The sequence below is a fragment of the Elephas maximus genome, chromosome 3 (genome assembly GCF_024166365.1).
Source record: "Elephas maximus indicus isolate mEleMax1 chromosome 3, mEleMax1 primary haplotype, whole genome shotgun sequence".
Taxonomy (NCBI): Eukaryota; Metazoa; Chordata; class Mammalia; order Proboscidea; family Elephantidae; genus Elephas; species Elephas maximus.
The window spans coordinates 94,574,777-95,072,348 of NC_064821.1; the positions used below are offsets into that span (position 1 = coordinate 94,574,777).

Here is a 497,572-nt window from a genome sequence, read left to right on the forward strand (position 1 = left end):
TGTCCCCGTGACAGTTTAGACTACCACGGAGTAGGCCTCAGTACATGTTTTTGCCCAAAATTGGCCTTCCTTTCTCAATTTCTGTGGTTTCCCACAAGAACGTGCCACAACTCTATCAGGCAACACACCCGTTAAACCATATCACGGCAATCTCCATTTGACACACTTAGGAGGGCCAACTGAACAAGACCCAGGACAGAGTTAGCACCGCCTACATTTTTAGACTTTTGCCACCACAAGCAAACCGTCCCAGAAACGCCTCCAGAGACTCCTGACTCTTCTTGGATCCCTTCTGACAAGGTCCAGCCATGAAAAACAGGCCATATAGGTCTGGTGAGCAAGCACTTATTCAAGAGAGTCTCCCTTGGGCTCTTTTTGCTATTATTCTTTCTACCTCAAGGGAAAGGGGAGAGATCATTTTTAATTACTCCACTTTGGCATTTATCAGCTAGAACCACAACTGATGCCTCTACTGGAATTTTTTATTTCACGTTTGAACATTTGAACATTGACGGCAATGGTTTTGTTTTTTTTTCTAAGTTGTAGGTACATACATTTAGTTAAGAAATCTGAAAGTAAGGAAGCGATTTACTGTGGGGGGTGCAATTTCACTTGCTAGTCAAGGAGACTCCTTCAAACCATGTACGATTCAAGATACTACTTTGGGTGAATAGCGTGGAGTCCCAGTGTACAGAGTTTCCTGGAAAGGCAGTGTAGACTGGTAAAGAGGCTACTGGAGTCAGTTTGTGTGTGACCACAGGCAAACCATTTAAGCTTTCTGAGCCTAAATTTCTCATATATGGAAATTAGCAAATCAATATGGAAAATATTGAGGAAATGCAAGGAAGGTTTATTATTATGTGATTTATATTATGTCAAAACTAACATCTTGTATTTATGCAGTTTTGCTCCTTAGAGTTCATAAACATTTTTACACACAGCATCTAACACAACTCCTGGCATCTACTAGGGACATGATGAAAGTTTGTTGAACTCAACATGTAATTTGGTGTGTAATTATTATTTGGGGCCTCTTTCTATTCCCATTTCACAGATGAGAAAACCAAGGAACAAATATTTTACAATCCACTTGTTTAAGTAAGGGGCACTGAAAGCAGATTTGGCCTTGGTTTAAGGAAAAAGAAAAGAAAAAGCAGGGCCCTTCTCCCCACAACAAGGGAGGACTAGGTAAAAATCATTATGTGGACCCAAGACCCCCTTCCAGACAGCCAATAATGTGTACTGGCTTCCTCCTCCCCTCCTTGATCCTGGTTTAAATTAATAACTTAATGTATAGTAGGGGGTGGGAGCAGGTCTGCAGGAATGGGAGTGAACATCCATACTCCCAAAAAAACCTAGAACTTCTGGGACCAGACTGGGAAAAAAAAAAAAAAAATGACACATCAATGATAGTTTGCAAATGTATGTCCCAGATCTCATCAAAGCACTGGGTCATATCCCAAATCTATTTTAGGAGAGTAAAATGTAGCTAATGGAAGATACGTTATGATCTAATTCATTGTAATAAGAATGAGCTGTGTGGAGCGGACAGAAAGGACTTACCTGTTTTTTCTAGGGCAACTTACTGTCTCTGGGTCTCTAATCCCATATTCCTCATGTGTGTATTAGAGAAACTAATACCTACCAGGTGGGGATGTATAAGGGTTTGAAACAATGCATAAGTGGCCTATCAAAGAGCCTGGCATGGAATAGATGTTCGAAAAGTGGTAGCTGTAATGATACAACAAACAGATGCGCACAGGAAGTGCTCACTTATCTATGCCAAGAAATTTGGAAGACAGCTACCTGCAAACCGACTGGAAGAGATCCATATTTATGCCTATTTCCAAGGAAGGTAATCCAACCAAATGCAGAAATTATTGAACAACACCATTAATATCACATGCAAGCAAAATTTTGCTGAAGATCATTCAAAAGTGGCTGCAGCAGCATATCAACAGGGAACTGCCAGAAATTCAAGCTGGATTTAGAAGAGGACATGAAACCAGGGATAACATTGCTGATGTCAGATAGATCCTGGTTAAAAGCAGAGAATACCAGAAAGATGTTACTTTTCACTATGCTAAGGCATTCAACTGTGTGGATCATAACAAATTATGGATAACATTGCAAAGAATAGGAATTGGGAACACTTAATTGCATGCATGAGGAACCTGTACATGGATCAAGAGGCAGTCGCTGGAACAGAACAAAGGGATACTGAGTAGTTTAAAGTCAGGAAAGGTGTGCGTCAGGGTTGTATTCTTTCACCATACCTATTCAATTTGTATGCTGAGCAAATAATTCAAGAAGCTGGACTATATGAAGAAGAACGGGGCATCAAAATTGGAGGAAGACTCATTAATAACCTGTGTTATGCAGATGATACAACTTTGCTTGCTGAAAGTGAAGAGGACTTGAAGCACTTGCTGATAAAGATCAAAGACCACAGCCTTCAGTATGGATTGCACCTCAACATAAAACAAAAATCCTCACAACTGGACCAATAAGCAACATCATGATAAATGGAGAAAAGATTGAGGTTGTCAAGAATTTCATTTTACTTGGATCCACAATCAACACCCATGGAAGCAGCAGTCAAGAAATCAAAAGACACATTGTATTGGGCAAATCTGCTGCGAAAGACCTCTTTAAAGTGTTGAAAACCAAAGATGTCACCTTGCAGACGAAGGTGCGCCTGACCCAAGGCATGGTATTTCCAGCCGCCTCATGTGCATGTGAAAGCTGGACGATGAAGAATTGATGCCTTTGAACTTGGTGTTGGCGAAGAATATTTAGTGCACCATGGACTGCGGAAAGAAGGAACAAATCTGTCTTGGAAGACGTTTAGCCAGAATGCTCCTTAGAAGCAAGGCTGGTGAGACTACATCTCATATATTTTGAACATGTTATCAGGAGGGATCAGTTCCTAGAGAAGAACATAATGCTTGGTAAAGTAGAGGACCAGCAAAAACAGGAAGACCCTGGATGAGGCGGATTGACATAGTGGCTGCAACAATGGGCTCAAGCACAGCAACAATTTTGAGGATGGCGCAGGACTGGGCGGTGTTTTGTTTTGTTGTGCATGGGGTCACTATGAGTAGAAACCGACTTGACGGCACCTAACAACAACATAATGATACCATTCTTCACAATAATCATTTAATGCTATACCCCTAGGCAACCCTCCAATTACAAAGTCGGTTTTGCAGATACATTGAATACCAGAAAAGGTTTCCTTGAATGGCTGACACAGATATTCCTGTTACTGGAAAGATAGATAGTCCTTAAGTAAACAAAGTCGATTTCTATTTGATACATCCATGTCTGGTGAGTTAAAATCTGGATAGTAATAACTAACAATCACTGTTTTCGTGTACATTTTTTCATTTAATCCTCACAATAATGCTATAGGGTTTATTGTTAGTCTTATCTTACAGGAGATGAATTTGTCCAAATTCATAGTGACAAGGCTGGAAATTGTACACAGGTCTTCTAACTCAAAATATGCTTTTTACTAGGATATGCAGCTGGTGTCCAGCAGATATTGATCACCCCAAGAAGACTTGATAAAATGGTGCTCTTGCGCAGGGAGAGCTGAAGATAATGCTCTGGATTTATGATAATCCTGAACCTGAGACTAACCTGAAGATGAGACCTTAGATCATGAACAGCTTGTCATCAGCCCATCTTTTCATCTTTCTAATCTACTCTAACTCCCACTCCCCTGTAACCCATCCTTAAGGAAAACCACAACTACTTTTTATTTATTTTCCAGCTTTTGGAGTGACTGTCATATCATCTCTTCATGAACACTTCACATCTGTGATGTTAGCGTTTAGAAAGTTGCAAAATGCAGTATGATTGATTGAAACTATGAAAAAACTCTGAGAAGCTCCCTGAATATACAAAGAATCAGTTTATTTGCATAAGACTTTGAGAAGGGGCCTCCATATAAATGGTGTTAAGCTACTAAAAAAAAAAAAAATTATAGTACAATTGTAATGGTAATCTGCAGCTCATGCTTCCAAGCTGCTGGTTTCATAAATATAGCCATTATTATTCGTGCTTTCCCAGGGCAGAGAGAATATGTGAAGCTGCACAATAATAACAATTGTGCTGCACAAATAACTGTCCCTGTGTCAGGGACTGAGCGATGAAAAGAACAAGCAGTAAGAGATTTTTAAATGCCATGCAAAACCAGATTGTGATAGGACAGTTCAAAATTGTCATCTTTGCTAATTTTTCAGGGCAGTGGGGTATCCTGCAAAAAACCTGAATTTAGAACTGGAAAGGCTCAGCTTGCTTCCCGTCTTGGCTCTGCAATTTCCTAGTTTTGTGACCTTGAACAAGTCAGTAAACTACACCTAGCCATAATTGCCTCTCCTATAAATTGTAGGTAATAATAACACCTACCTGATAGTGCTATTATGATTAAATTGAGGTTACATATGAAAACACTTAGTTTGGTACCTGGCACATAGCAAGCACTAGATAATGTTAGCCCCTTCCTTTTCATCCCATGGGAGAACATTTAGGGTTTAATTAGCCATACAAAATAGAAATCATTTTTAAAGGTTTTCCAAAGCCTATGTTTTTTATCTTAATGTATATCTAAATAAAACTTATTTATCCATTAATGACATTTATTGAGTACTATAAAGTAAGAGAGATTATTACACTTATTTTCCAAAGGTACCATTAGCTTCCAGAGAGAAAGCAAATGCAGTTTTATACTTGCCTTGTTTTCTTCCTTTTTCTATTTCCCTCTTTTTTCCTTAAGAAGGATCCTAGAAGCTATAAGTAACCAAAATGAATGCCATGAGAAAGAAAATATTTGCATTCATGGCTGTAGGTTCTTTCATCTGCAGATATCAAAGCATTTTGTCCATCAGTAATTACTAGCCCTGCTTAACATGTGGGAATCCTGAGACACCATTAAATTAAGAAGCTTGCCCCAAATCACAAGGCAAATCAGTGGATAGCCTACAGAAAGAACAAAGCAGTCCTGTTTGCCAGGCTTGGGCTCTAAACTAGGGCACATGAGAGTCAGCAAAAGGCTTCAAGTAGTGAGAAAAGTTTGGTGAATTCCGATTCTGTACCTTGTTTGAATCAGTACAGTGACAAAGGCATGAACTTCAGAGTCTGATTTGGCTCCATCTCAGCTGGCTGCATAACCTCAGTCAAATCAGAAACTAAATCTTGGCTTGCTTCTTCTTACATAAGGATATTAATTTTTATTTCTCAGGGTTTTGAGGAAAGTTAACTGATGCAAGTTTTGTAAAAGAGTCTAGCACATTCTTCAGCACTTAGCAGGTGCTGATATTATTGGTTCATGGAGTTGGAGAAAACTAAGACATGCCCAAACATACATATAATGATCAATAGCTCTTCCAGTCAAAAAATTTCTAAGCCATAGTCACAGATGTGTCTCAGTTTAAAACCATGACTGTGTATTGAACAATGCATGTTATAACACAAATAGAGGATGCTTTGTTCAGGCCTTCATTGCTTTTTATCCTTGATTCTGTGCTTTCTCTTGCAGCCCAGGTCCAATCTATCAGTAAGTCTTGTTGGCTCAACATTATTCGCAACGGAAAGAGACTGAAAGCATTCCCCTTGAAAATGGGAAATAGACAAAGATGCCCTTTATTGCCACTTATATTCAATATTGTATTGGAAGTCCTAGCTAGAGCAAAAAGGCAAGATAGGGAAATAAAAGGCATCCAAACTGGTAAGGAAGATGTAAAACCACCCCAATTTGCAGAGGATATGATCCTATACATAGAAAGTACCAGAGAGTACACAAGAAAGCTACTGGAACTAAAAGAAGAATTTAGGGAAGTGGCAGGATATGAAATTAACATACAAAAAATCAGTCAAATTCCTCTATACCAATCAGGAGAACTCTGAAAAGGAAATCAAGAAAACAATACCATTTACAATAGCCCCTAAAAGATAAAATACTTGGCAATAAACTGAACTAGGGGTGTAAAAGACTTATACAAAGAAAACTACAAAACACTACTGCAAGAAACCAAAAGAGCCCTGTATAAATGGAAAAATACACCTTGCTCATGGATAGGAAGACTTCACATCGCAAAAATGACAGTACTACTCAAAGCAATCTACACATATAATGCAATCCTAATCCAAATTCCAACAACATTCTTTAGCAGGATGGAAAAACTAATCACCAACTTTATATGGAAAGAGGCCTTGGATAAGTAAAACATTACTGAAGAAGAACAAAGTAAGAGGCCTCACACTCCCTGATCTCGGAACGTACTGTGCACCCACAGTAGTCAAAACAGCCGTGTACTTGCCCAGTTACCACCAATGACCTGACAGTGAACACAACAGAGAATCCCTGATGGTGCAGGAGAAAAGTGGGGTCCAGACCTCAAATCCTAGTAAAAGGACCAGGCTTAATGGTCTGACTGAGACTGAAGGGACCCCAGAGGTCATGGTTCCCAGACTCTCTGTTAGCCCAAAACTAAAACCATCCCAAAAGCCAACTCTTCAAGCAAAGATTAGACTGGACTATAATACATAAAAATGATACTGGTGAGGAGTGTGCTTCTTATCTCAAGTAGACACATGAGACTATGTGGGCAGCTCCTGTCTGGATGTGAGATGAGAAGGCAGAGGGGGACAGGAGCAGGTTGAGTGGACACAGGACATACAGGGTGGAGAGAAGGAGTGTGTTGTCGCATTGTAGGGAGAGCAACTAGGGTCATATAACAATGTGTATAAGTTTTTATATGAGAGACTGACTTGAATTGTAAACTTTCATTATAGTACAATTAAAAAAATTGAATTTCAAATAAACAAAATAGCCTGGTACTGCTACAGCAATTGACACATAGGCCAATGGAACAGAATTGAGAACTCAGAAATAAATCCATCCACCTATGGACAGTTAATCTTCAACAAAGGGTGAAAATCCATTAAATGAGGAAGAGATAGTCTCTTTAACAAATGCTGCTGGAAAACTGGACACCTTTTGCATAAAAATGAAACAGGATCCATACCTCACACTATATACAAAAACTAACTCAAGATGGATGAAAGACCTAAATGTAAAACCTAAAACCAAAAAGATCATAGAAGAAAAAATAGGGGCAAACCTAGGAGCCCAAATTTGTGGGATAAAAAGACTACCAAACACAACTACAAAAGCAAAACAGCAAAGACAAACTAGATAGACCTACTGAAAATCAAATACTTAAGCTCATCGAAAGATTTTCCAAAAGAATGAGAACCCACAGACTGGGAAAAAATTTTTTGCTATGACATATCTGATAAGGGTCTAATCTCTAAAATTTATAGAAAACTCCAACAACTCAACAAAAAAAAGACAACTTAACTAAAGTATGGGTAAAAGACACGAACAGACGCTTTACCAAAGAAGACATCCAGGCAGCTAACAAATACATGAAGAGAAGCTTGTGATTATTTGCTATTAGAGAGATACAAATCAAAACTACAGTGAGACACCATCTCACACGGATCAAAAAAACAAAAAACAACAAATGCTGGAGAGGCTTTAGGGAGATTGGAACTCTCATACATTGCTGGTGGGAATGTAAAATGGCCCAACCACTATGAACAACAATATGGCACTTCCTGTCAAAGCTAGAAATGGATATATCATAGGATCCAGCAACCCTGCCCCTAGGTATATATCTTAGAGAAGTAAGAGCCATCACACAAATAGACACATGCACATCCATGTTCATTGCAACATTATTTGCAAGAGTAGAAAGATGGAAACAGCCTAAGTGCCCATCAGCGGATGAATGAATAAACGAACTGTGGTACGTACACACAATGGAGTACTATGCAACATTAAAGAACAATGATGAATCCACGAAGCATCTCACAACATAGGTGAACCTGGAGGACAGCATGCTGAGTGAAATAAGTCAATCACAAAAGGACAAATATTGCCATGAGACCACTATTATAAAAAAGTCAAGAAAAGGTTTTCACACAGATAGAGACATTCTTTTGATGGTTACCAGAGATGGGGGGTGGGGGGAACCACTAATTAGACAGTAGACAAGTGCTAACTTGGGTGAAAGGAGATAAAATATACAATACAGAGGAAGTCAGCACAACATAATCAAGGTAAAGGAAGACACTGAAAGGTACGCAAGAATAAAAGGCCAAAACCAAAAAACCAAACCCAGTGCCATCTAGTCGATTCCGGCTTGTAGTGACCCCATAGGACAGAGTAGAGCTGCCCCATAGTTTCCAAGGAGCACCTGGCGGATTTGAACTGCCAACCCCTTGGTGAGCAGCTGTAGCACTTAACCACTACACCACCAGGGTTTCTGAATAAAAGGCAGCAATGGTAAAAACTAATACATATACAATCCTGCAATAACTGTAATAACAAACAATAATGTATGAGTGCATGCATAAGTAGTTATGTAAGCTGTCCAGGAGTGTGAGGGTATATGGAAGCACACCCATGTAGATATATGTGTGTACATGCTGCAAATATACTTGTGTATGCAATAGTGCACACAGGGGACACAGTCATGAAAACTTCTTAGCCATAAGCATACACCTCTTGAGACTGAGATACTGGACTTGAGGGCTTGGGACCACAGTCTTGGAGGACATCTAGGTCAACTGGCATATCATAACCCATATAGACAATGTTCTACATTCTACCTTGACGAGTAGCAACTGGGGTCTTAAAAGCTTGCAAGCAGCCATCTAAGATACAACAATTGGTCTTTTCCAGTCCAGAGCAAAGAAGAGTGAAGAAAACCAAAGACTCAAGGAAACAATTAGTCCAAAGGACTGATGGACCACATGAACTACCACCTCCACTAGCCTGAGACCAGAAGAGCTAGATAGTGCCCTGCTATCAATATCAACTGCTCTGACCAGGACTACACTAGTAGGTCATGGACGGAGTGGGAGAGAAATGTAGAATAAAATTCAAATTCATAAATAAGACCAGACTTACTAGCCTGATAGAGACTGGTGGAATCCCCAACACTATGGCCCTTTGACACCCTTTAAACTTGGAACTAAAATCACACCCAGAGATCACATTATAGCCATACAATAGACAGGCCTATAAAATGAACAATAGCACCAGTGACGAGTACACACTCCAGAACAATCAACTATACAGGACCTAAAGGGAATCATTTTTCCCAAAGGCAAAGTTCAGAAGGAAGGTAGGGACAGGGAAGCTGGGTGAATGGACACAGGGAACCCAGGAGGAAGGGGGGAAGAGCGCTGACACATTCAGGTGTTTGCAACCAATGTCACAAAACAAGCTGGGTATAAATTGTTGATTGGGAAACTAATTTACTCTGTAAACTTTCACCTAAACCACAATAACAAACAAACAAAGTCTTGTTTGCTCAACCTCCAATATATATCCCAAATTCCTATTGTATTTTCAAAATATATTCCAGGTCTGACCATTTCTCACCATCTCCATTGCCACCATCGTCTCTTTCCTGGACAACTGCTAAAGTTCCTTAACTAATCTCCCTACCTCCATGCTGGCTCCTACAGTTCATTCTCCATATTTGGATAATGCTTAACATTGCAGAATTGGATTGAAGGAAACCGATCGTTTTTAATTCAGTGGTAGAATTCTCACCTTCCATGCAGGAGACCCAGGTTTGATTCCTGCCCGATGCGCCTCATGCACAGTCACCACCTGTACTTCAGGGGAGTCACTCAGGTTGCTATGATGCTAAACAGATTTCAGTGGAGCTTCTAGAGTAAGATGGACTAAGAAGAAAGGCCCGGTGATCTACTTCTGAAAATCAGCCAGTGAAAGCCCTGTGGATCACAACAGATCAATTCACATTCAATCATAGGGATTGTGCAGAGCTGGGTAGCATTTAGTTCCATTATGCATGAGGTCACCATGAGTCAGGAGCCAACTTGACAGCAGCTAACAGCAACAATAAATTTGAAATTCTGTGTAAAACAAATTATCCCTATAATTAAATGTTCACCCACAGACTACTGTGGGAAAAAAAATTTTTTTTTTTTTACTAGAGAAGATTCTGATTGGGACCTCAAATGTGCATTGATTATCTCAGGTCCATAAAGGAGCAATGAACTACATTCTGTGAACTCCTGACCCACTGAGTTTTTTTTTTTTTTTTTAGATAATTGATTAGAACTCCCAAAGACAGGTTTATTGAAGAATGACTCCTATAAAAAGCAGATCAATGGACTTTCCCCCTTTCATTCATTCTTCCAAAAAGTACGTTTTTAGGCTTCAATCTCCAGTAATTTGAGATTGAATCAAGATCCTCTACTTATAAGCTATATGATCTTGGGCAAGTTGTTGGAAGTCTTTGAGCCTTGGCAAAGCAGAAGAGTTACAAAAGTGAAAAAGATATAGTCCCCACCCTTAAGGAGCACCCACTCTACAGAGGAAGACAAACAAGTAAAATGGCAATTAAAAATGCAACATAATAAAATTAAAAGAATGATTCCAATGATGTAGGAAAACACCAGAGGAATACAACATTTGTGCATGGGACAAGGAGAGCCTTCTTAGAAAAAGCTGTGAATAAACTGATATGATGATGGCTTGGGGCCGGGTATTAGCATTGGGTGGTCAGATTCTGTATCTATTTTGAATGTAGGACCCACAGAATGTGCTGAAGGGATTAACTATGGGGCATGAGAGGAAGAAAGGAATTAAGGATTATGCCAGGTTTTTGCCTGAGCAACTGAGATAATGAGATAGAAGACAATTTGGGGAGAAAATCAGAAATGTGGTCTTGAACCAAGTTTGTGATACCTTTTAGACGCCTAAACTGAAATGTCAAGGATGCAGCAGAATAAGAGTCTGGAGTTCAGGGGAGAGGTCTGAGTTGGATATTTAAATCTGGGCATCAGCATCAGCATATTGGGGCATTTAAAACCAAGAGATTGGGTGTGATTATCTCTGCCTTGAGTATGGATAGATTCAAGAAGTCCAGCAACTGAGCCCTGGGGCATTTCAATGTTAAAGTTCAGGGAAATGAAGAGGAACTAGCAAAAGAGGCTGAGAAGGAACAACAGTGAGGTTAAAGGAAAACCAGGAGAGTGATTTTCTGTGCTGCAGCCAGATGAAGAAAGTGTTTTAGAAGGAAGAATAGAGCAGCTGCGTCAAATCTGATCAAAGGGCTAGCTAGTTAGATGAGGATTTAGAATTGATCTCCAGATTTAGCAACATACGGATCTTTGGTGACCTTGGTAAGAGCCGTCAGTGAAGGGAGGATGCAAAGCCTGATTGAAGAGGGCTCAAAAGAGAATAAAAGAAGAGAACTGGTAGTCAAGGAATATACATAGTTCTTTAAAGGTGTTTAGCTAAAATGGAAAGCAAAGAAATGGTGTGGCAGGTAGAGGGGGATGTGAAGTCAAGGGAGTTTTCTTTTTTTAAGATGAAAGCTATTATAGTATTTTTTTTTTTTTAATTCATGGATGATCTGTAGAAAGAGAAACACTGATAAAGTAGTAGAGAGAGGGAATTTCTGGAGCACAGATGAAAGAACTGGCTTTCAGAGTACAGGAAAGAAGGCAGAGTATATGGGCATGGATGCAGGTGGTTGGATTATCTGTTGAGTCAGGAGGAAGGAGAAGGTGTTGAAAGTTTGAAAAACCAAAAAACCAAACCCATTGCTGGTGAGTTGATTCCGACTCATAGTGACCCTTTAGGACAGAGTAGAACTGCTCCATTAGGTTTCCAAGGAGTGCCTAATGGATTTGAACTGCCAAACTTTTGGTTAGTAGTTGTAGCTCTTAACCACTACGCCACCAGGGCGTCCTGAGAAAAGTTATGAAATAATCATTAAGGAAAAGGGGATGGGCTTGAAAATGTAGTGTGAGTCCCAGGCAGCACTAAAGGCCCACTTGATGTTGTTGTTGTTAGTTGCTGTCAAGTCTGCTCCAACTCATGGAGACCTTGAAGCATTGCCCAGTCCTGAGCCATCTCCATGATCTTTGATATGTCTGAGTCCATTGTTGAGGCTACTGTGTCAATCCATCTCAGTTAGAGTTTTCTTCATTTTCACTGACTCTCTGCTTTAGCAAGCATGATGTCTTTTTAAGTGATTGGTCTTTCCTGATGACACGTCCAAAGTAAGCTAGATGAAGTCTCTCCATCCTTGCTCCTAAGAAGCATTCCAGTTGTATTTCTTCTAAGACTGATTTGTTTGTTCTTTTGGCAGCCCATGAAATATTTAATATTCTTTGCCAATACCATAACTCAAGTGCATAAATTCTTTTTCTTTTTTTCATTTTCCAGCTTTCCAGTGCATATGAAACGATTAAAAAGATCATGGCTTAGGTCACTCACACTTTAGTCATCAAAGCGATATCTTTGCTTTTTAGAACTTTATCACCTGAAGTTAGTTGTTAATGAATTTTGAGAGTCCAGTCAACATCGTGGTAGGCTTTTCTTTATCTACTTTCCCAAAGGTGGAGAGTAGATGGATAATTGATTGTCCAGAGTACAGGATTTGCAAGGGAAAGTAACAAGGCAAGAGAGAAAAGGACATATCAAGGGAATGACTATAATATTGGACCTTGGAATTTGAATGGGTAAGAAGGAAAGTGAGGACATGAAATGAATAAAAAGGTATTAGGATTGCTGGATTGTTGGGCCTGGAAGTTATCAGAGAACTTGGACTCAGGGTGTTGAAAAGAGTGAGATGTAAAGACAAGGGTAGTAGAAAAATATAAAAAGATTATTGGTAGATTACTAATAAATGGAAAGAATCACTGATTTAATAGTAATATTAAGACCTGGTCCATGCATGCAAAGTGCTCACTATATAGTGAAGAACACAAAGCATAATGAAATGAATGCTGAAGAGAGATACATGCAATGGTTGTTGGAGCCAAAAAGAATCTGCAAGTAAATGTGAGGTTAGATCAGTGAAGGTGGCATTTGAGGCTCAAGATAGAGCAAGTGCAAAGCACAGCCTGAACAAATATCTACAGCTATACCATTGTTCATAAAACAGAGGTTGGAACACTGGAAGGAAGCTATAGCAGAAGATGAGACTAGAGAAGTGGGCTGGAGCCAGATCTGGATGTCTTCGAATGCCAGCCTAATGTCTGAACATTATTTCATAAGTAATAGTAAAGTTAGGGGTCCTTCTAAATAATTGAACACAATTAGTTTTTAATTATTAGGGTGTTATAAAGTCATACTTGGCTTCTGTGTTTCACTTAGTCCAAAGTTACTTTATTTTCCGTATGTGCTGAAGTCATATTTAGGATTTTTACGCTTTGTGCTGATTTTTCCAGGCATTTTCCAATTGCCCTTTATCGCACTGATACTGTCATTTCTTTCCAAACAGTGTATTGCCACATGCCCATTCACCTTCTTTCTAATGGCCTTCAACTATCACCCTCCAATGCTGGTAGTAAAAGGCTAACACGTGACCCGTTAAGGGTCTGAAGCTCCTGTCTGGAAGTGGGAAGTGGGTCAGATGTGATCAGAACTACACTGCCCAGAACATTAGGACTAGTTGAAGTGGATAACAGTTGAAGTGAATAGTCATATCGTTCAGGGGTAGAAAAAGACACAAGGAGTACAAGTATCATGATTTTTTCGAGAACTCAGTATCTATACCAATTATAGGGCCAATCTCTTTGTAGGTTATATTTATAATGCTGTTTGCAAATATCAGAACCTCTGTCTTTAGAGACTAGCAGGACGAGTATTAAAAACATTACCTTTTCTACCACATCATTGTGGCTTCGGCCTAGCCCCTTTCCTCCTCTGGAACCAGGGTCCTGCCTATAAAGAAAGGAGGCTGGATTCATTCTTTCCTAGGGTCCTTTCTAGTTCTGGCATGCTCTTTTATATACATATATATATATACACACTCACACACACCACATATATGTGTAGTTATCAGTTATTCTTTATCAAATTCATAATGTGTGCCAGGTGTTTTTCTGTGGCATGTGACACTCTCATTCCTTCACTCCTTTCTCCAGATCCCTGCTCTAAATTATGTTTGGCTTATCTTGTTTAAAACATTTGAAAACATGGTGTTAGCAGGAACTTTATTTAACCTAACATATTTGAGAGAAAATCATGTAAAGGGCTTTGTTTTGTTCCAGCAGCTGAAACAATGAGATCACGAGAATGACGTGCAGCATCATTTTGTACTGCCCTCAAGTGGTAGCCCAGATAGATGTCTTTTCCCAGTTGTATTTAAGGAACAAAATGCATTTTCAGAGGACCTCATGATCTCAAAGAGATAGGAGACTCAAACAGGCCCTGAGGCTGAAAAGGCGCCTAGAAGGTATGTGATCTAACTTCCTCTTTTTAAAAGAAAGTAGTTGAGGCCTGGAATAAATCTTGTCCCTAACCACTCTACCAGGTTAGGGCCTCCTCCTTTGCTGTTGTAGGTTACAGTCAAGTCGATTCTGACTCGTGGTGACCCCATGTGTGCAGACTAGAGCTACTATGTAGGATTTTCAAGGCTGTGACCTTTTGGAAGCAGACTGCCAGGCCTGTCTTCCAAGGATCATCTGATTAAGATTGCCAACCTTTCAGCTAGTAGTTGAACACTTAACCATTTATGCCATCCTGGTACTTCTTCCTCTGCCATGTTGTTGTTGTGTACTATCAGGTTGAATCCCACTCATAGCGTCCCTATATGTCAGAGTAGAACTGCCCCATAGGGTTTTCTAGGTTTTAATCTTTAAGGGAGCAGATCACCAGGTCTTTTCTCCTGTAGAGCAGCTGGTGGATTAGAGTCACTGACCTTTCAGTCAGAAGCTGAGCTCTTTAACCACTGCAACATCATGGCTCCTTTTCCTCTGCCGTATGCTTCCAGACTCACTGCACATCCACTGTGAACATCAGCTATTTATTGAGCTCTAGCCATGTTCCAGCTGCTTTCAAGTCAATTTTCATTCATGGTGACTTCATGTGAGACAGAGTAGAACTATGCTCCCCAGGGTTTTCTGCTAATGTTGCCATCTTGGGCAGGGGAGTGCTCCATAGGGTTTTCAATGGCTGATTTTTCAGACAGAAGTAGATAGCTGGGAGTTTCTGGGTGATGAAGATGGTTAAGCATTCTACTACTAACCAAAAAGATTGGCAGTTAAAGCCCACCCAGAGATGGCTTGGAAGAAAGGCCTGGTAATCTGCTTCTGAAAGGCCACAGCCTTAAAAATTCTATGGAGTATAGTTCTACTCTCACCAGGTCGCTATGAGTTGGAAATGACTCGATGGCAACTGGCTTGGCTTAACCATGTTCCAATCGTGCTCTAGATCACACAATCTCTCTTGCATTCTCCAGGCTTCGATCCTTTGGTTTTCCCCTCTGTCTCCTGCCTCATCAATAACCCCTTCACCAATACCACCAGGGTTCTCATCAACTTACAATCCTGTCCTATGTCCTCTTTAAGAACTATTTTTGACACCGAATCTCTCTCTAGCCTCATTTCTTTGCTCCCCTCACAGTCAAATTTATCGAAAGAGTTATCTACATTACTGTTTCTACTTCCTCACCTCCAATTTGTTTTTAACCCTTTATTTTGAAATAATTTCAAACTTTCAAAAGAGTTGCAAGAATATTACAAAGAACTCCCACATACCCTTCACTCAGACACACCAAAAGTAATATTTTGCCACATTTGTTTTGTCTGTGTGTTGTAGGTACATACATGGATGTGTGTGTGTGTGTTTTAAACACTTGCATTGCAGATATCATGCCCCTTTACCTCTAAATACTCCAGTGTGTATTTTCTAAGAAAAAAGACATTCTCTTATATATCCACATACCCACCTAGTGTGATGATTGAAATCAGGAAATTTAGCAGTGATATAATTCTAGTATCTTATAGACAGTTCATATACAAAGGTCATCAGTTGGCCCGATGATGTCCTCTGTAGCAGACCCCGCCCCCATCCAGGGTCTGATCCGGGATCACGCATTGCAGTTAACTGTCATGAATTTGAATCAACTTTAATCTGAAACAGTTCCCCAGTCCTTCATTGTTATTCATGATGTTCACATTTTTGAAGAGTATAGCCCAGGTGTTTTGTAGAATTTCCCCTGATATGAGTTTGTCTGAGTTTTCTCATTATTAGATTTACATTTTTTTGAAGGGGATTAGGAATATTACATATGTGATGTTGAGTCCTTCTCAGTGCATCACATGAAGAGATACATGATGTCCCTTGGTCCCATTAGTGACGGTGTTCACTTTGATCAGTTGATTAAGGTGGTGCCTGCCAGGTTTCTTCACTGTAAAGTTAGGGTGTTTTCCTATGTAAGTAATAAGTAATCTGTGGGGAGTTACTCTGAGACTATGTAAATATCTCGTTCCCCTTCATACGTTTGCCCAGTGGTTTCAGCATACGTTAATGATTCTTGACTGAATCAATTACTACTGTGATGGCTGCAAAATGGTGATTTTCTACCTCTGTTATTCCTTATACATTTTTTAGTTGGCATTCTACTGTAAGCAAGAGCTTTTGCTTCTCTTTTTTTTCCCTCTCTCACCACTTCTATTTATTTTACTCTCAACTGATTTTTTTTTCTTCTTGTGCTTTGGTTGAAAGTTAACAGAGCAAAGTAGTTTCTCATTCAACAATTCACACACAAATTGTTTTGTGACACTGGTTGCAATTCCCACGATGTGTCAACACTCTTCCCCACCCTGGGTTCTCCGTTTCCGTCCATCCGTTTTTTCTGTTCATTCTTGTCTTCTCGTCTTTACTTTTGGGCTGATGTTTCCTATCTGGTCTCTTATACATGGTTGAACTAAGAAGCACATTCCTCACGTGTGTTATTCTTTGTTTTATAAGACTTGTCTAATCTTTGGCTGAAGGGTGAATTTGAGTAGTTACAATTCTGAGTTAAAAGGGCATCTGGGAACCATAGTCTCAGGGGATCCTCCAGTGTCTTTAAGACCAGTAAGTCTGGTCTTTTTTTGTGTGTGTGTGAATTTGAATCTTGTTTTACATTTTTCTCCTGCTTTGTCCAGGACCCTCTATCGTGATCCCTGTCAGAGCTGTTGGTGGTGGTAGCCAGGCATCATCTAGTTCTTCTAGGCTCAGGCTGGTGGAGGCTCTGGTTCATGTGGTCTATTAGTCCTTTGGACTAACATTTTCCTCGTGTCTTTGGTTTTCTTCATTCTGCTTTGCTTCTGTTGGGCTGGGACCAATAGATGTATTTTAGATGGCTCTTCGCAAACTTTTAAGTTCCCAGATGCTACTCACCATAGTGGGATGCAGAACTTTTTCTTTATGAACTATGTTGTGCCAACTGAACCTAGATGTTCCCTGAGACCATGGTCTTCAGCCCTCAGCCCCAGCAACTTGGCCCTTCAAGGTGTTTAGATGTGTCTAGAAAGCTTCTATGACTTTGCCTTGGTCAAGTTGTGCTGACTTCACCTATATTGTGTGTTGTCTTTCCCTCCACCAAAGTTAACACATGTCTGCTATCTAGTTTAGTGATTTTCTCTCTCTACCTCTCCCTTTCCTCGTAACCATCAAAGATTGTATTTTTCTGTGTGTAAGCCTTTTCTTGAGTTTTTGTAACAGTGGTCTCATACAATATTTGTCCTTTTGTGATTGACTTATTTCACTCAGTATAATGTCCTCCAAATTCATCCATGTTGTGAGATGTTTCGTGGATTCATCATTTTTCTTTATCATTGCATAGTATTCCATTTTGCCTGTGTACCATAATTTGTTTATCCATTCATCTATTGATGGGCACTTAGGTTGTTTCCATATTTTGCTATTGTGAATAATACTTCAGTGAACATGGGTGTTCATATGTCTATTCATGTGATGGCTTTTATTTCTCTAGGATATATTCCTAGGAGTGGGATTGGTGGATCACGTAGTATTTCTATTTCTAGCTTTTTAAGGAGGCACCATGTCGTTTCCCATAGTGATTTTACCATTTTACATTCTCGCCAGCAGTGCAGAAGAGTTCCAATCTTCCTGCAGCCTCTCCAGCATTTGTTATTTCCTGTTTTTATGATTAATGCCTGTAATGTCAGGAGGAGAGATTGTAGTTTTGATTTGCATTTCTTGAATGGTTAAGGATCGTGAGCATTTCCTCATGTGTCTGTTAGCCCCCTGAATGTCTTCTTTGATGAAGTGTCTGTTCATATCCTTTGCCCATTTTTAAACTGGATTATTTGTCTTTTTGTTGTTGAAGTACTGAAGTGTTTTATAGAGTTTAGAGATTAGGCCGTTGTCGGATATGTCATAGCCAATTTTTTTTCCCAGGCTGTAGGTTCTCTTTTTATTCTTTTGGTTAAGCCTTTTGGTGAGCGTGTTTAATTTTTAGGAGATCTCTGTTATATCTAGCTTATCTTCTGGTGTTTGTGCATTGTCAGTTATGGTTTGTATTCTATTTATATCTTATGTCCCTTTGACGTATCCTTGTTTTTTTTCCAGCATTTCCTTGCTTTCTGGTATAATAAACTCTTTTAGGCTCAGCTTGCACTTTCCCTGTTGTCATGGATTGAATTATGTCCTCCCAAAAATGTGTGTATCAGTTTGGCTGGGCCATGATTCCTGGTATTGTGTGATTGTCCACCATTGTGTCATCCAATGTGATTTTCCTATATGTTGTAAATCCTGCCTGTACAATGTTAAGGAGAGGGAACGGGCGGCAGTTGTGTTAGCGAGGGTTGCAAGATTGGTTTATGTCTTGAGGCAATCTCTTTTGAGATATAAAAGAGAGAAGTGAGCAGAGAAACAGGGGTTCCTCACACCACCAAGGAAGAAGCACTGGGAGCAGAGTGTGTCCTTTGGACCCGGGGTTCCTATGTGGAGAAGCTCCTAGTTCAGGGGAAGATTCATTACAAGAACCTTACTCTAGAGCCAACAGAGAGAGAAAGGCTTCCCTTGGAGCTGATGCCCTGAATTTGGACTTCAAGCCTACTAGACTGTAAGGAAATAAATTTCTCTTTGTTAAAGCCGTCAACTTGTGGTATTTCTGTTATAGCAGCACTAGACGACTAAGACACCTGCCCAGCCCTGGAATTAGTCATTTCCCCAAAGGGCGGTGTTTCTATCTAGTGGGAAGGGCATTTAGAAACCAGCATCTGGCACCAGGTATGCTCAATGCTGTACCAGGATGTAACTGTTTCTAGGTTCTGAGGGGGGAAAAAATGGCAATTTCACATAGTCAACTGTTTTTAATCATGAGTTCATAACTGGTACCTCCAATTCCAATTCAACACCACAGGGTTCTTTCTTCCATTCCTCATTTGCATCTCTATTCTCCCAAAGCGAGAACTCTGGCTCCCAACAACATCAATGTATTTATTCATTTACTCAGTGTTATGGTACACACGGAAATCCTGGTGGCGTAGTGGTTAAGTGCTACGGCTGCTAACCAAAGGGTTGGTGGTTCAAATCTGCCAAGCGCTCCTTGGAAACTCTGTGGGGCAGTTCTACTCTGTCCTATAGGGTCGCCATGAGTTGGAATCGACTCGACCGCATTGGGTTTGGTTTGGTATGATACACACAAAATAGTTTCGGAATTGTTACATCCATTCCACCACCAAAAACAACCCACTAAATAGGGTTCAAGATTTGTTTGCAGTCTTTTGTTCTGTTTTGTTTTCAGGCTAAATATATGTAGGTAGTCAAAGTACTGTGTTAAAAAATAGTTTCTTGGATTAAATTTTTTTCCCTTCAGAGTGGTTATATTGCTTATTGAAATATAGTTAGATTGATTTGTTTTTGCTTGCATTCAGTATCCCTTTCCATTCTTGTTGATTTAATTTTCCTTTTGAATATATAAAAGTTAACATTACCCTAAAAGTCAAAACCATTCAAGAGGTATGCAGAATGATTCCCAAATTTATGTGTCATCTTTATGTGGGAGTCATACCAATTTTATCTGTATTGTTCCAATTTTAGTATATGCCCTGTCAGAGCTAACACACCTCCGTTTCATTCTTCAACCCCTTTGATTCTTGCTTAGGTCTCCCACCTCACTAAAACTGCTCTTGTCAAAGCCAGGGATCAACGTTTTTCTGTCCTTGTCTTTTTTGAACATTTCACAACTTTAGACTCGGCTGTCCTCTCCAACTTTTTTTAAACACTCTCCTCTTTTTGGTTTTGTGATACCACATTCTTCTGGTTTTACTTTCCCTTTACAGCCTCTCATCATTCTCCTTGTCTATTCAACCATCCTAAAGTTTGGTGCTCCTTGGGGCTCTTCTTGGCTCCTTTCAATTCTGTCTGTATACTCTCTTCCTAGATGATATCAACTATTTCTATGTCTTCATTTTTTATTATGCTAATGACTTCTAAATTCATATCTTTGTTCCAGCCCTCTCTTTTGGTCTCCAAACTTATGCAGACAGTCCCCAGGTTATGAATGCCTGGCTTACAGACAAGTGATAAATTCATTTTGGGGGATTTTTATGTTTCAGGTCACTCTAGGCAGCAGTCTGACAGAGAGATAGAATTTATATATGTATATGTTGGGTAACAACCCAGCGGCACCTGAGCCCAAAGTCAGCCGCATCTCCCAGAGACTGAAGAAAGACTCCAGAACCAGAGATCATGACATATGGTTTATTGAGAAAGCTTACTTACAGGACCATGGCCCAGGGTGGGGGCTGGACCAGTTTAGTGCTCCACAACCACCTAGCAAGGGACATAAGCTTATATACCATTCCAGCTGGGACCAAGGCTCATTGTTTTTCTTCCATGTCCTTGGGCAGTCAGTGTTCCCAGGGACTTCACGTCTAGGCCCAGATGTTTTCCTTCCTGTTGCTAAGGCATTCCTTGTTCTTGGCTGCTGGCCCAGTCATGCCACTTCCAGCATTGTACCTTAGCCTGAGTCCATCCTGAATTTATCCCCAGCATGCTTCGGGGAAGAGCAAAGCTGATTCCATTAGGAGGGGATGCATACAGCTGAATAGCACTACCCTACAGTATATCACAAATTGTATGCACAAGAGTAATAACAACAGTACAGGAAATCCCCAGGTTGAGAACATCCCACTTGCAGACAACTCATACTTGCCCTTTAATGTTTTGTAAATTTGCCCTCACTTTCAAACGATTGGAAACCCTGGTGGCGTAGTGGTTGAGTGCTATGGCCGCTAACCAAAGGGTTGGTAGTTCAAAACCACCAGGCGCTCCTTGGAAGCTCTATGGGGCAGTTCTACTCTGTCCTGTAGGGTCGCTATGAGTCGGAATTGACTCGACAGCAATGGGTTTGGTGGTTTTGGTTTTCAAACGGTTGAACCAACCCCTACTCCCAATAAATTCTTCATCACAATCGCCTTCACTTACTGCATGTGTGGCTTTTAAATCATTGAAAAGGCTTTGAGCCTTTTCTAGCACTAAAGTAAGGTTAAATAAGAACCATATGCACCTGTTCCGACTTGCCTACAAATTCGACTTAAAGACTTAAAAACACAGTTAGGAACGTATCTCCTTTGTAACCCGGGACTGCCTGTAACGAACCGCCCAACTGACATCCATTTGAATATTTCATGGGTATCTCAAGTTTAACGCGTCTAAAATGGAACTCCTAATTTACCTGCCAAACCTGCTTCCCCCAGGCTCTTCCTTCTCAGGAAATGACACTCCCATTCACCTGGTTGCTTAAGCCAGAAACCTACAACTTCTTCCTGATTCTTCCATTTTCTTCACCTACGATGCCCAATCTACTTCTAAGATATAAACATTTTACTTCCAAAAATATGTCGAATTTGTCCAATTCTTTGTCTCCACCACGGCCACCACTTCACTCATGTCTCATCACCTCTCATCCAGACTACTAATCAGCCTCATAACTGCCTCCCCTCATTCATTTTTTACCTTCTCCCCCTCACCCCCCAGGTTCATTCTCCATACAGTAGCCACAGTGACCTTTTAAAAACAAAATAATAATAAGGACTTATATTTACTGGGTGTTTATTATGTGACAGGAACTTGTCTAAGCACTTTACATATATTTAAATCTTCACAACTTCACAAGGTAAAACCTAATTCTATCTCAGTTTTATAGATAAACTGGGGCACAGAAAGATTAAGCAATCTGCCTAAGGTCACACAGTTGGTAAATGGTAGAACTTAGGTTTGGACACACTGACTCCTCCACCTTCAAGCTTACCTACAACACTATACCGGATTGTGTCACTTGCTGATAGCTGCTGTCGAGTTGGCCCCCATGCACAACAAAACGAAACACTGCCCAGCCCTGCACTGTCTCCATGGCCGGATGGGACTGTTGTGAGCTATAGGGCTTTCACTGACTGATTTTCAGAAGTAGATCACCAGGCCTTTCTTCTAGTTAGTCTTAGTCTGGAAGCTCTGCTACAACCTGTTCAGCATCATAGCAATGCACAAGCTTCCACTGACAGGTAGTAGCTGCGTAAGAGGTGCATTGGCCACAAACCAAACCTGGGTCTTCTGCCTGGAGGGCATGAATTCTACCGCTAAACTACCACCTAGCCTCAAATACTCTGATGGCCTCTCTCTACCTTGGGACTAAAATTCCAACTCCTTATCAAGGACTGCAGGGTCCTGTGTGTTGTGCCTCCTGCCTATCCCCCCAAATTTCATCTCATGCTGCTTCCCTTTCCTTTGCTTTGTTCCAGTCATGTTGCTTTTTTTCCAAGTTTCTTCATGGAGGCAGGCGGTTACACATCTCTCTGACACAAGCATTCTTCTCCCTGATCTTTGCATGACTGGCTTCTTATTCTTCAGGTCTCATTTTAATCATTAGTTGTTCAGTGGGACCTTCCCTCACTCTTCTATTTAAGTAGGTCCAGTATTATTATGTTTTATCTTAGCCCTGTATTTCACTTCACCTTGGCCCTTAAAACAATTTGTAACTATTCATTTGTTTGTCTTGTCTCTCTTCTCCCACTTAAATTAAGTGCTAAGGAGGCAGAGGCTTTGTCTTAGACATATTTGTATATTCAGAGCCTAGCACAGTGCCCTGTATGTAGAAGGAACTCCAGAAATATTGTTGAATAAACATATATATCTTTTCTACCTCGTAGCTTCTACTTACTCATAATTTCTGCTTCCTTAGACCTTTGGTTTGTCACAGTCCAGATTCTATCTCCTCCCACACATAGTCCCACTCAGCCTCATGGCTTCACTCTTTACATCTTATAGTCATAGTTCTTGCTGCTAATTGTCTTAATTGCCTCATGTTTCTCAATTCAAATTCCTGAAAGAGAATTAATCATCTATCCAAATCCTGGGACAGGGCCAGGTCACATGTGTAGATCATTGACAAGCCCACAGATTGTTTGCCTGTGGGTCAGATTCTTACTTCTGGTCCAAACACCTGTGTTGGGGCAGGGTGTGAGTGGGGATGGTCTGCACAGTGCTGCCTTTCAGGGGGGCTGCAGATTTAGTAGGCATGGTGATTGATAATTGAGCACAGGTTGCTGCTACAGCTACAGTACTGTGGAATAGTTAATTAGGCCTGGTTCCCTCACTGGGAAGGAGGAGGCCTCACGTTATCATTGTTTACTTCCGTTCTGAGGAGACTAGTAAACACAAATCGAAACCCCTCACATTTACACAACGTTTCTAAAACTGTAAAAAGAGCACTTGCATCCATCTGTATTTATAACTCCAGCAAGCCTGTGAGGTAAGGAATATCATCTTTATTTTACAAATAAGGAAACTGAGGATCAAAGATGTAAAGTGCCTTGCCCAAGGTCTCCCACACACTAAATAAAAGTCAGCATTCGATTCCAGGTCAACAGAGTCCCACGCCTAGGCTCTTTTCATTGTATCTTGCTGCCTCATTTCCTTCCTGGGACTGTCATCTTGAATCACAGCCCAAGGGTTTTGTAAGGTCAACTATTTGACTGTCCAGTGAAAAGTTCTAAAGGAGCTTGATGATGATCGATGTTTCCTACAAGGTAGCACCATAGGTGGGGTCTGTGGGCTGTGGGCTCCCAGTATACTTATCAACTACCTAAGTATTTATTAAACACCTACCATGTGCCAGGACTCTGCTTTAAATACAAAAAAACACTGCCATTCAGTCAATTCTGACTCATAGCTCCATAGAGTTTCCAAGGAGCACCTGGTGGATTTGAACTGCTGACCTTTTGGTTAGCAGCCGTAGCACTTAACCACTATACCACCAGGGTTTCCCTGCCTTAAATATACTCTTTCAGTTCAACTTCACAACATTTGTGTGAGGTAAGTACTGCTATAATCCCTACTTTACAGATAAAGACACTGAGATTTAAGAGATTTTGGTAAATGGCAGTGCTAGGATCCTAATTTAGGTCTGTCTGACTCCAAACCCCAGTCCTCTTCGCTTTACATTAGACTGTCTCCCCTCTCTTTATCAACTTTGTCACCTTGGTCACGTTAATTTATGTGACCTTCCATTTCCTGTTGGTAAAATGGGGATATCAGTACCTAATGCCTGGAGTTATTATAGGTTTATGAGCAATCATGTGGTAGAAGAGCCTATTCCAGAAAACATAGCAGGCACCCACTATCTATCAGTTTAGTCTGAATCTAAATCCTTCATATGTGAGAACAAGCTGAGTTACCAACAGAATCTCTCTTGTGAGGCTCTATCCCGCTGACAAGTATTTGTGGTCCAAATTCTGAAGACTTAGGGCCTTGAGGGGGACAACAGTCATCCTTCAAGGAAACAAGGCAATTCTATATGCTTCAGAGATGAAAAAGAACTGCACTCACCTAGCCACAAAGTGGTGTTGTTAGATGCCCATCAAGTTGATTCTGACTATAGCAACCCTATAGGACAGAGTAGAACCATTATAGGGTTTCCAAATAATGGCTGGTGGATTTGAACTGCTGACTTTTTGGTTAGCAGACAAGCTCTTAATCACTGCACCACCAGGACTCCACAACCCTAAGAGGTAAGTCTTATTTTGACCTTCACATTACAAGGACACTGAGACTCAAAGAATTTAAGTGATCTAGCTAAAGTCACACATCTAATTTGAAGTAGAGAAGTGACTGGAGCCCAGTTTAGCACCATTGCACCAGGATTTCAGGTATATGCAGTCTGGCAGCTCTACTAGTGAGTTACTCTGCCCTACCGCTTTAGGACTCTTTGGAGGGAAACCACCTCCCAGGTCAAACATGATCTTGATATTTTGTCCATTCATTATTATAAAGACAGGAAAATCAATTTTACAGGGACCAGCACAGTTTAGGGTGGGTACTTCCCCTGCAGCAGTTCAGATAAAAACCAGCATCTAAACAAATGACTGTAAAAGCCTGTGATGAATGCAAGAGCAAGAATAGTAACTAAACTTTGCATAGCACTTTTTGATTCACAAGGGACTTTCATATCTGTTGCCTAATTTGCTCTTCACATCAGGGCTTTAAGATAGGTGTTGTTACTTCCATTTCACAGATGAAGAAACTCAGGCCCAAATAAGTTTATTTCCTATGAAAGAAGAAATGGCCATACACTATATTGTTTTAAGGTCTTCCAGCCTCCATTCTCCTTTCTCTTATCCTGTGTTTCCTTTGGAGATCAAATACCAGTTGGATTTTAAAAATTACATCCAACAACAAATGAACTGCAAGGGACATATTTAAAGCATAAAGAGACAAAAAGATTAAAAATAAAAAGATATACCAGGCAAATATGAATTGGATTGTGATCTTAATATCTGTCAAAGAGGAATTTTAGTCTCAAAAGATAACAAGGGATAAAAATTTATATATTCATAAAAGAAACAAAAGCCAAACAGAGATGCAATAGGTAAGATACATAGGTGAACAGAGTCATACAGTCTTAAAACACACAGAATTTCAGGGAGAAATAGGTAGATGCGTAATTGTAGCTGAAGATTTGAATACCTCCCTCTCAAAAACTAACATATCAAAAAAAAATTTTTTTTTTCAAGCAGACAGAAAATAAGCAGAGCTATTGAAGACTTGAATGGTATAATTACCGTTTTTCAAAAATTCTACACCTCATACAAGAGTGGACTCTAGAAGGATTAAAAATATAATAAATATGAAAGAAAAACCACAAAGCCAATGTAAAAAATATGATAGAAAATAACAGTAGTTTGTGACTGAGTATAAGGGAAAGATAAGACTTCAAAAGCACAAATTATAAGATAAAATGATGAGTATAATTACATCAGAATTAAGGATTTCTATTCAACAAAGGATACTGTCAATGGGTGATGAGAGAATGGGAAAAGATATTTGAAATACCTAATGCACAAAACTCTTGCACGTAAATAAGAGGGAAGCAATCCCCAGAAGAAAATAAGCAAAAGACATGAACAGAGAGGAAACCCAAAAATCAAGACTATGAAGACAGGCTCAAAAACATCAGAGAAATGTTAATTAAAACAGCAATATGCTATCTCTTTACATCTACCCAACTATAAAAATTTGAGTGCTTGAGATGTTAAGAGCTGATGGGGCTGTGGGGCTGCTGGAATCCTCATGCCTTGGTCGTACAGACTATATAGCCAGTGTAGGGAGCAATCTGACATAAATTATGCAAACTAGGAACTCACACACTTTATGACCCCACAGTTCCACTCCTGGGATATAGCCCAAAGAAATTCTTATGCAGGTGCATAAGGAATTGTGCATAAATATATTCATTGCAGTGTTATTTATGGTGTCAGGGACTTGGAGGCAACCTGGCTGTCTATCCCCAGGAGAATAGATAGCTAAATGTGATAGATGTTACGTTGTGAAGTCTTATGCAGTGATTAGAAGCAATTGATTATATATATACACAGCAATATGAATGCATTTTAAAGTAATGATCAGTGAAAAATACATTCACACAAAAGTTCACAATTTTTGAGCACATTCAAACCAAAAAGATGTACATTAAATAGAACTTGGTTGCCTATATGGGGATGCGAAAGGGAATAAAAGGGAAAAAATAGACAAAATTTTAAAGTGACACTGTCACTGGCTGAAGATGATAAAATGCCATGTACTGAGGATGTGATTAACTAAACCCTCTGCACCCAAGCTTAAACCAGCCAATCAACAAACACGCACAAAACTGGAAGGAAATGCAATAAACATTGCACGATTATCTCTGGTTATTGGGATTATGAGTACTTTCTATTCTCTTCTTGAGTACTTAATCTATTCTATGGATTGCGAATTTTTTCACTGAACACAAGACTTTTGAAAATTAAAAATATAATCAGATTTTTAAAAAAATTCACCTGGAGGTGTATGGTTCAGGGGAAGAATGGTGGTATTCAAAGGATAAGTCCTAGAAAGAAACAAAAAAACGTAAAAATCCATGTGCAGAATGGGTGGAATTCTGCTTGCATTCTCCTTTTTAAAATTACCTTAATTTCTGGAATAGTGTTTACACGAGGAATTAAAATAAAAGGCAAAAGAAAATAAAAGTAAAAACATCAGCCTTAATAAAAAATAATGCAAATTACTGCTTAATTCTCCCCCAAAATTTTGCATGAAAATCAGTACTTTATCTGGTGATATTGAAAATATGTAACAATTGGTAAAGCACAGGCCTGACCAATCAGAGTAAACACTGGTCGTAAACAATGCTCACATCAGACTGAAATCACTCAAATATAGATCATCCCACATACCAGCCCTCCAGGCCCAAAGAGCAAAATGTTCAGACTCAGCATCTTGAAGCTTTTTTCACAGGGGGAAGACTCTTAAACGCTATAGAAACAGGTATAAAGACAAGTTTCCTGTACCAGAACATTCCAATGATTATAAGGCCCAGAAACTATACCAGACACCAGACTATGGGAGGGAAGGAAGAAAGGGCCCTGACTGCTCCTCGTTGATGTCACTGCCCCACTTCCTGTCATCCAGCTGCCCCATTGTTCTTTGACTCTGAAATCTGGTCCACATATTCCCTTCTCCATTGGACAGACTCTTTGGTATCCTTCCAGATCTCACTGGAAAGTCACTTTCTTTATGAAAACTTCCCTGTATTCAATAATAATAGATATTCACTCACTCATTCAACATTTTTTTTCACTCATTCAACAAGTTTTTGTGGTGGAAGGATAAGCTTTGGAACCAGACAAACTTGAGTTCAGATACCGGACCTGCCTCTTACTAGCTCTTTGATCCTGAGCAAGGGATTTGTCTGCTCTGAGCAGCTTCTTCATCTGTAAAATGAAGATAATAATGGTATCCTCTACAATGTCGATTATAAGGATTAAATGAGCGCAGCATTGTTGTTGTGTGCCCTTGGGTTGATTCCAACTCATAGTGACCCCATATGACAGAGTAGAATTTTCCTGTAGGGTTTCTTAGGCTGTAATTTTTACAGCAGGAGCCCTGGTAGTGCAATGGTTAAGCACTCAGCTTAGGAGCCTTGGTGACTGGTTAAGCCCTGGACTGCTAAACAAAAGGTCAGCAATTCAAACCCAGCAGCCGCTCCATGGGAGAAACATGTGGCAGTCTCCTTCCTAAAGATTTGCAGCCTTGGAAGCCCTATATAGGGTCTCTATGAGTCAGAATCGACTCAGTGGGAAGGGGTTTGGTTAAGGTTTAACCTTTACAGGGAGCAGATTGCCAGGTTTTCTCTCCTATGGAGCTGCTTGGTGGGTTGAACCGCCTACCTTTTGGTTAGCAGCTGAGTGCTTTACCCATTGTATCACCAGGGCTACTGAGTGAATCCTAGGAACTCCACAAAAATTATGGGAAAGTGCTTTGTAACCTGTAAAGGGTTATGTGAATGTGTATCACAATGATGTTGTGACCAGGCAGTACAGAAAGGTAAATATAAGACCAGCTAACTTGCAATAGAAAAAAAAAAAAGCAATAGAGCAGCAGCTATTTAAGAATTAGGGCACAAAACAGCAAAGAAGCCAAAGGACTTTCACAAAGTTCCATTCTTTATATTAAGACAAAGTCTGGTTTTGTGTTTAAGTTCTTGACACACCTGCAAGACAAAAGCATTGTCCACAAGTACATCCATCAGCACTGTTCAGTAAATACTAAGTAATATGGGCATTTAAACAAACTAAAATCCCTGGGTGTCCAAAGACAAATTGAAAGTAAGGATTAAGTTTATACAGATGCTTATTTTTACCAGCGATTTCCTAAACATTATGATAATGATAGTAGTAATAGCTACCATTGGTTGACTGTATGTTATTTATCAGGCACTTTACTGGAAACCCTGGTGGAGTAGTGGTTAAGAGCTATGGCTGCTAACCAAAAGGTGAGAATCAACTTGACAGCAATGGGTTTGGGATTTTTTTTTTTTTTTTTAACCAAGGAGGAGCCCTGGTGGCGCCGTGGTTAAGAGCTCAGTTGCTAACCAAAAGTTCAGCAGTTGGAATCCACTAGCTCCTTGGAAACTCTATGGGGCAGTTCCACTCTGTCCTATACGGTTGCTATGAGCTGGAATCTACGACAACAGGTTTGGGTTTTTTTTTTTTGGTTTTTCACTTAGGAGAACACCCAAAAGGTGATATGGCTTTCCCAAGGTTGCACAGAGCAAAAGAGGTGGGGTGGAAACAGAAATTCAAAGCTCATTAAAAAAACAAAAAAACAGGGCCTTGAGACCGTTCCTTCTGATTTGCACCCCTGCTGAGAACTTGCTTTTCTAACAAGTTCCCAGGGAGGTTAATGCTGCAATTCTGAAAACCACTAGCAGAGCAGTGGTTCTCAGAATTTATTATACATAAGAATCACCTGGAGATCTTGTTAAAATGTGGATTCCGGTACAGTATATCTGGGGTGGAAATGTTCAAAGTCCTGAAAAACACAGGTAATTTTGCTCCCCCAGATTTTGCCAACCCCATGAACATTTTTCTTTTTAAGCAACATTATTTACTTCTAAGTGTCACCCTTTTCCCCCCCAGTTAGAGTTCATCCTTCTGGTCAACACGAACTTCATTTTTATCCAAGAATGCTCTTTCAACATCATCTTCCTTCATTTGCCTGTCATTTCCCAGCTCCTCAACAGTATCCTCTTCACTTCCCTCTTCTTCAATTCCCCAGATGTCATCCTCCCCTTGCTCTTCCATTTCCTTTTTTTTCTTAGCTTCTTCTTCCTGTTTTCTTTTTTCCATTTCTTCATGCAGTTCTCTCCATTGCTTCTGTATGTCCTGTTTAGAATATGAAATTGTAAAATAATTTACAGATGGTGCAAACAAAGTCAACCCACTTTAAAAATACCTGGCATCTTCCCACGCTCTTAAAGATTTCTGGGATGGTATTTATTTATATACATATTTTTAAATGTGGGTGGGGTGGAGAGAAGTGTGTGTGTAATTTATTCATAAATAAAATTGGTTCAGATTCAACAAACCTTTACCGAATATCTACTGCATTGCTAAGCATGGTGCTAGACATTCTACACACATTATTTTTATTCCTTGAGACAGTGTAATGAGGCAAGCATTACTAGTTCCACTTTGGAGATGAAAGGTCTGAAGCTGATGAAGCGATTTGCCCAAGCGTTATAGCTAGTGAGTGGTGGAGCTAGGATTAGAAACCAGGTTTTCTGGCTGAGTCTTGCCCTCCTTCTACAATATCACAGTAACACAATCTTTATGGAGCTCTTTTATTTGCTTTTAAACTATGACCAGCACAAATTTGCATTAAGTCAGAAACAGGACTCCTTCTCTGTGTTCTCTAATGTGTTCATCCAGGTCTAGAATTTGATCCTCAGAGCCGTATTCATAGACTTTTCTATTCAAAAGGGCCTGAAGGAAAGGGGACTTAATACAAGCTCCTTTAGGCTTCCGTCTCCATCTACAGCGTCTGGGCTAAGTGGTCTTTTACCCAGCCTTAACGGACAAAGCTAGATTAAAGACCTGCATGTCCAGTAGGTTGGGCCCCTTCTAGAATCCTGCTGGGAGCAAATGCTTGGCATTTTGTTGTGTTTCCACAAAATTGGAGGAAAAAAAAAAAAAAAAAAACCTCTGTTTCAACCAGAACTTCATCTTCTTGTGCTTAGAAAGCACTGGCTACAATTCATGTCTCTACTTCTTCACTTCCCTCTCATTCCTCTACTCACTGCAATCTACTTCTGCCATCTATCCTTCAACAAAACTGCTTTTGCTAAAGGTAAACAAAGACTACCACCTCCACAAGTCCACCAGGACTTATAGTCCTTTGAGCCTTTTCATTATTCCACAACCAACTGGTGTCCTCACTTTTCTCTTTGTCCTGCTAGATTCCATTTTATATTATTATAATCACTTCTTTGCAAATACTCTCAAATCTCTTGCCCTTCGCTTCCTTAGTTGGACAAACCTGGTTAAGTTCAACTCTCCATGCCTGCACACAAGCAATAAATAAATAAATAAATAAATAAAAGAGGAAAGGATACAACCAGACTAACTGATCTCATTTTAAACTCGTAATGACTGAACACAAGTGAGCCATTGGTGCTAGCTGGTAAGTTTACGATATTTCTGTGCTTGATTCACTCTTCTTCTTGGATAACTATTTCTCACCTCTTCTCTCTCCTCAAACCACCAACTCGTCTTTCCCAATCTTACTCTAAGTTGTTGGCCTTATTTCCTATCTCACCATTAGAAGAAAATTCTCACATACTCTAGCAGCCATGGAGGTTCCTCACTCAGATCTCCTTTGAAGAACTTATCTGTCAGTTGTAAGGAATGCAGTGAGCTAACAGTCTGTAATTGCAGCACTGGGGGTCCACTGCAGCATTTGTACCCAGGCCATGATGTTCCCAAGAAGTCCGCAGCCAACGAATAAGCATGGGGGTGGGAGGAGTGCGAGGGCCCGGCCACTTCCCAAACAGGACTCCTCTGTAGGTAATCTTTCCACTGTAACTCCAATGGGCTGGCAAGACTTTCTCAGAGCTGCACTGCAGTCTGCAGCTCTTCCTACCCGATTGTGTTTCCTTCCCCCCTCCTTTCACAGGTGTCAGACTTTTCTGCCTATTCCTGCTCCTTCTACCCTTTATATATCCCAAGCATTACCCACAATAAACCTACATTTCTAACTCTGTCTTGCAATCTGCTTCCTAGAGGATCCAACTGACACATTCCCCCATCACCACATCTGCATTTTTATATAAATTTTTCCATGACATTGGTTACAATTTTCACGATGTGTCAGCATTAGGATTATTTCCTTTCTGTTTGTTCTGTTTTCATTGACCTAGCTTCCCTGGCCCTCTTTGCTGTTTCATATTTGCTTTTGGGTAAATGTTGACCATTCGGTCTCATATAGTTGATTGTTTAAGGGAGCACATTACTCATGGGTGATATTGCTTGTTTTTATATAATAAGCCAGTCTATTATTTGGCTGAAAAGTGACCTCAGGTGTGGCTTCAGTTCCAAGTTCCAAGTTCAGAGGCAATAGCCTCAGCAGATTCTTTAGTCTATATTGGTCCAGTGAGTCTGGTCTTTAGGAATTTGAATTTTATTCTATGTTTTTCTCTCATTTTATCTGGAACCTTCTCTTGTGTCCCTTGTCAGAAAAACCATCTAGTTCTTCTAGCCACAGGCTAGAAGAGGCCGTAGTTCATGTGGGCTATTAGTCCTGTGGACTAGTTTCTTCCTTGAGTCTTTGGTTTCCTTCATTTGCTTTTGCTCCAGATGAGTAGAGACCAATAGTTGTATCTTAGATGGCTGCTTGCAAGCTTCTAACACCCCTGATGCTACTCACCAAACTAGGACGTAGACTGTTAACTTTATGAACTACGTTATGCCAATTGACTGAGTTGTTCCATGAGACTATGGTCCCAAGACTTTTAACCCGATGAATCAATCCTGTGATGTGTTTGGATATGTCTAAGAAGTCCCTGTAACTGTGCATCCTATGTAACATATGAATATATATGCAGCACACTCAAACATGTATATACATATGCCTACTGATACACTGATACATGCACACATGTACTCACTCATGCCTTCCTATACACATATATGCATACACGTATACCTATGTAACCACAGTCATATTTTTTGGTTGTTATTACTATTGTTGCAAAATTGTATATGTTATGGCATTTACCAAAATTGTACCTTATTCTTGTGTACTTCTTGGTTTCTTCATTTGCCTTGGTCAAATTGTGCAGACTTCACCCATATCAAGTATTGCCTTTCCCATCACCAAAAATAATAAGTATCTACTATCCAGAAAGTGATTCCCCTTTTTTCCCCCTCCCATCCCTGGTAACCATCAAAAAACATTGTGTTCTGTATGTATACTTACTCCTGACTTTTATAAAAGTGAGACCATTCAATATTTGTCCTTTTGTGATTGACTTATTTCATTCAGCAAGATGTCCTCCAGATTCATCCATGTTATGTTTTGTGGGCTTCTCATTTTTCTTTATAATTGTGTAGTATTCCGTTGTATTTATATGTACCACAATTTGTTTATACATTCATCCATTAAAGGACACTTAGGTTGTCTCCATCTTTTTGCTATTGTGAATAATGCTACAATGAATGTAGATGTGCATATGTCTATTTGTGTCACTGTTCTTATATCTCTTACATCCTTCTAGGAATGGGATTCCTGGATCATAAGGTATTTCTATTTCTAGCTTTTTGAGAAAGCGCCATACCATTTTCCATAGTGTTTGTATCATTTTACAATTCCACCAGCAGTGTATAAGACTCCCAATCTCTAAAAAACCTCACCATCATTTGTTGTTTTCTGTTTTTTTTGATCAATGCCATTTTTGCAGGGGTGAGATGGTATCTCATTGTGGTTTTTATTTGCATCTCTCTAATGGCTAACGGTCAGAAACATCTTTTCATATGTTTGTTAGCAGTCTGAATGCTCTCTTTGGTGAAGTGTCTATTCACGTCCCTTACACATTTTTTGATTGCATTGTCTTTTGCTGTTGTTGTTGTTGAGCTGATGAAGTCTTCTGTGTATTTTAGAGATTAGATCCTTATCAGATGGGATGTTGCCAAATATTTCTTTCCCAGTCTGTAGGTTTTCTTTTTATTCTTTTGGTAAAGTCTTTTGATGAGAGTAAGTATTTAATTTTGGGGAGGTCCCAGTTATCTAATTTATCTTCTGTTGTTCGTGCATTTTTAGTTGTGTAAATGTCATCCATTCTTACCTACCAAGGATATTGCTCCAGAAATTCTCTTCTTTCTCTTCTGCATTGATATTTCTCTCTTTACTGGATCATTCCTATTAACATACATGTAGGTAGTAATATCTTCTATATGAAAAAAAAATTATTGACCGATATTCTCCTTTACATACCACCACATTTTCTTCACCCTCTTATACCAAAAATCCTGGAAAGATGAGTCTATACTTGCTGTCTCCAGTTCTTCTCTTTCTGTTCTTTATTGAACCCATCTTTGCCTGTATCTTTCCACTGACACTGCTCTCGCCAGGGTCACCAATGAACTCCATGTTACTAAATTCAGTGGTCTGTTTTCAGTCCTCATTTTTCTTGACCATTTTATATGACTGAACACTCCTTTTCCCTTGGAATATTTTCTTCACTTGGACTAAAAACCCCAATGCCAGGATAATATTCTGTCTTGGTTCTCCTCCTACCTTGCTGCCTACCCTTTCTCAGTCTTCTTTTCTGGTTCTGGTTTATCTCCCTGATCTCTAAATATTGGGGGTGCCCCAAAGCTCATTTTTAAATCTTCTTTCTATACGTACTCACTCCTTAGGAGATTTCATCCCCTAAGCTTCATGAGGCTTTAAGTATTATCTGTAGGGTGGTGACTCCCAAATTTGTCTCTTATCCAGACTCATATCCAATTGCCTCCTAGTAATCATATCATACTTAACATTTTAAAATTGTGTTTCTGTTTTCTGCCACCCACCCCTCAAAATCTGCTCCTTTCCTGGTATTCCCCGTTTCAGTAACTCCATCATTCTAGTCATTTAAGTCAAAAACCTTGGTGTTATCATTGTTTAGTCTCACTCATATTTCTTGCCTCATCCATTACCAACTTCTGTGCATTCTACCTTCAAAATATATCTAGAATTTCAGCACTTTTTTTTTTACTTCCACCACTACCTCCTGCTTCTGTCATTGCTTCACTACTGTCTTTTTTTTTTTTCTGTAGCCTTTCTGCAAAACGGCAGCCAGAGAAATATTCTTAAACTGTGAGCTAGCTCATGTTAGTCCTCTGTTCAAATCCTCCAGTGCCTCCCCATTTTATTCAGGGATATGGCACTGACTACTCACATTCTCTCTCACTCTCACTCAGCTCTAGCTATACTGGCCTTCTTACTCTCTCTTGAACAAGCAAGTTATACTTCTACTTCAGGGCCTTTGCACTTGCTGTCCTCATTACGTGGAAAGGTTTTCTTCCAAAGTGTCTGCCTGGCTTGCTCCTTTACTTCCTCCAAGTCTCTTAAATGGTACTTACTCAGTGAAGCCTCCCTAAAAAAAGAAGCCTCCCTGGCTACCCCTAAATAAAATAGCAAACCCCCATGATCACAGACCTCTCTGTTACTTTTTCGTTCTCTATAGCATATCTCAGCATCTCACATATCTCAACATCTCACACAAATATAGTTACTTCTTTATATGTTTCTTGTGAGTCTCCCCTAACTGAATGCAAGCTCCATGAAGGCAGAAATTCTGTTTTATTTACTGCTATATCCCCAGTAACAATAACAGTGCTTTGAACACTTGTCAAGTGAGTAAATAGTTTAATGATAATAACTACCACGTACTGAGTATTTACTATCTGCCTTATATGATAGTTGCTAGCATTGTTCTAAATTTATAGATGAGGAAACTGAACCTCAGAGAGGTTAAGTAGCTTGCCCAAGACCATATAGCTGGTAAGTTATGGAACCTGAATTTGAAACTAAGCCACATAGCACCAAAACTCACGCCTTTAACATGATATATAATATCACCTTAAAGTAGCCCTGGTGGCGCAAAAGTTTAAGCACTTAGCTGCTACCAAAAGGTTGGCAGTTCAAACCTACCCAGCAGCTCTATAGGAGAAAGACCTGGTGGTCTGCTTCTGTAAAGATTATAACCTGGAATACCACGCATCAATAAAGAATAATGATGAATCCGTGAAACATTTCATAACATGGAGGAATCTGGAAGGCATTATGCTGTGTGAAATTAGTCAGTTGCAAAAGGACAAATATTGTATAAGACCACTATTATAATAACTGGAGAAATAGTTTAAACAGAGAAGAAAAAACTCTGATGGTTATGAGAGAGGGAGGGAGGAAGGGAGGGAGAGGGGTTGGCACTAATTAGATAGTAGATAAGAATTATTTTAGGTGAAGGGAAAGACAATACACAATACAGGCAAGGTCAGCACAACTGGACTAAACTAAAAGTAAAGAAGTTTCCTGAATAAACTGAATGCTTCAAAGGCCAGTGTAGCAGGGGCAGGGGTTTGGGGACCATGGTTTCAGGCGACATCTAAGTCAATTGGCATAATAAAATCTATGAAGAAAACATTCTGCATTCCACTTTGGAGAGTGGCTTCTGGGGTCTTAAACGCTAGCAAGTGGCCATCTAAGATGCATCAATGGGTCTCAACCTACCTGGCACAAAGGAGAATGAAGAACACCAAAGACACAAGGTAATTATGAGCCCCAAGAGACAGAAAGGACCACATAAACCAGAGACTGCATCGGCCTGAGACCAGAAGAGCTAGATGGTGCCTGGCTGCAACCCATGACTACCCTGACAGGGAACACAACAGAGAACCCCTTAGGGAGCAGGAGAGCAGTGGGATGCAGACCCCAAATTCTCATAAAGAGACCAGGCTTAATGGTCTGACCGAGACTAGAAAGACCCTGAGGTCATGGTCCCCAAACCTTCTATTAGCCCAAGACAGGAGCCATTCCCAAAGCCAACTCTTCAGACAGGAATTGCACTGGACCGTGGGATAGAAAATGATTCTGGTAAAGAATGAGCTTCTTGGATCAAGTAGACACATGAGACTATGTTGGCATCTCCTGTCTGGAGGGGAAATGAGAGAGTAGAGGGGGTCAGAAGCTGGCTGAATGGACATGAAAATAGAGAGTGGAGGGAAGGAGTGTGGTGTCTCGTTTGGCGGAGAGCAATTAGGAGTATATAGCAAGGCGTATATAAGTTTTTGTATGCGAGACTGTTCACTTAAAGCACACACACAAAAAAAATAAAAACCACTTTTGCCCAATTACACTAAAATATCTTATTAAAGTACTGTGAAGAAATGACAATAAAAAAAATTTATAGTGAAAAAAAAAAAAGCTTATAGCCAAGAAAATCCTATGGGGCAGTTCTACTCTGTTACATGGCATTGTTATGGGTTAAAATCGACTAAATGGCACTTAACAACAACAATATTGCCTCAGTGAAGCAATATTAGATGATAGCCCCAAAATAAAAACAAACAAACAAACAAAAAAAAAACAGAAAGTAAGTGTAAAAGTCTAATAAATTTTTATTTTTTCCATGATGACTACTTCAATGCTTCTTCGGAAATACAAAGTTATCAAAGCTCTCTCAGAAAATATTTTTTTTATTTTGCTGCAATAAAATAAAACTTAGAAAAAAAATTTGGGGGGGGCGGCTGTGCTTTCTTTGTTAGTGCACTAAGCAGAGTTTACTCGGGCTAGCCTATTGGGTAATCAAACACCTGGCCACAAGTCTGCTTGAATGGACCTTCCTGCAGAACCAGGAAGTCTGGACTGGAGGGTGTCACCATCATGAGGGCATCATCCTAAATAACACCCCACTCACAAAATAGCTCTGGGAGAGCAGGGGAGCTGGTAAACAACACTAGCAACTTCCTTTGAATATCTCCAAGCCATCGATATCAGAAATGGGCTCAGAGGCTCCCTCTGGATCACTACACTGAGCAAACAGTGTGATACAACAAAAATAGCATGAGTTCTGGGTTCAGATTCTAACATAACAAGTTAAAGGCTATGTGTGATCTTGGGCAATTTATATATACCCTCTGAGATTGAGAAATTTCTGAATCTCAGTTCCTACATTTGATAAACAAGAGCAATAATATCTATCTTCCTGGGATTTAAGGGCTAACTTTTGGAAAGTGCTTATAGTCAAATACAGAGTTGTAGATGCCCAAAGAATTTGAGTCCTTTCCCCTACCTTGTAGGGTCATGTGACCAGCAAAAGAGACAATGATTGTAAAGCTGATTTCTAAGATGCAAAGAACAGTGAACAACTCACTGAGGAGTCACATCTGCAAGTCAGGGTAGGGGAGCACCTTACTTTTCTTATTCCCCAGGTCTCGTTTCCAACCTCTTCAGCAAACTGTTCATCGTTTGTAAGAAGGAAATTGTCAAAGATGCTGCCTGACTTTACCTGTTAGAACGAAAACAATGAGATTTTTAGAACTAATACATTCTATTAATATTTGGTATAATATGTACCTAAATGTTAAAAGGCTTACGAATCACTTGAGGACCCTTGTTAAATGCAGATTCCCAGACCACAGGCACAGAGATTTTAATCAATAGATGGAGGTGAGGCCAAGAAATACGAGGGATATTAATAATACCAGTTACCAGTTGCCTTCAAGTTGATTCTGACTCATGGTAACTCTATGTATGTCAGAGTAGAACTTGCTCCAGTGTGTTCAATGGCTAATTTTTGGAAGTGGATCACCAGGCCCTTTTTCCAAGGTATCTCTGGGTAAACTCAAACTGCCAGCCTTTCACTTAGCAGCAGGGCTTCAAACTGGTTCTTTCCTTTTCAATCATGGCCAAGGAAACGACACCGGAACAGACCTCAAGTTTTAGAATTTGAGTGATCCAGAATGGTAAATGGAATGGGACAAATTATAGGTCAAAGTCCTGCTAGAAACTGAATCTTCCTCTTAGAAAACATGGGCAGTATATGTCTTGAATAGCAACCGAGTCTCCTGCCTGTGGGCTTTTGGTCAGAGTGGAAAACACTGGTGCCCCACTCAAAGATGGTGGCCAACAGCACTGCTTTGAATGTGTGTTGTTGACCATAGTCCTGGCAAAAATCCAGTCTCACACATCAGGCTCCTGAAAGGGTTCACTATGCTTCTTCCGAGTCTCCCATTCCAGGGCTTCAACTCATATTTTTTCCTGTTCTGAATCATCTAAATTGTAAAAATTCAGGTCTGCTCTGGTTTTGCTTCGTCAGCCATTACTGAACTGGTTCGAACCAGTTTGAAGCCCTGTTTAGCAGTAAAGTGTGTTAACTATTTGCACCACCCAAGGACTACATTAACAGTACTAAACCCATTGCCATCAAGTGGATTCTGACTCAGAGCAACCTGATAGGACAGAAAATAACTGCCCCATGGGGTTTCCAAGGATGAATTCCTTTTTTTAAATTGTACTTTAGATGAAGGTTTACAGAACAAACTAACTTCTCATTAAACAATTAGTACACATATTGCTTTATTACGTGGGCTAACAACCCCTCAATATGTTAACACACTCCCTTCTCGACCTTGGGTTCCCTATTACCAGCTTTCCTGTCCCCTCCAGTCTTCTAGTCCTTGACCCTGGGCTGGTGTGCCCCTTTAGTCTCTCTTTTTTTTTTTTTTTTTAATGGGCCTGTCTAATCTTTGGATGAGGGCTGAACCTCACAAGTAACTTCATTATTGATCTAAAGGGTGTCTGGGGGCCATACTCTAGGGGTTTCTCCAGTCTCTCTGTCAGGCCAGTAAGTCTGGTCATTTTTTTTTTTTTTTAATAATTTTTATTGTGCTTTAAGTGAAAGTTTACAAATCAAGTCAGTCTGTCACATATAAACTTATATATACCTTACTACATACTCCCATTTACTCTCCCCCTAATGAGTCAGCCCGCTTCCTCCTTCCAGTCTCTCCTTCGTGACCGTTTTGTCAGTTTCTAACCCTCTCTACCCTCCCATCTCCCCTCCAGACAGGAGATGCCAACACAGTCTCAAGTGTCCACCTGATACAAGTAGCTCGCTCTTCATCGGCATCTCTCTCCAACCCATTGTCCAGTCCCTTCCATGTCTGATGAGTAGTCTTCAGGAATGGTTCCTGTCCTGGGCCAACAGAAGGTTTGGGGACCATGACCACCGGGATTCTTCTAGTCTCAGTCAGACCTTTAAGTCTGGTCTTTTTATGAGAATTTGGGGTCTGCATCCCACTGATCTCCTGCTCCCTCAGGGGTTCTCTGTTGTGCTCCCTGTCAGGGCAGTCATCGGTTGTGGCCGGGCACCATCTAGTTCTTCTGGTCTCAGGATGATGTAAGTCTCTGGTTCATGTGGCCCTTTCTGTCTCTTGGGCTCATAGTTATCGTGTGACCTTGGTGTTCTTCATTCTGCTTTGATCCAGGTGGGTTGAGACCAGTTGCTTAAATGCTAACAAGCGGCTGTCTAAGACAAGACCAATTGCTTAAATGCTAACAAGCAGCCATCTAAGATGCATTAATTGGTCTCAATCCACCTGGATGAAAGGAGAATGAAGAACACCAAGGTCACACAATAACTATGAGCCTGAGACAGAAAGGGCCACATGAACTAGAGACTTACATCATCCTGAGACCAGAAGAATTAGAAGGCTTTGCAGATTCATCATTGTTCTTTATCGTTGCATAGTACTCCATTGTGTGTATGTACTATAGTTTGTTTATCCATTCGTCTGTTGATGACCATCTAGGTTGTTTCTATATTTTTGCTGTTGTGAACAATGCTGCAATGAACATGGGTATGCATATGTCTATTCGTGTGATGACTCTTATTTCTCTAGGATATATTCCTAGGAGTAGGATTGCTGGATCATATGGTATTTCTATTTCTAGCTTTCTAAGGAAGCGCCATATCATTTTCCAAAATGATTGTATCCCTTTTCATTCCCACCAGTGGTGCATAAGCTTTCCAATCTCCCTGCAGCCTCTCCAGCATTTGTTATTTTCTGTTTTTTGATTCGTGCCAGTAATGCTGGGGTGAGATGGTATCTCATTGTGGTTTTGATTTGCATTTCTCTAATGGCTAGTGATTGCCAAGTATTTCCTCATGTGTCTGTTAGCCACTTGAATATCTTCTTTAGTGAAGTGTCTGTTCATTTCCTTTGCCCATTTTTAATTTTTTGTTGTAGAGTTATTGGATTTTCCTGTAGATTTTAGAGATTATACCTTTGTCAGGTTTGTAACAGCCAAAAATGTTTTCCCATTGTGTAGGTTCTCTTTTTACTCTTTTGGTGAAATCTTTTGATAAGCGTAAGTGTTCAATTTTTAGAAGATGTCAGTTATTTAGCTTATCTTCTGGAGTTTATGTGTCGTTAGTTATGGTGTGTATCCTCTAAATGCCATGTATTAGGTAGGGCCTCTAGTGTAGATCCTATTTTTTCTTCTATGATCTTTATAGTTTTTTTGCTTTATATTTAGGTCTTTCATCCATTTGAATTAGTTTTTGTGTATGGTGTGAGGTATGGGTCCTGTTTCATTTTTTTGCAGATGGACATCCAGTTTTGCCATGCCATTTGTTAAAGAGACTGTCTTTTCCCCCTTTGATGGTCTTTGAGCCCTTGTCAAAGATCAGGTGATCGTAGGTGGATGGATTTACATCTGGGTTCTCAATTCTGTTCCATTGGACAATATATCTGTCATCGTACCAGTACCAAGCTGTTCTGACTACCATAACTGTATAGTACATTATGATGTCAGGTTGTGCCAGTCCTCCTACTTTATTCTTCTTCGATAGTGCTTTACTTATCTAGGGCTTCTTTCCTTTCCATATAAAGTTAATGATTAATTTTTCCATCTTTTAAAAGAAATTTGTTGGTGTTTGGATAGGGATTGCATTGTATCTGTAAATTGTTTTGGGTAGAATTGTCGTTTTCACAATGTTGAATATACCTATCCATGCGCAAGGTGTGTTTTTCCATTTATGTAGATCTCTTTTGGTTTCTCGCAGTAGTGTTTTGTAGTTTTCTTTGTATAGGTCTTTTACGCCCCTAGTTAGATTTATTCCTAAGTATTTTATTTTTTTTAAGGGCTATTATAAATGGTGTTGTTTTCCTGATTTCCTTTTCATTGGTCTCTTTATTGGTGTATAGGACCAACTGATTTTTGTATGTTTGTCTTGTATCCTGCTACTCTGCTGAATCTTTCTGTTAGTTCCAGTAGTTTTCTCACGGAGTCTTTTGGGTTTTCTATGTATAGTATCATATCATCCACAGATAGGGACAGTTTTACTTCTTCATTACCAATTGGATGCCCTTTATTTCTTTTTCTTGCCTTATTGCTCTAGCTAGGACTTCCAGCACAATGTTAAATAGGAGTGGTGATAAAGGGCATCCCAAGGATGAAATCTTTACAGAAGCAGACTGCTACATCTTCTTCCCATTGAGCGGCTGTTCAGTTTGAACTGCCAACATTTTGGTTAGCAGCTGAGCACTTAACCACTGTGCGGCTAGAACTCCTTATTAATAATACAGAAGGTCTAAAATACTACACCATCCTAGGTGATCTGCTCCAGAAAGAAGCTAATTTACTCTTTCCAAGGTTCTGTGTTTCTCAAACCTCTGAACGCTCTTTTAAAGGGTTGTGAAGATATGTTGATCACTCTGCTAGGCTTCAAATTGATGCCCAGCAGCTCTTGCCCCAGCTTAGATTGACAGCAGCTACCTCTGATGGTGCTTATAGATTGCCTTTTTAAGGTTCTCACCTTAATATAATCAGAAAAACTAAGCATGTAGGGAAAAAAAGTTCTATGAGAAATACAAACAGAATTTAGATTCTCCATAATTTATGTCCCAAACCCTATTCTCTAAAAAAAAAAAAAAAAAATTTTTAGAGAATAGGGTTTGGGACTCTCTATTTCCTTAAAAATAACTTCTTCAGGGTTACAATTAAAGGAAAAGATAATTAAATTAGCAGTATTTGATATTTGCAGTGTTTGCTGATCTAATGATAAGGGAACAGAATGTAGGAACTGAGATTCAGAAATTTCTGAGTCTCAGAGGGTATATATCAATTGTCTAAGGTCAAACACAGCTTTTAAGTTGTTATGTAGTAAAATAAAAGCGCACAGGTCTTGGAGTCAGACAGACCAGTTCTCCTAGCTGTGTGACCTTAGGCAAGTTACTCAACCTCTCTGAGCCTATTCCCTCATAAATGAGACAGAGAAAATAATAACTCCTTTGCAGTGTTGTCATGAGAATTAGAGATAATATATGTAAAGCACAGTCAGTGATTGGCAGTTAATAGTCACTTAATAAATGGTAATAGTTATTATAACATTTTAGTATCTGAGTATGTTTCAAAAGGAGAATCATTCTTTAATTTTTAACTTTAACAGTCTGATAAATAAATAAGCAAGTGAATTGCATGGGGGCAGTTTTGTGACCAAGAGAAAGTTTGCAGCATGAGTTATTGTGTGTCCTTCACCTAGACTTTGAAAAGCCCTTACCTTACTCTTTTACTGACAAAAAAAGTTTTATTTGTTTTTTTTAATAAGAAAGTCTTTTATTTGGGTCATGTCACCCCACCAACCCCACCTCCAACAGAAAAACAAATGACAAAATAGCCACTTTGAATAGAGATTATTTTTCTCTGAGCCATTCTTTTTTTTTTAATCAGTTTTAATACATTTCTTGTGCAACTCTAAAATACTTTCTTACCTTTGGGATTTTTTGCTCTTTTGAGTTGTCAGCAGTCTTGATTAAAGAACTTCCCATTTGTTGCCTCTTCCATTTTCTCTACTCCCACAAGAAATGTTTGTAATCCTCTCCCCTTCGCTTCATTGTCCCTTTGGTCCCATCCCCCTTAGACTCAACTCATGGCTCTGCCTCCTACCAAGAATCAGGACACGTGGATGCCAGTGCTGCTTCCTAAAACTTACTCTTGGAGTGAACTTGGTCTACTTACTCACATCCTCTCTGTGCCTCCTTATTTTCATCTGCAAAATGGAAGAAACTATACCTTACCTGCTTGCTTCATGAACTTGTCAGGAGAAAAGAACACATGAGAAAAAGCTTTGTTAGACTATAGAGCCCTAAAGCCCTAAGAAATTTTTACAAAGTTACTTCATTGAAAGTTACTTGCTTTCCTACGCTAGTGCACATAATGAAGAGTCTAGGTCTCAGCACTTATTAGCTATGGGACGTTGACAAGTCAAGTCACCTCTCTGAGCCCTCAGCTTCCTCATCCATAAAATGGAGCTGATAAATATCCTGTTCTCCTGGCCTCACAGGGCTGTGGTACAGACCATAGGATATATGGGATGTCAACGTGCTTTGCATTACAGTGAGGCTATATTTGTTGCATTTTGTGTCACTATTGGTGGTACAGTGGTTAGGTCCTCAGCTGCTAACCAAAAGAACCACCCAGCAGCACCGCAGGAGAAAGACCTGGTGATCTCCTCCTATAAAGATTACAGCTTAGAAGACCCTATGGGTCCAAAAATAAAAACCCTATGTGGCAGTTCTACTTTGTCTCACGGGGTCACTATGAGTCGAAATCAACTCAACAGCACCCAACAACAGCAACATTCCTTCAAAGAGCAAAGAGAGTCCCAAGGTAAGAGAATGAATTTGCTGTGTTCTCTGCCACCTCCTCCCAGCCTTTGTTCTGATCAAAGAATGTAGTCACTTCCGCTTAAGGAAAAAAAGGCAAAGTGATCATGTATAGAGGTTTCGGAAGAGAGAACATAAAGGGTCAGGACTACGTAAGGAAGTTAACCAGTTTACTAGGCTGGGACCAAGCAGGTACAGGGAGGAAACTGAACTCACAGAGCACCTGAAGGCTAACAACCCAGGTGGGGGCGGGGCAGGTGGGGGAATTGCTGCCCATCTCCAGTCTGAGGGAGGGCTTAAGAGTCACTTAGCTTTACCGATCAAGTGCAGGGACCCTGGGTAGAGAGGGTGGAATACTGTTGGGAGTGCTGGACCAAATCAGAAGTTAGAAGGAAAAGATGTCTGTAGGGGTGATGTCAGCATGGTACAGAACTGTGTCCAGATTAAGATAAGGGGATAATGCTGGAGGTTTAGAAATGTAGACTCTCAGGCCTCATCCAGACCTGCTGGATTAGAACCTGCATTTTTAACAAGACCCCCAGGTGATTCACATGCACATTAAAGGTTGAAACGAAGTCCTCTGGTATGGTTTAAATTCTTCAAATAGAAAGGCTTGCCTGCTTGGAAAAGTTGATAGAACCCAGAGCAACTAGTGCAGAGTATTTTGTTAATTTTGTAGATGAACAAAGATACAGTTTAAAATGTTTACCTTCATGTTTTGTTTTGTTTTAATTGTGGTGAAAATATACATAACAAAACACACGCTATCTCAACAATGTCTGCACATACAATTCAGTAACATTGATTACGTTAAGTTGTGCAACCATTCTCACTATCCTTTTCCAAATGATTCCACCACTGTTAACATAAACTCAATGCTCCCTAAGCAAATACCTTAAAGTTTGGAGCGGAAAAAATCAAAACAAAATAAAACTAAAAACCAGTGATTTTAAGGCAATAATCAGATTAGGCATATTAATATGATCGTATTTTTTATACAATGTAAAAAGTTCTTGGTATGTATTAAAAAGACATAATAACAGGAACTTGTGCAAACTTGCACATTCTTCAGATTCGTCTTCCCTTCCTTCCTTCATCCTTCCTTTTCTCCTGAACCCTACCAAGCATCTGGTAATTGACATACATCAGCTTCTTGCACTCCTGTGTGAGTCTCCTTGTGCCAGGAAATCAAGAAAGTGGAAAAAATGACTTCAAAAGAGTGCTTGTCCCAGAGACCTCTGGTGGCCCTGAACTGCAGCACTGGTCAGACAGAGATTTCCTTATATGGTCATAGGATCTCCCAGACACCCAAGGACCAGTGGCTGTAGTTTCAAAGGCTCTATGTACCATTAAGGCATGGGTTTTAGAGGCTGACGGACCTGTATTTGGATTCTATCTCTACCATGTACTACCTATGTGCTGTTGGGCAGGTCACTTGACATTTCTGAGTCTTAATTCTCTCAAAGGTAAAACCAGTACCAAACAAGTTGTTATCAAGTTGATTCCAACTCACAGTGACCCCATGTGTATCATAGCTCTGCTCTGCTCCACAGGGTTTTCAACAGCTGATTTTCTGGAACTAGATCACCAGGCCTTTCTTCCAAGGTGCCTCTGGGTGGACTCAAGTCTCTAACCATTCTGTTAGCAGTGGGTTAGCAGCTGAGTGTGTTAACCATTTATACCACCCAGATATTCCCTCAAATGTAAAACATGGGTAATAGTAAGGGATAATAATACCCATCTTACAGAATTGTGAGAATTAAGGTAGGTAACATAGATAAAGCACTGAGCCTAGGCCAGTGTCCAACAAAAGTGAGTTTCCTTCCTCTTCAGGGGAATTCTTCTTCCAGGACTATAAAGACTACAGTTTTTAAGAGGCCTCCTGGTAGGGATCATGGACCAAGGCCTTCATTCTGTGGCCTGTGCTTGAGTCTTCCCCATCTTCAGTAACAGATCCCAGTGAAGAAAAAGATAAGGAGAGGATATCTCTCCAAGGCCCTGAGTATCTGAGCCTTTTCACTTCCTATCACAAAAAAAAAACAGTCATGAAAAATTATAGGCAGAGAGAGAGGGCCTATGCCAGGATTTGTCTTGATGGCTGGAACAATTACCCCAACATTTGTCCAGGGATTTTAATGTTTCAAAAGTTTACCACATCTCTGATTCCACTTTATCCCCAGCAGAGGCAGTGTAAAGTATTAAAACCCTGAATCTAGAGCCAGGAAGACATACATTCACATCCCACCTTTTCTGCTTACTAGATATATGTTTTCAGGCAAACTATTTAGCTTTTCTGAGCCTTGTTTTTTGCATTTAGAAATGGGAGATTTCATTGTGAGGATTAAATAGTGTATGCAAAGTCTCTAATACAATGCTTGGTAGCTGGTAGGGATTCAGCAAATTATAGCTATTATAATTATTAGGATGAATATAATCAGCCCCATTTTAAAGATGAGCAGTTTGAGGCTTAGAAAGATCAAGACTTATTCAAGTCTTGTGATTTCCAACCAGGGTTTTTTTTCACTTTGTGAAAACTTTAGAGAGAATGTTCATCAGTGGCTCTGAGCTCAGAGAGCTTTACCTGCCAAAGGTCCAGGCCAAGAACACTGATGTTATAATAGTGGCAAATGGTAGGATCAGGCTTATATTTAGGGTTGTCTATTTCTGGATGAATCCACTCCCCTTGGTAATTAGGATTGTCAATGATCCGAGGCTTCCATTGTCCCTAAGCAAAGAACCAAAGAATGAACGTGCATTAGTATTTTTCTATTTTTCTGATTTCATGCAGTCAGAAAGGCCAATCAACTTATAAAGATAATTGTGTACTAGGCACAGGGTATTCAGAGCAAGATCCTTGGAGCTTCTTTACCCTTCTTTGGGCTAATGTACAAGAATGTACTTTCGGCTAAGTTCTCTTTTTTTACCCCGGGGTAGCTGAACCAAGTGGCAAAGACCTATTCTGACACTGGCCCCATTTCTCGGCAGAATCTCATTCATGACTTTAAGAAAATGTAGCTTCCAAGGGGATGTTATCTGAGGCCCCTGGAACTTGCAGTTGTTCTCTTCCTGGTGTGCAGCACAGGAAACCATGGCCAAATAAAACCATGCTGGCTTCAGCCAGTTTTCTCTCTGGACCATTCAACAGCTCATTCCTTTATTTCCCTCTTGTGTCTAACACTAGGCCAGGAGGTATTCCTTAAAAAGAAGTTCTCCCTACCTCCCAACACTTTTGGCTCACTCACGTCCTACTCCTTCCCCTCTGGGCCACTTCTGAGACTTCTTGTTCCCGACCCCTGACCCATTTCCTGTTTTGATCATGTTCCTTTCACTGGCTGCTCTCCACTACTCAGGACAAGCCTTTCACTCAGGGCTGCCTGAACCTCTGCATTCCAGCACTGGCCTTTACCAGTTCACCCTTTCCCAGGAAGGCATAGCCCTGAGAGCAAGGCCCAGAGGAGCTGTGGTTTTCTGAGGGGCAGTGGAGAGCACTCCACTGCCCCTCAGAGTTTCTGTTTCGTAAATTAGAAATTATAACCCTTCTCTCTTATTTCCCCTACCTACTGGAAAGGGAGATTCCTCACCTTATACTTTGGATTTAGTATCAGGGGTCCTTCCCACTCCCCATCCATTGCCTCATTCCAGTCTTCTGGCTTCTTGGCCCCTGGGTCTGGGATGTACTCAAAGTCCTCCCAATCCTAAAAATGAAATGTTCCTTGGTGAGGACAGATGCATGGGGCTTGGGTGAAACTGGGGTCCAGAGTGCAGTCAGGCTGGACCTGGCTCCCTACCCCTGCCATCTTCCTGTCCCCACTGCATGAAGGCCCAACCCAGGACTCTGCACACAAAACCAATGTAGGAGAGAAAAAGCCTTTAAGGAATTCTGATCCCTCACTCTGAGCTTAACTCTGACCTTGAGTACTGCAAGGTCAAATAAAATAAGGATTCCCCTTATCTCCGACCCTGCCTCTTCCTCAATTATGTTCACCTTTTTTATTGTCATAATCCCTGGTGGCATAGCTAACCAAAATGGTCAGCAGTTCGAATTCACCAGGCCCTACTTGGAAACGCTATGGGGCAGTTCTAACCGTCCTATAGGGTCATTTTGAGTAGGGTTGCTATGAGTAGGAATCGACTCAACAGCAACAGGTTTGGTTTTGGGTTTTTATTGTTATAATGGAGCAGAGTTTGAATCTACCAGCTGCCCCTATGGACATGGAAACCCTATGGACCAGTTCTCCTCTGTCCTATAGGGTCGCTGTGAGTTGGAATTGATTCGACGGCAACAGATTTGTGTTTTTTTTTTGTTTTATTGTTGTAATAGCCTGGGTTTTTTTCCTGAAGGCTTTGTACCCCAAGGTGCTCCCAGGTCTGTGTCAGTGCTCCCTTGTACCCCAACCAAACCAAAACCAAACCCAATTCCACCTCATAGTTACCCGTTGTTGGACAGAGTAGAACTGCCCCATAGGGTTTCCAAAGGCTATAAATCTTTAAGGAAGCAGACTGCCACATCTTTCTCCCACAGAGTGGATGGTGGGTTTGAACTTTTGGTTAGCAGCTGAGCTCTTAAACACTGTGCTGCCAGGATTCCTGTACCTCAGGTCCTGCCTGTCTCCCAACAGACAGCTCCAAGTCACAAACAGCCTACCCTAGCTTTCCTACTTCTTCTACTGTGGAGCTTCTAAGGCTTTTTTGTGTCTACTTGGCAGTTTGCCTCGGTGCTAACTATTTTCCCAGACTGACTGAAATCTTCCATGCCCAGTCCACCAGACTCACAGTCATTCAGCTTCATTGCGACTGGTGGGCAGTTTCCTGGTTTGTGGCCTGGGTCAGCTGCTTTGAGATTTCTGAGATAGACAGCATCCTATCCCTGGGGCTATAGTTTCTGTCTTCCCATTCAGAAGGGGGCATAGAAGTCTGCAGTCTCTCCTCTCTCTCCTAAGCCCTGAGCCAACCAGGACTACATCAGGTTCATGGTCCTTACCAGGAGGAAGGGTTGATGATTAGTCTTGCTGCCCTGAGCCTGTGCCTGATGGGCCTGGCAGGAACCTAGCACCTTACTTTTCCACAGAGCTGAAGACCCAGACATTCCACCTGATCGTCTACCTTAATTCCTTGACTACACCTTACTCCCCCTAGGATTGAAGCCCTTTGCCGAATTTCCCTACACATGGCTGGGCCACTGCCTGCCTCTCTGCAGGCCTCTCATTAGGGACTGTACTCCAACTGCTGTGTCCCTTCCTGCCCCCTGCCTACCCCAAACATTTCCACAACATGGAGCTACTCCTGCTCTAACCTGTGGAGTAGCAACATGGCACCTGAGATGAGACCCTCCATGACCTGGTTCAGCAGACCTCTCCAACCTCATCTTCTACCACCCCCCACCTTGAACTTTATGCTCCCAAAATATCAAGCTGGTGCTTTCAGCTCTTTAAATAACCATATTATTTTTCATTTAACCATTGTACATTTGCTCCTGCTGTTCTCTGAGTCTAGAATGCCTTCCCTCCAACCCAGTTTCCCACTTCTCTTGTTCTAATAAATTCATTGCTTGAAATTCAGTATATTATTAATACATAAATGTTGCATACTGAAAACTTACCATGTACCAGGCACTGTATTACATATTTTATGTTAAGTTATTTAATCTTTATGACAACCTTCACACATAGATATTATAAATAATCCCTGTTTTACAGATGGGGAAACTAACTTTCATAGCGGTTCTGTTCCTTGTCCAGGGTCTAACTGCTAATAGGCTGGGGTCTCACAGTTAATAAGTGGTGGAGCTCAGATTCAAATCCCTATCTGTGTGATCCCAGAGCCTATGTTCTTAATCCTTAGGTCAACCCAATCACTCAGGTATTGCCTCCTCCTTCCCAGAGCACTGCCCACACCCCACCCAGGTTGCCTTAGGAGCCTCTCTTGGACTCCCACAGGCTTTGGCTTCCCTGGCTGTCAGCATTTGTTACATGTGTGATCACTGTCTGTTTATTTGTCTGCCTACATTAGGCTCTGAGCTTCTGGAAAGCAGAGATTGTTCTACTCATAGCTATATCCAGTACAGTTTCCTCAGTGAATGATAATGAGTTAATGAATAGACTCCTCATCTACCCCATATCAATAAACTTGGAGTCAAAGAAATCCAGGTTAGACTCCTGGTTCCAAAGTATGTATGCCTGGGCAAGTCACTTAATTTTCTAAGCATCAGTTTCCTTAACCATAAAGGAGAGATCATAACACACTGTTCACAGGAACTGCCAGGAGTATCAAAGTTAAGTTCCTGATATATATACGTCCTCAACAAATGTGAATTGCTGCCCTTTTCCCTCCACACCTTTTTGAATATCAATATTTAGCTGGGCATCTCTTTGAGGGATTGGTGCCCCAACCTCTGCTTTACCCGAGATCCCCACCTGCTTCCCAGCCAAACACCCTCTGACCTCAGGTTTCTTATCTTCAGGATCCTCTATTTGCAGACTAGATGCTCATCCCATTTCCTTGGTTTCCGGGCATAGGGGTCTTTTATCTTCCTGGGTGGCAAGAAGTCCCAGTCATCCTCCAGACCCCCGGCTGCCACTTGCTTGTTATCGATTTTGACCTCATAAGTAGCATTGGGACGAATGATCAGAGTGTATAGGTGAGTGTCTTTATTGATCTATGAAGGGGATGGGGGGGTATCTCAGTCCTGAGTTGCACACCTTTAGACCTTGAGCATTAAATTCATCGTCTAAAGCAAACTCTCAGTTCCCTGAGTGCCACCCCCGCACATTCACAAACATACTCACTACATCCCTTGTCCTGCTTCTCTTGTTAATCCTGCAGGCACTCTAGAGTTCATTCTCCTACTATATACTCAGAGGAACCTTCCCTGATTCCCTACACTGGGTCGGGGCCTCCTCTGGTCTCCTCTAGCTCTCGTCCCCGCTCCAAAACAGCTCTGATCATTCTGTAGGTAACCGTCAGTTTGCCTGTCTGTCCCACTAGACTGTGGTCTCCTCAAAGGCAGGAGTCATGTTTGATTCATCTGTTGTGTCTGAAGCTCCCAGCATGAGGCGTGTCCCAGAGTAGGGCCTCAGGGAGTCCCTGCACATACCTATGTACAGTCTTGCTAGGGAAGGCCTTGGGTCTACATACAGCTCTCCAATGACCCAGCCCTTAAGTCTTCTCTAGACTTACTTCCTGCCTCTCCCTTGCATTCCAGCTGCTCCAAACCTCTTGTAGTGCCACTCTTTTCCATGTCTCCTTGAGTTTTCTCATGCTATTACCTCTTCCAGTAATTCATTCCTCCCTAAAATTGTCACAACCCTTCATAAGACCCATTTATACATGTCTTTCAAAAGTCTATGCAGGGTAAACCTCTAGGAAGCATTTCTTAACCCTCTAGATTGAGTAGGGCACCTTCTCTCTGCTCTCATAGACTCTGATCATACTAGGTGACCACTACTTTACCTGACTGCCACCTTTACTGGACTGTGAGTTCTATGAGGGTAGAGGCCATGCCTGATGCATTCTGTCCCCAGCCCAAGGCACGACACAGAGTTGGCACTTAGTGAGTGCCTATTGAGTTGCTGATAAAATCTACCTATTATCCTGTAGCCAACCTAGACCTCTCTGGTTTGATGTGATTAAAATAAACCCACCCCCACTTCTATGCCCAGCACTCCTCTCTTCCAATCTAGCAGTGAGCAACGGGCCATGCCAACCAAGCATTGTTCCAAGAGATGACTTCATATGACTCCCTAGGCTTTGGGGTCAGGCACTCCTACGTGAACTCCTGCAACTTACAGCATTTCTCTAGATCTGTTTTCTAATCTGTAAGATAAAGATGACAGTATTTACAGGTTTTTTTTCTCATGGTATTTCCCTTTGTAATGAAGGATGACCTGTACCTTATTATTTCCAAAGCCACAGATGTCAGGGCCTGGAAATTAAGCCCCAGTGCATTATTTCACTTCACTTTTAGGCAGTTTGCCTGGTCCAAGGCCAAGACCCAAGATAGACACAGGCTGTGTATCAATCAGAGTCCCAGCAGGAAATAGATGGCACAATCAAATTTCAGATTATTTGAGGGTGACTTAAGAAAGGGACAGTTTACAAAGGACATTGAGAAACATAAGGAACAGAGCTTATGGGGCTATTACCATCCTAGGGCTGAAGGGGTGAGGAGAAGCCGTGGTTACCAGAGGCAGGAAGAAAAAGAGCCCTGTAGAAAAGGTAGCCAGGAGAGAATCTGCGACTTTCAGTTGAGAGAACTCAACTGGGAGAATAAATACCCCAACCTCACTCTCTTCTCTTCATCTAATTTCCTGCCAAGTTTCCCCGTTGACCAAACCCAACAAGAAGCTCCTCCTGTGTCAGGCCCCATGCTGGGTGTTCCACTTCTCTTTTTGTCATATATCCTGGGTTGTTCTAAGCCATAAGTAGCTCTTCTGGGTCTTGGAAAATGGCCCAGCTACAGTAGAATAAGGGGCAGAATGGGGGTAACACGAGGTTGTAGCATTTTTCTGTCTCTTGCCAGGCTTGGAAATTCCCTAGTTTTTCTTGTGCCAATTCCAGGAATTGACCTGCTTCTCTTGGGCATGTCAACTTTCTCATCTCTAGAATGGGTTTAATATGACCTTTCAAAGTTCAAAGAGCATAACAGATAGGCTATGGTCATTATTATATATATTTTTTTCCTTCTCTCCTATACCTCTATCTCATCTTCTGGCTAGAGTTCTTCTTGATCCCTGAGGAACTGAGCTCAGTCACCAGCTTTTCCTCTATCCTTCAGCTCCTAGAGTAGCTTATCGCCTTTGGGGGATATTCTAAATCTAATAGATTTTAGAGCCACAAATGATGGAAAACTCATGAGAGACATAGAAACTGCATCCTACAAGTCATTCCCTCTGTTTTATTGTAGCTCCTTCCATGTGGGATGCCTTTTTAACAAAAAATTTATTAAAATAAAACATATATGTGACAAAATCACTTCTTCCTTCCATTCCTCCTAAAATTTCAATGACATCAATGTTTAGGAAGTAAAATTCTTACTCCCTAGCCTGAACTTCAAAGGTTTCCAGGAATAGGACTTAACCTAGTTTTTTAACCTCACTCCTCATTTTATTGCTCTATGACATCCTACATATGTACAAACACACACACATGCACACAGACACACATATACACACATGACATGGTCTCACCATTTCTCTCCTTACATCTGAATTTCATTCTTTTGAGCTTTTGCACACAAAGTTTTTAGTTTGTTCTCTGCCCTAGTTACACTTTCTGTACCTCCTTTTTTGTCTACTAAAATCTTGCTCATTCTTCAAAGAACGATTAATACCTCCCCCAATAAGCCCTCAATTGGACAGAGTCATGCCATCTTCTGTGATCTCATAGTACGTCACCAATACCTTTTTAAAATTGTCTTTCACACTACTTTTTAAAAAGGGCAATCATGTGCCTAGGTTCCCACTTAACTAGAAAGAGCACAGGGTTTAAAACCAGACAGACTGGGCTCAAATCCTGGCTTCTCACGTACTTGCCTTGTGCAAATTTTTGCCTCCATTTTCTCACCTATAAAATAGAGATAATAACACCCACCTTGTTTAGTTGTTTGAATATCAAATAAATAATATTCACACAAAAATTCTAAAAAAACACATCTTTTATGATTTCCAATTTCACTATCACTGCTAGCCCACACACACACACAAACTCCTTTTGAGAAGGGTGAATTCTGAAGAAAATAGAGATGAAGAGAGAACAAATTTTAGACACCCAGAGTGTTGTCCTACATAAGAAAGAAATTGAAAGAGAAGATTCCAGTTGCGGGAATAGGGGATAAAGGCAGAGAAAGGGGAGAAAGGCTGAAGAGGAAGATTGTGGTAAGAGCTTGTAGCAATCTGAACTCCCTAGGGGAAAGAAAAAAATGTTTACAAAGAACTTCTATGTTTAGAGAGAAGTTTTGCTGTGTGATGTGTAACCCTTTCCTCTGAATTTGTAAAAGAAACGTTCAGTAAAATCTACATTCTTCATCAGTGCTTTGGCAGTTAGATTTGTTGTTGTTGCTTGTTGGGTTGTTTTTGCTGTTGTTGTTTTTGTTTGTTTAAATAATTTAATTTTTTTATTGTTGTTGAGAATACACATGGCAAAAAATATACCAACGCAAGTTTCTACATACACAGTTCACGTATACAATTCACTGGCATTGATTTCATTCTTTGAGTTGGGCAACAATTGTACTGAGTTTTTCCTCCCACATTAACATTAACTCACCTCCTCCTAAGGTTCCTATCTAATCTTTGGAGGTACCATTGTCAGTTGGATCCCACTTGTTTGTTTTTTAATATAACATTGAAAGTGGATTCAAGGTTGGCACTAAGAAAAAGCTAGACTGCTCTGAGGAGTCCCGGTTATATATATAGGTTACAAGTGCAGAACACTGGACACACTACAGGCACTTGATAGAGGTGATTTCCCTGACCTCCTATGCCTTTCTTCTGCTGAGGATAGGAACCTCGTTTTGAGCACGCTGCCTTATTGTAAATAGATGCCTTTGAGAGTGCCTGCACAGCTTATTACCCGCTCCTCTTTTCTGAGAACAGTCCCCTGTACTGTAGCCGTGTTGACACTATGTCACCTCACCTCCTTGGTCTATTTATATTAGGCTTCAGGTTTCTCTCATGTCTTTGAAGAGTCTTACTCTGTGTGTGTGTGTGTGTGTGTGTGTGTGTGTGTGAGAGAGAGAGATGGGGGAAGCGGGGGGTAGCTATCTCATCAGGAAATTTCTGTTCCAAATCAATCTGAGCCTTTTCTTCAACAACAGTGACTCTCATTATGACCTCCTGAGACGCACAGCGACTTCTATCAAAAATCTTACCAAACATGATGTAATACTTGGATTCTGAGTGCATATCCTCTTGGTTCAGGGTGTCAGGGAAGTTTCACATATCCACCACCACAATCGATGCCTTGCTTGTGTTTTACTGAAAACTGAACCACCTAGGTTTCATTTTCATTGCTTAACGACTTAACTCTGGTTGAGAGGGCGTAAAACTTGGCATCTTCACTGGTCTGGAGACCTAGGAGCAGAAAGCATACAGTCTTCAGGCTGAAATACCCAAAGAGCTGCCAGACAGACCGAGCATTTGGCCTAACCAATCTCTAGTACTTTCTTGCTCACCTAACATGTGCCAGGTAGCATGCTGAATGCTTTACACACTTCTCTCATTCAAGCCTTAGAAGAAACCTGTAAAACGGATATTATCCCCACTTTACAAATTAGGAATCTGAGTCATGGAGAGGTGAAGTGACCTGCTTAGGGTCACACAGCTAGTAAGAAACCAAACTGGTATTTTAAGCTTCATTTGTCTGATTCTTTCTTTCCCCTCTACCCCATTGCTTCTGATTTTCAAGAGATTCTTTTTTTTTTTTTTAATTTTTTAGTTTTTATTTTGCTTTAAATGAAAGTTTACAAGCCGAGTCAGTCTCTCATACAAAAACTTATATACACCTTGCTATATACTCCTAGTTGCTCTCCCTGTAATGAGACAGCACAATCCTTCCCTCCACTCTATTTTTGTGTCCATTTGGCCAGATTCTGACCCCCTCTTCCCACTCATCTCCCCCCCCTTCCCACTTATCTCCCTTCCAGACGGGAGGTGCCCACATAATCTCATGTGTCTACTTGATCCAAAAAGCTCACTTGTCACCAATATCATTTTCTATCCCATAGTCCAGTCCAATCCCTGTCTGAAGAGTTGGCTTTGGGAATGGTTCCTGTCATGGGCTAACAGAAGATCTGGGAACCATGACCTCTGGGGTCTTTCTAGTCTCAGTCAGACCATTTAGCCTGGTCTTTTTGGGAGAATTTGAGGTCTGCATCCCACTGCTCTCCTGCTCCCTCAGAGGTTCTCTGTTGCGTTCCCTGTCAGGGCAGTCATTGGTTGTAGCTGGGCATCACCTAGTTCTTCTGGTCTCAGGATGATGTAGTCTCTGGTTTACGTGGCCTTTTCTGTCTCTTGGGTTCATAATTATCTTGTGTCTTTGGTGTTCTTCATTCTCCTTTGCTCCAGGTGGATTGAGACCAATTGATGCATCTTAGATGGCCGCTTGCTAGTATTTAAGACCCCAGATGCCACTCTCCAAAGTGGGATGCAGAATGTTTCAAGAGATTCTTTAATACTGTTCCGTGGCTTTACAAAAACAAAGTCTCCTTTCTTCTGAGGCCCTCTTGTTGTTGTTGTTGTTAGGTGCTGTCAAGCCTGTTTCAACTCATAGCAACCCTATGTACAACAGAACAAAACACTGCCTGGTTCTGTGCAATCTTCATAATCATTGTTATGCTTGAGCCCATTGTTGCAGCCACTGCATCAATCCATCCTGTTGAGGTTCTTCCTCTTTTTCACTCACCCCCTACTTTACCAAGCATGATGTCCTTCTCCAGTGATTGATCCATCCTGATAACATGTCCAAAGTATGTGAGACATAGTCTCGCCATACTTCCCTTTAAGGAGCATTCCAAGACAGATTTGTTCATTCTTTTGGCAGTTAATGGTATAGTCAATATTCTTTGCCAACACAATTCAATGGTGTCAATTCTTCTTCGGTCTTTCTTATTCATCGTCCAGCTTTCCCATGCATATGAGGTGACTGAAAACACCATGGCTTGGGTCAGGCACATCTTAGTCCTCAAGGTGACATCTTTGCTTTTCAACACTTTAAAGAGGTCTTTTGCAGCAGATTTGCCCAATGCAATGCGTCGTTTGATTTCTTGACTGCTGCTTCCATGGGTGTTGATTGTAGATCCAAGTAAAATGAAATCCTTGGAAACCTCAATCTTTTCTCTGTTTATCATGATGTTGCTTATTGGCCCAGTTGTGAGGATTTTTATTTCTTTATGTTGAGGTATAATCCACACTGAAGGCTGCGGTCTTTGATCTTTATCACTAAGTGCTTCAAGTCCTCCTCGCTTTCAGCAAGTAAGGTTGTGCCATCTGCATAAACACATGTTAATGAGTCTTCCTCCAATCCTGATGCCCCATTCTTCTTCATATAGTCCAGCTTCTTGGATTATTTGCTCAGCATACAGATTGAATAAGTATGGTGAAAGGATACAACCCTGACACACACCTTTCCTGACTGTAAACCACGCAGTAATCCTTTGTTCTGTTCCAATGACTGCCTACCTGTACAGGTTCCTCATGAGCACAATTAAGTGTTCTGGAATTCCCATTCTTTGAAATGTTATCCATAATTTGTCATGATCCACACGGTTGAATGCTGTTGCATAGTCAATAAAACACAGCTAGACATCTTTCTGGTATTCTCTGCTTTCAGCCAGAATCTACCTAACACCAGTAATGATATCCCTGGTTTCACATCCTCTTCGGAAGCCAGCTTGAATTTCTGGCACTTCCCTGTTGATACACTGCTGCAGCTGCTTTTGAATGATCTTCAGCAAAATTTTACTTTTGTGTGATATTAATGATATTGTCTTAGTCGTCTAATACTGCTATAACAGAAATACCACAAGTGGATGGCTTTAACAAAGAGTAGTTTATTCTGTCACAGTCAAGTGGCTACAAGTCCAAATTCAGGGCGTCAGTTCCAGGGGAAGGCTTTCTCTCTCTGTCCGATCTGGAGAAAGGTCCTTGTGATGCATCAGTCTTCCCTTGGTCTGGGAGCATCTCAGCAGGAACCTCAGGTCCAAAGGACACGCTGTGCTCCAGGCACTGCTTTCTTGGTGGTATGAGGTCCCCATGTCTCTCTGCTCGCTTCTCTCTTTTATATCTCAAACGAGATTGGCTTAAGACACTACCTAATCTTGAAGACCTCATCAGTATAATTGCTTCTAATCCATTTTATTGCATCATAGTGGTAGGATTTACAACACATAGAAAAATCAGAAGATAGAATGGTAGACAATAATACAATTATACAAGGGAATCATGACCTAGCCAAGTTGACAGATATTTTTGGGGGACACAATTCAATCCATGACAGATATTGTTCAATAATTTCCACATTCAGTTGGATGTCCTTTCCTGGGAATAGGCATAAGTATGGATCTCTTCCAGTTGATTGGCCAGGTAGCTGTCTTCCAAATTTCTTGGCATTGACGAGTGAGCACTTCCAGCACTGGATAATTATCAGTGCATCCTGATTGCATGTTTGATCAATTTCAGACTGCAGAAGCTGGTAAAAAATCTTCAGTTTCTTCATCTTTGGCCTCAGTGGTTGGTACATAAATTTGAATAATAGTCGTATTGACTGGTCTTCCTTTAAGGCATATGGATATTACCCTATTGCTGACAGTGTTATATTTCAGGATAGATCTTGAAATGCTCTTTTTAACAATGAATGCAATGCCATTCCTCTTCAAGTTGTCATTCTTGGCATAGTAGACCATATGATTGTCTAATTCAAAATGACCAATACCAGTCCATTTCAGCTCACTAATGCCTAGGATATCAGTCTTTATGCATTCCATTTCATTTTTTACAATTTCCAATTTGCCTAGATTCATACTTTGTACACTCCACATTCCAATTATTAATGGTTGTTTGCAGCTGTCTCTCGTCATTTTGAGTCGTGCCACATCAGTAAATAAAGGTCTCGAAAGCTTGACTGTATCCATATCATTAAGGTTGACTCTACTTTGAGACTGCAGCTCTTCCCCAGTTGTCTTTTGAGTGTCTTCCAACCTGAGGGGCTCATCTTCTGGCACTATATCAGACAATGTTCTGCTGCTCTTCATAAAGTTTTCACTGGCTAATTCTTTTCAGAAATAGACTGCCAGGTCCTTCTTCCTAGTCTGTCTTAGTCTGGAAGCTCAGCTGAAACCTGTCCACCATGAGCGACCCTGCTGGTATTTGAATACCAGTGGCATATCTTCCAGCATCACAGCAACAGGCAAGTCCCACAGTATAACAAACTGAGAGACACATAGAGGCTGAGGCCCTCTGGGTGACCAGAATTGGGCTCTGCCATGCACAAGTGTTGTGGTAGCAAGAGGCCTGCTCTGCCTCTTACAAATAATCATCATTGCTAACATGTACTGAACACTTACCCTTTACTAGGCAATGTGCTTCACTTACATCTATTCTCTTAACCTTCATAATAACCCCATGAGGTGGGTTCTCTAATATCTCCACAATACCATGAAGTCCCTGAGGCTGTTTCACTTGTCCAGGGTGAAATAACAAGTAAAAAAACCAAATCTGTTGCCATGGAGTCAATTCCAACCTTTTGGTTCGCAGCTGTAGCTCTTAACCAGTGTACCACCAGGGTTTCTGAATAACCAGTAAGTCTGTCTAATTCCAGAGCTCTTCCCACACTCAACCATTAAACTTTCTCTCCTTCCCCATACAGTAGCAGGGCTATAAGGAAGCTCAAAGCCTTTTTAATAACCATGTTGCTTTAAAGATGAAAAACTAAGTCCCGGAGAAGGAAAATTACTTATCCAAGATCATATGGCCACAAATCACCAAACTAAGATATGAGCCTGGTCTCCTGATGTCCAGGCCTGGTCATTCCATTATTTCATGCTGCTACTCAGATTGCTGGTTATGACTCTGACTCATAACTCCCTGAGCCTCAGTTTCTTCATCAGCAAAATGTGGACAATTATCGCTACCTCATAGGGTTCCCATGAAGGTCAAATGGGTAAGAGATATGAGAAGCACTTTGTAAACTATAAACACAAAACATGAGAAGGGTTATCATTATTCATACTTTAGTCAGATCCATGCACAGGATCCCTCCTCTCAGTCCCTGAGCCGGGTGAGCATCCTTCCCTCACAATCCCACAGTTCTCTGTACTTCCCTGGGTCACGCTACATTGCAACAAGGATTATTTCAGACTCTTTGAATAATTTTTAATTTCCTGAAGAGCAGGGACATCTTACATTCCTAGCATCTACAGCAGGGCCTGACATAGAGGAGAGGATCAATAAAAATGTCTTAAGTTATAAGAAGGCTCAAAGGTCATGGATCCTGATTCAGACAATGTCCCTTGCATCTATTGCACACCAGGCTCTGTGCTAAGCATTTTCATGAGATTCATAACAGCAGCCAGGAAGAAGATATTGCACTGGGAGCTGTCTACATTTTAAAGAATATGCTTACTTCCTCCAAGATCTCAGGTGGGGCTTGAGTAGCCAGGGGAGGCTTCATGGAGGAGAGAGCAGGCACAACGGAAACAGCTCTGAGCCCATAGGCAAAAGACCTAATTTTGAGTCTTGGCTCTGCCAAAAACTTGCTATGTAGCCCAATATAATCCCCCCAACCTCATTTTTGTTCAAGGGCCCTTCTAGACAACAGGGTTCTTCTAGAACGCCAAGGGTCTTTCTAGACAACAGGAACCTGAGTGGAATGACTTGGGAGCGACAACAACCAAGGAATCAAACAGGTCATGGTACCTGTACAAACTGCCCTCGGAGCCACCAAAGCACAAGTGGCCCATCAAACAGGTCATGGTACCTGTACAGACTGCCCTCGGAGCCACCAAAGCACAAGTGGCCCATGAGTGACTCAGTCTCCAACTCTCTCCTATCAGATCTCAAATGCCCAAACCAGTTCTCATTCTCTCCTCTAATAAGCATGAAAATGAGATTCATAACAGTAGCCAGGAGGGACATGATGGGAAATCACTCCAGGGGATGATCAGATCAATGGATTCTGTTTATAGGACAAAACTTCCTCAGACAAAAACTCATGCCTATAGACCTTGTCTTCAGAGATTGCCCTTCTTCCACATTATTTGACTCTTAGGACAGCACTAATGAGCACTGCAGGTGATGATTATTATTTCCGTTAATATCAAGGCTCAAGGAAGCAAAAAGATTTGTCCAAATCATGTAGCCCATAAATCATAGAGCTGGGAGTTACCCTCAGTTTGCCTGCTCCACTCTTCACCATACCAAGACGCTTTAGGAAAGAGCAATATTGGGAGGTTGTACAGTACTTTCCCCTGTTTCAAGTGCAGAGTATTATTTGAAAAATCCTAAGATTACAACCTAGGAAACCCTATGGGGCAGTTCTACTCTGTCATATAGGGTCGCATGAGTCAGAATCAACTCAACAGCACACAGCAACAACAGGGCTGGGGAAAGTGGTATTGTCAGTGATGATGAACACAGTCCCTGGAGTCAGATCCAGAGTCAAATTTCAGTCCCACCTCTTGCCAGCTGTATATGTAGCATTGGATAAATAGTCTAATCTCTCTGAGGCCACTCTGCAAAACTGGGAAAATAATAGTAACCTCCTCATAGTGTTGTTGGGAGCATCAATCGGAATAACGTACTTAGGAAGGGTTTAGTTTTAAATGCCTGTTGTCCAACCAATAAAAAAATAGTCATTACTGTTTTGCTGAGATTTCATCCTTCTCCATCTACTACTTCTGTGTTTTAGGAAAAAGAACTGAATTGGTGATCATGGATAAATACGATTGTATAGAAGTCAGAATTTTTCCAGTCAGTTACTATGTTCCTGAATTCCAGTATTTACCTTTATCTTTTTCTTTGTCTCCATAAAATTTTCCTGCAGTGAGCTGAAATTTACCGTAATCTGGACTATGTTTAGATTCCACCCATCTGCTTTTCCATCCATCTATGAGGCAGAGGAGAAAAAAGGCAACACATAGAAATGATCTGTGTTTTCTTAAAGACAATAAAATGCAGCTAAGGCTGACCAAGCTTTAGGAAAAAGATAAGGGAATACCTGGAGGTGACTCCAATATTCTTGAAATTCCCCTCACTGTCTGCTACCTGAATCCCACCATTCATCATGTTGATGCTCCATCCCACCCTTTACCATGTGTGCTAAGTCCTAAAAACCACCATGGGAATGTATAGTTGAAAGGCATGAGACATTTATTCTCATAAAAGTAGATGGAAAAATCTTGTTAGAGAGACTAAATCCTTATATGTATTTTTATATTTATTAAAATACAATTAAAAAATTAGCTCACCAAATAGACCAGCAATACCATTTTATACTTCTTGAATTCGCAATGATATTCTTCATTCAATTTCCAGATACCCTTTTTTATTGCTTAAACTTTTTAGACTCTCCCTTGCAGTTTCAAGGAGATGCTGATAAATTTGTTTTGCTTTGGCAAAGATGGCATTTAGACGAATGGGCATTTTTTGGGGGACCTGGTGCCCCATCCAAACATTCAGTGCCTTTCTGATTTCACACCTTAGAGTTGCCGACTCCTACCTCCTGGGCTCACCATGGTCCCAAAGTCACAGGGCAATTTGGCATCTTGAGACAGAAGAAGCCTTGGGGGTAGCCTTTATTTCATCTCCTTCTTGCAGCTGAATGACTATTTCTCAAATCTTCTCCCCAATATTTAGAGTTACTACCTTAGCTCTGCCCATAAATACCCCACATCAAAACATGTCTAAGAAAACCACTCTGAACTGGCTTTGTCAGCTCCTCTTACTCAGGTTTGACCAGTCAACTAGTTTCCCTCATGAGACCCATGGAGCTTGGACTTGCTTTCCGTGGGCTTTCTCTGCCTCTCCCAAGGTCTCAGTATTAGGCCAGGGCATCTTGGTGTCCGCCTTACCCGCCCACCACTCCCCCTAAAGGAAGGACCCCAGCAGGTTCTTTCTGCCTGAAGATCCTGCTTCCCTGACCATAGCTGACCAAATGAAAGATAAGGATTGATGCCCAAGTCAAAAGATTTGTTATTAAATGTTAGTTCCTGCATTTGGCTCCCTAAAAACCTCACCTCATTTATTCCCAGGGACAATGCTATGAAACAGGTATTGCATTCGTTCTCTTTTGCATCTAATAAGTGAATCCAAACCTGTCTGATTTCAAACACTGTCTCTCCTCTGGAAGAAGAGAAAGATCAAGAAAAAGTGCTATGGAGAAACAAAAAGTGTAACAATAACATCTACTGTTTACCAACCATATGTTAGGCATTGTGCTGAGTACTTTGCATGCATTTTCTTATTGCATGCTTATATTAGCTTTGTAATGAATGTCCTATTTTTTCTCCATTCCAAAGCTGAGGGAAGCAAAACTGAGAAACTTGCCCAAGAGCCAAGTTTATAAGTAAGTGGGTAAGCCAATCTCAGACCCAGGCCTATGCAATACCAGTCTGTATTTTTGACCCCTATGTTCTACTTTGTCCTATAAGGTCGCTATGAATCGGATTCAACTCAACAGCAATTTTTTTTTTTTGGTTATACTATATGGCAGAATTAATATGGCCCTTCTAGCCATAGTCTTTGTGACTCCCAAATAATAACTGGGTGGGACTATGCAAATAAGGTGCATGGAAACTGTGATGGTCAAGGTTATGTGTCAACTTGGCTGGGCTATATTTTCAGTGGTTTGGTAGTTATTTAATGATGTAATTTGGCAGTTATGTAATGATGTAGTCATCTTCCATCTTGTCGCCTAATGTAATTATCCTCTATTTTGTCATGTGTTGTAAATCCTAGCCTCTATGCCTGTGGTTATGGTCCCATTTGGGAATGATTTGTCTGTTAGGTTAATGAGGCAGGATTAGGGTGGGATGTATCTTGAGTCACCACCTTACTAGAAGATGTGACTCAGATCACCACCCTTATTCAAGTCATGCCTTTACTTGAGTCACACCTTTTATCTTACAAGAGATAAAAGGAGAGATATGAGCGGGGGAGGGGGGCCACTACCACCAAGAAAGAAGAATTAGAAGTGGAATGGTCCTTTGGACCCGGGATCACTGTGCTGAGACCTCCCAGACCCAGGAGACAGAAAGAGAGAATTGTAATACTAGAGAAGTCAAGAAGCACCAGCAGAGAAGTGGCAGCAGCAGAGGCAGCAGAACCAGGAGGCTGGCAGGAGATGGTGCTGGGGTCTTCCAGGCCCATCGAACAAGAAGGCTGATCGCTTTCAGGCAGGCGGTTTGCTGATGGAGTGGGGCGCCTTTGGGCACTTGGTGGAGCTAGGCTAGCAGACTCACTTTGCTAGAGAGCTGAGTGCCTTTGGGCTGAGGCTTGTTGGAGGAGTGTAGTGCCTCTGGGCACTTATCAGTAGAGCTAAAGAGCTTTGTAACACTTGCAGGGCAGAGGCTGGGCCAGCCCAATAGGACCAAGGAACCTAGAGGCCAAGGGCCAGGGAGAGGCCGGCCTGTGGGTACGGCCAAGAAGCTGTCCTGACCTAAGAACTGTATCCTGAGTCCTTCCTGATCCTGAATTATAATCTGTTACTTCCCTAATAAACTCCATAATCATGAATATTATCTGTGAGTTCTGTGTGGCCATTACAACAAATTATCGAACATAGCAGAGCAGTACAGAATGCCATGGGAGGGATGACTGGTGAATTGGTAAAAAGGTTGGAGAGGGGAGGTACATCTGACCCTCACCTCAGTTAATCAGCTTTGGGCTGTTGATGTTGATGGTGAATCTCTCTCCCTTTCGTGAAGTTAGAGGAAGTCAGAAGCGCCTGCCATGCCATTCTTATAGATGCTACCACCTTTTCACCTTTTCTAAGTCTTTTCTTCAAATAGGCCAAATATCTATAGGTCCCCAGAGATACACCCAACAAAAAGTAACTAGTGGCTTGGACTTGGCATATCTAGCTGATAGATGCACACAATCACATCCAAGCCTGTAGAGATACAGAATCAAGGGAGCCATACAACCATGATTCCTCTGTCAAATGAATTTATCTCCATATCTGCACCTCCCAGCATGTCTGGCTTGGGATAGAACTCAAACCAAAAGACCAGGTTAAGTACTCATCTCTGCCACTAGGCTTCAGCAGTATTTTTAACCTCTATGAGACTCAGTTTCTTCATTTACAGAAAAGGGTTACCTAACTCACAGAGTTTCTGAGAGAATTAAATGAAATAGCATATAACATAGTGTTTGCCACATTACAGGTGCTCAGTAAATATTGCTTGCAGCTAAATCTGTATATACGTGTATAGGTATACAAAGACACATATTACAAAGGGTAAACGCTTTGAAGACAGGAGCTGTGCCTTTCCCAGCACCTGTTCCTGAGCCTGGGACAGAAAAGGTCCTTTAGAAAATGCTTGCCTAAGTAGATAAAAATACATATCTGCTGCTCTTACTCAGCATCGTCTGATTGTATCCTGTAAAAGAGAATTTGCTAGATCAACTAAAGCTTATCTCCTTCGGTGGAAACATTTTGTCAGCCATTTCCAATGGAAAAATTTTCTAGATATTGCAAAAGATGTGGACCTCTTGTAAACAAAATTTAAACTTTCTTGAAGACTCAAGATCTGCATCAGGCTATAACGCACATAGAAGTATGTGTCTGGCTCTGAAGATTTTCTGTCTCCACCATTGTTTTTCTGCTGTGAGTACTCACTTCTCTCCGGGGTCAATGTGTTTCACTCTAGAAATTCACCCAGCTCACGTGAAACCAATGGACCTACATCCTGGCTTACCTACCCACCAGCTCACCTGCCTGCTTACTTTCTTTCCACCTGCCAAACCAGAATGGCCACATCTGACAAGACGAGAAGAGGGAGAGGCTTCAGCTGTCTTCAATAGATTTCATCCATCCATCCATTTATTCTTTATTTTTTTGAGGTCTTATTATATACTATGAGTCAGAATCGATTTGACATCAATGGGTTTTTTTTTTTTTTCTTTAAATTATATGCTGGTGATCTTATACACAGAAAACCCTAAAGAATCCTCCAGAAAACTACTGAAACTAATAGAAGAGTTCAGCAGAGTCTCAGGTTATAAGGTAAACATACAAAAATCACTTGGATTCCTCTACATCAACAAAAAGAACATCGAAGAGGAAATCACCAAATCAATACCATTCACAGTAGCCCCCAAGAAAATAAAATACTTAGGAAGAAATCTTACCAAAGATGTAAAAGACCTATACAAAGAAAACTACAAAGTACTACTACAAGAAACTAAAAAGGACCTACATAAGTGGAAAAACATACCTTGCTCATGGATAGGAAGACTTAACATAGTAAAAATGTCTATTCTACCAAAAGCCATCTATACACAGAATGCACTTCCGATCCAAATTCCAATGACATTTTTTAATGTGATGGAGAAACAAATCACCAACTTCATATGGAAGGGAAAGAAGCCTCAGATAAGTAAAGCATTACTGAAAAAGAAGAAGAAGATGGGAGGCCTCACTCTACCTGATTTTAGAACCTGTTATACAGCCACAGTAGTCAAAACAGCCTGGTACTGGTACAACAACAGGCACATAGACCAATGGAACAGAATTGAGAACCCAGATATAAATCCATTCACATATGAGCAGCTGATATTTGACAAAGGCCCAGTGTTAGTTAATTGGGGAAAAGATAGTCTTTTTAACAAATGGTGCTGCCATAGCTGGATATCCATTTGCAAAAAAATGAAACAGGACCCATACCTCACACCATGCATAAAAACTAACTCCAAGTGGATCAAAGACCTAAACATAAAGACTAAAACGATAAAGATCATGGAAGAAAAAATAGGGACAACCTTAGGAGCCCTAATACAAGGCATAAACAGAATACAAAATATTACCAAAAATGACGAAGAGAAACCAGATAACTGGGAGCTCCTAAAAATCAAACACCTATGCTCATCTAAAGACTTCACCAAAAGAGTAAAAAGACCACCTACAGATTGGGAAAAAATTTTCAGCTATGACATCTCCGACCAGTGCCTGATCTCTAAAATCTATATGATTCTGTTAAAACTCAACCACAAAAAGACAAACAACCCAATCAAGAAGTGGGTAAAGGATATGAACATGAACACGCACTTCACTAAAGAAGATATCCAGGCAGCTAACAGATATGTGAGAAAATGCTCTCCATCATTAGCCATTAGAGAAATGCAAATTAAAACTACGATGAGATTCCAACTCACTCCAACAAGGCTGGCATTAATCCAAAAAACACAAAATAATAAATGTTGGAGAGGCTGCGGAGAGATTGGAACTCTTATACACTGCTGGTGGGAATGTAAAATGGTACAACCACTTTGGAAATCTATCTGGCGTTTTCTTAAAAAGTTAGGAATAGAACTACCATACAACCCAGAAATCCCACTCCTTGGAATATACCCTAGAGAAATAAGAGCCTTCACACGAACAGATATATGCATACTAGCAAAAAGCTGGAAGCAACCAAGGTGTCCATCAACGGATGAATGGGTAAATAAATTGTGGTATATTCACACAATGGAATACTACGCATCGATAAAGAACAGTGACAAATCTGTGAAACATTTCATAACATGGAGGAACCTGGAAGGCATTATGCTGAGCGAAATTAGTCAGATGCAAAAGGACAAATATTGTGTAAGACCACTATTATAAGATCTTGAGAAATAGTATAAACTGAGAACACATACTTTTGTGGTTACGAGGGGGGGGAGGGAGGGAATGTGGGAGAGGGTTTTTTACTGATTATTTAGTAGATAAGAACTACTTTAGGTGAAGGGAAGGACAATACTCAATACATGGACGGTCAGCTCAACCGGACTGGACCAAAAGCCGTTTCCGGGATAAACTGAATGCTTCAAATGTCAGCGGAGCAAGGGCGGGGGTTTGGGGACCATGGCTTAAGGGGACTTCTAAGTCAATTGGCAAAATAATACTATTATGAAAACATTCTGCATCCCACTTTGAAATGTGGCATCTGGGGTCTTAAATGCTAACAAGCGGCCATCTAAGATGCATCAATTGGTCTCAACCCACCTGGATCAAAGGAGAATGAAGAACACCAAGGTCACACGATAACTACGAGCCCAAGAGACAGAAAGGGCCACATGAACCAGAGACTTACATCATCCTGCGACCAGAAGAACTAGATGGTGCCTGGCCACAGCCGATAACTGCCCCGACAGGGAGCACAACAGAGAACCCCTGAGGGAGCAGGAGAACAGTGGGATGCAGACCCCAAATTCTCATAAAAAGACCATACTTAATGGTCTGACTGAGACTAGAGGAATCCCGGCGGTCATGGGCTCCAAACCTTCTGTTGGCCCAGGACAGGAACCATTCCCAAAGACAACTCATCAGACATGGAAGGGACTGGACAATGGGTTGGAGAGAGATGCTGATGAAGAGTGAGCTACTTGTATCAGGTGGACACTTGAGACTGTGTTGGCATCTCCTGTCTGGAGGGGAGATAGGAGGGTAGAGAGGGTTAGAAACTGGGAAAATTGTCACGAGAGACTGGAAGGGCTGAGTCATTGGGGGAGAGTAAGTGGGAGTATGGAGTAAGGTGTATATAAGCCTCTATGTGACAGACTGATTTGATTTGTAAACGTTCACTTAAAGCTCAATAAAAATTATCAAAAAAAAAAATGGAAACCATGTTCACGTGGTCAGAATAACACTTGTGTCAAAGAAGTCTTTGAGGTTCAATCCAGTGAGCCAGGCAAACGATTTTTGTGAAACCCCAAAATATTTTCAAGAAGGGAAAGGGCTCCCTAGAATTCTGAATATGGTGGCATTAGTGGAATTTTAATGTGGGAAAGTATCTAGCAATAAGGCAAGCTTGTTAGAAGGAGAAAATATCAAATGTTTCAACTTCTAAATGTGTTCTCTTCGATGACTATGTAATTGGGAACTGTTTTTTATTTTCTATTAATACTTGAATTCTATTGTTTCCTATCATGCCTATGCTAAGCTCACTTTGTATTAAGTTCTATGTTATTGTGTCTTGCCACGTTAAAGTAATTATCTGTCTCTACAAAAGAGATTTATTACCTTCATGAATCTGACCATACACACATCTTAAATAAATTAATGAACTGACAAAAAAAAAAAATTATATGCTGGGAGGTGAACAAAATAAAGTCTTTTTCTTCATGGAGCTTACATTTTAATTGGAGGGAAAGATGACAAACTTTATACAAAATAGTGTATAAATATAAAATATAATATCAGGTAATAATTCTATTTGGAGGGCTTGATGACTTAGTGGTAGAATTTTCTCCTTCTGTGCAGGAGACCTGGGTTTGATTCCCAGCCAATTCACCTCGTACACTGCACAGTCAGTGGAGGTTTGCAAATTGCTATGATGCTAAACAGGTTTCAGTGGAGCTTTCAGATGAAAATGGACTAGAAAGAAAGGACTTGCAATCTACTTGCCGAAAATCAGCCAGTGAAACCCAATGGATCACAATGGTCTGATCTGCAGCTGATCATGCGGATGATGCAGGACCAGGCAGTGTTTCATTCCATCGTGCATGGGGTTGCCATGAGTTAGGGGCTGACTTGACAGCAGCTAACATTAACAAAAATTCTATGAAGAAAATTAAGAGTGGCAGGGTATTATTTTAGATGGGATGTTTTAGAAGCCTCTGTGCCGAGATGACATTTGAACTGAAATTTTACTGAAGAGAAGGAGTGAGCCACATTCCAGGTTAGCTACATGGGTAGAATGCTACCAAAGAGGGAGGACAGGGAGCAGTGCTCACTGAGACCTTACTCTGTTCCAGGAGCTGTGAGATATCATTTCCGTATCTCACCTTATTAATTCTCACAGCGCTCTGCAAGGCAGTTAGGATAATCACCCCTATTTTATAGAGACCCAGAGAGGTTAGTAAATTATCCAGTCATCTACTAAGCAAGTGGCAAAACCAGGACTTGAAGTCTCATCTCCCTGACGCCAAAGCCCTAGCTCTTGCTGCCACATCCCTGTAGCCCCCAAGAGGTTTCCTTGCCATCGGTTTGTACTTGAGAACTGGAAAGGCCAGCTGGATCTGGCCTCTTTGGTTTAGGCATCTGTCCAGGGAGATTCTTTCCCAGGCTCAGCATGTCCGAGTATCCACGATTCACAGACGGTCCCAATTGCTTATCAGTCAGGGGCCAGAGAAGCAGGCTGTTCCTCAGCCCTGCGGGGCTCTCCTCAGTGGGTCTGAGCCAGCTGGGCACAGAGGCCTTTTTTCTCAGAACGTCTCTTCAGCCAAGTTTTCATGGTCAAGTCTGAGAGCTGGCAGAATTAACATTCACACACACACACCTTGTGACTTCTGCATCATTCAGGCCCTCATCTGAATTCCAGTTTCTTTCTGCCTGAGTTTGTACTTTTACAGTGGTTAATGCCATCGCCATTCACCCTCCCTTCATACTTATTTGTATCATTAATACGATGATTCTCCATCTAATCAATTCCTGCATGTCTTAATGTGCCAGGCCCTATGCAAGGCACTGGATTCCAAAAGCCCATGTCGTTCCTGAGGCCACTGGTATCATTACCTGCTGGCCACCTGACACCTAGCAAATTGCAGCAGTGGCCAAAGCATCCCTTATAGAAGCAGGGGTCCTGGGTTCAGCTCCTATCTCTGCTACTGACTTACTGTGTGACTTTGGGAAAGCCACCTCTCCTTTGGGTTTCAGTTTCCCCTTCTGTACAGTTAGAGGCTTGGCACACTCTGGTGCTGCTCTGTGGCCTGAAATAGTCTGGAAGAATAGCCTGACTCAAGCTCTGCCATGGATCCATGAAATGGCCTTGGCATGTTATATCCCCTCTCTGAACCTCAGTTTTGTCATCTGTAAATGGGAAAAAGGAGGGCATTTGGAGTTAGATGAGCTCTCAGGGCCCTTTCAGTTCTGATATTTGAAGAATGTAAGATTTACCTTCCTTGAAGATGCTGAGCTCACTTAAAATGTGGGCAAGAAGGCCTTCAACTCACTGGACTCAGAGAGCGGTGGGGCAGGGAGCAGGAATAATGTAAGAAAAATAGCTCTGATATCATGTAGTCCTGGGTTCAAACCCCGGCTTTACCTCTTAAAAGCTATGTGACCTTAGACAAATAATTCAGCTTTTGGGGCTTTAGTTTTACTGTCTATAGGCTGGGAAAAATAATAATTACTTTTCAGGATTGAGGTGAGGATTGGATTGTGCAAAGCATCATGCCTTGTGAATAATACTATGCTTAATAAAGGTTATGTAAGGCATGAGGTAGGGAGCCTTGATGGCACAGTGGTGAAAATGCTTGGCTGCTAACCGAAAGGTTAGTGGTTTGAACCTACCAGCTGCTGTACGGGAGAAAGATTTGACAGTCTGCTTCTATAAAGATTACAGCCTTGAAAACCCTATAAGGTAGTTCTAATCTGTTCTGTAAGGTCACTATGAGTTGGAATTGATTCAACAGCAGTGGGTTTTTTGTTTTTTTTTTTTTTTTTTTGGTCAAGGCATCAGGTACAAGAATTTAGCTGTAAAAACCAGAGATTAAGAGCAGGAAATACAGTCCCAAGAAAAAATAGGAACAAGAACAATTCTTTTAATTTTTAATAGTTTTTTAAATTAAAAGAATAACACTAGTTCTTTGTTGAAAATAAAGAAAAATTAAAATCATCTGAAATTCCATGATTTTCCATTTTCTTCTATCCCTTTTTCTACGCACAACCGTCTTTTACATAGCAACAAGATATACCTTATATATGATTTTGTAGCTTTAACATTTTATGTGAGATCATAAACATTTCCACGTGACATTAAACACTTCTAAAACATCTTACATGTGTATTATAATTTACTTAATTGGGTCCCTACTGTTGGACACTTAAATCTGTCTCTAAATATGTAAAACTATAGATAACGTTCACTTTATGTTTATATGTGCATAGAGCTTTGTTCACATCTCTGATCATTTCCTTAGGGAAAAATAATTTCTAGAAATAGAGCTACCCAGGAAAAGGGTGTGCATATTTTTAAGGCCATTGGTCAGTATTGCTTACTTTGGCTCAGAAAGGCTGTACTCACCTTCACCAGCAGGACCAGGGCACCAGGTCAGGACGGGAGCAGCAGTGGCAAAAAATGCCTCATCCCAACCCACTGGGCTGGGCCCCTTGGGGTATCTGGTTCCAGAGTTGAGGTGGGAGGTTCTTGCAGACTGCAGGTGAGGGCCTACCTATGGAATCTTCCACGTCCTCAGTCAGGCTTCACCCTCCTTCCCTGATCATCCACCACTCCCAGGCACTCTTGTCACTTACTGAAGACTCTGGAATCTGACTCATAGTCTTCCTTTCCATTCAGACCCACCATCATCAGGTGATTTTCCCGTCTATAGGACAACCCATCCAATGCTCTGATCTCCCAGTCCCCTCTTCTCCCCTTTCCTCTGAGCTTCCCCTCCAGCCTAGTTTAGCCACCTGCTGCAATACCCACACCCTAGGACTTAACATCACTAGAAATCATTCCACCTCTGAAATTTCGAACACCCTCCTCCGTGACCATGGCCTCCTATCCTCCAGTTCTCACACTTTGTTACTTGAAGAACACCTGTTCTATGACCCACTCCATTTCTTTTCAGTCAACCAGCTTCTTCCAGCCTAGCTCTCACATTCCTTCCTCCCTCTCTTCCTTCTTCCTCCTTTTCACAAACTTAACTGAGCACTTTCTATGTGCTGGGCACTGTACCATGTGCAGAGTTTGTCAAGTTGGAAGAGGTGTGGATCCTTCACTTTGCTCAATCCTCTCAACTCCCTTGGCCATTTGCCTTTCTACAAAGCCCCACCTGTTTCAGCCTAACAGGCTAACCTTCACTTTGCATCCCAAATTAACTACTTAAACTCTACTCTGCTTTCCTCAGGCAGAGTTCTCCAAAACGTAGCCTACACCTGTTGTATTCACTTCCTAAGCTCTCATCCACACTTCAACTCACTGTAGTTGGGCTTCTAGCTCCACTACTCCACTGAGTCATCAAAGTCTTCCAAACTATAAAACGGAATGAACACTTTCCAGACTTTATCTTACTTGACCTCCCATATGCTTTGACACTAGCTGTGTAACCTTGGGAAACCAATCAACCTCTCTGAACCTGTTTCCTTATCACCGAAAAGATAAAGAGCATCTTCCTGATAAAACTGTTGAGAGATTTGATAAAACAATGTATATATATAAAGAAAAAAAAAATTCCCTGGTATACAATAGGCATTCAGTAAAGATTAACTCATGATTCTGTTCTGAGTTTGGTTTCTGACAATCAGAAAGGGTTTGCCTTGGCTAGTATGAGGATTATGATCTCTGGAAAGGGTCATTTCCCAGGGCAATTCATTCACTCATTCAACAAAAAATTATTGAGCATCTACTGTGTGCCTGTTCTAGGCACTGTTACTAGGTGCTGTGGATATAGTAAAGAAGAAGTTTCTCTAAGAAGGAGATGTTTAAGAATGATGAGAAGGAGCAAACCATGTAAAGACCTATGACAAGAAGGACCAGATTTCCCAATAAGCGAGGTATGCACTGACCCATTTGTGCCTTCCTACCAATCTGCAGCATAATTTCACTTTTCCACCACCACAGCCAAGATATGGTGAAACCCATGTAAAATTGCTCACTACAGATTAGCAAGTAAATACAATTAAGCCCCTGTGTACCTTGCTCAGTGCAAGCCAGTGCATACCCTGCTTACTGATTAATCTGTCCCTGCTTGAGAAGGATATTCCAGGCAGAAGTCACAGCAAGTGCAAAGGCCCTGAGATGAGGTTGAGCAAGAAAAACAATGCAACTGGAATGCTATGAACAAGTAGGAGAAAAGATTGGAGAGGTAGGCGAGGGTCAGCTCACCGAGATTCTTGTAGTCATGTTAAGAAGATTAGATTTTATTTAAAGAGGAAAGCAGCGGAGATTTTTAAATTTCAGAATAATATAATCTGATTTACATTTAAAATGGCTCATTTTAAAAACTTATGTGAGAATCGACTAGGGGGAAGCAAAAACAGACGTGAGGCTGTTCACAAGTTTACTACAACAGTCCAGGCAAGAGATGATAGTGAGGGACGAGAGTGGGATTAATATAAATATGGGAGATAAATGATCAAGTTAGGAATATATTTTGAAGGCAGTGTCAATTGCACTTGCTGATGAATTAGTTGTGGGGGAAGAAGAAAATAAAGGAATAAAAAAATGACTCAGATTTTTTTCCTGAGCAACCACGTGAACAGTTGGGCCACTTAAACTGAGAAGATTAGGGGAAGAGCAGGTTTTAAAAGGAAAATTGGTTTATACATCTGCCTCTTAAGAGTTTGGGTAGAACAAATCAGTGCCTAAATCTTTCCAGCTCTGAGTACCCTAACAGTACTGGATTTCTGGATTTGCTAAGTTGAGGATAAACCTCAGAATCCTGGTGACCCATAACCAGCCTCCTTAACCAGTGTGCAGAATCAGCCCCTTAGCACTTGTCCCTGATCTCTCTTTTCAGCACAATTGTTACATTTTGTGTTCATCTCTTTAAGGTAGACACTTGACCTCAACAATTAAATGTCTCTAAATCCTACTTCAAGGAGCCCTGGTGGCACAGTGATTGAGCGCTTGGCTGCAAGCCTAAAGGTCAGTGGTTCGAACCCACCAGTGGCTCCTTGGGAGAAAAGACCTGGCTATCTGTTCCCATAAAGATTACAGCCTAGAAAACCCAATGGTGCAGTTCTACTCTGTCCTTTAGGGTTGATATGAGTTGGAATCAACTTAACGGCACAAAACAACAACAAATTCCATTTCAGGAAAATTTCTCGGAATAATTCTCTTCATGGGGCGCGAATTTTTGAGGGTGTGTATGTCAAAGTTCAGATCATTCAATCATCCAGTAATCCTTCCCTGGATACCTCTTTGGGATAGGCACTGACTTTGATGCAGATAGGCTTGCTGGGTTTTGCTCCTGATTTTAGCCTCATGGACTGTCTTGGGTGTTGACTCTTGAGGCCCCTCTTGCCCTAATTCCATGGAGCATTTCAGAGATGTTTATTGATAATATCCTTGGGCATTTCACTCCTGCCACATTGGGCAAGTGGTGTTCAGTCCTTGGGGAGGTGACTATAGGTCCGTGCATGTTTTTTCTGCCTTCTGAAGGAAGAGTTGAGATGTGAGTAAAAGCCAGCCCAGGGAGGGGGGTGGGCCCGGGAGCTAGCAGTCAGAAGCTTAGCTTCAGCAGGGCTCACTGCAAAGGATGGCTGAGGTCAATCAGAAAATGGGGGACAACCAAGCTCTCCTTGGAAGAGGCTTGTGCCTTGTAAAAGGTTTCTCCACAGCCAGCCGGTGAAGCTGAAGGCCTTCCTGCATCCTACTGTTTAGCCAACTCCTAAACATCTCTCCTGTCAGGCCCTTCCTCTCTACTCCCACTACTGCTCTGGGGCAGACCTCACCACTTTCCACAAAGAAGATTACAAATACCCTCTCACCCTTCCTCCATGATCTTTCTGTCTCTAGTTGCAACTTCAGTCAGCCTCACAATTCATCCTCCATGTTTTTGCTGAAGTGGTCTTTCTAATACCTACATCAGATCTTGTTTCTCTCCTGCTTAACACCTTCACTAACTCCCCACCAATTTCAGGAGATAAGATTGGAGAGGTAGGCAGGGGCCAGGCTTCTTAGCTCCCTTAATCAGGTCTTTGCCTGCCTCTCCACCCTCCCCTTCACCCTGTCCTGAAAATAAAACTGCGTCTGTTTCATAACTTGGAAGCTTTGTACATGCCGTTCTTCTGACAGGATGCCCTTCTCCCATCCCTGTACATCTGATAAACTCTTACTCATCCTTCAAAATACTGCCTGGGTTTCATTTTCTCCCTTAAGTCTTCCTGTCCACCCCTCCCTTCCAGGGATTATTCACTTCTTTCTCTGCACCATGCCTGCACCTTGCTATCCTCCACACAGTGTTACTTGTATGACAGATTGGGAAACTAAGTCTCAGAACGTGGAAGGGGCTTAATGAGGCTTTCAGGGTGGAACATGGGCTCAGATCCAAACAAGTGCCCTATCACTGCACCCCAATACCCCTACACACACACACAGAATATTTTGCAGGCTAAATCAGCAAAATTGAAAGTCTGTCTTTACATAAGTAAGCTCTGCTGTAATTCCCTTGATGTTCCTGAGACATTCCAGGGAGGAGGCTGGGCAAGGGGACCTCCCAGGTCCTCTGAGCTCTGGTATTTGATGAGACACAGACATTTTTACTATTATGATTGTTGTTCTTGCATGTTGTCGAGTTAATTCCGACTCATAGCAACTCTTCAGGGTTCAGTTGTTTGAGTTTTCAGGATGAAGGGAAGGGAACATTTTACTGTACACCTAGTATATACTAAGGACAATGCTTTAAACACTTTATCTCATTTAATTCTCGGAACATATTATTACCAGTGTTTTATAGAGACACAGGATAAAGCGACTCATCCTTGATCATACAGCTAGGAAGTAGCGAGCAGGAATTTGAACTACATTCCTTCTGGCTGTAAACGGGGTCCCAACTGAGAAAGGCAGGCTGAACGCAGGGACAGGGAATTGAGGAAGAGCAGGTCTGCTCTGTCACCCCACCCAGTCCCGGCTGCTTACCCCCGTCTTCGAATTCTTCGCGTAAGTAGACCCGGCCCTGCACCCGCGCCCCCAGGGTGCAGGCCGCCAGCAGCAGCGGCAGCAACCGCAGCCTCTTCATTCCGCAGAGCCCGGCGTCCCCGCGCCCAGCCTCTGGGCGCTAGTAACCTGGCCAGGTGCTCTGCGCTGCTACCACTGCCTCTACCCAAACCCTGGGGCAGGAGTTGGGAACACCTGCACTCCGCCCCTGGCCACTTCCCATTTGCAGCCTCAGGGGTAACTGAAGGCCGCAGCCAATGGTCGGGTACCACGCGCAGAGAGCGCTGGAGGATGCGAGGCTATGAGGGGACTGACTGATTAGGTGTTGAGGGAGCTTCAAGGCACGGTCCCTAAGGGGTGGTATAGCGTCAGGACCAGCTGAGGCCAGCCTCTGGGGTCCAGTGAGCTTGGGATCTGCTGCCTGCTCAACGTTGGTGTAACTGGTTTCAAAATGCTCTCGCATGCTTCGGTTAATCATTCCTCAATCCCTCTACCCCTTCACCCTTCCTTCCTGCCTGCCTGCCAGCCATCCATTCATCTATCCAGCCTACAAGAAACAGTAACACTGTAATGTCTATTTTTAAAAATGATTTATTTTATTTTTTGTTGTTGTTGAGAATATACACAGCAAAAACACCAATTCAGGTTTCTACTATGTGCAATTCAGCGACATGGATTACAATATTCAAGTTGTAAAACCGTTCTCGCATTCCTTTTCTGGGTTGTTCCTCCCCTGTTAACATAAATTCATTACCTCCTAAAGGTTCCTGTCTAACCTTTTGAGTTGCTCTTGTCACTGATCCCATATAGATGGATCTTAAAAGAACATCATGTTCAAGGCAGACATTCTTTGCTGGTTAAGCTAAACTATTATTTTGTTTGTTTTTATTGTTTGGTTTTAAGAAGACTTCAGGGTGTATTTTTGGTTTAAGGCTTAAAGATCATCTTGGGGCAACAGTTTCAGGGGTTCATGCAGTCCCCATGCCTCCAAAAAGTACGGATTCCATAAGAATTTGAAATTGTATTCTGCATTTTTCCCCCTTTGATCAGGATTCTTCTATAGAATCTTTGATCAAAATGGTCAATAACGGTAGCTGGGCACCATCCAGTCCTTCTGGTCTCATGGCAAAGTAGTTGCTCATGGAGGCAATTAGCTACACATTCCATATTCTCCTCCTATTCCTGACTCTCCTTCTTCTGTTGCTCCCGGCAAATAGAGACCAATTATGCCTTGGATGGCTGCTTGAAAGCTTTTAAGACTCCAGGCACCATGCAGCGAACCAGGAGGTAGAACAGAAGCACTATACATGTTATTAGGCTGATTAACTGGGATGTCCCATGAAACTATGACCCTAAACTTCCAAACCAAGGAACCAAACCCCATACGGTGTTTGGTTGTACATAAGCAGCCTCAGTAGCTACTCTTTTTTTTTTGGGTCATTACTTTTTACAGGTGTATGATTTACTGACAGCAATTCCATTAACTGGCTGTGCAACTGCACTCTTAATCAATGAAGTTTTTCCATCACTATAAACCCAAACTCAGTACTCCATAAGTAATAACCTCCCTTTTCCCCCCTCCCTCCTGCTCTTGGTAACCACTAATAAACTTTGGTCTCTATACATTTGCTGTTCTTGTCTTTTTATATATGTCAAGTCATATAGTATTTGTCCTTTTATGATTGACTTATTTCATTCAGCATAATGTCTTCAAGCTCCATCCATATTGTAACATGTATGTAATGTCATTTATTTTAACAGAGAGAAATCCAGGACCTGAGGGGACACAGAAGAGGCCCCTAATCTGGGATGAGATCTCATGGAACACTTCCTGGAGGAGGTGACACAGAGGTTAGCCAGGCTGGAAGAAATTGGGGGGAGGGGAGAGTGAGGGGTAAGCAGAGGGAATATTATGTGCAAAGGCCCACAGGAGGGAAAGACTTGTAAATTAATATCATCTCTACAACAACCCAATATTGTACAATTGCTATTATTTCCCCTCTTGTTAGGCTAAAAGACAAAAAAAAAAAAAAAAAAAACCACCAACATGTGTTGATCATCTATTATGTGGGAAGCAATGTGCCAGGCACTTTACATACATTATGTAATATAATTCTTGCATTCATTTTGTGAGGTGGGTGTTATTATGCTCACTTTACAGACGAGCAAACTGCAGCTCTGAGAGACAGAGTCACTAGCCAAAGTCACAAAGAGATGGTATAGGGGCTAGAACTCAGGTCTTCTCATTTTAGTGCTTTCACCACACCTTCATTCCATTTAATTAATCTTTTCAATATCTTTTTTTTTTTCGTAAAGCAAAAAGAAAGTTTTATTCGGCATACATTCAAAGAGGCAAAATCTGTCTAAGTGCAAGGAAATATTACAGAATAAGCAAAAGTGGGAAAACGGACAAGCATGCTGCTAGAGCCATGCCTGCTTGAGTCTAAGGAACTTTACAGAGTCATCAGTATATATTAACATTACAAATGGACAAAACCATTGAAAACTTCACCGTTTCACAGATTGGCTAAAAACTGTGAGCCTACATTTTGAATTGTCTTTCTTAACAATCATTGGTACAGGCTTCAGAAAGGAGAGTTTTCATTGGTCCAACAAACCTCCTATTCACTAAATGCTAATAGGAAAGATAAGAGTGAAAAGTATGTGGGTCTTTCGTGCTGTTTTATGATTCGTTTATGTAAAAGTTTCCCTAAAAGATGTCTTCCAAGATTATCCTAGGTATTGTCTTTATACCTTGGGGCCCAGTTGATGTGTCCTTGTGAGTCCAGCTCCAGCTGGGCCACATTCTAGGACAGGGAATAACGGCTCCAATATTATCTCCTAAATCATTCCTTCCTTTTGATCAGAGATTGGAGATAGCACATGGATGATCAATACTTGGACTTAGCTGAGCTCTTCTAGATGGCAGCCATGGCAGGCTCCTTAAACTCACAGTGCTGGTTTTCCACTGTATACCATCTGGTTCATCACCAGGATCTTATGTAAGAAGGAAGTTCTCATCAATCTCATTGCTGAAGAAGGGCAGACACAATGTACATCAACATTTTAGCCTGAGGCTTTCTTTTGCCTTTTAAGTGTGTAAGGCAATAGAAGATAAATTTTATTATTCCTAATACTATCAGGATGCAGGCTAAAAATATTACTATGTCTTGCAATAGTGATCTAACCCAAATACTTATACTTGATGGTAACTAACCAGATAAATCTGGTGTTTGTAAGGGTGTAACCAAGTAGCTTGCTGACTAATTCTATATATATCTTTTTTCTACTTCTCCTGTGTTATTTATCCAAATGCAACAAGAGGTATTTGCTACAGGACTGACTACAGTTTCTTGGGCTAATAAAAATCTAAGGCTATTCTGTTACCTCATGTCACCTTGGCTTAATGAGGTCAGAGCTTGCTGTTGTGCTTCTATCCCAGTAGCAAACTCCTCTGCTATTTATCCCATAAATTTCTTAAAGATTTCTCCAATTCAGCTATACCGTAAGTAGGAATTGAAGCTACGAATCCCACCCTGAATATTGAACCAATGGATTGTCTTCTGACTCTCATTTTATAACGTGTAACAATTTAACATTGCCTTTCCAATATTTACTAGAATTACTATGAATATCTAAAGGTAATCTAAAGTTCCCAAAGTGTATTGCCCACACATTTGCCAAGAATCTAAACAAGAGATTGACCACATAAATCACTGTTAGTTAGGAAGGATCATCTAAATTAATATAGTTGGATCTACCACACAAAAACATATCCATAAGGCATGCACAAAATTTGTCTAGAGAAAACAGAAAGTATAGAAAATTTTACATGTAACAACCAAATTTTCATTACAGAATATGTGATTAGCAAAATAATACAGGATGGACCTCTCCTGTTGGAGGTCTTCAGTTAATCTCTTCAAAACATACTAAGTGTTCTTCCCAAAGACAAGCTGCCCCTCCTTGGTTTACTTATTAAGAGTCAAGGGCCACTTTCTCAGGAGCAGAAGTGGAGCCTAAGACAAAATAGAGTCTGAAATATGAGGTTGATCTCCTCTGAGAACATGGTTTCTTTAAGATACATAATTTTCTGCATAGCAGGGGGGTGACAGTTTGATTATAAATATTAGACAGGCATTTCATAGGACATTGTCTTGAAGACTAACTAAACTAATTACTAATTTATCCTAAACATAACTCTCAGTCTGATCTTTGGAGTCAGTTTCCCAAAACAGACTGAATTCTTGAAAAGAAGCACAATGCCCAGAACAAAGTGGTCTTACTAGTTTATTTGGACTATTGTTTAGCTGAAAAGTGGCTCCAGGAATCTTTTTTTTTTTTTTCTCCCTCAAAGTTCGAGGTTAAAAAGGATACCGAAAGGCAGTGGGCTATGTGGGTTATCCTCAACTCCATGAAAGCCAGAAATCTGGGTTACCAGAGAATTACAACTGTTTCATCATTCCCTCCTTTGGATCATAATCCTGCTATAGAATCTTTGATCAAAAACGTTCAATAAATGGTAGTTGAGCACCACCTGGTTTTTAAGATCCCAGGCACTATCCAGTGAACCAGGAAGTGGAATAGAAACACCAACCATAATATTATGCCAATTGTCTGAAATAACCAATGAAATCATGACCCTAAAGTCTTTGAACCAAAGAAACAAACCTCATGAGGTGTTTGTTTACACATAAGCAGCACCGATAATGACTTTTCATGTGCCTCCACAGCAGCTACATTCTGCAAAACCTCAGACTGTGCATTGATATAAACACAGCAGCATCTCTCTCTTAAGGCGCAAACTGTTTCTTGAGAGACTAACAGGAAATCTAATACTATTATATTTCGTAAAAGCATAGCTCAAACTTCAGACACTTATCTGGTTATCATATTTGCCAACAGGAACTTATAATTTGAGAGTTATAATATCTAAATCCATTAGTTGGATAATTTAGGAGAAAGGAAAATGATTTCTTATATCCCGAAAGTAGGACCTTAAAACATCAGCAATATTCCCACAGAAAACCCATAGCATCCTTTAGTTTGCTCAGTCTTATGTAGTTAATTTATGTTCCACGTGATTCTGGATCGCCCGCAGTCTGTAAACCCATCAGCTTCTACAAAGGGTTCTGGAAATCTAGATTCAGTCTAGTCCTTTTCACAAGTCCAATATGGTCCACCTTTTTGTTGAGATATTTTGGTCAAATGTTTTCAGTAAATCAAAGTTAAAACTTATCCACAGATGACAAAACTTAATATTGCCATGATTAATTTATAAAAATAGTATTCTTAATAGTGAAAGACCTAATAGAAATTAATTACAAGCACAACATAAAGGTCAAATAAAATAAGTTAAAAAAAAAAACTTTAGATAAGAAATACTTCTAAATATAATGATTAACTTTATTTTCAAGAAGCTTCAGATATAATACATAATAATCTTGAGACATAATACCATATAGTCAGGATATACCAAGAATATAGAGATTATCGAGTCTCTAAATACTTGAATACCAACAACCTAGTGCCATCGAGTCGGTTCCGACTCATAGCGACCCTACAGGACAGAATAGAACTGCCCCATAGAGTTTCCAAGAAGCGCCTGGTGGATTAGTAATCAAAAAAACTTCATAGGTAAATGATGTGAATCCCTCAATTAAACCATTGGCTTTGATGATGCTAGATTCAAAAATTAAAGTTGTGACCAAGTTAGCTATTAAAAACTAATAAAATTATGACATAATATTGTGTCTGTTGTCTAATATTAGGCAAAAACATAAGAGGAAGTACTAACAGATAAATTTTAACCCAAAGAGAATCAGGCACATCTCTTAATTTTGACAACACATTCCATGTAATTTATTAAATAAAACTTTTTTGCTCTTTTCCTTTATAAAAATTTTTGTGGCTTTCCACGAAGTTTCAAAATTGTCAGGAGTTTTTTATAGGTCACCGAGAAACAATACTTAAATTGTTTAAACAAAGGTCTTAGAGGTAAAAACCTTAGCTTTTTTTTTTCTTTCTTTCTCAAGCTGTGTGGCTTGGTTTTCAACTCAGGAATCTTATCCTAATGAGAGACCGAACCTTTGTCTTCGAAAGCAGATTACAAAGAATAAATTAACCCTTCAACTCAGAAATCAAAGAAAATTTTGTTATTTTAACAGTGAGAAACCCAACTCTTTGTTTTATATGCTATTTAACATTAAAGCTCCTAAAATTTTCATAAATTAAACCATTAAACTTCAGCCAGACAGATAAAACTTGACCATATCAAATAAATTCTTTTTAATAAACCTCTTAAACATTGTCTTTCTTGAATACTTTTTATAGTGCATCCATTTAAAATAGCAAAAATGAACACACTCATTAATAGACTTGAATATACATACACACACACACATATATATTTATAAAACCCACTGCTGTGGAGTCGATTTCCGACTCATGCGACCCTATAGGACAGAGTACACCTGCCCCATAGAGTTTCCAAGGAGCGCCTGGCAAATTCAAACTGCTGACCTCTTGGTTAGCAGCCATAGCACTTAACCACTATGCCACCAGGGTTTCCATATATACATACATATATACACACATATATTCTTTCTCTTGTGGCATAAAAAGCAAAAGTATATAAACTTAAGTTATGATGAATATTGACTCAATTTAACATCAGTAAGTTGCCTAAAAGGTCTTGGAAATTATTTTAAGCCTGTATATTATAAAACATAACTGTAATTGAAATAAAGTTTGTTTAAACATTCCAGGTTTTCATTCAACTTTTACTGTTTCCCATATTTTTCCCAGTCTAATCTCTTTAAAGATTTTATTAACTGGTTTTGGAAATCACATTGTCTCTGTTCAACTGACCAAATTCATTGATATGGATATAATCTTAAGCCTCTGGCTAGGCTTGGAGACATTTTTCCAGGCCATTTCAGGTGTGTCTCATTGTAATTCCTATCTTTTTTTGGCTTCTTAGAGTTCCCCTATAACAGAGAAAACTTATTTAGTTCTATGATTGGGATCAACCCAATTTCTGATAACTATAGTAAGACAGTAATTTTTCTTATTTTCTTTTGTCTAGAAAGGTCTCCACCTAGTTGGAAGGGGTCTTTCAAAAGCTTCCCTGGAACTATATGACCTTGGAGACTGGGGACTGAGGAGGCCTGATCCTGCCCCTCCCTCCCTATTTTTTGACTCCTGGTAGAAGACAAGATTAGGTCACTCCAATTCATTACATATGTTTAGTTCACCTAGGAATTTTGAAGGACAGAAGATAACTAATTTCTTTCCCTTTCACTGTTCTCTTGGTAAGCAGTTTTGCTTTCTCTAGATCACAACTTTTTATCTACCTAGTAAATATGAAAGCTCTTCAGTAATTTTTTTCCTTAGGCTTGTCCCATACCTCCTTTTTCATACTCTGAAACTGCTGCTAGTTTTACTTTAAGACAAAATTATCCTTTTTTCTTAAATAAAACACATTTCATATAATATCTAGCTTAATTACTTAGAAAGGCTTCGTCTTTGAGATTGACATAGTATAGAACATAAAGATCTTAGTGTAGTTTTCAAATAGGCCAATTTATATTAAATTTTCTCTAAGTAAAAAAAATCTGAATCATAAGACAGACAGAAGACACAGTTTTTCTGGACAAGGAAAGAACTGAGGTTCTGAAACAGCCTTAAATAATACCACACAAAACACGGATATGAAGATCCTAGTTTCTTAAAATGTATACAGCAATATTTGGTAAGATCAACTCAATTCAATGGAAAGAACAGGTTCTAGATAAAACTTCTTAAATTTCCAGAGTTTCAGATGGAGAAATATTAGACCTTTTGACAAAAGTTGAGCATCAAGCAAAATTTCCCCAAAAAGGAATGAAAAGGAAATACAAATGGAAGCTCATTTTCCCAAAGCAGTCACTGAAATTCTAAATTACTTCTAGTACACTTGGTTTATAGTGTTTTTAAATATGAACCCCAAACCAGTGTCTCAGTAAAAAAAAAGTCTCAGTAGCAGGGGGGAAATCCAGGCTCATTATCAAAGATGTGTAGCTCTGAGGTTCAAGCTTTTTGATTTTCTTGTTTTTGAACTTAATTCATTCCACCGGCTAGAGACTTAGTCTCTTATTTTAGACCTTGATTATACCAGTTCCTCCAGTTGGAAATTACTTTAAAGTAGCTACTGATGATTTTAATTTTAACATTATGATTCTTTATTGAGAAACTATCATAAAACAGGTAAGGAGCTACCGCTTCTCCCTTAAATTTCATAAAACAGGCTAGGAGCTATCACCTCTCCCTGCAAATCTGGCAAAACAGGTCAGAAGCTGCCACCTCTTCTTGCAAATTTGGCAAAATAGAGCAATATTTTCCAGATTTTTCTCTGAGCCACAAAAAGAACCCTAACAAGGAATGCCACTGAGTTTGGACAGTGTTTTTCTTAGACCAACGTGTACCTGAGTTGTTTGCAGGTGGCAGGCAGCCTACCTAGTGCTCTAGTCTGTCATGGGAGTCTTTAATGTCCATAACGAGCACCGGCAGCTCTAATAGCTTTAACTGGTCGACTCGTGCCGGAATTGTGCAGCTTACAGTGACTCAGAACTCTTTGAAAATAGGATTACCTCTTTAACGTTTCAAATGTCTGAATTCAGACCCTAAACTGCAATTCACCAAAAGAAGAAAAAAAAAAAAACATTTTTTTAATAGAGTTACTAAATATTCCTCTTAACCAAACGATCAAGCAAAAATCTAAGAAAAATTCTCCTTAATCAAACAACTGGATTTTCAAACAAATATGGGGAACAAAACTTAAGAAAACATGAGAAAAAGAACAAAAAAGAATAAGCAGAGGCTCGTTTTCTGGCAGCACTTACCCCGTCGGTGTCGAAGGGACATGGAGTGTGAACGTTTGGGTCCAGAAGATAGGACCTCTCTTTTCCAGCTTCTGCTCCGCAGCTCAGATCTTCTCCAGGTCTACCGGATTCATAGCTTCAGAAATCCTTGACCACTACGTCATTAATTGTTGTAGGGTAAAAACATCACAAAGTTTAGTAAAAGCAAAAAGAAGTTTTATTCAGCATATATTCAAAAAGGCAAAAGTAAGAAATGAACAAGCATGCTGCCAGGGCTATGTCTGTTCAAGCCCAAGGAAATATTACACAATAAGTAAAAGTGGGAAAATAGACAATCATGCTGCTAGAGCCATGTCTGCCCAAGTCTCTCAATATCTATTTATTGAGCTCCTACTATATGCCAGGCACTGAGCTAGGTGCTGAAGATACGGTGGAGAACAAGGCTGACAAGTCTCCTATGCTTACAGGGCTCACTTTCTAGTGGGGGAGAGAGAAAATCATTAAGAAATCAAATAAATATCAGATGATGATATGCGCTCTGAAAAATTAAAACAGAATAATAGCTTAGAAAGTTAGAGAGAGACAACGGAAACCTGACCTTAGACAAAGAGAAAACCAAACCATACTAAACCTGCCATCGAGTTAATTCCGACTCATAGCAGCCCTATAGGACAGAGTAGAACTTCCCCATAGGGTTTCCAAAGAGCAGGTGGTGGATTTGAACTGCTGACCTCTTGGTCAGCAGCCAAGCTCTTAATCACTGTGCCACCAGGGCTTCAGACATGGAGAAGAGGGGGTCAAATAAGTCTTTTTTGAGGTGATATTTTGGTTGGGATCTGAAGGAAAAGTCAGGTATTGATCTGGGGACAAGTGTTGCAGGCAGAAGTAATATCGCAAAGACTCTGAGAAGGCAAATAAGTTTGTCTCATCTGAGCAATGTAACGATGGTCAATGTAACTTGAGCACAGTGAGCAAGAAAGATAATGGTGGAGAAGGGGTCAAGGATGGATCTCAAAAAAGAAGCACCAGGAGCAGAGTGTGTCCTTTGGACCCAGAGTCCCTGCACTGAGCAGCTCCTAGACTAGGGGAAGATTGATGACAAGCACTTTCTCCCTGAACCAACAGACAGAGAAAGCCTTCTTCTGGAGCTGGCACCTTGAATTTGGACTTGTGGCCTCCTAGATTATGAGAGAAGAAATTTTTGTTTGTTAAAGCCACTCACTTGTGGTATTCCTGTTATAGCAACATTAGGTAAGTAAGACAATGGGCAACACAATTAACTAGTAGTAAAGCCTGGATACGCAGTCAGGTCTGCCTGACTGCAGAGCCCAAGTGCCTAATCACTCTTCTAGGTTTGCTGACAGTCTGATAGGGCTGAAGCAGAAGGTTTCTGGGGAGATGGAGGGTCCAGAGAAGAAGGCAAGTGGAGACAGAGTAAAAAGGTGGGACAGGGCCAAATTGATCTGGACATTGAATGCCAATCAGAGGAGTTTAAACTTGGTTTCTCTAGGCCACAGTTTTCCAACCCCATCACTACTGACATTTTGGGCCAGATAATTCTTTCTTGTGGGAAACTGTCCTCTAAATTATAGAATGCTTAGCAGCATCTCTGGCTTATACTTATTAAATGTCAATAATATTCCCCCACCCCCCACTGAGACAACTAAATATGTCTATAGATATTGCCAGTGTCTCCTGGGGGCAAAATCAGCCCTGGTTGGGAAGCACTGCTCTAGGCAATGGCAGGGCTCAGGTTTTGAACGGGCTTTTGTTTGTTTTGTTTTATTTTATTGTGTTCTAAGTGAAAGCTTACAGTACAAATTAGTTTTTCATTAAAAAAATTTATATGCAAATTGTTTTGTGACGTAAGCTGCAATTCTTGCAATGTGTCAGCACTTTCCCCCTTTCTCTTTCCACTCTGGGTTCTTAGTGTCCATTCATCCAGTTTTCCTGTCCCTGCCTTCTTGTCTTTGCTTTTAGGCAGGTGTTGCCCATTTGGTCTCGTATACTTGAACTAAGAAGCATGTTTCTCATATGTGTTATTGTTCGTTTTATACTCCTGTCTAGTCTTTGGCTAAAAGGTGGACTTCTGGAGTGGCTTCAGTTCTGAGTTAAAAGAATGTCCAGGGGCTATAGTCTCAAGGGTTCCTCCAGTCACCGTAAGTCTGGTCTTTTTTCTTGAATTTGAATTTTGTTCTACATTTTTCTTCCATTCTGCCCAGGATCCTCTATTGTGTTCCTTGTAAGAGCAATGGATGGTGGTAGCCGGGTACCATCTCGTTCTTCTGCACTTAGGCTGATGGAGGCTGTGGTTCATGTGGTCCGTTAGTCCTTTGGACTAATGTTTTCCTGTGTCTTTGGTTTTCTGCATTCTCCTTTGCTCCTATTGGGATGGGACCAATAGATATATCTTAGATGGCCACTTGCAAGCTTTTAAGACAACAGATGCTACTCATGCATCTGTCAGTTTGTTGTACTGTGGTGGCTTATGTGTTGCTGTGATGCTGAAAGCTATGCCACCGGTATTCAAATACCAGCAGGGTCACCCATGGTGGACAGGTTTCAGCTGAGCTTCCAGGCTAAGGCAGACTAGGAAGAAGGACCTGGCGATCTACTTTTGAAAAGAATTAGCCAGTGAAAACCTTATGAATAGCAGCAGAACACTGTCTAATGTAGTGCAGGAAGATGAGCCCCTCAGGTTGGAAGACACTCAAAAGATGACTGGACTTTATCAAATGCCTTTTCTGGACCGATTGGAGATGATCATGTGATTCTTTTGTTTTATTTACATGGTAGATTATACTGATTGATTTTCTAATGTTGAACTATCCTTGCATACTTGGTATGAATCCCACTTGGTCATGGTGTATTATTTTTTTGATATGATGCTGAATTCTATTGGCTAGTAGTTTGTTGAGAATTTTTGCATCTATATTCATGAGAGATATTGGTCTGTATTTTTTTGTGTGTGTGCATGTCTTTGCCTGGCTTTGGTATCAAGGTTATACTGGCTTCATAGAATGGATTCAGGAGTATTCCTTCTTTTCTATGCTCTGAAACACTTTGAGTAGTACTGGTATGAGCTCTTCTCTGAATGTTTGGTAGAATTCTCCAGTGAAGCAGTCTGGGCCAGAGTTTGAACAGGTTTTGACATGCTGAGAACCAGGAATGCTCTTTTAACACTAACAAACGCTACCATTGTTATTCTCATAATGTATTAGCTTTTGTGAGGAATTGTAATATCTTTCAGTTCTGCTAAGTTTGGAATTTCCCGCACTACACTGGTAACATTCCCACAGAGTTTTTCATTTTTTGTGAAACAAATAGATTAAGCTGGCCATGTGTTCCTCAAGTGCAATAACTGTGGCTTCTTTGTTTTCATATTCTCAGTTCCCAGCACAGTGAATGTTAAATAAATGGAAGAATTTAAAAATTTTATCATGTATATTTATTACATTACTTATTTTTAGGATATCATGCTGAGGTCAGTGATTTGTCCGAGGTCAGATATGTAAGATAAGCATCTTTGCAGGCAAAAAAAGATGTCAGTTTTAATTTTCTGATCCAAAAATTCTTTGAATTCATAGAATGTGCAGACTTCATTTAGAGGCCTATTTTCCAGAAGGGAAAAGGTCCATGTGACACTTGCAGTATCCACCAGGTTTTCTTTAATCTGTAAGAATACACTGTTAACTGTTCATTGTATAAGGCACTCGGGGGTGACTCAATGCAATTTAATTCAGTACTTACTGAGCTACTCTGTGAATCAGGCACTAGGAGAGAAATAAAGTCATGTTTTCTATCCTCTAGGTGAATCTAATCAAAAAGGACATCAGGCTTACCAGGGTCTGACCTGGTTCTGCAGCTTATCAATGGTGTGATCTTGGGGCAATCAGGGCCACATGTTGACTTTTGTGGGCACTATGCACTTTTGCCTTCGTGGGCCCTGCTCTCTATAAAAAGTATTATGACTGCATTTGTGTAAGGACAAATATAATCCAGACTGGATTCATTTTTATTATATATTCATTATTATTATTATAAAGGCAGTCCCCGGGTTTCAAACATTCGACTTATGGACAACTTGTACTTGCCCTTTAATGTTAAGTGAATTTTCTCTCAGCTTGAAATGACTGAACCAACTCTGACTCACAACAAATTCTTCATCACAATCACCTTCACTTGCTGCAAGTGCAGCTTTTAAAACACTGAAAAGGCCTCAAGCCTTTTCTCGCACTAAACCAAAACTTGTCACTTCAATTCTGACTCATAGCGACCCTATCAGACAGAGTAGAACTGCCCCAGAGGGTTTCCAAGGACTGGCTGGTGGATTTGAACTGCCAAACTTTTGGTTCGCAGCCAAGCTCTTAGCCACTGCACCATCAGGGCTGCATTCTTGCGCCAAAGTAAGGCTAAATAAGAACCATATGCACCTGTTTCAACTTACCTACAAATTCGACTTAAAGACACACTTAGGGACAGATCTCGTTTGTAACCTGAGGACTGCCTGTATTCATTTTCTTCCGATTTTAGAAGAAATTAAAACATTTTCTTGGGCCTCTATAAGTATTGCGGACCCTAGGCACCGTGCCTACTGTGCCTCACGACTCTGAGGCCAATTACCAACCTAATCCTCATTTCTTTTCTTTTAAAATTCCAGTTCCGAAGAATTGCTATAAGGGTTATACGAGGCATTTAGAAGTTGTATGAGAGTGGAAACCAAGTCTGTTTTGTTTTCCACTATGTACTCGGAGCATCTGGCACAGAGTAAACACTCAAAAAGATGAATGTGAAATGGCTCATACAATGCCAGGATACAGTAGATGCTTGATAAATAGTATATTTATTTCACCAGACTTCCTAGAGAACAATTCAAGACTTACAGAATAAATATCTGAAAGCTGAAGTGCATAGTACAGACCCTGAATGTAACAGAAATTCAGATCAGGAAGGATCATGTGAGCAGTATCAATAAAATTCACGTTTTTACATTTTTTATTTGTTCAGTGCATCCATCTCTTGGGTCCATTAATTGCAGTTGTAACACAATCCATCATTAGCTATATAGATAGGACAGGGGAGTGTACACAACTATCAGTTTTACACTTCAGTACGGTATATTTACATATAAAGGAGTTGTACCTGTATTGCTGTGTGTCCAAATCCTTTGCAGGTTTAATTACAAGACTACAAAGTGAATACATAAATTATGCACTAAGCTCCATGTTTTGGAAATACCGTGTAGGCTTGGGAATTAGATGGCAGGTTAGATACTTGTAATCGATATGCTCCCATTTAAGGGCTGAAACCCTGCAGATCTGTGAGAACATCTTTCTGCCTAAAGACAGCGTGTCTGCAGTTCTGCAGGGCTAGCTGGGCATCTAAACTCCAAATGTTACATACCGGAAGGAAAAAAAACTTTGCAAACAGTTTCCCAATCTGGCCCAGGTCTCCTTCTCCAGCCTCATTTCTCAGCAGCCTATCTCTCACCTTGGGTCCTCTTCATCCCCTCCCTCCAGCCACATCCAGAAGAAATGCCACTTCCCAGATACACAATGGACAGTCTCAAACCACTGTTGTGCCATTGCCCGTACTGTTCTCTCTGTCTGGAATATTCTTCTTCACATTGTCCTGGAAAGCCCCAGAAAGAGTGCCTATTCCTAGTAGCTACTCCTCCACAAGCGTTAGTCTCTCCTCCCTGAGAAAGAAAGCAAAGGTTTCATGTCGGTAACTCAGCTCAAAAAATGTTATTTCCTTTGGAAGCATTTTCTACTTTCCCTAGAACAAAGGGAAGAAAAGGAATACACATGTATGGGGCACTTATTATATAGAAGCACTATACCAGATCCTTTGGCTTTATTATTTTACTTAATCCTCAGGGCAATTTTTTGTGTGGAAATTCTTATTCTTAGTTCTTACGTGAAGAATCTGAGGTCTAAGAGGTTAAGTATCTTGGCCAAGGTCCATGTTTGTATCCCTCAAACAGGTTAGTTGTTCCATCCTTGGGACTATCAAAGCCCATTCATCATACCCCTACCTATCCCAATACATACCGCACTGTATGGTAATTTATTTATATACCTTTTCAATCTGTTCCCTTCACTAAAGTCTTGAACCAGAGACCAAATCTTAATGTCTTTTTGTATCCTTAATGCCTAACGCAATGATTGGCATAGAGTGGGCACTCAAAATATGTTGATGAAACGAGGTGTATAACAAAGCACTTTGCAAATAATCTTTTTAGCTTTTTTTCATTTTTTAAATTTTTATTGTGCTTTAAGTGAAAGTTTACAAATCAACTCATACTCTCATACAAAAATTTATCAACACCTTGCTATATATTCCTAATTGCTCTCCCCCTAATGAGACAGCACACTCCTTCCCTCCACTCTCTCTTTCTATGTTCATTTGGCCAGCTTCTGACCCCCTCTACCCTCTCATCTCCCCTTCAGACAGGAGATGCCAACATAGTCTCATGTGTCTTCTTGATCCAAGAAGCTCACTCTTCACCAGCATCTTTTTCTGTCCCATAGTCCAGTCCAATTCCTGTCTGAAGAGTTGGTTTTGAGAATGGTTCCTGTCCTGGGCTAATAGAAGGCCTGGGGACCATGACCTCTGGGGTCCTTCTAGTCTCAATCAGACCATAAAGTCTGGTCTTTTTACGAGAATTTGAGGTCTGCATCCCACTGCTCTCCTGCTCCCTCAGGGGTTCTCTGTTGTGTTCCCTGTTGGGGCAGTCATCAGTTGTAGCCGGGCACCATCTAGTTCTTCTAGTCTCCAGCTGATGGAGTCTCTGCTTTATGTGGCCCATTCTGCCTCTTGGGCTCATTATTACCTTGTGTCTTTGGTGTTCTTCATTCTTCTTTGGTCCAGGTGGGTTGAGACCCACTGATGCATCTTAGATGGCCGCTTGCTAGGGTTTAAGGCCCCAGAAGCCACTCTCCAAAGTGGGATGCAGAATGTTTTCTTAATAGATTTTATTATGCCAATTGACTTAGATGTCCCCTGAAACCATGGTCCCCAAATCCCTGCCTCTGTTACGCTGGCCTTCAAAGCATTCAGTTTATTCAGGAAAATGCTTCTGGTTTAGTCCAGTTGTGCTGACCTCTCCTGTGTTTTGTGCTGTCTTTCCCTTCACCTAAAATAGTTCTTATCTACTATCTAATTAGTGAAAACACTCTCCCTCCCTCCCTCCCTCCCTCCCCCCTCTCATAACCATCAAACAATATTCTCTTCTCTTTTTAAACTATTTCTCGAGTTCTTATAATAGTGGTCTTATACTATATTTGTCCTTTTGCAACTAATTTTACTCAGCATAATGCCTTCCAGATTCCTCCATGTTATGAAATGTTTCATGGATTCATCGTTGTTCTTTATCGATGCGTAATATTCCATTGTGTGAATATACCATAGTTTATCCATTCATCCATTGATGGGCACCTTGGTTGTTTCCATCTTTTTACTATTATAAACAGTGCTGCAACGAACATGGGTGTGCATATATCTGTTTGTGTAAAGGCTCTTACTTCTCTAGGATATATTCCAAGGAGTGGGATTGCTGGATCGTACCGTAGTTCTATTTCAGGTTTTTTAAGGAAGTACCAAACAGATGGTTGTACCATTTTACGTTCCCACTAGCAGTGTATATGTGTTCCAGTCTCTCCACAACCTCTCCAACATTTATTATTTTGGGTTTTTTACATTAATGCCAGCCTTGTTGGAGTGGGAAACCCTGGTGGCATAGTGGTTAAGTGCTACGGCTGCTAACCAAAGGGTCAGCAATTCGAATCCACCAGGTGCTCCTCGGAAACTCTATGGGGCAATTCTACTCTGTCCTATAGGGTCACTACGAGTCGGAATCGGCTCAAAGGCACTGGGTTTGGTTTTTGGTTTGGTTATTGGAATAAGATGGAATCTCATTGTAGTTTTGATTTGCATTTCTCCAATGGCTAATCATGAGCATTTCTTCATGTATCTGTCAGCTACCTGAATGTCTTCCTTAGTGAAGTATCTGTTCATAAAATCCTTTGCCCATTTTTTAATTGGGTTATTTGTCTTTTTGTGGTTGAGGTTTTGCAGTATCATGTAGATTTTACAGATCAGACACTGATCGGAAATGTCATAGCCAAAACCTTTTCCCAGTCTGTAGGTGGTCTGTTTACTCGTTTGCTGAAGGCTTTGGATGAACATGGGTGTTTGATTTTTAGGAGCTCCCAGTTATCTGGTTTCTCTTCTGCATTGTTAGTGTTTTGAATACTGTTTATGCCCTGTATTAGGGCTTCTAGCTTTGTCCCTATTTTTTCTTCCATGATCTTTATTGTTTTATATTTTATACTTAGGTCTTTGATCCATTTTGAGTTCGTTTTTGTGCATGGTGTAAGGTATGGGTCTTGTTTTATTTTTTTGCAGATGGATATCCTGTTACGCCAGCACCATTTATTAAAATGACTATTTTTTCCCCATTTAACTGACTTTGGGCCTTTGTCAAATATCAGCTGCTCATATGTGGATGGATTTATGTCTGGATTCTCAATTCTGTTCCATTGATCTATGTGCCTGTTGTTGTATCAATACCAGGCCGTTTTGACTACTGTGGTGGTATAATAGGTTCTAAAATCAGGTAGAGTGAGGCCTCCCACTTTGTTCTTTTTCAGTAATGCTTTACTTATCCGGGGCCTCTTTCCCTTCCATATGAAGTTGGTGATTTGTTTCTCCAAGTCATTAAAAAATGTCGTTGGAATTTGGATCGAAATTGCTTTGTATCTATAGATGGGTTTTGGTAGAATAGACATTTTTGCAATGTTGAGTCTTCCTATCCACGGGCAAGGTATGTTTTTCCACTTATGTAGGTCTCTTTTGGTTTCTCGCAGTAGTGTCTTGTAGTTTTCTATGTATAGGTCTTTTACAACTCTGGTAAGATTTATTCCTAAGTATTTTATCTTCTTGGGGACTACTGTAAATGGCATTGATTTGGTGATTTCCTCTTCGATGTTCTTTTTGTTGGTGTAGAGGAATCCAACTGATTTTTGTATGTTTATCTTGTATCCCGATACTCTGCTGAACTCTTCTATTAGTTTCAGTAGTTTTCTTGAGGATTCCATAGGGTTTTCTGTGTATAAGATCATGTCATCTGCAAATGCAGATAATTTTACTTCTTCCTTGCCAATCTGGATGCCCTTTATTTCTTTATGTAGCCTAATTCTTTGGCTAGGACCTCCAGCACAATGTTGAATAAGAGTGGTGATAAAGGGCATACTTGCTTGGTCCCCGATCTCAAGGAGAATGCTTTGTGGCTCTCTCCATTTAAAATGATGTTGGCTGTTTAAACACCCTTTATTATGCTGAGGAATTTTCCTTCTTTTCCTATTTTGCTGAGAGTTTTTATCATGAATGGGTGTTGAACTTTGTCAAATGCCTTTCTGCATCACTTGATAAAATCATGTGATTCTTCTCTCCTGTTTTATTTATATGATGGGTTACATTAATTGTTTCTCTAATGTTGAACCATCCCTGCATAGCTGGTATGAATCCCACTTGGTCATGGTGAATTATTTTTTTGATATGTTGTTGAATTCTATTGCCTAGAATTTTGTTGAGGATTTTTGCATCTAAGTTCTTGAGGGATATAGGTCTGTAATTTTCCTTTTTTGTGGTGTCTTTACCTGGTTTTGGTATCAGGGATATGGTGGCTTCATAGAATGAGTTTGGTAGTATTCCGTCCTTTTCTATGCTCTGAAATACCTTTAGTAGTGGTGGTGTTGACTCTTCTCTGAATGTTTGGTGGAACTCTGCAGTGAAGCCATCTGGGCCCGGGCTTTTCTGGGGGGGGAGTTTTGTTTTGTTTTTTAATTTTTACTGTGCTTTAAGTGAAAATTTACATATCAAGTCACTCACACAAAAACTTATATACACCTTGCTACATACTCCCAATTGCTCTCCCCCTAATGAGACAGCCGGCTCTCTCCCTCCACTCTCTCTTTTTGTGTCCATTTCTCCAGCTTCTAACCCCCTCTACCCTCTCATCTCCCCTCCAGACGGGAGATGCCAACAGAGTCTCAAGGGTACACATGATCCAAGAATCTCACTCCTCAGCAGCATCCCTCTCCATCCCCTTGTCCAGTCCAATCTATGTCGGAAGAGTTGGCTTTGGGAATGTTTCCTGTCCTGGGGCAACAGAAGGCCTGGGGACCATGAGCACCAGGGTCCTTCTAGTCTCAGTCAGACCATTAAGTCTGGTCTGTGTACAAGAATTTGGGGTCTGCAACCCACTACTCTCCTGCTCCCTCAGGGGTTCTCTGTTGTGTTCCCTGTCAGGGCACTCATCGGTTATAGCCAGGCACCATCTGGTTCCCCTGGTATCAGGCTGAGGTAGTCTCTGGTTCATCTGGCCCTTTCTGTCTCTTGGGCTCGTAATCACCTTGTGACCTTGGTCTTCTTCATTCTCCTTTGATCCAGGTGGGTCGAGGCCAATTGATGCATCTTAGATGGCCTGTTGGGAGTTTTTTGATTACCTTTTCAATCTCTTGTTATGGGTCTACTTAGTTGTTCTACCTCTGTTTATGTTAGTTTAGGTAGGTAGTGTGTTTCTAGGAATTCATCCATTCCTTCTGGGTTTTCAAATTTGTTAGAGTACAATTTTTTGTAGCAATCTGGTATGATTCTTTTAATCTCAGTTGGGTCTGTTGTGATATCGCCCATCTCATTTCTTATTCAGGTTATTTGCTTCCTCTCCTGTTTTTCTTTTGTCAGTTTGGCCAATGGTTTATCAATTTTTTCAGAGAACCAGCTTTTGGTCTTCTTAACTCTTTCAATTGTTTTTCTGTTTTCTATTTCATTTAGTTCTGCTCGAATTTTTATTATTTCCTTTCTTCTAGTGCCTGAGGGTTTCTTTTGTTGGTCTCTTTCTATTTGTTCAAGTTGTAGGGATAATTCTTTGATTTTGGCCCTTTCTTCTTCTTGTATGTGTGCATTTATTGATATAAACTGACCTCTGAGCACTGCTTTCGTTGTGTCCCAAAGGTTCTGATAGGAAGTGTTTTCATTCTCACTGGATTCTATGAATTTCTTTATTCAATCCTTAATGTGTTCTATAACCCAGTCTTTTCTGAGCAGGGCATTGTTCAATTTCTAAGTGTTTGATTTCTTTTCCCTGCTTTTTCTGTGACTGATTTCTACTTTTATGGCCTTATGGTCAGAGAAGATGCTTTTTAATATTTCGATGTTTTGGATTCTGCTAAGGTTGCTTTATGAGCTAATACGTGGTCTATTTTAGAGAATGTTCCATGTGCACTAGAAAAGAAAGTATACTTGACTGCTGTTGGATGGAGTGTTCTGTATATGTCTATAGGGTCAAGTTGGTTGATTGTGGCATTGAGATCTTCCATGTCTTTATTGAGCTTTTTTTCTGGATGTCCTTTCCTTCACTGAAAGAGGTGTGTTGAGCTCTCCCACTATAATCGTGGAGCTGTCTATCTCACTTTTCAATGCTGTTAGAGTTTGACTTATATATCTTGCAGCCCTGTCACTGGGTACATAAATATTTAATAAGGTTATATCCTCCTGGTATATTGTCCCTTTAATCATTATATAATGTCCTTTCTTATCCTTTGTGGTGGATTTAACTTTAAAGTCTGTTTTGTCAGAAATTAATATTGCCACTTCTGATCTTTTTCGATTGGTGTTTGCCTGATATTTCTTTTCCCATCCTTTATGTTTTAGTTTGTTTGTGTCTCTTAGGTGTGTCTCTTGTGGGCAGCATATAGACCGATCATGTTTTTTAAATCATGTTTTTTAAACAGATTCTGCCAATCTATGTCTTTTCATTGGTGCATTTAGTCCAGTTACATTCAGTGTAATTCTGGATAGGTATGAGTTTAGTGCTGTCATTTTGATGTCCTTTTTTGTGTGTTGTTGACAGTTTCTTTTTCCCACCTAATATTTTGTGCTGAGTAGTTTATCTTTATATATTGTCTTTTCCTCTTATTCATTCTTGTTGATTTTGTTTCAACTGAGTCTCTATTTTTTTTCTTGTATTTTATTTTGATGAGTAGGACAGTTAGTCTCCTTTGTGGTTACCTGAATATTTACCCCTATTTTTCCAAGTTTAAACCTAACTTCTATTTTTTTATATCGCCTTGTCTTCTCCGTATGAAAAATCTATGACTACATTTCTTAGTCCCACTGTATTATTTTAATGTTGTCTTCTTTTACATAATGACATCACTGTTTCCCTGTTTTGAGCGTTTTTCAATCTTGATTTATTTTTGTGATTTCCCTGTCTGGGTTGACATCTGATTGCTCTGTCCAGTGTTCTAGTCTTGGGTTGATATCTGATTTTATTGATTTTCTAACCAAAGAACCCCCTTTAGTATTTCTTGTAGTTTTGGTTTGGTTTTTACAAATTCCCTAAACTTCTGTTTATCTGGAAATGTCCTACTTTCACCTTCATATCTGAGAGACAGTTTTGCTGGATATATGATTCTTGGCTGGCAATTTTTTTCCTTCAATGCTTTATGTAAGTCATCCCATTGCCTTCTTGCCTGCATGATTTCTGCCAAATAGTCCAAGTCTATTCTTATTGACTTTCCTTTGTAGGTGACTTTTCGTTTATCCCTAGCTGCTCTTAAAATTCTCTCTTTATCTTTGGTTTTGGCAAGTTTCATTATACTATGTCTTGGTGACTTTCTTTTAAAATCTACCTTCTGTGGAGTTTGATGAGCATCTTGGATAAGTATCTTCTCATCTTTCACAATATCAGGGAAGTTTTCTGCCAACAAATCTTCAACAATTCTCTCTATATTTTCTGTTATCCCTCCCTGCTCTGGTACTCCAATCACTTGTAGGTTATTTCTCTTGACAGAATCCCACATGATTCTTAAAGTTTTTTCATTTTTTAAAGTTCTTTTATCTGATCTTTCTTCAAATGTATTGGTGCCAAATGCTTTATCTTCAAGGTCACTAATTCTGCCTTCTACTTGCTTGATTCTGCTCCTCTGACTTTCTTTTGAGTTGTCTATTTCTGTAATTTTATTGTTAATCTTCTGAATTTCTGATTGCTGTCTCTCTATGGATGCTTGCAGCTTATTAAATATTTCCTTATGTTCTTGAATAGCTTTTTAATTTCTTCAACTGCCTTATCTGGGTAGTCCTCGGCTTGTTCTGAGTATTGCCTGATCTCCTTCCTAATGTCTTGAAGAATTCTGTATATTAATCTTTTGTATTCTGCATCCAGTAATTCCAGGAAGGAATCTTCATCCAGAAGATCCTTTGAGTCTATGTTTTAAGAGCTTGTTGAAGCGATCATGGTCTGTTTCTTTATGTGGTTTGATATTGACTGTTGTCTCCATCTATAAGTTATTGTATTAGTTTATGTTTGCTTACTGTATCCTAGTTTCTTGATTTGTTTTGTTTTGATTTGCCCAAATGGGTTGCTTGAGTGAGCTAGCTTGATTATTTTCACCTTTGGAACTCTGACGTCCTGTCACCAGGCTAGAGCTGTTATCAGGTATATGAGCTTATGAGTCCATTCAATTTTCTTGTGTGGATTCAGCTCAGGTGTCCAGGTAGCTGGTCATCAAGTGTGTGGTACAGTCTCTGTATACAGTCTTAGAGGGGCAGGTGTGTTTTGTGTAGGTACCGATATCTGGTTGCAGCAGGGGTTCATGCTCTGAACAAGGCAGGGGGCTCAGATCTGTCCTCTGAGTGTCTCTGAGGAAAGCACGTGCTTGTTCTCTACAGTGTACTGATGGATGGGTTCTGCAGATGGACCGTGGGCACCCAATGCTTTTGGTTGTAAGGGCTGGGAGATACCAGTTATCCTTGGACCCCTGTCGCGGGTGGCCGGGTGACCTGAATGCAGCCACCAGTCCTTAGGCCGCTGATGTGGGTAGGCGAGGACCCTGTTTAACAGGCAAAGTGATGTCCCCACGCACCTCTCCACGCACAGCTTAAACAGTTGCAATCTGCCAGCAAGGACCTATTCTCCTGAAATAGCCCCACACAGGTCCATGCAGGGGGGAAAGGTATTCAAAGTCCATGGACCGTTTATGCCTGGACAGGAGCTGCTTCTGACCTGAGCTCCCCTGGTTAGTGGAGCCTGCAAATTATCTTTTCCCCCTGATGTGAATTTATTCCTTCTTCAAGGCTGGGAGCTTGGCTCAGGGAGCTCAAATGGGCCTATCTCAGGTCCAGGGAAATCAACAGCCACTGAAGCCAGCTTGGGGCTGGGGGTGTGGTAAAATATACACAAGTACTTAGCTTTTGCAGAGAGCACCATTCTTCTCTGGTTCCAGGGCCGTGAATAGGCTATGCAGATGGCTGCTTCTCCCTGAGAAAACTGCTGCCAAGCACTACTACCAGCCCGCCACAGCCACTCCCAGGATCGGTGCCATAGGGATCCCAGCAATTCAGGTCCAGCAACTCCTCTCAGCTTCTGAATCACCTCTCTCTCCCCCTGCCGCTCAGTCCATTTTCTAACTTTGCCTTTGATGTTCAGGGCTCCTAGCTTGTCATAAATGCAATCATTTCACTTGATTTTTCGGGTCTTTGTTATAAGAGGGATCACTGGAGGCATCTGGCTATTCCGCCATCTTGGCCCCACTTTGCAAATCATTTTCAAATATATGATTTTGCCTAATTATAAGTGAGCATAAGGTACAATCCTTGGTCTTGGAAGCTAGCAATGTAAATGAGAAAACAAGCTATATGCAGGTGAAAATAAATGTACAAAACAGTATTAGGAATAACAACATGGTATGGAGGTAAAATAAATTACCCAAGGCTAAAGAGAATGAGAACTGAGAAAATACTCTTGGATTTGGAGAGAAAATTATCTTAGAAATCCATTTAACGAACATGGTGGGACATTTTAAATACATTATTTTATTTCACTTTCACAAAAACCTAGCTATGTGAGTGATATTTCCTAGAAAGGAAACAAAGTCTTAGAAAGTTAAGTTATTTGCCCAAGGTCACACAGTTGGCTTTTAGCAGAACCTATTCTATGTTCCAGTCTCTAAGAGCCCTTTTCTTTTCTAGGATGTTAACTGGATTATTCTGTACCAACATTTTTGGGGATGCTAATAATTTATGTTACTCTTTACAGACAACAAATGCATTTTAGCAGGGGTCTTCTGGCTAAGCACTTTAGTGTAGTAGGAAGAGTATATGCGTTGGCTTGGTTGGACTGCAAGTAACTTATTTAGGAGGTGATGCCTGAAAGCCTGTATGGAAGTAGGGTGGTGCGATGGGGAAGCAAAGGAGGCCAGTATATTACCAAGACAGTTACCACGGTGGGTAATTAGAGCTCAGTTATGCTGGGGAACTCTGGAAAACAGTGTTGAATATCTTCAGAGTACCCCAATGGAGGAGCGAGGAGGCTGGGGTATTATCCACCAGCTCCTCATTCATCACTGGTTCAGGGCTGCTTCTGATGATATTACGTCTCTGAAACTCCCATTTTGCTCTGCATACAGGCCAAGCACGTTCCCCTGGTTATAAAGGGAGAAAAAAACAAAAACCCTCAGATAAAGAGAAGCAACTTCCCTGTAAGTAGCTTCAGTGTGTAGAAATGAATGCCAAGAACATATGGACAGGAAACCAATAACATTGCTACAGAATGTATTGGGATATAAATCCTGCCTCTACCTCTTCATTCTACATTCACAGACATCCATTCGATATTTATTGTAAGTTCATCACACTTTAGGTTAAAAAAAAAACCAAACCCATTGCCATCAAAGTCAATTCTGACTCATAGAGATCCTATAGGACAGGGTAGAACTGTCCCATGAGCTTTCCAAAGAGCAGCTGGTAGCTTTAAACTGCCAACATTTTGGTTAGCAACTGAGTGCTTAACCAATGTGCCACCAGGGCTCCTACATTAGGTTAAGGGGCCAGTAAACTATGGCTTGAAGGCCAAATCTGGCCTGCTACCTGTTTCTGTAAATAAAGTTTTATTGGAGCATAACCATGCCCATTCACTTTTCCTTTTGGCCTACAATGGCAAAGTTGAGTAATTATGATAGAGACTATCTGGCCTACAAACTCTAAAATATTTACTATCTGGCACTTTACAGAAAAAAATTGCCAATCCTTGTGCTAGTTACTTAGGATACTGAGATGAATGTGATTATTCCCCTTATAATTCAATGAAGAAGACAGATAGGGTAAACCAATAAATATAGTAAAGTATTATAAGTGCTATGATAGCCATTCATATGAAGTAGTGGAGATTTCTATCTAGTTGGAAAAACTCTTCATAGAAGATATGACAGATACTTTAGCAGAGTCCTGAAAGATGAGTAGGTGTTTTCCAGACAATCAGGGACAGGAAAGATATTCAATGCAGAGGGGGCAGAAAAAGCAAAGGTGTTACATAAATAAGCAATAAGCAATAATGCAAATTTAGGGAACCGGTGTCATATTTGGAGATGGGAAGAGGAGTGCCATGAAAAGTAAGACTGGAAAGTAAGGAACTGAATTTTACCTTTTCTCTGGAAATATGAACGGCTCTCACAGTCAGTGTGAAAGTCAGGTTGAAAAGCGCAGTAGTGGAGGTGAGTTAGGAAGCTACTGCAGAAGTTTAAGCATCAAATGGTGCAGGCTTTAGTCAAGGTAGTAGCTACTGGACGTGGAAAGGAAAGGGTAGATGAGAGAGAAGTTAAAGGAGGTAAAATTGACAGGGCTTGGTCATCTACTAGAATGAGAATGTTGGTTAAAGAGAATGAAGAGTGGAATCTTTTCTAGGTTTCTGGTATGAATAGCTGATGGTGGTTGCATTCACTGAGACAGAAATCACAGGAGATTTGGTGGGAAGAAGATAAGTACAGCTTGGGAGAGGTTGAATTTGAGATGCCTGTGGAACATCAAGTGAAGATGTTCAGCAGATCCAGAAGTAATAAAATCATTAGAGAATTGTCTCTTGTAAATGGTATTTTAAGAAGCCCTGGTAATGCAATGGCTAGGTGCTTGGCTGCTAACCTAAAGGTTAGCTGTTGGAACCCGCCAACCACTCCAGGACAAAATACCTGACAGTCTGCTCCCATAAAGATTACAGCCTAGGAAACCCTATAGGGCAGTTTTACTTTGTCATATAGGGTTGCTATGAGTCAGAATTGATGACACACTACAACAGGTGGTATTTTAAACTATGGAAGTGGATGAGATCTTTCAGGAAGCACGCATAGAGTGGGAGGGCACTACATGAGTTATCCTAAGGAAATCACTATATCATTCATGAGGGTGTCAGGCTGCAGAGGGAGACAGTTGGAGTCTGAGGGCATTTGGGAAGCTTTCAAATGACCCATGGCTCCAGCTTCTTGAAGGACTGGTCCTGATCATCCGCCACCATCTTATGTGAGAGAAAGGTGATAAAAGCTCAGAGGCAGCCATTGAAGCATTTCTTTTGTCAAGGTTGCCTATAACCTTGTTAACTCACAATACAATCCACAGACTAGGAGCTTGTTAGAAACGCAGAATTTCAGGCCCCACTCAAGACCTACTGAATCAGAATTTTAAATTTAATAAGATCCCCAGGTGATCTGTATACACATTAAAGTTTAAGAAGCACTGGTCTATAGCATCTTGGTCAAGATTCCTTTGGCTTGCTGGGTTAAATTTTCAAACCTTCAATATCAGAGTTAAAACATTGTTTTATGCTCTCGTAATATACGTTCATGTTCCTTTTAATATGGAAAGTGATGAGAAAGTCCATAAAGACTTCTTCCTAAAATTTATTGATTTATCAAAAGTATTTCCTGCCATTATGAGACATTAGGTTCTTGTAGTTCCTAATTAGGTTTGGTTGCTATAACCATGGTTTCTCAACCTTAGCACTGTTGACATTGTGAGCAGAATAATTCTACATTGTGGGAGGCTGCCTTGTGCACTGTAGATGTTTAGTAATATCCCTGGCCTCTACCACTAGATACAGCACCAGGCCCCTAAGTCTGATAATAAAAAATTTCTCCTGGGGAGCAAAATTGCCCTTGGTTAAGAACCACTGCTATATATCCCCAGAGATACTCAGGGTCTCATGAAACATTGAATTTTTTAAAACCCTTCAACAGCTCTCCATTGCATTTACATATACCTTTTGCTTCAACCATTCTGAACCCCTGGCAGCTTTCTAAACACATCATACAGCTTCAAAAGGAAACTTCACATATGCTTTTCTGTTCTGAATGTCTTTCCCCCAGCAATCCTCCAAAATGACTTCCAAGTTGCACCTGTCCTCTTGCCCCCTGCCACCAGATTCATTCTCCACCCTTTTCTGCACTGCCTAGGAGGCAGATGCTTTCCTAGGACATCACCTGGACTCCTCCACTTGGTTGGTTTCCGGTTGGGTTTGGTTGCACCAGCAAGAGATGGGAGGACAGGACAAGAGAGACATTGAGGTACTTATACTCCTCATCTCTGCTCTCTCCCTGTAGCTTCCGAGGTTCTGGCAATGGCTCTGTTCAGCTACTACTTTCGCTATGTTGGATGGACCCTCTTCCAAGGTATCATGTTCTCTTTGGGTTAACACCATTCCTTCCCCTTGCTCCTTCAGGCCTAGATGAGGAAATAGCTTCCCCCTGTTGTCAGTTACCAAGTGCTTCACTATCTCTGCTTGGCTCCCTTAACTCTGACTACACCTCTGTAAGCCATCTCTTTATCAAAATGTCTCCAATTTAACCTTAAAAAAAAAAAAAAAAAACCTTTAGCAGATGCAATTTGTTTCCTGTGAGAACCCTGACTGTTATACTCCACCGTGTCTCTAGGTTGGCTTAGGTGGCTACTCTGCACTTCCATAGCACCCTTGCTTACCACTGGCTTAGTATGTTTCACCCTGTGTGGTGACACACTGTGACAGACTCTGAGCTCCTCGAGGTCAGGGACTACATGTGACTAATCTCTGTATTCCCAGTAGCTGGCTTAGGGCCTGACACAGAACAGCTGGGCAATGAAGGCTAAGAAACCCAGTTGCCAGTCAAGTTGATTCCGACTCATGGTGACCCCATGTGTGCCAGAGTAGAACTCTATAGGGTTTTCAAAGGCTGATTTTTCTGAAGGAGATCTCCAGACTTTTCTTTTGAGGTATCTCTGGATGGGCTCGAACCCCCAACCTATTGGTTAGCAGCCAAGAGCATTAAATGTTTGTACCACACAGGAACTCTCAATGAAGACTACTTCCCTGAAAAAAGGCGCAAATGAATATGTTGCAAACTCATGGCTGTAGAGACTTGTCCTTAAATTTACAAAGTGGGCATGTTACAATGTCTGCCCACAGGGGGACCTAGACCCATAGAGAACAAGGAAGAGAGCGTAGGAATTCTTCAGGGCTCTTGGTTGGGACAGAAGGCTTTGGGGATCCTACAGGACATCACTTTTTAAACCATGATGCTTATTTATACCAGCTTCTTAAGTAGGCAGACATGTTATGATTATGAATGGCAAATGCCTGGTTCAAAGCTTGCATATCTACCTGGTGGTAATTTTTATTATGTCCTTTTTTATGTCTTCACAAAATATTATTTTTTTATAATCATAAATGCAACATGTGTTACCTGTAGATAATTGGAAAGTACTAAAAAAAAAAAAAAAAGTATAAAGAAAAAAATAAAATCACCCACAATCCCACAAACTGACTGCAGATATTTTTCTGTATATCCTTACAGTTTTTCTTCTGGATAAACTTTTTTTGATGAAATTGGATCATTCTATACATACATTTTTAACCATTTTATACTTATTTACTCTATCCTTACATATATAATTTTGTATCATGAGTTTTTTCATATATCATTATATCACAAATATACTGCACATCAGCCATTGTATGGATCTATTCCAACTGGTGGACATTTAAGTTGTTTTCAGGGTTTCACTATTATAAACAACATCCTTTCACATAAATTTCAGATTATTTCCTTGGTGATAAATTCCTAGAAGTTCTTGATGATATTTTGCTGTGGGCAACTGGGGAATATTCATGCTGATCACCTGACGAGAGACCAGAGATAATTGATATCCACAAATAATTTGCAAAACTCTAATAATTTACAAAACCTAATCTAGCTTCTTTAGTCATCTGCTTAGACCCCTGGGAAAGACTGTGAATCATAGAGGATTCTCCTTTTGTCCTTGTTGTCATTTAGCAACTCCCTCTATTGAGGCTGTGGTATCTGTCCCATAGTTCTTCTCCATCCCCACCTCTACCATTGAACCGGTAATTTCAAATGAAGTATGTAGCATGATGGCTTCACGATTCCTTGGCTTTCAGATCTCTTGTAATCTATACCTCTCCACAGCTTCAACTCTCCAATCCTGAGTCCCGTGCCTTCACACTCAAGGCTCCAAACACCTGGAACTGCTCCAGCTCTGAATCTGAAACTCCAGTATCTCTTTCTCTCTTTCCGATTATAATCTTCTATCCTCCCAGTTCTCTTACTCCCACTAAACCCCTCTTTAAACTCACAGGGGATCAGATCTAGTCTTTTGGCTCCTTTCTCCTAGTCCATCCTTCTTTTCTGCCATGATCAGCCTAGATCTCATGATCTATTGCCTCAATCAATATTTTCAACTTTTTTCTTCCCAGTCTTTTTTTCCACACCTATCCTATAACTACCCCCTTCCACCAACCCTGAATAATTCTATTCATGTGCTTCCTCTTTCCTACAGTCAGGATGCTAGGAATTGCTGGGGGAAAAATCTCACAGCTAGATAAGCCAGTTCTACTAATAGTTTGTATCCTTAAATTTAGCCGGCCCTCACTGCTACTTGGCAATCCTTTTTCATCTCACTGGGCCCTTCCTGCCTTTTACGTATCATCTTCTTGAGTTCACTATCCAGACCTACTCCCTGGCACTCTCAGTGTTTCAGTGTTTCCCCCCTATCTATCTACCAGTGACCTTCTAATTCACATAGAAAATAGAGTCTGCTGAGAAGGAAGTCTCTTAATTTTCTATGTATGACCTTGAAATATTCTCCCTTGACTTTGGATTCCCCAAATCCTCTTATTCTTCCTCCAGTCTAATTGCTCATTCTTGATCTTTTTTCCTGTCTCCTCTTCTTTCCCCGCTTCCTTAAATGTTGCTGTCCTCCAGGGTTCCATCCTGAGCCATACACTCTACCACACTCCCTGGATGATCTCAATGCTTCCCCATGCCTTCAGCTACTAGCTATGGATTGAAACTCTCAAATTTGTAGTTTCTGCTCAGGCTTCTTTCCTGAACTCCAAACTAATTTATCCGCTTGCCTAACTGAATATTTATTTCCATCTGGATATGCCACATACTTCAAATTTAACATGTCCAATATTACATTTATTAGTATTCCCCAAAATCCACTCTTTTTATGTTCCCAAGATGGAAATCTGGGGCCTCTCTTGATTCTTTTCTTTCCCCAATCCCTTAACATTTCTTCTCTTCATCCTCTTCCTTTTCATCCCTTCTGTTCCTGCTTTAACCCAGGCCCTCTCTCTCTCCTCTAGACTCTTTTCATACAGACTGTGGTCTTCCTGTCTCTAGCATGGCATTGATTCTGGCCACAGCAGATAAAGTTGTCCTTCTAAAACATATCTGATGATGTGGCATACACTTATTACAATACATTGTGGGTGAACTCATTAAGAACATTGTGAGATAGTTGCTATCTGTATTACAGGAGTGTACACTTTGCTGGGAAACCCTGGTGGCATAGTCGTTAAGAGCTGTGGCTGCTAACCAAAAGGCTGGCAGTTCAAATCCACCAGGTGCTTCTTCCAACTCTATGGGGCAGTTCTACTCTGTCCTATAGGGTTGCTATGAGTAAGAATTGACTTAATAATTTTTTTGGATACTTTGCTGTGGGACATGGTAGAGGTAAGATTAGTTCTATCTGAATGTGGGCATAGGGTGAGGGTGTGTGCTCAGAAGGCTCTCAAGAGGAACTGACACTTGAATTGGGACTTAAATGATCAGGAAGGAGCTCCCCAAAAAGATAAACAGGAGGAAGACATTGCAGGAAGAGAGAATAACAAGATAAGCAAGTAGCTCTGTTCAGATCACTTTCACAAACTTTCAATGCGGTACTGTTCTCAGCATTGGGTATATAGAAGTGAATAAGTCACTAACCTCAAGGAGATTATAGTCTAAAGAAACTACTTTTTCCATGACTACATCTATTGCTAGAAGCCTGGGTGGCACACGGGGTTTGCAATCAGCAGCTAGCTTAAAGGTTGTCGGTTTAAATGGACCCTGCAACTCCACAGAAGAAGGTCTTGGTGAACTGATACTGTAAAGATTAAAGCCAAGAAAATGCTACGGAGCAGTTCTACTCTGTAACACTTGGGGTCTCCGTGAGTCAGGAGCTAACTCAACAACAGCTAGTAACAACAACAACCATTTATTGTGGAGGGTGGCTTGGGGGATGTAGCCCTCTTAATCTCTACCACCTGCCCTAAGCCATCCCAAATAAATATAAAATATAAATAAAAATTGTTTCCAGCAAACTAGCTTCCCTTCCCTCCCCTTGCCCTTCTATCCAGATTGCCTACTGCAGCTAAGTGCTTCCGCTGTTCTATGCTGCCTATATCAGTCACTGTGCTAAGCTTTGAGGATACGTGTATGACCAAGTCCTCAAAGAACTCACTATCAAGGTGGAGATTCAGACACTGTGAACCAGCAGATGCAATAATGTGTCCCAGACTCTCTGTTAGAAGTTTGGGGCTCATCAAAAGACTTTGCAAAAAGAGTAGAGAACCTACAGACTGGGAAAAAATTTTTGACTATGATATATTTGACAAACGTCTAATCCGTAAAATCGACAAGAAAATTCAACACCTCTACAAATAATTATTTGTCTACAAAAGACAAATAATCCAATTAAAAAATGGGCAAAGAATGTGAACAGACACTTCACCAGAGAAGACATTCAGGAGGCTAACAGACACATGAGGAAATGCTCGCAATCACTAACCATTAGAGAAATGCAAATCAAAACTACAATGAGATACCACCTCACCCCTACATTACTGGAATGAATCAAAAACAGAAAATAACAAATGTTGGAGAGGCTGCTAGGAGACTGGAACTCTTATGCACTGCTAGGAATGCAAAACGGTATAATCGTTTTGGAAAACAATATGTTGCTTTCTTAAAAAGCTAGAAATAGAAATACCATACAATCCATCAGTCTCAATCCTAGGAATACATCCTAGAGAAGCAAGAGCCATCACACGAATAGACATATGCACACACAAGTTCATTGCAGCATTACTCTCAACACCAAAAAGATAGAAACAACCTTAGTGCCCATCAACAGATGAAGGGATTAACAAACTATGGTACATACGCAAAACGGAATACTATGCAACAATAAGGAACAATGATGAATCTTCAGAACATCTCACAATGTGACTGAATCTGGAGGTCATTATGCTGAGTGAAATAAGTCAATCACGAATACTGTATGAGACCACTATTATAAAAATTCATGAAAAAGTTTACACACAGAAAAAAAAACAATCTTTGATATTTAAAAGGGGGGGCGGGGTGGGGAGAGGAAAAACACTAACTAGACAATACATCTACTGGTTCTACCCCATCTGTAGCAAGGGAGAATGAAGAAAATCAAAGACACAGAGAAACATTAGTCCAAAGGACTAATGGACCACAACTACCACAGCCTCTACCAGACTGAGTCCAGTACAACTAGATGGTGCCCACCTACCACCACCAACTGCTCTGACAGGGATCACAATAGAGGGTCCTGGACAGAGCAGGAGAAAAATGTATAATAAAATTCTAACTCACAAAAAAAGATCAGACTTATTTATCTGACAGAGACTGGAGAAACACCAAGAGTATGGCACCCGGAGACCCTTTTAACTCAATACTAAAGTCACTCCTGAGGTTCATCCTTCAGCCAAAGACTAGACAGGCCTATAAAACAAACAATGATACACATAGTTCAACCATGTATAGGAAACTAATTGGGCATACCAGCCCAGGGGCAACAAGGAGTAGGCAGGAGGGGACAAGAAAGCTGGACGAATGGAAATGGGGAACCTAAGGTCAAGAAGTGGAGAGTGTTGACACATCATGGGGTTGGCAACCAATGTCACAAAACAATATGTGTATTAATTTTTTAATGAGAAACTAATTTGCTCTGTAAACTTTCACCTAGAGCACAATTAAAAAAAAATTTTTGCCCAGGTGTAGACGGGGCACAAAAGAATAGGGGGTCAGTTCCACATGTGGGAGGGAAAGTGTGAAATGTCTAAAGTCCAGGATAGTTTGGATATGGGTTTCCAAGGGGATGTTAGAAAAGAAAGATGAGTTCATTCCTCTTTTCTCTTCTTAGAACACTTACAGAGCCTAGATCTCCTAAAATATTTTCTCTCCCTTCCCCAGCTCCCCTGTGCCTTAGAATCATAGCTGACATTTTGCCATCTAAAATTTGACATTTTGCTTTCTTGGTCTCTAGCAAGATGAAAGGGTGGGAAAGAACCAGGACTTGCTGTCTGTGGACAAAACAGGCTACACTGTATTTTGTTTTTCCCAGATTTAAGCTCTATTTCCTGTTTCCTCTACACCCAGCAAAGGACAGTCAAGTTTTTCTAGGTTTCTGTTTTCTCTGAAGAAAGGCGGCTTTTTATAAATGTTGTTTTATTTGATGCCCAACAAATGCCAATTAAGAAACATGACAACAATAACAGCAATAATAGAAAGCAGTTGGTGGAGAATTTAGGAAGAGAAGGCAGGAAACCAGCAACAACAGAATGCATTATGAAGTAATTTGCACCTACACTCCCGGCTGTGGAAAAGCTGAAAATAATTTTTGCTAGAAACTAAAAAAAAAAAAAATCACATTTCAAAACAGCTGTGTAAAAGAAGGAAATGTCATATTGAGAAATGCCAGCCATTTTTGTTCTTCCCTTTTTTTTTTTAACTTGGTCACTCAAAAAATAATAATCAGTTATGCAAGTAAGAAACCTTGATTACTTCTGACTCCCCTTACTTCCTTCTCCTCTCATTCCATTGTTCATTGAGTTCTAAAATCTTATCTCCAAAATGTTTCCAATAAATACATAGTACAATATCTTCCTTGTTTTCCATTCCTGTTACCATTGTCCAATGTAGATTCATTTTACCGCTTGCTTGGCTTTTCAAAAGTCTCTTTGTCTTCCTGCCTCCAGTGTTGACCCGTTCCAATTTGCCCTCAATTTTGCTGCCACAATTATCTTTTTTAAAAAAACTACATCTTCAGTTTAACATTTATTGATATTCCAGATACCAGGATAAATTAGTCCCAGTTCCTACCCTGAATAAGTTTATGAAACTTAATGGTTAACATCATCTGTACTTTCTCATTGAGTCTAATTCTCTTTTCCTGGTATGTTTCAGCTGCCACCTCATTCCACACGAGGCCAGGCACTGAGGAATGTGGAGACTTGAGCTTCTGTGTCTCTGCCACGTGTAATTTTAGTTGATGATCTAAAGCATGTAGTTTGACACTTTGTACAGAATATAGACAAAGGACTAGTCCAGAACTGCCCTTGCTCTGACTCTCACTGATGACCTGTGTTTTGACATTTGAAACTTGAGTCTACTGATGCCTGATGATGCTGATGAAACTTAAAACTGATTTAGAAGTTGATGCTGCTGTTTGTGCCTTGTCCAGGACATTTATTTACACACAGACAATGTAAATATAGCTTACGACTGGGGTGAAATAATCTGGGTGAAAAGACCTAAATTCTAATCCTGTTTCTGCTGTTTACTAGCTGTATGACCTTGGGCAAGCCACTCAACAACTCTGTTTCCCAGTGTCCTTATCTGTAAAATGGGTGTAATAATACGGATCGGGAAGGATTGTTGTGGAAATTAAAGGAGAAAATGTAGGTGAGTGTTTAGCACAGCACTTGGCACTGAGCAGGTCCGTTTTGGTGGAACAAATAGTTCAGGTCAAACAACAATTATTAAGCAGTTTCTGTTGCCAGGCACTGGGCTAGTTTCCAGGAATACAAAGATGAATAAGACCTGGTTCCTGCTCTTCAGAAGCTAATAAAACCAGTTGCTGTCAAGTCGATTCTAACTCACAGCAACCCCGTGAGTAGAACTGTGCTCCATAAGGTTTTCAATGGCTGATTTTTCAGAAAAAGCCAATGGAGGAGTAGTAATTAACACTATGTAAATCTTTAACTTAGTCTGAATCATGATATTTCAAGATCCCTACACACTGCCTTTCTCAGAAGACATCAGCAACGTGAGGCTATCTCTTGAACAATGTTCCTGGACTATCAAGTTTCTAGGAGGAGTGTATGGTGTGTTTTGGAGAGATAATCCAGCATATTGAAAGACAAACATGTTTATATGGACCCAGATATTTAGTATAGTTAGGTATCTGGACAAGTTGGTTAATTTCTTTGAACCTCAGTTTCCTTATTTGTAAAATGTGGAAACTCATATACTCATAGGGTTATTGCAATAATTAAATGCAATAAAGTATATAATGTTTCAGGCCCACTCCCTGACACAAGGTAGATACTCAATAAATGGTTGAATTAATGAGAAAAAAAATATCCAAAAGGAAAGAGAGTGGCCTTGTATCACACATACATATGCTGTATGAGTGTTTCATGTCCTTGGTTAGCTCCTGGATAAGGACTGTGTTTCTTAATCTTTGACTTTCTTGAAGGTGCCAAACATTTGCCTTATCCTCAGCAAACTTTGTTGAATTGTGATAGAGGCTATTCCAAGGAAAGAAAGAAAGAAAAGGAGAAACTAGAAACTAACTTTTATTGGCTGCTATCTTTTTCAGTTATATTTTCATTTACTCCTTATAACAGGTATGAATGATTACCTTCATTATTACAGAAGAAGAAATCAAGTCCTGCAAAGGCTTATCCAGACTCTGCAGCCAGAATGGTAGAGCCAGAGCCCTCATCTCTTTAATTCTATGGTCAAGTTCTTTCTATTCCATTTTGCTGCCTGTAAGGGAAAAGTATTGAGAAGTCATGTAAATGAGGATAAAGAAAATATCCCTCATGTTTATTGAGATTAGTAGAAGGCCTTAAAGATGACAAATTGCAGTTTACAATGAATAATATAAAGAACTCATATTTCCAGTAGAAAAGACTCCAGAGTGTTGGAAACATCTATGTAATATGCTCTCAATGACTATGAGACTGAACTTTTCCTAACAAACACCTCTGCTGGCTGACTGCTTCAATTCCCTGACCAGACTTGTCTCTTCTGTGATTCCCAATCACATTTTCTTCATACTTTCCTGATGACTCTCATTTTCCTTTGATTTGTGTTAGTTTTTTTTTTTTTTTTGTGACTCATCCTTCCCACCAGACTGGAAGCTCCCTGAGGGCAAGAACGGCATCCATACATCAACAAAGTAGTGCCATTCACTCCATTTGATTTTAACACGTTGAACTGTATTATTAGATCAGAAGCTCCTTGAGGGGAGGGAGTGCATCCTTTAAATAAATATTTATGGAGCACCAGCTATATCTTAGTTACTGCCCTGGTTGCTGGGGATAAGCAAGACAGACAAACTTCTAATCTCATGAATGTTACATTTGAGGCAAGGAAGAAAACAATAAGTATGCCCGCTCAGCATATTCAAATATCTTATTATATTATAGAGTTGTTCTGACTCACAGTGACCCTATGTACAACAGAATCAAACACTGCCTGGTCTTGCACCATCCTCATAACCATTCCTGTGTTTGAGCTCATTCTCGCAGCTGCTGTGTTCAGGGTCTTCCTCTCTTTTGCTGATCAGTCCCTGGAGAAGGACATCATGCTTGGCAAAGTGGGGGGTCACCGAAAAAGAGGAAGACTCTCAAGAAGATGGATTGACACAGTGGCTGCAATGATGGCCTCAAGCATAGCAATGATTGTGAGGATGGTGCAGGGCCAGGCAGTGTTTCATTCTGTTGTACAAAGGGTCGCAATGAGTTAGAGCAAACTCAATGGCACCAAACAACACAACTACTTTACTAAGCATGATGTACTTCTCCAGGGGTTGGTCCCTCCTGATAACACATTAAAGTACATAGGAAAAAGTCTTGCCATCCTTGCTTCTAGGAGCATTCTGGCTGTACTTTCTTTCTGTTTGTTCTTCTGGCAGTCCATGGTATATTTAATATTCTTCACCAAAGCCATAATTCAAATGCATCAACTCTTCATTCTTCCTTTTTCACTGTCCGGCTTTCACATGCATACGAGGCAACTGAAAATACCTGGGCTTGGGTCAGGTGCATCTTAGTCCACAAGGTGACACCTTTGCTTTTCAACACTTTAAAGAAGTCCTTTGCAGCAGATTTGCCTGATGCAATGCATTGTATGATTTCTTGACTGCTGCTTCACTGGGCATTGATTGTGGATCCAAGTAAAAAGAAATCTTTGACAACTTCAATATTTTGTCTATTTATTATGATGTTGCTTATTGGTCTAGTTGTAAGAATTTCTGTTTTCTTTATGTTGAGGTATAATCCATACTGAAGGCTGTAGACTTTGATCTTCATCAGTAAGTGCTTCAAGTCCTCTTCACTTTCAGCAAGCAAGATTTTGTTATCTGCATAACACAGGTTGTTAATAAGTCTTGCTCCAATGCAATGCCCTGTTCTTCTTCAAATAGTCCAGCTTCTCGGATTATTTGCTCAGCAGACAGACTGAATAAGTCTGGTGAAAGGATACAACCCTGACGCATACCTTTCCTGATTCTAAATCATGCAGTATCCCCTTGTTCTGTTTGAACGACTGTCTCTTCGTCTATGTACAGGTTCCTTATGAACACAATTAAGTGTTCTGGAATTTCCATTCTTTCCAATGTTACTCATAATTTCTTATGATCCACAGAGTCGAATGCCTTTGCATAGCCAATAAAACACAGGTAAATGTCCTTCTGGTATTCTCGGCTTTCAGCCAAGATCCATCTGATTATCAGCAATGATATCCCTCATTCCAAGTCCTCTTCTGAATCCAGCTTGAATTTCTGGCAGTTCTCTGTTGATGTACTGCTGCAACAATTTTTGAATTATCTTCAGCAAAATTTTACCTGCATGTGATATTAATGATATTGTTTAACAATTTCTCCAATCTGTTGCATCACATTTCTTTGGAATGGACATGAATATAGATCTCTTCCAGTTGGTTGGCAAAGTAGCTGTCTTCCAAATTTCTTGGAATAGATGAGTGAGCGCTTCCAGTGTTGCATCTGTTTGTTGAAACATTTCAATTGATATTCTCTCAATTCCTGAAGGCTTGTTTTTTGCCAGTGCCCTTAGTACAGCTTGGACTTTTTCCTTCAATACCATCAGTTCTTGATCATATGCTACCTCCTGAAATGGGTGAATGTCGACCAGTCCTTTTTGGTACAGTGACCCTGTGTATTCCTTCCCTTTTGTTTTGATGCTTCCTGTGTCGTTCAGTATTTGCCCATAGAATCCTTCAATATCGCAACTCAAGGCTTGAATCTTTTTCTTCAGTTCTTTCAGCTTGAGAAATGCCAAGGATGTTCTTCCCTTTTTTTTCTAACTCCAGGTCTTTGCACGTTTCATTATAATACTTTGTCTTCTTGAGCTGCCCTTTGAAATTTCCTGTTCAGTTCTTTTACTTCTTCATTTCTTCCATTCACTTTAGGTACTCTACTTTCAAGAGCAAATCTCAGAGTCTCTTCTGACATCCATTTTGGTCTTTTCTTTTTTTCTTATTTTTTAATGACCTTTTGCTTTCTTCTTGTATGATGTCCTTGATGTCTTCCCACAACTGGTCTGGTCTTCAGTCATTAGTGTTCAATGTGTCAAATCTATTCTTGAGATGGTCCCAAAATTCAGGTGGGACATACTCAAGGTCACACTTGGGCTCTCGTCCACTTGTTCTAATTTTCTTCAGATTCAACCTGAGCTTGCATATGAGCAACTGACGGTCTGTTCCCTCATTCTGACTGATGATATTGAGCTTCTCTATCATCTCTTTCCACAGATTTTAGAGCCCAAACCAAACCAAACCCATTGCCATCCGGTCAGTTCGACTCATAGCGACCCTATAGGACAGAGTAGAACTGGTGCATATGGTTTCCAAGGAGCAGCTGGTGTATTCCAACTGCCGGACCTTTTGGTTAGTAACCTGAGCTCTTAACAACTTCGCCACCAGGGGGATGCTAAATAAACGTTAATTTATCTAGATGTTTTGAGAGTAAACTTAGTGGAAGGAATATTGGATTAGAAGCTGAAGTGTAAAGTACTTATCAAGTTGTCTTTTTCATTACCTGTTTATATATTGTTCTTTGTTATTAGACCCCCCTCATGTTTAGGGAGGGGTCTTACCCTTCTGTGTAATATCAGTGTCTAGCCCAGTGCCTGGCACACAGGAGGGGTTCAATAATTATGTGCTGAATGATAGCTTTGTTATTTAATAACTCTGTGAACTCTGGCATGTCTCCTGGATTCAATTCCTCATCAGCTAAATGGAGTGTTACTATCTACCCCAAAGGACTAAGTGCTCCCCTTTGTACTTCCAAACCATTTTCTCTCCTTCTTCCTTCACCTCAGCCATTCCATTTTACCATCTGATATTTTGCTTTGTTGCTGTCAACCACCCACTCTCTGAGCATTAGCCCCCATTCAATGGTGATTTTAGCTTCTAGCACTCTCTCTCTCCTTTTACACTGCTATTCCTCTCATCATTCTAACCTAACCCGTTGCTGTCAGGTCAATTCCGACTCATAGCGACTCTACCGGACAGAGTAGAATGGCTCCATAGGGTTTCCAAGGAGCGCCTGGTGGAGTCAAACTGCTGACCTTTTGGTTAGCAGCCGTAGCTCTTAACCACTATACCACCCGGGTTTCCTCTCATCATTCGGGGTGACTTCAATTATGTTCTTGGATGATACTATACAACTGCTTTGCTTCTCTGTTCCTGAACCTCCTTATCTCCAAATCTGCTCCCTCACTGAACCTCAGTCACCCACACCCATGGTCATACCTCTGTCTTTGTCTTCCTCAATAACTGTTCTACTTCTAAAATCTTGACTTCAGATTTCCCATCTTCTGACCCCCACTTCTTACACTTCCAGGTCACCAAGTCCCATTCCAGCACTTCTTTGATCTTATCATCACCTTTAATTGATTGTTTTCTCTTCTCTTGTTCTCTTTCTTAGGAAGACTAGGTTTCATAATCTGTAATTATAATCACTCCCTTGGATATCACTGTGACTTCATTTGTTTTTCTCTCCCTTCTTTGTGTTCATTTGGTTAAATCCAGCTAGCTACACACTTTGTACTTACCCCTGAACAGCCTAACACCGCTGGAGGAAAAACTAACATCCCTGTCAACTGGTCTCACTTTAAATTCATGACCGTAAGTCTTAAATGGGCACTCAACACTGCCCAGTATTCCCACCCCACTTCTGTTGCTTTCCCACTCTCTGAAATTAGTATATCACACCTTCCCCTCTTTCCTCAGACATCCTTATTCACTCTTACCCACCCATTCAAGTCATGATGTCATCTTGCATTTTGGGGGGGAAAATTCTAAGAGCTAATATTTATTATAATTATATAACATAATTATATAATACTTAATATTTATTATAACAATGATTGTGAGGATGGTGCAGGACCTGGCAGTGTTTTCTTCTGTTATACATAGGGTCACTATGTGCCAACTGGATGGCACCCAACAACAACAATAACAATATTTATTGGATGTTTACTATGTACCAGGTACTGTCTTGAGCTATTTACATTTATAAACTCATTTAATCCTCAAAATAATCAGTGGAGGCAGATACTGTTTTTATGTGCATTTTAATTATGCAGAAACCAAGGAATAAATAAGTTAGAAAACTTGCCTAAGGTACTAAGCTATGGATCTGAGGACTAAAAGCTAGGCACAATGGCACAAGCATTCACATTCTTAAGCAGTAAGCTTTAAGCCCCTCAGGGAATAGAAGTAGATACCACAGAAGCTCATTCATTTCCCCCCACTGAACTACTGGTATCTGAACCTATACTCTTCTCTCACTCTTGTTACTGGGGATGAAGTATCCTGCTCATATCAAAGGCCAACCCTTTCTCTTGAACTTGGGGTCTCATCCTCTTTGGTCTTGTCAAGGGCCTCATTACTACAATTCTCTCCTTTTTCTCCAATGTCTTTAGTTTCTTCCTCTCTCCCAGAACATTCCCTTCAGCATAAAACATGCTCTTGTATCTTCAGTCTAAAAGAAAACAAACCAAGATGAGGAAAACCCCTCCTTTGACTTCACCTCCACCTCCAGCCCCACTTCTCAGTTCCCTTCTCAGCAATTTCTCTTGACATTTGCATGGCCGATTCTTTCTTATTCTTCAAATCTCAGTTTAAACACCACTTCCTCAGAGGGATGGCCCTGACTACCCAACATAAAGTTGCCATCCATTGGCTTTTTATTACATCAACTCATTTAAATTCTCTGCAAAGAGTTTATCAGTTTCAGATATTTTTCTTGTTTACTCCTTAGTGTTTACTGTCCCTCACCAGAATTAAAGTTCTTGGAGAACAAGGAATCTGCGTGGCTTGTTCATTGTTGTAGTCCCAGGACTTCAGACAATGCCAGTACATAACTGGTGGTCAATATGTAAATACTTACAATGTCCTTGTAGGCCCTATAGTGACCTGACCTTACTTCTCTGACCTGTCTCTTGCTACTGTCTCCCTGGCTACACTCACACTGACCTCTTGCTGTTTCTTCAATATGCCAGACTTACTCCTAATATTGGGCTGTTGCATTTGCTCTTCTTTCCTCCTGGAAGGCTCTTCCCTCAGGTTCCACATGGTTTCTTCCCCCACTTTCTTCAGGTTCTGCTAAAAAATTCCCTTCTTATTCAGGCTTTCCCTGATTACTCAATTTAAAGTTGCAGTCCATACTCTCTTCCCTTTTTCTTGCTTAATTTTTCCGTATAAAACAAAACAATTTCTAATATACCACGTTATTTACCATTTATTTTACTGCCTGCCCTTCCCTGCCCCCATGAAGGCTCAGCTATATCCCCCAAACCTAGACGAGTCTAGCACAAAACAACGCATTTATTACATGAATGTATTTTGTAGAATGAAAACAAAAATGAGCATCAGGTGTGACGTCCTTTGGAAGTGTAAGGTATGACTATGGCTATTAAAATAAATATTTATGTTAATAAATAATCTTAATAGTAGTCTTCAAACCTGCATTCCTCACAGAACCCTACACACAATTGGCGCCCAAATGAAGCCTGTTTGAGACGATCCCTGGGAGGGTGGGTCGGGTAGTCCACGCCCAGCAGCCGCTGGCCCCGCCCCTCCCCGCCCCGCCCCACCCCGCGACGGCCCCGCCCCGCATGCTGAATACCATATAGGCGAGTGACGTCAGGCCGTTTGTTGTCACTGGCGGCTCCCAAGATGGCGTCCATCATGGAAGGGCCGCTGAGCAAATGGACTAACGTGATGAAGGGCTGGCAGTATCGCTGGTTCGTGCTGGACTACAATGCCGGGCTGCTCTCCTACTACACGGTGAGTACCCAGAGGGCAACGATCCGAGAGCCTGTGGGGCCGCTACCCCTGGGTAGAGTGGGGGGCCGGGGTTTCGGGTAGCGGGTTGAGGTTGCTAGGCTAGGGGTGCCGCCGTACGAGAGGGGTTCCCTCGTGGGGGAGGGTTTTACACACAGATAGCCAATGAGGGTCAAGGGGATGCGGGCGCAGCCAATAGGCAGGCATTGGCTGTCTGATTTATGGGTTGGGGGCGAGTCGCTTTTCTTTTTTAAGGTCTGGAATTTAGCAGTGTTCGGGCGGGGCAGGTTGCAGGTGAGTGAGAGAGATTGTAGTGCTGCTTTAAAGCGTCTGGTTGCGCGGTGCTTGCCGTCCTCCCACAAAGTCATGGACTTTATACTGTTCCCCCAGGCCATGTGACGGCCGCGCCCCGCTAGCTTCCCTTCAGGGACTGAAGAACGCTGCTACCTCCGAACGGTTGGCTCTTCGATCCTGGCCAGGTCCAAAGGTTAATGGTCCTCGGGCAACCCGAAGGTGTCTGAATTCCCTCCTATCTGTCCAGCTTGAATATCTCATTCAGGGGACGCGCCTCTCTATTTAGTGGGAGACAAGGGTCACCCATGCCTTAACTTTTGAGAGTTGAGGCTTCCCTGCACACGAGTCTGTTGTTAGCAGAGAGACAAAAGGAATAGTGCGACATCCCCTGAAAGTTATATTCTGGAGAGGGCATAGTTCAGGGCTTCACTGTAGTTAACACGCTTCAGGGCCGTGGATATGTTCTGACTATCCCCTCCACCCCCATCGCGTTAGAAATGGAGGGTGGGGTGGTATGAGAGAGAAACTACTTCCAAAGGTACTTTCTCTGAATGGTGTATAGTTAATGTGTGGGTATTTTTTTTTTTTTTAATGAGAGGAAGGAAGCCACTAAAAAGGACAGAATAGAATGTCATGAAGGCTTTAGAAAATAGAAGACAGAAGGGGGGAAAACACTTATTATGGAAAAAGGGTTAATGTTGACGAGAGAAACTGATATTTATCCATTCATTTACATATATTTACTGAGCACTTACTATGTGTTACTTATCGTTTTAGGCTAAATGTGTGTGTGCGTGTGTGCGCGCACGCACCCACGCCTGCATGTGTTCGTAGGAGCAAGAATCAACAGATCAAGACATTTGCTGTCCCTGACTCCTGGGGTTTATATTCTAGTCTAGTGGTTCCCTTAATTTATTTTACTCAATAATTCTGTAAGGCAGGTATTCATTATCTCTATTTTATGTCCCCATTTTACAGTTTTGGAATCTGAGGTTACAGGCTTTTAAGTAATTTGCTCAAGATCACATAGCAGTAAGTGATAGAGTCAGGATTTCAAATTTCTGGTTTTTGGACTTTTTCCACTAAACTCCACTTTCACTATAAAAAGGAAAAAAAGTGCAAACTGTGAGTTATTAAAGACAAGCCTGCAAGAGTGGAAAGTGTTACTTTCATCATTCTTCATATGTCAACTTCCTTCCTCTACATAATTTTTAAAGGGAAAAAGACCAAACTTTTATGAGTCTTATACATTTTGTTCAAGATCATTTAAAAAAAAAAAAAAATTTTTTTTTTTTTTTTTTTTTTATGAAAGAGAGACAACTGAACATTATACCCTGAAAACTCTGAAATTATGAAATCCCATGGCTTAGGTAAATGAAGAGTAATACTGGGTTTCAGTAGATGTGATAATCAGAAAATCCCATGGAACCTATCCAACCTATTCAAGATAGAGTAATACAGTGAGTGGAACTTTGAATTTAAGTTACCCTTCGAATCCCAAACTTGTGTGGGTCTGAATCTATGGCCATAAGCTGGGGTTCTTGGGAACTCCTAGTTCATATGGATTCTTTGTTTTCCTGTTTTTTTTTGCCTTTAGTGTATCCTTTTTCTGCCTCCTTGCCTTTTCAGTTTCTGAGTACTTGTACAGATCTTTCCTTGTCTTACTAGCTTTTACAGTGAAGTTTTTCATATACCTCTTCCCCCGTCCCCCCGCCATACTTATCCTCCCTTCTGAGACTAGATGCTCTAAAGCATCATCCTTGCCAGGGGAAGGAGGTATCGTATTTCTCACTAATGGCTATTTAGAAGGTTTTTTTTATTTTCCCCTCCCTAGTTCTTCCAAAAAAAAAAATTTTTTTTTTTTTTTTTTTTAGTTCTACGTAAAAGTATTTGCGTGTGGAGAAGCAGCAGAGAAATATTGCACTGTCTTATGAAAATAAACTGATAAAAAACAAATGTGCTGCTGTTGAGTCAATTCCAATGCATGACGACCCCATGTGTTACAGAGTAGAACTGCTCCATAGGGTTTTTTGGCTGTAATCTATGGAGGCAGATCACCAGGCCTTTCCTCTGCAGCACTGCTTGGTGGGTTCGAACCATCAACCTTTAACTTAGTAGTCAAGTACAAACCCAATTCCCAATTAGAGAAGGTGCAGTAGAGATAGAAAAACCATAGGTATTTACTTAAAGGGAAAGTAGGAGACACATTGAAATGTCATCAATGAGTTCTGTGCACTTGGACATCATTTCAGTACATTAGAATTCTGACGGATATGAAGTTGTGTGACTGATAGATTGAAGCTATATCTTCTAATAGGAGTACCAGAATTAGTTGCATGGCCTTTTAAGCAGAGCAGTAAATAGTAAATTACCCTATTTCTTATTTCCAAAAATACTTGAGGTCTGATTCTGGGGTTGTAGGTCTATTTTAGGATGGTCCTGAAAACCCTAAATTTAACTAGGTTAGTTTTGTCTTAGAGTTGGCCTGTACTGAGAACTGACATGCAATAATCTCAGTGTTGGGTTAGGATTGCCTGAGATTGTTGAATAGATTCACTCAAACCTCACCTCAAGCCTGGATCCTCACTGCTTGGCCTGGGCCCAACCTCAAATCTGTCCTCTGGGGATGGATGGTCTTTTTATATTTATTTTGTTTTCATAATCTGTGAATCATCATTTTTGAAAGAGATTAATACACAGGCAGTCCCTGGATTACGAATGAACACTGTTCCTAAGTCTGTCTTTAAGTCAACTTTGTACCTAAGTCAGAACGGTTAGGTATGATTCATATCTAACATCAGTTAGTCAAATGTTTGTCTTAGTGTATATGTTTTTGTGTATAAAAAGCATTAAAGAAGTATTTCCAGATACACTAAAACATCTTTTACGTAGTATAGTAATAATAAGTTTTGACGTGTGTCACAAAGTAGTGCTTGTTATTACGAACCATTTTATGCACTTGAATTTTTAATATAATAGGCTTTACGGGGATTGGTTTGGAACTACAGATTGTATGTATATTGGATGTTCATAACCCGAGGCTGCCTGTACTTTTATCTTGCCAAACACAGGAACAGAGAAACTGACCACCTTTTTTAGGAAAGTAGATTTAGGCAGTCTTTTCAGCTTTAGCTCTGTCTCTTAATTGTTAGAAATCTAGTGTAACATAGTTTATTCCTTAGGGCCAACCTTGTAATAGGATCTGAACTGTGCGTAAACACAGGTTGTACCCTAAATCTCAGACAGTTGTAAGGCTGCTAGAATGAAGACTCTGCTATCCGATTTGATTGGGTTGCATACACAAAGACACTTTGCAGAGAGTTGGCAATTCAAAGCCGTTGTTATTATTTATAGAAAGCAAACAGTAAACAGGAACAGATTCAAGGTGAACTGGTCCCCTTTATCCCCGTGAGTACCCTGCTTAGCATGGTAAGAGGGGACCCACTTATGTCTAAAATGGAACCCGCTCACCCTTCCCAAATTACCCATGTCCATATCTGTGTCACTGGCTGCGCACGCTACAGATCAGGTGTGAGCAGGTGTCTCTCAGCAGGTGTGTCCTCAGCTCAGATCAGGTGTGGCATTTGTGTTCATTCTGTCTCTCTCTCTCTTCTCTCCACAGCTGGGTCTGGCTCCCTGTGCTTACTGTCCAGCTCTCAACCGGCAGCTTTAAGACAAACCTAGGCTGGCGCCAGGGCTAGGCCGGCATCATGACAGCTCTTGAGGCAAAATTGTTTTACAGGCAACCTCTGTAGGGTGTATACCCAAGCCTCTGCGGGCAACCTCTGCCCCCTCTGGACAAGACTCCCCTAGGCCCACCTCTGGAGAGGCTTCCTCTCAGCCCTCTCTGGACAGACCTCTCAGCCCCTCCAGGATAGGCTTCCTCTTGGCCCTCAGGACTGGCCCCCTCTTTGCATTAGGTGAGTCTGCTGCTGCCAAAGGCAGGCTAGGTCAGTCTCCACGCTGCTGCTTGCTTTGCTCTGGTATCTGTCTCTATAGGCCCAGGCTGCAGCTGCTTCCCTATATGGGATGCGCAGCTTCATTGGCGACCACCTGCCCAGAAGTGCCAAAATTTGTTGGCGACGTCCTGCCTAGAGGTGCTCAGGTCAGTTCCATGGGCTGACTTGTCCATCACCATGTGCCAGTCTCATGGTTCCAGCTGCTCCTACTGTTGCCCCATTTATCTGCTGCTGGGCTCTGCTGTGCTTACTTCCTTTTCTCTTGGTCTTCAGTGTTATCAGCTCAGTGTTACAGCTCTTTTATTTGGGTCTAGGAGGTTTTTATTTAGGAGGTTTTCAGCACAGGGACCCCAAGTCCAAAGGACATGTTCCTCTCCAGGCTCTTGTTGATCAGAAAATCCCCAAAGAACATCTGTGAGATTGGCCACTTACATAGGATAACTTGTCAATTTAAGGCATGGCTTTCATAAACCAACCAATCCCTTAGGCGGATCATAAACTGACCAATCCTGTTGGGTGGATTGCAAGCCACTTTTGTGGATAGCAAACCAGCCAATCCTTGCAAGCAGCTTAGGTGGCCAGCAAACTGACCAACCTTTGCAAGGTCATTTATGCAGATAGCAAACCGACCAATCCTTGCAAGCCACTTATGCTGATAGCAAACCAACTAGTTCTTTGGTAGATTGTGGCCCAGCTAAATATTTTGGGAGAATTGTAAACCCAGGGCCAGAAAGGCCACATAAAAGAAACCCATTGCATTATACATGCTTGAGGTGCAAGCATGAATGAGAGGAACACACAGTCTAGCAGAGCAGACACCTAAACATAATTTCAAAACAGTATGACAAATTCTACAATAGGAATAAGAATAGAGTGCAATGGGAGCATTGCCTGTGAGAAGCTAGAGCATTTCGGCCAAAGGGAATGATTTGCATAAGTTTGGAAACTTGAGAACACAAGGTGGATTAAGAAGATACTGAGAATTTCTGAGCAGCTCTAATGTAAAGGCATTGGTGGGGAGATGATAGGAGGTTGAGTCCAGAAGGTATTTGGAGCCATAGATTAGGCCTGGAGGTGAAGATCTACTGGAGTATAGCACAGGATTTGTTAGTTGAATTTTTATCATTAGATGAGATACCCAGGGAGGGCTAAGAATTTAAGTTTGGGAACACTATGTGAGCAACCAATGTTTTATTTGAAACATGATCTCAGAGGAAATAAAATTGGAGAAGGTATGAATATGTGAAGAACCGAAAGTTTAGAAAGTTAGTGGATTTTTTGCCTTTCATTAATGTGTCCAAATGTTTATTGAGTACCCTCTGTGTGCCAGGCACTATGCTAGGGAGTGGGGATAAGATGGTAAATAAGGCAGAAATTGATCCAGATCCCAGATATCATTTCATTTGTGAACATTTCAGTGTGTATCACTAAAAGTTAAGGTTTTTTTTCTTTTTTAAAATGTTATCACAATATCACATTATTGCAGCTTGTTATTGCTCTTGTTCGTTGCCATTGAGTTGATTTTGACTCATGACGACCCCATGTGTACAGAATAGAACTGCGGCATAGGGTTTTCAAGGCTGTGACCTTTCGGAAGCACATTGCCAAGCCTGTCTTCCAAAGTACCTATGGGTGGGATTGAACAGCCAACCTTTTGATTAGTAGTCAAGTGTTTAACCATTTGCGCCACCCAGGGACTCCTCGTTACAGTCAAATACTGATAAACCCAAAACCAAGTCCATTGCCACTGAGTCGATTCTGACTCAGAGAGACCCAAGAGGACAGAGTAGAACTGCCCTACAGGGTTTCTAAGGCTGTCATCCTTACGGGAGCAAACTGCCACATCTTTCTCATGTGGAGTGCCACCAGAGTTCCTCTACTGCTGCTCCTACTAATGTACTAATATCAGTGGCTCCTCGGAAGACAGGCCTGGTAATCTGAATTGACTTGACGGCAACTAACAACAACAAATATCAAATATCCAGTCGGTGTTCAGTTTTCTTGATTGTCTGAAATGTCTGCTCTTCTTCCCCAACATTGGCTTATTTCAGTCAGGATTCCAGACAAGATCCGCACATAAAATTCATGAGCCTCTTTTAATCTATAGGTCCACCTTCTCTTTTTTTTTCTTTGCCTTTTTTTTGTTGAAGAAACCAGATAGTTCTTCTGTATTAATTTTCCATAGTCTGGATTTTGCCGCTGGCATCCTTTTGTTATATTTAAGCATATTCCTTTGCCTTCTATATTTCCTATAAACTGATGATTAGAGCTAGAAGCTTTTATAAGATCAGGGCTTTTGTGGGAGAGGGGCAAGAATACTTCATAGGGAGAGTGTGTACTTACTGTTGTATCACATCAAGAGGCACATGATGTCTAATTGTCTCTCTGTGATGTTAAAGTTGATCAGTGTGTTCAGGTAATATTGGTAGAACCTAGTGATTGATTGGATGTCAGTGGAGTCGGGGGAGGAAGAATCTAATCACACCCAAGTTTTTGGTTTGAGCTAGATGAATGATAATAGGGAAGATGGGAAGTTCAGGTTGAGGTGAAAGGTGGTATGCTTTGGGTCATGTTGAAACTGAGGTAAAGATGTCTTATAAGCTGTTGAATATATGGGCATGAAGTTGAGGACAAAAATCTGTGTGGCAAATAAATATGAGCTTTATATATATGGAGAATTGAGATAATGAGTGAGAAGGGTAGAAAGCCTTGGGGTAGGACTCTGAGCAAATACCACCGAATTAGTTATCCATTGCTGTGTAACACATTACACCAAAACTTAGCTACTTAAAACAACAAACATATATTATTTCATAGTTTCTTTGGGTCAGGGATTTGGGTGTGATTTAGCTGATGGCTCTGGCTCAAGGTCTCTCATGAGGTTGCAGTCATCTGAAAGGCTTGAGTGGATCTGGAGGATCCACTTCCAAAATGACACACCCACACACTGTTGGTAGAAAATCTGAGTTCTTTGCTGGCTGTTGGAAGGTGGCCTCATTTCCTGACCAGGTAGTCTTGCCATTGGGCTGCTTGAGTGTCATCACAATATGGCAACAGGCTTCACCCAGAGCAAGTGATTCAAGTGAGAGGAAGGAGGAAGCTGCAATGCCTTTTATGACCTAGTCTCAGAAGCCACATACCACCACTTCTGCCTTATTTTATTCATTAGTCCCTAAGTCCAGCTCATGCTAATAGGGACGGGAATTAGGCTTTACCTTTTTAAAGGAGTGTCCAAAGAATTTGTGGACAGATTTTAAATCACCACAATTGCATTTAAGGGTTAAGCAGAGGGAAAAGCCTGCATAGGAGAATAAACAGAGAGAGAGAATAGAAAAACCAAATGAATGTGGCAATCATGGAAGTCAAGGAGGGAATAGTGAGTTGCCTTGAATACTGCTGAGAGAATTGAATAGATGAAGCCTAAAAAGTATCCATTGGATTGATCAGTTTGGTGCCTGTCTTAGTTATCTAGTGCTGCTATAACAGAAATACCGCAAGTAGATGGCATCAACAAACAGAATTTTATTCTCTCAGAGCCTAGCAGGCTAGGAGTCCGATTTCAGGGTGCCAGCTCCAGGGGAAGGCTTTCTCTGTTGGCTCTGAGGGAAGGTCCTTGTCATCAGTCTTCCCTGGTTGAGGAGCCCTCACCACAGGGACCCTGGGTCTAGAGAACACACTATTCTCCTGGCTCTTGATTCTTGGTGGTATGAGGTCCCCATGTCTCTCTGCTCACTTCTCTCTTTTATATCTCAAAAGAGATTGAGTTAAGACACAGCCTAATCTTGTAGATTGAGCTCTGTCTCATTAACATCATAGAGGTAGGATTTATAACACAGAGGAAAATCACATCAGGTGACAAAATGGTGGACAATCACACAATACTGGGAATTATGGCCTGGCCAAGTTAATACACATTTTTTGGGACACAGTCCACAGTAATGCCCTTATGTTGGCACTTTGATCATTGATGCCCTTATTGAGAGCAGTTTCTATGGGGTGGTGGGTGTGGAAGTCATACTGGAGCAACTTGAAGAGTAAACAGGAGGTAAGAAGTAGAGGAAGTGAGTGTAGATTGCTAAAGATATTTGGTTATGAAAGGGACAGAGAGAGGGATATGGAGTTGAAGGGAAGGACTTATAAGACAGGATATGCTTAAATGTCCTAGGGAGGGAAGCAATGTTAAAAAGTGAGGGTAGAGTCTGGAGTTAAGGAGTGTAGTAATCGTTTAGAACAATGGCTTCAGAACTGGAAAAAAGAATAACTAGAAGGCAAGTTAAAGGTTATATTGTGTGAGGAACTAGTTGAGTTTATAAATCATGGTTTAGTCCTGATCTAAGAATGTTTAACCTTGTTGAGTATTTTTTTGGTAACATTTTGGAGAAAAGGTTAGAAACAGTGAAGCGGTAAGTTACGTGGGCCACTCAAGGTATTCTTTGTAAAAGGAGTCATTAGAAAAATCAAGTTTTTTGCTGTTACACACTAACAGGAAGAGACTTACAATGACTTTGCATTTCAGAAGCACTGCTAGTCAAAACAAAACCATTTAAGTGTTATTTGGCAGTCTTTTAACGGTGTCAGGAAGATGATAAAAAATCTGCCATCTAAAATTCTGGGATTTTAGTTGTTTTTTTCCTGTGTCTGAACAGCTGAATTACCTATCAAGTTCAGGTGACCCCAGATGTCACAAAATTCCACAGAAGGGTTAGACAACAAGCTGTTTGGGGCTCTCTGGTGCGTGTGTGCGCGCTAACCTCAGTGAAATCACTTTAACCTCAGACTGAGCTCTGCATCCTCTTGTGCCTTCAGTGGGGTTGCTGGCCCACCTGAGTAATTCAAGTCTGGATGCAGTTGTGTATCGAGTCCCTGGCTGGTTTTGTTTCTTTGTTTATTGGCTGCATGGACACGGGGCAAATGAAAGTGGGGTGTGTGGAGTTAGCTAATAGATTCGGTTCAAACAGAATGAAGTTGGAATACAAGCCAGTGAGTTCTTTTTTTCCTTCTTGAGCAGGAATTTTTGGCTTACATTCAGATAATTGCTCTGTCTCTAGGACAACAGGCAGAAAATCTATTGCGTGAGTGATGTGAGTTCTTGTGAAGCTACTTGTGTTCTTCCAGCCTTCACTTTACAGCAGAATTGAAGATATGGGGGGCTTGGTGGGCATGGGTGGCTTCCCCACCCATGACTTGGTGGATTTTAGCTTTTTGAGGAACTTAACTATATGTATTTTTCTTGCAAAGATGTAAAAGAGGCAGTCTGAGATTCTCCTAAAAATGAGATTCAGCACTATCTCATCAAACAATTGAAAGTGAATTTATACTTTTCTAGATAAACTAGAAAAGTATCAATTTATCAACTGTGATTTTTTGGAAAAAGTTAGGTCTATATGTACATTTTAATAGTCCAAATCTAATCAAGTAACTTTAGAACTGTAAAAAGAACAATAAGAACAAAAAATGCAGCTAATTTAAATGCCCTGAAAAGAAAACTAAGTATAATCAGTGGGAAGAAATATTGTATCTTTCACTGTCCTTGAATACCTAGCTAGTGTTCCATTTCTCCCTTTTCTCAAACTCCTGAGCCTTGTTCATATAATTCTTTTGAGTATTTAATAATTTCACATCTGTTATAACTAACTAATCTTGTCTCTAGTACATTCTTTATCTGTACAACAAGCTTGTAAACTCCTTGTATGTGACACATTGTTTTCATAGTGAATGGTCCGAGACCCTTCAAACTAGGCTTAGAGGTGAGGTGTAGAAGTTTTGTGGCGTGTACTAATAACAAATATGCACATCTTCATGGTTTATGTAAAACCTTATTGAGCTTATTAATAATAGTGGTTCTTGTTTAATCACCTAGAACCTGTAGAACTGTATAGGATCTTTGCTTACTGTGTTACATCAGACAAGCAGTCAGTTCTTGCTGATCTTGCAAGCAATTTTGTTAACGGTAATAATTTGAGTTGCCCAAATGATTAAGTGCTTGACTACTAGCTGAAAGGTTGGCAGTTCAGGCTCACCCAGAGGCACATCGGAAGACAGGCCTGGTGATGTGCTTCTGAAAGGTCACAGCCTTGAAAACTCTACGGAGCAGTCCTACTCTGCACACTCGGGGTTGCCCTCAGTCAGAATTGACTCAATGGCAACTAACAACAACAATAATAATTTAGGGAAAGACAGCAAGTTGAATTGTTCTTTATTATGTCACTCTCATATGTGGCAACTGTCATAGGATTAGATTTCCAAATAGTTACATAATCCCAACCCAAACTATAACAGTGCACAAGTGATTTAAAGATGGAATTCCTTTTACTGTATGAAGAGAAAAAATCCCAAGCAAATGGCCAGTCCAATCAGTTGCTTTCCTTCTAAAGGAGTATCTTCTTAGACTAGTTTGAACTGCCTTAAAAAAATTAAAAAAAAAATTTTTTTTTAATAGGTATTCATAATAAAATTTTTTTTTCATTACATGACAATGTTAAAATCATTATGAAGGCTAATTTTCTATTTGATCTTATTCAGGTTAACCCCCCCTACTAAGATTGTCCACTAATCTCATTTCTTGTACCTTATTTTAGCAGTATTGTTATAGTATGATCAGTGAAATCAATTTATTTTACCTGTAAAATACTGGGTGAATATTTGCTCTGTCACTCTGACAGCTGTCTCTACAATCTCCCCTCTTCTTTCCTCCATCACTCATAAGAGATGCCATGCTTCCCAGAGATAATGGAGTCTATTTGGTTTTTTTTTTTATTTGGTAGGCACCCTCAACTCCTTGTACCCTCACCTCACCTATTTACCGAATTTCCTCTCCTGCACTCTTCCCCTCTCTTAATAGAAGAGGTAGTCCCTCTGTGTTCTGGACTGCATCTGCTCACAGTAATTTACTTGCCATATAATTAACACATTTGAAGTGTACAATTCAGTGGTTTTTAGTATATTCACAGAATTGTGCAACCATTACCACAGTCAATTTTAGAAAATTTTCATTACCTTGAAAAGAAACTCTGTACCCATTAGCAGTCACTCCCCATTTCTCCCCAGTACTCCATCTCCAACCCTATGCAACCACTAATCCACTTTCTGTCCCTATAGATTTACCTATTTTGAATATTTCATATAAATGGATTCATATTGTAATATGTGTTTTTTTTTGTGTCTAGCTTCTTTCACTTAACAAAGTTTTCAAGCTTCATCTCTGTTGCAGCTCATTCACTACTTCATTCTTTTATATTGCCAAATATTTCATTTTATGCCTATTCCACATTTCATCTGTTCAGTCATCAGTTGATGGATGTTTGGGTTGTTTCCACTTTTTGGCTGTTATGAATATTGCTGCTATGAGCATTTGTACGTTTTTGTATGGACATATATTCTCATTTCTCTTGGGTATGTACCTAGGAATGGAACTGCTGGGTCATAGGGTGGCGCAAATGGTTAAGTGTTCAAATTACTAATCAAAGTTAGTGGTTTGAACCCAGCCAGAGGCACTGCAGAGTATAAAAGCTGGCACTCTGCTTCTGAAAGGTCACAGCCTTGAAAACTGTATGGAACACAGTTGTACTCTGCAACACATGGGGTTGCCATGACTTGGAATGACCTTGAAGGCAACTATTTTTTTTTTTTAATTCTACTTTAGATGAAGGTTTACAGAACAGACTAGCTTCTCATTAAACAATTAGTACACATATTGTTTTGTGACATTGGTTGCCAGCCCCTTGTCAACGCTCTTCCCTTCTCGACCTTGAGTTCCCTATTACCAGCTTCCCTGTCCCCTCCTGCCTTCTCATCCTTGCCCCTGGGCCGGTGTGCCCATTTAATCTCATTTTATGGGCCTCTCTAATCTTTGGCTGAATGGTGGACCTCAGGAGTGACTTTATTACTGAGCTGAAAGTATCTGGAGGCCATACTCGTGGGGTTTCTTTAGTCTCTGGCAGACCGATGAGTCTGTTTTTTTTTTTTTTTGTTGAGTTAGAATTTCATTCTACATTTTTCTCCAGCTCTGTCTGGGACCCTCTGTTGTGATCCCTGTCAGAGCAGTGTTGGCCGGGCGCCATATAGTTGTGCTGAACTCAGTCTGGCTGAGGTTGTGGTAGTGGTGATCCATTAGTCTTTTGGTCTAATCTTTCCCTTGTGTCTTTAGTTTTCTTCATTCTCCTTTGCTCCACATGGAGTGAGACCAGTGGAGTATCTTAGATGGCCGCTCACAAGCTTTTAAGACCCCAGATGCTCCTCACCAAAGTAGAATGTAGAATATTTCTTTATAAACTGTGTTACACCAATTGGGCTAGATGTTGCCTGAGATCATGGTCCCTACAGCCCTCAGCCCAGCAATTAGGTCCCTCAGGGAGTTTGGATGCGTCTATGGAGCTTCCTTGACCTGAAGGCAGCTGTTTTTTTTTTTTTTTAGTGTAACTCTGTGTTTAACCACTTGTGAAACTGCCAGACTGTTTCTTAAAGCAGCTGCGCTATTTTACATTCCTGCTAACAGTGTATGAGGTCTCCAATTTCTCTACATCCCCCTCAACACTTGTTATTATCTGTCCTTTTGATTATAGCTGTCCTAGTGGATGAGAAACAGCATTTTATTGTGGTTTTTATTTTTATTTCCCTGATGGCTATCGATGTTCAACAACTTTTCATGTGCTTATTGGCTATTTGTGTATTTCCTTTGGAGAAATACTTAATCAGAAACCGACCTTTTAAAAATTGGATTATTTGTCTTTTTATTGTTGAGTTGTAAGGGTTCTTTGTCTATTCTAGATATTAGACCTTTATCAGATACATGGTTTGCAAATATATATATATATTTTTTCTGTATACTACTGGATTGTTTTTTCACATTCTTGATGGTGTCACTTGAAGCACAAACATTTTTAATTTTGGTGATGCCCAGTTTATCTTTTTTTGTTGTTGTTGTTGTTGCTTGTGCTTTTGTTATCGTATCTAAGAAACCATTGCTTAATCGAAAGTCACAAAGATTTATACTTATGTTTTTTTCTAAGAGTTATATAGTGTTAGCTCTTATATTTAGATCTTGGATCCATTTTTTACTTAATTTTTGAATACGGTGTGAGGTAGTGGTGCAACTTCATTCTTTTGCGTGTGGGTATATCTAATTGTCTCAGCACCATTTGTTGAAAAAAGACTATCCTTTCCCAATTGTCTAAGCACCCTTGTTGAAAATCAATTGACCATAAATGTAAAGGCTTACTTCTGGACTCTTAATTATATTCCATTGATCTATATGTCTTATGCCAGTACACACTGTCTTGATTACTGTTGTTGTTGTCGTTAGGTGCCGTTGAGTTGGCTCTTACTCATGGCCGGTCCTGCGCCATCCTTATAATCGTTGTTATGCTTGAGCCCATTGTTGCAGCCACAGTGTCAGTACACCTTGTTGAGGGTCTTGCTCTTTCCCGCTGACCCTGTACTTTGTCAAGCATGGTATCCTTCTCCAGAGACTGATCCCTCCTGACAACATGTCCAAAGTATGTAAGACGCAGTTTTGCCATCCTAGCTTCTAAGGAGCATTCTGGTTGTACTTCTTCCAAGACAGATTTGTTTGTTCTTCTGGCAGTCCATGGTATAATCGATATTCTTCGCTAACACCATAATTCAAAGGCATCAATTCTTCTTCGGTCTTCCTTATTCATTGTCCAGCTTTCACATGCATATGAGGCAATTGAAAATACCATGCCTTGGGTCAGGTGCACCTTAGTCTTCAAGGTGACATCTTTGCTCTTCAGCACTTTAAAGAGATCCTTTGCAGCAGATTTACCCAATGCAATGCATCTTTTGATTTCTTGACTGCTGCTTCCATGGGTGTTGATTGTGGATCCAAGTAAAATGAAATCCTTGACAACTTCAGTCTTTTCTCTGTTTATCATGATATTGCTCATTGGTCCAGTTGTGAGGATTTTTGTTTTGGGTTATGTTGAGGTGCAATCCATACTGAAGGCTGTGGTCTTTGATCTTCATTAGTAAGTGCTTTGAGTCCTCTTCACTTTCAGCAAGGAAGGTTCTGTCATCTGCATAACGCAGGTTGTTAATGAGTCTTCCTTCAATCCAGATGCTCCATTCTTCTTCATATAGTCCAGCTTCTCGGATTATTTGCTCAGCATACAGATTGAATAGGTATGGTGAAAGAATACAACCCTGGTGCACACCTTTCCTGACTTTAAACCATGCAGTATCCCCTTGATTACTGTAGCTTTGTGTTAAGTTTTGAAATCAGAAAGTATGAGTTCTCCAGGTTTATTCTTTTTCAAAATTATTTTGGCTCTTCTGGGCCCCTTGAATTTCCACATGAAATTTAGGGCCTACTGAATCATCTACAAATAAACATGCTCTTATCTCTCCCAAGTTGAAAAATGTATCTCTAATTCTTTCTCCCTGGAAATGGCATCCTAACCTCTCTTCTTCAAGATAGGTAAAACTATTGAAAGAGTGTTCTACGTTGTCTATCCCTGTTCCTCTATCTTGCATTCACTACAACAGTTTTTTTTTTAATCTCCACGTTCCACTGAAACTTCTGGCAAGCCTCCAGTGATAGCTTTTGTTGCTAAAACCAGTGGGTGTTTTTTCTCTCTTGATCTTAATGGAGCTGTCTGCAGCATTTGATGACATTGATTACTCTTTCTTTTAAAGCTTTAAAATAATAGTTTTATTATTTTTGAAGAGATGACAACATACTCTTAGCTTAAAAAAATATTTAAACAGTAGTGAAAGTTGTGCAGTAGAAAGGAGAAAATAAAGGTCCAATCTGAAATTCCCACCATCTGTTAGTATTTTGGAAAACTGCTTTCTTAGCCACTTTTTATGCTTAAATACTCACACACACACACACACACACACACACATGCCTTACATAAATGGATTGATTTTATACATGATATTGTATAACCAAAAATCATTAAAATTTCCTGATAATTTGTTACACTATTTTGTATCGCATTTCTTCCAGTGGCAAAGTGAATAAAGTAAAACGTTTTTTCTTTATCATTACTTAATGAGATCTCTGTCATCTGGCTTTGGAAGATTGAATCCTATATAGTTAGTCATGCTAGAATAGAAGGTACCAGTAATGCTCAGTGGTGAAGACTAATATGGGGGCCCTTATTCAGGATTTCTTTTTTCTTCCAAGGAAGATTTTATTTAGCAAAATTATTTCTGTCAAGCAGATAAGCAGAGTAACATATTTAAAGGATTTAGTGATGCCAAATTCTTGAATAACCTTACACGAGATCGTTCTCTCTCTGTTCCAAAGCTTAGTGGCGTCTTCAAAAAAAAAAAAAAAAACCAAACCCATTGCCAGCCCGAGTCCAACTCATAACGACCCTATAGGTCAGAGTAGAACTGCCCCATAGGATTTCCGAGGAGTGCCTGGTGTATTCGAACTGCCGATCATTTGGTTAGCAGCTGTAGCACTTAACCACTTTGCCACTAGGGTTTCCAATGGCATCTTACTCATATATATATAAAATCAGGCATGGAGTTTATTATTATTTATATTTTATTTTTGATGAAAATATGCATAGCAGAACCCCCACTCCATTGCACAGTTTCTAGACATAACGATCAGTGACATTGGTCACATTCTTCACATTCTTCACGTTGTGTCAACATTCATGTTGTTTCTGTTCTGTTTGTTTCATTCCCATTACCTTAAACTCCCTGTACCCCAACCTTCTCATCTATGCTTTAAAAGGACTCAATACTCAAGGGTGAGAATCTGTAGTTTAAAGCTAAACTATTACTTAGTTTAAAGGTGACTTTAGGGGATAGTTTCAAGGTTTGAAGAGTAACTCAGGGCCATAGCCTTGGGGACTCCTCCAGCCTCAATAGGTCCAGTAAATCTGAATTATTTAAGAATTTGAAGTTCTGTTCCACATTTTTCTCCCCTTCTCTCGAGATCTATCTATTGTGTCTCTGTTCAGAACGCCTGGTATTGGTAGCCGGGCACTACCTTGCCCAGAATTTTTGTCTTTGCTTTTCTTAGCCTGACTCTTGGCACTTGACTAGGTGCTGGATTCAGATTCAGCTAACTTCTAATGAGTTTTGCATCAGTTTTCTTTTTTTTAGTTTGGTAATTCTGTTTTTTTAATTTTTATTTTGCTTTAAATGAAAGTTTACAAATCACGTCAGTCTCTCATACAAAAATTTATATACACCTTGCTATATACTCCTAGTTGCTCTCCCTGTAATGAGACAGCACACTCCTTCTCTCCACTCTCTATTTTTGTGTCCATTCAGCCAGCTTCTGACGCCCTCTGCTGTCTTGTCTCCCCTCCAGACAGGAGCTGCCCATAGTCTCATGTGTTTACTTGATCCAAGAATCTCACTCCTCACCAGTATCATTTTCTATCCCAAAGTCCAGTCCAATCCCTGTCTGAAGAGTTGGCTTTAGGAATGGTTCCTTTCTTGGGCTAACAGAAGTTTTGGGGACCGTGATCTCTGGGGTCCTTCTAGTCTGAGTCAGCCCATTAAGTCTGGTCTTTTTACAAGAATTTGGGGTCTGCACCCCACTGCTCTCCTGCTTCCTCAGGGGTTGTCTGTTGTGTTCCCTGTCAGGGCAGTCATCGGTTGTAGCCGAGCACCATCTAGTTCTTCTGGTCTCAGGCTGATGCAGTTTCTGATTTATGTGGCCCTTTCTGTCTCTTGGGCTCATAATTACCTTGTGTCTTTGGTGTTCTTCATTCTCCTTTGGTGCAGGTGGGTTGAGACCAATTGATGCATCTTAGATGGCCACTTGCTAGTGTTTAAGACCCCAGACACCACTCTCCAAAGTGGGATTGCATCAGTTTTCTATTACCACATAACAAACCACCCTAAACTTAGTACGTGGTAGAAAACAGCAATAATCTTTGTTATCTTCCATGGTTCTGGGAGTAGTATAGACTCAGCTACGCAGTATTGTTTAAGTTCAGCAAGTCACAGAGGCCCACACATGGATGAGGAAAGGGGACGTAGACTCTACCTCTTGTTGGGGGAGTGGCAGGGTTCTGAAAGAACATGTGGGATGGGAAATATTGTCGTAGCCATTTTTGGAAAATACAGTCTTCCACAAACCTCTATTATACATCAGTCACTGTTTTAGGTATTTTCTAGACATTGTCAAACATATCGTCTCATTAAGCCTTACTGCCTCTCCTTTTTTTCCCCTGCTACCCCTGTAGTATATAAACCATCATCATGTCTTACGTGGTCTGTTGAAAAAAACCTCATAACTGTTCTCTGTTTCCATTTTTGCTCACTAAAATCCATTTTCTACTAGCCACCCAACTGAGCTTTAAAAAAAAAAAAAGAAGATTGTGTCACTCCCTTACATAAATTCCCTGGTGACTTTAGGAAAAATCCAAACTCTTTACTGTGACTTACAGGGCATTTGTGATTGACTTCTGTTTCTGTAGTTCTCCCTTTGCTGTCCACTCTCCATTCACTGTGGCTTTGTTCTATTTCTGAAGCATGGCAAACTTGTTCCTGCCTCAGGGCCTTTGCATAAGTTTTCTGGCTCATTGAACTAGTCTTAATCCAGGTCATAGCATGGCTGATTCCTTCTTGTCCTGCAGGTCTTCATTCAGATGTCACTGCTCGGAGAGGCTTTTTCATAACAACCTATCTGAAGCAGCTCTTACCCTCAGTCACTATTGCAATGATTTTGTTTCCTTTTTTCATGACATTTAAGTAAGCGCCATGAGAACAGAGACTGCAATCACTGTTGTAGATATTTTTTACATATTGCCAAACATAGTGTCTCATTAAGCTTCACTGTCTCTCCCATTTTTCCTTGCTGCCACTATAGTATATAAACCACTATCATGTTCTCGCCTCCTAACTGTTCTCTCTGTTTCCGTTTTTGCTCGCAAAAATATGTTTTCTACTAGCTGCCCAAGTGAGCTTAAAAACAACAAAAAAGATCATGTTACCCACTTACACTGGCACTTAGTGGGTGCTCAATAAATATTTATGGAATGAACAATATTGTGAAGTAGTTGATATTCCCTTCATGTAATTAAGAAATTGAGACTTAAGAAGATCACACAGTAGTTCCTACTTGTATGATCAAGTCTTATAACTCCAAATTGAATGCTCTTTCTACCATAGGATTTTGGATTATGTTAGCAGTGATTAAAATGATGATAAACCCAAGTTATTACTAGTCTGCTGAGAAGTGATAATCTATCTCATTATCACAATGAAATGCACATTTTTCTGCATAGGCCTTTTTTTTTTTATCTTCAGCAAGCTTTATTTTGCTTGAGTCAAGCAAAAGGAGTCAGTGGGGATCTAAGCCTCTCCAAAAGACTGACTCGAAAAGGGAAGCAAGGCTAAGGCTTATATGCATTCGGTGGAGACAACAGAGTAATGAATATTTAGTGGGCTTCTTTCAAGGGGTGGGTACTTCTCAGAATGGCAATGCATGTTAATTAGGTTGTGCGCGCATCTGGAATCCAAGATGGAACCTGCTGATGTTCAAGATGGAGTCCTCTTGGCAGCCCTTGACATCATTTATTATGGGATATAGTGCAAGCGCACTGATCTTTGGCACTACATCACCATCTTCAGAGGGCTAAGGAAGGTTAAACAGCGGTCACACTTTGTTCTTCTGTGCATGTGGGAGTCTGTAAAGAGGGAAGGGACTAGAAAAACACTAGGAAGGAAATAGTAATTCACTGGTTGTTTCAGCTATATCTCATGTTGACAGGGTGTGGTTCCTGTTTACCCAACTTCTAGATGGTACTCTTTTAACAACTTTTTTGTTCCACCAGCACAGTTAACCCTATCTGTCACAGTCCCCCCTGAGAGATTTCATACTCATGATTCTTTATGAGGGTGTAGGGGTGGAGGTCTCTTCTTCTGTAACTTCTTCAAGCTGACACCGGGTTGTTGTGCATAGGCCTTTTTAAAAGGTAATGTAAACTGCATTGATTAATCCTTAAAAAGTAAGGAATCCCTTTAAATCTAAGATGTAAAATAGGGACTTAACGTCATCCCTACTGTAATGCCAGGGATAAACAAAGGGCTCTGCCACTCCTGTTCCAATTTACTGAAAGCCTACTAGAAGGGCACGGGGGAGGGGGTGCAGATACTAAGCCTCAGAATGGGTTGAGTGATGGGTTTTATATATTCATATGGCATGAGCACAGGAAGATAGTGGCAACTTCTCAAAGAGAATTCTACCTTGAAATTTTAGTAACCCAGAAGGAAGAGTAAGTATAAATATCTGATAAGTAATATACATGATTAACCCACCGTTTTGTACTCTTTTTACCTCTTAACTTCTGCCTTCATTTATTTTTTTAGAAACCCATAAATTTTGAAGTAAAGTTTGACCTGATAAAGAAGGAGTGTTTTTAAATTTCCTTTTTTAGAAGTATTTTTTTCGTGGTTGTAAAAGTAAAATATGTTTGTTGTAGATCATTAACTTCTTAAGCCTTTGAAAGTACCTTAAACCCTTTGGCATAGCTATTGAATTTACGACTTACTTCCTTATTCTCTCTCATAATTCTACTTTCTTTTAGCACCAACATTTAGGAGAAATTCTTTAAGAAAATAATTTCTTACACAATTATATGGTTTCTTGTTCTGTTTGAATTTATAACAATATATTTCCTGTCTTGATATTCACATACTGTATTTCAAGTGCCTTTTTTAGCTAATCTAGTAACCATTTTTAAATTTCTTGCAAAAATCTGTTTTGAGTTTGAACCCCAAGTTTGACAAGGAGGTTTTGGAACATAGCCCCATTCTAAATTGAGACCTGTAGTATGTGTCTTGGAACAAGGACTAAGAATCCAAAATTCCATGGTTCTAGCTGTTGTTATTGCTAACTAGACCATTTAATTTGTGTTATCATATCTTCTTTAGATTTTTCAAGTGGTCTTCTTGCTGCCTTTCTTTTTAATGAATTTCTTATTATTTTCAGCCTTGAGTCTTCCACATAAGGAAAATTGTCCTTGAGCATTTTTGATAATTTTTTTTTTTTTGATAGAGATGTGAAATTGAGTGATTATAATGGATTAACTGGAAAAGTAGTTTATCATTTCAAAGTTTGGTGGGAGAAGTACTACTATTCATGGCCAAACCACCCAGAGTTTAGCACTCCCTCCATCATTTCCTTTAATCAACTTCTGTGGAAAAACAACAGTTATTTAGTCTTTTGGGCAGTATTTCAGAACAAAACAAAAATAGAAAATCTGCAATGAGGTCTAGCATATATTATTAATTATTAATTGCTGTAAATAATTTATAGAACTTAGGTTACTATTTAGTATTTAACATTTAACTTCAGAAAGGATGTAGCGACCCCAAATCATCATGTCTGTGCTTAAATGAACCGTGTGAAAATGGTTCTCTCCACTGATCTCTTGGCCTGAAATTCTGATTTGAAGAATCAGAAAAATTGTCCTTTTTAAGAAATAGGGAAAGACCTGGGACTTACAACATAATAGATTACTAAATCAAAGTACAAGTCCATATCTTTCACCTAGAATTCTGAAATATTTAAAGCTCTGAATTCTACAAGTTTTTTTCTTAGATTTATGATATACGCATTAGGAAGCAAAACCTGTCTTGAACCGATGTGTGACTACTTAAAGCCTTTATCACACTGCAGTTACTGATGAAGATCAAAGACTATAGCCTTCAGTGTGGGTTACACCTCAAAAGAAAGAAAACAAAAATCCTCACAGCTGAACCAATAAGCAACATCATGATAAACGGAGAAAATATTGAAGTCGTCAAGGATTTCATTTTAGTTGGATCCACAATCAATGCCTATGAAAGCAGCAGTCAGGAAATCAAAAAACGTATTGCCTTGGGCATATCTGCTGCAAAAGACTCCTTTAAGGTGTTGAAAAGCAAAGATGTCACTTTGAGGACTAGTGGGCGCCTGAACTAAGCCATAGGGTTTTCAGTCACGTCATATGCCTGCGAAAGCTGGACAGTGAATAAGGAAGACTGAAGATTTGGTGCCTTTGAATTATGGCGTTGGCGAATAACCTGTCTTGGAAGCAGCAACCAGAGAGCTCCTTAGAAGCGAGGATGGTAAGATTTTGTCTCCTGTACTTTGTACATGTTATCAGGAGAGACCAGTCCCTGGAAAAGGACACCATGCTTGGTAAGGTCAGTGAAAAAGAGGAAGACCTTCGATGAGATGAATTGACACAGTGGTTGCAACAATGGAATCAAAGATAGCAAGGATTGTGAGAGTGGCACAGGACCAGGCAGTGTTTTATTCTGTTGTACCTAGTATTGCTATGAGTTGGAACCAGCTCAACAGCACCTAACAACAACAAAAATCACATTTAGTTAAATATATATTGTACTGCAAAAATGTTCATACACTTAATTACAAAAATAATATGCTTGATTACCCAGACCCTGCTGAAGGTATGACATGGTTTATATATCATACGTATTACTTTCTAAAATTGTGAATTCCAAAACATATCCTACCTAAAGATCTCGGATAATGGATTGTGGACCTGTATTTTTGATCTTAGTGATGTAGGTGTTTGTATGCCAGAAATAATTCAGTCCCTTTGAGAGACTGCTGAGAGGCTTTACAGGGTGACATTTACTTGTTCACAAGGATTGCTGATTTGACACTCAGCTTTGTCGCTCAGAAAACTTGTAAAGGAGACTTAAATTATCCAGTCTCATAAAAAAAAAAAATTTTCTTTTTTCTTTTTTTTTCCTATAGTGACTTTGGTATATGCATGGTCTTTGGAGTCAGACATGTGTTCAAATCTTATCTCTCCTACTTACTATCTGTGAGTCCACGGACAAGTTTCCTAATCTTTCTGAGCCTTTGATTCTTTATTTAAAAAATGCGTTTAAAAAAAGATCATTGTGAGAAATAAAATAGTGTTTAAAGCACTAGTATACTGTCTGGCATATAGTACCAAACCAACCCAAACCCACTGCTGTCAAGCTGATTCCAACTCATAGCGACCCTTATAGGACAGAGTAGAACTGCCCCATAGGGTTTCCAAGGCTGTAAATTTATTTATTTATTTATTAACTTTTATTGAGCTTCAAGTGAACGTTTACAAATCAAGTCAGTCTGTCACATATAAGTTTATATACATCTTACTCCTTACTCCCACTTGCTCTCCCCCTAATGAGTCAGCCCTTCCAGTCTCTCCTTTCGTGACAATTTTGCCAGCTTCCAACTCTCTCTATCCTCCCATCCCCCCTCCAGACAGGAGATGCCAACACAGTCTCAAGTGTCCACCTGATATAATTAGCTCACTCTTCATCAGCATCTCTCTCCTACCCACTGTCCAGTCCCTGTCATGAGTTGTCTTCGGGAATGGTTCCTGTCCTGGGCCAACAAAAGGTTTGGGGACCATGCCCGCTGGGATTCCTCTAGTCACAGTCAGACCATTAAGTATGGTATTTTTATGAGAATTTGGGGTCTGCATCCCACTGATCTCCTGCTCCCTCAGGGGTTCTCTGTTGTGCTCCCTGTCAGGGCAGTCATCGATTGTGGCCGGGCACCAACTAGTTCTTCTGGTCTCAGGATAATGTAGGTCTCTGGTTCATGTGGCCCTTTCTGTCTCTTGGGCTCTTAGTTGTCGTGTGACCTTGGTGTTCTTCATTCTCCTTTGATCCAGGTGGGTTGAGACCAAATGATGCATCTTAGATGGCCGCTTGTTAGCATTTAAGACCCCAGATGCCACATTTCAAAGTGGGATGCAGAATGTTTTCATAACAGAATTATTTTGCCAATTGACTTAGAAGTCCCCTTAAACCATGGCTCCCAAACCCCCGCCCTTGCTCCGCTGACCTTTGAAGCATTCATTTTATCCCGGAAACTTCTTTGCTTTTGGTCCAGTCCAATTGGGCTGACCTTCCATGTATTGAGTGTTGTCCTTCCCTTCACCTAAAGCAATTCTTATCTACTAATTAATCAGTAAAAAACCCCTCCCTCCCTCCCTGCCTCGTAACCACAAAAGTATGTGTTCTTCTCAGTTTATACTATTTCTCAAGATCTTATAATAGTGGTCTCATATTTGTCCTTTTGCCTCTGACTGATTTCCCTCAGCATAATGCCTTCCAGGTTCCTCCATGTTATGAAATGTTTCACAGATTGGTCACTGTTCTTTATCAATGCGTAGTATTCCATTGTGTGAATATACCACAGTTTATTTACCCATTCATCCGTTGATGGACACCTTGATTGCTTCCAGCTTTTTGCTATTGTAAACAGTGCTGCAATAAACATGGGTGTGCATATATCTGTTTGTGTGAAGGCTCTTGTTTCTCTAGGGTATATTCCGAGGAGTGGAATTTCTGGGTTGTATGGTAGTTCTATTTCTAACTGTTTAAGAGAACGCCAGATAGATTTCCAAAGTGGTTGTACCATTTTACATTCCCACCAGCAGTGTATAAGAGTTCCAATCTCTCCGCAGCCTCTCCAACATTTATTATTTTGTGTTTTTTGGATTAATGCCAGCCTTGTTGGAGTGAGATGGAATCTCATCATAGTTTTAATTTGCATTTCTCTAATGGCTAATGATCGAGAACATTTTCTCACGTGTCTGTTAGCTGCCTGAGTATCTTCTTTAGTGAAGTGTGTGTTCATTTCCTTTACCCACTTCTGGATTGGGTTGTTTGTCTTTTTGTGGTTGAGTTTTGACAGAATCACGTAGATTTTAGAGATCAGGCGCTGGTCGGAGATGTCATAGCTGAAAATTCTTTCCCAGTCTGTAGGTGGTCTTTTTACTCTTTTGGTGAAGTCTTTAGATGAGCATAGGTGTTTGATTTTTAGGAGCTCCCAGTTATCTGGTTTCTCTTCGTCATTTTTGGTAATGTTTTGTATTCTGTTTATGCCTCGTATTAGGGCTCCTAGGGTTGTCCCAATTTTTTCTTCCATGATCTTTATCGTTTTAGTCTTTATGTTTAGGTCTTTGATCCACTTGGAGTTAGTTTTTGTGCTTGGTGTGAGGTATGGGTCCTGTTTCATTTTTTTGCAAATGGATATCCAATTATGCCAGCACCATTTGTTAAAAAGACTATCTTTTCCCCAATTAACTAACACTGGGCCTTTGTCAAATATCAGGTGCTCATATGTGAATGGATTTATATCTGGGTTCTCAATTCTGTTCCACTTGTCTATGTGCCTGTTGTTGTACCAATACCAGGCTGTTTTGACTACTGTGGCTGTATAATAGGTTCTGAAATCAGGTAGAGTGAGGCCTCCCACTTTCTTCTTCTTTTTCATTAATGCTTTGCTTATCCGAGGCTTCTTTCCCTTCCATATGAAGTTGGTGATTTGTTTCTCTATCACCTTAAAAAATGACATTGGAATTTGGATCGGAAGTGCATTGTATGTATAGATGGCTTTTGTTAGAATAGACATTTTTACTATGTTAAGTCTTCCTATCCATGAGCAAGGTATGTTTTTCCACTTAAGTAGGTCGTTTTTAATTTCTTGTAGTAGAGCTTTGTAGTTTTCTTTGTATAGGTCTTTTACATCCTTGGTAAGATTTATTCCTAAGTATTTTATTCCAAGGCTGTAAATTTTTCTGGAAGTACATTGCCTTGCCTCATCTTTCTCCCACAGAGCAGCTGGTGGGTTTGAACCACCGATCTTTCGGTTAGCAGTTGAATGTTTTAGCCACTTTGCTACCAGGGCTCCTTTTAGCATATAATAAGTGCTTAATAACTGTTAATTTTTGAAAAAGCTAAAGTTTATGACACTGTTTAACAAAGAAGATATTTAATATATGTAGCTTATGATCGCTATTATATAAACTAGTATCCGAATTTACTAATTCATAATGGCATATATAACTGTTAAGAAGACTGTGTTGTTTGCGGCCATCAAGTTGGTTCCAACTCAACAGAATGAAACACTGCCTGGTCCTGTGCCAACCTCACAATCATTGCTAGGTTTGAGCCCATTGTTGACAGGCACTGTGTCAATCTATCTCACTGAGGGTCTTCCTCTTTTTCTTTGATCCTCGACTTTACCGAGCATGATGTCCTCCAGGGACTGGTCCCTCCCAAGAACATGTCCAAAGTATGTGAGATGAAGTCTCTCCATCCTCGCTTTTAAGGAGCATTCTCGCTGTACATCCTCCAAGACAGACTTGTTTGTTCTTCTGGCAGTCCATGGTATCTTCACTATTATTTGCCAACACCGTAATTTAAAGCCATCAAATCTTCAGTATTCCTTATTCATTGTCTTTGCATAGTCGATAAAACACAGGTAAACATTTTTCTGGTATTCTTTGCTTTCAGCCAAGATGCATCTGACATAAGCAGTGATACCCCTTGTTCCACATCCTCTTTGGAACCTGGCTTGAGTTCCTGGCATTCCCTGTCTGTTTAGGGCTGTAACCATTGTTGAATTATGTTCAGCAAAGTTTTACTTTGTGTGATATTAATGATATTGTTCGATAGTTTCCATGTTGTATTGGATTACCTTTCTTTGGAATAAGCACAAATATAGATCTCTTCCAGTTGGTTGGCCAGGTAGCTGGCTTCCAAATTTGTTGGCATAGTGAGCATCTCCCAACACTGTGGTAGTTTGTTGAAAATCTCAGTTGGTATTCTGTCAATTCTTGGAGCCTTGTTTTTCGCCAGTGCCTTCAGTGCAGTTTGGACTTCTTTCCTTAGTACCATCAGTTCCTGATCATATGCTACCTCCTGAAATGGTTGAACGTCAACCAGTTCTTTTTGGTACAGTGACTTTGTGTATTCCTTCCATCTTCTTTTGATGCTTCCTGCATCATTCAATATTTTGCCAGTAGAATCCTTCAGTATTACCACTTGAGGCTTGACTTTTTTCTTCAGCTCTTTTCAGCTTGACAAATTTCGAGGATGTTCTTTCCTTTTGGTTTTCTAACTCCAGGTCTTTGTACATTTTTTATAATACTGTACTTCGTCTTCTCAAGCTGCCCTTTGAAATCTTCTGTTCAGCTCTTTCACTTATCATCTCTTGCGTTTGCTTTAGCTACTCAGCATTTCAAGATCAAGTTTTAGAGTCTCTTCTGACATCCACTTTGGTCTTTTTTTTTTCTTAGTGACTTTTGCTTTCTTCAAATATGATGTTCTTGATGTCATCCCGCAACTCATCTGGTCTTCAGTCATTAGTGTTCAGTGTGTCAAATCTATTCTTGAGATGGTCTCTAAATGCAGGTGGGATATACTCAAGGTTGTACTTTGGCTCTTGTGGACTTGTTTTAGTTTTATTCAGCTTCAGCTTGAACTTGCATATGACCAATTGATGGTCTGTTCCACAGCCATTCCCTGGCCTTGTACTGACTGATGATATTGAGCTTCTCCATCGTCTCTTTCCACGGATGTAATTGCTTTGATTCCTGTGTATCCCATCTCGCAAGGTCCATGTGTTTAGTTGCTGTTTATGTTGTTGAAGAAAGGTATTTGCAATGAAGAAGTCGTTGGTCTGTAAAATTCCATCATGTGATCTCCGGTATCATTTTCTATCACCTAGGCCATATTTTAACTACCGATCCTTCTTTGTTTCCAACTTTCACATTCCAATCACCAGTAATTATTAATGCATCTTGATTGCATGTTTGATCGATTTCAGACTGCACAAGTTGGTAAAAAGCTTCAGTTTCTTCATCTTGTGCCTTAGTGGTTGGTGTGTAAATTTCAGTAATAGTCATTGTTATGGATTGAATTGTGTCCCCCAAAAATGTGTGTCAACTTGGCTAGGCCATGATTCCTAGTATTGTGTGATTGTCTACCATTTTATCATCTGATGTGATTTTCCTTTGTGTTGTAAATCCTACCTCTAAAATGATCAATACCGTAGACATTAGTGAGCTGACCAGAGGCAGGATTAGAGGCAGTTAATGATTAGAAGCAGTTATGTTAATGAGGCAGGTCTCAATCTACAAGCTTAGATTGTGTCTTAAATCAGCCTCTTTTGAGATATAAGCAGAGAGACATGGGGACCTCATACCACCAAGAAACAAGAGCCAAGAGTATAGTACATCCTTTGGATGTGGAGTCCCTGCTCTACAAAGCTCCTCAACCAGGGAAGATTGATGACAAGGACCTTCCCCCAGAGCCAACAGTGAGAGAAAGGCTTCCCCTGGAGCTGGCACCCTGAATTCGGACTTCTAGCCTCCTAGACTGTGAGAGTATAAATTTCTGTCTGTTAAAGCCATCCACTTATGGTATTTCTGTTATAACAGCACTAGAGAACTAAGACAGTCATATCAGCTGGTCTTCCTTGTAAACCCAACCCAGTCTTCCTTGTAGGCATGTGGATATGGATATTATCCTATCACTGACGTTGTATTTCGGGATAGATCTTGAAATGTTCATGATGAATGCGATGCCGTTCCTCTACAATTTGTCATTCTTGGCATGGTAGGCCACGTGATTGTCTGACTCAAAATAGGCAATACCAGTCCATTTCAGCTCACTCATGCCTAGGGTACTGATCTTCAAGCGTTCCATTTGATCTTTGACAACTTCTGATTTTTCTTGATACCAAACCAAACCCACTGCCGTCGAGTTGATTCCGACTCATAGTGACCCTACAGGACAGAGTAGAACTGCCTGATAGAGTTTCCAAGGAGCGCCTGGAGGATTTGAACTGCCGACCTCTTGGGTAGCAGCCGTAGCACTTAACCACTACGCCACCAGTGTTTCCTTTTTTGATACATACTTTGTATATTCCACATTCTGATTATTAATGGATGTTTGCAGCTGTCTTTTCTCATTTTGAGTTGTGCCACATCAGCAAATGAAGGTTCTGAAAGCTTTGTTCCATCCGCGTCATTAAGATTGACTCTACTTTGAAGAGGCAGCTCTTCCCCAGTCATATTTGGAATGTCTTCCAACCTGAGGGGCTTATTTGGCCACTGTATCAGACAGTGTTCCGTAGCTATCCACAAGGTTTTCACTGGCCAACTTTTTTCAGAAGTAGCTCGCCAGGTCATTCTTCCCAGTCTGTCTTAGTCTGGAAGCTCCATTGAAACCCATCTACCATGGGTGACCCTGCTGGTATTTGAAATGCCTGTGGCATAGTTGCCAGCATCACAGAACATGCAAGCCACCACAGTATGACAAGGTGACAGATGAGTGGTGGAAGAAGACTGTACGGTTAGGTTATTTGGTTAGTACATTCATTCTCTGAAGGCATACCATCTAGGATGCCAAATTTATAAGTAGAAGCAGGCCACGGGAAATTAGTTATGTGGCATAGGTATTTAATGGCATCAGATGTTGCTATCAAAATGCAATAATTTCTCTTTGTTATAGATATATTTATCACCAGAGCTGAACAGATTTAGAGTTTGTGTCAGCAAAACTTTTGTCACAGCCTTTTGGCTCTGTTAATACTTTCTGACCCCTACATGTCTGTCAGTTTTTCGTACCGTGGGGGCTTGCGTGTTGCTGTGATGCTGGAAGCTATGCCGCTGGTATTCAGATACCAGCAGGGTCACCCATGGAGGACAGGTTTCAGCTGAGCTTCCAGACTAAGACAGACTAGGAAGAAGCACCCAGCAGTCTACTTCTGAAAAGCACTAGCCAGTGAAAGCCTTATGAATAGCAGCAGAACATTGTCTGATACAGTGCTGGAAGATGAGCCCCCCAGGTTGTAAGGCGCTCAAAAGATGCCTGGGGAAGAGCTGCCTCCTCAAAGTAAAGTCGACCTTAATGACGTGGATGGAGTAAAGCTTTCGGGACCTTCATTTGCTGATGTGGTATGACTCAAAATGAGAAGAAGTAGCTGCAAACATCCATTAATAATCAGAACTTAGAATGTATGAAGTATGAATCTAGGAAAATTAGAAATTGTCAAAAATGAAATGGAACATGTAAACATCGATATCCTAGGCATTAGTGAACTGAAATGGACTGGTATTGGCCATTTTGAATCAGACAATCATATAGTCTACTATGCTGGGAATGACATCTTGAAGAGGAATGGTGTTGCATTCATCATCAAAAAGAACATTTCAAGATCTATCCTGAAGTACAATGCTGTCAGTGATAGGATAATATCCATATGGGCACAAGGAAGACCAGTTAATACTACTATTATTCAAAAATATGCATCAACCACTAGGGCCAAAGATGAAGAAATAGAAGATTTTTATCAGCTGCTGCAGTCTGAAATTGATCAAACATGCAATCAAGATGCGTTGATAATTACTGGTGATTTTAATGTGAAAGTTGGAAACAAAGAAGAAGGATCAGTAGTTGGAAAATATGGCCTTGGTGACAGAAACAATGCTGGAGATTGAATGATAGAATTTTGCAAGACCAACAACTTCTTCATTGCAAATATGTTCTTTCACCAGCATAAACAGCAACTATACACATGGACCTCGCCGGATGGAAGACACAGAAATCAAACTGACTACATCTGTGGAAAGAGACAATGGAAAAGCTCAATATCATCAGTCACAACAAGGCCAGGGGCCGACTCTGGAACAGACTACCAATTGCTCATATGCAAGTTCAAGCTGAAACTGAAGCAAATCAGAGCAAGCCCACGAGAGCCAATATATGACCTTGAGTATATCCCACCTGAATTTAGAGACCATCTCAAGAACAAACTTGACGCATTGAACACGGGTGACCGAAAACCAGATGAGTTGTGGAATGACATCAAGGACATCATCCATGAAGAAAGCAAGAGGTCATTGGAAAGATGGGAAAGAAAGAAAGAAAAGACCAACATGGATGTTGGAGGAGACTCTGAAACTTGCTCTTGAACGTCAAGCAGCTAAAGCAAAAGGAAGAATTGATGAAGTAAAAGAACTGAACAGAAGATTTCAAAGGGCGGCTCGAGTAGACAAAGTAAAGTATTATAATGACATGTACAAAGACCTGGAAATGGAAAACCAAAAGGGAAGAACACACTCGGCATTTCTCAGGCTGAAAGAACTGAAGAAAAAATTTAAGCCTCGAGCTGCAATAGTGAGGGATTCTATGGGAAAAATATTAAATGACGTAGGAAGCATCAAAAGTAGATGGAAGGAATACATAGAGTCATTATACCAAAAAGAATTAGTCGATGTTCAACCGTTTCAAGAGGTATCATATGATCAGGAACCGATGGTACTGAAGGAAGAAGTCCAAGCTGCTCTGAAGGCATTGGCGAAAAACGAGGCTCCAGGAATTGATGGAGATGTTTCAACAAACGGATGCAGTACTGGAGGTGCTCACTTGTCTATGCCACGAAATATGAAAGACAGCCTTCTGGCCAACTGACTGGAAGAGATCCATATTTATGCCTATTCCCAAGAAAGGTGATCCAACTGAATGAGGAAATTATAGAACAATATCATTAATATCACATGCAAGCAAAATTTTGCTGAAGATCATTCAAAAATGGCTGTAGCAGTATATCGACAGGGAACTGCCAGAAATTCAGGCCAGTTTCAGAAGAGGACGTGGAACCAGGGTTATCATTACTGATGTCAGATGGATCCTGGCTGAAAGCAGAGAATACCAGAAGGATGTTTACCTGTGTTTTATTGACTATGCAAAGGCATTTGACTGTGTGGATCATAACAAATTATGGATAACATTGGGAAGAATGGGAATTCCAGAACACTTAAGCGTGGTCATGAGGAACCTTTACATAGATCAAGAGGCAGCTGTTCACACAGAACAAGGGGATAGTGCATGGTTTAAAGTCAGGAAAGGTGTGCCTGAGGGTTGTATTCTTTCACCATACTTATTCAATCTGTATGCTGAGCAAATAATCCGAGAAGCTGGACTATATGAAGAAGAACGGGGCATCAGGATTGGAGGAAGACTCATTAACAACCTGCGCTATGCAGATGACAGAACCTTCCTTGCTGAAAGTGAAGAGGACTCGAAGCACTTACTAATGAAGATCAAAGACCACAGCCTTCAGTATGGATTGCACCTCAACATAACCCAAAACAAAAATCCTCACAACTGGACCAATGAGCAACATCATGATAAACAGAGAAAAGATTGAAATTGTCAAGGATTTCGTTTTACTTGGATCCATAATCAACACCCATGGAAGCAGCAGTCAAGAAATCAAAAGATTCATTGCATTGGGTAAATCTGCTGCAAAGGACCTCTTCAAAGTGTTGAAAAGCAAAGATGTCACTTTGAAGACTAAGGTGCGGCTGTCCCAACGCATGGTATTTTCAACTGCATCATGGGCATGTGAAAGCTGGACAATGAATAAGGAAGACTGAAGAAGAATTGATGCCTTTGAATTATGGTGTTGGCGAAGAATATTGAATATACCATGGACTGCCAAAAGAACGAACAAATCTGTCTTAGAAGAAGTACAACCAGAATGCTCCTTAGAAGCAAGGATGGCAAAACTGCATCTTACATACTTTGGACATGTCGTCAGGAGGGATCAGTCTCTGGAGAAGGACATCATGCTTGACAAAGTACAGGGTCAGCGGGAAAGAGGAAGACCCTCAACGAGGTGGATTGACACCATGGCTGCAGCAATGGGCTGAAGCATAACAACGATTGTAGGGATGGTGCAGGACTGGGCAGTGTTTCTTTCTGTTATGCATAGGGTTGCTATGAGTCAGAACCGACTGGAGGGCATATAACAACAATACTTTCTGATACCTACATTCTGACTTCTAAGCTATTCCATCTCTTAAAGGTGATCTTGTATATCTCTGTTCTCTCTAAGGGAGGGTAGCCTTATTCTCAGTTCTTTGAGAGACCCGTGACATCACTGTCACCTGTGTATTGATTATATGTACTTTCATAAGGCTGTACCTGTTGAGTAAATAGGCAACAAATCTGCTGAAAATGAGGCAGTCTGTAACTGGGGGGAAGGGAATGAGGGAGTTATTGATAATAATTTAAGGGGTGATTGATGGGGACAATTCTTCCACTGTTGTGGGTCTGTGATTGAAAAGAGTTTTTGTTGGTCCAGCATTCTGGCAGAAGGGTTACAGTTTTAGGCTAGTTAGTGCTCACAAAGCAGTAACTAGTGAAGGCTCTCTGGTATAATATATCAGGATGGCTTGGAGGCTGTGCCTTTCAAAGAAAGGAGGCCACAGTAGTGGGTGTTGTTGCTGTCATTTCTATTTTGAAATTGTTATGAGCAGTGCATCTGTGTGGTATTCTGGCAAGTACTGTTTATTTATTTACAGAGCCACCATCTGTCTGTCAATTTGTTTTACTGTGGTGGTTTGTATGTTTCTTTGATGCTGGAAGCTATGCCACCAGTATTTCAAATACCAGCAGAGTCATTTGTGGTTTTCAGATTTCAGTGGAGCTTCCAGACTAAGAGAGACTAGAAAGAAAGGCCTGGCAATCTATATCTGAAAATTAACCAATGAAAACCTTATGGATGCACAACAGAACATTGTCCAACTCGCTTGCTTTGGACACATCATTAGGAAGGATCAGTTGCTGGAGGAGAATATCGCATTTGGTAAAGTAGAAGTAGACTGGAACTGCTAACCTTTCAGTTAGCAGCTGAGTGCTTAACCATTTGTGACATCCAGACTCCTTTCTACTGTATGTTGTTGTAGTGTGCCTTTGAGTCGATTCTGACTCAAAGTAACCCTATAGGACAGTGTAGAACTGCCCCATAGGGTTTCCTGAGCTGTGACCTTTATGGGAGCAGATCGTCAGGTCTTTTCTCCTGAGGAGCCACTACTGGGTTTGATGGTAGGAGACATGCCTGACAGAAGTTATGGCCAGATGAGAATAGGGTTAGCTTTGTTGTTGTTAGGTGCCGTTGAGTCGATTCCGACTCATATCGACCCTGTGCGCAACAGAATGAAACACTGCCTGGTCCTGAGCCATCCTTACGATCGTTGTTATGCTCGAGCTCATTGTTGCAGCCACTGTGTCAATCCACCTTGTTGAGGGTCTTCCTCTTTTCCGCTGACCCTGTACTCTGCCAAGCATGATGTCCTTCTTCAGGGACTGATCCCTCCTGACAACATGTCCAAAGTATGTAAGACGCAGTTTTGCCATCCTTGCTTCTAAGGAGCATTCTGGCTGTACTTCTTCTAAGACAGATTTGTTCGTTCTTTTGGCAGTCCATGGTATATTCAATATTCTTCGCCAACACCACAATTCAAAGGCGTCAGCTCTTCTTCAGTCTTCCTTATTCATGTCCATCTTTCACATGCACATGATGCGATTGAAAATACCATGCCTTGGGTCAGGCGCACCTTAGTCTTCAAAGTGACATCTTTGCTTTTCAACACTTTGAAGAGGTCCTTTGCAGCAGGTTTACCCAATGCAATGCATCTTTTGATTTCTTGACTGCTGCTTCCATGGGTGTTGATTGTGGATCCAAGTAAAATGAAATCCTTGACAACTTCAATCTTTTCTCCGTTAATAATGATGTTGCTTAGGTTTAGTAAAATGATTAGAGGATTTGTTTGCTATATTTAAGGTAGAGGCAGGAAGGGGCATAAACCTTGTACTGTCTGTATGCCAGGCCAATGCTAAGCGATTGATTTACATTAACTTAGTAATTGTAATGATCCTATGAGAGCAGGTGATGCCCTCATTTTACAAAGAAGGGAACTGAAGCTGAAAAAATTTAAGTGCCACCCTGCTAGCATGTTGGCAGGGCTTGAATTCAAAACCTTACTTCTCCCACTTGAAAACCTATGTTATTTCATTACATTTGCTTATCTATAGGATAATAAAAGGTGTGTATTTATGGTTATAAATTTTTTTCTAAAATTGTACTTCCTTTTTGTGAAGCATACTCCTGAGGGATTGAAACGACTTTGTAAATTTAAAATATTTCACGTGAACATATCTATAGTTCTAGAAGCCTAAAGGCAGACAATTTTGAGCTTTTCTTAATTTATATTACTTTGAAATGTATGCAGCCTGTATCTCCTTCTGAAGATGTTTTTTTCTTTTTTATAATTTATTTTTATTGTTGAGAATATACCCAGCAGAACATACATCAATTGAACAGTTTCTACTGTACAATTCAATGACACGGATTGCATTTCGCTGAGCAGCCATTCTCACTCTGCTTTTCCAAGTTCTTCTTCTTCCATTAACATAAACTCACTGCCCCCTAAATTTATTCTGAAGATGTTTTTTATGTGAAACACTGAAGTTGAGCTAAAGTTATAAAATATAGCTACAGTGTAACAGGAAACCCTGGTTGCGTAATGGTTAAGAGCCACAGCTGCTAGCCAAAAGGTAAAGCAGTTCGAATGTACCAGGCGCTTCTTGGAAACCCTATGGGGCAGTTCTGGTCTGTCCTACAGGGTCTCTGTGAGTTGGAATCAACTTGACAGTAGTGGGTGTTTTGGTTTTACAGTGTAACAAATCAAGAGGCCCTACTTGTTAACCCTGCTGTGAGAGGCATTAAACATTAAACAGATTTAAGACAGATATTCAGCTGAATAGTTCTCAGTACATTTTTAAAATTACCTTTTCCTAGGGATTTAAAAAATAACAGGTCAACCACTGTACGTGATGAGATCATTATGTGCTGTTCTCTTGAGAATGTGAGTCACTCCTTATTGCTGTCATCATGCTGTTCTGATTTGGAATCTTTTATTTTTGTTAGACTGCTTTCCAGATACCTATTTCAGAACCGATTTCAAATGTCATGCTTTACAACAAATTTTGCTTGACTCTAATTCTCAGATGAAAGAATTTTTTTTCTTTTTCCAACTGCAGATTGATAGATCAGCAGGTTTAGTTAAAAGTAAAATTCAAGAGCATCCTTCAGTGATTATTGGCCTGTACACAACACATTTTAGATAGCACTGGTGGTTGAAGTTGTATTATTTTTCTACTTAATTCTTATTTACCGGTGGCTTCACTGATAGCTTCTTGATGGATTGCAAGGATTATAATCAAGCAGCATGATTTTTGTCTAAAGTGACACCTGTTCACTTTTAACTAGCATGTGCATTTGTACTTTGGTGTATATGTGTGCGTGCAGTTAGGGATAAAACGTCTGCCACTCAGTATAATAATGACTTAAAAACAATAAAATTCCTATTTCTTTCAGAATCTCTGTAAGGTAGATGACTGCTGCTCTTCTTTTGTGGAAAGGAAAATTAAAGGAAGATGATACGATTTGTCAACTAGGTTAAACTTTGAATTTCTCCTTGATTTTGTTAGTTTGCTGGACATTTTGCCTTTTTCTCTAAAGGGGGAGGGAGAGAGAGAGGGAGACAGACGGGGGCGGGGGTGCGGAGAGAGATGGTGATGGTGACCATAACCATCCAGTGCTCTGCGTTAGGTTCAGATGCACAGGAGAAGACAAGCTAGAGAGCTCAGGCAACAAACAAAAAAGCAAGCAAGCGACAACCATGACTAGCATTGTCCGTTAGTTGCCAGCTAACTGCTTTACATACCTCGTCTCGTGAGTTCTTCCGACAGCTCTGTTTCCCCGTTTCACACAGGAAGACTCGTGCTCAGCTAGGGGCCTCTGTGTGACTTGTCTGAGGTCACACCTGGCACAGCCAGGATTCAGAGTCTGGCAGGGGGACTTCAGAGCCAGTGCTTTACCGCCTACTGTTTCACCCTGCTTATTTCACAGAAAGTGACTCAGGGATGGGAGAGGAGCCCATAACAAGTACCTGGTGGTTTCTGGGTGGTCAGGAGGTTATTGCTGTGGACAACTGAGGGTAAAGAGAGAGACTCGGAGGGAACAGTTAGAGGGATAGTGGGAAGAACCGGGACGGAGAGTTTTGAGAAGGATTAAGACCAGTGTCAAATGAGACCAAAAGGTCTTTATAAGGTTATTTACTCTACAGTTAGCAAAAAGGTTTTGTTTTTGTTTTTTCTTTTTGGCTGCTTAACCCCATCCTAGATTCCTTTTCCCCAGGAACGCATGAATGTGCTCTTACATTATCAGTACTGTTGGCTTGTTAGGCTCTGTTCCTTGGCTCCCTGGGAGCAGCAGTCAGTGCCAAGGTAAATATTTATTTCTAGATCCACAGAATGAATTGATTTTCACATTGGCGTGTACTGAAGAAAATCCAGACGTCCTAAGGTGTTTGCTACCTAGAGCCGTTCATGGAGTGTTAGTTAGAATGTTACGGTATCAGCATTCCTTAGAAGTTTCTTGGGGGAAAAAATTACTGGCTTTAAAAAAGGTAAGTGTAAAGCAGGTATGAAGATGGTAGTATAAAGGACAGAGGTTCTTTTCCTTTTGAGACAAACTTAACAGGCTTAATAACAGCCTATTATTAAGTTAGGAAACTTTATTTGTCCATGGGCAACTAATTTAGCAGTTCTACTTTAGTTTTTTAGCCAACATAATGGAAATAATAGCAGAAGCTTCAGATTACTGGCTATTGAGTAATAGTATATTAGCTTATGGGCTATATTTACTGAAATTTTAAATGGTCGTCTGCACTTATATGTATCTTCCTTGTCTATCATTCATTTGTTCAACAAATATTTTTTGAGTCTCTACAGTATAAACCAAAAAACCAAACCAGTTGCTGTTGAGTTGATTCTGACTCATGGTGACCCCCTGTGTGTAAGAATAGAACTGTGCTCTATAGGCTTGCCAGTGGCTGTAGATCACCAGGCTTTTCTTCTGAGGCGCGTCTGGGTGGACTTGAACCTCCAGCCTTTCAGTTAATAGCTGAGTGCTTAACTGTTTGTGCCACCCAGGGGTTTCTTTCTACAGTATGTTTTTTTGGGTGCTGTCTGGTCGATACTGACTCATAGTGACCCTGTAGGACAGAGTAGAACTGGCCCATAGGCTTTCCTAAGCTATAATCTTTATGGGAGCAGATTACCAGGTCTCATCTCCTGAGGAGCCACTGGTGGGTTTGAACCACCAACCTTTTGGTTACCAGCCCAGCACTTAACCATTGTGCCACCAGGGCTCATTTTCTTGTGTATAAAACCTGTTGCCGTCGAGTCGACTGTGACTTATAGTGACCCTAAAGGACAGAGTAGAACTGCCCCGTAGGGTTTCAAGGAATGCCTGGTGAATTCGAACTGCCGACCTTTTGGTTAGCATTCGTAGCTCTTAACCACTGCGCTACCAGGGTGGCTGAAGGTCGAACGTCAGGAGTGACTTCAGTACTGAGTTAAAAGGGTGTCTGGGGATCACCTCACATTTTCTTAATTTTATTTTGGATTGCTTGTTGTAAGAATATGGAAATAAAACAGACTTTTGTATATTAATCTTATGTTCTGCAGCTTTGCTGAAGCTGTTTATTAGCTTTTATAGTTTTTTTTTAAAAATGGATTCTGTAGGAGTTTCTATATAAAATAGAAGATCATGTCATCTGTAAATATAGTTTTACTTCTTCCTTTCCAGTCTGGATGCCTTTTATATCTTTTTCTTGCCTGATTTCCCTGGCTAGAACCTTCAGCACAATGTTGAATAGGAGTGTCAAGAGGGGATGTCCTTGTCTTGTTCCTGATCTTAAGCATAAAACTTTCAGTCTTTCACCATTGGGTATAATGGTAGGTGTGAGTTTTTCATAGATGGCCTTTATCAGGTTGAGAAAGTTGCCTTCTATTCCTTGTTATGTGTTTTTATCATGAAAGCGTGTCTGGCTTTATCAAATGTTTTTCTGTGTCTATTGAGATGATCATGTGGTTTTTTATCCTTTATTTTATGTGTATTATATTCATTGATTATTATATATTGATGCAACTTTGCATTCCTGGGATAAATCCCATTTGGTCATGGTGTATAATCCTTTTTATATGTTGCTGGATTTGGTTTACTAGTATTTTGTTGAGGATTTTGTCCCTGTATTACTAACAGGTATTGGTCTTTTCTTATGATGTCTTTGCCTGGTTTTGGTATTTGAATAATAATGGCATCACATATTAAGTTGGGAAGCATTCCTTCTCTTCTGTTTTTTGGAAGAGTTTGCGAAGGATTGGTGTTTATTCTTTAAATGTTTGGTAAACCCACCGGTAAAGCTATCTGGGACTGACCTTTTCTTTGGAGAAGTTTTTTAATTGATTGATTCAGTCTCTTTACTTGTTATAGGTCTATTCAGATTTTCTATTTCTTGAATCAGTTTTGTCAATTTGTGTGCCTTTCTAGGAATTTCTTAATTTCATCTAGATTATCTAATTTGCTGACATACAATTATTCATTGTATTTCCTTATGATTCTTTCTGTTTCTGTAAGGTTGCCAGTAATGTCTTTCATTTCTGATTTTAATAATTTGAGTCCTCTCTTTTGCTTGGTCAATCTAGCTAAAGATTTGTCAATTTTGTTGACCTTTTCAAACAACCAACTTTCGGTTTCACTGATTTCTCTTAATTCTTTTTCTGTTTCATTTTATTTCTGCTCTAATCTTTATTGTTTCTTTCCTTCTGCTTGCTTTAGGTTTAGTTGTTCTACTTTGTACACTTTCCTAAGGTGGAAGGCTACATTATTAATTTGAGATCTTTTTTCTTTTTCAAAATAGGCATTAACAGCTATAAATTTGTCTCCAAGAACTGCTTTCATTGTGTCCTATAAGTTTTGGTATGCTGGGGTTTTTTTTTTTCCATTCATCTTGAGGTAGTTTCTAATTTCCCTTTTGATTTCTTCTTTGACTCATTGGTTACTTAGGAGTTTGTTGTTTAATTTTTATATATTTGTGACTTACCCAGATTTCCTTCTTATTGAAATTTCTAATTTTATTCCATTGTAGTCAAAGAATATACTTTGCATTATTTCCATCCTTTTAAATTTATTAAGACTTATTTTATGGCCTAACATATACACTTGTGAAGAATATATATTCAAGCAGCTTCCGTTTAAGGACACAATCTGGAAGTCGTATATATGGCGTCCATTCACAGTCTACTGGCCAGTAGATAGATACAGGGCCTATACCTAGCTGAAAGGGAGGCTGGAAGTATAGCGTACAGCAGGGGAGCCATGTGTTCAGCTGAAACTTGGAGGTGGAGGGTATTTTTACTGAGGAAGATGGGAAGGGTGGATATTGGGGGATAGTATATCACAGGCAGCATTACATTTTTGTGGTAATTTACTTTGCAACTTCAATATAAATTATAATCTGAATCAATGCCTTGGTGTTGATGATTAGCACAATAATTATTAGAAATAGTTTTTGATTGCATGGCTTGTTATAACCAGACCCACTGCCCTTACATGAATAAGGTATAAGAAACCAGCAAACCCAACCACCAGACCAAACAGTCCTTGCTTAGCTGTGGAGCCCTTGAGGAATAGAACATATTAGCCCTGTATCTACACTTCATGGAGATCTTGTTTTCTCATCCAGCTGAAACGACTGTAGTATCCTTTCAGGATTCCTTTCTTGAGGTGCTGGGCTTTGTAGCTGCAGACAGAAAGAGGGACCTTGTCTTAGTCGTCTAGTGCTGGTATAACAGAAATACCATAAGTGCATGGCTTTAACAAAAAGAAGTTTATTTATTCACAGTAAAGTAGGCTAAAAGTCCAAACTCAGGGTGTCAGCTCCAGGGGAAGACTTTCTCTCTCTGTCGATCTTCTCGTCAGTCTTTCCCTGGACAAGGAGCTTCTCTGCACAGGGACTCTCTCTGCTCCTGGCACTGCCTTCTTGGGGGTATGAGGTCCCTCTGCTTCTCCGCTCCCTTCTCTTTTATATCTCAAAAGAGATTGCCTCAAGATACAATCCAATCTTGTAGGTTGAGTCCTGCCTCACTGGCACAACTGCTGCCCATCCTCCCTCAGTAACATCATAAAGGCAGGCTTTACAACATATAGGAAAATCACACAATACCAGGAATCATGGCCCAGCCAAATTGGTACACACATTTTTGAGGGGACATAATTCAATCCATGACAGACCTCATTCAAGCTGTAGGTCCTATGACTCTTTGTGCCAATTTCCAAAAAATGCAGTCTGTTAGCATTCAAATCATTAGTGAGATAATGCCTGGTGGGAAGATTGCTGGGATGTGGTTATGCTGGCCCTACCTTGCTCTCACCACCAGAAACTACTAGTATTTGTAAAAAACCACCTGATATTTGGTGATGGCACTGGCTTAGGCAGGATTACTCCAGGCCAGGGTGTAGCTGGAAATCATTGATAGGCAGGGCTCTTTCTTTCTGTCCTTTCTGCTTCTCTGTGTAGACTTTATTGATTCCTTTTTCTACATGGAAGGCACATGAGCCCTGGCAGCTGTACCTCACAGCTTCAGGAACAAAAAGGAAAGAATTCTTCTCCTAGCCTAGTTGAGAAATCCCTGGGAAAGGATTCCATCTGCTTTGCAGAGTCATGGGAACTGCGATTGGCCAGTTTGGTCATTTAACCAGTTGGAATCGACTCAATGACAACGGTTTTTTTTTTTTTTTTTTTTTTACAGCACTCACTGTACCTGGGATTTTCAATCACACCAGCTTCCTTTTTGTCCCACATTAGAGCTGAGTGGGAAGAGAATGAGAGAGAGGGCCCTGTGCCATTTCGGAAGAGAGAGGAGGATTCCAGTTTAACAGTACAAGTACAGACTGGGAGAATGATTTGCAGGGCAGCCGTTTCAAATTGCTCCTGCCTTGTCAAACTCCGTTACATTTTACATGTATAACTTTGGGTAATTTACTGTATGTCCTTAGTGTCACTTTCATTTATAATATGTGAATAATTCTTACCACACAAGATTTTGGGAAGTTTACAGCCTATAAAGTGCCTGTCACATAGAGAGCACCTATAAGTGAGTGTCTGCGGTGCCGTAGCTGGTACTGTTAATATTAATGTAACATCACCCTTTTTCACATGTCCTCATATTTACAGCATTATTTTTCTAAAATAAGTCTTTGAGAATGTTATTGCCCTCCTTGTAAACCTTCAGTAGCTCTCCATTAACTGTAGAATAAAGTCGAATTTCTTTAATTACTCAATAATTTCTTTTCTGGCTCTTGCAGGATCTGGTTCACATTTCCCCCTTTCATCCTCATCTTCTCTGCATTCCTTTCTGCACTTCTTCTGTATTCTTGTTAGTAAATCTCTTCTTCTGTGCCTACTTCATGTATAGTGTTTTCTGTATCTGTGCCTTTGCTGCTGCTGTTCCCTTGCCTTGGAATGCCTTCTTTTTCCTGCTTTCTCCTCTTCTCGTCAGACTTTTTACTTTTTTTTAAAGTCCTAGATTGAAATGTGAAATATGGTCACATCAGTATTGCTGTCCCTGTTTTTTTTCCATAGCAGGGCCCCTCTGTAGTCCACAGCACTTTGTGTGTCCGTTCATGTAGCATTTATTTTTGCCGCATATTGCACTTATTTACATGCTAGTCTTTCTGTTTTGTTTTTTTTTTTACCCATTTTGCAAGAGCCTAGGCCAGTTATTTTACAGAATATCACCACATTCTGGATTTGTCCGATGGTTTCCTAGTTATGTTTGTTTTAATTATTCTCAGCTATCTCTTTAAGTGTTTTATAACTTGTTATCCCAATAGTGGTACCATCGTTGATGCCTGTCTTGCCCTTTCTCTATTTACTAAAATTTTACTTTAAAAATTATATTATGGTAGAAGAGGATAAAGGATGAATATATTGACTCTTACTTTGTTTGAGTTGACTTTACATTTTAATTCTCATTGGATCTTTTTAAACCTAATTATTATTTTTGTAATTTCCTTGATGCTTTTGGAGGGAGGATAAGTATAGGGTATATAATAAAGGGCTATTAAATGCTTAACCCAGTGCCGTCGAGTTAAATGCTTAGGGAATGGTTTTTGTTGACTGCGTTTTCTCTAACTGTATTGCTAGTAAAATAACTTTTTTGACCCTGTTCAGAACTGAGATTTTTTTTTCTAAAATATGAGTTTTTCTTCTTCTTTTTGTAAATAGAATAAAAACAGGAGCAGTACTTCAGAGTAATAATTTCTGAACATGAATGTCTATGGCTCAAGACTTTTGAATGTTGGGCACCAATGGTTTAAAGTGGAACAGCTTTCTTTAAATCATTACCCCATGATATCGGCTTATGTTGCTACTTTCTCCTATGGGGGAGTACAGAATAATACCAGTTGTTGAAGTATTAAATCTTCTTTAAACTTTGATTATTTGAAGTTCTACTGCACATGACTAATTTAATTTTTGGAATATTTACTGAATGTCAACATAGTGCTTAGTATGAAAAACGTAGCCTTTACTGGGCTTAGTCTGTAAGGGAAACATACAGGTAAGCCATGTTTTATTAGTAAATATTATTTGAGCATCTAATGTGTGCCAGACTCTGTTCTGAGGCATGTGATATCAAGGATAAATCAGGTATCACTCCTACCCCCTCGGAACGCCCAGTCTTGTGAGTCAGATAAATAAGCCGGTTATTATGGGACATGGCTATGCATGCCATGCGGAGGCTCACCTGGGAGATTCTGGGAGCCCAGGCCTGGGAATCCAAGTTGGATGGAGGGGAGGCGTCTGATGAGTGACAGGCACACAGAAAATCAGTTTCAAGGGTATTCTAGATTGAGGAACATTGGATGGGAAGTTGCAGAGACAAAAATGTTGTGACCTATTTGAGGAATTACAAAGAGTTAAAGCTACAGCAGTGTTTCTCAAAGTGTGTTCCTCTGTCAGACTCACCTGGGAGTGATTCCTACTCTCCCCCACTCCACAAGATGATTCCGAGCTTCCAGGTGATTTCTAAACTTATTAAAATTTGAGAAACACTGGGCTAGAGTTAATAAGCATAAAGGAAAAACAAAAATTATAGTGTGATATATTCTACATTTAAGGCGTATATTAAGTTTATGATTAAATGTGTTTGTATAGACTTTCAGACATTTTCATTTAACACCTGTTAATTCCCCTATCCTAAGTGTTTTTTTGGAGGGACGATGGGTGGAGGAAGGGAAGGGATGTTACTGTAAATCTTGTCTCTTTATCCCCAGATGATTCTAAAGACAATTCATCAGTCTGTTAATCTCGTTTATTGAATTTTTTTTTTTTTTTTTTTTTTAGTCCAAGGACAAAATGATGAGAGGTTCACGCAGAGGATGTGTTAGACTCAGAGTAAGTATTAATTTCTCTGAAAACCAATTTGTGACAGAAAGAAAAAAATTATATTTTGATGGAACCATGGAAAATTTAGAAGCTTTACTATGTTGGGACAGGCAACTGAGGCCGAGAAAGGAAATGTGATTTCCCTAAGGTAACTGCTAGTTAGTGTCAGAACCAGGACTAGAACTCAGTTCTTTTGTCCCGTAATTTAATGTTATAGCCATGACTTAATGCAGCTACTGATTTTTTTTTTTTTTTAAACTTCTATTTTATAGACAGATACAAAGGCTGGAAGTTAAATGAATTGTAGTATTGGTGGTAAACAGTAGGAAAAAACTCTGGAAATTCCTATTTTTAGCTACTTTGTTTATCCTGTTCAACACTATTTAATAATAATCTGTTTAACAACGTTGTCGTGTTTAAGTATAATGCAAGCCACATATGTAATTTAAAATTTTCTAGTAGCCACGTGAAAAAAAGAAACAGGTAAAATTAAATTTAATGATATATTTTGTCTAGCCCAAACCAAAAACCAAACCCAGTGCCGTCGAGTTGGTTCTGACTCATAGCGACCCTATAGGACAGAGTAGAACTGCCCCATAGAGTCTCCAAGGAGTGCCTGGCGGATTCAAACTGCCGACCCTTTGGTTAGCAGCTGTAGCACTTAACTACTATGCCACCAGGGTTTCCTGCCTAGCCCAGTATATCCAAAATATTATTTTCACATGTAATCAATACAAAATTATTAATGAGATTTTTTTTCTTTTCCTAAGTCTTTGAAATCCAGTGTTTATTTTACACCTGCACTCTCACTTCAGACTAGCTGTACTTGAGGTACTCAATAACCACATGACTAGTGATTACCCTACTGGACAGTACAGGCCTGCAACTTCATGCTCATTTCCTTGCTTATTCAAACTGTTTTCACCATTGTCCAAATACCTAAAGGCAGAAAAAAAATGCATGGCTGGGGGTGTAGTTTCTGGTACTTCACTATATCTAAAGAAGGCCCTGTTTGTCATGGCTAGATGAATCAGCTTCTAGTAGCCTTTTCTTCATCAAGTCCCAGTTGCATTCTTTCTGCCATCTTTTTTCTGCAGCTTTTCTTTTGAAGATGTGAATATAATTGGTAAACGTATTACTGCCTTTATTAGCAATCTCTGGTAGAATTGGGAAAATAACTCTGAGAAAGAAACCAGTTTATAATGGAAAAATTCTGGCGCTGAGCTAGGAATAAGTATGACTGATTTGCAGGATTGAAATGAGGTCTGTTTTGAGCAGATGGTTATATGTGATAGCATAAAGAGTTCTGAAAATTCAACGTGTTCATTCTCAATACTGTTTACTAAGAGCCCTTCTGGGGCAGTGGTTAAAAAGTGCTTGGCTGCTAAAGAAAAGGTCAGCAGTTCAAACTCACCAGCTGCTCTGCGGGAGAGTGATGTGACAGCCTGCTTGTATAAAGATTAGATCGTTGGAAGCCCTATGGAACAGTTACACTCTGTCCTGTAAGGTCACTATGAGTTGGAATTGACTCGACGGCGGTGGGTTCGCCTTGGTTATACTGTTTACTGCTTTTTTCTTTTGGTTTCTCTGTTTACTTGCTCTAATTGCTTTTCTAAGCACTTGCTATTGACCTCAGTCACTGCTTAGTCTGGTATTAACTGCTTTATTGGCTAAAGAAGGGCTCAGTAGTAAGACTTTGGCAGAGCTGCACTGAGACAGATCTTCAGTTAAATACAAGTTGAATTTGGGCCACTGTCTCATTGCATTTAATGCACTGTGGGTTTTTTTTTTTTTTACGTATAGCATATTTAATTATTAACCCTCGTAACTACCACTCCTGTGGCACAGTGATTAAGAGCCTGGCTGCTAACCAAAAGGTTGGCAATTCGAAACCACCAGCCACTCCTTGGAAACCCTATGGGGCAGTTCTACTCTGTTCTATAGGTTGCTATGAGTCAGAATTGACTCGAATGCAACAGATTTGGTTTCCTTTGGTGACTACCACCGAGGTTAAAAAGTAGAATTTTGCCAGCCACCCTTGAAGCCTCTCCAGATGCCTCATTCAGATTATAGCACCCTCTCTCCCTCCTAAAGTAACCGTTATTCTTTTAATTAATTAATTAATTCTCTCATACAAAAAGTTATATGTACTCCTAGCTGCTTTCCCCCTAATGAGACCACACATTCCTCCTCTCCACCCTGTATTCCCTGTGTCCATTCAACTAGCTCCTGTCCCCCACTTGCTTTTCATCTTGCCTCCAGGTAGGAGTTGCCCACATAGTCTCATGTGTCTACTTGAGTCAAGAAGCTCACTCCTCACCAGTATCATTATCTGTTTTATAGTCCAGTCCAATCCCTGTCTGGAGAGTTGGATTTGGGAATGGTTACAACCTTGGGCTAACAAAGGGTCCAGGGACCATGACCTCCAGAGCCCCTCTAGTCTCAGTCAGACCATTAAGCCTGGTCTTTTTATGAGAATTTGAGATCTGCATCCTGCTGTTCTGCTCCCTCAGGTATTCTCTGTTGTGTTCCCTGTCAGGGCAGTGACCCGTGGTAGCCAGGCACCATCTAGTTCTTCCAGTCTTAGGCTGATGGAGTCTCTCTCTGGCTTATGTGGCCTTTCTGTCTCTTGGGCTAGTAACCATTATTCTGACAGTTATAGTAATCACTTCTTGCATTTTAAAAATAATTTTATCACCCAAGCATATGTTCCTAATCTCTATAGTTTTATCATGTCCTTTTTTTTGTTGTTTGGCTGTTTTTAAAACTTGATGTCATTTCTTTACAATTTATCTACTGAAGAATCCAGACCCTTTGACCTGTAGGAGTTTGCTGTAGCCTAGATTTTAGTGATTGCATACTCAGTACAATTCAGTATGTTCTCCTGTCCTCTGTTCTTCTTGCAAATTGCACCTGGGCCCAAAGACAGGATCAGAGTCAGGTTTGATCTCTGGCAGCACTGTAGTTAGTATTGTGTTCTTTTATTGGGGGACACATAGTGTCTAATTTCGATACTCAATACCTAATTTATGTTGTTGCTGAGGTGCCATCAAGTTGATTTAGACGCATAGCAACCCCATGTGACAGAGTAGAACTGCCCCATAAGATATTTTTTATAGGAAGCAGATCACCGGGTCTTTGTGCCATGGAGCCACTGTGTGGGTTTGGTCTGCCAACCTTTTGATTAGCAGCCAAATGCTTAACCCTTGTGCCACCAGGGCTCCTTTTACCTAATTCCTTGGGGGTTACAAAATACTCTGTCATTTTGTTTTTTATTATCAGAAATAATTTTATGAGGAGAGCTTTTCTTCATCTATTATTTGGTTACCCTGTGGTGCAGTTCAAATAAAACCAAACCAAGCCCATTGCCATTGAGTCAATTCCAACTTACTTACTGGGTTTTCAAGGTAATGAATTGGCTTAATACAACACTCATTTGTTATCTCATAGTTCTATAAGTTAGAAGTCCAAGTTCTCTGCTTAAGGCTTCACAAGGCTGAAATCAGGGTGTTGGCTCTCTGTTTCAAGCTTATTCAGGTTTTGGCAAAATTCAGTTTCTTGTAGTTGTAGGACTGAAGTCCCTGTTTCCTTGTTGACTGTCAGCTGGGAGCTGCTTTTAGCTTCTAGAACGTGCACATATTCCTGTCATGTGACTCTTTCTACCTTCTTGTCAGCAAAACTTGGAGCCCTACTGGTGCAATGGTTAAGTGCTCAGCTGCTAACCGAAAGGTTGGTGATTTGAACCCACCAGCTGCTCTGTAGGAGAAAGAAGTGGCAGTCTGCTTTTGTAAAAATTACAGACTTGGGACCCTATGGGGCAGTTCTCTTCTGTCCTATAGCGTTGCTGTGAGTCGGAATCAACTTGACTGCACAAAACAACAACAACAGTGCTTTCAATCTCTCTGGCTTTCCTTTCTGCTACCGACTGGGGAAAGCGCTCTGTTCTTAAAACATCTCATGTGATTAGCTTAGGCCTCCAGTTAATCCTTTTTTTTTTTTTAAATAATTTTTATTGTACCTTAAATGAAAGTTTACAAATCAAGTCAGTCTTTCACACAAAAACCCATATATACACCTTGCTACACGCTCCCAATTACTCTCCCCCTAATGAGACAGCCTGCTCGCTCCCTCCCTCCACTCTCTCTTTTCGTGTCCATTTCACCAGCTTCTAACCCCCTCCACCCTCTCGTCTCCCCTCCAGGCAGGAGACGCCAACATAGTCTCAACTGTCTACCTGATCCAAGAAGCTCACTCCTCACCAGCATCCCTCTCCAACCCATTGTCCAGTCCAATCCATGTCTGAAGAGTTGGCTTCGGGAATGGTTCCTGTCCTGGGCCAACAGAAGGTCTGGGGGCCATGACCACCGGGGTCCTTCTAGTCTCAGTCAGACCATTAAGTCTGGTCTTAGGAGAATTTGGGGTCTGCATCCTACTGCTGTTCTGCTCCCTCAGGGGTTCTCTGTTGTGTTCCCTGTCAGGGCAGTCATCAGTTGTAGCCGGGCACCATCTGGTTCTTCTGGTCTCAGGATAATGTAGTCTCTGGTTCATGTGGCCCTTTCTGTCTCTTGGGCTCGTAATCACCTTGTGTCCTTGGTGGTCTTCATTATCCTTTGATCCAGATGGGTTGAGACCAATTGATGCATCTTAGATGGCTGCTTGCTAGTGTTTAAGACCCCAGACATCACCCTTCAAAGTGGGATGCAGAATGTTTTCTTAATAGAATTTATTATGCCAATTGACTTAGATGTCCCCTGAAACCATGGTCCCCAGACGCCTGCCCCTGCTATGCTGGCCTTCGAAGCATTCAGTTTATTCAGGAACTTCTTTGCTTTTGGTTTAGTCCAATTGTGCTGACCCCCCCTGTATTGTGTGCTGTCTTTCCCTTCACCTAAAGTAGCTCTTATCTACTATCTAATTAGTGAATGCTCCTCTCCCACCCTCCCTCCCTCCCCTCTCTGGTAACCACAAAAGAATGTTTTCTTCTCAGTTTAAACTGTTTCTCAAGTTCTTATAATAGTGGTCTTATACAATATTTGTCCTTTTGCAGCTGACTAATTTCACTCAGCATAATGCCTTCCAGGTTCCTCCATGTTATGAAATGTTCCACAGATTCCTCACTGTTCTTTATTGATGCGTAGTATTCCATTGTGTGAATATACCATAATTTATTTATCCATTCATCCGTTGATGGGCACCTTGGTTGCTTCCATCTTTTTGCTATTTTAAACAGTGCTGCAGTAAACATGGGTGTGGATATATCTGTTCGTGTAAAGGCTCTTATTTCTCTAGGATATATTCTAAGGAGTGGGATTGCTGGATCATATGGTAGTTCTATTTCTAGCTTTTTAAGGAAGCGCCAAACTGATTTCCTAAGTGGTTGTACCATTTTACATTCCCACCAGCAGTGTAGAAGTGTTCCAATCTCTCCACAGCTTCTCCAACATTTATTATTTTGTATTTTTTGGATTAGTGCCAGCCTTGTAGGAGTGAGATGAAATCTCATTGTAGTTTTGATTTGCATTTCTCTAATGGCTAATGATCCTGAACATTTCCTCATATATCTATTAGCTACGTGAATGTCTTTTTTAGTGAAATGTCTATTCATATCTTTTGCCCATTTCTTATTTGGGTTATTTGTCTTTTTGCAGTTGAGTTTTTGTAGTATCATGTAGATTTTAGAGATCAGGCGCTGATCAGAAATGTCACAGCTAAAAACTTTTTCCCAGTCTGTAGGTAGTCTTTTTATTCTTTTGATGAAGTCTTTGGATGAGCATAGGTGTTTGATTTTTAGGAGCTCCCAGTTATCTAGTTTTTGTTCTACATTCTTTATAATGTTTTGTATACTGTTTATGCCATGTATTAGGGCTCCTAACATTGTCCGTATTTTTTCTTCCATGATCTTTATCGTTTTAGATTTTAGAAATGTCACAGCTAAAAACTTTTTCCCAGTCTGTAGGTAGTCTTTTTATTCTTTTGATGAAGTCTTTGGATGAGCATAGGTGTTTGATTTTTAGGAGCTCCCAGTTATCTAGTTTTTCTTCTACATTCTTTATAATGTTTTGTACACTGTTTATGCCATGTATTAGGGCTCCTAACATTGTCCCTATTTTTTCTTCCATGATCTTTATCATTTTAGATTTTATATTTAGGTCTTTGATGCATTTTGAGTTAGTTTTTGTGCACGGAGCGAGGTACTGCTCTTGTTTCATTTTTTTGCAGATGGATATCCAGTTATGCTAGCACCATTTGTTAAAAAGACTGTCTTTTCCCCGTTTAACTGTTTGGGGGCCTTTGTCAAATATCAACTGCCCATATGTGGATGTATTTATGTCTGAATTCTCAATTCTGTTCCAATGGTCCATGTATCTGTTATCGTACCAGTACCAGGCTGTTTTGACTACTGTGGCGGTATAATAGGTCCTAAAATCAGGTAAAGTAAGGCCTCCCACCTTGTTCTTCTTTTTCGGTAATGCCTTATTTGTCCGGGGCCTCTTTCCCTTCCAAATGAAGTTGGTGATTTGTTTCTCCATCTCATTAAAGAATGTTGTTGGGATTTGGATCGGAATTGCATTAAATGTATAGATCGCTTTTAGCAGAACAGACATTTTCACAATGTTAAGTCTTCCTATCCATGAGCAAGGTATTCTTCCACTTATGTAAGTCTCTTTTGGTTTCTTGCCGAAGTTTACTGTAGTTTTCTTTGTGTAAGTCTTTTAAATCTCTGGTAAGATTTATTCCTAAGTATTTTATCTTTTTGGTGGCTACTGTAAATGGTATTGATTTGGTGATTTCCTCTTCGATGTTCTTTTTGTTGTTGTAGAGGAATCCAACTGATTTTTGTATGTTTATCTTGTATCCCGATACTCTGCTGAACTCTTGTATTAGTAGTTTTTTGGAGGAATCCTTAGGGTTTTCTGTGTATAAGATCATGTCACCTGCAAATAGAGATACTTTTACTTCTTCCTTGCCAATCTGGATGCCCTTTATTTCTTTATCTAGCCTAATTGGCTCTGGCTAGGACTTGCAGCACAATGTTGAATAAGAGTGGTGATAAAGGGTATCCTTGTCTGGTTCCCGATCTCAGTGGGAATGTTTTCAGGCTCTCTCCATTTAGGGTGATGTTGGCTGTTGGCTTTGTATAAATGCCGTTTATTATGTTGAGGAATTTTCCTTCTATTCCTATTTTGCTGAGAGTGTTTATCATGAATGAGTGTTGAACTTTGTGAAATGCCTTGTCTGCATCAATTGATAAAATCATATGATATGTTTTGTTTTATTTATGTAGTAATGTTCTAGGTTACATTAATTGTTTTTCAATGTTGAACCATCCCTGCATAGCTGGTATGAATCCCACTTGGTCATGGTGAATTATTTTTTTTGATATGTTGTTGAATTCTATTGGCTAGAATTTTGTTGAGGATTTTTGTGTCTACATTCATGAGGGGTATAGGTCTATAATTTTCTTTCCTTGTGGTGTCTTTACCTGGTTTTGGTATCAGGGATATGGTGGCTTCATAGAATGAGTTTGGTAGTATTCCGTCCTTTTCTATGCTCTGAAATACCTTTAGTAGTAGTGGTGTTAAATCTTCTCTGAAAGTTTTGTAGAACTCTGCAGTGAAGCTGTCTGGACCAGGGCTTTTTTTTTTTTGTTGGGAATTTTTTTTATTACCTTTTCAGTCTCTTCTTTTGTTATGGGTCTATTTAGTTGTTCTACCTCTGTTTGTGTTAGTTTAGGTAGGTAGTGTGTTTCTAGGAATTCATCCATTTCTTCTAGGTTTTCAGATTTGTTTGAGTATAGTTTTTTATAGTAATCCGATATGATTGTTTTAATTTCAGTTGAGTCTGTTGTAATATTGCCCCTCTCATTTCTTATTCGGGTTATTTGCTTCCTCTCCTGTTTTTCTTTTGTCAGTTTGGCCAGTGGTTTATCAATTTTATTGATTTTTTTCAAAAGACCAGCTTTTGGTCTTGTTAATTCTTGCAGTTGATTTTCTGTTTTCTATTTCATTTAGTTCAGCTGTAATTTTTATTATTTGTTTTCTTCTAGCGCCTGTGGGTTTCTTTTGTTGCTCTCTTTCTATTTGTTCAAGTTATAGGGATAATTCTTTTAGTTTGGCCCTTTCTTCCTTTTGGATGTGTGCATTTATTGATATAATTGGCCTCTGAGCATTGCTTTTGCTGTGTCCCAAAGGTTCTTAAACGAAGTGTTTTCATTCTCATTGGATTCTCTGAATTTCTTTATTCCATCCTTAATGTCTTCTATAATCCAGTCTTTTTTGAGCAGGGTATTGTTCAGTTTCCAAGTGTTTGATTTCTTTTCCCTGCTTTTTCTGTTATTGATTTCCACTGTTATGGCCTTGTGGTCAGAGAAGATGCTTTGTATTATTTCAGTGTTTTGGATTCTGCTAAGGCTTTCTTTATGACCGAATATGTGGTCTATTGTAGGGAATGTTCCATGTGCACTAGAAAAGAAAGTATACTTGGTTGCTGTTGGGTGGAGGGTACTGTATATGTCTGCGAGGTTAAGTTGGTTAATTGTGGCATTTAGATCTTCCATGTCTTTATTGAGGTTCTTTCTGGATGTCCTGTCCTTCACCGAAAGTGGTGTGTTGAAGTCTCCTACTATTGTTGTGGAGCTGTCTATCTCACTTTTCAGTGCTTATAGAGTTTGTTTTATGTATCTTGCACCCTGTCATTGGGTGCATATTTAATATGGTTATATCTTCTTGGTGTATTATCCCTTTAATCATTATATAGTGTCCTTCCTTATCCTTTCTGATGGATTTAACTTTAAAGTCCATTTTGTTAGAAATTAATATTACCACTCCTGCTCTTTTTTGATTGTTGTTTGCTTGATATATTTTTTTTCCATCCTTTGAGTTTTAGTTTGTGTCTCTAAGTCTAAGGTGTGTCTCTTGTAGGCAGCATATAGACGGATCTTGTTTTTTAATCCATTCTTCCACTCTCTGTCCCTTTATTGGTGCATTTAGTCCATTTACATTCAGCATTATTATGGATAGGTATGAATTTAGTGCTATCATTTTGATGTCTTTTTTTGTGTGTTGACGGTTTCTTTTTCCCACTTGATTTTATGTGGTGAGTAGATTTTCTTTGTATATTGTCCTTTGCTCGTATTTGTTGTTGTTGATTTTGTTTCTGCTGAGTCTGTATTTTTCCCTTGTATTTTATTTTGATGAATAGGATAGTTTTTCTCCTTTGTGGTTACTTTATTATTTACGCCTGTTTTTCTAAATTTAAACCTAAATTTATTTCTTTGTATCGCCGTACCTTCCTCTCTTATGAAAGGTGTATGATTATATTTCTTAGTCCGTCTTTATTATTTTAATGTTGTCTTCTTTTAGATAATAACATCGCTGTTACCCTGTTTTGGGCTTTTTTTTTTTTTTTTTTTAACTTTCTTTGTTTTTTTGGATTTCCCTGTCTGGGTTGAGTTATGGTTGCTCTGCCCAGTGTTCTAGTCTTGGGTTGATACCTCATATTATTGATTTTCTAACCAAAGAACTTCCTTTAGTATTCCTTGTAGTTTTGGTTTGGTTTTTATGAATTCCCTCAACTTGTGTTTATCTGGAAATGTCTTAATTTCACCTTCTTATTTAAGAGACAGTTTTGCTGGATATATGACTCTTGGTAGGCAATTTTTTTCCTTCAGTTTTTTAAATATGTCATCCCATTGTCTTCTTGGCTGCATGGTTTCTGTTGAGCAGTCCGTGCTTATTCTTATTGGCTCTCCTTTGTGGGTGACTTTTTGTTTATCTGTCGCTGCTCTTATAATTCTCTATCTTTGGTTTTGGCAAGTTTCATTATAATATGTCTTGGTGACTTTCTTTTAAGATCTGCCTTATGTGGAGTTTGATGAACATCTTGAATAGATATCTTCTCATCTTTCACAATATCAGGGAAGTTTTCTGCCAACAAATCTTCAGCAATTTTCTCTGTATTTTCTGTTATCCCTCCCTGTTCTGGTACTCCAATCACTTGTAGGTTATTTCTGTTGATAGAGTCCCACATGATTCTTAAGGTTTCTTCATTCTTTAAAATTATTTTATCTGATTTTTCTTCAGATATATTAGTGCCAAGTGATTTATCTTCGAGTTCAGAAATTCTAGCTTCTGCTTGCTCAATTCTGCTCCTCTCACTTTCTATTGAGTTGTCTGTTTCTAGAATTTTATTGTTAATCTTCTGAATTTGTGATTGCTGTCTGTCTATGGATTTTTCAACGTTATTAAACCTTTTCATTATGTTCCTGAATAATCTTTCTCATTTCTTTCAGTTGCTTTATTTGTGTGTTCCTTGGCTTGTTGTGCCTATTGTCTCATTTCCTTCCTGATGTCTTGAAGGGTTCTGTATATTAAACTTTTGTATTCTGCATGTGGTAATTCCAGGAATGTACTTTCATCTAGAAGATCCCTGGATTCTTTGTTTTGAGAGCCTATTGAGGTTATCATGATCTGTTTCTTTATGTGACTTGATATTGACTGTTGTCTCCAAGTCATCTATAAGTTATTGTATTAGTTTATGCTTGCTTACTGTGTCATAGCTGCTGCTTTGTTTTGTTTTGGTATACCCCTATGGATTTCTTGAGTGAGCTAGCTTGATTATTTTCACCTTTGGAGCTCTGGCGTCCTGTCCCCAGCTGGCTATAGCTGTTACCAGGTATATTAGTCGAGAAGTCCATTCAGTTTTCTTGTATGAATTCAGCTCAGGTTTCCAGGTAGCTGATCATGAAGTGTGTGGTACAGGTTCTGTCCTACAGTCTTAGAGGGGCAGAGGTGATTGGCGTATATACCGGCATGTGATTGCAGCAGGGAATCACACTCTGAACAAGACAGAGAGCTGAGATCCGACCCCCAAGTGTCTCTGAGGAAAAGACGTCTCTGTTCCCAGGGCATGCTGATGGGTGGGCTCTGCAGGGGGACCATGGGCACCTGAAGTTTTTGGTTGTAAGGACTGGGAGGTAGCAGTTATCCCTGGACCCCTGTCGCGGGTGGCTGGGCGACCCAAGTGGAGCCACCAGGTCTTAGGTCCCTATTATGGGTAGGTAAGGACCTTGTTTAATAGGCAAAGTAATGTCCAATGTCAAATACCCACCTCTCCATCGCACAGCTGAAATGGTTGGAGTTTGCCAACAAGGGCCTCTTCTCCTGAAATAGGTCCACACGGGTCCATCCAGAAGGGAAAGGTGCTCAAGGTCCACGGATGGTTTATGCCTGGTCAGGAGCCTCTTCTGTCCTGAGTTCACCCAGTTAATGGAGCTAGCAAATTATCTTTTCCCCCCTAATTGGAAAATTTTTCCTTCCCCAAGGCCAAATGGAGGGCTCTAGGTGCTCAACAGGGTCTATCTCAGGCCCAGGGGTTCACCTGCTGATGCGGGCTTGGCGGGGTGGTGGGGGGGAGTGGTAAAATATAGGCAAGTAGTTAGCTTTTGCCAGGAGCTCCCTTCTCCTCAGGTTCCGGAGGTGTGAGTAGGCTCTGTGGCTGGCTGCTTCTCCCTGAGGAAACTGCGGCTGAACGCTAGTACCAGCCCGCCGCCCCTGCCGCAGCTTCAGGAATGGTGCCTGAGGGTTCCCCACGATTCAGGTCCGGTTACTCCTCTCCAGTTCTGGACAGTCTCATCCTGCCCCTGCCCCTCAGTTGGTTTTCTAAGCTTGCCTTTGAAGCTCAGGGCTCTCAGTTTGTCACAAATATACTTGTTTCACTTGTTTTTTCAGGTCTTTGTTGTAAAGAGGGCTCGCCTGAAGCGTCTGTCTATTCCACTATCTTGACTGTGCCTCCGATAATCCTTTTTTTGCCATATAATGAAATGTAATCACTTAAGTGATACCATATTCACAGGAAGGAGATTATACAGTGGTGTGCTCCACTGGGGGTCATTCTTAGACTTCTGCATACCACGCAGCATGCCAGAGGAACCAGGTATACCTGTGTTTAAATCCTATTTCTTATCCTTTGTTTTATTGACTGGAAGAGGCAGGCTGTCCATAAGTTTCCTGAACTCAAGTTTTCTTTTGCTTAAACCGGGGATTATAATACCTTTCTTGCAAAATATTTTGAAGATTAGGCACCTGGCACATAGTTGATACCTAATATTTAGTAGTAGAAGTAGTAGCATGTGTTTTAAGAGGTTTTGTGGTATTTCCAAAAAGCAGAACAACAATTTGGCTTCCTCCTTAAAAGCCATGTGAAGAGTTTGTTAAAAATACAGCTCCCCAAGTTCCACCCTCTAGACATTCTGTTTTAGGGTGGGTTTCTATAACCTTTACATATTTTTAAATACATTCTCTAGGTGGCTGTGTTGTGCAGCCTAGTTTGGGAACAACTGGTATAGTAGAAAGAATCTGAGAGATCTGGTGCTAAATCTCACTCAGCTACACCCTTTACTGACTCTGTGACATTGGATGAATTTCTTAACCTCTATGAAGATAACATTATATAACATTGCAGGGGTGTTGCGAGGCTTAGCAATTATATGTGTACAGGGTCTGGCACATAGTATACCACCAATCCCTGATAACTGCTACAGATGATGGTGTTGACAGTGGTGTTGTTAAGTAATGCATCTATCATCCAGGTTCCAAATGTACTTTATTGGCTATCATTGACTGCATCACAGAGCCCGCCCCATCCCATCCTACATTCACACTATACTTCTTCCTGTTGTCTTACTGTGTGTCTTCATCCTTCATTGGTTCTGACATAATTTTTCTATGGCAGAAATGTTCTGTGCCCTCTATCTGGTGAGCTCATCTTTTAAACGTCACTTCTTCTGTACAGCTTTCCTGACCTACATCCTTCAACATGTTAGGTCCTCCCCCATCTACCTTTTCAGAACATTTGTCACTTATGGCCATGAAAGTATTTCTTATATGGTACTATATGTTAACTTGTTCTGTCCTCACCACTCAATAGTAAGTTCTCATCCATTATGACAAGTGCCTGGCACATCATAGGTACTAAAAAAAATGCTTGGTGTTGATTTTGCATATTTACAAAAATAATGACTAAATGTTTTGGAATACAACTTTACTGTCGTTTACATACAAAATAATTATGGGATTTGTTTATTGTAAACACATAATGAGCCAGTGGTATGATGTGTTTTCTAAAGAACAAAGCAAAACACCCATGTGGTTTTAGGCTACATAAAAAGAGAATGGAGAAAGGAACCAGGAGTTATTGAGGAAGCTCTATGGATCAGGCACTGTGCTTCATAACTTTCACATTTATTCCCATGATAACCCTGTCAAGTAAAATGTTGTTTAATTTTATAAATGAGGAGATTAAGACTCAAGCTATATTTAGTAACTTACCAAGGCCACATAGTAAATGGTGAATCTGGGATTGAACTTGGGTCTGTCTCATTCCAAAACCGTGTTCTTAATGTTACCAAGCTCCCACTCCTCTTGACTAGAAGAGCTGATGCAGGTACCTCAACTTGTTGCAAAACCAAAAAAAAAAAAAACCCACTGCCATCGAGTCAATTCCAACTCATAGCGACCCTATAGGATAGAGTAGGGCTTCTAAGGAGTGCCTGGCAGATTCGAACTGCTGGTGCAAGGTAGTCTAAAAACCAGTGGAGAAAGCAAGAGTGAAAAAAAGAACATTTCATTCACATTCACATTCTTTGACTGTGTTGGTTGCAAAGTGTGTGCCACTAGATGGTGCCATTGCCTTCAAAAAAAAAACCAAACCAAACCTGTTGCCACCGAGTCAGTTCTGACTCGTAGCGACTCTAGGCAGAATAGAGCTGCCCTTTAGAGTTTCAAAGGCGTGCCTGGTGGATTTGAACTGCCAACGTTTTCGTTAGCAGCTGTAGCTCTTAACCACTGTGCGACCAAGGAAAGGTAAAATGTTGGTTGACTCCTGGGGTCTTGATATTCCCTTCTCCCATGCTCTCACAGATATTGGCCGGAATCAAAATATTAACATTTTTAGGTAATGTCTGGAAAATGGAGACGCAGTGTGGGGTAGTGGTCTATAAAACCCACTATAGTGGCCTATAGGCCAGTAAAAAAACCCACTGCTGTCGAGTCGATTCCCACTCATATGGAATTCAAATCTGAATTCTGCCAACTTATTTGCTTTGTGACTTCAGAAAATTCATCCATTGAGCTCTAAGCCCTAGTTTCCTTATCTGTGGAATGGGCATCATGCCATCTCCTCATAGAATTGTGAATATTAAGTTAACTACCCAAATGACCCAAGAAACAGAAAGGTACCACATAAACCAGAGACTACATCAGGCTGAGGGCAGAAGAACTAGATGGTACCCAGCTACAACTGATGACTGCCCTGACAGGGAACACAACAGAGAACGCCTGAGGGATCAGGAGAGCAGTGGGATGCAGACCTCAAATTCTCCTAAAAAGGCCAGTCTTAATGGTCTGACTGAGACTAGAAGGACCCCGGAGGTCATGGTTCCCAGACCTTCTGTTAGCCCAAGACAGGAACCATCCCTGAAGCCAACTCTTCAGACAGGCATTGGACAGGACTATAGGATAGCAAATGATACTGGTGAGGAGTGAGCTTCTTGGATCAAGTAGACACATGAGACTATGTGGGCAGCTCCTGTCTGGAGGGGAAATGAGAAGGCACAGGGGGTCAGAAACTGGCTGAATAGGCATGAAAATGGAAAGCGGAGAGAAGGAGTGTGCTGTCCCATTACGGCGAGAGCAACTAGGAGTATATAGAAACGTGTATATAAATTTTTGTATGAGAGACTGACTTGATTTGTAAACTTTCACTTAAAGCACAATAAAATTAAAAAAAAAAAACAAAACCCGAAAACCAAGTACCCAAATGGAGTGTTTGGGACTTAGTAGGTTCTTAATGAATGGTAGTTATTGTTGTAATTAATAACTACTATTAATAAAGGTGAATCTCAAGTTCTGATGGATTCTAAAGGGCCTTAGGAATCACCAAAGTAAGTTAATTATACTCAACAAATATATATTTTAATTTTTAAAATTGCGGTAAATATACATGTGTAGATATATAAGACAAAACATTTGCTATTTCAACATTTTTTACATGTATAATTCAGTGACATTAATTATGTTCATCATGTTGTACAAACCATTACCGGTATTGGGTTCCAGATTTTTCCATCACCCTTAACAGAAACTCAGTGCCCCTTAAGTAATTATTCCCCCTTTCCCCATCTCTTCTACCCCTGGTCAACAACATTTTAATGCTAGATGTATTGTGAGTTTTTGAAAATTATTAGATTGTATGTGACTTCACTGAGCACTCCATTTACCTGTTGTGCTGGGCATCAACTTGACTGTGATTACCAAGGAGTATGTCATCTGATCTCTATTCTTTTAGTCCATCACAAGATAAGTGTCTTAGTTTTCTAGTGCTGCTGTAACAGATATACCACAAGCTGATGAGTTTAACAAAGAGAAATTTATTCTCTCATAGTCTAGGAGGCTAGAAGCCCCTATTCAGGGTGTCAGCACCAGGGGAAGGCTTTCTCTTTCAGCTCTGGGGGAAGGTCCCTGTGATCCCTCTTCCCCAGTCTAAGTCTAAGCTTCTCCTTGCAGGAACCTCAGGTCCAAAGGATGTGTCGTGCTCCTGGCACTGCTTTCTTGGTGGTGTGAGGTCCCCATGTCTCTCTGGTCACTTCTGTCTTTTATATCTCAAAAAAGATTGGCTTAAGACACAGCCTAATCTTGTAGATTGAGCCTCATCAACATAACTGCTGCTAATCCCATCTCATCAACATCATAGCAATAGGATTTATACAACACACAGGAAAATCACATCAGAGGACAAAGTGGGTAGACAATCACACAATACTGGGAATCATGGCCTCGCCAAGTTGACACATATTTTTGGGGGACACAATTCAATCCATGACAATAGGTCGTCCGTGCATTATGACAGATGATTAATAGTTTCAACACTGACTTCTGCTAGTGCCTTCTTTCATTGATTCTACAATGTGTATTTTTTTTCTTCATATTTTAACATCTCTGGCACTGGGATTCGTCTTACAATCAGTGGCCTTTTAGAGTAGACTAATAAGATATTTTTAAGTTGACATATAGCCTTAAGCTCTCCCTCCTGAACCCCTTTTTTAAATCTGCATTGGAATTGACTCAACGGCTGTAGCATTTTGTAAGTTTCATCTCTTCTCTGTGAATTTGACACTGTTCTCCCTCAGGCAAGATGTAAACATCTGTTTAATCTCTGTGATTGGTCCATAGATGTCATTAGTGGTATATTTTCTGAATGTTGACACTATTTCATAATTATACTTTTAAAATGAAGTAAAACAGAAAATCATGGAAAAAGATATTTCAGGCATATTCTAACCAAAAGAAAGCAGGGAAGCAGTGTAGATGTCAGACATAAAAGGCTTTAAGAAAAAAATTAAAATTGTTACAGAAAAAGAGAATACTAAAGATATAGTATCATATAGATAATATTCTTTGATAACACTTCTAAATAATTCATGGGTGAAAGTAGAAATCATAATGGGAATTATGAAATATTTAGACCTGAATGATAATGAGGGGACTGCATATTAAAACTCATAGTTTATAATCTTAAATGAATATATTATAAAACATTGAAAATTGATGAACTTAGCATTAAATATTAAAAACTACGAAAAGAAAAGAATAATAGTAAGAAAATAGAAATAAAAAATAGCAAAGAGCATACATTAATGAAATGGGAAACAAATATTAGGGAGCATCAATAAACAGAAAATTCGTCCTATGAAAAAAGTAATGAAATAAACCCTGGTAAGATTTTCTGGTGGGGGGAAGGGGGAGAAAGCAAAGACACAAATAGATAATATAAGCAGAGATAAAGAAGTGATAGCTACCTAACCAAACCAAAAACCAAACCCACTGCCCGTCGAGTCGATTCCAACTCATAGCAACCCCATAGGACAGAGTAGAACTGCCCCATAGAGTTTCCAAGGAGCACCTGGTGGATTTGAACTGCCAACCCTTTGGTTAGCAGCCGTAGCACTTAACCACTACACCACCAGGGTTTCCTCCCATCTATATAGTAGAGATGAAGAATCATAAATGAGCTATGAAGAATATGCCAGTAAATTTGAAAGCTGAAAATGCATAATTTCCTAGGATTGTATAAATCACCAGAATTAAGAAGAAGTAGAAAACTCGAATAGTACCATAACCATTAAAGATATTGAATCAGTAGTTTAAAAAAAAAAAAATCTCTCACAGAAAAGTATCAGGTAAGTTTTACCAACCCTTATTTTTTATAGGTACAGATAACCATGCTGTTCTGAGATTAGAAATAGAAGTGTTCAACTAATTGTATGGCACTGGTATAACCTGGTGGTGCCAGTGGTTAAGTGTTCAGCTACTAACCAAAAGATTGGCAGTTTGAAAACCACCAGGTGCTCCTTGGAAACCCTATGGGATAGTTCTACTCTGTCCTATAGAGTTCTTATGAGTTGTAATCAACTCGACTGACAATGGATTTGGTTTGGGTTTTTGGCATAACCTTGATACAAAACCACACAAGTACATTAAAAGAAAGGACATTTTTAGGCCAGTGTCCCTTGTTAATGCAGATACCAAAATCCTGAATAAAATACAGTAAACCATACCAGTAATGTATAATAAATGAAAGTGTTATGACTAAATAGGGTTTATTCTGCAAATACTAGAATGCTAATTAAAAAATTAAAGTAGTTACCATTCTAACAAATTAAAAGAGAAAAATTACATGACCATTTGAATAAACACAGAAGAAGTAGTGAATAAAATGAAATGTGCATTTTAAGCAAACTAGGAATAAAGAGAGGAGGACCCTCCATGAGATGAATTGACACAGTGGTTGCAACAATGGGCTCAAGCCATAGCAAGGATATGTGAGGATGGTGTACCTGGCAGCATTTCCTTCTGTTGTACGTAGGGTCGCCATGAGTTGAAACAGACTGAACGGCACCTGAGAACAACAAACGAATAGAAGAGAACATCCTTAATCTGATAAAGAGTATTTGTTAAAAGGCTACAGAGTACTTAATAGTGAAACAGTAGAAGCATTCTCTTTAAAATCAACAAGACAGAGGTGCCTGCTTTTGCTGCTTCTATACAACATTGTACTGGAGGTCATAGTGAATGCTGTAAGACAAAAAAAGAACACAAAAGATATAAGGCTTGGAAGGAAGAATCAAAATTATCAGTGTTTGCAGGTGCTGTTTCTATACATACTACTAGAGGTCTTGGCAAACATGGTGATACAAGAAAAAGATACAAAGAAAAAAGATTGGACGAAAACAATAGGAATTACTGGTATTTTCAGATGATATGATTGTTTACATAAAAAAAGTTTGCAAGAATCTGCAGAAAAGCTATTTTAATGACTAGGAGCCCTGGTAATGCAATAGTTTAGTACTTGGCTTATAACCAAAAGGTTGGCAGTTTGATTGCCTTCAGCAAAGTTTTTGGATATGAGATCAATATACAAGAAGCAGTAGTGTTCCTCTATATTACCCCAACCCAACTAGAAAAAAAGTTATAAAAAAGAATTCTATTTACAACAGTAACAAGAACTCTCAGTTACCTAGGAATATATTTTACAAGATAAATGCATTCCTTGGAAGGTGAAAAATTATAAAACATTTAAAAACTAAAGGAAGACCTGAATAAGGAAAAAGCTATATTGTATGTTGTTCATGCCTGGTTAGTGTCAATATTACACTAGCTTTAGAATAGTCATTACCTCTGGGTATGGAGGAAGAGTGGACTGGGGACAAATGCCTTCACTTATATACAGTCAAAGCAGTAGCTTCTTCACGTAGCATCTTCTCTGGTGAGCAGGCTGGGTCTTGAGCCTTTCTGTGCTCCCGTAGCCCCTTTGCTTCCTACTACAGGTATATTGTTGACTTTTCTCTCTCCCCTCTAGACTTATGTGCTCCTTAGGGTAGAGGTGCATTTTATCCTCTTTACATCCCCTAGCTATTATAGTTTCTGACCTACAGTAGGTATTTAATAAGTGTATTGAATGTTGCTTATTATTACAAGCCTGTTAATTTGGATCTTTGGGCTTTGGATCAGGAGTTGCAAGACCTGAATTCTCTTGTCATTTAGCTTCAGGACCTTGGGTAAATATTTTAAGCCTCAACCTCCTAGTCTCTAAGAAAGAGTAATAATCTGTTCTGCCTAAATCTCAGAAAGCATATTAAAATGTATTATATGAATGTAAGATAGACATATCATTTCAGCAATGAGGGAAGGTATGCAGCTGTGAAGTTACAGTGGGAGTAGCTGTGCTGTGTGTTCTTAGCACTGTCTACATCCCTTTCAGGAGCTACGTGAACAATCTGTGACCAGGAGTCGTCATTCCTTTTTTATTATCTTTGGAGCCAGTTCACCAAGCAACTTCTCATTTTCTTCTTACAAAGGGGGATTGGCCCCCAAATAGTCAAAATTCTATTTTTGTCGAAGTCATGGGAGCAAAACTATCTTCCTGTTTGTGACACCAGAAGTATGATTCATGTCTGAAATATGCCTGTTTGTGGAAAAAAGGGGAAGAGGGAAAGTAAGGAGATTCATCTGGTTGGACAAGACTGTGTAGCTCCAGTTGCTTTCTGTCTGAACCTGGACAGGGTGACCCTGGAGCAGCAGGCACCTTGGTAATCCACGTGCTAGCTGAACCTGAATGGTTGACCATCTGAAACCTTCAGAAGAAAAATCTTGAGAAGTCACTGAAAGATATGTATGTGTTATTATATTGGTACAATGGATCATAAAACAGGGCTGAAATAAAATCTTTGATATTTTGGCATAACAAAGAACTTTGCTTAACAATAGAATACCATTCTGTGTATGGATTGTCAAAAGAGAGCTTTGCTTTATCAGATGCAAAAAGTAGTATAAACCCAGGTAAGGGGAGAGGAAGGATTTTTCAGGTGGAGGAAACACACACAAAGGTGTGATGGTGGAAGAAAGCTCGGAACAACTGGTAAACCTCAAGAAATTCCTTATGGCTGGAGCGTAGAATTTTATGAGAGATGAGACCGGAGTAGTACGTATAGAGCAGATCACTAAGGGCCTTTTATGCTAGGCTGTGGTAGAGTGACTGTATCCCTTAAACCAGGACACTCTTGTGAAAGGGGGATCTATTTATTACTTATTATGCCAGAACATCAGGAGTAATCCAGGACTGTAAAACCAGAAACCAGAAAATATGGTCACTCTTTGAAGGTGAGGAAAAGCCATCGATGTGATTATCTATCTTCCAAAGAATGGGAGTTAAATTATAGGCAGGAGGCTAGGGCAACTCTAAATAGTCTTGATGGGGGTGGGGGGAGGGGGGCAGTTGTTAGATGAGGATGTAGAATCCAGGGGTCTTGTTTGTTTGTTTATTTTGTTCTTAAAGAGGGTACAGGCAAGCATGTGTACATGTTGGGAAAAAGCAAAGAAAGAGAGAGAGACTGAAAATTGGTAGGGTAAGAAATCTGAGAACAGGTGGCAGGAGATGGAGCATGAGTGGAGAGATTGGTTTTTAAATAGAAGAATGGACTCTTCCCATCATGACAAGGGGAAAGAAACCAAGTGTAAGTTTAAATGTAGGAGAATCTGTAGGTAGGAGGGCATAGAAAGAAGGTTAGAGTTCTTACCTGATCATTACTTTTGTTGTTGTCTTTTGGTTTTGTTTTTGGCATTGTTGGGGATTCAAGGAGAGTAGAGAAGTTTTTAAATAGCTGCAGTGGGGAATTCGAGAGAGATCCATAATGAGACAAGGATGCCCTCTATCACCATTTCTATTCAACATTGTCTGCCATGGTAGTGACAGTCTTAGCTAAAAACAAAATATAAATAAAGCAAGAAAATAAAAATATAAGGTATAACGATTAGAATGGAAAAAGTAAAAGATATTATTTACAGCAACTTAATTGAATATACAGAAAATACTAAAGAATCTGCAGATATACTATTAAATTAATAAGTGAATTTAGCAAGATTACTGGATGTAAGATCATGATACAAAAATCAATGATAATTCAAATATTTTTAAAAGCAGAGAATATTTATAATAGCTTGGACAACTACTATAAAACATCAACTACTAGGAATAAATCTTAACAAAAGATAGGCAAGACCAGAAAATTATAAAGCATAATTGAAATTCAAGAAGACCTAAATAAATGACATTCCCAGTTCATTCCCAGTCAGTCCAGCCAGCATCCTAGTAAGTGTGTGTTTGTAAAATTTGTCAAGCTAACTCTAAAATTTGTAAATGGCCAAGAATATCCAATCTGTATGAAAGTACCAAGGCAGGCAACAGGATGGGAGAAGGTACTTGCCTAATTCATAGCCAATGAAGAGCTTGTATCCAGAATATATAAAGAGCTCCAACAAATAATTAGAAGAAGGTAGTCAGTCTTATCAATGGGCAAGAAACTTGAACTGTTTCATAAAAGAGAATATTCAAATGGCCAATAAACATAAAAACATACTCAACCTCATTAATTATCAGGAAAATGGAAATGAAAACCATTAAGAGATGCCACTACTCACTTGCCAGAATGACTAAAGTAAAAGTTAGTGAAGATGTGGAGCAGTTGAACCTTTTGTACACTCCTGGCGTGAGTGTAATTGGCAATGTCAATTTTGAGAACTGTTTGATAGTGTTTACTAAAGTTGACATATGTATACTGTAAACCCCAAAAAACCCAAACCCACTGCTGTCGAGTCGATTCCGACTCATAGCGACTCTCTAGGTCAGAGTAGAACTGCCCCATAGGGTTTCCAAGGAGCGGCTGGTGGATTTGAGCCCCTGACCTCTTGGTTAGCAACCAAGCTTTTAACCACTGTGCCACGAGGGCTCCCATGTATACCCTATGACCTAGCAAATTCACTTCTTGATTTGTATCTAATAGAAATATAAGCATAGGTATAACGAAAGATACGAACAAGAATGTTCATAGCAACATTGTTCTAATAACCTAAAACTGGAAACAACATAAATGTCTCTTTACAGTGCAGTGGGTAAATAGTTCGTGACATATCCATACAGAAGAATACTGTACACAGCAATGAAAATGAATAAATTACTGCTATATACAACAACATGGATGAATCTCACAAACAGTACATTGAGTGAAAGAAGCCAGACACAAAAGAAAATATGTAGAATGAGTCCGTTTATATGAAGCTCAAAAACAAAACTAATTCGTAATGTTAGAGCTCATGGTAGTGTTTACCTTTGGGATGGAGGGCAGGGTTAATGATTAGGAAGGGTTGCAAGGGGAACTTCTGTTTCCTGGGTGTATGTTACATTTCATTGTAAAGTTGGGCTTTTTTGGTTCTCAGATGAGATAGTATGTGTAAAGTGCTTACCGTAGGGCCCGGCTCATTGAACATGTTTGGTAGCTGGCAGTAATATTTGGTGTGGCTTAGTTCTCTATGATAGCAGGGTCTAGGGCAGCGTCGTTCAATATAACTTTCTGCAGTAATGAAAATGTGCTGTCCGATAGGTGGCCACTAGCCACGTGTGACTGTTGAACGCTAGAAAAATGGCTAGTGTGACTGAAGAACTGAGTTTTAAATTTTACTTAGTTTTAATTAATTAAAATTAAAATTTAATTATTTATATATAGCTAGTGTCTGGAAAGAAGTATTTCCAGAATGCTCATTAGAATTGAGGATGGAGAGGCTTCATCTCACGTACTTTGGACATGTTTTCAGGAGGGACCAGTCCCTGGAGAAGGACACCATTCTTGGTAAAGTACAGGCTCAGTGGAAAAGAGGAAGACCCTCAATGAGATGGATTGACACAGTGGCTGCAACAGTGGACTCAAGCATAACAACTCTTGTGAGGATGGCGCAGCACGGGGCACTGTTTGCTTCTTTTGTACATAGGGTTGCTATGAGTTGGAACGGACTCAACAGCATCTAACAACAACAGTGCCTATAGAATTAGACAGTGCAGATCTATGGTATTGCCACAGGGAATGAGTGACTGAAGGAGATTGGCAACGAACTTTATTTGAGTTGAACAAATCAAGAAATTGGAAGGCCAGAGTGTCAGATGAATTGTGCATGTATGCCTTGAAGAACCCTCAGGTAATATCAAGACCCATTTGGTGTGGAAGACTGTTAAGTTCCAAAGTCTTCAAAGAAGCCTTTGATTAGAGTGAGGTACAGACCAGAAAGGAATGCTTTCTCCTGTATAGGCTGTCAAGGATACTTAGGTAGAAATGTTTTAGAAGCACAGCTTAGGTAATAAAGAGCCATTCAAGATTTTAAACAGGAATACAGGATCAAATACTTGTGTGTTAGGAAGGTGGTGTGGGTGACTGTATGGATTAGCGGGAGGATGCCTCAGTAAGAACTTTGTAGTAATTCAGGCAAAAGATGACAGTGTTGTAAGCTACAATGATTGATTGAGTGTGGACAGAGACCAAGAGGGAAGGAATCAAGGACAATGCTGAAGTTTCTAGTTAGGGAAATTGAGAGGACATTCAGGCCACTTACAGATATGGGAAACATTAGAGAAGGAACAGTTTTGTGGGAAAACATGAGTTTGGTTTTGGTCCTGTAGATGTCTAGAAAAAGGGAGAAATCAAGGATAGACTCTTAGGTTTCTAGCTTATGCGATTTTAAGTATGGCATTGCCATTAACCAAAATAGGGGGCCACAAGAAAAGGAACAGTTTTGCTGGGAAGGTTAATTCATTTTGGAGTGTGTTGAATTCGAGTAGCCAGTCAGACTCCAGAGCCCCTGGGTGGAGCATACTGTTAATGTACTAACTGAAAATGTTGATGGTTTGAGTCTACTAAGAAGTACCTTGGAAGAAAGGCCTGGTGATCCCTTTATGAAAAATCAGTCATTGGAAACCTATAGAGCACAGTTGTACTCTGACACACATGGGGTCACCATGAGTCAGAGTTAACTTGACAAGTGGTTGGTTGGTTGATTGATGAGATATTAGGTTGAGTGCCCTTGTGAAGTTAGATAAATAGGCTTAGAGCTCAGGAGACAGAGCTAAACTGGAGGTACCATTTTGGGAGTCATCAGTGTTATGAATTGGGAGTCCTTAGTCTGTTATTTGTGGACTTGCTGGTGGTCCACGATCAGGCTTTAGGGGTCTGTGAACTTCTTTGCAAGTGTATGTAAAACTTTGAAGGTGCTTGTTTGTTTCTGGGGAAAGGATTTTTGTTTTTATCACATTTTGGGGGTCGGTAAGAGTAAGAACCATTGATACCAAAGTAGTTCAAGCAAGTGAGGAGTAAGATCAGCCAGGGAAAATGTTTGACATAAGAAAACAATTTGAAGACAGACCATAGGGAACCTCATTTAAAGGATGAGCAAGAGAATGAGAGCTTGTGAAGGAGACTAAGAAGAAATGGTCAGGTTGAGGGGGAACCAAAATAAAGTGCTATCAAAGGAAAGGGAGGAAAGGTTTCAAGGAAGAAATGGGCGGCAGCAGCAGCAAATGCTTCAGAGAGGTGCCTTACTACAAAACTAAAGGGTAGCAGAGTGGTCCTAGAGATGTGTGAGAGCAGTTTGGTGCAGTGGTGGGAAGGAAGCTGGATTACAGGAGTGGATGAAAGGCTAAGGAATATTGACCTTGAGCAGGACCAGTTTTCCAAAAGCTCCTTTGTGAAAGCAATGAGAGAGGAGGTGGTAGCTAGAGAGAGAGAGAATGGGGTTTTGCTTTTGTGTAACAAATGGTGAGGAATTGAGTTTGAGGAAGGCAATAAAAGAGTGAAATTGCATAGTGTATTTTTCAGGGTGTTGAAGAAATGTTGAGGCTAAGTGTATATAGGGTCTCTGTGAGATGGAAAAGAAGGGGAGGTGGGCAATGGCAGTGGAAAAGTTTTGAGCAGTCTTGACAGGCATTATATAGAAATGTTGACTTTTATCTAATTGTTCACGGAGAGTTGAGAAAGGTTTTAAACATCGGGGTCTCCTGTAAGAGTCTGTGCTTTAGAAATGTTACTCTGGCAATAGCAAGGACTATAGACTAGAAGGTTGCCAGACTGAAGGCAGACAGATTGCATTATCAAGCAAGAAGTGATGAGAGCCAGCATTAGGGCAATAGCAGTGAGGGTGGAGAAGAGTTAGTGAACTTGATAGAATAATTCAGAGGTGGAATGAACACAACTTGTGGTAATGGAATGAGGGAGGACATGTACAGGACCTGGAGGTTTCTATCAGAGTTGACTAGGTGACTAGTGACTCTAAAGAAGGAACAGGCATCGGGAGTAGAGTGAGTTACAGCTTTATTGAGATATAATACACATACTGTACAATTCACCCGTTTAAAGTATATAATTTGATGGTTTTAGTAGATTCATGGAATTGCGCAGCCATCACCACAGTCAGTTTTAAAACATTTTCATCACCTAATAAAGAAATTTTAATAAAGAAAACATTAAACAGTTACCCCTCATCTCACCCCAGTGACCACCCCCCGCCCCACAGCGCTAGGTAACCACTGATATACTTTCTGTCTCTATGGATTTGCCTATTCTGGACACTTCATATATATGGAATTACACAATGTGTTATCTTTTGTGCCTGGCTTCTTTCATTTAGCATAATGTTTTTGAGGCTCATCTTTGTAGAGATCATTTTTTCCCATTATATTATCCGTACCTCTTGGCATGTTTTATCTTCTATATGGAATGTAAGTGCCTTGAGGGCAGGGACTATTGTTACATGTTCCAGAGCTATATCTAGCACATATTTTTGTATTTGGTTATAGCTTTTCAGATACTTAGTACATCATAAGTTAAAGGGTTAGCTCTTTAGCCACAAAAATTAAGTTATCCAGAATGAACTGTTCCCCATACATGCTTACCTACTGAGATGTGGCTGTATTTGATGTTATGGAATAGGGAGGCATCTTCCTAATGGTGATCCTGTCCTGGTTCTCCCATTAACTCTTATATGATCCCAAGTAAGTTGTTATAGTCTCTGGAAACAATTTCCTTATCTGAAAATGGAGATAAAAATTCCTGCATAATCTGAATTGAGGAATAACTAAGATAATTTGAGTCAATGAGATTTGATGTTCATCCAGACAGCTTCTGTGAAAAACTGAATAAATGTTTGACTAGTACCTAATCTTCCTGGGATAGGAGTAGTCCCTCTAAATAGCTTTTTTAATGGGATTAGGTATTTTGGCCCCTTGAGTCTTTTCAACCCCCATTTTCAAGGTCTTTGGTTTTACCTGTGGCATACGGCTTCTCTTGTCACGAACCTCAGGCATTTGACATATCCCATCTTCCTCTCTGGAATACTTAAGACACTCATTTCTTGACACTAACCAAATAGACTCCCTATTTTGTGTAACTTCCTCTTTCCTCTTAATTTCTGCTGTTTTAATAGGCTACGTGTAAGTTGAATATAAGAAAAAGAAGATATAAAACCTACCCTATCCACCTACCCCCAAGAAACAACTTATAAGTGCAATTCTCCACTCCCTGCCCCCTTTCCTGGAGAAACATATCTTGAGTATGTACTTGAGTGCCATGTGTCAAGGTAAATAAAACAGTCCTTGACTTCTAAAACCTCATAGCAAACGTATAAACAGATAAACATAGTAGAGTATGAAAGGTGTGATGGCAGAGGGATATACAAGCGGTTATGGGAGCACTGGGAGAAGTGATTGGGACTGTTTTAAAGCCAGTGTCACCTGGCATTTCTGCACTAACAAGTATAACACAGAAGCATCCCAATGAAGAACACCTGCCATCTGAGCGACAGCCTAGTGAGGTGGAGATTCTGATTCCCATTTTAGAGAGCAGTCTAAAGCTCAGAAAGGCTCAGCAGCTGACTCTTAGATTCTAGATTCAACTTAAGTGTTTGTCCTCTACCCCCAACCCCCCACCACATTCATGCCCTTTCTGTGGTCATGAATGCAGAGTACCACAGTGCCCTGCGTATCCTCTCTCCTTTAGTTCTTCCTCCTTAAGCAAAACTAGGGTTCAGATTCTCCATTGCTGTGTCTAGCCTGCTTCCAGTGTCTTCGGTGCATTGATCATTCCAGGGCTGTAGCACTAGTGAACATTGCTGATGTCATTGTTTGCCTTATTGGGATTTTGCTCTTTGTTTCACAGGGAGCTGTGATTGGTATAGACGATGAGGACGACAGCACCTTCACAATAACTGTTGATCAGAAAACCTTCCATTTCCAGGGTGAGCTGAAAGAAGAGATTCTTTCTCTTCATAGTCCCAACTGCTTCTTTCCTTCTCTTGTGGGTTGTTTGCTAAATGGCTTGAATGGTTTTGCAACAGATCCTGCATGAACGAGTACACAGGAACGTTCTGGATGAAGTGGTACTGCAGGTTAGGCAGGGATTTGTATCTGTCTGCAGTGGATACAGATCTATTTGAAACGACTGTGGATCTGGCTGCAATTGGAGATTAAAAATTTAAAGGATAAATATCAGTGAAGGGAGAGAGTAATGGGCTGCTGCTGCTGCTGGCTTGTGTTTACAGAAGGTTGCTGATCTTCTTTATTGAGGAGTATGGTTCCGCTTCTGCATGAAGAGTCTAAAGACTGTGAAGGCTGCAGTGTTTGTCTGCATAAAACTTGAAGTGTAAACTAAATTGAAGCTAGTGGCAACCTTTGGCTTAAAGGTTTTGCTTTGCTTCAAGAACTGCAAGTTTGCATTCATTTCATCTGCATTTCTCTGTCTTGTCTGCCAGCCATCATTTCTCTGCTATTATCCTTTTTATAGTTAATAACACCAATGCCATCTGTCACTGCTATGTTTCGGCATTGCATGCTCTGGTTCACCGGTAGAAAGGGTAAGGTACTGTATGATCATTCTCGTTTCATCTTGCTTTGAAAACGCTAAACTAGCAAATAAAACTCAATTTTAATGATCCTGTTCTAATGTACCTCTCATCTACTAGGAGTGTCTGCTAGCTTTAGTACAGATGTTTTCCTTATTTTGCCAATATAGAGTAACCTCTATTTTTTGTTTAAAGCAGCCCAAGAAACTTAGAAGTGAGAAGGTTTGGAGATGTTCGTACTTTCTTTGAAGTACAGATGACAATATACTGTGATGCTACGTATTACAAAATAAATAAATACTAAGTAAATTGTCCTGATTGATTATAGCTTAATAATGTTTTGGTTATAGAGTATAACAGTGACCAGATATGTTATGCTAGTTGTTCAGACAGCTATTGTCCTCCCATGCTAGGATACATGGTATATTACAATTATTTTTTTATTGTCTGTTTAAGAAATTGACATCGAAATGAAAGATGCAGCTTGTATATAATAAAGACAAATCAGTACATTCAGTAGTGATATCTGTAATACTTTCTCCTGCTCATCCTTAAAAATTTTACTGTATTGGTCATATTATTTATTTAGAGATGCTTAAATGGTGATGCTGTCCTGAAATTTTCCATTCCATGTAAACCTCATAAAGCATTTTAAATTCTATTATAAAGCACAAGTTCTTTATTTTTAAGTTTAGTATGTGTTGCTGCTTATAAACCAAAGCAGATAATTTCCACACACTGGAACTCTTTTCTTGAATGAAGTTGAGCACTTTAATGCATTTCAAGAAAGAGCTGCTGAATGCAGGTGAAGGCTGCAGTATGGAATTCTCTCCTCTGCAGAGACACTTCCTTTGGACTTCCAGAAGCTGTACTGTTTGCTTGTTTAAAGGAGAAGGGACTCAGACCTATACAGTAAAAACATCTCCACCTTCTGATTTACTATTAAATAATTTACGTTAAACTCACCTCTCCTTTAACACTACCATTATGTGGCTTGCTTGAAAGATGAACTTTAAATGGTAAGGATAAGTAAGAGTTATGTGCATTTTCAAAATGGATTCTTTGATCTGAGACTGTCAGTTTGATATTTTTCTACTGTAGTAGTTATGAGTATCTGAGGCAACATGAGATTATCTGTCTTTTGCAAAGAACCAAATAAGACTGTGTATCTATTTTTCAGCAATAATGAGAGTTATTTCATGTTCAAAGGTCCTTGCTTTTAAGAAAATCTATGCAAACCTGATAAAAAGTTCTCAGCATCCCAGTAGATCTTATATTCTTGATTAGAATTGAAGATAAATTTGACTGATATATTAAGATACATTTAAATGTGTTAATTTTTGTTAATATACCAGAATTTTGAAAGCAAATGAAGTATCAATTGATGCATCTATAAAACAAATTCCTTTTACTATCACCTATTAAAAGGAAAGCTATAATTTGTCCAGATACATTAATTTATTCATTTAACATCTGTTGTAGATATCCTAAGTTCTAGGGATATAGTGATCAAAAAAAAAAAAACAGAAGAAACTCCCTGCCTTCTTGAGTTATCCATTCTGGTAGAGGAGAAAGCCAATAAATAAAGTAAATTGGTGAAGTATAAGTAAATAGAGAATAAGTACTGGGGAGGGGAAAAAAAAAAGGAAAGGAGAAAGTGAAATAGAAGTGAGGTTAGGGCAAGGTGTTGAAATTTTAGGGCGGCCAGACTCACTGAGATGGTGCCCTTCTGTGAAAGACCTGAAGAAATTGAGGGAACAAGCCATGTGGCTATGTTGGGAGTGGAGGTTTGCATCATTCCAGGCAGAAGAACAGTAAGTGCAAAGGAGTGTATGACATATTTGAAGAACAGCACTGGCTGGAATGCAGATAACCATGGGGGAGAGTAGTGGGAGAGAGGTAACAAAGAGCCATCATGTAAGGTCTTATAAATCCCAATAAGGACATTGACTTTTACTAAGAAGCCATTAGAGGATTTTGAGCAGAGGAGTAACATGATGTGATTTATGTTTTAACAGGATTACTCTGGCCTCTGTGTTGAGTGTAAAATGCAGGGGAGCAAGGACAGAAGCAGGGGAACTAGTCAGGAGGCTTTTGCAATCCAGAAGAATGATGGTGATTTCCAACATCATGGAAGCTTTCACTATTGTAGCAGTGAGTGTAGGAAGGTAGTGAGAGGTGGTCCAATTGTGTGTGTTTAACCAACTTTATTGAGATATAATTAACATACAATTAAATGTAAACATTATACACTTCTATGAGTTTTGTCATTTATTCACTCATATAAGTGCCCCCACAATCAAGATACAGAACATTTCATCACTCCAGAAGATTCCTTTATGCCCGTTTCAGTCAATCTCCACTCCAGCCCCCAGGCCAGGTAACCACTGATTTGCTCTCCACATATTTTTAACATTCATCCATGTTGTTGCATGTGTTAGTCATTAGTTTCTTTTTTTATTGCTAAGTAATAGTCCGTTGTATGATACCGTATTTATTTTGATATTGTATTTATTTCTCTCCATGTGGGAGAAAGGAGTCAAGATTAATATCAAGATTTTTGGCTTGAGCAACACTAATGGAAGTTGCCATTAACTGAGATGACGGACTGCAAGAGCAACTTGTTTTTGTGTGTGTAAGGCGTGGGTGGGTGGGCATCAGGAGATTAGTTTTGGATGTGATTATTAAACAAGTTTTAGATGTCTGTCAGATATCCAAATGGAGATGTCAAGTAGGCAGCTGGAGTCTGGAGTTCTGAGGAGTTTGGGCTGGAGAAATAAATTTGGGGTCATTGGCATACAAATGGTGTTTAAAGCTGTAAGGCTTAGGGAGTAATGTAGAGAGAAAAAAGAAAAGGTTCAAACACCGAGCCCTGGAGCACTCCCAGCATTTTCTTAGAGAGCACAGAGATGAGTCAGAACCCAAAACCAAACCCACTGCCATCAAGTCAATTGGAACTCATAGCAACCCTGTAGGACAGGGTAGAACTGCCCCGTAGAGTTTTCAAGGAGCACTTGGTGGATTCAAATTGCTGACCTCTTGGTTAGCAGCCATAGCACTTAACCACTACGCCACCAGGGTTTCTAGCAGAAGCAATTGACAAAAAGCAACCAAAGAGGAGGAAGAAAACCAGTGGATAGTATGCTGGAAGCCAAGAGGGAAAGTGTTTCTAGGAGAGAGAATTGACAACTATATTAAATGCTGCTGATAGATCAGGTAAGGGGAGGACTGAGAAATGATCACAGCCTTTAACAATGAGGAGCTCATTGGTAACCTTGAGAAGAGCAATTTTTTTTTTTTAATAACTTTTATTAAGCTTCAAGTGAATGTTTACAAATCCAATCAGTCTGTCACATATAAGTTTACATACATCTCACTCCCTACTCCCACTTGCTCTCCCCCCTTGAGTCAGCCCTTTCAGTCTCTCCTTTCTTGACAATTTTGCCGGCTTCCCTCTCTCTCTATCCTCCCATCCCCTCTCCAGACAAGAGTTGCCAACACAATCTCAAGTGTCCACCTGATATAATTAGCTCACTCTTCATCAGCGTCATTCTCCCACCTGCTGACCAGTCCCTTTCATGTCTGATGAGTTGTCTTCGGGGATGGTTCCTGTCCTGTGCCAACAGAAGGTCTGGGGAGCATGGCCGCCGGGATTCCTCTAGTCTCAGTCAGACCATTAAGTTTGGTCTTTTTATGAGAATTTGGGGTCTGTATCCCACTGATCTCCTGCTCCCTCAGGGGTCCTCTGCTGTGCTCCCTGTCAGGGCAGTCATCGATTGTGGCCGGGCACCAACTAGTTCTTCTGGTCTCAGGATGATGTAGGTCTCTGGTTCATGTGGCCCTTTCTGTCTCTTGGGCTCTTAGTTGTCGTGTGGCCTCGGTGTTCTTCATTTTCCTTTGCTCCAGGTGGGTTGAGACCAATTGATGCATCTTAGATGGCCGCTTGTTAGCATTTAAGACCCCAGACGCCACATTTCAAAGTGGGATGCAGAATGATTTCATAATAGAATTATTTTGCCAATTGACTTAGAAGTCCCCGCAAACCATGTTCCCCAGACCCCCAGGCTTGCTCCGCTGACCTTTGAAGCATTCATTTTATCCCGGAAACTTCTTTGCTTTTGGTCCAGTCCAATTGAGCTGACCTTCCATGTATTGAGTGTTGTCTTTCCCTTCACCTAAAGCAGTTCTTAGCTACTGATTAATCAATAAAAAAACCCTCTCCCACCCTCCCTCCCTCCCCCCCTCGTAACCACAAAAGTATGTGTTCTTCTCAGGTTTACTATTTCTCAAGATCTTATAATAGTGGTCTTATACAATATTTGTCCTTTTGCCTCTGACTAATTTCCCTCAGCATAATGCCTTCCAGGTTCCTCCATGTTATGAAATGTTTCACAGATTCGTCACCGTTCTTTATCGATGCGTAGTATTCCATTGTGTGAATATACCACAATTTATTTACCCATTCATCCGTTGATGGACACCTTGGTTGCTTCCAACTTTTTGCTATTGTAAACAGAGCTGCAATAAACATGGGTGTGCATATATCTGTTTGTATGAAGGCTGAGAAGAGCAATTTTAAGGTAGTATAATTTTAAGAGGATTCCCTCGGTGGTAATAAAAGTTAAGCTCTCCACTACAAACCTAACCAGAAGGTTGGCAGTTAGAACCCACCCTGTGGCATCTCAGGAGTCAGGCCTGAGATCTGTTGCCTTAATGTCACAATCTTGCAAATGCTATGGAGCAGTTCTTGTCTGCACGCGTAGGGTCCCTGTGAGTTGGAATCAACTCCATGGCAATGAACAACAATAACATAATTTTAAAATGGTATAGATAGGGCTTTCAAGTTCAGCTATAAAGGGAAGGTGAGGAATAAGACAGTAGCAGGAGTGGGGAGTGGGAGCAAGGGAGGTTTTGTTTAAGTAAGAGAAATCATTTGTTTATGGTAAAGAGGATTGGTGCCAGGAAGAGAACAAACCTTCCTGAAACAATGGATAACTTAACAGATAATTGTTGTGATTCTAGTTCTGGTAACTTGATAACCTAGGACATCTTCAATTTTAAAGAAATGCCATAAAATTCTCGAAACAAAGTCAGTTGTCTTTAGTTTTGAGAAAAGAAACGCTCTCTCTGTTTTTTGTGTGTTTGTGTGAGAAGGGGGCGGGGAGAAGACAAGAATGGAAATTGCAACCCTACCAAGGTAGAGCATTAAAAGGATTTGAAAACTACAACTGTATTCTATCCTTATTCAGAGATTAAAAAGAAAATAGTTGCCAGTTTATCTTTACAAACAAGCTCTTTTTTGAAAAAGGGCAAAAAATGATCCATTTCCTATCAGTCAGCCAAAGTTGTTTGCATATAATTTTTTAGTGAGTGGAAAGCAGTTTTGATATTAGACCAGTCGTTGAGTTCAGACATTTACCAAGTGCACACTAGTGTGTAACTCCCTGTGTTCAGAAGTTTACCTGAGTGTATACAGGTAAAGAAGACTTGGTCCAAGATGTTAAGGAGCTTGTAAAGAAGTAATTATAATGTGTGAAATGTGCTGCAGTGGTAAAAACGTGGATAGGGCCCTAAGGCAATGGTGTGGCAAAAGAGACAGTGTTTCACAGAAGAGTATCTGAGCTGCTTTTTTTGTTGTTGTTACCAAGTAATTCTTTTTATAAGAATCAAAATTAAAAATCATACGAAAACCCGTTGCTGTCAAGTGGATTCTGATTTATAGTGATACTATTGGACAAGTAGAACTGTCCCATGGAGTTCAAGGAACACCTGGTGGATTTGAACTGCCAGCCTTTTGGTTAGCAGCTGTAGCTCTTAACCACTGCGCCACCTGGGTTTTCAAAAATCATACAGCCCTAAAAATTTCAAATTGTTTAAGTCCCAATTTCCCCCCATTTTATCTCCTTCCTCTCCCTCCCTACTCTCCTCTCTCTGGCGGAGTTCTAAAGAATGAACAGAAGTTTGCCAGATGAATTATGGGTTGGGAAAGAAGAAAAAAAAAAAGTTCCTGTGGAGCTGATTCTGACCCATGCCGACCCTATGTGTTGTAGAGTAGAATTGCACTCCATTGGGTACTCAGGGCTCTGACCTCTCAGAAGCAGACCATCAGGCCCTTCTGAGACACCTGTGTGTGGGTTTGAACCACTAACCTTTTAGTTAGTAGTCAAGTGCTTAACTATTTGTGCCACTCAGGGACTCTGATGAGGAAAGAGTGGGTTTAAATATAATAAGGCAAGTTTTTGATGGGACCTGTTAGGTTTGAGGTGCCTGTGTGGTACACAGGTATAGATGGTGATGACAATTGGATTGAGTCTGAGTTGGAGATTTGTGGTCATCACCATATTGCTGATAGGTAGAACTAGTAGTTGCAAGCTTAAATGTCTAAGGACTAGGCAGGTAAGTAAAGGAGTGAAGAGTAAAGCTGAATGAGGACTCTAGTCATTTGGAGAGTTCATTCCCTGTTTAAAGGGGCAGCTACTACTTAGTTTCAGGCAGGTATAGGCTTTTTATAATGCTGCCCAGATCTTCTAGTTTTTTCAAGAAAAGCCAGAAATTCATATTTTTTGGGGGTGAGGAGTTGAGTATGTGTGTGCGAAATCTGCAGTTAATTCAAACAAAATATGCATTTGTGGGCTAGATGAAATCCATAGATTTTCAGTGTCTGGTTAAAACCATGGCAGTAGTTCCTGTGATCCTTCTGGGAGACCAGTGAAAAGAGACCTGAGGACTAAACCTTGGAACACATCAGGGTGGAGCCATCAGCAGGCTCCAAGGAATGATCAGAGAGGTTAAGATGAAAGCTATTCGCTTCAGTCATATGAAATTACTGTTTTTAAAAGGTCAAAAGTGGTCAGCTATCCACAGGTCATATGATTCAACCTAATAGAAGACTAGATAAGTCTATAGTTCATAATAAAATTAGAAAAAAATCCAGTTATTTGCATTTTACTTCGTATAAAGTTGCATCTATTTAATGGTTTAATCTATATAATGGTTCATAATGTTACTGACAATGTATCGAGATAATAATAGCGACAGCGAACTTAATTGAATGCTTATTGTGTGCCAGGCCCTATTGAGTGTTTTACTTCTGTTAACTAATTCAGTTCTCACAACCTTATCAAGTAGGTATTATTACTGTTTTTATTTTATAGATAAGGAAACTGGGGGCCGCGGATACACAGCTAATATAAGGCAGAACTGGAATTTGAACACAATTGTGCTCTAGAGCCATTTTCTTAACTGCTGAACCAAAGCTGTTGTAGAAATTTGTCAGCTAGTTTGTAATTGACTTTTATCATTTTATCAGTAAAGGAATGAATGTAAAATAAGGACCTTTAAGTTACAATGCAGTTTAATGCAATTCTTTAAAAAATTTACAATCTTAATGTTCTACTGCTTAGTAGAAAAAGTAGCAGTAGTGGTGGTGGCAACAATTTCTGCTACTACTTACTCTGGATCTGCTGTGAACCAGGCACTGTGTTCAACAGGCACCTTGCATTGTTTACATAATTCCCAATCTCTACAAAAATGTTTCATAATCTCCACAACTAGTTTTATAGTTGAACAAACTGACTTCCAGAGAATCTAAGTGGAAGAGTCAGAATTAGTGCCCAGGTCTGCCTAGATGCGTGGTCCTCGCAGTGTGATCCCCAAGCCACCAAGGTCAGCGTCATCAGGGAACTTGTTGAACATGCAGATTCTCAGGCTCTGTCCCAGACTTGGCAAATCAGAAACTCCTGGGAAGGGGCCTCTCTGGTGATTCTAACACATTCCAAACTTTTGAGAACCGTGGATCTGGATCCAGTGGTTCTCCATGTTATTCCAGTTTACGGTTCTAACAATCTTACACACGAGATAGACTTTTCCTCGATTTATATATGAGAGACATGAGACTCAGACAGTCAAGGGACCTGGCCTTGATCTTAGATTGTCTCTCACTGTATCCTAACTGGTGTGAAATAGGCATATTTATTTGGATAGACTTTAAAGCAAGACAAGTTGCATAAGACAAAATACAAGCATAGAAGGGAAAAAATGTTTAGAAGTACTTTCAGGAATTACAGTTTTAGTGGAAGTCATCTGTGGTTGGTCTGATAACTGACTTTTTCAACTCAGTTGACTAGGGCTCTCTCATCTATTAAAACGCAAAATTAGTACAGATCAGCTCAGCGGTTGGTGTTATGGTGAAGGAAAGTGTTTAATTCAGAAAAGTTCTGTTGAACAAGCATATTAGGGCAGTGTCGTCTCTACTGCATTCACATCAGTCAACTCAGTGTGGCATATCTGCATCATTAATCATTTAGAAGAGTAGCCATTAAATCATTGGACTAAACCATGGTTGCAGGCTTTAAGTGTCTTCTGCTTTAAAAATAACCACCTCAACATTATCAGTTGGAAACAGATTCCATTATCTTCTATTGACTATTGACTTTTTAAAAATTTCCCTCTGCAGTTTTATGTTTTTGATTTTTATGTGATAATGCCTCCTCAAACAAAACAAAATAAAAAACCAACTGCAGACTTCAAATAAGGGAAGTAAATCAGCTCTTACTAATTCTCTAATTACCCAGTAAAATTAGATGTATAATTTCAGTTGGCGTTAAATAGGGAAATGCCACTGAATGCATGAATTGGTAGTTTGTTGTATTATCATAGGAAGATTGGAGCTTACTGATGTACCCTTTCTTCTTTCTAATGTGCTTTCTGTTCAAATCCCCCTGAGTACTCGAAGTAGAGTCTTCCCAAGTTTAACCAGTTGTAGACCATTTGACTTACTGGGTAACTAGAACTAGAGTGGATATTTATTTTATTTTACTTTATTTTTATTGTTCTTGTTAGTAATATACATTTTTATGCCACCATTTCCTTTTTCTGTAATTTCTAACAAGCAGAATTAATACCTGCTCAACAGTGCTGCAGAAGAAATGCCTGCTGATCTGCTTCCATAAGATTACCAAAATACCAAATCTGTTGCTGTAAAGTTGGTTCCAAATTATGGAGCCCCCAGGTGTTTCAGAGTAGAGGAAGTACTTCATAAGATTTTCTTGGCTGTACGCTTCATGGGAGCAGATTGCCAGGCCTTTCTTCTGTGGTGCTGCTGGGTCAGTCCAGACTGCCCACATTTAGGTTAGTGGATGAGTGCAAACTGTTTGCACCACACGGGAACCCCTTCTGTAAGATTGCAGCCATTGAAAACCCTATGGAGAACAGTTCTACCCTGAAACACGTGGATTACCATGAGTTCGAATCAACGCTATGGCAACAGGTTCATTTTGGCTCACTGGGAAAATAAAAACTGGTATAAAGATGATATTCGAAATTACCCATAATCTGAAGCCAGCACAGCTTGGCCAAGGCAAGGTCATAGAATATTCATAGACACATACAACTCTCTGAGGGATTGAATTACTGGGCTGAGGACTGAGGACCGTGGTCTCGGGCAACATCTAGTTCAATCAGCATAACATAGTTTATAAAGAAAATGTTCTACATCCTACTTTGGTGAGTAGCACCTGGGGTCTTAAAAGCTTGTGAGCAGCCATCCATACTCCACTGCTCCCACCTGGTCTGGAGCAAGGGAGAATGAAGAAAACCAAAGACACAAGGGAAAGATTAGTCCAAAGGATTAAAGGACCACAACTACCACAGTCTCCACCAGACTGAGTCCAGCACAACTAGATGGTGCCCGGCTACCACCACCAACTGCTCTGACAGGGATCACAATAGAGGGTCCTGGACAGAGTTGGAGAAAAATGTAGAACAAAATTCAAACTCACAAATAAAAGACTGGACTTACTGGTCTGACAGAGACTGGAGAAACTCTGAGAGTATGGCTCCTGGATACCCTTTTAACTCAGTACTGAGGTCACTCCTGAGGTTCACTCTTCAGCCAAAGATTAGACAGGCCCATAAAACAAACAAGACTAAATGGGCACAGGAGCCCAGGGGCAAGGACGAGAAGGCAGGACGGGACAGGAAAGCTGGTAATGGAGAGCCCAAGGTTGAGAAAGGGAGAGTGTTAACAAGTTATAGGTTTGGCAGCCAATGTCACAAAACAATATGTGTATTAATTGTTTAATGAGAAAATAATTTGCTCTGTAAACCCTCATCTAAAGCACAATAAAAAAAAAAATTACCGATGATCCTATCACCCAGACAATTACTACGTAATATGCCTGTATATTTCCTTTTGAACCTTCAGTTGTATTTATATATGTGTGCTTGTATATTTTATAAAATTAAGTCATTCTGTATAAATAGGGTTATCAAGATTTGCAGTTCTTAATATTAAATCATGCACATTTCTCCATGACATGAAAACATGATTTTTAAGTTATTTATTATTTGTATTTTATAAATTAATCCAATTTAACCATTCATCTGTATTGAACAGGTTTTTCTCCATTTTAAATAACATTGTGTTGATCATCCTTGTACATAAATCTTTAACCAAATCTCTTTTTACCTTAGGATAGATAGATTCATAAAAGTAGAAATGTCAGAGCAAAAGGCCTGAATATTTTTAAGGCTCCTGAAACATTCCTGCCCAAATTGCTTTCAAGAGAGGTTGTGCCAATTTATACCCCCCTTTAAAAAAATTTTTTTTTGTTTAGTTTACTTCACCCAGACCCTTCATCAGCATTTAGTATTAAAAGTTTAAAAGCCTGCCATTCCGATGGCCCCCTCAAAAGTATAATTTTAAGTGTTTTTTGTTTGGTGACTTGTTTATGTCTTTTGCCCATTTTTTTACTGGTGTGTTTATCTTTTTCTTATATCCTTTTTTTTTTTTAAGAAAGGGCGTAGCCTTAGGTTCATTCTTCAGCCCTAATACCTGAGAAATTGCTAATATACATTGTGGAGCCACTGGGTGGCGCAGATGCTTAAGTGCTGAACTACTGACGGAAAGCTTAGCAGTTCAAACCCATGCAGAGGTGCCTTGGAAGTAAAGTCTGGTGATCTCCTTCTGAAAAGTGACAGCCTTGAATATCTTAAGGAGTGCAGTGCTACTCCCGACACATGGGGTTGCCATGAGTTGGCCATTCCAAAAAACCAAACCCGCTGCCATCGAGTCGATTCCGACTCATAGTGACCCCCCCATAGGGCAGAGTAGAACTGCCCCCATAGAGTTTCCAAGGAATGCCTGGCAGATTCAAACTGCTCACCTTTTGGTTAGCAGCCGTAGCACTTAACCACTACACCACCAGGGTTTCCGAGTTGGCCGTTAGACGGCAACTAATAACGACAATAATGTTGTTAAGTAATATTTTTATCCAGTTTGGAGCACGTTGCTTGGTAGGTATTAGTGTGAAGAGTAAGTGAACATGTATAAAGAAAGGCAGATCCCTACTTGGGAACATAATGCGTGCCTGAAAATATGCATGATATTAGACTGTGAGTTTCAATAAAGACTGGCATTATACAAGAGGAAATATTCTTACCGCATATTATAAAGTCCTTAATGACACCTTGCCTTTTAGACATAACTTTTATTGATTTGTTCATAAATTTTATTCCTTTCCTTCAAAAATGAACATATAGACAATGGGCCAAAATCTAATGGGCTAAAGTATAAGGAGTGTCCTGTAAAGTTTTGCTGTTTTCAGCATGCCCAGTGATTTCTCAATTATATTGTTTATAAATCTTGTATATGTTGTCACTCTTATTGAAACTTTAATTTTTCTGTTTTTCATCTAATTAAAAGAATGGTAGAATATGTACAAAATATATTCAACTAGTTACATGAGCACTGCTCTTCAAATGGAGAGCTAAATTTTGCTATATCTAGATTGTGTTTTACAAGATAAAGCTTGGGGTTATAGCTGAGTTTATACTGCAGTCTAGCTTTGGGAATATATGCTTTCTGAAAGAAAGGTGAAGATAAGATATTAATGGCTTACAGCTAAATATAGAGAAGGAAGGAAGTAGCTTACTGCTTGCTCTCTGCCCTGAGCAGAATTCCTTGGAGGGCTACTGGAGGTGAAGAATGTAGCCTTTAGAAAGGTCGTTTATTAAGAATATTATAAGATTATAATGCAGAAATGCCTCCACTGTACTTTGTACCCTGAAGAAATATTTGCATATATGATTTTTTTCTGTGTGTGTAAAGGGCTTCCCACCCCCAGTGTGGTGAGGAATAGAATATTTTCAGAAGACTCTCTAAACATTTTATTTAAAGTAACATAAATCAATCATAGTTTTTATTCTTAATATGGGCTTCCCACTCCCAGTGTGTTAGGAATAGAATCTATTTTCAGGAAATTCTCTGAGCATTTTATTTAAAGTAACATAAATCAATCATAGTTTTTTATTCCTAATATGGTTCTGTCTCTTGTTAGGTCACATCTGTTTTGGTGCTCGCCTTGGATGGGGACAAAAGAATGAAGTAGCAACTTCTCTTGTCTTATAGATATATTTTATTTGCCTTGCTTGGGTTTTCTTCTTGAATTTTCTAACATGTATTAATTTTTTCTCTCTTTTTATTGCCTACCTCAAAAGTTAAGTAATCCTGTAACATTCTTCTTTTCTGAGCAACCCTTAACCTTGGTAATCAGTGGAAAGCATTTCTGAAGTTCTGTATTTCCCCTCATGAACTGAGATTTGGCTTTATCTTCTCAAAATTACCTCCTTCCTGCCCCTTACCTACCTTTCCTTGTACATAAATCTTTAACACATGAATGTGTTAAAGATATATTCTACCTTTTGATGTTTTCTGGAGAGGGAGTATTTTCTAATGATGTATATGTGAGCAATTACATGTTAATTAATAAATTCAGCTACACTTCTGATAATCAGGATTATTGAGGAGGTCAGATTTACTAAATTTCAGGATTAATTGAATCTGAGAGTCTTCAATTCCAAAATAAAATATTTTGCAACCTACCACCTCCCAACCGGGTTTTCCTCCTATATTTCCTGTGTTGTGGAACAATACTTCATTAACACAATTTACCAAGTTTGAGGCTTTCTCTTTCCCTCTCCTCCATATCTAACGAGTCACCATTCCTTTGGATTCTACCTTTTTTCCATTCTCTAACTCAATGACGTGACCCAAGTCTTTATCAGTTCTTACCTTCACTCTTTCTGTAGTTTTTTAAACTTCCTTCTCACTTTTTCTGGTCTGTGTTCTACCAGTTCACCTTCTTCATTGATGTGTTAGTGATCTCCCTAAAACCATTCTAACATTTTTTTCTACATCATTAGTATTATTATTTACGTATAAACCTACACATAAATTTGGTGAGGATTTTCATTGACTGTGGATAATTTGACTTAGAAGCATGTGATTGTAGAATGAATTGGAAAGAGCCCGTTAATCTACATCTGGTTTTCATCGTCTGCTTTGACTGAATCACAGATATCCATTTGCCCAATAACAATGCTGACTCTGTCCAGAAGAAGCACAGTATTGCTTCAGATAGGCAAAGCAGAAGTTGTGGGGGAGAAAGAGTTTTCTAAATACTTGCTTGTGTTTTACTAGACAGTTTTGGAGACTTCAGCTAAAAGTATTTATAAATCTTTGAGGGAGCCAATTATGGCAGTTTTAATAGGATATTAAGCAAAAATTAGTGATTTATTAGGAAATGGAAATCCAACCTATTTTTAGACTCCATATGTAAAAAGGAGGTGTATACTGGACATTTATGTCAGTGTTTTATTATCATTCCTCATTCAGCAAATATTTATTGAACGTCCGTTACCTGGCATGATTCTAGGGGCTTAAAATATATCAATAAATGAAACAAATGAAGACCCATGCCCTTGTGGAGCTTGTATTACAGTGAAAGAGACAGACAATAAATAATAACCTAAATAAGCATATATGTTAGGAGGGATAAGTACAATGGAGAAAAGAAAAAGCAGAGCAGGATAAGGGGAATTGGGAATGCTGGGTTGTGGGGGCAGGTTTTAGTCTTTGCTGATTATAAGACCTCATTTGTCCAGTAATTAATGAGTATCAGTTGCTAAGCACATGTCAGCTTTTAGGAATTCAGAAAACATGAATCAAATTCCATCCCAGATCTCAGGGAGTACACAGTTGAGCAAAGGAAGGAAAAAAATAATAAACAAACTAGAGCATTATAGTGTTATAGATGGCTTTGGAAGAAGTTCATACAAAGCATAGTAAGGCACATAGACCTTTATTTCTCTCTCTCTTTAATTTGATCTCACCTCTGTTTAATTTATTTAAACTATGACTTAAACCTTCTGGCTACCAAGGCATTGGCTTAGTTTACTGTAGGCTTAGAGTCATGTGAATTGGCTGTTATCTCTACACCTCTTCATTACCTTCTTAAAAATACTGTCTGACTACTAAACATGTCCAAATCTGTTCCAAGTTACAGTCAGTGGTACTTCAAACCACCTGATTATTTAAATGGAATATTCTCATTCAACATCCATCTATCACGTACTCCCCGAAAAGTATGTAATGAGCACCTAACGTGTAAAACATTTTGCCAAGTGCTAGAGATGCAACAAAGAATAATAGACTGAATTGGTCATTTCAAAAATATCAGTTAAGAGAGTTAAGCAGATCTTCCAAACCTTGACACATTTCATTATGTTATTATTGTTGTTGTTAGGTACCATCGAGTCGATTCCCACTCATAGCGACCCCATGTACGACAGAACAAAACACTGTTAGAGCCACTGTGTCAATCCATCTCATTGAGGGTCTTCCTCTTTTCCACTGACCGGGTACTTTACCAAGCATGATGTCCTTCTCCAGGTACTGATCCCTCCTGACAACATGTCCAAAGTATGTAAGACGCAGTCTCACCATTCTTGCCTCTAAGGAGCATTCTGGTTGTACTTCTTCCAAGACAGATTTGTTCGTTCTTTCTGCAGTCCATGGTATATTCAATATACTTCTCCAGCACCACAATTTTGAAAGGTGTCAGTTCTTCTTTGTATTCCTTATTCATTGTCCAGCATTCACAATGCATAGAAGGTGATTGAAAACACCCTGACCTGGGTCAGGCACACCATAGTCTTCAAGATGACATCTTTGCTTTTCAACACTTTAAGGAGGTCTTTTGCAGCAGATTTTCCCAATGCAGTGCATTTTTTATATCTTGACTGCTGCTTCCATGGGTATTGATTGTGGATCCAGGTAAAATGAAATCCTTGACAACTTCAATCTTTTCCCCATTTATGATGATGTTGCTTATTGGTCCAGTTCCGAGGATTTTTGTTTTCTTTATGTTGAGCTGTAATCCATACTGAAGGCTGTGGCCTTTGATCTTCATTGGTAAGTGCTTCAAGTCCTCTCACTTTCAGCAGGTAAGGTTGTGTCATCTGCATATTGCAGGTTGTTAATGAGTCGTCCTCCAGTCCTGATGCCTCGTTCTTCATATAGTCCAGCTTCTCGGATTATATACTCAGCATACAAATTGAATAGGAATGGTGAAAGGATACAACCCTGATGCACACCTTTCCTGACTTTAAACCAGACAGTATCCCCTTGTTTTGTTCCAAAGACTGCCTTTTGATCTACGTACAGCTTCTTCATGTGCACAATTAAGTAAGCGTTCTGGAATTCCCGTTCTTCATAACTTTGTCCATAATTGGTTATGATCTACACAGTGGAATGCATTTGCATAGTCAATAAAACACAGGTAAACATCTTTCTTTTTTTCTCTGCTTTCAGCCAGGATCCATCTGACATCAGCAATGATATCCCTGGTTCCACGTCCTCTCCTGAAACCAGGCCGAATTTCTGGCAGTTCCTTGTTGATATACTGCTGCAACCATTTTTGAACGATCTTCAGCAAAATTGTGCTTGTGTGTGATATTAATGATACTGTTCTATAATTTCCTCATTCAGTTGGATCACCTTTTGGGAATAGGCATAAATACGGATTTCTTCTGGTCAGTTGGCCAGGAAGCAGTGCTACATCCGTTTGTTGAAACATCTCCATTGATAATTCTGTCAATTCCTGGAGGCTTGTTTTTCACCAGTGCCTTCAGTGCAGCTTGGACCTCTTCCTTCAGTACCATCCGTTCCTGATCATATGCCACCTCTTGAAATGGTTGAACATCGACTAATTCTTTTTGGTATAATGACTCTGTGTATTCCTTCCATCTTCTTTTGATCCTTCCTGTGTCATTTAATATGAAAATATTAAATCCTTCAGTATTGCAACTTGAGGCTTGAATTTTTTCTTCAGTTCTTTCAGCTTGAGAAATGCTGAGCGTGTTCTTCCCTTTTGGTTTCCTATCTCAGCTGTTTGCAGGTGTCATTATAATACTTTGTCTTCCCGAGCTACCCTTTGAAATCTTCTGTTCAGTTCTTTTGCTTCCTTTTGCTTTAGTGGGTCAATGTTTGTGAGCAAGTTTCAGAGTCTCCTCTGACATCCAGCTTGGTCTTTTCTTTCTTTCCTGTCTTTTTGACCTCTTGCTTTCTTCATGTCCTTCCACAACTTGTCTTCGGTCACTAATATTCAACGCATCAAATCTGTTCTTGAGATGGTCTCTAAATTCAGGTGGGATATACTCGAGGTCGTATTTTGGCTCTCGTGGACTTGCTCTGATTTTCTTCAGTTTCAGCTTGAACTTGAACTTGTATATATGAGCAGTTGATGGTCCATTCCATAGTCGGCCCCTCGCCTTGTTCTGACTGATGATATTGAGCCTTTCTATCCTTTTTTTCCACAGATGTAGTCGGTTTGATTCCTGTGTGTTCCGTCTGGCGAGGTCCATGTGTATTGTTGCCATTCATGTTGGTGAAAGAAGGTATTTGCAATGAAGAAGTCGTTGGTCTTGCAAAATTCACTCATGCGATCTCCAGCATTGTTTCTATCACCAAGGCCATATTTTCCAGCTACCGATCCCTCTTCTTTGTTTCCAGCTTTCACATTCCAATCACCAATAATTATCACTGCATCCTGATTGCATGTTTGATCGATATCAGACTGCAGAAGCTGATAAAAATCTTCAATGTCTTCGTTTTTAGCCTTAGTGGTTGGTGCATAAATTCGAATAGTAGTCGTATTAACTGGTCTTCCTTGTAGGCGTATGGATATTATCCTATTACTGACAGCGTTGTACTTCAGGATAGATCTTGAAATGTTCTTTTTGATGACGAATGCTACACCATTCCTCTTCAAGAAGGGTATGGGATAAGGCTTATTTAACAGGTTGCTAGAAGCCTAGAAAGGAGCCCTGGTGGCATAGTGGTGGAAGTGCTTGGCTGCAAACCAAAAGGTTGGTGGTTCAAACCCACCAGCTACCCTGTGGGAGAAAGATGTGGCAATCTGCTTCTGTAAAAGATTTACAGCCTTGGAAACCCTATAGGGCAGCTCTACTTAGTCGTATAGGGTTGTTTTGAGTCATAATCGACTCGATGGCAGTGGGTTTAGCTTTTTTTGGCTTTTGAAGCCTAGAGACTCCATTTTTATTTGCTGTTTTCTAGGTGGTATGTGACTGCAAAATACTTTTCTGTTTCTTTTTTCTGTAAAATAAGCAGAATAATAATAGTAATAATAATACCTACCTCATATAGTTGTTGGGAGAATTAAATCAGTTAATACATGTCATGTGTTTAGACCTGCGCTGGCACAAATTAAGTGCCCAGTAGATTTAACTTTTATTATTTACGCAGATAAAGATGGGGCTCCAGCATTTCAGCGAAGGGAACAACTTGAACAAAAGCCTGGGAATTATGAGTTGTGTGAGCATTAAGTACAATGTAGCTCAAATGAAAGGGTTCATGGAAGAATATATTGGAAAGTAAGACCGGAAAGGTAGCTTTGGACTCTGATTATTACTGGACATGGAGCCCTGGTGGTACAGTGGTTAAGAGCTACGGTTGCTAACTAAAAGGTTGGCAGTTTGAATCCACCAGCTGCTCCTTGGAAACCCTATGAGACAGTTCTGCTCTGTCCTGTTGGGTCGCTATGAGTCAGAATCGACTCAACGGCAGCAAGCTTTGGTTTTAAAGCCATAAAATGTTATCAAATTTGTGTCTTTAGAGCCTAAGACATTGATTAGCACATGGTATGTATTTATGTTCTACTTGAGTATTGGAATATTTCAGTTAATTTAAGAAAGGAAGGCATGTCCTTTTAGCATGAGTAACTTACGTGGAAAAGGTAACATTTTACCTCAGCCCAGAAGGATAAACAGAATTTTAATAAGCAAAGGTATTAGAGGCGATTAGAATGGGTGAAGATAATGTGTCACTAAACAGCGTGCTGTCCAGTCAAGTGATTGTACTTTCCAGGAGACTGAGTTCCTTGAGATCATGGATTGTCTTATCCATTCTCATGTACCTGACATCGTACCTGATGCATACTGGGGCCAAGTAGACTTTTGAACGAAGTGTTTCAACACTTAATCTTGTAAACTTGGGTTTTGTGTAACATTTTCGTTTCACAATAACTTTCAGAGAAAAGGAGGTCTTCCTGATTATAGAGGATAATTCCTTTTACGTCAGTTACCGAGCAGGCAAGTAACCACTTCCTTTTGCAAACAGGCAGTAATTTATTCATAGCTGTTGTATGTCTTAAAGGAGAAGAATATGTGATTTTAGGAAGACAGATTCCTAAGCAGTGGCTCAGGAATGGTAAGATAAAAGGAGTGTTGGGACCTTGTCTTAAAGTCTACTTCTTGCGGTTTGTTAATAGTTGCTGTCTAGTCAGCTCTGACTTGTGGCAACCCCCGTACAACAGAACAAAATGCTGCATGGCCTGGCGCCATCCTCATGATTGCCAGCATGCTTGAGTCCGCTGTTGTCGTACAACCTAGGGGTCTCATCTTCTAGCACTATATTGGACATTTTTCTGTTGTGATTCATAGTCATCTTGATTGGCTAATTTTTTGAAGTAGATCACCAAGCCTTTCTTCCTAGTCTGTCTTAGTCTGGAAGTTCCACTGAAACCTGTCCACCATGGGTGACCCTGCTGGTATTTGAAATACCAGTGGCAAGGCTTTAAGCATCATAGAAACACACAAGCCACCACAGTTTGACAAACTGACAGATGGGTGGTGGGCTTGTGGTTTAGTTTATGAGAATTGTAGTAGAAAATGAAGCCTATTTAATGACCTCTTTTTTTTTTTATTTTTACTTATTCAAATATGTATAATATAGGAAATATGATTAGATTTGTAATAAAAGAGCTAAAATTATAAAATCCTGAAAACTTCAGTATTTTACTTACTAGATGAATTTTGTTTTTTCTACTGCATACCTTATATTGTTTCTGTATAAGTAGGCATCATGGGGAGTTAGGAGTTATAAGTAATCCCGTTCCTATTGAGTTTCTCTGGCTAACTGGTTACTAAATTATTATTAGCACTTCTTTTGTCTTAAGGCTGTGTATGATAATAACAACATGTATCAGTATAATCGACGTATTGCATCGGGAAAATTTGCTGCAAAAGACCTCTTTAAAGTGTTGAAAAGCAAATATGTCACTTTGAGGACTAAGGTGCGCCTGACCGAAGCCATGGTATTTTTTAATCACCTCATAGGGATGGGAAGGCTGGACAATTAATAAGAAAGACCGACACCTTTGAATTGCGGTGTTGGTGAGGAAAAGTGAATATGCCATGAACTGTCAGAAGAACGAACAAATCTGTCTTGAAAGAAGTACAGCCAGTATGCTTCTTAGAAGGGAGGATGGTGGGACATCGCCTCATGTACTTTGGACATGTTGTCAGGAGGAATCAGTTCCTGAAGAAGGACATCACGCTTGGTAAAGTGGAGGGTCAGCAAAAAAGAGGAAGACGCTCAAAGAGATGAGTTGATACAGTGACTGCAACAATGGACTCAAGCATAACGACTGTGAGGATGGCTGAGGACCAAGCTGTGTTTCATTCTATTGTACAGAGGGTCACTGTGAGTTGGAACCAACTCGGCAGCACCTAACAACAACAGTGCTATAGTACATGTCCGGCACTGTGCTAAATACTGCGGTGATTAATTTTTTTATTTAATTCTAAAAACAACCTTGTAAGTTTTAGGTATTATTACTATCTCTATAGGTAATATTATCATTAGAGATGAGAAAAGTAAAGTTTAGCAGGATTAAGCAACTTGCCCAAGGTCAGGATGAATAATGAATGGCAAAGCTAAGTATCAAACTGGGGTTTGGACCCAGGAGCCGACCCTCTTAGCCTTTGCACTAAACTGCTTACCAAAGCCACTTTCATCAATTCTGGATTCCTACTCATAGTGACCTTATAGGACAGAATAGAACTACCCCACAAGGTTTCCAAGGCTGTAAATCTTCTTGGAAGCAGACTGCCACACCTTTTTCCTGTGGAGTGCCTGGGGGGTTTGAACTACCAACCTTTCAGTAAACAGCTTTAACCATTGCACTACCAGAGCTCCAAACTGCTTGAAAAAAAAAATACAAAAAAACCAAACCCGTTGCATCTTAACAGTATTAAGTCTTCCAATCCATGAACTTGAAATATCCTTTCATTTATTTGTTGTTTTGACTCATAGGGACCCTATGCACAACAAAACAAAACACTTCCCCATCCTGCGCCACCCTCACAATCGTTGCTATGTTTGAGCCCATTGTTGTAGCCACTGTGTCAGTCCATCTCATTGAGGGTCTTCCTCTTTTTCGCTGACCCTCTGCTTTACCAAGCATGATGTCTTTCTCCAGGGACTGATCCCTCCTGATAACATGTCCAAAGTATGTGAGACTTAGTCTCGCCATCCTTGTTTCTAAGGAGCCATTCTGGTTGTACTTCTTCGAAGACACATTTGTTCGTTCCTTTGGCAGTCCGTGGTATATTCAATATTCTTTGCCAGCACCACAATTCAAAGGCATCAATTCTTCTCTGGTCTTCCTTATTCATTTTGCAGCTTTTGCATGCACATGAAGCGATTGAAAACACCATGGCTTGGGTCAGGCGCACCGTAGTCCTCACAGTGACATCTTTGCTTTTCGACACTTTAAAGTGGTCTTTGTTTATTTAGGTCTCCTTTAATTTTTTTCAGCAATGTTTTATAGTTTTTAGTGTACAAGTCTTTTACTTCCCTGGTTAAATTTATTCCTAGGTATTTTATTTTTCTAATGCTATTATAAATGGAATTGTTTCGTTAATTTCCTTTTCACATTGCTCATTGCTGGTGTGTAGAAACCCAGTGATTTTTGTGTGTTGACCTTGTACCCTGCCACTTTGCTGAAGTCATTTATTAGCTCTAGTGGCTTTCTTGTGGATTCTTTGGAATTTTCTATATATAGGATCACATCATCTGTGGAAAGGTATAGTTTTACTTCTTCCTTCCGGATTTGGATTTCTTTTATTTCTTTTTCTTGCCTAATTGTTCTAACTAGGACTTCCTTTGCAATATTGAGTAGCAGTGGTAAGAGTGGGCATCCTTAACGTGTTCAAAATCTTGAGAGGAAAGCTCTTACTTTTTCTCCATTGAATATGATGTTAGCTGTTTTTCCATAAATGCCCTTTATCATATTGAGAAATTTCCCTCCCATTCCTATTTTGTTGAGTGTTTTTTAGCATGAAAGGGTGCTGGATTTTGTCAGGTATTTTTCTGTGTCAGTTGAGATGATCATGTGGTCTTGTCCTTTTTTATACTGATGTGTCATAATACACTGATTGGTTTTCTAATGTCAAACCACCCTTGCATTCCTGGGATAAATATCAGTTAATATGGTGTATAATCCCTTTAATATGCTTTTGGGTCTGGTTTGCTAGTATTTTATTGGGAATTTTTTAATCTATATATATAAGAATATTGGTCTGTATTTTTTTTTTTTTTCTAGTGATAGCTTTGTCTGACTTTGCTATCAGGGTAATGCTAGCCTTATTGAATGAGTTAGGAAGTGTTTAGGAAGGATCGGAGTAACTTCTATAAATGTTTGGTAGAATTCCCCAGTGAGGACACCTGGTCCAGGACTTTTTTTGTTGTTGTGAGGTATTTGATTACCGATTCAATCTCTTCACTTGTTATGGGTTTCTTGAGATTTTCTGTTTCTTCTAGAGTCAATTTAGGTAGTCTTTGTGTTTCTAGGAATTTGCCATTTTATCAAAGTTACCTATTTTGTTGGTGAACAGTTGTTCATAGCGTTTTCTTATGATTCTACTTATTTCTGTACGGTTGGTTGTAATGTCTATACTTTCATTTCTGGTTTTTGATATTTGAATTTTATCTCCCTCTTTGTCAGTATAGAAAAATGTTTGTTGATTTTATTGATATTTTCAAAAAAAAACTACTGGTTTTGGTGGTTCTGTCTATTGTTTTCCTCATTTCTGCTCTGATCTTTGTTTTTTCCTTCATTCTGGTATCTTTATGCTTAGTTTGTTCACCTTTTTTTAGTTCCTCAAGTGTACAGTTAGGTTATTGCTTTGGGATCTTCTTTTTTTAATGTAGGTACTTACCACTATAAATTTTGTTTTGAGGACTGCCTTTGCTCTGCATCCTGTAAGTTTTGGTATGTTATGATTTCTTTTTTCTTCAACTCTAAGTATTTTCTGATTTCTCTCTTTTTTAATTCCTTGACCCCAAACCAAAAACCAAACTCGTTGCTGTCAAGTCAATTCCTACTCACAGCAACCCTGTAGAACAGAGTAGAACTGTCCCATAGGATTTCCAAGGCTATAATCTTTCTGGAAACAGACTGCCACAGCATTCTCCTGTGGAGTGGCTGGTAGTTTCAAACTGACCTTTCGGTTAGCAGCTGAGAGCTTAACCACTGCACCACTAGGGTTCCTTTCCTTGACCCATTAATAGTGTGTTGTTTAATTTTTACATATTGGTGTATTTTCTAGTTTTCCTTCTGTTCTTAATTTCAAGTTTCATTCTGTTGTGATTACAGAAGATACTTTGTGTGATTTTAACCTCTTTAAACTTAGTGAGACTTGTTTTGTGGCCTAGCATGTGGTCTATCCTGGAGAATGATCCGTGTGCACTGGAGAAGAATGTATTGTGCTGTTGTTGGGTGGAGTATTTTACTTATGTCTCTTAGGTCCAGGTGGTTAATAGTGTTCTCCAAATCTTACTTCCTTAATGATCTTCTTTCTGGATACTCTGTCCATTATTGAAACTGGTGTGTTGAAGTCACCAACTATTATTGTAGAACTGTCTATTACTTTCTTCAAATCTGTCAGTGTTTATATATTTTGGGGCTCTGGTGTTAGGTGCATATATATTTAAAATTGTTAAATCTTCTTGCTGAACTGACCCTTTTATCATTATGTAATGTCTGTCTTTGTCTCTTAGAACAGATTTTGACTTAATGTCTATTTTCTCTGATGTCATTATAGCTGCCCTCTTCGGGCTGTCCTTAAGATATTTACTATATTTTTGGTTTGCAGCAATTTTTGCTATAAGATACCTACCTTGAGATTTCTTTGGTTTATCCTGGTTGGGTTTCCTGGAGCTTCTGAAATCTGTGGCTTAATGTCTTTGATCTGTGTTGGATAATTCTCAGCCAGATAGTACTTCTGTTCCACCCTCTTTCTGTTACTTACTGTTTCTTATGTATTTTCCATTCCTTTGACTCATTGTCTCTTGTTCTGATGAATTTCTTCTGACCTCTCTTCTAGCTCTCTAATTGTCTTAATCAGCTGTTGAACTCTTCCATTGAGTTCTTAATATTGTTTATTATATTTTTCAATCTTAGAATCTAGATTTCTTTTAAAATATATCATTTAAAAAATAGTTTCTAAGTCTCTGCTAAAATTTTCAGTCTGTTATCTTACTGAACATCGTAAACATAGTTGTCTTTAAAGTTTGGGCTTGTTCAAATATCTGCAGTCCTGTTGGTCTCTTTCTGTTGTCTTTTGTTTCTTATTCTTTATGTGTGGTCTTGTCTCCTTGTATACTTGGTGCTAGACATTGTATTTGAAAAGTTGTTTATAGAAATAATTCAGCAGCTAAGATGATACTATCTTCCTGTAGAAGATTTTCATTTGCTTTTGCTAGTTGCTTGAGGTCACTAACAATCGGGGGTAGTTTTAATCCATTTCAGGAATCAAGAAATTTCTGGGCCACCCAGATGACCCAAAGCTGAGCAGTTGTTTTAATTCGGTTTCATCCTTAATCCTAATGTGTAAATCCTTTGTGGTCCCAATCAAAGCATGAGCTATTTTCCAGAGTCCCCATTGCTGGTAGATCCTGGTCTCTAAACCTTTGGCCTGTCAAAGCTCTTAAGTGCATTGCCCAGCCTACATATCCTCTCCTGCAGTAATTACCCACATACTTATAATGCCACCAGGAGAAAAACCATAAAAACCAAACTCGTTATCGCCAAGTTGATTCTAAGTCATAGCAACCAGGAAAAAAGCAGCTCAAAATACCAGGTTTAGATCTTAGAGTTTTGTTTGCTGCCAGATATTGACCTGGTGATTCTTCACTACCTCGTTGGTGTCTAATACCTTCAACCAGTTGTTTTTTTTAATAATCTGTCTAATTTTTTTAGTTGTTATCAGTGGGAAGGTTGCTCTGAACTACCTAGTCTGCCATAATTTAATACAGTTATTTTCATTATACATTGTTGCAAGTAGATGGCCAATTTGGAAAGAATAGACCGATGTGACCATATTAAGGAAATAGTACAACCAAAAGCTTTCTTGTTAACCTCACGGCTTTAAAACTTTACTTTCAAACATGGGGACATATTGCATACATTACAGTTTTGATTTTTATAATCTTTTATTTCAGCTCGTGATGCTGATGAGCGAGAGAAGTGGATCCATGCCTTAGAAGAAACAATTCTTCGACATACTCTCCAGCTTCAAGTAAGAGTGTTTACATGGTTTCTGTTCATTCATTTTTTTGTTTGTTTTTGCTTCTTAAATAACTGTGATATAATGTAATGAGAGTTTTTAATTTCTAAGTTGCCCATTTTCTACTTTATAAATGTGACTATATATAGTAAAGCCATGTCATGTCATTTCTTTTGCTTTCTGGAGGGAAAAATACTAATTTCTGTCTTGAAATAAGATAGTACAAGGCAATGTTGAAAGTGAAATGTTTTGTTAAAATGTGCCAGATTCATTTTTTAAATTTAGTATTTATATAGTTGGTTATTGACATAACTGAGCTATATAATTGTATATGACAATAGACAAGTGCCGAGAAATTGTCCTCACTTTCTTGCTATAGGGTTTGGCTGTTACCATATGTATGGTTAGCACTCTTAGGGGTGAAAAGGAAAGAAAACTCAATCTAAACTAGTTTAAGAAAAAAGCAGATATTCTGGCTTAGGTGTGGTTTGATGTATGTGTTTAAACGATGTCGTGAGGACCCACATCCTCCATCTCTATTGCTAGGTTCCAATATCTCTGGGTTGACTTCATTTTCAGATAGACTCTCCCCTTGTGATGGCAAAATGGTTGCAGCAATTTCACCCTCATTGTAGGAACTCCAAATCCAGGAAAAAAAAAAAAAAATTTTTTTTTTTTTTTTAGGAGACTATTTATTCTGGACCGTAACAGGATTAGTAAGATTAGCTCTGGTCACCTTAGCTTGAGTCATTTGTCCAATCCTGACCGATCAGGGTTTCAGACCTGGTCTCAAACATTCTTGGAGCTGAGATGTGTCTGACTTCACCAGAAATACATTGCTGATTGGGTAGCAGATGGTTCCCTCAAGCAGAGTCAGAATGAGGAAAGAAGATGCTGGGTGATAAAAGCAATAAATATCTAGCACACCGTATTGATGGCACTTATCTATGTTTATTCTTCAGTAACAGAGCTTGTATTTGTGGTATATAGAGGGGTTTGTTTTGGTATTTTGATTTAGAGGATTGAATTGTAGAAAACTGATATTTTATAACCCTCCTCTTTCTGCTTACCTTCATCCTGCACCAGGAATTGGTTCATTAGACAAAGTTGTATAGGGCATCCTACTTTCTGCAAGATGGTGATCTCTCTGTCACTTCAAAGTATTTAAGTAGATGCTTAAACATTACTGGAAGATGTGTTACAAAAGGACTGTAAGAAATAAATTTGGATTTGAACTAGGAGATCCTGTCGTTACTCTTATGAGTTCTGTTTTTTAAAAGCAACTTTATAATTTCTTTTTAAACAGTTTTATGAATCAATAAAGCATTAGTTCAGCAAATTTGTGGTCCAGTAAAAAGATAAGTGTTTTAATAATCATATCAGACTGAATATGGCAGGTAAGATCCCCCCATCACTTCTGATTATACTGACGTTCAAGTCTCTCCATGATCTGCTCTCAGCCTCCCCTTCTAGACGTTTCTTCCACCATACCCCTATATAAACTTTCTATTAGAGTGCTGTTGCTCATTTGCTCCCTTCTGAACACATCTTGTTTATTTCTGACCTCCACATTCTTGCTTATGATATTCTCTCTCTTTAAAACGCCGTTTTCCTTCGCTCTGCTCCTTTCTAACTTTACATGCTGTCTGCTTTCTTCAAAGCCCAGTTAAGAACTGACCTCTTTTGTGGAGCTGGAGCCTTCTCTGACTGAAACCCCTCCCACTCAGTAATCTTTCTTTTGAAGTCCGTACTGGTTGCACTATTCACTAAGTCCTTATCGTATTCATCTTGTTTATCTTTTCAAGTATGTATAACTTCCTACCTCCCCAGTTAGGATGTATATACTCTTTCAAGTCAGGTACCTAATTTGACTCAATTTTGGAGTTTATGAGCTTGTTAAGAAGAGAGCTTATATGTCTTTGGGAATAAATAATAAGAAGAAAAGGACAACCTTGAGAAGTCTAAGTCTTCTGAGAGCATTGATAGGTTGTCAAGTACATATAATACAAAAGAATTTCTTTTTCCCTTAAACTTAAAGCATGGAGAAGATAGGACATTTGGAAATAAGGAATTAAATGTTAATTTCAAGTGGCAAAGAGGTAAAGATTGTCTTCCCAGAGGCAGTGACATGTAGTGAAGAACTTGACTCTGGAGCCAGAATGTCTGTGTTCATATCCCAGCACCACCACTTAAATGTAACCCTTGACATTGAACTTAATCTCTTTCAGTTCCAGTGTCCTCATCTATAATATAAAGATAATAAAAGCAGCTACATGGGGTGTTCTGATGATTAAATGAGTTAAATGCAAACTGCTTGAATAATGCCTACCTGTGGAAGCCCTGGTGGCTTAGTGGTTAAGAGCTATGGCTGCTAACCAAAAGGTTGGCAGTTCAAATCCACCAGGTGCTCCTTGGAAACCCTGTATGGCAGTTCTACTCTGTCCTTTAGAGTTACTGTGAGTCGGAATTGACTCTATGGCAGTGGGTTTTGTTTTGTTTTGTTTTAATGTAAGAATTGGAAACCCTGGTTGCCTAGTGGTTAAGAGCTATGGCAGTTTGAATCTACCAGGTGCTTCCTGGAAACCCTATGGGGCAGTTCTGCTCTGTCCTATAAGGTCGCTATTGAGTCAGGATCGACTCGACAGTAACGGGTTTGGTTTTATGTAAGAATTTGATAAATGTTAGCTGCCGTTACTAATACTACAGCTACTACACCTGCCATTCCCACTTCCAGTGCCAGGCATTCTAATAATGTTCAATAACTATTTATTAAATGGGGAAATAATTTAAGGAAATTAAGGAACAAATAGGTGACATACAGTTTTTTATCCTATTGCTATTTATTGAGTACAAACCCAGTGCCATTGAGTCAATTATGACTCATAGCAGCCCTACAGGACAGAGTAAAACTGCCCCATAGAGCTTCCAAGGAGCGCCTGGCAGATTCGAACTGCCGACCCTTTGGTTGGCAGCCGTAGCACTTAACCACTACGCCACCAGGGTTTTCTGCTGAGGACAACATATTATCTATTAGGCACTGTGGGGTATGTGCCCTTTAAATGGGAGAAGAGATTCAATGCTAGCAACCTACATTTTAAATATATCCATGTACCCACAACTGTGCTAGGTTATTTTCTTTTATTATTTTGTTATAAAATATATATTTTTGACCTCAGTTTGTAGATGAGGAACCTTTCTACTACGTAACACTGCTTCCCAATCAAACACTTGGCCTATTTACATGTCCTCCTTTTCCATTGAAATTCATCTTTACTTTAACTATTAAATTACAGTGCTTTGGCCTTGTCATTACTAAGAGATGCACCACTTCCGTATATTGAATTAAAAAGTGTTTTCTCTTTGACCAGTTTTCTTATTGTCAACCTCTCCCACTTTACTTCTTCTGAACTTCTCTCATTTTGATCTGAGCCCTACTCCATTTTTTTCCTGCTCATTCGTACTTTTCTAATTTTGCTTCTCATTTCCCTGTGTAGGCTTTATGGTCTGCTTTTTTAACATTCATTTTGTTATCACCCATAGAATTTCTTGTCCTGGGACTTTTGTGCTGTATACCATCCTGGTCTCCATTTTTCAGCGTACCTGTTATCTGTTTTCTTTGCTTCTAGCACTGTTAGAGGCCACAAAAGCAAGATGGCTCTATCACAATTTTAATTTTGTCTGATTTTAATTGCATGGAGACCCTGGTAGCATAGTGGCTAATTACTATGGCTGCTAACCAAAAGGTCGGCAGTTCAAATCCACCAGGTGCTCCTTGGAAACTCTTTGGGGCAGTTCTACTATGTCCTGTAGTGTCACTATGAGTAAGGATCAACTTGACGGCAAGGGGTTTGGTTTTTGGTTTTTTTAAATTGCATATCCATTACTACTTAACAGTCTTCTTATTGACTTCTAATGGAATCTCCACAGTGGAATCTTTTTCATTAGTATTGAGTGTCTAATTACAGTCTTGATCCCTTTTTCACGAAAAAGAGTTTTTCCTTCTTCAGCATTTCTTAGTGACTTCACCTATACTTCTCTGCTTCTCATACTTTAAAGAAAAAAATATTCTCACTTTCCCACCGTTAAGACTACACCCATACTCTTGACTGCATAATGCTTCCTATTAGATTGTGACTTTTTTTTTTTTTACTCCTTCTCCCTCTAGCAGCCTCCAGCATAGATTTACCTAAAGCTTATGTATGGATGACTTTTGTTTCTTCCTCTAATCTCTATATCTCTTTTCATATGTAATTTTAGAACTACATTTCTTCCTTTTGGATTTTGCCAGTTAGATGTCTCCGTAGGTCTCAAAGTGAACGTGGCTAATACTGAGCTTGTCATCTCTCTCTTCCCCACACCTAGCTCTTTAATTTTTCTGTTTCTATTAATTCTCTGAGCCATTGAGGTTTGAAAGTTTAGAGTCTTTTTAGGTAATAACTTCTAACCTGCCACACCCAAGGTCTCTTCATTTATATTTATATCTCTCCTCTCACTTTCCCCGTCTTTGCCACAACCCTAGTTCAGGTTTCTGATACAAATTGCCTACACTATTCCTGGCCCCATGTTTTTACTCCTGCTGTTTTCTTTAAATCCTCACCAGTCCCAGTCCTCAAATTTGTCTCTGTCAGATTTCTTTCCAATCGTTCAAGGCCCAGCACACCTATTACGTGTTTCTCCATTCTTATCACTATAATATAAAACAGTCTTCCTTAACCTCTGCCGTACTTTCTACTTTCTTGTAGCCCATATAACATTCTAAAAAACACCAGTTGCTGTTGAGTTGATTCCAACTCATGGCACCCACGTGTGTGTCAGAGTAGAATGGTGCCCCATGGTTTTCAACAGCTAGTGTTCAGAAGTAGATCACCAGGCCTTTCTTCTGAGGTGCCTCTGGGTGGTCTAGAACCACCAGCCTTTCAGTTAGCAGCCGAGTGCATTAACTGTTTGTATCGCACACTCCATATAACATTCTGTCTGATAATAATAATAATAACAACAGCAACTAACGTTATTGATGTTAGGTGCCTTCAAGTAAGTTCTGACTCATGGCGACCCTAGTGTACAACAGAATGAAACATTGCTTGGTCCTTGCCATCCTTCATAATTGTTGTTATGCTTGAACCATTGTTGCAGCCACTGTGTCAATCCATCTTGTTCAGGGTCTTCCTCTTTTGCTGACCCTGTATTTAACCAAGCATGATGTCCTTTTCCAGGGACTGGTCCCTCCTGATAACATGTCCAGAGTATGTGAGACAAAAGCTTGCCATCCTTGCTTCTAAGGAACATTCTGGCTATACGTCTTCCAAGACAGATTTGTTCATTCATCTGGCAGTCCATGGTATATTCAATATTTTTCGCCAACACTGTACTTCACAGGCATCAATTCTTCTTTGGTCTTCCTTATTCATTTTCCAGCTTTCACGTTTATATGAGGCAATTGAAAATACCATGGCTTGGGTCAGGTGCACCTTAGTCCTCAAAGTGACATCTTTTGCTTTTTAACACTTTAAAGAGGTCTTTTGCAGCACATTTGCCCAATGCAATACATCATTTAATTTCTTGACTGCTGCTTCCATGGATGTTGATTGTGGATCCAAGTAAAATGGAATCCTTGACAACTTTAATATTTTCTCTGTTTATTATGATGTTGCTTATTGGTCCAGTTCTGAGGATTTTTTGTTTTGTTTGTGTTGAGGTGTAATCCCTACTGAAGGCTGTAGTCTTTGATCTTCATTAGTAAGTGCTTTAAGTCCTCTTCGCATTCAGCAAGCAAGGTTGCATCGTCTGCATATCGCAGGTTGTTAATGAGTCTTCCTCTAATCCTAATGCCATGTTCTTCTTCATATAGTCCAGCTTCTGTGATTATATGCTCAGCATACAAATTGAATAAGTATGGTGAAAGAATATACCCCTGATGTAGACCTTTCCTGGCTTTAAACCATGCAGTATCCTCTTGTTCTGTTGGAATGACTGCCTCTTGGTCTATGTAAAGGTTCTTCATGAGCGCAATTAAGTGTTCTGGAACTCCTATTCTTTGCAATGTTATCCATAATTTGTTATGATCCACATAGTCAAATGAAATGCCTTTGCGTAGCCAGTAAAACACAGGTAAACATCTTTCTGGTACTCCCTGCTTTCAGCAAAGATCTGACATCAGCAATGAGATCCTTCATGCCATATCCTCTTCTGAATCTGGCTTGAATTTTTGGCAGTTCCCTTTTGAGGTACTGCTGCAACTGTTTTTGAATGATATTCAGCAGAATTTTACTTGCGTGTAATATTAATGATGTTGTTTGATAATTTCTGCATTCTGTTGAATCACCTTCCTTTGGAATGGGCACAAATATGGATCTCTTCCAGTCGGTTGGCCAGGTAGCTATCTTCCAAATTTCTTGGCATAGACCAGTGAGCACCTCCAGCGCTGCATCCTCTATCTATTCACAGTTTCAAAACCGCTTCCATATTTTAGGTATCTGTTAGAACAGCATCCCACTCTCTCAATACCAAACATTTCACTTGGTATTCCGTCTATTCCTGGAGCCTTGTTTTTCACCAATGTCTTCAGTGCAGCTTAGACTTCATCCTTCAGTACCATTGGTTTTTGATCATGTGCTGCCTCCTACAATGGGTGAATGTCAACCAAATCTTTTTGGTACAGTGACTGTGTATTCCTTGCATCTTCTTTTGATGGTTCCTATGTCGTTCAGTATTTTCCCCATAGAACCCTACGCTATTGCAACCTGAGGCTTGAATTTTTTTCTTCAGTTCCTTCAGCTTGAGAAATGTCAAGCGTGTTCTTTCCTTTTGGTTTTCTAACTCCAGGTCTTTGCACATTTCCTTATAATACTTTACTTTTTTTTCTTGAGCTGACCTTTGAAATCTTCTGTTCATCTCTTTTACTTTATTTACTTCATCTGTTTGCTTTAGCTACTTTGTGTTTAAGAGCAAGTTTCAGAGTCTGTTCTGACATCCATTTTGGTCTTATCTTTCTTTTCTGTGTTTTTAATGACCTTTTGCTTTCTTCATGTAGGATATCCTGGATGTCATTACACAACTCGCCTGGTCTTGGTCATTAGTGTTCAGTGCATCAAATCTGTTCTTGAAATGGTCTCTAAATTTAGGTGGGATATACTCAAGATTGTATTTTGGCTCCATGGACTTGATCTAATTTTCTTCAGCCTCAACTTGGATATGAGCAATCGATGACCTGTTCCGCAGTTAGCCTTGCTCTGACTGATGATATTGAGCTTCTTCATCATCTCTTTCCATAGATGTAGTCAATTTGATTCCTGTATAGTCCATCTGGTGAGGTCCACATATAGTCACTGTTTATGTTACTGAAAAAAGGTATTCGCAATGAAGAAGTTATTGGTCTCAGAAAATTCTATCATGCGCTCTCTAGCATCATTTCTATCACCAAGGCCGTGTTTTCCAACTACTGACCCTTCTTCTTGGTTTCCAACTTTCGCATTCCATCCACCAGTAATTACCAGTGTATCTTGATTGCATGTTAGGTCAATTTCAGATCAACTAACATTAGAGCACTTCTTATGTGCCAGAAACGGTGTGGGCTTTACATGCTTTATCTCTTTTAATAGTATGATATTATGTAACTGATTTCTTCCCCAGAGATTGTAAATTTCATGAGGATACATATAGAGAGAGAAACCCTATATTGCTGGTAATATGTTTCCAAGTGTCTTGGGCAAAGCCCAACGGTGCTATCCAAACTTCTGACTGGTTTGAGATGTAGCATGTTACAGTAGAAATGCTTTAGAGACAGGCCAACCAGAATTTGGGTCCTGGCTCTGCCCTCTTACTAGTTGAGTAATCTGGGGCATGTGCTAAATTTCTGGCAAGCCGCAGTTTCCTCATCTTTAAAACTAGGTATGAAGACTCAACAAAGTAGTTGTGTTAAGATATTATAATATCCCCCCCAACATATAAAGCCCTAGCACATAGAAAGTGTTAGTTCCATTCTGATTAAATGTAAATCCATCCAGATTATCTCTTCTATCTTTTTCCTTTCCTTCTCTCTTTCCTCTCTTCCTTCCCTTCCCATTGTTCCTGCTCCGCTGTGGGTATCAGAAATTGTAACTAGGATAGTCTGAGGATGGGAGAAGACAACTAAATTCCTCTTTTTCCTTTTAAATCCTATGAAAGTTGAGTTTCCAATAGTCATTTGAAATTTGTTGTATGTTAATTTGTGGTATTTTTTTAATGTCTTTACCCCCAACTAAATTAGGAAGCTTCTTGAAGGGAGGGCTACTGAATCTCTTAATCCCCTCCTCTTATCCTGTAGAAGGTGTTCAGTGGATGTTTGATACTGATTAATGGAGGGAAACCATTCAGATTCTTTATTTACCCTAGTAACCTTTAGTGGAGTTTTTGGATAGCATAAATAGTTAAGCACTCAGCTGATAACCAGAAGGTTGGTGGTTTCAGTACACCCAGAGGCATCTCAGAAGAAAGCCTTGGTTATCTACTTCTGAAAAAATCAGCCATTGAACACCCTACGGAGCATAGTTCTACTCTGACGTACATGGGATTGCCATGAGTTGGAATCCACTTGGTTTGGCTGAGTTAGTAATATTTAGCACAGCCTGAATACTGAGAGACTGCTAAGCAAGGAATTGATCACTGAAAGGAGACTCAGTCAATAGGATGTTACATCCTATAGGTTTTGTAGTATCTTATATCCGGTATAGGGCCATTATGAGTCAGAATCAACAATGGTTTTTTTTTTTGGTGGGGGGGGTTTATATTGTATAAGTGAATTATAACAGCTTGTCTGGATAACATAAAAAAATTCTTTTTTTTTTTTTAATAGAGATGTAAAAATAAGCCTTATTAACTTGAGTATGTTTGGGCCTATTTTAGAAAAAGCTCTTATAGCCCAGGATGCTGATATGTAAGGTATCGCATCATGCTCTTACCATGTTTTTACTCAATGTGAGCTGTGAGCGTTATCTTTTTTTTTGCCAACTGCACCCCCCCCAGGTATTTTCATAAGGGTGCTGTACTGTAAGTGCACTGTAAGTACAGTATGCTAGTTTTTAAGCATAGTTCCCTTTCAGAAATACCTGGGGTGGGGGGGGGGATGGTTGGCAAAATAACGTAAAATGCTCACATTATTTGTATATAAATAGGATACTTAGAAGTGGGCAAATGTAAAGCTAGGTATAAATTTATTATGCTAATGATCTTAGGGAACTACACACCCGAAAGAAAAATTCAAATTAAATACACACAAAACACAAAGCAGTAAAATCTAAATTAATACTGGTTTTGGCCAGTAGGTATAAAACCTCAGCAAACAACAAACCTCAACCTACCATGTGAAAATGGTACTGTTAGGATATAGGTTCTTTTTAAGTTTCGCATGCATACACCATCGTGTGGAATGTGATGACTCTATCATATTACCACTTTTCTCTGTTCTCTGGGAAACCTTATTTGTACAGCACACTAAAGCACTTCTGTGACAATTAAAGCAGTAGTGGTTGGTGCCAAGATGATTATAAACACAAACAGTGGAAATGAAATGACTTGGTAGCACTTGGTTTTAAGGTTGGTACTGAGCTGGTTCAGTGTATGGTTATACCAGTGTTCATAGATGATGAGAAGTAGAAATACAGAAGATTGTTGCAGAGACTTATAGATTCCGGTTTGAAAACACTCATAGATACTTTGAGTGGTGTAGAGCTTTAGTGTTCTACTTTTATACTATAAATGAGTTGATATTTAAAATATTTTATACTAAACGGCTTCTGTGATTATTCTTTGGACCAAGAATTTGGGCTATAATTTTTCCTCTTACGAAGAGTTTATATAGGCCAGTATAGACTATCTTAGATGGTTATCCAATTGAAATTTCATTGCTACTGTCTTGCTATTTTATAATTTCTCCTTTTTACTGTTTGTTCACTATCCTCTGGCTTTGATCTCAAGCCCCTTAGAAAGGGCATGATACCTTGTGTAAGAATATTGGTAAGGGAGGAGGCTAAGAGATAAGCGTTCGGTTGTTAGAAATTTCACTAACCAGAAATGCTATTGAATCTGTGGGTAAAACATCATTATACATAAAGGCAATGTGATAGGATTCATATTGCAAATCATTATCAACGCTGAAAAATCGTCATTCTGAAACCTTTTTTTCAGAAGAAGATACTTTCGTATGATAGTTATATATCTGCCACACTTTTATAATAGACAACCAGAAATTTAGTATTTAAGGTGCAGTTTAGGAGAGTAACTGAGAAATTAATCTGTAATATATTCTGACTCCACCCTAATTTACTATAATGGCTTATGTGTCTAACTGGGTAACTAGGGTAAATGGAAATCTTTTGCATGCTTTTCTTGAGTGTTACGCTACTTCACTGAAGATTAGCGTTTTTAACATACCTTTCCATCTCTCAATCTGTAAAGATACGTTAACTGCTACTGTATTGTTTCCCTTGGCATCATTAGACTTTATTTTTTGTATCACATAGACAAATAGATGTATTTTGTTCTTCTCTGTTGAAGCCGTTTGTTTGCCAAAGGAAATTACTGCGAAATAGATGTGTCAGCCCTTCCACAGGTAAAGTAGTACGGAGAAGTAGCCAGTTACTTGGGTTTCCTATAACAAAGGAAGATTCCCCTGAGGGCTGTTGCCAATGTCTTTGCCACTAATGAGGGCAGACAATTTTCTGGCTCCTAAATTGGAACTTAGCATTCTAGGATTCATTTTTCTTATTGACTTTGTTGTACTAGTGGTGTCTTGTCTACCCTGAACTCTCAGGAAACAATGAAGAATAGATGGTTCAGTTTTATAGACAGATGAAGGTTATTCCTTTATTTATTTTAACTGTGTTTTTATGGAAGTCTTTTAGAACTTACTGTATATTTTCATGCCTTTATAAAAATAAAGTTTAAAAACTTTTTTTAAATTAATTTTTATTAAGCTTCAAGTGAATATTTACCATTCCAATCAGTCTGTCATATGTAGGTTTACATACATCTTAAAAATATGGAACGCTTCATGAATTTGCGTGTCATCCTTGCGCAGGGGCCATGCTGATCTTCTCTGTATCGTTCCAATTTTAGTATATGTGCTGCCGAAGCGAGCACAAAGTTTAAAAACTTTTAAAGTTGTGCATACTAAGTGCAGAACATACAGAGAATTCAGAAAAGTTATTGGCAAATATTTACTGAGTACTTCTTGTGTTCCATGCACTATACTTGATAAAGAGGATGTAATCGTGAATAAACTAGACATGGCTCTTGCCTTTATGGAGTTCGGTCTAGGATAAAGAAGAAATAAAAATCATAATGAAGATGAATTTTTTAAAAACTACAATAAAATAATGACACAATAACACATGCTTTTTTATGAATTATTTATTGCACTTTAAGTGAAAGTTTACAATTCAAATCAGTTTCTCACACAAAAACTTATACAGACATTGTTATGTGACCCTAGTTGCTCTCCCTATAATGTGACAGCACATTCCTCCTCTCCACCCTGTACTTTCTGTGTCCATTCAACCAGCTCCTGTCCCCCTCTGCCTTCTCACCTTGCCTCGGGACAGCAGCTGCCCACTTAGTCTCATGTGTCTACTTGAGCTAAGAAGCAGACTCCTCACCAGTATCAATTTATGTCTTAAAGTCCAATCTAATCTTTGTCTGAAGAGTTGGCTTCAGAAATGGTTTTAGTTTTGGGCTAACAGAGAGTCAGAGGGCCACATCCTCTGGGGTCCCTTCACTCTCAGTCAGACCATTAAGTCCTGTCTTTTTACTAGAATTTGAGTTCTGCACCCCACTTTACTCCTGCTCCATCAGGGACTGTCTGTCATGTTCCCTGTCAGGGCAGTTATTGGTGGTAGCCGGGTACCATCTAGTTCTTCTGGTCTCAGGCTGATGGAGTCTCTGGTTTATGTGGCCCTTTCTGTCTCCTGGGCTAATATTTTCCATGTGTCTTTGGTGTTCTTCATGCTCCTTTGCTCTAGGTGGGTTGGGACCAACTGAGGCATCTCAGATGGCTACTTCCTAGTATTTAAGACCCCAGATGCCATTCACCAAAGTGGGATGCAGAACATTTTCTTAATAAACTTTGTTATGCCAATTGACCTAGAAGTCACCTGCAATCATGGTACCCACACCCCCGCCCCTGTTACTCTCTCCCTTGAAGTGTTTGGTTGTATTCAAGAAATAGCTTTTGGTTTAGTCCAGTTGTGCTGACTTCCCCTGTATTGTATGTTGTCCTTCATTTCACCTAAAATAATTCTTGTCTACTATTTAGTTAGTGAATACCCCTCTCCTTTCCTCCCTACCCTCGTAACTATCAAAAAATGTATTCTTCTGTGTTTAAACCCTTTCTTGAGTTCTAATAATAGTAGTCTCATATAATATTTGTCCTTTTATGACTGATTAATTTCAGTTAGCATCATGCCATCCAGATTCATCCATGTTATGTCTCACAAATTCATCATTGTTCTTTATCATTGCATAGTATTCCATTTGTGAATAAACCATAATTTGTTTATCCATTCTTGTTAACAGTGCTCCAGTGAACATGAGTGTGCATGTATCTATTCATGTGAGAGCTCTTATTTCTCTAGAATATATTCCAAGGAGTGGAATTGCTGGGTCGTATGGTACTTTCTATTTCTAGCTTTTTAAGGAAGCACCAAATCGATTTCCAAAGTGGTTATACCATTTTACATTCCCACCAGCAGCGTGTAAGTGTTCCAGTCTGTCCACAACCTCTCCAACATTTATCATTTTGTGTCTTTTTGATTAATGCCAGCCTCTTGGGGATGAGATGGTATCTCATTGTAGTTTTGAGTTTCATTTCTCTAATGGCTACTAATTGTGAGCATTTCCTCATGTATCTGTTAGCTGCTTGAATGTCTTCTTTGGTGAAGTGCCTGTTCATATCCTTTGCACATTTTTTAATTGGGTTATTTTTCTTTTTGTTGTTGAGGTTTTGCAGTATCTTGTAGATTTCAAAAAATTTTTTCCAGTCTGTAGGTTGTCTTTTTACTCTTGTGGTGAAGTCTTTGGATGAGCTTAAGTGTTTGATTTTTAGGAGCTCCCAGTTATCTAGTTTCTCTTCTGGTGTTTGTGCATTGCTAGTAATGTTTTGTATAGTGTTTATGCCATGTGTTATGGCACCTAGCATTGTCCCTTTTTTTTTCTTCCATGCTCTTTATTGTTTTCGATTTTATATTTAGGTCTTTGATCCTCTTATAAAATTTTTATAAACAATGTAGAAGCATATATAATAAAAATAATGCATTTCCCACATTCTTTCCCTAGGGATAAACTTGTAGTTCTCATTTGTTAACGTCCTAATACTGATGACTGGATAAAAAATGGAGCATTTACAATGAATAGTACATAATACAAAGCGGTTTCACCCATCTTGTGATCGGGAGCTGTGTATCTCTAACCAAATTTGAAAACTCAGGTGCTTTAATGAAATATACATGTTGTTTCAGAAGAAAGTTAAGTGACTGATACAGAATTTTACTTTTAAAAATCAGGGCAATAATACCTATCTAATTAAAAAAATTAAATTGTACTGAAAGGTGCATGTAGAAAAACAATGACCTCCTGTCCTTCTTTCTCCATTTTGTACCTTAGTCATTTTCAACTCTTTTAGCTGTTTATTCTGCTATTTTCATAGCATAGTACCTGGTACTTCATTCAACAGACATTAAACACCTAATACATGCTGGATACAGTGGTGAACAAGACAACACACTATTATACCCACTGTGGTTTGCATAGAGAATGTTTGATAATGCATTGAGAATTGCAAGCAATCTACAAACTAACTTTTGGCACATGGTAGACCTGATCGTAAGGTAGGGACTGCTTGTACCATATGACAGGTGGTGTATTTATTTAATCTGTGTGGAATTTTATTGGCTGACTTTAGTTTTGAGACTTCTGGATACTGGTAAGACAAAATAGTAAAGCTAGAAACCTTGCTTTAGAAAGTTGTCTTTTAATGTTATCTGCTCCAGCAATTTGGCCTGAGCTGCTAGGCAAATGCCTAGGGGATATATGATTTGACTTCTTAACATTTTTCTTCCTTTTTTTAAATCTGTTGCTACCAAAAGTATTTGTTACCTATGTCCAAGATGACATCAGGGCAGAATGTGATCTTTTTGGTGACATTATTACGTTGTCTAGAAGAAATAATTATGAAAGTAGTACATGAATTCTGTATAGTTATTTTTTCCTTTTCACCAAAATAGCTATAGGTAGAGTTTGCCTATTTTTGACCCAGGACTTCTTGCCATTTTAAAGACATCTCCTCTCCCAACCTCCCCGCTCCCCCCACCCCCGCCAAAACTTAGTGTTTTGATTTTTCTCAATTGTTTTTATACCTCTTGATCACCATATTTTATGTTTTTATCCTGAACAAAGAAATTAGGTAGCAATTTAATTTAACCACTTAATAGCTTTAATTAAGTAGTTCAGTGGTAAGTGTTAAAGATTCTTTTGATTAATGTGTTAGAAATCAGTTGTCATATGTGGGTTTATGATCACTGAGCTTCCTTCTGAAACAACTTATAAGTTTCATTAAAAACACTTGAGTTGCCAAATTTGGTTAGAAGTACCACAGCTTCCTGGCACAAGATGGGTAAAGTTGCTTTGGATTATGTAATTACTTTTCATTTTAAATGCTCCATTTTTTATGCATATTAACTTTTACGCTAGATAGGTAGCTGCCATTGAGTAGACTCTGACTCGTGACAACCGTATGTACAACAGATGAAACGTTGCACGGTCCTGTGTTGTCCTCATCATCACCAGCATGTTAGAACCCATGGTTGCAGCTGCTACGTCAGTGCATTTCACCAAGGGTCACCCATGCCGTTGTTGGCCTTCTCCTTCACCAAACATAATGTCCTTCTCTAGCGACTGACTCCTCCTGATGACATGCCTAAAGTAAGTGAGTCAGTGTTCTATTGTGATCTTATAAGGTTTTCATTGGCTAATTTTCAGAAGTAGGTCACCAGGCCTTTCTTCTTAGTCTGTCTTAGTCTGGAAGCTCTGCGGAAACCTGTCCACTGTGGGTGACCTTGCTGGTATTTGAAGTACTGGCAGCATAGCTTCTGGCATCATTGCAACATGCAAACCACCATGGTACGACAAACTGACAGATGGGTGGTGGAACTTTACACTAGGATTAGGAAAATGAGAACTGTGTATCTCTAACAAATAGTTTCCTTTACTGTTAAACTGTGAAAATGTGAACATTGGACTGTAGCTGTGACCTCTTTAAATATGTAATTAGAACATTAAAAAAAAAAAATCCATTGCTGTGGAGTTGATTCCAACTCATAGCGACCCTATAGGACAGAGTAGACCTGCCCTATAGGGTTTCCAAGGCTGTAAATCTTTACAGAATATATATGCAGTTGAAGAAAACTCAGTAGCATTGTTAAGAGACTTTCATAAATCATATTCTCCAGTATTATTAACACTTAAATTGATAAAAAATGAAGGATAATTTGGTCCACTAATTTTTTACGAGAGCTTAACTATTTATATTGTCAAAATGACAGTGCATTGGATTTTGAAATTACTGACCCCTAATGACGGTGATGGGAGATTTGGAGGACACTTAAAAAAATAATAATAATCTGACACTTTGTGAGGGACTATTATGTACAAAGTCCTTGATGACCCCATTGGTCTTTCAATGTAGTTGAGGAGATAAGACATAGCCATGAAAGAACTGGTAAGCAAGAATTACATAAATATCTTTTAGGGTCACACAGTACAATACATAGAATTGGAGCTGTAGTTTTTTTTTTTTTTACCCCCCATGCCTGGAGAACTGTTTAAAATCAGTTAATTTTTTTTTAATATGGAATTAAGTCCTTAGGGCTGCCAGGCACAAAACGAACTGCTAGAAAAGCAGATATTAAAGGAAAATTTAAAAGGGTATTAATGAGGGTTAGACATTGACCTTGCCCATCTGGCAAAATTAATGTATTTTTTCCTCCATTTCTGTTTATAGTTGGATTGATATTTATCACAAAATTGATGTTTATTTCCAGAATCATTTATGATAGGAAATTCATTATTGAGCACTTAATATGTGCCACACATTCTTTTAAATACTGAGGATACAGGGTTGAACAAAATCAAGATAGGATCCTTACCTCGTTGAGCTTTCAGTCTAGTGAGGAAAACGTTCATTAAAGAATAGCAGAAATAGCAGAATAATGGTTGTCAGGGTTGACTGCAGAAGGGCACAAAAAAAAATTATAGGATGATGGAAATAAATGTTCTTATGTCTGATTGTCACGGTGGTTACATGTGTTTAGGCATTTGTCAAATTATATTGAACTGTCCATTTTGCATGGGCGCATCTTTATTGTATGTAAATTATGACTCAAAAAGTCAATTAAAAAGAATAACACAAATAAATGTAAAATTATAGCTGTGATAAGTTCCACAAAGGAGAGTTACATGAACTGTAAGAACATATAAGACTTGAAATAGGCAGATAGATCTGGAAAAACTTCCCTGAGGAAATGATACTGAGTAGAAGTTAACTAAGTGAAGAGTGGGAATTGGTGTCAAGCGGGCAGTATTAACAAAAAAAAAAAAAAACCAGCATGTGCCAAGTCCCTGAGGTTGGAAGGTGCATGGCAAATTAAACTTGAAAAAGGCCATCATGTGGAGGGCAGAAAATTAGGAGGTGACATGTATAAGATGGAGCTAGGAGCTACTTTGCAGGCCCTTGTTAAAGATTTTAAGTTGTATTCTTAGCACAGCGGGAAGCTGTTGAAGTTCCTTAACTGGAGTGGGGTTGGGGGAGCAATAAGAGTAATGAAATTGTTTTGGCACTAGTACTCAGGCTACAGGATTCAGAATTGAGTGGAGGGGCCACGGCAGATTCTGGAAGATTTTAGTAAGGAGGTAATTGCAAGAGACTGGGACTTGTAATAGGGTGATGGTCATGGAGGGAAGTGGACTGAATTGAGAATATATTTAGGAGGTAAAAATGACAGGACGACGGTGGGTTGAATGTGGAATGAGGGAATTGTCAAGAGGACTGCTAAATTTATGGTTTGCATTTTTTTTTTTTTTTATGTTAGGAGGAATGGGGATGATTTTACATACTGAGGTAGGGGTAGCACTGGACCAAAGCCAGGCTTTTGAGGAGTGGGTCCAAGAAGAGAATGCATTTGGCATTGAATATTTTGAAGCATTTATATAAAACTAAAGATATCTTTAACATCGAGTATAGCTGTTGAGCTTATTTATTCAGCAAGCATAAACTAAGCCTTTGTGCAGTGTGCACCGTGCTAGTTTTTGTAGGGGGTACCAGTACAGCTACAAAAATTAATGAGATACACAGGAGTTTAGGGAAGGGAGAGGGAAAGGAGATTGTCTTCCAGATCTGTAGGTCGGTCATTTTTTTGATTTCCTGCCGAGATCCCCTTAAGTCCTAACTTTTTATCTAATTTGAAGTTATACGCCATTTGTGAAGCATCTTCACAAGCCACCGACATTCCTTATGGGGCTGTGGCACAACAGCAGCCCATGATGTCTCACCAGATTAATATAAATACTAATATAAAACATACGCACCCAGGCTTTTGTTTATTGATATAGTATCCTTTCCTCATACCCTCTCCTTCTCCAACGCGACACAAACAACTTTCAGGAAGTAAGCAAAATCAGTTTGCAAGATGAAACGTCTGGGCCCAGGTTCCACAGCTGCCAGAATAGTGGTGATGGCGAGCTAGAATTCGGTGTGTGTAGGCGTTTCGTTTCTGTGACCGGTATCTCCCCCAGTCGCCACCCAGTGAGAATATGCGGGACTGGAGCCCCGCGGCCAAGTTGAGCTCCTTCGAGTAACAACCTCCTTTTCCTGGCGGTGGTGTCGGCGCGGTGGGACAGTGGCCGCGTGTCCCGAGGAGCAGGTTCCGGCGCATAAGTGTGGCGCCAGCCCCCTACCCGCAAGGTGAGCCGTGGGCCCCACGAGGAGGCGGCCACGTGGGTCGAGTTTGGGAGTGGGCGGTGCCGGGACCGGGGCCGCGGCTGCAAGCCCCTTCAGCTCCTGGCCGGCTCCCTTCTGCCTCTCCACGCAAAACTGGCCCAACCGCCAATCGTCAGCCACTCACCTTACAGCGGTGACCCGTGGCCAATCGCCAGGGGCCTCTTTGCCAGGAGCCGGGAGGGCCAGCCAATCGGGGCGGTCTCTAGGTCGGGGCCGGACGGGGCGGGTAGGGGTAGGAGCAGGGGTAAAGAGGGTGTCCCTGGGGAAAGGGCTGACCCGTAGGCTGGGCTGACTGCGCCGCAGCCCAGGGATCCCATCGAGGCGGGAGGAAAAGGGGTGCTCGGGAGCAGCCTCCGGTTCCCTCCCCTGGAGGCACAGAGGGCGGGGTTCCTGGCGAATGGCTTTCTGGCTGGCCACTTGCGGAGTGAGTAGACCCTGAGGGTTTGGGAGACGGGCTGGCCCCCAGCCCTGAATCTGGGTCCCTGCTGCTTGCCCGGGGCCTGCCCCTGGGCGTGAATGTTGCTCTGCTCCAGCCTCCCTCCCGCCGCCCTCTGGGGTGTGTAGGAAGTCTTGGCAGTCCAGGCCCCCTCTTCTCGGAGAGCTTTCACTTCCTTGCTGAGATGGGTTAGAGGCTGAGGGTAGGGGCTTTCTGTTCTACCGAGAGGTCGTTCGCTACTAAGCCAGACTTTGAAGTGAATCTCTTTTTTTACTGGATTCATTTTTGTAAAACTACTTTTTCTTTTCGAAAACTGTCTCAGAATATTATTTAAACACGAAAGTTAAGTTTTTTATTAATGTGAAAGCTTGATTTTGACCAGTTGCGCATTAATAGAATCTCCAGTTGCAGGCCATTGTTTTTGTTTTATTTTTGGAATTGTATACCTGGCTGGCCTTGTATTTTTGTGTGAAATAATTGTGGATGTTATTATTGTATGTGGGTGGGGAGGGAGGTGGTTTTATGCTTTTGGGGTAGCTTATGCAAAAATATTGAAAACTTTGGAATAGTTTTATGGGTTTAGTTAACAACTGAAGGGAAAGGTTTAGGTTCTCTGTCCATCTTAGGTATGGAAAGTTAAGTAAAATGAATAGATCAGGAACCATATTTATGTCATCATGCACTTTATGTTGGCATTCATACTACACAAGTATTTTTGTTAAAAGAGTGAGAAATGTATTAAACAAGAAAACTTATTTTCAGTGATTTAAGGTAACATTTGATTTTACTTGTAGGTGGTCTTTACTTACCTTTAGTTGTATTCAGGAAATTAAAAACAAATCAAGTAATTATTTCCTAGTTTTTCAGTGGCGAAACCAGGAAGGAATCTTAGAGTGGTAGTAGTGGCAGTTTTAAGAGCTTTTGTAGTAAACTTTAAAATTGGAAATTCTCATATAGTTAGCTATGGATCATCTCTGAGAGCATTGCCTATATTAAACCGAGTAGGTAATAAAGCCTTTGATGAATAGTGTTAGCATCTCATTTACTTTTACTTTTTGTGCAGCCCAGCAAGAGACAATTTAAGTAAAAATACCTTTCCAAGTCTAGGGAAGGTATATATCACTAAAAACCAGATATTCAGTCTGAGAGCTTAGAATGGGAAACAAGAAACACACAACAGAGAAGGCAGGATCTGTTTCGAACGTGCCCTGAGTTTGATTTTGACAGAGATGACATTGTAATTGAAGTGCCCTTAAATAAATACTAGGCATCAAATGCTATTGGTCACATCCATTTTGCTATTTCTAAAGTTCTAGATGGTGTGATTTTTCTTTTTTTTTTTAATACAAAAAGATATTATTTGGTAATAATGTAAGCATTTAGCCATCCATAATTCATCCCCAGTTGATATGAAGATCAGTAGGGAATTTCGTTCAAAATGTATGGTCCAGTTAGGAGAAAATGTTGCGATACCACCATGCTCTGCTGGTCTGAAAGTTGCATAGTTTGTGTTCTGTTGATTGAGAAAGAGGAAGGTGGCAAGAAAACAATCTGAAATCAGGCTTTTATTCTGGAAAGCAAATTCTAGGATGTCCTTTGGGAGATGTTGAGTTCAATCACTAAATTTCTGCTGTACCATGATAACAGATGCTTATAACGATTATTAAGATATATAGACAGTTTTGTGATTACTGTAATGTACTTAGCAGAAAATTATATTTAGGAACATTTTCAATAAAGGTTTAGATAAAGATTGTTACGCTTGAAAACAGTAGTTCTTAAAATTAAGCTGAGTATCCCTCCCTAAATATTTTAATTAAGGTCCTACTACACACAGTTAGTTGTTGAAAACCATATTCCATGTCCTTTATTTTCCATGTCCAGTCACCAGGTCCTCTTAATTCAGCCTTAGTAATAGTTCTCAGATTTGGTTTCTTTTCCTTCCCCCTCTGCCCCCGCAGATGATAGTGTTTTAATTTAGGCTGTCAACATCCCTCACCTAGACTTTTGCAGAAACCTTCTAACTAGTATCCCTGGCACTGAATTCCCTTACCCATCCTCTTAATTCAAAAAACAAATCCTACGGAGTCATTCTTATGCTTAAATATCTCTTTTGAGGGTCCTCACTTGCCAGAGTCCAACTGCCTGACATGTCCTTTAAGATTAACAATCTGGTCCTAATTTTTCTCTCTGGAGTCTGGACTCAGCTCCAGGAGCTCCATCCAAGGTGTCTACTCTTAACACTGAAATATTTCTCATTTAGAACATGCCATGGTCTCTCATGGCATCTCTTTAAAGTGCTGAAAAGCAAAGATGTCACCTTGAAGACTAAGGTGCATCTGACCCAAGCCATGTGTTTGCAGTTGCCTCATGTGCATGTGAAAGCTGGGCATTGAATAAGGAAGACCAAAGAATTGATGCCTTTGAATTGTGCTGCGGTTGAAGAATATTGATTATACCATGGACTGCCAAAAGAATGAACAAATCTGTCTTGGAAGAAGTACAATCAGAATGCTTTTTAGAAGCAAGGATGGTGAGAGTACGTCTCACCATCTTTGGACATGTTATCAGGAGGAATCAATCCCTGGAGAAGAACATCATGCTTGGTAAAGTAGAGGATCAGCAAAAAAGAGGAAGACCTTCAACGAGATGGATTGACACAGTGGCTACAACATGGGCTCAAGCATAACAATTGTGAGGATGGCACAGGACCAGGCAGTGTTCCATTCTGTTGTACACAGGGTTGCTGTGAGCCGGAACTGACTCAGCGGCACCTAACAACAGCGACATCAACATGGCCTCTCATAATTCTTTGTCCTTTCATAGCCTTTTCCCTCTGCTTAGGATTACCCTACTATCTCTCAACGATGAGTCTTCAATTCTTCCTTTAACACACAGCTTGTATATTACCTTTTCTATGATGTCGTCCCTCCTCTACCCAGAACGAATTAAAGTTGCTCTTATCCTTTGTGTGTTACTGTGACACTTTGTTCATATCTTTGTATTACAGGATACTTTGTTCATATCTCTGTATTACAGCCCTGGTTCGGTTGTGTTACACATTTTTATTCACAGAGCCTGATTCTTACATTAGGCTCTTAATTTCCTGAAGATCATGGAGTTTTGGGCTCATCTTTGTATCCCTAGGCCATTGCCCCAGTCCATTGCTTAGCACATACATAATAGGTGTTCAATGGATGCTTATTAGATGATCAAAATATATGACTTAATAATATCTTAAGTGTGCAAATTTTTGGCTTACTTGTACTGGAGTTAGGTTAATCCCTAAGAGTTGGAAATGTTCACTAGGCCACCAGACTCACTGGTTGCTACCAGAAATGAGAGGGGATTAGAGAAAACGTTTAGAAACAGTGTTATAAGTAGTGGGCCAATTTTCAGGTAAATACCCTCAAATCTATATGATAGCTAACATAGTTGAAAGAATATTAATAATAGTAGACCAGAAAACCCATTGACACTGAGTCGATTCTGTCTGCCTAAATTGGTTCAGTGGTTTTGTTAGTATCATAGGAAAAATAACATGTTGCTGGCTAGAGAAGTTTTTGTAGGGGTGAAATTTGAGCTGATTTGCTATTTTCTCTAATATCCTTAAAAATGTCCTTTAAATATGATAATAGTATCTGACGCATAATAGATATTCAGTAAATATTTGTGTCATGAATGAGTGGTAGTGGTTGCTCTGTGTGTGTGCGTGCATGCAAGATAGATAGCTAGATGAGTAATAGAGCTGTAGTCCTGCTGACATTGAAGTTCATTTATTTATTTCTGGAGACACTTTAAGAACTTAGCTTCTTTACTATATTGACTGAACCACTCATTTTATTTTCTTCCAAAATATGCCATCTCGACCAAGTTGTAATGCTTACTCCATTGTTTCTTTGCATTCTGTACATTCTGGAGCATGTTTTTAAATCTGGTTTCATTTAGTCTTTCTCACTCAATTTCAAGGTTACACTAGATGATAAAGCTTTGCTTGTGTTTTAGCATCCTTTGTCATACTGTTGGAGGAGCTGGGTACAGTTGGAACCTAAATTCTTATTGTGTCTTTTTTTAAATGAAATTAATTTTCTTCGCAGGTGAATAAGTAGACTCCAGATTTTTCCAGTATGGTGAGGTTTTACTCACCAGGAGCTATGGCTGTGTACCTGGAAGTATTGGTTTCACAGAATCTTAGAACTTGGAAGGTATCTTAAAGTTCATCAGCCTATCTTTTATAGTGGAGGAAACTATGCCAGGGAAGTAAAGTGACTTGCTCAAGGTCACACAGCTAGAGATTAGAATAACTAGAATATAGCCCAGAATACTCTTACTCTTTTATTATTTCCCAGAGAGAACCAGGGTGCTGCTCTGGTGAATCACTCTCCATCCATTGCTCACCCCACTCACCAAGCCCGACCGAATCCTTTTTTTAGTTCAGCCACTCATTTTGGTTCACTTGCAGGTTCAGCACGTGGATCTGAAAAATACCATCTTGCATACTTGTCTGAGAGGATATTGTTCCTCATTTGGTCATTGTGCTTTTCAGTCTCTCTTTCTGCTTATGTTAGTCCCTCAGTCTGGGAATGTGCCTTTTCCAGTTGTTCTCCATTTTTCTGCCTGTTGATTCTCTGCCCTTCTCTGCTCTGTGCCCCAGGAGAGAGACCCCTACAGCCTGGGTCACATGGGGCCCTTTGTCCTCTGGCTTCTGGTTGGATTTAGCCAATGGAAAGCAGCAGTGGGAGATGGAAGGGAAGAGAGAACTTTTGGCGGTATTTATTCCTCCTGCTCCTTCCCTACTTTGGCCCAGTTCTGGCAGTGGCTGTGTCCCTACAACTAGCATATCCATTGGGTAGCTCCTCCTTTTCCGTGGCCAGAGCTTGGGATTTCTTTCCTTGTCCCTTCAGGCTTGGGATGGTAAAGGCTTCTTGCCTTCCCTAATTCCTGGGTGCATTAGCATTCCTTGTTAGTTTCCATAACCCTGCCCTCATCTATAAAAAAAACCCAAACCCATTGCCATCAGGTCAGTTCTGACTCGTAGCAACCCTATAGCACAGAGTAGAACTGCCCCATAGAGTGTCCAAGGAGCACCTGGTAGATTTGAACTGCTGACTTTTCGGTTAGCAGCCGTAGCTCTTAACCACTACAACACCAGGGTTTCCCTCTCATCTATAGTCGTTGCATAAAAAAATAAGTTTAAACGTCCTTCATGATTATGCTGTTTCCTACCACGGCCCACTACTGCAGTGTTCCTCCCCCTCCCCATCTCTGTCCAAATTCTGCACTCTCAAACGTTACCTGTGTGAAACTTTTCACATCCTCCTGTCTCCTTTGAATCTCTTAGTCTCTTTTCTCGTAATACTTACTTTACTATGTCATATGAGTTATTTGGAGACAGATGTTTATCTCTAATAAATTTGAAGCAGGGCCTGTACTTGGATTTGAGCACCCCCAAAACATCCAGCACAATGTCATAGTCATAGATGTCAAGTGAATAAATAATAATTGATTCAAAGAGCAGTATGTAAAAATATGCTCATGATAAGACTTGGCATGACAGAAAGAATTTTTAGAGGGACGAGTCAACTGTCATTGGTCATTTATAATTGCTACATCTTGGTTTCTGAAGCCCAACTACCATTTATTTTAATGTCTTTCTCCTTATTCATTTTCTCTCTTTTTCTTAGAAACTCAGCCTTAAAAAAAATTCACAATGTGGGGAAAAGGCCTGTAGTATAATAACTAAACGAGTTGTTTATGATTTTTTTTATGAATACTTTCTAATCTGCAGTAACTTCTAGTTACTTGATGGCTTTTTATGTTTAAATGCCAACCGGTAGCCACAGTGCAGAATTTGCTAATTCATTACAAAATTTTTCCTGAGTACCTGCCATAAACCAAGCACTGTCCTGGGAGATAGAGTAGTGAACAAAGTGAAGTCCTGTTCTCTTGGGCTTATATTCTCATATTTTAGATTGTCTTGGTAGATTTCTAATAAAATTAAACTAAATCAGGGTAATTTTGTATTACGCTTTTTAACAACTTTAGCATAAACCTGTTTCCTTCTGTTTGACATTCACTGGCAGCTAAAATCAAATATACAAAAAAAAGCTTTGGCATATATAATTTCTAAGGGGTAAATGCTGAACCAGTTGTAGAGTCTCTTGTTTTCAATTCAAAGGTTTTTTGATTGTTTTGTGCATGATACAAGCCTTTTCGTGTTATCTGTTGGTCGGACTAGTTTATCATCCAGCTTCCCTTGGGCATTGTTTAATTTATCGTTTTAAGTGTTATATTTTGCGTTACAGAGAGATCCAGTCTTGTTATCAAGTTTTGTTTTTGAAAACATTTCATAATCAAAATTTCAGCAAGTATTCTGAAAGTTCTGTGAGAATTCTGCAGTTATTTTAAAAGCTTAAACCATTACTCAGTTTAAGAATTCATGTGTTTTTGTGAATTTCTTTGAGTAATGTAGTAAATTTCCAAGAAACTTAAATAAAACTTTGGTTTTTGGTGGATCCTTAAAAATGGTGAGACTTTGCTTTCTGAGGTGCTTGCTTTTAAACTGAATGGTAGACAGTAACCTGAGATTGGGGAGGGGAAGAATGTAATTTTTTCATCCTAGCCACTCAGTTTATTTAGATCCTGGAACCACTTAACCTATGGCTTTTAAGAAAGGTATTGTCAGCAGGCCGACCAGCTAGTGTCTCCGAAGAAAAGCTTTGGGTGATTGCCAACGCCACATGGTCAAACAGTGCTTTGTGAGGTGATGTAGTAGGTGTTTTTGTTCTTTATGGATTTGTTTTTTGAACGTTGAGTCATGATCACACTGTTGGCAGAAGTATGTGGAACAAAACCATAGGTATTCTACTTTGTTTTACTGGCCGTTTTTCTTAGCATTTCATTTATTCTAGCGAAGTGGTGATTGTGAAGTGTTAGTACATTTTTGTAACCATGTGATTTACCTTTAAATGTTGTTATAAATTTGTTGCGCTCAATTTTATTTTGCTTAGAAAGGTGTACCTGAGCATTTTCACCATGGCCCAATTTACTCTCTTAAGACATTTTAGGATTTTGTAGATAATTTTAAAGAAAAATGTTAATGACTTTGCTTGCCGGGATACCTCTAAAATTTCTGAAAAACATTTATAGCCTGCACAGTTTTTGAACATTTTTCACATACAGCTTTTGAATTTGAATTGGAAAAGAAGTGCAGTAAAAAGTCAAATAACATTATGTATGAAGTAAAAAAATAAGAGCCCCTGTCTCAAATGTCCCCATTCCTCAGTCCCACTCCCTGTGGTGTTTCGTTTTAATTCAGGTGTGAAATGTGTGTGTATGTGCATGCCTGTGTGTGAATAAAATAAAAATGCAACTTTATGTCTACTTATCTAGCATAAGGTGAGCACTCAGTAATGTTAATCGTCTTGAATTCTGGTATCTATTTTATTTTTGTGGTTAGTTTCTGAATTCAGAGCTTATAAGTAAACTCATGCGTCACTTTAGATTTTGTTATTTCTTTAAAACAGTTATTTGCTGCATTTCTGAAACCTCAGGCAATTTTGTATGCCTTTTGACATTTATGTCTTAAAAATGCTAGTTACATCCATTATAGAAAGGGTGATTGTATATTTTCCAAACTAGGATACTTTTGAGAGTGAAGGAGGCTGCTTGTAGTAATTTTGCTGGGGTGACATGTGTAAACAGGGACTGTACCAGTTTTGTTTCTTATTGTTGCAAATATATATATATGACATGTGCCAGTTCAACATTTTTCAGGTGTACGATTTAGTGATAATGATTACATGAACCATGATATGCAACCATCACTCATAATTGTGACAGCTTTTAGTTCTGACAGTAACTTTTTATGACATTATTGAATAACTTGGGGAGTTTTTGGAAAGACAAGCTATCAAAGATTTAAATAGAGAAAATGGTACAAATCAAAGATTTAAATAGAGAAAGTGGTACAAATCACAAACCTTTACCATGCAGTTGTTCAAGTAACCAAATCAATCAAATCAATTTATGGAAGCAGTTACAGTGTTTTGTTCTGTAAGTCTGTATTAGATGAAGAATAAGCAGTTAGGCTAAGAGCTGTGATTGAAGTTCATGAATTTTGACACTGTTCCTGTACTTGATTCTTGTTTGGCAGAGCAACAAATTTCTCTCACAAATATGTGTGAGCAATTCATAGTTGTTATGTGGCATTTCTTTTTAAAATTGAACATAATATTATGCATAAATTATTTTTGTTCATTAAAGATAAAAGCAATCCTGTTTTTTCAAAGAACTGATGTATGTTCAAAGGTCAGATTTTTTAATGGAAAATAAAAAAGATTTCTTTATAAAGTTTGACTCTTCGTGACCAAAGTAATAAATAAGTACAGTTTACCTTTTGTGGTTCAGGCATAATACCCAATAGTTCTCTGAATATATCATACTGGAATTTTTAACTGATCTGTTTTTCAAACTGTATTTCATCATTTCTTTTATCTGTGGTTAATGCCTTTTTAAATCATTATTTTTTTCTTCAGAGTTCATTAATTTACTGTTTGTTTTCCTTTTTTAAAGTGATGTTAAATACAGTTTAACTTAGGCTTATCTCATTTTCTTGACTGTACATCTTTATTAAGATTGCATGTGGTTTATAGTATTATCCAGTTATTCTTTTTTTTATTATTAAGTCAGATACTCATTGAGTGCCTTCTGTATGTTAGGCACTAAGTAGGGCCTGGGGATGCAGTGGTGAATCCTGGTTATCTAAGGTTCCAAGTTATAAGGGGAAGTAGAACACTACCACTGTGTTACTTTACATTATGGTATTTCATCTGTCCAACGAACTTGAGCGGTTTATTATTATACCCACCTTATAGATGAGAAAATGGAGGTGGAGAATGTATTTTGGCCAGATGACACACATAATTAGGTAGCAAGTTGCAGATTCAGGATTTAAAACTAGCTCAGTCTGACTGAAAGCTTGTGCTCATTTTTACTATGTCAAGCCCCTTCAGATAAAATTTAGATTAATTTTTAATGTCCTTATGCCATGAACTCTTTTCAAATACCATTGTGGTGTAATAGAAAGGTGTAATGGATTTGAAGAGGACTGGGTAGGAATCCAATTAAAAAACAAACAAACAAACAAAATCCCAGCTGGGTGATTTGAGTAAGCACTTCTAAAATAGGGTTACTATCTACCTACCTGACTACAGATGAAATGAGAAAACTTAACAGTATCTAGTGGAGTACTTAAAAAGAGAACCTGATTTGGGCCTTAGATTTATCAGGTCATTGATTTAAATGGAAAAACCTTCCTGAAGTGGAGGAAAGGGTTTAATAATAGGCTCAATTTTATGAACATATTTGAAATGATAATCTTCACTTCAGTTGGTTATTTTTCAGAATTAAAAATTGGTCGAAAGTCTTACCCTCACAACTTCTCTGTATGGCTAAGTCTTGTTTTTCCTTTGGCTGAAGTGGATAAGCCAGAAGGACAATGGGGATTGTAAAAGGTTTCCAAATTTTCAGTAATCCAAGAGGATCACAGATTCATACATCTCACATAATGTCATTGTCTTACTATTTCATGAACCTGAAATACCCCTTTTCACCCTTAACCCAACATTAAGTCATTTGGTAAGAAGATACAATGGTGTCATTTCTATAAAAACTTAGTTTGCTAACTTAAATTTCTAAGGAACAGAAAGGCCATTAAGTTTTTTGGCATAGTTGGTTCTTTTTTTTTTTTTTTAAGCCTGCTACTTGCTGCTCATGTACCTGCTTTTCCTCTGTATAGTTACAGATTTTTTTTTTTCTCTTATTCCTTTACTTAATTATTAATGTCAAACTCACAGCATGGTAACTTTCTATTCTCTCTTTTCCTTACCTTTATGGAAGATCAGTACCACACTTGCTTTTTTCCAGTCTTCTGGTATCTCTCCAGTTCTTGAATTTTCAAAAATAATTGTAAGTGATTCAATTGTAAGTATTCCCTCTACTTCTTTCATTGGATATCTGTGATGCATGTCACCTCACACTGCTAACTGTGAACATAAACTTTCCAAATACATTCATATTTTAATCAAAATGACTTTTCTGCAGAGTTTTCATGCTTTAATTATAGGGTATATGTTTTGCAAATTTTTTCTTTTAATCATCTGCTTTTGTCAGATTCATGCTATTCATTTTTCATTAGAAGGCTTGCTTTCTTTGGTGTTTTTCCTTTGTTAAATTTTAAAGCTGTTGCTCTCTTACAGTTCTACTGATAACTTACCGTTTTCTCGTTATTCTGAACTTATCTGTGAGACTCACATGAAGTAATTCTTTTATATCCAATATACGTTTCCTCTTTTTGCAATATTTTCATTACATACTATTTTGTCCTGTATATATAAAAAAAAAAAACTGAATATAGGTTACTTTTTGATATGAAAATACTCATTTATGAATTTTTTTACAATATTATTACTCAGCCATAGCCTTTCATATTTTATAGTATTCTTCTCAGTTCTTTAAGTCACCCATAAAAAAACCAAACCCATTGCTGTCGAGTCTATTCTGACTTACAGTGATGCTAAAGAAGAGAGTAGAACTGCCCCATAGGGTTTCCAAGGAGCTCCTGCTAGATTTAACTGCCGATCTTTTGGTTAGCAGCCATACATTTCTTAATTTCCTGATTCTGACCTCAAGAAGACCTTCAACCATTTTTGGCCACCTTTACCTCTGGTATTCATTATCCTTCCTCTATCAGCAGGAATTACTTTAAAAGCTGTTACTCCCTGCTTCAAAAATTGCTTCCTGTGCACTTTTACACACAGGAGTGTCTCCAAAGCAGCTAAAAGTCAGTGTATTTCAGACAGTTTTAAGAACTTTCCTTGCAATATTCTTCTTTTTAATGAGGGTGAAGCATTTGGTTATGTGTATGTGTAAAGTATAAATAGTGTTTAATGTCCTGTCTAAAGTCATTAGCAGGAATTGATTTACTTTTACTGACGTTTGTTAGCTTTGAAGTGCCTTCTGAGAAGAGAAAAGCAGTGCTTCTCAACATAAATATTAGAAAGAGGTTAGGAAACACTGATGATACACAGTTCTGAGGCAGTTTGATATTTTTCTACCAGTGAAGGTACTATTTTAGAAATCCCCCTTAAGATGGGCCAGATGTGACTATGTGTACATATGCGTGTTTTAAACTGGATACATAGATCCTGGCCAGTTAAATGGAATCATCTGTTACTTTTCTTAACCTTATCTATTTTAGCTTCTTTGGTATAGGTAAATATTCTTGAAAACTGGAGGCTGTTTTGTTTTTAGCATACATGCCACATAGTGATATTTTTCCTTTGCATTTTTTTTTTTTTGTCGCCGTTTTAATGGGTAGGTTGAGGTTTAATTTCTGTTGAGTTTCTTTTGATTTAATTTATTACATCACAGACCATTTTGTTTTTATTTCCCTATGATAGTTGTGTTTAGGCTTTAAATGAATTCATACAAAAATCATCAAATTTTAGAACTATGGCTTATCAACCTCTTTGATCCTAACTGAAGAATGCAACATAATCACTTCAGTTACTACTGAAGGACATGGACAAAAGAAGGAAAAAAACACAAGAGTGCGAGGGGGTAGTTGAGAAGGGGAGGGAAAACAGAGAATGGAAAGGCAAGACACATCCAGGGAGAAGTCACAGGGAAGACTGGTATCATGGTACCAGCAGTTGCTACACACTTCAACCAGTGCCACATGTATTCATTCAGCACTGAGGTAGCCCTGGGGATATAATGATTAATGAAGGGCACAGCTCTTGCCCTCATGGAGTTTATAATCCTTCAAAGAAGTCAGTCAAATAATTACGATGTAATAAATGTTACATAGGGGAAGAGTGCTCAAATGTATATCTACTTGACTTCCAACTTCTTGTCTCAAGAGCTAGTGTAAGATGTTGCTGTAAGAAGTATGAAATCAGCTGTGTCTTAAAGGGGCTGCTGAGTTCTCTCAGTTCTTTCAAAGGAAGACAGACCACTCTTAACATGGTAAAGGACTGTATTCTATTTTTATGATCTCTTTTAAAATAAAACTCTTTTAAAAATGATTCATATGAGTAAGTGTAGTGCCTTAATATTCTAAATGTTAAATAGAAAGAGAAACAGTTACGACTTTAAGTGAAATTTTATATAAAATCGTCTACATTAGAAGATAATGAGTTCCTCATCTCTTAAGTTTTTCAAGCAAAGACTAGATGACTTTCAAAGATGTAATAGTAACTTCTGTGAGTGGTAAATTGGACTAGGTGACTTAGATTATATAGTGACACTTGTGGTTCTTTCTCCTAGTGTATCATTCTTAGTTGAGAAAACAATTACTATAAACTGCTTAGCTGTGTTATTGATAAATTCGTACATGCTCTATTATTGATTGCAACTGGGGCAACTATATGCATAGTGTTTTCTTTTTAAGTACACCAAAGATTTATGGGTTACTATGCAAGACGTTAGGCCAATTGCTGGGATTTTAAGCTGATAACTGTCGTTATAAAACTCCCAGTATATACATTACCTAAAGAAAGATGGATTGGTTAGTAGATCTTTGACTTGGATGATGTGAAGTATGTAGTTTATTTTAAGTGTAAGGAATGTTGTAGAAGACTACCTGGAGGCAGACATATGATTGCAGCAACATCAAAGCGTTGCTTTTTGAAGAGTTAACTTAGGTGGGTTTAACATCTCAGTAATTTAAATTTGTTCCCCATTATTCACTGGAAGATTTTTAATTGGGTAGTGATTTATTCAAAGAGACATGTTAATTAGATTTTTATAGTGGTCGTTCTAAATGGATTTAGAAGAGGGAAAATTCTTAAAGATTGCATTTTCCTCTTGATTTAGAGACTTCATTTATGAATATGTCATTGCCCTTTTTTTAAATATTTAGCAAGAACAGTGTATTTAGTTGATATTAACTTGATAGTTAAATTTTTTATGATTGTGTTATATTGCTTTATGAAACAAAACAAAAAAACCAACCCAAATAGTCCATCTAATTTTTATGTGGTACAGTAGCATGGAAAGAAATTGCTTCCTTCTTTCATACTGCCAAACCAAAACCCATGGCTGTTAATTCTGACTCATAGTGACTCTGTAGTACAGAGTAGAAGTACCCCGCAGGGTTTCCAAGGAGCGGCTGGTGGATGCAAACTGGTGACCTTTTAGTTAGCAGCCGAACTCTTAAGCACTGTGCCACTACAGCTTCTTTCGTAGTACAGTACTGTCGTATCTCTGAAATGTGATGTGTTTATCTCTTCTCCATTTTTTATCATCACATTTAACATCACTCATTAGGAAGGGCTTTCAATACTCATTTCAACATCTATGTTAAAAAAAAAACAAACCACATATACCAAAAAAAACCCTAGACAGCTTTAGCTTTATCACCTTTGAATTTGGGAGAAAAAAAAAATTACAAGATAAGTTGATTTTTTTCCCCATGAACTCAACAGGACTTAGGTTTTTAATGTTTTGATTCAGAATTTGAATTTTATTTTGGGAAAAGTAACAATAGTAAAAGTAGTAATTGATAGTGTTAGTAATAGTAGTCTTTAGTAGAGGCAGTAGCTGCAGTACTAATAATCGTAGAAGGAGAACGCCTGTATTTGGCAGATAAGAAAACAGAAGCTTAGAGAGCCATTCCGGATCTTGTTCATGGTCATACAGTTTGTTAGTGGCAGAGCTGGAATTAGTAACTAGGTTTGCAAACCCATTGTTGTTTTCATAATATCATACCTTCTCAATTTGGGGTTTTGAGATAATGGATGTGAAAGTGTTTTAAAAGTGATAGTGTTTTGCAAAGATGAGGTATAGATATAATATGAAATGAAGTTTGGCTTCAGTTTACTTAAATGGAGAATGTGAAATTGATCATACTTTGGCTGATAAAAGAAGTAACATTCAAAGACAGTGGCAAGTGAAGGTCAAGTTTGAGGTGGGTGTGTTGAACCCCTGTATTTCACCCTTTCACCCATTTAGTACAGAGATTTGTGATTAGGCTGGGATTGTGACATTAGCTTTTTCCCCTGCTGCACTGCATGACAGCTGGGCATGCAGATGTGGCAAGCTGGTAGTCTTTTTTTGTTCTCCAGCTCTTTTGTCTTTGGTACCCAGGATATGTGTTTTTTGAGTCAGAGATAATTAAGAACTCAAACTATTCTTTTGGGTAAAGTTAAAACAGGAATCCTGTGTTCTTGAAGCTTAAAATTTTAAGTGTACAAAAAAGTAGGACATGCAAATGCTAGACTGTTAAACTGAGAAGTAAGTGGGCCCTCTAAATAAACAAACATTTATACCATGTCCAGGGTGTAGTGTTCATGCCAAGGGTGAGCATGGGTCAGGAAGTTGATTAAGAAAAGTGTTGTCACTTTCACTTGGAGAGGGGCATCTTCATAGAAGAGGTGAGAATTTCATGTCCCTCTCTCCCCCACCCCTTCTCTTTTCTTTCTTTCCCTAGCAGGAAAAGAAAAAAAAAAAAAAATTTTTTTTTTTTTTTTTTTAAAGGAGGGAGGAAAACTTCGAAACTGATGGGGTAGGTTAGGGAATGGGAGAACTGAGTAGTGACTATGAAATTAAATGAAAGGACTGGAGGAACGAGTTAAACGTGTAATACTGTATATGATACTATATATAAAATACTATTTATATATATTAGCTGAATTACTGTCACCCTGGAGGTGACTGGCATCCTTTACAGGGCTTTTGGGAGAGAAGAAAGTGAGTTTGAAGAGCAGGGTAAATTCTAATTTGAGCAGCAGCACTTGAAACTGATGAGAGGGGAGTAGTGCTAGAAGTCGATGAGGGAGATTCTTAGAGAATTTAGGAACACTTAAGTAGACCTATTTGCATAGAAGTACTATTTTCATTTTAGAAATTAAAATGTCGTCAGGTGTGAGGGATTTTGTGTGCTATTAAATACTGGTTGGACACTGCTTGATTCATTGCAATTTCTCTTTTTTTCCTAGGGTTTGGATTCAGGATTTGTTCCAAGTGTCCAAGACTTTGATAAGAAACTTACAGAAGCTGATGCTTACCTACAAATCTTGATAGAACAATTAAAGGTATAGCGGATTAGTTTATATATTGGATTGATACAAAGGAGTAAGTGATGTCACTGAGCTTGATTTTGAGTAAAAATAGTTACTTGAAAAAATATATATTATCTTGAAAATTCATATAAATCATCCCTGGAAGAAATGTGTTTAAGAACTGAAGTATGCTTTTCTATATTTAGTAAGTATGTACATGTAGTAAAGTAGTTCAGTACTATAACCTTTTTTTTTGTTTTTAAATTTTGTAGCTCTTTGATGACAAGCTTCAAAACTGCAAAGATGATGAACAGAGAAAGGTAACCTTTATAACCGTGTTTTTGACTTTTTTATTTTCAAATCCGAGAGTCTTCTGGAGAAGTAATAGAAGGATCTCAGTGTTTTGACTGTTTGACCTATTATAATAGTACTGCTGTATGGACCTCGAGTAGGGTTTTCTAGTGATTTTCTGTTATGGTTTGAAAAGGGTAATGCACAAAATTTTAATGTAATACCCCTTTTAATTTTAAGTACCCAATTCCTAGGAGTATGTTCTTTCCTCTTCAGAGTGAAGGTGGAAAGTTATTTTATTAAATTTACCTGTGATCACTTCAGATATTAATAAACTAACCATCAAGAATTTTCTGAATAAACAAGAAGCCACAGATGAGAAAAAAAATGAATACTGCTTTAGTTATACTCTTTCCTTCCCCTCCTCCCTGCCCCTCCATTGGATTTTGGACAGCTGTTATTTAGTTTAAATATTGTTTTCTTTTCTTCTTTTATAAACTTTTTTTTCTCTCTTTGACTAGACTTTCTGATGTAATCGTTTATTTTTTCCTTATTTGACTCTTTTTTACTTGTAGTAGCAGTAACTCAAGTTCAATTCACCTTCAGTACCTAGTTTTGGAATTTAGTCCCATGTTGTTTCTAATCAGCTTAGCAACATTAAGATGACACTAAGATATAAGCATTTTTTAATTCCATAGTAAAATCTATAGAAAAGGTAAAACTTATTTTCAGGTAAGGAATGAATGTGTTAATTATCCTTATAAAACTTGAATTGAATCACATGAATTTTGTTTTAGAGGGTTTAATCCATGGAATATCTGGAATTTTTATGTAAATATTAGATGTAAACAAAAATGAAATTAACAAAAAACACCTCCCTTCCCAACTTGCCTGTTCTCACATGCAGCAGTGAGTACATTTTGGTAAAATTCTTTAAATGACTAACCAGTAGAAAAATGATGATACCTTTTTGTGTTTCCGATTACTTCTACTTAAACTTATTATTTTTTACAGAAAATTGAAACTCTCAAAGAGACAACAAATGTAAGTCATGTGTTCAGGAAACTCTGGCTTTGCACTAGGAAGTGCATTAGATGTTACTTCTATTTTAAGCTGCTGTTAATAAGAGCAATTGAAATTTTAATTTTCTTGCATTTTTACTAGGGTGTTTTAAGAATCGTATTATTTTCCGAAGAAATTTAAACAAACAGAATAACCCCTTTAATTGAAATTGACTTCCTGTACCATTGTATCTGTTTGTGGTCTTGCCTGTTTGAGACCTTTGGATAAAAGATATCATTCATGCACAAAGTATGTTTTTTTATAATTAAAATAGATTATAATTCAGGTCTTTGATGTACTGACCTTCTGGCACTATATAATGGGCTGCTAATGAGATTTGTATTTTGAAAAAAATAGTTCAAACAGACAAAATAGCATTTCAGGCCTACAAATATTTTGACAGGATCCTTTCCTCTCCATACTTAGAGATAAGTCTTGAGTAAAAACCCGTTGCCGTCCAGTCGATTCAGACTCATAGCGACCCTGCAGGACAGGGTAGAACCGCCCCATACGGTTCCCAGGGAGCGCCTGGTGGACTTAGGAATTTACGTCAGAGTTGCTGCTGTCGATCTAAGAATTCAGGAGTCAGTCAGACTCAAAAGCCTTTCTGTTCGAAGTGTTGAAAACCCATTTAGACGTTAGTGTAAATTAACAATTTTTTGGCATTCCTTAACAATTCATAGAATTACTACTGTATGACATCATTTGCCATTGAGTAGTTCTTGTCTAGTATAAATGTCAAACCTGTACATTTGAACTGACTTAAAAAATATGTATATATATATATGTATTTTAAGCTTTAACCGCATGTGACCATTTTATTGGGGGCAAGATTCTAAAATCAGTGATTTGTGTTTTAGAACATGGTAGAATCAATTAAACACTGCATTGTGCTGCTGCAGATTGCTAAAGTAAGTAAATTTTACTTTTGACTTCATTTAATGGGGTATAAAGTTATAATGGAAACTTTATCTTTAATAGCCAAAAAATTCAGTTCTGAAATATATTACCTTTCCCTAGTAATCTATATCGTGAACTTCCTGGTACTGTTGAACAAGTTTTATGTTTGGCTGTTATCTTACCTGCATGTGCCTTTTTGTGATAAGATAATTTTTGGTGGTGGATGGGAAAGAGGTGAGTATGTTTGAATGACTTACCTGTTCCTTCCATTTTGTCTATTATCATTACTGCTTGCAACAGAGACATATTTTGTAAAAATCTTTTACAAAAAGAGTTTTGTTTAGGAAATAAGGGAATTAAGTTTTAGTAGAGTCCTTTTTCTTATCCATAATGAAACACATAATAGAGATACGTTTTTTAAATTTTTCTTTGTTGTAGATCTTTTCCTGGTACGGAATTATATTAAAGAACTGCACTTTAATAGCTGTTCTAATTTATGAAATAAGATATATTTTGAATTACTGTGGGTTCAAAAACGTATGGATATTGTCAGCTTTTCTGAGAAATTTTGGTTTATTCAACCTAAATATATATTGCTTGAAATTTTGAGAAACAAGAATTTTATTGTTTGAGAATAAGAATTTAATTCTGTTTTTCATTATTTCTGCCTGATTGCACTCGCATTCTTCCAGCCAGTGGCTAGAATGATGTGGGCGGACAGCTCAGCAGCCAAGTTTGGAAATTCTGTTTTGTGTGTGTTTTAAATTACTGGCCCATTTTACTTATTCAGTTGCATGTGTTTATTTGCCCAATAATAGACACTTTTTACCTAGCATTATTAATGATAATAATAGACATTCCATTTATGCTTAGATAATAAGGATATTCAGCTTATAAACTAAAGAAGCCAATATCATTTTCTTTTGAGACCAGATTCAATATTATACTTAAAGTGTCACAACTTCAGGGCTTAGATTGTCTTTCTAGATATTCTTGACCACTGTGCCTGATTTCCTATGTAATTATCTAATTTTCTTATCTACATCTGTGGATCAGAATATTTTCTAAAGCTTCAGAAGGGGAGGATAGGGTTGGAGACATGAATGGGTTTTTATTTTTCTTGGTTGTGAAATTACATAAGTGGAGGAGTACCTACAGGTACCCAAAAACCTGTATATTGAGAACCAGTAAATGATACCTTGTCCAGTGTGAGTAGGTATCTTAGGACATTCATACTGCCTTCTTTAGATGATTGAGAAAGTAGAAGAGTTTATAGAGTATTTAGGCCAGTTTGGGTGGTCTGCAAAAATCTTCCAGAACTTAATTAGTTGTAAATCGGGGCAGCCCAGCCCCTTTGAATATAAAGTAGGAAATTATGTAGATAACGCTCATCTTTTAGCCACCATCAAGAACAATTTTGGTGTCACGTCCCTGGAATGAATTTCAATTCAAATTACAAAAGCTCCTTTCCAGAATTTTCTGTAATGTAATCTGTACCTGCTACCTAATTATTTTAGCCAGTTTAATAGACACTTCAGGGTCCTTCAGAATAGTTAACTTGGACCAGGTGAATGGAGTTTGGCTTTTTAGTTTTTTCCGGGAGGAAGTTTTATTGTTGTAAATGTTATGTGCAAATACCACCCTCAGATTATTTGTGTACCTTGTACGAACTCTGTGTGTATCTTTAAACCTAATTTAGGCATAAAACAGGTCATGTCTCTTGCCTGCTCAAGTTCCACTAATGGTTCCCCACTTCACTTGGAATAAAATATAAGCTACTCACCGTAATTTAACATCATTTGTGGTACCTCTGCCCTCTCACCTAATGTTAAACTCTCGATTGACAATACCATTCCAACAACACTGGCCTGTTTTCTTTTTTCTCGAACAGGCCACGCTTTTTTCTGCTTCAGGATTTGTACTTGCTTTTCCTTCTACCTGAAAGACATTTTCCGCTCATTTAAATTTCTGCCCACACATCACCTTTTCGGAGAGACTTTCCTGACTAAAATAATCTGCCCCCCCCGCCCCACATTTTCTTCGTGGCCCTGTATCACTAGCCTAATTTACATAATATATTTGCGCATTTACCTGTCTGTACACCAGGATGTGATTGATCTCCATGACGACTTTGTCTTATTTACCACTGTGGCTTCAGTGCCTAGAACAATTGCCTGCCACGTAGTAGGTACCTGATAAATAATTGTGAGTTGTTGAATGCGCTTTTCTAATGCATAATTTTCAATGGTTGCATGGTTTAGTGTTTTCATTATATGTATGATTTTTTTAATTCAGCTAGCTCTGTTGTTAATCACTTACGATGTACTGTGATGAACAGAGTAGAGCTGCCCCCATAGGGTTTCCAAGGAGTGCCTGGTGGATTTGAACTGCCAACCTTTTGGTTAGCAGCTGTAGCTCGTAACCACTACACCACCAGGGTTTCCATGATTAAGATACAGGAATTTTGAATAGTTATGAGAGGCAGCCTACCATAACCTTTGAAAGCGTGGGCTCTGGAGCCAGACTGCTTGGGTTTGAATCCCAGCTCTACCACTTGAACAAGCTTATCATGTCTGTGCCTTGGTTTCCTCATATATAAAATGAGGATAATAGCAGTACTTGTTTTTTAGTGATACTGTGAGTGTTAAATTAGCATTTATAATGCTCTTAATACGAGGCATGTAATAAACGCTTAATAAATGTTTGTTAAATTGAAAATAATTTGGGAGAGCCTAAATTTTAAAGTATCAATATGTGTTGTTGAAAATAGGAGAAATTCCATCTACTACTGATAGGAATATAAATTGTTGTAGCCCCTTTGGAGGATTATTCTTGACTGGCAGGTTAATAAAACACTGGAATCAGCTACTTTGAAGAAGATAATGCCATCTGAGACCTCAAAAGGATGTAAGATGATAGCTAATTTGATACCATTTTTGTTTTGGACTGATTTGGTATTAGAGGCAGCATGCTGTATATAGAATTTGGACCTTCCAGTTTTGATCGTTGCATTTTAACTGCAGTGACCAAAAGCTTACGTGTAAAGGCTCTCCTGTCTAAATTAGTGCGTTGGTCCCCCAAATCTGCTAAACATTGGAATCATCTGGGAATATAAAAACTTTGATGCCTGGCTTCCACTTCAAGAGTTGGGGGCGGGGGGGGCTAAAATATATATAACAAAATTTGCCATGTTAACTATTTTTAAGTGTACAATTCAGTGACATTAATTACATTCACAATGTTTGCACCCATCACCACTGTTTTCCAAAATTTTTTTCATCACACCAAACAGAAACTCAGTACCCTTTAATCACTAACTCCACAGTTCACCTTCTCCATCTCTGATAACCGCTAATAAAATTTATCTCAATGCATTTATTTGCCTATTCTAGACATTTCATCTAAGTGCTAGCCCTAGACATTCTGGTTTAATTGGTATGGGGTGTGACCTGGGCATTGGGACTTTTCAAACTACCAGGTGATTCCATTGTGCAGCAAAGGTTGGGCACCACTTGGCAGGTGGGCTGTGTTGTCACAGAAGACCTCATTCTTCATTTGTGCTCTTGATGGAGACAGCTTGTGTTCCACTCATGGGGAACTGGGGGATGGAAAGTGGAGATGATCAGGGAGGCTTCTGCAGCTGGGGACTTGGCCAAGTCTTTATGTAGATCACGGTTTTATGACCACATACCACAGCTTATAAGCATTGTTATAATTGCCTGTGTGCTTACTTGACTGTGCTTTTCCGTAGAACAATTTTTGCATTATTTACAAATAACTACTGAATTTAAAGAGACATGGTATGCTAGACACCCTTCGGTTATGATTTATAATTGGTACCAATTAAAAAAAATTTTTCCTGTGGTAAAATACATATAACATAAAATTTGCCATTTTAACTGTTTTTAAGTGTATAATGCACTGTTTCTTTGGGTTTAATGCATTGTTTCACCAGTTAAATCATGCAGTTAAACATTTCTATGTAATTAAAAATCAGGCCCTTTAAAATGGTAATTCTTTTAAGCAAAGACAATTAGCATTTTCAATATAGGCAGATCAGTTCAATTCCTGCGTTTTAAAATGTCTTGCACAAAATAGGAACAAATAAATACTGTCAGTTGACTAATTAAATACAAATTGAGACCTTAAGTTTGTGAGTTATTTATTTGGATATTGTAGAATAGACCGGTGCTGCTTGATAGAATGATAGCTACAAATGTAATTTAAAAATTCCTAGCAACTGCATTTTAAAAAAGAGTACAAAAAAAAAAAAAAATTTTTTTTTTACGAAAGAATAGGTGAAATTAATAAAATTCATTATTTTAAAATCAATTCCGCCTGCTTTTAACCTAGTATGCCTAAAATATTATCATTTCACATGGTATCAATATAAAAATTTATTAATGAGATATTTCACTTTTTTTTTTTTGTCTTTTTGCACACCAAGTTTTCAAAATCCTGTATGTATTTTACACTTTTAACTGGCCACATTTCAAGTGTGCAGTAGTCACATGGGATTAGCGGCTACTGAGTTAGGCAGCACAGGTCGTCATTATCCTTTTAGGACTGTAAGTTGTAAGATTCATTCATGTTGTGTCGTGTATGAGCGTCATTCTTTTTTATTGCTGAATAATATTCCATTGTATGGATAGTCACATTTGTTTATCCATTCATCAGTTGATGAACATATAGGTTGTTTTCACTTTTTGGCTATTGTAAATATTGCTGCTATGAACACTGGCATATAATGTTTTTGTGTAGACATGTGTTTTCATTTCTCTTGGGTATATATACCTTGGAATACAATTACTGGGTCATATGATAACTCTGTGTTTAACTTTTTGAGAACTGCCTGTGAAACTGTTTTCCAAGGTGACCACCATTTTATCTAGTCCCACCTGCAAGTATGAAATTTCCAGTTTCTCCACATCCTCACCAACACTTGTGATTAAATGTCTTTTTGATTTTAGCCGTTTTAGTGGTATGAAGCGATCTTCAATTGTGGTTTTCACTTGCATTTCCCTAATGACTAATGATGTTGAGTATCTTTTTATATGCTTATTACTAACCTTTCAAATATCTTCTTTGGAAGAATGTCTTTTGAAATCCTTTGTCCATTTTATAATGGAATTATGTCTTTTTATTGTTGAGTTTTAAGAGTTCTTCATATATTCTGGTTAAAAGCTACTTACCAGCTGTATGATTTGCACATTTTTTTCTTCAAGTCTGTGGATCATCTTTTTACTTTCTTGGTGGTATCCTTTGAAGCCCCAAGTTTTTAATTTTGGTGAAGTCTAATGTATCACTCTTCTATTACTTGTGCTTTTGCTAATGCATCTAAGAAATCATTGCCTTGCTCAAAAATCACAAAAATTTACTCCTCTGTTTTCTTCTAAGGGTTTTATAGTTTTGGCTGTTACGCTTAGGTCTGTGGCCCACTTTGAGTTAATTTTTGTATATGGTTTGGGATAAGCGCCCAATTTTTTTTTCCAACTCCGTTATCCCAGCCCTGGTTTTTGAATTCCATCAGACTTGCATTTGAAATTTTCCTTCATCACTGTTGTATATATATATATTTTTTCATATAATTAGAAAGTGGGTATATAATTAAGAGCAGTTTCATTAGACTATATTACCTCATTAGAAAGGTGGAGTTATAATTTGTGTATTTTGATGGTAGGAATGGTTTAAAGAAGTATTAGAGCCTCTGATTTAGGTCAAAAGTCTTCCCAGTTTTTGTTCACATCCCATTTCCAGATCTCAATCATGTTGATATGTTCAGAGAAGAGAATAGCCATTGTATAAAAAATGAGAGACTTAGAACCAAATAAACATTTATAATTTAAACAGGAAGTAACGTTGGTTCCTTCTTTGTTTCATTAACATAATTCATGTTGAATTCAGTTGGCTCTCTGATTTTACAGTACTTGAGATTTAACTTTAGCTGACCCCGATAAATGGCAACTTGTAGTTTACATTAAAAAAAAAAGAAAGATGGAAGGAGACCCCCCCCAAAAAATGAGTGTAATAATCAAAGTTTATGATGGGATTGATTGATATAAGGCATTTAATAGCCTTTGAGTTCATCTGAATTTGACCTTGCCTTAAAAAAACAAACTACAACAGTAAAAAAGATAGTAAACCCTGATTCCAAATACCCTGTGGATAGCCTGCACTACTAAATTGGGGACATTTTGTAGGAAAAAAATGTCTGATGTTAACAGTTGATTTTAGATTGGAAGTGATTGTTTTCTTAGATAATGTACTGTATTAGTAATCTCTTGCTGCATTAACAAGCCACACCAAAAATGAGTGGCTTAAAATAACAACAGCCGTTTGTTTTGCTCACACATATGTGATTTAGGCAGGCCTGAAGGTTTGTCTTGGATCCATGCAGCTTCAGCAGTCGTGGCTTAACTGAGGCTAGAGGATCTGCTTTCAAGATGGCTCACTCACATGACTAGGAAGTTGGGCTGGTGGCCTGAACTTCCTCTCCATATGTTCCTCTTCACAAGCTGTTTGGGTTTTCTCACAACATGGTGGTTGGGTTCTAAGAGCAAGTATCCTAAGAAAACAAGGTGGAAGTTTGCGGCATTTCTGTGACCTAGTCTCAGAAGTGTCATGGAGTCACTCCTGCCATACTTATTGATAGAGACAGTCACAAAGGCCCACTCAGGTTCAGGGGAAGGGGACATGAATCCACCTCCTGATGGGGCCATTGTTGGAAAATTTAATCTACCGCATCTATATAAGAATTTCTTTGGAAAATCAGTTTAAGTTCAGAAATTAATAGAAGGAAAGCTAAAAGTAAAATTTCATTTTCTGAGCAAGAAACTTTCTTTTTTAATTACTTCTGTATAATTCTCAATATTTTAATTTCAGTTGTCTCTGTCTTCAGAATTACTGAAATTTAACTGAATTTAACTAGGCCTTGCAAATAAAGGGGAGAATCCCAACATTATCTAGATTTTAAAATGCAGTTACTGTCTGGGAAATGCACTGTATTGAGAGTCCTCAAGACTGGCAGTTTTGGTGATTATATAGGAGGACTCGGGACACAGCATCTAGTTGTACTGAACGGCTTTGATATACTGCAGTGGAAGGATAGAAGGCAAAGTCAGTGAAGGGAATAGGTGCATGGATGAAGTCTAGAGGACAGTCAGGCACTACTTTCCAAGAGTCTACTCCCAGTAGAGTCACAGGATGTGCTTTATTCTTCCAGCAGTGAATTGTGACGTGTGCGATGTTGTCTATGAGGAAAGCTCCTTGGAGACTTAGCGCCTAAGGTTTTTACTGGAGGCTTGTCAAGCAGGCACCCTCTGCCTAGCACTTAACACGATTCCAAACTTCCAGAAGGAAAGCAGGTGTTCAGCGTAAGCCATAACGTGTGCACAGTGAGTGAGCCACTCTTTATCAGTCAAGAGGGGGGGGAGAATCCTCCTGAAATCCAAGTTCCTAGATGCCAGCCAAGGGTCAATCTTGCAAGCAGGTCTTTTCTGAGGATAGTTTCAGGCCTCCTATTTAACCCTTTTTTTTTGCACATGAACTTTAAGAAAATGGTCTCTAAATTGCTTTCGATCAACCCTTCAATATGTAGATTTCTAAGTAAGCTTGGCAGTTAAAGATAGAAAAGGTTATAAATAAATCAGACGTAACTTGGTTATTATGTTTAAAACCAAGACCAAAGATTGATTTCTTATTAAAACTTGAAAACTTCCGGGTAGTATGGAGTTACAACTTTAAGGTTTGGTTTAGAGTTAAATATATTGTCTGTATAATACTAAAAGATGGATCCCTTTAACCCCTCATAGTTAATGTTTGCTTCTTTAGATAATTGTCCTTTTGAAAAATTAAAACGTAAAAGGAATCAATGACATCTTTTGTAGTGCATGTACACATGGTTTCTCTTTTGCCTTTTTTTTTTTTTTTTCAATTTCTCCATAGTTTGTAGTAGAAAAAAAGCATTGGATAGAGCTAGTGTCTGTATCATGCTTCTGCATGATACCTTTATTTTAGTACTACATTTATAGTGGTGAGTGCCTGGGTGGAACAGGCCTCTGCACACATAGGGAGAGTGGGGAGGAGGAGGAGGAGTGAGGAATCTCAGGAGAGACAAAATGAGCTCTTAGGTTCCTTTTAGGTTGAGTTACAGGAATATGTGTGTGTGTGCGTTTGCGTCTATGGATTCATCTGTCTTATGGGAATAATGATAGTACCTACCTTGTGGGGTTGTTGGTGGAATAAATGAATTAATAAGTGTAAAATACCTGCCAGGTAGAGTTAGCCGCTATGTCATTATTCCATCAGGATACTGATTATGTTTATTGGAACAAACATCAGAAAAGTATACCTCTGGGCCCAGCAGTCAGAATACATGAAATTGTGTCTATTCTGAGTTTTTGGGGTATGTGATTGTCATCCCTTTAAAGTGCATTGAGAGTTGGCATAATTTACTATAAAAATGAAATACGAAAATATTGAGTCTTTGATACTATATTGGTATACCTGCTTTTAATCATTGGCACCAGTGTGACTACAGTTCAGTAGTATACTCCCACAATGAACGTAATTGCATGCCTATGTAGAATGATGGGAAACCCTGGTGGTGTAGTGGTGAAGTGCTGCGGCTGCTAACCAAAAGGTCGGCAGTTTGAATCCACCAGGTGCTCCTTGGAAACTCTATGGGGCAGTTCTACTCTGTCCTATAGGGCTGCTTGCTAGGAGTCGAAATCGACTCGACGGCAGTGGGTTTGGTTTGGGTTTGGTAGAATGATGATTGCCATGCTGTTGCTGTTGATTGTTACATAGCCAGTGGTGGAATTCAATTTGGTTAGGAATGTTCAAATCGAATTAAAATCTTGGTGGAAATGAAAAAATAGTGTTCCAAAGTTATTACTAGTAAAATAACCTTTCTTAATAGGGAAGAAAGTACAGTAGGAGTTAAAGAATAAAGTTAATATTTCTAACATTTTTCCTTAAGGACCAGAGTAATGCGGAGAAGCACGCAGATGGAATTATAGTAAGTTTAATCTAATCTTTCGGTTTCCCTTTACTTCTGCAGAGCATTATAACCAGTCATGTCAGGAGAGGCCTGAGTTTCTACTCATTTTCAATGCAAATTCTTTTCACCTTACTCACTGCTTTTTGTTATTGACTCTTGCAATTTTCCTTGAGCTCCTAAAGTTGGCGGTCTTTCAGCAATCTTTTGGAGGGGAAATGACAGTCTTCACATTTTCTAAGTGTTTCTTCAGATTGAATCACTTTGCATGTATTAACTTCCAGGGTTAATCATGGTATGAAAACTCGGCTTTTATAACTAAATAAGGCATAACTCACAATGCTACATTTCTTGTCAGCAACTTCTTTTTTCTCAGACAAAGCAGAAGGGGAGGGATGTAATATTGAAGTGATCTTAATCTATTTAGATATGTTTATAGATTTCTATTGTTTCCTCATCTTTTATTTTTAGAGTTTATATAGTGTGTTAGATGTCATTATTACTGTGGTATGCACAGCAGTTTTGTTGGAATGAATTGCAACATGAATTCTTTCACTTACAGCCGTTTTCTTATTTCCTCTTTCTTCTCCGTTGGCATTTTCCCTTTACCTTATAATCAGCCTCCCCTCTAAAAAGAAAACTTTATTCTTGCAATTCCAGTTAGAATTTGAAGGTTTGTAGTGACAGTTACCCTAGTTTTATGGTAACTGAGTGACTTCTATTCAGACTGGATTTCTAAACCAGGAGGCAGCTTCTCTTTTTCCCTGAGACTTAACCAGCGCCAGCTGGTGTGAGATTCAGAAATTCATCATCTAAATCTTATTGGCCATCTCATGATCATACTTGAGAGGGCAAGCATGTTATCTTTACATTTGGTTTAAAATGAAAAAAAGTTAAATATCTATCTTGTTTGCATTATTCTTAAGGAAGCTGAAATAACAGAAACATTTTAAAATTTGAATTAAACACACTGGAATTTTCATTTCTCTGTTCCAAGTGAGATGTGGTGATATAATGCAGTTATATGATATAAATATAATATCTCTTCTTGAGGCATCATTGAAGATTGTAAGCCTGGTGGGACGGGACTGTATGTATTGTCTAGTATGGCATAGTTACCAAAGACTCTTAAGGAGAATCATGTGAGCAGTTATTCTTATCCCTTAAAGCAAAATTAGTTCCTTTATATTATGTTAAAAAATAGGGAGCATTTTATAAAGGATATGAAAAAGTGTGAAAACGTAGCAAGTTTGTAATCATAGAAAATCTAGTAGAAAACAAACATACTTGAATTATTTGATCAGGGACTATAGCATTTTTCCTGAAGAGCGTTTTATTTTAAGGAAAGAAACTGTTCATGGTATAAGCCCTGGAGCCAGACTGCTTGGATGTAACAGCTCTGCCACTCACTAGCTGTGTGACCTTGGGCAAGTTACTCTCTGAGTCTTAGTTTCCTCATCTAGAAAAGAAAGGTGATTAGTTCTACCTCAGTTTGTGGTGAAGAACAGAGCATACATCTGTATATATATGTCATTACATTGTATATAACAATGTTATTATGTATTGCCTTGCGTGACTTTTAATAATGTCGTCACAGCAGATTAGGGTTGAGGATTATTATTTGTTTGCATTTCTCAGACTCTCCACATTCACTTTGAAAGCAAGATGAATATAATTTGACATATTTTAGCCTGAAGTTGAGTGACCAAGGACTGTAGATGATAAGTCTAGAATAGTTCATGTTTCTATTAAAAAAAGAAAAAAGGATATCGAGTACTTTTAATATACATAAAGAAATGTCTAAAAGTATTTCCTGTAGTAGACAAGCCTAATCTTAGAACATTTCATCTGTAAAACAAAAGATTTTGTCCAAAAAATAGAATTCTAGTCTCTTGTTCCAAAGTTGAGTGTCGTCAGCAATTTTCCTTATATAATGGAAGGGGTAAGGAGGTGGTAACATTCTCATTTCTGTGGACCAAGGTATTTTTGGTGGGATTTTGTCTTTGTAAAGCACTTGGAGTCCTTTGTAGAAAACCAAAAAAAAACCAAAACCCACTGCCATCGAGTTGATTCCGACTCATAGCAACCCTATAGGACAGAGTAGAACTGCCCCATAGAGTTTCCAAGGAGCGCCTGGTGGATTCGAACTACCGACCTCTTGGTTAGCAGCCCTAACACTTAACCATTACGCCACCAGGATTTCCAAAGCACTGTGGAAAAAACAAGGAATTTATTTTAAGGACAGCTCTGGGACTTGGTGAGACACTTGTTTAGTTAATATGGCCTGGTCCAGTATTTGAAAATAGAATCAAAAAAGCAATATACCTTCAGAACTGGAAAGCTCTTGCTGTTAGGTGTCGTTAAGTCGGTTCCGACTCATAACGACCCTATGTACAACAAAACGAAACGCTGCCCGGTTCTGCATCATCCTCACACAATCATTGTTATGCTTGAGCCCATCATTGCAGCCACTGTGTCACTCCATCTCGTTAAGAGTCTTCCTCTTTTTTGCTGACCCACTACTTTACCATGCATGGTGTCCTTTTGCAGGGACTGATCCTTCCTGATAATGTGTCCAAAGTATGTGAGACATAGTCTCGCCATCCGTGGTTCTAAGGAGCATTCTGGTTGCACTTCTTCCAAGACAGATTTGTTCATTCTGTTGGCAGTCACTGGTGTGTTCAGTATTCTTCACCAGCACCAGAATTCAAAGGCATCGGTTCTTTTTCGGTCTTCCTTATTCATTGTGCAGCTTTCGCATGCATGTGAGGCAATTGAAAACACCATGTCTTGGGTCAGGGCCACCTTAGTCTTCAAGGTGACATCTTTTGCAGCAGATTTGCCAAATGCAATGTATCTTTTGATCTCTTAACTGCCGATTCCATGGGTGTTGATTGTGGATCCAAGTATAATGAAATCTTGACAACTTCAGTCTTTTCTCTGTTTATCATGATGTTGCTTATTGGTCCACTTGTGAGGATTTTTGCTTTATGTTGAGGTATAATCCATACTGAGGGCTGTGGTCTTTGATCTTCATCAGTAAGTGCTTCAAGTCCTCTTCACGTTCAGCAAGCAAGGTTGTGTCATCTGCATAACACAAGTTGTTAATGCATCTTCCTCCAGTGTTGATGCCCTGTTCTTCATAGAGTTCAGCTTCTCGGATTATTTGCTCGGCATACAGATTGAATAGGTGTGGTGAAAAGATACAACCCTGATGAACAGCTTTCCTGACTTGATACCATGCAGTATCCCCTTGTTCTCTTGAAACGACTGCCTCTTGATCTGTCTACAGGTTCCTTATGAGCACAGTTAAGTGTTCTGGAATTCCCACTCCTGGCAATATTTTTTTAGATCCACATGGTGGAGTGCTTTTGCATAGTCAGTAAAACACAGGTAAACATCTTCCTGGTATTCTCTGCTTTCAACCAGGATCCACCTGACATAAGCAATGATATCCTTCATTCTACATCCTCTTCTGAATCTGGCTTGAATTTCTGGCAGTTCCCTGTCGATATACTGCTACAGCTGCTCTTGGATGATCTTCAGCAAAATTTTGCTTGCATGTCATATCCATGATATTGTTAAGTAATTTCCACATTCAGTTGGATCACCTTTCTTGAGAATAGGCATAAATATGGGCTTCTTCCAGTTGGTTGGCCAGGTAGCTGTCTTCCAAATTTCTTGGCATAGAAGAGTGAGCACTTCCAGCATTGCATCTGTTGCTTGAAACGTCTGAACTAATATTCCATCAATTGCAGGAGCCTTGTTTTTTGCCAGTGCCTTCAGTGCAGCTTGGACTTCTTCCTTCAGTACCATTGGTTCCTGATCCTTACACTCCCTCCTGAGATGGTTGAACACTGACCAATTCTTTTTGGTATAATGACTGTGTATTTCTTCCATCTTTTTTTGATGCTTCCTGCGTTGTTTTAATATTTTACCTTGTAGAATCGTTCAGTATTGCAACTTGAGGCTTAAGTTTTTTCTTTAGTTCTTTCAGCTTGAGAAATGCTGAGTGTGTTCTTCCTTTTTGGTCTTTTATCTCCAGGTCTTTGCACGTGTCGTAATACTTTGTCTTCTTGAGTCGCCCTTTGAAATGTTAATGTTCAGTTCTTTTACTTCATCATTTCTTCCTTTTGCTTTAGTGACTTGATGTTCAAGACCAAGTTTCAGAGTCTCTTCTGACATCCATTTTGGTCTTTTCTTTCTTCATGTATGATGTCCTTGGTGTCATTCTGCAACTTGTCTTCGGTTATTAGTGTTCAGCGCATCAAATCTATTCTTGAGATGGTCTCTAAATTCAAATGGATATACTCAGGGTTGTACTTTGGCCCTCGTAGACTTTTTCTAATTTTCTTCAGTTTCAACTTAAACTTACATATAAACAATTGATGGTCTGTTCCACATCTCTTTCCACAGATGTAGTTGATTTGATTCCTTTGTATTCCGTCTTGCAAAGACTACATGTACAGTCACCGTTTGTTAGTGGAAAAAAGGTATTTGCAATGAAGCAGTCATTGGTCTTGCAGAATTCTATTATGCGACCTTCGGCATCGTTTCTGTCACCAAGGCTGTATTTCCAACGACTGATCCTTCTTTGTTTCCAACTTTTGCATTCCAATCACCAGTAGTTATCAGTGTATCCTGGTTGCATGTTTGATCAATTTCAAACTGCAGAATTTGGTAAAAATCTTCATATTATTCATCCTTGGCCTTACTGGTTGGTGCGTAAATTCGAATAGTAGTCATGTTAACTGGTCTTCCTTGTAGGCTTATGGATATTATACTGCCACTGACGGCGTTTATTTCAGGATAGTTCTTGAAATGTTCTTTTTGATGATGAATGCAGCGCCATTCCTCTTTAAGTTGTAATTCTTGGCATGGTAGACCATATGATTGTCCGATTCAAATTGGCCTTTTGCTTTTCTCATTTCAGCTCACTAATGCCTAGGATAACAATGTTCGTGCATTCCATTTCATTTTTGATGATTGCCAGTGTTCCTAGATTCAAACTTTGTACATTCCACGTCCCAATTATTAGTGGATGTTTGCAGCTGTTTTCTTGTCATTGTTAGTCATGCCACATCAGCAAATGAAGGTCCTGAAAGCTTGACTCCATCCACATCATTAAGGTCGACTCTACTTTGAGGAGGCAGCTCTTCTCCAGTCGTATTTTGAGTGCCTTCCAACCTAGGGGGCTCATCTTCCGGCACTGTATCAGACAGTGTTCCGCTGCTATTTGTAAGGTTTCCCTGGCTAAATCTTTTCAGAAGTGTACCGCCAGGTACTTCTTCCTAGTCTTGGTCTAGAAGCTCAGCTGAAACCTGCCTGCCATGGGTGACCCCACTGGCCTTTGAACACTGTTGGCATAGCTTCCAGCATCACAGCAACACACAAGCCCCCACAGTATGACAAACTGACAGACATGTGGCAGGGAAAAGCCCTTAGAGACCATATATCCAGACTGTTTGACTTTACAGACTGGGAAACTGAGGCCCACAGTAAGGGCTTTGCCAAGTACTTGGTAGAGCAGGGATTCAAAGGAATTAGAATTGTAAGCCCCAGTTTCTGTGCTTTTCCCAGTGCTTCAAAGCTTTATCTACTTCACTTTACTAGATTTTTGATTATTAGTGATTGTTTTTGGGGTTTCTTCTCCAAGTATTATTTATTTTCCAGTTAGAATATTTATGGTAGGTATGCTATTGTAGTGACAAGAATCAGAATTCTTGTGTTCACATCATTTGATTTAATGATTTTGAAATATTTACGTGGAGAGGGTTTTTTTTTTAAAAAAAATGCTGTGTTTTAGGTGAAAGTTTGCACAGCAAATTCGGTTACCATTTAACAATTTTTATACAGATTGTTTTGTTACATTGGTTACAGTTTTTGCTGTGTGTCAGCATTCTTGTCATTTCCATTCTGTTTGTCCTGTTTCTGTTGATCTAGCTTCCCTTCTCCTCCTTGCCTTCTTATCTTTGCTTTTGGGTAAATGTTGACCATTTGGTCACATTTGGTTGATGGTTTAAGGACACATTCCTCACAGGTGATATTGTTTATGTTATAAGCCGGTCTATTATTGGGCTGAAAGATGACCTCCAGGACTGGTTTCAGTGATAAGTTCAGAGGGTTTTGTTTTATTTTTTAACTTAGATATTAAATGAGAATACTATAAAAACTTATTATCTCAGTTTCCATTGTTAGGCACTTAAAACTAAAATAATGTATTCTCTGCCATAAGCTCTATCTAATGTTTATTTGAACTTTTAGTTCTCCAGATCATGAAAAGTCAAAGAACCATTACATTTTTATTTCCTGGGTTTTATTCAGTTTAGTCTTGTAAATCGTAGATCTAAACTTTACTCTGGCAAAACCCTTAGATTTAAAATCCTACTGTTACCCACCCCTGCCTCCCTTCGCCCCCAAGAAAAAAGCATCAGTGGGTTAAGAGCTCTTGTTTTTTAAAATGCTGTCAGCCATCAGAGTAATTTCTGGCTTGGAACCAGAAAAACCTAGTTTTTTTCCTAAAAGTGTAAATACATATTTAGTTGTATTTTTTCCTCTTCCTTCTAAATCCTCCAACAGAAAGCCTCCCACCCCCTATTAGAAAACGCATCTCTTTGCCTTTAAAAAAAAAAAAAAAAAAAATTTTTTTTTTTTTTGCATCTCTTTGCCTTTAGTGACCTTAAAATGAGGCACTGTGCAGTACACAGTGATGGAAGGTGGTAGTAGTATGGGATGGAAGGTTGAGATCCTGGTATGCAGGTACACTAGCTGGTCAGAGTGTAATGTTTATTAACACCAGAGTAGGAGGAAGTATTTCTCTATGTTTGATAGAGAAACAGTATTGGTGGTGAATTAAAAATTTTGAGAAGCATTGAATTGAGAGATTATTGTTTTGGGTTCCTGAAATCTCCCCCACACCATTTAAAAACTCCTTTCAAGTTCTTCCATTTGGCCTTACCTTCTTTGTGATGGAGTTTCCATGTGACAGGGTTATAAGAAACTCTTAAGACTTCTGTATAGAAAAGGTATTTCATTTGCTCTTTGCATTTTGACCAACATATCTATACAGCTACTCTCAGGATTTTGCTGATAGAAATGTGGGTGTTTTCATATATTTGGGAGGGCCAGCACAGAAAAGGCATTTAATTAAAAATAACTATTCTGTGTTTCTTTATCTCAGAGTACTATAAATCCTGTAGATGCAGTATATCAACCTAGTCCCTTGGAACCTGTGATCAGCACAATGCCTTCCCAGACTGTCTTACCTCCAGGTATAGTATTTGTAAAAGAATTCATTGATGAGAAAAACTTAATTTGTATAGCTGTGTTGGTAATCTGGAAGAGCTCTTTTTGTTGTTTTTTAATAAGTAAAAGTCAGGAATCATAAAAAATATACAGTTGAGAATTAACTTGGAAAAAGAAAGTGTATTTTGGTTTGGGGCTTTTGAAGTACTAGGAAAGGAGTTTTGGTTTCCAAAATGAGATGGAAGACAAAAATGGTTACTAAGACTTGGATTAGTTGTGGAACAGAATTCTGTGACCCAGGATTCATGGCTATCAAGGGGTACTTAATATACCTTGATCTACTTGAGAATAATTCAGAAACATTCTATTTTGGGTATTCTTTATAGCTCTGAACAATACAAATGGATTGTTCACAGTGGATTTTAAGATAAAGGGAAGAATAAAATTTCTGATACTTCTTGATCGGATGGATACCCTAAGTGGTGCAAATAGCTAATGCTCTGAGCTGCCAAATAAAAGGACAGAGGTTCAGGCCCACCCAGAGGCACCTCAGAAGAAAGGCTTGGTGATCTACTTCCCAAAAAATCAGCCATTGAAAACCCTTCGGAGCACAGTTCTAATCTGACACACATGGGGTCGCCATGAGGCAGAAATGACTCAGTGGCAGCTGGTTTATTGACCAGATAGTTACCTATTTTTAAATATGGAGTGATAAATATTTTTTAAAAATTGGCAAAGGAGGGCTCAGGGCCAACATTCAGCTTCACTGGTTCCTTTTATCTTTTTGTTGCATCCAGCATGTCTGTGTTCTCAAAGATGAGGTAGTTAAGAAATTGTGATGTAAAAAAGGAAATCCTTTCTTTTAACAGTTAAAGTGTGTCAAATCTTTTAGTGATTTTTTTACTGCCTGAGAGAATAAGCTTAATATTTCTCAGGGAACTAAAAAGGTAGTACTATGCCTCATTTCACATTTTATGTGATTTGAGCCTCAGAAACACACATTATCATCAGAAGCGTTTGTTGTTGTGCAGAGCTGTTGTACTGAGGCGCTGGCTGACCTCGGTGGTCTCTTGGTGTCCTGCCTAGTGTCTTAGTATTCTGTAGCATATAGTCATTGAGTTAAGGAGGATAGGAGGTCAGAAAGGAGTAGCATGGAACTTGGCTTGATGGACTATAGTTCAGAAATGACCGATCTTTAGGATTTTGAATCCCAAACAATAGGAATCAACACTGTGTGTTCTGCTGTGTTTCTCTAACATATTTCACGTGTTCAAATCTAGAGCCTGCTCAGTTGTGCAAGTCAGAGCAGCGTCCATCCTCCCTACCAGTTGGACCTGTATTATCTACCTTGGGACATCATCAGACTCCAACACCAAATAGTACAGGTATAGATTTATATAATTCCTTTATTTCCACACTAACATTTGAGATCTGTAGTTGACTACTGCTGGGGAAATGGTTAAAGCAATGTGTTATTTTTGTTGGAGATACCTTAGTTTTACCTTTATAGTTCTACATGTGAAAAGATAACTTTGTGATTGAACCAAAAGCTTTAAGTAATTTTAATTTAAATACAACATTGTAGGTCTGAGGATTTTGTTTGTTTACCTTAAAATAAGATATATTTTGGGAGCCTGTATTGACTTTTTTAAAAAAAATTTACTGAAGTCAGACTTGCAGTCCCTGGGTTATGAACAAGATCTGTTATGAACAAGATCTGTTCTGACTGTGTCTCTAAGTTGAATTTGTAGGTTAAGTTGGAACAGGTACATATGGTTGTTATTTAGCCTTCCTTAAGTGCAGGGGAGCCCTGATGGTGCAACGGTTAGGAGCTCAGCTGCTAACCAAAAAGGTCGGTTAGCTTGAATCCACCAGCTGCTCCATGGAAACCTACGGGGCAGTTCTGCTCTGTCCTGTAGGGCCACTGTGAGTCAGAATGGACTCAATGCAACGGTTTACTTTTTTTTCATTAGTGCAAGAAAAGACTCAAAGTCTTTGCAATAATTTAAAAGCTACAGGAGCAACAAGTGAAGGTGATTGTGATGAATTTGTTGTGAGTAGGGGTTGGTTCAATCAAAAGTGAGGGCAAACTTACTTAACATTAAAGGGCAAGGTTGAGTTTTCCCTAAGTACAAATCGCCCATAAGATGTAACCCGGGGATTGCCTGTGTTCTTATTGTTCAGGAATCAGACAGTAAAAAGCTCAAAGTCCTCCCCCAGTCACTTATATGCATGCATGTCCATATACACCTATATTGTATATTTTTATTGTTGTTTTATTCTAAATGAGATGATACTTTGGTTTGTTTCTGTGACTTGCTCTTTTCATTTAACAGAGGACACTTAGAGCTTTCCACGTTTATACAGTTAGGTCTACAGCATTCTTTTCACAGCTGCGGGTGTAGCAAACCTGTTTTCCACTGATGGACATTTAGGTTGTTTCTAGTATTTTCCTGTTACAAGCAGTACTTCAGTGACTATCCTTGTACAGCATCTTTTGGTACGTGAGTCTTTCTTTAGGATAGATTTATCAGTCTTTCACATACTTGCTGATTTTATAGGGAAAAAAAGATAACTTCAGCCTCGTTTGCATTTCATAATTGGTTTAGACTTATGGTCTTTATTTTTTTTCTAATTTACAGGGATACCATCAATCTTATGTATTAGATTTATCTTTTGTTTTAAAACAAATTAAATTGATGTTGCATTACTTATAGAACCAAACACTAGGGAGGATGTAGTGCTTTTGTCCCTGTTACACCTGGAGGCCAAAGTCATTCTTAGGGAGATGGCAGATAAAATCCTATTGTCACCACCCCCCCGCCCCGCCCCACTGCAGCAGTCTTAGCACTCCCTCCCACCTACCCCCCCCACCACCACATACATACATACAAACACAGCAGCCTTAGCACTTTTAGACAGTCTTTTACAGGTTTCTTTCCTGGGTGGAACTTTTGTGTAATAATGAAAAATCACCATGTGGTTTTAACCCATAACCCATTTTTTAAAATTTGAATTAGTAAAGGTGCTGATGCTATTATTTTGGTCTTTAATGTTTAACAGCATAGACAGGTGTCTTCTGAATTTTGAAAGAAAAAATCAATAATTGCCCTCTCTTTGAAGTTCTTGGGAAGGTGCTGATAAGCAGTTTGAATAATGCAGTTGAAATGTGGCTGATTTATTTCTGCATATCATGCCTGGTTTTCCTCTTACTAGTTTTAAAAACAAATTATTTCAGAAAGATACTTCAAAAATATAACATTGTACAGTAGGCAGATTTAAAGAAATTTTTAAAAACTTTAAGTGATTTATGTCTTTATTATTATTTTTTTTATCCTAACATCTTCTCTTCATCTTCACCCTCTTTCTTATCTCTGCCCCTTTCACTAATACAAAAGAGAAATAAAGAAACAATTGAGAAAGTAAATAATGTTGGTTGCCATCATAAGGAAAACTCAATTCTCTTGTTTGCAGTTTCCATTCAAACTCACTTTCTTCTTGGACCTATTTTCATACCTGGGGTATTTGTGTGTTATTTAATCATTTGTATTTCCTGGTCTTTTTTTTACCCCCTGTTCCAATAAGAGAAAGTTTCCTTTCCTTCTTATTGCTGCTTTTGGGGGGGAAAATAGAGTTTTATTGTTACTGTTTTATGACTAGAAAATGAACCATATGATCATCACAGAGATGAGCTACCTTTGGAATTTCCACCATAAGTATTACCTTTTTAGGAGCAAACTTTTTGTGTTGTTTTAAAAATATCTTTGTGAACTTGGCAACTGAGCGTGGCAGACTGATTTTCTCATTACCTTAGCTGTTGAACTTCGTAAGTACAGGAATGGACTGAAAATCCATGAGTGGCTCAGGACCCATATTTATTGCTACTGCTTCAGTTTCTTCCAACTATGATGGCCTTGGGTTTGGGATAACCTGCAGTGACTTAATTTAGTTGCCATCAGGCATTTATAGAAATCACCTGAGAGCCCTTAGATGCTCCATAGACACTTGCCAAATTAATCACAGTATTCCAATGGTCTGTTTGATAATTTTATGACTAGAAAATGAACCATATGGTCATCACAGAGATTAGGTAGTACTGCTCTTTCTCTAGATCTCTGTTAATGTGCATTACGTCAGTGAGACTGCTTAGGAATAGAAACATGTTCTTCCTAATCCTTTCCTTGTCCACATTCTTCCTATAATAGTTCTCTGTTTTTCTCTCTGCCCCTGAGCCTTAGGCCCCTGACTTAGATGTAGGTGAAAAGAAATGAGAAGTTTGGATGGTGGGTGTTCAGAACTTTATCCAGAGGTTTTGTGTTTTTCATGTGACTGTCAAAAATATTAATTCATATGAATGTGATACCCTGAAAAATATTTTAAGGTTGAAATGTGGTCTTGATATTCCCTCCATTTTGCATTCCCTGTCGCTCGCTGCTGCGTTTTTACATATCTGGATCTATAGTATAAAACAAGAGCATTGGCTTTCCATTGCCACTTGGTCACCTATACCACCAAAATTCACACACTTTAAATATAATCAAAAGAGCTTCCTTTCTAATTAAGGATAAATTGATCTCTAATTATAGAAGGGGGCAAAAGATTATTTCATTTATTTAAAAGGCTGTGTCCCTATTCTGTAACATGATTTGCCGTTTTTTTTTTTTTTTTGCCTAGTTTAAAGTATTGGTTTTCTTTACAAATAGTGTAGGAACTTCTGCCAATTTAACCAAACTCTTTCTTGATTTGGAAAGGTCTACTTTGACCCTTTCTCCCTAATTTCTTCACCTCTGTCACTATCAGTATTCCCTAATTAAGAACTTTTTAACTTCCTAGGCAGTGGGCACTCACCACCTAGTAGCAGCCTGACTTCTCCAAGCCATGTCAACTTGTCGCCAAATACTGTCCCAGAGTTCTCTTATTCTAGCAGTGAGGATGAATTCTATGATGCTGATGAATTCCATCAAAGTGGCTCATCCCCAAAGCGCTTAATAGAGTAAGTAGATGAATGAAGTGTGTATTTTAAGTGACCCTCCTGATTTTAAAAAATATATTTGGATTTTGAGACTGATGTTAATGACAGACTGCCTTATAAGCTGTTATTTTGGAAAAGTAAAAAGGACAACTTCATTAGCACATTGAGCAAAATTAGTTCTGTGAGAGTATTGGTTTTGCTCCTGACATAATCTAAATGGACTAGATAGCATCTGCTGTAGTAATACACTAATGTTGTTTACTGAATTCTGGCTCATTTCTGTAGCACCAGCATTAGGAGAGGGTCAGATGAGAGGGAGATAGCTATGAAATATTATACAAATAAGAGGTTATGTTACTTGTTTTTGTGTTAGAGTGGAGACATTCGATACTTTACTGAGTGCCTACTGTAAGCCAGGCACTATACTAGACAGAGGGATGACACAGCAGTGAAAAACATCTAGTCCTGGCCCTCAAGGAGTTTACAGTCTGTTGGGGGAACAAGCGGACATTTATAATCCAGTAGGGTACGTGCTAACGCAAGGATAAGCACAGAAAGCTATGCGAGTATTTTGAAGTCTTGAGAAGTCAGTGAAGGATGGGGTGAGGAGGATGATAGGATCCTAAGGTGAGATGTGGGTGAGTAGGAAGAAGGGGAATGGGAGAGGGTGAGGAGAAGAGGGAAAAAGTGGGTACAGAATCTATTTAAGAAAGCCTGCAGGCAGAGGGAACTTGGTTTTTGGGGAAGAATTAAAAGTAGTTTAGCGTGACTGTAACATTTGATTAAAAAAGAAACAAAAAAACAAAGTGATACCAAAACAGCTGACAAAAGGGTCCTTTAACCTTTTAAGAATTTTGAATATTTTCTCATGAGTGATAGCAGTTGCTGGTTAGATTTGCATTTTAGGAAGATAGTTTTACCTAAAGTAAGGAGCCCTGGTGGCTTACTTTTAAAGTAAGGAGCACACGGCTGCTAACCAAAAGGTCGGCAGTTCAAACCAACCAGCTACTCTGCAGGAGAAAGATGTAGAGTTTGCTTCTGTAAAGATTTACAGCCTTGAAACCCTGTGGGACAGTTCTACTCTGTCCTATAGGGTTGATATGAGTCGAAATTGACTCAGTGGCAGTTTTTTTTTTTTTTAATATGTAGCATTGAGTACAGTGGGACTAGGTTAGAAGTAAGGAGACCACTCAAAACCTGGTGGTAAGTTTAGAAATGTTGATGAGCTAAGATAATAGCATTGGGGTGGAGAATTGCATGATCCCAAAGGTGCTAAGTGGGCAGATTTGGCAGGTCTTGGTTTTCCCTCATTAGAAAATATTTAACTTATTTTACAACATGAAATGAAAGCTAGGTATATGCCATTATACTGAAATAGGCCTTAACTGGTATCTGTCAAGTTATTTAAACCTATGTAATCCTCAGTTTTCTCATTTGCATCCTGATGATGATAATAGTTTTGACTTCAAGGGATCATTATAAATATTTGAATGAGATAATGTGAGTCAAGTGCTGGCACATAATGAGAGCTAGTAAAGCAAATTAATTTCTTCATTTGCTTGAATTTTTCTTGTGTTTGTTACAGCTGTGGTTGGCTTAGTTGTGTGTTTTTCTCAACTTTCCTGCTTTCTCATGGTCTGGCACTATTGCTACAGCTTGTGTTTTGCTTTGTAAGATAGTATGAATTTGGAAATGATGATGTGTGTGTACAAGCTTGGTACCATCAGCCAGTCTTAAGATTTTGAATCCTTGTTTCTTTTAATAAGAAAATACTGCACAGGACTCTAGATTTCTTACGTGCATACATGAACTGGGAAATACGGTGTTCATATATAATCACATCCTAACTGCTCAAAATCTCAGACATTTCTAAGGAAAATGACTATGTTGGTTCATGAAGTTTTTTGATTTAGTGGAACAAATTCGGCTTTTGAATGTGGGAAATAGTGACCTAGTTGAACACATACTGTTAAATGGGTATTGAGTTAAGAAAGGGAGGTTTGAACCTACAACTTCAAGAAGGCCAATTTAGCAGAAAGGATTTGGTTTAGTTCACTGGTTTCTTTTCTTAATATTGTATGTTGGGAACTAATCTATTGAGAAACCACTATTAGCAGTTTGCTAGTAGAAATTTCGTGGGGGCATTGGTGCTTCAGTGGTAGGAGGCTCACCTCCCGCACAGCTGCACCTCATGTGCAGCCACCACCCACCAGTCTGTCAGAGGAGGCTTGGGTGTTGCTACGATGCTGACAGGTTCTGGCAGAGCTGAATATCCGACTAAGATAGACTAGAAAGAAAGACTTGGCAATCCACTTCTAAAAATCAGCCAGTGAAAACCCTATGGATCACAATGATCAGATCCCCAACCAATCATGGGGTGCAGAATAGGGCAGGGTTTTGTTCTGTTGTGCATGGGTTCTTGACAGCAGCTAATAACAACAACAGAAATTTTACTCTTAATTTTGAAAAACACTGTTCTGTGATAGTGGAGTTAAAAGAAAATACAGTTTGGAAGAAAGTTCCAAAGTTAGGAATAAATGGTTATTATTAGTTTTTAAAGTGTTCTGTCATGGTTTTAGTTCAGCAGAATTAAGGGCGAGTTCCTATACCGGACATTATTATTCTAAACAAAGTACAATCAGTTATGGCTGGCTAGAAAATGGACTCATTTATCCAACCTGTAAAAGCTTATAACTGTATTCAATAAAAGCTTGATAATATGTGCTTAGCCTCCTTGTAACATCACTGTTAGTCTCTGGCCCTAGTTTCAAGGGTTCTCCTAAAATTTTTATAAAGTATTTAAAAAATGTTTATGGGCATGTCTGCAAAGTCCTTCAGGCTCTTGGGCTTCTCCCTTTTTCGTTTCTCGTAAACTTCCTTCTCTGAGCTTCTCCAGTACTCTGCCCCATAACACATACACAGTTCATCAGCCTCCCATTGGAAATAATCAAGCGTTTAGTAAGAAAAACTCCCTTTTTATGTCTAGTTAACCCACTCTGGGTTCCTTTTCTCCCTCAATTTCACACTCCCCCTTTATGCCCTAATCTAGATTCCCAAATTGGTAGGGACTGCAGATGTTTTATATGGCCAGCACAGTGTTTTGTTGATTTATTTTTTGTTTTGTTTTTAATGGGCCTTAAGTCCCTTCAAATTGGGTGTGCTGGCTCCAGTTCCATATTCATATAACCTGACTCTGTTCACATATTTGTTCTCTGACTAGCCTGTGTGGGCATTTGAGTTTGTGACACCTGCAGGTCATTAGCTGCTACCACTAGTTTGTAACTCTCAAGTCACGTTTCTGTCTAATATTTCTTTCTCTCTCTCTCAAGAGAGAGAGCTTGAAAGCAGAAGTCCTTTCACTATTCTGTTTCTAAAGACCTATAGTAATGATAGCTTCTGTGTGTGAACTGTGTTATTGAACAGTGAGGTTTATGCATTTATAAACTAGATAAAAGTATGTGTTGGAAAGAACTTGTACATTGGAGCTAGACTAAAGTTTGAGATGTTTCCACTACTTACCAGCATTGACCCTCTGAGCATCTGTTAGGAGAGTAAACTTACGGAGATTAGATTAGTATGGTGATACATACAGTATATGGCATATACTAGGTACTCAGTAAATTGTTTTTATAATTAAGTTTGGAGCTTTAAACTTTTTATATACTTTATTATGATCTTACGTTTAAGTTCTGTCCAAGTTATCCCTTTGCCATATGCACAGGTTCTGTCGATGTTGTTTTTGGCCATATATTCTTTAAATTACATGGTCTGAATGAGGTAAATTGTGGAATGGCTGGGAATTTGTCCCTTTTGTTTTCCATTTTGAACCTTACTGAGGATTTCACTTGGCCCAGCCATAGTTTCGAACCTTGGATAAGGAAAAAATGTACAGCATCTAAAATGAGATTCGTGTTTTACAGGATTTGGGGTTTTTAGATCAATTGATTTAAAAGATTGACTATTTTGATTATGTATCAAAGAGCCACAAAACATTTTGAAGATAATTTTCATGCAGCTCTTTGTATTTAACGATAATTTGATTTCTCTTACCTAGGTCTTTTACTCATATTTTCCATTGGCTCTCAAAACTGGTGAGGTAGACATTAGTTACAGTACCTTGTGATGTAAACTACTAAATTATCAAAGAAGCAATATTTAGTTACCTAAGGATTTTTGAAAAATAGATCAAGAGAAGGTAAGTAACCAGGGCAAACTATGTTTAAATTAGTATACATAATAATGTCTCACACCTATAGCTTTGTAATAGACCCTGATTATGTTATATGTACTGTTTTATAAATAATACCTGCAATGGGAGAAATTTGGTTTCTATTTTTATACTTAAACTGTATGTCTTTCTGATTATTCTTTTATTTATATACAAATATTAATGCTGAGAAAGTTATATCACAGGTACAACAGTTTATAGAAGAAGCTTTCTTTAGACTCTTAACCAGCTCATAGTGCCAGTTACTATAAATTTAATTGTAAAAATAATATGCTTTTTTATCATTTCAAATACAGTTTTTAGTGACTGGGAAGAGTGTTAATACCAATGTGGGCTTTTATCAAAGGATCTCAAAAACATAGACAAGATATCTTTCTGAGACTAAGTAATAGACTGTTGATATTTTTGAGGTTCTGGAAATTGTTGCTAAGAACTGTAAGATAGCTACGTTTATGTAACGTAACAAAATAAAAAAAATTTTTTTTCTTAATGAACTCTTTTTTTTTTTAAGTTTAAATAGATGCAGAGGCAAAATCTCAATTTTTAATGACCCCTATGCTTTGCCTTTTCAGTATGGCTTGGTTGAGGACATTGTGCATAAAGCGCAAGACAAGAGACCTTGTCATCAGATTTTACAGTTTACAACCCTGGAGTGAGGGTGGCAGGGAGGGAGATAGAAGGTGTATATATGTATTTATGTAACTGGTTAGCTGTAAGAGCCTAGTGTGTTTCTTTCAGTTATTTGCATATATTGGTTTTAAATAGCTCTATGGGTTAACATCTTATGATGGTTCGGAATTGCCTTAGTTTAAGAGATTGATTAATGTTTTTTTAGTTCCTCTGGATCTGCCTCAGTCTTGACACACAGCAGCTCAGGAAATAGTCTAAAGCGCCCAGATACCACAGAATCACTTAATTCTTCCATGTCCAATGGAACAAGTGATGCTGGTAAGTGATCTCTGAGAATTTAACTTTTATTTTTGTCTTGAAGACATGTGCAATACTGGTTGCAGCACTGATTGGCCTGATTGAACCCCAGTCTAAGCAGATGTGTTTTATTTTAGACCTTTTCGACTCCCATGATGATAGAGATGATGAAGGGGAGGCGGAGTCAGTGGAAGAGCACAAGAGCGTCATCATGCATCTCTTGTCCCAGGTTAGGCTTGGGATGGATCTTACTAAGGTAAGAGTCAGAGTTGGCATTTGCAGAAGAGTCTTAAGGTGTACGTGGGGCTTCTCCTGGATTGTCTGATGTGTGTGCCTGCTGATGTGCTGTAATGGTATAACTTCTGTTCATATACTGTGTCCTATTGTATTGAACATATATGTAGATGAGTAAATTGAAAGTTTTTATAAGTAGATGAAATAAGTGAAGCTAGGATAATTCCATAGGGAATAGTATGGATAGGTTGTATGGTTTAAGATTTGGATTTTATTTGAACAAACAAGGAGTGGTATTAGGCTTGCTTAGTAGGGCAAAGCCTAAAGTCGTGTTCTGTGCACAGAATCAAAATGAACAGAGTGCTGATCTTGTGGTCAGAGAACCTGAGTTTGCATCCTGTCTCTGCTTCTACTGAACGGTGTGTCCTTTAGCAAGTCCCTTCTCTGTGATCTGTAGGGTTCTTGTATGCAAAATAGACGTATAGTGATCTACTTCATAAGGTTTTCGTAAGTATTGGAAGAGGTAGTGGGTGGAAAATGGTGTGGCCCATGTGTTCAGGAAATATTGCGGTCTGAATTTGAATTTAAACTTGTAGCTCTAAACAGAATGACCAATTGTTTTGGGAAACTGGTATGTGGATGCCTTTGTATACCTCTGCCATTGTACCAAAAGCCTCATCCTTTCATTTAATTCTTAACACAGCACTGCAAAGTAGGTGTTATTTCTAGCTCTGTTTTATAGGTGAGGAAACTTAGATTCATTGAGATTAAGTGACTTTACTAAATCATAGTAGGTGTGACAGAACTGAGATGCTAACCTTATCTATAATTTCAAAACCTGTAATCTTTTCACTCTCTTGTCTTGAGCTTTGAGCTACAATAGCTTTCATATTAATTGAATTACTATTCCACTTCGCTTTAGAAATTTAACAAAATTTAGAATTCCTACTTTTCTTCTGCCCAAATCAACTCCAGTGCTATAAATAGTCTGTCGGTAGTAAGCTTCATTTTGGTTTTCAATTTAGAGGACCATTAAGAAAAAAAAACTGACACACAATACTTTCTGGTAAATTTCTATACTAAACCCTTTTACCCGAAATCTAAACGAGAACAGGAACACAAGGATAGCATTTATTTGTGAAGTCCAGCATACTTAAAAAAAAAAAATAGGTAAGAATATTCGCAGGAGTTTGTCCCCAGAATTGATTCAGTGATAATTAGATGGCATAACTACTGGAGCAGAATTGTCACTTCAGATTGGAAAGTTGTAGCTGAGTGTTGACATCTATAATACAGTTCTTTTCTACTTCTCCCACCTTGGTTAGTTTTGGCCTCCAGTAACAGAAGACTAACCTAAAGCCAACTTAAACAATATAGGTTTACTGTCTCATATAAAGAGGACTCCAGAGGTAGTTCCAGAATTGATTAACTCAGTAGGTGGACAAAATAAGAAAGGACCTAGGTTCCTTCCGTCTCTCTGCTCTTCCATCCGTAACATGCTGGCTTTTGCTTTCAAGCTTGTCTCCTTGTCATTGCAAAATGGGCTGCCACACTTCCGGGTATCACTTCCTTATACAGATATGTTAAGAGGCAGAAAAATAATTTCCTTTCATGGATTTTTTTTTTTTTAATTAGGAAGAACATTCTTTTCTGGAAATAACCTGTAACCTACTAGTGTCAAAAGTCGCCTAACTTCAGGGAGGAAATCAGCCCAAAGCTGATTTCCGTGAGGTACAGGTCAGACATACCTCTACTCTCCAACTTTTTCATCTTTTCTGACACCAGCTGTTCCTCCACAGCACTCTCTACGTCTCTGCTGGGCTTGATAATTTGTTGCATTGGCCACACACAACTCATAGACCATACTCACGATTATGTGATTTGTTAGGGAAGTAATAGGCTACAACTCGGGATCAGGATCAACTTGGAAGTAACAGGATACAATTCAGGAGACAGGATACAGTTGATCCATCGACTTGGTTGGCTTCTAACCAAGACAGCTCTCAGCTTCTTGGTGATGCCTGCCAGTAGTCCCTTCACTCGGCTATCCCCACTGCTGGGCCTTCTCTCAGCTGCGCCCACTGCCAGATCTTCTTTAGGCCTCTGCCCTGCTCGGGCAATTGTTGCAGCCCTTTAGCTTGGCCAACAAGTATGTGGAGGCATCCCGCTCTGCTGGCAAGCATCCTGCCCAAAGGCATTCAGCTTTCTCCTACTCAGTGCTCTGGAAAGCCCACTACAGCTGTATGCTGGTCCATAGTTCTTGCTGCCCATACTGCTACCGTTGTTTCTCTGCTGCTGAGCTCTGCCATGCTTGCCACCACTCCTCGCTGTCTTTAGTGCTACAGCTCTCTCTTCTGGGTCTAGGAGGTTCTCAGCGCAGAGACCCCAGGTCCAAAGGATGTGCTCTGCTCTAGGCTCTTCTTGATGGTATTAAGGTCTCCCTCAACCTCTGTGGGATTGGTCCTTATATTCAGTTTCAAGGCATGGCCCTCCCATTCAGACCATGAACTAACCAATTCCCTCAGTAAACTACAATCACTTAATTTGCAATTAGTAATTTACAGCTCCCGCAAGGTCACTTAATCCCATTGGGTTGTTTTATACACCCCATTTGCCTGGTGGACTAACCGATCCCTTGCAATACTGTGACCCAGTCAGTCATTTTTGGCAGAATAGAAGCCCAAGGTCATAAAGGCCAGATTAAGAGAAGCCTATTGGCACTGCATGACCCATCAGACTTGGCATTAAATCGCAATGGCCAGAGGTGGGCATGTGCCCATTTCTAAGCCAGTCACTGGCAGATGATTAGATCAATCAGTATTCACTTGTTGAGATCCAGAAGGGTCCTATGACTCCCATAGCAACTTATAACCCAAATCTGAACTGAATCAGAGTTCTGTTACTAGGGATGAAGTAGGTACGTGGGTTGTTGTTGATGTGTGCCATCATGTCGATTCCAACTCATAAAGACCCTATAGGACAGAGTAGAGCTGCCCCATAGGGTTTCCAAGGCTGTAAACTTTATGGAAACAGATTGCCACATCTTTCTCCTGTGGAGTGACTGGTGGGTTCGAACTGCCAGCCTTTCTGTTAGCCAAGCATTTAACCACTGTGCCACCAGGGCCCCTTAGGTACCTAGGTAGGCAACTGAAAGTGTCTCGCATAATCAGGTGTGTAATTTTTGCCTCACATACTTTTCTCTGCCATATAATCCATATTTGGATCTGTAGCCACTAAAAGCTTGTTAGATTAAGAATGAGATTAAATTTGCTATTTTTTATCTAACATGTTAAAAATTAGCTATTCTCAAAATCTTTTTGGCAGAAACAAATGATTGCAATTTCCAATAGATTCGAAAATCTTGATGACTTTTATGCATTACAAAAACCCTTTGCTCTCGAGCTGATTCCAACTCACAGCTACCCTGTAGGGCAGATTAGAACCAGCCCATAGTTCCAAGGCTGTAAATTTTTATGGGATCAGACTGCCACATCTCTAACGAAGAGGCTGGTGGGTTTGAAAAAACCACCTGCCTTTTAGTTAGCAGCTGAGTGCTTAACCAGTGCACCATCAGGGCTCCTAGGTACTACAAACTACTATTAAAATAATACATTATATTTGTATCTTATCTCCCTAATTATAAAAATGTTTTCTCACTTCTGGTCCTTTTTGGAGATACTTTCCAAAAGAAGTTACTTTCCAAAAACTTTGCTGTAATGTTTAGAAATGCTACCGTTACCTCACTTGGTCTTCAGAACAACCCTAAGATACAAGCAGGGCATTTAATTATCCTCCTTTTAACGGAAACTTAGAGAAGTTAGTTTTCCAGGGCCTCACAGGCAAGAAGTGGCAAAACAAGCATTTGAAGACAGCTAGCCCATCTCTCTTTCATCACTGCTTCAGCAGTTTGACATAATGACATTAATCCTTATAGTGCTAAAAATATTATAGTTGAAATACCCTGAAGAAGACTGCTTGAATGAGAGTTCTCAAGCAAATTTTTAAGTATGGGAAAAATATTTTTTTCTTTGATTACAAGTGAAATCAAACTTGTTTTTATGTTTGTTGGCTGTTTCTTCTTTCTTGAACATTGTCTGTTCAATTCCTTTGTTCATTTTTCTACTGAAGTAATCATCTTCTTCATGTCGATTTTTAAGAGCTATTTATATATTAAAGGTATTTACCTCTTTTGTTCAAGGAAACAAAACCTATGGTTTTGTTCTTTAGCATTCTTACCTTGGTGGTTTGTAGTTTCCGTGTTTTCCAAAAGTTGTAGGCATTTGCACCAAATTAGTACATGAGCTTACCTACAATCTAACCATATTTCGATTATGAACATACATGTTCTGTGGAGTTTGATAATAAAGATTTTAAGTGTTATAGCCTTAGTGTCCTTTCCAAGCTTGTGTCCCACCAGCCCTCTTTATATATGCAGCCACCCTGGCCCAGTGGTTAATTCCTTTCACGCTCTATTTCTTGTCTCCATGTCTCGTTCTTCTGTTTTTTCCCCTCCCTATCTACTGCAGTCTTACTCTTCCCAAAGCTTTTTCTCTAGTGCCACCTGAACAAAGAATTCCCCACCTCTGCCCTAATTCTGGCTCCCAAACAAAACATGATCTTTCCCTCTCCTGAACTTCCAGGGCACTTTGAGCATCTCTTGTATGACATTTGTCACATTCCATCTAAAATTTAAATGCAGTGATTATTCTCTCATACTGACCTTTACCTTCCCCATGGCTTTTAGCATAGGATTGTGAATGTAGTGATATACAGTAATTACTAGATTTAAAAGAATTTTTGTTTACTCTGGTGCTTTACTCCCATAATAAGCAGTTAACAATCTGTTACAGATTTCAAAATATCTTCTTCCACTTCCTAATGAGGTTTATTCATTAATCTTCATCTTTCTCATTCTTGTCTCCCCATTATCTAATTTCCAACCTTGTTTACCTTCCTCTACCACATTCCCAGCCTCTTAGCATTTTCCTTCATGCCCCATGGTAGAAAGTTTGTTGATTCCCAGTCTTTATATTCTCTTCTCCCTTTAGTTTATTTCTTCAATTGCTCATTTAAAAATTTCTTACTGTGTAACAGATGCTGACAATATAAGTATGAATAAAATATTGATCCTCGCATTCTAGGAGCTCACCATATATTTGAGGACACAGATGCATAAATACATACATTTCCTAATACCTGGCTAGTGATGACAGAGAAGCAGCAGTAGAAAGGAAAGTGCACAGACTTCTACAGTCAGACTCAATTTTGATTTCCACACATGGGACAGTGAGAAAATTTCCCTGAGCTTCATTTTTCTCCACTGTAAAATAGGGATAATAATTTATTCATCATAGAGCTGTGAGGTACAGTATTAATAAGATAATGTATATGTAATGCCCCAATAAACAGTAAGTACTCACAGAGTACTGCAACTGAGTATTTTGTCATCCTTATTACACTGACTGGCGGAGAAAAGGGAGATTTCAGAGGAAATGACATTTGAACGTTCCAAACCTCTTTTGTTTTTCTCTTGCTGGGCAGGTTAATGGACAGTTACGAATCAGAACTGTTGGGGAAGTAGCTATCAAAGGGCAGTACTTTGTGGGTGTGACTACAATTGGAATGAATTTTTTAAAACAGTTACCACCAGTCTGTCCTTAGAGAAATATGATCCTCAAAGGTCAAATGTATGTGTTTTTCAGGTAGTTCTTCCAACATTTATTCTTGAAAGAAGATCTCTTTTAGAAATGTATGCAGACTTTTTTGCACACCCGGACCTGTTTGTAAGGTATTTGACTGAACGTAGTACTTTTCTGTTTTTTAAGATGTTACTCAATAGCTTTTGTCTTTTGCAGGATAGATGAATTCCTTCTACTGTTCATACATTTCTAGGTAAAAGTGGCATTGAATATTTTGCTTATATGGGATGTCCATCTGTTTGCTTAGGCTCTATGGCAGTGATGGTGTTAGGTAACCGAATTTAACACCCAGAAAACCTTAAGAGCCCATTAATAAATGACCAGTATTTACAGGCGCACAGGGGCAAAGGTTATGCACCTACCTCATCCAGGGACTGGTGATCACTGCTAAATTATTTTACTGTATCGTCATGAAATTCAGTTAATTGAGTTCAGCAAACCTTTCTAAAGTACTTGTTGTTTGTCAAGCACTTTTCTGTAAACTGGAGAATTAAGTCATAGTGTCTGCCCCTGTGGAACTTACAGTCGAGTGTCCAGATTACAGACTGACTTATAAATCTTAAAAAATAAACCTTTTAATATTATATACATGTACCAGGGACAGAAGTAGTTTAATGGTGGGACTGATTTACAAGTAGGTGAATTCACATTGCTTTTCACTGGCAGCAGAAAAATCTTCTTCGTAATGGAAGATGTTCTAATTGATCTTCTCTGATGGTGTTCTTTGGCCTTGGACTTGGTTTACTGAAGTCAGATACAAATCACGAAGGTTTCATAGTGGGTAGCACACTGGCCCACACAGATACATATCTCTCCTTCTTGATGAAGATTTAAAGGAACCATTTAACCAATGCATAAAGGGCAGAAATTCATATAAATATGGCAGTGTTTAAATTACTAGATAATTGAACAAATAAAATACAAGCATTTATTGGCAACTTGTATAAGTAAAAAATAGAAAGTACCAATTGTTCGTTGTAGATTTGAGATGCAAGGGTAGTTTTCATACGTGAGAATGTAAACACTGAGGTTCCTACAGCAAGCACTTAAAACCTATAGCTAAAAAGCCAAAAGATAAGATAAAGTGCAATACTAAAAATACTTGATTTACTCCAGAAAAAAGGAGGAAAGGAGAAATGATGGCATAAGAAACAAAGGGGACAAATAGAAAACAAGTATCAAGGTGGTAGAGTTAAACCTAACTATACTGATAACGGGAGCCCTGGTAGCACAGTGGTTAAGAGCTTGGCTGCTAACCAAAAGGTTGACAGTTCGAATCCACCAGCCGCTCCTTGGAAACTGTATGGGGCAGTTCTGTCCTGTAGGGTCGCCATGAATGGGACTTGACTTGATGGCAACGAGTTTGGTTTTGGTTATATCATTAATGACACTAAATGTAAGCAGAATACACACTTCATTGAAGAGATGGTGATTGTCAAACTGAATTAAAAAGCAAGATCCATCTCTTTTGGTCTTTGCAAGAGAGAGACTTTAAAGACACTGATAGGTTAAAAGAATGGACAAAGATAGACCATTCAACTGGTGTAGCTGAAATAGTATCAGACAGAGGAGACTTTTAAAAAGACAAGGAATATTAGCAGAGACAAATAGGGACATTTTATAATGATAAAACCCAGGACGCCATCAAGGGTCAGTTTATCAAGAATGAATAATAATCCTAAATGCCTGTGCACATAATAACACAGCTTCAAAATACATAGAGCAAAAATTGACCCAATTAAAGGGAGAAATAGATCCACAATCATAATTGGAAATTTCTCTCTAAGGAATTGATTGAACAAATAGTCCCCCTCCCCCCGCAAAAAAAAAAAAAAAAAAAACAGTAAGGCTGTAGAATATTCAGACAACAGTATGAGTCAACGTGATTGACCTTTCTAAACATGACACTCAACAACTATAAAACACAGTCTTTTCAAATGGCTATGGAACAATCATCAAGATAGATCATATAACCAAAACCAAACCCATTTCAACTCTATAGGACAGAGTAGAGCTGCCCCATAGGGTTTCCAAGGAGCGGCTGGTGGATTCAAACTGACAACCTTTTGGTTAGCAGCGAAGCTCTTAACCACTGCGCTACCAGGGCTCCAATATGAGGTTGTAGAACAAGCAAAACTAATCTCTGGCACTAAAAACCAGGGTGAGGTTGGGAATTGCTTGGACAGGGGCATGTGGAAACTTTTGAGGTAGTGGAAATGCTCTATATCTTGACTGTGGTTTTTAATTATATGGATATTTGCATTTATCAAAACTCATCAAACCATACACTTAAGATCTGTGCATTTAACTGTATGTATATTAATTCTATGTGTATATTTTAAACAGAAATTTCAGGGTAACTCTTGGTTCTGGGACTTCTCAGCCTGGTTCAGGGGTAAACATTTCCTTGCTAAGGGCTGCGGCATCAGTTTGTATACTGCCAAAACGCAGGCCATTAAATTTTATCTTTTTCCATTTCAGCATTAGTGACCAGAAGGATCCTAGGGATCGAATGGTTCAGGTTGTGAAGTGGTACCTCTCAGCCTTTCATGCGGGAAGGAAAGGATCCGTTGCCAAAAAGCCATACAACCCCATTTTGGGTGAGATCTTTCAGTGTCACTGGACATTACCAAATGACACCGAAGAGAACGCAGTGAGTTCGGCATTGGCATTTTTAAATCATCTTACGTTGTATACTGATTTAAGCTTTATTTTATTTGGGGGCAGGTAATAACTGAGGATGGCAATGATGAAAACATGCTCCCTGCCCACAGAACAATGTTGTTGAAGCAGTGTGTTTTGAAAATAGTGAACAAAGAGTGGCACGAGATGAAGATGGAGATTTAGAAATGAGATCATGCAGGACCTTGTAGGCCATCATCATAATTGTATGGCGTGTCAGGATGTCATTTTTGTTTTGAAAAGATCATTATGATGGTGTTGTGGAAAATTAGGAGGAGGCAAAAACTGAGGCAGGGAGACTGTTGAAGAAGTTTTGGCATTATTTCAGGAGAGAGATTGTTGATTCAAGGTTTACTTTGGAGGTAGAACTGATGGATGATGGGGGGAGTAAAGGAAAGGGGGTAATTGAGGAAGAATCCTTGCATGTGGGCTTCAGGAAATGGTTGGTGCCATTTACTGAAAAGAAAAAGATTGGATTTGGGGAAGGGAAAATCAAGAGCTCCAATTTGAAATGCAAAAGCATGAGGGGTGTGTTAGACATGTAAGTGGAATTTTCAAATAAGGAGTTGGAATTTTAAGAATCTGGAGTTCAGGGAAGAGGTCTGGGATGGGAATGAGGCTTTCAGAGATTTTAGTGTATGTAGATGGCACTTAAAGTCTTATGATTGGATGAAGTCATTCGGGAAGATGGTGCAACTACAGAAGAATAGGTAACCCAGAACTGAGCACCAGAGCTCCAACATGTAGAGGTTCGGTTTGAGGAAGAAGACCAGCAAGGAAAACTCAAATGAATGCTAAAAAGCCTCTAAGGGTGTTAAAGAAAAGAAAGAAAAACCCCTAACCCACAGTGTCTGGTGTGCCACATAAGTCTTTCAGCAAGCATGACGACTCTGTATCTTTCCCTTTTTGAGTTGCATGTCATATGTAGTCCTCACTGAAGACCGATGCAATATGTCTGTTCCTCTTCACTTGGCAGACATTGGGAATTGCCCACTCTCTGCCAGGCCTGGCCCTGTCTTAGGCCCATGATCCTTGCCTTCAAGAATCTTACTCTAATTAGGGAGACTGACACAAAACAATAATTGCAATAGTGTACTTAAGTGCCATAAGAAAAGAGTGTATAGGGTGCTTTGGGTATGGAGAGGGAGCAATTAAAGCACCTTGGGAGGCAAAGACTCCAGTTACCAGTCTCTACAGTGTTATTTTTGTTTCTTCATCAAAAGAAAATGTTATATTTGCTTGCAGGAGCTAGTTTCAGAAGGACCGGTTCCTGGAGTTTCCAAAAACAGTGTAACATTTGTGGCGGAACAGGTTTCCCATCATCCACCCAGTAAGTTACAGTGCTCCTCCTCTGCAGCACTCACTCTCAAATACAACTTTGTGTCTAAAGAGGCTCATTAAAAGCTGAGTTGAAGTCACTTTCCTCTTAGTTGTATGGCTAGCTGTGTCTTCCCTGTCACCTGAGGTGGAGACTCACTTAATTGGTTCCTTTCATCTGTTCCTTGTATAAAATTCCAAAGACTCTTTCAGCTTCACTGATTATAAATAAAAAGAAGGGATGTGGTAAATCAACTTTTATTGCTCCTAAAGTCATCTTACACATAAGCAGCTGTGCTATAGAGACCTCAGGAACTTTGAGATATCTTGTATAAATGAGTTGTAGTATATACATTCCTGGCAGGGTTGATAGAGTACATACCCTAAATGTCCTGTTTGTCCAATGTGTTGTTACCGCTGGAAATGCTGGATGGGCCCAGGAAGGGGGTGGGGCAGGGCATATTTGCTGACCAGGAGAATATCTAGTCCTTTATTTGAAGCCTCCTGGATTGGCCGCCTCATCGTCAGGGAAGCTTCTGCCCACATTGCCTTAAGAGAATGCTTGCATTGGGGAAACAGGCTGTTCTTTGAGGGGTAAAGGATTTCCCCATAGGGCCAGATCTTTTCCCCAGGCTAAGGGAGTTGGGAAGGTGGCTGTAGCCATATAGTGCATTCACTGAAAACAATTTCTATTCAGTTTCAGCTTTTTATGCTGAGTGTTTTAACAAGAAGATACAATTCAATGCTCATATATGGACCAAGTCAAAATTCCTTGGGATGTCAATTGGGGTACACAATATAGGGCAAGGTGAGTTTGTGGGCATGGTCTGGACTGCAGTGTTAAAAGGAGAATTTTACGTCATTCCAGTGTATGCTGAGCACTCGATGTCATTGCTTGCATGTAAGTGTATGTACTGGGGATAAGAACAGGGGTGGGGTATGAGATTGGTTATCCCTAAAATGGATAGAATATTTCTCAACTGGACAACAAAGCCTTCTGTCCAGTTAACCCCACTCATCAGAGATTCTCTCCCTTCTTCACAGGCTGTGTCTCGTGTCTAGACTATGATGAACATTACATTCTCACATTCCCCAATGGTTATGGAAGGCAAGTAGTGCTATGTCCATTTGCTCTAACAGCAGACCCTGTTTCCTCCCTTTCCTCTGAACTGTCAACCTTACCTGAAAACTTTTGATTTTGCAGGTCTATCCTCACAGTGCCCTGGGTAGAGCTAGGAGGAGAATGCAATATTAATTGTTCCAAAACGGGCTACAGTGCAAATATCGTCTTTCACACTAAACCTTTCTATGGGGGCAAGAAGCACAGAATTACTGCTGAGATTTTGTAGGTATTTTGTTTTTCTGCCTTGGTTCTCTTCTGGCTTCTCTGAAATACTTTTCCTTTTGTCTTGAACTGTAACTTCTATGTCAGGAATGACCATTTTAAAAGTTCTGTCTTTGTAAACTTGTTTTACATTTTGTGTGTCATATGTCTGCTAAATTCCCATATCAGAAGGCCACCTAAAGCCTGAATTCAGAACCAGCAGAGTTCCTTCCCAAGAACTGGATTTGCAAATGGGGAATTGAAAGGGGTTTTCCCAGGTTACCCTAGCAAACTCCTTTAGAGTAAGCTTCTAGGGTTCTATAGGCAAAATAATGAACGATGCAGGAAGCATCAAAAGAAGATGGAAGGAATACAGAGAGTAACTGTACCAAAAAGAATTGGTCAGCATTCAGCCATTTCAGGAGGTAGCATACGATCAAAAACCGATGGTACTGAGGAAAGAAATCCAAGCTGCACTGAAGCCATTGGTGAAAAACAAGGCTTCAGGAACTGATGGAACACCAATTGAGATGTTCCAACAAATGGATGCAACATTGGAAATGCCACTTGTCTATGACAAGAAATTTGAAAAACAAGCTACCTGGCCAACCAGCTGGAAGAGATCCATATTTTTGCCCATTCTAAAGAAAGGTGATCTAACGGAATGCAGAAATTATCGAACAGTATCATTGATATACTTGGAAACCCAGTGGGGCAGTTCACTCTGTCCTGTAGGGTTGCTGTGAGTCAGAATCAACTCGACTGCACATGTCGTTAATACCACACGCAAGTAAAATTTTGCTGAAGATAATTCAAAAACAATTGCAGCAGTACATCAAAAGGGAACTACCAGAAATTCAAGACAGATTTAGAAGAGGATGTGTAATGAGGGATATCATTGGTGATGTCAGATGGATCTTTGCTGAAAGCAGAGAGTACCAGAAAGATGTTTACCTGTGTTTTATTGACTATGGAAAGGCATTTGACTGTGTGGATCATAACAAATTATGGATAACATTGTAAAGAATAGGAATTCCAGAACACTTAATTGTGCTCACAGATCAAGAGGCAGTCGTTTGAACAGAACAAGGTGATACTGCGTGGTTTAAAATCAGGAAAGGTGTGTGTCAGGGTTGTATTCTTTCACCATACTTACTCAGTTTATTTGCTGAGCAAATAATCTGAGAAGCCGGACTATATGAAGAAGAACAGGGTATCAGGATTGGAGGAAGACCCATTAACGACCTGCGATATGCAAGTGACACAACCTTGCTTGCTGAAAGTAAAGAGAACTTGAAGCACTTACTAATGAAAACCAAAGACCACAGCCTTCAGTATGGATTACACCTCAACATAAAGAAAACAAAAATCCTCACAACTGGACCAATAAGCAGCAACATGTTAAACAGAAAATATTGAAGTTGTCAAGGATTTCGTTTTATGGATCCAAAATCAACAACGCTCATGTAAGTAACAGTCAAGAAATCAAATGATGTATTACACTGGGCAGATCTACTGCAAAAGACCTCTTGAAAGTGTTAAAAAGCAAAGATGTCACTTTGAGGACTATGGTGTGCCTGACCCAAGCCATTGTATTTTCAATCACCTCATATGTATGTGAAAGCTGAATAATGAATAAGGAAGACCAAAGAAGAATTGATGCATTTGAATTATGGTGTTGGCAAAGAATTTTGAATATACCATGGATGACTGTTAGAAGAACGAACAAATCTGTCTTGGAAGAAGTATAGCCAGAGTGCTCCTTAGAAGCAAGATGGCTTTGTTGAAACATCTCAGTTGGTATACTTTGAATTCCTGGAGCCTTGTTTTTCACCTATGACATCAGTGCAGCTTGGATGTCTTCCTTTGGACATGTTATCAGGAGGGACCAATCCCTGGAGAAGGACATCATGCTTGGCAAAGTAGAGTGCCAGCAGAAAAGAGGAAGACTTTCAATGAGATGGATTGACAGAGCGTCTGCAACAGTAGGCTCAAACATAGCAAAAATTGTGAGCATGACGCAGGACTGGGCAGTGTTTGGTTCTGTTGTACAAGAGTTGCTATGAGTTGGAACCGACTCAATAGCACCTGACACCAACAACCAGCTAACTCAGATTATGAATTCCTGGCTCATTGCCAGCTGGGACCATGAGCTAGTCCTTACAACGGACTTTGTGACACACACACCCCTACCTGAAGTCTCTCCCAAGTTCTTGTAGCTCCTGTTTTCTGTGCCTTTGCTAGCAAAAACTAATAACCATCACATCTTGCAGTCATTTTGCTTGGTTCTGTTTTTCACACTCCTGGGTCCAAAGAAAGCAGCTATGCTATCTGCGTAATAGTCACTTGGGTAGGTTCCCTGGAAGAGGGATGTCTGCATTGTATACCACAGGACTTTGCTCTGGAAGGCTTTATTGGGAACAGCATCCAGATGGAAGACACATGACTTGGTTAACTAGTTTTGCAGGGAGAAAATGTAATTTGGATTATAGATTCAGGTTCCAACAAAGTCCTGAGCAGGATGGGATTATGAACGGAAGATGAATTTCAATAAGAATCAGTTTAAAATCCAAAAAATTGTTACAGTCAGAAAATACAGGCAGGGCTTAGAGAGCACACAGCATAAGTCACCACTGTGATGCAGGTGCCACCCACCCCCTACCCCCCAAAAAAAGAAAAAACAGGCAGATGATAAAATGTCCAGAAGAAAGACTTGGATAGGCTTGCTTCTCAGAGCTCCTTAGAGGTGACTAGCACCAACAGGGAAGACCTGCTAGTTCAGCAGAACTTCCTGCCAATCAGAACCATATATAGTGGATAGGGTGCCCTCAAAGGTGTCAGCTGAAAGAGGTCTTGGTGGGATCTTGAAATTAGGGATCTGATTGCACTAGCTCAGTGGCTCTCAAACTTTTTGGTCTCTGAACACCTTTATACTTAAAAAAAAAAAAAAAAAAAGAGGACCCCAAAGAGATTTTGTTTTTGTGGATTATATCTATTAATATTTCTTATATTAGAGATTAAAGTTGAGAGTTAAAGATATTTATTAATTCATTTAGAAGTAACAGTAAAAATAGTTTTTATGAAAAAAAATTTTTTTCTAAGACTGTTCTTTAAAAAAATTGTTGAGAAGAATGGCATTGTACATTTTGCAAATCTCTACTATCCTGGCTTTACAGAAAATAGCTGGATGGTCTTATCTACTTCTTGCAGTCAGTCTTCTGTTATCCTATATGTCACATAAACCAAAAAAAAAAAAAAAAAACACCAAACCCATTCCTGGTGGATTCGAACTGCCGACCTTTTTTTGGTTAGCAGCTAAGCTCTTAACCACTGTGCCACCAGGGCTCCAGAGCCTGTGGAAAACACCTTACACTCATGAGAAAATTAGAGTGAAAAAGACAGATAACTTTGTCTTAATATTTGACCTTGTGGACCTCCCTGAGAGGGCCTTGGGAAGCCCCATGGGCTCCCAGACCAGTTTGAGAACCACTGTATTCGATATCTTCTAAACCTAGGGTCCTATCATTTTCCTAGCATTTGACTGCTAACCAAAAGGTCGCCAGCTCAAATCCACCAGCTGCTCCTTGGAAAAACCCTATGGGGCAGTTCTACTGTCTGCTATAGGGTCACTATGACTAGGAAACAACTTGACAGCAACAGGTTTGGTTTTGGGTTTAATCATGGACCTTCTGACCTCTTTGTCTTCTCTTCATACCTTGCTCTTCCTAACCTGTCCTTTGCTGTAGTGCTTATCACCCCAAATTCCATACCTGCCCTCTAGAGGTATCACCATAATGTTCAAGTAGAGGCCTGTCAGCGCTTTTGAGGAAGGGATCCTTTCTCAGGCAAGAAGTTCAAACCATTTGACCCAAAAGTCCCCTTCAGCCAGAGCATGTAGGCCTGATTTCTAACATTATATTCTTAGGTGAAACCTTCCCGACCCCAGCAGTTTTGCCCTTGGTCCCCAGTGCCCAGTAAACTCAACCACAGCACTTACCACACAGAATCGCAGTGGCGATGTGTTTCCCCGACTAGGCTCTGAACAGCTTAAGGGCAGGGACTGTGCCTAGTCTCTTGTGGCCCTATCACAGGGCTCTTTCCCATCTCATTCCACTGTTCTTGGGACCTGGAGTTCATTAGTATCTTGTTCTGGGCCTTCATTCTTATAGTTGGTCCTGGGAAATTCAGTTCTGTTAATCTGCTTTTGCCAAAGACTTCATCATTTCTAATTTCCACTCTTGAGTAGGTAGGCCGCACTGACCAGATTCTGTGGTATTTTTGACTTGAAACTAACACAAGTTTCTTTTTCTGTTTAGTTCTCCAAATGACAAAAAGTCTTTTTGCTCGGTTGAAGGGGAATGGAATGGTGTAATGTATGCAAAATATGCAACAGGGGTAAGAACCTGTATTTTACCACTTTTATCAGGCTGAGTTGAATTGTAACCTATTCCTTCCTCTGGCAACATTCATCTAGAATTCTCTGTAACCACTAAATCCAGCTCTGATGTCATCCCTTCAAAGCAAGCCTTTTTTCCCCTACCTCCTCCTTAGCAGTCAGGTAGTAGAATGATTTTGTTTTTTTTTACTTTCCTTGGCTCTCAAAACACTTTATGTAAAACAGTGCTTGGCACATAGTAAGAACCCAATAAATTTTAGCTGGGTCATTAGAATGTGTGGTATGTTTATAAAATTGAAGTACTAAATTAATTTGTGTTTGTATAGAGTTTAGGATTTTATATTAAAAAAAAAAAGTCTAAAGATAGCCTTTGCCCTCAAGGAACTTGCAGTCTACAGTAGCATGCAGTAAGTGGTCTAATTAAAGTGGGTAGAAGGTGGTATGAGAGTAACACTAGAACCCAGTGAACTGGATTTTAGACTTGGAGAAATGTAAAAAACACTTCAGTGTATTTAACATTAGGATTAGTTGTTTATGGGCCTAGTTCCCCCAGAGATTATATCTCCAGCATGCGGCAAATAGCCACTGTGAAAATGTACACAGCTATATTTTAGGCTGAAGACTGCATATGAAACTCACTGCACCATTAATGTATGTGGGCTTTATTAGATCTGTTAAAGTCTAGATTTCACTTTCCTCCTCAAACAGTTTGAACAATAAAACATGCATCTGCCTCTTTTTCTTTTCTAGGAAAATACAGTCTTTATAGATACCAAGAAGTTGCCGATAATCAAGAAGAAAGTGAGGAAGTTGGAAGATCAAAATGAGTATGAATCCCGCTGGTGAGGAGAAATCATAACTAGAACTAGTGCCATCTATTTGCTGCAATGCTTATGCTGCTGCCTACACATAGGGGCAGGGTGGGTTTCTGAGACAGGATAGCAGAGTACAGACTAAGTTTGAATGCCTGGGTCCGTATGTCCACTCCACCACTTAAGTAGCCCTGTAATCATGGCTACGTTATCTAGCCTCTCTTTGCCTCATTCCCCGAACTGGGGAAAATGGGAACTACCTCAAAGAAGTTGTTGTGAGGACTAAATGAGATACAAATGTAGCATACATAGTACGGCTGGTTATAATAAGTACCTAGTGAGTATGTTGGCTTCTCACAGTCCTTGCGGTTTTTAGAGATCGTAGAGGAGTGCCACTTGAGAGGTATGTTGTAAAATACCTCAGGTCATCTTAGTTTTTAAAAAGTTTTGCCCCTACATATTTCCATATGTATCTCTAAAATCACCTTAAAAAATTATCATGCTTTTTAAAAAATTAGTAATTCAAATATCTAATTAATGTTCAGTTTTCCTGTTACCTCAAATATCTTTTTTTTTAATCTGAGTTTGCTTGTTTGAATCAGGATCTAAATAGGGTCTAGAGCTTTCAGTTTTTTTAAAAGAACCCTATAAAAGGGATCTATTAGTAGTATGAGGAATCATGTGCTAAAGTTCCTTGTTTAATGGAATTTCTTACATGCAGGGGACCTTACAAATCATTATCCTGCTGCTTGTCTCTAGTTAATTTGTTAATAGTCTACTTGGTTAGTCTGGTAGCTCATAGTTATATAATTGGAAAGCTATAGAAATTTATGCTGTGCTGCTCATCACAAGTAGATATTAGGCACAGCTACTTTTCTAAACCTAAGAGTTCTCATTTATAAAATGACATCTTTGGATCATACCCTCTACCTGTCATTTTCCAGGCCTTGAGAGGAAGCCATGTCTTACCCTTAAACCTCTGAAATTCAACTCTTGACACTTCTTTGCTCTATTTAAGCTGTTTTCTCCAAGATCTCATTGTTAAATCCAAGGGCATTTTCTAAAATTGAACTTCTCGGCTTCTCTAACCCTTTCAGTTTGTAGTAAAAAACACTCAAGTCCCTGTGAGGTAAACTGACTTCCCAAAGGTGTACAGGAAGGCAGAGGCAGAGCCAGGAGTAGAATCCCCGGCCTCAGAGCTTCTGCTGTTCTTCCTCCTCTGTTGCCTTTACTGTCCAACTTTCTACCCATCCCTTGTTTCCTTCTTGACAGCTAGGAGTCCTCAGGCCTGTTTATTTCTTCTTTACTCCAGTGCCTTGGGGCAGCATTAAGGAGATTTAGTCTGTTAACACCACTGAAAGCCATTTGCCTTATACTATTACGTTAATACTCAGAGGTAGCTTAAGCTTTCATTCTCAAGATTGCCAACTCCTCTGTCCACCTAGTTCTTAGCACCTTGACTTCTTTTCTTTAGCCTTTGGAAAGATGTCACTTTCAACTTAAAAATCAGAGATATTGATGCAGCAACGGAAGCAAAGCACAGACTTGAAGAAAGACAAAGAGCAGAAGCCCGAGAAAGGAAGGAGAAGGAAATTCAATGGGAGACAAGGGTAAGCTTGCTTTGGGGAGCCTACCCCAACCTCCCAACTGCTATCACCCTGGACCCTGAGCAGTGTAACTCATTCATTTATGTGATAAGTGAGTGTTTAATAAGAAATATCCACTAGTGCCAAACACGGTTTTAAATTAGTGATAAACAAGATGACCCCTGGTCTGTGCCTGAGACTCATTTTAGTCCAGTGAAGGGAGAAGACATAAATAAGTACAATGTAGAAAAAGTACAAAGCAAGTGTGTAACTGAATCCTCCTCCTTTCTCTTACAGTTGTTTCACGAAGATGGAGAATGTTGGGTTTATGATGAACCCTTACTGAAACGTCTTGGTGCTGCCAAGCATTAGGGTGGGAGATGTCAAGTTTACAACGGATGACCAGGGCAGTAGGCGTAATTAAGCAACAAACAATCTTCCTTTGGGAGAATCTGATCACTCCCTTCTTATTGCAGTGGTTCCTATCTCAGGGATACTGGACTTTCTGATGCAGATGAACAATTAAAGCAAGAAAAGCTTCCCTCTTTTCCTCTTCTGTGGCAGTTGCGATTTTGACTTCAGTCCTGAAAAAAACTTCAGGCTTTGAAAAAAGATGTCTGATCCTTCTCCAAACCCCACGCTTTGAAAAGCATTTATAAACCGCGGTCTCAAAGTCTGCACTCTAGTACTGCTGAGATATACGACATTTCCTAGTTCATATAATCTTTGGTTCTATATATATATATATATATACACACACACACATACATATATATACATATGAAATATACTTGATGCCAGATTTTGCATAAATACTTCATCTACTGTAAATATTGATTGCTTTAAGTTTTAGAAAATTAGCACAATGGATTAAAATCAAGTGTCAGGAAATTTCATGGTCTCACAAGAACTTTTATTTTGGAATTGAACTGTTATTAAATTGTATCTGATTAAATTGAGTTTAATTATACTCAGTGCTTCTTAAGGCTTCATGAAGTAATTTTTCCAACTTTTTTTTTTATGTTTCTTCTCTTTATGGTTAAACATCAAACCAGTTATTTTGCAACCTTGCTTATAGGACCTAGCCTTTCACAGGGTATTCCTGAAATAGTAGAGGGGCTTTGCTTTTCCTCACCCCCTCTCTTTTAACACTGTCTAAAGAGTTCTGTGTTCTGTCTTCCACCACCCTGCCCCGCCCCACCCCATGCTGTTCACCAGTCTTCACTGAACTCATATAGCACATGTAGGGCTACCACCACTTTATCCAAGACTATCTTATTGCCTTAGAGGGCTCCAGAAGAGTATATATTTTCAGATACTGTTTCTGCAGTTCACGCTTAAACAAAATGTAATAAAAAAGAATTCAGAAGCAAGTGGCTCATTCTGAAGGGAAATACAGATACAGAACTATCTTTATTTAAAAATACATTTAAAAAACAAGTATTAATATTAGTACCTAGCATCTAGGTACTAATAACATCAGTTACATAGGGCTTCTCAAGGCTGACATACAGAACTGGATTCTTAATCTGAGAGAACACAGGACTTCCCAAGAACTGCTGCCACGGCTCTTTGGGCCCACTTGGCCCACCTTGCTATAATTTCTCCCTAGGTTTGTTAGTCTCAGCAGAAAAAGAAAAAAAAGGTAAATCAAATTCTATGATGCCAGTGCAAAAATTCAGTGGAGGCCCTAAGACAGTAGTAGTAGTGTCAATTCATAAAATACAAACACATTTTTAAATACACACTCCTTCAGGCCAACGAGACTGCAGTTTATTTGACTATTTTATGGTAGGGGAGAAGGTTAAGTCTTGATGTGAAAGCCCTGATATCAGTAATGGGGATGGTAGAATCTGCCAGCAGAGGAGAGGTTGGCAGGTAGGTTAGCTGCATCACTTCACCATAAGAAGAGTTTGAATCCTCACCAGAAGGGGTGCTGTCATCTTCCAGCTCATATTTCCCATATCCAACAACCTAAAAGCGTCCAAAGACTCAAGGTGAGAAGTTTGCTGTTTGAACAAAGACCTGTTTAAGCTCCCTGATAACCCCAAATCAGTAAAGGATAACTGGGCTAACTGATGACGCTGGAAGGAATGGAGCTACAACTTAATAACTGTACTCACGTGAACGCTGAGCATTTTACTTCCTGGTCCTCTGTGAGCCTTGAACCAGCTGACGAGATCTGATTTTGAGAATGACTTCAGTGCTTCAATCTTACAAGGGAAGGGGAAGATAGATAGAAAAGAAAAAGAAGCTATTACATTTTCTGGAGAGAGATTTCTTCTTGAACATAACCCTAGGCAGACCTCCTTGGTACTTGTTCAGCACGTTAAGTACATCATTTAGTCTTCCAAGTCTGAATTTGCCCCCACCCTTCCAGAGCAAAAGTAAAGATGAGCCTCTATGACACACCTTCATGTTTCATAAAAACGATCCACCCTGGCAGATAAGCAAGAGAAGGCAGGTGGTGTAATTACAGCCAAGTACCATACACTGAGCCAGAAACCCAAGTCATCTTAGTGTCACCTCTCAGTTACATGGTTACTGCACACTCTGGCTTGAGAAAATAATTACTAAAACAGGTGAAGAGACAGCTTTATCTGTCCTGCTTCTGATGATAACTATAGAGTGCCTTAAGGTGAGCTGAGCTGCACCCTCTTGTTAACTAACTCCCCTCTGCCTCACAGAGAAGGGAATGTCCTCTGGTAACTCACCACATAGGGTTATGTTATCAGCAGTAATTATATTCTAAGAGAACTACAGGACCCAGAATTTTTTCATAAGGGGTTTACTACTTTGGGCTAGAAGTTGTCAAACGACCTGTGCCTGGAATCATTACATCTGGAGGAATTCCATGTTTATAAAACCAGAAGTCTTCCATTTTCTTTAAACACAGAGCCCTTTTATTTGCCACAAAATCTTGTGGTAAACCTCAATATATAACACACAAAATTGGAGCTACTTTGGTTGAAATGGGGAGGAGGGGAGTAAGGTTTAGCACCCTGCTCACTTGGCTACCTAAGGTGCTAGAAAGGCCAGTCTGAAAACTCAAGGTTTGATTAATCAAGTCAACGAATGGGCAAGTAAGTAACCAGGCCAGGTTGTGTGCCCCAGGTTTCCATTCAACACGATACTGGTTTGTTCAGAACTGTGATCCTGTAGACTCAGGAACCCTCACCAATCCTGAAGCAGTCTGTCAAGGCTCTCTGACTGTGAAAACCGTGTTATACCTCATGGGCAAGGCGGTCAAAGAGATACTGCTGTGTCACTACTTCGTTCCAGTTCCTATCCACTTCCTCCCCAAGGTGGGTATCCTCGCATTCCTTCAGCTTGATCAGAGCTGTGACCTGTTCCCACCAAAAAGAGAGATCTTCAGGCATGGCATCACACCAGTTCCCCCAGAACACACTTGGCCCTGTCCAGTCTGGGTTGTGACAGGCCCACAATGGTCCCTTCACTTGGGACTTGCCAACATCATGGGAGGATGAAGTTTGGGAGACATTATCAGATTAAGGTGGGCCTACAAAGCTCCAAAACTGGTCAATACGTAGCACTTTTAAGACTGCTGTCCAGTGCTGAGGATTGATGTGGGCCAAAGGCCGAAAGACTAGATGGGTGCCATCAGTCACCTGGGTGTTAAATGCCTCCTCCGTGAGGTTCTCTATCTTCTCCTCAAAGCTAGAAAGAAACTCTTCTATCTTCTTATTGACAACTTCAGAGCTGAAACAAAACACTTTCAATTAAAAGTCATCAGAGACCTACTCTGGGCAGAAGGCAACCCAAAAACCAGAAGGCAAAGCAGGGAGTTAGTTAGGGCTAAGGCATATTTCCAGGAAACAAGTTAAAGTGTTTTCTTTGCAGGCCTCAGTACTCTGCCCCCAAGCTGATGAAGGATAGAGAATAGGGAAGAATCTTTACCCCACCCGTGCCCAATTTCCTGGTATTCTCATACTGAAGCAATGACAGCCATACACGATCATTCCAAAGGTGGGAACCAACAAGGCCTATACCAGCACGAGTGCCAGGTTCCTTGCCTTTCCTGTCCTCAGGTCTGCCTGAAGAGAAGAAACATTGGCAAGCCCCACACAGTGACTGCAGGACTTGAGTCAGGCTCTATGGGGCCAGTGGAACCACTGATAAGTTCTGGATCAGCCCATCTATGAACCCCAAGCCTCAACAGTGACTAAATGATGCAAACCCTATTTAAGGTTTGAGTCTGTAGCGTAAGGAAGCACACATACTCCCAACTCTCCAGGTATTAGAGAATACCTCAGAGTAACAAATTGGGCCCATCTACTCGTTTACTCACTTGTATTTGGTTGCCTGAGTCCCCACGGTGACAGAAAACCCTAGAATCCCGGATGTGTTCCTACAGGTAGGGTAAACATGGTACCTACAGGCAGAATGAAAATTTCTGTGAGCTCGGGAGGTCACATGGGCCCAGCCTTCAAAGGCACTAGAAAAGAGTGGGAAGGGTTTCTGCATGTCCTTCCTGGACTTAGAGGTCCTGAAAAAGGACCCACAGTTCACCCCTAGACAAAAGCCTTGGAGCTATATGTGCATGTATTTCATTCTGAGATTAAGGTATCCACCCCTCTCCTGAACTGGGAATCACAGGCTAGCTTTTTCTCTTGCTAATCTTAAAACGTGGCCAAACTGAAAACCTGGTCACAGGCCAAAATGGAAATTCCAGAGGTCTAACTAGCAGGTATGACTAAGGCATGGAAGGACCAAAGAACCCAGAGACTGCTCAGTCAGGATTCTAATAAGCTTTAGCCCGAAAAGCAAACACAAGACCCTTTGAGCTCAGTGCCCTTGCTAGCAGACTTACCCAAGAGTCTGCTTGGTTCGAAGGAAGTCAAAACAAGGCTCTTCCATGTGCATCTGTAATTCAACGTACTATCCATCAGCCCAACTCTTTCCAGCAGAGAAACCTCCATTTCTTCCCCACAAAGTGTTCCACATACCTCCCAAGTTCAGCCTCCCTTACTGCCTTCTCCCTAGATTGCCCAGGTTCCCTGTCCACACTTAATACTGGTTGAGGATACTAAATGACCATCTGACTTACACACTGGACCCTCTCTTCTTCCAGTCACAGGTCTCTGACTACCCCAAGTCCCTAATCCCCAGGCAGAAAGGCCAGGCCTCTTACATAGCTCAACTCTCCTTCACACACTTACCACAAGCAGCTCCATAAGGGTGTATTCTCTCAAACTCCTGGTACCTGACTGAAAGGAGAAGTTGGTCAGACCACCTGAAAATCCAAGGGCTTACAGGGTTTTTTAATAATCCAGCTACTTCTGCCAACCACTTATTCAAGCATCTCTCCCACCTCTCATTTCCCTACAAGAGTTAATCATACCCTCTATCGCCATAAATTTCAACAGTTTTGTTTGCATATCTGCCACCCCACAGGTCTGAAGATCTGTGAGGACAGGGATCATGCTTGATCATTTGTATTCCTAGCACTAGCACAGAACTGCAGGGAGACATGGAAGTTAGTCCAATAGTCCCTGATCTGTCAGCTCCTGCCCAGAGGACCCGTAGCATATGCTCTAAAAAAAAACTTCAAGATCCTAAAGGGGGAAAGCAGGAAATATTTAAAGATCATGAAGGGTATCTGGATTCATTAGGTAGAGAGAACATGAGTAGGAATTAGTAAAGTCACACACAAGGACCCAAACCGGTTGATAAAAGTGCCTAACAGAAAACACTTGGGGACCATATCCTGGCTGCTCTGGAGACTGGCAAAATAAGAAATCAGAATAAAGAGGGCAGGAAGCCAACTATCAAGGATGTTGCTAGTACGTCCAGCATCAGCTCCTCTGACAGACTCATTCCTACTTCAGAGGAAGCGGCTAAAGCCCATGTGCCCTGCAAGCCCTGATTAGTCAGCACAGAGATTTCCTGTTTGCCTCTAAAAGGGCTACAACAAAACCAGTCAAAACCCTGTAACAATGCTCTCTGTGAGGAGGGAAATAGTTCCCTAAAGGAAACAGTTTGTATTAGAAGCTACCACTAAGAGGTTATCAATGGAAAGGACCTCCAAAAACATTTTCTTGCAGTATGAAACCCTGCCTAAAACTCTGGAGACGTACTCTTCTTTGGGTTTTGAGCAGCCAGAGGCACTAGAAATGTGAACAGGGTTAAGCAGGGCCAAGCTGGACCTCCAGGTAAAGACAAAAATCTTTCAACTGAGCTGCAGAACTGCTGTGACTCTTGACTCAAAGCATTCATTAAAAAAGACTAGGACAAGGCTGAACTTCACTAACAGGAGATTTCCACAACATCAGCAGAATTTGCTTCTGACAACCAGACCTAGACAAAGTAAGATTCAGGCCCAGGGTCAGAAACATCATAATGGAACAAAGAAGGTGAAAGTGAGGCCATGGAGCTCTGCCCAAAGTCCAGACAAGGGATCTTCACAGGGCCTGACAGGAAAGTGACTTCCTCATACAGGGAACCCAGGACTGTAGGAGCAGCTACAGGAACCCCTGAGTTTGAGATGTCTGAGGTCAAGCTGGACAGACACAGGTTTAGGGAAGATCCCCATATTCCTAGAATTGGGTGGGACTAACTATACCCTAAAGCAGGCTGTGGGCCAAATTGAGATCATTGCAAAACTCTTAATCTTACATTAATCTTACATCCCACCCACCCTTTCAGAATGGTGTGGAAAGAATACAGGATCTAAGGGCAGAAGGAACAAATGTGAGTCACAGGTAGTATGAGCTCAGGCAAGTAAGGAACTGAGCCTCAGACTCATCATCCATAATACAGAAGGGATAAGTCCTATCTTTCCGTTGCTTTGAAACCTTTAATTAGGACAGCTCATTAGTTGTCATTCTATTTTCTATATAGCAATTGCTTGGCTATGTATACTTTTGTCTCTTTTTCAAAAATTTTCTCCTGCTGCTTGGGGCTCTGTCAGGAGAATACATAGGAATTTCCATATGCATTTCAGTCTCTGTTCCTCTGACTACTGGTTAGGTGATTAATGAAGCAACACCTCACTGTGACTGAAAAAGAATCTATTTCACTGACAGGGGCAATCTTTAAATGTAGCTGCTTCAAGAGAACAAATAACCCCAAGCATAAAACTACAGAGGTAACTAAAAGGATCTTGAGGGCTGACCTGGTAGTACACAGTGACTTCAGAGTTGGCATCACCCTTGTTCAGGGCTCTCACTTTGCATAGGTGGTGGCCACTGGGCAGCTCTACCACCTGGAACTGCACAGGCATCTCCTGTTCCAGAGGGATGAAGTTCAGCTTGCTGCAAGAGAATCAGGGTGGGTCCCTGAGGCAGTGCCTTTCTTTTCTAACCCCCACCCAAAAGCTGCTAAGAGCCATGCTTTCCAGTTTCTTCTGAATTGCTGTTTACACCATCCTTGAGAAAATCTACCACAAGAAGAGTCTCAATTGTGGGTTTAATAACAATTAACTGAGTTGTGGCTCAATGCCATCTTGCTGGTAAGAACACACTCCCAGAGAGAAAGCTTAAACCAATACTCACTCAACGACATATTTCAGGAAATCCATAGACTCCTAGGAGGGAAAGGAAAACGAGATTAGTCTCCTTGACATAAAATTTCACCCAGAACCAACTAATATTAATATTCTAATGGCTGGGGAACCCTGCATAGCATTTAACTACCAGGCAAGTCTTTCATTGATTGGGCAAGTCATTCACTGGCTGAGTATTATGTTTGCTGAATATTAAATGGCTCTTAAACTGAACAGCTCCCTTTCTGTGCTCTCTCTGTCCATACACTTTCCCCACACACTGTAACACTTTCCCCGCTGGGGCCCACACACTGTAACACTTTCCCCGCTGGGGCCCACACACTGTAACACTTTCCCCGCTGGGGCCCACACACTGTTAACACTTTCCCCGCTGGGGCCCACACACTGTTAACACTTTCCCCGCTGGGGCCCACACACTGTTAACACTTTCCCCGCTGGGGCCCACACACTGTAACACTTTCCCCGCTGGGGCCCACACACTGTTAACACTTTCCCCGCTGGGGCCCACACACTGTTAACACTTTCCCCGCTGGGGCCCACACACTGTAACACTTTCCCCGCTGGGGCCCACACACTGTAACACTTTCCCCGCTGGGGCCCACACACTGTAACACTTTCCCCGCTGGGGCCCACACACTAACACTTTCCCCGCTGGGGCCCACACACTGTTAACACTTTCCCCGCTGGGGCCCACACACTAACACTTTCCCCGCTGGGGCCCACACACTGTAACACTTTCCCCGCTGGGGCCCATACACTGTAACACTTTCCCCGCTGGGGCCCATACACTGTAACTTTCCCCACTGGGTCAAACTTGTTTAGTGTCAGTATACCCATTAGACTATGTCCTCTATGACAACTGTGATTATGTTTTAGAAACCTGGACCCATTAACACAGAGCCTGGTATAGAATAACCAATAGAATAACACTTACTTATACTAAGTGAATATTTCCCCTCTCCCTCTCAAGATTTCATTTTCTTACGTATAAAATGAAGGAGAAGTGGAGGACTGAGCTCATCCCTAAAGTGGTTTCTAGCTGGGGCAATCGATGGCACTAAGTCATCTGGACCAAACATCCAGCCTGGAACTCCTACTGTACTAAGAGAACCATGGAGCTGTTCCTACCCTTCTCCCTGTGGGTTGAGACTTTCAACTTTCTGTGGGTTGGTTTTCGGGGTGGGGAGTGGGGAGGATAGCAGCCATAGTCTCGAGTGGTCATTTATATGTTCTATCAAAGGGCCAGTACTGAGAAACTGGGAGACCATGAAGGAAAATGGTCAACTGCCACAGTTTAGGGAGAGTACCAAGGAAGCACTCTTGGCTGGAAGAGGCTTCAGTTACAAGGCCCCACAAACATATCCAACTCAAAATATGTCAGAACAAACTCCTCATGTGGCCCCAAACTATTACTATTCTTATTCCTTTACCAACGCAATAGTTCAAGCCATAAATCTGGGCATCATTCTAGATTCCTCCCTTCTTCCTTACCTCCATATGTAATCAATCACTGAGTTTCAGCCATCCTCATTATTTCTTAAACATTTCTTTTTGCCTAACCTCAGACTAACTTCATTTTTACCTCAACTATTATAAGATCTCAATTGGTCTCTGCATCTTTCTTAACCACAAATCCTCTTTTAAATCCATTTGCTACAGGACAAAGTCAAAGCTCAGCTTGACACACAAGCTTGATATATAAGCCTGATACATGAGTTTTCCCTACATAGATATGTATACATGTATGTTTCGCTCACCACTCCCCTCCTCCCACTTTAATCTCTTTGTTGTTGTTGTTGGTTGTGGTCAGTTCAATTCTGATTCATGGCGACCCATGTGTGCAGAATAGAACTGCACCATATGGTTTTCAAGGCTGTGACCTTTCACAAGCAGATCACCAGGCCTGTCTTCCAAGGCACCTCTGGGTGGGTTCAAACTGCCAACCTTTCCGCTAGGAGTTAATCTCTAGACAATATTTTTTGTTTGTGGTTTCCATACACAATCTTCAACAAATGTAACCAAGAGCATATATTTGCCCCATTTCTCTCAAAGTTCTGGCTCATTATTGGCAGTCTCCTCTCATACGAAGGGTCTTGCCAGCATCGGAAGGCCCGAGTTGCCTCCTAAACAGACCATGACAATGTTGGCCTGCCATAACTACAGAACTTCCCCTTTGGAAGAACTAAGGCAATTCCAGAACGTACAACTGCCTTCAGACCTGGCCTACAGCAACAAAACACCTCACACTCACTGTGCTTGTGACATTCCCTTGTACCAGGCCCTCAACAAAGAACTGGGATTTGAACTCTTTGACGAAGCTCAGCAAAGACTCAAGGGAAAGGCCGTCCATCAAAGCCCGGTACTTGTCAATCATAGACCAACGAGCATATTCGAGGATTAAAAGTCGCACGTCTCTGTACAGAAGGCAGAAGAAAAACAAAGTTTTTGTTGTAAGAAATGAATTTTGAGAGTAAAGAAATATTTGGTCAATTTTCTACAGATGATCTGTTTCAAAAAAGAGACCATCTCCATCACAACTTAAGATGGGGAAACAATGTTACAATTACTAAAAAGCATTTAAAATTGTAAACACAAACTCTTTACATTGATTTGCTCACTGGTACAAGGACTCACTTATCTTAGTTGCAAAATAAAATATTAAATATAAATAAAGTTCCCAGATGAGTCAAGTTTACCCAGTCATACACCAATTTAAAATTATTACTGTTTTGGCTTAAAATCTAACTAACCCAAACCAAAACCAAACCCAGTGCCGTCTAGTGTATTCCGACTCATAGCGACCCTATAGGACAGAGCAGAACTGCCCCACAGAGTTTCCAAGGAGCCACCTGGTGGATTTGAACTGCCGACCGTTTGGCTAGCAGCCACAGCACTTAGCCGTTAACGCCACCAGGGTTTCCAAAATCTGGCTAACATGTTATTAATCACTGGGGGTGACCATGTGGGATCAATTACTGCAAAGACAATATAGTATATAAATAATGGCTCTAGTCTAGAGTCAGACTCCTCCCTTCTACTAGCCCCCCTCACACTAAGCTGTTTGAACTTAGCAAATTACTGGACATCTGTGTTTCAATTTCTCTACCTATAAAACAAGAGCAATAATAATGCCTGCCATTCACAGGGCTTTTATGAGAATTAAAGGAGTAAATACATACAAAACTCTTAGAACAGATGTACCACATAGTAAATCTGCAATAATAGAAGGTGTTTTCATTACTCTATCACACTTTAATAAAACAGTACTTCAGGAGTTACTGATATCTCCATATCAGTGGTTCCAGACAATTCTCCTTTCCAACATATATTTTTTTTCTTACTTTTTGTGATCAGATTATCAATTATTATATGCCTGACTTTTAATAGCTTCTTCCTCTGCTTTCTAATTCTGATAATTTATGGGCTCATTATAACTGTGTCAAAAGCAGGGCATCTCTATAAGGTTGTGCTGTTAGTTCACCATTTATATATGTCCAGCAAGGAGGTCAAGTAGGGGCTTGTAGCCATGTGCAAAAGGGGCTGTGTCTGCTCTAAAGGGCTTTCTTTCTCTCCTACAAAGGCTCTACTTGCCTTTCTAATGCACACAAAGTAGCCTACAGGGTGGATATCTTCAGCCTGGACTACAGAAACAACAGGTTCTGATGGAAGGCCTAAGGGGTTTGCCTATTAGCAAAAGGTGTAAGTGTTAGCACCAGACTGTCCAGAAGTCTTTTTGATCTCTTCTGAGGCTTTAGCTGAATTCTAGATAGTTGAGGTTGCCAGATTAAATGAATGTTAACCAATTTAACTCATGTACTCATCATAGCACCCACCACGATAAAATCACCAGTAAGCAATTTTAGGCTACAAGAAAGCCAGCACTTCTTTAACTGTTATTTATTTACAAATTTTGGGGAAAAAACAGTCTTTTTTACCTTTAGCTTCTAACTGATTTCAGATGGCAGCTTTCAGCCTTACTCACAGATAAATTACTTAAGCTGGATTTAGAAATCCTATAACCCCATGGACTGGTTTCCCAAACTACAGCACTATTCTAACATGTCTGAAAACTAGCACTGAAACTACAGCCCCAAGCCCCAGGCCTACCCCTAGGAAGGCAAATACTTTCAAGCCCTCAGAATAGAAGCTGACCCCATGTGTACCCACTTGGCCAGAGTCTCAGGCTTGATGAGGATGTTAAAGTAAGTCTTCTTCAACTGCTCAGTTATCATTGTAAAGACAGCTGGTGTGGAATTGAACTCAGCTAAGTAGTCAATAATGAGCTGAAACAGTAGCTAAAAGAAAAAGAAAGAAGCATTTTAAGTGGCAAAACATGGAAATCCACTAAGTTTTAAAGGAAAAATCTTTCTCTTTGATTTTTAGCAGGGGGTTAGCATGGTACTAAGTATCATGAGGGACATAAGTACTGATGACTCAAAGAATCTTCAACAGCCAAAATCCTCAGTAATTACCAAATTTAGCATAATGTTTTTCCCTTTTTTATAATTTTTATGGGTATTCTTTAAACATTTTTTCTTCCATATGAACTTGAAAATGTTATCCAGCATCCTCCCCACCCCAAAATATGGTTTTAATTGGAATGACATGATATTTATATATTAATTTTGGAAGCACTGACCATGTTATGGTATCAGGTTGTCCTATCCAGAAACATAAGTCTTTCCCTTCTTTTAAATCTTTTTTAAATAAGCTTCAATAAGATTTGTAGTTTTCTTTAGCTAGATCCTGTACTTATTTATTCCTAAGTTTTTTTTATTTTACTGTTGCTGTTGAGTTGATTTCAATTCACAATGACTCTAAAGGACAGAGTAGAACTGCCCCCCAACCCCAACGTTTCAAAGGCTGTCATCTTTATGGAAGCGTACTGCCACATCTTTCTCCCGCAGAACGGCTGGTGGGTTTGAACTGCCAACCTTTCGGTTAGCAGCCCAATGCTTAACCACTACACCACCAGGGTTCCTTACTGGGAAAAAGCCATTGATTTTGATACATTGATCTTGTGACTAACCACGTCACACCAAATTATTTTTTTTAATTTTAGTACTATCTTAGGTTTTCTACAATCTGCAATGAAAAAAATATTGTCTCTTAAAAACAATTTTTTAAACAAGTACTTCATTTCTTTTTCATTTTATTTTACTAGCCTGAAACTCTAAAACAATATTGAATTAATGAGGTGATTATGAATATCCTTGGCTTGTTCCTAACTTTACTGTTCACCATTTCACCATTTACTGTAACATTTGCAGTTATTATTTTTTTATTTAAAGTTTTTACTATATTTAAGTAATTTCCCTCTATTCCTACCTTATTTATTAGGACTGGCCACTCAAATTTACCAAATGATTTTTTGGCATTTACCAGTATATGCATAAAGTGTTTCTCCTTTGATTTGTTTTATAATGAGTTATGTTCATCAACTTCCTAACACTGATTCACCCTTGCATTCCTGGTGCTTGGTCATGGTGAATTATTCTTTTGTTATGTTGTTGGATTTAATATAATTTTTTTGGAATGTCTGCATCTATATTCTGTAGGTGAAACTGGTCTTTAGTTTTCTATCTATATCAGGTTTTAATATTAAAGCTAGGTAAGCTTCATAATATGAAGAATATCCATTACTTTTCAATGGTTTGTATTTTTAAAAAACTCTCTTCAAAACATACCTTCTAAATGACAACCACCGTATTAAGCTTTAATCTGTTTGGATCTTAAATTACATTATATTTAAGCCTTTGATGATTGACAAAAGTAAAATATTCGATGGTGCCTCCTCCTATGACCAATCTTTGTTTCCTAGAGAGTTTGAGAGGAGTGGATGTATAAAGGTGAGAGCTCTCTTCTCTAGGGTTTTTGCTAAGATTTGGAGGCTATCCCTGCCTAGCACAAGTCTATCTTTTATGAACCCAGTTCCCCAAACATTAATACAATAACTATTCTACCCAAGAAACCTAGACATAAAATTTGTTGTTGAATACATTATATTATTTTACCTGGTATTTAATGGTCTAACCCTCTTAGCTAGTATCCCATATTACTTCTTCCTAAACTTACGTAGTTTTTAACAAAGCATCCCTGGAGGACATTGCTTGCCAAGAGATAAATTATGGACAAGATATAGACCTTGTTTTTAAAAGGCTCATAAACTTGGAAGGAAAACAAAACACATATACTTGAAACAACGGGAAAAAGCACAAAAGAAGAATCAAGCATTTGAGTTTTAAATGAACAGAAGTCATAAGAACATTAGTGTGCCAGGTCCTTTAAATTTGTTATTCCTGTATGGTATGAAATTAAGCTCAAACCAGTCCTAAATGCCAGTGTTGGCTACAGAGAAACTGAGAGCAAAGGGAAGTGAAAGCAAGTCTGCAGCAGGGGCTGCGTTTGCATGCGCTGCCAGCACTTAATGAAATGTATGCTCTTCTTATGTATGGCCAGTCAAGGTGACAGCAGCTGTCAACAGCCAAGGGAACTCATGAAAATTCACGTTAATAAACATTTCTTTCTATGTACAACACCCATGTACAAGCCGCTATGCTTGGTACCATAGGGGCAACAAACAAATAGATTTTACAGCTCTATGGGAGGAAAACAGAGCACTTGTACTTACAGGTAGTTTGTGGTTGAATCCTTTCACTCGAATAATTAAACCATGTTCTCCGGCTACCAGTTTATACTCCAGCTGTGCCACATCTGCTTCATAAGCTGGTTCCGCAAGGTTATGGGTAAGGATGTTGACAAAGATGTCAAAGAGGACAACACTGAGAAGTATAAAATGCAAATAATAGCATCATTAGTTGATAAGAAATAGACAAGATGCCTAGTTTCAATTTAAAGTAAGACACCTTATTTTTGGAAAGGTGTTAAACCTGCTACTCCAGAATGTAAAACTGTATACTAAAAATTCAAAAGTAAATATCAGCTTACTCAAGACTCAGGTTTTTAACTCCTACCTTCTGCAGTGCTTCCCAATCCGTTTCACGTCATGCACACATAGAAAATGATAATATCTGCACTGCACAATGGGGTAAATTGAAAAGCCATGATAGGCAACTGGCTTTCAGGCTCTGGCTATCCCAGGCCTAGGCTTTCTGACTGGCAAACTAAAAATCTGAGGGAAGAAGAGAGGAGGGTAATGCATTCTTTAAAGTGAATATTAATGTTAGTGCTGCTTGTCATTTTAAGGTTGGATTTTACATTTGAAGTGTCAAAGGAACGGAAGAAGTAAACTAACATTCCTGAGCACCTCCTATGTGTCAGGCACTGTTTCAGGCTCTCTGACCTCCCATAATACAGCTACCTACATAAACAAGAAAGTAATCTGCCAACACCAAGGTAGAATCAGATTCCTGAGCAATCTTTAAATACAAGATCAAGAGATCCATCAATCCTCATTATAGACTGGGAGCTAGCCCCAAACTGATCTCTGAGAAACTTTCTCAGTCCAGTAATTCTACGATTAGTCTACATTATCAGCATGTTTTACATCTGGGGGCTGGAGATGTGACAGCCACTGTTCCATTTTAATGTTTAGTATTCTATATAAATAACTTGTTTTGGGCCCAGAAAAAAATAAATCAGTAACATAGCTCAAGTACTTACAGAGAAAAAGGATGTTTCAGATTGAAACAAAACAAAATTTAGTTTTTCAATAATAAAAATTATTTTCCAGAAAAGAGGGGAATTCCTTACTTTGCTGCAGACTTCTGTATCAAAGGTGAGATCAGATGAAAACGTATATACGCTGAAAGAAAAAAGAACACAGGTAAGAAAACACAGAATGCCAGAAAGTTATAGCAGAGCCTTTCCAAGGAAGCTGAATAAATGTTAAGAACTTTTTCAAAAATTTTCATAAGCTATCCAAGAAAGACTGTGGAAATACTCAAGAATAGACTCAATAGACTCAAGAGTCCCACAGAACTATAATACCGCTGTGTTTGAGGTTGGGGATATGGATTAAATGGCATTCAAAAACACTCCGTATGATTCCAAGTTGTTTAAGTTTTCATGCCATGCCTAAGAACAGAAAAATAAAGCAATACAGTTTGGGTCATCATGTTACAAGAGAAGACAAGGACTTTGAGGGTTTGTTTAGCTGTATATTATACTTCCTTTATGCTGAAAAGCAAAAAGGTAGAGGGAGACATATGGAGGACATTTCACATCTGTAGTGCTGGACTAGACTATCATGTCTAAGAATAATTTCCTTCAGGATGCTTTTATTCCATCTGTTTTTAAAAATAATGTTAAAATAATGCCACCAATTCCTCAAGGTGGCCTAATACTTGGCTCTGCTTTCATCTAACCAAAGAAAAATAACTGAAAACAATTTCAATCTAGGCCTGAATCTTTATTCATCACCTGGAATCTGGAGTGTCTACAAAAATTTCAGTGACAGTAGAGGAGCAGTAGGGGTCTGATAAATCAGGTTAGAAAAGGTCTTCAAATGGAAAGGGGAGGGTTAATAGATGGGGGAGGGAAGGCTACAAAACACAAAAGATTTGTAATACTTATTCCACTCTTTTAAGGGAAGGAAACATTTTTACCTTTGGGGATTTTGAATTTATTGTCTTTCTTATACCACAGGCAACCTTGTGAAGTGTTCACAATTTTAACAGGGTATTCTGTCTCAGAGCAATCAAAAGCCTTCAATGTGAAGTCCGTGGCTAACAAAAGAAAAGAGAGTAATAATTCATTCAGGTATTTCAATAGGATTCCCAGCAACCTGTTCTTGGTTTCAGAAGTCCAAGTTAGAAGTCTAGGTTTCTTTATGGTAAAAATAAGCCAAATTCAAATAGTGGAGCACAATAAATTAATAGAATACTACAAAGAAAATTATCTCGGCCTGAAGCTAAATGAACTCTTGAAGATCCGTAATTTCCCAGGAGTTGATTCTTATCTCTATACATTCTGCTTCACTCCCTTTCTCAAAGACAATATTAACAGTGAGAGGGACCTTCTTTGGTTGGGACAGTTAGATAAAGCAAATTATAAAAGAATCTATTCTTAGTGAGAATGTTTTTCACCAACCTTATGAACATTTGAAAAGTTACAAAAGGCTGTCCCAAAGTCAAACTTTCTCCTTCATTTAATGAAAACAAGGTGTTTCATCAACAGGTAGGTAAGAAAAAGTTAATACAGAGAAAAGGGGGGGGAATGTTGCTATATTATTTAAAAAAAAAAAAAAAAACTAGGTCACTAAGATATTTAAAGTCTAAGGTTAGAACTGAATTATCTAGAAATAATATGCAAAACTTTTAAAAATTTTTTCTGGTTATATACAACCTTTGATCTAAATCAGTGACTCTCCCTTTTTTTTTTTTTAACTACAGCCTACAGTTAGAAATGTTTTACACAGCAAGCTAGTAGACAGAGAGAGACACACCTATCTGAAACAAAAGCTCTTAAAATAACACCCTTTCTACATACAATGAAACATTTTGCTATTTTCCATTCTAAATGATTTTTTAAAATGCTTTCGCAACCTAAATACATTTACCTCACAACTCATTACATTAATTCCACAACCCTCTAATGGGCTGCAACCTGCAGTGAGAAACACTAGAAAAATCTGAGAAGATAATGGCAGTTCCTAAGAAGACGTATGTGAAATGATCCGCTATGACGTGCAAGAAAAAATAAACAAATAAATAAGCTTCAGAGAATCCCAAGAATTGAGTTTACGTTCTAGTTCCTCAATTCACCAACTAATAGTCTTAGACAAGTCACTTTGTTTTTCTGAGCCTCAGTTTTCTCGTTTAGAAAAATAAGAAAATAATAACCTACCCCAGCGTGTTACTGGCAAGCTCAAATATGAATTCATAGGATACTTTATAAAACCTAATACACTGTATAATTGCTACTTGTTGTATTTATTAGTACCCAGACGGATTACGTGAAATGATTACTATCTCACTGACCTATATACTTGTTGTATTTATTAGTACCCAGACGGATTACGTGAAATGATTACTATCTCACTGACCTATACACTTGTTGTAGTTTTTAGTACCCAGACGGATTACGTGAAATGATTACTATATCACTCACCTATACATTTGTTGTATTTATTAGTACCCAGACGGATCACGTGAAATGATTACTATCTCACTGACCTATACACCTGTTGTATTTATTAGTACCCAGATGGATTACGTGAAATGATTACTATCTCACTGACCTATATACTTGTTGTATTTATTAGTACCCAGACGGATTACGTGAAATGATTACTATCTCACTGACCTATATACTTGTTGTATTTATTAGTACCCAGATGGAGTACGTGAAATGATTACTATCTCACTGACCTATATACTTGTTTTCAGCTGGAAGGTGAAGATCTGGATTTAATTCGAAATTACTATTCCATAGTTCAGCCCAAGAATTTTCAATATCTGTAGAGAAGAAAAAACAAAAAGCTGACCCAGTACACAATGCAATGTTCAGAATCCTCTTAACAAATCAATCATCAAATGGCCTTCACAAACCAATTCTTTCTAAGAAAAACTGTGAGTGACGTATCCAGGCATTCTAGAACCTTGCTACTCAAAGTGTGGTCCCAGCAGCACTGGTAACACCTGGGATCTTGTCAGAATTGCAGAATCTCAGGCCCCATCCCACACCTCTGAATCAGAATCCATTTTAAAATCTCCAGGTAATACATATGCACACTAAAGTCTGAGAGGCATTTTTCTAAAACACAATAGAAAACTCTGCCCTCAAAATATCAAAACAAAAAGGACCTCTTCACTACCTAACAGATGTAGCTATAAACATGGCAAAAAATAAGTTCCTGTAATATTAAGTAATTTTCATGTCAAAGTACACTTTTAAAAATTATATATATATATATATATTTTTTTAAGATGTAAAAATTGAGAAGTAAAAATTCCCAGGCGAGTCAGATATACTTAAATGTAGGAAAATCGTCAAAATATTTTACCTTCCATGCTATACTGAGTCCCAAACCACTTCTCCTTGAGGTCACATTTTCCTTCGTTAGCACCAGACAGAAGAACAAGATTTGCTTTTTGAGGAACTAGCTGATTAAGGGCTTCCGCAATGACCTAATAGACGGGATGGAGGAGGACACACATATACAAAAACAACAATTTTAACCCAACACATTTCTGTTAAAAAGGCAAAGCCACATTATGTTAAGCGTTCCCAACATCCTAGCATCTTGAGTTCATGAAACTATCTATGAACATTCTAATTCACAAAGCTTCATATGTACATCAATTTTTTCAAATATAGTAATGCTATATACAGTGTTCACCTCGAATCCTACGTACTAGCAGTAAAGATAGCTATCATATATTGAGCCTTTACTACGTGCCAGGTAGTATTTAATATACAGTATTCCATTTAAAATCCTAAAAACAACCCTAAGGTATACCCATTTTATAGAAAATAACACTCGGCCTCAGAGATAAACGGTTAAGTCATTTGCCCAGGTAAAAGATTAATTTGTACAGAACACAGTTGGAACTGGCAAAAGTGTAGTTCTAACCAACTTTGTATATATTTCCAAAGAGTATGTTCTTAACCACTATATTGTATACTACATTTACTAATTCTTGGGTATGTACCTCATCCCCAAGGATTTGTAAGATGATCTCAATGTAGGGCATCCTTCAATAACCCCTCAGCTATGATATGGACTAAACAAAGGATTTTGTGGCTTAGATTTAGAACCCTAACTACCATAAAGCACTATTTCTTCTAGAAAAAACACAATAAATGGTGGTATAGTAAAAAACATTTGGGTCCCTGGGTACAACCATCCTAGGGAAATGGCAAAAATGTGTGGTTGCTGCTGCTTCCTTCACCTTTCTCTATTCTCTTTAAAATAAGTAGTTTGGAATAGGTTATATGTAACAAGGTTTCTCAGGCACAGCCCTATTAACACCTTGGGCTGAGCAATTCTTTGTTGTGGGCGACTATCTTTTGCATTGTAAGATGTTTAGACTCTACTCACTAGATGCCAATAGCACCCCCTGAGTTATGACAACCGAAAATGTCTCCAGACATTGACAAACAGTCCCCTGGAAGGGAAAACTGCCTCTGGCTGAGAACCACTACCCTACAGGAAGCAAAATGACTTACTCTCCAGGTGTGGTGAAGACCCTGAACAACTATTTATTGGTATGTAACAGTAGCTATAAGTCATGTTTCTAATTCAGGGATTTTATTATTTTTTTTTTTAGTAGATAGTTTCAAAATTATTAAAAATTTAATTGTCCTAAACCTCCACTTAACTAAAAGGGAAGCTAAACACACGTTAAGTATTAAGTATGGTCAACAACTAAACCACATAATTCTTAGGAATTACTTAAACTATTTTAGATGTTTCAATACTCTAAAAACAGTAAGAATGATATCTAAAAAGACAACTTGAATTTTCCCTCATATTAAAATATAATGGTACAAGAATCATGAAAAATTATCCATGAAACTATTGATGTTTCTTCTGCTTAAACAAACAAAATAAACTAGCTAAATATAACCAAGTTTTCTTCATTTTGTACAGTTCTTAGGTACATCTTTGCACTTTCTCACCCTCCTCATCCCCTAAAAGTTAAGTTTTAGAAATGGAAACCGTCTTACTTCTGGATTGTATTCAAAAAGAAGTTGATCTCCAGTGAGAAAGTCCTGCAGTGGGTACAGCTGCATGTTTTCACACATGTTTTCCACATACTCAACTGGATCTGTCTGTAAAAAGGTAAAATTATTTCACACCAGAACCTCTCCCATAATTATCCTTAATTCACCATAACATAAAAACATTCTTTTAAAGAAACAATAAAACCAAAAGCTTCTAAGTAGATAATAACCAGATACCTCAATAGCTGGGGCTTAAGAATCTGAATGCTCAGAATTCCAAGAAAATAAAATGTGAGCTACTATCTTAAGAAGCTTAACCTCACACCCCTCCAACCACCATCCTGAGCCCTACAACATCCTAGGTTCCAGTCATGTCACAGCCTCTTTATGAAAGCAATTACCACAACGAACTGTAAATGCTTATTTACATGCTAAGAGCCACTACACAATTGTGAGGTACCAAAAGGCAGGGTCTTCAACATTTTATCACTACAGTGCTATTACCTAAAAATTATTTGGAAACATGAACTGAATCAACATAGAAATAAAAACGTGTCTTTAGATAAAAGGCAATAAAAAGTTATGGTAATTAGCATATCATCTCAATTTAAAATTGAATGACCGCAAGTTCTCTGACTTGAAATGGAATTATTTTTCCAGACTAAAGCAATCAATTCAAGTATTTATTGGGCACCCCGATACACAGAATTCATAAAGTGACAGGTCCTGCAGATAAAAAAGTGGTTCCATTCCCATGATTTTACAAGTGAGGACATATACTCAGAATGAAGTGACTTGCCCCAGGTCACACAGTTATAGTAAGTGACAGGCAGAGCAGACACTAGAATTCTGGTCTCCTAACAAATTAGCAAATGCTCTTTCCACACCACCACACTGCCCAGTCCTTTACTAGACAATATGGATTGTTGTCATTTAATGGAAGACAGAAAAAAAAGTGAAGGTTACTGCATTCATAACGAAAGGATGAGATGCAAACATCAAACTAGAGACCACAGGTACTTGTTATCTACTACATTCACATAAGAATAGAGTAAGGAAAGATTCACTGTTTTTTTTTTTTTTCTTCTTCTTCCCCTATTTCAATAAACAGTCCTGAATCAATAAGTTAACTAGTCCTTAAAGTGCTATTATTGTTTAAAATGACTCCTCTTACCCTGTTCTAATTTCTTTAATCAGTTATTTTCACTAGCCACTTATTTATAAGTTAACTGCTCTCATCAGTATGGTATAAAACTGAGTAATTCAAAGTATCTCCTATGAGAAGACTCTAAGGACCCTGGCTAAAAACAGATCTTTGATGCGAAGGCAACGAAGAAAGTATTACAGTCCCTTGAGATAAAACTCACATATACTAAAATTCACCCTTTTAGACGCACAATTCAGTGGATTTTACTATATTTAAAGTTGTGCAACTATCACCACTAATTTCAGAATATTTTCATCATCCCAAAAGAATCCCTGTACCAATAAGCAGTCACTCCCCAACTCCCCTTCACTCACCCCCTGGCAACCACTGATCTATTTTCTGTCTCTATAGATTTGCCTATTCTGGACATTTCATATAGTGAATGGCATCATGTAAGAGGTGGTCTTTTGTATCTGGCTTCTTTCCCTTAGTATAATGTGGTCGAGGTTTGTTCATGTTGTAGCATGAATCAGTAATTCATTCCTTTTTATGGCTGAATAATAATCCATTTTTTTTTTATGGATATACCATATTTCATTTATCCATTCACCAGTTAACGACATCTGCGTTGTCTTCACTTTTTGCCTATGATGAATAATGCTGCTATGAACATCCACGTACAAGTTCTTGTACGGACATATGTTTTCAATTCTCTTGAGTATATACCTAGGAGTGGAAGTGCTGGGTCATACGGTAACTCTATGTTCAACTTTTTGAGGAACTGCCAAACTTTTCCAAAGCAGCTGTACCACTTTCATTCCCACCACCAATGTACAAGGGTTGCAATTTCTCCACCACCTTTCTAATGCTTGTTATGCCTATTTTTTAGTGGTCCATTACAAACTCTCACTGCCTTCCATTACTAATTGCTACATTATATTCCTGGTTTTTCCGCCTACTGAAAAGTGCTTAATTGAATAGCTTTTCTCATCATACTCTACTTCAAATAGCTGACGTTTAAGACATACTGCTGGTTCTGAGGCCAAGTTCCTGGGTAAAATTTTTTAATTTCTTAATTAAAAATTAATAATATAAAAAAGGATAGTTCAAAAAGGGCATTCCTTTTTGCCTTTATTGTTGAAAGCCAGAAAGAAGTCTGAAGAGAAATCCCCTTAACTGCTTAAAACAGAAATGGTAAAAACAGAAAAACGCTGAGCTACTAGAGTTAATTTAACATTTCATGCAGAGGAATGGGTTTTCCTGATTTATTCTAACTTTGTAATGATTAGGCTTTAGTTTAAGATGTTTTGGGCTCATATTTTTCATTTAAGGCAAGTATTAATGAATATTGCCAAATGTTGGGGAAAAAGTGAGGAGCTACAAAATGAGGGGCTGTCAATAAAAAGAGATCTTGAAATATCTTGCTAGGAAGGAGCTGGACAAACAGAAAATATCATATATTCAACCAATGCTAGAATGCTGATCCTAGAAAAACGGAATCTGGATATCAAGTTGTAGCCCAATCTGAGTGCCAAGGTATAGCCCACAAGTCTTGCTCCCGCTCTTTCCCTGCCACAATTCTGGTCTATGTGTTGATGGGAAGACTGAACAAAATCACTCCTGGTCCTTACCATAGATAGATGGCAGGAAGTTGTAGGTTGTATGCGTTATCAATATGTTTATAGGGAGGAGTGTCATAGGGCCCTCTAATGGCCCAGTATGAGTCACTGCAGCCTTTCTGTTTTCATAGAGTAAGATGTCAATTTCAAATGACTTCAAGTATATATAGACGACAACACAGGAGTTAATGGCAACTACAAGCTTATAGTTTTTGTGACTTTGTTCTCATGTACTTAAGTCTTCCCTGTTTAATAATACATATTCAGGGAATAGTCTCTGGTGATGATCCAAAAGCAGTCTTTGAAGATGCTCTATGAACTGGTTCTAAACCAGGAGTTCTTAACGTAGAATCCACAGACAACCTCCCCAAGGTTATCAGTGGACATATTCAAAGGGTCCATGAATTTGGCTGGAAAGAAATTACATTTTTACTTTCGCTAACCTCTAATTTAGCTTTTCCTTCAATTATAAATGTAGCAAATAAACCACACTAGTATTAGTGGTATCTGGGACTTTATTAAGGAGCCCTAGTGGTGCACTGGTTAAAGTGCTTAGCTGCTAACTGAAAGGTCGGCAGTTTGAACCCCCTAGCCACTCCGTGGCAGAAAGATGTGGCTGTCTGCTTCCATAAAGATTACAGTCTTGGGAAACTTGGGGCAGTTCTAGTCTGTCCTATAGAGTTGCTATGAGTTGGAATCGAATCAACAGCAATGGTTTTTTTTTTAGATAACTAAGACATCAACTTAATTCAAATTTACAAACCATGAAGCCTTCTCTGATCCTATTCCAATCAAGGAAAATGTTCTCCATTCCTCAAATCCCAAAACACAGTTTCTAATACTTCATGTGGTAATTCTACAGATTGCCTTGTAGAATGTCTTTATAATATTTGAATTCCCAAAATATCCAATACCATACATAGCAAGCTCTTCATGAATATTTATCAAAGGGATAGACAGATGATTACATAGATGACTGTCATGCAACATGATCTATGTCCATCTGCTTAATCCCCTTATTACTACTCAATACAAATACTCAAAACCACAAGAGTTAATTTTCAGACAGCCTCAAGGCCATCTTGAGACTCACATGACAAAGAGTAGCAGAATTAAAACTCCAATGACACGTCCAAAAAGAGAAACAAAGTCCACACCAGTTTAACTTGGTCACAGATAACATTCAAAAAGAATCTGACTTCAAGTACCTGTTCTTGGTAATGAAATTCATTATCCTCAATCTTCTGAATCTCTTCAAAAATTCTGTGAGAGAAGAAAACTACAATTGGAAGCCGTACTGTATTTTTTCATTAAAATCATCAGCAAAAGAGGCATAAAAATAAAGGAACTCGCCAAGTAAATAAAACCCTTAGTGTACACTCACATGCAGAAGAGTAAAGATATGGAGCTTGTAAACAAAACTGCCTGAAAAACCATCAAGGCAAGACTAGAACATGTCTGTTGACAGCTTTAAGAATAAAAGGTATTAGGATTGACTCCTGGCTTCACTTAAGAGTATTTATTACCTTTTTTCTGGGCCTAGCTTCTGCAGCATTTTTAAGTACTGGAAGACAGTATGAGCAACCTGAAAACAAAACATTTGATTAGTCTTCTGCATGAAGCAATACCTATATAAAAGAAAAACAACTCCATTTTAATTATTTACCTCATAGAAGTGTTCAAAACCTTCATCAGTCAAGGTTATAGAAATGCTGAACACTGAATAGGTAGAATTTTGCTCAAATCCTGTCTCACCATTTCCACCAAACAGTGCAAGAGCCCAGCACCTACGGATAGAAAAAATTTGAGATTGATAATCTATAAACTCTTCAAATTAGCAAAATGGATAGGCTTTATATGTAAAATTTGGAAACTTCAACCTTTGATCCAAAGATATACTTTCCATCAGTAAGTTTAAAAGGACAAATTTTAAAAGCACAAGGCCTCCCAAGGAATTATATAGTACATGCGGGAATCACCAGACACTCCATATGTATTTGTTTAATGGAAACACTAATACACATCAACCAGATCAAACTAAACCTGTTGCCGCTGAGTCGATTCCAACTCACTGAGACCCTATAGGACAGAGTAGAACAGCCCCATGGGGTTTCGAAGGAGCAGGTGGTGTATTCAAACTGCTGACTTTTGGTTAGCAGCTGAGCTCCTAACCACTGCACCATCGGGGCTTTTTTTTTTAATACACATTACAACACAGTAAAATATTAACAGTTCATGAAGCCACAGTAATTCCTGTTAAAGTGAACAGAGCAAAATATTAAAATGCTAGTTGCTGGGAGGCATTTCGCTTAATCCTTTCTGAACCTATGTTCCCAGGAAAAGCCTTAAAACACATCATATATCTTCCTTACTTAGAGTGCAATTGACCTCTTTGAGACTATCATCTAACCTATATAGCAAGCAGGATTGTATCTTTTCCTGACTAGAATATCCAAAAAAAACTAAAATAAGGAGAGAAGGAGACAGAACAAAGTACATGAAATTCTAATAAAGTTCAGTAAGGTAGAAAAGGTTGTGTACATCTCAAAAGCACTTTATGCTATATCATGTAAGGCATATATGTACCTAATCTCATTAGTTTATTCTTTTATAATAATCCTGTGTTCTCACCTTTCTTTGAATGTTCTAGCATGCATCACTGTTTTATTTATTTACATTTCTCATCTATCTTTGCATGCTCAAACTAGTGCATATAAAAGCAAATAAGGAATTACTTTAATCTATTAGTCCTGATCCCAAAGTAAAGCTATATTTCCATTATTTGGCTATAACCAACATAAATGGATGCTTAAATACATTAGGAAACATTCTGCTAACATGGCTGCACGGTCCCACTTATTTATTATGATATATTTGTTCAATCAAGTTTCCATTAACATCTACGTATTCCAGGGTGACGGGAGGTTACCTGGAGATTCACAGCATATTACTATTTACTATTTAGTCAAATCTAAGTTCTTGGTTAGAGCTAACCTTTTTATGTAATTCTGGAATCTATTAGTTTTACTTATGATTTTAAAAAATTTGTTTATAACTACTTTCAAAAGGGATTAAAAGGTGACTTATAAGAAATATAAAAAAATAATATGGCCAATAAAACAGTCAATCCTATTCAAGTGACTATAATTAAGCATTAAATTTTATTCTAGGCTTCCTGGCATTTAAAGCAAAAAGAGAAAAGAATGGCTTATATAATATTATTATCTAATATTTTTCAAGTGTCTAAAGTAAAAGTTCTCATTAATTGAATACTTGCTTTTTTCTAAGGTAAGAAAGAATGCTGCCTTTGCCTTCATGTCCAACCAGCCAGGAGATATAATGAAGTGGCTTCACCCTTTAAAAACAATTTAAGGTCAGAAACCAAAAGATTAAGGAATAAATACACCAGAAAAATCTCACTTCTAAGACTACAATATTTGGAAAAAAATTATAAACTCACTCTCATATAAATCCATTTAAAAAGAAAAGTATAATAATTTAATAGCAGCAACAAAAATACAGTAAAATTTAATTTCCTTTGCCTGAAAAATGACCTTATATCTGTAAAAGCTTCCAGTATTGCATCAGGCTCTATGGTAAAGTGAAATGTCTTGCACTAAGAGTCAGAAAATCTAGGTTCTGGTTTTAGTTTTTTTTTTTTCTTTTAAGTAAATGCACGACCTTGAGTAAGAGATGTAACCTCACCTACCTTTCTTTTTTTTCTCCTGCTTAACTACCTACTCCTAGGGTTTTCATGAAAATGCAATTAACAAATGTGAAAATGCTTTATTATATAATAATAGTTCTGAGTAGTTGTATATATGTTATTCAAATCGTCTTTTTCCATTGGCGTCTGCTATATAATTTTGGAAATGCATTCCTATTAAAACAAAAGTGTACCAAAAAACTTGTGTTAGGAATCTGAACACTTAAATTTTAAAACTAGGTTACAAAATTAAATTCAGTAAATTCTTGAAAGTCAAGATATAATATTATGATTTCAACCACATTACGCAATCCCAAAAGCTCACACAGCATTGCTAAAACAGGAATTTAAGTTAACACAAAAGAAGACTGGGTAAAGGAGCAAAGAAGTTAATGAATGAACCTGATTATACAACATATGCATCTGAAGGAAGCTAACTGTACTGCATGAGGCTAATTTCGGAGGGATCGGTTTGCGTCTTTGTGAAAAATGACTCCCCCAAAAGCTAATTTACAGGGAATTCACATATATGGGGATTCCAAATGGATTCATGATGAATGTCATGTTAAAACAAAACACAGTCCATAAAAAAGTTAATCTCCTGGAAACACACAGAAAAGGTAACAGTCTTTGAGAGCAGCATCATGAATTTTTTATTCTACTTTTCAGCAACTTTCAAATTTTTCAAAATGAGCATGAACTACCTTAGTAATCAAAGGATAAACAAAGCCTTGTTAATTAAAAAAAAAAGAAAGAAATGCAAAAAAAGGGAAGAATAATACATGTAATGTAGTTTCATTTCTATAAAAAAAGATATTATGTGTCTTCTATTCATTATTTTAATGCCTGAAGTACATACAAAAAACTATTAATGTTGGGCATATCTTTGAGGACAGGAACAAAGAAAAAGAGGAATAGACTTTTTACTTAATGCCATTTTCTCCTGTTTTAATATTTTACAGGCATGTGTTATTTTTATAGTAAAAACTTTACACAAATTTTTAAATAGACATGTAATAGTTTTAACACATCTTAGGACACTCTAACTTACCTACACTCTTGGGACACTCACTGTACATTAACTTTTCCCTATATTACCCTTGAACCAAAAGCAAGTAGACGATACACATGCTGTGTGTAGCCTCACTAAAAACCAAAAAAAACCAAACCTGTTGCCTTCGAGTCATTTCGAACTCACAGCGACCCTCTCAGACAGAGTAGAACTGCCCCATAGGGTTTCCAAGGAGCACCTGGTGGATTCCAACTGCCAACCTTTTGGTTAGTGGCCTGGAGGCATATTATTCTTGTTAACTTTATGAGACTTGATTGTTTGAATATTCCAACATGTAAGTGACAAGCATTTTATTCTAAGCTTTGGCAATATATATTAATCTTTCTTTCTGCTTGCATGTGTATGCTCAGGGTTTTGTTTTGTTGGTAGTGGTTTTAAAAAATAAGTTAAATTTTTATTAGTGCATGTAATTCATTAGCATTTATTTCTAATTAGAAAAGCATTTATATAGTGTTTAAAGAACTGCTTGGTCCATGTTATAGTGTTCATAAAAGAAAACTATATGGTTAAGGTGAAATATTTTTCTAATTTGTATCAATCTGCCCATTTCCAACTCATAAAGTAAGTCCTTGGGAGTTATGCTCCAGTTGTGTGCCAGACTCAAAATTATCTTCACTTTTGACAAGAGCAAACTAAATGGTTGCCATTGCCAAATAAATCATTAGTCAATATTACATTTTTGTATTGAAAGTACTAAAGAAAATAACTACAAAAGTTAGCATTCATACCAATACTTAATTTCATAGATTCAAGTCCCAATTTACCAAATTACCTACATTTGTAAATTCAGAACCCCCAAATTTAAAATATTTAGCATGCTTTAAAAATGTCATTCTCACTAATGAAGTAATAAACTTGCCTTTGAACTCTTACCTGTAATGTTGTTGTTGAGGGGGAAGTGCCCAAGTGATGGTCAGAGCATGAATTTTTCTGATTGGAACCACTAAAAAATATTTTTCACAAGAACAGACATAAGTGGCTCTCCGTAACTTTTACTATGTTACACAAATGTGTTTTTTCCTCTTTTTTTAATTCAATATATTTCATTTCGCCAATAAACAGGGGAAATAAACACAATGCACCTATTATTTCAAGTTGCCAATTTTCCAATTTGAATAATGTAATTTTTATAAAATTCTTTTCAATTTGGTTTCATGAGTAGAGAAAGCAGGAATTACAGAACTATGAGAATATGTAATGCTGCCAAGGATGGGTCTCTTGTTGTAAGAAAGGATAAGGAAGTAGGAGTCAGGAGACCCACGGTATAAATCCAGCCCTACCACCATCTTACCAGATGTGCTTAAATGACCTTGAGAAAATCATTTACATTTACATCTTTCTGCATCTGTTTCCTTAAGGAAAAATGAGACGGTTGAGCTAGACTATCTCTAAGATTCTTCCCAGTGCTATTATCCTATGATTCTATGGATATGAAATTCAAAGCCAGAAATAATATAACCCAAAATAAGTTGTCTCTGGGAAGAGTGTGCTTAGATAGAATGGAGCCAGCAGAAAGAGTGTGACAAAGCAGTCATTGGATCAAAGGGAGGAAGAGGAAAGAGACTGGCAACAGGGTGAAGGAAGGGGGAATACCTAGGCAACTGTGAGGAAGGAAAAAAAAACCTGCCATGACAAAAAAAGCAAAGAAAGAGAAATGTTGAGTTAAGAATGTTTCTACAATGTTCACTATTGGCAAATATAAGTAAATTATAGCACACCCATGTGATGATTCATTATGCAGTCATTATAAATACAATATTAAATGAAAAAAATGCAGTAGGCAAAAGTGTATATACTTTACAATATCAACTATATTAAGAAAATATACCTACAAAAAATTAAAAGAAAATTTGCCAAAATATCTCTCTGAGTAGTAAGATTTATAGGTGATTTTTCCCCCTCTTTCTTTACAAATTTCTCTACTTTGAAATTTTTCTTCATTTAATAAATACTGTTTTTATAATGAAGTTAAAAGGAAATGATATTCAAAGTGTTTTCCTCCCCCCCATTCTTAAAGAGCAAAATCTAGATAAAATAAAGTAGAAAGGAAACAACAACAAAAACCCAAAGAACAAAAGGGAACAACAGGAAAACGGGGGGGTGGGGGGGGGGAGCATGAAACAGAATCAAGTAGCAGCACAGCAGCCACAGCTAATCAGTCTGCAGTTTGTTAGTGGCCTGCTGCTCTCTGTCACTAACTGGATCTCCATTCCCCATCCAGTCCCTTTCCAACCCAGCTATACTTTCGGTTGTGTTTTCATTTTTAAAGAAAACTGGCAGCCTCAATTAAGTTTTAGAAAATGTGCTAAAGTTGTTTCAAACACTTTTAAACCTTTGGTTCACGAACCTCTATAAAGTTTGTTAAATGCTGGTGTGTCAAATGGATCCGTTAAATGGCCAAAGTTTGGTTTGGGTAACCCACTGAAAACAAAACAAATACATTAAAATTTAATTGGCAAATGTCTTTATAAGCAGTATCTTTAGGGATATCTAACTGATAGATTTATAATCTATATATTCCTAGCTGAAAAGCATTCTAGACAACAAAGCCACAAAATCCTGAACTCGACGACCTATTCTTAAGCTCAGCCCCAATAACTCAAATGGCTTTAAAACTCAAAAAGAGATAGCAGAAGATAATGAAATGAAGGAACCCATCCCCCATATTTACTGCATCTATAGCCCCATTCAATTTTGGCTCTCCTCCCATACAAAGCCATTTCAAAACCAAAACTTATACTAGAGATAATTTTTTTTTTTAATCTACAAATACATAGGGAGTGATTATTAAGTATAAAGCACAATATTAAACATAAATTACTATCTTAGGCACTCTTCTATCTAAAAGACTTGGTCCCTCCTTGAGGGTGCTTCCAATCTACTTGACAGATATTCTAACTTTACTATTCCTTCTAATACATAGTCAATATGAATTAGTATTAAATACCTAGAAGACTTTTTAACTTGTCTGATTAAACAGTCAAAGTTATTAGTGAATAATACTCAAGAAAAACTTTTAAATGCTCATCTGAGATTGACAGAGCCTAATGAATCCCTCTATTAAACATACCTCTAGTTTTATTAGTAAAGTTTCACAGTAAAACACATTCCAATCAGTCACTTGACATTTCCATAGGTCATACTCATTTTTTATTTAAAAAAACTAAAAAACACAACTTTGCCATGACTTTCTTTACTTTTCTATACGTAAAGAAGTACTGCTAATTATCAATGGAAATTTACATAAAACCAAGATAATAAGAACAATCAGGTGTTATTACAAATTATTCTGACATATTTAAAGTTTTTTTTCTTCCATACATTTGAAATAAATTATGTCTTGGAATGAAGAACTAGAAAAAGTCACCAGCTTACTCACCTGATGAAAGAAAAAAAATTGATTCATTTATTTTACTAAAATGCAAACTGCTAAGGGTGGAAAGACTATCGTTTAGAATGCAATTTTTTGTGTTCTTTATAACAAAAATGTAGCAGTATTATTTCGATGAATTTGAAGTGAACAAAAAATGCCCAACAGCATTCTTAACTGGAACCCTACATACGATTTCTTATGGAAGATAATTTGGTACACCTAAACCAAATAGGCTTTTCCAAGAAATATGGAAAATCAGCCATCATCTACAAGATCATTTCTTCGATGGGGAAAAGCATTTGGAGTTCCAAACAACTGACTTAAAAAACAAATGTTCGTAACACAGCTTGTCCCAAGGTTGGGGATACAAATATACACATCTGCCTCTCAAGGCAGTGCTTGCCTTCATGTAACAGTTTCGAACACCTTATACAGTAACAGAAAAGCTCTGGAAAAATATAAAAGGAGGCATAATATTTACTATAATTTTAAAAGCTTGTAAATTCTGAACTATTAAAACATCACTGAACCCAGGAAACCTGGGTTCTCATCTTAGTTATCCCACTCAAAAGCTGTGTGATCTTTAGGCCTTAATTTCATCATCCACTTAAAAAAAAAGACGAGACAAAAAAACCTTTGGGAGTCATACAAGAAGTTAAGGTATCTTTTAGCTCTAAAGGTGTGTGATTCACAAAAATAAATGTCTTACTTGTTTGGTATCTGAGAGAAGATTTCAGTCACCCACTTTTCCAAAGTATCGAGGGTTTCTTGAAGTGGGGGTAGGTGAGAGAGACGGAGAAATGTAAAGTCATTAGTCAAGACAGGAATAAAATAGGTTTCTCAAAGAACTTCAGCTACAAGGTAAAGGAGTGCTTTAATTAGGGAATTATATGCCACTCCTTAACCAAAAATGAATAACAAGAAAAACAACAACAATAGTAGATAAGAAATCTTAAGACACATAAAATTTTGTTTGATTCCTTTATCCTCCCTGATAAAGTTAGAACACGCACTCAAATATTAATAAAAAACAAAATTTTTTTAAAAAACTTTTGTTTATCATCAGACTAGTGCAAAGGGCCAAGAGATACTAAGAATATGCCAACGACCCTCCTGCACCCTTTCCAAAGCTTACTTCCCCTGGGAAGGTTTCTCCTGACTAACCCATACCACACTGACCCCTCTTCTTCACGGCATCTCATCAGCACTTTTATATACTTCATTTGTTTTACATTAATTTATACCTGTTGAGATCTTACTCCAGAAGTGTTTCTTAGGTTTCATGTATATGATTTCTATCTTCTTTTGATCCCTTTCTTATATTTTATAAGAAATTATTTTGTAAAGTCTGGTAAAACATGAGACCTAAAGGAAAGATAAACCTTTCAGCTTTACCCAGCGACTTATTACCATCACTGGATAGTTCCCGTTAAGTTCCACCAGGCACACAAGTTTCACCAATTCTCAATAAAGAAGCACCACTGTGTAAAATGCAAGATGCAAATCAGACTAAAAAATCAACTCCTGGATTTATTCTACACCGTTTACATTGATATTTGACTCTTAAATGGTATAATAAATGTTAAAGCTCTAAAATCTATTGAATGTAGATTGTACAAGGTTCTCTTATCAAAAATCTGGGGCTTATGTTAAAAATTTGCAACAAGCATTAATAAGATCTTGTATGTGTTATCATAGAGGAAGAGAATGCAAAATAGAATACCTAGTTGAAGAAAAATGCATGCACATGAAATGATTTAGAAACAATTTAAAATTATAAATTAACATTACATAAAGAATATGAAATTTCCTGTTATAACAAATGTTGTAAAAGGAATCTAGAAGCACATCTACAGTTTGAACAAAGGAATCTACCATGCCATATTCATACTTTTACATTCAAGTCAACTTTGGTGGACTAATTTTGATCCTAAATGCAAAAATGTTTTATATGTAAATGCCAAGTCAAGTTTGATCTCAACTTTGACAATGCAGAGGGCAAATTTTTATAAAAAGGAGAATCACATTAGGACGAGAGAATTATGTTTTCAAAAAGAAATGTGCAAACTCTAAGGTATGTCAAAAAGAATAGTTTAGCAATTGATTGATTTCGAATAGCCTAAGGAGGTTGAATGTGGAAAAAAAAAACAAAAAGGTACCATGGTTTCTTTCATGAGAAAAAGTTAACATAATACTGAAGATAATGATAAAAGAAGAAAAAGAGTGGCAGTATTTATCAGTCATTTATATTTAAGATACTCTGCCATCATCATCATGATCACAATTAATCATGCTATTTTAGCAGGCCCTATGATGGCACAATGCCTGCTAAACAAAGGGCAAGGTATTTTCTTAAGTGCCGCTATGCCAATTTTTTTACATGTTGCTGCAAATCAATCCAGCAGTACTGCAGGAGAAAGACCTGGCAATATTCTTCGGTAAAGATTACAGAACCCTATGGGGTAATTCTACTCTGTCACAGTGGGTTGCTATGAGTCAGAATCAACTCAACGGCACCTCTCAATAACGTGTAAGGATGTGCATGGGGTTGCTGTGAGTCGGGGGCTGATTCAGCGTCAGCTAACAACAACACGTAAAGATGAACAGACAGACGTCTTGCCCTTTAAGAGTTTATAATCAATATAGATTAAATGTAAAACCACAGATATGGAGGCAGCTGAATGTGGCTTAAAACATCAATTCATGACCTATTAGTACATAGTATACTCATACACTATTCTATAGATAAGACCTATATCTATAAGACAGACCCTGGAAGTGTAACAGTTAAGCGTTCAGCTGCTAATCAAAAGGCTAGTGGTTTGAACCCACCAGCAGCTCCACAGGAGAAAAGACCTGGCGATCTGCTCCCATAAAGATTTAGACTAGAAAACTCTATGAAGCAGCCCTACTCTGTCACAGAGGGTTGCCATGAGTCAGAATTGACTCAACAGCACACAACAACGTCAGGAAGAGAAAAACATCTGTCTGAGAATCAGATAACCTTGTGCTTCCCTGAGCTTTGCCATTTGCTATGTGACCTTTCCTTTTCTTTATATTAGGGCCAAGCACTAAAGTAATTAACAGAATATTATAACACTGGTCCAGGCAAACGAGTCCTAAGAAATCACTACTTTGGTGTAATTCCAAGGGCCACTGTAGATATTACCTTTTGACTGAACCACTAAAGTCATATAATGAGAAGAGTAGTAACGCATCCAGAATTCTCGCAGTCTAGCATGTGTATCAATATTACTCCTTTTTGGCTCGTGTTTGAGAGTCTCAGCATTTCCTGTAAAAAGATAAAAAAAGATTATGGAAATAACTAAGTTCACTTTGTTAAAAGTCATCTATACCAACAATGCATGTTCTGCAATACTATATATGACTAAGGAAAAAACCCAAATGACTCAAGAATATTGAACCACTGTGTAATAGTAATAACATAAAACAAAAGTTCACTAAGGTCAAGAGGCAATTCTAAAGTATATTTTAATACATAGGAATTCACCTCTGGTTGGCAATACTTTAACAACAAATAGCAGCATATTTTTACATAAATACCGCACGCCTTCTATGTTTGTTTGCCAACCATGTACTGCTCCTGCAAGGTATTTTCTTAAGTGCTGCTATGCCAATTTTTTTACATGTTGCTGCAAAAAAATTAGCATAGCACACATCTCATAAGGTTATTGTGATGATCAAATGAGATAATTAACATATAGTGTTAGCGCATAACTGGAACCAAAAAGCATTCACAAAATGCTAGGTGCTATTCTTGCTATTCAGAAACCCAATGTTAGAGAAACAAATATAGGCATGCTTAACTACTATCTACTAGAAAACCTACGAAGCCACTAAAACGTAGTTACCCCCTTGCTTTGTTTTTCCATTCTTTATCAGCTTTCTAAATTCTCAATCTTCCTAACTTCTTGTTGTTGTTGTAAGGTGCTGTCGAGTCAGTGCCAACTATAGTTGTACAGAGGGTCCTCTGTACAACAGAATGAAACACTGCCTAGTCCTGCACCATCCTCGCAATTGTTGCTATGTTTGAGCCCATCGTTGCAGCCACTGTGTCAATCCATCTCATTGAGGGTCTCCCTCTTTTTCAATGATCTTCTACTTTACCAAACATGATGTCTTTCTCCAGGGACTGATCCCTCCTGATAAACATGTCCAAAGTATGTGAGACAAGTCTCACCATTCTTGCTTTTAAGGAACATTCTGGCTGTACTTCTTCCAGGACAGATTTATTCATTCTTCTGGGAGTCCATTCAATATTCTTTGCCAATACCATAATTCAAAAGCATCAATTCTTCTTTGGTCTTCCTTATTCATTGTCCAGCTTTAGCATGCATATGAGGAGAGTGAAAATACCATGGCTTGGGTCAGGTACACCTTAGTTCTCAAGGTGACATCTTTGCTTCTTTAATACTTGAAAGAGGTTTTTTTTGCAGATTTGGCCAATGCCATCCCTAACTAGGAAATACAAAGATGAATTATATAGTATCTTACCCCAAAAAAATTTCCCCATAGGATGTCCAGGTCTAGCAAGGCTTCCAAACAACATTTCTTTTCTGTTTGCATCAGAAGGTCTTGCAAGTTGATATTCTGTCAATTTTAAAGGAACACTTTTAATAAAATGAAATTCAGCATCTGCTGGAAATTCAAGCTTATAGCACCGAAAAGAAGAAAGTTATAAAAATTGACTTCATGAAACGTGATGTAAGGCTGAAATTAGGAAGTTAATCTAGGGTCAGCTCTATCACTTAACACATTGTGTATCTTTGGGTAAGAAAATTCATCCTCTAGGGGTTTCCTCTTATCTTTCAACTGAAACAGAGTAGATAATGATCTTAAGGTTTCAGCTCCAGTATGCTATGTCCAAGACTTAATGATGAAAGTGCTAATACAATGTTAAATCAAATTCCATATATCTGGGACCTTTGTCATATACTTTGTTTAAACTTTCTCCAAAGCCAACTATGTTGGTAATAAAATATGATGGCTAAGAACAAGAACTTTGTCGCTGTGGAAAAGACGGCAGTTCCTCAAAAAGTTAAACACAGGACTAACATATGACCCAGCAATTCCACTCTTAGGGAAATTTTATATACCCAAGAGACTTGAAAGCAGTGACACAAATAGACACTGTTCGTTGAAGCATTATTCACAATAGCCAAAAGGTAGAAGCAACCCAAGCGTCTAACGGCAGATGAATGGATAAACAAAATGTGGTATATACATACAATGAAGTATTATGCATCTATAAAATGCAATGAGGTTCTGATACATGTTACAACATGGATGAATCTTAAAAACATGCTAAATGAAATAAGCCAGGCACAAAAGGACAAATATCGTATGATTCCACTTACATGAAATGCCCAGAATAAGTAAATCCATACAGACAAATAGCAGATTAGAGGTTACCAGGGGCTGGGGAAAGGGGTGAATTGGATTATTGCTTCAGGGTTACAGAGTTTCCGTTTGGGGTAATGAAAAATTTCTGAAAATTGATAGTGGTGATGGCTGTACAACATTAAGAATATAATTAATGCCACAAAATTCTACACTTAAAAGTGGTTAAAATGGCAAATTTTATATTATATAAATTTTACCAAAATAAAAATGATATATTAAAAAAAAGTTGAATGGGCTTTCAGATATTTCCACAGTTTTTTTGTTCTTTCATCCATTTAACAAATATTTATCTATGTCTAAGATAAACAGACACTGGGGTAGCCAAGTAACAAAACTGAAGAAAACATTGTCCTTGACTTCAACAAACTAGCAGAGCTAAGAAGAACCTAACATCATCTCATCCCCTTTTACAAATACATCGAGGGTCAAAGCTAGTGACATTTCTGTAAGTACAACACAGGTCTGTTGACTTTCAGATAGATGGCTCTTTCTCGCTATCTGTAGCTCACTCGGCCTAGTGAACGCAATACATCATTATCAGTACTAGACACTGAATCTAGTCGAAAAGCAAAATACTACAAAAGGAGGAACAAATACAGATATTTTGCCTCTTCAGTTGCTGCAAGCCAAGCCTAATCTATGTGAACTGAAATTCCCCCAAGTCTAGTATGACATGTTTCTAATGCTAAAACAAGGCAAGCAAGGTCAATCTACAGTGATACTATTTATTTATTAGTACTCTATAATTAAGGAATATTTGTAGTACAGCTCTATAATGAAGCCTCATCCTAGACAAGCACACAGTTTTCCTTATGATCTTCATTCTTTAAATCCCAAAAATAAAAGAAACAGTCACAAAATAGAATTAAATGCATTTTCTGCTCAGAGATTTAGCTTCTTCATCTATACATATACTACAACTATTTTCAGAACTACCAAAATTCAAACCACAAAGGACCTACACACATAGGTGACAAAGGGTAAGCTACATAAATTATCAGGCTAGTACTTAATAAAGCCTCAGAGAAAATGTCTCTTCATGCAAAAAAAAGTGAACTTATGAAGTTTTAACACCTACTATTAGCTTTTTATTAGCTTTAAGGAAACCCTGGTGGCGTAGTGGTTAAGAGCTAAAGCTGCTAACCAGAGGGTCGGCAGTTCGAATCCACCAGGCACACCTTGGAAACCCCATGGGGCAGTTCCACCCTGTCCTTTAAGGTCACTGTGAGTCAGAATCGATTCGACGGCAGTGGGTCATTGGCTTTAAGAATTAGACTCATGTCCTGGAAAAGACTGGTCACTATGTTAGAACCCTCAAAAAATAAAGGTTGAAAAAACTATAATCTACCATCATTTTGACTTATTTCAATTAGACATTTAATGACTTCATAAATTAGACATTTAATGATTTAAGCAATAAACATGACACATCCAGGTCAATTCAGCCCTTTATGACATAAAGATTAAATGACCTAGTGAGAAAGAATGATAAATGTGCTAAATAAAATTCAAGGACAGTAAAAATTATGGTAAGACATAAAGCACTTCTCTTACCACTATCAACAGCTTCAACTTCACGGTCAATTGCATCTCTGATCATTAGTGGATGGATGAAGAACTGGGCCCACCTGAACAACAACAACAACAAAAGAACAACTGCCATTTCTGTTTTTGTTCAGTAAAAGCTTTTAATCAACCAAATCTATTTTTTTTTTATAATTTTTATTGTGCTTTAAATGAAAGTTTACAAATCAAGTCAGTCTCTCACATAAAAATATATATACACCTTGCTAAAAAATCCCAGTCTCTCACATAAAAATATATATACACCTTGCTACATACTCCCAATTGCTCTCTCCCTAATGAGACAGCCCATTCCCTCCCTCTTCTCTCTCTTTTCGTGTCCGTTTCACCAGCTTCTAACCCCCTCTACTCTCTCATCTCCCCTCCAGGTAGGAGATGCCAACATAGGCTCAAGTGTCCACCTGATCCAAGAAGCTCACTCATCACCAGCATCCCTCTCCAACCCATTGTCCAGTCCAATCCATGTCTGAAGAATTGGCTTCAGGAATGGTTCCTGTCCTGGGCCGACAGAGGGTCTGGGGGCCACGACCACCAAGGTCCTTCTAGTCTCAGTCAGACCATTAAGTCTGGTCTTCTTATGAGAATTTGTGGTCTGCATCCCACTGCTCTCCTGCTCCCTCAGGGGTTCTCTGTTGTGTTCCCTGTCAGAGCAGTCATTGGTTGTAGCTGGGCACCATCTAGTTCTTCTGGTCTCAGGATGATGTAGTCTCTGGTTCATTGGGCCCTTTCTGTCTCTTGGGCTCGTAATTGCCTTGTGTCCTTGGTGTTCTTCATTCTCCTTTGATCCAGGTGGGTTGAGACCAATTGATGCATCTTAGATGGCTGCTTGCTAGCATTGAAGACCCCAGATGCCACCCTTCAAAGTGGGATGCAGAATGTTTTCTAAATAGATTTTATTATGCCTATTGACTTAGATGTCCCCTGGAACCATGGTCCCCAAACCCCTGCCCCTGTTACACTGGCCTTCGAAGCATTCATTTTATTCAGGAAACTTCTTTGCTTTTTCAACCAAATTTATTTTTTAATTGAGAAATTTTACTGAGTTTGAGATTTAATTCACAATCATGCCTATGTAAAATCTAAATAATGCCCAAAACCTATATTTTACACTGAAGTCTACAAACTATTTTAACCTTTTTATTGAGAAATACACATACAGAAACATATATAAAACATAACATACACACTAGTGCATAACTATAAGGCAAACACCTGTGTGGCCACCACCCAGATCAAGAAACAGACAATTGTCAGTATCCTAGAAGCACCCTTCTGCCATGTGACCCTTAAAAACATAGACACCTCTCTACTCTCAGAGTTAACTACTATCCTGAATGTTACTGTAATTCACTTCCCTACTTTTCTTTATAGTTTTACCACCTCTGTATTTCTATACCAGTTTCTCAATCTTTTTTTTTTTCCCCATTATCACCCCTAGAGCCTTTCCAGACACTTTTTCCTACTTGCCCTCCACTGAATTATGTTAGAGATATACTGTTTATATGCTGGCTGTTTGTGTATCTGTGCTTTTATATGTAAAAAGAAAGCATAAAGCTTACTTTTTATTCAATGCAGGGTTACAACAAAATAAAAATTTTAATTGTTAAATTAAAAATGTTAAAACTATTAATATTTAATTTTAAAACTATACTTGCTGAGTAATTTCATTATAATTTATTACAAAACATGCTGCATTACATTACATAGGCAAAGTATCTATTTATATAAATACATAATGGTAATAACAGCAATGCAATCAAATATTTAAAATATTCAAAACTGTTCCTTTTCTAGCAAAAGTGAAACAACTGAAAAATTAATTTCCAGTGAACAATGTTGTGATAGTTTGTGTATGTCTGGGCATATACTGTTTGACCTGTTTTCTTTACCTATGTATCTCATGCATCTTACTTCCATGAACTGTAGTTAGTAGGGCAGCTCACTCTGAACTACTAGAATGTGAGGTATTCTCAAAGGAAGTTTCTGTGACACCAGTAAAGGTATAAGAGTCCTTGGATGGCATAAATGGTTGAGCACTCAATTATTAGCCGAAAGGTGAGCAGTTTGAACCCATGTAGAGAGGGCTCTGAAGACAGGCCTGCTGATCTGCTTCTGAAAGGTCACAGCCTTGAAAACTCTATGGAGGAGTACCACTGTGCACACATAGGATTGCCATGAGTTGGGATCAACTGGACGGCAACTAACAACAATGTCTAATTTTTGCTTGATATGAGAAGATAACTTTCAACTAGCTGCTAGATAGGCATTCAGATACTGACTTTTTTTTTTCAGCACTTGATGTAATTAATGATGGACTGAGTAACTTTCATTGAATTAAAATATAAAATAGAAACTATTTTTACTTAATTCTCAAAACTCAAGTCACATACAAAAGTACCAAGGATCAAACATCAACAACATCCACAAGGTAGCCAATGGCACCTAATAGGCTCATAGAGAATACCTCTCTCAATGATTTCTACATCAAGCAATCAATTGACAGTCTTCCAATCACCTGTAAACCCCCTTCCCATCGAGTCAATTCTGATTCATAGCAACCCTATATGACAGAGTAGAACTCTCCCATAGAGTTTCCAAGGAATGCCTGGTGGATTTGAACTGTGGACCACTTCGTTAGCAGCGGTAGCTCTTAGCCACTATGCCACCAGGGTTTCCCTTCCAATCACAACAATGCATAAACCACAGTATTGTAGGACTGATCTTGCAGACACTTTGCATATCTTTCTTGAACTCAACTCGTAGATTGATTTTGGTCTTGAACTCAATGTCTGTGTAAATGGTGCTCTGAGACCCAAGAAAACTCAGAGAAATTATATACTAAGTAATAAAAATTTTGTCAGGTAGTGTTAAGCTCTGAAGGGCCCAATCAACTTTGGGCAACAGAGAAGACAATATCACCTCTACTGAGAATGTTATGGAAACCCTGGTGGCATAGTGGTTAAGTGCTACGGCTGCTAACCAAAACATCGGCAGTTTGAATCCACCAGGCGCTACTTGGAAACCACCCTATGGGGCAGTTCTACCCTGTCCTATAGGGTCTCCGTGAGTCAGAATTAACTCGACGGCAACAGGGAGAATGTTATGTTCTGAACAACATAGTTTTGTTTCTGAACTTTATATAAATGGAAATACACTTTATATATTCTTTTATGTCTGATTAACTCAACATTGTTTGTAGTATTTATCCATGATGTTACCTGTGGCTGTGGCTCCTTTATTTTCATTGCTGTATAATATTCAACTGCATGAATTTATTCATCCATTCCACTGCTAATGGACATTTGGGCTACTTCTGAGTTTGGACAATTACAAACACTGCTGTCATGAACATTCATAAGCATGTGTCTATCTACACAAAAGAAACTGCTAGGTAACTGCATATACACGCATATGTTTAACCTCACTAGATAATACCTTTCCAAAGTGACTGCACCAATTTAAAATTATATCTGCAGTTCCAATTCCTCCATTCCTCCTCAACTTTACTGGATTTTGTCAGACTTCAAAATTTTCTGCAACTTGTAGGAACATAGTTAAATCTTATAATGGTTTTAATTTACACTTTCTTGATTAATAGTGAGGTTGAGCACAATTTCATATACTTATTAAAAGTTTGAATTTCTTCTTTTGTAAAATGCCTGTTCAAGTCTTTTTCTATTGGTTTGTATATTTTCTTATTGGTTATTATAGTCTAAATATAAGCCCTTTGTTAGTTACATGTGTTTCAAGTACGTATTTCTACTTTATACTTGTTTTTTTTTTCACTCTCTTTATGGTGTATTTTGATGAACTTGATGTACCATCAAATTTTTCTTTATGTTTTAGGCTTTTTGTGTCTTGTTTGATGAATGCTGGACATAGAAAACTCTTATTTCTAAAACTTTTATAGTTGTGCCTTTCACTTTATAGCCCACCTAGAATTGATTTTTTTGTATAGGCTGTGAAATGGGGAGCCAATTTTGTTTTTGTCCTGATGGAAGCCCAACTCTCCTAGCACCATTTCTTAACAACAGTGCTTTTGCCACTGCTCTATAGGGCCACCTGTCAAAGAGCAAGTGTCCACATACGTGTTGGTCTACTTCCAGGATCTCTAATCTGTTCCATCAGTCTGTCATTGTTGTTAGTTGCCGTCAAGTTGGTTCCAACTCATTAAAAAAAAAAAACCATTGCTGTTGAGTCAATTCCAACTCACGGTAACCCTATTATAGCAGAACGAAATACTGCCCAGTCCTGTGCCATCCTCACAATTGCTGCCACGCTTGAGCCCATTGTTGCAGCCACCATTTGTCAATTCATCTCATCAAAAGTCATTCTCTTTTTTGCTGACCTCTACTTTACCAAGCGTGATGTCCTTCTCCAGGGACTGGTCCCTCCTGATAACATGTCCAAAGTATGTGAGATGAAGTCTCATCATACTTGCTTCCAAGGAGCCTCTGGCTGTACTTCTTCCAAGACAGACCTGTTCGTTCTTCCAAGACAGACCTGTTCGTTCTTCCAGCAGTTCATGATACATTCAGCATTCTTTGCCAACATCATAATTTAAATGCATCAATTCTTCTTTGGTCTTCCTTATTCATAGTCCAGGTTCACATGCATATGAGGCGACTGAAAATACCATGGCTTGGGTCAGGCTTACCTTAGTCCTCAAAGTGACAGCCTTTGTTTTTTTGCAGCAGATTTGTCCAATGCAATATGTTGCCTGACTGCCACTTCCACGGGTGTTGACTGCGGATCCAATAAAACGAAATCCTCGACAACTTCAATCTTTTCTTATCATGATGTTGCTTACTAACCCAGTTGTGTGGATTTTTGTTTCCTTTATGATGAGGTGTAATCTATATTAAAGGCTGTAGTTTTTGATCTTCATCAGTAAGTGCTTCAAGTCCTCTTTGCTTTCAGCAAGCAAGGTTGTGTCATCTGCATATCACAGATTGTTAATGAGTCTTCCTCCAATTCTGATGACAGGTTCTTCTTTATATATTCCAGCTTCTTGGATTCTTTGCTCAGCATACAGAATGAATAAGCATGGTGAAAGCATACAACCCTGACGCACACCTGTCCTGAATTTAAACCACCCAGTATCACCTTGTTCTCCTTAAATGACTGCCTCTTGGTCTATGTACAGGTTCCTCACAAGCTCAATTAAGTGTTCTGGAATTCCTATTCTTTACAATGTTATCCATAATTTGTTATGTCCACACAGCCAAATGCCTTTGCATACTAAATAAAACACAGGTAAACATCTTTCTGGTATTCTCTGCTTTCAGCCAGGATCCATCTGACATCAGTAATGATATCCCTTGTTCCACATCATCTTCTGAAGCTGGCTTGAATTTCTGGCAGATCCCTGTCTATGTACTGCTACAACTGCTTTTGAATTATATTCAGCAAAATTTTACTTGCGTGTGATATAGGTGATATTGTTTAATAATTTCCGCATTCTGTTGGATCACCTTTTTTTGGTATGGGCACAAATATGGATCTCTTCCACTTGGTTGGCCAGGTGGCTATCTTCCAAATTTCTTGGCGTAGATGAGTGAGCACTTCCAGTGCTACATCCATTTGTTGAAACATCTCAATTGGTATTCCATCAATTCCTGAAGCCTTGTTTTTCACCATTCCCTTCAGTGCAGCTTGGACTTCTTCCCTCAGTACCACTGGTTCTTGATCATATGCTACCTCCTGAAATAGCTGAACATTAATCAATTCTTTCTGGTACAGTGACTCTGTATTCCTTCCATCTCCTTTTGATGCTTCCTGTGTCGTTCAATATTCTGCCTGTAGAATCCTTCAATATTGCAACTGGAGGCTTGAATTATTTTCTTCAGTTTTTTTTTTTTCAGCTTGAGAAATGCTGAGCATGCTCTTCCCTTTTGGTTTTCTATCTCCAGCTCTTAGCACGTCATTATATTTTACTTTGTTTTCTCAAGCCGCCCTTTGAAATTTTGTTCTGCTCTTTTTCTTCATCATTTCTTCCATTCACTTTAGATACTCTATGTTCAAGAGCACGTTTCAGTGTCTCTTCTGACATTCATTTTGGTCTTTCCTTTTGTTCCTGTGTTTATAATGACCTCTTGTTTTCTTCATATTTGACATCATCCCACAACTCATCTGGTCTTCGGTCATTAGTGTTCAATGCATCAAATCTATTCTTGAGGAGGCCTCCAAATTCAGGTGGAATATACTCAAGGTTCTATTTTGGCTCTCATGGATTTAATCTTAATTTTTTTCAGCTTCAACTTGAACTTGCATATGAGCAATTAATGGTCTGTTCCACAGTTGGCCCCTGGCCTTGTTCTGACTTATGATATCAAGCTTTTCCATCTCCCACAGATATAGCCTGAATCATTCCTGTGTATCCCACTTGGAAAGGTCCACATACATAGTCACCTTTTATGTTGGTGGAAAAGGGTATCTGCAATGAATAAGTTGTTGGTCTTGCAAAATTCTCTTTGCTTAGCCTTGTGCTGATACCACAATGTTCTAATTACAAAACCTATCTCAATATCTAGTAGATCTAGTTGTGCCACCTTGTTCTTTTTCCTCTCCCAAAGTATCCTGGCTATTCTCTACCCTTTGCATTTCCTTATAAATTTTATAAATACCTTGTCTATGTAAAAATAAATAAATATTTTGAGATTATGGTTTGGATAGCCCTTAATCTATAAATAAACTGGAGCAAAATGACATCATTAAAAAAATGAGGCTTCAAATCCCTGAGCACAGCATTTCTACTTATTTAGGACTTCTTTAATATCTCAGTAAGGCTTTAATATTTTCCCCCATGAAGAAGTCTTATACATCATTTTTAGAATGATTCCTGGGTGCTTGCTTATTTTAATACTATCATAATTTTTTTTTTTTTTCAGTTTCTAAGTGTTGCTGCTATGTAGGAATACTATTGATTTTTCTAAATCATTTTATGTCAAGGTACTTTGGGGTTTGGGATTTTACAAAACTGTCTTGTTAATGCTACTAATTTAATAATTTGCCTGTAGATGATTTTGGATTTATTGTGTTCACAATTATTTCACATGCTAATGACAGTTGTGTATTTTGCTTTTTTTTTTTTCTTGCCTAAATAAGCTGGTGAGGACCTTAATGATGAATAGAAGCGATGACAGCCTGCATCGGTTTTGTTCCTGATCTCAAATGGAAAGCTTTCAATGTTTCACCAATAAATATCTTATATATTCCCCCCCCCCCACCCCGCCAGTGCCATCGAGTCGATTCCGACTCATAGCTACCCTATAGGACAGAGTAGAACTGCCCCCATAGAGTTTCCAAGGAGCGCCTGGCTGATTTGAACTGCCGACCCTTTGGTTAGCAGCCGTAGCATTTAACCACTACACCACCAGTGTTTCCATTTTATATGTATACATATATATGTGTATGTGTGTGTGTACCTACATACATATATACATATATAGCAATTACCAGATTAAGATGCTTTACCTCTCAGTTTGCTAAGAGTGTCTCTATCAATATACTGAATTTCTTCATGTAACTTTTCTACATATATTGAGATAATATGGCTTTTCCCCTTCAATCTGATAATGTGGTCAACTGCATTAAGTGACTTTCTAATGTTAACTATACCTTGCAGCGCTAGGGTGAACCCAACTCTGCACTAATGCATTATCCTATAGCAATCAGACCTACAATTTGCCTACTACGACACTTTCTTATATCAAGGTCATATCATTTCTGTAAATAAGGCAGGAATTATTTCATCTTTCAATAGAACTCATGTGTTAAGCTATCTAAATCTAAAAGTTTGTCAGTTTTTTTTTAATTACTGACTCATTTCTTTAATGGTTATAAGACCATTCAGCCCAAATTATTATTATTTCTTCTTGTACCAGTTTTTATAAATTATATTTCTTAGAATTTATGAACTTGATAGAATGTTTTTCATTTAACAGTATAAGTTATTTAAAATACCTTATTACATTTTCAGTATCTACAAGATCAGAAGTCACAGTGTCTTTTTCATTCCTGATATTATTTCTGCCTTCTCTTGATGGGTCTCTTGAAAGTCTTATCTATTTTCAGTTTTTGCAAAAAAACAACATTTAGTTTTCTTGAAACTCTCCATCATATTTACTTTTTTATATTGAGATATAATTCAAAGTGCACACTGCTGTGCAACCATACTGCTATGCAAGCATCACCACTATCTATCTAACTTCAGATTATTTTCACCTCCCCCAAAACAAGTGCCATAGCAATTAGCAGTTACTTCCCATTCTTCTCCCCCCAAACCCCTGGCAACCACTACTTTCTGTCTCTAATTACCATTCTGGTCATTTCATATGAATGAAATCATACAGTATGGGGCCTTTTTTGCATGGCTTCTTTCATAGATTTCATCCATATTGTAGCATGTATCAGAACTTTACTTTTTATGAAGAATAGTCCATTGCATGGATACACCACATTGTATTTATACATTTAACAACTGATAGATATTTTTTTTATTAGATATTTGGGTTATTGCCACTTTTTGGCTGTTATGAATAATGCTGCTAAAAGCATTTGTGTACAAGTTTTGTGTGGATGTTTTCAGTTCTCTAGGGTATATAGCTAGGAATGGAATTTCTGGGTCATGCAGTAACTCTGTTTACCTTTTTGAGGAACTACCAAACTGTTTTCCACAGTGGCTGCATTATTTTCATTCCCACCAGCAATTTTCAGAGTTCCAATTTCTCTACATCCTTATCAACAATTGTTATATTGCTCCTATTTTTGAAGTGGGTATGAAATGGCATCTAATTGTAGCTCTGATTTGCAATTCCCTAATGACTAACGCCACCACCCATCCGTCAGCTTGTCAGTTTTTGGCTTTCGTGTTGCAATGATGCTGCAAGCTATGCCACCAGTATTTCAAATACCAGCAGGGTCACCTATGATGGGCAGGTTTCAGTGGAACTTCCAGACTAAGATAGACTAGGAAGAAAGGCCTAGTGATCTGCTTCTGAAAACTAGCCAATGAAAACCTTATGAATCACAACAGAACACTGTCTGGCTCGCCTGCTTTGGACACATCATCCAAAAAAACCAAACCAAACCCACTGCTGTCAAGTCGATTCCAACTCACAGCGACCCTATAGGACAGAGCAGAACTTCCCGGTAGGGTTTCCAAGGAGCACCTGGTGGATTTGAACTGCCAACCTTTTGGTTAGCAGCCGTAGCTCTTAACCACTACACCACCAGGGTTTCTGGACACATCATCAGGAGGGATCAACTGCTGGAGGACATCATGTTTGGTGAAGTAGAGGATCAACAAGGCCTGGAAGACCCTCAGTGGGATGGACTGGCACAACAGCTGCAATGATGGACTCAAATATGCTGGCAATGGTGAGGATAACAAAAGACTAGGCAGCGTTTTGGTCTGTGGTACTTAAGGTTGCCATGAATCGGGTTCAACTCAAATAGCAGCTAACAACAGTAACAACTAATGATGTTGAGCATCTTTTTCGTGTGATTACCGGCCATTTGCATGTCTCCTTTGGAGAGGCTGCTATTCAAATTCTTTGCCCTATTTTTTAAATTGAGTCATTTGCCTTTTTATTGTTGAGCTATAAGAGTTCTTGGTATATTTTGGACACTAGTCCTTTATCAACTATATGATTTTCAAGTGTTTTCTCCCATTCTGTGAGTCGTCCCTTCCTTTCCTTATAGGTTTTCCTGAAGTACATTTTTTATTTCAATAAAGTCTAATTTATCATGTTTTTCCTTTTGAGTTAATTTTGTATATAGTAAGAGAAAGGGATCCAACTGTATTCTTTTACATGTGAATATCCATTTGTTCCAGCACCATTTGCTGAAAAACTATTCTTCCTCCATTAAATTGTCTTAGAACCCTTGCAACTGACTACTAATTTTATTTCTACAGTCTCAATTCTATTTCATTGATCTGTATGTCTATTCTCATGCCAATACCACATTGTCTTGATTACTGTGGCTTTGAGTAAGTACTGAACAAGGAAGTATGAATCCTCCTACTTTGTTCCTTTTCTAAGTCATATTAGTTACTCTGGCTCCCTAGTATTTTGAAAGCTGGATAAGGAAAAAAAGACAGAAGAACTGATGCATCTGAACATTAACAGCTATAAATCTCCCTCTAAGAAACACTTCCAACTATATCTCATAATTTTTTGACATGTTGGGTTTTCATCTTCATTCATCTCAAATTATTTTCTAATATCCTTTGTAATCTCTTCTTTAGACTTATTGGTTATTTAGGAGGGTACTGTTTAATTTCCATGTATTTGTGAATTTCCTTCTTATGGATTCCTAATTTCATTTCATTGTGGTTGGTCAACAAAGTCTGTATGATTTCCATCCTTTTCAACTTACTGACTTAACATGTAATCTATCCTGGAAAATGTCCCATATGCACTTGAGTAGAACATGTATACTGCTGTTTTTAAGTGGAGTGTTCTAAGACAAATTTGCTTAAAAATGTTGTTTATGTCTTCTGTTTTCTTGTTGATCATCTGTCTAGTATTCTATCCTTTAGTAAAAGTGCTGAATTGTGTATTTCTCCTTTCAATTCTGTCAGTATTTGCTTAGTGTCTTTTGGGCTCATTTGTTAGGTGCATTATGTTTATAATTGTTATATCTTCTTGATGGATTCACCCTTTTATCATTATAAAATCCCTTTGTCTCTACTGACAATTTTAAAGTCCATTTTGTCTGATATTAGTATAGCCATTCCAGCTCCCTTTTTGTTACTGTTTGCATAGTAAAACTTTTTCCATCCTTTTCCTGTCAATTTGGGTCTTTCCATCTGAAATGTCTCTTATAGACTGTGAACACTTGGATCATGTCTCTTCATTCATTCTGCCAATATCTGCCTTCTAATAGGACTATCTCCATTTGTAATTAATGATAAGGTATGATTAATGTCTGCCATTTTGCTATTTATTTTTTATGTCTTATGTCTCTTTGTTCCTCCATTCCAACATTACTTTTTTTGTTAATTATTTTCTAGTATACCATTTTAATTTTCTTGTCATTTCTTTTACTACATATTTGCATTATTTTCTTAGTGACTGACCTAGGTACTACAATTAACATCTCAATTAATAAAAATCTAGTTCAGATTAATAGCAACTTAATTCCAATAGTATACAAAAACTTTGCTCCTATATAACTGTTTCTTCCCTCTCCTTTGTGCTGTTAACTATCATACAAATTATATCTTTATACATTATAAGCCCATCTACTTAACACAGGTCTGTAATCATTGCTTCATGTAGTTGTCTTTTAAATCAAGAGAAAAGATTTACACACAAAGTACATTTACACTGTTTTTTATATTTATCTATGCTGTTAACTTTACCATTATTCTATATTTCTTCATATTCATTCAAGTTAGTGTTCCTCCATGTCAGCCTTAAGAACTCTCTTTAGTATTTCCTGCAGGGCAGATAGACTAGCAACAAATTCCCTCTGCTTTTGTTTACCTAGGGATAGTTTTGCTGTATATAGAATTTTTAGTTGATAGTCTCTCCCCCATCCCCATCCCCCTCCTCCCCCACCTCTAGCACTTTAAATGCCATCCCACTGCCTTCTTATCTCCATGGTTTCTGGTAAGAAGTTAGCTGTTAATCTCATGAGGTTATCTTGTATGTAATGGATTGCTTCTCTTGCTACTTTCAAGATTATTTTTGGTTTTTGATGGTTTGATTATATGTCTTGGTATAAAAAAAGTCTTGGTATAGTTCTCTTCAAATTTACCCTATCTAGAGTCTGCTAAAAAAAAACAATGCTATGAGTCGGAATCGACTTGATGGCACTGGGTTCTGGGTTTAGAGTCTGCTAAGCCTCTTGAAGATGTGTAATGTTTTTAATAAAATTTGGGGAGTTTTTTTTTACCACTGTTTCTTCAAGTATTCTTTCTGTTCATTTCTCTTCTATGTGTATGCTGGTACACTGGATGGTGTTCAGCAGGTCTCTGAGACTAATCATTTGTTTTACCATTATTTTCCTGTTCAAACTGGTTAATCTCAATTTTCTTATTTTCAAGTTCACTGATTCTTTTTTCCGCCAACTTAAATTTGCCATTGTACTACTCTGTTGAGTTTTTCATTTCAGTCATTACAATTTTCAACTCCAGAATTTCTATTTGGCTCTTTTTTTTTAATTTCTATCTCTTTACAGATATTCCCAATTTGGTGAGACGCTGTCCTCATACTTTTAATTCCTTAGACATAGTTTCCTTTAGTTCTTTGAAACAGTTGATTTAAATACTTTGTCTACTAATTATCTGAGCTTCCTCAGAGAAAATTTCTAATTACTGCTTATTTTCCTGTGTATGGGTAATATTTTATCTCATAATTCTTTGTTGAAAACTGGATAATTTAAATAATATATACGACAATTCTGGAAACCAGAAATTTTCCCCTCTCTGTAAGGTTTCTTGTTATTGCTGTTTGTTGTTTTTGTTGTTTGAAAATCAAGGTGTTGGCAAGGTCATGCTCCCTCTGGAGGGTCTAAGAAGAATCCTTCCTTGACTCTTCCAGAAGGCGGCCCCAGGTATTACTTGGCTTGTGACAGTATGACTCAATCATTGCCTTTTTTGTCACACAGGCTTTTTCTCTCCTTGCCTCTGTGTGCCCTCTCCTCTTTTTATAAGAACACTAGTCCTTGGGTTTAGGGCCCCCCCTAAATCTAGGATGATTTTACCTCAAGATCCTTAACTTACTGCATCTGCAAAGACCTATTTATAAATACAGTCACATTCTGAGCTTCTCAGTGGACATGAATTTTGGGGGGACATTATTCAACCCACTACAGTCTGTATTCTTTGTTGACTATAGCCACTGAAGTCTCTGCTCAGTTAGCTTAGTGGTAATATTGGACCACACAGAGATTTTCTTAAATGTCTGGAATCAGTAAGTCGCCCAGCTTTGACAATGGGCTGTGTGTACGTGCCTTCAACTATGCCTTAGCCATCACATCCTATTTTCGCAGACTCAAGGTCAGTCAGAGGAGAGAGGTAAAGACCCTCTCTGGTCTTTCTGGAGCACGTGCATGGCCCTGGGCATATGCTCAGCTCTATGCATGCATGTGGTATTCTATATTCCCAGAAACATGTCAGAGCTTTTTCAAAGCCCCCGTGAACATTTCATTTCCCAGTTTTTCCTTTTCAGCTTTTTGGTTAGCCTTTTGTTTGCCCCAACTCTTATCCACTGCCTCAGGCACCTACAAAATTAAACACTCACCTCTAAATGTTCTAGACAAATGCCCTTGGGTAAAAGGATTTTTGCAGAGGGTACCTCCCAGTCAGTTCATATAAAGATGACCCCCGGGAATTGGGATTTTCAGGGAACCCCCAGACAGGTCAAACAATGACAATTCTCCAAGAATGTTATTTTTAGGGGGCTCCAAACCTATCCTTCCCCTTCTAGAGGCTGCTAAGTTGCTGATTTTCACTGTGCCTGTGGGACTCTTGGTTGTCAAGGCTACTATAGAGCTAGAGAAGGCAGGATGGAAATACAGTAGGCTAAAAATCCACAAAGCTCATTATTCTAACAAATACTCAGCTGCTTTTCTTGAATATATGCTGTTTGGGTTGTTGCAAGCCTTTGCTTAATTTCCAAAGTTCTGAGAAACTTGATTTTGACAACTTTTGTCAGTGTTATTATCGCTTTTATATAAAGAACAGTTTTTTTTAGAGGTCCTTATTCCATGATCCTGCTGTCAGTTTGCTTTTCATTTCATTCATTTCTGCTCTTATTTTTATCATGTCCTTCTACTTTATTTGCACATATTTTTGCAGTTCTTATTCAGGCTTCTTGAGATTGATGATTAACTCACTAATTTCTAGCCATTCTTCTTTTCTAAGACAACGCATTTAAGGTTATGCATTTTCTAAGTACAGTCAGCCCTCCATATCCACAGGCTCCACTTCCAGGGAATCAGCCAACTATGGATTGTAAATATTCAGGAAAAAAAAGTTCTAAAAAGCAAAATTTGAATTTGCCGCACTGAGCACTCTGCTGAATCCACAAGAATGAAGTGATGTGTAGGCATGCCCTCTTGTAGCCTCCTGCCATTTCACAGATCCTCAGCCTCTCCCCAGCACTCATTTGAGCACTGTTCACCTCATATCTCATTCGTTCACTACTTGTGCTGTGTGCAACCTTTGTTTCTGTGAAACAATGACTCCTAAAAAGCAACTAAATGGTCAAAGCAATCCCTGAAAGGCTACATGTGAGGCGGTTGAGGAGAGCAAGGAGAAGGAGTATACGGCTAGTGAGGGATGGCTGGTTAGCTCTGTAAAGCACTACAGCCTCAAGAACTTAAAGAGCATGGGAGAGTCGGCATCAGCAGATGCCAAGGCAGCAACGGCATTCCCAGAAGAGTTCAAGAAACTCACAGAAAAGAAAGGCTACCTTCCAGAGCAAGTTTTAAATTGTGAAGAAACAACTATTTACACAGCATTTACATTGTATTGGGTATTATAAATAATCTAGAGATGATTTAAAGTTTATGGGAGGATATGTGTAGGTTATATGCAAATACTATGCCACCTTATATAAGGGACTTGAACATCTCTGGATTTTGATATTTGTGGGGGGTCCTGGAACCAATCCCCCATGGATACCGAGGGATGGCTATACTACTACACCTGCCTCTCACAACTTTTGCTTTATATTTTTATAACTCAGCTCAAAATATTTTCTAACTTTCATCGTGCTTTCTTTTTTTACCACGGTGTTTCTTAAGAAAGTGCATCTCTTAACTCCTAAACATAAGGGGATAATTCTAGTTGTCAGTTTTGCTATGGGTTTCTTGCTTAATTGTACACTGTGACAATAAAACATAATTTATCTGACTTCAAAGCTTTGAAATTTAAGGCTAAATTTATGTCTTAAAATATGGTCGATTTTTTTTTAAATGTTCCATTACACTTGGAAAGAATGTGTAGTCTGGAGTTTTGGACAAGTGTTCTATATATGTTCAAGAGATAAAATGTTTTAATTTTGTTTTCCATATCTTCTACGTCCTTACTGATTTTCAGCATGCTTGTTCTACCAACTACTAAGAAAAAGAGTGCTAAATCTTCCATTGTGGTTGGTTATTTGTCTACTGTTCCTTGTATCTATTTTTGCTGTGTTATTAGATGTGTTCAAAATTTAAAAAATTATGCCTTCCTAAAAAAAAAAAAAATTTTTTTTTTTTTTTTTTTTTGCCTTCCTAGTTAAGTTTTATCAATATGAAGTAAGCCACCTGAACAACAGAAATGTTTTCTTACTTTGAAGTCTATTTTGTCTGATATTAATTTAGCCACACTGGCCTTATTTATATAGGTATCTACATGGTATATTACTTTATAAAACTTATACTTTCAGCCCTTCAGTATCCTTATGTTTACATCAAAATCTTGAAAGCTGTATTTCAATGGATTTTTAAAAATCCAATCTGAAAATCTTTGTCTATTCATTAGGACAATTAGTCCATTTACATTCAACAGAATTGCTGATATCTTTGGGTCTACATCTACCCCCACCCTACTTTGTACTATCTGTCCCACTTGTTCTATGTTTTTGTTCTTCCCATTTTTTTCTTCTTTGATAATTTTTTATTTTTAAAAATCATTCCAAATGTCTCCCCTTTACTGGTTTGGAAGTTTTGCACTCAAATTCTGTTCGCTTAGAGGTTACCGTGGAGAGTGTTCCATGTAACCTTTAACTTATCAATGTCTAACGTTAATCAATACTTTAGAAAACTTTTTCTCCATTTATCATCTCTCCTGTCTAGTTGGCTATTGTTGTCAGGTATTTTAATATTTTTTAAAATCCATTAAGCATAATTTTTGTTTAAGTAATCAGTGGTCACTTATATTTATTCAAATATTTAAGACTGTCTATTTCAACTCTGACTTTCATTTTCCTTCTGTCTAAAATAAATTCTTCAGAATTTCCTTCGCTGAGTAAAATGGCTGATGGCAAACTCTGTTATGTGTATAAAGGTCTATTTTACTATCATTCTTACAAGACATTTTTGCTTGGTGTAGCATCTGTCATTGGTAGCTATTTTCTTTCAGGACATTTAAACATCCCACTGTTTTTTGGCTTCCATGGAAACCCTACAGGGCTAGGGGTCGCTATGAGTCAGAATCAACTCGACAGCAGCGGGTTTGGTTATTTTTTTTTTTTTTTTACTGCCAATCTAACTAATAATAACCTTTTGAAGGGCTTAGCCCCTTTATCTGACTGCTTTCAAGATGTTCTATCTTTGATTTTCTGCAGTATCACCGAAATTTTTGTACATGTGGATTTCTTTCATCCTTTTGAAATTTGTTAGATTTTTTTTAAATCTCTAAAGCAATGTCTTACATAAAGTTCTGAAAATTTTCCAGTCATGGGTCCTCCAAATATTGTATCTGCTCCATTTCCACCTTCCTCCTTCTGGGACTCTAATTGAATGTATGTTAGACATTCCCATGTTATCCTCTATGCCTCTTACCCTTCCTCTGTATTTTTCTCTTTATGCTATATTTGGAATAATTTCTTCTGGCCTATATTCCAGTTTTGGAGCTCCTGGGTGGTACAAACTGTTAACGTGCTGGCTGCTAACTAAAAGGTTGGAGGTTTGAGTCCACCCAGAGGTGCCTTAAAAGAAAGGCCTGAGAATCTACTTCCAAAATATCAGCAATTGAAAACCCCATGGAGCACAGTTCTACTCTGACACACATAGGGTCACCATAGGTCAGAATCAGATCCTCCAGTTAACTAATTCTCTCTTCAGCTATATCTGCTTTTTCCTTAAACCTGTCCATTGGGTTTTATTTTTAATTATCCTATTTCAGTTCAAGAAGTTCTTTTGACATACATTCTTTCAAATCTCCTAGGTCACTGTTACATATTGAATTATGTCTCCCAAAATACGTGTCATAAGTCCTAAACCTCTATACCTGTGGAGGTAATCCCATTTGGGAATAGCGTTCTATCTGTCGTGTTAATGAGAACATATCATTGTAGGGTGTGTTTTAAGCCAATCGCCTTTGAGATATAAAAAGAACAAATTAGGCACAAAGAAGGAAACATAAAGGAGTGGAAGATACATGCCATATGAAGATCGCCAAGTGTCATGGATTGAACTGTGTTCCCCACAAATATGTGTCAACTTGACTAGACCATGATTCCCAGTGTTGTGTGGTTGTCCTCCATTTTGTGATCTGATGTAATTACCCTATCCACGGCACTGGGTTTGGTCTGGGTATGTGTTGTAAATCTCAACCTTTATGATGTTAATGAGGCAGGATTAGAGGCAGTTATGTTAACGAGGCAGGACTCAATCAACAGAATTAGGCTGTATCTTGAATCGATCTCTTTTGAGATATAAAAGAGAGAATCGAGCAGAGGAGAGGGACCTCATACCACCAAAAAAGAAGAGCCAGGAGTGGAGCACATCCTTTGGACCTAGGGTCCCTGCACTAAGAAGCTCCTAGACCAGGGGAAGACTGGTAACAAGGACTGTCCCCCAGACCCAACAGAGAGAAAGATTTCCCCTAGAACTGGTGCCCTTAAGTCGGACTTCTAGCCTCCTAAACTGTAAAATAAATTTCTGTTTGTTAAAGACACTTACTTGCAGTATTTCTGCTATAGCAGCACTAGGTAACAAGACACCAAGAACTGAGGAACAGAAGCTGAAAAGAGACAAGGGTGTTCCCCCAGAGCCAGGAAAGACAGAAAGCCTTCCCCTGGAGTCAGCACCCTGAATTCAGATTTCTAGCCTCCTAAACTGTAAGAAATAAATCTGTTTGTTAAAGCCACCCACTTATGGTATTTCTGTTATAGCAGCACAAAGAGATTATGACAGTCACATGTAGTTTTCTACTGTTTGCAACTATAGTCAAACTTACTCTTTACTACTTTGAAAATAGAAATTACAATTTTTCATATGTCTAACTATTCCAATACACGATATTTCTAAGGGTTCATATGTTATATGTAATCACTTGTCTTGTTTTCTTGCGTGGCCTGCTTATCTTTTACTTGAACAACTATTTAGAGAAACAATGTGAGACCCAGGATGAAGGCATCTTCCTTTTAAGAGGATTTGTGTTTGATTCTGCCAGGCACCTTCGAATTATGAATGCAGTGTACACAGTACACAATTAAGACTTGAGGTCTGCCAGAAGATTCAGGCATTTTAAATGTAGGTTGTAATTCCCCGAGATGGATGATCATCACCCTGAGGATCCAGCCTTTTATAATTCCAATATACTACAGAAAGGGTCTCGTGACTAGATTTCTCACCTTACTGAGGCCCTGTGCTTTGATACTGGTTGCCCCTGATCTTCAAATATTGGTAAAACAAAGCTCAACTTTATTGCAATTTGCAAATGCACCCAGAGCAAAAAAAAAGAAAGCTTCTATACCCATTTACTTTCTGGAGTAAAATTAAGTAATTTCCTTATTTTCTACCTAAATGATCTAAGATACTTATAAAAAAATATGAAACAATGTGATCTGTGTGAGGGAACTGAATTTTCCTGCCTATTAATCAATTCAATGGCAATGGTTTTTTTGTTTTTAATCAAAAAACACTAGCAGTTAATGCATGCTATATCAGGAAAAAAAAAAAAAAAAAGCTGGTACCATCAAGTTGATTCTGACTCATAGCGACCCTATAGGACAAAGCAGAACTGCCTTACAGTTTCCAAGGAACACCTGGTGGAATTGAACTGCCGACCTTTTGGTTAGCAGCTGTAGCTCTTAACCACTATGCCACCAGGGTTTCCACTGTTTTATCAGAGAGTCCTCTGCAAATGACCCAAACACTATTTCTTACTAATTATAGAAGTACTATATTTTTCGCAATAGTTAATTCTCTACCACTCCCTACTATTTATAGCATGAATTCATGATTGTATATTCTCATTAATTTCTCCTATTAAAACAGTGGCATTCTTCGTATTAGTTCTAGTGTGTATGTATACGTAGAAAGAAACACACGAGGTGATATTCTGATTTGCTGAAGCAGTATTTAGGCAAAAAATACTTAGAGCAATCCCTTTAAGATAAAACAAAGCAAGGTTCTTAACTAAACTTTACACCCAATTTCATCTTCTCTGAAATGGTCAGAGTTTAAATAATGATTTTCATGGATTCACATAAAAATAATTATCTACACAAAGGAAGACAAATTGACTATTTCTTATGCCTCAAAAATACGAATGAATAGATACCCTAGTCAATCTTTCTGCTTCTTCATTTATTCAACAAACATTTATGAAGTACCTTCATATAAAATGACCTCAAAGAAATTTCTACCCAGTCAGGGAAGAATAAGAGCAAAGATGTAGAGGCTATATAGGAAGCACGAAGTAAAAATTATCTGGGGAACAGGAGGGTACCTGGAAGTGTCTGGGCTGTATCTTAAGGATGTGCAGTTAAAATGCCAGCTGAGGGGAGAGACATTTCAGGCAAGGTAGCAATAAACAACATGGTACAGAATACTGTAAGAACTAACTGCTACCCAAGGATCACAGCCCCTTCCTTATAAATAATAGTGTTAGCAGTTCTTTTTCCCCCAAATATTTTCTGGGCATATCAAATATATATATAATATATATCCTCTCTCTACCCCATGAAGATATACTTTACACAATGGCCTACACCTTGCTTTTTACTTTAAGATTATTCCATACTCATTCCAGATTTCATTCTTTTTTACAGCTACAAATTATCTCATAACGTGAATAAATTTAACTTATTTAACCTATCCTTTACTAAGGAAGGAAACCCTGGTGGCATACTGGTTAAGGGCTATGGCTGCTGACCAAAGGTCAGCAGTTCAAATCCACCTTGGAAACTCTATGAGGCAGTTCTACTCTGTCCTATAGGGTCACTATGAGTCGGAATCGACTCAATGGCAACGGGTTTGGTTTGTTTGGTTTTACTGAGGAACACTTAGAAATTATCTCTAATCTTTAGCTTCCTATACAACGTCACATGGATATTACTATATATGAGTCTTTATGTAAATACAAGAATGCATCTATGAAAATGTTGAACTGGCAAATGTGTTATATATACATTTTTGCAACAATTTAAAAAATGCATCTGTCTTATCTAGTGCTGCTATAACAGAAATACTACAAGTGGGCAGCTTTTATGAACAGAAACTTATTTTCTCACAGTTTAGGAGGCTAGGAGTCCAAATTCAGGGCACTGGCTTAGGGGGAGGCTCCCTCTCTTTCTGTTGCTCTGGGAGAAGGTCACCGGCCATCATGTGGTGAGTATTTTCCCCAGTACTCAATACCTGCTTACTTGCTTGCTTATTTCGCTCTTTTTTATCTTGAGCCCTACACTAATACTGCCTCATTAACATAACAAAGAACTCAAATGGGATTGTAACCACAGGCATGTTGTTAGGTGCCCTCAAGTCAGTTCTGACTTATAGAGACCCCAGAGGACAGAGCTGAACTGCCCCATAGGGTTTCCAAGGAACGGCTGGTGGATTTGAACTGCTGACCTTTTGGTTAGCAGCTGAGCTCTTAAGCACTATGCCACTAGGATTCCAACCACAGGTATAGGTGTTAGGATTTATACCACATATTTTTGGAGGGCACAATTCAATCCACAACAGCATCTATACAGAATAAATTTCTAGAAGAATTTTCTGGATCAGAGAATTTAATTTTGATAGATATTGCCTACTAACCCTCAAAATCTTTACACCATTTACATTTCCACCAAAAGCCTGTTTCTTCACACCTTTACTAACACTAAAATAATAATCAAACGGTTTGGTTTACCTAACAGGTGAAAAACAGTAAGGTACTATACTCTGCATTTCCTCATCTTAAGTTGAGCATCTTATGTTTACAAGCAATTTGTAGCATCTTTTCAATGGACTGCATATTCATACCCTTTGTCTATTCTTTTTCTTCCAAAAAAGTGTTGCTGTTGTTGGGTTTTGCTTTTTTTTTTTTTTCCTTTTTTTGCCTTCTTTATTTGGACATAGCCCTAAATACACCCCTTAAGGCTCTTAGAATTCAACTTGTCTACTGCTTAAGATTTCTTCACACATACAAAGACCAGTAGTACAACAGTTAAGTGTTTGGCTGTTAAACGAAAGTTTGGCAGTTCAAATCCACCCAGCGGGTCCATGAGAGAAATAAGAATACAGCCAAGAAAACCCTATGTGGCAGTTCTACTATGTCACAGAGGGTTGCTATTAGTCAAAAACTGACTGGAAGGCACCTAACAACAGGAGCTAAGAACTTTGAAACAAGAGCAAACAAGTAGTGATCTTTATAGAGCTGTGTAGTTAACTTCTCACTTTCAGAGTATCCCTGATTTTCTAAATTTATAGGAAAGATTATCTCAAGCATCATTTGCATTACTTTCACTGGTTTCCTTTGTCTCTACACTTCTGTTTGTTATTTTGAAATTAAAGATTTAATTATATAAACATTAAGTATCAAATATATGCTTTGTGAGCATATCTTTAAGCATACAATCCATAACACTGATGTCAATCATATTATAGAATAATTAATGAAGAAAAACAGCCATTTTGTATCCTACTATAAGTAATGTTATCAGTATAAGTGTGTCAATTATAATGGGATTTGGTGGTGTTTCAGCATAAACGGTGGTAATCTGAAGGTTCAGAAACACATAAAAATTTATTCCATTAAGGGTAATGGAATGTTCTTTGAGTTTATGGGAATTATCCCAAAAGACTTCTCAGGGTCAAATTAATCTTTTAAGGAAGGAGTTGATTTCTTTAAGAATTTGTCATCGTGGAAAAATGTTCTCGTTTTTGTCTTTTGGTTTTATGTTAATTTTTGCTATAAAGAAGCTACATTAATTCATTCAAAATATCTGAGTGTCTAGAAAATTCCCAATGCTGGAGATGTATCATCAAAAAAGAGACAAAATCCCTGTGCTCAGGGAGCTTACATTATAGTAGGCAAGCGCAAGATTTCATTTTTTACATTTCAATCTTATATTACATAGAATTTGGTGTAGATTGTGGTCTGTAACCTGGTGATATCAAAACTCTACTAGTGCATTGACACAAACTTTGTGTGCCAATTTTACAATGAGTATCAAGAGCTTTAAAAATAACCTTAAAAATTTACATGCAAGTATACCCAGCAATTTCACTTCTTAGAATTTAACTAAAAGAAATAAAGATACACACAAATATTAACATATGCATCACAGCATTACAATACTAAAAAACTAGAAACAACCCCACTGTCCAATAATAATATAGCTGGTTGGACAGATTATGGTACTTCTATACAATATAAATAAAATACAGTAATTTAAAAATCATATTTTAGAAAATTATGTAATGATGAGAAAATGATATATCTTGTTTAAAAATACCAGCTCCAAAGGGTATAAAAAATATAAGCACATTTACATTAAAAAATATAGATGGCTATATACCAAAACATTAAGCATGATGATCTCTGTATTCCAAATTTTCTACTAAATTAGACAAAAATTAATTCCAAAAATGAGTCAATAGAGAATACATTAGTATTCATAAAACTCAAAAGCTGTTCAAGGGTTTTAATTTAATCTTTTATACAAAGATCACTTTATGTTAAAACAAGAGCCAATGTATGTTTAATAGTTTGCTCTTTCATTCTAGTAAAGTACTGTGACAATTTTACAGAACTAGAGTACTCCTCAAAAAGAAATGCCATATGTCCGATATTTCCATTTGTTAAGTAGCATTAGGTAATTAAAATAAAAATACATTTTGAATTAGTTACCTATCCAGGGCTTCCTTGAAGTATTTTCTCTGGACATCAAACTGAAAGACTGTACGTTCACAATCAGTTGAGGCATTGTCACTACCCCCATGTTTCTTCAGGAAGGCATCAAACCCATTCTCATCTGGGTATTTCAAACTACCCATGAATACCACTAAGTGGAAAGAACACAAAGTCACAGAACACAAAGATACATATGATCTTTTATTATTATGGATTAATTTTCTCAAATGTGTTGCAAAACTGAAAGAAAATATACCAACACATTAACAGGGGTTATGTTTTTGTTTCCTTGTAAGATCATGGAGAGTACTTACTTTTTTCATTAGCTTCTGTTTAAGCAATTCTCTATAATGCTCATATATTATTTTTATACTCAAAAAGCCAGTAAAGAAAGATACGAAAAGACAAATAAATCTATAACTTATTTGTAAAAAGGTTAAAATTTAACTATAAGCATATATGCAGATTAAATTGCTAATATAAAAACTTGTAAGGTGAAAAGCTTACCCTCAAGTACCTTAGAAAACCAGAATATAAAAAATGAATTTGCAAAAACAAATATGGATCTAAATATTTTTAAATGTATCACGGTCACAGAGGTTTTATTTAGGTACATTTATAATTAAACTGAGGGTTTTCTGTTTCATTTTCTAAGTGGTTTCATTCTAATCTTCACTTAATACAAGTACAATCAAGGAGATTACAAGTCTTCCACTATGATATTCCTAAGTTAAAGATGTTTTCTTAGCCTTTTCTCTTGTTAAACATACCGTATTTCTATCAACCAACTACCTATTCTTGAAATCAATTTATCCAAATTGAGGAGGGAAAAAACACACTCTGGAATGATATTTTACAAAGATCTTACTGTGCTCCAAAAAGTGTGCCAGCCCAGGCAGGTCATCCGGATCAGCAAAACTCCCAATTCCAACACAAAGAGCCGCTGCAGACTGGAGTAAGTAGAACACATACAAACAAAGATTCAGTTCCACAGGAATAATATTAGCATCTCGTTTTAGGGATTTGTTTGGAGATGGACGATTCCCAATAGAAACTAACAAAATTCTTTCCCTGAGAATCAGGAGGAGCAGCAAAGTGAAACTCACCAGAACTGTGTCAGTTTCACCCTGCTGCTCCTCCTCTTGCCATCCTGCCAAATGCTGAACAGGTGCAGACCTAAGGGAAAAAGCAGAAAGAGACAGAAAAAAGGGGAAGACGGACTTGGGCAGCCCACCCAAATATCATTTCCCGTCAGTATTTCAGAGTTCTGAACCATGTTTGCTCCCTGGATTAGCAGATTTAAGAAATCTGGAGAAGTAACAGATCTAGGTAGACCATCTCTGAAGATCTCTAAGCAATTAAACATTCTGAGTTCAGTGATTCAGTTACTAGAAGTGAAACCTCTCAACATGTTATTCAGAAAATTGTTTATTTTTATTAAAATAAAGAGTAAAATAACATTTCAGGAAAACATCTAACAAAGATAATAAGTAAATGGTTAGGAAAAAAAATCTGTAGCTGTTAAAAACTTCAAAACTAAATTTTAAAGAGGCTTTTTAGTTCTTCACTTCTTACTGAAGATATACTACATAGCATACATTACTTATCAACAGATATTCTCCCAATACCTTGGGAAAATCAGAGTTTTAAGTCCAACAAAATAGATGGGCAAGAACTGCACCAAATTCTGCACTTAAAATGATTACAGCATACCATTACGTCATTGTAAATTAAAAGACACAAAAAAAGGAGGAAAAAACAGTCAATTCAAATCTTTGAGCACAGGAAGTTGAATTGTTAACTGTTCCAATTTCATAAACATCAATTTTAAAGGGTGAAACACATTGTTTTGGTAAATGGTTACCCCCTTAGGAGTAGAACTTTTAGAAAAGAGCATGTACTTGACAAAGTCTAACCATGTGTCAGAAAACGAAAAATATATTTTTAGAAGAACCAAACAGCCTCACTTAATAAATCCTGTCTTGTTTTTTTGAAGACTTGGGTCCATAAACTCATTTAAAACATGGAGAAATATCCACTTCTTCAAACCACAGTCTAACCTGTGATGTTTTTAATAGTTGCCTAACCTGCTTTCAGCTCCAACTACCCCATTAAGTTTTCTTGTCTCGACCAGCTGGGTTGAAGACATTTTTTTATAAGTTGACTTAAACCACAGTATATCAGTCAGCTTTGACCACAGCAAAAACAGGCTCTGCGATTGCTAGAAAAGAAATTCATACTTGAGAATTTTCTACCCAAAAAATTCACGCTTGAGAAATTCATACTTGAGAATTGAATTAAGAAAGGCCTGAACAAATCATAACTCAATATATACCATACTTAAATTTCAATTTTGTTTATTTATCCAGTTTTTGAGATCAAGAATAACTCCATTTCAGGAGGAGGAAAATGGAAAAGGATGAAAAAGATGGCTCAGAAAAGTAGTTAACTTCTTTAGGAAAAGGCTCCCCCAAAACCCATCAAAAGTGTCTTCTTCCCAATTCCTTTGTTAATTCTCATAAATATAAAAAAATATATATATTTACCTTATTTATTATTATACCTCATATTTATACCTCATATTTTATACCTCATATTTACCTTAAATAAGGTCCAAGTTTTTCAAATGAAGTTAAATTTCAAATTAAATCACAAAACCACTGTAAAAACCATATACCACTCTTATTAAAAAAAAAAAAGTTGCCATCGCATCAATTCCAATTCATGGCAATCCTGTGTGTGTCAGAGTAGAACTGTGCTCCACAGGGTTTTCAATGGCTGATTTTTCAGAACAGCTTATCAGGTCTTTCTTCCAAGGTGACTCTGGGTGGACTCAAAATGCCAACCTTTCAGTTAACAATGAACATGTTAACACTACCAGAGACTCTGATACGGCTCTTAAGGCGCCGCTTATCTAGACTAATCTACTTTATTTCCCTTTTCCAGACGCTAATTTATTCAATTAATAAAAATTATTTTCCATTGTTACAATCATACAATTTTTCCTTTCACCAATGTACCCACTGCTTCAGAATCACAACAATTTGATCACCTCTTAGACCTACTTTAAGTCTTTCCATTGCTTTCTAATATGATCCAGACAACTGGCTATCAATATTTTACAAGGAAAAGTATAATACTGAGTTCTCAGGAAGAAAGGTAGCATCTGTCTTTTTTTTTTTTTTTTCTTTTTCTTTTTTTTAATGATCACCAAAATCTGACCTTGCTGCTTCTAGATAGGTAAACTTCTAGAGTTTGACCCACTTAAGCAAATAAGAAGGCCATACAAAAAAGTTCCACGTACATCTTCATCAAAGAGCTTTACAAACTGCTATATAAATCTAAGGTATTTAATTATGTCTTGACAATAAAATGGCTGTCAAAACCATTTTTTAATTCTTATAACACTAATGCAACACTCAATCCTTGAACCTTGTTTCTCAGTTAATAGGAGATATGACAAATTTCAAAGCATAGTAAAAGCTACTTGTAGATTAGAAATTGCTTACAGATTGACAGATAAATACAGAAAGAAATTTATAGTTAAGAAGTTATAGGAAACACTCAGTTAAGAAGTTATAACGCAGTTAGTCTTAGAGCTAAAATGGACCTGAAAAATTATATAACCTAATCCCGTTTTAGGAATGAAAAGGCCCAAGATCATCCAGAACGACAGGCAGAGCCAGAATTAAATTCAGGTCTCCTGGCTATCAGTGTTCTCCCTACTCTGTGACTTTTAGTTTTCTAAGTTAAAATTATTTGGCCTATCAAGCCATCCAAAAACAGAGGCATCATTCATAATGCGAGTAAAAAAAAACCCAGTGCCGTCGAGTCGATTCCGACTCATAGCGACCCTATAGGACAGAGTAGAACTGCCCCATAGAGTTTCCAAGGAGCGCCTGGAGGATTCAAACTCCTGACCCTTTGGTTAGCAGCCATAGCACTTAACCACTACGCCACCAGGGTTTCCACAATGCGAGTAGCAAGGTGCAAATGGCTTCTTAAAAACATGACTCAACCCCTCCAACAACTTAGTGAAAAAAGTCATACAATCTTCCATAAAAATTAAATCTAATACATTAAAAAATGTATTTAAAATATATCTACTACTTGTCCCTTACATCCTCAAAGTATAATATGTTTGACATCTAAACTTTAGTCTTAAAAATCTGAACTATAAGTCCTATGCATGTGGGCTGTACCAGGTTGAATGTGATATTAATACTGAAAAACTAGCTTTAATAAACATTTGCTGGTCAATTCCACTGTACTGCCTCCAAAATATTATCTTCTAATATAGGTGCACTGTACTGCAAAATGGAGGCATTCTTTAAAAGACTTCTAGACAGAAAAATTAGCCATATCAAGCCCTATTTATCATTCGTTGACTGTTATATATTCAACTAACTAAGCTCAACCCCCCCACTTCTATATCAACCCTTCCAATTTGCTCTGTTATTTTGTCCAGACTTTTGTTGCTTTTCCACAAAGAGAGGTAAATCATAATCATTTACCTACAGAAAAATTATCCACAAGAGGACTCCTAGAATTTCAGGCCAGGAAAGGACTCTACAGTAACACTGTTCTTCTTTTTCCAGTCTTTCCAGGGGGTAACACTCTATTCCATGCCAAGAATCATGCAGATCCTCACTTCTCTCTTTAGAAACCTAAGCCTTGCCCAGACTATTGTTTTTTAAACATGTAATGTGTACAAATACACATAAATTCAAGAATTATCTCTGAGAAATAGGGTTATGGGTGATTTTTATATTTTTGCTTTTCTTTATTTTCCATTAGTTTCCACAATAAGCATTTATTACTTTTATAATCAGAGCAAAATGTTTTTTAAATGTTATCTGTATAGAGAAGAAAGTACCTCTACTGAAGATCAAAGGATATATACTTCCTTTTGCCATTAAGATATAAAGCATGAGTTCAGAACAAGATTTAATAGACATGACTCGCACCTGTTTCTCAGTGGTTTTCTTTCTAACATCTGCTCGCTCTTCTAATTCTTCCAATTCATTATCCTCAGTATCAAGATCATCATCATGTTCGTCCTCATCATCAAACTCATCTTCATCAAAACCCTCTTCATCATCATCTTCTATTTCAGCTCCAGAATCTTCATCTTCATCATCATCATCTTCCTCTTCTCCTTCTTCCTCTTCCTCTTCATCATCTGTCACATCTCCTGTTTTACCTTCCATATTACTTAGGTCTGAAATCAAAAGTGCCTGCAAGCCATTCTGTAATTTGATGTATCTGAAAAAAGATGGCAGAACACTTTCAATCAGTTGCTCATTACACTACACCAACACAAGTAATCAGTTTAGCAGAATAAATTAAAAATCCAAGTATATACACATACTATTATGGATTAAACCGTGTCCCCCAAAATTTGTGTTGGAATCCTAACCCCTAGTAATCCTTAGGAAATAAGGTTTTCTTTGTTACATTAATTACATCATGCCCAAGTAGGATGGGTTCTAAATCTAATCATTTCTGGGTTATAAAAAGAGCAGATTAGGACACTGATATGCACGCATGGGGAGGAGTTGATAGAGACTCTATATGAGGGTCACCTGCAAGTCAAGGAACCTAGGAATGCCAAGAACTACCTACGAGGAAGGAATCTATATGACCAAGACCCTGATTTGGACTTTAAGCCTCCAGTACTGTGAAGAAATAAATGTCTGCTCTTTAAAGCCATCCAATTGTGGTATTTCTATTACAGCAGCACTAGGAAACTAAAATACATATAAAACCAGTGCTATTTTTAAAATAATAAAATCAGTTGCTTCTAGGGAAAGGAACATCAAAAGCTACTCAATTACTGATTAGCTGGAGGGAAAGAATGGGAGAGACACTTTTCACTGTATACCCTTTTTGTATTTTTTGAATTTTGAACTATGTACATATATTTACATACTAAAAAAACAAATTTTAGAAGTTAAGAACAAATAAAAATAACATACACGCCAATCCCACCACTTGGCCTCCCCTACTATTTTTTAGTTTATAAGTACTTAAACATTGAACCATATCAAAAGATTTACCCTAAAAGAAAGGTATCCCTCAATATACAGCGCAATCACGCCAGTTTAAGTGTTAAAGCAAAATCTCATAAATTAAAACCCTGTTCATTCCTTTTTCTACGATGTATTTGACTTTATACCAGTTGCTTTTATGGACTAAAAAAAGAGTTGTACCTCTGAGGAAGCTAAATTCCAGACTGGTAGCCCTGCAGGAAGATGATTATTCTGTTTAGTAAAACTAGTGGGCCAGTTTGATGACTAGATATCTACTATAGATTGCTTCATTTTATACTCATTCTTTCATGTGTTTATTAAGCATTTAGCACCAATTATGTGTCAGACACCATGATACAATAAGGATAAAAAGAATTAAAACCACATTCCTCACTGTCAAGCACACTGTTTAGTAATGAGACAATCAAACCAGTACAATAGTGTGTGCTAGAGGTAAACCCAGAATGTTAGAAAGAAGCAGTTGGGAAGGCCACTGAGATAAAATGTATTTAAGCTGAGCCTTTAAGATGAAAAACAAGTTAACCAAGTAGAAACTGGGAGGAAGAAGAACATACAAAGAAAAACAAAGAAGGGTACCTCTGGCTCAAGACGGAGGACTATACAAATAGATTTATCTCCTTTCTACACCAAAAATCACATTTAAATGACAGAAAAACATTTTTTGTGGCTATTTTTTGCTTTGGGATTTTTTGAGAATAAAACCATGACAAAAAATAAAAAACAATGCTGCTAGCAGACAAGAAATTTTGATAAATTATTAGAAGACGATATGCAAATTTGATCAGATTAATGGAGAAAACAGAAAAAAACGCAAACCTAAACATGCGTGATAAGATGCTGGTTCTTCCCAAGAAAGCCTAGATCTCCAGATCAGTAAGTGAAAAGAGTAGGGAAAGCCTCATGATAAGCTCAATTATTAATAAAACTGGCAATGACCCAAATGTCCACTGGGAGCGGAATGAAAACACTGTGGTATATTCACAAAAAGGAATTTTTTTCACAGAATGAAATATTATAAAACAGGGAAATACCTAATTCAGCAACAAGCTACAACACTGGTAAATCTTTAAAACATCATAATGAATGAAAAAACCAAGTCACAGAAGACTACTCAGCATATGAATATTATTCATACAAAGGCAAAAACAAGCAAAAGTAAACAGTATATTGTTTAGGTGCACATATATATGTGATAAAATTTTTTTAGGCCAAAAAAAAAACATTCAGAATCGCTGGGGGGTATAGATGGAGAAGATAGGGATGGGCATAGAATCTAGTTCTTAAATTGAGCGATGAGTTATTCTTCTTGAGTTTATTATTCACCACTTATATAGAGTTGCATGTTTTCTTCGGCATATATCAAATATTACAGTCTTAAATAATAAAGACTTTCAGTCATCATTTGGCCAATCAGGCCACACCCCTCCCTGCCAACTAGTTAGCCAAACAGTAGCAGCACAGGAACTGTTTTCTAAGAATGGGAACAATCCGCCTAAAACTGAATCCTAGTATGAATCTTAGAGATGGAGAGAACCAGAAGCACCATTTGAGGTTGTCCCAGACATCCATATCAGACATCAAGGCAGGGTGAAGAATAGTAGGAGGCAGAAACTCTGCTCAGCTTTAGTAAAGAGCAGTTTTTTTATTAGCTTAAAATTTTCAAAATAAATAACAGAACAGGAAAAAAAAAACTAAAGGCATTCTACTTTCAAAATAATCCCATGCATTCTACTTTGAAAATAATCACAAATCTGTTAACATTTCATCATCTTTACAACTACTTCTCTAGTCCATGCTGTCATCATCTCTACTCTCCTAAGTGGTCTCCTTATTTCCAACCTAACGTTAATATCCTAGCATACCCACCCACTAACATACACACACTCATACACATAAACACACACAGACCACAGGTCTATTCTCAGCAGTCTCCATAAAGCAGATCAGGACATTGTCCTTTTCAAAAACCATCAATGGTTTCCCATAATACTTGGAATAAAATCCAAAATCCTTATCATGGCCTCCAAAACTCTAAATAATCCAGTCTCCCACTACTTTTCTAACTTTTTTCCCACTGCTCCTCCCTTGTTTTCTCTTATTTCACCAAATGACTTGTTTCTTGAATATTCTAAACAGGCTTCTATATCAGGAACTTCGCACTTGCTGTTTCCTCTGCCCTAAGAGATTTTCCCTCAGATATAGTATTTGTATGGCTGTTAACCTCTTTCAAGTTTTTGCTGAAATTTCCTCCTTTCAGAAATGCCTTATCTGACCACACTATCTAATATAGCACCCCAGTCTCTAACCTCTTTTACCCTGCTTAAAACTTCTTCACAGCATTTATCATTAGTTGACTTTCTGTTTGTTTTCTGTCTGTACCTTTAGGATGTTAGCTGGGTCTTTTTTCTTCACAGCTATAAAACAGCACATGATATGTTGTAAAGATTTAAGAAACATTTATTGAATGAACAAACGAATGTTATTGTCTGAAGGGGCCCTGAAACATGGTAGGTACTTAATATCTGCCGAATGAAACAAAACATCAGATAAAATGAAACACCTAGTTTTGTAAAAATAAATAAAATTATGCGTACGGATACATTAAATGTACCTAAAAGTACAGCAAATGAAAGAAGAAGATACAAACCAAATTTAACAGCTGTATATATCTGGAAGTCACTGGGTGGTTGGTGGGTTATATATCTGGAGAGAAACTCTGGTGGCATAGTGGTTAAGAGTTCGGCTGCTAACCAAAATGTCAGCAGTTCAAATCCACCAGGTACTCCTTGGAAGCCTTATGGGGCAGTTCTACTCTATCCTATAGGGTTGCTCTGAGCCAGAATGGACTCGACAGCAACGGGTTTGTTCGTTTGTTTAAATATGTATCTGGGGAGAAGAGAAAGGACTTTCATGCTTTATAATTTCTGTACTTTTTCAATCTTTTATAATAAAAGTACAGTCAATTCCTGATATCCATGGTTGCTATTTTCTATAAAGTCCCTGTGAACACTGAACTAGCGAATACCAAACAAGCCTTGTTCAACTGTAGCTGGGAATGTTTTACTACTCTGCACATTTACATGTCCACAAATGACCACAAAAGCATCACAAGTTATTTTTTACAAACTCGCCAAAATGGAATTCATGAATATTGAGGATCTACTGTACATTTACTTGTGCAATAAAAATGATTTAATAAAAATCCAAAATCCACTCCTTAGTAAGAACACAAAAAGTTGTCCTTAGCTTAACAGAGGGTAGCTTCCACAAATAAACAACAAGTTCATTTAAAGTCAGTAATGAATAAAAGGAAACCGTGGTGGCGTAGTGGTTAAGTGCTACGGCTGCTAACCAAGGGGTCGGCAGTTCAAATCTGCCAGGCGCTCCTTGGAAACTCTATGGGGCAGTTCTACTCCGTCCTATAGGGTCGCTTTGAGTCGGAATCGACTCGACAGCACTGGGTTTTTGTTTTTTTTTTTTTATGAATAAAATGTGCATTATCATAACTTTCACTCAACATCGTATTAGAGATCACAGCTAATGGGAAAAAGGATACAAAATATAAATTGTAAAAAAATACTGGAATGCTGTCAGAAAAATAGCAAAGTAGGCACCCCAAACACCCATCCCTCCATAAAAACATTAAAAAAAAAAAAAAAGATGAGAAATTTGGAAATGGATAGTAGTGACTGTTGCACAACATAGTCAATATAGTTAATGTCACTTAACTGTACACATAAAAATGGCTGAAATGCGTTGTTACATATATTTCAAAATAAAATTTTTTAATTAACAAACAGTAATAAATTTTTTAAAAAACTGTCAGAATCAACTTTATCAGAACTCTGGAAAACAGTCACAGATTTATAGCAACGAAGTGAATGCCAAACCAAGAAAAAGGCAACTTGGTCAGTGGCAGTCTTAAAGACAGAGGTCCGGATTTGCAGCTCACTATTTCTGGAGGGAACAGAGGATAATTTATTTGTAAATTATTGTGTTTATTTGTTCTAACCTAACTGGGGCTACCTGAAAGACTGATGCAAGGCACACGTTTGTTTTGCCTAACATGATGGGCTTGCTCAAAAGCCCTGTAAGGTAACCGAAAAACCTGCAGCCACATGGGGCAAAATGTTACAAACAACAGACTACCTAAATCCTTGAAAGAAAAGCACAGAAATTTTCTTTGGGAAATTAGGGCATTCAAAAGCACCCCACCATAGGGGGAATTAAGGAAGTCACACACGTGCCCAAGACAGGATGTACACTTAGAAAAGACCTGTGAAGACCCTAAGCTTTCCCCACTGCCTGATCTACAGGCTCAGTATAAGCAGAATTTGAAAACTGAGGCAGATTGTAAATGGCCTGACTAAATGTTAAAGGACTGCCCCAGCTAAGAGTCAATCCACAAAGACTGGAAGAGGTTTTGTTTTGTTTTTTTAAACTACTGGTGTTCAAAAAATCTCAATCTTAACACCGATTGGGCACAAGCTAAGTCTGCAACAAGCAAAAACAGCAAACTCTAGGGAAGAGGAAGAATCTATTTTCCAGAGTCATCACATTTTAATGTTCTAATATCCAGGTAGAAACCCTGGTGGTGTAGTGGTTAAAAACTACAGCTGCTAACCAAAAAGCTGGCGGCTCGAATCCACCAGGCATTCCTTGGAAACCCTATGGAGCAATTCTATGTCCTACAGGGTTGCTATGAGTTGGAACCGACTCGACAGCAACAGGTTTGTTTTTTTTTTTTAACGTCCAGTTTTCAACAACAACAAAATCACAAAGCATAAAAAGAAACTTAAACAAAAAAATGACCCATTCGAAGTAAAAAAGTAAACTGACAGAAAGTAAAGACAACAAACAGGCTTACCACAAAAAAGCTTTAAATCAATTGTCTTAAATATGTTCAAAGGGCTAAAGGAAATCATGGACAAAAACCTAAAGAACACAACGAAAATGATGTACGAACCAAATGATAATACCAATACAGAGAAAGAAATTATAAAAAGGAACCAAACAAAAATTCTGGGACAGAAAATTACAATAACTGAAATGAAATATTCACTAAAGGGGTTCAATAGCAGATCTGAGCAGGCAGAGGAAAGACTCAATGAACTCGAAGATAGGATAACTGAAATCATCCAGTCTGTGGAGCATAAAGAAAAAAGAATGAAGAAAAGTGAACAAAACCCTAAGGGATCTGTGAGATATCATCAAACCAACCAACATATGCACTATGGGAGTCCTAAGAGGAGATAAGAAAGAGACAGAGTTTGTGAAGAAATAATGGCCAAAAATGTCTCAAATTTGCTGAAAGATACAAACCTACACACAAAAAGATTGCTCAATGAACTCCAAGCAAATTAAACTCAAAGAGATCCATACTGATACACATTATAATCAAGCTGTTGAAAGACAATCTTGAAAATATCAAGTAACAAGTGCTCATCACAAATAAGGATCCTCAATAAGATTAACAGCTAATTTCTTATCAGCTTTGGACATGTTATCAGGAGGGACCAGTCCCTGGAGAAGGACATCATACTTGGTAAAGTAGAGGGTCAGTGAAAAAGAAGACCCTCAACAAGATGTATAGCAATGATTGTGAATAAGGCACAGTACTAGCCAGTGTTTCTTTCTGTTGTACACAGGGTTACCGTGAGTTAGATCCAACTCAACAGCACATAACAACAGCCTCCTGTGAGAAAATAAATTTTGTTTATCAAAGAAACCCACCAATGGTATTTCTGTTACAGAAGCACTAGATAACTAACACAACTACTTTCAGATTAATCTATTAAAACATTGCTTCACTTGTATCATTTTCATGCTCCAGAACCCACAAGTTCTTAGTATGTACTAAAGTATAATTCACCCATTCTCTACATTAGCTATTTCAAACCTTCACCACTCAAGGCTTCCCCTATACTTTCTACTGCTTCCCCTACAACTTCTCAGAAGACCACTTAGGTAGACCTTAATGCCTACTTCAAGTAGCCCTGGTGGTACAGTGGTTAAGCACTCAACTGCTAACCAAAAAGGTCAGCGATTCAAACCCACCAGCCACTCCGCAGTAGATAGATGTGGCAGTCTGCTACCCTCAAGATTTACAGCCTTGGAGACCTACGGGCAGTTCTACTCTGTCCCATAGGGTCGCTATGAGTTGGAGCTGACTCAATGGCAATGGGTTTGGTTTGGGTTTAATGCCTACTCTACAGGAAGAAGAAAAAAAAGTCTATAAAACACAAACTCTTTCAACTCCTCATTGCCTCATTCACACTCATTATACCTTCTTCCACTTTGAGTGAAATTTTCTCTTCCTTCTCTCTAAAACCAATCCCTCCTTGTATGTTCTTGATCCTGTCACCTCACTACCATCTAAGGACCTTTCCCATCCATTATCTCCTGTATCTTCAACTTCTCTCTCTCTCTCGTTATTTTTTCCTCAGGCAATAAACATACTCAAGTATTTTCCATCTTGAAAAAAACTCCCTTGACATTCTGTACTGCTTTATCCTATAACCTCCTTCCAACTCCTCCCCTTTAACATCAAACTTCTTTAAAATGTCTACCTCGCTACCTAAAATTTCCTGCTTTCTATTCACTCCCTTAACTCATTGCAATCTGGCTCTGCCTCCCTACCATTCCTTTGAAGCTGTTTTTATGAGGGACCGATAATTTCTTGGGTGCCATCTCCAAAGACAGTATAAGTCCTTGTTATTCAATCTCTCAGTATTATATAACAATGATCACTCCTTGCTTAAAATATTCTACACCATTGGCTCTTCATTTAAAAAAAAAAAAAAAGAATGCCACTATCATTAGTTTTCCCCTGCTTCCTACCTGCCCTTTTTCAATTGTTTATGGGTTGCTCTCCTTCTGTGTTCTTACAGGCCTTTAGCCTTAGAGAGATTAATTAACTTGCTCAAGGTCATACAACTAGTTGATGGGAAACTAGATAGTCACATAAAAACCCAAAAGCAAACCCACTGCCATCGAGTTGATTCCAACTCATAGCAACTCTATAAGTACAGCCCTATAGGGTTTCCAAGGAGTGCCTTGTGGATTTGAACTGCCAACCTTTTGGTTAGCAGCCACAAGTCTTAACCACTATGCCGGTGGGGTTTCCAGATACTCACACAGATGACTAAAATGCATACTTTACACATATCTCTATCCTCTATCTATTACATTTAATACATTTCAGCTTCAGTATCTGCTCCCTGACCCCACTCTTTAGATTATGAGTTCCTTGAAGGCAAGAGCGCTCTTAACACCATTCAGTTCTTCAAAAACAGCGCTTTTTAACATTAAATCTTATTTCCAAAAACAACATTTTTGTTAAGAACATTAATGTTCTATTCTTACCAGTCCATCAGTCCACAGTGAAGAAACCTGTCTAAGGAATGGTAACAAAAGATATGTTTATTAAAGTCATATTACTATTTAGAGAATCTAATGTATTTTAGCCTTAAAAGCATTCACTTTTTTAAATGAGCTTGAATCTCACAAGGTAAGACCTATCTTACCTCTACTTTATAAGACACAAAAAGTACAACCAAAATCGAGTGTTTTGGATTCAGTTATCAGATTGTTTTCAAGGGATTAGATGGTGTTAAGCTCCTAAACCTAACCTAACCCATTGCCATCGAGTTGATTGCGACTCATAGCAACCCTGTAGGACAGAGTAGAACCGCCCCATAGAGTATCAGTGAGCACCTGGTGGATTCAAACTGCCAACCTTTTGGTTAGCAGCTGTAGCAAGTAACTACTATGCCACTAGAGTTTCTGTTAAGCTCCTAGAATTTATATATACAAGTAAGCACATGATTTTTCTTGTACCTCTAAGATTCTGGATCACACTATTAATGTGGATAAACCAAAAAAAAACCAAACCCAGTGCCGTCGAGTCGATTCCAACTCATAGCGACCCTATATACATACAAATTCCCTGGGTGGTGCAAATGGTTTGTGCTGAACTATTAACCTAAAAGTTGGTGGTTTAAAGCCACCCAGCAGTGATGCGGAAGAAAGACCTGGAGATCTGCTTTGGAAAAGATTAAGCCAAGAAAACCCTATGGAGCAATTCTACTCTGTAATACATGGGGTCACCATGAGTCAGAATAGACTCTACAGCAACGGGCTTGCTTTTGGTTCCATACATACAAATGTGAATTGCTGCCTTATATATTTGATAAAAATATTCCTATCCCAGGGGTTTTAATTGAAATGATCAGTAAACCCATGTTCTTCCTGTCCAATATAAAAAGAAGATGTTCTCTTTTTTCTGATATATAGCTGCCTTCTGATATCTTAGATTTGCCTAAGGCTTCTGCTCAGATGTGAGCCACCCAGCCCCTAACTATTTGGGAGGCTAGCAAGTGTTAGTCATAATTGTGTTCCCAAAGATTTCCTGCTCAACAGGATTATAATCCCCCTTCTGTTCATCAGCACACAAGAGTTAACAACATAATAAATTGTAAGAGATAACTTGTACCTCATTCAGCATTCACCCACTGTTACTATATTGAGAATTTATCAAGATAACCATATCTTGTAACAATCACATCAAAATTTAAATCAGAAGGTCTTGCCCTTCAGAAACTTACACGCCTTTTCATATGTTCTCTCCTCCCCCACAGAAAGATAGGTCTTTTTACAAAAACGTAAACACGGTAATTGTTTCATGCTTACTTAAGTCAATCCGAACTTCCTAACAAAAGTGTTCTTCGTTGTTAAAGTAATTGACTACTTAGCAGGAGCAGAATATCCAATAAACAAGGTAAGTACAGGCTTACTTCCTAATCTGTAGTGAACAATTCCTCATTCACGCATGTTAGGGGTTATAAATTTGAAAAGAGGCTTTGATTCTGTAGGAAGGTGCTATGGGGTTGGAAGAGAGGCAGATGCCAGGTGCTATGGGGTTGCAAGAGAGGCAGATGCCAGCCATGCCTAGAAGCAGAGTTTTTGATGTGGTGAAAAAACGTGAAATGGTTCACTACAGACGATCTGGTAAGCAAGGTAAGCACCGTGAATGAAGATTTGAACAATAGTTCCCATTCTGGAGTCTCTTAATCCTTCCAGAAGAGAAAGAAATCAACACTTACTGAGCAGTCCCTTAAAAAGGTGCAATAGGTGTCCTGCAGGTATGCGTAACATTTCAAAAGAACTGAATAAATATTGCACACATACAAGAGTAAAATTCCACAGGTTATTACTTAATAAATACAAACTGGTAAACAAATCTCTCAAGGCATTGTATCACAATATTCCTTTAAAACAGGTGCTCTTCTGGTGCTTATTCACACATTCGAAAAGACACACAATTCTGTGATGTGATATATGTATTTTAATGGACCAAGTACAATGTCCTGCTGAAATACAACGGAAGGAGGGATTAGTTCTGCCTGGAGAGACTTTACAGATATATAATAGCTGAGTGGGGCCTGAAAGGATAACTCAGCTTTCTGGCCTGCAGATGTCTCATATATGTTTCTGGTTACAAAATTTTACAGAAATTAACTTTAGGTTGGATAAGTCTTTGAAGATACCTAGTCCTGGGATTTTTCACCTTTCTTTTAAAGTTACAAAACTGTTTCTTCGAAAGTCTAAGTGGAATTCTAATATAAAAAACAAGTAAAAGTGAATTTGCTCTTATGAAAAGGAAAGGATGGGTTATTGGGAAACACTTCTATCCTAGTCAATCCTCTTCATTTTAAAATAAGAAAGTTGAGACACTAAGAAGGAACAATGAGTTGACCATAATGATAGCAATCCAAAAACACAGCTATTCAAAGAACACTTCTGAAGCATCATTTCCTCTTTGAAGTCCTTCCTTTCTTCTCAGGTGGAATTTGCCATTTCTTACTTTATTCCCCAATATGCAGCACATACTTTCATTATGGCTTCTAGAAAACATTAGTGCCCTAATTTTACTTTTTTAATGTGTCTGTAAGTTCCCTAAAAGCAGGGACTGTTTTAATCATCTTTGTAGTGCAGCACCCAAAATACAATGTTACTTATAAAGTTACACTAAACTAGGTAGCCTTACAACTGGACCAATAAGCAACATCATGATAAACGGAGAAAAGACTGAAGTTGTGAAGGGTTTCATTTTACTTGGATCCACAATCAATGCCCACAGAACCAGCAGTCAAGAAATCAAACAACATATTGTTTGATTGCCTATTGTTGGCAAATGCGCTGCAAAAGACATTTTTAAAGTGTTAAAAACCAAACATGTCACTTGGAGGAATAAGGTGTGCCTGATCCAAGTATTCTCAATCTCACGTGCATGTGAAAGCCGGACAATGAATAAGGGAAGACTGAAAAAAAATTGATGCCTTTGAATTACGGTGTTGGCAAAGATTAATTTACCGTGGGCTGCCAGAAGAATGAACAGGTTTGTTTTAGAATAAGTACAGCCAGAATGCTCCTTAGAAGTGATGGTAAAGAGACACAAGGAAAATATTAGCCCAAGAAATAAAAGGGACCACATAAACCAGAGAATCCATCAGCTTGAGACCAGAAGAACCAGACGGTGCCCAGCTGCCATTAATGATCACCCTGACAGGGAACACAACAGAGAGTCCCTGAGGGAGCAGGAGAAAAGTGGGGTGCAGAACTCAAATTCTAGTAAAAAGACCAGACTTAATGGTCTGAGACTCGAGGAACCCCAGAAGGCGTAGCCCCCAGACTTCTGTTAACCCAGAACTAAAACCATTCCCAAAGCCAACTCTTCAGACAAAGAATAGACTGGACTATAAGACATAACTGCCAAGCATCTGTCAGTTTGTCATACTGTGGGGGCTTGTGAGTTGCTGTGATGCTGAAAGCCATGCCACTGGTATTCAAATACCAGCAGGGCCACCCCGGCAGACAGGTTTCAGCTGAGCTTCCAGACTAAGACAGACTAGGAAGGACCTGGCGGTCTACTTCTGAAAAGAATTAGCGAGTGAAAACCTCATGAATAGCTGCGGAAGATTGTCCGATATAGTGCCAGAAGATGATCCCCTCAGGTTGGAAGGCACTCAAAATGCGACTGAAAAAGAGCTGTCTACTCAAAGTAGAGTCAACCTTAATGACGTAGATGGAGTCAAGCTTTTTCGACCTTCATTTGCTGACGTGGCATGACTCAAAATGAGAAGAAACAGCTGCAAACATCCATTAATAATCTGAACCTGGAACGTATGAAGTATGAATCTAAGAAAACTAGAAATCATCAAAAATGAAATGAAACACACAAAGATAGATATTCTAGACATTAATGAACTGAAATGGACTGGCACTGGTCATTCTGAATCGGACAATCATATGGTCTACTATGCCGGGAAATGACAACTGGAAGAGGAATGTCATTGCACTCATCATCAAAAAGAACATTCCAAAATTTATCCTGAAGTACAATGCAGTCAGTGATACAATAATATCCATATGCCTAAAAGGAAGACCAGTTAACACAACTATTATTCAAATGTATGCACCAACCACTAAAAGCCAAAGACGATGAAACTGAAGATGTTTACCAACTTTTGCAGTCTGAAATTCATCAAACATGCAATCAGAATGCACTGATAATAACTAGTGATTGGAACACGAAAGGTGGAAACAAAGGAGGATCGGTAGTTAGAAAGCACGACCTCAGTGATAGACACATGGTGGAGACTGCATGATTGAATTTTGCAAGACCAACGACTTCTTCACTGCAGATACCTTTTATCACCAACATAAACTGCGATTATACACATGGACCTCACTAGATGGAAAACAGAGAAATCAAATCAACTACATTTGTGGAAAGAGACGATGGAAAAGCTCAATTTCATCAGTCAGAACAAGGCCAGGGGCTGACTGCAGATCAGACCATCAACTACTCATATCAAGTTCAAGTTGAAACTGAAGAAAATTAGAACAAGTCCACAAGAGCCAAAGTATGACCTTGAGTATATCCCACCTGAATTTAGAGACCATCTCAAAAGAACTTATTTGACACACTGAACACTAATGACCGAAGACCAGACGAGTTGTGGGATGACATCAAGGACATCATATATGAAGAAAGCAAGAGGTCATTAAAAGGAGAAAAGAAAAAAAAGACCAAAATGGATGTCAGAAGAGACTCTGAAACTTGCTCTTGAACGTAGAGTAGCTAAAGCAAAATGAAAAAATGATGAAGTGAAAGAGCTGAACAGATTTCACAGGGCGACTCAAGAAGACAAAGTAAAATATTATGATGACATGTGCAAAGAGCTGGAGATAGAAAACCAAACAGGAAGAACACGCTCAGCATTTCTCAAGCTGAAAGAACTGAAGAAAAAATTCAAGCCCCGAGTTGCAATACTGAGGGATTCTACAGGGATTCTATTAAATGATGCAGGAAACATCAAAAGATGACGGAAGGAAAACAGAGTCACTATACCAAAAAGAATAGGTCAGCATTCAACCATTTCAGGAAGTAACATATAATCAGGAACCGATGATACTAACGAAGTCCAAGCTGCACTGAAGGCACTGGCAAAATACAAGGCTCCAGGATTGACAGAATACCAACTGAGATGTTTCTACAAACTGATGCAGCACCGGGAGTGTTCACTTGTCTACGCCAAGAGATTTGGAAAACAGCTACCTGGCCAACCTACTGGAAGAGATCCATATTTATGCCTATTCCCAAGAAAGGTAATCCAACTGAGTGCGGAAACTATGGAACAATATCATTAATATTACCTGCAAACAAAATTTTGCTGATGATCATTCAAAAACAGCTGTAGCACTATAAGTACAGGGAAATGAAAGAAATTCAAGCCAGATTTAGAAGAGGACATGGAACCAGGGATATCATTGCTGATGTCAGATGGATCCTAGCTGAAAGCTGGAAATACCAGAAAGATGTTTACCTGTGTTTTATTGACTATGCAAAGACATTCACCTGTATAGATCATAACAAATTATGCATAACATTGCCAAGAATGGGAACTCTGGAAGACTTAATTGTGCTCATGAGAAATCTGTACACGGATCAAGAGGCAGTCCTTTGAATAGAACAACAGGATACTGCATGGTCTAAAGTCAGGAAAGGTTTGCATCGGGGTTGTATCCTTTCACCATACCTATTCAATCTGTATGCTGATCAAATAATCTGAGAAGATGGACTACATGAAGAAGGGGTGTCTTAGTAATCTAGTACTGCTATAACAGAAATACCACAAGTAGATGGCTTTAACAAAGAGAAATTTATTTTCTCACAGTCTAGTAGGTTACAAGTCCAAATTCAGGGTGTTGGCTCCAGGGGAAGACTTTCGCTCTCTGTCGGCTCTGGAGGAAAGTCCTTGTCTTCAATCTTCCCCTGGTCAAGGAGCTTCTCAGATGCAGGGACCTCGTGTCCAAAGGATCTGCTCTGCTCCTGGTGCTGCATTCTTGGTGGTATGAGGTCCCCAACTCTCTGCTTGCTTCACTTTCCTTTTATCTCTTGAGAGATGAAAGGCAGTGCAGGCCACACCCCAGGGAAAATCCCTTTACTTTGGATCAGGGATACGGCTTGATCAAGAGTATTACATCCCACCCTAATCCTTTTAACCACAGGCAGAGACCATGATTTATAACACATAGGAAAAACACAAAATGGAGGATAAACACATACGGCCTAGCCAAGTTCACACATATTTTGGGGGGATGTAATTCAATCCATTACAACAGGCATCAGGATTGGAGGAAGACTTATTAACAGCCTGAGATATGCAGATGACACAACCTTGCTTGCTGAAAGTAAAGAAGACCTGAAGCACTTCTTGATGAAGATCAAAGACCACAGCCTTCAGTAAGGATTACACCTCAACATAACAAAAACAAAAATCCTCACGACTAGACCAATAAGCAACATCATGATAAATGGAGAAAAGATTGAGGTTGTCAAGGATTTCATTTTATGTGGATCCACAATCAACATCCATGGATGCACCCACTCCATGGATGCGGCAGTCAAAAATCAAAACACGCATTGCATTGGGCAAATTGGCTGCAAAAGACCTCTTTAAAGTGTTGAAAAGCAAAGACGTTACCTTGAGGACTAAGATGCACCTGACCCAAGCCATGGTGTTTTTAACTGCCTCATATGCATGGGGAAGCTGAACAAGGAATAAGGAAGACCAAAGAAGAATTGACACCTTTGAATTACGATGCTGACAAAGAATACTGAATATACCATAGACTGCAAAGAAATGAACAAATCTGTCTTGGAAGAAGTACAATCACAATGCTCCTTAGAAGCAAGGATGGTGAAACTACATCTCACATACTTTGGACATGTTATCAGGAGGGATCAGTCCCTAGAGAAGGACATCATGCTTGGTAATGCAGAGGATCAGTGAAAGAGAGGAAGACCCTCAATGAGATGGATTAACACAGTGGCTGCAACAACCGGCTCAAGCATAGCAACAATTGTGAGGATGGTGCAGGACCAGGCCGTGTTTCGGTGTGTTATGCTTTGGGTCACTATGGGTCGGAACCAGCTCAACGGCACCTAACAAGAACAACAACATAAGACATGAAATGATACTCGTGACGAGTGTGCTTCTTAGTTCAAGGAGATACATGAGACTAAATGGGCAGCTCCTGTCGGGAGGTGCGATGAGAAGGCAGAAAGGGATAGGAGCTGGCTGAATGGACACAGGAAATCTGGCGTGGAAAGGAGGGATGTGCAGTCACCTTATGGGGATGGCAACTAGGGTCACATAACAATGTGGGATAAGGTTTTGTATGAGAAACTAATTTGTGCTATAAACTTTCACCTAAAGCACAATTAGAAAAAAAAAAAATGAGGATGTTGAGAGCTCATCTCACATACTTTAGACATGTTATCAGGAGGGACCAGAGCCTGGAGAAGGACATCATGCTTGGTAGAGTGTCAGCAAAAAAGAGGAAGGCCCTCAATAAAATGGACTGACACAGTGGCTGCAACAATGGGCTCAAACATTACAATGAATATGAAGATGGCGCAGAATCAGGCAGTGTTTCGTTCTGTTGTACGGAGGGTTATTATGAGTCAGAACCAACTCCACAGCACCTAACAACACCACCACACTAAATTTCAGAAAAGATGTAAGATAGCTCAGCACCTAAAGCAAGTAAGTATTTGTCAAATGAATTTGCCAAAAATGAGCTCACTAAATGAAATAATAAATCCAAAGCAGTTAAAACAGTATGATACAAAGTATATATTTTATGGGTATTAGCTATTACTGTGTAACTTTATATTAGCAAAACAAAGAAAAAAAAACTGAAGCCTTTACTGAACATTTGAATGTGGAAGTCAAAAACTAGACATCTTTTATCAAGTTTTCAACATGCTCATTTACTTACACATTACCAGTGCAACTACCGATTTGATGAGCAACAGAGAAAATTTAGCCCGACTATAATAATCTCTTGACCCTGCAGTCTGAGAAAATAATAAAAAGAGTTGTACTGTTAAACTCTAGATTTGTAGTGAAAGAGGAAACTGGGCTGGTCCTAACCTTTGGGCTGAGTCTTCTTTCTCAACCTCAGTTTCAGCTGTCTGTCAAACGGAGGGTAAGGAGTGGAAAAGATTATTTCTAAGGTTTTTTCCTGCTATAACACTGTAAGGGGTTATAAAAAACTGGTTCCTAACCGGAATCCTTCTTCAGCATTCTACTCAATGAATGAGAACTTACAAAATGATCTCTGTTTGAAATGCATCACAGTCATGACATTCTAGGAAATAAGCTACCTCTGAAGGAAATATTCAGGTAGGCCTGAATATTGAGCCACCAGAAGATGTTTAGAGGATGCCCACATAAACCAAAAGTAGAGAATTTTAGAATTAGAAGAAATCTTAAAAGTTTCTATGACTCACCCAATTGAGACCCAAGTCTTCTCCAAAATATTTCTGGAAGAGGTCACCCAATCATTCTTATGATAGGGAACTACTCATGGATACAATCCACTTCATCTTAGGCCAACTATGTTACAAAGTTTTTACTGAAGCCACCGCCAATCCCTTGTAACTTCCACTCATTAATTTTACTCCTCTTCCACCTAAAGGCCCCTCAAATATTTGATAATAGTGATAATATGCCCCTTAAATTATCTTTTCCAAAATTAAAATCTCCAATTCCTTCAACCTTTCCTCATGACATACAGTACTAAGACTCCCTCACCATCCAGCCTGCCTTCCTTAAAGACACCTCCTTTCTAGCTTTAACTAACGTCAAAATTACTCGAACAGCCCTTCCCATTCTGACATTCTCTGACTCCCTGTGAAAACCAAGATTTCCCTCTTGTCTAGACGACACCACATGGAAGCCCGTAACTGCCCTTGCTACCTCCATCCAAAAAGCATTAGGGTTGGGAAGTATGCCCCTGTTGCTCCTTCGGCGGCAACAACACAGAGGCCCGCACTCTGTTCTCCCCAGTCCAAGCCTCCTCCCTCACCGGTATTGCTTGGGGTCGCTGGGGGACTTGACGATCTCAGGGTCTCCGGCATTACTGACAGGCCCTCTCCGTCCCTCCTCCTCAGACTCATCGGCTCCTAGGCGGGCAACCCGGCCGCTCTCGCCCAAATCCTGTCCATTGGGCTGCAGGTCAGGACAGCTGCAGGTAGACTTCGCCTTGTTCCTTCCAGGCATGGTCAGAGTAGGAAAGGGTCTGGCGGCAGCAGAGTCTTCGCACTGACCCCGCGCTTCGATTCTCCACGGCGCCGCGAGCTCTCGCCCGGCCTCACACCAGAACTTCTTCCCTGCGGCACGAACTGCAGCAACCGTGACTCTCCTCAGCATTCACCACCAGGCCTGAACGGTGGGCATCCCTCTCCCCAGGGCGCACCTCCTCCTCCTACTCCTCCAGCCGCTCCTCCTCCTCAGCGTTTCAGAGGCGGTGGCGGCCGGCGCTGGTGCTGCCGCAGCCGCTGGGGAGGACAGGCCTGGACCCCTCCCCCAATCCGGTCTCCCTCAAGCTGACTTCCCCCCTCCGCTCTCTAGCCGCCGATGACGCTTCTGATTTTAGCCAATCGGGAGGCAACATTGCAGTCACGTGTACGTAAGCAACCAATGGCAACAGGGAAGGGAGGGAACGAACAGGGCCTGGCTGGATTCTCGGAGCACGCAGAGAGCTCTTCGAAACCTGGGGTGGGAGGGGCGGGGAAGAAGAGGCGGAGAGTGAAGCGGAGGACGACGGGAGAAGGGCGCCTGGAGGGCTGCGCCTCGTTTATGACGTACGCGGGGAACTGGTTTGAGACAACCTCCGGATAGTGCTCCGCGGCTGAGGGAAAAACATCCGCTTGCTGAGAAAATCAGGGAGCACGTGGGGAGAATGAATTTCAAGGATTTATCCCCATTTGTGCCCTGTTTTGTGTACATTTTCCCCTTAGACTCGGAGCGGAGCCTTCGGTCGTGGCTCATCACGTAAAAAAAGAACCCCGGCAGTCTTTCCCTGCCCCGCTGCTCTGGGGCTGAACTGAGCTGAGCGCAGGAAATAGCTCTTTGCTCCTTTAGCTCTGGCAAACCCTGGTGTTATTCGCCCTTAAGGCCTAACACAGTTAAGAGTGTTCGCTCTTCTAGCCCACCTGCAGGCTAGAGTCCACAGGGTAGTGTTACATTTAGCCAACTTTTATTGACTAGCTACTGTGTATCAGAATGCCAGCCCTCAAGTACCTTTTCCCAAAGTCTTTCCTGCTTGTGACTTGTGGTGGACAATCATCTAAAATGTGACTGAAACATGAAAAGTACATTTTTTGACACGAGTCAAAAGAGTTTACTGATACCGTGGAATAAATATATGTGAATAAATGGAGAAAGACTTGAAGCAGGGAGTATATTGATGGCTGTTATAAGTCCCTTCTTTGTTGTGAACAAATGTGGATTGAGCACCCATCAGCCCCAAAAATCAAACACAACTCATTGTCGCCCAGTCAATTCTGACTCATAGTGACCCTGTAGGTCACAGTAGAACTGCCCCATAGGGTTTCCAAGGAGCAGCTGGAGGCTGGTGGATTCAAACTGCCAACCTTTTGGTTAAACAGCCCAGCTCTTAAGCACAGCGCCACCAGGGCTCCACTATGAGCCCATAAAGCTCAAAGTTACATCTTCAATCGAGATGTCTTTTGAGCTCCAGACAAAGGGGATACAACAATGAAGAAAAATTCCTGCCTTGGTGGACCTTGTATTCTAGCAGGAAGAAACAGTAAAATAAATTATATACTATAATCAAAAACAAATGCAATGAAGACAACGCAGGATACAGGAGGATAAGGGGTTGAGGAGGAATGCAATGATGAAAGCCTGAACTAGGGCAGTGGATAAGGTAAATTCATTGGGAAAAAAAAGTTAACGCAGCTTAAGTTTCCATACATCTTTTCAAGAACCTATCAGTTTTTAGATTAAGCAACTCCATTAGACTGCTTTTCTTCAAAGCAGTGTTTTTTCTTTTTATCTCCAGTGCGTAGCAAAGCTCAGTACATAGTAAAGTAGCCAGGCAGTAAATGTTTGTTGTTGAAGAAATATATGGAATAGCATATCTATATTTAGGGTTTGTTTTGTTTTTTGTTTTTACTCTCCAAAGCAACAATGCCATGAATTCTTAAGAAATCTTAAAATTCAGCCAGTCATTAGAATTTTCTAACTAGAAACAAAGAGAAGCCCCACCTAAGTTTGACTTGTTTTTGCCTTTAAAAAGGTTGCCTCTGAATCTTACAGAAAGTGTCACCAAGCTGCAGAAATTTGACAAGTCGTTGTTGTTGTTGTTAGGTGCTGTTGAGTCAGTTCCGACTCATAGTGACCCTATGTACAACAGAATTAAACACTGTCCAGTCCTGCGCCATCCTCACAATCATGTTTGATCCCATTGTTGCAGCCACTGTGTCAATCCATTCTCGCCGAGGGTCTTCCTCTTTTTCACTAACCCTTCTTCTTTACCGAGTATGTTGTCCTTCTCCAGGGACTGGTTCCTCCTGATAACACGTCCAAAGTATATGAGACAAAGTCTCACCATGCTAGCTTCTAAGGAGCATTCTGGCTATATTTTTTCCAAGGCGAACTTGTTCTTTCTCCTGGCAGTCCATGGTATATTCAATATTAGCCAACACCATAATTCACCATAATTCAAAGGCATCAATTTTTCTTCAGTCTTCCTTATTCGCTGTCCAGCTTTCACATGCATATGAGACAATTGAAAACACCATGGCTTAGGTCAGGGGCACTTTAGTCCTTAAAGTGATATCTTTGCTTTTGAACACTTTAAAGAGGTCTTTTGCAGCAGATTCGCCCAGTGCAGTATGTTGTTTGATTTTTCGGCTGCTGCTTCCACAGGTGCTGATTGTGGATCCAAGTAAATCGCATGTGTCAGTTTGTCGTACTGTGGTGGCTTGAGTGTTACTGTGATACTGGAAGTTTTGCCACTGGCATTTCAAATACTAGCAGGGTCACCGTTGGTGGACAGGCTTCAGACAGACTAGGAAGAAGGGCCTAGCAGTCTACTTCTGAAAAAATTGACCAGGGAAAATTTTATGAATAGCAGTGGAACACCTCATAGTGTGCATTAATTTATTCATTCAAGCAACAACTCTCTATTGAGCTCTAGTATGTGGCAGATGCTGGGAATAGAGTGATGAACCAGAAGTGTCTCTGTTCTCCTGGAGCTTACAAGAGACTGGGTGGGAGAGATGGATATTAAACAAGCATACATTTTTTAAATTTATAATTGTAAATAGTTCTAAGGAGAAACACAATGGAAGCTAGCCTGGTCAGAGAGTTTCTCTAAAGAAGTGACATTTAAGCTAACATTTGAAAATGTATAGAAATCATTTTGGAATGTGTAAGAACAGACTTGTTCAAAGGCTCTTAAAAAGCAGGTAGGTAAGGCTAAACTGTTGTAGCTAGGAGCAGTGGGGAAGGGTGTCACTGACCAAGATCATACGGAATCCTTCTAAGAGTAAGAAGTCATTGCCTTGTCTGTTTTGTATATCACTGGATTCACAACATCTAGAACAATGTCTAGCACATTATAGGTGCTCAGTAAATAATGGTTGAACAAATGAAAAGGGGAGACATAATTACAAGTGTTTTCCAAGTAGATCACTCCAGCTAATGTGTGAAAAATGGGTTGGATGTTGGAGAGTGGGAACAAGTGGGAGACAACGTTTAGGAGGCTATTAAAGTAACAAAGGCAGTAGAAAAGAAACCCTGGTGGCATAGTATTAAGTGCTACAGCTGCTAACCAAGGGGTCGGTAGTTCAAAACCACCAGGCACTCCTTGGGAACTGTATCGGGCAATTCTACTCTGTCCTATAGGGTCACTGTGAGTCAGAATTGACTTGACAAAACCGGGTTTGGTTTTTTTGATTTAGGCAGTAGAAGATCGTAACTTGGTGTGATCGTAAAAGCTGTGCGTCACCTTGCCTGGGAAATGATTCTCAGTGGTTTGGCATTTATGATGTAGCTTGGCAGTCATATAATGATGTGATCACCTCCATGATGAGATTTGCTATAAGGTGACCACCTCCATAATGGGATCTGCTGTGAGTAGCCAATCAGTTGAAAGGGATTTTTATTGGGGGTGTGGCCTGCATCCAATATAGGTGGTTTTTCTAGCAAGGCTCATGGGCTTTTGCTCCCTCTGGATCCAGCAGCTGGCTCCTGTGTATCTGACCTCCACTTTTTGAGACTTGGGCTAGCAGCTTACCTACTATCTTGCCTGCCAATCTTGGGATTCTTTGATCTCTGAAGCCTGTGAGCCAGGAGAAGCCTCCAGTTCGACCCATGGACTTGAAACTTTCCAGCCTCTACAACTGTGTGAAACAATTCCTTGATATAAACCAACCTCTCTATACACTACACTGGTTTTGCTTCTCTAGAGAACCTAGCCTAAGACACTTGGATTTGTGGCATGAGAGTAGAGATGAAGACGTAATGTAGTTTGAAAGAGGAATTGGCTGGATTTGGATAGTGATTGATTTGATGTGACAGAATGAAGAAGAGAGAGGTTTCTGAGTTTCTGAGTGGACAGATGGTGGTGCCAATATCTCAGTAAGTAGGAAATTCTGACAGAGGAGCAAGTTTTGGAGGTGAAGAGGCTAAACTCAGTTTGGGACATGTTAAGATTGGGTCATTTGCTAGCTGCACAAATGAAGATAGTTCTGGAGCTCAGAGAAGAGGCCTAAGTTAGAGATACAAATTTCAAGTTTATGGGCTTCTAGGTGGTAACCAAAATCTATTGAATGAAATCACTTGTATTGAGATTGTGACATGAAAAGAGAAAAGGGCCCAAGGATTGAGCCATGAGGAGCTTATAGAAGAGGAGGAGTCCCCAAAAGAGAAAACCAGAATAATGTAATGTCACGGGAAAAAATACATCCTGGTGCTTGGCCCAATGCAGTTCTGACTCCATAACAAAAGTTAAAAATGTCAGATTGGGTGTGTAAAGTATGACAACTGGAGAGGGCTCACAGAGCTACTTTAGTCTATCTCTTCAAATATAAATACCTACCATAAAAATGGCATGGTGGCAGCGTCTGACCTCCTTTAACCTCACAAGGGGGAGGAGAATCAAGATCAACAGCATCAACTACCCAAGACTGATTCTTACGAGGGGGAGGTCAGACATACCTCTTTTTGTCAAACTTTTGACAAATTCTGACACCATCCATCCCACAGCACTCTCTGCTTCTCTTCTGGGTTCAATAATTCATTGCAATGGCCACACAGAACTCATAGCCAATACTCATAGTTATGGGGTTTATTAGAGAAGTAACAGTTTACAATTTAGGATCAGGAAAAAAACTCAGGATACAGTTCTTCAATCAAGACAACCTCTTCTCAGCCATGCCCACAGGTAGGCCTCTCTCTGACCCTCAGCCCCTTGGCCCGGCCTCTGCCCTGCTTGAGTGTTATAAAGCTCTTTTGGCTCTGCCAATAAGGGTTCAGAGGCACCCAACCCCAACCCCCAGCCAGTAAGCTTTGGCCCAAAGGTGCTTAGCTTTCTCACTCTACAGGTCAGTTCTGCCGATAAGTGCCCAAAGGCACCCCACTCTGCCAGCAATCCTCCTGCCTGAAGGCCCTTAGCTCCCTCACTCCTTGGGTTGGCAAGCCTAACTCTGCCAAGTGCCCAGAGGTGTTCCACTCCACCAGCAAGCCTCCTGCCCAAAGGCACTCGGCTTTCTGGCTCTGTGAGCCGGGAAGCCCACAGTGCTTCTGCTGCTCTCCTGCTGGTCTCCTGGTTCTGCTACCTCTGCTGCTGCCATTTCTCTGCCACTGCTTCTCCCCATCTCCTGTGTTACAGCGCTTTCTCTCAGGAGGTTCTCAGTGCAGGGATCCTGGGCCCCAAGTACACGCTCCTCTCCCAGCATTTCTTCTTGGTGGTGGTGAGGTCCCCTCTTTCACATCTGGGATGATTCATTTTAAGACTAGCAGAATGGCAAAAACTGACCAATCCCCTCATTAGGGTTCTATACACCTTATTTGCATGGTCCCACCCCCCTCGTGGGTGCCATGTACTTTATCTGCATTATTAACAAGCTATCCAATCCCCTTGGTGGGCCACGATTACCTTATTTGCATAGTCCCACCTAATCACTTGGTGAGAGTTACAAAACCATGGCAGAAAAAGGCGATATAAAAGCAGTCCATCACACCACACCACATCTAGTCAGAGAGGAAAAACCCACCAATGACTTGTGACACACCCAGGACTTCCAAGCCAGAAGTATTGTTTTCCCACTGAAAATAATTTAGAAATTTGCCACCCTCCACTTGAATATATTTCTTGGAAGGAGGATTCCTTACAGGAAACAAGTAAGTTAAGCTATTGCCGTTTTTTAAGGAAATTGGCATATTAGGAAGTCAAAAAGATTCCCAAGAAAGTTGAAAACCATGAATTATAATTTTTAACCCCATTTACCCAGACTCCCTTAGAGTATTTAAATGCTTTTTTCCAACGCCATGCCATCTTTAGACACACTAAAACCCTTCCCATTTTTACCTCAAGTATTTCCCTCCCATCAGATTTGGTGACTTGTCTCCCCCTACTATTTTGATGAGGGATCAGAAATCACAAAAATTAAAAACCTATAATTTCTATGTTAAAGGCCTACCTCTGAAACTTATTTAGTCAGTTTAGCACCTATCTACCTCCCAGAGGGGCGAATCTGTCTTATGCCTAAAAATTGAAAGGTAAATTATTCTTAAGCCCATTATCCACTTCTTTATATTTGAGAGTCAGGATTAGTCAGAATTGTGAATGTTGATTCTAGATTGAGTAGACTGGTTGTGGTATGAGCCCATTAAAATCTCAAGCCCCAAATTATCTCCCTTACTTTAGTGTCTAAAATTTCCCCATTAGTGATTTATTGTCCTCCTTAGAACTCCCCTTCAATGCCAGTGACACCCTGGGAAGGAGTGAAAAGCTAACACCATTTTGTGAATAGATTTATTTCCCTTTTTTGAAGCAAACTCTGGTCAAACTGAGATAACCATGAACCTGGGGTGGTTGAAAATGTGAGTGAAAAGGCATCGAAAGAAGAGGAAAAATATTATACTTCACAACGTTGTCCAGGGCCCAAGCTCTAAGAAATTATACCTTTGGAGCTGTAGTCATTAAGTATTCCACCTACTGATTCCCCTTCTCTACATTTGGCAGCTTTGTATCTAGGTCAAGAAGCAAGCATGTTCTCATGGATTCCTTCTCATGAGAGATCAAATGTGTGCACAACATACCAAGCACTTTGTATGGCTATAAAAATACAATTCTATCTCTTATACTATAAATGGAGCCCTGGTGGTGCAGTGGTGAAGAGCTCAGCTGCTTACCAAAAGGTTGGGATTTTGAATCTACCAGCCACTCCTTGGAAACACTATGAGGCAGTTCTACTCTGTCTTGGAGAGTCACTATTAGTCAGAATTGACCCAACAGCAATGGGCTTATACTATAAATATAGCTCTAGGAAATATTCAGGAGCCCGAGTGGCAAAAGTGGTTTGTGATTGGCTACTAACCTAAAGGTCAGTGGTTCAAACCCACCCAGCAATTTCACAGAACAAAGGCCTGATGATCTGCTTCCATAAAGATTACAGCCAAGAAAACCATATGGAGCAGCTCTACTCTGTAACACATGGGGTCGCCATGAGTGGGGAGCTGACTCAATGGCATCCAATAATAACAACAACACGAAGAATTTGGTATTCAAACTTCAAAATAAGAACGACTCCAAGAAATACTTAATGTTAAATGAAAGCTTATTCTAGCACAAACCCAGCTAAGTGCTCCTCATCTCTGACCCAAAAATACAAATTTTGAGGCTCTTGCTGGGACAGAGAATGTGAAGACACAAACTAATTTCTAAAATTATAAATCAGGTGATACTACTCCCTTTTTAAAAGTCCTCTGATGGCTTTCTCTTCGCATTTTGGATAAAATTTACTTGCTTGCCATGGTCAATAAGGTTCAGTGATTTCTATCCTCTAGAAACCCTGGTGGGGCAGTGGTCAGTGATCACCTGCTAACCGAAAGGTTGGCAGTTTGAAACCACTAGCAGCTCTGAGGGAGAAAGATGTGGCTGTCTACTTCTGTAGAGATTTACAGCGTTGGAAACCCTGTGGGTCTTTATGATTTGGAATTAACTCGACAGCAGTAGGTTTTTTGGGTATCTGCAGCTACAGCCTCATCTACTATTCTACACTTTACTCCAGACACAGGAGCTTTCTTAATATCCTTCACCACACTAAGATAGTTACTGCATTAATGCCATCACATCTGCTTCTCTCCCTGGACTGTTCTTGCCTCAGATTTTGCATATCTGGGTCCTTCTCATCAGTCATGTCTCAGCTCAAATGTCACCCTTTTAGAGAAGCCTTCTCTGACCATTCTATCTAAAATAGTACCCATTATCTCAAGCTATATTATTTATTTTTCTACTAGTTTATTGTCTACGTACACTCTATTATAAGCTCTATTGGAGAGTTAGGACTTGGTCTGCCTTGTACCCCACCATATCCAAAGCATCCAAAATAGTGCCTGATGGATAGTAGGTATTCGATAAATACTTGTTGAGTGAAGGAATGATGTTACAAGAAGAAGAGGGGACAACTGATGTCAAGATACAGAAGAGGCAAAAGAGAAGGGTTAGCCTTAAATTGGAGAGGGATGCCTTTATTATTGGGAAAGAGTGAAAGCGGTACAGATAGGTGCAGGTGCAGCAAAGATTTTAAATGGTGTTAGGAGAACGGAGCAGGAATTTAAAAGAATTCCTGCCTGAGAGCTTCCAGTCTCCATTTTCTTTTTGAAATGTGATACAAAGTCAATGCTGGGAATGAGAGAACTGGTAGTATGATGGGTTCTGCTTTCATGGGAATCGGCAAATAAGATATTTTCTTTTTTGTGTGTGTTTAAATTTCACACATCTTGAAGCCAAGCCCGGTTGGTAGCTTTTGTTTCCAGAGTAATTATAATACTTTGTACAAAGTACTTCACTTACGTTAACTCCTGTAGTCCTCACAGCACCCTAAGTCTCTTATCCCCCAGTCTATAGATGAAGAAACAAAGGCTCAAATAACTTGCGTAAAATCACACAGCAAGTAAATAGGCTACCAAAATTACAAACCATGTGTATCTCATTTCAAAAATTATATTCTTTCATCTTTTACATGCTGCGTGTCAAATACCTAGAATAAACAAACTTGTGATTCATTAATTTAATCATGGGTAACAAATGCCATAACTAATGTGTCCCAAAAGGAACAGTTCATAACTATCATTAAAAGGACATCTGGCTTTCAGTCTGCCTGCCTTCCTTTCTGAATAATTATGTCTAACAACCATTAGTTGGTGATAAACAAACTAGGTACCTACACACAGGTTGTGGGGCAGGGGGAAGCAGTCTGATAAGAGCAATATGAGAAGGATGACCATGTGGGATGATGATGCAGGGTGTCAGCTCAAGCAGAATGAGGGCTGGTGGCAGGGGGGAGGGAGCAGTGGCAATAGGAGACTGATTACATACAAGGGTGATTTATCAAATAAGTAAATACATTGAGGATAATGGGAGCCAAGTTTCCCACTTTGGGGGAAGGGAGCTACAAACATGGAAAGAGGAAATTAGATTGAACACTGTGGTGCTGGATTAAAATTGGAAGAATCAAAGTGAAGTCATGGTTTTCTCTAGATAGGTATAAAACTAAATATGGGTGTGTGTGAGCATATGTATGAGTGACTATATACATACAGTTGATTCTCATTATTTGTGAGAGTCATGCTCTATAAAGTCACCACAAACACTGAATTAGCAAATACTGAGCCATTGCTCCTAGGGGAAACACAGAGTTAGGTTCCTTGGAGCCTCTGGTCACAACATGTTTGTCAATTGATCAATACATAACTTTGTTTTAGATGTGTTTCTGTTCAGATACACCTTATTTAATATATATGGTTGATTCATTAACGTTAAACTTATGGTTACAGCACTATGACTTATGCTTAAATGAAGCATATCTAACACATGTATTTCTCCATAAGGCACATCACAGACTTCTTGCACTTACAAACACTAAGCAGTGCTTAAGTAGTATTAAAATGGCTTGGGGGCCATTATAAATAACAAACTCACCAACAAAAAGTGCAAAAAATGTGAAAAACATAGTACTAAACAGACCACAAAAAGCACACTTGTTTGCAGTCCGAGAGCTGAAACAAGAAGGCAAAGCATCGTCTTGCTCAATGTCAGCTGGGAACATGCACATTGGGTGACTCAGATTTTTTGCCACTTTGTTCATGTTCATGAATGACCATAAAAGTGCTGTATTGATTTTTGGGGTTATGAAGAAGTTTTAACAAGTAACCAAATTTACAAATACCAAATCTGGGAATAAGAAAGATCAACTGTACTTGCATATATTCCCTAGCTGCATTCACTGATTGGGCCTGGGAACAATGATACCCCAGTAGCAATGAGCGCACCTAATACCCCCATCTTGGTTCCACTAAAAGGAACCAGGACTTCTTAGAGAAATGGCTGATTCCAAGGATAGGGCATGGAAGGGGCAGGATAAACCTGGAACATTTTATGCCAGAAAGTAAGAACGTGTTCACAGAATGATGGAAAAATGTTAAAAGGACAAAGAAGTCAGCTTGAAGGGGCTCCCACTGGCTAAACTGGGGACAATTTGAGCATCAAAATAATAATAGTAACATTATATTTCATTAAACTTGAATCTACAATCAACACCCATGGAAGCAGCAGTTAAGAAATCAAATGACTTATTGCATTGGGCAAATAAATCTACTGCAAAGGACCTCTTTAAAGTGTTATAAAAACAAAAATGTCACTTTGAGGACTCAGGTGTGCCTGACTCAAGCTGTGGTGTTTTCAATCGCCTCATATGTATGCAAAAACTGGTCAATGAATAAGGAAGAATGAAGACGAATTGATATATTTTAATTACGTTGCTGGCAAAAAAAACATTGACTATACCATGGACTGCCAGAAGAATGAACAAATCTGTCTTGGAAGAAGTGCAGCCAGGATGTTCCTTAGAAACAAAAATGGCCAAGACTTTGTCTCACTTACTTTGGACATGTTATCAGGGAGGACCAGCCTCTGGAGAAACACGTCATGCATGGTGAAGTAGAGGGTCAGCAAAAACGAGGAAGACTCAATGAAATGAATTGACAGTGCAACAATGTGCTCAAACATAGCAACGATTGTGAGGATGGCACAGGACTGGGCAGTGTTTTGTTCTGTTGTATATAGGGGTTGCTGTAAGTCGGAACTGTCTCAATGACACCTAACAACAACAACAGATTATAACCCATTGTGTAAAACAGAAATCTGTGAGTCTAAAATATGGATACTCCTCAGACATAACCAAACATTCCAAAATTGGTTTTCTGGATTCAAAGGCTTAGGACCATAGACTAATGGGACAGCTCAGTCAATTGGCATAACATAGTTCACAAAAATCATGACCTGCCTTAAACGCTAGCAGATAGCTGTCTGAGATGCATCAATTGGTCTCAAACTATCTGGAGCAAAAGAGAATGAAGAACACCAAAGATATAAGGTAATTATAAGCGCAAGAGACAGAGAGGGCCAGCCACATAAATCAGAGACTACATCAGCCTGAGACCAGAAGAACTAGATGGTACCTGGCTACAACCAATGACTGCCCTGACAGGGACCACAACAGAGAATCCCTGATGGAGCGGGAGAACAGTGGGATGCAGACCTCAAATTCTCATAAAAAGACCAGGCTTAATGGTCTGACTGAGACTAGAAGGACCCTGGAGGTCATGGTGCCTGGACCTTCTGTTAGCCCAAGACAGGAACCATTCCCAAGGCCAACTCTTCAGACAGGGATTGGACTGGATTATAAGACAGAGAATGATACTGGTGCAAAGTGAGTTTCTTGGCTCAAGTAGACACATGAGACTGTGTGTGCAGCTCCCATATGGATGGGAGATAAGAAGAGAGGAGCTGACCGAATGGACATGGGGAATCCAGGGTGGAGAGGAGGAGAGTCCTGTCCCAATAGGGGGAGAGCAACTAGGAGTACATAAACCTGTTGCTGTTGAGTCGATTCCAACTCATAGCGACCCTACAGTACATAGCAAGGTGTATGTAAGTTTTTGTATGAAAGTCTGACTTAATTTGTAAACTTTCCTTTAGAGCACAATAAATAATAATAATAATAATAATGACCTGCATCCTAGTGAAGTGAGTAGTGTCTGGGGTCTTAAAAACTTTTGAGTGGCCATCTAAGACACAACTACCGATCTCTACTCACCAGGAGCAAAACAGTAAGAAGGTAACCAAAAGCTCAGAGAAGAAACAAGTCCACACAAACCACAACCTCATCTACCTTGAGACCAGAAGAATTAGACGGTACCCGCTACCACCATAGACTGTTCTGAACGGGGCACAATAGTGGGTCCGAGATAGAATAGGAAAGAAATATGGAGCAGAACTCAAATTCTTATTAAAAAAATAAAAAAGCCAGACAAACTGAACAGTAGAGAATAGAGGACTCCCTGAGACTATAGTTCTGAGATCCTCTTTAAACCTAGAACCAAGCCTATCCCCTGAGATCACCTTTGAGCAAAATAGCAGAGTGGCACACAAAATAAAAGCTATAATCCATAAGATTGGTGCCCTACTTAAAAACCATCGGCATGAGACCAAAATGTCAACAATTACTCAAAAGCAAAGGTGAGGAGATAAGGGGGCAGGGAAACTAGAGCACTTGAAAGGGAACAAACTGAAGACAGTTACGGAGAAGCTGACACATTGTCTTAAATGTAACTAATGTCACTGAACAATTTGTGAAGAAATTGTCGAATGGGAACCTAGCTTGCTGTGTAAACTTTCACCAAAATTCCATAAAACACTATTCTCAAAAAAAAAAAAAACCCAACTGAGTCTAAAGCGATATAAAAAATAAACGAATAAATAAATGGGGAGAGAAGAAAGCTTTTTGTTGCAGTAGAGTGCCAACAATAAATGTAGAAGTGATGATTAAAAAAAAAAAAAATCCCATTGCCATTGAGTCAATTCCAATGCATAGCAACCCTAGAGAACAGAACAGAACTGCCCCATAGGGTTTCCAATGAGCAGCTAGTGGATTTGAACTGCTGACCTCTTGGTTAGCAGCTGTATCACTTAACCACTGCGCCACCAGGGCTCCAAACCTATTGCTGTCAAGTCAATTCGAACTCATAGCAACCCTACAGGACAGAGTAGAACTGCTAGAAAATCACCATTTGGCTGAAACTAATCAAATTTATTACCTTATACTGCTGTAGGCTAGAAGTCTAATGTTAGTCTCACTGGGCTAAAATCAAGGGATTGGCAGGGCTATGCTGCTTTCTGGAGACTCTAGAGGAAACTCTATTCCCTTGCCCTTTCTAGCTTCTAGATGCCATTCACATTCTTTGGCTTGTGGTGGTTTTCTCTGTGTCTTTCTTTCATAGTTACATCTTCCTCAGACTCTCTGATTATGTCTTCAACTTTTAACGATACTTGTCATAATGTTGGACCCATCCAGATAATCCCGGATAATCTCCCTACCTTAAGGTCAGTTTTTTAGCAACCTCAGTTTCATCTGCAACCTTAATTCCCCTTCGTCATGTAACCTAACATAGTCACAGGTTCTGGGTATTATGACGTAGACATCTTTGGGAGTGGGCATTATTCTGCCTACCACAAGTACATTCTTCAAAGTTGCAACTTCCTAAAAGATCCACTGAGTGCTTTCATACCTTGATTCACGATATGAGCAGTTCCTCCGTCTACTGAAAATCAATCATCAGATGCCAACAGAAAATTTTTTTACTAATATGTCATTAAATTTTAGCAATTCGTTTCTATGAAAAATCAGTATTCTCTGAGTGCACTGGTTCTTCATTCAACAAATAAGAAAAGGAGGCCAGCGATATTAATAACTTGCCCAAGGACACAAAAATAGTAAATGGCAGAGCAGAAATTCAAATTTAGGTCCTATTGCAAAGCTCATAGCTTTTCTGTTACACCATTTTCTCACCAATAATAGCTACTCTTAGGGCCTACATCTAATGCCTGTAATTTCAATATCAGTTTGTTCTTTTTAATTGTCTACTGCTTATGGACTGACTGCCTTGAAAATGCAAATCTCTGCAGTAGAGCAATACCATACAGAAAATCTTCAGCATTAATGGAGTCAATCTTTGTAGTTTCTATTAATCAAAAATGGTGGACTTCAGTGGTCTCAGAGATGGAATAATTTTTAACATTGCTAAAATGCCAATTTAAATCATGCACTGTAATGCTGGTATAAGGAAAAGTGTCCCTTAGCCTAGCCAATCTCCTAGCATCCAAGTCTTAACATCGCTTTGTTGTACTTTTCTCATTGTACATGTATCTTATCGGGTAATTATTTTCCATAATGACATACCTAGGCTTTTGTTTTGTTTTGTTTTGTTTTTACACAATAGTCTTCAGATGAATGCTTTGGTAACATCAAGGATCTATCATACTGAAAACAAGTTGTCAGGAGTGATCCCAAGGCAGCTTGAGAAACGGCATAGTATAATAGAGGCAAGACCCTTGTGTTAAACTCATTACTTAAGAGCCATATGACCTAGGGGAAAACATTTTATTTCTCTAAGCCTCAGCTTCTTCTAAAAAGGCATATTGATTCCTACTTAATAGAATTCTCTTGAGGATTGAATAAGGTGATAGATGTACACGTGTGTTGAAAAGGGAAAGAAAAATATATGTGACAGGTGTTTGTGCGAGTATATAGGCAGACAGTTGTAAGAGAAAAGAAAGGCCTGGAAGAGGCTAGGTTCAAATCCTGATTCTGCCAGCTGAGGGATCTTGAACAAGTCCTAAATTCTCTTACACTCTCTTAAGCTTGGTTTTCTCATCAATAAAATATACATCCTTCATAAGGCTGTTGTGAGGATTAAATGCTGTAATGCTTGAGGAACTTAGTTCCAGAGAGTAAGTGTAAAGATCCTGAAGGCCTCTTTACCAGCCTCATCCCTTGATACTAAAATGGATGATTTCTTGGTCAACCACAAGATGGAGATAGAAACATAGGAATGGATATCTTGTTCTTCAATAGGAGTCTGGGCTTAAGGGAAAAAAAGAGGGAAGTAGTTTTTCCGTTGGGGTTTTGCCAGAACAAATCCTATCTTTCTTTAAGCCGCTGCCCATGTTCTGCCATCATGAGAGTCTTTGTTTTGTTTTTTGCTGGGAAGGGGGTTGTTTTTGTTTTTCAGAAAGAGAGTCAGATAGACACAGAAACATACGTTCAACAGACATTCTTTAATAATATGAATTTCACTTCCACTTGGAAAAAATGTGGCATCTGGTACATGAAATATATGAGAACAGTTATGAAACAAAAACTTTAATACACTTAATTTTCTTCTCTTCCTCAGTCTAGAATGTTATTTATTAATAATGAATGACAAAATTATAGTTTCCCTCTATCCAGAGGTCCAAAAACCAAACCCATTGTCATTAAGTCAATTCCTACTCATAGCGACCCTATGGGACAGAATAGAACTGTCCCATAGGGTTTCCAAGGAGTGGCTGGTGGATTCAAATTGCTGAGCTTTTGGTTAGCAGCCAAACTTTTAACCACTGTGCCACCAGGGCTCCTCCCAGAGGCCAGGGGCAGCTTTTGTCTACACTCCTTGCTCATGTGACTGACTTCCTCTCAGAATCCAATCATCTCTCTGAAAGACATATTTATCACTTATACCAAGAATTCCACTGGATCTCATGCAAATGATGGACGCTAGTGGGGTCTTAGCATCCCAGAATTGCCAGGATATAGGTTAGCCTTTGATATAGGGCCACTATAAGTCAGAACTGACTTGATGGCAATGGGTTGGGTTTTTGGTTTTTAATTGTTTTTAGAGAACTACTTTGAAGGTATATTTTGGTAACTTCATTAAAAACTCCACTCTTACTACTTTCAAGTATGATCTTAAAAGCTCTGTGCCTATAATGATGAGAACCTGAAGAAAACCACAACAGCCCACTTAAAAGATGAAGGTACTATCAAATACCAGGCTTAATGTGCCATCATTTTTGCCTCAGTAACAGAGCTTAGATTTCCCGAAATCTGACCGGATAACAAAAACCCCTTCATTTCTTTATGTAAATAAAGAATCTGTAGGTCTTACCCAAGTGAAAGGGAATGGAAGGAGAAAGACCATTCCAGGCAGAGTTCCATGACATGTAAAGGGTCAAAGAAGGGAACACAATGCTCTTGCAGGTTTAAAAGTAATTACACATGGCTGGACTGTAAAGGCTGAGGAGGCAAATGGAAATAGTTAAAACTGGAGGGGCAAGCTGGAGATAAATCGCTAGGCCTTGTATTTCCTGTTAAGGAGTATGGACTTTATCCTGCGGGCAATGGGGGCACAAAAGTGGGGCAAGACAAGATCACACTCATGCTTTAGAAAGATCATTCTGGCTGCAGGATAGAGAATGGAGGAAGGCAAGGCTAGATGGAAGGTATGCTGCTTATTTTCTCTTTGTCTCTCCAGATAAACTCTTCAACCTATTCCACTTGCTCTGTGTCTCAGAAGGCTGACTTGTGTGGGCTCCCAATAGGCTTCCTTGGATGGCATCCGGTTGAATTCAGCACTGAGACAGCAGCTGGAGGTCAATGGTCAAGGGACAAAAGGGCCTGATTATTTACCCCCCTGGCTCCCTACCTGTGGGGTCACTGTGTATAGATGTTTTCTTCTACTAAAGGCCTCAGCTTCTATGAGGAAGCCCCCTCCATACAACTGCCCTCTCCAGATTCTAGTAGTTACTCTCTCCCCTTACCCCTTGAGGCCTTTGGGTAGCAATGATTTCATCTCTAATTAGTTTCCCTGAACCCTGAACACATTTTGTAAATAGTTCTTTTATTAAATACTCCTCAAATGAGCTAGTTTAAGTGTACCATCTGTTTCCTGTCAGGACTCTGACTAATACAGAAAGAAAATGGTAATAATAATTATAGCAAACATTTATAATATTCCAGGCATTGCCCTAAACAGCTTACGTACATTAACTCGTTTAGTCCTCACAGCAACACTATGAAGTAGGTGTTATTACTATCTCTTCTCTACAGATGAGGAATCTGAGGTATAAAGAGGTTAAGTAATTTTCCCAAAGTCACATGGCTAGTGAGGGGGTAAGCCAGAATTCAAATTCAGATAGTCTGTTTCCAGAGTCTTGGTTCTTAACCCCTACATTCCTCTGGTGAGGTGAGAGTTAACAGTGTAAACTGAAGCAATAGCAGGGGAACGGAGGGAAATTAAAGGATTTAAGAGTTATTATTGCTAATCCCAGGGTAATGTTGAGGGTCAGTTGGGATCAAGAAGCAATAGAATGCATTGATAATAAAGATAAATAGATAAAAAGAGAAAGAATGCATTGGTTATGAGCACAGGTTTAAGAATGAGACGGACCGAAGTTCACATTTTGGATCTTGCATGAGCAAATCACTTCACTTCTCTGAGTTTCAGTTCCCTCATCTCTAAAATGGGACCAGTTAGTTACACCTACCTCCTGGAGTCCTTGTGGGAATTCAACAAAATAATTTAATATGTAAAGTGTCTGGTGCATGTTGCTGTTGTGACTTGACACCAAGTAGGCTCCGACTCACGACAATCTTGTGTGTAACAACTAAACGTTGCCATATCCTGCACCATTTTCTGACACATAGGAGATATTTAATAAATAAACCTTGAGGGACAAGAGGCATCTGCAAGAATTTTGGAATGTTGACTTCCAAATGCCATCCTCTGTGGTTGAGGACCCTCCCAGAGAACAAAATAGCCCTTCCCTTTCTTTGGATGTCCGCGGTACTTCGGTTACTGTTATGGCATGTCTTCAACTCTGCCTGATGTTAGATTTGTTGCTGGCAGTTGCTGCTGAGTCAATTCTGATTCAGGGTGACCCCATGTGTGCAGAATAGAACTGCCCCATAGGGTTTTCAGGATTGTGACCTTTCAGAAGCAGATCACCAGGACTGTCTTCTGAGGTGGCTCTGGGCGAGTTTCAACTGCCAACATTTTGGCTAGCAGTCAAGCACTTAATTGTTTGTAGCACCCAGGGACTCCGATATTAGATTTGTTGTTCTTGTTGGGTGCTGTGAGTTGGTCCCAACTCATAGCGACACTGTGTACAACAGAATGAAACACTGCCCGGTCCTGTGCCACCCTCACAGTCTTTGTTATGTTTGAGCCTATTGTTGCAGCCACTGTGTCAACCTATCTTGTTAAGGGTCTTCCCCTTTTTTGATGACCCTCTACTTTGCCAAGTGTGATGTCCTTCTCTGGGGACTACTCCCTCCTGATAACATGTCCAGAGTCCGTGAGACAAATCTTGCCATCCTTGCTTCTGAGGAGCATTCTGGCTGTACTTCTTCCAAGACAGATTTTTTTGTTCTTCTGGTAGTCCACGGTATATTCAACATTCTTCACCAACACCATAATTCAAAGGCATCAATTCTTCTTCAGTCTTCCTTATTCTTTGTCCAGCTTTTGCATACATATGAGGTGATGGAAAATACCATGGCTTGGGTCAGGCGCACCTTAGAACTCAAAGTGACATCTTTGCTTTTTAACGCTTTAAAGAGGTCTGTTGCAGAAGTTTGCCCAATGGAAAACATCGTTGCATTTCTTGACTGCTGCTTCCATGAACATTGATTGTGGATCCACGTAATATGAAATCCTTGACAACTTCAATCTTTTCTCCATTTATCATGATGTTGCTTATTGGTCCAGTTGTGAATATTTTTGCTTTCTTAAAAAAAATTTATGTTCAGGCAATCCATACTGAAGGATGTTGTCTTTAATCTTTGTCAGTAAGTGCTTCAAGTCCTCTTCACTTTCAGCAAGCAAGGTTGTGTCATCTGCATCTTGCAGGTTATTTATGAGTCTTCTTTCAATCCTGATGCCTCCTTCTTCTTCATATAGTCCAGTTTCTTGGATTATTTGCTCAGCATACAGATTGAATAAATAGGTGAAAGCCTACAAACCTGATGCACACCTTTCCTGACTTTAAACCATGCAATATACCCTTGCTCTGTTTGAACAACTGCCTCTTGGTGTATGTACAGGTTCTTTATGAGCACAATAAACCCAGAAAAAAAAAAAAACCCAGTGCACAATAAAGTGTCCTGGAATTCCCATGCTTTGTAATGTTATCCATAATTTGTCATGATCCACATAATTTATGAAATGTCTTTGCATAGTCAATAAAACGCAGGTAAAAGTCTTTCTGGTATTGTCTGCTTTCAGCCAAGGTCAATCTGACATCAGCAATGATAGCCCTCTTTCCAAGTCCTCCTCTGAATCTGGCTTGAATTTCTGGCAGTTCCTTGTCAATGTATTGCTGCAACTGCTTTTGAATTATTTTCAGTTTAATTTTACTTGCATGTCATATTAATAATATTGGTCTATAATTTCTGAATTCTGTTGAGTCACCTTCTTTGCAATAGGCACAAATACGGATCTCTTCCAGTCGGTTGGCCAGGCAGCTGTCTTCCAAATTCCTTGGCATAGACAAGTGAGCACCTCCAGCACTGCATCCATTTATTGAAACATCTCAATTGGTAGTCTGTCATTTCCTGGAGGCTTGCTTTTTGTCAATGCCTTCAGCGCAGCTTGGGCTTCTTCCTTCAGTACCATCTGTTCCTGATCATATGCTAACTCCTGAAATGGTTGAACATCGACCAATTCTTTCTGATACAGTGAATTGTGTATTTCTTCCATCTTCTTTTGATGCTTCCTGCTTCATTCAATATTTTCCCTGGAAAATCCTTCAATACTGTGATTTGAGTCTTGAATTTTTTCTTCAGTTCTTTGAGCTTGAGAGATGCTGAGCATGTTCTTCCCTTTTGGCTTTCTAACTCCAGGTCTTTACACATGTCATTGTAATACTTTATTTTGTCTTCTCTAGCTGCCCTTTGAAATTTTCTATTCAGCTCTTTTACTTCATCATCTCTTCCTTTTGCTTCAGCTACTCTAGCTTCAAGAAAAAGTTTCAGAGTCTCTTCTGACACCCATTTTGGTCTTTTCTTTCTTTCTTGTCTTTTTAAGGACCTCTTGCTTTCCTCATGTATGATGTCCTTCCACAATTCATCATTTGCATTCAATGTATCAAATCTATTCTTGAGATGGCCTCTAAATTCAGGCGGAATATACTCAAGGTTGTATTTTGGTTTTTGTGGACTTGTTCTAATTTTCTTCAGTTTCATCTTGAACTTACATATGAGCAATTGGTGGTCTGTTCCCCAGTCGGCTCCTGGCCTTGTTCTTACTGATGATATTGAGTTCTTCTATCGTCTCTTTCCACATATATAGTCAATTTGATTCCTGAGTATTCCATCTGGCTAGGTCCACATGTATAAAATAGTAGTCTCTTATGTGTTGAAAAAAGATTTGCAGTGAAGAAGTTGCTGTTCTTGCAAAATTCTATCATCATTTCTGGTGTGGTTTCTATTGCCAAGGCCATATTTTCCAACTACTGATCCTTCTTTGTTTCCAATTTTCACATTCCAATCACCAATAATTATCAATGCATCTTGATTGCATATTTGATCGATTTCAGACTGCAGAAGTTAGTAAAAATCTTTTATTTCCTCAACTTTAGCATTAGTGGTTGGCGCATAAATTTGAATAATAGCTGTATTAACTGGTCTTCCTTGTAAGTGTATAGATACTATCATATCACTGACAACATTGCACTTCAGGGTAGACCTTGAAATCTTTTTGACGATGAACGGGATGCTATTCCTCTTCAATTTGTCATTCCTGGCATAGTAGACACACAATTGTCAGATTCAAAATGGCCAATACCAGTCCATTTCACCTCATTGATGCCTAGGATATCGATGTTTATGTGTTCCATTTCATTTTTGACAATTTCCAGTTTTCCTAGATTCGTAATTCATACATTCCATGTTCCAGTGATTAACGTGTGCTTGCAACTGTTTCTTCTCATTTTGAGTCGTGTCACATCAGCACATGAAGATCCCAGAAGCTTAACCCCATCCATGTCATCAAGGTTGACTCTACTCTGAGGAGGCAGCTCTTTCCCAGTCATATCTGGGTGTCTTCCAACCTGTGGGGCTCATCTTCTGGCACTGTATGAGACAATGTCTTGCTGCTATTCATAAGGTTTTCACCGGCTAATTCTTTTCAGAAGTAGACTGCCAGGTTCTTCTTCCTAGTCTGTCTTAGTCTGGAAGCTCTGCTGAAACCTGTCCACCAAGGGTGACCCTGCTGATATTTGAAATACCGCTGGTAAGCTTCCAGTATCACAGCAACACTTAAGCTACCACCGTATGATAAACTGACAGACTGGTGGTGGGATGTTAGATTTAGAGTCGTATAAATCTCTTTCCCCTACCAATCTTCACTAATTAGGAACAATGCCTTTGAATCCTGATTCATACCTTTATCCTTAGTTGCTACCATAATGTATAATACACAATAAGTACTCAATAATACTTGTTGAATGAATGAATGAGTCAACACTCCCTGAAAATTATTCCCTGAGTCTCATCTCAATTTGTCTTTCCTGCTGTCAGGTAGTTGACATTCTTACTCTGCCACTTTATCAATTACTTTTTTTATTTATTCACAAAGCCTGGTACACACTAGGTGCTTAGTAAATATTTGTTAAATGTCGAACAATTACAATAAGTTGGCAGCTTAGCACAGTGGAGGGTGTGGAGTCCAATTAGCTGGGCTCACATCCTGGCTCTAATGTCGTGTGAGACATTGGGCAATTTTGCTACTCTCAATGTGCCTCAGTGTCTTCATGTGTAAAATGGGGCTAGTAGAACCTATCTCATAGACATGGAAGTACTGTGAGAGCTAAATGACATAATGCTATAAATATGAGAACTATGTTTGGGTCACAGTGAGTGTTTAATAAATGTTATCCACATAGTGCTGAGGGTGAAGGAGTCACTCTGGGGCCAACCTCTGTTACTTCTTATTTTTAAGACAGTGTGTGAGGTGCAGTACTCAAGACACTACTCTGAGTCTGGCTGCCACAAGCACTAAGCTAATGAATAAATCTCAAACTGTAGAAGGCTTAAGAAACAACTAGGGAGACAGTGAAAGAAAAAAAAAATAAATTCCTAGGCCCAATTTGTAGACCATTGTACTAGGCCCTTAACAAATCAACTTGATCATTGAGATTGGCTTGACTTTGCCATTCTGTCCTTGACCCTGGGACTGAGCTTTTCCTGCTTCTCGAGATCTGACCCCAGCTTGCTCTAAGTTTCCGGTCTGTCATGATCAGATGCACAGCAGTGTATAATACTATTTGCTCCTGCCAGATGTTTTCTCACTGTTCCCTGCCCCCAGGTAAAATGCTAATTTCCGTCTTCTCACCTTGGTTAATTCCTTGACCTCAAGTGCTTTTTATTTTCCCCCAATTTTTACCTACTGAAATCCTTCTCACACGTCAAGATTTAACTCATACCATCTCCTCATCTGTTCTCATCACAAATACCTCCTCAGAAGTCCTCCTTGGCTACCTTAATTGCCCCATCCCTCCTCCTTATTCTGAGAAAAATCACCTCCCGCATCCTTTGCTTGTCCATCTGTGCTTCCACCAAAGTGTCATTTTAAGATTAAATAGAAAGGTGCTCATAAAAATAAGGTCTTTCCAAGTTTATTTTCTAGAAGGGGATCCATCCTAAATAAATTAAGAGGGTCAAATACACAAAGCTCTTAACTCTGAGTCCAAAGGTGTACTATGGTGTGAGTCCTTGAGTGATGCAAATGCTTAACATGTTCTACTGCTAACTGCAAGGGTGGCGGTTCAAGTCCACCCAGAGACACCTCGAAAGAAAGTCCTGGTGAGCTCCTTCCAAAAAATCAGCCATTGAAAACTCTTTGGAGCACTGTTCTACTCTGACACACACAAGAGATCATCATGAGTTGGAATTAACTCGATGGTTGGAAACAACTCAACAGCAACTGATACCATGTTGTGAGCTTCTTGTCTTCATGAAACTAAGAAGGCAGTATGATTTTCAGACTAAAAACTAATATAATTGTCTCAGTTTTTTGAGTCAGAGTTTCTGTGAAAGAATAGGAAATGTACAGTGATAAAAAGTGTTTTGGGAAAAGTCTTAATTAAAGCCTAGTTCCCTGCAAACTATACCTGGACTTTGTCACCACATTTTTGGATTCCTTGAAACACCTAGCAGAATGCTTTGCTCTGTGTAGGTACTCAATACATGTATAATCATGAATCATGTCCTGCTGACTATGTTTTTTATTTTGTTACCCCACTGTATAAATACATAGGCCTGGGAGTATGACTTACCTTTTGGTGATAGATTGTGTAAACGGGATACTAAAGAGAAAGGATAAGGTTGTGACCACATTCTACTTTCCAACGAGAGTGGAATTTCTACAAAGTGTGTTCAGTGAAACTTCAGTAGAATGTTAATAAGGTCCAGGAAAGTGTTCAATTGTCAAATAAACTTAGGAAACAGGGCTAAACAAAGTAAATATGGCTCTCAGTTTCTTTAATTTACTAACATACATTCTGACTCTTCAAGAGAACAATATAGTTTGCTGTTGTTGTTAGGTGCCATTGAGTCAGTTCCAACTCATAGTGACCCTACGTACAACAGTACATCTGCCCCGTCCTGTGCCATCTGCACGATTGTTGCTATGCTTGAGCCCATCATTGGAGTCACTGTGTCAATCTATCTTTCTGAGGTCTTCCTCTTTTTCACTGACCATCTATTTACCAGCCATGATGTTCTTCCAGGGACTGGTCCCTCCTGATGTTGTGTCCAAAATATGTGAGATGAAGTTTCCCTGTCCTCACTTCTAAGGAGCATTCTGGCTATATACATTTCTTCCAAGACAGATTTGTTCATTCTTCTGGCAGTCCGTGGTATATTCAATATTCTTTGCCAACACCATAATTCAAAAGCATCAATTTTTTTTCAGTATTCTTTATTCATTGTCCAGCTTTTGCATGCGTATGAGGCAATTGACAACACCATGGCTTAGGTCAGGTGCACCTTAGTCCTTAAAGTGACATCTTTGCTTTTCAGCACTTTAAAGAGATCTTTTGCAGCAGATTTGCCCAATGCAATATATCATTTGATTTCTTAACTCCCACTTCCATGGGCATTGATTCTGGATCCATTAAAATGAAATCCTTGACAACTTGAATATTTTCTCTGTTTATCCTGATATCAGTCAGTTTGTTGTACTGTGGTGGCTTGCGTGTTGCTGTGATCCTGGAGGCTATGCCATCACTACTTCAAATACCAGAAAGGTTACCCATGGTGGACAGGTTTCAGCAGAGCTTCAGGCTAAGACAGACTAGGAAGAAGGACCTGGCAATCTATTTCTAATAAGCATTGGCCAGTAGGAAATACAGTTTGCAGCATTTTCCAGATTCACTTAACCATAGGCACTCTCCTTTTTTTTTGGGCAAAGAATATTCTTACAGAACTATTATTCGGTAGGAAACAATTTGAAAAATGCTGATTTAGAGCTTTGTTTTTCTTATACTGTTCTCCCTGTTCTTAACTACCCCAATACTATCAGAATCTGTACAGATGCTAAAGAACCTTGAGGAAGGGAGTCCAGAGCACGCTGAAATGCTTCCAATGAATCATTCTTAGAATGGGTAATAACTCCCTATAGGTTCTCAGGGGAGTCCCTGGGTGGCACAAATGGTTAAGCCCTTGCCTATTAGTGGAAAGGCTGACGGTTGTAACCTACCCAGAAGTGCCATGGAAGACAGGCCTAGTGATCTGCTTCTGAAAGCTCACAGCCTTGAAAATGTTATGGAGCAGTTCTACTCTGCACACATGGGGTCACCGTGAGTCAGAACCAACTTGACAGCAACTAACAACAATAAGAGAGGTTCTCAGAGAAGCAGATTGCTCACTGCCATTCCACCAAGCTTGTTTCTTTAAGGGCAAACCCAGAGTAAGCAGTTGTAATGACCCAGCCCACAGGAAGAATAATTAAAATGGAAAAGAGCTAAAATCTAACCTGACTTCCTACAAAGAAGTCAAACTATACTCTGAAAACCAAGAGCTTTGTAAATACTTCTTGTTTTTTATTCATTTTCTGTTTCTCTAAAATAATTGGTATTAAAATCCTTCAAGCAAAATGACTCTTTAAGCTTGTTGTCTAAGGAAGAAGAAAGGTGAAGAGAGAGTGTGTATTTGTTTCTCAGCCAGCCTGAGAGAGGGGTGAGGTGGAAGGGTGGCAGAATACCCCAAAAGCAGAGAGTGGTGGTAACCACCAAGGAGAAAGGGAAGAAGGCAGAGTCTGTGAAGCTTGTAACAAGAAAGAAAGAATAAAGGAAGCTCCTTGAGGCTCGTGTAGCGGGATTTAGAGTTTTAAAAAAGTCTAGGTGAAGATTCTTCAATTCCATACCAGATTGGTGAGGTCCTAACCTACTTAGATACTCATTCAGGCAAATATTTAATACATACTTTAGTTATCCAGCACTTACTATACATCAACACTGTTCTAATGAACCAACAAGACAAAAATCTCTGCCCTCACAAGCTTTCATTCTAATGGGAGTTTACTATATTTTATTTTTATTGTGAAATATGGCTTCCAGTATTCAACAAAAAGAGGACAAAGATCCTCACAACTGGACCAATAAGCAACATCATAATAAATGGAGAAAATATTGAAATTGTTTAGGGATTTCATTTTGCTTGAGATCCACGATCAATGCCCATGCAAGCAGCAGTCAGGAAATCAAATGACGTATTGCATTGAGCAAATCTGCTGCAAAAGACCTCTTTAAAGTGTTAAAAAGTAAAGATGTCACATTGAGTTCTAAGGTGTGCATGACCCAAGCCATGGTATTTTCAATCGCCTTATATGCATGTGAAAGCTGGAAAATGAATAAGGAAGACTGAAGAAGAGTTGATGCCTTTGAGTTATGGTTTTGGCTAATACTGAATATCCATGGACTGCCAGAAGAACGAACAAATCTGTCTTGGAAGAAGTACAGCCAGGAGGCTCCTGAGAAGCAAGGTTGGCGAGACTCATCTCATGGACTTTGGACGTGTTATCAGGAGGGACCAGTCCCTGGAGAAGGACATCATGCTTGGTAAAGTAGAAGGTCAGCAAAAAAGAGGAAAACGCTCAATGAGATGGAATGATACAGTGGCTGCAACAATGGGCTCAAATATAGCAACAACTGTGAGGATGGTGCTGGACCAGGCAGTGTTTCCTACTGTTGTACATAGGGTCGTTATGAGTCAGAACAAACTCAACGGCACCTAACAACAACATTGTGAAATATATCATATTTACAAGATTTACTACATTTGGAACCATATTAAAGAATAATCATAAAGCAAATATACATCTACAAATGGCCTAGCTAAAGAAGATATTACCAGTATATAAAGAGCCCCTCATGTGGCTTTTTTAAAATTACGTTTCCTTCCCTAACAGAGGTAACTACTATTCTCAATTTTGTGTTAATAATTCCCTTGCTTTTCTTTATAAGTTTACCATAGCATCTGCGTATCCCTAAACAATATTATATCACTCAGGGTCCTGGCAGGAAACAGATGGCACATTCAAATCAGGATAATTTGAGGAGAGTTTATTAAAAGGACTATTTACAAAGGTGCAGGCAGAGTATATGGTAAAACCATGGGAACAGGATATTATCCTGAGGCTACTAACAGTGGTCTTTATCACTCTAGGCCTTAAGGGGGAGGGGAGGGAGTGGTTACCAGATGTCGGAGATAAGAGTGGGCTGTATGGAGAAGGCCACCTGATAGGACCTGAGACCATCAATGGAGGGGACCCAACAGCCCACAACAACCTGCACGGAGGGTAAGAAACAGTTGCCTGTGAGCTGATTCCAACTCTGTGTGTCAGAGTAGAACTGTGCTCCATAGGGTTTTCAAGGACTGGTTTTTCAAAAGAAGATTACCAGGCCTTTCTTCTGAGGCACCTCTGGGTGGACTCAAACCTCCAACCTTTTGGTTAGCAGGCAAGTGCCCTTAATCATTTGTACCGTCCAGGTACTCCACAAGGAGGGTGCCAGAGAATAAATATACCAACCCTATTTTCCTCTAGTTTTGTAATCTTCTACTGGTACCTCCCATTAGCCAAACCTAAACAGAAACCAGAAGGAAGCCGTTGGAGTCCATGTACCTCAGCCTCCTCGCAATCAGAATAGGGCGGAGAAGAGTGGAATGTTAATCTGAAGGGGTACACCAAAGATATTCAGCCAAAACATATTGTTTAGTTTTGCCTGTTTAAGTCTACAGTATGTGTTCTTCTGTGACCTAGCTTTTTTGGTCATTCATCAGAGTAGTTCATATGTGTAGCTATGGTTCACTCATATTCAGTTCTGTAAAATATTCCATTGTATGAATTTACCACAACATATTTATTCATTCTATAGTTGATGGCCCCCACATGTCTGTCAGTTTGTCGTACTGTGGGGGCTTGCATGTTGCTGTGATGCCGGAAGCTATGCCACTGGTATTCAAATACCAGCAGGATCACCCATGGAGGACAGGTTTCAGCTGAGCTCCAGACTAAGATAGGCTAGGAAGAAGAGCACAACAGACTACTTCTGAAAAAATTAGCCCCTGAAAACCTTATGAATAACAGCAGGACATTTTCTGATATAGTGCCAGAAGATGAGCTCCTCAGGTTGGAAAGCACTAAAAACATGCCTGGGAAAGAGCTACATCCTCAAAGTAGAGTCAACCTTAATGACATGGATGGAGTCAAGATTTTGGAACTTTCATTTGCTAATGTGGCACGACTCAAAATGAGACGAAACAGCTGCAAATATCCATTAATAATTGGAACATGGCATGTAAAAAGTATGAATCTAGGAAAATTAGAAATCATCAAAAATGAAATGGAGGAGGGCGGGGCCAAGATGGCGGATTAGGTGGATGCTACCGTGGATCCCTCTTGCAACAAAGACTCAGAAAAACAAGTGAATCAATCACATACATAACAATCTACGAACCCTGAACAACAAACACAGATTTAGAGACGGAGAACGAACAAATACGGGGAGACAGCGATTGTTTTCAGAGCCAGGAGCCAGCGTACCAGTCAGCGGATTTTCTGGAAAAACTAGTTTCCCAGTAATGGATCGGAGACAGCAGTCCATATCAAACCACATAAAGAAGCAGACCATGACAGCTTCTCCAACCCCCCAAACAAAAGAATCAAAATCTTTCCCAAATGAAGATACAATCCTGGAATTATCAGATACAGAATATAAAAAACTTATTTACAGAATGCTTAAAGACATCACAAATGAAATTAAGCTAACTGCAGAAAAAGCCAAGGAACACACTGATAAAACTGTTGAAGAACTCAAAAAGATTATTCAAGAACATAGTGGAAAAATTAATAAGTTGCAAGAATCCATAGAGAGACAGCATGTAGAAATCCAAAAGATTAACAATAAAATTACAGAATTAGACAACGCAATAGGAAGTCAGAGGAGCAGACTCGAGCAATTAGAATGTAGACTGGGACATCTGGAGGACCAGGGAATCAACACCAACATAGCTGAAAAAAAATCAGATAAAAGAATTTAAAAAAATGAAGAAACCCTAAGAATCATGTGGGAATCTATCAAGAAGGATAACTTGCAAGTGATTGGAGTCCCAGAACAGGGAGGGGGGACAGAAAACACAGAGAAAATAGTTGAAGAACTCCTGACACAAAACTTCCCTGACATCATGAAAGACGAAAGGATATCTATCCAAGATGCTCATCGAACCCCATTCAAGATTGATCCAAAAAGAAAAACACCAAGACATATTATCACCAAACTTGCCAAAACCAAAGATAAACAGAAAATTTTAAAAGCAGCCAGGGAGAAAAGAAAGGTTTCCTTCAAGGGAGAATCAATAAGAATAAGTTCAGACTACTCAGCAGAAACCATGCGGGCAAGAAGGGAATGGGACGACATATACAGAGCACTGAAGGAGAAAAACTGCCAACCAAGGATCATATATCCAGCAAAAGTCTCTCTGAAATATGAAGGCGAAATTAAGATATTTACAGATAAATACAAGTTTAGAGAATTTGCAAAAACCAAACCAAGGCTACAAGAAATGCTAAAGGAGATTGTTTGGTTAGATGACCAATAATATCAGGTACCAGCACAATACAAGGTCACAAAACAGAACGTCCTGATATCAACTCAAATAGGGAAAGCACAAAAACAAACAAATTAAGATTAATTCTAAAAAATAAATAAATAAATAAAATAATACACATAACAGGGAATCATGGAAGTCAATAGGTAAAAGATCACAATAATCAAAAAGAGGGACTAAATATAGGAGAGATTGAACTGCCAGATGGAGAGTGATACAAGGCGATATAGAACGATACAAGTTAGGTTTTTACTTAGAAAAATAGGGGTAAATAATAAGGTAACCACAAAAAGGAATATCAACTCCATAACTCAAGAAAAAAGCCAAGAAAAACGTAACGACTCAACTAACATAAAGTTAAACATTATGAAAATGAGGATCTCACAATCTACTAAGAAAAACGTCTCAGCACAAAAAAGTATGTGAAAAAATGAAATGGCCAACAACACACATGAAAAGGCATCAAAATGACAACACTAAAAACTTATTTATCTATAATTACGCTGAATGTAAATGGACTAAATGCACCAATAAAGAGACAGAGAGTCACGGACTGGATAAGGAAACACGATCCATCTATATGCTGCCTACAAGAGACACACCTTAGACTTAAAGACACAAACAAACTAAAACGCAAAGGATGGAAAAAAATGTATCAAGCAAACAATAAGCAAAAAAGAAGAGGAGTAGCAATATTAATTTCTGACAAAATAGACTTTAGACTTAAATCCACCACAAAGGATAAAGAAGGACACTATATAATGATAAAAGGGACAATTGACCAGGAAGATATAACCATATTAAATATTTATGCACCCAATGACAGGGCTGCAAGATACATAAGTCAAATTTTAACAGAACTGAAAAGTGAGATAGACACCTCCACATTTATAGTAGGAGACTTCAACACACCACTTTCGGAGAAGGACAGGATATCCAGTAAGAAGCTCAATAGAGACACGGAAGACCTACTTACAACAATCAACCAACTTGACCTCATTGACTTATACAGAACTCTCCCCCCAACTGCTGCAAAATATACTTTTTTTTCTAGCGCACATGGAACATTCTCTAGAATAGACCACATATTAGGTCATAAAACAAATCTTTGCAGAGTCCAAATCATCGAAATATTACAAAGCATCTTCTCAGACCACAAGGCAATGAAACTAGAAATCAATAACAGAAAAACTAGGGAAAAGAAATCAAATACTTGGAAAATGAACAATACCCTCCTGAAAAAAGACTGGGTTATAGAAGACATCAAGGAGGGAATAAGGAAATTCATAGAAAGCAACGAGAATGAAAATACTTCCTATCAAAACCTCTGGGACACAGCAAAAGCAGTGCTCAGAGGCCAATTTATATCAATAAATGCACACATACAAAAAGAAGAAAGAGCCAAAATCAGAGAACTGTCCCGACAACTCGAACAAATAGAAAGTGAGCAACCAAAGAACCCATCAGGCACCAGAAGAAAACAAATAATAAAAATTAGAGCTGAACTAAATGAATTAGAGAACAGAAAAACAATTGAAAGAATTAACAAAGCCAAAAGCTGGTTCTCTGAAAAAATTAACAAAATTGATAAACCATTGGCTAGACTGACTAAAGAAATACAGGAAAGGAAACAAATAACCCGAATAAGAAATGAGAAGGACCACATCACAACAGAACCAAATGAAATTAAAAGAATCATTTCAGATTACTATGAAAAATTGTACTCTAACAAATTTGAAAACCTAGAAGAAATGGATAAATTCTTGGAAAAATACTACCTACCTAAACTAACACATTCAGAAGTAGAACAACTAAATAGACCCATAACAAAAAAAGAGATTGAAACGGTAATCAAAAAACTTCCAACAAAAAAAAAGTCCTGGCCCGGACGGCTTCACTGCAGAGTTCTACCAAACCTTCAGAGAAGACTTAATACCACTACTACTGAAGGTATTTCAAAGCATAGAAAAAGACAGAATACTACCCAACTCATTCTATGAAGCTACCATCTCCCTGATACCAAAACCAGGTAAAGACATTACAAAAAAAGAAAATTATAGACCTATATCCCTCATGAACATAGATGCAAAAATCCTCAACAAAATCCTAGCCAATAGAATCCAACAACACATCAAAAAAATAATTCACCCTGATGAAGTGGGATTTATACCAGGTATGCAAGGCTGGTTTAATATCAGAAAAACCATTAATGTAATCCATCACATAAATAAAACAAAAGATAAAAACCACATGATCTTATCAACTGATGCAGAAAAGGCATTTGACAAAGTTCAACACCGATTTATGATAAAAACTCTTACCAAAATAGGAATTGAAGGAAAATTCCTCAACATAATAAAGGGCATCTATGCAAAGGCAACAGCCAATATCACTCTAAATGGAGAGAACCTGAAAGCATTTCCCTTGAGAACGGGAACCAGACAAGGATGCCCTTTATCACCGCTCTTATTCAACATCGTACTTGAAGTCCTAGCCAGGGCAATTAGGCTAGACAAACAAATAAAGTGTATCTGGATTGGCAAGGAGGGAGTAAAGCTATCACTATTTGCAGATGACATGATCGTATACACAGAAAACCCTAAGGAATCCTCCAGAAAACTACTGAAACTAATAGAAGAGTTTGGCAGAGTCTCAGGTTATAAAATAAACATACAAAAATCACTTGGATTCCTCTACATCAACAAAAAGAACACCGAAGAGGAAATAACCAAATCAATACCATTCACAGTAGCCCCCAAGAAGATAAAATACTTAGGAATAAATCTTACCAAGGATGTAAAAGACCTATACAAAGAAAACTACAAAGCTCTACTACAAGAAATTCAAAAGGACATACTTAAGTGGAAAAACATACCCTGCTCATGGATAGGAAGACTTAACATAGTAAAAATGTCTGTTCTACTAAAAGCCATCTATACATTTAACGCACTTCCGATCCAAATTCCAATGTCATATTTTAAGGGGATAGAGAAACAAATCACCAATTTCATATGGAAGGGAAAGAACCCCCGGATAAGCAAAGCATTACTGAAAAAGAAGAAGAGAGTGGGAGGCCTCACTCTACCTGATTTCAGAACCTATTATACAGCTACAGTAGTCAAAACAGCCTGGTACTGGTACAACAACAGGCACATAAACCAATGGAACAGAATTGAGAATCCAGATATAAATCCACCCATGTATGAGCAGCTGATATTTGACCAAGGACCAGTGTCAGTTAATTGGGGAAAAGATAGTCTTTTTAACAAATGGTGCTGGCATAACTGGATATCCATTTGCAAAAGAATGAAACAGGACCCATACCTCACACCATGCACAAAAACTAACTCCAAGTGGATCAAAGACCTAAACATAAAGACTAAAACGATAAAGATCATGGAAGAAAAAATAGGGACAACCCTAGGAGCCCTAATACAGGGCATAAACAGAATACAAAACATTACCAAAAATGACGAAGAGAAACCCGATAACTGGGAGCTCCTAAAAATCAAACACCTATGCTCATCTAAAGACTTCACCAAAAGAGTAAAAAGACCACCTACAGACTGGGAAAGAATTTTCAGCTATGACATCTCCGACCAGCGCCTGATCTCTAAAATCTACATGATTCTGTCAAAACTCAACCACAAAAAGACAAACAACCCAATCAAGAAGTGGGCAAAGGAGATGAACACACATTTCACTAAAGAAGATATTCAGGCAGCCAACAGATACATGAGAAAATGCTCCCGATCATTAGCCATTAGAGAAATGCAAATTAAAACTACGATGAGATTCCATCTCACACCAACTAGACTGGCATTAATCCAAAAAACACAAAATAATAAATGTTGGAGAGGCTGGGGAGAGATTGGAACTCTCATACACTGCTGGTGGGAATGTAAAATGGTACAACCACTTTGGAAATCCACCTGGCGTTATCTTAAACAGTTAGAAATAGAACTACCATACAACCCAGAAATCCCACTCCTCGGAATATACCCTAGAGATACAAGAGCCTTCACACAAACAGATATATGCACACCCATGTTTATTGCAGATCTGTTTACAATAGCAAAAAGCTGGAAGCAACCAAGGTGTCCATTAACGGATGAATGGGTAAATAAATTGTGGTATATTCACACAATGGAATACTACGCATCGATAAAGAACAGTGACGAATCTCTGAAACATCTCATAACATGGAGGAATCTGGAAGGCATTATGCTGAGCGAAATGAGTCAGAGGCAAAAGGACAAATATTGTATAAGACCACTATTATAAGATCTTGAGAAATAGAAAAAACTGAAAAGAATACATACTTTTGTGGTTACGAAGGGGGTAGGGAGGGAGCGAGGGAGAGGGTTTTTTATTGATCAATCAGTAGATAAGAACTGCTTTGGGTGAAGGGAAAGACAACACTCAATACAAGGAAGGTCAGCCCAACTGGACTGGACTAAAAGCAAAGAGGTTTCCGGGATAAAATGAATGCTTCAAAGGTCAGCGGAGCAGGGGCGGGGGTCTGGGGAACATGGTTTGAGGGGACTTCTAAGTCAATTGGCAAAATAATTCTATTATGAAAACATTCTGCATCCCACTTTGAAATGTGGCGTCTGGGGTCCTAAATGCTAACAAGCGGCCATCTAAGATGCATCAATTGGTCTCAACCCACCTGGAGCAAAGGAAAATGAAGAACACCAAGGTCACACGACAACTAAGAACCCAAGAGACAGAACGGGCCACATGAACCAGAGACCTACATCATCCTGAGACCAGAAGAACTAGTTGGTGCCCGGCCACAATCGATGACTGCCCTGTCAGGGAGCACAACAGAGAACTCCTGAGGGAGCAGGAGATCAGTGGGATGCAGACCCCAAATTCTCATAAAATGACCATACTTAATGGTCTGACTGAAACTAGAGGAATCCTGGCGGCAATGCTCCCCAGACCTTCTGTTGGCACAGGACAGGAACCATCCCCGAAGACAACTCATCAGACATGAAAGGGACTGGTCAGCGGGGGGGAGAGAGATGCTGATGAAGAGTGAGCTAATTAAATCAGGTGGACACTGGAGAGTGTGTTGGCAACTCTTGACTGGAGGGGGGATGGGAAGATAGAGAGAGAGGGAAGATGGCAAAATTGGCACGAAACGAGAGACTGAAAGGGCTGACTCAATGGGGGAGAGCAAGTGGGAGAAGGGAGTAAGATGTATGTAAACTCACATGTGACAGACTGATTGGATTTGTAAATGTTCACTTGAAGCTTAATAAAAGTTAATTAAAAAAAAAAAGAAACGGAATACATACAGATCAATATCTTAGGCATTAGTGACTTGGAATGGGCCGGTATTGGCCATTTTGAATCTGACAATCCTGTGGTCTACTATGCCGGGAATGACAAATTGAAGAGGAATGGCTTTGGATTCATCGTCAAAAAGAACACTTCAAGATATATCCTGAAGTACAACACTGTCAGTGATAGGGTAATATCCATCCACCTACAAGGAAGACCAGTTAATACGACTATTATTCAAATTAACATGCCAACTATTAAGTCCAAAGATGAAGAAATTGAAGATCTTTACCAACTTCTGCAGTCTGAAATTGATCAAGCATGCAATAAAGATGCAGTGATAATTACTGGTGATTGGAATGTGAAAGTTTGAGACAAAGAAGACGGGTTAGTAGTTGGAAAATATGGCCTTGGTGATAGATATGTTGCTGGAGATTGCATGACAGAATTTTGCAAGACCATTGACTTCTTCATTGCAAATACCTTTTTTCGTTAACATAAATGGTGACTATACATGTGGCCCTCACCAGATGGAATACACAGGAATAAAATAGACTACATCTGTGGAAAGAAACGATAGAAAAGCTCAATATCATCAGTCAGAACAAGGCCAGGGACTGACTGTGAAACAGACTATCAATTGCTCTCATGTAAGTTCAAGTTGAAACTGAAGAAAATTAGAACAAGTCCACAAGAGCCAAAGTATGACCTTGAGCATATCCCACCTGAATTTAGAGACCATCTCAAGAATAGATTTGACACATTGAATGCTAATGACCGAAGACCCGGTGAGTTGTGGAATGACATCAAAGACATTATATATGAGGAAAGCAAGACGTCACTAAAAAGACAGGAAAGAAAGAAAATAACAAAATGGATATCAGAAGAGACTCTGAAAATTACTGTGGAAAGTTGAGTAGTTAAAGCAAAAGGCAGAAATGGTGAAGTAAAAGAGCTAAACAGAAGATTTCAAAGGGCAGCTTGAGAACACAAAGTAAAGTATTATAATGACATGTGCAAAGAGCTGGAGATGGAAAACCAAAAGGGAAGAACATGCTCTGCATTTCTCAAGCTGAAAGAACTGAAGAAAAAATTGAAGCCTAGAGTTGCAATATTGAAGGATTCTATGGGGAAAATACTAAATGATGAAGGAAGCATTAAAAGAAGATGGAAGGAATACACAGTCATTTTTTTTATACCAAAAAGAATTGGTCGACGTTCAACCATTTTAGGACGTACCATTTAAGCAGAAACCAATGGTACTGAAGGAAGAAGCCCAAGCTGCACTGAAGGCATTGGCAAAAAACAGGGCTCCAGGAATTGAAGGGATACCAATTGAGATGTTTCGACAAATGGATGCACCGCTGAGAGTGCTCGCTTGTCTATGCCAAGAAATTTGGAGGACAGCTACCTGGCCAACTTTTCCATATTTATGCCTATTCCCAAGAAAGGTGATCCAACAGAATGTGGAAATTATAGAACAATATCATTAATATCACATGCAAGTAAAGTTTTGCTGAAGATCATTCAAAAGAGGCTGCAATGGCATATTGACAGGGAACTGCCAGAAATTCAGGCCGGATTCAGAAGAGGATGTGGAACAAGGAATATCATTGCTGATGTCAGGTGGATCTTGGCTGAAAGCAGAGAATATCAGTAAGATGTTTAAAAAAAAAAAAGATGTTTACCTGTGTTTTATTGACTATACAAATGCATTCAACTGTGTGGATTATAACAAATTATGGATAACATTGCAAAGAATGGGAATTCCAGAACACTTAACTGTGCTCATGAGGAACTGGTACATAGATCATGAGGCAGTTGTTTAAACAGAACAAGGGGATACTGCACGGTTAAAGTCAGGAAAGTCGTGAGTCAGCATTGTACCCTTTCACCATACCTATTCAATATGTATGCCGAACAAATAATCCAAGATACTGGATTATATGAAGAAGAACAGGGCATCTGTATTGGAGGAAGACTTATTAACAACCTGCGATATGCAGATGGCACAACCTTGCTTGCTGAAAGTGAAAAGGACTTGAAACATTTATTGATGAAAATCAAAGACGACAGTATTCAGTATGGATTACACCTCAATATAAAGAAAACAAAAATCTTCACATGTGGACCAATAAGCAATATCATAATAAACAGAGAAAAGATTGAACTTTTCAAGGATTTCATTTTACTTGGTTTCACAATCAAAGCCCATGGAAGCAGCAGTCAAGGAATCAAAAGACACATTGCATTGGGCAAATCTGCTGCAAAAGACCTCTTTAAAATATTGAAAAGCAAAGATGTCACCTTGAAGACTAAGGTGTGCCTGACCCAAGCTGTGCTGTTTTCAATTGCCTCATATGCGTGTGAAAACTGGACAATGAATAAGGAAGACACCTTAAGAATTGACACCTTTGAATTGTGGTGTTGGAGAAGAACATTGAGTATACCATGGACTGCCAAAAGAACAAACAAATCTGTCTTGGAAGAAGTACAATCAGAATGCTCCTTAGAGGCAAGGATGACGAGACTATGTCTCACATAGTTTGGACATGTTATCAGGAGAGACCAGTCCCTGAAGAAAGCCATCATGCTTGGTGAAATAGGGGGTCAGCAAAAAAGAGGAAGACCCTCAATAAGATGGATTGACACGGTGGCTGGAACAACGGGCTCAAAGATAGCAAGGATTGTGATGGTGCAGGACTGGGCAGTGTTTTGTTCTGTTGTACCTAGGGTCGCTATGAGTCGGAACTGACTGGACAGCAGCTAACAACAACATACTTGATGGACATTTGGGCTGTTTCCAGTGTTTTGTTTTTACAAACAATGCTGCTGTGGACATTCTTTTATATATATAAAAACCTGTTGCCATTGAGTCGTTGAGTAGATCTAGACTCACAGAGAACCTATAGAACAGAGTAGAAGTGCCCCACAGGGTTTCCAAGAAGAGGCTGGTGAAATTGAACTGCTAAACTTTTGGTTAGCAGCCGAGCTCTTGCCCCCTGGCCCACCAGGGCTCATATATACACACACACACACACATTATATGTATACACACATACACACATCTTGGTGCAAGAATGCAAGAATGTGTATATGTGTGTATATATAGATATACAGACACATAAAACAAAAAAATAGATATATACAACTGCAGGGTTATAGGATGTGTGCAAATTAAATGTTAATACACAATACCAAAGTATTTTCCAAAGTCATACTAATTAACACTCAAACCAATATTAAATGAGGGTTCCTGTTGTTCTCCATCCTCACTGACACTTGGTAATGTCTGACTTTCTAATTTTTGTCAATCTGGTGAGTGAGAACTAGTATCTTGGTGTGGTTTTAATTTAATTTACTAACAAGATTGAGCATCTTTTCATATATTTTTTGACCATTTATTTTACCTTTTTTGAGAAATTTTTTTTCTTTTGCCCATTTTTCTGAGTTTTTCTGCCTTTCTTTTGTCAGTTATATGTTGTAAATATCTTTCTCCCTTACTAGCTTGCTTTTTTTTTCACTCATAATATGGTGTCTTTTTTTTTTTTTTGGTAAATAGAAATTGTTACTGCATTTGGATTTATACATATTTTTCTTTATGATTTACATTTTTGTCTCCAATTAAGAAATCCTTATTTAACATGAGATCATAAAAATGTCTTCTATTTTATCTTCTAAAAATTTTATTGTTTTACATTATACTATAGTCTTTAAGATTTTCAAATTAAAGTCTAAGATCTACCTGGAATTGATGTTTGTGTATGGTGTAAAGTAGGATAAAATTAGTATTTTCCCCTACAGATAATATAGTTTCGAATAGTCCATACTTTCCCAACTGATCTGCAAATGCTTTCTGTGACATAAATTTTGTTTTTATACATGTATTAGTTTTTTTCTTAGGGCCTCTATATATTTTTCTATACCTGTGTCAATATTTCACTGTCTTAATTATTTTAGCTTTATAATAAGCTTTGTTTTCTAGTAGGGCAAATCTCTCCACCTGCTTCTTTTTCAGGAGTGTCTTGGCTCTCCTAAAAATTGCCTTGATATCAGTTGGTCTCAACCCACCTGGAGCAAAGGAGAATGAAGAACACCAGGGTCACACGACAACTAAGAGCCCAAGAGACAGAAGGGGCCACAAGAACCAGAAACCTACATCATCCTGAGACCAGAAAAACTAGTTGGTGCCCGGCCACAATCGATGGCTGCCCTGACAGGGAGCACAACACAGAACCCCTGAGGGAGCAGGAGATCAGTGGGATGCAGACCCCAAATTCTCATAAAAAGACCATACTTAATGGTCTGACTGAGACTAGAGGAATCCCGGCGGTCATGGCCCCCAAACGTTCTGTTGGCACAGGACAGGAACCATCCCCGAAGACAACTCATCAGACATGAAAGGGACTGGACAGTGGGTAGGAGAGAGATGCTGATGAAGAGCGAGCAAATTATATCAGGCGGACACTTGAGACTGTGTTGGCTTCTCCTGTCTGGAGGGGGGATGGGAGGATAGAGAAAGTTGGAAGCTGGCAAAAATGTCACGAAAGGAGAGACTGGAAGGGCTGACTCATTAGGGGGAGAGCAAGTGGGTGTACGGAGTAAGATGTATATAAACTTATGTGTGACAGTCTGACTTGATTTGTAAACGTTCACTTGAAGCTCAATAAAAGTTAATAAAAAAAAAATACAACTACGAAAAATTCATAGACTAAGGTAATACGTGACATCTTTATATTAGTGTTAGATGAAAAATCAGAACGTAAGAACACACACATTTAAATATAATTACGTAAATACACATATCTATATTTCTAAACACAGATTGCCGATGGCGAATTTTATGTCATGTGAATCCGTGTTAACAACAGAATCATCCTTTCCTTTAAAATTGATCAAATTTATTGAAAAAGTAGAACCAAGGTTGAAAATGAGCTGCCCATCCCCTCTCCCCCCATGAGTGAAATAAATTTGTTACTGGAATATAAAAAAAAAAATTGCCTTGATAAGTTACATGAGAAAGCCTCTTGGATTTTTTTTTTTTTTTGGTGTTGCATTGGAACTATGCATAAATTTGAGGAAGATTGGTATCTTTTTAATACTTATTATTATGAAAGCATAAATACATGTTGTAAAAAGTAAGAAAATACAAGCAAGCAAAAATAAGAAAGTATAAACATCATATTCCTACCACCAAGGGATTACCACTGTTAACACTGTAACATAGATCCTTCCAGATCTTTTTTTTATCATGTGTTAATTGACAACGTATGACATTGAATTGCTGTCCTGGAAGATGGTGCATCTCTCCATTTATTTAGGTCTTTAATAAAGTTGAATAATATTCTCCCTAGAGGACATGCACACCTCTTGTTAGATTTATTCCAAGATACTTTATATTTTTTGTTGTTATTTTAAATTATATATTTTAAAAAATTGCTTCTAAGGAAAAAGGACCTTGTCTGTTTTGTTTATCACTGTATGGTCAGCATCTAGCCCAGTGCCTATCACATAGTATGTGCTCAGAATAAAACAAACCAAACCCATTGCCTTCGAGTCGATTCCGACTCATAGCGACCCTATAGGACAGACTAGAACTGCCCCATAGGGTTTCCAGGGAGCAGCTGTGGACTTGAACTGTCGACCTTTCGGTTAGCAGCCAGTCTCTTAACCACTGTGCCACCAGGGCTCCAGTATATGCTCAGGAAGTACTTATTAATTGAATGAATGAATAAAAGGATCTAGTACACTTTTGAGTGAATTAATGAGGTAATGATAGGGAATTTTCTTATTATTTTCTGCTAGCCTGTCACCATGCCTGACAGTCTACCATTAGGGACTTCACCTCCTGAAGATTTCTACTTGATTGCAGGCCCCCTGGGAGGAGTGACATATTAAGTCATTATCTCTTAAATCATCCAAATAGGGGAATAGTTTATTAGCATCTAAGATCTAAAGGATGGTCATTTCAATGCTGGGAGAAGGAAGGACAGGCTCTAAGACAGCTTGAAAAACTGATTACCTCAAAGAGGATGTGCTTTGCAAAGGGGAGCAGATGAAGGAAGGTAAAGAGCCTGATCCTAGCAGCCAAGAGATATTTATGTTTCTCTAGTGTGCTGAGAATGAGCAGGTTTGTGGAACAGAAATATTTCTAGAATCATATTTTCAGGATACTGTAAAGAAATCTGTTATATGATGAGCAAAACTTATATATACACACACACATATATACACATGCACACTGTGTATGTGTGTGTACGTATATACATATACAGAGATAGAAATTGCTATTCTCATTTTTAGCTACTGTTGTTTTAAAGAGTCAGTTTGCTGAGTCACACAAAGACAACTCATGTACTTAATGTAGGCAATCAGCAGCTAATTCAATGGCCTTATATATACTGACTATAAAAGGCAGAAGTATACCATTAAGGAAGCAGTAGAGGCCTCCCTTTCCACAGGCACAACTGTCCAGGCAGCTCTCACAGAAGCTGGGCGCTTGGAAGGACAGTGTCCCCATAGGTGCCCGATAGCAGACTCTGAGTACTGCTGCCAAATTATCCTTGAAGAAAAACAGAATAGAGATTCTCCAATGTAAGCAGGCTGTAGTGGTTTTAGCAAGGCATTTAAACAAGACCCTTGGCCATGAGGGCTTTAAACTCATGTGTACACTTAAACCATTTCCTCAGGCCCCCCTCCAGGCCTAGCTTAACTGTGATTTCTCCATCCTCCCAATGCCTTTCCAAATACCATCAGCAACATCACACCTCAGCTAAATAGTCTAAGATATCAGCAACTGCCTTGTCAGACATCATTCCATCTGTTCAGAATGAGCATCCAATTCTCTTCATTCAACAAATGGCCATTGAACACCCTTGATGTGCCAGCATCTGTGCAGGATGTGAGATTGAGAAAGAAATAATACACTGTTCCCTTATCTTCAGGAGCATATCTTCTAGTTGTGGCAAAGACAAAATGACTGGCTGGGCCACTTAACAGTTTGTTTCTTAAAGATTGCCCTGTAGTGTCCTATAAAGCACTGGTGTAGCTGCCAGAGCCAGAGGGGGATGGAAAGTGAACAGCTGACAGGGATCCTTTCCTTTGCTTCTGTTCCAGTCAGTGCAGGAGTGAGTTGCTTAGGGCGTGTCTCATGTGATATGATGGGGCTGTTTCGCCAGCACCCATCACTGCTCTTGCTGCTAGTGTGAATCCCTGCCCAGGCCTGAGAGGATCTTTAGGTTTTGAACGAAGACAATACCCCATCCCAGTGCTATAATCAGCCAAGATTTACCTCACTCCTTACTACTTTATAGGGTCCCCAGGTGGAGTAAGGAGCCCTGGTAGACAGTGGTTAAGAGCTGGACTGCTAACCAAAAGGTCAGTGGTTTGAATCCACCAGCCAATCTATGGGAGAAGGATGTGGTAGTCTGCTTCCATAAAGATTTATAGCCTAGGAGACCCTATGAGGCAGTTCCACTCTGTCCTACATAGTTACTATGAGTAGGAATTGACTTGATGGCAATGGATATGGTTTTTTGGGATGAAGTAAATGTGGCAAAGTGCTCGGCTGCTAACTGAAATGTTGGCAGTTTGAGTCCATTCAGAGGCACCTTTTAAGAAAGGCCTGGCAATCTACTTCTGAAAAATCAGCCATTAAAACCCCTATGGAACACAGCTCTACTTTGATGCAAAGGCACTCAGCATGAGTTAGAATCAACTCTACAGTAACTGCTTTAGTTTTTTTGCTTGTTTTACTACTTTATAGATTGACCTTCACAGACATTTCCCCAGGCACACATCAGTCCAGAGGGGGACAGAATAGGAACAGATTTCAGTATCACTGCCTCAAAGACCCCCAAATTATGGTTTTCCTTTACAGGTTCCATCTCTTGGTGATTTTATTCATTCTAGAAGACTTTATTAAGAGGCAGTACAGGGTAGTGGTTAAGGGCAGGGACTCTGGGGTTTCGATTCCAGCTCTGCACTTACTGTGTGATCTTAGGAAAGTTAAATATCCTCTGTGTCTCCTCATCTCTAAAATGAGGGTAATAACGGTACCTATCGCCTGAGGATAATAATACAGCTTCTCTCATAAGGTTGATGAGGATTAAATCAATATATACATAAAGGGCTTAGAATAGTACCCGGAACACAGTAAGTACGATATAAGTGCTAGCTATTATAGAGTGTCAGCTGTATGCTAGGCATTGATCTAAGCTCTTACACTCACTCATGTAATCATTACAACAACCCTATGAGAAAGGTACATTTTTACAATGAGAAAGCAGACGCTAAGTAATTTGCCCAAGGTTCTGTCTGGCGATGCGGCAGTGAACAAAACAGGCAAGTCCCTACCGTCATCAAACTTTCATTAAATGAAATAATTTCAGGTAATGATTAATGCAATGAAGAAAATAAAACAAGGTAAGGAGGTGTGATAGAGTCCGGGTACATTTCTCTGAGGAAGTGACATCCCAGGGCCTCACTGCCCTTCCCTGTCATCAATCTGTGTTCACAGCCACTCTGGTTTACCTCTACACATTTCAAAATCTCTGAATCTTGTTAGTGAAATGATTGGCGTCTCATTTCCTTTATTAAGTAGGTCCCTGGATCCCTTATGCACACTTTCCAACCTCTCGCTTGGGTTATTTCACAGAAAAATATGTTTTGCATCATTGGACAATCTGCTCCACAAGTAATCAGAAAATAACAATATGGCAAAGGAAAGCAAAAGGGACTGTGGCTGCCCAAAGGAACAACCATGTTTGGGGGACGGAGGAGTAGAGAGAACAACATATGCAGAGGTTCTGAGTCTAAAGTGTACCCCCGTCCTCTGCTAAAACCAAGGAGAAGTTGTCTCTCACTTCATAAGCAGCCCTCACTCTATGAACCAATACAGTTTGAAAATATTTTTTACTTTCTGTGTGAAGGTGGAGGTAACAGGCATTTCCAGGACACTCCTAGGCAGTAGAACCTTTCAGGAGGCCCAGCTACTTCTGCTGGAGTCTCTAGAGTACTTGGGATTTCTACATCTTCCCCCAGGGCACTGGGGGAAGAGGGAGCTTTGTTCTCAGGGCTGCTGCTAGCCCATATAGCACCTTTGTATAAATCGGAGAAGAGTGCTGCTCTGGATGGATGCTGCCCCTCTAGTCCAGGCGTGGTAAGCAGATAGCACCTTGGTGCGAATTACCCAGAAGAGCCCTTTCTCCTGTTGGAGGCAGCTCCACCCAAGGCACAAAGATTTGCACTTGGATCCCAGGTTGAATTTCAACCTTAATTTGACCCCCTCAGGCATTCATGGCAGAAGGAGCCTACGTAATCTTCTGTAATGACTGACTCACCTGGCTGCCTCTGGTTTTTCTCTTTCACCCACAACCCTGCCCTCTTGTTCCTTCCATTCCCATTTTCCTGGGGGTAGACCCCACTCTTGTTCTCCTCTAACCAATTTTTGGATGCTTTTGCAGAATAATTTGATTCTTTACCTCCTATGAATAGCTGGGATTTTTGCCTGGCCAACATCCATTCTTTTCTGGGAACAGCACCCTAATTATCCTTTGGGAAAAACAACCCTCTCCAATTTGCAGTTCATCTGGTTTGGGTGTTACTAACCCTGATCTCCAACTCCAGAGCTGGGCACAAGTGTAGCCTTAGCCAATCAGAAAGTCTCATCCTCCGGCATAAGAGTTGATCCTAGAATAGGGATATGACCCAGGACCTTTGCTGAAACTATTGAAGCAGAGCATTCTTTTTCTGTAAGCTGGTTAACTTGGTAGAAGGCAAGCACGGAATTGCCTAAGAAGCCAGTCAAGAGCAGAGTGAAGCTAAGAGACAGAGAAAGAGAATCCTGATAATATAATTTGATTCTTTGCTTCCAGCTGTGCCTGAAGTTAGACATAGCCCTGGACTTTATTGGAACATAAGCTAACAAATTCCACTCCCACCACAACTCTTTTTTTTTTTTTTTTCGTTTGTGCACCAGGCGCCCCTTGGAAACTCTATGGGGTAGTTCTACTCTGTCCTATAGGGTTGCTGTGAGTCAGAATTGACTCAAAAGCAATGAGTATGTCCACTCTGGCTCACCGGGTCTCCATGCCTGAGACCTGACAGATGAGTAGGAGTTAATCAGGCTAAAGTAAGGGAAAAGATTTTCCATCACACCATAGTGAGGACGGGTGCAGAACTGGACTGAATTTGCTGCCTACTTAGATTTATGTTTTTTTGGAGGAGAGGGAGTGGGTTCTGCCCATCCCTGGAGTTGCAAATTCTGTGCACATTTTCTTTCGTTTTCCTGTTGGCCCATCACATTTTCTCCAGCCCAGCAGCCTTGCTCCCTTATACTGTCCAACAGTGTATCCTAATGGGAGTTAATACTGAGCTAAGCTGCGTGGAGGTACTCACCTCTCCTTATAGTTCTCTGCATCCTCTACATCACCCAGCACAAGGCTAGGACCCAGCAGGTCTTCAAAACTGTAAGTTAACTGGCTGTGCTTGGCCTCTTGCAGCTCCAGTCCTTCCTCCTCCATGAAGCCTTCCCTGACTGCTATAATCCACACCTTTTCTGAGTCCATCATGAACAACTGCCTTGTATTGAGGCTTTTGTTGCACTGGTGTTAAATCTGTTTTCCCAGTTCCTTTCTAAGATCTTAGAAGGCAGGACCATGTCTTTTGCTTTTGTTGTCTCCTCCCCAAGTTCTTAGAACAAACTCAGGGAAGAGTCACTTCCTTAATGATGCATAGTTCAGGTGAACTTTAATGCACCTATCATCAGTGTTGCTACAATAAGGATAGGAGACACATTAAGAAAATCATTTGTATCAGTTAAACATATCGACACAGAGCAAGGAGACACCATGAATATTTGCAAATGGAATCTTCCCTTTTGCTATTGTGTATACCCCATACATCTCTTTGTACAAATTCACAACACAATATAACATATCATATTTTTCATGTCACTGAGATGAGGTATCAGTGTACAGAATACAGGAAGAATAAAAAAGCATGAAAACATCTGTTTATCTAGAATCTGATGGGGAGAGACTTGAGAGTTATTATTCCTTTCTCTCTGCTCAGTCCTACAGAGGGACAACCTCAATTTTTGCTAACTGCCTCCTGAGGAATTCTGCTCAGCCCGTTATGGTACATCTCTTTGACCAGCAGGAGACTAGCCTGGTCCCTGGTTGAATAAATTAGGAAGAGCAATTGGGAGAATTGTAAATCATGTGCAAACTGAGTAAGGTGACATCTCTCTGTGTGACTGCAGAAACCATCTGCCCCTGGCCCTGTGACATGAGGAAAGCTCTGCTGTTCAGTCCTGCTGTTGTTGTTGTTATTTGCCATCGTGTAGATTCGGACTCCTAGCAACCCTATAGGACAGAGTAGAACTGCCCTGTAGGGTTTCCAAGGCAGTACTCTTTAAGGAGGAGCCCTGGTCGCACAGCAGTTAAGCACTCAGCTGCTAACTCAAAGGTAGGCGGTTCAAACCCACAGCTGCTCCACAGGACAAAGATGTGGCAGTCTGCTTCTCTGTCCTATAGGGTCACTATGAGTTAGAACAGACTCCACAGTAATGGGTAGTCTTTAAGGAGGCAGAATGCCTCATCTTTGTCTCATGGAACAGCTAGTGGATTTGAACCACCAACCTTTCATTTAGCAATCAAGCGCTTAACCACTGCACCTCTTACTCCAGGGTTTAATTTTGTTGGGGATGTGGAGGTGGTGGGAAGAGTATGTTGCTTACCTTGTTTCTCTCCCACAAGCAGAGAAAAAGCCAGATGTAGACGCAACTGATGCTTAGGCTTTCTCTTCTGCTGACCTCTCCTTCCTGCCCCCTTCCCCAGACAGGTGGTGTTGTGGATCAGGATTGCCCATTTCTAGGGCATACCCTACCTAGTTCTGAGAACTACCAAGCCATTGATATGGTCTTAGGGAGGTTACTTCACTAATGCAAACCTCAGTTTTCCTCATATGAATACTAGGAATAATAAAACCCACATCACAGGGTTATGTGAAAGATTAGTGGGGCTTCAGTGAGAAAGTACTTTGGGAATTGTAAAGTGCTGTAACACATGATTGATGATTTTTGTTATGATATTCTAATCATACTGCATATGGACTCTCTTGCCTGTCCCTCCTAGGCCCCAACCCATCACTGCTCCCTGCTCTGTTCACACAATCCCAGCATGCACTGGCTGATTCTCCTTGACTGCTCTTAGTCTCCGGAAGTTTCTCTGAAGCCAACCAAACTGTATGCATAACACGTTTGTCCTGATTTTGTCAAGTGAGACTAGGTTCCTGGAACCAAAATGCAGGGGATGGAGTGAGGAGGGGACACTTGGAAATGGCTCTGGGAGGAGTTAAGTTCACTTTCATTCTGGGATGAGTGCCAGAGATCCGTCAGCCCCTTACAATGGCTCCATCTTGTATGACCACACATTTCACAGTTGACACTTCTATTCAACTCTCATAACTGTCTTGTGAAATAGGCAAGATTATTAATCTCATTTTATAGATAAAATTATGTTTTATCCAAGGTCACACAGCTAGTATGGTGCAGAGCCATGACGGAAACACAGGCTTCAGAACACTCTAAACCCTCATTTTTGGCTCATTTCTCATTCCTGGAGGCAAGTTTCTGTGGAAGGAGGAAGTGCATGAGGTAAAATTCTGTCAGGTGTCTGGTAGCAGCCTGTATTTTGTACCTTAAGCCAGCCCGACAAGAGATTCTACTCCGATCCACTTTAGAAGTCCAGGCTCCATATCTTCCTTACAATCCCCATTCTATTGCTCCTTTGCTCCTGGTGTTTACACTAGCTCTCTCCAGTCTCTGGTTCTTAACACCCTACAGTAAAATCAGTCTGCCTCTGCCTGATTTGAATGACCTTGTGTAGTACAGTAGTCACCAGCCCATATTTGGCACCTTTTTTATGTGTGCCAGGCACTTCACTAAGCTTTTGCACTCATTCTCCCATTTAATCCTCTAAACGACATCATGTGGTAGGTGCTATTTTCCCATTTACATAAGAAGGAACTGAGACTGGGAGAATAATTTGCCCTGTCACACAACTAGTTAGTGATGTTGTTGTTGTTAGGTGCAGTTGAGCTGGTTATAAGTCATAGCAACCCTATGTACAACATAACAAAACACGGTCCAGTCCTGCTCCATCATCACAATTGTTGTTATGTTTGAGCCCATTGTTGCAGCCACTATGTCAATCCATCTCGTTCAGGGTCTTCCTCTTTTTCATTGATCCTCTACTTCACCAAGCATGGTGTCCTTCTCCAGGGACTTATCCCTCCTGATAATGTGTCCAAAGTATGTGAGATGCAGTCTTGCCATTCTTGCTTCCAAAGAGCATTCTGGCTATTCAAACTTCAAGACAAATTTGTTTGTTCTTTTGGCAGTCCATGGTATATTCAATATTCTTCACCAACACCACAATTCAAAGGCATCAATTCTTCTTCGGTCTTCCTCATTCATTATCCAGCTTTCTCATGCATATGAGGTGATTGAAAACACCATGGCTTGGGTCAGGCACACCTTAGTCTTCAAGGTGACATCTTTGCTTTTTAACACTCTAAAGAGATCTTTTGCAGCAGATCTGGCCAAGGCAATGCATCCTTTGATTTATTAACTGCTGCTTCCATGGGTGTTGATTGTGGATCCAAGTAAAATGAAATCCTTGACAACTTCAATCTTTCTTCTGTTTATCATGATGTTGCTTATTGGTTCAGTTGTGAGGATATTTGTTTTCTTTATGTTGAGGTGTAATCCATACTGAAGGCTGTGGTCTTTGATCTTCATTACTAAGTACTTCAAGTTCCCTTCACGGTCAGCAAGCAAGGTTGTGTCATCTGCATAACGCAGGTTGTTAATGAGTCTTCCTCCAATTCTGATGCCCTGTTCTTCTTCATATAGTCTCAGATTATTTGCTCAACATACAGATTGAATAAGTATGGTGAACTGATATAATGCTGATGCACACCTTCCCTGACTTTAAACCACGCAGTATCCTCTTGTTCTCTTCAAACAACTGCCTTTTGATCTATGTACAGATTTCTCATGAGCACAATTAAGTGTTCTGGAATTCCCATTCTTCGCAATGTTATCCATAATTTGTTATGGTCCACACAGTTGAATGCCTTTGCATAGTCAAACACCGACAAACATCTTTCTGGCATTCTCTGCTTTCAGCCAAGATCCATCTGACATCAGCCATGATGTCCCTGATTCCATGTTCTCTTCTGAATCCAGCTTGAATTTCTGGCAGTTCCCTGTCCATGTACTGCTCCAACCATTTTTGAATGATCTTCCGCAAAATTTTACTTGATGTTAATGATATTGTTCGATAATTTCTTTATTCTGTTGGATCAACTTTCTTTGCAATAGGCATAAATTATAGACCTCTTCCAGTCAGTTGGCCAGGTAGCTATCTTTCAAATTTCTTGGCATAGATGATTGAGCGCTTCTGGTGCTGTATCTCGTTTGTTGAAACATCTCAGTTGGTATTCCGTCAATTCCTGGAGCCTTGTTTTTCACCAATACCTTCAGTGCAGCTTGGACCTCTTCCTTCAGTACCATTCATTCCTGATCATATGCTACCTCCTGAAATGGTTGAACAATGACCAATTCTTTTTGCTATAGCAACTGTGTATTCCTTCCATCTTTTGATGCTTCCTGCATCATTTAGTATTTTCCCTGTAGAATCCTTCAATATTGCAACTCGAGGTTTGTGATGCAGACCCAAAATTTGATCCTGAGTCTTTCTGACTCCAAACCCTGTCCTCTTAACCACTCTGCCATGCTACCTTCTCAGACCTCTTCCTATAATCCTGTGTTTGGAGGCGTCCGGAGATTGTTCAGCAAAGGCAAGTCTCCCACCTCTTTAGTTTCCAGGCTTCCAACTGCATGGCAGAGCTTGTCATCAGATCTTGTGAAGCTCAGTCTGGCACATGCTTGCTGCTTGTCTTAGTTATCTAGCGCTGCTATAACAGAAATACCACTAGTGGATAGCTTTGAAAAACAGAAATTTACTTTCTCACAGTTTAGGAGGCTCGAAGTCTGAATTCAGAGCACCGGCTCTAGGGGAAGGCTTTCTCTCTCAGCTCTGGGGAAAGGTCCTTGTCTCTTCAGCTTCTGTTTCCTTGTTCCTTGGAGATTTCCATGTGCCTTAGCATCATTCTTCCCTCATCTCTGCTTCCTTGCTTGCTTGTTTAATCTCTTTTATATCTCAAAAGAGACCAACTCAAGACACACCCTACACCAATCCTGTCTAATTAACATGACAAAGACAACCCAGGTGTTTTAAAAAAAAACAACCCTTTGCCATAGAGTCCATTCCAACTCTTATCCACTCTACAGGACAGAGTAGAACTGCCCCTTAGGGTTTCAAAGGAGCAGCTGGTGGATTCGAACTGCGGACCTTTTGGTTAGCAGCTGAGCTCTTAACCACTGCACCACCAGTGCGCCCCACAGTCATAGAGGTTAGAATTTACAACATGTATTTTGGAGGGACACAATTCAGTCCATAACAGCACTCAATAAATTAAGTTCTCCTTAAATTGGAATGCATTTCTGGCTCTTAAACATGGGTGCCTGGTGTCTCTTCTCAAACAGGGGCCTGTGGTTCATTCTTAGTAAGTCTCCTCAGAGATTCTTGTTTCTCCTCTTCCTCTTATTACACTTTAAGGTCCTCTAGCCAGGGACAGGTAGGTATGGGCCATCCAGATGCATTTAACTGCTAATGTGTTTTCTGGCTGCCTCAGAAACCAGGACCACAAGCCTGACTAAGTGAAGAGGGGGAGTCACACAGTCTTGGCTATTTTCGTTATATCTGAGAAGAAAGGAGGCTTTCATAATGAAACGATTCCAGCCAGAATTCTGTTTGACTCTTGCATCTCTTACAGAAAATAGGCATAGGATCACAGAGCATTAATGCCAAGAGCACCTTCAGAAACCGTCCAGTCCAAGCTGCTCAAGTCCAAAGGTGGAGAGTGACTTAACCAAGGTCGCACAGCCTATTAACTTTACCCCAGTTCATTGTCAAATCCCAGGAAAAGATGTAGTAGAAGCTGAAGGTAGACAGGAATCCCAATCATCCCCCTCAGGGATTTATCAGTTTACCTTGCTCTTCATTAGCCTTTCTGTGAAATGATTTTGTACCAATCAAAGGGATCTCTCAGAGACTTCCTATTGGGATGTCTGCCGTTTGGTCACTTCAAAATGATGAAAGAGAAGCAGGCAAAAGCATATGTTACACAACTCAGTCCAGTCAATGCTTAAGTCTCAAGACGGTAGATATCACCGAGATGGCTGAGAAATAGAAACCAATGTGGAAAAAAGAGTGGCAGTAGTGTTAGTGTTTATTTCTAGCTTCTGAGTACCTGGGAAGTCAGACTTTGTGTGGATCAGTGACCCCTAGACATAGGTGCCTTTGCCTGTGCCATTGTCTGTCCATAAAGAACTGTTTCTCACCTTGAGAAATTCTTCTTCCTCATGGCTTCAGGTAGAGAGAGTAACTTTTTTCTGGATTGTAAAAAGGCTTAATCGGAAAACCCATGGAAGTGAAGGTGTCGGAAAACCCAGTTTTTTTTTTTTTTATTGTACTTTAAGTGAGAGTTTACAAATCAAGTCAGTCTCTCATACAAAAATTTATATACACCTTGCTGTATATACTCCTAGTTGCTCTCCCCTTAGTAAGACAGCACACTCCTTCTCTCCAGCCTGCATTTCTGTGTCCATTCAGCCAGCTTCTATCCCCTTCTGCCTTCTCATCTCCCCTCCAGACAGGAGCTGCCCACATAGTCTCACGTGTCTACTTGGGCCAAGAAGCTCACTCCTGCCCAGTATCATTTTCTATCTTATAGTCCAGTCCAATCCCTGTCTAAAGAGTTGACTTTGGGAATGGTTCCAGTCTTGGGCTAACAGAAGGTGTGGAGACCATGACCTCTGGGGTCCTTCTCATCTCAGTCAGACCATTAAGTCTGGTCTTTTTATGAGAATTAAGGGTCTGCATCCTGCTGCTCTCCTGCTCTCTCAGGAATTCTCTGTTATGGTCCCTGTTAGAGCAGTCATCAGTTGTACCCGGGCACTATCCAATTCTGGTCTCAGGCTGATGTAGTCTCTGATATATGTGGCCCTTTCTGTCTCTTGAGTTCATAATTACCTTGTATCTTTGATGTTCTTCATTCTCTTTTGCTCCAGGTGGTTTGAGACCAATTGATGCATCTTAGATGGCCACTTGCTAGTGTGAAAACCCAGTTTTTAAAAACCAGAATTACTGCAAATTGGATCTGGAAGGATGTATAAAGGAGAAAACTGAGAACCAAAGAGGGGACAATATATTTTTGGTTGCAAGTGATAAGAACCTAACTCCAATGAGTTAAACTGTCAGGTTTATTAGAAAGATATACTGAAGTGTGTAACAGAATCAAAGGCAAATGTGACTGGTCAAGCCTCAAGAAGCCAGGATCCAGGCCTGGAGAGTCACACAACTCTCCCTCATGTTACGCCTGTGTTTCTCTCTTGCTGCAGACCAGAATTCTACACATGAGTTGGAGATAAGCCACCACAGTTTTAGAGTGCATATTCTCATATATGTGCCACTCAAAAGGAAAGAGGATAGCTTCAGTTTAAAAAAAAAAAAATCTTAGGGAAGGACTCTGGTTGGCCCACCTTGATCCCATGCTCCCTTTTCTGGCAGTCTTCACTAGAATCACTTGGTTTGGGTAAGGAAATAGTAGCACTATAAATGAACAGGTTGCTATTTCCAGAAGAAATGGGGGTGGGGGAAGAAGTGCTAGATAAACCAAAACGATAGCTGACTGTTGAAGGATATGATTTACCAGAGGTTCTATTGTATGTTAGGGGCAGATTCAGGGCTAGAAACAGAATCAGTAAAAAATATTATTAACGATAATGGAAGCCCCTGGATTATTTTCTTGTGTGGTATTAAACTAAATCGCAGTGTTGCTGAGCTGCTTATTCATTCATTTATATTTTTAAAAGATTATTGCAGTTGTATAAAGCAGAACAAGTATATGAGTACAAAAACTGGTTAGAAGCTCTGTGGATCTCTCTAGGTAAGAAACAAGGGTGGCTTAGATTAGGGGCATGGGAGCGGAAATGATGAAAAGTGGGCAGATTTGAGATATATTTTATAAGTAGAACCATAGGCCTTGATGTTCATTTGGATGTAGGGAGTAAGAAGAGAGAAAAATCAAGGAATTAAGCATGACACCTAGGTTTCTGCGAGTTTGCGGAAGAATCCAGAGTTCCAATTTGGACACGTTAAGTTTGAGACATGGACATTTCTAGTAGGCACTTGGCATACATGTCATTACCAAAGATTCAGCATTTAAAGACTTAGGACTGAATGAAGTTGCCAAAGAAAAGCATATGGCTGGATCAGAAGGCCTACCTGTTCATTGAGCTATCTTTTTGGCATATCCCATTAACCCATTGCCATCAAGTTGATTCTGACTCATAGCAACCCTAATAGGACAGAGTAGAACTCACCCATAGGGTTTCCAAGGAGCTGCTGATGGATTCGAACTGTCAAACTTTTGGTTTGCAGCCAAACTCTTAACCACTGAACCACCCTTTTGCTGGGCCTCAAGTCAGGGACTTCAGGTGGAAATCACAATCATTATCTAAGCTGAATCCCATTAAACAAGAAGCCAAACTCATCCCTCAGGGATAGCAAAGAAGTAACCAAATGGATTGTTTAACAAACATCAAAAACTGTCCATTCAAATGTGTCTTAATTCCTCCAAAGTAGATCCTTTGGACAACTAAATAAATTATAAGACTTCCCTGCTTAAACCATTTTGATCCTTCTTTTTGGGGTTATCTTCAGAGTCAGGTCCTAAGCCCCAGAAAAATTTACCACTTAGCTTAGGTGACTTAGGTTTGCTGCCTGTAGTAGATTGAAAAAAATGGCCATGGTATTTTACAAGTCCTCCCATCAAAAGATGGCATCTATTTCCTACCCTTTGAAGTTGGGCTTGGCCGTATCCCTTGGTTAGTCAATAGGACATTAGCAAATGTGATGTGCGTAGAAACGTAAAAAGAATTTCTACAGTGGAGTTTGCCCTCTCTTGCTGCTGGGAAAGCTTCTGCCACCGTGTGAATGTGTCTGAACAGTCTTCTGGAAGCTAAGACCATGTGGAGAGAGGCCTCAACTGTCCCGATCTTCTCCATGGGGACCCCAGACATGTGAATGAATCCATTCTAGACCATCCCTCCTCAGCCAGAAGAACCAGTCAGCCAACCCACAGAATCATGAGAAATAAGGTTTGTTGTTTTAAGTTACCAAGTTTCAGAGTGGCTTGTTATGTCCCTCAGGGGACAAAACTAAAGGTGTTTCACAGGTACAGGTGTTCTTTTTCTTATCCCTGCTCTTCCTGGGAATTTTGTATTTGATCGGTCATCAGTGGTTTGACCTAAAAGAGGAAAGCTTAATTGAGGAATGTAAAACAATAGCCAGTGGGCAGTGGAGGTATTTGGGGGACAGTGGGGTCTTCCTAGGGCTCCTGAAATAGCTTCACAAAAATGAATATGGTCTGCCTGTTATATGTTCTCATAGTACTATATACCTTTCCTTCAGAGTACTTTTTTTTGAAAGATAAATATGTTTATTCTGAATTTCATGATCAACAAATTGAAAGTAAGATAAAAGAGCAAAGAATTTATAATATTTTTAAAGATTTATTTTAATATTTCCAAAGATCATTGATTTGTAACCTTAAGTTTAGAATGTGTTTATTATTGACAGTGACATTTGCTAGAATATTTGCTGTAGACAACTACTTTTGTTCAGTTAGAATTTTATGTTTGCTGTAGGAGGTTGAATTGACCACTAACCTTGGTAATAATTAATTTTTGATGACCTCACTGATCTAGTTAGACTCAAACTAAAGCAAAACATTTTTTTTTGTAAAAATGTATTTTCATTAAGACTAAGAGACTCTAAAAAGATAACTTGAAAATGTAGAATCTCAATTTTTTTATGTCAAGTGACTAACACAAATGAGGAAAATGACAACATTTTAAAAAAGGAGTTTCCTGGCCAGTGGCAAAGCCAGAAAGAACTACAGCCAGCTATGTCTTCAGTCATCCATCTATCCATCCACCCAGCCTTTCGTTAATCAAATTTTTCAGTCAACAGTACATATTGATTACAGGTGGCACATACACTTAAGTGCTGTATTACTAACTGAAAGGTTGGCAGTTCAAACCCATCCAGAGGTGCCTCAGTGCCTCAGAAGAAAGGCCTGGTGATCTGCTTCAAAAGGTCACATTCTAAAGAGTACTTTGTAATTACATTTGGGTGATTATTTGCCAATATCTAGACTAGACTATTAGCTACTAGACTATAGACTATAAGCTTCACAAACACAAGAACTATATCTAATTTGTCACCAATTTTGTATTTTGGCACCTACTACTCGGTATTTGTTGAATGAATAAATGAATTAATAATTTTGTGTTTTGTCTACCCTATATAAGGGATCCAGGCCTTAAAAAACATCACTTAACCGTATTCATCTCTCCTGAGCCAGTCTCTCCCATGAACTTCCAATCACAGGCTGCTGCTTGATTCGCCAGCTGTGGCAGGTTTTCACGTATGGGTTTGGGATGGGGCATGTGAAATCTATGAGATTCCAGGTCACTGGTTACTAATTCCTTCTCCTTCCCTCAAGATGTTGGCAAACAAACTCTAATAAATGTTCCTCAAGGCACTTCAGGAAACTTGATGTCCAAGCAAGGAGCTTTGGGGCAAGAGTGGGTGATGTGAGTGAGAAGTCAGGTCTGGGGCATGCTCATATCACTCTGTGGTTGCTACAAGGCTGTAGTCACAAAGCAGTTGAGAAACCAACGTCCCAATTGAGGTTATTTAATTAACTCTGAGAATCCTGGGGAATCTGCGACTATCACCACCCCATCTACCCTTCTTCTGAGAGACAATCAGAAAAGGAAGACTGAAAGAGCAGGAATCATAGACAGAGCTGGGTTCAAATAATACTAGTGGGTGACGTGGACATGTTAATTTTTCTGAGGCTCAGTTTCCTTGCCTGTCAAACTGAGAGGATAATATTTCAGACACAGCACCTCTATTAAATTAGAGGTACCTTGCAGCAGGGACCATTTGTTTTCATTTACATTTATCCAATGTTTAATAGTGCCAGACCCACAATAGACACTCAGAATAGGTGAATTTCTTCCTAGAGGTGATCCCAGGCCTACCTACCTCTGGCTCCATCTCCATCACTAATGTGTTTTCAGAGTGACCTTAGGACATTTCCTCCTCTTCCCTGGGTCTCAACTTTCCCTTTTATTGAGGTCTCCTCCCTTTCCCTGGGTCCAGACAAGATCTTCTCTAAGCTTCCTTTCAGATCAAATATTCAATGAATCTGCAACCATTTAGTATACTCTACTCCAATGCTGCTCCTAGAAGTTAATAATGCTACAGACCCAGGAGACAATAATTAAGTCACGAATCACTTTGTATTTACAGATACACATGCAGTTAAAACAGATTCCATAAAGAGCTACAACACTGTATTGCACTTTTGGCCTACTTTTGCCTCTTTCAAGGTCAACAGTTTTTTGTCTTTTATTTGTATTGTTTAGCAAGATGAAAATGGAGACGAGTTGCCACAAACGCATATTATACAGCTTGAACCTTGATGGCTAATTGTGCTATTACCATGATTGATGCACATTGTGCTGCAATCAGCTAGAGGTTGCTGCCTTCCACCCAGTAGAAACCAGGTCACAGAACAGGAGGGATGGAGAATTGCCACCTAACAAGCCGATGTTTGCATGTTGCCCAGTGGAACAGTTGCCCAATGCCACTATAGCATTTAACTCCTGATTCCATCTGTTGCGAAGATGCTTACTCTCTTGAATTAGATTCTCAGTTTTAAAGAATTTGATGGTTTTTAAGTAAAAAATGAAACCTCTGCCTGGATACTCAGTAGGGGAGAAAAGAGTGCTGTATATAGGTACTAAAACATCTAGAGTTTGCGAAAAGCTCAGTCTGAAATCCCAGTACTAGGATAGATGGGTGTTAGGTTGTATGATATACTGCCCAGGAAAAGAATAGTTATCCCTGACACTATATGGGACTTTACATGTAAAACAGCACATTCGGAACCCCTGCCCTGTGATGGGACCTCATTCTTCTTCCATGGTCAGAGAACTTAAGTCACTCCTCCCCAGTGCCCCACTGCTGGAGCATAGAGAAGACTCAAAGCACTGCTTGGGAGTCAGATAAGTATTGCCTAACAGAAGCAGATACAGAAATGCCAGGACTTGGCCATGAGAAGCACTGGGCATTTTTTGCTCAGGCGCATGGGACCTCGTTGCTTTAGATACTGACTCTCCTTTCCTGCAATGTTAGATATCCTTCACTTTAGACTAATTTAAGTGATTGAACAATTTGTTAACCAGTTAGAGGCATAAGTCTTTTCTCTAATGGATTTGGAATCTGGTGGCCCTGGGATTGAATTCTAATATGTCTCTATTATTCACTAGCTGTGTGATCTTGGCCAAGTCTCTTAACTTCTCTGAATCTCAGTTTATCTATAAGAAATATGGTATAGAACATGGTTAAGAGCACAGACTTGGGAGCATAATGTCTGGTTTGAACCCCTGCTCTACCATTTACTCATCATGTGACCTTAGGCAAGGTAAAGAACCTCTTTATATTTTTGCTCCCTTATCTTTTTTTTTTTTTAATCTTTAAATGAGGTTGATTATAGTGCTTCCCTGAAAAAGATGGTCGGAAGATAAATGAGTTAATACATGTTGAGTGGTTGGGACAATGAGCACATAGTAAATATGACATCAATGTTAGCCAAAATCACACTGGGGTGATGAACCCTATCTCTCAGGTTGTTATGCAGGTCAGATGAAATGATGAAGGTAAAAACAACCAAAGAGTTACTAGTGCTGGAAGGGACATTAACGATCATTCAAACAAACCCCTTCATTTTATGTTGTTGTTAGGTGCCATTGAGTTGCTTCTGACTCATAGTGACTGTATAGTACAGAGAACTGCCCCATAGGGTTTCCAAGGAGCAGCTGGTGGATTTGAACTGCAGACCTTTTAGGTTAGAAGCTGAGCTCTTCATTTTTATTGAGATTCAGAGTGGAGTATTCTAGAATCACACTTGATTTAATGGCAGAGTCCAGGTCTCTTGATTCTTAATCTAAAGCTCTGTCCTCTACACCACACCAAAGAGAGTAATGTCTCAATGGGGCTGACTCTGGCTGGGCCTTTTATTTTGTTGTTGGACCTATTGCTAGAATGCAGTTTCCTAGGACAATGAGCTGCATTTGAAATGAAAACTTAGGAGAAGATCTCCCCCACTGACTTTTGAGGTGGCATATTCATGCAGGAGGACCCCAGGGATCCGGGCTGGGATGCAAGATTCTCAGGGAACCATATCCAGTTCCACACCATTATTTCAGCTAAAGGCCATACATGTGTCTGTGTCCAAGCAAGCTGGAATCATGAGTTAATCCATTCGGTTTGTTTCTGGTCTCAGAGTTTTTTTGTGTATGTGTGTGTAATTGTTTTTCTTTTTTCTCTCAGGTGTTTAATTAAGGGGAAAAAAAAGTTAAGCATTAGGCTGCTAACCAAAAGTCGGCAATTCGAATCCATCAGCCATTCCTTAGAAATCCTATGGGGCAGTTCTATTCTGTCCTATAGGTTCACTACGAGTCAAAAGCAACTTGAAGGCAATGATTTTTTTGTGGCGGGGTGGTTAACCAGAAGGATTTTACATCTAGCTCTTTTGTAGAAACTTAGGTTTCACTCCCAGAGAAAGGGAATTGGGATTAGGACCTCTGAAACAAACGAACAAAAAAACCCATTGCCATTGAGTCGATTCTGACTCATAGTGACCCTATAGGACAGAGTAGAACTGGTGGATTCTAACTGCTGACCTTTTGGTTAGCAGCTGTAGCTCTTAAACACTACGCCACCAGGGTTTCCTAGGACCTCTGAGTTCCCCATTTTTTTCAGCGCCAGGCCCCCTTAGATTTATCCTACTTTGAATCATCTCTCTCAGTTTGGAGTGACTAAATAACGAGGTGGAGGAAAGGGACAAGATAGAAAGAAGACCCTATGGAGAATGGCAGGTGGAATTAGGGCTATTTAAACAGGCAGGCTCCTGTTCTCAAATCATGTAAGCATGTCACTGGGCAGAGGGAGAAGAGACTGTGGCATCTCAGACAGAGAACTGGTAAAAATGGGTGGGAAAAGGGAAAAGTGTTTCCAGAAGGCAGATTTCACCTTAAAACAAGGAAAACGCTCTGATTATGAGAGCTGCCCAAAATTGTGCGGGCCATAAGCTTTCCTCCTTTCCTGAAAGGTATGCTTTGGAAGATATTTAGTTGAAAGGCCTGACAGCCACTCATCAGACATGAAGGTTGGAACTGACTAGTAAGACAAGGTAAATTTGGAGATCCCACCAACTCTAAAATTTTCAGGTTTTGGGAGCAAAAAACAATGAGCAATTTCATGGAGCTCCCATAGCTTAAGGGCCAGCTGGAAAGGAACAAAATCAGAAATTCATGACCTGTTTCTTTATTTTGCCTATGTCTCTTTTTTTCTCCTTGTCTTTTTTGAACTCACTCATTTGTTCTTTCATATAGCAGGAACCTTTGACATTTTGCAGGGGATAATCTTTTTAAGTGTGTATCTGACTCAGCCTTTGCTCCTTCAGCATCATTAGATAGTTTGGGCTCTCTGGAGATTAGCTCTGGCCTGTCACCACAGCAACTACCCAAGCCCTGTGGGCATTCCTGGTAACAGGCATAAGGCATTGAGAGCCAAAGCTTGACTTGTGGTGAGAGGCAGCCCCACGGGGAGCCTGACATGAAACAAGCACTTTGTGTTTGGGGAGGCTTTCTTTAATGATTAGCTGTGTGGGTGGGCCTCACTTTACAAAGCTGGCCAGTCCCTGAAAAGTGTGTGTGTTGAATTTTGATAAATGAAGGAAATCTTAATTTATAAGCAGAAAAGAGAATGACTTTCAACAACCCCTGTGGCGAATTCCCTTCGTAAAATGAAGTCTTCTTTTGTAAAGTGAATCTCTACCCTTGTTGTGACCTGCGCTGTTCATTTAGTGCTGAATGTCTGTAAAGTGGGGCCCATCAGCAGAGGACCCCTGGGGCATGCTTCCCTCTCCACTGCAGGCAGAGAACAGCAGCAGCTCAGCTTGCTTGGGGCAGAGTGGACAGGGTGTAAGGAGGGAGAAGCAGAGTGGGTGTGGGGCCACGATGAGGGGGTCAGGAGGGCGGGCCTTGCCTAGCACGAGCAGTTCTGCTGCAGCAGCGGCGGGGTGTCTGAGAGACGTGTGTTCTTGGAGGCACCCAGCACAGAGGGGTCTGTGTCCAGTGAATCAGACATCTTGTCACAAATGGCATCTACCAGGCGCTCAAAGGCCTGCCTTACACTGATGTTCTCCTTGGCGCTGGCTTCAAAGAAGTCAAACCCTGGGGAGAGAAGAGATATAGGTAAGGATCTTTCCCTTCTCAGCTGGAACTCTTGTTCTCCTGTCCCCAGGACTCTGAATTAATACCGCCTGTGCTTTTTTTTGTGTGTGTGCTATAGATTAGCTATGAGTTGAAATCAGCTTGAAGGCAAAGGGTCTGGTTTTTTGTTTTATGCTCTTGAAGGAGTTACTGGGTGGTGTAAACCATTGCCCATTAGCTCCTAACTGTAAGGTTGGAGGTTTGAGTCCATCCAGAGGTGCCTCAGAAGAAAGGCTTAGTGATCTACTTCCAAAACATCAGCCACTGAAAACTCCATGAGGTCCAGTCCTACTCTGACATACAAAGGGTCACCATGAATTGGAACTGACTCCACAGCAACTGGTTTGGTTATGGTTGTGGTACAAGGAGGCCTAATTCCAGGGATAGAAGAATGCACTTCCAGGAGATGGTACTGGGCAGGGGTTACTCCCACTGGTTTTAGAGTCAGACAGATCCTGGCTCTACCACTGATGAGCTGTGTAACTCTGGGCAAGTCAAGGATACAGGGTTACTTACTCTGAGTCAATTCCCTGGTTTGTAAATAGGGATAATCTTTCCTACCTCATACAGTTATTTCAAGGGTTAAGCAAGATGATGTATGTACAAGGACCTATCAATGGCACAGAGAGGGGTCATTAGGTGTTTCCTGAAAGAGTGAATATGTAAATAGGTGTGCACAGCACTGCACAGTTTCCAAAGCATTTATCACACCCGTTATCTCATCTGATCCTCATGTCACCCCTGGGGGAAAGGGTATTTAGCAGGACCCTTTCCATTTCACGAATGCAGACACTGTGGCTTAGACAAGTAAGCCAGCTTGCCCAAGATAAGTAGAGGCCCTGATATGAGAAGCCCAGGCTTTGGCCTTTTAGACAACTAGGGCTTTTTCTCCTCTTTCCCCTGCCACTCACTCATCCCAGCCTGGCCAGCTCTAGTCTGGGCTCTGGGAGGCACCCCAAGATCCATACTGAATAAGTGAAGCTTCATTTGCTCTTCCCACCCATAGACACACTGGCTTATCTTCACTCAGAAGGGTTCTTCCTCCCTGAATTCCACTGAAATTGCCCTATATCTTTCCTTCCCCCCACAAACCCAACAAAAGGTCTAGGGTGTGAGATTTGCTTGCCTATGTTGTACCTTGAGATCCCTAATGACACTTTCTATGACAATGAACAGAACTTGGAGACACAAGCAAAGGCCCTCCAGATTCAGAGCAGGTTGTTTCACACCTGAGGATTCTTACCCAGGTGGTGGCAGCCCTTACAAGTACAAGCTGCCCTCTCCATCACCCCCGGCCCAGCCTACTCCCTCCTCAGTAGTTCCTTCACCTTCCTCTTGCTCTTCCTTCAACCCCTTTATTTCTCCTCAAAACTCCTATCTCTTCTCTTTTGTTTGTTTGGCCCCTTCTTTTTCCCTTATGTTCCCCTCATACTTTCTCCTTGGGGTCCCTAATATTTATTAAGGACCTAAACCAAAAAAAAAAAAAAAAAAAACCTGTTGCTGTCAAGTCGATTCTGACTCAGAGCGACCCTAAAGAACAGAGTAGAACTGCCCCATAGAGCTTCCAAGGAGAGCCTAGTGGATTTGAACTGCCAACCTTTTGGTTAGCAGCCATAGCTCTTAACCATTATGCCACTAGGGTTTCCTATTAAGCACCTACTATATGCCAAACAAGGGGGCCCTGGTGGTGCAGTGGTTAAGCATTCATTTGCTAACCAAAAGGTCAGCAGTTTGAATCTACCAGATGCTCCTTGGGAACCCTATGGGGCAGTTCTACTCTGTCCTATAGGGTTGCTATGAGTCAGAATCAACTCCATGGCAACGGGGTTTTTTGTTTGTTTGTTTTCTTGGTATATGCCAGACATTGTGCTAGGAGCTTTACAAATGTCATCTTACTCAACCCACACAACAGCCTGGTGCGTAAATATTATTATCTTTAATTCATAAACAAGGAAATGAATGCTCTGAGAGATTAAGTACCTCACACAAGGTCACATGGCTGATTAGTGGGAATTGGTTCAGACTTAGGTTTGGCTGGCTCCAAAGTCCATACACAGTCCTGCCTCCCATTTCTTCCTCTTTCTCCCTTTCACTTCACATTTTTTCCTGGTCATATCTTTTTCTTCCTTTACAAGTCTCTTTGGTCTTCTTTCCTTTTATCTGACTACCACAGTGTCTGAGTCTGAACAAGTCACTTTGCCTTTCTGAATCACTTAACCTCTCTGAGTCTCAGACTCTTCATTTGTCAAACAGGAATAATAACAGTGTCTTCCCCCTGAGAGCAGTTGGAAGGATTGAGTGAGATGGATAAATTGCTGGACAAGTTGTCTGTTAGAATGAGAGTTTCTTTCTGCTCTTCTTTCATCTTGCTCCTCCCACCTCCTCTTCATCTCTTTCTCCCTCTTTTAGCATCTTCTCCCACAAAGGAGGGGCTCTCTTTCCTCCTCCCTCCTGTCTTCCCTATTATGCTATTGTCCACAGAGAGGGCTGAAGTCCCAGTGTAAAAACCGAGGCTTCTTTTTCCCCAGCCCTCCCAGCTTGAAGGCACTCCCAGCTCCTGCCAGCCCATCTCCAGTTGACAGCCTCTCCTGGGGCCCATTTCTGGCCTGAGAAATGCAAGCTACAGAAGTGTCTGCAAATTGCAGACATGTAAAAAAAAAAAAAAAATTAAAGAAGGAAAAGGCGGCTGCTGGCTCATTATCCTCAGACTATAGGAACCCAGAGACCTCCCCCCAACCCTAGCATGTAGCTTTTCCTTAATGAATTTCATAAAGGTTGACTGTCCAGCCTAAGACTGGTTTATCTCAAGTGTGGAGTGGGGGGTGGGGATGGGGAGGGCTATTGCTTGGTTAGGAAAAAGGCAAACAGGTAAAAGTGTAAAGAAGTTTAAACCATCTGCTTGGGTGAAGATGAAGATACAGATCAAGGTCAGGAGCACAAATCCCTTCTGAGGAATTGGCACTGGGGGAAGGACATGTCACCCTGTACAGGTAGGGCGGTGGGAAGAGGCCCAGGAGTCAGAAAGTCTGGATTTGAATATAGTCTCTGTCCACTACTAGCTGTGTGACCTTGGGCAAGTTGTCTAATCTCTCTCAGCCTCAATTTCTTCATCTCTAGAATGGAGTGAACATGACCTACCTCATACGGTGGTAATGAGGATTAAATGTGCAAAAGTGTATGACATGATTGGAATGTGGAATACATGGTAGTTCCCTTTCCCTTGTGTTCTTAGTCCATCCTGGGTCCCAGCTTCCTTGCCCTTCCATTTTGGGGATACCCTATTTTTCTTCATCATTCAGGGTCAATCAATAAACCAGGTCTTTATTATTATTATTATTATTTTTGGTTTATTGAACATTGATTTTGTGCCAGGTCTTGTGTTCGGTGCCAAGGACATAGGGAGCGCAAATCAAGTTGTGGAGCATAAGAGTATCAATCCTTCACATCTGCACAGTCGTTAACAGTTCACAAATACAATTTTGAAACAACCTTGTGAGAGAGGTGGAGCAAGATAAGGGTTAGCGCTTGTATTTTACAAATGAGGAAACTGAGGCTCAGAGATGGGGCATAAGCCAGACTCTATCCCTTATGCCTCCTTGTCTTGCTGTCAGTTGGAACAGTGACATAACAAACTATATAATATTTTAATCTAGGTAGAGCAAACCAGAGGAAGCTTCCTGAAGTTAGTGAGGATGTGAGCCTTTAAGGCCAGGGCTGAGCAAAACTCCTTTTCACCCAAATAACTTCTCATTCTTCAGGACTCACTTTAGACATGGCTTCTTGATTCTCCTCTGTGCTTTCCTCTGCGATAGCACGTGCTACCCTGCATGGAAGAAGTCCATTTGACAGTGAGCTCTCTGAGCAGGGACTATGTCATTCACCTGAGTCTCAGCACCAGTCAGAAGAGTAAGTGCTCGGTGAGTGCTGGTTCAATATAGAGATGAACTAGGAAGGAGGTGGGAGTGAGAATGGAGAGTGTGGTTGAGGGAATGTAGACAGTGGAGTGGTGAAAACTCAGCTCAACAAGCATAGCAGACCTTGTTCTAGGCATTGAGGTGAATTCTACCCTTGAAGCACCTACCCTTGAGGAGTTCCTAGTCTAATGTGGGAGACAGATACATAAACAGACATTGTAGTGTCACAATATTATAGTGATAAGTGCTGGGAAAATGGGAAGCCAGGGGATTGCCATAGAAGAGAAGAGGTACCAACCTTGGCCTCCTGAGGGCCAAGGAGACTGCTTGGAGAGGCAGATACCTAAGCAGATGTCAGCTAGACAAAGATGTGATTGTGAATGTGTTTGTGAGCACAAGCATGTATAGCATACCAGGCAGGGGAAATAGCATGAGCAAAGATAAGGGGGCAAAACACAGCCCCCTTGGTATATGCTAGAGGGACCATAGCAGTTTAAAATTGTTAGCGTAAAAAGCTCAAAATGGTGAGAAACGATGCAGTAGATGACCAAACGTGAGAAGCTCCAAAGTTCTGCCAAGGAGGTATCTTCACAGTCATCTCAAATGTGCCTGCAGTATGAGAGCTCAGAGTCAAATAACCACCTCCTCATAGGTCTAACCAGCTCAGGGGTCTCTTCTGCTAGCAAAACAACCCCAAATGCACCCCACCCAATTATTGTCAGACTCCTGGAAGGCTCTTCATCAGTAGGCCCAGACAGTAACCTTTTCCTCAGGTTCGTTAATAAGAAATCTCAGGAGTTGAGAATCTAGTGACGTCAGGAAGATGACAACCAATTAAGCAGTCTAGCCCCAGTCCCTCCCTCCCTCTAAATGGTCTCAGAACAATGGGATTTCTGCTGACTTTACTGAGGCCCGATTCTTAACTGAATCTGAGATGCCTCCCCCCAAAATGATCGTGTTTATTACCTATCCTGTCCACAGGCAGCTGTCACAGACCCACAGTCTACATCCACAGTGACTGCTTCTGAATTTGACCTCAGAATTCTATTAAGAAACTTGCACGCAGCTAAACTCACCTTCCCTTATCATGACTGCTCCAGAATATTTCACCTCTGCCTCAGCGTTCAAACCCTTTCTCCATCCTCCTCTGATAGCTTCTCATCTTGGTCATTTATCAACCTTCAACTCATACTTCTCAGGTCACTGAAGATTTTGGCCAGGGACTTGCTATTTTCCTCTTCACCTCAGGCTTGCTCTCATTCTCAGGAATTTTGGGTTTCATGTAGACAATCCATCTGATCCCCTAGCCTCTTAATTTCTTGACCATCTCATCTCCAGTGAGCCTCTTTTCCACTTTACTTCAGTTATGCCCCTGTCCTTATAACTTGAGCTGTTTGACTTGAATTTGTGTCACTTGAAACTGAAAGAGGTCTGATTACTGCAATATCCAGTTTCCTAGGATTTACACCCAAGATCCTGCATGGCCTGGCCCCTGTCTACTCCTCAAGCCTCATCTTCCTAGCTCATACTACGCTCCCGAATCATCGATGTGTTCTCACTTTGTGGCTTTGCTCATGTTGTTACTCTCTAATTCCTACTCCTAATCATCTTCAATACTCACCTCTGGAATAACTGACTCCAGAAAGCTTTCCCTGATCTTTCTCTTCCCCATTCCATCCCCAGTACTCAAAACATACAATGTACCCTCTTCTTTTACTTCCATGACACCTTGTACCATTGTTTCAGTCAGATTACAACCAGGAAAGTGGAAGCTATTCTTAGTATTTAAATCAGAAAGAACTGTTTACACAGGTGACAGAAGAGCCGAGAGGTCAAACAGAATAGTGTGGAAACCCAGAGATTAGGAACAACAGAAAACCTATTACTAGAGAAAAAGGAAGTTGACATCGTGGGAGCAGGAGTCATGAAAGAGAAGCAGCCAAGGTGAGGTGGGGTTTCTCCCTTTGCCCCACTTCCAGTTACTTGCCAGTGCCTTCTCTTGGCTGAACCCAGCCAGAAGTCACTGTCACGGGAGCCTGGGAAACACAGTCTGCAAAGGTCAATCCTCCAGAGGGGGTTGCAGGAGAAAGACAGAGCAGAAAGGGTGGAGAAAGATGACAAACAGGCTAGGGACTGGCACAGTTATCTACCCAAAGAATGTTGAAACTATCTCTTTACTATTTTGTTTCCCTGATCAATGAGCTTCTTGAGGGAGGGAACCCATTCACCTGTCCCCAGTGTCTACCCTGTGTTCAGTAAGTGTGAAAGATTATTCACTGCCCTCCCTGTAAGAGGATTTTACATTCTTACTGCCACGTGACTTGCAATGCCTCCCTGTGGGAGGAGTATATCAATGTCAGCTTTGATCATGTGACTTGCTTTGACCAATGCATGTGGGCAAGAGTGATGCATGCCAAGTCTCAATAGAAGCTTTAAAAGTTTTCATGTGGTTTAGCCATCTCAGACTTGATCACAGGGTAAGAAGACAGAGTCACAGCTGACTTGCAATGTGAGCGAGAATTAAACCTTTATTATGTAAGCCCCTGACACGGCTTGTGTGTTACCACAACATAATCTAGAGAAATCTAACATTATGGCTGAGGGTTGAAATTTCTAGAGAAACTATGGCAGAATTTTGGGAAAACATCATCAGATGAAACAATGAGAGCATTAGAATTTTTTCATCTGAAGGATGAGTCTGAGTACTGGACCTGCCACCTACTACTTATATAGCTTGGAGAAAAGTTATATAATCTTAAAGTGAAAATATAAAGACACAGATGTGTGGCAGAGCTCATTGTGTTCAAGAAAACACAAGTGGCCTGGACTCTGCTTCTTCATCTGTAAAATGGAGCTAATGATAATGTCCACCTTCCAAGGAGTGAGGGCAAGGGTCATAAGAGAATTGTTGTGAGTGATAAGTCATCGCACCAAAGTTAGTTCTGATCAGTACCAACTAGCTCCCCGTTTCTTGCAATCAGGCTCAGTGATGCAAGGTGTCTGTAGTTCATTCCAATCCAGAAAAACATTTGTTGAGCACCTACAGTAAGCAAGGCAGTGTACAAGGGTCTGTGGGGTCTGAGTGATGAGTGGAGAATTGTGTGAATTGAAATCATAGAATCAAAGTAGGGTACAGATGAATAGACCTTCCCACTCAGCTGATCCAACCCCCCTGTTTTGAAGAAGGACAATCTGAGACCCAGAGACAGGAAATAAGATGTTCAAGGTCACACGTTAAACCAATGGCAGAAGCAGGATAAATAAAACCCTCCATCTCCTAACTCCTAGTCCAGTGTTTTTCCCCAAAACTGTGCTGGGATAAGTGTATATGTGTTTCAAGACTACATTTTGAATGGGTCTCTCATTCTCTTGTGAGCAGAAGTGCATTTCCCTTTTATTAGCCTCCCTTGGCTCTGATCTCTAAACCAGTCCCATCCCGGTCAAACCCAGGGAAGGGACAAAAAGACCCTTTCTGAGGGGCAGATGGAGGCAGAACCCTAAAATATCTTGCTTCCCAGAATAGGAGTTCCTGAAACTCTTCTCCCCTCCCAAAGATACACCTTCCTCATTGTTCCTATGGTTTCATCCAGGTCCCAGGAACTTTGAGTCTATAGACAGCCTGGTGCCCTGCTGCTACTCAAAGCTTTATCAAAGGCTAGTTTCTGGCCTTATCAATAGCTGGGCTGGGTCAGCTTCCCTCAGCTGAATGAAAAGGGAGTTCTCAGGAGCAATCCCATAAAGCTGGGCATGGCACTGCTATTGCCGGCCTGTACACTGCTGACAAATATGCTTAATGCCTCAGATAGCAAGGGGATAAGCACTGGGGTGGGGTAGGGAAGGCTGAGCATACTCTTTCACTATTCTCATATCTGACCTATTCCTGCAAAATTCTTAAGTTGGTCTGCAAGATGATCTGGGCCCTGCCTGCCCCTCCACCCTCATCTCACACTACTCTCCCCTTAATGATTTAGTCCTTGCAACATGCTTTCTTTCTTCTCACCAACGTGCCAAGCTCTACCCACATTAGGATTGTTATAGATTGAATTGTGTCCCCCCAAAATTTGTGTCAACTTGGCTAGGCCATGATTCCCAGTATTGTGTGGTTGTCCACTATTTTGTGATCTGATGGGATTATCCTATTGCTGTAAATCCTACCACTATGATGTTAATGAGGCAGGATTAGAGGCAGTTATGTTAATGAGGCAGGAGTCAATCTACAGGATTAGGTTGTATCTTGAGTCAGTCTCTTTTGAGATATAAAAGAGAGAAGCAAGCACAGAGACAGCGGGACCTCATGCCACCAAGAATGAAGAACCAGGAGGCGAGTGCATTATTTGGACCCATGGCCCCTGCACTGAAAACCTCCTAGACCAGGGGAATATTGATGACAAGGATGTCCCTCCAGGGCCAACAGAGATGGAAAGCCTTCTGGAGCTGGTGCCTGGAATCTCGACTTCTAGCCTCCTAAACTGTCAGAAAATAAACTTCTGTTTGTTAAAGCCATCCACTTGTGGTATTTCTGTTATAGCAGCACTAGATGACTAAGACAAGGACTACTCCTGATGTGGAGCACTCCCCTTCCCTGACTCCTCTCTGCCTGGCTAACTTTCTCTCATCCTTGAGTTCTCAGATTAAGTATTACGTTCTCAAAAGATTTCTAATCTAAAATTAGGTCTCCCTCTTTCACTTTCTTCATAGCACTTATGTACTTTTATTTGTCCATCATTCTTTCCTTTAGGGGACAAGCATTTTAAATAGTTGTGGTGGGACTATCAGTTATAATATTTGTCTCCTCCAGCCACTGGTTTGGGCATGTGACTCATGGGTGGCCAATCATAGTCTTCTCCGAGATTGATATATAGTTGTTGGGAGACAGGAAGGCCTCTTTCTGCATAAGTTGAGAAGATATGAATCTGGAGCTGCCATCATTCATGTTACAAAATCTAGGTACAGAAGGAGGCTAAGGTGATTAGCAAAGCTGAGAAATAGAGAGTGAGACTGAGTCCTGGGTTTAGTGGACTTCTCAGTTACACGAGCTAAGAAATTCTTTTTCTTATTAAAGCTAATTTGATTTCTTTTTTTTACCCCTTGCAATAGCAAGAGTCCTAACTCAGGTAGAAAATTTTAACAGTTTTGTTGAGATATAATTCATATAGCATACAACTCACTCATTTATACAATTTATGATTATATATTTATTTGTATAATTATTTGTTTAATGTCTCTCTCCCCGTTAGTTCCATGACAGTAAGGATCACAGCTGTTTTGCTCACCATTATATCCTAAGTGCCAGGATAGAACCTGGCTCAGAGTATATGTTCAATAAATATTTTTCAATGGACAAGCGAGCAAATATATCAAGAAATTTTGTAAGATAGAGATGGGTTACCTTGACCTGCCCAAATCTGATCAATTCATTAAGGCCCTCTTCAAGTGCTTCCCTAAACCCTAAGAATTAACCTCACTTTCATCTGTGCTCGTACAGAAATTTAGTGGCATCTACACTGATCCTGGTGGCGTAGTGGTTAAGTGCTATAGCTGCTAACCAAGAGGTCAGCAGTTCGAATCCGCCAGGCGCTCCTTGAAAACTCTATGGGGCAGTTCTACTCTGTCCTATGGGGTCGCTATGAGTTGGAATCGACTCAACGGCAGTGGGTTTGGTTTTTGGTTTTTATACTGATGCCGTAGGTCCCTAGTGGCACAAATGGTTTGCGCTTGACTACAAAGTGAAAGGTCAGTGGTTCAAGCCCACCAACTGTTCCTCGGGAGAAAAGACCTGGTGATCTGCTCCCATAAAGATTACAGCCGAGGAAATGCCATGGGGTAGTTCTACTCTGTCATATAGGATTGCTGTGAGTCAGAATTGACTTGATGGCACAAAACAACAACAACATGAACAAAAAGGTCGGCAGTTTGAACTCATCCAGTAGCACTGTGGCAGAAAGGCCTTGTAATTCTGCTTCCATAAAAATATAGCCAAAAAACCCCTGTAGAGTTCAGTTCTTCTTTGTAACATGTGGGGTCACCATGAGTCGAAATATCGTCTCCATCACTTCCTAGCCGTGCAAACTTGAGCAGGTTATTTAACCTCTCTGAACCTAATTGTTCAGAGTATAGGACACGCCCTGTAGTATTTACCTCGAAGAGTTGTAGTGAGAATTAAATGAGAGAAATAATGCAAAGCATTTCACATAATGCCTGGCTCAATATATGTCAGCTATTTTGTTTATCATTACTACCATAGTTGTGTGGTAAAGTTAAGTGATTAGGAGCGTAGATTCTGGAGCCAGACTATCTGGGCTCAAATCCTGACTCTACCTATTAATCGCTGGTAACCTTGAACAAGTGACTCAGCTTTTCTGTGCTTCAGCTTTCTCATCTGTAAAAACAAAACAAAACCCGGAGATAAGAAAAGTACATATCTCAGAGGGTTGCTAGGTGGATTACATTAAACGAATAATACTTTAAAACACTTAGAATAGTGCCTGGCACATGGTAAGCATCTAATAAATGTTTAACCAACCTTTTTAAAACTTAGTCTTGTTTGATTATAAGGACTTGACATGCTGGTAAGGAGGAGCCCTGGTGCTGCAGTGGTTAAGCGCTCAGCTGCTAACTAAAAGGTCACCAGTTCAAACCTACCAGCCGCTCTGTGGGAGAAAGATGTGGCAGTCTGCTTCCACAGAGATTACAGCCTTGGGAACCTTATGGGGCAGTTCTCTTCTTGTCCCGTAGGGTCACTATGAGTCAGAATCAACTCAATGGCAATGGGTTTTGGCATGCTGGTTATACTATTTTTAAATACACAGCAAAATAAATACATAATTATCTTTAAAGATGCTACTATGGTATCTAAAATTGTCTTGCACCCTTTTAGTAGTATGAATCTCTGTCTTTGAGACTTGTAGTGGGAAACGCTACCCAGCGATTTATGATTCCCTGAATACACTCTGTCCTATAGAGTCACTATGAGTCACAATCGACTTGACAGCAACAGGCTTGGTTTTTTGGTTTGGAACACACAGTGCTGTTCCATGCCTTTGCCAGTGTTAGCCACCCTGCCTGGAATGTCCTTGGCTCTCTGCATCACTCAGTTGCTCCTACTTGTCTTCAAGCCTCAGCTTGGGTATCATCACTTCTGATTCCACTGAACTACGTGCTCCTCTGTGCTCCCACAACCCCAGCACATCACTCATTAGTCGGGATACCACTGCTTGTGTCTGCTGCCTCATCGGATCAAGCTTCTTCAGACCAGGGACGGACGATATCCTATTTTGCAGCATAGTACCTGGCATAAAGTAGGTATTCAGGAAGCCATAATTGGACTAAAATAAAATGAAGTAGCCCAATACTTGGCATAATAAAAATTTAATCAAAACAAAAATTTTAAGTGCCTACTTAGTGCCAGGCCATATGCAATGGCAGTGTGGATACAAAGATAAATGACTCACTTCCTGTCCTCAATGAGCTTTCAAGAGACAGACAAGTAATCAAGTGCACTCATGTGTGATGGATGCTGTGACTGGTGCATGTAGAAAAAAGTGTTGTGGGGGTTGGGAAATGCTTCGTAGAAGACTGAAGCTTGAGCTGTTTTGAAAGCTGAGTGATGGTTCGCCGGCTTGATGAGGGTAAGGGATGGGGAGTAGGAGAGAGCAGTCCAGAGAGATGGGGCATAGTCAATGCTGAGAGGTCTCCCTGGGCGTGATGGGTCAAGGGCATAGAGAGATACCCTGAGGTATCATAAGTGTGGGCTTCAGTACAAGTTTACTGTTCTGTGGTCCATGGCAATGGATGGAGGCACTGTCTAGACCCTGAGAACCTCAAAGATGAGACAAGAATAGCAAGACCCAAGATGAACTGTCCTGTATACTAAGCACTTACAGTTTTCTAATTTCTATTCCAGGCCACCCACCCTAATACTTTAGGGTGTGTCATGGATGGAATCGTGTCCCCCTAAAATATCTGTCAACTTGGCTAGGTAATGATTTTCTTGTATGATCCTATGATTGTCTACCATTTTATCATCTAATGTGATTTCCCTATGTGTTGTAAATTCCATCACTATGATGTAATAAGGTGGATAGTGGCCGTTATGTTGACGAGGTCTACAAGATTAGATACTGTCTTAAGCCAATCTCTTTTCAGATATAAAAGAGAGAAGAGAGCAGAGAGACATGGGGACCTCATACCACCAAGAAAGCAGCTCTGGAAGCAGAGCATGTCCTTTGAATCTGAGGTTCCTGCACTGAGATGCTCCCAGACCAAGGGAAGACTGATGACAAGGACCTTCCTCCAGAGCCGACAGAGAGAGAAAGTCTTCCCCTGGAGCTAGCGCCCTGAATTTGGACTTCTAGCTACTAGACTGTGAGAGAATAAACTTCTCTTCCTTAAAGCCATCTGCCTGTGGTATTTCTGTTATAGCAGCGCTAGATGACTAAGACAGGGTGGGTGAAAGAAGTAATCAGACATCCCCCACCCGTGTACTCAGAATACACATAATACCAATATGTACAACACAATTCACATTCATACATTATATAGTTTGCTAACAACAACAACAAAAAAAAAAACCCATTGCCACTGAGTCAATTCCAACCTTATAACCCCAAATATCTGTATTTCATACTTAGGGAGATTGAAATCTACACAGTCTATCCATTGTTCCAGAGGAATAGATTTCGAACTTTGTATAGCCGTGAGGGCATTGGTGGTTCGGTGGTAGACTTCTTGCCTTCGGCACGGGAGACCCAGGTTCTATACCTGGCCAATGTATCTCATGCACAGCCACCACCCATCTGCCAGTGGAGGCTTGAGGGTTGCTATGATGCTGAACAGGTTTCAGCAGAGCTTCCAAACTGAGACAGACTAAGAAGAAAGTCTTGGTGATCTATTTCGAAAAATCAGCTAACGAAAACCCTCTAGATCACAATCGTCCTATCCCCAACTGATCAAGGGAATAGCGCAGGACTGAGCAGTGCTTGTTCCATTGTGCACAGGGTCCCCATGAGTTGGGGCCAGCTTGATGGCAGCTAAAACAAAAACAAGATAGCCAGGGAACTCTGTCTCTACGGTAGTCTTACATTGAACTCCAATATATAAAGCTAATAAAGCCAAAGCTGCTTTTTAAAGAACAGGTTGGTAAGGTCCTGCCGTGGAGCCACTGAGACACATCTGAGGCACCTGGGCTTCCGCTGAGCACAGTAATCAAGATGCTTTAACTCTGGAAAAATCAGCATCACTGAGCGTGTACCTGAGTCACGTTGTTTCATTTCCTCATAAAATTGCTTTTGCTGTGAGTTGTGATTTGGTGAGGAAGCATCATTTTAAATTAAGAGATATTGTAAGAAATAACCTAAAATATTCAGTGCTGGAGTTGTAAAAATGTTTGATATTAAGGACATTCAGCATACAAGGTCTGCTCTACTTTTGCCAATGAAGAGCAGTGCGTCTCTGGACTAATGGGTTTGTTTTTATCTTAAGGACACTCTGGAACATGTAAACTGATTATGTTTCTCTCCTTGCAATGGTTGTTAGGAAGACTGTTATGGATTAAATTGTGTTCCCCGCAAATATATGTTGTAAATCCTAACACTATTCCTGTGGGTGTGATCCCATTTGGGAAAGGGTTTTCTTTGTAGGTCATATCAGTGTAGGGTGTATCTTAAACCAACCACTTTTGAGATATAAAACAGCAGATTAAGCACAGAAGAAAGCAAACACAAGGAGAAGGCTGACACTATCTCAAGACGTAGAGGCAGACCAATCTACAAGCCCAGGGACTCTAAGGATGGCTGGCTAGAGAAGCTGAGGTAAGAATTTTTTGTCCCCAGGGCAGACAGAGAGCGCCTTCCCCTAAAGCCAGTGCCCTGAATCTGGACTTCTAGCCTCTTAAACTGTGGGAAAATAAATTTCTGTTTATTAAAGCCACCCACTTGGGATATTTCTGTCATAGCAGCATGAAGAAGCTAAGACAAATGTCTAAGTTAATTTTTGGTCCAACTCTTGCAGGTTTCAGGAACTTAGGACATATATCTTTATCTTTCCCCAGCTTCCTATTATTTTCCTCCCACCCTTGCTTTCCCATTGCCCCAATTCCTACTAATTTATTTTTTTCTTGCTGCACTATGTTGGTTTTCGTAAGACACCTCAAATCCTTTGCAGAAGGAGCTGATAAAAAAGAGTTCATAAATTTAAGTTTTACTTACACATTCAATGTAAAAAAATACACACTTCATAAGCAATTACCTAAATTCACAAGTACAAATCCTATATATTTATCATACAAATATAAAACAATACACACAGAGCACATATATACATAGTAATAATCACAACACACCCTTAAGGTCACAAATACAAATACGTACTTGTTCCCTCTGTTTCCCTCCACTCCCATGTGCTTATGTGGGCACACCCACATGCATACACACATGCCATATACATACCAAGCTGTTCTGCAAGGATCTTGCCCTTCTCAGTGGGAACAACCCTCTCTTCTTCCATGTCACACTTGTTCCCCACCAGGATGACCTGTGCATTGTCCCAAGAGTAAGTCTTGATCTGAGTAGCCCTAAAGAAAGAAAGAAAGAGAGAACTGTGTTAATCACACCCTGTGAGGTAAGAAAGGGACCTGTGAAGATTAAAGAAGCTGTTCCCCTCCTCTGGGCTAGCAACACCCAAGTTGTTGCTATTAATCGCCTTTGAGTTGGCTCCAACTCATGGCAATTTTATGTACGACAGAATGAAATGTTGCCCAGTCCTGTGCCGTCTTTGTGAAGATGGCAACACCCAAGTTACTACCAATTAATTCAGCTGAGGACAAACAGACAGATATCTGCCCCTACTAGTTGTCACAGATGCAGACCCTCAAGCCCTGGTTGCACATTTCACCCACCTTCTCGGAGTCATCCTCTAACGTGTCTGCCCATCCCTCTCCTCACTGGGCAGAGAGCTCTTTCTAAAACATACATCTGATCATGATATACCCCTGCTTAAAAGCCTTTCTGGCTCTCATCTAGCAATGTGATAAAGTCCAGATCCTTCATATAGGTGTTCAAGACCATTTATGTCTTTTGCTTTATCACCCTTTCTTCTACCTCACAAGCCTTCTTACCCATTCGCTGAGTGCTCTCCCATGTCTTATGCCTTTGCCTACACTGGGAAACCCTTCCCCACTCCTAACTCATCCTCCAAGGCCCAGCACTGATCCCACAATTCCTTGAGGGAGGCCTTCTCAAACTTTCCCAGGTCCACTTATCCTCTCCCTCCTCCTCCATGATTCACGAACCTTCACTGAGGCCTTAGATCATGACTATATGTAGAAACTAAAATGTCAGCTCTGGTTTCCTGCACATAGGATGGTTACAAGACTTAAAAAAAAAAAACTTCTCTGTACTTTTGAAATTTTTGAGAATGAGCCTGTATTACTTCTATAAATTAGAGGTAAAATTTTAACAGAGAAAAAAACAACAGGGCCCTGTGTTGTAGAGACATCTTTTTGCCGGAGTGAATCTAACTCTGTCCCCAACCACACTTCAGGTACAAGTGATTATTTCCTGTGTTGGACCCCTGCACCTTTACCAGGGCACCTATTATACTTGGCTGAATTTATCTGTCTCTCCTAGAGTGTAGGGAGAGGGCTATTCTTCTCTAGGATGCCAATGGCCAACACAGAGCCTAGAGCAGAGGAGTCGTCAGTGGAGGATGAATGAACAAACAAGCAAATGGTTAATCCTGAAGCTGATGTTGAATCTGACTCTATCCTGACACTGACACTCAATCTAAGGCAACCCTAACCTCATCTTGGATCTATGGCAGACCCTGCTTCTAAAGCTGGTCCCACCACCAACTCCTCCCCTAGGGTAAGAATCCATTCCCTCAAAGGATAGAATTCACTCAACCATCATTTGTTGTGAACCTTCCAAGAGCCAGACCCTGTGCTGGGCACTGGGGATTAGATGGCACATGGGGGCTAGGCTGGGACTAAGTTTCCCAGAGGTAAAAACTCAAAGGACAGGGTTTGGGAGAGATAGAAACTCAGTCATCAGCCTCAAGAGAGGTAACAGGAGCCAAATCTCCATCTCTCCTCATACTCCTCTTTCTGTCATCTTTCTCCCTCCTCCCACCCTATCCCCTCTCAGCTCCCAGATTAGCAACAAACTCAGGTTATTCTTGGAGAAATCGTCACCAGGTGTTAAAATCACTGTGTTCCTGAGACAGAATGAACAGGGACTGATGGAGAAATTGAAGGGGGTCAAGGCCAACAAGGAATGAGCAGTGTGGAGACACTTCAAGAAACAGCTAATCACCCGAGGGGGTGGGGTAGGTAGAGAAAAGAAATAATGGAGAGGGAGAGAAAACAAGGGGTAGAAGAAGCATGACTGGAGGGAAGAGAGAATAAGAAAGGGAAAAGGAGGAAAAAGAAGAGGAATAGGGGAAGGAAGAAAAAAGAAAAGAAAGCAGAAAGAAAGAAAGTAGAGGGGGAAAGTTGTTTTTAAAAGGGAAGGGGGAAAAAGAGGGAGAAGAAGATGACCAAGAGGCAAAAAAGGAGAACACAGACCACCATGAACAACGGACACTTGGATGGCACCCTAGACTGTTGGTTAAAACAAGGGAGTACAGCAGCCAGCGTGCAAGATCGCTCTCAGCTCAAGGCTCCAAGACACCAACCATGCTTCATATAGTCATGAAAACTGCTCCTTGGGAGAGGGGAAGTCCCCAAAGGGTAGATGTTGGGCAAAGGGAGCAAATGTGGTGCTGGGCAGCACTGCTGCTGTGTTCCTGGCCTGCTCATCCTCTCTGATTCCGAAGAATGGCCACAGCATAGATGCTTCACCTTCTCTTCCCCTCATCCTTCCCACTGATTAGGATCACTGAGTCCCAGCCCCTCCCTCTCATGTGTCCTTCCCCTCATACTTCCTTCTCTCTGTGAGTAATGCCCCAGCAAGAAGGATGCAAGTTGTTTCAGAGGTGGTGCTTCTGGGATGCTATGCTGATGTCCACTGCGTATTGAAGCTTTTGAACTTAAATGGTATGTGCTCTTGGTCGCCAGCCCAGACTAAGGATAAACTTTACAGGGAAGTGGTATGTGGATTTGCTGTCCACTGTAGCCAGAATGATCTTCCTAAAATATTAATCTGAACCTGTCAGTTCCCTGTTCAAACGTCATCACCTATGGAATAAAATTCCAACTCCTTACCCTGGCACACAAAATCCTTCACAACCTGTGCCCTGTCTCTCATCTCACCTACCTTCTTGCTTTTGCACATCTGTGTTCCTTTCATGGAACATTCTTACCCATTTGCCCTTCTGGCTAACTCCTACTGATCTTACAACATGCAGCATATGTGTCACCCATGGCAGGATACCTTTTCTGACTCCCCAAGCTGGGTCAGAGACTTTTCCCCTGAGTTCCCACAGCCCTGGTGCCTCTCTTCATCACTGCACCTATCACATGACTTTTTTATTGCCTGCTCACTGAACTGTCTTCTCCCCTCATTTATGAACCCCTTGTGGGCAGGAGCCATGTTTGATTCATCTTGGCTTCCCTAGCACACAGCACAGGGCTGAGCACATGTTAGGTTTTCATGAACAGTTTGATGAATGAATTAATGAATGAGTCTCATACCAGTCTTGGACAGCATTGAAGGACTCCTCATTGGTGATGTCATACATCAGAATGAAGCCCATGGCCCCACGGTAATAGGCTGTGGTGATCGTCCGGTACCTCTCCTGCCCAGCTGTGTCCTGGGAGGGAAAAGGACAGAGTCAGCCTCCTAGGAAGTCAGCTTTGGCTCCTAAAAATCCCCAAGGTAATTAACTACTATTTCAAGGCACACTTAAGAAGCTCCTGTTACGTGTCTTGTATTGTGCTTGATGACTAGAATAAAAAGATCTTTAAAACCTTATAGAAATTAATAAGAAAATAATTGAAATCCTAACAGAAAAATGAGCAAAAGACATGAAAAATTCATAGAAGAAATATAAATGGATAACTATTGTATTAAAAAGTTTTAACCTTACTTTTAATAATAGTTCCCATTATAGGTGAAGATGCAGTGAGATGTGCAACCTCACAACTTGCCTGAGGAAGTAGAACTTGGCTCAACCTTTCTGGAAATCTATTTGGAAGTAATTACCATGAGTGTTAAAAATGTCCATATTTTTCGACCCAGAAATTTTCATTGAAAAATCTTTCTTAAGAAAATAGGAAATCAGACAAATATCTATGCACAAAAACGTTTGTTACAGATTTAAACAGTGAAAAATTATCATTAATTTACATAACAATAGAATGTTTTTAAAAAGTACAATATGTTTAAATAAAATGTAAATATACATCAACTATAATACATTTTATTTATGTAAGAATATTAATGGCACAGGACAATGTTTGTAAGTGTGATATACTACCAGTTTTGTAAATATATATGTAAAGAAGAAAACTGAAAGAAACTCATCAAATGGTTAATACTCCTATGAAAGACAAGAGTTACTGGGATTTTTATTCTCTTCATGTGTTCTTATATTCTCCACATAAAAGTGTATTGTTGTTGTTGTTTTTGCTGTCGAGTTGGTTCTGAGTCATGGCGACCCCATGCATGCAGAGTAGAGCTGCTCCACAGGGTTTTCAAGACTATGACCTTTCAGAAGCAGATTGCCAGGCCTGTCTTCCGAGGTGCCTCTGTGTGGGTTCAAACCACCATCCTTTCTGCTAGTAGTCAAGTGCTTAACCGTTAGCACCACCCAGGGACTCAAACATGTATTACTTTCATGTAAGAAGAAATAAACATTTTACCAAAAAAAAGAAGACTAAGACAATTCTTGATCTCAAGCAGCTCAGTCTAATTGGAAAGACAAACATGTAAGTAATCAAGCAAAGACAAGGCCAACAGCAAAGTGGTGTTAGAGCACATTGGGTGTTTCACAAACATCCACACAGTGCTTACATGAGGGACCAGCCAATCTTCTCTGTATCGTTACAGTGTTAGAACGTACGATGTTTGAGCACATGTAAAACATTTTGTCAAGCATTATCTCATTTAAGTTTTTAAATCCCTCTTAGGTAGGTCATAATTATTTACATTTACAGTTGAGAATACAGAAATGTAGAGAGGGTAAGTGACTTTCCCAAGGTTACAAAGCTGGCGACTAAAGCTCCGCCCTAAATCCAGGACTTTTACTTCCAAATCCAATGCACACATCACTACACCTAAATCAGTGAACGATTTATCCACAAGCGTTTACTGAACACCATCTAAAATGATAATAAAAATAATGAAAAGAGTAATAATTATAACATGCCATTATTTATATATACATTGTACCTGCTATCCTCAAAGAAACACCCTGTGTATATTACTACAGTTGAGGAAACTGAAGTTCAGAGAGGTTGTCCAATAAGTGTCAGAATTGGGATTCAAAATAAGTCTGTCTGACTCTTATACCCATTACACTACCCTGCCTTAACCACAAAGTATACTTTGTGTGATATAAAATAGAATGAGTGCCATCTCTGCCCTCGGGAAGCCTCAGTAGAGTTGTATAGCTGGCTAAGACATACCCGTGAATTTATAATTAGCAATAGGGGGCAATATATCATTATTGCCAGATAAATAGCATGGAAAAAATGTGTCACACATGTTCAGGTAAGGTACAAACATGGCGATTTGGGGATAGTTAAGGAAGATATCAGAGAAGAGGTTGTGTATCAATTAGCTGGGGTAGGCTGATTTATACAGTAACAAGCAATCCCGAAAATTCAGCAGCTTAAACAACAGGGTTTTATTTTTCACTATTGCTACATATCCGTTAAGGGTTGGCTGGGTACCCTGCTTTTGGTCTTCCTTATTCCAGAATAAAGACCGACAGAGCAGCCACCAGAGGGAAAGAGTGTGTGAGTCATGTGTTGGCTCTTCAAACATCCACTATTCCTATTTCACTGGACAAAGTAAGTTGTATGCCCACACTCAATTTCCAAGGAGCAAGGAAGTACAATCCTATAATAGCCTAGGAGGAGGACCAGAAATGTGTGGTAGACATCATAATGGTTCCCACAGGTAGAGTCTGCACTGACCCCAGGAGCAGCAACTGAAGACATACTTATTGGGCAATATAAGGAGAGTGAGAGGGGCTTTTCTAAAGAAGAGTATTCCAAGCAGGGAAGTGAAGGAAAGGTATTTTGGCAGAAGAAACAGTTTTTGCCAGTGAGTACTCCAGAAGAACTCAAGGAATGGTGGGAAATGAGAAATGGGGAGGTCAGGAAGCTAGAAAGAACTTTGAATGCCATACTATGGAGTTTGGATTTTATCTTTCAGGATTACAGATTTTGAGACAGGGGATTAATAGGATCAGATGTGAGCAGTAGAAAGATCACTCTGGCTGTGACGTGGAGAATGGACCAGAGGGAGAAGAGATGGGAAGCAGGGTGGCTGGTTAAGACAGCCTTACAGTGGTTCAGGTAAGACCCATTAAGGATGTGAACTAGAGAGGTAGCAATGGGGACGGAGTACAAACAGATTCAAGAAGTATTGAAGAGGTGAAATTACAGGGCATGAAGAGGTGAGAAACCAAAGATGATAGTCATGCTTCCGGCAGGGCTCAGCTTCTCCACAACCTCAGCCCTTCAGCTCTGGCCCAGACTTGTACAACCTTACTCAGCAAAACCAAACCTCCATTAACACACCCATCCTTCTTGGAGAGCAAATGAATTACTGTTCCCCATTAGTTAAACATGGCCTTTGGGGGGGTCTCACCCCCCAAATCAAACAGCTTATTAAAATATTTCTTCTAATCACATACAACATTCTTCCCTAAGACTTCTGGCAAATGCAATTTTCTCCAACTTATGAGTGAATAGAGAAATGAATGAGTGAAGAAGTGAATATCTAACACTGGGAATCTTAGGCATTACTTCAGGCTAGTGAGAGAAGTATTTACTGTCTGCTGTAGCCACAAAAGTTGTGTGTGTGTGTGTACGTGCATACAAGCACCTGCCTATGAAACACTGCAGCAGGTTACAAAACCATTTGATCCACCTCTCCCATGTCCTTGCCTCTGCTTCTTGAGCTCCTGAAAGCCATCTCCACATACACGACTTCTACTAATCTGGCAGGCTCAGTCCCTTCCTATTCTATGCTGTTAGTTGCCATTAAGTCAGCTCCAACTCATGGTGACCCCATGTACAACAGAAGAAAACATTGTTGGTCCGGTACCATCTTCATGACCCTTGCCATGTTTGAGTCCATTGTTGCTGCCATTGTGTAGTGCCTTCTAACATAAGGGGCTCATCTCCCAGCACTATATTGGACAATATTCTGTTGAGATCCATAGGGTTTTCATTAGCTAATTTTCAGAAGTAGATCACCAGGCCTTCCTTTCTAGTCTGTCTTAGTTTGGAAGCTTTGCTGAAACCTGTCCACCATGGGTGGCCCTGCTGGTATTTGAAATACCAGTAGCATAGCCTCCAGCATTATAGCAACAGACAAGCCACCACAGTACAACAAACTGATGGATGGGCATTTCCTCTCCTGTAGGATTTAGAATTAAGTCACTTTTCCAGACTTGTGGTCTCAGCTACCAGGTCTCAGGTTTTCTCACTCCTCAGTCCCCCACCCCTACCTAGCGACTGACTGGTTCTTTGACAAAGGAGTCCTGTCACCCACAGAAAGAACGTCCAAATGACAACCAACTAATTGGAAATCCTGTTATGGAATCATAAATGGACTTGGACAAGGAGTCAGTCTCATCTCTGTACTACCAGTACCTAGCACAGGGCTGTACACACATAGGAATTCAATCACTGCTTGTTAAATGAAAAGGCTATATAGTTTTGAGCTTAAAAGCGTGGTCTCTGGAGTCAGACTACTGGGTGGGAATCCCTGGTCTACCACTTAATAGCTACTTGACTATGGTTTACCAGTTGATCTTTGAGTCGATTCCAACTCATGTTGACCCCATGTATGTCAGAGAACTGTGCTCCATACGGTTTTCAATGGCTAGTTTTTTAGAAGTAGATTGCCAGGCCTTTATTCCAAGGTGCCTCTGGGTAAATTTGAACTGCCATCCTTTCAGCTAGCAACCAAGAACATTAACCATTTCAACACCCAGGGACTCCTAGGCAGCCTCTCAAATGACTCTCGATGATCCCCCACCTCCTGGTATTCATATTCTTGTATAATCCCTTCCCTTCAGTATGGGCTGGGCCTAGTAATTCATTTATAACAAATACAGTAGAATACATTTCTAACAAACACAGCAAAATACAGTGGAATACAGCAAAAATAATGGGATGTCACTTCTGAGATTAGGTTACAAAAAGCCTTTGGTTTTTGTCACAGGCACGCTCTCTTGCCCCCTCTTTTGCTTGCTCTGTTGGAAGGCCATAGCCATATTGTGAGCCGCCCTATGGAGATGCCCGGAAACCCTGGTGGCCTAATAGTTAAGTGCTACAGCTGCTAACCATAAAGGTCGGCAGTTAGCATCTACCGGGTGCTCCTTGGAAACTCTATGGGACGGTTCTACCCTGTCTTATAGGGTTGCTATGAGTCAGAATCGACTCAATGGCAACGGGTTTGTTTTTTTGTTTGTTTGTTTTGTTTTGGAGATGCCTGTGTGGCAAGGAACTGATGTCTCTAGCCAAAAGCCAGTGAGCAACTGAATCCTGCCAACAACCATATAAGTGAGCTTGGTAGCAGATCCCCTCTGCCCCCGCCCCTATCCCTGCCCAGTCAAACCTTGAGATGGCTGCAGCCCTGGCCCACACCTTGATAGTCTGGGGAGACACCCTGAGTCAGAGGACCCAGCTAAGCCATGCCCGAATTCCTGACCCACAGGAAATATGAGATAATAAATGTTTATTCTTTTAAGCCTCTAAGTTATGGGGTGTAATTTTTTATGTAGCAATAGATAACTAGTACAATGACCTTGAGCAATTTACCTTTTTGAGCCCTAGTTTCTTCATCTATAAAATGGGAAATACTGACAGGATCTGCCTCATAGAGTTGTGAAAAGTTATTACATGTAAAATGCTTGAAACAGTTCCAGGTCCACAGTAAGCACCATACAGGCATTGGCCATTATTTTTTACTTCCAGAGTCAGCCCTAGGAAGAAGGCCAGCTCCCCAAGGTCTGTTGAGGATCAGTTGAGCCAGCCTTGGTCTGACTCCAAACTCTGCCACTCATCAGCTGTGTATTTGGACAGCTTAGTTATTTCACCTCTCTGAGGCTCAGTTTCTTCACCTCTGGAATAGAAATAATAATGCCGGTTTTTTGCTGAACAGAATTTCAAACTCTCATGGAACTAGACTTTCTGGAGCCGCTGAGGCTGGATGAAGCCCTGAAACTATTACCCTGAGATAATCTTTAAACCTTAAACCAAAAACATCCCCTGAAGCCTTCTTTAAACCAAACAACAGCTTAGCTTAATTAGTAAGAATGTCTGCCTTGAGGCTTGTGCTCTTTTCAAGAATATCTATATGGGATCAAATTGACAACAGGCACTTGAAGGTTAGATAGGAAGCTCAGGGAGTAATGAGTTTATGTTAATGGGGGAGGAACAACTCGGAAAAAAGGAGAATTAAAATGGTTGCCCACCTCGAAGAATGTAATCAATGTCACTGAATTTACATGCAGAAATTGTTGAATTGGTGTACATTCTGCTGTGTATATTTTCAACAACAAAAATAAGCAACAAATAATTTTTTTTAATTCTGATTTTTATAATTAAATAAAAATGTATTTTAAATGCCTGGCTCATAACAGATGCTCAAAAATAGGAATATTTCTCATTGTTATTACTTTTCTAAGCCTTAGTTTCCTCGTATGTGAAGTGGTGTTAATAACACCAACCTTGAAGAGGTTTTGGGAGGATTAGAGATAACATATGGGTAGAGCCTGGCAGAGTGCCCGGCACATGGTAGGTACTCAACAATGTTTATGGTTGCTGCTATTTCTGTTGATATTGTTGGTACTGTTATTTCACTTAGAGAAAAGCAAGGTTGGAAACAACAGTTCAGCTCTTGCTATGGAAAGCAGCCCAGAGAATCCCTCCTCAGCCTCCCTCTCTATATATCTTTAATTTTTAAAAATCACATTGACAAACATTGATCCCCTCCTGCTGATGAGAGTCAGAAATAGAACTCGAGAGGAGACAGGAAGGAGGAGAAAGAGGCATGACTCATTGGCCACTTAAAGGAGGAGCCCATGTCATCAAGGGCAATCAATTCATTTCTAAGCAACGGACATCCAATGAGCTCTTTTAAGGGCAAAGCATTACGCAGAGAGTAGACTCTACAGTGAGTAAGTCACTGCCCTGATCTCCAGCAGCCCTGTCAGGGGGGCAATCAGACACATGGGCACCTACTACATGCCAGGTCCTTTGATAAGTGCTTTATGTATGGGGAAACCCTGGTGCCATGGTGGTTAAGAGCTATGGCTGCTAACCAAAAGGTTGGCAATTCGAATCTACCAGGCACTCCTTAGAAACCCTATGGGGCAGTTCTACTCTGTCCTATGGGGTCACTATGAGTCAGACTCGACCAATGGTGTGGGTTTGGTTTGGTTTTATATATGGGATCTCATTTACTACTTATAGTAACAAAATGAAATTGCTAGCTGAACACTTATGTGTCAGGCATTATGCTAAGCACTTTTCTTATTTAATTTTCAAAACAGCTTTCTGTAGTATTATCTCGATTGACAGATGAGGAAAAGGTAAATAAATTGCCTAAAATCTTACAGCAAGTTCATGGCAGACTGAGATTCAGACCTGGCTCTGTCTGATTCCAAAGCCTATGCTCTTTCCAGGACACCCTTGACTCTACGTTATTTCTCCTAATTTTTACATGTCTTAACTATTATATCAGCACGAAGCAAGACAAGCTTGAGTCCTCGTTTTATATATGAATTAACCTGAGGGTCACAGAGGTTAAATAAATTGCTAGAATTACAAGCTGTAATGTGGCAGAGCTAGAATTCAAATCCTATCTGTTGACCAAAGTCTGCATACTTTCAATTTAGCCTACAGCCCAACCAGACTGTCTATTCTTCATCCCCCTTTCCTCGTCCCCACCCAAGGACAGAACCCTGCCCCCTCTGCAGGCTCCCAGACAGGATGTCCTCCAACCATGTCTAGAGACTGCTAGCAGCCAACCATCTTACCTGCATCAGAGGGTAGGGCCAGAAATCACCCACAAGACTTAAATAAAATCACATTTAAGTATCTGGTACAGAGGAGGTGCTCAGCCAATATTAATTACCCTTCTCTATCTTCCATCCAATCATTAATCCAACATAGACCCTTCATTTCCTTCTGGAGTTTCCTCATGATTGCCCATGCATACCACATTCCTTCATTCATCCGTGCTATTCTCTCTTCCATGTATGCCCTCTCCCAGCTCCTTCACTTGTTTTGACCAGCAAATTGTTGAATTTTAAAGATCAAAGGAAACCTTAGAAGTCATTCATTCCAACCTCTCACTCACAATAGAATTCCTTCTGCAATATACTGCAGTATTGTTGAGCATTTCCAATGTTGGGTGCCCACCACCTCACAAGGCAGTCACTCCACTGATGGACAGCTCTGATTATTAGAACATTTCTTCCTTCTGTTGAGCTGAAATCTGCATGCAGTAGTTTCTAGACAGCAATTTAATTCTGTTCTCTGGAGACACAAAGAATAAATTTAATTCTTCACTCACGTGGCAGTCCTCTAAATATTTAAATCCTTATATTTGTTTAACTCTTGAGGTTTACAAAGTTTCGTCTTATTGTCTCAGTTAATTCCTAGAGTAACCCTGTGAGAGAAGTACTAAAATGTCCACTCCACAAGAGGGACAACTGAGGCATGAAGAGGTGAAGGATGGTGAGTTATGAAATGGAGCTTAAGTAAAACCAAGAGTCTCTGTCTCCAAGAGACCAGTGCTCTTTTCAAAAGACTACATCTCTAGGTACGTTAGATCACCTGTCCCAGGGACTTTGACAGTTCGTATGATGACCAAACAGTGAAGGAAACTAGAAACCCTATCATGGGAAGAACAACTGAAAGAAGGAGGGTGTTTATCCCTGGGGGGAATAGTACTGCTATTGACACTGCCCCTGCCCCATATGCCAGGTGCTGTGCCAGGCACTGGAGATACAATATTAAGCAAAAGCAGATGTCCTATTCTTGTACTGCTATCTTCAAACATCTAAAGTGCCTAAAGGGCTTTTCTTTTCATTTTTTCCTTTCAAATCTTCACTGGGCACTGATTCTGTGCCAAGCTTTGACTAGGCCCTAAAGATAAACAGATGAATAAGCTATGGTCCACAGTGTCTGAACTCAATAAAATAAACATGTATTGCATATGGGAGTTCTGAAGCAGGAGAGATTCATTTTCCATGGAACTTTCTAGTGGCTTTCCTTAAGGCAGCACTCTTCTTCCTTCAGATCTCAGCCCAGCAGAGAAGCATCCCTTACCATCCTGGCAAAGTCAAATCTTCCAATTATATACTCCATGTCCTTCTCCTCTGCAATTTTGTATTTATTTGTGTAGTTATTTGGTTAAGGTCTGTTTCCCCTTGCCAAACTGCAAGTGCTACAAAAATAAAATGTCTGCTTTTGCTTACTATTGTATCTCCAGCGCCTGGCACAGCACCTGGCACATGCGAGTATGTGTTAGTACATACTTTTTGAAATGATCGATTAATTAGGTACCTGCAACATTTTGGACAGAACACAATGAATGTCAGACGGGTCTTTCTAAAATCCAAATCTCATCATCACCTCTCAGTCTAAATTCCTTTCCTGGCTTCACACAGCCCATGGGATCTAGCCCAAGCTTCTCGGCAAGCATAGAGACCTTTCAGGATCTGGTACAGGTTTCTCTTCTAGTTCCTCCTGTCTCATAGCAGCTGGCACATAAAAAAAACAGTTGCTGGTGAGTTAACTCTGACTCATGGCCACTCTGTGTGTCTAAGTAGAACTGTGCTCCATAGGGCTTTTAATGGCTGATTCTTCAGAAGTAGATTGCCAGGCCTTTCTTCTGAGGTGCCTCTGGGTAGACTGGAACCTCTGTCCTTTCAGTTAGCAGCTGAGCACATTAGCTTTTTGTACCACCCAGGGACTCCACTTGGCACATAGTAGGCACTTAATAAGAATGCTGGTGAAGCTTGTCAGACATGGATTGGACTGGACAGTGGGTTGGAGAGGGTTGTTGGTGAGGCGTGAGCTACTTGGTTCAGGTGGACACTTGAGACAATGTTGGCATCTCCTGCCTGGAGGGGAGATGCGAGGGTAGAGGGGCTTTGAAGCTGGCAAAATGGTCACGAAAAGAGAAAATAGAAGGAGGGAGCGGGCTGTCTCATGGAGGGGAAAGTAATTGGGAGTATGTGGCAAGTTGTGTATGGGTTTTTGTGTGAGACTGACTTGATTTGTAAACTTTCACTTAAAGCACAATAAAAATTTATTTAAAAAAAAAAAAAAGAATGCTGGTGAATTAAACTCAAGGGCTGACCATGTACTGAGTAGAAAAAACTCATTTAGAACCTTAGGATTGGTTGGAATGGAGTCTGTGACATCACACATACCACCTCACTTTCCTGTCTCTTCCCATGTCATAGTCAAAGAGAGGGAGGCCCCAGAGCAGTGACAGAATTTGAGAGGTCACACAACTAGTGAGAGGCTATCCCCATCCCTGCAAACTTCCCTGTTGCATATTCACTCTCTTCGCCTTTCAATTCCTGCCCCTCCGGGGTGGGGGGGGGGAGGTGAAGGTGAGCATCAGGAAGACAGTCCCAGTTTCCTGGCTGGCTCTCCTGGAGCCCCATCCTCCAACCCACAGCTGCCAGACTCCAAGCCCTGTGTCTGGATGCAGCTGGGAGCCAAGGCCTTACATGCCATTGTAGCGGGAGGAAACTTGAAGGAGAGAGCAAAAGAGCTTTTCAGGGCAGTTCCCTGGAGCCTGGGAGAAGCCGAAGACTGTGGAGTTGCAGGAGTCGTCCTCTAGAGCTGGCTTGATGTTAACACCCATCTGTCCTCAGCAGTATAGACCACACTATAGGAGCACAGTGGTGGCACAATGGTTAAGCGCTCAGCTGCTAACCTGTAAAGTCAACAATTTAAGTCCACCCAGTGGCTCCGCGGAGGAAAGATCTGGCAATCTGCTTCTATAAAGATTGTTGTGGTTAGGCTCCGTGGAGTTGATTTTGACTCGTAGCGACACCACGGGACAGAGTAGAACTTCCCCATAGGGTTTTCTCAGCTGTAATCTTTACAAGGGTACGTCACTGGGTCTTTCTCCCACAGAGCTGCTGGGTGGGTCTGAATGAGCCATCAACCTTTCCGTTAGCAGTGGAGTGCTTAACCCTCATGCTAACAGGGCTTAGGAAACCCTATGGGACAGTTCTACTCTGTCCTGTAGGGTGGCTATGAGTCAGAATTATCTTGATGGCACACCATAATCACATAGATCAGTCTAGGAATCCCTTGGTGATGCAAATGGTTCACGTGCTTGGCTGCTAACCCAAAGGCCAGAGGCTCTTGGAAGAAAGTCCTGGTGATCTACATCGGAAGAATCCACCGTTGAAAACCCTACTGGAGCTCAGTTCTACTCTGACACACGTCGGGATCACTGCAAGCTGGAGTAGACGCCACAGCAATGGGTTAACGGTTAATAGATCACCCTAAAGTTTACAAAGCACTTTTGTTTCTATAATCTCATTGGGTCCTAACAACGATCCTGTAACACAGACTTTTTAGAGCCAGAAGAAATCAATCTTGGAGCTCATCCAGTTCAACCCCTTTATTTTACAAATAGAGAAACTGAAGCCCAGAGAGGTGAAGTGACTTTCTCAAGATCACACAGCTACTTACTTTTTGGCTGGTCTCAAACTCAAATATTCTGACTTCACATTCAGTGTTCTCTCCAGCACATCATACATTATTGTCACTACTGATTTATGAGTGATAAAGCTGAAGTCCAAGAACACAAGTACTGGTAGGTACTTTAGGGCAGACGACAGGAAAGGGGTCACTAGAATCCAGAACTGAGGATTACAAAGCACTCCCCTGCCCTCTGTAATCTTACCTAATATTTGAGGTTCAGGTCAAAGAGCACCTATTCTGGGAAGTCCTGAGGGACCCAAAATAAAAATTCACCATCCTTCCTTCTGGGCTTCCACAGAAGGTACTTGGGACTTTATTTGAGCAATAACAGAGCACAGAATATTAGAGCTAGAACACGTGACCCCTGCCCTCAGAACACTCACAGTCTAGTTGGGAAGTTACCACACCGGTGATAAATTCTATAATAGGTACACAGAAGGCCGGTTCCTTCCTTTTACAGATGAGAAACCAAGGCCCAGAGATATGAGTGCCCTGATTTTTATTTTTGGCATTGGTCTCTCATACAAAGCTCTCAAAACCCCTCACAGATAATTATTAATTTCCACTAAAACATATGCACTGCATTTTACTCCAAGCCGGTCACAGTGTAACCTGACCCTACAAACTCCAGTAAATTTCCATTAGTCCTTAAACTAGCCCAAGCCAGATTGGCCCATCCCACATGTGCAGAGGGGCCAGCTGTGACCAGTAATTGACTCCAACAGAGGACGCAGCAACTGGTGGAATGAATCAGAAGAAAAATCATCACCCAGACCCTACTCCAAAGCAAGAGGTCCAACAAGAAGCACAACACTTTGTTTCCTGGCCTCCTCCTAGAATTTTCCCTCTGCAAAAAAAAAAAAAAAAAAAAAAAAAAATTTTTTTTTTAGTATGCCTGTGTGGCCGCCATCTTGGCACCCAAATCACATAGAAGCCCTGCTTCCCCATAGCTTGGGCAGTCGATCTGAGGAACTTCTTCCCAGTTCCTTGCTCTGTGCATTGCAATAAAGTTACTTTCTCAAAGACCAGTGTCCAGATTATTGGCAGGACCAACCTTCCTGGGTTCGGTGACAATAGGACTACATTTCAATGACACTCAGGGTCATCTGGCAACATCTTAGATACTCAATAAATCTTTTTTATATTTTTATTTTATTTTTTGTTGTTGAGAATATACACAGCAGAACATGCACCAATTGAACGGTTTCTACATGTGCAATTCTGTGACACTGATTACATTCTTTGAGTTGTGCAATAAATATTTTTCGAATGAATGGATCATAGCACCTATATCAGGGTTTTGTTTCCACTCCCATGTATATCTTCTCATTTAGACTGTGGGGTAGGGCCTGTGTCTTTCACTTCTGTACCCTTAGTGTCTAGAGTAACGCCTGGTACCTGGCAGGCGTTCCAAAAATATTGAATAAACAAAGGATTGAATGAATGAAAGAAGAGTAGATAGTATGACCTTTCTGTTGCCCTAAACAACAAAGATGACATTCCCCAAATATGCACCCCTCTTCTTGAAACTCCCTCCTTCCCTGGCCTCTGTAAAACCTCACTCTGTCGGTTCTCTCCCTTCATCTCTGCCTGCTCCCTCCTGCTCTGTGTCCTACACTGGCTCCTTGCCCTCCCCTGGACTCTTCACTTCCAAGTTTCATGTAGACATTTCCAACTGTCTGCTGAACATCTCCACTTACTCTAAATCCCTCCAATGTATACACATTTGACTATTAATTATGACCTACTTCATTTGCATTTTCTCCAGCTAATAAGCCCTCATTAGTACTCCGCACAGATCTGGGCACAGAGCAGGTATTTTAAAGAGGTTTGCTGAATGAACCATCATCCATAACACCCCGGTGCTTTGGCATGGACAAATTTAGCACCAGAGTTGCCAAACCATTTCCTCTTCACTCTTTTCTCCTCCAAATTGACATCAGCACCATTCACAGCATTCTGAGAAGTCTCTCTGGGGAATTCACTTAATTTGCCACCTGCTGAACCCTTTATGTGACTCACCCAACTGCCCTTCAAGACAGGAAGAGTTAGCAGGAGAAGTGAGGTGCGAGAGGGCTAGGAGGAAAAAAGAAGCTTGGAACAAGATTACACTTAATACATCCTCAGGATACAGCAAGTAAAAGGAAATGAAGGGGGCCAGGTCTTATACTGAGAAATTGCAGGTGATAAAAATAGGACTCTTCGAAGGGACAATTCACAGGAAACAAATAGTTAATAAATATATGGCTGTTCAGTAAATAATCAGAGAAATGCAATTTGAAATGATGAGATACCACTTCTTACTTATTGGATTAGCTAAAATAAAACTAAAATAATATTGAATCCAGGCAAAAGTAGAGTAGAATAGGAATTTAACTACTGAAAATCAGTCTAAAGACAATAATCTGAAACCTAAGAAAAATTTTACACACAAAGATGATCACTACAATCTTATTCATAACAGCCCCAAACTGGAAACTGGTTAAATGCTCAAACAATGGGGAAAAACTAAGCTTTGAGAAGCCTGAGATTGTGCCTCGTTCTTTTACCACTGTTCAGGGTGACTGACACACTACAGGTACAACAAATATTGCTGAATTAATGAATAGATATGCTACATCCTCCTTGTAGACAATGAAGTCACTGTGAACAGCCTTAAAGATTTTCTAACAGTGTTAAAAATCCACTGCCATCAAGTTGATTCCAACTCATAGCGACCACATAGGGTTTCCAAGGCTGTAGTCTTTACAGAAGCAGACTGCCATATCTTTCTCCCAAAGAGTCCCTGGTGGTTTTGAACTGTCAACCTTTCAGTGAGCAGTCAATGACTTTAACCACTGTGCCACCAGAACTCCTAACGGTGTTAATTATAATGTTAAGTAAAACAAAGGCAGGGTATAAAATTGAATATATAATATGACCTTAACTATGTTCAAAATTTCATAAAAAAGAAACTGGAAAGAAACCAACCAAAATGTTAACAATACTTTCCTCTTTATGCTTGGCTGTACTTTCAAAATAATTTTTAAATAAGCAAATACTTCATTATTAAAAATGAAGGAAAGCTAAATCAGCCAGGACCAAGATGGAAGTGTAGTAAGACGCTTCTTGTGGTCCCTCTTACAACAAAGACCTGAAAAAAACAAGTGAATCCATTATACATTACAATCTAGGAGCCCTGAACCTCAAAGACAAAGTTGAGGAGTTGGACTGAGTGGCATGGGAAGGGAGAGGTAGTTCAGAAGCAGCGGGGATTTCCCAGACCTGACCTGGCTGGCACCCTGCAGGCTGGATTGGCTGGCATGCATGGGCTGAGGCAAGCAGTAGGGCTCGGGTTGCATTTTTCACACCAGGAGAAACCGAGTGGCAGAGAGTCTGCTCAAGCCTGCGGAACCAGGGGAAAGGAGCGCTAGATCTGAGAAAGTTAAGTGCAAGTGTCTAACCGACCATGTGGGATCAAAAAAAACCCTTCCCTCAGAGTGAGCTTCTTGGCTCAAGTAGACACATGAGATTATATGAGCAACTCCTGTCTGGAGATGAGATGAGAAGGCAGAGGCGGACAGGAGCTGGCTAAAAGGACATGGGGAATACAGGGTGGAGAGGAGAAATGTGATACCTCATTAGGGGGACAGCAGCTAGGAATACATAGCAAGAAGTGTATAAGTTTTTGTACGAGAGACTAACTTGATTTATAAACTTTCGCTTAAAGCACAATAAATTAAAAAAAAAAAAAAAGCTTTCTTTCCTGGGAAGTACCCCTCTCCCATTTACCCACCACCCCCTCACTCTGCTCTGGTCTCAGTCTGGTTTCAGCGATTGCTGCATCCTCTGGGCCAGAAGGGGGATCTGTCACATGCCCTGAGCTATTCTCCTGACTTTGGAGAGGGAAAAAATTAACACACAAATAACAAACAGGAAAAAATAATTTTCCAGCTCCCCTAAACCAGGACCTTAGAGCAGGTACAGTCCCCTTGCTTATGCACAGACAAAAGGGGTCCATAGACCTTGAATGCCTTTCACCCCTGCCTAGACCCTATGGGCCCATTTCAACAGCGTAGGCCCTCATTAGCATATTACTACAGGATACATACCTGAAGCCCATTTTCAACTGCAACAGCTAAGGGGGAGTGGCAGATTCATGACATTTGACACTGCCTTTCCATTAAGCAGGGTCCTTACCTACCCACATCAGAGGCCTGAAGACTGGTGGCTCCACCCACTCCACCTAGCCACCCAAGACAGGGGTCTAAGAATAAGTGGTGCCTCCTAGTCCTTACGGCCAACAACATTCAGCACCCAAAGCCTGGATGCAAAACCCATCCATCTACATGCTCTAGGGAATAGGGATATGCCTTCTACCCAGGCACTCAGCAGCAGCCATAGTTCCCTACCTTGCTCAGCACATAACCCCCTACTGCTGCCAGACACCTGTGCCTGCCCCAATCACCCCTATGTAGCCCTGCCTCTCTAGGACTGTAGGTGAGAGCCTGTACCACACCCTCGGTAACCAATGACCCAGACACCTGAACTGAATTCACACAAGAAAACTAAAGAGATTCCTGGGCTCACATACCTAGTAGCAGCTCTAACTACCTGGTGACAGGACATGAGAGCTTCAAAGATGCCAATAATCAAACTAGGTCACACAACCAGCCTGTCTAGGCATATCAAAACAAAAGAAGACAAGAAGCTAGGACACAGTAAGCAAACATAAAATAAATAAATATAATAACTTATTGATGGCTCGGAGACAATGGTCAATATCAAATAACATAAAGAGGCAGACCATGATGGCTTCAGCAAGCAGCCAAACAAAGAACCAAGAAATCTTCTGGAGGAAGAGAAAGTCTTGGAATTACTGGCAATAGAATTCAAAAGATTAATATACAGAGCTCTTTAAGAGATCAGGAAGGAGATCAGGCAAAATGCAGACCAAGCCAAGGAACACACAGACAATGCAATAGAGGAATTTAAGAAGGTTGTGCAAGAGCTTAATGATAAATTTAACAGGCCTCAAGAATCCATACAGAGGCAGCAAATAGAAATCCAAAAGATTAACAACAAAATTTCAGAATTAGACATCTCAGTAGAAAGTCATAGGAGCAGAATTAAGGCAATGGAAGTTAGAATTAATGAGATTGAAGGTAAAGCACTTGACACCAATTTCTTTGAGGAAAAATCTGACAAAAAATTTTAAAAAATGAAGAAACCCTAAGAATTATGTGGGACTCTATCAAGAAGAATAACCTATGGAATTGGAGTACCAGAACTGGGAGTCGGGGAGGTGGAGGGAATAACAGAATATACAGAGATTTGTTGAAGATTTGTTGGCAGAAATTTCCTTGCTATTGTGAAAGATAAGAAGATATCTATCCAAGAAGTTCATTGACCCCACACAGGGTAGATGACAAAACAAAGTCATGAAGACATATTATAATCAAACTTGCCAAAACCAAAGATAAAGAGAGAATTTTAAGAGTGGCTAGGGATCAAGGAAAAGTCATCTACAAAGGACAGTCAATAATACTAAGCCCTGACAACTCAGCAGAAACCATGCAGGCAAGAAGGAAATGAGATGACACATATAAAGCTTTGAAGGGAAAAAACTGCCAGCCAAGAATTATATATCCAATAAAACTGTCCCTCAAATACATGGTGAAATTAGGGCATTTCTAGATAAACAGAAGTTAAGGGAATTTGTAAAAACCAAACCAAAATTATAAAAAATACTAGAGTCCTCTGGTTAGAGAATCAATAACATCAGATAACAACCTAAGACTAGAGCACAGGACAGAACAACCAGCTACCAACCCAGATAGGGAAGTTACAAAAATAAATCACACCTAAAACAGTGAAAATAGGAAAAAAGAGACATGAATATGTAAAAGATGACAACATTAAAACAAAAAAGAGGGACTAAATAATGTAGTCATAGAACTTTCATAAAGAGAGGAAGTCAAGGTGATATCAAGAAACAGGTCAGTTTAAACTTAGAAAAATAGAGGTAAATGTTAAGGTAACCACAAGGAAACTAACAGTCCTACACAACTAAATAAAAAACATAAAGACTCAGCAAATACAGAATCAACAACAACAAAAAAGATGAAAAGAAAACACATAAAGAAAAATGACCCAGCACAGAAAATTAAGTGGGACAAGGAAACTGTCAACAACACACACACGCACACAAAAAAAATCAAAATGACAGCACTAAACTCATGCACTGAATGTAAATGGACTAAATGCACCAATAAAGAGATAGAGGGTGGCAGAATAGATTAAAAAAAAAAAAAACAAAACACAATCTGTCTATATGCTGCCTACAAGAGACACACCTTAGACTCAAACTAAAATTCACAGAATGGATAAAAATATACCAAGCAAACAACAATCAAAAAAGAGCAGGAGTAGCAACATTAATCTCTGACAAAATAGACTTTAAAGCAAAATCCACCACAAAGGATAAGGAAGGACACTATACAATGATTAAAGGGTCAATACACCAGGAGGACATAACCATAATAAATACTTATGCACCCAGCGACAGGGCTCCAAAATATGTAAAACGAACTGTAACAGCACTGAAAAGAGAAATAGACTGCTCCACAATAATAGTAGGAGACTTCAACACACCACTTTTGGTGAAGGACAGAACATCCAGAAAGAAGCTCAATAAAGACACGGAAGATCTAAATGCCACAATCAACCAACTTGTTCTCGTAGACATACACAGAACACTCTACCCAGCAGCAGCCAAGTATACTTTCTTTTCCAATGCACATGGAACATTCTCCGGAACAGACCACATATTAGCAAGCCTTAACTGAATCTAAAACATTGAAATATTACTAAGTAACTTTTCTGACCATAAAGCCATAAAAATAGAAATTAATAACAGAAAAAGCAAGGAAAAAAATCAAGTACAGGAAAACTGAACAACACCTCACTCAAGAACTACTGGGTTATAGAAGAAATCAAGGATGGAATAAAGAAATACCCAGAATCAAATGAGAATGAAAACACATCCTACCAGAACATTTGGGACACAAAGTTCAATTTATAGCAATAAATGCACACATCCAAAAAGAAGAAAGGGCCAAAATCAAAGAATTAACCCTACAACTCGAATAAATAGAGAACAGCAAAAGAAGCACTGGGACACCAGACGAAAGGAAATAATAAAAATTAGAGCAGAAATAAATGCAATAGAAAAATAATTGAAAGAGTTAACAAGACCAAAAGCCAGTTCTTTGCAAAGTTCAACAAAATTGATAAGCCATTGGCCGAAGTGACAAAAGAAAAACAGGAGAGGAAGCAAATAACCCAAATAAGAAATGAGATGGGCGATATCGTAACAGACCCAACTGAAATTAAAAGAAGCATAACAGAATACTATGAAAAATCATACTCTAACAAATTTGAAAACCTAGAGGAAATGGATGAATTTCTGGAAACACACTACTTACCTAAACTAACACAAACCAAGGTAGAAAAACTAAATAAACCTATAACAAAAGAAGAGATTGAAAAGGTAATTTAAAAATTCCCAGCAAAAAAAGCCCTGGCCCTGACAGCTTCACTGGAGAATCCTACCAACCTTTCAGAGAAGAGTTAACACCAGCACTACTAGAGATATTTCAGAATGTAGAAAAGCATGAAATGATCCTGAACTCATTCTATGAAGCCAGCATAACCCTGATACCAAAACCAGGTAAAGACACCAAAAAAAAAAAAAAAAATCACACACTAATAACCCTCACCAACACAGACGCAAAAATCTTCAACAAAATTCTAGCTAATAGAATTCAGCAACATATAAAAAAATTAATTCACCATAACCAAGTGGGATTCATACCAGGTATGCAGGGATGATTCAACATTAGAAAAATAATCAATGTAATCCATCACATAAATAAAACAACAGATAAGAACCACATGATCTTATCAACAGATGCAGAAAAGGCATTCGACAAAGTCCAACACTCATTCCTGATAAAAACTCTCAGCAAAATGAGAATAGAAGGAAAATTCCTCACCATAATAAAGGGCATTTATACAAAGCCAACAGCCAACATCATCCTAAATGGAGAGAGTCTGAAAGCACTCCCCTTGAGAATGGGAACCAGACAAGGATGCCCTTTATCACCAGTCTTATTCAACATTGTGCTGGAGGTCCTAGCCAGAGCAATTAGGCTAGAAGAAGAAAGAAAGGACATCCAAACTGGTAAGGAAGAAGTGAAAGTATCCATATTTGCAGATGATATGATCTTATACACAGAAAACCCCAAAGAATCCACAGGAAAACTACCTGAGCTAATAGAAAATTTCAGCAAAGTATCAGAATTGAGAACCCAGATGTAAATTCATCCACCTACGAGCAGTTGATATTTGACAAAGGCCCCAAATCCACTAAATGGGGAAAAGACCATCTCTTTGACAAATGGTGTAGGCATAAGTGGATATCCATCTGCCAAAAAAATGAAACAAGACCCATACTTCGCACCATGTACAAAAACTAACTCAAAATTGATCAAAGACCTAAATATAAAATCTAAAATGACATGGATCATGAAAAAAAAAAAAAGAGAGAGAGAGATAATGCTAGGAGTCCTAATATATGGCATAAACAGAATAAAAAATGTAACTAACAATGCACAAACACCAGAAGAGGAACTAGATAACAGAGAACTCCTAAAAATCAAACACACTCATCAAAAGACTTTACCAAAAGAGTAAAAAGACAACCTACAGACTGGGAAAAAATTTTTGACCATGACATATCTGACCAGGGTCTAATTTCTAAAATCTACAAGATACTGGAAAACCTCAACAACAAAAAGACAAATAACCCAATTAAAAAATGGGTAAAGGATATGAACAGGCACTTCACTAAAGAAGACATTCAGGCAGGTAACAGATACATGAGGAAATGCTCATGATCATTAGCCATTAAAGAAATGCAAATCAAAACTACAATGAGATACCATCTCACCCCAACAAGGCTAGCATTAATCCAAAAAATACAAAATAATAAATGTTGGAGAGGTTGTGGAGAGACTGGGACACTTATACCCTGCTGGTGGGAATGTAAAATGGTACAACCACTTTGAAAATCAATTTGATGCTTCCTTAAAAAGCTAGAAATAGAACTACCATATGATCTAGCAATCCTACTCCTTGAAATATATCCTAGAGAAAAAAGAGCCATCACATGAATAGACGTATGCACACCTATGTTCATTGCAGCACTGTTCACAATAGCAAAAAGATGGAAACAATCTAGGTGACCATCAACAGAAGAATGGATAAACAAATTGTGGTATTTGTTTGAAATACTATGCAGGGATAAAGAATAATAATGAATCTGCAAAACATCTCACAACATGGGTGAATCTGGAAGGCATTATGCTGAGTAAAATTAGTCAGTCGCAAAAGGACAAATATTGTATGAAACCACTATTATAAGAACTCAAGAAAAGGTTTAAACACAGAAGAAAACATTCTTTGGTGGTTACTAGGGTGAGGAGGGGGGGAGAGGGGAATTCACCAAGTAGATAGTAGATAAGAATTTTCTTAAGTGAAGGGAAGGACAACACACAATACAGGGGAAGTCAGCACAACTGGACTAACCCAAAAGCTGAGAAGTTTCCTGAACACAGCCAAACACTTCGAGGGACAGAGTAGTAGGGGCAGGGGTCTAGGGACCATGGTTTCAGAGGACATCTATGTCACCTGCCATAACAAAGTTTATTAAGAAAATGACCTGAATCTCACTTTGGTAAGTGGTGTCTGGGGTCTTAAAAGCTTGCAAGTGGCCATCTAAGATGCATCAGTTGGTTCCAACCCACCTGGAGGAAAGGAGAATGAAAACACCAAAAGACAAAAGGAAAATATTAGCCCAAGAGACAAACCAAAAAAGGGCCACATAAACCAGAGACTCCATCAGCCTGAGACCAGAAGAACTAGATGGTACCTGGTTTCCACCAATGACTGCCCTGACAGGGAACACAATAGAGAGTCCCTGACAGAGGAAAAGTGTGCTGCAGAACTCAAATTCATGTAAAAAGATCAGACTTAATGGTCTGACTGAGACTAGAGTAACCCCTGAAGACATGGCGCCCAGACTCTCTCTTAACCCACAACTAAAACCATTCCCAAAGCCAACTCTTCAGACAAAGGTATTACTGAACTATAAAACATAAAATAATACTCATGAAGAGTATGCTTCTTAGTTCAAGTAGATACACAAGACTAAATGGCAGCTCCTGACCAGAGGCAGGATGAGAAGACAGAAAGGGATAGGAGCTAGTTGAATGGACACAGAAAACCCGGAGTGGAAAGAAAAAGTGTGCTGTCACATTATAGAGATGGCAACTAGGGTCACTTAACAATATGTGTATAAATTTTTGTATGAGAAAGTAACTTGAGCTATAAACTTCCACCTAAAGCACAATAAATAAAAAAAGAAAAACTAGCTATTATTATATAGTACAGGGAGAAGGAAATATAGGGAAAACATGGAATGCCAACCAAGAGCTGATAATCGCTGTAGCTGGATGATTGGGTTAAAGTACTATTTATTCTCCTACTTGAATCTATGTTTGAAATTTTCCATAATAAACAGCTAAAAAAAAAAAAGAAAAAAATGAGGATGACCGATGCAGCGTGGTACCAGGGGTAAGTACAAGCAGTTCATTTTCAAGGGGATGTAAAATACTGTATTTCATGGATTCTAAGATACTCATTTTTTCACATTTTAGCATCTCCGAAATAACGTTGTATCTTAAAATTGATGGAGCCCTGGTGGCGTAGTGGTTAAGAGCTACAGCTGCTAACCAAAAGGTTGGCAGTTCGAATCCATCTACCACTCCTTGGAAACCCTAAGGGGGCGGTTCTACTCTGTTCTTATAGGGTCGCTATGAGTCAGAATCGACTTGATGGCAATGAGTTTTTAACAGGTTACAATTGATAGCACTTTAGATTTTCTGAAACATCATACTTTAAATAATGGGGTGAGGGAGGAAGTAGAAAGTAAGGTTGGAGCTGGGAGGCCTTGCTGCCAGGCCATGGACATTATCCTGAAGTGAATAGGAACCCTCTGATGGGTTTAATGGTGCTCTGCATAGGGTCTGACACCTGGAGGACATCCAGTAAGTATGTGGTAAATGGTGGAGCATTTAAGCACAGGGTCACTGCTGCTTATGCCAAGGGCTGGGGGACACTGACTTTTATGGCAGAAGCATTTGTGGTCTTGCTTTCCCCTCTTTCTTGTCATCTCATGAGTCCCAGTTCTCTCTAGCTCTGCAGGGCAGAAACATTGGGTTGCCTGTTAAAACCATCTTTCTCCTTCTGTGTTACTTCCCTTTTCTCAAAGTAATAAACATTTTACCAGAACCTGAGCCAGCACCATGGCTGATACCAATGTTCAGAGACATGAGGAGTTAACATATACAGGGACTTCTGGGACTCAACTAGAAAGGGAAACTAAGGGCTCTGGATCTCCATCTTGCCCTGGGCTATGCTTTCCCTCTGGTCTCATAGCTGCTTTCTTCCAGGAGTTGGCCCGAGTCACCGTAGCAGACAAGTCCCCTGGGGATCATTTGCATACAGGTGCCAGAGTGTTCTAAAAATAGGATAAACACAGCTCCACAAAGCAAGTGCTTTGAAGTTTATTTACAAGGGAGGGGGGAGAACCATCTGAATCTGAGGAGGGAGAGGGAACCTGTCACTAGCAGCCTGTCAATGGCAAAGGAGCCACATGGCATGGGCTGGGAGTTAGGTGGTCTGGTTTGATTTTAATCCTACCACTAACTTGTTTTATGGGCTTAAGAATACCTCCCACCCCAGAGCCCTAAATTTTCCATCTTTAAAATATGAATATTAGCCTAGATGATTTTTAGGGCCCTTTCAGCTCTGAGGAGTCAGGATAAATAGTAATAACAATTACAATAAAATATAATAATTGGTGATATTAATTAAGTACTTACTAAGTGTCAGGCACTGGCCCAAGTGTTCTTCATGCATTACTTCATCCATTCTGACAACCAGCTCTTTGAGGGTTGGGAAGATGAAGAAACCAGGGCTTCTAGCTGGTTCATTCCAATTCAAAATTGCATTTCTAACAAGTTCCCAAAAACCCAAACTCATTGCCATCAAGTTGATTCCAACTCATGGTGACCTTATAAGGACAGAATAGAATGGCCCCATAGGGTTTCCAAAGAGTGGCTGATGGATTCCAACTGCTGACCTTTTGGTTAACAGCTGTAGGTCAGCATTGTTCTTAACTACTGTGCCACCAGGGCTCCAACAAGTTCCCAGGCAATGCTAATGCTGCTGGTTAGGGACCAATTCTGAGAACCAATAGTAGAGTCAAAACCAACCAAACCCATAGCCATCAAGTTGATTCCGACTCATAGTCGGAAGAGAGAAGTCTTCACAGAGAAGACTGCCTCATAGGGTTTCCAAGGAGCGACTGATAGATTCAAACTACTGACCTTTTGGTTAGCAGCTGAACTCTTAACCACTGTGCCACCAGGGCTCTGACTAGTAGAGCAGTGGTTCTTAAAATTTATTATACGTAAGAATCACTTGGGGATCTTGTTAAATTGTAGATTCTGATTCAGTATATCTGGGGTGAAAAGGCAAATTCTCAGCAGGGGTTCAAACTGGAATGAACCGATTCGAAGTCCTGGAAGAAACTGAGGCACAAAGGGGTTAAGTACCTTGCCCAGGTTAGCAAATGTTGGAGCTGGGAGTTTAACTCTGTGCTATACTGCCTTCTGGGATGTTAGGGTGTTATGCCTATCCCTGGTTTTCTAACCTAATGGTTTCACTGCCTTAAGCTCATACCACTCCTCCCCATTTTTTCCGGTCTACTCTCCAGGTGCCAAACATTGTGCTTCTCAAAGTCGCAGTGTTCTGCTCATGTTGTTCCTTCTACAGCCTTTTCCCCACCCGAAATGAACCAGCTGGTAATTACCGTTCAGAATTCAGCTCGAATGTTTCCTTTCCTGTGATTCACATTTCCTCCAATACCCACAGGCAGAAGTAATGACTGGCTACCATTTGTTAAGGCTTAGTGTGCCAGGCACTGTGCTAATTGTTACACGGAACTTTTGAGAGAGGTCTCATTGTTATACCCATTTTACAGACGAAGAAACTGAAACTTAGATGTTGAATAGCTTGCCTGAGGTCATACAGCTGATAAAGATCTCACAGGTTTCCTAGCTCCTACTCAACCCTGCCTCCAAAGAAACACTGCGTGAGCTGCCAAGGTATTTGTCTCCTTTACCAGCCTATAACCTCTTCTAGGTCTTTTTTGAATGATTGAATGAACTGCTGGGAGGTAATTTGGAGCAGTATGCCTGGGGAAAAAAAAATCAAGTTAGAGTCAGGATGGGATGGGGAGGAGAAGACTTGTGAAGTCCCTCACTCAAGTATTTCCCTGTGAGCTACATTGGCTAACCAAGAGGTCGGCAGTTCGAATTCACCAGGCACTCCTTGGAAACTCTATGGGGCAGTTCTACTCTGTCATACAGGGTCACTATGAGTCAGAATCGACTCGACAACAACAGGTTTGTTTTGCTTATTTGTTTCTGGTAAAATCCCTTTAGGAACAAGACAAAAAAAAAAATTTTTTTAATTGTGCTATAAGTGAAAGTTTACAACTCAAAGCAGTTTCTCATACAAAAACTTATACACACACTGTTATGTGACTCTAGTTGCCCTCCCTACAATGTGACAGCACACTCCCTCTCTCCACCCTGTATTTCCCATGTCCATTCAACATCTCCTGTCCCCCTCTGCCTTGTCATCTCGCCTCCAGACAGGAGCTTCCCTCAGAGTCTCATCGCGTCCACTTGAGCTAAGAAGCACACTCCTCGCCAGTATCATTTTATGTCTTATAGTCCAGTCTAATCTTTGTCTCAAGAGCTGGCTTCGGGAATAGTTTTAGGTTTGGGCTAACAGAGGGCATGGGGGCCATGACCTCTGGGGTCTCTCCAGTCTCAGTCAGACCATTAAGTCTAGTCTTTTACTAAAATCTGAGTTGTGCATGCCACTTTTCTCCTGCTCCATCAGGGATTCTCTGTTGTGTTCCCTGTCAGGGCAGTCATTGTTGGTAGCCAGGCACCATCTAGTTCTTCTGGTCTCAAGCTGTTGGAGTCTCTGATTTATGTGACCCTTTCAGTCTCTTGGGCTCATGTTTTCCTTGTGTCTTTGGTGTTCAAAAAAATAATAATAATTTTTTTTTTTTTGGTGTTCTTCATTTTCCTTTGCTCCAGGTGGGTTGAGACCAATTGATGCATCTTAGTTGGCCACTTGCTAGCTTTTAAGACCCCAGACGCCACCCACCAAAGTGGGATACAGAACGTTTTCTTAAAACACTTTGTTACACCAATTGACCTAGATGTCCCCTGAAACCATGATCCCCAGACCTCTGCCTCTGCTACTCTGCCCCTCGAAATGTTTGGTTGTATTCAGGAAGCTTGTTAGCTTTTGGTTTAGTCCAGTTGTGCTGGCTTCACCTGTATTGTGTGTTGTAAGACAAAAATATTTTTTAAAAAATATCTCACTTTGGTACCCACTTCTGTTCCTATCTTAGGGATAGGATGACCTTTTCCAAGAAGCCTCTTAAAATTACCCTCACTCACATCATTCCCTTAATTTGTGTTCCTTCAACACTTTGTTTATCACAGCCTAAACACAATGGTCATTTAATTAAATATCATAAGCACAGTAGAAGGAATATGGATTTTGAGGTCAATCACATCTGAGTTCAAATTCTAACTCTGCCGCTTCCTGGCATACAACCTTGAATCAGTTATTTGGCTTTCTGAGCTGCAGATTCATTAGCTGCAAAATGGGGTTGATAATAATAGCCTTTTCTGGGTATTGTTGTGAAGGTAAAATGAAATCAATGTGACAGTGCTTTGGCAGCTGTAAACCAAAAAAAAACAAAAACAAAAAAAACCCACAGCTGACAAGTCTATTCCAACTCATAGCGACCCTGCAGGACAGAGTAGAACTGTGCCATTGGGCTTCCGAGGAGTGGCTTGTGGATTCGAACTGCTGACCTTTTGGTTAGCAGCCAAGCTCTCAACCACTGCATCACCAGGGCTCCTTAGCAGCTGTAAAACTCTGTATAAATATTAGTTATATTCATTCAATTTACAACTTGCCCTCAATAACCTGCTGTTCTTTCCTTGGTGCCACACCCAGGACAGGCCTCAGATTCCCAGAGAGCTGGAGGTGCAAGAAAGCACAGGGAGGGAGGAGCCAAGAAAGCAGGGCTGATAACTGCCTTAGCAAACTTCAGCTGGAAGGAAATTGGAGGGCTAATTATGCCTCAGCTGGTAGTAAATTTCCAGGCTAGCCTTTGGGCTCAATCAGTTGACACAGCAACACACCAGAGCAGGACAGTGTCCTCAAGGACATCTTCCTCTCCTCACAAGATGGCACCTTATCTCAGCCTGAGCACAATGCCCAACCTCAGAATCACCTCGATTTTCTCTATGTATTCTTTCTCTTCTCTCTTATCTCCCTTGCCTCTTCCTTCCCAAGACCTAGTTGAGGAAACTGAGGAGATCAGCCAGTTTATGGCACTGTGGGTTCAGCTTGGAGCCCTATTTAAAACAGTCGCTGCAGAAGAGACTGAGCCCCCTAGTTGGATGATTCCAGCACAGCACTTAATTTTGCTTGTGGTTAGGTATCGCTTATGTGGGGAAACAGTGTGGTCCGGTGGGAAGAGCCCAGTCTTGGGAGTCAGTCATGAAAGCTTGGGTTCAAGTACCACTTGGGTTCAGCTGTGTAACCTCTGGTAAAGTGCAAATGCTTTACCTCTCTGGTCCTCAGTTTCCTCATTTGTAAATGAGGATGACAAGATTTCCGCTCAGGACCAACTGATCTGATGGGACTTTGTGCCCACAATGGCTGTTAGAGAAAAGCAGGCAAGAAAGCGGCATGTCCATTCTGCAGAGAGGCTGACCAGAGGGGAGCCCCAGACCTTCTAGCCAGTGATGGGCAGAACTGATAGGGGAGCTTCCTAGGGAAGCAGGATTGATTTGGGGCCTTGAAGAACTGCTAGCATTTAGATAGGCAAAAAAAAAAAAAAAAAAAGGCCAGAAATTCCAGGTGCAGTGAGCAGAACTGGCATTGACTTAGAGAGGTATAAAGCCATAGCCTGAGCATTCACTTCTATTTTGAAAACCTTTATTGAAACATCACTTTTTGTCAAGACCTGTGATGGATGCTGGAGCTGTAGACACAAATTAGATTTGTCTCCTATACTCAGGGATCTTCCAGTCTAGTAGACAGACAAATTCAGACACTTGGCAAGGCAGTCTGGTAAGTATGGAAAAAGGAGCCCTGGTGGTGCAATGGTTAAGCGCTGGGCTGTTAACCAAAAGGTCAGAGGTTTGAACCCACCCAGTGGCTCTTCGAGAGAAAGACCTAGAGATCTGCTCCTGTAAAGATTACAGCCTAAGAGACCCTATGGGGCGGTTCTACTCTCTCCTATAAGTAGCTATGAGTCAGAATTAACTTGACAGCAAACAACAACATATAGGCAAAGTAAAGAAGGGGCCCTTAACCCAGGCTGAGGGGAAGGCATAGAATCAGGAAAAGTTTCCCAGAGGGGGTGCTACTTGAACTGAGTCTTTAAAGTCAAATGGGAGTTTGCTGGCGGAAAATGGGGATTGTAGGCAGGAGGGTTTTCACTGACCAGTTCTTTTAGAAGTATATTACCAGGTCCTTCTTCCTAGTCTGTCTTAGTCTGGAAGCTGCACTGAAACCTGTCCACCATGGGTGACCCTAACACAGTACAATAAACTGACAGACCAGTGGTCAGACTAAGACGGACTAAGAAGAAGGACCTGGCAATCTACTTCTAAAATAATTAGTCAGTGAAAACCTTATGAACAGCAGCAGAACTTTGGCTGATATAGTGCCAGAAGATAAGCCCCCCAAGTTGGAAGGCACTCAAAATACAACTCCTCAAAGTAGAGTCAACCTTAATGATGTAGATGGAATAAAGCTTTTGAGACCTTCACTTGCTGATGTGGCACGACTCAAGATGAGAAGAAACAGCTGCAAACATCCATTAATAATTGGAATGTATGAAGTATGAATCTAGGAAAATTGGAAGCTGTCAAAAAGAAATGCAATGCTTGGAGATAGATATCCTGGGTATTAGCAAGCTGAAATGAACTGGGGTTGCCCATTTTGAATCAGACAATCATATGGCCTACTATGCTGGGAATAACAGATTGAAGAGGAACAGCATCACATTCATGGTCAAAAAGAACATTTCAAGATCTATCCTGGAGTACAATGCTGTCAGTGATAGGATAATATCCATACACCTACAAGGAAGATCAGTTAATAGGACTATTCAAATTTACATACCAACCACTAATGCCAAAGATAAAGGAATTGAAGATTTTTATCAACTTTTTTAGTTTGAAATCGATCAAACATGCAATCCAGATGCATTGATAATTACTGGTGATTGGAATGCAAAAGTTGGAAACAAAGAAAAAGGATCAGTAGTTGGTGATAAAAACAACATCAGAAGAGATTGCATGATAGAATTTTGCAAGATCAATGACTTATTCTCTGCAAACACCTTTTTTCAACAACATAAACCATGACAATACTTGTGAACCTTACTGGATGGAATACACAGAAATAAATTGACTACATCTGTGGAAAGAGATGATGTAAAGGCTCAATATCATCAGTCAGAACAAGACCAGGGGTGACTGCAGAACGGACCATCCATAGTTCATATGCAAGTTCAAGCTGAAGCTGAAGAAAATTAAAACATTCACAAGAGCCAAAGTACAACCTTGAGTATATCCCACCTGAATTTAGAGATCATCTCAAGAACAGATTTGACACATTGAACACTAATGACCAAAGATCACACAGGTTGTGGGATGACATCAAGAACATCATACATGAAGAAAGCAAAAGGTCATAAAAAGACAGGAAAGACCAAAATGGATGCCAGAAGAGACTCTGAAACTTGCTCTTGAACAGAGTAGCTAGAACAAAAGGAAGAAATGATGAAGTGAAAGATTGAACAGAAGATTTCAAAGGGTGGCTTGAAAAGACAATGTATATCCACTCCTCACTTATCGAAATAGTTAGGTTCCAAAGACCAGGTTGTTACGCAAAAACCGGCCTTGTACAAAAACGGAGGATGATCATATTGGGTCACAAATATTATGTGGGACACATACGTCTCTCTGAATCTGAGAGGCAGAAAATGTAGGTAGGTGCTATATATCCCACTGATCATTAAAGGGTTACTGCCAGACATACATTGTTAATAAGCAAAATAGTCAGATAGTAGAGTTTTTACTATTGTTGTAAATGCAAAATGTAGTATAACAAGAGAATTGATAAGTGAGGAGTAGGTGTAAAATATTATAATGAAATGTGCAAAGACCTGGAGTTAAAAAACCCAAAGGGAAGCAAGCGCTCAGCATTTCACAAGGTGAAAGAACTAAAGAAAAAATTCAAGCCTTGAGTTGCAATATTGAAGGATTCTATGAGCAAAATAGTGAACGATGCAGGAAGCATCAAAAGGCGATGGAAGCTCACTCCAACAAGGCTAGCATTAATCCAAAAAGCACAAAATAATAAATGTTGGAGAGGCTGTGGAGAGATTGGAACACTTACACACTGCTGGTGGGAATGTAAAATGGTACAACCACTTTGGAAATTGATTTGGCGCTTCCTTAAAAAGTTAGAAATAGAACTACCATATGATCCAGCAATCCCACTCCTTGGAATATATCCTAGAGAAATAAGAGCCTTTACACGAACAGATATATGCACACCCATGTTTATTGAAGCACTGTTTACAATAGCTAAAAGATGGAAGCAACCAAGGTGCCTATCAATGAATGAATGGATAAATAAATTATGGTATATTTGCACAATGGAATACTAACCCAGTGCCGACTCATGGAATACTACGCATCGAATAAGAACAGTGAGGAATCCGTGAAACATTTCATAACATGGAGGAACCTGGAAGGCATTATGCTGAGTGAAATTAGTCAGTTGCAAAAGGACAAATATTGTATAAGACCACTATTATAAGAACTTGAGAAATAGTTTAAACTGAGAAGAAAACATTCCTTCGTGGTTACAAGAGGGGGGAGGGAGGGAGGGTGGGAGAGGGGCATTTCACTAATTACATAGTAGATAAGAACTTCTTTAGGTGAAGGGAAAGACAGCACACAATACGGGGGGGTGGTCAGCACAATTGGACTAAAGCAAAGAAGTTTCCTGAATAAACTGAATGCTTCGAAGGCCAGCGTAGCAGGGGCAGGGGTCTGGGGACCATGGTTTCAGGGGACATCTAAGTCAATTGGCATAATAAAATCTATTAAGAAAACTATTTGCATCCCACTTTGAAGAGTGGCATCTGGGGTCTTAAACACTAGCAAGCAGCCATCTAAGATGCATCGATTGGTCTCAACCCACCTGGATCAAAGGAGAATGAAGAGCACCAAGGACACAAGGTGATTACAAGCCCAAGAGACAGAAAGAGCCACATGAACCAGTGACTACATCATCCTGAGACCAGAAGAATTAGAAGGTGCCCAGCTACAACCGATGACTACCCTGACAGGGAACACAACAGAGAACACCTGAGGGAGCAGGAGAGCAGTGGGATGCAGACCCCGAAATCTCATAAGGGCAGACTTAATGGTCTGATTGAGACTAGAAGGACCCTGGTGGTCATGGCCCCCAGACCTTCCATTGGCCCAGGACAGGAATCATTCCCAAAGCCAACTCTTCAGACATGGATTGGACTGGACAGTGGGTTGGCGAGGGATGCTGGTGAGGAGTGAGCTTCTTGGATCAGGTGGACACTTGAGACTATGTTGGCATCTCCTGCCTGGAGGGGAGATGAGAGGGTGGAGGGGGTTAGAATCTGGCAAAATGGACACAAAAAGAGAGAGTGGAGGGAGAGAGCAGGCCGTCTCATTAGGGGGAGAGTAATTGGGAGTGTGTAGCAAGTTGGGTGTGGGTTTTTGTGTGAGCAACTGACTTGATTTGTAAACTTTCACTTAAAGCACAAAAAAAAATTATTAAAAAAAAAAAGGCGATGGAAGGAATGCACAGAGTCACTGTACCAAAAAGAATTGACTGATGGTCAACCACTTCAGGAGCTAGCATATGATCAAGAACCGATGATATTGAAAGAAGAAGTCCAAGGTGCACTGAAGGTGTTGGCAAAAAACAAGGCTCCAAGAATTGACAGAATACCAATTGAGATGTTTCAACAAATGGATGCAACACTGGAAGTGCTCTCACTCATTCATGCCAAGAAATTTGGAAGACAGCTACCTGGCCAACTGATTGGAAGAGATCTGTATTTATGCCTATTCCAAAGAAAGATGATCCAACAGAAATTGGAAAGTATCGAATGATATCATTAACATCACACACAAGTAAAATTTTGCTGAAGATCATTCAAAAATGATTGCAGCAGAACTGCCAGAAATTCAAGCCAGATTCAGAAGAGGGCATGGAACCAGGGATATCATCACTGCTGATATCAGTTGGATCTTGGTTGAAAGCAGAGAATACCAGAATGATGTTTACCTGTATTTTATTGACCACGCAAAGGTATTTTACTGTGTGGATCATAATAAGTTATGAATAACACTGCGAAGAATGGGAATTCCAGAACACTTAATTGTGCTCATGAGGAACCTGTACTTAGACCAAGAGGCAGTCGTGGTTTAAAATCAGAAAAGTTGTATGTGAGGGTTGTATCCTTTTACCATACTTATTTGATCTGTATGCTGAGCAAATAATCTGAGAAGCTGGACTATATGAGAAAGAATGCAGCATCAGGATTGGAGGAACAACCTATTATATGCAGATGATGCAACATTGCTTGGTGAAAGCGAAGAGGACTTAAAGCGCATACTAGTGAAGATCAGAGACTATAGTCTTCAGTATAGTTTACACCTCAACATAAGGAAAACCAAACTCCTTAAAACTGGACCAACTAGGAACAACATGATAAATGGGGAAAAGACTGACATTGTCAAGGATTTCATTTTACTTGGTTCCACGATCAACGCTCATGGAAGCTGCAGTCAGGAAATCAAATGACGTATTGCATTGAGCAAATCTGCTGCAAAAGACCTCTTTAAAGGGTTAAAAGGCAAAGATGTCACTTTGAGGACTAAGGTGCACCTGACATGAACCCATGGTATTTTCAATCACCTCATATGCATGTGAAAGCTGGACAATGAATAAGGAAGACTGAAGAAAAATTGATGCATTTGAATTATGGTGTTGGTGAAGAATATTGAATATACCATGGACTGCCAGAAGAATGAACAAATCTGCCTTGGAAGAAGTACAGCCAGAGTGCTCCTTAGAAGAGAGGATGGCAAGACTTTTATCTCATGTACTTTGGACATGTTATCAGGTGAAGATATAATAAGGAGGGGAGGGACAAGTCCCTGCAGAAGGACATCATGCTCGGTAAAGTAGAGGGTCAGTGAAAAAGAGGAAGACCCTCAACAGGATAGATCAACACGCAACAATAGGCTCAAATATAGCAATGATTGTGAGGATGGTGCAGGACTGGGCAGGGTTTTGTTCTGATATACATAAGGTCACTATGAGTCAGAATCAACTTGATGGCACTTAAAATAGCAATAAGGGAGGAGGGAACAACCTGGACAAAACAAGGAGTAAAAAAGTGAATCCTAACTGTAACGGCCAAGAGCAGCCTTAGAAGGCATGACAATTAAATGTAATGGGCATCTTGGATGGGATAATGAAACAGTTGAAACTAAGGAAATCTGAATAAACTATTAAGTTCAGTTAAAACAATGTATCAATCATTGGTTCATTAATTGTAACATATGTACCATTGTTGTTGTAGTTGTAGGTGCCCTTGAGCAGGTTCCAACTCATAGCGACCCTATGCACAACAGAACGAAACACTGCCCAGTCCTGAGCCCTCCTTACAGTCGTTGTTATGTTTGAGCTCATTGTTGCAGCCACTGTGTCAATCCACCTCGTTGAGGGTCTTCCTCTTTTCCGCTGACCCTGTACTCTGCCAAGCATGATGTCCTTCTCCAGGGACTGATCCCTCCTGACAACATGTCCAAAGTATGTAAGATGCAGTTTCGCCATCATTGCTTCTAAGGAGCATCCTGGCTGTACTTCTTCTAAGACAGGTTTTCACTGGCTAATACTTTTCAGAAGTAGACTGCCAGGTCCTTCTTCCTAGTCTGTCTTAGTCTGGAAGCTCAGCTGAAACCTGTCCTCCATGGTGACCCTGCTGGTATCTGAATACCGGTGGCATAGCTTCCAGCATCACAGCAACACACAAACCCCCACGGTACGACAAACTGACAGACATGTGGCGGATACCTACCATACTAATGTAAAATGGTAAAAATTGGGGCAACTGGGCATGGAATAAATGGGAACTCTCTGTACAATATCCACAATTTTTCTGTAAATCTAAAATGATTCTTAAAAAAAAAGTTTATTTTTAAAATAAAGATGTATCCTGTGTTTGGATTGGGGGTTTAGAGAACAAGTGGGTGGGACATGGACTGCTTGGCAGATGAATGGCCAAAGATAGAGCTGGGAAAGCAGGAAGGGCTTATTCTGAAAGCTGGGAAAAGGAATTTATTATGTATTGATGGGGAGCCCTCACTGGGTTTTATGCAGTGGAGTGAAGGTGATCGGAGAGCAAATGGGAGGGAGAAAGACACAGGGCAGGAGGATCCATTCAGGTTGCTGCTACAGTCTAAGAGGGAAATAACAGGAATCTGAGGTAGGAAAGGGGCAGAGGGGAGGCCAAGCTCACAGTCAGCCCTCAAGAAAGGTTATAGAACAGAACTGAGAAGGAGATGTGTTCAAGAAAAATGTGGGGAGATAGAATTAATAGTTCTTGTGAACAAATGAATGAGTAGGATAAGACCAGAGTGAAATAAAGGAAGTCCCTTAGGTTTTGAGGCGGGGACAGTGGTTGGGGAGTGTAGTGGCCCATTAACCAAGGGAACAAAGACACCCCTTGGACTTGGCCTCTCATCTAGCTCCCCTTTCCTCCACCTCTGCCTCTGGACCTGAGATCAGAGCCTCTGCATCATTAGCACAGAGTTGACAGACTTCACAGAGAATAGTGAGAAGCACAGGAGTTCAGAGAGGATGAGAGTTTCCAGCCGTCACCTGGCAACCCAAGGTGTGGGGCAATGGTGTGGGGGAAGGACGAGTCTGCAGAAGGAAGGGATCATAAATCCTCAGTAGAATGGCCTCCCTCACTCCCACCCCTGCTCTTAGCAACACATCTGGCAGGACCCAGGCAAGCTAGGAAAATCTCCAGCCTTCTGAACAACTGAGCATCTTCATGAGCACTACTTTGCTCTCTGTCCTTTGAAAATGGGGATAAAAGGGCTATGGCTCATACCTAATTTCTCTGCTGATGAAGCCCACCCTGTAAACCCCATGGCTCACAATTTGAGAAGTACTAGTAACAGTATCAGTTGGAAAAGTACGACATAATGAAAGACTAAACCTGACTCTATCATTCACAGAGTGACTTTGGGCAAGTCTATTGAGCACCTAATATGTTACAGGCACCATGCTAGGTCTCATTTGATATTTACTACAATACTAAGAAGTAGGCTTTAACATCATTCCTATTTATCGCTGAGGATGCAGAGATTCAGAGACGTTGTTATCTGTCATATTGCTGGGGCCATGTGTTCATTCTCCTTATACCACAGCTGAACTAACTGACCATAAGCCCAATCCCTCCTCTCACCTTGTGCCAGAATGTGCAGCTGCTCCTTACAAACCGTTACATTCAGTTCTAGGTCAGCCTGGCACTCAGGGCACTCTGTAATCCATTCATTCATTCAACAAATGCTTAACATGTGCCAGGCACTCTTCTAAGTGTGGGAACAGAGCAGTGAACACCACAAAATCCTTGCCCTAATGGGAGAGACCAATATTAAAGAACTAACCAAATAGATCAATATGGAATTATAAATTGTAGTGAAAGGTATAAAGAAAAAGAAGAGCGCTATGACAGAAAATAACAGGCTTAGTTTGAGAGCCATGCCTCTCCTGGCACTGCTCCCCCTGCCTGAGTGGTCTCCATACACGTTCCTCTCTAGCTCTCACTCAGTCCTTCAAATCAAGTGTCTTCCATTAAGTCCTCCTTTTAACTCAACTTTCCGCATCTCCTAGTTCTGGCTCTTTCCATTGCTCGGACTACACGTAAAGCGCTCCCAGCACTCAGTTGTTTTTGTTAGCTGCTATGGAGTCACCCTGTCTCACAGCAATGCCACGCACAGTGGAAGGGAACAAGATGCTGCCCAGTTCTGTGCAATCTGCATGATTGGCGGAGGATCGGACCCGGGCGATCCACAGGGTTTTCGTCAGGTGATTTTTGAAAGCTCCACTGAAAACTGTTCGACATCATAGCAACAGACAAGTGGTAGCTGCACGTCATGTGGATTAGTCAGGAATCGAAGCCAGGCAAGAAATCTACCAGAGTGTGTTTGAAAATTTTAGCTGTGACATTAACTCTCAACCACCTGTGAGGTCCCTGGGGCATCCTTGGGCAGTGGAAAGGGCGGGGAAAGACAGCTGAGTGTGAAAAACACACAAGCTATGGCAGCAGATAGTAACAAGCCCAGCTTTGCCATCTTGGCATGATTTGGGCAAGTACCTTAACTTCTCTGAATCTGAGTTTCCTCATCTGTTCTGGGCAGCAACATTGTGATGATTAGAAGAAAAAAAGTCTGTGTAAAGCACCTGCACAATATGTAGTTGCTGCCCAATAAATTATAATTCTTAATAACATTTACTGAGTGCTTTCTAGGTGCCAAAGTCCTTACCTAGGTGAAGATATAATGAGGAGGGGAGGGGGACAGGGCACAGCGTATACATCGGCTTTGATCAGAGAGAACTTGATTCACACCTGGACTCTGCCACTTACTATTTGTACAAACTTAAGTATGCTTCCTAACTTCTCTGGACCTCAGTTTACTTACCTGTAAAACAGGGTTGGTGTAAGAATTAAAGGAGATGAGAAAAGCACTTAGCACAGGGCTGGGCATGCTAGTCAGTGACACTGCCATCTCACTCCAACCCTGCGGGTGGCATTATTAGTCCCATTTTACAAGTGAGAATATTTTACACAAATGGTAGCTGCTGTTTTATTGCCATAACAATTATTGAAAGGCAAAAACACAAGGGACTTCAGGCAATCAAAGTAGGAAGAGCACCTCTGCCAGCCTTTGGGCCTCCAACAGCAAGGATCGAGAGGAAGCAAGGCACTTACCCCTCCTCCTACTGCCCCCACACAAACACTGTTTGTCTTGGGGCCATCTGCCTATGTTATAATTGGTTTTGTCGTGCCTTTTATCCCTCTGTTCATATCAGTGATGGCAAGAAGCCCAAAGCCATTCCTCATCACTGGACTCTGATCCCCATACAGCTCTGTGCATCATCTTTTCTAACCCTATCTCTTTCCCTCCCTACTGAAAGCTTTCTTGGGGGCTTCTGAATCTCACAGTTGGTCATCTGCAAAACTCACTGTCCTCAACCTCTTGTCCGAGTGTTTCCTTTATCTCCTTACTGTAATGGAAACCTGGCCTTCCTTATGGACATTGTCGTTGTTGTTAGATGCCATCGAGTAGATTCCAACTCATAGTAACCCTATATACAACAGAACGAAACACTGCCCGGTCCTGTGCCATGCTCACAGTCGTTGTTATGCTTGAGCCCATTGCTGCAGCCACTGTGTCAATCCATCTCATTGAGGGTCTTCCTCTTTTCCACTGACCCTGTACCCTTATAGACATAGCTTCCCCAAAATCCTCCAAACTGGTGGCTGCCTCTTCTCTTACCACCCTTAATCACTGAGCCAGGAGGTGGGGTCGATACTGTTGCTTTCACTGCTACTTCCAGATCATTCTCCTTCCTTCCATCACAAAACAAAACACCTCCAGCTTTGAATCTCCTGTCATAAGATTATGCTGCCTATGTATCTATCCACTGACCATTGAACAGCTCCTGGTTCACTGCCAGTGTCTCCAGTAATACTCCTGGCATTTTTGGTGATTTCAATATCCACATAGACGAGCCTTCCAACAGCCTGGACTCTCATTTCCTTGAACTCCTTCCTCTCCACAGTGGTCTTGACTTCTAATCCCACCTCAGTCACTCACTCTCACAGTCACCCCTAAATCTTATCATTATTAATAGTAATTTTAAGTCTACCACTATCAGACCACAGTGGTCTTCCCAGCTCACTCCTAAATTCCCAGCTTCAACAGTCTTCAAATGCTACCATCTTTTTACCGTCTTTCACTCCCCTCATGTCCTTACCTCCCTCCCTACCCAGCTTGAATTCTATCGCAAATCATAATAATGGCTTCCCTGCATACACCCTTGACTCTCTTTGCCTTCTATTGCTTTGTCATACTTACCGTGACTTTCATTAAAGCCAACTCTCTGCCTAGTCTATGCCTGTATCCACAGAGCAAAACATGGCTGGAGAAAAACACACAACCTTACTCCAAAATTCATGAACCTCAAAGTCATGGTCACTAATTTCAAGTGGAACCTCAATGCTAATAAGCAATCAAATTATATTTCCCAAATCTTTTCCCTCCCCCACTTCCCTAAACAATGTTCTTCTCTCTCCTCAAATTTCTAACACCTCCTCCTCAGAGGGTGACCTTTCTTCTTACTTCATCAGGAAATTGAATCCAAGAGATCTCCCATCAGCACATGTAGCCCCTAGCTACATCTGTGTCCATCCCTCTGTTTTCTTTCTGGTTAATATGGATGAACGGTCTGTGCTCCTAGCAAGAGAAGTCCCTCTCTGCTTACAATCCCATACCCTCTCACCAACTCAAGGATATTGTCCCAGCAATCATCCTCTCTCTCCTATATCATCAGGTTTTTGTTTTGGTTTATTGGTTGGTCTCTACTGTATTGTTCTACCAGCACACAGATATGTTGGTATTTCTGCCATCTTAAAAAGCAAAACAAAAATTCTTCTGATTCACTTCTTTCTTTACCTTCAGTGACCATCCCATTTGTCTCCTTTTCTTTAGAGCAAAAATCCTTGAAAAATGTTATATACAGTCGGTGTCCCAATGTCTCTTCTCCCACTCTTATCCGGCTTTCAGACCCGTTATGCCACTAAAATGTCTTGTGTCAAAGTTACCAGTGAGTTCCATGTTGCTAAATCCAGTGGTCTTCTTCTTCATGAATTAGCAGCAGCATTTGACACAGTCGATTTATCCTTCCTCTATAAAAAACCTTTCTCTATAAAACTCTCTGTTCACTTGGCTGCCAGGAAATCACATTTTTCCTTTTCAGTTGCCCCTTTTCAGTCTCCTTCACTGAATTCCTCCTCATCTTCCCATCATCTTAGTGTTGGAGTGTCTCTGGGCTCGATGATCCTTGGACCTTTTCTTCTTTCTATCTTCACTTCTTCCCTTGTTGATTTTATTTGATCTCATGGCTTTAAATACCATCTATATGTGGATCACTCCCTAAATTTATATCTCCAGCCAGGACCTCTGCCCTGAACTGCAGACTCATATATCCAACTGCATATTCTATATCTTTACTTGTTTGTCTAACAGGCATCTCACACTTAACATACCCAAAATTGAGCCTGCTATTGTCTCCCCAAAGTCTATTCCTCCTATAGCCTTCCTCACCTCAATCAGAGGAAACACCAATCTTTCATTCACTTGGGGCAAACCCTCAGAATCAACCTTGACTCCTCCTCCTCTTTCTTTCTCTACATCCGATTTATCAGCAAATTCTATGAGCAATGTTTCCAACATACGTTTGAATCTGACTATATAGTACCACTGCTACTACCACTCCAGTTCAAGCCACCATGATTCTCAGCCTGGATTACTGCAAATCCTAACTGATTATCCTGCTTCTGCCCTTTGACTCTTTATAATTTATTCTTGAAAAGGAACACCTCTGCCTCAGAGCAATTCTGTTAAATATCAAAATGAAAGCTTTTTGTTTTCCGGGTTTTTTTTTTTTGGAAGTAGATAGTGGTAATAATTGCATAACTTCATGAACATACTAAAACTCACTGAACTGTACACTTTAGAAGAGTGAATTTTATAGTATGTGAATACTTCAGTTTAAAAAATCTAAGTCATTAAATGCAATGTGGCATCCCGGATTGGCTCCTGGAACGCTAAAAGAACATTAGTGAAAAACTAACTAAATCTGAATATGGTCTATGGTTTAGTTAATAATATTATATGAATGTTAATTTCTTAGTTTTGACAAATGTATTGTGATTATGTAAGATGTTAACATTAGAGAAACTGGGTGAGGGATATACAGGAATTTTCTGTACTATCATTGCAACTTTTCTATGGATTTAGAATTATCCAAAAATAAAAAGATTACTTAAAAAAAAAAAAAACATAAGTCAACACTGGAAACTACAAAACATTGCTGAAGGAAATTGAAGAAGACTTAAATAAATGGAAAGATATCCCATGTTTATGGATTGGAGTATTTAATGCTGTTAAGATGGCACTACTCTGCAAAGCAATCTACATGTTTAATGCAATCCCAGTCAAAATGCTAGTGTTTTTGTCGTTGCTCTTTGCAGAAATGGAAGACCAGATCCCAAAAGTCATATGGAATTTCAAGGGACCCTGAATGGCCAAAACAATCTTGAAAAAGAATAACAAAGCTACAGTAATCAAACCAGTGTGGTACTGGCATAAAATGAGATATATAGATCAATGGAATAGAACTGAGAGTCCAGAAATAAAACCACACTTCTATAGTCAATTTATTTTTGACAAGGGTGCTAATTCAATAGGGGAACAAATGGCTTCTTCAACAAATGGTTCTGAGACAACTGAGTATTCACATGCAAAAGAATGAAGTTAGACCTTTATCTTAAACTATATATATATAAAAAAATTAACTCAAAATCAATCGACAACCTAGACATAAGAGCCAAAACAGTAAAACTCTTTGAGGAAAATATCGGGGTAAGTATTCATGACCTTGGATTTGGCAACAGCTTCTTAGATATGACACCAAAAGCACAAGCAACAACAACAACAAAAAATTGGACATCATCAAAACTAAAAATTTCTGTGCTTCAAAAGACACCATCAAGAAACTGAAAAGATAATCCATGGAGTAGGAAAAAAAAATTGAAGTTATATACCTGATAATAGTTTAGTAAGCAGAACATGTAAAGAGCTCTTACAACTTAACAACAAAAAGACAATCCAATTTAAAAATGGGCAAAGACTTTTCTAGATATTTCTCCAAAGAAGATATACTAATGACCAACAAGCACATGAAAAGATAATTAACATCATTAGTTATTATGAAAATCCAAATGTGATACTCACTAAAAAAAAAACTAGGATGGCCATAAAAAACAAAACAACAACAACAAAACAGAAAATAACAAGTGTCAAGGACATGGAGAAATTGGAACGCTCATCCATTTCTGGGATGAGGGATTTTTGTCTGTTCCTTCATTCTGCAAGCACCTGGAACAGTACTTGATGTGTCCAATTTAATATTGTTGAATGATTGAATGAATAAATGAATAAACAAATAAAAGAGAGGTTTGGTGTGGCCAGAATGGGTACACTATGTGGTACTAGGAGCAGAGGCAGGAGCTGTGGCTGGGAGATATGGAGAACCCACAATCTCTTCATTGGAAGAATACTGCACAAAGCATGCTACAACTCACCCTCTCCCTTAATGCCTCCCCCTCCCTACACCTCAGCTCCAGTGGACACCCTCTGTTTGGAATGTCTTATTACCACCTCCCTCTCTTAACCTATCCTGCAGCACTCCTCCCAGAGGTCTTTACTGCTTACTCCACCCAGTGCTAAATTCTTTCTTTTAAACTTCCACTGAATTCAGTCAGCACCCCAGCTAAAAGGCCAAAGGAGCCAGCCACCAACCATCGCAGACTCAGATCAGGACTCAGAGAAAAGATTCCAGTGGATGTCTGTTAACTCCTAAAAAGAAAGCAGAATCCAGCTTCGATCACACCTACACTCCCAGCTACCACAAACCAACCCTTGAGAATAACAGAGTTAATAAAGGCTACCAATTAATAACCATTTACTATGTACCAGGCAATAGGCTAAGCATTGTCTTATTTCATTCTTCCAACACCACTACATGGTGGTTACTAGAATTATCCTTATTTTAGAAATGAAGAAAGTGAAGCATAGGGAGGTTACGGGACTTGTCCAAGGTGACAGTGAAAGAAATGGGCTTGGAACACAGGTCTGGCTGACTCAAAAGGCAGTGCACCTAACCACATGTTGTCCTGCCTCCTGGTAATGTATAAGTCTTTGCAGGGGTTGTCAGCACACTCATCTGAGTCAAAAGTTGAGTTCAACCTCGTTCACACAGCTGGATGA

At 39.6% G+C, this 497,572-nt stretch overlaps 3 protein-coding genes, 1 long non-coding RNA gene, 1 other non-coding gene and 2 pseudogenes across 11 annotated transcripts in view; 1 reads left to right on the plus strand and 6 right to left on the minus strand.

Moving 5' to 3' along the window:
- Positions 1 to 19,826: 19,826 nt before the first annotated feature.
- On the minus strand, positions 19,827 to 19,927 carry LOC126074136 (uncharacterized; annotated as a pseudogene).
- A 9,899-nt stretch (positions 19,928 to 29,826) lies between these two features.
- Positions 29,827 to 76,781, minus strand: LOC126071324 (calreticulin-like; annotated as a pseudogene).
- Positions 76,782 to 100,980: 24,199 nt separating this feature from the next.
- Positions 100,981 to 118,982, minus strand: LOC126070865 (uncharacterized). The gene is made up of 3 exons (XR_007516325.1): positions 118,906 to 118,982; positions 112,387 to 112,514; positions 100,981 to 101,048 (listed from the first exon to the last, which is right to left on the minus strand). It is a non-coding gene; the product is annotated as an uncharacterized LOC126070865 (long non-coding RNA).
- Positions 118,917 to 295,831, plus strand: OSBPL9 (oxysterol binding protein like 9). 4 transcript variants are annotated; one of them, XM_049875175.1, is made up of 24 exons: positions 118,917 to 119,066; positions 162,175 to 162,225; positions 189,302 to 189,380; positions 214,630 to 214,706; positions 248,155 to 248,250; positions 248,490 to 248,537; positions 249,523 to 249,552; positions 250,431 to 250,481; positions 259,451 to 259,489; positions 266,649 to 266,739; positions 267,994 to 268,098; positions 271,547 to 271,706; positions 276,749 to 276,861; positions 276,978 to 277,096; positions 282,777 to 282,862; positions 285,255 to 285,426; positions 286,701 to 286,785; positions 287,470 to 287,580; positions 287,817 to 287,880; positions 287,977 to 288,117; positions 292,413 to 292,491; positions 293,243 to 293,334; positions 294,779 to 294,914; positions 295,188 to 295,830. In XM_049875175.1, exons 1-24 carry the CDS (start codon positions 118,956 to 118,958, stop codon positions 295,260 to 295,262), a joined length of 2,211 nt encoding a protein of 736 aa, XP_049731132.1. In that variant the 5' UTR covers positions 118,917 to 118,955; the 3' UTR covers positions 295,263 to 295,830. The 4 variants fall into 4 exon arrangements, with proteins under 4 accessions (XP_049731132.1, XP_049731133.1, XP_049731135.1 ...); XM_049875176.1 differs by lacking the exon at positions 259,451 to 259,489 and having other exon boundaries at positions 295,188 to 295,831; XM_049875178.1 differs by lacking the exons at positions 118,917 to 119,066; positions 189,302 to 189,380 and having other exon boundaries at positions 162,220 to 162,225; positions 295,188 to 295,829.
- On the minus strand, positions 225,703 to 225,809 carry LOC126074223 (U6 spliceosomal RNA). The gene has a single exon (XR_007517017.1). It is a non-coding gene; the product is annotated as a U6 spliceosomal RNA (small nuclear RNA).
- An 810-nt stretch (positions 295,832 to 296,641) lies between the features above and the next one.
- NRDC (nardilysin convertase) lies at positions 296,642 to 378,773 on the minus strand. 3 transcript variants are annotated; one of them, XM_049875160.1, is made up of 33 exons: positions 378,259 to 378,773; positions 360,730 to 361,027; positions 357,850 to 357,983; positions 356,869 to 356,938; positions 356,631 to 356,712; positions 355,760 to 355,913; positions 332,941 to 333,014; positions 330,478 to 330,573; positions 329,132 to 329,254; positions 326,672 to 326,729; positions 324,937 to 325,010; positions 323,463 to 323,532; positions 321,089 to 321,166; positions 319,478 to 319,598; positions 319,338 to 319,396; positions 319,020 to 319,074; positions 315,049 to 315,153; positions 313,382 to 313,505; positions 312,747 to 312,833; positions 310,983 to 311,102; positions 310,129 to 310,180; positions 309,047 to 309,197; positions 306,583 to 306,710; positions 304,667 to 304,829; positions 302,405 to 302,436; positions 302,026 to 302,164; positions 300,071 to 300,118; positions 299,722 to 299,774; positions 299,200 to 299,283; positions 298,520 to 298,610; positions 298,121 to 298,237; positions 297,014 to 297,103; positions 296,642 to 296,864 (listed from the first exon to the last, which is right to left on the minus strand). In XM_049875160.1, the coding sequence occupies exons 1-33, from the start codon at positions 378,600 to 378,602 to the stop codon at positions 296,664 to 296,666; spliced, it is 3,675 nt and encodes a 1,224-aa protein (XP_049731117.1). In that variant the 5' UTR covers positions 378,603 to 378,773; the 3' UTR covers positions 296,642 to 296,663. The 3 variants fall into 3 exon arrangements, with proteins under 3 accessions (XP_049731117.1, XP_049731115.1, XP_049731116.1); XM_049875158.1 differs by lacking the exons at positions 356,869 to 356,938; positions 357,850 to 357,983; XM_049875159.1 differs by lacking the exons at positions 357,850 to 357,983; positions 378,259 to 378,773 and having other exon boundaries at positions 360,730 to 360,846.
- Positions 378,774 to 432,495: 53,722 nt separating this feature from the next.
- RAB3B (RAB3B, member RAS oncogene family) overlaps positions 432,496 to 497,572 on the minus strand; it is an 89,716-nt gene continuing 24,639 nt past the window's right edge. For both annotated transcript variants that reach the window (XM_049875193.1, XM_049875192.1), the window contains exons 3-5: positions 455,862 to 455,980; positions 452,680 to 452,804; positions 432,496 to 438,281 (exon numbers count right to left, since the gene is read on the minus strand). In XM_049875193.1, the coding sequence (XP_049731150.1) occupies positions 438,094 to 438,281; positions 452,680 to 452,804; positions 455,862 to 455,980 (432 nt within the window). In that variant the 3' untranslated portion in view covers positions 432,496 to 438,093. The remainder of the gene's footprint in view (positions 438,282 to 452,679; positions 452,805 to 455,861; positions 455,981 to 497,572) is intronic.

Coding starts and splice junctions, on each gene's coding strand:
- OSBPL9 (XM_049875175.1), top strand. CDS start 118,956: ATGGCGTCCATCATGGAAGGGCCGCTGAGCAAATGGACTAACGTGATG. Junction 259,490..266,648: donor AGCACGCAGATGGAATTATA/GTAAGTTTAATC, acceptor TCTTTATCTCAG/AGTACTATAAATCCTGTAGA. Junction 288,118..292,412: donor AGAATTACTGCTGAGATTTT/GTAGGTATTTTG, acceptor TTTTCTGTTTAG/TTCTCCAAATGACAAAAAGT.
- NRDC (XM_049875160.1), bottom strand. CDS start 378,602: ATGCTGAGGAGAGTCACGGTTGCTGCAGTTCGTGCCGCAGGGAAGAAG. Junction 306,711..309,046: donor GATTCAACCACAAACTACCT/GTAAGTACAAGT, acceptor TTTTTCTTTTAG/CTACTGTTTCAGCTCATTAT. Junction 296,865..297,013: donor GTAAAATGCTCAGCGTTCAC/GTGAGTACAGTT, acceptor GGACGCTTTTAG/GTTGTTGGATATGGGAAATA.